At 37.5% G+C, this 576716-nt stretch overlaps 1 long non-coding RNA gene across 1 annotated transcript; it reads left to right on the top strand.

Moving 5' to 3' along the window:
* Positions 1 to 203697: 203697 nt before the first annotated feature.
* On the top strand, positions 203698 to 512017 carry LOC122453257. The gene is made up of 3 exons (XR_006272988.1): positions 203698 to 203775; positions 389830 to 389910; positions 511984 to 512017. It is a non-coding gene; the product is annotated as an uncharacterized LOC122453257 (long non-coding RNA).
* The last annotated feature ends 64699 nt before the right edge of the window (positions 512018 to 576716 follow it).

Raw genomic sequence — 576716 nt, 5'->3', positions numbered from 1 at the left:
GAAAGGGACTGTATCTGCTTAAGAGTATTCATACAGGAAAAGTTGGACAACCAACTGGTGGGAGAGTGATATGTGGAAACAGTCTCTTCTGCTCCTTGTGGACACATCTTGTTCTTCAAGACAACCTCACATTAGGAATATCATCAGTACATTTCCTTTGGATCTTAATATGTAACTTATATTAAAAAAATAATATCATAGCAGTACCAATGATTTATTTATACTGTAGTTCCTTCCCCAGGACAGAAGCTCAATAACTGAAGGGCTATATTTTTAAGTGTGTATGTGTGTAACTAATATCTCCTAATCCCTGAACTATGACACTTCTTGCCTTTTGGAAGATATGTTCTGGTGCCATTTCAAAACTTCTAGTTCAATACTCATTAGTACTTGTTAAATATTAATATATACTTTGAGGGAAAATGCATGCTCAAAGCTTCCCTTCTGAATTGTCAAGGCTTTATGAATATTGACTGGAAAGGAGGCCCTTGGATGACCCATCCTTATTTAATATATGCATTTATATCACCCTGATCCTACAGCTTGTGATCCATAATGAAGAATTGATCTTAGCATTTAGATATGCTTATTCATTTCCAAAATCTTCCCCTATCCATTAACGATAAAATAAAATAATGTATTAGTAACTCCAGCCTCTGCTCTTTACCTCTTTCTGTGCTCTTGAGGAGTGGTGTTGTGTGGGTACTTTTATCAATCTTTCCTCAGCTTCTTGAATCTTTTCTCAGCAATTAGAAGCCAAGCTTGCAGGAGAAACCTTCATGATTTGTTAAGTTATATAGTTTTATGCTGTACCTGGCATTCAGTTAAGTTGCTCAGTCATGTCCAACTCTTTTCAACCCAATGGGCTGCAGCACACCAGGCCTCCCTGTCCATCACCAACTCCTGGAGCTTGCTAAAACTCATGGTGTAGGAAAATTTAATTGTTTTTTCTTAAGTTTATAAACCTTTGCTATTATCTTCAAATGTGATTAGATATACCTTCACACATTTTTATTGTTAAAATGATTAATTGATTCAATGTAAATAATTAAAGCCCTATAATTTTTCGTGGTTTGCTGTTATAGAAGCCTCAAAAACTAGAAATGGTTTGGCTTTCTTTCAATGTGTTTCTCACCCTATAAATGAGAATCAGAATTATCTATCTCATAGAGGGTATTTATAGACTATATAAGATATAATACAATTAATATATTAATATTTTTAATTTTAATATTAATTTTAATTTAAAATAAAATTTTAATATTTAAAAATAATATATTAATATAATATAATTAATATATAAATAATAATTAGTAAATAAGGCAATGGCTATTGTGTTACTTCAGATATAAGACTGAGAAACTACAAATGCCCTCCAGTGAGTCTGCAGGTTAAATTTAAGATGGTAAGTAGAATAATGACCCCCTCCAGAGATGTCCACATCCTAATCACTGAAATCTATGAATTTCTTAGTTCCATCTGTTGTTGTTGAGTCGCTAAGTCGTGTCCAACTCCTTGTGACCCCATGGAGTGCAGCCTGCCAGGCTCCTCCGTCCATGAGGTTCTCCCTGGAAAGAATACTGGAGTGGGTTGCCATTTCCTTCTCCATGTTCCATGGCATAGAGGAATTAATGCTGTGGATGGGTTTAAGGTTGCTAATCAGCTGACTTTAAAATAGGGGGATTGTCCTGCGTTATCTGGGTAGGCTCAGTGTAATCACAAGGATGGTTATAGTAGAAGAAGGGGGCAGAAGAGATAGAAGCAGAGAGATGGGAGCATGAGAAGAACTCCATCGCACTTTGCTGGCTTTGAAGATGGTGAGAGGGGTCATGATTCAGGGAATGTAGAGGTCTCTAGAAGCTGGAATGGAAATATAAAAGAAGATTCTTTCCTAGAACTTCCAGGAGGAACATCACACTTAACAGCTTGATTTTAGCCCAATGAGATCCATTTCAAATTTCTGATGCTGTTAATAAATGTGTATTGTTTAAGTCACTAAATTTATGGTAATTTGTCACAGGAGCAATGAGAACCTGATATAGCAAGTGAGCACTGGGTTAGCATTTTGTTAGTTGTTTAAGATCTCTATTAGTATGACTCCCTCAGGAGATACATCATTACTTCTGGGACTTCTGAGTTTGTGGATTTTGAGTTTTTTTGGTGGGGAATATCCTTAATGGAACTCCTTTGGGAGACATTCAAAGAGACTTCTGTCCTGCCTCAGGAAGCTCATGCTTTAGCTGGGACAAAAGCCAAGTCAGTAAACACAAACGTGTCATTTATGACAGTAAGTGCTTGCAGAGATGTGCACCTGTGACTGTCCTTAAAGACATAATCAAATCCATCTGACATATATGCAAAATGGACAGTTGGGTTTCCTCTCTTCCCAGAACCAGTTACACTGGGTGAACGTATTCAGACAAGGACGCAAAGAGGAATTCAGTAAGTCAGTGTAGGCTAGGTTGTGGATCAGTAACTAGCAACAGACCCTGTAACAACAGGTTATTTCTAACTGATACTGTGCTTCTTGTTCATGGACACTGGCAGGAAGTTCATTCTTTATTGACCTTGTTCTAATACTCTGGTTCATATGTACTCCATCCTCTGGAAAGTCATTGGTGGAAGGGGCAGGACAAAGATGGAGCTGGAGATTCTCAGACTGGCAATGAACTGCTTCAGGCGTGAACTGGAGTCAACGCATGTCATATTTATCTATAGTTCATTGGCCAGAAATAGTTACATGGTCCAGTCCAATTGCAGACAGCAGGTGACTGGACGAGAGGGTGTCAGGCAGGAGTTAATTGTATTAAGGACTGTGTGTACCCAAAACATGGAGGAGGGCATGGCAACACACGCCACTAATTTTGTCTTGGAAATCTCTTGTACAGAGAAACCAGCGGGCTATAGTCCATGCAGTCACAAAGAGTTGGACACGATCAAAGTGACTTAGCGTGCACACACGTACCCAATACAAGAGCAGCACTGTCACAGGGATCAACCCTTGTATTAAACCAGGATATGCATTTTTGCTCTCCACTCAGCTAAGCGCCTTCACCTGACTATTAGTAGTAGTCGATTTATTATTACCCAACAGGATGTCTAGGTTATACCTATTAGACCACAGTTTTTAAATTGCTGACATTATCTTTTTCTATACCTGGCTTACTACTGTTTTGAAACTGCTTAAAAAAATGGCTCATGTAATGTGTATCATAATTGTAAGAAGAAACCAGATGTAAAAAGTCAAATTTCTGCTGAATCAAGTGTCAGTATTTCTTTAAGGAAGGAACAGTTTGGAAAGCAAACTGTAGAACCACTTAGAAGCACTGGTTCATGCATTCGGTGAGCATTTACTAAACCCTTACTGGGTACCCAGAAATGTGCTAGGTGGTGGGTATTAGCACAGGCAAAATAACAAAGGCTTCACTGTTATAACCTAGGAGAAGATTGAAAAAAAATAAAAATAGACCAGCACATTACAGAACACTGTGATCAACAGTGAAACAAGAAAGAGTACAGAGTGCTCCGGGCATGGATAAGAAACTGGCCTAACCCAGACGTGGTAATAGGTTGGGGAGATTGTGATCTAAGCTGATGGTTAAGGGACAGTTAGAAGTTAGTTAAGTAAAGAGGAGGGGAGGGTTAGAAGGAGAAGGGGAGGAGTACTACAAAGCTGCAGAACTCGGGTTTAAGTGTGAAGGCCTAGAGGCCAGATACTGCGACTTGACTATTATCTATCTACCCTCTCAGAGAAATAATGAGGCATCTTTCAGCAGTGTAGACATCCCAGCTTCCTCTGTTACTTATGCACTGTGCGCTATGTGGGCTTAGATGTAAAGGCCATGTGATACTATTAGATCAGTTTTCATTGATTCACTCTACAGTTAGAAAGATTTCTTCATCCAATGCAGATCCTATTTTGAATTGCGGTGGTAACTTGGAATGGCTGCATTTTAGTTAACACAGGTGGTGTTTTTCTGGGTTGTGTGGTACACACACACAGCCACAGGCTGGCTTTTCACATGCCAGATTCTGTATTGCACCAGGGACTGATTTACTTGCAACAGGGAGGAAAAGAGCCACCTTAAGTGTTTGCAATTTGCTATGCAAAGTTTTTTTTTTTTTTTATATTAAGCCCAATTTATGCAGTTTTAAAGTGAAAATTGCTAAACCATCAAGCAGAAGTGTTTTGCTTGGTGTGTTTTTAAAAAGTACAGTTTTAAAATTGGAAGCGCTACATTGGAACTTCTTGGTGGCTTAGTGGTCAAGACTCCGTGCTTCCCCTGAAGGGGGTGGGGGTTCAACCCCTGGTGAAGGAACCCCTGGCCGTGCCGTGAACCATGGTCAAATGAGTAAAATTAAAAAAATTTTTTTTTAAATTTAAAGTAGGGGCTAAAAGATATTTTTGACCAAATTTACCCATTGGTGGTGGTGAAAAATTTAAACATAAAAACCCTGGTGTGGATTTTGAGTTGTTCTTTTTTTTTCCCTTCATATTCCCTAGATATATTTTCTGCCTTATGCTTAGAATGGGGGGAAGAATCAAGCAAAACAATGTTATGTAGAGAACAACTAGTGTGACCTGCATATGACTATTTAGATCTCAACTTTGCAAAAAAGTACTGTAGAAATTCCCCGTAAATCATGTTGCTCTTATTGCATCAGTTTCCTGATCTCTCGATGCTATTTTGAAAGGATTATAAATGAAGTTATGCCATTTACAGTAACATGGATGGACCTAGAGATTATCACGGAAATTATCAGTGAATCATCAGTGAAATCATTATCAGTGAAATGTCGGAAAGACACGAATACCATATGATATCACTTATATGTGGAATCTAAAATATGACACAAATAAACTTACAAAACAGGAACATACAGACATAGAGAACACACTTGTGATTGCCAAGGGGGAGGGGTGATGGGGGAGGGAAAGTTGGGGAATTTGGGGTTAACATGTACACACTATTGTATATAGGGTGAATAAACAATAAGATCATACTGTATAACACAGGCAACTATATACAATGTCTTAGGATAAATCACAATGGAAAAGAATATGAAAACAAGTATATATATATATACATGTATATATATGTATGTTAAAAAGAGTCACTTTTGCTATACAGCAGAAATTAATACAACATTATAAATCAACTATGTCAAAATTTTTTTAAAAAATGATTGCAATGAAGACAAGTAGAGTCAATTTGTATCAATTTAACAAAAAATGAAGGCTATGCAAATTTAAGGTTTTGTTCTGTTCATTATTTATTTGCAGTATGCAGAACTTGGGGAGGTGTGAGGATACAGTAATTTGTTCATGGGGTAAGGTCTAAACTTGGAAGTATCACTGGGAAAAATGATTGAAAGGAAAATGGTATTCAGATGCCTGGGAAGGGGGCGGGTGAAGGATTAAAGAAAAGGAGGATGACACGAGGTGGGATTTTGAAACCAGGCATGTGGTAGTTGGAAGTATATTCAGCAAGTTTATACAATGCATCTTCTATGAGTTAGGCACTCTATGAGACACTGGGGAGACAGGAATACAGCATGGCTTCTGCCACGAAGGACTTCACTTTCCAAAGACGGAGGAACAATAACAATATAAGGTGAACGTAACTGAAATGGAGACATTGCTAAACTGCTCTTCAAGCCTAGAGAATTGAGAAGCCCTATGGACAGATTCCCCCAGCATATAAGGGGAACGGGGAATAGCTCTGGAATTTCTAACTTCATTTTCAGAAATCTGTGTATAATTAGAACTACTTCGCTGTTTGGTGGTCAGAACAATCATGGTCTTTGAAGATGAACAAAAAGCCGGGGGTGTCTGTAGAGTGTTGAGCTGGGAGATGAGAGTTGTAGGCGCAGGTAGAATTCAGAGAAGGGAGACAGCACCGTGGGGTAGGAATTTCTTCCCTTGCTCTTTCCCTTGTCCCCTCTGCCTATTTCTGAACTCTTCTGAGTGCACAGAACCTCACACAACCTGAAGTTTAGCCTAAAAAAGACTTGATATATGTACACCTCCATATGTGAGGCTTCCCCAGTGGCTCAGCAGTAAAGAATATGCCTATGATCCAGAAGATGCAGGAGATGTGTTCGATCCCTGGGTCAGGAAGATCCCCTGGAGGGGGGCATGGAAACCCTCTTCAGTATTCTTGCCTGGAGAATCCCATGGATGGAGTAGCCTGGTGGATTACAGTCCATGGGGTCACAAAGAGTCAGATGCGGCTGCAAAAACTGAGCCCCTGGCACGCACACACACTCCATGTGTAAGATAGGCAGCTGGTGGGAAGCTTCTGTGTAGCACGCGGGAGCACAGCCCAGTGCTCTGGGATGACCTAGAGGGGTGGGATGGGAGGCAGGGGTAGGGAGGTTCAAGGAGGAGGGGCTATATGTGTACACAGAGCTGATTCACTTCATTAGACAGCAAACACTAACACAATATTGGAAAGCAGTTATACTCCAATAAAAAGGAAAGATTGAAGATGTTGGCTTTGGCAAGTAAAGAACTGTGTTAGAGAAATAGAATCAGTAAATACAGGTGTAGATATATAGATATACAGAATTATAGGAATTACCTCACACAATTATGGAGACTAAGAAATCCCCACATACAGCCTTATCTACCTTTTTATTCTGTTGTGGCCCTCATTAGATTGGGATGAGGCCTACCCACATTTGGCTTCCCTGGTGGATCAGCTGGTAAAGAATTCACCTGCAAGGGGTTAGTGGAAGAAATGGAAGTTTCAAAAGCCATCTTTTAAATAAAACTGGGCACCAATAGTGGTGACTATTGTTACGAGAAAGGTTTTAATAACATGATATTTTTCTATGATAGGTATAAACAATCTTAGTTGGAGGCACCTGCATTCAGAGTAAAAACATATAGGTTTATTTTTAACAACTTTATTGCAATAGAATTCATCAGTTCAGTTCACTTCAGTCACTCAGTCATGTCTGACTCTTTGTGACCCCATGAACCACAGCACACCAGGCCTCCCTGTCCATCACCAACTCCCAGAGTTTACTCAAACTCATGTCCATTGAGTCGGTGATGCCATCCAGCCATCTCATCCTCTGTTGTCCCCTTCTCCTCCTGCCTTCAATCTTTCCTAGCAGCAGGGTCTTTTCCAATGAGTCAGCTCTTCGCATCAGGTGGCCAAAGTATTGGAGTTTCATCTTCAGCATCAGTCCTTCCAATGAACACCCAGGACTGATCTCCTTTAGGATGGACTGGTTGGATCTCCTTGCAGTCCAAGGGACTCTCAAGAGTCTTCTCCAACACCACAGTTCAAAAGCATCAATTCTTCTGTGCTCAGCTTTCTTTACAGTCCAACTCTCACATCCATGCATGACCACTGGAAAAGCCATAGCCTTGACTAGACAGACCTTTGTTGACAAAGTAATGTCTCTGCTTTTTAATATGCTGTCTAGGTTGGTTCATATTTCATATAATTCACTTATGTAAATTGTATAATTAAATGTTTTTTGGTTTATTCACAGACTTGTACAGCCATCACCACAACTATTGTAGATATTAGTATGAATATTTTTCTGCATATCCATCTCATTTTACATTGTACAAATAGTCTGTCTTTCTGTGGTCTTTTACTCTCATGGTATCATCTTGTCATGTAAGGATTAAAGAAAAGCTTTGCAATCCTATGCTTCATGTAACCTTGGACTTTACAGACTACCAGAAAGTAAAGGGTCTTGTTGAGGTAAACTGTTTTGTTTAGAAGCAGACCAAACAGAAGAGTTGAAATGTATTATGAGAAGTATGACTGTCCATTTCAATCGCATGATATGTATTTCACATGATGATTATAGTGTCTGAACTATCCTTACAGTCTACATAGAACAAAACAACACATGCATGCATGCCAAGTCGCTTCAGTCGCGTCCAACTCTGTGCGACCCTAGGGACAGCAGCCCACCAGCCTCCTCTGTCCACGGGATTCTCTAGGGCAAGAATACTGGAAACAATACCTAGGTTTAGGCAAATATATAGGGATATGTAAATGTTCATTTATTAGGTTTTGAAGTTGAACAGATGAGCAATAATGCACAAGGGACTCATATAACTTAATTATTTAGTTTTTTTCTGGTCTTGACATGTGACTCTTAAGATTTCTTCCAGCATAGAAAATCACTTCAACCAGAGCTGTGGGCTTGGCTAGGCTCCACAGGGATGAGAAACGTGGGAAGGAAGAAGAGACATGATCATAACAGATAAATGGGAACTGACATCACGGCCCATGAGTCTCACATGTAGCTCAGGTGAAATGACATGCCATAAATTAAACCCTGTGATTCCTATTAAAAATCTGCCATGCAAGGTTGACTGAACTGGAAAAAAAAAAAGGTTCAAGTCAAGGCATATATCTATGGGAGTCAGGGCTGCCTTCAGCTTCGATATGAAACACTGCTACTTTCATATCGACAGTAATGAGACCTGTCTCCTTATCAGGTCACCAAGGCCTGTAAGCCTGGTCTTGGAGTCCCTAGGGGCCAGCAGATGGTCAGTAGTTGAGCGTAGTGGCTCTATCTGGTGTGGATGGCATCATTGTTCACTACTCTTCCACCCTTCCTCATCCCACTAGCATTGGCTTGGCCAAGTAGTTAATACCATGTGGCTGTGGGACTGCATTCCAGGAAGAGTCTGTGAGAGCCATGGCATGGTTTGGACAATGTTTTTTTCCTTTCTGTCATGGAAACAGCTGTGTATAAGATGGATCATTTTTTTGTCTTTGTTTTTGCTTTGTCCTAGACTTCAGACCATTTGAGAAGCCAAATACTGCTAACCAATAGTCAGCATGTAAAATGAATGAAAAACTTCCTTGTGTTTGTAAGTGATTGTTACTGCAGCCTAATCTAACAAAAACTGACTTATGCATGTCACATTTAATATAGAAACAGGGAAGTCAAATGTAGTATGAGGACTATATTGGGTCCAGAGATGGTCACCCAAACTATTGGGTCATGGCTGGGCAAACTGGAAAAGAACAGGGAATAAGAATAAAGGTGGAAGCAAAGCCAGGGATCCCTCAATATTCTGTGATCATAGATGAAATTACCCAGGCTTACTTATTTGTCATGTTTGTTTATGTCTTTAGCTACAGTGTTATCTGGTAGGTGACTTGGTCATTTTCAAGGTAACCACATTTCCACCTATTACTTTACATTCTTTCAGAAAAGAGAAATTCCCAGAACCTGCAATAAATTCAATACTCTCAGGAGCAGTTACTTCAGAGCAGGTTTAGATTTATAACTAAACCATTCTAAATCAATTAATCTCTACTTGGCATCCTTCTAACCCATTTTGGGAGTGACTGACTCAAACAGGGTAGGAATAGATCATTGCAGCTTATATTAAGAGGTTCTTGAGTGGACAAGAATCAGGAATATTGACTACAGGGGAAGGATGAGGGGGACGAGTGCTGTATCCTTAAATTCACTTCCACCAGCATGGAAGTACCACTCATTCCCTGTAGACATCCAGCCCTGGGATGAGAAAAGGAAATGCACATTGAGCCTTCTGCCTATGAACTGTCATGTGTAGAACTAGGATTATGCCCACAGTTTGTCATTATTTCTGATGGATGTGTGTGTGTGTGTGTGTGTAGTTGTAGCATTATTTTCTGGAATGTTGTCATTATAACCCTAAAAGTCATCAGGAGGATGCTATACAACTAGTGGGCTAATTTAATTAGAGAATACCAAAGGACTTTGTCTCTGACTTTAATAAGATCTTCAATTCAGTTCAGTCGCTCAGTCATTCCAACTCTTTGCGACCCCATGAATTGCAGCACGCCAGGCCTCCCTGTCCATCACAAACTCCCGGAGTTTACTCAAACTCATGTCCATCAAGTTGGTGATGCCATCCAGCCATCTCATCCTCTGTGGTCCCCTTCTCCTCCTGCCCCCAATCCCTCCCAGCATCAGGGTCTTTTCCAATGAGTCAACTCTTCACATGAGGTGCCAAAGTATTGGAGTTTCACTTCAGCATCAGTCCTTCAATGAACACCCAGGCTGATCTCCTTTAGGATGGACTGGTTGGATCTCCTTGCAGTCCAAGGGACTCTCAAGAGTCTTCTCCAACACCACAGTTCAAAAGCATCAATTTTTCAGTGCTCAGCTTTCTTCACAGTCCAACTCTCACATCCATACATGACCACGGGAAAAATCATAGCCTTGACTAGATGGACCTTTGTTGGCAAAGTAATGTCTCTGCTATTTAATATGCTATCTAGGTTGGTCATCACTTTCCTTCCAAGGAGTAAGCGTCTTTTAATTTCATGGCTGCAGTCACCACCTGCAGTGATTTTGGAGCCCCAAAAAATAAACTCTGACACTGTTTCCACTGTTTCCCCATCTATTTCCCATGAAATGATGGGACCAGATGCCATGATCTTAGTTTTCTGAATGTTGAGCTTTAAGCCAACTTTTTCACTCTCCTCTTTCACTTTCATCAAGAGGCTTTTTAGTTCCTCTTCACTTTCTGCCAGAAGGGTGGTGTCATCTGCATATCTGAGGTTATTGATATTTCTCCCGGCAATCTTGATTCCAGCCTGTGCTTCTTCCAGTCCAGCATTTCTCATGATGTACTCTCCATATGAGTTAAATAAGACATAGACAAAACAGCATACAGTCACAGTCAAGCTTATTGTTTTCCATTTAAAGAAATTCTTGATCTGAAATATTTGATTTTGTCTCACACAAATTGAAAGATTTTTTTTAAATAAGAGAACTTACCTATTAATTATTATTTCTCAGACTATAAAACCCTAAATCAGATTTAATATAAATATTGAATACTTATGTACATATATAAACTATTAAATTTTAACAGAAATTAAACTCTAAGAAAGGCCAGTTAATTTTTAAATGCTTCAATTAATTTTAAAATGGCATCATTATCTCTTCATTCCCTCACACTGCTTTTAATTATTCCCCTTTGAATAGAAACTATTGGCTATAATTAATTTTTTGAAAAGATGCTATGTGGAAAATAGGAAACATACAATGTATAACTGTTTTACATCAGGTTTGTTCAAGGGGTAATTAATTTTCATAAGACATAATAAGAAAATTTAATGAAAGGCAATTCTTATTTTATTCCCACTTTAATCCCAAAGGAAATCTGGATGTTAGGAACTTACTCGTTCCTTGCTTTCACAGAGGAGTCAGAGCTTTTTATTAGGGAAAAATAATGAAACTTTCATGCCAAAAAATGTTCAGTAGTGTTATTACAATGACTACCCCCGGACCTCTGGTTTAGAGAAATTCAGAGAACATCTGGACATCATTTCCATCCTTTTTCTTGAGGCTTATTTTGCTACCATAAATGATAACACTCTGTAAAGAGTACATTAAAGAAGGGAAATGTGTTGGTCTGACCTGTTTGAGGCAAATGATTTCAAATATTCTTGACTTTTTAATGCACAGTGAACCCTCACCATTTGTGAATAATCCCTCTGGGGGAACCTGTCAATCCTGATTCTTGAATACCTATTTAGCATATGACTTCCTCTATAAAACGAATAAATGTTAATGAAGAGAGAACAATAAAGCGGTGTTGAATGTGCCTCCAGCCTTGAAGTACTTGTAATAATAATCCATGTCCCAGCGAAATGACAAGCTGACTCCATATCCTGGAATTTAGGGGTCACTCCTGAAGTGTAAGCTATGAATGTGAAATCTATAATACTGAAAGTCTACTTTCTTTCTTTCTAAAAATGTATATAACCACCTGGGAGACATTTTGTGTCCAGAAAGAAATTCTGGCACTGGAATCTGCAGTGAAAGTCACTCAGTTGTGTCCAACTGTTTGCGACCCATGGATAGTCCATGTATAGTCCCATGGAATATGGACCCGTGTGTAGTCATGGAATTCTCTAGGTAAGAATACTGGAGTGGGTAGCCTTTCCCTCCTCCAGAGTATCTTTCCAACCCAGGGATCCAACCCAGGTCTCCCACATTGCAGGCCGATTCTTTACCAGCTGAACCACCAGGGAAGCCCTTTTGGGACTGTAAAGTGTAGGTAAGAGCTTATACTCCTGGAATGTAATGCAGTATTTCCATCAAATAGTAGGGATGGACAGTGATTAAAAAAGATCAGCTCATGATGTAACCTGAACAGTGTTCTGTGATTTTTGCCTTTTAAATATGACAAATAACATGCAGTATTGAATATTTAGATGACACATTTTATAAATGCGTGCATTCCCATTGTGCTAGCAGTATAAACTTCTTACCCAAAACTTGAAAAATTCTTTCAAGTCAGTAACACTGCAACTGTTCTCATGTTGGATTATTTCCTTCTGTTGTGTTCTTTAGGGAGAAAACTTTATTTTAAATCTAAGGTGTTTATATTAATATTGCTATGTGTACATAGTATTCACTGATATTTTATCACTAAGGTAGATTGTATAATTAAATTTATCTTAGAGAAGAAGGGACTAAGATACAAACTTGTTGCTATCATTCAGTCGCTAAGTCATGTCCAACTCTGTCCAACCACATGAACTGTAGCTTGCCAGGCTCCTCTGTCCATGGGATTTTCCAGGCAAGAATACTGGCCATTTCCTTCTTCCAAGATGCAAAAGTAAGTGAAAGTGAAGTCACTCAGTCGTGTCCGACTCTTTGCGACCCTGTGGACTGTAACCTCCCAGCCTCCTCCATCCATGGGATTTTCCAAGCAAGAGTACTGGAGTGGGGTGCCATTGCCTTCTCCAGGGGATCTTTCCAACCCGGCATTGAACCCAGGTCTCCCGCATTGTAGGCAGACGCTTTACCATCTAAGCTACTAGGGAAGTCCCAGAAGATACAAACTACTCTGTATAAAATAGGTAAGTAGTAAAGATACATTGTGTAGCATAGAGAATTATAATCATTATCTTATAATAACTTTTAATGGAGGATGTCACTATGTTATTCACCTGAAACTAGTATAATATTGTAAATATTATACAGCGATTTAAAAAAGCATAGCTGCCCTGTTTGCTTCCCTATTTGCTGTAACAAATGTAGCCAGTAAGAAGGAGAGTTGGCAGCTTAAACCCAGATCTTTCTAATTCCATTCTCCTACCCTTCCCTTTATGTCTAAGATTAGTGAAACAATAGATCTAAGCTTGGAAACAGAACCTAAGCAAAAATACATTTTTTCTTAATAGATTGAATATAACAGCAAGAACAGCCGATGACATCACTAACAATGCTGATAACAAAGCTTATTGAGAGCTTACAGTTGCTTACAGTTCAGCATATTCTCAGAAAGAGATAATTTCCTGAGCAAAGATAAATCCATTCTCTCCTCCACATTTTCCCCCTCTTCTTTTTCCCTACTCCTTCCCCTCCTCCTCTTTCCATCTTTCTATCTCTTCATTCCCTTAACCCTCTCTAAATTATTTTTCTTTGTTCTCTCTCTCATGCAGATTTTTAAAATGTGTCTCCTGTCTCACTTTCTTCTCTTCTCTCTTTTTATTTTTCCTTTTCTATCTCTTTGCCGTTAGAAAAAGAGATCTATCTTGATCTATCAATCAAGCCTGATTGATGCTTAAAAAACAAAACAAAACAACAAAACAAAGACAAAACCCACTGTGACCTGGATTATATGATCATTAAAGTTTCTGGACAATACAAGTACAGAACAGACTATTGAATGATTTTTTTAAATACATAGAAACCCATGCTTCTGAGGTCAGAATAATTGCAAATAATATGATTTATGAACACAAGCTTTGTTTTCAGGTTGAACTGTATGAATGATAGTTTTATAGATCATAAAGATCAAATATTGATTATCATTGTTTGATCTAGTATTATTTCTTGAACTTTGAATGTCTGGAGAGAATTCCCCGACTGCCTCCTTATTTTCAAGTGCAGCATATATTTTAATTTCTAAAGATATTCATAGGATTTGGAGGAGCTACAGTACAATAGACAATCAGAATTTGTCTGCCTGCTGTCATCAGTGGTCTTAGTTCAGTTTCATACTAGCATTTACCATATTCCTTTAAAAATAAGTCAACCATTATATCTCACTAGGAGCATAGTAAAATATTAATTTCTATCTAATTATCGCATTTCTTAGAAAAATAACTCCCAAAACAACCAAGTGTCAATAACAGTCTCTCTTCTATAATTATTTCTTATTTCATCCCAGAGTAACTTTATAGACATAAATATCTCAGAGAGACGGAATTGGTGTCCCAGAAGAGGGTCAGGATTCCAGAAGTATGTTTATTTCAGCTCAAAGATGATAGTTCCCAACTAATGGTACCACTTTCTATCCCCCTGCTACATACTACACTTACATATCTTTCATTCCTAATTTCAGCCCTATAATAAGTTAAATTTGGTTGGAAGATATAGACAATAATCAAGCAAACTATAGGCAAATAAGATAATTAAAGGATTGTAGTAAGAAGTTCTGTGAAAGAGTAAACACTTGAGAGTGATAATTTAGGGAAGCCATTTTTTTAATAGAATGGCCAAGAACAGGCTTTCTGAAAAACAAAAGCAGCTTCTGAGACCTGAAAGATGATAAATAATGCATTCTGAAAGGAGTTTAGAGAATATTAAAGACTCAAGGAACTAACTGCCTGTGTTCAAGTTCAGAGGTGGGAAGGATCTAGCCATAATCTAGGTGCAAGAACATCATCTGTGGTGTTCGATCCCAGTAAGTAGGAAACTGCTGATAGATGAGATGATAATGAGGAAACAGTCATGAACCAAACGCTTCCCCTAGAGATGCTATCCACCTCTTATCATGTATATTTACTGTACCTGTATCCCTGATCAAATATAACTTTTCTATAATTGGGGCTTCCCTGATGGCTCAGCTGGTAAAGAATTCACCTACAATGCAGGAGACCTGGGTTCCACCCCTGGGTTGGGAAGATCCCCTGGAGAAGGGAACGGCTACCATCTCTAGTAATCTGGCCTGTAGAATTCCATGGACTGTATATCCATGGGATTGCAAAGAGTTGGACATGACTAAGTGACTTTCAGTTTCCATAACTAATTGTGTTGTGTTTCTAGTTGACATGGCAATCTTTAGACTTTAAAATAAACATGAATTTTTATCTTGTGTATTTAAAATTTTTTTGAGTCTGTAATTATTTTTCTTAAGTCTTAACCATTGTGTCACATTCTTGAAAGTTTCTCAGGACCTGGACACTGTGACTGAGGCATCTGTTGGATAAAACTGCCTTGTTGAGTAAAACAGTGGATCAGAGAGTGACAAGAGGCAAGGATGTCAGCAAAGGTGCCCTTACCACTCCAGAGAAGCCTGGGCCTCAGGTTATGGTGATGGAGTGCAGCCAGAAAGATGAAAGCAGGTCAGAGATACATTTTGGTGGTTGAAGAGTCTTTGGTGAGAACTGGCATATAAGGAAATGAGTAAAAGAAATGAATGAAACATTCCTATAAGATTCTTAGCTTGAGCAACTGGGAGAATAATAAAGTCATTTACTAAGATAGGCAAGATTATATAAACCAATACTCCCTAAACCTTTTGTCTTCATACCTTTTTGAATGTTAAAAATTGTTGAGGATACCCCAGAACTTTTCTCTGTGTGGATAATGTATACCAATATTTTCTGCTGCTGTGATGTGCTCAGCTGTGTCGGACTCTGTGCGACCCCATGGACTATAGTCCACCAGACTCCTCAGTCCATGGAATTTTCCAGGCAAGAATACCGAAGTGGGTTGCCATTGTCTCTTCCAGGGGATCTTCCCAACCTAGGGATCGGACCCAGTCTCTCGCATCTGCTACATTGACAGGTGGATTCTTTACCACTGCGTGATCTGGGAACCCCCATATTGGTATTTACCATGTTCAAAACTGTGGAATTTTAGAAATATCTATTGATTAATTTAAAATATAACTAGTAAATAATCACATTTGAAATCATATATATTATAAAAAAAACAACTCTACTTATTTTCTAAAGCAAGTAAAAAACATGAAAAGAAGAGCATTTTGATGATCTTTTTATTGTCTGACCTAATGGAAGACAGTTGGATTCACATATCTCTTTCTGCCCCAGTCTGTTGTGATATTACATATCATATAGCTTTTGGAGACCACCACTGTATATTTATGAGAGAATGGTTGTAAAAAGGGAAATTGTGTCTTGGTATAATTATGAAACTAGTTTTGACCTTGTGAGTCCCTAGGGTCTCTGGACCACACATGCCTCTGACTTAAGGCAAATGATGTCTTTCAAACTTCTTTTCTCCCATGCTCACTTTATTTCTTTTTTTCTGAATATCAGTAGTTTTATAGAACATTGTTTCTTTGCTCTTCTCTCAACCTTGAGCTGCCTTTATAGTAAATTCTAGTACATTTAAATCTAAATCTAGATAGCTCTTCTGGAAATCCTATCCCCTAATTCTCACTTCCCTAATGACCTGTCACTGGGCTTGTAGATATTAATAACCTTCAATTGGTTTTCCTAATTCATCCTTCTCTGTTATTTTATGACTGAAGGAAAATGTTTTATAAACGAAGGAGGCAGTTTTTATTGTCTGTCTCCAACCTTGATTCTCAGCATGGAGGCCAGTTTGACACTCTTCCCAACATCCCTCTTTATCCCAACCACATTTCTTAGAGTTACTTTGCTCTGTTTATGAATCTAGCTCTGCTCAGGAAGGGTAGGCTGAAAACTCTGAAATGTTATTAACCAGGAAATCAAACACCATTTTCAGATTTTTGATTCTGTTCTTGGCAGACTGAATATTCTGTATGCTTAGATGCATGACTTTCTAATATTCAGTCTCTTGAGAAAGCATCCTTTTATGTTATAGCTCTTGGCTTGAACAAACAGAATAAACACAGCATAGGAAAGAACAGGGAGATATATTTATGAAACCTGATCTTATAGTTCAGAAACATCTACTAACACACACAACTGCAGAAAGTACACTTTTCTTTTAAAGGATAATTTTGGCCTGTAATGGGGATCTTGTCTTCTGGGACTAAATTATAGGATTGCACAAAGTTCCCCAGTGTAAAAAGTGCTAGTCAGTAAGTTGCTTTTTCCTACATGTTAAAGGGGATTGCCGATTAGGAAAAGGAATACGTCAAGGCTATATATTGTCACCCTGCTTATTTAACTTATATGAAGAGTATATCATGAGAAATGCTGGGCTGGATGAAGCACTAGCTGGAATCAAGATTGCCGGGAGAAATATCAATAACCTCAGATATGCAGATGACACCACCCTTCTGGCAGAAAGTGAAGAGGAACTAAAAAGCCTGTTGATGAAATTGAAAGAGGAGAGTGAAAAATTTGGCTTAAAGCTCAAATTTCAGAAAACTAAGATCATGGCATCTGGTCCCATCACCTCATGGGAAATAGATAGGGAGACAGTGGAAACAGTGTCAGAATTTATTTTTTTGGGCTCCAAAATCACTGCAGATGGTGACTGCAGCCATGAAATTAAAAGACGCTTACTCCTTGGAAGGAAAGTGATGACCAACCTAGACAGCATGTTAAAAAGCAGAGAGAGACATTACTTTGCCAACAAAGGTCTGACTGGTCAAGGCTATGTTTTTTCCAGTGGTCATGTATGGATGTGAGAGTTGGACTGTGAAGAGAGCTGAGCGCCAAAAAATTGATGCTTTTGAACTATGGTGTTGGAGAAGACTCTTGAGAGTCCCTTAGACTGTAAGGAGATCCAACCAGTCCATCCTAAAGGAGATCAGTCCTGGGTGTTCATTGGAAGGACTGATGCTGAAGCTGAAACTCCAATATTTTGGCCACCTCACGTGAAGAGTTGAGTCATTGGAAAAGACCCTGATGCTGGGAGGGATTTGGGGCAGGAAGAGAAGGGGATGACAGAGGATGAGATGGTCGGATGGTATCACCGACTCGATGGGCATGGGTTTGGGTAGACTCCGGGAGTTGTTGTTGGACAGGGAGGCCTGGCGTGCTGCGATTCGTGGGGTTGCAAAGAGTCGGACGTGACTGAGTGACTGAACTGAACTGAACTGAAGGTGTATGCCTGCTTCAGCATGTCAGATTGAGTGGAAAGGCCTCGTGTTACAGTTCAGAGCAGAGCTGTACTGTGGCATCCCATCTATGCTTTGGGAGCAGACGTTTGAATTTCCAGCAAATTTATTTACAACTATGAAAAATATGAAGTTGTGTGTACTTGTGGAAGTGCAGAAACTGTTTACACTTAAAGGCCAGCAGCCCATGCAGAGCTGGCGCATTCTTTCTGGCATCAGAAGATGACCTCTTTCAGTGGCCAGATGTTTAAGAGAGAGATTGGACAGCCCCATAAACAGATAATTAGAATAAAACATAAGAGGTTGTTTAATCAGAATGTGTCAGTGCTAATGGGAAGAATCATTCCTCTGTGAGTAGGCTATGGTGAAATCCTGACTTGGGCAATGCCGTGTGGACTAGAGTTCTTGGGGTAGAAAGGGGAGAAAGATGTGGAGACTTACTGGTAGGGCATACTGGGTCAGTATTCTGACATGGAAACATTTGTCTTTTTTATTATTATGTGGAATCTAGCTAACATTTTTTTGTCAAGCAATGTGAGCCAGTGGCTTATTTTCTGGAAAATTCCTGTGTGGAGGGTGGGAGTGGAGGAAAGTTCATATCATCCCAAGACACCTTGCTAGGGAAGATAGGTAAAGTTCTGTGGTTCTGTCGAGACAATAAAATAAAATGTATGCTTCATAAAGGGGCTTCCCCAGTGGCTCAGCAGTAAAGAATCTGCCTATAGTGCAGAGACGCAGGTTCAATCCCTGGGTTGGGAAGATTCCCCCGGAGGAGGGCATGGCAAACCACTCCAGTATTCTTGCCTGCAGAAACCCACAGACAGAGGAGCCTGGTGGGCGACAGTTCACGAGGTCACAAAGAGTCCAACATGATTGAAATAACTGAGTGTACTCTCGCATGCATGCTTCCTAAAGTAGTATACTGTCTCTATCTGCTCAGGAATTACTGAACTGAGTTGGACCATTGGTCTAAATTCTGAGTAACATTTCTTTTGTCTTTGTTACAGTAAGAAATAATTTCAACAAGGGCTATGAGATATTTATTTTAAAAAAGCTGAATAGGTAAAGAAAAATGTCATTAGCAGTGAAGTACTAAGTGCAGGGAAACAATGCATTTGTTTTCATTATTCAGATAAATATGAAAGGAAATGCTAATAAGAACGGTTTCCTTTTAACACCTTGACAACTCCAACTGCTTTTCTTTATTGATATTAATTTACTGCTAAATTGAAAATAATTTCCAAAAAATCAAATTTAAATTAACTAAAAGCTTTTCAGTTAACATGAGCAAGTCAAAGAGTTTCGAAATTAAACTTGAGAAAAAAAACCAAAAGCATAACATAGAGTAAGCCAAATTAGAAAGAAAATGTCATGAGACCTCCCTTTCCTTTTATAGACTCCTTTCAAGTTGGGTGCTCCAGAATTCATTTAAACCTCTTTTTTTTTTTAAACCTATTTATGTGGAAGAGAATAATGAAATAATAAATGTAAAGTTAAAGTGTACATTGAGGCTGAAATTGTTCTCACTGATTCGTTAAATTGTAGAAGAAACAGAAATGTCCCTGGGAATGTGTCCTGGTTCTGTAATGAGGAGTCATTGGGTAAAAGATGAGCATGACTTCAGTTTACTGTAGTTTTCTTTTTCCTTCTCTTCTAGTCATCCATGCATCCTCTTTCATTCATCTGTATCTGTCATCCATTATGGCTTTATTGGTTTCTGCTGTTTCCCTTTTCATTCTTGATCTAATCCCATCTCCCTTACACCAATCCATATTTATCTCTTCCTTTTAAGTTTTGATTTAGGTTTTTTTTTTTGTTTGTTTTTTTTTTTTTTTTTTTTTTTTTTTTTTTTTTTTTTTTTTTTTTTTTTTTTTTTTTTTTTTGATTTAGGTTTTGATGAACATTTCTGACTGTCGTTTTCTTAAGTCTGATCTCTGCTACTTACTACCCAGGCATTACATACCCATGGACTATAACCCTCCAGGCTCCTCTGTCCATGGGATTTCCCAGGCAAGAATATTGGATTGGTTTGCCATTTCCTTCTCTAAGGGATCTTCCCAGCCCAGGGATCGAAGCCATATCTTCTGCATTGGCAGGCAGATTCTTTACTGCTGAACCACCAGGGAAGCCAATTAATTTATTACTGAAAAAAATTCAACCCTTTCCCTCTGCTTCCTCCACTTCCTGTACTGCTTTAAAACTTTACTAAAAATAAGAATATTAAGTCAAATTTAATCAAGTTATCCAAGTGCTGTCGGGAATGGTCTTTTTCTTCATATTATACCAATGTGCCTGCATGTGTGAGCATGCATGTGTGTGTGCATGCATGTGCATATACATAGGGGCAACATGACATTTCTGTGATAGTGCAGGCTTTGATAGGGAATAAGAAAGAAGATTTAAAACCTCCAGATCATGTAGAATTATAAATCCAACCAGAGCTGCTATTAAACTATCATTAATTCCCCTCATCTTTTAGGGGAGTCCTTTTACCTGGACTCTTGTATTAATTTCTTAACAGATTTTCCTACATTTATTCTTTATAATCTGACATATGTAGTATTTCGTCTAATGGTCAGAGTTCTCTTCATAAAACCAACCTGTTCATTTGAATTTTCATATTAAAAGTCTTCTGTGACTCCCATTTGTGCTAAGATAAAACCCGCACTTCTTAGGAGGTGATTACAAGTCATCCACAGGGTGCTTCCACTCACGTTTTAGAGCTGTATCCTATATTATTCTCTGTGCTTTGCCCCAGCCCACTCATCTAGTGCTACTGCTGCATCAGACTGCCATTCCCAGGAAGAATGTCCATGACTCCCTGCCTAGTCTTTCATCAGCCCAGAAGGCGAATATTTCCCATCCTGTTCATTTGCTGAAATGTTACTCATCCCTCAAGGCCGAGTGAAATGTCCCCTTCTCTCATCTGTTCCAGGCCAAATTTGTCATCCCCTCATCTCAGGGTTTGCATCAGTCTGTTTTTATCTCTATTACAGCAATGGGGATTTTATGGAAGAGTTCTGATTCTCAATAGTCTATCCTATTGTTAGACTGTATTTCATTAGATTTCATTATGAATGTATGCCCTTGATGATTATGGAATTTATAATATGCCTGATATATCTAAAAGTATATATAAACCTGGTTTTCTATGTGCTTAGTTTTACCTTTCTGGAAAAAAGCTTTGTAAACATGAATCTTTATTGATAAACCAAATACTCTGCCTTTCTCTTCTCATCCCCCAAATATAATCTCCTGAAAGATAAGCAAAGACCAAATATCTGTCTTTCATATTGTCTCTCTCTGTCTGTCTCTCTGCCTCTCCTTTCTTTCTCCTCTCTCTTATTGTCCTTGACAGACCCTAGTCTCTTTCACATGCAGAGTATGAACTTAATAACTAGGTGTTGCACTGAAATGAATTGATCAAATAAGAGAAAAAGCTAAGTTGGTTAACTACTCCAGTGATAATGTCCCTGAGGTCCATTCTTCTGAGAAGAAACTGGATGATTACATAAAGGATTAGGGAGAAGTCCTGGCCTGCAGAATGCAAGTAAATGCACTAGTGCTGAGAACAGAACTGGGCCCATGAAAAAGTTCTTTGTTATTGTTGGAAGGCAGTTATTAGTCTGTGTTCTTCTGTAGGCTAAGCATCCTCACTTGACATGATTTCCAGACCCTTTGCTCTGCTTCATGTCTCCCTCTAGAGTATTTCTACCCATTAATGTTCTCACAAGAATAAGATAACCTCATGAAGCCACATCTTTTTGGTATATGTGTATCATCAATCCGGAGTCTGGTGAGAACTTAGGTGAGAGAAAAAAAGTATATATAAACCTGATTTTCTATGTCCTTAGTCTTATCTTTTCTGTAAAAAAGGCAGTGTACAATATTAATCATTATTTATAAACCATTTTCTCCTTCCTCCATCAAAAGCTAATTTCTAACTAAAAATTAGCACTTTCTTCAGTTACAAACGTAGGTAAGAAACTGCAGTGGGATTAGCAATACTTGTGACTCTGTAACTAATAGAAACCACATAGAAATTTGTATCATTATTATTATTAGAGGAATTTGAAATTTAACTAATCTCTATTTTAAAATTAAATTTTGATGTTATTGTATCCACTACTAATTATATAATTATAATTATATATTATATATAACTATTCATTATATAATAGTTTAGAATAGAATTAAACACAATGTTATTGTTAACATTCTGATAATGAATTTAATATAATTCCCTTTGTAATCTTCTGTATTTTATTTTCTGCACTTAAAATCATCATTCTGAGAAAAAGTACACTTAACCAGAGGGCTGAATGGCATGAAAAAGAGTAAGAACACATGGCCTACTAAAATATATAGCATATAGATAAGAATATAACATTTACTTCCATTAATACAGACTTAGACTGCATTTCATTCCAATCCAAAAGAAAGGCAGTGCCAAAAGAATGCTTAAGCTGCCGCACAATTGCACTCATCTCACACGCTAGTAAAGTAATGCTCAAAATTCTCCAAGCCAAGCCAAAGATGTGAACTCTGAACTTACAGATGTTCAAGCTAGATTTAGAAAAGGCAGAGGAACCAGAGATCAAATTGCCAATATCTGTTGAATCATTGAAAAAGCAAGAGAGTTCCAAAAGAACACCTACTTCTGCTTTATTGACTATGCCAAAGCCTTTGACTGTGTAGATCACAATAAACTGTGGAAAATTCTTCAAGAGATGGAAATACCAGACCACCTGACCTGCCTCTTGAGAAACCATCAAGAAACCGTCCTGCAAGTCAGGAAGCAACAGTTAGAACTGGACATGGAACAACAGACTGGTTCCAAATAGGGAAAGGAGTACATCAAGGCTGTATATTGTCACCCTGCTTATTTAACTTATATGAAGAGTACATCATGAGAGATGCTGGGCTGGGTGAAGCACTAGCTGGAATCAAGATTGCCGCGAGAAATATCAATAATCTCAGATATGCAGATGACACCACCCTTATGGCAGAAAGTGAAAAAGAACGAAAGAGTCTCTTGATGAAGGTGAAAGAGGAGAGTGAAAAAGTCGGCTTAAAACTCAACATTCAGAAAACTAAGATCATGGCATCTGGTCCCATCACTTCATGGCAAATAGATGGGGAAACAGTGGAAACAGTGACAGACTTTATTTTTGGGGGGGGCTCCAAAATCACTGCAGCTGGTGACTGCAGTCATGAAATTAAAAGACGCTTACTCCTTGGAAGGAAAGTTATGACCAACCTAGACAGCATATTAAAAAGCAGAGCCATTACTTTGCCAACAAAGGTCCATCTAGACAAAGCTATGGTTTTTCCAGTAGTCATGTAGGGATGTGAGAGTTGGACTGTAGAGAAAGCTGAGCACCGAAGAATTGATACTTTTGAACTGTGGTGTTGGAGAAGACTCTTGAGAGTCCCTTTGACTGCAAGGAGATCCAACCAGTCCATCCTAAAGGAAATCAGTCCTGGGTGTTCATTGGAAGGACTGATGCTGAAGCTGAAACTCCAGTTATGTTGGCCACCTGATGTGAAGAACTGACTCATTTGAAAAGACCCTAATGCTGGGAAAGACTGAAGGCAGGAGGAGAAGGGGACGACAGAGGATGAGATGGTTGGATGGCATCACTGACTCAATGGACATGAGTTTGAGTAAACTCCAGAAGTTGGTGATGGACAGGGAGGCCTGGTGTGCTGTAGTCCTTGGGTTGCAAAGAGTTGGACACAACCAAGCAACTGAACTGAACTGAAGACTGCATTTCAGTTATGTTTTTAATCCTTATAAAATTTATGTTGATATATATTCATAGCTTCAGATTGTTGAAGAATTTACAATGCAGTGTTTGAGTCTGTCAACCCTACTCACTCTCCAAAACTAACCACTCTGATTGATTGTGAGTACTTTTCCATATATCGGTTATATGTACTCATATACTCTAAAAACATATCTCTAATCTTTATGTCTATATATTTATCTATACCTAAATATATAACATTATCATTATTATAAGGTTTGATTTTTATTCTTTCTTTCTAGGTTGTTTGGCTGGTCTAATAATTAAATTGACATAGGAAAGGTTAATAAGATAAAATCAAATTTAATTTGTAGATATAGGAGTCCCATAGAAATATGAAACTCGAAGGCAGAAAGGCAATTGAAATTTATATGTCCTTTTGTATTAAGGACTAGATTGGGCCTGAGACTTCATAGGGAAGGAGAGCAGTTAATGGGATGATAAGAAGAGTGTATGTTTGATAATCAGATGTTTTCTCCTGTAGGCAGGGAAGTTATTCTGTTAATAGTTATTTTTCTGTGCCAAGCCTCTTATCTAAATTCTTAAGAATTTATGTAAGTTGAATTGAGAGTAAATTAGAGAGGTAAATGTGTTTTCTGAGTTTGCTGCATGTAGAGTGCCCTCAGCTCAAAATAATCCATGTGCTAAAGTGATACATTTTAAGGTAGTATATTCTGCTCCCCTTCATTATATGTATATATAAATGTTACATTTATTACATATGTGTAAATATATGTGTGTTCACTAATATATATGTTAGTACACTGTCACATGGGCTTCCCTGCTGGCTCAATAATAAAGAATCCACCTACCAATGCAGAAGATATGGGTTCAATTCCGGTGTTGGGAAGATCCCCTGGAAAAGGAATTGGCAACACACTCCAGCATCCTTGCCTGGAAAAATCCCATGAATAGAGGAGCCTGGCAGGCTAGAGTCCATGGCATCGCAGAGAGTTAAGCAGGACTTTACAACTAAACAACAACATACTGTCACATACAATTTTATATTTTCTTAAATATGCTCTTTCTGCTCTGCACTTTTAGATAGCCAAGTCATACTCTTGGGTCACACTGGTTTTGTGATCAAGAAACTTTCCAGGTCTTTTCATGTCTATTACTATTAAAGGCTGTTTACTTTCGTTATATATTAAACCAGTGTTTTGAAAGAAACATTCTTCTGGTATAGAATTTTTTTTTAATTTATTATTGCTAAATTTATTATTGAGTTTTGTTTGGCTGCCATAACCTAATCAAATCTTTTAGAATTCTAAATATGCTTCCCAACACGTTAGATATCACTGTCATCTTTATGGAACTGTCAAATGCCCTTAAATCATTTCAACAAACACCTATTGAATGCCTGTCGTTTGTCAGGTAGTATTCTAAGTACTTTACATGTATTCATTCATTTAGTCCTTCCAACAACCTTATTATTATCTCCATTTAAAGGATGAGCAGGCTAAGGGACAGAGAAGTTAGGTAACTTGCCCAAGGTTTACAGTAGTAAGTACTTAGCTCTGAACATAAATAAACATACCTCAGGCCAAAGAGTAGATTAAATTATTGGGTACAACTGGAGACCATGAATGGGGGGGTCAAGGAAACTGGCTTAAAGTCAGTATATGGAGGAATAATTAGAACTGTATCAAAAATGAATGAGCTCATTATCCAGTTACAGTTAATGACCCCAGATACAGTTAAGACCCCAGATGACTGTCTGTCATGAATATTTTGAAGAGATTTCTGTGTTAGCAGACAGACTGAATAGATGACTCTTAAATCTCTTTCTACTCCAGAGTTCTGTGGAATCGACTCACATAAATCTCTTGTCCTCTTTCTTTCAGCACTCTTTCTATATGCTGTGTCCCTAATTCTTACTGTTTTAGTGAGTTATTATTAAAACGTGTTAAATTCTGTCACTAGAATCAGCTATTCACCAAAGCATGCTTTAGGCCTGTTTTAATCACAGATAGATATTAGGACATTTGTTTTAAGTGAATTTCCTCACAGAAGTAATCATGGCATCCATACCTCTTTAGAACTGGATTTCAAAAATACTTCAGTGAAGAAAACCTTTTGGAGGAGTCAAATTTGCATCACCCTCCTAATGATTGTCCTTCTGTGATTGTCCTATTTTTTTTTTTTTTTTTTCTGTATTGCACCCTCCAGTCTTGCAGCTGTGTTGATTATGTATTAGACATCTGCTTATGACCTTGTCTTTGGTCTTTCCCTTGATCATTTTAATGCTAATGAAAAGGAAAGAAAAGAAAACAAAAAGGAAATGAAAGGAAAAGAGCATCATTGAAAGTAACAGGCTTTGTTGCCTTACTTTCAGACTGACTTCCTAATACTCATTTGTTCTGCCACATTTTTTTTTCTGGGGCCCCTAGACGTGAAGGCCAATGTTTATTACCAGTAATGAATTGGTCATCTGGCCAATTTTATTATCACTGAAATAGCCAGCAGTAATCCAAACCAGATTTTATTTGTGCTGGAGCATAATCAACAGAACAAAGGCTTTGGGAAGGTCTGTGGTGCTTTTTATAGAGTTCATCCTAAGTTTTAGAGATTCCCACACCTACAGAACTCCTGCAAGGTCACAGGAAAATCCTAGCTTGGTGGAGCAGAGGTCTTGATTGTGGAAGAGGATATAGCCCATAGTTTTTCAATTCTAACTAGATCTTTCTTCTCTGTAGAGCAAGCAAATACAATAGTCTTCTAATTTTCAAAAGGCTTTTGTTTATTATACAAAGATCTCTTTGTGACAGCTAATATGATGGTGATGTTAATGGCACTGGAGGTGATGGGGAAAAAAATCACTTCTAAGTGGTCAGCAGGCGAAGCTATTATACACTAGTTTGGCCAAGTTATTCATACCCAGAATTTGTTCTGATTAGTGAATTATTCTGATAGTTAATAGTTAAGTGTCCTTTTTACCTTTAGCCTTCTAGATATCACTACTATCTCCCTGAAGTTAGTTTCTGTTAAGGTGACCAGATCCTTGTTCAGCCTTAATGTTTGGCATGAAGCAAAATAGCGTTGAAAATCAAATCAAAACTACAATGAGATGCCGCTTCACACCAGTCAAAGTGGCTATCATCAAAAAAATCCACGCACGATAAATGCTGGAGAGGGTGTAGAGAGAAGAGAACTGTCCTAAACTGTTGGTGGGAATGTAAATTGGCACAGCCACTCTGGAGAACAGCGTGGAGGTTCCTTAAAAACTAAAAATAGAGCTGTGAAATAACCCTGCAATTCCACCCCTGGGCATATATATGGAGAAAAACCTGATCCGAAAGGATACATGCACCCCAGTGTTCATTAAAGCCCTGTTACAATAATGAAGGCATGGAAGCAACCTGAATGTCTATCGACAGAGAAATAAAGAAGATGTAGTACATATATACAATACTATGGAATGTTTCTCAGCCATTAAACAGAATGAAATCATGCCATTTGCAGCAACATGAATGGACCTAGAGATTGTCAGACTGAGTGAAATAAGTCAGACAGAGAAGGGGAAATGTGACATCACTTATATGTGTGATCTAAAAAGAAATGATAGAAATGAACTTATTTACAAAACAGAAACAGACTCACAGACTTAAAGAATGAACTTAGGATTGCCAGTGGGGAAGAATGGGGGCAAGTGATACAGAGTTTGGGATCTACACTGCTATGTTTAAAATGGATAACCAACAAGATCCTACTGTGTGAAGAGGGAACTCTGCTCAACGTCACGTGGCAGCCTGGATAGGAGGGGAGTTTGGGGAGAATGGATAGATGTGTATGTATGCCTGAGTTCCTTTGCTGTTCATCTGAAGCTAGCACAACAATTTTAACTGGCTACACACCAATATAAAATAGAAAGTTAAAAAAAATATATCATTGAATCAGTCCTAATGAGATGGATGAAACTGGAGCCCATTATACAGAGTGAAGTAAGCCAGAAAGATAAAGAACATTACAGCATACTAACACATATATATGGAATTTAGAAAGATGGTAATGATAACCCTATATGCAAAACAGAAAAAGAGACACAGAAATACAGAACAGACTTTTGAACTCTGTGGGAGAAGGTGAGGGTGGGATGTTTCAAAAGAACAGCATGTATACTATCTATGGTGAAACAGATCACCAGCCCAGGTGGGATGCATGAGACAAGTGCTCGGCCTGGTGCACTGGGAAGACCCAGAGGAATCGGGTGGAGAGGGAGGTGGGAGGGGGGATCGGGATGGGGAATAAGTGTAAATCTATGGCTGATTCATATCAATGTATGACAAAACCCACTGAAATGTTGTGAAGTAATTAGCCTCCAACTAATAAAAAAAAAAAAAAAAAAAAAAAAAAAAAAAAAAAATATCATTGAGATTCTTGGGCTAGAGGAATCATGAGGCATGCCATTAATGTCTGGGTTACCCATGACATAAAAGTCCTCAAGGCCATGTTTCAAGTTGTACTCAAAGAAAGAAACGTTTACTATAAATCTGTTTACACCAAAAGAACTTTTCCAAGTTCATTTTAGGTCTTGCCCTTCTCAAATGAACAGTTTCAAAAGAGCACTCTGGGACTATGTCTTTTCACTTATGTTTGATCTTTCTTCTACCTTCTTCCTGAGTTGTCCTGATGTTCTGTTATCTTCACTATTTCTTAAATATTGATCTATACACTTTATATGAGACATATCTTGGTACTTGGATCTCTCTTTCATGTTCATTACCAGTAGATTGGAAGATTGTGTAGAGTGGATACACTTCCTTGGCAAACGTGAGGTCAAGAGATTATCACCTAGTCAACCAAGAAATACAGGCTACAAAGAGAATGGTAAATTAATTTGAGACCAGTTATGATTCTAGATTGTGATATATAAATTGGGAGGCAAGAATATTCTCTCAGTTCCACTGAAGTCATACAAATTTTTCACCACTGAAGAGTTTTCTTTCTCTTCCTACTTCCTCAGAGATCAATACTGTTTCTATTCTCTTTTAGTTACTACGGAACTTAGGCTTCCACAATATGTATTCAAATAAAATAATCATGCAGAGCTGATTTCTGTGTATTATCTCTTATTAATTTGATTTTTCATATTAAATTAACTCACTTTCACACAAGTTAGATGAAACACTATCTCTGCAGTTGAAGTTAGAAAAGGATAGGATGTCTTTGAAAATTCTTTAGCATTGTGAAATAAAAATGATTAATTTTATCTAAGAGATGGAATAGGTGATAGAAATTTTCTGTGCATGGGAAAATTGCTGCTTTTAAAAATTATGGTTTGAAATCATCCAAGTAGTGAAAAAAATTCTAAACCCAACACACAGGATTACAGAAATACCCTTTGAGGCCTGGTGCTTGTTTTGTGATTAAAGAAATGATCCATCTGAGTGTTTTTTGTGCATGATGAAAATTAATGTGCTCTTCATTTTTTCCAGCTGTTAATTCTAGAATCAGTAGAATCCATTTACAGCAAAAAATGTTTTCAATCAATTTTATATTTATTTAAAACTATTAAAAGGCCCAATATGATAGGTAAACTGCAGTAAGAAATATAAAAAGCATGCATATCATTCTTGATATCCTTTGAGAGTTAGCTTGTGATCTAGTGTGAAGAAATCAGGTATATGCATTTGTACAAGACACCTGGGAATGATGTGTGATGATTGCTAAATAGGTAATATTAAAAACATTGTAAGGAAAGAGAGAGAGAAGTTCCTCCAGGTGTTAATTCAGAATAGGAGCCCTATGAGCTAGGTCTTAAACAATGGAGAAGATTTCAGTACGGCAGGCTAGAAGGGAGTTAGGACATGGGTCTGAAGCTGGGTCAGAGAGCACCTTATAAGTAGAGATGGAAAAGTGTACTGAATGTTTCAGAAGTGGCAAGCAGACCTATTTAATTATACAGGAAGACTCATGTGGGATGGTGGCTTTCCAAGTTTTTAACATCAAATCACCCTTTCTTAAGATAATTTATATATGGAAATCAATATTAAAAAAAACATAAAAATAAACTGCTCTGAGTAGAACAGAGAAACTCAGAAAGGCAACTTTGGGGGAAGCAGATATCAGAAATTCTTGATAACAATGTGGATTTATTAGAAATGCCCTGTGTCTCTAGCTGTCCCTGCGTTTTGACTCCTGCTGGCCAAACTCTAATCTGGATTCCAGACCATAGACTTCTGATTCCCACTCTATTTCTAGATTTCTATTAATATTAATAGATTTTTATTTCTGGACTTTTAGCACTTGGACCCCTGGTTATGATCTGTTCTGTTCAGTTCCTGGTCTGTAGGTCTGTTTACCTATTCCTAGGTCTCTCTACCCAGTTCTCCCCCACCATTTGTTCTGACTTGACTTTTTCATACCTCTAGCCTCATCCAATGGTAGGTAACCACTTTAGCAAAGAAAACACACCCATTCTAAGAACAGTGTCATAATATATGTAATAGGTAATAAGAAAGGAGTCTTCCATGGTGGCTCAGTGGTAAAGAATTGGCCTGCCAATGAAGGAGATGAGGGTTTGATCCCTGGGTTGGGAGGATCCTCTGGAGAAGGAAATGGCACCCCACTCAAGTGTTCTTGCCTGGGAAATCCCATGGACAGAGGAGCCTGGTGGGCTACAGTCCACAGGGCCACAAAAGAGCTGGACACGACTTAGAGACTAAACAGCAACAGCCAAGTAAGAAAGGAAACGGGGAGACCTTGGTGGGAACAGAAAGGAAAGGACTTTTGCTTTATTTGGAAGGATCAAAAAGTACTTGTGATGGATTAGATACAGAGAGTGAAAGGGTTGGAACAAATATGACTTCCAGGTTTGGTCAAAGTAGGAAAAGGATGTGCCATAATAAAATAGGTTTTAATAGCTACACGTAGGCTTGTAGGCTTCATATTCTACAAAGCATCGTGTTCTCTTATTCACCCTCATAGCAACCTTGTTAGGAGGATCTTATAATATATTCTTGTCCTCCAAAAAAAAAAAGAGGAAAAGAAATCAAGTGCTTTGCTCAAGGTCATACTACAAATTAGTTCAGAATACCAATTTAACACTCATCTTGACTGCAGACCTGTTCCTCAATTTGTGGGAAGCACATCTGCTACTGTACAAGACAACAAAGATAGTTTGCATTTGTTTTTATGCTGGGTCCTGTGAAGAGGGCCCTACTGACAATGTAGCAATTAGTCACATTTAACACAGGGTTAGGAAACACGTGGCATGCTTGTCACGTAGCTTTTATTGCGCTGGTGAAAGACATCATTAATCAGTCTTCCTAGTCATTCCTGCTGAGCCCAGACACTATCTCACAGTCTTTCTCAATATATTACTCTAGGCAACCACTACTAATAAATCAGAGATGTCTGGAAGTTGGAACTCATTTGCCATGCTGGTACTAAAATCTTGAAATGACACCTGTGGTCTGGTACAAAACTTTATAAATGTGTGCCTTAGTTTCCAGTCCCTCAAAATAACCCCTGCTTATTTCTGCGTCTGAGGCCAGTTACCTGTTTGAACATCAAGTCAGATCTGTTAAACCTGCCCTAACTGAGTACCTACTAATTAGCTTATATAATACCTTGGTTCCTAGGTCTAAGTCCCTATTTTTTACCCATGGCCTAAAAACAGATGATCTATCTTGCTCCTCACTTCTGAAGTTCTGCTTCATAAGCCACTTCTTCCAGGCTAGGGTCCTGCCATGAGTTCACCCCTACAGTGAGAGGCAAGAGTCCAGTTCCTCTTGTCCACTTTCTGTGATGGGATTTCTGTATCACTTATCTATTACTATGAAACAAACCATTCTCAAACTTTCTAGTCTTGACAAAATGAGAAGTATTAACATGCTGTATAAATCTAGAGTTCTGGTAAGGTTTGCAGGAATGGCTCCTCAAAAAACAAAATTGTTTTTGTTTTCTCTTGATTGCCAGTTAAATACAGAGTTTTAATTTCATAGCTTGACAATGAATGGTCATACACTGAGGTTAATACATATGCCTGTCATTTAGTCTCAGCTTCTCCTTGCACATAGCTGAGAATATTTGCATGATATGGCTTAACCAATACTTACTGTTGTTGTTTAGTCGCTAAGTTGTGTCTGACTCTTTGTGACCCCATGGACTGCACCATGCCAGGCTTCCCTGTCTTTCACTATCTCCTGGAGTTTGCTCAAACTCATGTCTGTTGAGTTGACAATGCTATCCAGCCATCTCATCCTTTTTCACCCCCTTCTTGTCCCATCTTCAATCTTTCCCAGCATCAGGATATTTTCCAATGAGTTGACTCTTCGCAAAAGGTGGTCAAAGTATTGGAGCTTCAGCTTAGGCATGAGTCCTTCCAATGAATATTCAGGGTTGATTTCCTTGAAGATTGACTGGTTTGATCTCCTTGCAGTCCAAGGGACTCTCAAGAGTCTTCTCCAGCACCACAATTCGAAAGCATCAATTCTTTGACAGTCAGCCTTCTCTATGGTCCAGCTCTCACATCCATACATTACTGCTAGAAAAACCACAGCTTTGACTAGACAGACCTTTGTCAGCAACGTGATGTCTCTTCTTTTAAATACACTGTCTAGATTTGTCATAGCTTTTTTTCCCAAGAAACTTTTCTTCTTTCTTTCATGGCTGCAGTCATCATCTGGAGAGATTTTGGAGCCCAAGAAAATAAAATCTGTCACTGTTTCCATTTTTTATAAGCCATGCTAGAAGGCCTTTAAAAAATAACAAAGAAATATTTATAGGAGTTGAAGGGAGTGAAATTTGCCACCCTAAATATGCCTCTTTGTCATAAGGATTGTTTTAGGATTATTATTATTATATGTCATAAGGATTATTTTTAAAAATAGCAACCTGGAAGAAGCTCTGAAAGCTGAGAAGTCACTGTTTTGTGGGAAACATTTACAGTTATTAGAGAAATCTCTGTTTGTAAGGGTGTCTCGCTGTATGTACCAGGAAGAGAAGGAGGACTCTTAGCATCTAGACACTCTTATCAATGTAGAAAATTATGATTTGGATCTACGTTATAGCTTGATTCTTCACTGTGCTTTTCCTAGTAACCTCCCATAACTGGGCTCTCCCACCCTCAAATTATTTCAGCTATCTTTAGCTGGAGATGGTTTTTAAGGTGGTGGCTTCGGCCACTTCAGGGAGTTACTCAGTTTTCCTGGGAATCTTTCATGCATATAGGAGTTGTGGTGGTGGTGATGGTTTAGTCACTAAGCCTTGTCTGACTCTTTGTGACCCCATGGACTATTGCCCGCCAGGCTCCTCTGTCCATGGGATTTCCCAGGCAAGAATAATAGAGTAGGTTGTTATTTCCTCCTCCAGGGGATCATCCCATCTCAGAGATCAAACCTACATCTCCTGCTTGACAGGTAGATTCTTTACCACTGAACCACGGGGGAAGCCCATACAGGAGGTATATATGTTATTAAACCTGTTTGTTTTTCTTCTATTAATATTTATATTCTTAGGGTTCTCAGCCTAGAACTTAGAAGAGTAGAGGGACAATTCTTTTCTCTACCAAATTAAGCTTCATTTTGTACAATGAGGATTCACTATCAAGATGGGTCATGTACATTGCTGACCTTCTAATGCTGGCTTTGGGAGCTAATCCAGGGTGATGGACTGTGGTCTTTAGTTTTTCTCTACCTGATTCTCTCCAAGGCTGATGAGGCTTACTGACAGCATGGTGGGAGGCTTCCAAAACCAAATGTGCCAAGAGAACGTGACACAATCTCAGAACTACTTGAGCCATAATCTCTTGGTCAAAGCAGTCACAAAGGCCCATACAGGTTCAGGAGATGGGATGTAGTCTCTGCCTCTCATTGGAGAATAAAGAATACTGGAATGGGTTGCCTTTTCCTCCTCCAGGGATCTCTCCAACCCAAGGATTGAACCCGGGTCCCCTGTGTCTCCTACATTGGCAGGTGGGTCCTTACCACTTCACCACCTGGGAAGCCCCTATCTGAGGATACTGCTATGTTAATCTTTGGAAAATGCAGTTTGCCACACTCTGTCACCTTTACCCATTTAGGCACTGCCGTAGTATTTTGCCCACATTTTGAAATACTGATCTGCTGCATGCTGTCAGATCTCCTGGTCACCTTATTTCTAGTTCTCCATTTAATGGCCCACTCTTACTGTTTATAATATTGCTACTGTAATGTATCCTTTTATATATCATTTATTCTACTGCTAACCCTTAGCACACAGCCAGAAGGGCTTTCTAAACTTGAAAGACCAGCTCTCCCATCACCACGAAAGTCTGGGAAAGTAAGATGATTGAAAGAAAAAAAAAAAGCATATATTTTAGAGCCAAATGGACCTGGTTTTAAATCCCATCTTAACCACTGAAATCTGAGAAACTTACCCCTCTTTTGTTCAATTTACTTTTCTGTCAAGTGAGTATAATACAATTTTTGTCTCATAATTGTTGTGAGACTTAACTATGTAACTGTTAATTAAATATACTACCACAGTAAGGAGTTTATTGAGTAATCTACAAGCTGTGGGGTATTAATTTTAAAGCTTATTTTTTATTTTTAAACATACTCTCATTTTTATCTGTTCTTTCCTGTACTGATTGACATCTCTGGCCTTTATTTTTCCATTTCTTTTATTTCTGGTTACTTTAAATTATTGCAGTTTCATTACAGCTAAAACTACCATCTTGTGCCCAATTTAACATCTTCTTCTCCCTACAGTGTAGGTCAGCTTTTTATCCTGAGTGACAAGACAGTCTGTTCTGTCTGCTCTCTGATTCTGCCTTCCATTCATCACTGTGGAGGAAAGGGAGAGGGAGCTGAGCTTGGCTGAGTGTGGTTTGGCTGTGAGATTTTTCTCCCTCCCTCTTTTCTGGGTCTGGCTTCAGCAATCAGAGGGCATAATGACATGGGCGATAAGAAGAGGAGGGAGTCTGCCTGTCAGTGAGTCATTCGGAAGCATATCTGGCCTTGCTGTGGCCAGGCTGGTTTTGTCTGATGCTTGTGGTTTCTGTTGATGATGAGCTTGGTTGTGGAGGAGACAGTGTCCAGCTTCACCCAGCCTGGCCTCCAGGCTGCTCCAGCCCCCTCAGTCTGTGTCTGGCACTCTACTGGCTGCTGCCTTGTCTGACTATTAGTCACTTGGAAGAAAGTGAGTCACTCAATCCTGTCCAATTCTTTGAGACCACCATTGACTGTAGCCCACCAGGCTCCTCTGTCCATGGAATTCTTCAGGCAAGAATACTAGAGTGGGTTGCCATTCCCTTCTCCAGGGGATCTACCCAACCCAGGGATCAAATCCAGGTCTCCCGCATTGCAGCCAGATTCTTAACCATCTAAACAAGTAGGGATAGTCCCAAACTATTGCTTCTCTCTTTATCCTGTGTGCTTCTTCATGTAGAGCCAGAAGAACCACTAATGGAATTTGCTCAGTTGTGTCCAACACTTTGCTACCCCATGGACTGTATAGTCCATGGAATTTTCCATGGCCAGAATACTGGAGTGGGTAGCCTTTCCCTTCTCCAGGGGATCTTCCCAACCCAGGGATCGAACCCAGGTCTCCCTCATTGCAGGCAGATGCTTTACCAATTGAGCCTCAAGGAAAGCGCAAGAATACTGGAGTGGGTAGCGCCTCTCCCTTCTCAGGGGGATCTTCCTGACCCAGGAATCGAACTGGGGTCTCCTGCATTGCAGGCAGATTCTTTACCAGCTGAGCTGTCAGGGTAGCCCAAAGAACCACTAAGGGGATCATGGTACAGAATGGACATGCCCTTCCACCCTCTGTTTCCGAAGCGCCTCATTCTAGTCTGTCTTTATGCCATGTCTTACCCCATGCCTCCCTTTGCTCTGTTGCATAATGTGTCACAGCAAGTGCAGCCACTTCAGTAACGTGTGGTTAAGAAGCCGGCACTGGCCCATTGTTCCCTAACTCCAGGGCAAACACAGTAGGCTTTCCCTACCGCTCTTTCACAATGGTCTGCTTTGATGGCAGTATTGAGGAAGGCCTGTAGCAGCTATAGCTGGAGGCCTCCAACCCCAAGATTCAGATTTTCAACTGCTCTATTTATATTTTTTTCCTTTTTGCAAACTGCCCTGCTTTTGTGTGCAGGATTCCCAAGTGGTGCAGTGGTAGAGAATCTGCCTGCCACTGAAAGAGATGCAGGAGATGGAGATTTGATCCAAGTTGGGATCCCTGGAGGAGGAAATAGCAACCCACTCCCAGAGTCTTGCTTGAAAAATCCCGTGACAGAAGAGCCTGGTGGGTAACAGGACTGAGCATGCGCACAGTGAATCCCTAGGACTCTTCTGCATCAGTGGCCCTTATTGGGGTGAACATTCCATCAGGAAGACTGTTCTTAAATTCCCCCTGTTTATTTGTCTTAAGAATCTTTCAGTTCAGCCTTTGTTCTTTCCATTATTCCCTGATCCTCAAGGGCAGAAAGTCCCAGGAAATTAGAAACACGGTTTCAGCAGACTTTCTTAGGAGTCATGGCATTTTGTCTGAGCCTAACAAGATTTGAATATGATTGATGGCCTCTCCAAGGTGGGCCCCTAGTCACTGCACCCATGTGATGCTCACTCTGAGCAGCAGGGCTGTCTGCATGTAACCAACGTACTGTTTGGGGGGATTTATTTATTTTTCCCAACAGTGCATGTAAATCATTGCCTTCTTCTATTTTAGTTAGATGCTAACAGCTTCCTTAGAGAATCTGGGCGTATTAAAAACGAACTGTGAAAACAGCAGTGAAGGAAGTCCTGCATTGTTAATCCTTCCTGTGACAGAATCATCAAAAAGCAAACCTTGAAGCCTCGCTTAGAGGATGGTGTTTCCTCCATCTCTTACCAAGTATGTGCGTGGGTACAGGGTGCCCTTCTTGGCAAGCCTATAAGCGGTTGGAGCTGTGATGGCTGCTATTTTTGTGGTAAACTGATTATTGGCTTTCACTGAATATTCACAGCTCTATTAGCCAAGACCCCCACTGTGTCTCGGGGAATAAAATCTGGGTAGAGTTCCAACTTTCTGCGCCCACTGTGTGACTTAACAATGGCCCCAGGACTGCTATTTTCAACTGAATCTGAAATGAGAGATCAATTATATTCTCCTGTTTATATTTGCCAGTTATATTTGCCATTTTTTTGCAAATCATTTTTAAAGTGGTCCAGCCTCAGTTTTTAAATCATCAATGCTGTGGACTTATGTAAATGGACCCCATCATTCCAGTGGAACTGAAATCTGTTTCCCATCCTTCTGACCTTGACTGGGGCATGATAGAGGTCAATGTGTAGCATTGGATGATATGTGCCTTTTAATCCATTTTGTTGGTTGCATCTTCTTCACATCTATAGTGGAATTTGGAATGTTGTATTCAGATGACCCAGGGCTTCTCAATGTCATTTTCATCCTCTTTTCTTTCCTGTTGAATGTCCCTAATCACCTTGCTGAGTGTGGCACACAAGACCTTCCATGATCTTGCCATTAGACCTTTTTTCCCATCTATTCTAAGTGACATGTTTCTTTCCCAGCTAGAATTATCTTATTCCAATACCCTAGAATGCCCAGGAAATATGAATTTTGGTTCTATATTGCTTGCTGGTTTGATCTTTTTGAATGATTCATGATATTCAGTCTTTCCTCAAACTTATATTCCAAGCTAAATGAATGACAAGTTAGTGTTAACCTGATATCCTTACATGAATAGCCTGAGAAGGAAACAAAAATTAATTTATTGAATGCAGAAAATGACCATTTGACTCAGATGGTGAGGGATATTGAGGAACACTGGTAGACGTGGAGAGAAGCAAATTTTATATATATGCCCTCCTCCTGTGTGGTATTAGTTTACCAAGAGCAGTAGGCAATATGCCGGATATATGGTTTTTTCAAGCTTGGAGACTACGATGGGACTCCAAACACTTCCGAGGAAGCTGTGGAATTGGGCTCCCAATTTTAAGGTCATCACCAGGGCAATGGATTTCTCTTACTCCTGCCTACTCTTCTGGCCTGCATATTTCCTAAATTCCTCCTCTATGATATTTGTTTTTATCTTCATATTGGGACAGTGATTTCATTGAAAGGAGAAAGTGCTAGTTTAATTCCAGTCGGAATATTGTATGAGTTTGTCTTTGGCTTGAGGGTTTTCATTCTGGTTGGAACTTGACTGGCCCATAGCAGACTCTGGCCACCATAAAATATATCAACTCCATTAACTTAGTTTCTCCTTTCTCCACCACTGGGGTGCCAGGAATCATGGCTTTTGTTTTCTCCATCCTACTTTTCCACTTCATTTAAAGGTTACTCACTTGATTCTTTCCTCAAACATGTCAAAACCCTTATTTATATGCAAGAAATTTTCTAATCTTTGGTGGTGAGATGGTGAGACATAGCACCATTCTCAATGCAAGTGCACAATTCCTGTGCTGTTTACTATGGGGAGCCAGTAGCCAGATGTAGCTATGTCAATGAAAATTAATTAAAATAAATTGAATCTCTCAATCACATGAGTCATATTTTAATTGCTCAGTGGCCACATGTGGTTTATATCTGCTGTAAAAAACAACATAGCAATAGAACATTTCCATCATCACAGAAAGGTTTATTGGACAGTCCTGGTAGACTCTAATGGACAAAAAAAAAAAATCCTGTTAACCTGTTGTCTTTTACTGAGCACATATCATGTGTCAGGCCCTGAGCTGAGTATTATATGCTTATTGTATTCTTTTGTCAATATCCTGACAAGGTGGGGGTCAGTATCTCCATTCTGCAGAAGAGAAAGATGAGGCATAAAGGATTTAAGGACTGTAAGAAGCTAGATGTTGTGCAAGGCTTTACAATTCATTAATAATTGGATTTAGTCATTTAGAAATCATAGCTGAAGTAATGGATAAACCTTGTAATCTGAACTAAATTAAAGGAAGTCTAGAAGGGAAGTCTAGAATACTGATCTACAAGTAGTAGAATTAACATCTGAACCCTCAGATTTGATACCAGTTCATTCAGGCCTTCACATATGAATCCCCACATTATGGTCAGTTAGCACCCACTCCTATAGAAGGTGATAGGATTAATAGCATCAAGAGAAAAAAAATGTCACCCATACAAGCACTGTGCCCACTAAATGAATCTTGAACAAATATTTAAAGAATATGGCTTTTAATCCTATTATATAGGGCAGGGAAATCTGCTCAATGTTATGTGGCAATCTGGATGGGAGGGGAGTTTGAGGGAGAATGGACACATACGTATATATGACTGAATCCCTTTGCTGTCTAACTGAAACTATCACAACATTGTTAATCAGCTATACTGCAATATAAAATGAAAAGTTAAAAAATATAGAAAGAATATGACTTTGAAGGAGTATCAAATTACCAACCTTCCCAGTTCAGTTCAGTCTCTCAGTCATGTCCGACTCTTTGTGACCCCATGGACTGCAGCACACCAGGCCTCCCTGTCCATCACCAACTCCTGAAGTATACTCAAACTCCTATCCACTGAGTCAGTGATGCCATCCAACCATCTCATCCTGTGTCATCCCCTTCTCTTCCTGCCTTCAGTCTTTCCCAGCATTAGGCTTTTTTCTAATGAGTCAGCTCTTTGCATCAGGTGGCCAAGGTGTTGGAGTTTCAGCTTCAACATCAGTCCTTCCAATGAATATTCAGGAATGATTTCCTTTAGGATAGGCTGGTTGGATCTCCTTTCAGTCCAAGGGACTCTCAAGAGTCTTCTCCAACACCACAGTTCAAAAGCATCAATTCTCTGGCACTCAGCTTTCTTTAGAGTCCAACTCTCACACCCATACATGACTACTGGAAAAACCATAGCCTTGATCAGACGGACCTTTGTTGGCAAAGTAATATCTCTGCTTTTTAATATGCTGTCTAGCAATTGGTCATAACTTTTCTTCCAAGGAGCAAGCATCTTTTAATTTCATGACTGCAGTCACCATCAGCAGTGATTTTGGAGGCCCCAAAAATAAAGTCTCTCACTGTTTCCCCATCTATCTGCCATGAAGTGATGGGACTAGATGCCATGATCTTAGTTTTCTGAATGTTGAGCTTTAAGCCAACTTTTTCACTCTCCTCTTTCACTTTCACCAAGAGGCTCTTTAGTTCTTCTTCACTTTCTTCCATAAGGATGACGTCATCTGCATATCTGAGGTTATTGATGTTTCTCCCAGCAATCTTGATTCCAGCTTGTGCTTCATCCAGACCAGCATTTCTCACGATGCACTCTGCATAGAAGTTAAATGAGCAGAGTGACAGTACACAACCTTGACGTACTCCTTTCCCTATTTGGAACCAGTCTGTTGTTCCATGTCCAGTTCTAACTGTTGTTTCCTGACCTGCATACAGATTTCTCAAGAGGCAGGTCAGGTAGTCTGGTATTTCCATCTCTTGAAGAATTTTCCACAGTTTATTGTGATCAATACAGTCAAAGGCTTTGGTAGAATCAATGAAGCAGATGTTTTTCTGTAACTCTCTTGCCTTTTCTATGATCCAACGGATGTTAACAATTTGATCTCTGGTTCCTCTGCCTTTTCTAAAACCAGCTTGAACATCTGGAAGTTCACGGTTCACATATTGTTGAAGCTTGGCTTGGAGAATTTTGAGCATTACTTTACTAGTGTGTGAGATGAGTGCAATTGTGCAGTAGTTTGAAGATTCTTTGCCATTGCCTTTCTTTGGGATTGCAATGAAAACTGACCTTTTCCAGTCCGGTGGCCACTGCTGAGTTTTTACCCAGAAAAATAGCTTTTAGGATCTAAACTGGTGGCCCAGTGATGTAATTAAGCAATTCCATGCTCATATTGATTCTCATTCAGAAAATGCTTTCTCATGACCTGTTCTGTCACAGGTGTGTAGCTAAGTAACAGAGAGTTCTAAATTAAGTTTAAGAAAGTGTCCTTCTCTAAAGAAACTTACAAAATAGGGAAGAACACACATTATAGTACAATAAGTATGTGAGCACTGTACTGTCTAGGATACACAATAAAGTAGGCATGATGTCACAGAAATTTCTGACAACCAGGAGAGAGGAAACTCACAGAAATAAACGTAGCAGAATTTAGAATTTGGAACCTGCAATGATGGTAGAATATACAAATGTGCATCTTGAATGTTATATAATGAAACACTTGTAAATGTTGTGGATGCATAAAAGAAGACACATAGCTGCCAATTTGAGAGGGAAGGAATAGAGGGGTAGATGGGCATTGGGGAAGCCTTTACAAAAATAGTGGGAATGGAGCTGACCTTCAAGATTCCAGAGAATCAGGTGAAAGCATATCCCAAGAGAGCGTCTGCAGGAGCAAGAGGGAAGACATTGGGAAGTGCAGCACATCTCGGGACAGTGAAGAGTCTGCTGTGGTCACACCCGGTTATAAGAGAGAAACCCTCTTGGGTCAGGTTGAGGACAGGTTGCTAAGGGTCTTAAGTGTTGCTATGCTGAGGGATTTGGGGCTCTTCAAAGAATGATGAGAATGTCCATGCTGTAGAGATAAGTCAAAATGAAGAACTCTCATCCTGAAAACCTTCATCAGCTAGCAAAAATTGAACATTTATGTCATTGTTTAGACAATACCTGTTGTAGTTTTCTCATTTGACTGCTCAACAATTGAATATAAATTCATCCTTTTTCAGGTTCTTTTCTCATATAGGTTATCCAGAATATTGAGATTTCCCTGTTCTATACAGTCAACAAAGACAACAAAAAGACTGAATATGGCTCATTTTGAGGAAATTAAACTAAAACACTTTGAAGTTGACGAGAATGTTTTCCAGCTTTAACATTCTTTACTTTGTTAATAGTTCACACCCTGTGAATAATGCAGGGGCTGCGTCCTTTACTCATTGCCACTCAAAGTGCAAATTAGGAAGTTCATCTCGTTATGGCTTGAGCTTGATGACTGACAGGTACAGATTCCCAGGGGCAGCAGTTAACTTCCTGTAAACTGATATGAGAATGAGTTGATTCCTCTAAGAAGGGAAAGTTAATATGTTAGGTGAATTAAATTCCCTTTGCTCCAAAGAAAGCATTCTACTTAGCCATCTCTTACCCTCCAGTATCTGTGCTTTAGAAATGTCTGCTGCAAAGCATGTCACAGCTTCCAGACCAGCCACCGAACATTCTGAGCATCGACTCAGACCCTACTTAGAAACTGCATGTTTGAATGGCAGAATGAGAAAATGTGATTCACATACACACCAGGGCTCACTCGCAATCCGGAGAGTGTCTTGAAAGCATGAGGATTACCTCCTAGATAGTCTTCTGTGGTCTCAAGGGTCTTACAGCTCACCTTGGGTTATGGGCACATTAACCCTATTTCTCCATCCTACTCTTTTTCCAGTCCTTGTAAGAATAGGATGATTAGAAGTATGAAACACATTAAAAGAGAAGCAGAGCCAGGCATCTAAATATAGTGTTTGCGAGTCAACTTTTGAGTATGTTACATTCAAATGGCAAACCAAGAAACAGAAATTCGGTATGAACATATTTATTTCCTTACTCATTATGCCTGGCCAGAAGCCTTCCCGACTTCTTCCTAATATACTTTCTAATATACTTCTAATATACTTTTGGGAAAATTCTTCCTCCTCTTTTTCAGATTTTATGTCCCATTGGGGACAATGAGCACTAGGGTCTAACTACTTGACCACAGTTAATGATTCTGTAATGGACTCCTGAGCCAAGCATGACCAATGCAAGTCTTTCCTTGAGATGTTTCAAGCCAAATATAAGAAGACAAAGGTAATTGTTGCTCTCTGGCATTGAAACTTAGAAAAATGAGACTTGGGCTCAGCTAGTGGTCCTGTTTCTTCCCTTGGATAAAGTTGCAGAAGGAAGTGCTATATAGCAAGAAGATGAAAAATGAAAAGAGAAAGTTCTGAGGACATTCAGATGTCTGTGTGATTGTCCCTGCAGGCTAAATCTCTGTGCCTGCCAGGATCACATGAAATAGCCCAGGATCCATGGAATCATTTTTTATTTCTTCTTGAATTATTATTTATTGATACAAAAGAATGAGTATACCTGACCTCACTTTTTTTTATTGTTGTTTAAATCCTGAATCAAATCCTTACATAACTCAGAAATTACTGGGCTCTGTATTGAAGTTTTCTTGTTTAAATACCATTTACTGATGATAACTTTTGATTTTTTTAATATTTTGTGTTCTTTCATGCTTCTGCAAAACCTGCCAACCTGTTAAATTCCCAAACCTGTAAAATTCCTATGCAAGATAAGGTATGATTTTCTTTCTTGCTTCCTGACATTCTCAGGCAAAATTTCTATAGATTGTTGACTGTGAATACAATGCATTCATAAGACCTAGGATCTAATAGCTGAACAAACTGCATTGTAGAATAGGAAAAAAAAATCTTAGATGCTTCATTGGTTACTTTTCACCACTTTCCATGTCTTACTCTTTTATTAATTATATTGTATTAATAACTGATTCACAATAAGTTATTAATTTTTATATTTAAAATCAGCTGAAGGGGTAGTATTTATTTTTTTCTGAGTAAAGCAGGTATTGAATTCATTTTTACAGAGTTTTGATTGTGTCTAAGTTCTTTATTAAATCACCTCTCTTTCTTTGCATTTGTTCTTAGCAGTTGCCAGGCAACTCATATGATACTTGGCAAAAATATTCTGAGAGGACTTTTTTTTAGAATAAAATTAGTGAAGGCATAGACCCCTTCTAACGATGGATATTACAGTTGTTCAGATGTAAAATTAGCCACTATGAATGAAGATTATTATTTAATGTTATACTAAATGTGACTTTCTGTCCAATTGTAACCTGAGTCTTCCACCTACAGTTTGCCTAAATTGCAAAGAATAGCTTAATCTCTGATTTGAAAAGAAAATGAGGTTGATAAAAAAATAATAATGACTCTTTTATTGAGTTGAAAAAGGTGAGTGATGATAAATGAACTTGCCCAAGCATTTTCTTTCTGATTCAGACTGCTGCCCCTGGCAAAATGGCTTAGGGAAAAGCAATCTTTTCGTTTCAGATTTTCTACTGAGAAAGAATCAGAAAGACCAAGATGGGGATTCAGTTCCCTCTGGTTTCTTTTAGAACAACTCCATGAGAGATACATTCTGCTAATGTAATTAATAGGCTATTGGATCCTTTGCAACGTGTCTTGCAGAAGATTACTGCAAATATTAGTGAGAAGGCTAGATGACAAGGTGTGTGGCAGTGCTCTTGACACTATAGTCCAGGTTTAGGTTGTTGACGCGTTGGTGCCGATGCTGACGGTCACTGTTACTTTGAAGTTCAGAAGGAATCCAGTATTAGATCTTTCTTAGCATGACTATCTTCCATATCCTATTCTACCTTTGATAATTAGGTTTAGCCAATGAAAACATGAATGTGGATGACAATTCACATTGTCATATTTATGACAAGGAGAAAAGTCATATTTATGAGTTAATGCACATCCTCATTTGGAAGCCAGATGGATTAGGAAAATGCTGTTCTTTATTAATAATGGTAGCTTCTGTATTTCTGCTTTAAACCCCATTTCCCCTTCCTTAATTTTCAACTATGCTCAGTCTCTTTCATTTTCCTAAGTAATAAATGTCTCTGTTAGCTAAAAATTTTCCTTGAGTGTGTAAAGCTACCCAAATTGATTCTATGTTAAAAAAATACCCAGGTATAAAAACACAGCTGTTTTCAAATTATTTGTCCCTTAACAAAGGTGTCCCCATGGCTCACTTTGCTTTTATGACTAAAATTTTTGCTGTGTGATCAGCCTTCACTGACTCCTCAATGAATTGTTATTTGGTTTCTCCACCCGCTTCACAAAGGACCCTCTTAGAAACTGAAGATGCTGATTCAGTTGATCTGGCCTCTCTACAAAATGTTAAACTGTTGACAACGAGGTCCTTTTCAAAGTCCCTCTTTAGTTTTCATCTTCGTCATTTGATCCTGCCTTCCCTCCAGCTACTTTGAATGATTTTTATGGAAACTTTCTGATCAAGTTATTGTTTTAAACATCAGCATTGTTCAGGGAGTAAGATCTCCGTTCCCTATCCACCTCACTCTATCTATTCTTCCTGAGTGTGAGTGTGTGTAGGAAAGAGAGAGGAAGTCTTCACCTCACATTTCTTTCATTAGCTCCAGAGCTACTCAGTCACACTCCTTTGAAATTTTCAGTGTATATGACCTGAAAACACTTAAAGTTTAACATGATCCCAATGAGCTCATTCCCTTAACACATTTTCACATTCTCCTTAATTCCCTTCACAGAATACTGTGGCTGTTCACATAAATTTCCCAAACCAAAGTTCTGACCTTATATTTGATTCTTCTCTCACGTTCCAACCCTAAAATGACAAAATACAGTCTCTGCCTTGTAAATGTTTTGTAAAATCTCTTCTCCTCTCCAACTCTATTGTCTCTAATGTAACACATGCATAGTCTTTCTTGATCAATTAATCGCATATTCCTCCAAAGGCCAACCTTATGCTGTCATGACCCTTCCTCCTTACATTTATTTGAATAAGGGCAAAGTAAGATTAAGAGAAAGTTGAGCATTTTTTCATTTTTCCTAATAGCAGTTAGATAATTTTAGAAGTCATATTATGTAAAAGCAAAAACATTAGTGGGGATTTGAGAGGGAATATATGTGATTTTCCTAGTAATATATCAGCAAATGAATGTATTTGAGCAGGAATCTTAATAAAACATTTTTTTTCAGTAATAGGGAGTGAGGGAATGTTTCTTATCCATCTGGATCTTCTGAACTTAGTTATGGTTCATATATTCACCAAATCCAAGGAATTTAAAAATCCTCCTAAAGCAAGGCCTGACTTTTAAATGTGATCATCTAACTGTTCTAGTTTACAGAAGTGGAACGAACTTCCATCTGTTGCCTCCTTGAATGGTTCTGCATTTCTTTCTCCTGCCAGAACTAATTATGAATGATGCTTGAGATTCTTGGTACCTGGCCTAGGAGACAAAAGCCACAGCATTCAACCCCACCTTCTCCCAGCACAAAATCCTATAATAGTTATAGGTGCATGTAGCATTATATTTAACATTATTTTTATGTTTTTTATCTATTTTTATTTTATTTTGGCTGTTCTGGGTGTCCGTTGCTGCGCACCAACTTTCTGTGTTTGAGGAGAGTGGGGACCAAGTACTTTCTAGTTGTAGAACACTGGCTTCTCTTGGCAGTGACTTCTCTCTTTGTGGAGCATGGGCCCTAGAGCAAGTGGGCTTGGTACCTGCTGCCCACGGGCTCGGTAGTTGCGGCAGGTGAGCTCTAGGGCACAGGCTCAGGAGTTGTGGCTCATAGCTCACAGGCTTAGTTGCTTTGTGGCATGTGAAGTCAGGGAGGCCTGGGGTGCTGTGATTCATGGGGTTGCAAAGAGTCGGACCCAACTGAGCGACTGAACTGAACTGAACTGAACTGAGGTCTTCCCAGACCAGAAATGGAACCCCACATTGCAGGGGGGGGATCTTGACTACTGGACCATCAGGGAAGCCCTAACATTATCATTATTCAGAGAGTTCTGCAAATTTTTCTGGTTATTTCAAAACATTTCAGAGAATAAGATCCTGCAACTCATTGGTGCAAACTCTGCTCATTAGGATTTTTAGCTTATTGATTAAGCATGCTGTGGTAGTGATTTCTATATTAGCAGCATGTGTGTGTACAGAGGTGAAGTGAAAGTGTTAGTTACTCAGCTGTGTCTGACTCTTTGTGACCCCATGGACTATAGCCCACCAGTCTCCTCTCTCCATGGGATTATCCATGCAAGAATACTGGAGTGGGTTGCCATTCCCTTATCTAAATGTCTGTGTGTGCACATAGACAATTACTGTCATGAGAAATGGGACTTAAAGAAAGGGCAGGTCAATACCAGGGGAAAAAACGATGTTGATATACCAGTTATAATGGCCTGCTTTATGTTTCCTCTTGATATACTAAAAAAGAAGAAGAAAAAGATTCTTGACTGGGTCAGAGGTTTATTCAATGTAGAGGCTAACTCTTTAGGAACATTGTTAGTGATGAACTAGGGGACAAAACAAAATGCAGTAGATTGAGAAGTTAATATAGCACTGAGTAGGTAGACGGTGAGAGAGAACTCTTTTAAGAAACCTACAAGTAAAAAATTAAAAAATAGGAATGAGAGAGAAAAAGAAGTAGCTTGAGGGGAAACAGAGGTCTGGGTGCTTTTATCAATTAAAAATAAAAGTATTTTCTTACACAAAAAGTACCTTCTACAGACAAGACAATAAACTTTTCATTATTATAAGTGAGAGTTAAAGTCTTTTACTTTTATCTATAATGGCTAACTTGCTGAAGCAACATCTATGTATATATATACAAATCTTGTATATCCACACCAAGAATTTACCCCTTTGAGAACTAGAGCATAAGATATGTAAGATACTACATTGTGTAGAAAATCTCCGTCCTGCTGTATCTCAAATGTGAGAAATTTCTCTTTAAACATGTAATATCTTCATGAAATAATAGATATGCCTTGAACAGTTCCAGAAAACTATCATTTCCTGAAGGCAGGGCCCAAATTCATAATCAGTTTGCTTTGTCTTTTGTATACGAGTGAGTGAATGAAAGTCACTTAGTCATGTCAGACTCTTTGTGACCCCATGAACTATACAGTCCATGGAATTCTCCAGGCCAGAATACTGGAGTGAGTAGCCTTCCCCTTCTCCAGGAGATCTTCCCAATCCAGGGATAGAACCCAGGTCTCTCACATTGCAAGTGGATTCTTTAGCAGCTAAGCCACCAGGGAAGCCTGTATATGAGTGAAGTAATGTCCCTTTAGAACTTGAGATAAGGGCAGGGGAGGGAGGGCATGGGACGGGCATTAAAAACCAAAAAGAAGAGAAAGATATGCCCATTGTCCCTTTCTGGCTCTATTTCCATGCTATTTACACAGGATGATATTTTTAGTCTCCCAGAATAAAAGGGCTCAGAACTTCTGAAAATTTCTCAGTGTCCTCTAATATGTTAAAGACAGTAGTAAAATTCTTTCTTTCTTTTTGTTTGTTTTATATTGACCTAGAGTGTATCATGCTTAATGGAACAAATCAGACAAAGAAAGACAAATATTCTATATTATCACTAATCTGTGAACTCTAAAAAAAAAGAAATGAGATGAATTAATACAACAAAACAGACACAGACTTGCAGGTATAGAAAATAAACCAGTGGTTACCAGTGAAGAAAGGAAGGGAGGAAGGGTAGATGGGGTATGGGATTAAGAGACATAGACTACCAATATATCAATAAATAAGCAACATAATATACTGTACAGCACAGGAAAATGTAGCCACTATTTTGTAATAATTTTAAATGAAGTCCAATCTATAAAAATACTGAATTAGTATGTTGTACACTTGAAACCAATACAGTATTATAAACAACTATACATCAATAGGAAAAAAAAAATTGTTCAAACTAAAGCATTGCAGAGATGGAGGAAATGCCAGAGATTCTTTCATTTATATAATGCATATTGGTTACAAATATTTTTATTCCTGTTGTCTCACATGAGCAAACAGACTGTAATTTAAATAACTAGACTGAAATCACATATTAATGGTCAGTGATCTCAGAACTGGGTCTTTCTGCAGAAGCCCAATCACATGTTTCTTCTAGCACAACATGGCTTGACTGCTGGGTATATGCCATAAAAAGTTGCTGTGATGTTGCCCAGTTGGTTTGGGTTATTTTCTTTGTTATAGCATCATGATGAGCAGATAGATTTCCAAAGCAAATTAGGTAGACAGTAAAGAAGACAGTATAAGCCAAGGAGACCCACTGGACCCACTGATCCAAGTGTGATTGCACACAGTTGGCAGATAGGAACCACACCTTACTAATGAGAGTTACCTACTGACCCAACTCAGCTTCAGCCAGGAACCCAGAACTACCCGCTGATTTCCTGTGACTTAACAGCCGCCAGTTCATGAGTTGGTATCAGCTCTTCTTATGATGCCCAACTTCTTGTGCTACAGTGACAAGCCCTTTGGCCCAAACTCTGATTTTTTTTTCTTCTCATGATTTGCCTAAAGCATTATCTGCTACTATTAACTTTGTGTTTTTCCTTCCCTTTGCCTATAATTCTGATAAAAATCTCTAATTTTGATTTGTGATTTCTGTTCCAGTATTTCACCCTGGCTTCCCGATTTAATTCCTGTTGCTCACTTCTAGTATTTGATGTAGACCAAGTTCAATACTAAGAACTCTTGTATGTTTTAGCAGACAAGCTTCTTTCCTGTTGTAATGTTTTACTAGTCTCCCAATACAGGTTTGTTTTTAATTTATTTTTTTATTGGAGGATAATTGCTATACAGAATTTTGTTGTTTTCTGTCAAACTTCAACATGAACCTGCATAAGTTTACATATATCCCCTCCCTTTTGAACCTCCCTCCCACCTCCCTCCCCCTCCTACCACTCTAGGTTGACACAGAGCCCCTATTTGAGTTTTCCCAGCCATACAGCAAATTCCTATTGGCTATCTATTTTACATATGGTAATGTAAGTTTCCATGTTATTCTTTCTATACATCTCACCCTCTCCTCCCCTCTCCCCATGTCTGAAGGTCTATTCTCTATATCTGTTTCTCCACTATATATATATTCTCTCTCTCTATATATATATATTCTCTATATCTGTTTATCTGTATATGTATATATATATTCTCTATATCTGTTTCTCCTGTAAATAAGTTCTTCAGTACCATTCTTCTAGATTCTGTATATATGTGTTAGAATATGATATTTATCTTGCTCTTTCTGACTCACTTCACTCTGTATAATAGGTTCTAGGTTCATCCACCTCATCAGAACTGACTCAAATGTTTTCCTTTTTATGGCTGAGTAATATTCCATTATGTATATGTACCACACCTTCTTTACCCATTCATCTGTCGATGGACATCTAGGTTGCTTCCATGTTCTAGCTGTTGTAAATAGAGCTGAAATGAATAATGAGATACATGTGTCTTTTTCAAGTTTGGTTTCCTTAGGGTATATGCCTAGGAATGGGATTGCTGGGTCCTATGGTGGTTTTGGAGAAGGAAATGGTGACCCACTCCAGTAGTCTTGCCTGGCAAATCCCATAGCCTGGCGGGCTATGCTCCACAGGGTCGCAAAGAGTCAGACACAACTGAAGTGACTTAGTACATATGGTGGCTTTATAAGGAATCTCCATATCATCTTCCATAGTGGCTGTATCAATTTACATTCCCACCAACAGTGCAAGAGCATTCTCTCTTTTCTCCGTACCTTGTCCAGCATTTATTGTTTGTAGACTTTTTGATGATGGCAGTTCTGACTGATGTGAGGTGAAAGCTCACTGTAAGTTTGATTTGCATTTCTCTAATAATGAGCAGTGTTGAGCATCTCTTCATGTTTGTTAGCCATCTGTATGTCTTCTGTGGAGAAATGTCTGTTTGGGTCTTTTTCCCAGTTTTTGATTGGGTTGTTTGTTTTTCCGGCATTGAGTTGTATGAGCTGCTTGTACATTTTGGAAATTAATCCTTTGTCAGTTGTTTAATTTGCTCTTATTTTCTCCTGTTTTGAGGGTTGTCTTTTCATCTTGCTTATAGTTTCCTTTGCTGTGCAAAAGCTTTTAAGTTTAATCAGGCCCCACTTGTTTACTTATTGAGGAATAAACTTACCTAAGGAGACAAAAGAAATGTACACAGAAAATTATAAGACACTAATGAAAGAAATCAAAGATGACATAAACAGATGGAGAAATATTCCATGTTCCTGGGTAGAAAGAATAAATAATGTGAAAATCACTATACTACCAAATGCACCCTACAGATTCAAAACTATCTCTATCAGATTACCAATGGCATTTTTCACAGAACTAGAATAAGAAATTTTACAATTCATGTGGAAACACAAAAGACCCCCCAAATAGCCAAAACAGTCTTGAGAAAGAAGAGTGGAGCTGGAGAAATCAACCTTCCTGACTTCAGATTATACTACAAAGCTACAGTCATCAAGACAGTATAGTACTGGCACAAAAACAGAAATATAGACCAATGGAACAAGATAGAAAGCCCAGAAATAAACCCATGCACCTGTGGGTACCTTATTTTTGACAAAGGAGGCAAGAATATACAATGGGGCAAAGACAGCCTCTTCAATAAATGGTGCTGGGGAAACAGGACAGTTACATGTAAAAGAATGAAATTAGAACACTTTCTAACACCATACACAAAGATAAACTCAAAATGGATTAAAGACCTAAATGTAAGACCAGAAAGTACAAAACTCTTAAAGGAAGCATAGGCAGAACCCTCGATAACATAAATCAAAGCAAGATCCTCTATAACCCGCCTCCTAGAGTAATGGAAATAAAAAGACAAGTAAGCAAGTGGGACCTGATTAAACCCAATATAGATTTATTTTTAAAATGCTTTGTTTGCTGTGTGGACCTTTCTGCCTCCTTGGAAATCTATATTTGGCCTCCAAGGAATGCAAAGGTAGAATCTTATCATCTTACAGCCAAAAGAACTTTTGGGATCATCCAAGACTTTGATCATAACTGCCTTAAGGTTTATGACAGCAAGTTCAAGACTTGACCTCAGGGGTCTGTGACCCTTTATCTCCCCTAGTACCTATCTATTTTTGTCTGTTCTGTTTTACTCTGTTCTTTATCTAATATATTTAAAGTAAATGCAGAGTGTTCTGGTGCCTTATGAAAATTCTAAAAAAGTTGAAACTCAGTAATTAAGTCCAACATTCTATGATATAGGTTATAAAACTATTGCTCTGTATGTTTAAATACCTTTCCTAAATGTGTGCTTTGACTTAGAAACAACTACAAATTCTTGACCTGGCAGGCTTCTGTTTCCCTTTATACAACAGTCTTTTTGATGTATCCATCAACCCAAACTGAATACTCTCATATGAATACCTAACCGATTTTCATATGAGTTCATGTTTTCCCTCCATGCTTTTGTTGGACTTTTGTTACAAAGAATTTCCAGACAGCTGTATCAGTGTATCTTGCTCGCTAGAAACAGCACAGAAAATATACTGTAGTCCTGGCTTTCAGACTTATGTGTGCGATTTGTATCTAGTCTAGTGCACTTGCGTGTCATGTGGGTGCGCAGGCACAGCTTTTAGGCCTAAATATTCTCTAGAATAGTGCTCAATTTGTTGTCTGTAGGTGTTGTGTATGTACTTCCTCACCTCTAAGTCTGGCCCCTGCCTCCTGTTACATCTTCACATAATCCCAGGCTTCCCGTGATGACACTGCTACAATCATGTTGACTTTTCAAATTCTTATACACAATAAATTTTTTTTCTGCTCCTAAGCCATTTTGTCCCATTTGTCTGGAATTTTTCCTACTAATCTTTTGCATGACTAGATCCTTTTTTATGCCGCAGCTTAAGGCCCTTGTTGATTATATCATCTAAAATGGACTCTTGCAATTATTATCTCATATCGTCAGCCTGATTCTTGTACTTGTGGCATTTATTATACAGTATAATTATTTTATTAATTAGTGCAATTAATTTTATTAATTTGTTTAGTCTCTGTCTCCAGAATCACCATGAAAGAGGAACTTTTTTTTGTCTTGTTCAATTCTTTATCTCTTGTGACTAACAACATGGTAGATGCTTATGCTTGTTAAGTATTTCTTAGGTAGGAGAGGGAAAGAGGGCTTTCCTGGTCCCTCACTGGTAAACAATCCACCTGCAACACAGGAGAGGTGGGTTAGATCCCCGGATAGGGAGAGTCCCTGTAGGAGGGCATTGTAACCCACTCCATGGGAATCCCCATGGCCAGAGGAGCCTGGCAGGCTACAGTCCATTGGGTGGCAAAGAGTCAGATATGACTGAAGCGACTGAGCAGGCACATATGCACACACAGAGGGAAAGAAGGAAGGAAGGGGGAGGGAGGAAGGAAGAGAGGAAATGGGGGTGAATTCACTGAGGCTTGTATCCCATTTCCCTCTCCCATTGCAGTGCTCACTGCTCCATGTGAGGAAGCGCTTCTATAAAGCACTCTTTTAGATAGTCTGGTAAGCAATTATGTCCACTATAGTTATTTTTTAAGGTAGTTGGTGACAAGATTAGAATAATCTTGCCTCAGAATAATTATCCAAGACTCTTTGACACCAGTTTGCTTTGCCACATTCTCTAATACCTAGAGGTATTGGAAATATCCTGTATAAACTTCAGTTCTGGTGGAACTGGAAGGAGCATGTGCTTCATACGGGAGCCAAGGTTGTCAGTGACACTTGTGTGCTGCAGATCCTGCCTCCCCAGGAGCAGGCTGCCTCCTTTCTGTGTCATTTAGGAATTTTTTTTTCCTCTCTCCAAGCTTAACATACTTGAGATCTCAGCTTGCAACAGCCTATTGCTCCTCACTGTCTTTATCTCAGCAAAATAAAGCACAGTTATTTTGATCCTGAGGTTTGAACTCTTAAAAAGCCATTCTTCTGAAACACAGCCACCCATGATGGAATTTACCATTTAGTGTGTTAGACTAATTCTTAAGATTTTTTTAAGCAAAAGATATAGGTATTAATTTGCTCCTGGTGCCTATGGCTGGGGCATTTGGTAGCACCAATGCAGGAGATCTGGGTTTGATTCCTGGGTTGGGAAGATCCCCTGGAGAAGGAAATGGCAACCCACTTCAGTATTCTTGTCTGGAGAATCCCTTGAACAGAGGAGCCTGGCAGGCTACAGTCCATGGGATCACAAGAGTTGAACACGACTTAGCGACTAAACCACCACCAGGGTTTATTGTGACCAGCCTAGACAGCATATTAAAAAGCAGAGACATTACTTTGCCAACAAAGGTCTGTCTAGTCAAATATATGGTTTTTCCAGTAGTCATGTATGGATGTGAGAGCTGAACCATAAAGAAAGCTGAGTGTTGAAGAATTGATGCTTTTGAACTGTGGTGTTGGAGAAGACTCTTGAGAGTCCCTTGGACTGAAAGGAGATCCAGCCAGTCCATCCTAAAGAAAATCAGTCCTAAATATTCATTGGAAGGACTGACGCTGAAGCTGAAACTCCAATACTTTGGCCACCTGATGCGAAGAACTGACTCATTAGAAAAGACCCTGATACTGGGAAAGATTGAAGGCAGGAGAAGGGAAAAACAGAGGATGAGATGGTGGGATGGCATCACTGACTCGATGGACATGAGTTTGAGCAAGCTCCAGGTGTTGGTGATTGACAGTGAAGCCTAGTGTGCTGCAGTCCATGGGGTCACAAAGAGCCAGACATGACTGAGAGACTGAACTGAACTGAACTGAAGGTTTATTGTTAGCCCCCCAGCTGTCTCAGTTTTACAGAATCTATCTGCCAGTGCAAGAGATCCAGGAGATGTGGATTTGATCCCTGGGTCAGCAAGATCCCCTGGAAGAGGAAATGGCAACCCACTCCAGTATTCTTGCCTGGGAAATTCCATGGACAGAGGAGGCTTTTGGGCTACAGTCCGTAGGGTCGCAAAGAGTCGGACATGACTGAGCAACTGAGCATGCTTGCAGGAGCTGTTATTAGATATATACCCAGGCCAATGTAGGATAATTTGCATAGACATCCCCTCCCATCCAGGTAGAAACCTGAATTTCTCATGAGAGTGAAGCATAGATTAATTATGACACACCCAGAGCAACAGAAAATGATTGCACATCATGGAAAGAAGGTTTTAAAGAAATGTACTTACATTTTATTTTTCTGAATTCAGATGCATTATTAATTGGAAAAAAGCAACATTTATGTAATTTCAGATGAAAACTTCTATTTGTTATGCTCTTATTTGTAAGTAAGTACTAGCAGGTAATCACTCATACAAAATAATAAACATGCATTTTAATTTGGCATGTAGCTCCTCTTCTTTCTCTAGTTCCTACCTGAGTTTTACTTTTCTAATAAAGGTATATTTACATAAATGTTTGCAAGTTCTAATTATATGTCAACTGGTTGGAGGAAGAACCATCTAAAAACTGAATTACCACAAGAATGTAGTCTAAGGTTACAGATCTGCTTCACGACCTTGAAAAGGGATCAATGTTACATCAAATGTAGAACATCATTTAGAAAATTTGTCTATTTATTCAGTGAATACATATCACATGCTTGCTCTGCACCCAGTGTGTTTTAGGGGTAGTAAGTGAGACAAGTTCCCTGCTCTTACGGATTTTATCTTCAAGTAAAGAGATACAGGTAATGATGAATGAATGACAAATTAATAAATCGGCAACAGAATTCTCAGGAAATGATGAATACTCTATGGCCTAGTAAGAGTGTATTGAAGGAAGTGAAGGAAAGGTTATGGTGCTTTGCTGTAGACAGATGATTGGCATGAACTGAAAGTCGTTCAGTCATTTCCGACTCTGCGACTCCCAGGACTGTAGCCCACCAGGTTCCTCTGTCCCTGGGATTTTCCAGGCAAGAACATTGGAGTGGGTTACCATTCCCTTCTCTGGGGGATCTTCTCAACGGAGGGATCGAACCTGGGTCTCCTGCAGGCAGATTCTTTACCATCTAAGACACCAGGGAAGCCTAGACTGATTATTAGTAAAGATCATTTAGTCAAACTTAAGACAAACTCCAAATGTTAAGAATAAGGTATTCACTGGGGAAAGTATTCCAAGGAATGCTAAGACACTAAGATATAAATGAGGATAGCATATTTGAGGAACCAAAGAAGGCTTGTATGGCTGAAGTGTAGTGGATGAGGTCTTGTTCAGTTGCTGAATGGTGTCCAGCTCTTTGCCATCCCATGGACTGCACCACATCAGGCTTCTGTCTGTTTCACTATCTCCTTGAGTTTCTCAAGTTCATGGCCATTTAATCAGTGATGATATCTAACCATTTCATCCTCTTTTTACACCTGTTGTCTTGCCCTCCATCTTTCCCAGCATCAGGATCTTTTCCAGTGAGTCAGCTCTTTGCATCAGGTGGCCAAAATTTTGGAGCTTCACCTTCAACATCAGTTCTTCCAATAAATATTCAGGTGTTGATTTTCTTTAAGATTGACTGGTTTGATTTCCTTTCAGTCCATGGGACTCTCAAGAGTCTTCTCCAGCAGCAAAATTCAAAAACATCAGTTTTTCAGCACTCAGCCTTCTTATGGTTCAGCTCTCATATCCATGCATGACTACTGGAAAAACTATAGCTTTGACCATATGAACCTTTGTTGGCAAAGTGAGATCTCTGCTTTTTAATATACTAAATTTGTTATAGCTATCCTTCCAAGGAGCAATCATATTTTAATTTCATGGCTGCAGTCGCCATGGGTGAGTATAAGTGCTATAAAATGATAATTCGTAAGTGGGTGGGAACTGGTCATTATTATGTAAGGCTTTACAACCCAAGGTTAGGGGTGTGAGTTTACTTCCTAGTTTAATAAGAAGCCATTGGAGAATTTTAAGCAAGACCCACTACAAGATTCCATGTTTTGAAAAATATCACTTTGACTACCATATAGAAAGGGGCAGAAGCAAGGGATAAACATAAAATCAGAAGGAGACTAGTTTGGTGGCTCTTGAAATAATCTAGATGAAGATAATGGTGACTGAGACTAGGGTGGTAGCCATGAATAGAAAAGTGTGGAAGGTTCCAGCTATGACTTGACATTAGAGTCAACAGAACTTGTTGGCTAATTGAATATGGGGAAGAAGGGAAAGGAAGGACCAAGGAAAACTGCTGGGTTATTGGGTCGAGATAATTATATATTGTCAAAAATTATATATTGTCAAAAGTGAAGAAAAATGGTATACAAGTAGGTTTGGACATTAAATCAATAATTCTGTGTTGTTCATATTAAAATTAAATTTTTGATATTTAGATCTGGAGGTGTGAAATAGACAGCTGGAAATAGGAGGCTGTGGTTCTCAGCATTAAAATATTTAAAGTCATGGGATGGAATGAAGTCACCTAGGAAGAAAATGAATAACAAAGACATTTCTTGAGGAATCCAAGATTTAGAGGTTGAGCACAGTGGAAATACACCCAAAGGAGACAAGAATGACCAATAGAGTGGGAGAATACCAGAGAACAGGATGCTGTGGAAGGCAGAAGGAAAGAAAAGAGTTTCACTGTTCTATATCCCATTGAGAGATCAGTGAATATTTGTAACATAGTGGTATATGCCCTAGAGAAATAGTCAATAGTCCTAAACTCCGTGTTTCACTTATTCTCCTCCGTGCTGAGGTGAAGTCTGTTCACCTCTTTGATCTTTTCCTCTTCAAATGTAAAGTGAATCACCCTTTATCTTTCCAGGATAGATATCACAGCACTCTTTTTTTTTTTCCTTAAATCAAAGTATTTATAATGTTGTGTTAATGTCTTCTATACAACAAAGTGATTCAGTTTTGCCTATATGTATGTATACATACAGATGTGTATATACGCATGATTTTTATATTGTTTTCCATTATGGTTTATCACAGGATATTGAATATGGTTCCCCATGCTATGCAGTAGGACCTTGTTGTTATCCTTTGAATATATAACAGTTTGCATATGCTAATCGCAAGTCCCACTCTGTCCTTTCCCATCCTTCTTCCCCTTGGCAACAAACAACAAGTCTGTTCTCTATGTCTGTGAGTCTGTTTCTGTTTTATAGATAAGTTCATTTGCATCATATTTTAGATTCCACATATAAGTGATATATTTTATTTGTCTCTCTTTCTGACTTACTTCACTTAGCATGATAATCTCTAGGTCTATCCATATTGTTGCCAATGGCATTATTTCATTCTTTTTCTTTTATGGCACAGCACTCTTCCTTGATGAATCTGATTGCTTCCCAGAATCTGTTTCAACATAGTCCGTGGCCATTTTGGCCAGTCTGTCAAACTTGCTATGTAAAATGACATAATCCATGCTGTAAATTTTCTTTGGATAATCTACAATTTTAATTCTGTTTTATGAATGAAACAGATTTGATATGTTATTATTTTAAAAATCAACTCAAGCCATAGTTTTGTATTTTGTGGTATGATGTTGTGAATTCCTGTCTGACTTCACAAATACATTTTACCATTCTGGAATTTGTAGATTTACTGTGTAAATAAAGCATATTTCCAATTAGTTGACCCATTGCCCAAATATCTGGATAGTTCTATATAGTGGATGAATGACTTGAGAGGCTTAACTTTCCATTTTCCTAATTTTTGTTTCATGGAGATGATAGTGAGACTTAATATGGATAAAATCTGGAATCCAAAATAAACAAGAGTAGATGTGGTATTGTAACAGAAGGATTTTACATCATTGGAATTGGGGGTTAAAGAAGAATTTTTAGGCAGATGATGAATGAGAGAAAGCGGAGTCATGTATGTGTCAGGTGAAGGGTAGAGAAATGTTTCCCAGAGGGAAGAATGGCTTGAGAACTCCGGTGAACAGAGCTTACGGATTTGGGAACCAAAAGAAGACCAAAATATCAGGAGTATGGAGAGAGACAGAGAAGATTAGCCCTCGAGAGTGGGAAAGGAGTGATTAAAATGAGACTTTATAAACAACGTTAAGAATCTTTGATTTGATCCTTGGTTCAGTTAGAAGCCATGAAATTCATGGGCGAGTAACATATAGAGCATTTTCAAATGATCACTGTGGCAGTACTGTGATGAAGAGAGTGGACAGCCATGGATGCAGGGATGTTTTGGGGAGAGCTGTTACCGTGGTCTAGAAGGATATGGTGTTACCTCAGTGTGAGAAGCAGTTAGTAGGGCTAGAATGTTAAGCAGGTGCCACGATTTTATCAGTCCTCACACCAGACCAGCCATCCCCTCAGTGGCATAAATATTAATTTAATTTCTATTAAGAAATTTGGTGTATATAAAAGTTATTGCATTTCAGCAATTAATATTCTCGAAGTAAATTTTATATGATGTTCCAAGGACCAGAATCTTTATCTCATATTATAAATAATTAACTGCTTTAATTAAAGAAACACTTCTAGTTGCCAGGTTTTTTACACCCTAGGCCTCCTATATCTATGTCAGCAATGTATAAAATACAATAATGCAAGTATGTAAGTGCATAAAATGTTGCTAAAACAGAAAGTGGGTTTGAAGTCAACTCTACTTCACACACTGGATATCCAGGGTTTTAGTTCCATTTTTTTTTTTAAAACTGTTGTTCAAAAAACTTTAAAAGTTTAAAATCCTAAGAAAATTTACCTTCTGGGTGCATTTGTACTCCATACAGATGTTGTCAAAATCAAAGAATAAAATGATGGTGGATCACATGTAAATCCATGGCTGATTCATGTCAATGTATGGCAAAAACCACTACAATATTGTAAAGTAATTAGCATCCAACTAATAAAAATAAATGGAAAAAAAATGATGGTGGAAATACTGAAAGACTGGTAAGCCTTCTTTAAATGTTTATTATAAATATATCATTTGAATGATATTATTGCAATGAATAGAACCAAGTGAGATTGTAATTCCCTTTCTTCTGTGTGGGGCTTTAAGTCAGATTGCCATTGCTAAGACACTGAAATGCATTCTTGGTTGCTCAGTCCACCATTAAATTACACAGCTTTCAGCTCATCCCAGAGAACCTGCCACATGAAATGAGCAGTCCAAGTCCTATCCTTACACTGCTAGGGTTTCACCAAAGTGTAACTTCAGCAAAGAATCAAATCAGGACTGCTGTCACTGGATATTTAAAGTTAGGACTTTGATCAGGTAATTCTTTGTTTCACTTTCTGGATCCACAGAAAGGAATGCATGCAGAGATCATCTACCCCAAAAGTCAGAATGATTAGATCATATCTTTATGGGAACTTTCAACTCATTTAGAGTCAATAATGTCATTGAAAACATAAGAGCATTTTTTTCCCAAATGAGGGTATACTTTAAAAGTAGCATCATTCCGGAACATTAAATCAGTTTAAGGCTTCTTTCTCCCTTCTTTCTCCTTGTAGCAAGGTGTGCTCAAAATAAGTAGATGGCATTATGTGGGCTGAGGATGAATGAGTAAGGATACATGGCAGGAACATATCACAAGATTATGTGTAATTGATGCGTTTAGCTCTAAAAGCTTTTCCTTCTGCAGTGTTTAAAGCATTGCTGAAACTGCACCAAGAGGAAAAAAAAACAAAACAAAACTGGGAATGATTTAAAATGACAGTTTGATGAAAAATGAGGTGCTCTCACTATGACTGTTTTTTTAGATCATGATGATTCTGATAATTGATAATGTTAAAATCTGTACAATGTATCATGTTCTTGTTATAAATAATATGATCAGTAAGACCATTGCATTGTTGCAATTCTACATTTGGCTGTCTCTTGTCCTTTATTTATTTAGCATTTACTGAAGTCTTACTCTGTGTTAGGCACTGTCTAAAAACTGATACTAAGATATATACTATGTTTACCTTCAAAAGGTTTATAATCTCGTGGGAGAAATAAATATGTAAATTAGTAATTGCAAATACTATGGTTATACAAGATCTGTCATGTTATACAATTGTTATCATAATAAAATCAACATAGCTTATATACTTTATATTTCCAAATGGCTTTTATTTAAGTCATCTCATTAAAAGCCTAGGTAATGCAAATTCTCTTCTCAAATATTTGCTTTCACCATTTAAAAATCTACTTAGGTTACTTGCAGCTTTTATTTCAAGTGTATGCTTTTTAAGCTTAATGTATATACTGTACACATAGGTCAAATAAATGCTACCTAGAAATGAGTGTGGTCAACCAAGACTAAATGCTCTTCCTGAGGCTTAACAGTTGCTGAGCTTGAGCTTAGTTTTGGCATTCTGAAAGTAAAGGATAAAGAGAAGCATGTTGACTTGCATAAATTCCTATCAAGAAGAAGAAAGCAGACTTATTCTTTGAGTAGTTTTAAAAGTAGTTTCTTGCATGGGACTGCATAGAGGAAACAGGAAGTTGGAGACTCATCTCACAGTTTTATGTCTAAACATGGAAACAATCTTATTATGGCAGTTTCTTGAAATGGCTCTCTATAAAACCTTGAAGTGAAGTGACAGAAGGGAAGTACACTGCGGAAGATGATTTTATCGGCGGCTAGCCAAATGTCGTTGAGAAATGCAGGGTCCTGTGGATCCAGTGGAAGGTATACAAGTTAACCTATTTTAAGGCATGTGAAGAAAGTACAATCCTTCTCTTAACTTTATTAAAGATATTTTCTGTCCACTTGGCTTAATGATGAAACTTATAGAGAAGATGATACAGGGATGTTTTCTGGTGTAGCCACACTATCATAGCTCTTGCAGTCCTGGATCAGAATAGATGTATTTGCTTTTTTGAAGTTAAGAAAATGGTGAAGTCAGCATTCATTCTATTAGAGGACCACTTTGTCAATCATGTGGAGCTGTTTGAGTGCATATGCAGCTGTGTCCTGTATTTTATAAACAAGAACTGAGTTAGAGACATCCCCAAGTTTAGTCTGGGGTTGATAATTGAACTCCGCTTTTCTAATCCAAATATGGTACGGTCACTAATAGAATATTTGAAATTTCATAAGTGCAGAGGACTTTCACATTAAAAAATGGAAGCTCCCCTGGTGGCTCAGATGGTAAAGAATCTGCCTGCAAAGACCCAGGTTTGATCTTTGGATCCGGAAGATTCCCTGGAGACAGGAATGATAACCCACTCCAATATTCTTGTCTGGAGAATTCCACAGGCAGAAGAGTCTGGCAGGCTTATAGTCCATGCGGTTGCAGGGATTTGAACACTGCTGAGTCACTAATACAGCTGAACCAGTGGAGGCGTCTAACCCATCAGACTACTTCAGGCTACACTTAGCTTTAACACTAACACACAGAGGGCATAGTAAGATTATTTGGGCTTCCTGGGTGGTGCTAGTGGTAAAGAACCTGTCTGGCAGTTCAGGAGATGTAACAGACATGGGTTCAATCCCTGGGTCAGGAAGGGCTCCTGGAGGAGGGTATCTCCAATATTCTTGCCTGAAGAATCCCATGGACAGAGGAGCCTGGTGGGCTACAGTCCATAGGGTCTCAAAGAGTTGGACACAACTTAACACGCACCTGAAATACCAGCAAGCAATTCTGGAGTCATCAACTTTCCACATATGGCCATACTTCTTTGACTTGCAAAATATATAACAATGTATTTATATATTAATTATATATATAAATATATATAATTTAATGCTGACAGGCCATTTTACTAGTCAGACATAAAGTTGTGGGAAATCACTTATGCAGTCATAAATGAAGAAGATGTGTGTAGTAGGGTATTGTTCAGTCACTAAGTCGTGTCCTACACTTTGTGACCCCATGGACTACTGCACTCCTGTGTCCTCCATTATCTCCCTGAGTTTGCTCAAATTCACATCCACTGAGTTGGTCATGCTGTCTAGCCATCTAATACTCTGCCACCGTCTTCTCCTTTTACCTTCAGTCTTATTCAGCATCAGGGTCTTTTCCAGTGAGTCAGCTCTTCACATCAGGTGGCCAGAGTATTGGAGCTTCAGCTTCAGTCCTTCCAATGAATATTCAGAGTTGATTTCCTTTAGGATTGACTGGTTTGATCTCCTTGTTCTCCAAGGGACTCTCAAGAGTTTTTTCCAGCACAGAATTCAAAAGCATCAATTCTTCAGCACTCAGCCCTCTTTATGATCCAATCTCACATCTGAACATGACTATTGGAAAAGCCTTAGCTTTGACTATACAGGTTTTTTTCAGCAAAATAATGTCTCTGCTGTTTAATACACTGTCTAGGTTTGTCATAACTTTCATTCTAAGGAGCAAACATCTTTTAATTTCATGGCTGCAATTACCATCTGCAGTGATTTTGGATCCCAGTAAAATAAAACCTGTTACTCTTTCCACTTTATCCCCTCTGTCTGCCATGATGTGATGGAACTGGATGCTATGATCTTAGTTTTTTGAATGTTGAGTTTCAAGACTTTTTTTTTTTCATTCTCTTCTTTCACTCTTATCAAGAGGCTCTTTATTTACTCTTCAATTTTTGCCATTGAAGTGGTATCATCTGCATATCTGGGGTTGCTGTTATTTCTCCCAGCAATCTTGATTCCAGCCTGTGATTCATCCAAGTCCAGCATTTCGCATGATATACTCTGCATAGAAGTTAAATAAGCAGGGTGATAATATACAGCCTTGTTGTACACCTTTCCCAATTTGGAACTAGTCAGTTGTTTCATTTACAGTTCTAACTATTGCTTCTTGACCTGCATACAGGTTTCTCAGGAGGCAGGAAGGGTGGTCTGATATTCCCATCTCTTTAAGAATTTTCCACAGTTTGTTGCGATCCATACAAAGACTAGCACAGTCAAGGAAGCAAAAGTACATGTTTTTCTGGAATCCCCTTCCTTTTTCTATCATCCAGTGAGTGTTGGCAATTTGATCTCTGGTTCCTCTGCCTTTTCTAAACCTAGCTTGTGCATCTGGAACTTCTTGGTTCACATACTGCTGAAGCCTAGCTTGAAGGATTTTGAGCATTACTTTACTAGCATGTGAGATGAGTGCAATTGTAGTAGGATATTGATTCTTTATTAGGATAGACTGTAATATGCAGTACTGAATATGTACTACTCAGTACTGAATTATTGCATTCTGCCTGCATCTTAGCCAAATACAAATTTGACTAAGAAAGAACTCTGAAAATTCCGTCATTCCAACAGAGCTTGAAAAAGATATAGTTTTTGTATAAATTTTATCTATTTCATTCTATAACAAATGTTGTTAGTTGTAGTTTAAGGGGCACCTTGTCTGTTTGTTTGTATCTACACACTTGAAAAAATAGGAATGGAAAAAAATGAAACCTGTATTGTAATTATCTCTATGTGTTATGACTGTTTTTGAGAGCAGTTTTAGATTCATAGGAAAATTGAGGGGAAAGTACAGAGACTTTCTATGTATTCTCTGCCCTACACATGCATAGTCTCCCTCATGATCAACATCCCTCACCAGAGTGGTACATTTATTACAATTGGTGAACCAAAATTTATACATCATCAGTTCAGTTCAGTTCAGTTCAATCGCTCAGTCATGTCTGACTCTTTGCGATCCCATGAATTGCAGCACGCCAGGCCTTCCTGTCCATCACCAACTCCCGGAGTTTACTCAAACTCATGTCCATCGAGTTGGTGATGCCATCCAGCCATCTCATCCTCTGTCGTCCCCTTCTCCTCCTGCCCCAAATCCCTCCCAGCATCAGGGTCTTTTCCAATAAGTCAACTCTTCACATAAGGTGGCCAAAGTATTGGAGTTTCAGCTTCAGCATCAGTCCTTCCAATGAACACCAAGGACTGATCTCCTTTAGGATGGACTGGTTGGATCTCCTTGCAGTCCAAGGGACTCTCAAGAGTCTTCTCCAACACCACAGTTCAAAAGCATCAATTTTTTGGCTCTCAGCTTTCTTCACAGTCCAACTCTCACATCCATACAAGACCACTGGAAAAACCATAGCCTTGACTAGACGGATTATACATCATAGCAATTCAAAATCAATAGTTTGTATTACAGGTCACACTCTGCATTGTATATTTGGTGGGTTTGGACACATGTACATGAAGGTATCCATCGTTATAATATCACACAAAGAATTTTCACTATCCTAAAAGTCCTTTGTGCCCTATTCATTCCTCCCCACTGCCCAACCCCTGGCAAAGATTGATCATTTTCCTGTCTCTATAATTTTGCTTTTACCAGAATGTCATATGGTTGGACTCATATAGCACATAGCCTTTTCAGAGTGTTTTTTTTTTTTTCACTTGGTAATATACATTTAGAGTTTCTCCATCTATTTTCATGGCCTAGTAGCTTATTTCTTTTTAACACTGAATAATATGCAATTGTCTGGATGTACTGCAGTTTGTTTATCCATTCACCTACTGAAGGACATCTTGGTTTTTTCAAGTTTTGGCAATTATAGATAAAACTACTATAAACATCCATGTGCAGGTTTTTCTGTGGACAATCTGTGTGTTTTTACTAGAAAAATCTCAGAGTTTTTTTTTTTTTCCCCAAAACCCAGGCATACTGATTTGATCATAGTTTACTGTTCTTACACTCCCCCAATCATTACCCAGAGGATTCCATATAAATACACAGTGTGTAGAAGCTACTTAGGGATAACAGTTCCTTCAAGTCTGAACCATTCAGAGCTAGGTAGTTTCTAGCAAGCTTCAGACATCCCTCCACACTAACCTAATCCTGCTTAGGAGATACATTAAAGATTGAATCAGTGTGTTTATCATAATGCCTTTAAAGCAAGGGTCCTCAACCTCCCAAATGTAATGCCTGATGGTCTGAGGTGAAGTTAATGTAATAATAATAAAAATAAATCACATAATAAATGTAATGCACTGGAATCATCTCCCCATCCTGGTCCCTGGAAAAATTGTTATCCACGAAATCAGTCCCTGGTACCAAGAAGGTTGGGGACCACTACAAGTTTCAAACATAGTAGTAATGCAGGAGGCATGAATTTTCATGTCAAGGGATATTATAAATTGACCCATCAGTTTGCATAACATTTGGAGTCACTGAAATCGTAGGGTCAGAAATTCCACTGTTATATTCATGTATCTAGAGAAGCCACTTAGCACATATGTTTGTGTCAACCCATTAAAATTACACAGAGCAGTCAACTTGTGCCCAAGAGTAAAGTAGAATCTCTGAGGTCACAGAGCCTCTTAGGGACAAAGGAAGACTTTAAACTCAGGTCTTTGATATTCAGTTTACTGTGGTATCCAGTAGGGCACAAGTTGTGTAATACTGAACTGTACACCTGTGGAGAAAATAAAATGCAACAGCTGATGATACTTAGAAATATAAAAGTATCTAATGTGCAGGGGAAAAAGGTAATGATGAATTTCTGAATTTGATATTCATATTAACAGAACCTGAGTATCACACTTCCAGATTACTCAAGTACTGAAGAAACCTCTCAATTATTAACAAATTATAGGTTTGGGACAAGTGATGACAGATCAGGATTTAAAGGACAAACGGCTCTGCGTGTTAAGACATGCCCTGTATAGGGCCCAGATGTTTAATATAATCCCCATGAAATTCTAATCTTTTCCTAAAGTGCCTTCACACATTTGCTTGTCATCATTTTAAAACTGAAGACCATCTAGCACTGGAGCCTGACAAGAATATTAAGTACATCATTTATCTGGAAGGAAGCACTAGGAATAATGTTACTGCCTCTCCTACAATAAGAATTAGACAGATGATCTCTGATTGGCTGGAAAACGTTCCAGCTGTGCTGTGATTTGATTTAACTGCCCAGACACTGACCTGCTTAATGGTTTACTTTTAAGCCTGGTTATCTTTGAAAAGACTTGGATTTCAGGGCACTGTATTTTGCCTTAAATTAAAACAGATACATTATTTTAAGGAGGAAAAAATAAGTAAAATTCTTTGTGATTAAGGCATCAGTCATATTGTGCACTGCTCTGCTTCACTTCCTTCCTTGACGCAGAGAGGTTTTTTTTAATTTATTTCATTTTGGCTGTGCTGGGTCGTTGCTGCTGCCACGGTCTTTCTCTAGCCGTGGTGAGTGGGGGCTACTCCTGGGTATGGTGCATGGCCTTCTCACTGCAGTGGCTTCTTGCGTTCAGCTTGCAGGCTCAGAAGTTGTGGTACACAGACTTAGTTCCTCTGAGGCATGTGGAATCTTCCCGGAGTAGGGATCGAACCCATGTTCCCTGCATTGGGAGGCAGATTCTTAACCACTGGACCGCCAGGGAAGTTCAACCCAGAGAACTCTTGCATACCCTTGACAGCTATTGAAATGTAATCTGAAATATTGAGATGATACGAGGAACTGTGTTCCTCTTTCCAGCTTCCCCTCCATGGACCTGACTAAGAATATACCAGTTAAGAATTTGAACATCACCTACACAAGCTTTTTTTGAGCCTCTCAATATTCAGTAGCCTAACTTACTTGAGCTTATGGTCATTTCCTTGAATTTCTCAACTTCTCTTTCAACAGCACCTATTTAACTTGTAAATGTCACTTGCCTGAATTTCTAGGTTCCTTATGGTGTCATTCATCTGTGTTTCTTTCTGATGGTCCCTTATGGGCATTCATTTAGGAACTTGAGGGAGGGAAAAGATTTGGCCCCAATAATGGCAACACTTATAAAGGTCTGAAGTCATTATTACTCTGCATTCCTCAGATACCCACTTTATAAATTAGTGTCAAAGGTAGGGAAGGCTGGAAGACTAGAGGGATAGAGGAGAAAAGGAAATAAGATGAATGACAGGTTTTAACACAAGAGGTCTGTTCTTCAGACTAGGTGACACTTTTAATAATGGATATTCTCTAATGCCTGTTTATTTCAGAGATAAATAAGTCACCATGATATACTGAGATGAGAGATGGCATGAGTTTGAAACCCCCATTATAATTCCGTGAAAAAGAAAAATGGAGAACAGAAATTATTTTACAAAACTATTCTACCCATTTAAAGGAGCATTGTGAGACTTAGTTCCTATTTTATGATGTTGATTATATCTGTCATAGTCACACAAATTACATTTATCATCTGGAGAAATTTTTTATTATATATTATATGAAGTTCCCTTTTGTGCTCTGTTTACAGAATATTTATACCTTTGACATGGCCATTATCAGGGAAACATCATTATGTGAACTAGTAGGAAAATAGCAAACAAGATTTCAGGACACATGAGTTGTGTCATGCCTAGCATCGAGCTGTGTTATTTACTTTGGGAAAGTCCCTCAGCCCTTTGTAAGTGAAGAGAAATTAAATAATTGTGATCGTACATAGAATGACTTGGCAATATGCTTTTCTTATTTAAAATGAATATGTGCTGTCCTTCTCTGGTGGCTCAGTGATAAAGAATCAGCCTGCAGTGCAGAAGACAGAGGAGACCCAGATCCCTGGGTCAAGAAGACTCCCTGGAGAAGAAAGTGGCAACCCACTCTGGTATTCTTACCTGGAGGATCCCACCACAGCAAGCCAGGTGGGCTATAGTCCATTGGATCGCAAAGAGTCGGACATGACTGAAGCAGCTTAGCATGCAACAGCGGGCACTAGAAAACGTTTAATCATTTTTAAAACTTTAATTTCTATACCTTGTTCAGAATTATGATACTCAAATATAGATATTTTCATGATACTACAGTGGTGGTTTTCAAACATTGTTTATCATGACTCAATAAATAAAAGCAGTATTTATTTATTCATATTATATTGCAGTTAAAAGACATACGGTCATACACGCATGTGAATAGCCAAACAAGACTCTAAGAAAAATATTATTTCTACTTATGATGCACACTTTTTTATTATAATCTATTCCACTTTTTAAAAAATGTTGTTTTTGATCCCCTTAACTGATGTGGAAGGTAAGTGACGTAGAGCATTTATATCGCACTGTGTTCTGCTGTGCTTAGTCGCTCCCTCGTGTCTGACTCTCGGTAACCCCATGGACTGTAGCCGGCCGGGCTCCTCTGTCCATGGGGATTTTCCAGGCAAGAATACTGGAGCGGGTTGCCATGCCCTCCTCCAGGGGTCTGCCCAACCCAGGGATCAAACCCAGGTCGTCTGCATTGTGGATGGATTCTTTACCAGCTGAGCTACCAGGGGTGCCCTTCTACTGTACCACCGAGGGATAAATTGTTGGTAACAATGGCATCATCGGCTCAATGGACATGAGTTTGGGTGAACTCCAGGAGTTGGTGATGGACAGGGAGGCCTGGTGTGCTGTGGTTCATGGGGTCACAAGGAGTTGGACAGGACTGAGCGACTGAACTGAACTGGACTGAACATGGCCTGTGTAGCCCCATGAAAGTGCTAAATGCATTGAACTTTTTCAGTATATTTTCTAGTGACCAATTCAGATCTTGGGTAACTGGTGATATGCATAACTGGTTTTCATTTTTCCCAGAGTCTTAGTATTCAAGGCTCTTGTCAAGTCTAACATATTATAATTCCAAGGAAAGGGTATCTGAATCTGAAGGCTTAGAAGGCAGGATTCCTTACCTTCTGAGTCACCAGGGAAGACCAATCAAATCATTTCCATTTTTTAAAAAGATAACCTCCACTTTATAGAATCCAGACCTTTCTTCTAGGCATTTATTGCTCTCTAAAATCTGCCCCTGACTTTTCTCTTAGACAACTGTACTTTATGAGTACAGAAAAATGAATGAACTGTAGGAAACTAATTCTTTTGGTCTGATTAAGAGACTACTATATACCAGGCGCTGTTACAGTTGCTGGAAATATACTATGGAAAGAGACAAAATTTTTTATTTTATATTCTACAGGGAAATCAGAAAAATTATAGACCAACCTATTGCTAGATAAGAAAAGTTATATTCAAATATGATACCTTTTATTAAAATATGTGTGTCACATATTTACAGAAAAGTCAAAAATTATATGTAAAAATTTAATTTGATAGTATTTAAATCTGAATTTTAAAGTGCATGCATCCTTAGTCACGTCTGACTCTTTGCTACACTTTAAACTGTAGCCCAACAGGCTCCTCCGTCCATGGGATTTTTCAGGCAAGAATACTGGAGTGGGTTGCCATTTCCTCCTCCAGGGGATGTTCCCAACCCAGGAATCAAGCCTTCATCTCCTGTGACTCAGCCATCACAGGCAGATTCTTTACCAGCTGAGCCCTTGGGGAGGCCCAAATCAGAATTATGGAATTAGAAATAATTTTTATTCTTTGGTAGCCTGTATTTCCAGATTTCTTACAGTGAATATTTACTATTTAATTATAAAAATAAATAAATATTATGTGTATGTTCATTTTATATATGCCTACTCCTGGCTTTTCCATTAGGTATGTAGTTTACTAAAATCTGGGGCCCTTTTTTTTTTTATTATTCGTATATAACTTGCTCCTCCAGAGTCTAACACAGTTTATTTGATTAAGTAAGTTATTTGGAAAAAATGATTAACATAGCTTCTGCCTGAAAGGAGTTTACAACTAAGGGTGAAGGAGCTCTGTTAACAACCAGAGAGATTACACAATGAGGACTGTAATTAGTGTGTGGGCAGGGGCTCAGTGGTTAAGAATCTGCCTGCAAAGCAGGAGAATCAGTAGACCTGGGTTCTATCCCTGAGTTGGGAAGAACTCCGGAGAAGGAAATGGCAACCCACTCCAGTATTCTTGCCTGGAGAATCCCATGGAGAGAGAAGCCTGGTGGGGTACAGTCCATGAGGTCTTGAAAGAGTTGGACACAACTTAGTGACCATATAACAACAACATTGCTTCTGGCAAGTTGGAAACTTTTTTATGAAAGAGATAACTGAGATGTGACTTGCAGAGTAACTCTAAGTAAAGATGCCCAGCATGAAATTGCCATAAACAGTATTTACGTGTCTCTAGTCTCCCTTAGTTTTGAGACCCTATTTCAGATCATCCTAAATCATCCCTAAATCAGATCATATTGTAGGAAGAAGCAAATAGAGACAAGGAGACAGAACTTTAAAATCAGAGTGGTCTTGAAAATTATATACCAATTTGGATCATGGTTAAACTCCACTGGAGGAGGAGATGACAACCCACTCCAGTATTCTTTCCTGGGAAATCCCACGGACCAGCTACCTTCTGTGGGGTTGCAAAGAGTTAAGACACGACGGAGCACACACACATACACACAGAAGCTCTACTGAAATTGTTTTGTGGTGTTAGTCTTTATGAGTTCTTTGTTAATATCCACTCTCCTGTGATCATCCGATTTCCAGTGAAAAGCACCACCTTAAGGCTTACCAGCTTGCCCCCACCATCCTGAGCAGCTTTGCGCTGCTGTTGGCAGAGAAGTCTCTAGGCCTTGCCATTGGCAAAAGCTGAGCGTGCTGTGGCAGGAATCAGGGACTCTGCTCCTCACGTGGCTGTTAACTCCATTTGGGGGCTCATGCTTCAAAATGAGATCCTTTTCTTATCTGGCAGTCTGATTAGAAAATGAGCTGGGCCACTGTAATTAGGATCCAGATTTACTGCCTGTTTCTGAGAGAGGTCCAATGGGATTGTAACATCTCTAGCCAATCATGCCATATTGCTCAACCTTACAGCACAGCTTATTAGCTGTCCATCTGCTTTTACATGTGGGTTTCTGTCTCATCAAGCAGTTTGAGCGAGTACTTCATGCCTACTAGAATTCACTGAAAAATAACTGCATATCTGTTGCAATATGACCCCATTGTTATTTACAGTTAATTAGAAAAGATGAGTCAGAGTATCCTAGTCTCTATGCATAGAGTAAGATATCATTTTAAGGCTGGCATATTATTTTCATTCACTTGATGAATGTTTACTGTCATGGCTCAATAAGGGATGAGCTACACTCTGCTAGTTTTGGCAGTGTCTGCTTAGTGGGAATGTTGAGCTTGTCCTCCCGAATTACAACTCCATTTATTTTATCCAGTTTCATTAATCTTCCAAGTACCTTCATGGCCAATGATATGGCTACTGCTAGTGCTGAGTGGAGAATTAATTACAAATAGACTAGAGCAATACATCTATGGGAGCCAGACCCCCAAATGATTGGATGTCATTTTAATTAACACAGAACAGACTAGAGAGTGCTGAGTTCTTTGTGAAAGGAGAGTCTCTAGAGAGGGGAGCCAAGGGCAGGATGGAAGGGGAATAAACAGGACTCTCAGGGAAAAGAGATTGGAAATATAAATTTAAATTTTAAAAGCTTCCTGGTAGACCATATCAGACAATGGGGATATTTCTCCAGGGTTGTGAAAGAAAATGGATTTTAGTTGGGATGGAAAGAGTTACATCAGCTAGAAATAAATTAGAAATCTATGTTGATTTAGAAAAATGCAATGGATTTGAAGTCTCTCTTGTATTTCTCACTGCTGACATGTAAAATGTCATCTCAATTCTGTTCATCTTTTCATCAGAAGCATCAACATGTCAAATACCATAGAATCAGTGAAACAAAGTCAATAAACCTAAGTTCTAAAGTTAAGGAAGAAAATGACTGTCATTGTTCTGAAAAAAATAGTTGTTTGTTAATTGAGGGATTTTTTCCCCCTTTTTAAAGATTCCTGTTACTTCATGTGTTTACATCATAATTTCAGAGATCCATTTCTAGGAGGGAATTTTTGTTTTCTTGAAAATTATGTAGCTTGTACATAATAGGCTTAGTACCTTTGTCAGATTGATTGATGAGGATGATGAAGATATTAGCTAATATTTATGGTGGCCTGAAGTTGTGCCAGGTGCTAGGCTAAGTGTTCCTACCCTTATTGTGTTTACCCTCACTGCAAACTTGTGACATAGGGAGTATGAATACCTCCCATTCAGAGATGTGAAGTTCTTCATCAATCACACAGGAGATGCAGGGTTCCTAGACACTGCCATTTCTGGAATTCTAATCCCCCTACATCTCTGCACGTCTCCCTATCTGATTCCCCTTCTTTCTCTCAGCTCTTGAAACCTTGCCGCTTTTTCTTCATGGTCACCAGAAAAATGTTGAATAGCTTATTCTTCCCCAAACGTTTTATTAGATCACTTTGATTTTTTTGGTTTATTTGCAACCTCCCTCTACCTTGATAACACAACTTCCCATGCATCCTCCTCAGGATGTGACTGTTTCACTCTCATCCTCCCCAGAACACTGGACTTAAGTGGAGTGCAGTGCACGCCCTTCCTCTGATTGATGTTGTTATCCCATTTCCTCTTCTTTTCTAAAAACACTGAACTCTGACTCTTATAACACTAGGCTATACCAACCATTGACTCTCATTGCATTCATCACTGCCGAGCTGCTCATTTCTTCTCATGTCTTGAACATTTAAGTTCTGGCTCACTGTGATACCCAGCACTGTTTGGATTACAGTTCTTAGTGACTTCATAAATGTGTGGAGTATCCTTCCAATGGGCTTCCCAGGTGGTGCTAGTGGTAAAGAATGTACCTACCAATGCAGGAGGCATAAGAGATGTGGGTTCCATCCCCCAGGCAGGAAGATCTCCTGGAGGAGGGTATGGCAACCCTCTCCAATATGCTTGCCTGGAGAATCCCACAGACAGAGGAGCCAGGAAGGCTCCAGTCCATGGAATCCAAGTGCAAGACACGACAGAGGTGACTTAGCAAAGCATATCCTTCCAATAACCTGGTCTGTCAGCACCTTGACCTTCTTTCCACTTAAGACTTTGCCCTTCCTAACACTGTAGCCGCTCACTACACATGGTCATACCATAAACTTTGTGATCACCAAATAAGTGTAACCTTTCCATGATCTTAGTTTCACCTGTTCCTCTCTTGGACTGTCCACTCTTCTCTTTACATCTAACTTCAACCCACTGATTATATCAACATTTCTTGTACTTCTCATAATTGTGTCTTTATTTTTCTTCTTATCCAGCTTAAATTTAATATTCAGCCATTTTAATTACTTCTCTTACCTGCCTCCATTTGGTTGTTTAATTTGGGGAAAAAAAAAAAAAGGAGTCTTGATTAAAGAAAGCTTTCAATCTGTTCAGTGTTTGCAACTTTGCAGGTGAAGGCTAGAAGAAAACACAGAACTGTTTAACTTGTTTTAGAATAGCTTTATATTCTTCAATTTCAAATGAATCAGTTAGCTCTTACACTCTCTGAAATGAATATTTCCTACTCTTTTCCTGTCTCTCTCTTCAGACCAATACTTCCTTTTTGTCAAATGATGGCGTTAATTACAATTTTAGTGAGAAAATAGAGACAGTCACAAGAAGCACTTCATCAGTTCCCACCATCGTGTCTACATGCCAGTGAGCAGCAGTGCTCTATACTCTATTTCAGTGGGTGAAATCCCTACATTAAGAGCTAAGACCACCTTCTCTATTTGTGTCACTGAAACTGACCCCTTTCACTTATTCAAGGTTGTTATTTTAGTGGGTCTATTCTCTTGATCATACATCATCTGTTTCTCCCATTCCACTATATCATTCTGACTTGCAACATACTATTACTTCTACTATTAAAAAAAAAAAAAAAAACTCTCTCTCATGACCCAAATTGTCCTGTTAGCTTGAGATAGAGATATCTTGTCTATCTATAGATATCTATAAGATATCTTATAGATACCTATATCTTATCTATAAACAAACCAGTTTATGTTTTGTGTTCCCTTACCAACATATTTCTGAGAAATAATGATCAGTGCTTACTGCCTCCAATTTTTCTCTCTTGAACCCGCTAAAATCAGGTGTTAACCAAAACTACTCTTGTCAAGATCACTGTTGCTAAATACAGGGATCACTTTTCAGCCCTTGAATTATCAGCCAAGTTACTCCATCTTTCTTCATTACAGGATACACATTCTCTTGGGTATCTTCCTACCTCACTGGCCATTCCTTCTCAATTTAATTTCCTGGTCTCTTTTTATATCCTAAATCTTGAGTATCTCAGGTTTCAGTCCACATACATTTTCTCTTTTCTCACTATACTTACTTCTTGACAATACCATCCCATCTTGCATTCTCAAATGTCATCTGCGGTCTGAGCCTAACTTTGTGTTTCTAACCGAGGTCTCTCCCCTAAATTTCAAACACATGTATTCAAGGGTTTATCTGTATATCTAATAGGCAGCTCAAGCTACACATATCCAAATTTGAACTCCTAATTTCCTCCCCGCACGTTTAAACATTCTCTTCACACGACCTTGCCCATATTAGATGGTAAGAATACTTTTCAGGTGCTCAAAACAAAATCTTTGAGGCATTGTTGATTTTTCTCTATCTCAAGAATATTCCATATTCATTATATCAGAAAAATATGCCAGTTATTTGTCAAGAATGTTTTCAATATTGAACAGAGAGAAGAGAACAAACCAGTTCTATCGTTGAAAGCTTAATCTAAGACATCATTATTTCTCACCTGAGTTATTTAAGTGGCCTCTTAGTAATTCTCCCTCTTCAGCCTTTAATCTTACAGCATGTATGTATTGAGAGGTAGAAGGATATTCTCTGCTTACAAACTGCTAATCAATGTCCACAACTATACCTGGAGTGTTGGAATTTAATCAGTATTTGTTGAGTGAATGACATGAAGTTCAAAGCAGTTCAGTAATCACCCAGACTCTATAAATTTAAAATTTTCTCCCTAGACTCAATGTCCTTAACTACCATGTTATATTATATATATCTTGAATATTTTACTTAAATATTTTCTATAAATCAAACCTTTAAAATTTGCTTTCTTCAGTTCTAAGAAGCAATAATTTACATATGAAGATGTATAGTCTAAACATACATGCATATACACACAACCACTATTTTAGAATAGTGTAGACCACCCTCCAATACTGAAACTTAAGCACCTCAGAAAAGAAATGTTTCATACATAGCAAGATATAATTTCTACATGGTATCAGATACTTCCCAGTGTTTAACAACAAATTTGGAGGCTCAGAGTCAGATATCATGGGAATATTCCATACATTTAATGATCCAACAATCCTTCACATATAATACTTTATGCATTTGTAAACCTTAGAGACCTGCTATGATTAAGGAAATTCCTCCCCATTTTCAATCTATACAGAAAATCCTATGTATCTTGTCTTATTTAATGAGATAGGCTAATTGCAGATAGGCTAATTGAAGATTCCTATTTTCATATCAACAATGAAAAATGAGAACATTTCAATAGATTTAGTGCCTCACTTCTTTTCATCGTAAAATATATTCATTAAGCACTCATTTGTGTATTAGGGTCTTGTCATATGTTACACAGATTGGTTTAATATAAATACCAGATTCTGCCATGTAAAAACTGTGGGCTATAACTTTAGGAGCTTTTTCAACTAAGTCTGTTTCTGGAATATTTTACATGTCAATTAAACTCAAGGTTTTATCATTTGCAAATGATTATGGGTTTCAAAGTGATACTGTTCTGATATCAGAATTGTCAGTTACCATGTCCTTGGGATCTTATAACTAACCCCTAATTGATACTTCAGTTGGAAGTCCTGTTGCTTCTCTGGCGTTTAACTTGTTCACACATTAACTTGAAAGAAGTCTTTTACCCTCAAATATAATGACTAGTTCAGTTGTTTTAAAGATTTTTGTATGCTTTTTGTTTTCCTGATCCCTTATTTGAATCATTTTTCCACACAGTGTTTGTTCTAGTAAATTTTTGTTTGTTTGTTTTCAATCACTAAGAAAAAAAAGTACTCAAGAACGGATGATAGCAAAAATAACCTGGAAGTGGCGAAAGAGATGAAGTCTTGGTAATAGACTTTATGGTATAGAAAGAATGAGTCTAAGTTGTGAATCCTGGAAGGTGTGCCCAGGAATAGGCTGATTTATGCTATGAAACATCTGAGAAGTGCAGGAAATAGATGTATCAGACACTGCTAAAAGCTAGGGGTGGTACAAATGGATATTCAAGATCAACTGAGAAGTTTTTGTTTTTGTTTCTTAAGTATATTTTCAGAAGCACGATCATAGTCTTCCACTTTACATAGACTGTAAATACCTTTATTATATCCTACTATAACCTGGAGGTGTACCCTGGAGACAACTTATATAGATGCTTTGTCCTCCAGGATCAGGTATGACCAAGGGCCAACATATTCACCTGAATTCAGACTCTCTTTTGGTAGTGATGATAATGATCAGGAATTAGACAGGTAGTAGTGATAGTTGCACAACCTTTTGAATGTGATAAATACCATTGAATTAAACATTTTGAAGGGGTGAATGTTGTGGATGTGAGCTATATCTCAATAAAATAGTAGCATCAGGGCTCTAAAAGCAGTCTTCCCAGCCCAGGGATTGAATCCAGGTCTCCTGCATTAGAGGCAGACTCTTTACCATCTAAGCCACCAGGGAAGCCCCTCTAAAACAAGAAATACTTGAAGTTAATAGGCTAGTGCTTTCAAATTACTAGAAAATGATATCATCTTAGAATTTAAATAGTTATCCAAACCATCAATCAAATACGAAGGTAGAATTTTTTTTTTCAGACACAGAAAACCCTAAAAAGACTTACTTCCTTTCCTCTCTTCCTCAAATATATATTGAAGAGAATGATGCAGTAAAATCACACAACAAACTAAAAAGAGGAAGACCTAGAAACCAGTACTCAGAGGACTGGACACAGACTTAAAAAAAAAAAGAGAATTTCCTGAATGATGATAAGAAGAATCTCAAATCAGTGACTGTCAGATGTAGGGGAAGTCAGTACAGATCAGGGTAGGATAATGGAGTGCTCTAAGGTGCTATGTACAAGAAAAAAGAACAAAGATTTCCTGATTTGTCTGAATATGTTGAATGGAAGTTTAAAACTTGTGGTGGAGAATTTATGAATAAATTGTTATAGTTATAGAGAAAACTGTAAAAATTGTTAATATGAAAATTGTGATAGTTACAGAGAAAGCAAACATAAAATATTTATTTATTATTGCCAATTATTAACTCCAGGGAAGAGAGGAAATATATAGGAATACTACATGGTTCATGCATGAATTTTTTTTGTAGTCAAAATAATGTGAACATTGATTACGGAAATGGAGGAGGGGAACTGTTTGTATCTGTTGATCAGTGATCTAAATCCTAATCTACCATAGCAGGGTCCATACAGATATAAAATCGAGAAATAAGCATGCGTGCATAACATTTAGAAATGCGGAGGTAAAAACATTTACAGTCTGTAGAGGTACCTATGAGGGATGGAACTCAAGGATGGAAAGAGTGGGATGGGGTAGTGACTGAGATTTTTCATTAAAAAATCTTACCATTTGACTAATGCACATATTATTTGGTTAATATTAAAAAGATAGAAAACACCTAGTTAGGTGTGTTAAAGAACAAGATTCAAAGCGAGACTATTTGCTATGAGACTGTCAGACAAATATTTAACATGTCCTAGCGTCAGTTTCCTCAGTGGTTTTATGAAGACTTTACATTCAGTCATTATTTTACTTTATTCTGACTTTGTATTGATGCTTTCAGGAGTCTTATACTACTAAATCCAAGGCTGAATTTTTAAAATCATGGCTTCTTGGTTTACTCCATTGACCTTAGACTCATCCTTCTTTTAAGTTCTCATCTCAGCTTCACAAATAATAGAATAAAGATTCAGAGGACTACATGGAAATATAGCGATAACAAAATAACCCCATAGCCCTTGGCTTTATGAACCTATTGTCTAAGAGTAGAGCTAGCCTCATTTTCCTTTAGAAATTTATTCATTCCTGAATTTAACTGATCAAACTTTAACACTTTACCTTAAATATCATACCATTAATATACATATAAAATATCAATAAAAAATCCATCTTTCTGAAATGCATTTAGACAGTATAAATTCTTTCTAATTACATTCTCAAAATAAATATCATTGGAAGTCAAAGAAGAGACATTGGACACATAGCTCTTATTTACAGAAGGATAAGGAGTATGACTCTGATAATGCTAGAAAAAATAGAATGTTCAGACTATGTTAGAAAGAAGCCAGTGCAATCATTTTAGTGAGACAGCAATTAAAAATAAAGTCATCTACTGTGTGTGTTCCACTTAGGGGAGCTTGCTCCTGCTACCATTGATCTTCAGATGAACAAACTAACCTTCCATAGCTAACTCAATGTTTCTCCTGAGTTGTAACACAAACTTGCTAAGTTGCTTCAGTAGTGCCTGGCTCTTTGCAATCCTATGGACCACCACAGGCTCCTCTTTCCAGGGGATTCTCCAGGCAAGAATACTGCAGTGGGTTGCCATTTCCTCCTCCAGGGGATCTTCCCAACACAGGGATTGAACCCAGGTATCCAGCATTGAAGGCAGATTCTTGACTGTCTGAGCCACCAAGGAAGCCCCAGTGTAAGTCAAAATCTCCCACTTAGAGCAAGATGTTTCGTCCTGATGTTTGTTTTCATTTTTCCTGAAGGGTAGTGGAGGGGTTTTGAGGAATCAGAGAGTGGAGACTATTTTAAATTGTTTTTCTTCTGGTTGATTGCCTGCCAAGTATTTAAGAGTGCCTAGATCCTTAAATTGTACAGAATAATTCATCTTGAACTTTAATATGCAAATAAATCACCTAGGGATCTTGTTCAAATGCAGATTCTGATGATGAGCTGGTCTAGGAGCTGAGATGCAGCTTTTCTAACAAGCTCCCAGGTGGGTGCTATGCTACTAATCTCAGAAACACAGTTTGAGTAGAAAAGATATAAAATATTTTTTCGGGTGATCTGTAATGTCTGCTGTTCTGCTTTGTCATATTTTTTTTTTTCTTTAACTTTGGCTAATGGATGGTTGGAAGGATTCTGTTTTGTGGGTTGGATGCTTCTGGTGGCTTTCCACTTACACGTGTGTGTGGAGGGGAATCTGTAAACATAAGACATCACTAAATTATGTAATTGAGTTGAAATATAAGAATGCATTAAAGTAAAATTTAAGATTAGACTGATTAAGGAAAAGTCCCAAGTTTTCTTGGAATGAGATAATAACTTCACCAAAGGGAGAGGAGAGTGAGTGAAAGAGAGCCTGGGTAGACCACAGAAAACACTGATAGAGTTTATATTATGTTAAAGGATAAGATTTTCTAAATGGATGATAGGCTTTGATCTGCTAGAAGATTTTAACAATCCTGCTTCTGTTTGTAGCAGTGTTCAAATAAGTGACTAAAATACAGACAAACCAAATGGTTCAAAAACTAAACAAAAGTGGTTGTTTCTATTTGTCATTTTCTTTGTCCTTACCAGTTCTATCATTTTTGCCTTTTTATTTTTTGTCCAAGGTGACAGTATTACTATTGAAATAAAGATATTAGATTTCTACTTTTGTGAAGATAATTGATAATCATAGAGTTGCAATATGCAGTAGGTAGATATTAATCTAGCATTCACTAGGGGAAGAAGTTATTATCAGAAGCTTATGCTTTGTAAGAGTGCACAGCATGAAGACAATGACAGAACCAAATGTAACTTTTTCTTGCTACCTCTGAAACAATAAGCTTCACTTGTGCACCCACCATGAAAATAGTTCCTCTTAGTCATTTGAGGCACTTTAAACATTTTGGATAGGGGTAGTTGTTTCTTTTATTAAGGTAGTATTCAGCTGAGGGATTAGTCACTGTGTATGTAATGTTTTCACACTAAGGCAATTAACTGTAGAATTCAATAAATAACAACACTTTAACAAAAAGCTCATTTGGATAATCACTACCTAAAACAAGACTAGCAATGCAATTCTTTTATTTATTCATCTTAATTCTTTTTTGCATGTATATCACTAGAGACTGTAGCTGAAAGTAAACAGTATGTTTATGATCGTATTTCATTGTGCTTGGAGATTTCAGAGTGATTCATCATTAGCTTTCAGCTGGTTTAGTGCAATGTTTAAATCCTTTGCTGATTAGCTTCTCTTATAATTATTTGTGTTCAGGGATTTTTGGTTAAAAATACAAATAAAAATAGAATTACAAATGTGCATTTCTTATCTTTTTCTTCACAGAAATGAGGTGAGTAAGATCTTTCTTTTCTTCCTTTCAACTTATTCTGGCTCATAACCCTGCTTATTGTAGCATGAAGCTAAACTCAGCAGTAGCCACAGGACTGGAAAAGGTCAGTTTTCATTCCCATCTCAAAGAAAGGCAATGCCAAAGAATGTTCAAACTGCCATACAATTGCACTCATTTCACATGCTAGCAAGGTAATGTTCAAAACCCTTCAGGCTAAGCTTGAACGAAGAACTTCCAGATATACAAACTGAATTTAGCAAAAGGCCAAGGAACCAGAGATAAAATTGCCAATATCTGTTGGCAAAAGCAAAAAAATTCCAGAAAAACATCTACTTCTGCTTCATTGACTATGCTAAAGTTGTGGATAACAACAAACTGTGGAGAATTTGGAAAGAGATGGTAATATCAGACCGCCTTACCTGCTTCCTGAGAAACCTCAGGTCAAGCAACAGAACCATACATGAAACAATGGACTGGTTCAAAATTTTGGAAAGAAGTACGTCAAGGCTATGTATTGTCACCATGCTTGTTTAACTTCTATGCAGAGTACTTCATGTGAAATGCTGGGCTGGATGAATCACAAGCTGGAATCAAGATTGCTGGGAGAAATATCAACAACCTCAGATATACAGATGATACCACTCTAATGGCAGAAAGCAAAGAGGAACTAAAGAGCCTCTTGATGAAGGTAAAGGGGAGAGTGTAAACCTGTCTTAAAACTCAACATTAAAAAAACTAAGATCATGGCATCTGGTGTTATCACTTTATGGTGAATAGATGGGGGAAAAGTGGAAACAGAGATTTCATTTTCTTAGGCTACAAAATCACTGGAGATGGCAACTGCATCCATGAAATTTAAAAATGCTTGCTCCTTGGAAGAAAAGCTATGACAAACCTAGATAACATATTAAAAAGTAGAGACATTACTTTGCCAACAATGGTCCCTGTGGTCAAAGCTATGGTTTTTCCAGTAGTCATGTATGGGTGTGAGAGTTGAACCATAAAGAAGGCTGAGCACCAAAGAATTGATACTTTTGAATTGTGGTGCTGGAGAAGACTCTTGAGAGTCCTTTGGACAGCAAGGAGATCAAACCAATCAATCCTCAAGGAGATCAACCATGAATATTCATTGAAAGGATTAATGCTGAAGTTCCAATACTTTGGCCACCCGATGCAAAGGGTAGCCTTATTGGAAAAGACCCAGATGTGGGAAAGATTAAGGGCAGGAGGAGAAGGGGACAACAGAGGATGAGATGGCTAGATGGCATTTCTGACTCAAAGGACGTGAGTTTGAGCAAACTCTGGGAGACAGCCTGCTATGCTGCACTCAATGGGGTTGCAAAGAGTCAGACACAACTTGGTGATTTAACAACATAATAACAATATCTTAAATACATCTGTGTATATGCTGTGGTTTGGGACTAAGGAATATATTTGTTTATTAATTGCTTAATTTGTTTTTTGTTTTTAATTATTTTTTCTGTGTGTGTGTATAGTTTTAAATTTATTTAATCCTTATTTAATCTGTATGATATCTGGTATTTAAGTTATTTTCTTTGAAATATTTCAAGGAACTCATTTTCTTCCTTACCTCTCTTCATTTTAAGGGACTGTGTAGTTTTCTTCTTTGTTTTCTGTTTGGTTTTTCCATTCTTTCATGGACAACTTTCTTTCCCTCCCTTAATTTCCTTATCCTTTCTATTTTTTTTCCTTAACCTTTCTGAATTAACCATAACATCAGTTCTAGACCCAACTCTGCATGATGGTTTAGCAAATTTATACAGGGTGACTAGCAACAGATAGCCATCTCTTTCCAATTAGGCCCGTCCTGGGAGGGTGGAATATTTGGTAGTTTGGGGATATCTTTCCTGGAAGTGAAGATAACGCTAGCCATGAAAATAGAGTTTTTAAGTTGGGCAAAACAGTGAGCCCTCTTAAGTAAGACGATATATTGTTTAGCATACTTCAGGCAAAACAGCCTTAGTTATTTGGCTTGCTTTTTACGACATTGTTCAGCTGAAAATTGTCACTGGGAAGCTGGAAATCCAATATGAATCTGTGGCTTATGACAATAAGAGACTGTTGGGTAATAGTTTCTTTTTATCAAGGTAATAGCAAAATATAAACTATCCTTCTTCCCATATCTCAAAACAGTGTGATTCTTCTGATCAGAGAATTTCAGTTAAAGACCCATAGAGTATCATTTCTTTCCTAACCAAGTGTAATATTGCAAACACCAAGAAAAGCATTAAAAACATAAAAGATGGTGCTATTTTAAAGCTGGAAATGTTTAAGTTTGCCCAAAGTCTAAATTAAATGTTTTACCAATGCTGTTTCAAAACCATCATGAGTACATTTGAGTAGGGTTAGACATAGATGGGGAAACAGTGGAAACAGTCAGACTTTTTTTTTTTTTGCCCTCCAAAATCACTGCAGATAATGATTGCAGCCATGAAATTAAAAGACGCTTACTCCTTGGAAGAAAAGTTATGACCAACCTAGACAGCATATTAAAAAGCAGAGACATTACTTTGCCAACAAAGGTCCATCTATGGTTTTTCCAGTGGTCATGTATGGATGTGAGAGTTGGACTGTGAAGAAAGCTGAGCGCCAAAAAATTGATGCTTTTGAACTGTGGTGTTGGAGAAGACTCTTGAGAGTCCCTTGGACTGCAAGGAGATCCAACCAGTCCATGTTAAAGAGATCAGTCCTGGGTGTTCATTGGAAGGACTGATGCTGAAGCTGAAACTCCAATACTTTGGCCACCTCATGCGAAGAGTTGACTCATTGGAAAAGACCCTGATGCTGGGAGGGATTGGGGGCAGGAGGTGAAGGGGATGACAGAGGATGAGATGGCTGGATGGCATTACCAACTCAATGGCTGATGGTAGCCAACTCCTCCGGGAGTTGGTGATGGACAGGGAGGCCTGGCGTGCTGTGATTCATGGGGTCGCAAAGAGTCGGACACAATGAGCGACTTACCTGAACTGAGACATATGCTAGGGCTTCCTTGGCCGCTCATACTGTAAAGAACACCTGCAATGCAGGAGACCTAGTTTGATCCCTGGGTGGGGAAGATCCCCTGGAGAAGGGAATAGCTACCCACTCTAGTATTCTTGCCTGGAGAATTACCTGTACAGAGAAGTCTGATGGGCTACAGTCCATGGGATCGCGAAGAGTCAGACACCACAGAGTAACTAACACTTTCACTTTCACAGCCATATGCTTTGAGATTTATATTTTTATTTTGTTATCTGTTAGTAAGAGCTGCTGAGTTTGTAACATTACATATTAGAGGATGAAAATTAGGAAAAATACTTCATTTCACCTTAAAAAGCTTTTTAATAGGAATTCAATTCTATGTTGAATATTATGCATGTGTGCTAAGTTGTTTTGGTCTTATCTGACTCTTTATGACCCTATGGACTATAGCCTGCCAGGCTCCTCTGTTCATGGGATTTTCCAGGAATGGTTACTGGATAGGTCGCCATGTCCTTCTTCAGGAGATCTTCCTGACCCAGGGATCGATTCGCATCTCTTATGTATCCTGCATCGGCAGGCGTATTCTTTACCACCATTGCCACCTGGGACACTGCCAAACAATGTTTTATTCTTGTGGTTCACTCTCCACTACCAAATGCTCCAGTGCCTGTTAGCTTTCCTAATTCTGCATGTCTGTAAAGTGTAAGAAGTCCCCAAACTATTGATTTGGATATTTTTACCAAACTGGTCACCAGGCTCTTGCTAATATCAGAACACTATGCTGAGCAGTAGACATTATTTACTTGAAAAAATATGGTAAATCTTGTGAGCATAAACCAAAGTCTCACTGGCACTGTTCTCTGTAGAATGGTCATAGATTTCACTTTTGAACCTCACGTGAGGAGGTTTAATTACTGACTTTGTAATGAGATTCACAGCGTCCCTGATAGCTCAGTTAGTAAAGAATCCTCTTGCAGTGCCGGAGACCTGTGTTGGATCCCTGGGTTGGGAAGATCCCCTGGAAAAGGGAAAGGCTACCCACTCCAGTATTCTGGCCTGGAAAATTCCCTGAACTGTATGGGGTTGCAAAGAGTCAGACATGACTGAGCGACTTTCACACTTCTAATGAGATTGAACTATGAAATAGATTCACTTGAAAGGTCCATATATAGCTAGATTCAGTCTTAAAGAAACCTCAATCTTTGGTAGCTTTGATGTCTTTTTTTTTTATATGAATTTCCTTCTGGTTTTTATTCCCTGCTAGATGACTTCAGATATAGTCCATCAGGTCCAGGACTGCAAAATATGTTTTAGTTCATATAATTTATCTGAATGGTCATACCTATGGGTAGTGAATTTAGGTTAGTGTTTATTGTCTAAAACATCTGTCAAGCCAAGGAGAGCATGACTTTTATGTTGAGGTAAAGGGGCAATATTTTAAAGAATCATGCATGACTATGCTGCCACAGTGTAAAGTACAAAGTATGACAGCTTTGAAACTGGTATCTTTTTGAGTTCTGTCTATACTGGCAATGATAGAAGTATTTATGGAAATGATTACATAGTAATTAAGAGAGGTTGCAATGTTATCGGCATTATTTAAATGTGTAGTTGCCTTATGAATACCTTCCACGGTTGTTCAGAATAATAGCTGTAGGAACATATCCTAAATGTGGAGCAGGTTACTGAGGAACTACCAGATAAAAGGCACTTTTTTCCCCTTCTCACAGCTGGAATGCAAGCATTTTGCAGAGTCATTTATTGCTCTAAATTCCGTTGACATAAATATTTGTGATAGGGCAGTCAAGAACAATTTTTCTCTTTAAAGAATAGATTTTCCTTTGAATTCTTCTCTTCATTTAGCAAATATATGAAAGTTTTATTCCACAAGAGACCACAGAATTTCTTCTAAACAGAACCTTTCGAAAAGTGTATAGAAGCTGGTGTAAGTATGCATATCAGTATGCATAAACCATAAATGAAGTCCAGTACCTCATCTAATGTAACACCATAAAAGTTTCCCGAGTGCAAGTTAAGTTGCGCATTTTTGTCTTATGCTAAATCACTTCTCAGGACTTCCTGGGTGGCTCAGTGGTAAAGAATCTGCTTGCCAGTGCAGGAGATGCAGGTTTGATCTCTGAATCCAGAAGATCCCCTGGAGAAGGAAATGGCTACCGACTTCAGTATCCTTGCCTGGAGAATCCCATGGACAGAGGAGACTGGCGGACTACAGTCCATCCGGTCACAGAAGAGTCAGATAGTACTTAGTGACTCAACGACAACAGGTCACTTCCTATTTACTGCGTTAAACTCAGACATTTTCCTGGAAAAAAACCCAAAAAACAATGCTGTATTTTTTCTCTCCACTTCTGACCTCTCCCCCTTCTTGTACAAGTGAGTGTCAACTTCTGTATCTGCCTGGGTCCAGCACTTAATTTGCACAGCTATTCGAGATAGCATCCCTGTATGGTGATGAAATAAGGGTAAATTTTAATTACATATAAAAGATATTACCCATAGAACTTCCTCTTTTTTGGAAAGTTATTGCTTACTGCTTTTTATAAGTGTCATACATACATACATTACTAATCCTAGAAGTCTGGCTGTAAAATGAGGGAGAAAAGTAAAAAACGTCCCAATTTCTTAAAGTGTAAGAGGAGATTTTTTTTTCCCTGAGTATTGCTCCAGGCTACCCTGTCAGTGTTCTTCTTTACCAGCCTTATTTTCTTCTTTTTCCATCACACTTAGAAGTATTTCCACACTTTCCTATGTTTCTTCAGCTGTTCTTACACATTTATTTATGATTCTTCAGAGATCCTAGCTGAAACCTCATGGAATATCTTAGGCTCCAGCATAGGAGAGTGAAGACAGACAGTGAATAATGTGGATTTAGGGATATGTAGGCAGCGTGAGTGTGTGCTCAGTCATTCAGTCATGTCCAACTCTTGTGACACCATAGACTGTAGCCCGCCAGACTCTTCTGTCCATGGAATTGTCCAGGCAAGAATACTGGAGTGGGTTGCCATTTCCTAATCCAGGGGGTCTTCCTGGCCCAGGGATCGAACCCGAGTCTCTTGTGTCTTGGGCATTGACAGGCGGTTTCTTTACGACTGAGCCACCTGGGAAGCCCTATATAGGCAGTTACTATGTTCAGCATCTTAGTTGTGTGACTCTTTGCAACCCCATGGATTACAGCACACCAGGCTTCCTGTCCTTCACTCTCTCCCAGAGTTTGCTCACTCATGTCCTTTGAATTGGTGATGCCCTTCAACCACCTCATCCTCTGTCACTGCCATTCTCCTCCTGCCCTCAATCTTTCCCAGCATTAGAGTCTTTTCCAGTGAGTCAGTTCTTTGCATCAGGTGGTCACAGTATGGGAGCTTCAGCTTCAGCATCAGCCCTTTCAATGAATATTCAGGGTTGATTTCCTTTAGGATTGACGGGTTTGATCTTCTTGTTGTCTAAGGAACTCTCAAGAGAATTCTTAAGAGTTGACCCCAAAAGAAAAGGATCAAGGAGTGTGTTAATTTGTCTTCCCTCTCTCCAATTCAGGCTCCCTGTTGGTATAGTTAAGAGATTAGATTACCTACACCCTGGATAAGTGATTTCTTTGTTCTTCAGTTTATTAATATAGTGACTGTTCAATGAAAAATATACTCAAGTAGTATTTATGTCCTTGGAAAACTGCAGGATTCCAGGGATTTAACAATAAATAATCCAGGGACAGAATGGTCCCTGTTCTTTGGAGATTTAGCTGATGAATTCCTTCCCCTTGTTCTTTCCCTTCTGTCAGCCCCCGAAGGTCTTATAACAGTTAAAACAGACTAAAGTACAGTTTTTTTTTCTTGTAGGAGAAGCATTTTTATTAATAGTTTTAGCAGGAAAAAAAAGACTCAGTTACACTGTAACTTCCCTGATAGAAAAGATAATGTGACAACTCCACCCTATAATGCCAAGTAGAAAAATGGATTGTCATTTAATATTAGCTAGTGTATATTTATTTTCACAGCAGGCCTTGAAAGGTGTGATTATCTGGAGGAAGATATCTTGCAGAAGCATGGCATCTGAGTGACCAGAGAGCTGGCGTTTGTGAACTCTTGTGAGAGATTGTGTAGCCTATTTCAGTGCAGATAAATGAACTTGTGACAGAGGTCATGATTTGACAAATTTAGATATGCATTGAATTATATGAATTTCATGTCTCTCTGTCGTGAAGAATTATTTCTAACAAATTCTGGGTCTACAGAGATAGTTTGAAAGTGTCTTATCTGTTCCTTCCTTACCATACCCATCACCAGCTCATAATTGTACTATTGAAAGAGATTCTGACTTTTCTCCTACCAGGCAAATATGTAAATTTTACCCCATGTGCCTCTGTGTTTGGGGTTGGGGAGGGGAAAGCAAGGAACAGTGAGAGAAAATATGAGGGGAGAGGAAAGAGGGAATGAGAGCTTGCTATATGTCAGATCCTGTTCCGATATTTCCAGGGACTGGAAATATTGCATTAACTCAAAATACCAGTGTCTCTCTTCTCATGAAGCTTAAAGTCTAGTGTGAATGGGAAATAGTTTAAAATGAATAAGTCAACATGCAAGGTAATTTCTACACTGTATGATGTTATAGAAAGGGAGAGGCTATTTCAGATGGAGAGGTGAGGGGTGGTCATTCTGAGTTGATGGGGGATCTTGGGAAAAGAACCATCTAGTCATGCATTCTACTCTCTTATGTGGTCCTCATCATGCCTTCAGGATAGGTATTGTCTCGAAACCTTCAGTAATGCCCTCCTGTCCTTGAATTAATATCCAGGATCTTTACACTAGTTTTCAAGGTTCTTCATAATATGATGCATTTTATCCAGTGTATATCATTACCCATTAACACAAAACTATTTTCCTCTGGCTCTCTGAGCCACGGTACATAAACCAATTCTAGACACTTTGGACTATCCTTTTAAAAGGAACTGTAAAACATGCATTTTATTCTAAAAGGAATTTTCTTTCTTTCTTTTTATTTCTTTTTATTTTTTTTCAAGGAGTTTTATTTATTTATTTTTATTTTTATTTTTTTTTTATTAGTTGGAGGCTAATTACTTCACAACATTTCAGTGGGTTTTGTCATACATTGATATGAATCAGCCATAGAGTTACACGTATTCCCCATAATCATACCTCTCCAAAATACCATTTATGTAAGGCATAATCCATATTATGCCCCCTTCGGCAAACTCTTCAATGATTGCCCCAGTCTACAGAAGTGAGGTTTTTGTTTAGCTACCAATCATTTTGGCTCTAAATGGTACCTTACCTTATGCTACAGTTCAATTCTTTCCTGAGAACAGTTAAAACTAGGGGCAGCTTTTGGTGTTTTGTTTTTGTTAATCTTTGAGTATCAACTCTGTGCCAAACATAAAACCATTTTACTCTTATCTCTACAATGACCCTGAAATGTTAAGTTTCGGGATACCTGTTGTGTTGCTGAGGAAGTTGAGTCTTCTAGTTGAAATTAGCAACACACGTCACACCGCCGGGAAGAAGCTGAACTAGAAGTCTATCTGAGGTCTAACTCCAAAGCCTATAGCCTGTCTGTTACACCACGCCTTCTCTCTGTGTTTAAATGGCTTGCTACTTGATGAGAAATGCATGCCCAACTTTTCTCTTGTGTTCTTCAAAATCTAACATCTCTGGATCGGGAAGATCCCCTGGAGGAGGGCACAGGAACCCACTCCAGTATCCTTGCCTGGAGAATCCCATTGTCAGAGGAGGCTGGCTGGCTGTAATCTATGGGGTCTCACAGAGTCGGACATTACTGAAGCAACTTAGCATGCACACACACACACAATAGATCCTTGATAAACTTGTACAAATTTGTACTTGATAAATTAAGCAAAAATAGGAAAAAACACCAGTGTCCCCCTACAAGAAACTGGAAACAAGAACTGTCTCTGAGAAGTGAAAGAGAATGCATTTTTAAAATAATACTTCCATCACGCTGATTCTGTACCTGTGGTTCTGTCTATCTGGAATGCCCTTTGCTCTCTTTTCTGCCTTATGAAATCCCATTTATCCACACCCAGCTCAAGTGTTACTTTCTCTGTGCAGATTTCACTGTGCCGTCTAGGGAGAGTATTTGCCCTGGGGTTTGTGTTCCCTTTGTACTTTATGTCGTTGTTGTTGTGCAGTTGCTGAGTCATGTCCGACTCTTTGTGACCCCATGGACTGCAGCACGCCAGGCTTCCTTGTCCTTCACCATCTCCCAGAGCTTGCTCAAACTTATGTCCACTGAGCCAGTGATGCCGTCCAACCATCTCATCCTTTATGTATACCACATTTTAGCAACTGTCCAATTAAAGGCAAAGTATTTAAATATGTGTTTATTACTTGGCACAGAAACAACATATATGTTTATTTCTGTATGTAATAACATTGTCTGCCAACAGATCTTAAGTTGAACATCTCAAGTTGAGTTGTCCTTACATTATCCTTCTTGAGGCAGGGAGAAGAATGGACTCTTGCCCTTCACTGATCTTAGTTCACTCCCATGCTGCTAGGATGGCTTTCATATAAGGAACAAATTTTTCATGGTGGGAAAGATGAAGAGAGTTTCCCATCACACATTTTATTTTTGTGTACCAGAATTCAAAGTACCTGCTGCTTCTTTGCCTCTCTTGGTACAAATTATAAGCATTTGCTTCATCTGTTTTCACAGTTGAATTAGAGTCACCTGGATTCTGTGGTCCTTCTAACCCCCCATTGAAGAGTCACTGCATGATTCACAAGTGAAATATTTCATTCATTAATGCCTTCGAATGAAGGCTGTAGAATCTGGCTTGCAAATTGGAGGTTTAGGAAGTAGTGATATATGAGGCAACTAGAGAAATAAGGGAGTCAAGGAGGAAATGATCAATTCTCCCCCATTTCAACATTCAAGAATCTATAGCATGCCTAAATATTACTGCAAAAATACTCAAATTCCCTTTGAGGTATTTCAGCCTTCGTATTTAAAAATGTTTGGCAATCACATTTGAATTTAAATTTAATTGAAAATGTTCCTAATGTTGCCAAATAAGAAGTGCTATTGAGGTTTTCATTTGTAGTATAAATAGTTTTAATCTTTTTTTAGAGCTGGAGATTTTTTTTTTCCTTTTGTGGTAATTTCTCTGAATGCCTACCAGGTGCTATTTTTGTATGCAAACCTCTCTTTCTTTGCCTCATCAATTGAATGGCGGTGGTATTTGGCAACCTATATTCTTGCAGCCATAATATGATGCCAATGAAATATAGAGTCCACTTCATGCCTCTTACCTTACCAATTGTTTAATAACATGTAAAATTTTAAGAGATAATTGAGTATAGAAAGGGTTGGTAGTTCATTTTTCTAAACAGGACATATTGCCAAATGCAGAGATGGAAAATGTAATGATTTTATTTTGCTCTTATATTGGACAAAGAGCTTCAAAAATTTCAACATGCTACCTTTATGGAACTTCTTCATCTCTTTCTTCCTCTCTGTCACAATTTATTTCCAAATGCAAACGAATAAAATCTTGATATTGGAAATCACACCTTGGAGATTCTCTAGGAGTCTAACCTTCCAACCTGTGCCGAAATTCCTTCTATAATCCTATAAGAACCTGGTATCTGGTTGTCCAGCTTCTGTCAGAGCATTTTCAATTTATGTTTTTCCAATGAAGACCATAACGGGATAGGGATTAAGAGAAATAAATGGGCTCTAGAGTCAGCTTTGTTTCTAACTCTACCAATACATAGAGTAAGGTCACATCCCTACAGGGGTCTTAGTATCCTTGTGTGTAAAATGATAGAGCTGAAATAAAAACCTTCTAAGGTCATTTCTAGATTAGCCATTTTATGACTGTTACTATATAGACAAATACACATATTGAAATCTACTTGTTATTATCTTAAAATTAGATTTTTGAAAATATATTTGTTACTGTTAATTCCCTGCTGATTTTCCCCACTTTCAAAGAAACAGCGACTAATCTACCACTAAACATCCCCTCACATATATACACATATAATGACTGTTTCTTTCGCATTATGTTGTTGGTTTAGTTGCTAAGTTGTGTCTGTGACCCCATGGACTACAGCACACCAGGCTCTTCTGTCCCTGGGAGTTCCCAGGTAAGAATATAGGAACGGGTTGCCATTTCCTTTTCCAGGGGATCTCCCCAACCCAGGGATGGAACCCACGTATCCTGCTTTGCTAGGCAGATTCTTCACCACTGAGCCACCAGTGAAGCCCACATATAATGATAATAAGATTGTATTTGAAAATTCCAACAACTACCTGGAGCCCTTAACTCTCATTATTGGTTAAATGGCTCAGAACACAGCATAAGGAAGAGTAGAGCTGGGAAGAAATAGACACGGTTTGTAAGTTATACACAATGATTAAAAAAAAAAGTAGTCACCTGTAACTAGTAATAGGAGCAACACAAGAGAGCAGATGGCCTGTGACAGAGCTGGCAGAAAGAAAGAGCTGAAGACACCAAGAGAAGAGAAGGAAAATTGAGCTCAATATGCTAATGAGAAATATATATACTGGAGAGCTGGAAAGGGCTTCCCTTGTGGCTCAGCTGGTAAAGAATCCGCTTGCAATGCGGGAGACCTGGGTTTGATCCCTGGGTTGGGAAGATTCCCTGGAGAAGGGAAAGGCTACCCACTTCAGTATTCTGGCCTGGAGAATTCCATGGACTGTATAGTTCATGGGGTTGCAAAGAGTTGGACATGACTGAACAACTTTCACTCGCTCATACTCAAGAGCTGGACAGGACCTTAGGAGATTCTCCTGTCTCCCTCTTTCACATTGTTGATATCTTTTAGCTTTCTTTTCATCACTTTGCTTTGTAGGGAGTAGGCACATAATGCTAAACAATTCCAGTTTCTAGATATTTATTTCTAGTATAGAAATAAATAAAAATCCACCTTCTTACAAACTTTGCTTCTTGGCCTATAAACTCTTCATTGCAGCAATACAAAGACAGTCACTCACCAAACGACTTTCTATTTTAAGTGTCAGTTAAAATGCATACAGTGCTGAACTTAGCACCTGATACCCAAACTGACATTGTCTCATTTTCTGGATTTGAACAATGCCGAGGACAGCAGGGCTACTGAGTTCTTTGACTTCAGTGGCAACAGTCACTTTTTCTTTTTAACAAATGTTTCCTTTGAATTTATATTGATCACATTTATCAAAACACCCAAGTTTACTTTCTTTCACAAAAACCTATGAATTATTTAAGACCACTTTCCATAATATCCCATCAGAATTAAGCTATACATATGGAACAAACAAGGAGTTGGAAGTTATGAGATTAGCTGACATAAAAAGTTTTGTTTTCATGTTTTCATGGTTTTAGAGAAAAGAACAAGAGCAGTAAAGACATATTTTGCTTGAATTTCCCATGCAACTAATGCATAAGAGAGAGGGAGATGGGTAAAGGTAAAATAATACAGTGTTTCCACACTGTGAATCAGCATTAAGTTAAAGTGTCACTTCATCCTGCTGCCAGGTAGATTTACAGTGTTGAAAGCATGTTGTAGGGTGAAAACAATATGTACGTTAGAAACATCTTCCTATGAAATTTAAGAATGAGCAGTGAGGAAAAGCTGTGGCCTCCATTCAGCAGTTCTGAAAGGTATTCTAAGATCCACGTGGTTTATTTTAACTGGTGATACTGGGTACTCCTTGGTCTTCCCTGCTGGCTCAGATGCTAAAGAATCTGCTACAATGTGGGAGACCCAGGTTTGATCCCAGGGTCAGGAAGATTCCCTAGAGAAGGGAATGGCCACCTCCTTAATATTCTTGCCTGGAGAATCCCAGGGACAGAGGAGCCTGGCAGGCTACAGTCCATGGGGTTGCAAAGAGTTGGACACAATTGAGTGACTAACTTTCATTTTTCACTTAACCATGTGTATGGTAACACAATGGAAGATGCTCTGGTTTATATAGTCAGTTAGTATCTTGAAACTAACTAGTGCTCTATCCTTTCAGAGAAAGTGATTCATATATTTTTAAATAATGAAGAAAACCTCCTCAGGGGAAGACCCATTGCTTTTAATATATGAACTCATCAATAGCCCAAGATGTTTTGCTTGCTTTCTTTCTTTTTAAAGTCTCTTTTTTTTATTTGGACCATTTTTTAAAGCCTTTATTGAATTTGTTACAATATTGCTTCTGTTTTATGTTTTGGTTTTATGGCCAGGAAGCATGGGAGATCTTAGCTCCCCAGCCAGGGATCAAACCCATATCATCTACAACCAGGGAGGTCCCTGCATTCTTAGCTATGTAAAAATAGCAAAGCTATGAGCAAAGATTGATTGTTGATCTGCCACAGGTAACCAAGTGGTAGAAGGAATTTGGGAGGAACCAGATCCCAACTAAGATCATGGCATCCGGTCCCATCACTTCATGGCAAATAGATGGAGAAAGAGTGGAAACAGTGCCAGACTTTATTATTTTGGGCTCCAAAGTCATGGCAGATGGTGACTGAAATTAAAAGACTCTTACTCCTTGGAAGAAAAGTTCTGACCAACCTAGACAGAATATTAAAAAGTGGAGACATTACTTTGCCAACAAAGGTCCGTCTAGTCAAGGCTATGGTTTTTCCAGTAGTCATGTATGGATGTGAGAGTTGGACTATAAAGAAAGCTGAGTGCCAAAGAATTTGTGCTTTTGAACTGTGGTGTTGGAGAAGACTCTTGAGAGTCCCTTGGACTGCAAGGAGATCCAACCAGTCCATCCTAAAGGAGATCAGTCCTGAATATTCATTGGAAGGACTGATGCTGAAGCTGAAACTCCAATACTTTGGCCACCTGATGTATAGAGCTGACTCATTTGAAAAGACCCTGATGCTGGGAAAGATTGAGGGCAGGAGAAGAAGGGAATGACAGAGGATAAGATGGTTGTATGGCATCACTAACTCTATGGGCATGAGTTTGAGTAAACTCCAGGAGTTGGTGATGGACAGGCAGGCCTGACGTGCTGCAGTCCATGGGGTTGCAAAGAGTCGGACATGACTGAGCGACTGAACTGAACGGAACTGAGATACCAACTATATGAATTATGGAAATATGTTATAGTTAATAATGCCATGCTATGTACTTTTCCAGTGATAACTACATATTAAAAGAAAAAAAAAACAGATTTTTTTTTCTAATTTGCTGAAAGGTAGCTAGATGTTCCAGATGTTGCTTGTCCTGAATTCTGATAAAACTGATTGATTTATTTAGCTTTGTGAACTAACTGATGTTACATAACAGATTCACTGGCTGCCATTTTTAAGTTTTAAAGCACGGTGTATTTCAAAGATAGTATATTGTATATTTAATGATGGGGGAATGGGATTCTGTTGTTCCTGTTTTATCTTTCCTCTTGTGTGAATATGAGTGGAATTAACTTTTATTTGCTCTTCCATGTGCAGGTATAGATTGCCCGCATGGAAAATACTTAACACTGTCTGAATATAAAGCTTTATTGTATTCACTCTTTATAAATGTAATATTCTTGTGTTCTCATCAGATGCTTCTTCTAGCTCAAAGCCACTTCATATGAAAACAGTAAATTAAAAATTCCTTTTCTAGCTACCAAAGAGTTACTTCAAGAGAACACAGAGACATTTTGTTTTGTTTTGTTTCTGCAAAAACAAGTTGAAAAATTCTAACCTTGGCCCTTGGGTATTTCATCAAGAGCGATCTTGAGTAAAAGATCTCTTTTCTCTTTCAAAAGTAAGATTGTCCCTGTGCTTATGCTCTGGCCTTTCTAAATGAGCTAAAAAATAATTTGTATGCAGTTCACTCGTTTCTCTTAACTTCTTGCATTTCATGAGGATCTAGTCCAACTCAATGACACTTTTAAGAGAATTAAGTTGAGAAAATAACCTCATAGTATTGACTCACTCAGAGTGGTGTCTGCATTAATGGAGAGATCTGACAGTATAGCAATACAACATTTCGCTCCTTGTTTCCTTGACCACAGTGATTCGTAGCCTTGCCATAAGAATATTTTCTCTGAGTTACTGATGAAGGAAAAATATCACATAAATTCTTTCGTCCATCTAGCCTGTTCTTTATGATTTATGAAGGCCTTCCTTGCTCGAATCTCACTTAGATTGGCAAAAAGAAACATTTTCCTTAAACGTAAAAGATAATATATAAAGAGGGGGAGGGAATAAATTAACTTAACACAGGAACTGTTTGCTTAGGTAGGAGTCACAGTCAACCATTCAGTGATAATTGCTGAAGCAATTAACCTTTATGTGGAGAATGGCTCCGTGCCACAGCCAGTCATGCCAGAAAGACCCTCGTGGACTGTGGAGAAGGGTCCTCCGGATGCCCATCAAAATCTGAGATTCATGATTGCTCTCTAATGTTGCAAGAAGCCAGAAGGAACTGGCTGCGAGTTGTCAGCAAGAGATAAATCAGGATTGTTAAAATAAAATAATCATGCATCCAGTACCTTGAATTTATGAATTATCCTACACGTGGAAGGTACTTGTTTTGCCAGCTTATCAGAACAAGCAGAGTTAACGGCCAAGACTGAATGAAAGCAACTCAGAATGAGTCACAAATTTCCAACAAATCTACATACCATTTCATGAGATTCTCCCTGTCCTATTTTCTGTCCTAGACCAAAAAAAGAAAAAAATGCCTTTAATTAAGATATCCTCTGCGTGTACCTATACACCTATTTTCCCAAAGTAGGGTACCCTTTGCCTGTGACTTTCTCACATGAAAATAATGAAATAAAAAATGTATATTTTTGGAGAACTGATGGGCAAAACTGGGCTTTCCTGGTTGCTCAGTCAGTAATCTGCCTGCAACGCAGGAGACGTGGGTTCGATCCCAAGGTTGGGCAGATCCCCTGGAGGAGGAAATGGCAACCTACTCCAGTATTCTTGCCTGGTGAATCCCATGGACAGAGGAACCTGGTGGGCTAACAATCCGTGGGTCACAAAGAGTCAAACACGACTGAGCAAATAACACTTTCACTTTCTATGGGCAAAGCTACCTCACCGCTGCACAGTTTGGGCTGCAGCAAATTTTGTTTTCCTTTCCTGTGCCTGATCTTCTCATCTCTCTCGAACACTTGCTCGGTCTTTCCACAATACACAAAGAGTTGTAGAGACTTTAGGCCCTGTGAGTAGAGACTGGTGGCTGAGTATCTTGTAATAGGGCCCTACCTAGTCTTCTTCTTCAGTGTTGTCAAGGTCCTTATCCATCTGTGAAGATATCACCATTTTAGAAAGTATTTAAACTGTCTGCTTTCCTTTCTTTTTCAAGGATGACTGTTTTCATTCAGTCTCAGTTGCTCAACATGTATAATTCAGTGCATATTTATTGAGTAACTTCTGTATGACAGATTGACAGAAAAGGGAAGAGACATCCATAGTCTGGAGTCTCTATACTTTCTCATCCTGGCATGAATCTCCTTTCATCATTATTGCGTGTTTACTTGACTGACAGTTTTCTCTCACGCTCATTTCTGGTAGCCTCTGTGGGTGCAGGAGTGTCTGTTTATCTCACCATTGCATTCACTGAGCCCACCATGGTGCCTGGCACATGTTGGGCCGTTAATACTTTTGGGGAATGTCTCGAGAAAGGGGAGCATAGGGGAAGAAAGAGGTTCAGCTGACTTACCTGCTTATAATATCTCCTTATACATTTTTCCTTTTGAGAAGATGTAAATACTCTATGGAAAGATTATAGCTACCGGTCAATTTAGTAACATTTGAATTTGAATCACTGTCTTTTTAATCTTTCTTGAAATTTCCACCCATTCTTTAGTTTTCTCCATATTGCTATAGGAAAGGCAAGGCTATTAAACAACTTTTTCTCAATGTTAGAATTTGGGGTCAGTTACTTTCATTCAAAATTTGCATTAAAAAATGTTTTTTTAAAATTTGATTTGTGCACTAGCACATAAAATGTAAGAGGCAGAAAGAAAAGGAGAGAGAAGAAATCATGACAACCTCCTTTTCACTACTTCTCCTGCTTTTCTCCATGTGGTGGACATTTTTCTACCACAAGGATGACCAAAGTTCATTTATTCCACGCAAAAGCTGGGGTCTCATTTATGGGTAGATTTTTACTTAGAACAAAACAATTTCATGAACTTACTTCTTCAGAATCCCTGAACTATGGACCCCATCGGGTCTTTAATAAACAAGATGATTCTTTATTTAGTGAATCCATCAGACATCTACTCTCTGAGTGCTTCCCATGAGCTGGGTACTGGTGACAGAGTGATTGCTGATTCCCTTTCTCAAGCATCTCAAATATTATTCTGGATTTTGAAGCAAAATTCGATATATATGATGTTTCAATTCTTTTTCCTTTTTTCTATTTAAAGAAATCACTAGTAGACTTTAATGGCATAACCAAGAAAATTAAAAAAAAAATTCTTCCCCAAATATATGAAATATTAGAAAATGTCATAAAATTTCAGATAGGCCAATATCTTTACATGGAGAATAAGCTGGGAGGTGCCAATTGTTATCAGTCTGAAAATTATTTCTTAGAACTCAATCATGCAATTCTTCTTCTTGGGAGAACATTAGATTTATGATATTTGAGACTACATAGTCCAATTGTCTTATTTAAGGCTTAGGGTATCTGATGCTGAAAGAGGTCCATGGCCTTCCCGGAGGCACCTAGAACATAAATGACAAAGACCTGTATCTTTGATGTCCACTTAGTATTTAAAGAAGCTAGTGTGCCATTTAGGAAACTATGAGGTAGGTCATGAATTCTAAAGAGCCAGGAACTAAGTACAGGTGTTCCCACTATTAGCGCTGCGAACCCTGTCCGCAGAGTAGTGGTATTCATAAGTAGAAATCTTCCTATTTGAAGAGACTAAGCCACTGTTTCCTCAAAATCAAGTAATGGTACAGCTGTGTAATGCTAGAGGGCAACAACCCAATTAACATGTTTGTTCTCAAGTGTACAGAAAAAGGGTTCACAAATAATTTTCTTCTTTAACACTTTGCTCCTATGTGGTCTTCACATGAAAAACACAAACAGCAAAAGTTAAAATCCAGTGGCTTCATTTTGAATGAATATATACAGCTGTTATATATAGGGAAAACATTACTTTTCTTTTTTATTAATTTGATTTGAAAACCCTACAGTTTTTTGATCCTCTCCTTATTTTAAGTTTGAATTTTGCAGTGCTTTCTCTTGTAATTTGGATATTCCTGAAAATAGAGTTTATTTCAGCTCTTTATCACTGCATATTAGATTGCAGATTAATTACACTCCCTCTGCACATTTAGCAGACATGCAGGCATTCAGTCTGTAATCTGGTTTTAGTGACCTCTAGTGCCAGAAGAGTTTAATTGTTCTGCTTTAGTTTAGTTCAGAGTTAGGTTCAGAGTTACTGAGCTTGGAAAAGATTGTCTTTTTAAACATACATGTCAGTGATATTACTTATAAATCAAGGAATATGCCAATCTTATTTTCTGTGATATAAATTGTGTGTGTATGTATATGTATGTATATATATATATATATATATATATATATAATGCATGTGTGTGTGTATGTGTGTGTAAGGAAGAAATCCTCATTTTTTTGCTCTGGAACCAAGCATAATATTTCTGTGGAGTACATCTTGTCATTTCACCAAATTCAACTAATAAAAAAATGTAATTATGTATTTCATTTCAAGAGGAATCCACATTTTTTTTTCTATTCAGAAAATTGTTTAGGAAGAGTTATCTAAACTTATTCCAGCATCATTTAGATATTTATATTGTATAGAAACACTTTATGAGAAAAGGAAGTTGTTCTTGCTATACAGTTTATAGTCTATTGTCAAAATAAAAATAGATCAAGCTCACAACTACTTAAAATGTTTTACGTTTTGGTTTTATAAAAGTAAGAAAATATACATTAAATTAAGTGACATTTGGTTCACATATATAAAATTTATTTTAACCTGTTGAAAAGTTTAAGCTTAATTATATTCATAACTGTATCTATTGCATGGGTACCATATCATTTCATAATTTTAAAGCAAATTAAAATAACTATCCATAAATTTGCACCCAGATATAGTCTGAGTTCCATGGAATTTTCAGTGACTGAAAAAATTCTACATTTAACATAAAGTCTTTTCATTTCTTCATATTTGACCCTCTCCCTAGTCAAATTGCCCTCTCTATGTGCCCCTTCAGAATCCAATTTTGGTACTTCAAGCATTTGTTTTCATTGAGAACAAAATATCATCTGACTATTTGGCCAAACAGTGAATAATCAATAATATTGTGCAAACATGCCACATGAATAATGAATAAACCTAGAAGCTGAGAGATGCAGGCTTCTGGTGGTGGGATTTGGAAGGAATTATTTGGTGTGCATCCTCCCATTAAATAGGAAAATGTTGAAATTTCACGAAATTAATTGCAAAAATTATCACCATCATCACATTGATCTTTCTTTTCCTATATACACAACTCACAGTATCCCCTTACCTTGTAAAAATAGCCATCCTTCAAATAGTACATCTTTGTATGTAGGTTGGTTTTGTTGATTGATGCTCTTGTCTAACATGACTGAACATTACATTTATTGTTATTATTATTTGGATAGCATTTATTCACTCCTCCTGAAGGCAACTATTGTAGAAGGAGTTAAGAAACAAGAGGTTTGAATCCCAGCTCCATTTCAGTGACATTACCTTGTGGGTGAATTAGATTAAACAGGCCCAGAGTCACCTCATAGATTAATAAATAGCACTGCCATCTTAAGCATATTACTTAACTATTTAAGCCTTGGAACTGCTCTTTGACTATTTGTATTAATCCACATGGCATGCAGTTTTGAAGTTAACTTTCTTTAAAGTATCACATGGCAAGGCGTAGCCCATATATTTCTTCCTTGCTTACAAAGCTTGTCATTCATAAGAAGGAAAGAATATATTACTCTCTAAAAAAAGAAAGAAAGAAAAACAAGAGTTAAGGAAAATGCAAGGCCTAAAAGAAATGGGGTATGCTTTCAGCTCCAATGGGCAATTTTCAAGGGCCATTTAGTAATATCAATAACTGCCTGGAGCATGGTTTCCCATTCATTTCCTGAAGAATTGCTAAGCCTGGGTCTCATTTTACTGCTCATTCATGTGTGCTCATAAGTAGCCCAAAGTGATGCTGATGTTACATACGTGCAACTGGTCCTCAGTAGAGAGCTAGTTTCTTGCCTGAGAGGGCTGATTTTCAAAAGGGGAGCAACTAATAGTAAAGATGTCAGAGGGAAGAAAGCCAGAGAACTGCTCAGGCAATGCCTCCAGAGGCATGTTTTTATGAATGTGTTGGTTAAGACTGGGATCTGACTGGATTTTACAAGATGAGGAGCAGGATTTTAACAATTACTTAAAGGAGACCAAAGCAAGTTTTGCTTATAGTAATTAATCCAAGGAAAGGAAGTGCAAAAAAGGTTTTCTGGGAGGCCTTAAAAATAGCTGTGAATAGAAGACAAGCAAAAAGCAAAGGAGAAAAGGAAAGATATACCCATCTGAATGCAGAGTTCCAAAGAATAGCAAGAATAGATAAGAAAGCCTTCCTCAGTGATTAATGCAAAGAAATTGAAGAAAACAACAGAATGGGAAAGACTACAGATCTCTTCAAGAAAATTAGAGAGACCAAGAGAAAATTTCATGCAAAGATGGGCACAGTAAAGGACAGAAATCGTATGGACCTAACAGAAGCAGAAGATATTAAGAAGAGGTGGCAAGATCACACAGAAGAACTGTACAAAGATCTTCATGACCCAGACAATCACAGTGTGATCACTCACCTATAGCCACACATCCTGGAGTGTGAAGTCAAGTGGCCCTTAGGAAGCATCACTACAAAGAAAACTAGTGGATGTGATGGAATTCCAGTTGAGCTACTTCAAATCCTGAAAGATGATGCTATGAAAGTGCTACACTCAGTATGCCAGAAAATTTGGAAAACTCAGCAGTGGCCATAGGACTGGAAAAGGTCCATTTTCATTCCAATCCCAAAGAAAGGCAATGCCAAAGAATGTTCAAACTACTGCACAATTGCACTCACCTCACACGCTAGTAAAGTAATGCTCAAAATTCTCCAAGCCAGGCTTCTACAGTACGTGAACTGTGAACTTAACCAACACATTCATAAATTACAGATGTTCAAGCTGAATTTAGAAAAGGCAGAGGAACCAGAGATCAAATTGCCAACATCTGTTGGATCATTGAAAAGACAAGAGAGTTCCAGAAAAACATCTACTTCTGCTTTATTGACTATGCCAAAGTCTTTGACTGTGTGGGTCACAGTAAAGTCTGGAAAATTCTTCAAGAGATGGGAATTCCAGACCACTTGACCTGCCTCTTGAGAACCCTGTATGCAAGTCAGGAAGCAACAATTAGAACTGGACATGGAAGAACAGACTGGTTCCAAATTGGGAAAGGAGTACGTCAAGGCTGTACATTGTTACCCTGCTTATTTAAGTTATATGCAGAGTGCATCATGAGAAACGCTGGGCTAGGTGAAGCACAAGGTAGAATTAAGATTGCCGGGAGAAATATCAATAACCTCAGATATGCAGATGGCACCACACTTACGGCAGAAAGTGAAGAAGAGCTAAAGAGTCTCTTGATGAAAGTGAAAGAGGAGAGTGAAAAAGTTGGCCTAAAGCTCGACATTCAGAAAACTAAGATCATGGCATCCGGTCACGTCACTTCATAGCAAGTAGATGGAGAAACAATGAAAAAAGAGACTTTATTTTCTTGGGCTCCAAAATCACTGCAGATAGTGACTGCAGCCATGAAATTAAAATAGTTTTGCTCCTCAGAAGAAAAGTTATGACCTACCTGGACAGCATATTAAAATACAGAGACATTACTTTGCCAACAAAGATCCATCTAGTCAATGCTGTGGTTTTTCCAGTAGTCATATATGGATCTGAGAGTTGGACTTTAGAGAAAGCTGAGCACTGAAGAATTGATGCTTTTGAGCTGTGGTATTGGAGAAGACTCTTGAGAGTCCCTTGGACTGCAAGGAGATCCAACCAGTCCATCCTAAAGGAAATCAGCCCTGAATATTCATTGGAAGAACTGATGCTGAAGCTGAAACTCCAATAATTTGGCCACCTGATGGGAATAACTGACTCATTTGAAAAGACCCTGATGCTGGGAAAGATTGAAGATGAGAGGAGAAGGGGATGATAAGAGGACAAGATGGTTGGATGGCATCACCGGCTGGATGGACTTGAGCTTGAGTAAACTCAGGGAGTTGGTGATTTACAGGGAGGCCAGATGTGCTGCAGTCCATGGGGTGCAGAGTTAGACACAACTGAGCGACTGAACTGAGTTTAATTGACCTTACAAGGTGAGAAGTCTAAACCAGCTGCTGATTTATTATTATTGTTAAAAAAAAAAAATAAATGAGAGGCCCTGAAAAAATAAATGAGAGGCCAAAGAATTGATGCTTTTGAACTGTGGTGTTGGAGAAGACTCTTGAGAGTCCTTTGAACTGCAAGGAGATCAAACCAGTCAATCCTAAAGGATATCAGTCCTGAATATTCATTGGAAGGACTGATGCTGAAGCTGAAACTCCAAAACTTTGGCCACCTGATGTGAAGAACTGTCTCATTGGTAAAACCCTGATGCTCAGAAGAATTGAAGGCAGGCTAAAAAGGGGACAACAGAGGATGAGATGATTGGATGGCATCACTGACTTGATGGACATGAGTTTGAGCAAGCTCCGGGAGTTGGTTTTGGACCGGGAGCCCTGGCATGCTGCAGTCCATGGGGTTGCAAAGAATTCGACACGACTGAGCAACGGAACTGAACTAAACTGAATGGAGTGACTTGTGCTAAGCCCCACGTTAGTAAACCAGGTGCGTGCATGCTAAGTCATTTCTGTTGTGTCCTACTCTTTGCAACCCTGTGACCTGGAGCCTGCTCGGTTCCTCTGTCCATGCGGTTTCCTAGGCAAGAGTACTGGAGTGGGTTCTCATGCCCTCCTCCAGGGGATCTTCCCCACCCAAAGATTGAATCCACGTCTTTTGTGTTCCCTGCATCTTCAGGCAGATTCTTTACCACTGGCACCACACTGGAAGCCCTTACCAAATACCTAATGTAATTATGATTTCAGCCTCTCCCAGGAATGTAATCTTTAACTAGTCAGCCTGGAATTACTGAGTCAGCACTGGTGAGATAATCTGCCTGATCTATTCTGACCTTCTCTAAGGTGACCTTACCTGAAACATTTAACTCTTTTCTAGAATAACTTCCTCACCCACCTCCTTTTACCTACCAAAGTCATCTATTTTGTACATTTTCTTGGCACCCCTTCTGATTCACTATTTTGGAGGCTGGCTACCCAATTATGAATCTCTGAAATATAGGCAATTAGATCTTCAAAAGTACTCCATTGAATTTTGTGGTTTAACAATTTATAGACAAACTATAGCAATTCCCTATTTATTATTCAAGGTGTTCCTTCTCATATATAGATATTTAAGAAAATAAATTATTAATTCATTTCCCATTTATTCAACACATATTCAATGAGTGTCTGCAGAGTATGGTGCTAGCCATAAATTGTAATAGTTAACAAGGTTGGTTGATTTGGTTTAATTGCTAAGTCATGTCCGACTCTTGCATCCCCACCAACTGCAGCCCGCCAGGCTCCTCTGTTCTTGGGATTCTCCAGGCAAGAATACTGGAGTGGGTTGCCGTGTCCTTCTCCAGGGGATCTCCCCAATCCAGGAATCAAACCCAGGTCTCCTACACTGCAGGCACATTCTTTACTGACTGAGCTATGAGGGAAGCATCAAGGTAGTTACAGTTAGCTCAACATTAAAAAAATCTAAGATCATATCATCTAATCCCATCAGTGAAAGTCACTCAGTCATGTCTGACTCTTTGCCACCCTGTGGACTGTAGCCCTCCAGGCTCCTCTGTCAATGGGATTCTCCAGGAAATAATACTGGAGTGGGTAGCCATTCCCTTTCCCAGATGTATTGTCAACCCAGGGATTGAACTTAGGTCTCCCAAATTGCAGGTGGATTCTTTACCATCTGACCACCAGGGTAGCCCTCATGGCAGTCAGAAGGGGAAAAAGTGGAAGCAGTGACATGTTAGTTTCTTGGGCTCCAGAATCACTGCAGAGAGTGACTGTAGCCATGACATTAAAAGACGCTTGCACCTTGGAAGGAAAGCTGTGACAAATTAGGCAGCACATTAAAAAACAGAGACATCACTTTGCTGACAAAGTCCATATAGGCAAAACGGTTTTTATAGTAGTCACGTATGGGTGTGAAATTTGGACTATCAAGAAGGCTGAGCACCAAAGAAGTGTTGCTATTGAACTGTGGTGCTGGAGAAGACTGTTGAGAGACCCTTGAACAGCAAGGAGATCAAACCAGCAATCCTAAAGGAAATCAGCCCTGAATTTTCATTGGAAGGACTGAAGCTGAAGCTCTAGTACTTTGGCCACCTGATGCAAAGAGCCGACTTATTGGGGGGGGGAAAAAACCCTGTTTCTTGGAAAGATTGAAGTAAAAGGAGAAGGAAGTGGCAGAGGATGAGTTGGTTAGATACCATCACCGACTTAATGGACATGAATTTGAGCAAACTTTGGGGGATAGTGAAGGGCAGTGGAACATGGCATGCTGTAATCCATAAGGTCACAAAGAATCAGACATGACTTAGTGAATAAACAACAACAAGCAAGGCAGATGAAAACCCCTGTCTTCTTTGAACATTCAGTTTTTTGTAACTATAGATAAATAAAAATATTATGCCAATAAAATGTGATAAATACTCTGATGTGTATAAATGTAATGTTTTACCAAACTGTTCATAGTTACTGCAAAGATTTTTTTTATCTAGCTATATCCTAGAGAAATTTCAGGATTATAAAACTTAATGGTAATGATAATAATAAAGCATCCTAATAGGTGATCTTTTTAAAATTCTTGCTAGTACCACTTTAAACACATCAGAGCACTGAATGTCACAACTTTCCAAATGTTAGTTATCATTGTTATTTCCATTTTACTGATGAGGAGATTTAGAGTTAGAGGATTAAGTAAGTTCCCTTCAGTTCAGTTCAGTCATTCAGTCGTGCCCAGCTCTTTGCAGCTCCATGGACTGCAGCATGCCATGCTTCCCTGTCCATCACCAACTCACGAAACTTGCTCAAACTCATATCCATTGATTCGGTGATGCTTTCCAACCATTTCATCCTCTGTCTTCCTCTTCTCTTCCTGCCTTCCATCTTTCCCAGCATCAGGGTCTTTTCCAGTGAGTCAGTTCTTCGCATCAGGTGGCCAAAGGATTGGAGTTTCAGCTTCAGCATCAGTCCTTCCAATGAATATGCAGGACTGATTTCCTTTAAGATTGAATGGTTGGATCTCCTTGCAGTCCAAGGGATTCTCAAGGGTCTTCTCCAACACCAGAGTTCAAAAGCATCAATTATTGGCACTCAGCTTTCTTTATGGTCCAACTCTCAGATCCATACCTGACTACTGGAAAAACCATAGCTTTGACTAGATGGACCTTTGTTGGCAAAGTAATGTCTCTGCTTTTTAATATGCTGTCTAGGTTTATCATAGCTTTTCTTCCAGTGAGTAAGTGTCTTTTAATTTCATGGCTGCAATCACCATCTGCAGTGATTTTGGAGCCTAAGAAAATAAAATCTGTCACTGTTTCTATTGTTTCCCCATCTATTTGCCATGAAGTGATGGGACAGGATGCCTTCCCACAAATTCTAAGTGACTTTTTACTTAGTGGGACACTAAATAATGTCTGGTTGATTCCACACCTCATACTTTTAATGTATGTTTTACCTGCCATCACAAAAAAAGAAAAACATGAAGAGAAATGAGGAGGCCTCAGTCCAGATAGAGATAGTTGAACCAGAGTCAGAATTCCTGGGTCTAACATTAAGTGCTAGAAGGTAATGGAACCATGCTGGTAGAGTTTTTAGCATCATTTTTTTTAATATATATTATTGCTACCAAAATGTATTTCTTTTATTTTCTTTTCAAATTTATTTGCATTGATTTTAATTCACAAGGTTGATCCTTTAGTAAGCTGGTGCTTATCTGTGGGATATTTCTACAGATCTATATAAGCTACCCCAGGAAAAAAGGGAGAATTTTCAATGTGCAAATCAATGAAGTAAGTCTCAGAGTATATCCTGTTTCCAGTGGCTAGTTGGGAAATTTGTAAGACTTGATGATAAGATCAACGTGATAGCAAATGACCTTGAACACTTGGTAACACTTAGAGATAGTTGATCCTTGTCTGTGATTCAGTCAATGTCTTTAGTTATTCCATTAAACTAGGATGATTTTGAAAATACAGAAGCAGAGTAAAGGGGAGTGATGCTAATGGCAGAGATGACATCCTTTGATCTGATCAACAATAAGTTCCAAGAGCATCTGCCAATTTTCCTTGTAAAATTCATGCAAAGAAATGACAATCACATTTCTGTCTCTTCCCCATATGTCCTGTTTTCTCTTATGCCATATAATTTATTGACTTGCATATATTTGCATAAATGATGTATAATTTATGTCAGTATATATTGATAAAAATTTATGGTTTACAGAGAATTTTCCTAACTTATCATTCATTTTGTTATTCAATTAAATCTAACTCAACACACAATGAAAGCCTACAGTGTAGAATTCTAGCAAAACAGGATACTAGTGGAAGCATACTTTTGTATCTTTTCAAATCCCCATATTTAATGACAGAGTGACTGATAGGAAAAGCAAAGATCTACGGATAGCATTTATAATGGAGTACACGCAGATGTAGATCAGACAGCAATAGCCACAAGAATCTGTGCAACAGGAGGTACAGAGAACCAATGGGAAGACTGAGGACCTACAATAGGAGAACACCCCCAGAGGCAGAAGCAGTACCTCAAAAGGACACTGGATCAATAGCTACTCGATAGTGAGAATAGCTACTAGAAAGAGTTGGGATTTCACCCACTCCAATCACAAATGAGTACAGGTGACATTCAGTAAGATGATCTGAAGGGACTGGAATGATCTAGATTTAGTGAACTCTCAAAATTGAATAGCCAGAACACTCTTCTCCAGAAATATCTCACAATGAAACGAAACTTTGGGGAATGAAATCAACGAAGAACTGGACAGAAAATGGAGTTAAAAGGGAAAAAAGTCTAGATGAAAATCAGGAGATAGAATTAAGAACTTAAGAAAGCAAGCCACCATATGTGTCACACCACCCAAAAACAAAAGAAGAGGGAGCTCAGTGAAGTTAGGAAATCATTCTGGAATAAACATTCTACTAAAAGTTTTAAGAAAACTAATATTAAAAATGGAACAACAGACAAATAATGAGGGCAAAGCCTAATATGTCAAGACAGTATATTGTCACCCTGTTTATTTAACTTATACATGATGCAGAGTACATCATGCAACATGCCAGGCTGGATTAATCACAAATTGGAATTAAGATTGCCAGGAGAAATATCAGCAGCCTCAGATATGCAGATAATACCACTCTAATTGCCGAAAGCGAAGAGAAACTAAAGAGCCACTTGATGAAAGTGAAAGAAGAGAGTGAAAAAGCTGGTTTAAAACTCAACATTCAAAAAATGAAGATCGTGGCTTCCAGTCCCATTACTTCATGGCAAATAGATGGGAAAAAAGTGGAAACAGTGACCGACTTTATTTTCTTGGGCTCCAAAATCACTGCAGATGGTGACTGCAGCCACGAAAGTAAAAGTTGCTTGCTCCTCGGAAGGTAAGCTTTGACAAACCTAGACAGAGTATTACAAAGCAGAGACATCACTTTGCTGCCAGAGGTTCATATATTCAAAGCTAGTTTTTACTGTAGTCATGTATGAATGTGAGAGTTGGACCATCAAGAAGGCTGAACGCCAAAGAAGTGTTGCTTTTGAACTGTGGTGCTGGAGAAGACTCTTGAGAGTCACTTGAACAGCAAGGAGATCAAACCAGTCGGTCCTCAAGGAAATCAATCCTGAATATTCATGGGAAGGACTGATGCTGAAGCTGAAGCTCCAATCCTTTGGCCACCTGATGTGAAGAGTAGACTCTTTGGCAAAGACCCTGGTGTTGGGAAGGATTGAGGACAGGAGGAGACGGGGGCGACAGAGGATGAGATGGTTGGATGGCATCTTTGACTTAATGGACATGTGTTTGAGCAAACTCTGGGAGATAATGAAGGACAGTAAAAACTGGCATGCTGCAGTTCATATGGTGCAAGGAGTTTGACATGGCTTAGTGACGACAAGAACAACAGCATAAAAACAAGCAACAATTAATAAGGGAAGATAATAAATAATAAGCATTATAATTCACAAAAATTGTTTTTAAAAACCTTTAAGATATATACTTAACACATTTGTTCCTGAAAATTATGGGGTTATATATCCAAAATCAAAATTTTCTTATAAAATTATGAAGTTTAAAAGTGAACATTTCTTTGGGTATTTAGGGGGGAAAGGCATGTGACTTAAAGGGAAAACTGAGTTAGATTGTAATAAAAATTTTAACAGCAAGGGTTTATTAGCAAAAAGAAATTGCAGTAACATTTTAAATATTCAGGAAAATGAAAAGAGTGAGCCAAAGATATTTTATCTAGTAACACCTATGCTCAAGTAGAAAAGTCATAAAGATATTTGTCAAAATATAAAAACTTAGAGCATATTCTCTTACTGAGGTCTTCCTGAAGAATCTGCTAGAGATGTTTCATAGAAGCAAAATGCCCAGAGAAACACCAAGAAGTGTAAATGGCAGTGAACATTAATTATACTTATCCACAGTATATACTTAGGACTTCCCTAATGGCTCAGTGGTAAAGAATCCGCCTTCAGTGCAGGAGCAGAAGACTGAAGTTTGAACCCTAGGTTGGGAAGAGCCCCTGGAGGAGGGCATGGCCACCCACTCCAGTATTATTGCCTGGAGGCTACAGAGTCAGACATGACTGAAGCAACTTAGCATTCATGCGTAGTATATACTTACCTATAAAACTAAGATCAAATTATAGCTAAAATAGAGTGATATATATCTATGGTTATATACATATTTTGACAATGTAAAAGTAGAACAACAATTAAATTTTTAAGTAATGGGAGCGAGAATAGAGATTTATAAAACTGGTAGCTCAGATGGTAAAGAATCCATCTGCAATGCAGGAGACCTGGGTTCGATTCCTGGGTTTGGAAGATGCCCTAGAGAAGGGAAGGGCTATCCACTTCAGTATTCCTGCCTGGAGAATTCCATGGACAGAGGAGCCTGGCAGGTCACAAGGAATCAGGCATGACTGAGCAACTTTCACTTTTTTTCTGAATACCAAAAATAATAAATCTGTTCAAGATTCTAAGTGATAATGATAGTATTGACATTCACACTAGTAACTGTATACTATAGGATAAAATAAATGACAAACTGTAGAATACTCTAGTTCTATCCATGTCTTTGAAAGCATTCTCATTGTCGAAAAAATTAGTTTTATGTGAACTGTTATTCTGAGTCTACCATGTATGTATTCTATGTATAGAATTATGTAAAGTGGATGAGGAATTATGGGATATTCCAGTTCTGTCATATTGTTGCTGGTGAACAAAGTTCTTGCTTTGTTGTAAAAAATATTTGGAGATGATGTGATAGGTAAGAAGTGGATTTATTTAGGGAGAAGCACACTCCAAAGACAGACTGTAGGCCATCTCAGAAGGCAAGAGAAAGCCCTGAAATATAGCATGGTAGTTTTTTATTGGCTCAGTAATTTCATGAGCTAATGAATGGTTAGTCTGATACCTGTCGTGGTGCTGGGGCCTGTGTCATTTAACGTATGCTAATGTATTATAGTGAGCATATAATGAGGCTCAAGGTCTACTGGGACTCGACTCTTCTGCCACTTTGGACCTAGTCAGTTCTAACCAGTTTTTGTATGTCCTATGTCATTCTTTTAAAGATTGAGCCCTGCCCCCTTCACTCTTGTTTCAATAGAATATGCTTATGGGAATCAAGATACTCAGTGTAGGAAAAAGATACAGATGTAATATAGAAAAAAATTCAGCATCACCATGTATTTGAATTGGAAATACCAGAATAAACTCATGAGATGTCTTACATTTAAAAATTAAATGTGTGTTCCCTGGAGGAGGAAATAGCAACCTACTCACTCCCGTGTTCCTGCCTGGAAAATCCCACAGACAGAGGAGCCTGACAAGCTACAGTCCATAGGATCACAAAGAGTCAGACATAACTGGGGGACTGAGCACACACACACACATGCTATATATATATATATAGTGTGTATTTCTCAGTCTATCTACTAAACAGGTCTAGATACAATGACAACCCCTAATAGTGGGCATCCTTTGTACTCGGTTTTGTAGTCTTGAAGTGACATTTCCCACTAAAAGAAACCAGTGCTTCCTAGGGAGCAGTTGATCCTGGGTCTGGGACAGAAATAAGTCTGGAACATCCTGCCATTTCAGACAGTAAGTATTCTATCAACACTTGAAAGATAATGTCAAATGGACCCAGGAACCAACTTAAAGATAGAACAACTTGAGCTTCAATTAGGATACCAATTTCAACGTATTGAAACCTATACAATATGTTGACATTTGTAAGTTCAGAATTTTAAAAAGCTGATCAATTACCTTTTGACGATAAGAGGGGACCAGTTTATTATCTTATAAACTAGCAAATAACAAGGATATGTCAAACACTTATTTTCCTCTTCCAATATTTTTATAACTGGATAGTCAAAAAAAGATAGTTTCTCTTTATAAGAAAAATGTCTCCTTATAAAATCATTTCAGTTAGTAAATTAAAACAAAATGACAGAATGCAAATACCACAGTTTTGGACTACCAGTGAATAAATGAATCTGCAATGAACATCAATGGCTGTTAACATCACAAAGGGAGAGAAAACTCGGCATTATCTGCTTCCTGATTAAAGACATGACCCCATCTACAGTCTTGTCAAAGAAATTAAACTTGAGTCTGATCAAGCAGGAAATACAGTGGACATAGAGCATGTTAAAGAGTTTATAATATTAGAAAAAATCCAGACTGTGGAAAAATCTGCAGGTTAAATGGCCTTTGTTTTTTATTTTGGTTTTTAACAGAAACGTGTAAAAAAGAGATGGAAGAGAAACTGTAGATTAAAAGAAACCTGAAAGATATGTACTTTTATTTGTTTAACAGGCAAGTTGAAACTATAGTGTCTAAAGATGCATGCTTGGGTGGTAAAAAACAGAAAGGAAATCAAGGAAGTAATTATTATAAAAGTTAGCATGTTAATGTTAGTTGCTCAGTAATGTCTGACTCTTTGTGACCCTGTGGACTGTGTCCATGGGATTCTCCAGGCAAGAATACTGGGGTGGGTTGACATTCCCTCTCTGAGTATCTTCCTGACCCAAGGATCGAACCCAACCCAAGAATCGAACCCCAGTCTCCAGCACTGCATGCATATTTTTTACCATCTGATCCACCAGGGAAGCCCAAAAATTAACATAGTGGTTATTTTTGAAACAGAAGGCTGTGATTGGAGTGAGGTATCCAGAAGAGGCCACAGGAGAGACTGACCTTTATAACAAAATAAACTGTGAAATAGATAGCATTATATTTTCTTTAAAGATGGAGACACTATGATCTGATGGCAGTTACAAACCAGGTGAAATTGGAATTTAGCATTTAACCCTTTACAGAATTTCCCAAACCCAACTGTCTCCACCCCCCCACCCCCCTTCCCTCTCTCCCTTCCCTCCCTCTCTTCCTTCTTTCTCTTTGTGGTGGTTCTTTACAAAGGCATCCCATGACACTAAAATCATAATACCTTCCCCTGTTGGGGTATAGTTAAAAGTAGGACAGTTAAAACACAAATACATATGAAAGGCTATTCAAAGATTATGCTTTGGTTCCCCAGTTTAAGGCAGTAAACTTCCTTTGGTGTTCTAAGTTCTCAGGCAGACTTTAGAAACCAGGAAATCCATTTAGTGACATGTTGGGGAAATAGACTTGAAAAAATCTCCCAACTCAGGAATTCTCTCCACAGAGTTAGGGAGCAGAGAAAGAAAACCATTTTATTACTGAATAGGCGTGTAACCAGAGTATGATGCGTATCGCAGGCAGTCCTCCAAGAGACTGCGATGACAAAGAGATCTCACCCTGTTAGACAGCCAAACAGATAATACACTGTCTGCATGTTCTCAAGTTAAACAATAACTAGTCCTTAAGTAAGAGGGCTTGACAGCACCATGTGTAATCCAAACTGTACCTGGTGATTGGAGTGACCATCTGTGTTAGCTTAATTGGACTTAGCCGGAAGGAGGAATGTGTCTCATTCCTGTTTGACAGGAGATAATTTGACAGCTTAGAGCCAGGCACCAACTGGAGTTAGGCCCCTCCCCTCCCCCAGAAGCGGGGAGACAGGGGCGCTGGTCTCCCTTGGCATCTACATTTCAAACCGATGCCTCTCTGGTCTTTGAGGAAAGCTTCCCTGGCTTATAAAGCTGCCAAGAGGGCTATCTGGTTTTCACAACAATTTGTATACAAGTACTTATAATTAGAATGCTTTCTAAATAAATGCTCAAAGCCAAAAAGGGAAGGGAAAGCTCTTCCCTTATTTTCAATGGGAAGAATTAAGCCTCTTAGTTTTCATTTGTATTTGTTCTTTTTCATGTGAGTATCACTGTAAGAGGTTATTTTCTAAGGATATCACGAAAATGAGTCATTTTTCTTATTTTCCTTTGGCCAGGTTAACCCCCTAATATTATGATAATGTCTTCTTCAAACCATCAGAAGTAGAATTTATATAAATTCTGAAGATATGGTTATTTTCTTACATACCTTTAATATACCTTACATACCTTTAATATGTATGTATGTATGTATGTGTGTGTGTAGGCTTCTCTGATGACTCAGCAGGTAAAGAATCCACCTGTAATGCAGGAGACAAAGGGGACTGGGGTTCAATCCCTGATTTGGGAAGATCCCTTGGAGTAAGAAACTGGCAACCCGCTCTAGTATTCTTGCCTAAAAAATCCCAAGGACAGAGGAGCCTGGTGGGCTACAGTCCAAATGCGGACAAAGAGTTGGACATGACTAAGTGATGAAACTCGCAGCACACACACATAATACACACACACACACACACACGATACACACACACACACACACACGTATTTTTCCCCCACATAAGCCTGCCCTTTCCCCTTTTAAACTTTAAACTCCTCAAGGGCAGGGATCTTGTGGACTCCTCCTTCTGTATCTCCTTAGGGAATCTAATGTATCCTTTTTATGCCCCGTGGACACCCAACAGCAGTTATTTGGCCACCTGGTGAAATGGTTGTTATCTGTATTGGGTTCCTGGCTATTGCTATAAATAGAGACACTTTTGCTTGAGAAATGGCAAACCTATTCCATTGGTTTGGGAAAACCTATTTCCCCTGTCATTTTCTTTTTCCTCTTTTTAAACCAAATACATCCTAGTACTTATTTATCTTTTTTCAAAGAATGTTTCTGTATGAAGTTTTGCTACATTAATAGACAATGTAATAAGGCTTTTAGGGCAAAGACAAATCACCTAAAGTTTTTTTTTTTTTTTTTTTTTTTTTGATGTCTCTTAATTGAAAATCTTGTGTCTGTGTCTTCAGACTGAGAAAAGATACCTGTGAATAGCTCTCAGTGATAGTTGATGGGTGGCATGGCTTGGTTAGACCAAACATTTTCAATAATTTGTTGAACAGATTCAGGACAGAGTAGCTATATGGGAGACTCTGCTTGACTCACCCATGGGACTAGTATTATACTTATTACTGATTACTTTTTAAGGTGATTATTTTACATAATTATTATTCCAAATATTTGATTTGCTAAAAGGAATCTATTTTGATTTTACTTATGCTCAGAATCTGTATCGGAAGTTGGATTCTCTCTTCCAGAAACAAAAGTATTTCTATTAGTATTTTATTACTGATCCAGAACACTTATACCATTGTTACTAGAATTATCTATACAGCAAGCTTCTTAGGGCAGCTAGTACTGTCTGACTCATTTGTATAACCTAGCACCAAACTCTAAAATGTCTTGAATTTATCAATCTGCATGACGGATGATGATGTTTATCTGATGAAATAACAGTTCTTAAAATGGAATCTTACTCCGTGTTTTCCCCATTCCAGTTTTTCTGCTATGTCTTTGGATAAGGTAGATTATTAGAAGTAACATTGTTCTTCACTGTGGAGTCCGGGAAAGACCACCAGAAAATAATCAGGACTCTTAACTCAGTGGCCTTGAGCCTCAGGGCTATGAGCTATTCTCCTTTGTTCACCTGTAGGCCTGGCTGTCCTACAAGCCAACATTGGCTTATTTGTAGACAATATTCCCTTCAGTGACCTCCCCAGGAGCCCTGCTTGTCCTCCACCTCCTGTTCTTCTATGCTCTCTATAAAGTTAGAGCAGACAATTTTACTATATTCATAATGTCTCCTCTACAGTTTCTCTCTTCCTTGAAACAAGATCCAAGGAGGATCTGGGAGCAGAAAAACTCAAGTAAGCAATCAATCACAATAATACTCATAGAGTCGCTCCCCTAATATTTGACATTTTGCTGACATGCTATCAGAGCACTTCACACTTGACTGGTAAGCCATGAAAACAATTACTGGGTCACTAACAGGAAATGAAATGAAAGAGTCTTTGTGAAACAACATTCTAAAAATTACTAAAGCCAATGAAGCCATAGCATTCTGAAAAATAAGTGCAAAATTGTTTGATGATACTCATAAAAATTACACAATGCCATGTAAAGGTAGCAACTATGAGGTAAAGAGTAAAATATTTCTTAGATTTGGGGGTGTTCTTGATTTTGAGTGATCAATGACATCCAGTAGTCATTTGGGATTTCCTTGGAACCTCACTATATTAACAGTAAATCAATCTAGTAAGGAAGCATTGTTGCATAAATAGAAGTTAACGAAGACATCTATCCTCAGTGGTCATAATTTCTGGGTAACACATAAATACAGCTTGTAGGAAAATAGAGGCTTAGGAAAGGGTGATTTACCATTTTAAAATACACTCTGTGATTTCCTGAAACCATTGAGATGATGATAAGTGAATAGCAAGAGGAGAAATGCAGGGAGCCAAGAGATTAACAAGAAAGTATGCTTTGCTTAAAACATTTCCCATTATGTTGCTCAGCATGGGCAACAGTTGTAGACCAAGGAGGGTAAGGGCAAACCCCTCAACACCACATTGTATTGGTTAGGCAATATTCTTTGTGAGGGATATTTACAAACCAGATCCAGTGAAAACAGACAGCGGTCCTCACATCTTCTTATTTTATGCAACTACTGGGACTGAAGTGAAGTGACTACAGCTGCAGTTGGTTTACTTTCTGGAGGAAGCACCTCAACTTTTGTGGCCCATGTGTGTGAACATTGTAATCTGGAGCCCAGGGCAAAAGACGATCTGGGTACCGGAAAGCTTGGTTTTGGGTGTCAGATTGTATAGGAGTTGCCTGGGAAAGTCCATAAACCTAGAGAGTTTGGCATTGTCAGGAGATTGTAGCCTCTTCTGCATTGAGAAGGTTACCATTGTTGTATGGGAAGCTGAGTTCAGTTGCAACACCCCCTAAATTAGACAAGAAGTGAGAGGTCCTAGCTAGCTCCTTGTCTGGGCAAACTAGGATGCTACCAGAATTATCTATCTGGTCAATAACATTCACATAGGCTAACGGGAGAGCAGCCTCATGCAGAACGTGGTGTGCGCTAAGTCACTTCAGTTGTGTTTGACTCTGTGAGACCCTGTGGACTGTAGCCCTCCAGGCTCCTGTCCGTGGGATGCTCCAGGGGAGAATACTGGAGTGGGTTGCCGTGCCCTCCTCCAGGGGATCTTCCTGACCCAGGGATCGAACCCTTCTTAGGTCTCCTGCATTGGGAGGTGGGTTCTTTACCAATAGCACTACCTGGGAAGCCCCTCATGCAGAACAGAGGATCTCAATTAACAAATTAACAAATATTTGAAGAATACTAACTACATGCTGAGCTTTATATTCCTTCATTTTGTTTTTAAAAGAGTGCATTTTACAGATGGGGAAACAGATGTTTTAGAGAGGCTAAGTGGCACAACCACAATTTGAATGCAAAACTAATGTGTTCTGTGTTGTATAATCCTGGCTCCCAAACTAGTGAGCTTTCTGATATAAAAGTCTCTTTCCATATTTGTGAAGTTGTATGAGTTCAGGGAGATGGAGCTCTGAGAAGAATTCAGGAATAGTTGTAACAATGAAAAAGAAAAAAACTCAGAGGAATCAAAAACATGTTATCAGAATGGAGAACTGAGCCATATTTATTATCCTGAGTTTGGTATAAATTAGGGGAAAAATGGAAATATAATTTGTGTATATGTCTGTTGGCTGGAAGTTTCCCAAACTTTCACAATTACATGATCAACACTCATAGGATAGAGTGTTTATAGAGATCTTAAATACACTGGTCAAAGCTAAATAAAGTCACCTTAGGAATCACTGGACTTATCTGTTGAATCAGATGGTAAGGAATCATTATCACCATCATTAGACTTACGGTCTGTTAATAATATAATAACTACAATTGTTAAATTGCTTTATGGTTTGTACATGACTTATCTCATCTCTGGGATAGGTATACTTACCTGTTTGTTTTTTTCCTAAGGGATGAAGAAACTAAAGTTTAGAGCATTTAGGTGATTTGTCCAATAAATAGAGAAAGAATTTAAATCAAGAGAGTTTGTCCCCACATGAATAGCTCATTTTCAGAAATCTCAAACAATATTGGCACTGTTGTTTCATATATCCTAGGACATGTTATCCTAGGACATTTTAGATATTTGTCCTAGATATATACACACATATATATATATTCCAGGTATATAATGGGCAAAGTAGTTTCAGGGTCACATATGTCCAAATGAGTTACATTCTTTAAAATGTATACTGATTATACACTATATTATAATTATTGTCATTATGGTTCCTAGTCCCATTCTTATAAGACTATATCAGAATTAAATTTGCCTTTTATGCTCCTGATAATCAAGACTTCTCAAAGCCATTTTTAAAGTACTGACTTAGGTGATTGTCAAGGTCTATAAGGTTGCTATTATATCCATCAGTGTAAATGATCAGAAATAACTCTGAGCAAAAGACCTCTATTGCAGACATATAGGAGAGATACGTGGGAGTATTAAGATGATGTCCTTCTCATTTCCCTGTGTTGAAAAGGATTTGTGGATCTTCAACTCTTTCTAAGTAGCTAATGATCCAAAGGGAGAAATTTTAGTTTGGCATCACCCACAGACCATAGAAGCATCCTTAGTGAAATAGCACCATTTCTGCCTTCCTATAAAATGCCCCTCTCTCAGGCTTGGCAGAGAATCAGAAAACATTCATGATTTAGACCTAGCAGAGAATGATCAGTAGCTAGTATATCATGATTGTAAAAGCCATTCATTTTTATAACTTGGTATAAGAGGTCATTTATAAGCCATTTGTCATATTTTGTTTCTTTTAATCCATACATTAAGCCTGCAAGGAAAATGTGGTTCCATGTGTCATTTAGGAGAGACAACTAATGCCCAGAGATATTAAGTGATTTGCTTAAGGCCACAGAGCTAGTAAATGAAACAGCTTGGGATCAGCTTGTGTCTTCTGACTCTACAGGCTTTGTTTTTATACTGTTCTGTTTCATAGTTCATAATTTATTTGTACTTAAAAAACCTTAACATACTTAAAATATCAGCATACAGTTTAACATTGTGTGATTTATTGTATGGAAGAGTATGGAAGTCAATTTGATATGACTTTATGATTTGCCTTAAATATTTTGGAGTATTTGTTTAGTTGTTGAAATTTTAGGGATGTTTCTAATGACGTATCTCTGCTCTTCTTAAAGACTCAGGATTAATCTTTATACTTGCCAGTAATATAGATTTAATGTTATAGATCAAAACAATTATCTTTGTACTAAAACAACTGCCTATTAAAACAGATGACAGGCTTAGAACACTAACCTCTTTGTTTTGTAATTATCTTCCCAAACTTTGCAAATGATAGAATCACCTGGAGTGCTCATGAAACATAGAGCTTGCCTAGTGCCCTGTCTTATAGATTTGGATTTGAGTGGGGCTACAGAATTTATGTTTCTACCAAGTATCTTGAGGGATTCTTCTCATCATGGAATTTTGGGAAACACTAAACCAGATCAACATCACACTATACCATCACTGTACTATTCAACATAAGAGTAATCCAAGTCTATGCCCAACCAGTAACGCTGAAGAAGCTGAAGTTGAACAGTTCTGTGAAGACCTACAAGACCTTCTAGAACTAACACCCAAAAAAGATGTCCTTTTCATGATAGGGGGCTGTGATGAGATAAGAGGAAGTCAAGGGATACCTGGAGTGACAGGCAAATTTGGCCTTGGAGTACAGAATGAAGCAGGGCAGTGGTGACACTGGTAGTAAAGACCCTGCCTGCCAAGTCAGGAGAACTAAGAGACGCTGGTTCGATCCCTGGGTTGGGAAGATCCGCTGGAGGAGGAAATGGCAACCCATTCTAGTATTCTTGCCTGGAAAACCCCATGATCAAAGAAGCCTGGCGGGCTACAGTCCATGGGGGGTCATAAAGAGTCAGACATGGCTAAAGTGATTTAGCACAGCACACAGCAAAGGCTCACAGAGGTTACCCAAGAGAACGCACTGGTCATAGCAAACACCCTCTTCCAACAACACAGGAGAGACTCTACACACAGTCATCACCAGATGGTCAACACCGAATTCAGATTGATTATATCCTTTGCAGCCAAAGATGGAGAAGCTCTACATAGTCAGCAGAAACAAGACTGGGAGCTGACTGTGGCTCAGATCATGAACTCCTTATTGCCAAATTCAGACTTAAATTGAAGAAAGTAGGGAAAACCACTAGACCATTCAGGTATGACCTAAATCAAATCCCTTACAATTATACAGTGGAAGTGACAAATAAATTCAAGGGATTAGATCTGATAGACAGAGTGCCTGAAGAACTATGGATGGAGGTTTGTGACATTTTACAGGCAGTAGTGATCAAGACCATCCTCAAGAAAAAGAAATGGAAAAAGGCAAATGGCTGTCTGAGGAGGCCTTACAAATACCTGAGAAAAGACGAGAAGCTAAAGGCAAAGGAAAAAAGGAAAGATATACCCATTTGAATGCAGAGTTCCAAAGAACAGCAAGCAGAGATAAGAAAGTCTTCCTTAATGATTAAGGCAAAGAAATGGAGGTAAACAATAGAACGGGAAAGACTAGAGATCTCTTCATGAAAATTAGAGATACCAAGGGGACATTTCCAGCAAAGATGGGCTCAAAAAAGGACAGAAATGGTATGATCCTAACAGAAGCAGAAGATATTAAGAAGAGGTAGCAAGAATACACAGAATTATACAAAAAAGATCTTCATGTCTCAGATAACCATGATGGTGTGATCACTCACATACAGCCAGACATGGTGGAATGCAATGTCAAGAAGGCCTTAACATAGGAAGCATCACTACAAAGAAAGCTGGTGGAGGTGATGGAATTCCAGTTGAGCTATTTCAAATCCTGAAAGATGATGCTGTGAAAGTGCTGCACTCAATATGCCAGCAAGTTTGGAAAACTCAGCAGTGGCCACAGGACTGGAAAAGGTCAATTTTCATTCCAATCCCAAAGAAAGGCAATGCCAAAGAATGCTCAAACTACCGCACAATTGCAAGCGTCTCACATGCTAGAAGAGTAATGCTCAAAATTCTCTAAGCCAGGCTTCAGCAATACGTGAACTGTGAACTTCCAGATGTTCAAGCTGGTTTTAGAAAAAGCAGAGGAACCAGAGATCAAATTGCCAACATCCACTGGATCATCAAAAAAGCAAGAGAGTTCCAGAAAAACATCTATTTCTGCTCTATTGACTATACCAAAGCCTTTGACTGTGTGGATCACAACAAACTGAATAAAATTCTGAAAGAGATGGGAATTCCAGACCACCTGACCTGCCTCTTGAGAAATCTGTGTGCAAGTCAAGAAGCAACAGTTAGAACTCTACATGGAAGAACAGACTGGTTCCAAATTGGGAAAGGAGTTTGTCAAGGCTGTATATTGCCACCCTACTTATTTAACTTATATGCAGAGTACATCATGCAAAATGCCAGGCTGGATGAAGCACAAGCTGGAATCAAGATTGCTGGGAGAAAAATCAATAACCTCAGATACGCTGATGACACCATCCTTATGGCAGCAAGTGAAGAAAAACTAAAGAGTCTCTTGATGAAAGTGAAAGAGGAGAGTGAAAAAGTTGGCTTAAAACTCAAAATTCAGAAATTTTGGTCATGGCATCTCTTCCCATCACTTCATTGCAAATAGGGAAACAATGGAAACGGCAAGAGGCTTTATCATTTTGGGATCCAAAATCACAGCAGATGGTGAGTTCAGCCATGAAATTAAAAGACACTTGCTCCTTGGAAGAAAAACTATGACCAACCTAGATAGCATATTAAAAAGCAGAGACATTACTTTGCCAACAAAGGTCTATCTAGTCAAAGCTATGGTTTTTCCAGTAGTCATGTATGGATATGAGAGTTGGACTATAAAGAAAGCTGAGCACGGAAGAATTGATGCTTTTGAACTGTGTTGTTGGAGAAGAGTCTTGAGAATCCCTTGGACTGCAAGGAGATCCAACCCATCCATCCTAATGTAAATCAGTCCTGATTATTCATTGGAAGGACTGATGCTGAAGCTGAAACTCCAATACTTTGGCCACCTGATGCAAAGAACTGACTCTTTGGTAAAGACTCTGATGCTTGGAAGTATTGAAGGCAGGAGGAGAAGGGGACAACAGAGGATAAGAAGGTTGGATGGCATCACTGACTCGATGGACATTAGTTTGAGCAAGCTCTGAGAGTTGGTGATGGACAGGGAAGACTGTCCATGGGGTGCTTCCATGGGGTCACAGAAAAAAGTCGGACACAACTGAGCCACTGAATTGAACTGATACTATATCAACTTTAGAATGATTTCTATTCAAAGAAAAGCTATAGTTTTAACATTAGACACATCTGTGTTCCAGCTCAAGCTCTAACACCAGATGAATGACTTTTGCAAGATATTTATATTGATGAACAGTCTTTTCATTTGTATCATGTGTATAATAACACCCTTTTGGAAGAATGTGAGAATTAAATGGAAAATGCACCTAGTAAAATGTTCAGTAAGGTAATAATACATAACAGGTAGTTCACCTGGAGTAGGAAATGGCAACCCACTCCACTGTTCCTTCCTAGAAAATTCCATGGACTGGTGGACTACAGTCCATCAAGTCGCAAGAGTCAGACACAATTGAGCAACTGAGCACTTAGTCAATACTTATTTCTTTTCCATCCTGGTAGTGTGTTAGAATAGTTGAGATATACTCTGAAAAGAAACAGAGGCACCTAACTTCAATAGAGAGCATTTTATTAAAATATAGCACACACATGTGCATGTGTGTGTTTGTGTGTTATAGTGAAAGCGAGTTGCTCAGTTGTGTCCAACTCTTTGCAACCTCATGGACTGTAGCTTGTCAGGGTCTTCTGTCCATGGAATTCTCCAGGCCAGAATACTAGAGTGGGTAGCTGTTCCCTTCTCCAGGGGATCTTCCCAACCCAGGGATCAAACCCAGGTCTCCCTCATTTCAGGCAAATACGTTACCATCTGAGGTACCCTATGTTCTTGTTTAATAAAAGTTAACGTGGGAAAGATCAAAATAGTACAAAATACATTTACTTGTGCAAAGAAAGTATTAGAGTGTATAAATGTTTTGCTTTTGAACTTTACTCTCAAATAGTACTAATTTCCCTTGTACTGAATGTTTATTAACTGCTAGATGTTACACACATTATATTTTTAACTTAGATGATACTCCCAGGAGATAACTCTTTTCTTTACTTGCCTGGGGGTCAAGTAAGGCAAAGAGAATTGCTAAGTTTCCTTGCTCATAAAATGGCCAGGATTTGGACCTTGCTCTCATTCATTCTAAAGCTAGTGCGCCTAACCTGTGCGATGCTCTTTTTCCAGTGTTCCTCATCCCCTTTTCCATTCCTGACCATAAATTCACTCTCTTATTTAGCATTAATTAAATACAGAGAACAATACAGAAACTGGAAGCTTCCCCCACGAGCCCTCAGTCCTCAAGTATATTTGTATCATGTTCCTGGAGTTCTAAGCACCTCAGGCTTCACTGACATGTTGGATATTAACTGCTCTGGTTTACCGCATGATCTTTCTTTGAGGACCGGCTCTGAAGAGAGCAGCTCATTTGCCTCCTTGATTATGCCTTCACATTTTGCACCCTGGTCTTATCACTGTCCTTTTCTCAGTGAGGAGGTACGAGCTCAATGAATGGAATACCTTTCTTTGAAGATTAAATAAAAGGATGCTGTCCTATTTTAAGCCAAAGGAAGATTTTGGAGAAAGCCTGAGGCACTAAACAACACTTTAGCTGCAGATCAAGGGCACCTTGCTCCCGGAATTACTTCTCCAGGGGAGACTCACAATGCAAGTGTTAGCCTGGAAGGACTTCCCCCCAGTCCCTTCCCAACTCTTCATGTGGGATTTTGTGTGAATCATTTTTTGAGCCACAGGACAAGAAAGGTTTCCAGCTGATTAGACTGTGAAATATCAGGAGTCTCCACATCAGAGCCTCTCTTTCCCTCTGATGAGCTGTAAGAACTGGAAGTGTTAATGATGTGTCCCATTCACTGGGGACCTACCAAGTCCGGACACAGTGACCATTCCCAGGGAGAGTTACCGTCTCCATTTTGTACTAAGTAAAACGAGCTCAGTAGAGGTTATATAACTTGCCTCAACACAGAGGCAGACAATGGGAGAGACATGATGCAAAACGAGGCTCTCATACTCCTAAATCATCACTCTCTTCATGATAAAGTCCACAAAGTCCTGAAACCTCATTTTTGTTGAGGAGGGTTAGGAACCTATGTGGAGTTAGGGACAAAACTTGATAGAAAATTCATTGTGTGTGATTTCTGGGAGAAGGGTCACAGCTGGTTTTGGCAAAATTACTAAGAAAAGCTATGTACAAGGCCATTCTGCCTGCATTTGTTACTCTAATCACTCTCCTGCCTTGATGCCTCCAAGAGCCTAATACTTACATAGTATTTCAGACTGTTCAAACCTGAGTCTCAATATTATTATTTTTTTAAATGAATTTAACAATATCTATTGTATGACCTATTATGGAATTTTATGAAGTGTGTCCGGCCAATTTATTAAGTGCTCCAATGTATGCTAATTGGCCCAGATGAATAAACACAATACCATCTAATGATTATTCTTTCTTGAATGTAAATTATAACATGGGTTTTACATTTAAGTCTCATTGTGTGGAGGAGAGCTAAGAAGATCCATGGATACTGACAAAAGATAACAGACTCCTGAGTCAGAAACAAAGGACTTTATTTCTAATGACAAAAGCATGCCAAGAGTATTATCCTGGGTTTACTGATTCCCCAAGCCCCAATCTTACAAAGTGATATGGAGACCAGATGGAATATGCACATACAATGGGATCTTTTCTAAAAGAAAAGAATCTTCAGTTTAGATAATCTCCCACCTTTTTTTTTTTCATACTAGCATTATGTAGCCAGTGAGACACCAAAATGTCCAACTCCAAATCTGTTGTTTTTCTCATATGAATCACTGATTTTCCAACTTGGAAAGTAACTCAGGGGAAAGTGACCAGGTTGGCAAGTGGTGAAGCAGTTCTGATGACCTTCAGACCCACACCTAGCCGGGACATCACGGCCCACGTCACGGGAAGCCAGAACAGGGAGACAGGCACATTCCTCTTCCAGTCTTCTAGGCTGTGAGTTTCCCTTCCCCAGGCAGTTTGGTTTAGAACTGATGAGAGGGAAGTAAAATATTGGCTTACTCTTATCCCTTCATCTATAGAAGATGGGAGTGTTCTTAGATAACAGATGACAAAGGGGAGTATTACTTTCAGCTCACACAACTGCCAGTCCCTTTCTTGGCAAGACAAGAAAGTTTGCGTTCTACAGATTTCAGAGCCAAAGAGTCAATATCAGGGAAAAAAAAAAAGTTGTGTTTTGAAGTCAGGTAGCCCAAATAGATAACTGTGTTCTCTAATCTTCAGTAAGCTTAAGGAAGTCTGCTTCTTCTAGTTTTTGTTTCCCGTTAGAACAGCTTCCCACTTCTCCTAGCTGCTTTTCCTTTCCTTTCTTCTCACATAAGCCTGGAAATATTTAGTTTGATTGTGTGAGGACAATACTAATTATAGTAATTTATGTGAACCCTTTAGCAATTATGACTAATCACTGTGCAACACAATAATGATTATGCATATCATTAAATATGCATCAGATTACTTTGGTTGTGAGTTTTATTTGATTACACTGCTAAACTCTTCACATATTAATCCTTCAGAGTCTGTTGCTCATTGAAATATGCTCGCATATGCTCACAAGTTTTAAACTGCTATGGTACTTTTCATAGGGTCCTTTCTGCATAATCAATGGCCTTGAACTAATAAGTTACCTCTTCTGAAGTGGTTTCTTTATTTTTAAGATAAGCATCTCTACTATGACATAGGCTCCTTAAAATGTCTGCCTTGCAGTAGTCATTATCTTGAGATTCCCTATGCTATCTTCATTTTTCCTGCTATATTTTATTTTTTGTATCTTTTACAAACTCAAAAATGAAACATGTCTATGTTTCCAAGAAGGAAAGTGTAGATATTAATATTCATTAGGTATTTTTAAAATAAAATTTTATTAAACTCTTTGGTTAAAATCTGGTAAAGTAAACCAATCATAACTTGACAAAAAAATGGAGCTCATTGAGACAATTTAAGTCATAAATGAAGAAGTATAGTTTTCTCCGGGCATCTGTAGAAGTAGGACCTATGCCATAGCACAAAGAACTGTGCTTAGACATGGCTGCATGGATGGGAGGTGGTTTGGAGGGAAATGGACGCATTTATATGTATGGCTGAGTCACTTTGCAGTGCACCTGGAACTATCACAACATTGTTAAATGGCTACACTCCAAATCAAAATAAAATATAAAATAAAAAAATCAAAATGGTTCAGCCAGTGGTTAAAAATAACAAAAACATAAAGGGACGGGGGAAAGGACATAGTAAATATGGCAAAATGATGAAAATTGTTGAATATACAGAAACTTGAATATATAAAACTTTGAATATACAGATGTTCAATAAACTAATCTTGCAACCTTAAAAAATTGTAGGCCTGTAAACTGAGGTTTCTAAAATAAAATCCCTGCGATCCCAAACTCATTACTTTATATAGAGTTCCAATGTAGATTTCCAAGTCAAAATAAACATTCATAAAATAAGCTCATGGGAAGGCATATGGGACTAGAATACTGATGATGGTTTTATAGAAAGAATATAAAGATTCTGGTATGAGAGGATAAAAGGAACATTTTCCAAAAAGGGAAGATTTCGATAGCAGATATTTATTGTGATGTTTCTTGCATGTAAGAAGCATTGAGATTGGACACCTGACCACAGCTGGAGATGATATTAAGGAGTAGGAGATGAAGGCCTTAGTATGAGGTGTGCTCAGTCATGTCCCACTCTTTGCGACCCTGTGGTTTGTAACCGGCCAGGCTCCTCTGTCCTTGGGATTCTCCAGGCAAGAATACTGGAGTGGGTTGCCATGCCCTCCTCCAGGGGATATTCCCAACCCAGGGATCAAACCCCCGTCTCCTGCATTGCAGGCAGATTCTTTATCACTGAGATACCAGGGAAGCGCTTAGAATGAAGTAAGCAAGAGTATATGATGCAAGGCTTCAAAGTCAAAATGGATTTGTGACCTAAAGGCCATAAATTAGTCATTACACTTATGTTATTTTTTGAGTATGACTTTTAGTACATTAGATAGAAATAGACAAAGGTGAGACATTTCATAATTATAACAAAAATAAGATGGCATATCAAAGCACTTGAATTTTCTTTAAAAAATTACAATAACCGTATGCTTGAGAATTACCCCTAGTTCTCTGTCTATCTCTGTTTTGATTTATTGTTAATCTTCTAGTATTTTACATCTTTATTTTTGGCCAGTTTTGTATATACTTCTGTGAAATGTTTGGAGGAGGCTCTTTTGGAAGGATATAATTAGACATATGTTGTCCTAATGAGTCCATAAAATCACTCAATTTTCTTCAAGATTCAGTCTAAGAACAACAAAAACAAATCCTTTAGGAACCTCTTAAGCAAATTTGATACTATTCATAGAAAAGAGAACCTGATTAGCCTGTGAAAATCCCAAGTTATTAACCAACCATGTATTCAGGATAGAAATCTAGTGAACAAGTGCAAAACATTTGGATGTACTTCATCCCCCCTCAACAAAAACAGTATTCTAGTAATGAATCATTTTATAACAATGGTTTCTTGTCTTGATATATGTCTCTTTTTCTCTGGCAGTATCTTATTTAACCACATGGATTCTTTCTTAATAAGAAGAGGCTGTTGGTTGAAAAATTCTAATTTCCAGAAATTATCTTAATAAAATGAGTCTCTGTGGATAATCATTTTTATCACTGTAATGTATTCACTTTCCATAATAGGCACAGTGCAAATCAAATGTGGGGCATAATAAATCCACATACAAGTGCCATCTGCTGGAAAACTGGAATTGAACCAAAGAGTATCATTTATTTGTGTCTGTAAACATCTATATTCTATTTTTCTTTTGGAGTAGCATTGGAGATATTATCAAGATGTTTAGAATTGTGTCAGAAATTAGTGGAGAGAGTTCCAGTTGTAAGAGATACAACCCTAGACCTCAACAAGAACACTGGTGTTACCATTGAGACAAACCAAATATTTAATTACTCTGTTAAAATTACAGAGAATGATTTTTATTTCCTTCTGTGATAAAACAACTTGCCTGTGACTATTAAACATGAGGTATGGATATTTATAACTTCCTACCTTTTAAAATAAAAGGAGCTACATCACTGATACAGGGATTTCTTTCATGTTTACATCCTCTGATTAATTGTTCTTCTTACAAAGTTTTCTGCAAATGTTTTATTAAGGCCCAGAATCAAACTTTGTCCAAATAAGAGATATTTTGGGAGGTTACTATATGTCAGGCACTTTGCTATGTGCTTGACATATGGAAGCTCTGCTTAATCCTTATCACAACCCTAAGGTAGATATGATTTTTTTCATTTTACGAAGGGGACAAGTGAGGCACAAGAAAAGTTTCCCAGGTAATAGAGCTAATTAGTGTTTAACCAAGAGTCAAATATAGGTTGGTGGACTTCAGAGCCCACTTTCATAATGATCTCATTATTGCAAGCATTTATCTGTGCTTAAAATATGTCAGAGTCTGTGTGGAGTATTTATGCCATTTCATTGATCTTGCATCAAAGAAGTGGGGTATGTAATATCATTGTCCCAATTTTATAGACATTAAAGCTGAGGCTCATAGAGGTTCGACAGCTGGCCTTGGGTCACATACATAATATGAGATCTGAATTGAGGTTTTCTTTCTCCAAAGGCTGAGTTCCTAACAACTATATTATTATCGTATCATATGAATTCTTTACTCTTTAAAAAAAAGTCAACCACTTTCAAATCATCTTTACCAATTCAATATAAATTCTCAAACTGATCTGAAAAGCAAGGTTGTCTTCCCTGAATCTAAATGAACTCCAGAGGAACTTGCTTATTGTACCTTCCAGGGATAACATTTCTCAAACATTATATAGCATGTCAAGTCAAGAGATTATTTGAAACTAAGTAGATTAGCAAATAGATTTTATCTTTCACAGAATGATTTTACCTAAGAGAGAGCTATAAAATGAAAATGAAAAGTCCTAAAATGTATTGCTTATTTTATTTAACCTGCTTATGAAATAGTAGGAATATTTATCTATTTATTGTCAAGTTCCTCTTTAAAATAGTCATCAATTAGTTACACTTTAATATGTCCACCTATAAAGTCACTCTCAGCTAAATCTTAGAGCGAGATTCTACTATTGCTTATCAATAATGTTGTCCTAAATGGCATTCTGGTTTGGTTTCTTTCATAGTTTGTAACTTCTTGACCTTATGTTTAACAGAGAAAATGAGGCAATTTTGATTTTTTTTTTTAATGCCTAAAGGAACTTTAGAAGTTATTTAATCCAAATCCATTGAGGACAGTGAGCCATGAAGAAGTTTGGGCAAGGCAATAAACTGTCCAACTGGTGCTAGTGTTTCTGATTCCCTGTCCTTTATTTTTGTATCATGTAATATAGTCAGTACTGCACCTATGTTGATTGTAATTCTTAATTTCATCACATCTTCATGTGTATCATCATCATCATTTACTCTGTGGTGTGGTGAGGAGAGAAGGGTATAAAAATAGGTGTAAAGTACTGTGTCAGCTGAGTGAATAAAATTTTTTATTTTTTTTACTTATATACTGGAAATTTTGATAGTAATACATCCATGTTTTCCTGAAAATTATCTTTTCTTAAAAGCTCTAGAATGCTATGTCTTTAAAATATTTGCAATGAGAAATAGCTAGCCCGATTGCAGAGGCAGTTCTTAAGCACTATAATTAAATGGTTTCCAGAAAAAAAAAATTAAAACTTGAAGACTACATCTCAAATTTTGTGTTTGATTGGTTAATTTTATGAAAACACATTAAAATGCTGATTGGATAATGTTGTCTGTTAAAAACCAAACAGAAACATTTCAAATGAAGTTTATAAAAGAAACATCTAGAGATCAGTATAGAAAAAATTTAGAAGATAAAAAAAACTTTGGTAATCAGTGATAGTCACAGAATACTTATGTCAAATAAAATCTAAGATCAGAATGGTCAGCAAAAGTTATTTTAGCAGCACAAATTTTCAAGACAGAAAACCAAAAGAAAATTTAGAAGGGATGAAACAATGTCTCTTCATAGGGAGCCAGAAATAGTAACTTCATTGTTGAACAGACACTCAGGGAGAGACAGTGCATTCATTACATCCATGGAAGATCTCAAATATGAAATACATCTTATTAACTAATTTGTATGATCATTTGTTACCAACTAACATTTACTGAATCCTCTATTGGGTCTGAATATTTAACACTTTTTATCTCTGAATTCTTACAACAACCTTCTAATGTATGCATTAGGCTTCCCTGGTGGCTCAGATGATAAAGAATCTGCCTTCAATGCAAGAGACCAGGGTTCAGCCCCTGGGTCAAGAAGATCCCTTGGAGGAAGTCTTGGCAACCTGCTCTAGTATTCTTGCCTAGAGAGAATTCCATGGATAGAGAAGCCTGGTGGGCTATAGTCCATGGGGTCAAAAAAGAGTCAGACACGACTAACATGTATAATGTATGTATTACTGTCTCCATTGTGTTGAACAGAAATATGAGGTTCAATATCAAATAACTAAGGAGTGATAGAACCGGGGGGTGAATCCAGAATGGTCTGCTCCAAATTCCTGCTTTCATAGCTACTCTGCCATTTTTGTATCTCCTGCCACATCTTCTTTCCTAGTAACCTAGTTAGTGCTTACTTGGCAATATCATATAATTCTCTGGGTTTTCTTACCTTCTAAGATGGTCTTTTTAAATTGACCCTTATATTCTGGATTTTGAATGATAAGTGGCCAAAACAATCTTGAAAAAGATCAAAGGTTGAGAATGTGCATTTACTGATTTCAAAACTTTATACAAAGTTACAGTGATTAGCATAGTTTAGTACTGTTAAAATGTCCAAGACAATTCAATAGAGGGAAGTTATAGTCTTTTTGACAAATAATGCCTGAACAACTAGATATCCACAGGCAAAAGAATGAAATTGGACCTCCACCTAATACCACACCCAAAAATGTATTCAAATATATGTGTGACCTTGGGTAAGGGATTTTAAATCCAGCACCAAATCATGAATAATGTAAGAAAAAAAACGGATTCCATCAAAATTAAAAACTTTTACAACTCATGGTACTGTTAAGAAAGTGAAAAAAAGAACTTACATATGGGAGAAAATATTGTGACTCTATATCTGATAAGGTATTTCTGTTCAGAATATACAATTATCTTAGAATTTAATAATAGTAACTCAACTAAAATATGGGCAAATGATTTGAATAAAAATTTTTCTCTGAAGAAGATATATTATGGCCAATAAGCACATGTAAAGACTCTGTGTGATTAGCTACTATGGAAATATAAATGAAAACCATAACCATGTGGTATCACTTCTTACAGACTGTTCAGTACAGTTCAGTTCAGTTGCTCAGTCATGTCTGACTCTTTGTGACCCCATGGACTGTAGCATGCCAGGCTTCCCTGTCCTTCACCAACTCCTGGAGCTTGTTCAAACTCATGGCTATTGAGTTGGTGATGCTATCCAACCGTCTCATCCTCTGTTGTCCCCTTCTTTCTTCAATCTTTCCCAGCATCAGGGTCTTTTCCAATGAATCAGTTATTCACATCAGGTGGCCAAAGTATTGGAGTTTCAGCTTCAGCGTCAGTCCTTCCAATGAATATTCAGGACTGATTTCCTTCAGGATTGAGTGGTTTGATCTCCTTGCAGTCCAAGTGACTCTCAAGAGTCTTCTCTAACACCACAGTTTAAAAGCACAGATTCTTTGGCACTCAGCTTTCTTTATAGCCCAACTCTCACATCCATACAAGACTACTGGAAAAAACATAGCTTTGACTAGATGGACCTTTGTTGGCAAAGTAATGTCTCCACTTTTTAATATGCTGTCTAGGTTGGTCATTGCTTTTCTTCCAAGGAGCAAGCATCTTTTTATTTCATGGCTGCAGTCACCATCTACAGTGATTTTGGAGCCCAAGAAAATAAAGTCTGTCACTGTTTTCATTGTTTCCTTATCCATTTGCCCTGAAGTGATGGGACTGGATGCCGTAATCTTAGTTTTTTGGTTATTGAGTTTTAAGCCAACTCTCTCCTCTTTCATTTTCATTAACAGACTTTTTAGTTCCTCTTCACTTTCCGCCATAAGGGTGGTGTCATCTGCATATCTGAGGTTATTGATATTTCTCCTGGCAATCTTGATTCCAGCTTGTGCTTCTTCCAGCCCAGCATTTCTCATGATGTACCTGCATAGAAGTTAAATAAGCAGGGTGACAATATATAGCCTTGATGTACTCCTTTCCCAATTTGGAACCAGTCTGTTGTCCCATGTCTGGTTCCATGTCTGGTTCCAGTTCTGTCTCGTCTTACAGACTAGACAGTCTGTAATGAGAAGAACAATACCAAGTATTTGGCAGGGATGTGAAGAGATTGGAATTGTCATACATTGCTGATGGGAATGTCCTATGGTGTAACCACTCTGGAAAACAATTTGACTGCTCCTCACTACCTTAAACATAGAATTACCATGACTTGGCAAATGCTTTCCTCCATATAGCCAGGAGAAGTAAAAATGTACATCCATACAAAAACGTGCACATGAGTATTTATAGCAAATGTTCGTAATAGACAAAAAGCAAAGATAATCCAAATATGTATTAACTGAATGGATAAACAAATACATGCATACACTGAAATGTGATTTGACAATAAAAAGAGATAAAATAATGATATAAACGCCAATATCAGTGAGTCTCATAACATTATACTGAAATGAAAGAAGTCATTTGCATATACACAAAAACACATATTGTTTGATCCATTTATATCAAATTCCATTTTAGGCAAATTTATTGACAAAGAATGAAGATTAGTGGTCTCCTGAGGTTGAATGAAGAGGTGGGGAGGAGAGACCAAATGGAGATTGACTATTAACAGGCAAGGGGTTTCTTTTAGGGTGAACAAGTATGTCCTAAAACCAGATTGTGCTGATGGCTACAAACTTCTGTACATAAATGTTCTAAGATAATTTTACACTTTAGTTGTGAATTATATGGTATATTAATTATGGTATATTAATTATATGGTATATTAATTATTAAAGATATTTCTTACAAACTATTCTTACATATGTTGTTTTGTATTTATAATGATACCAGCCTTAAGATACATGCCTGAAAATAGGAGTTAAAGGATCAAATAATTTGTGTACTTCTTTAGAGTATTTGCTGCAAATTGACAAATTTGCCTCCTGGGAATTATGCCAATTTGTTTTTTGCTAGAAATCATTGCATTTTCAAAAGTATATCTATAAGCAATATTGAATATCATCATTATTTCTATATTCTGAGCTTGATGAGAGAATAGAGTTCATTTTCATCTTCTCGGTATTCTGCTGAGGTCAAGTCTTCTAAAATATTTTATTGGTAATTTTAATGTATGCATTTGTACATGTGTGTTGTGTGTAGGCACACATGGGTGTGGATAGAGGGCCTCTATTCTTTGCTTATACTTCTGTTAGAGTTTCAGTTCAGTTCAGATAAGTTCAGTCACTCAGTCGTGTCCAACTCTTTGTGACCCCATGGACTGCAGCACGCCAGGCCTCCCTGTCCATCACCAACTCCCAGACTTTACCCAAACTCATGTCCATTGAGTTGGTGATGCCATCCAACCATCTGATCTTCTGTTGTCCCCTTCTCCTCCTGCCTTCAATATTTCCCAGCATCAAATTCTTTTCAAATGAGTCAGCTCTTTGCATCAGGTGGCCAAAGTATTGGAGTTTCAACTTCAACATCAGTCCTTCCAGAGAACACTCAGGACTGATCTCCTTTAGGATGAACTGGTTGAATCCCCTTGCAGTCCAAGGGACTCTCAAGAGTCTTCTCCAATAACACAGTTCAAAAGCATCAATTCTTCGGTGCTCAGCTTTCTTTATAATCCAACTCTCACATCCATACATGACTACTGGAAAAGCCATAGCCTTGACTAGATGGACCTTTGTTGGCAAAGTAATGTCTCTACTTTTTTAATATGCTGTCTAGGTTGGTCAAAACTTTCCTTCCAAGGAGTAAGCATCTTTTAATTTCATGGCTGCAATCACCATCTGCAGTGATTTTGGAGCCCAGAACAATAAAGTCAGCCACTGTTTCCACTGGTTTCCCATCTACTTGCCATGAATTGATGGGACCGAATACCATGATCTTAGCATTCTGAATGTTGAGCGTTAAGCCAACTTTTCACTCTCCTCTTTCACTTTCATCAAGAGACTCTTTAGTTCTTCTTCACTTTCTGCCATAAGGGTGATGTCATCTGCATATCTGAGATTATTAATATTTCTCCCAGAAATCTTGATTCCACCTGTGCTGGAATTCCAGCTGGGCTGGATGAAGCACATCCAGCTTTTTTCATGATGTACTCTGCATATAAGTTAAATAAGCAGGGTGACAGTATACAGCCTTGACATTCTGCTTTTCCTATTTGGAACCAGTCTGTTGTTCCATTTCCAGTTCTAACTGTTGCTTCTTGACCTGCATACAGATTTCTCATTGGCAGGTCAGTGGTCTGGTATGCCCATCTCTTGAAGAATTTTCCAGTTTATTGTGATCCACACATCAAAGGCTTTAGCATAGTCAATAAAACAGAAACAGATATTTTTCTGGAACTCTGATTATCCAGTGGATGTTGACAATTTGATTTCTGATTCCTCTACCTTTTCTAAATCCAGCTTGAACATCTGGAAGTTCATGGTTCATGTTCCATTGAAGCCTGGCTTGGAGAATTTTGAGCATTACTTTACTAGCATGTGAGATGAGTGCAATTGTGCAGTAGTTTGAACATTCTTTGGCATTGCCTTTCTTTGGGATTGGAATAAAAACAGACCTTTTCCAGTCCTGTGGCCACTGCTGAGTTTTCCAAACTTGCTGGCATATTGAGTGCAGCACTGTCACAGCATCATTTTTTAGGATTTGAAATAGCTCAACTGGAATTCCATCACCTCCACTAGCTTTCTTCATAGTGATGCTTCCTAAGGCCCACTTGACTTCATATTCCAGGATGTCTGGCTCTAGGTGAGTGATCACACTGTGATTGTCTGGGTCATGAAGATCTTCTTTGTACATTTCTTCTGTGTGATCTTGCCACCTCTTCTTAATATCTTCTGCTTCTGTTAGGTCCATACGATTTCTGTCCTTTACTGTGCCCATCTTTACATGAAATTTTCTCTTGGTATCTCTAATTTTCTTGAAGAGATCTGTAGTCTTTCCCATTCTGTTGTTTTCTTCAATTTCTTTGCATTAATCACTGAGGAAGGCTTTCTTATCTATTCTTGCTATTCTTTGGAATTCAGCATTCAAGTGGGTATATCTTTCCTTTTCTCCCTTGCGTCTTGCTTCTCTTCTTTCCACAGCTATTTGTAAGGCCTCCTCAGACAGCCATTTTGTGTTTTTGCATTTCTTTTTCTTGGGGATGGTCTTGATTTCTGTCTCCTCTACAATGTCACGATCCTCCGTCCACAGTTCATCAGGCACTCTGTCTATCAGTTCTAGTCCCTTAAATCTATTTCTCACCACCACTGTATAATCATAAGGGATTTGATTTAGGTCATACCTGAATGGGCTAGTGGTTTTCCCTGCTTTCTTCAAGTTAAGTCTGTATTTGGCAATAAGGTGTTCATGATCTGAGCCACAGCCAGCTCTTGGTCTTGTGTTTGCTGACTATATAGAGCTTCTCCATCTTTGACTGCAAAGAATATAATCTGTCTGATTTTGGTGTTGACCATCTGGTGATGACTGTGTGTAGAGTCTTTTCTTGTGTTGTTGGAAGAGGGTGTTTGCTATGACCAGTGCGTTCTCTTGTCAAAGCTCTGCTAGCCTTTGCCCTGCTTCATTCTGTACTCCAAGGTCAAATTTGCCTGTTACTCCAGGTGTTTCTTGACTTCCTACTTTTGCATTCCCTTCTCCTATAATAAAAAGGACATCTTTTGGGGGTTTTAATTCTAAAAGTTCTTTTAGGTCTTCATAGAACCATTCAACTTCAGCTTCTTCAGCATTATTGGGGCATAGACTTGGATTACTGTGATTTTGAATGATTTGTCTTATAAATGAATAGATATCATTCTGTCGTTTTTGAGATTGCATCCCAGTACTTCATTTCGGACTCTTTTGTTGACTATGATGGCTACTCCATTTTTTTTCTAAGGAATTCTTGCCCATAGTAGTAGATATAATGGTCATCTGAGTTAAATTTCACCCATTCCAATCCGTTTTAGTTCACTGATTCCTAAAATGTAGAGTTTACCTTTTCCTTCTTGGCTTATGAAGCTATTTTATGATAAATACATTCAAGCTTTCTTATAGTTTGTTCTTATCATACAGGGAATTTTCGCTTTTATGGATTCTGAAGCAGTATTCTTTTGATTTAAAAAATTTTTTGCATCTGTGCTTAGAAAGACAAACTCAACTCCAAGAATTAATATTTAACTGCATATTTCTCTAGGTCTTTTATTCACTGTGTCTTTTTGATCTTGAATTCTTTTGAAATTTATCTATATGTAGGTATAATGTAGAGCTCTTTCTTAAATTGTTCGAACCCAATTTATTGAATAAGTTATCCTTTTGTTTTTTATTTGAAGTGTCATTTTTATCAAAAATTTAATTATTTAACATTCTGAACCTACCTTTTTTCTATTCTGTCTTTTGACATTTTATCCTGTGTTAACAAAGCTGTGTATTTTTATATTTTCATAATAGTTAACAAATATCCATAATAGGTTTCTCATAATTTTAAAAAATTATCGGGAATATTTATCCCCTTTATTTTTGCTGATGAGTTTTGTCTGTTTCTCTCAGAGTTTCCTTTTTTGATGTTGTATTAAATGGATAGGTTTTAATAACATCCAGCCTTCCCATTTATAACACCTGTTTGTTACAAAACTTTTATTTTATTCCAAATAGCTTGTTGATTGATGTTCTTATATTTCCATTAGACAATTGTTTCATGAAAATATTGTCATACATATTATCTATCTTTTACAATATTATTTCCCAATTTTTTTATTCCTATTAAATCAGCTAAAATTGTAATAAATCATAAACTGGGCATTGTTTTCTTTTCCTGAGTTTAATAGAGATAACTTTATTATGAAATTTGTTTCAATAATATTTGGGGGAAAACTACTGCCCAAACTGGCTCAGTGAAGAAAGGATACAGTCATTAAGAAAGAAACAATAAATTTCAGACCTATTTAATTCTAATTTCAGATCTATGCCTTTTGGGACATGAACAAACACATTTGATGTCAAATAATATAAAAAGAACTGCTATAAAATGTCATTTGTTAAAACCAATATTTCCGTATCTCTTGAAACATAGAAATTTTTAATGGCCAGGATATGTTAAAATTGGTAGAGTCACTTTGGAAAATGATGTCCTTGCGTGTAATGTTGCCTTTTGATTTTAGATACTTATTGCTTCTCATGTTAAGAAATTAAATTGTAGTTTTAGTTAACTGAATTGTTAAAAAATGTATGCTGTGTTTTATTATAAAAGATAACTACTTTACTGAAAATATTTCTTTTTCTATTGAACATTATTGAAAATATCAGGTGTTTGTCTTTTATTTGACCTTTCAGTGTGACATTGTAGTAATGGATTTCTTAATTTTAAGTCTTCCCTGCATTCTTTGAATAAACCAAAGTTTATAATGTTTTTATGATATTTTATTAAGGATATTTTGTTCTGTGTTTATAAGTGAGAGTGACATGCAGTAGGTTTTGCTTTTGTTGTAGTGATGTTCTCTTACCAAATTTTGTTAGGATCATGCTACTCTTGTGATTTGTGATATAGCTTCAGTTGTAGTAGGGCTTCCCAGATGGCACCAGTGGTAAAGAACCTGCCTGCCAATGCAGGAGAGGTAAGAAACGCAGGTTCAGTCCATGGGTCAGGAGGTTCCCCGGGAGGAGGCTATGACAACAGACTCCAGTATTCTTGCCCGGAGACTCCCTTGACAGAGGAGCCTGGCAGGCTACAATCCATGGGGTCACACAGAGTCAGACACAACTGAGGCAACAGCATGAACACTTCATTTGTTATCAAAAAGTTCTGGATACTTCAAAGCATCATAGGGTTTCATGAGTAGCATGTTCTGTGGAAGGTTTCTGTACAGTAAATTGTTAACCTATTGGATGTGCAGATTTAGATACAAGTTGCTGCTGTCTAGGATTATCAGAGGTTTTTTAAAAGAATATTCTAATGGATTTATTAATTTCATTTCTTTGATTGCTAGCTTAGAGAGAGAGGGAGAGAGAGAGAATCAGAATGATATGAGAGAGAGAGGAAAGAGAAGGTTAATTTGAGATACCCACATGGGGCTGAGATAGATCTCAGGATTGTAGAGGAAGCTGATACAATTGACATTAAACCAGATATCTTGATGGCTGGGATTCCTTCACAGTTTCACTCATGCTGTGTAAGTGGGCTTAGTTAATGCTTATATTCTTGTCCTAATTCTGCTCTGCAACTCAAATTCTAGGAAGAAGTTTACATTTTTATATTAGCCTGAGCAGTGTCTCTTTGTCTGATAGAGAAGGCAGGAGAGCTGGTTATCAGTTCTGTGCATTTTCCAGTTGCTGACAAGAAATCCCCAAAAGGAAATTGAAGTTATATTGGAAAAAGAGAGTGAAGTGAATGCCAGGTAGTCAAAATCTAGTAACTAGCCCTTAAATGTGTACTCCTGTAAACCTCTAATTTAGGGTATGCCTTTTCTTTTTCATTACCTAGTTTCAAATTTATAGTTTATCTGTATCTCTCTCTCTTTATTTATAAAAGTCTTCTCTCAAGCCCTTTGCATGATTAGACCTTCTCTAAGCCCAAGAGCGGAGAAGGAAATGGCACCCCACTCCAGCACCCTTGCCTGGAAAATCCCATGGACGGAGGAGCCCGGTAGGCTATAGTCCATGGGGTCGCAAAGAGTCGGACACAACTGAGCCACTTCACTTCGCTTTAAGCCCAAGAGAAGAAAGGATTTGGATCAAAGTCTGTAAAGATTCATGAAAAGACTGTGTGACCTCCCAAGGCTTGAAATCTCAGTTTATTTTAGGGAAAAAAAAAAAGGGTGACATAAAACCAGAGAGACTAGTTATTGGGCTGATTGCGTGGGTGTCTGTGAAGCCAAGCTGCCTTGGTAGAATCCCTGCTCTGCCATGCATTAGCGGTGTGATGTCTGAAAATGTATTTGCATTATCTCTACCTCCATTTCCTCACCTGTATAATGGGTATCATAAAAGTATAAACGTAAAGTGAACCGTCTATGCCAGTGAACTATTGGTATGTAACAAGCCACACAAAGTTAGTAGCTTCAAACGACAGCTCTGCTTTGGTCATGTTTCTGCAGTCTGGGCTGGGCTCGGCTTGCCCTGTAGCATTGACTGGACATGTCCACGTGTTTTCTGCCAGCAACCCACCTGACCATGGCCAGAGGCTCACATGTCTGGTCTACAGCTGGATGATGGGAGTGACTGGGGTTGCCTGGGCCTTCTCCTTCCTCTGTCAGTAAACCCACAGTGTTTCCCTCTCTATGAAAATGGCCTTTCTTCCCTGAGGATACTAGCCCAAGCTTCATTGCGTAACGTCTCAAGAAAGCAAGAAATCCCAAAGCAGAAGCTGTAAGTCTTATGAGGCCTGAACCCACAACTTTCTCACTCTCACTTTCATTATATTCTATTGGCCAAATTTTAAGACCAGTCCAGATTCAGTATGCATGGAGACTACACAAGGTCTGAATGTAGGGAGGCATGATTCCTTGGGAATCATTTTGTAGCATCTTACTACAGGCACCTAGAATAAAACTTCATACCCACATCATAAACACAGAATACATGCCTTTAACAACAGTCTCTAAGCATCCACTAAGACAATAGCTTATAGAGTTTCATCATCACATGACCTCTTTAAAGAAAGTGTTTACAAATGAGGAAACTGAGGCTCCGAGAAGTGATAGAATGTGTTTAGACTGCATGGCTACTTCAGAATAAAATTCTGATGACAACCTTGCTCTGACTACTAAGCACGTACTATTACCCTCCAGTGGAGTGCCCTCTGTGTTCACTCTGACAGCCTGCTACAGGCTAGAGACGAGGACAGCTCTGGTATAACTCACAACATCATGAGCTTCATCTCAGGCAAAATGACTCTATTTGCCTTCTCCTCCTCTTTCCTTCCACTTTAAGTTGTGATACATATTTGCACTGTGTATTCTGTGAGGCAGATTTTGACAGAACCAAGATTCTGTTGAGTGCTGTGTGATTGCTTTAGCTAGAATTATCTCCTTACCCTGTGACGAGCCCAGCGCGCTCTGTATCCGCGTTTCTTACAATCATGAACTCGTGATCCCACTCTTATGTCCATTATGTCTTTTTAATGAGATTTTAATTTTTCACCTGGTGTTCTGTTCTGTATAGCTCAATGAGGATGGCAAATTATCATACCTTTTTGTGACTACAGGCACAAAGTCTTACACTCCTTAATTATCATCTGCAGCTCTGTGCCATTGTGATGGGTACTTGATTTTATTTCTCCATAAAATATGTGATTGCTCCTTTAAATATTATCTAGAGTTTTTTGACAAGTTTTTCTTTTTCAAGTAATGAGATTTTTTTCATCTGTGGTAAGAAAGAAGCTGTGATAATTAAAAGAATGTTTTTACAGATCATAGCTTTTCAAACAATGTGTTAAAATTATTATTCTTTTTAAAGAATTTTCAAGATATTTAAATATAGGGATTTTATTATTAGAATATTGTTGCTATTCAGAAAGGAAAATGGAAGATTCTTAATTGTCATGTGATTTTAGAATGATTTATATTAATTATAACTTTAAGACATAATAGAAACCTATATGATACCACCTAGTGGCATAATCATAATTTGAAATGTATACTAAGTACTCTTAGTATGTATTTTCTAACTGATAAAGCATCACCCAATATAAAAATATTTTTATATTGTTATGTATATGGTAATAAAGATATAAAACATAGTAAGTACTGATTCAGAAATATTACTATAATTGTAAATATACATATAAGTGATTAAATAACTTACTAGGTGCAATTAAAGATTTGACTCTGAGCTTTGTTCAGAGCAGAGTGACCTACAGGGCAGAGATGGGGCAATTCCTTCTCCCTGTCCAGCTTGCCACTCTTCTCTCCCTTCTCCTCCATCCGTTTTACTTCATTCAAGTTCTGGTAAAAATAGTACAGAAAATATGACTAGAAAGAGTATACTGCTTAGCAGGGGGTAAGGCAAAACCATCAGAAAGACCAAAAACTACAACCAGCTCAGAAGTCCATTGATGAGAGAATGGACAAACTCATATTTGATAAAATGGTATGTTAATCTGAATCATGAAACAGAGTGGAAAACATCAACAATTAGACTAGGTGAAAGAAGCCTTATATAAAATTGCTCATACTGTATCATTCATTTCATATGAAAGTCTACAACAAGTTAAAAAAAAAATGAACCTGGGTCGCAAAAGTATTAGAGCAGAGGCCACTTGTGGGGGTGGGAAGTGGGGTTTACTGAAAAAAAGCAAGGAGAAATTATTTTCTTTTTTTTTAGAAATTATTTTCAAATGATGATGATTTTATGTATCTTGATAGTTGTTTGGATTCCACATGTGTATAATTTTTGTCACAATTTGTTATCAAAAATTTAACGAAGACATTTAATATTTATTGACTTCATAGTAAATTATATGTGAAGAGTAAAGAACCATTTAGATTTAAAAAGAAAAGTATATAGGCTTCAGACTTAAATATTTAAGTTCTGATTCTACCACTTAGCAGTTATGTGACCCTGAGAAAATTATGTAGGTAACACTCTGTGCTTCAGTTCTCTCCTCTGAAAAACAGGGATGGCATACTTACTTTTTAAACTTGTTCTGCGCTAAGTCACCTCAGTTGTGTCCAACTCTTTGCAACCCTATGGTCTATAGCCTGCCTGGCTCTGTCCCTGGGATTTCCTAGGCAAGAATACTGGAGTGGGTTGCCATTACCTTCTTCAGGGGATCTTCCCAACCTGGGGACTTAACTTTGATGGGTAGTGAAGACAGATGATGTGTGTAAAATTCCTACTACTTTCCTTAGCGACAGTGTTTAAGACTCTCCTGTCACTGCCTTTCCTTCCATTGTCAGTGGAGAATAAGGGGTGTGAATGGGTATCTTCAACGTGCAGATGGTAAAATACTGGCATGCCCATGATAATGCAGCAAAATGCCATCTGCTCCAAGGTTGTGCACTGTGCAAACATGACCTTTAGAAGAAGAGCAGAGGTTAACTTGAGTGATGGTAGATATCACAGAAGTGCTAGAGGAGAAGGTGGGCTAGTTACTGAAACCCCGATGGCACTTACAGTTTGCAAGGAAGGGAAAGAGGAGTCAGGCTCACGAGGTGACCTGTGATCATGTGCTAGGGAGAAGGGGTAGAGAACATGGACACAGGCTAGCATTTGTCTCTAACATGAAAATTATAGAAGGACGACAAGGGGCTGGTGAGGAAATACTTGTCAAATGTCCATAAGTGCACTTAATGTCACCATCAACTTTCTAAAACATTTTTTGATGTGGGATTGTCCAGTAAGTGATATAAGCTTTCTTCTGCTGAAAATACAGAGAGAGCTGGTGCAGTGTTATTTTCTTAGAACCAAAGATGGCTTGTGTGTCTTTACCTATGACCCATTTTTCCCAGATCTACTGGAATATAAAGGGGAGAAAATAATACTGAAGATAAAAAACTGATTTCTTAAACTCTTTCTTTTTTTCTCCAGACGTTGATGTATGTAGAGGGTGAACAATGGAAAGAGTATGTTTATCCTAAGTCTGGGTACACCTTCTGGATACATTACACATATACTTGTGTCTGACTCTTTGCAACCCCATGGACTGTGGCCCACCAGGCTTCTCTGTCCATGGAATTCTCCAGGCAAGAATACTGGAGTGTTTGGCCATTCCCTTCTCTGGGGGATATTCCCAATCCAGGGGTGGTACCTGTGTCTCTTGCATCTCCCGCAATGGCAGGCAGATTCGTTACCACTGAGCCACCTGGGAAGCCCCACAAGTGGAGATACTATGTAAATAATAAACATATCACATCCCATTTTAAGCCAACTAATATTCAGTGTAGTATTAATAGTGTCTTAATATTCTTTATCTGGAGGCAAACCTGAAGTCATTTTAGGGTTGCACATCCCTTGAATAACATGGGTCTGGCAGACCTATATTGGAAAAGTCTCGAGCTAGTACTTTGCCAACAAAGGTCTGTCTAGTCAAGGCTATGGTTTTTCCAGTGGTCATGTATGGATGTGAGAGTTGGACTGTGAAGAAAACTGAGCACCAAAAAATTGATGCTTCTAAACTGTGGTGTTGGAGAAGTCTCTTGAGAGTCCCTTGGACTGCAAGGAGATCCAACCAGTCCATCCTAAAGGAGATCAGTCCTGGGTGTTCATTGGAAGGACTGATGATGAAGCTGAAACTCCAGTACTTTGGCCACCTCATGCGAAGAGTTGACTCATTGGAAAAGACCCTGATGCTGGGAGGGATTGGGGGCAGGAGGAGAAGGGGACGACAGAGGATGAGATGGCTGGATGGCATCACCGACTCGATGGACATGAGTTTGAGTAAACTCCGGGAGTTGGTAATGGACAAGGAGGCCTGGCGTGCTGCAATTATTGGGGTTGCAAAGAGTCGGACACAACTGAGTGACTGAACTGAACTGAGGCTCCGGATATAGTCTCTCCCAGACAGCAACTGCACCCATCAGGCCAGGATCCTCTAGAAAGCTGAGTGGGTGGACTCTTTCATTTTGTGGCATCAGGAGACTGATGGTTAATTGTTAACCTGTGTGGGAGTGGAACCACCAGTGGTAAGGACAAGGAGAGCAATAGTGATTGTAGTGTAAACAGCCTCTGGATACACAAGTGAAAATGCTTCTGCATCAGAAACTCAGCAAGACTTGCCACTTAATGTGGGTTTCCTCAGAAGCAGACTCTTAGCCTAGAATTGAAATGTACAAAATTTGTTGAGAGGTTCAAGGGACAAGAACGGTTGTGGGGAAAACAAGCCTTCAAGGTTCATGCACCCTTTATATTCAAATCCCCACCATTAAATGAGCTCCTTGGTTAGTCTCTGACAAATAATAACAATATAATAAAAACACTTTGTACCATTGAGAGAATCTCCATATTCAGTTTATCTTTCAGAATCTAGGTGATGCCCCCCTCCCCAACTTAAGATGATCTGATTGCCTTAGGTTAAAGGAAATTTAAAAGCAGGGTTTCTGTTTGTAAGCTTTTCCTTCCTAAATACCTCCTATCCTTAATCCTCCCAACGCATATTATCTGTACTTGCTAATATTGGCCTGAAGACAGGTACATTTTCCCAAATCCATTGGTTTCTATATCTCTTACGTTCCATTTTCTATTTAGATGGGTTCTCTCCTCTAATGAAATGATCAAAACTTTCAGTTTTGATTTACCCCAGGGCAGTGAGAGATCTGTGTTAAGTGCACCAGCACTGGAATCTACAGCCTTGTCTTGCAGTCCTGATTTCAAGTATGTCAACACAGATTCCATAAAGTTTGCTGAAGGAGCGACCTATGGAAAGCCTCTCTAGAGCAGGGACTATAAATCTCTAATTTATGATTTTTACCCTTGAACAATAAACATCATTTCTCTGTGCCTTCTCTTTCCTCATCTGAAAAGCACATGCAACATACTGTATCTCACAGAAGTGTAAAAAGGGTTAATGATGTGTCAAGGATTAACCCAGTAGGTGACATAAGAAGTATTCCAGAAGCAGTTTCTCATATTATTATGCAGCCCAGTTCTTTCATTTCACAGATGGAAAACTGAGGCCCAGGATCACAGAACTAGAATTAGATCTTATCTCTGATACCAAGGTCAGTGCTTACTTGAAGGAGTGAAATTTGCTTCATCTTCTTATTGTGGAGTATTTGTTTCTGTGTATATTCACATATATGCACATAATACACACCTAAAGTACAGATAGAGCATCCTATTAATGTTTTAGGAGTTTGCCTCGTGGCTCCTGGAGTACAGGAGACTGGATTGGGAAGACTGCAGTGCAGGAGACTGGATTGGGAAGGTTCCCTGGAGGAGGAAATGGCAACCCACTCCGGTATTCTTGCCTGGGAAACCCCATAGGAAGAGGAGCCTGGCGGTCTACAGTTCGTAGGGTAGCAAGAGAGGCAGACATGACTTAGGTACTAAACAACGATTTGTATTTTATTGCCACTGTCAAAGGAAAAGAAAAGCTCATCAGCTTTTTTTTTTAGCATGAGCTTCCTTGTTATTCTTGCTTTAGGATGGCTTTTGACATTTTTCTTCCTTTTTTTCTTTTAACTAAACTAAAAGTTCTCTTTTAACTAAATCCTTTGTCTTGTTTGATAACTTCTCTTAAGTGGGGTATAAAATTATTCATCAGCCTAAAAACTACCTTTTAAGAGTATTCTTTTTTTGGTGGCCAATTCAACTACTTATCATAATATCTTCTATTATGGAAGAAATAAAAGCATGTTAAGAGTGACTTATCTCTGGGAGATGAGCTGTGGGGGTCTCCTATGAGGAGCAACACTTTCCATCTAATCCACTGAACCAGTAGGACTGCTTTGATGATAAGGATGATATTTGAAATACTCCAGGTAAAAGTAGCCCTGACCGAGTTCAGTAATTCTGCTCTTACACTGGCCCAGCTTGCCATCAGTCATTTATGATGCAATTGCAAAGAGCATTGCTTCCCCGGAGAGAGAGTGCTCTTACCAAGCTTGTTTTTGTGGTAGGTGCTATTTCCCTTGGATACCTTGGGGTGGGGGCTTCTAATATATAAACTAAGCTTGCACAATAGTGTCAGTATCATATGATTTTTTTAAAAATTCTGCATATATATAGAACACACCTCAGGAAGAAAATCAGAATGTCTTAAGGGGGGGGGTTCAGGATTTTTAAAAATAAGTCTGGCATAATTTTGCTGATTTTTCTAAAAGGAAGTACAAAAGATTTGAAGATCAAAATGATCTCAGACCAGTAGCATCAGCATCACTTGGTAGCTTATTTGACATGCAGAATCTCAGGTTTTTACCCTAGATTTACTGAGTCAGAATTTGAATTTTAACAGGATTTCCAGGTCATTCATATTGCATTAAAGTTTGAGAAGCACCAGTCTAATATAGTATTTAATAAGCCTAGTGCATGCTAGAATCACCTACGTAGAGCAGTACCCAAGCCCATCACCAGAGATTATGCTTTACTTTTTTGAAGTGGGGCCGAGACATCAGTCTTTTTTAAAAGCTCTTCAACTGATTCTAATATCTACCCATGGTGAAGAACTACAGGCTTAATCATGTGATAAGCAGCCGGCAGATGACTTCAGAGATCCCTGGTTGTGTTGGTTTCAGCACAAAGCCTTAAGAGCTTTGCCTCTGCCTCCAGAGCAGAGAATAGGATGAAATGCTTATCTCAAAGCTGGCAACCAGCAGAGTACTAGTGGGCCCCACAGCGATAGGATTATTCTTGGCTAGAGAAGATAGCAGTCAGCAGTAGAGTTTCTATCCCATCCACGGTGCTCTCCTGAGGGTGGGTGTCTAGTGCCCTTCAAATGGCAGAGAGATGGAGATTGTCCCATTCTTAGCATTCCCTATTTCAGAATCATTTGTAATTCTGTATTATAACTTTGATATGTCACTTTTTTTTCTTCAATAATGACACTGCCAGAAAATCCTATTCTCTCTCTTCAAGTCTATCTTCATTCACATAAGGGGAAAAAAAAAAAAGCACTATTTTTGCCAAAAGTTTGCACTTCATCTCAGGTTCAAAGGATTTGTTAACAAAATAAGCCACATGTTATATACAAATAAATAATATAAATATTTATTACAGAATTATCTAGCTTACTTTCAGTATACTAACATTAAAGAAAAGTGAAGTCGCTCAGTTGTGTCCGACTCTTCGTGACCCCATTGACTGTAGCCCACCAGGCTTCTTCGTCCATGGGATTTTCCAGGCAAGAGTACTGGAGTGGGTTGCCATTTCCTTCTCCAGGTGATCTTCCTGACCCAGGGATCGAACCCTGGTCTCCTGCATTGCAGACAGATGCTTTAACACTGTGAGCCACCAAGGAAGCCCAAAAAGAGAGGGAGAAACAGAAAGAATAGCGAATACATCACCAAATTGGGTTTTGACCAACACCCAGACTTAAACAGTGCTGGCAAGTAAGTCTCCTTTCACAGCACATCTGGAATCCCAATTGGAAAAAGGTCCCAGGCAGCCTGTCAACTCAATGGGTGAGACTTAAAAGATTGTAGTTAGGGGTTCCTCTTTATCATCCCAGGAAGCAAACTAATATCATCTATCTGTGAGCAAAACTGCAGCTCTAATATTTTGTTAATTTTTTACAATGCTGTTTGCTTCGTTCTGCAAATCTTGGATTGTTGCTAAGACTTAAGTCCCTGGAGTGGTTGGTCAGACCTCCTCCAGGGTCTTAACAAATTCCAAGATCTGCTCCCTATCTGTCCATTGTGTTTCTCTTCCTACACTCTCTGGTGGTTTCGCTGGTGGCTCAGATGGTAAAGCTTCCGTCTGCAATGCAGGAGACCTGGGTTTGATCCCTGGGTCAGGAAGATCCCCTGGAGAAGGAAATGGCAACCCTCTCCAGTACTCTTGCCTGGAAGATCCCATGGATGGGAGTCCGGTAGGCTACAGTCCATGGGGTCCCAAAGAGTTGGACATGACTGAGTAACTCCCTTTCATTTTTCTCACACATTCAGCAGGTGTGACTGGCACCCACAGCAGCAGTCAGGGCCGTGTCCAGGTAGGTCAGAAGCAAGGTCAGAGGCCCGCTCTGCTTGGTCTCTGAAGTCTCAACAAGACTATTTATTTAGTTTCCCTAACACTGACTTGGGCTTCCCTGGTGGCTCAGAGGTTAAAGCGTCTGCCTGCAGTGCAGGAGACCCGGGTTCGATCCCTGAGTCGGGAAGATCCCCTGGAGAAGGAAATGGCAACCCACTCCAGTATTCTTGCCTGGAGAATTCCATTGTGGGAGGAGCCTGGTCGGCTACAGTCCATGGGGGTCGCAAAGAGTCAGACATGACTGAGCGACTTCACTCACTCAACACTGACAACTTTTTAACTGCTTTACTTCAAATTCGTGGTGAGAGTGATTACCCAAAGAGCAAATACAGTTTTGAAATTCATAATAAAGCAGTGTAAACTGAGCTGCTTGTAATTATACAAGACTTCAGTCCCAGATACATACAACTCTGAATCTTTCTTGAGGTCAAAGAAAAATACCTTTCTCTTTCAAAATACATAATCTAAAAGACCTTCTTTCAATATCCCAAAGGAAGTATCTTTATCCTTTTATGAATTCCTGTTGCAGTTACTGTTTGCATACATTTATTTCATTATTAATAATGAACTGATTTGCCATATTTATTTTGTCAGTCTTTTGAACTATGTTTAAGTTGTGCTGTTATTTCACATTTCACAACTTTATGGCTTTTTTTCCTTCATAAGTTCAGCGAAGGCAAAAAATATTGTGACCCACCCCCCTTTATATCACTTGACTCCATCTGTGTCATGTGACCCCTCTTTGCATCAGTTCCTGGGCTTTGCATCCCTTTTGCAGGCATTTTTTTCTTTTTTTAATGTCAGTTCCCCAGGCCTTTTTTCCTGCGACCCTGTTTTCTCTCATATTTACTGGTACTGCTATTGAACAGAAAGTCATTTTGTTTTTGTTTTTGTTTTGTTTTTCAGCTCATCAGAACGTAATACTTACTATATTTGAGCCATTTGGCTTATTTTGGTTTTGTTCATGAAAGTTTTTCCAATGTACTTCTCTCTTTATTAACCATGTATCTATAGTGTAATGCCGTTTTTAATCTGTCAATTGGGTAGTATTAAAAAGTTTCACATATAATGAACAAACTCTGGCTTTTTAAATAGCTCTCAAAGTTAGGCATTGCTGAAAAAATATATTTATCTGTCCATCTTAACAGACAATAGTCTGCCTCCTCAGGACAGAGGCTTGTTTAAAGCAGCGGGCAGGCCCTCGTTCTAAGAGCTATTGCTGCAGTGGGTCCCTCTGGACAGATCTATCAAGTTCCATTCCATAAGGTCTGACTGTGTTGTGAAAGCCTCTGCTTATCAATGAATCTTTGCATGAAAAGTCACACAGGATAAGGCATACCACCTTCCATAGAACAAACCACACAGATTCCAATCTTTTTTATAACATCGAAGCCATTCCATTTAGAGTGATAGAAAAAAGGAATTTGCTTAAGAAGGGTTAGATTTGTCTGGAACATACTGTCTCTTGTTGAGAATATATTCTCAGTAAGGCCAAAGAATGTTCCTCCTCCATTTTTTTCTTGAATTGTACTTATGTGACTACATGTATTTATTACTCAAGGGACAGAAAGTTTTTAAAGCTGGAGTTCCAAGAAGTTATCAGTAGGAGAACTGGGAAAACAAGATATGATAAGATCAATTCAGTTGAGTTTAGTCACTCAGTTTTGTCTGACTCTGCAATCCCATGGACAGAAGAACATCAGGCCGCCCTGTCCATCACCAACTCCCAGAGTTTACTCAAAATCATGTCCATCAAGTCAGTGATGCCATCCAACCATCTCATCCTCTGTTGTCCTCTTCTCTTCCCGCCTTCAATCTTTCCCAGCACCAGGGTCTTTTCAAATGAGTTAGTTCTTCACATCAGGTGGCCAAAGTATGGAGTTTCAGCTTCAACATCAGTCCTTCCAATGAACACTCAGGACTGATTTCTTTTGGGATTGAATGGTTGGATCTCCTTGCAGTCCAAGGGACTCTCAAGAGTCTCCTCCAACACCACAGTTCTAAAGCATCAATTCTTCAGTCCTCGGCTTTCTTCATAGCCCAACTCTCACATCCATACATGACCACTGGAAAAACCATAGCCTTGACTAGAGGGACATTTGTTGGCAAAGTAATGTCTCTGCTTCTTAATATGCTGTCTAACTTGGTCATAGCTTTTCTTCCGAGGAGTAAGCGTCTTTTAATTTCATGGCTGAAGTCACCATCTGGAGTGATTTTGGAGCACCAAAACTAAAGTCTGTCACTGTTTCCAATGTTTCTCATCAATTTGACATGAAATGATGGGACCAGATGCCATAATCTTAGTTTTCTGAATGTTGAGTTTTACACCAATTGTTTCACTCTCCTCTTTCACCTTCATCAAGAGGCTCTTTAGTTCTTCTTCACTTTCTGCCATAAGGGTGGTGTCATCTGCATATCTGAGGTTATTGGCATTTCTCCTGGCCATCTTGCTTCCAGTGTGTGCTTCATCCACCCCAGTGTTTCTCAAGATGTACTCTGCATATAAGTTAAATAAGCAGGATGATAATATACAGCCTGGACGTACTCCTTTTCCTATTTGGAACCAGTCTGTTGTTCCATGTCCAGTTCTAACTATAGCTTCCTTACCTGCATACAGGTTTCTCAAGAGGCAGGTCAGGTGGTCTGATATTTCCATTTCTTGAAAAATTTTCCACAGTTTGTTCTGATCCACACAGTCAAAGGCTTTGGCATAGTCAATAAAGCAGAAATAGGTGTTTTTCTGGAACTCTCTTGCTTTTTTGATAATCCAACAGTGTTGGCAATTTGATCTCTGGTTCCTCTGCCTTTTCTAAATCCAGCTTGAATATCTGGAAGTTCACAGTTCACGTACTGTTGAAGCCTGGCTTGGAGAATTTTGAGCATTACTTTGCTAGCATGTGAGATGAGTGTAATTGTGCAGTAGTTTGAGGATTCTTTGGCATTGCCTTTCTTTGGGATTGTCCTGTGGCCATTGCTGAGTTTTCCAAACTTCCTGGCATATCGAGTGCAGCACTTTCACAGCATCATCTTTTAGGATTTGAAATAATAGCACAAGGGGAATTCCATCACCTCCACTAGCTTTGTTCATAGTGATGCTTTCTAAGGCCCACTTGACTTTGCATTCCAGGATGTTTGGCTCTAGGTGAGTGATCACACCGTCGTGATTATCTGGATCATGAAGATCTTTTTTGTATAGTTCTGTGTATTCTTGTCACCTCTTCTTAATATCTTCTGCTTCTGTTAGGTCCACACCATTTCTGTCCTTTATTGAGCCCATCTTTGTATGAAATGTTCCCTTGGTATCTCTAATTTTCTTGAAGAGATCTCTAGTCTTTCCCATTCTGTTGTTTTCCTCTATTTCTTTGCATTGATCACTAGAAAGGCTTTCTCATCTCTCCTTGCTATTCTTTGGAACTCTGAATTCAAATGGGTATATCTTTCCTTTTCTCCTTTGTCTTCTGCTTCTCTTCTTTTCTCAGCTATTTGTAAGGCCTCCTCAGGCAACCAATTTGCCTTTTTGCACTTCTTTTTCTTGAGGATGGTCTTGATCCCTGCCTTCTATACAATGTCATGAACCTCCGTCCATAGTTCTTCAGGTACTCTGTCTATCATATCTAATCCCTTGAATCTATTTGTCACTTCCACTGTATAATCGTAAGGGACTTAATTTAGATGATACCTGAATGGTCTAGTGGTTTTCCCTACTTTCTTCAATTTAAGTCTGAATTTGGCAATAAGGAGTTCATGATCTGAGCCTCAGTCAGGTCCTGATCTTGTTTTCATTGACTATATAGAGCTTCTCCATCTTTGGCTGCAAAGAATATAATCAATCTGAATTTGGTGTTGACCATCTGATGATGTCCATGTGTAGAGTCTTCTCTTGTGTTGTTGGGAGAGGGTGTTTGCTGTGACCAGTGTGTTCTCTTGGGTAACCTCTGTGAGCCTTTGCCCTGCTTCTTTCTGTACTCCAAGGGCAAATTTTCCTGTTACTCCAGGTATCTCTTGACTTCCTACTTTTGCATTCCAGTCCCCTATAATGAAAAGGACATCTTTTTTGGGTGTTAGTTCTAAGAGGTCTTGTAGGTCTTCAGAGAACTGTTCACATTTAGCTTCTTCAGCATTACTGGTCGGGGCATAGACTTGGATTACTGTGATATTGAATGGTTTGCCTTGGAAACGAACAGAGATCATTCTGTCGTTTTTGAGACTACATCCAAGTACTGCATTTTGGACTCTTTGTTGACTACGGTGGCTACTCCATTTCTTCTAAGGAATTCTTGCCCACAGTAGTAGATATAATGGTCATCTGAGTTAAATTTGCCCATTCAGTCCATTTTAGTTCGCTGATTCCTAAAATGTCAATGTTCACTCTTGCCATCTCCTGTTTGACCACTTCCAATTTGCCTTGACTCATGGACCTAACATTCCAGGTTTGTATGCAATATTGCTCTTTACAGCATCAGACTTACTTCCATCACCAGTCACATCCACAGCTGGGTGTTGTTTTTACTTTGGCTCCATCTCTTCATTCTTTCTGGAGTTATTTCTCCACTCATCTCCAGTAGCATATGGAGCACCTACCGACCTGGGGAGTTCATCTTTCAGTGTCCTGTCTTTTTGCCTTTTCATACTATTCATGGGGTTCTCAAGGCAATAATACTGAAGTGGTTTTTCACCCTTTTCCAGCAGACCACATTTTGTCAGAACTCTCCACCGTGACCCATCTGTCTTGGGTGGCCCTACACAGCATGTCTCATAGTTTCACTGAGTTAGACAAGGCTGTGGTCCATGTGATCAGATTGGTTAGTTTTCTGTGGTTGTGGTTTTCAGTCTGTCTGCCCTCTGATGAAGAAGGGTAAGAGGCTTATGGAAGCTTCCTGATGGGAGAGACTGACTGAGGGAGAAACTGGGTCTAGTTCTGATGGGCAGAATCATGCTCAGTAAATCTTTTAATCCAATTTTCTGTTGATGGCTGGGGCTGTGTTCCCTCCCTGTTATTTACCTGAGGCCAAACTATGTGGAGGTAATGAAGGCAATGGTGACCTCCTTCAAAATGTTCCATGCAGGCACTGCTACACTCAATGCCCCCAACCCTGCAGCAGGCCACCACTGACCCACACCTCTGCTGGAGACTCCTGGACACTCACAGGCAAGTCTGGGGAAAATATATGAATATTAATATCACTCAGTATTCAATGGACATGAGTTTGCATAAACCCTGGGAGTTGGTGATGGACAGGGAGGCCTGGCCTGCTGCAGTCCATGGGGTGGCAAAGAGTCAGACGCGACTGAGCGACTGAACTGAAGTGAACTGAACATCACTCAAGAAATTCATAGACTGGTGGCACAGCCTGATAAACTGATCATTCTAAAATGTTAAGGAATTTAGGAAGGTTTTACACAAAAAACATTTGCCACAATGAGCCTTGGGTTTCCCTGATAGCTCAGTTGGTAAAGAATCCGCCTGCAGTGCAGGAGACCCTGGTTCGATTCCTGGATCAGTAAGATCCCCTCAAGAAGGGATAGGCTGCCCACTCCAGTATGCTTGGGCTTCCCTGCTGGCTCAGCTGGTAAAGAATCTGCCCGCAATGTGGGAGACCTGGGTTCGATCCCTGGGTTGGGAAGATCCCCTGGAGAAGGGAAAGGCTACCCACTCCAGTATTCTGGCCTGGAGAATTCCATGGACTACACAGTCGCAGAGAGTTGGACATGACTGAGTGACTTGAATATATATATGATGAGCCTTGATGGTAGAGAGTGTTAGTCATTCAGTTGTGTCCAACTCTTTGCAACCCCATGGACTATAGCTCACCAGGCTCCTCTGTCCATAGAATTATCAAGGCAAGAATACTGGAGTGGGTTGCTATTCCCTTCTACAGTGATGGTAGAGAAGGAAGAGCATAATATGCAAAGTGCCCAAAGGCATGAATTCCAGAAACAGCTTTGAATGTCTGTGTGCACCACAAGATAAGACATTGTGATTGAACATAGTTGTGAGTCTATGACAAAGAGTGAGGATAACTATGGAAAACAGTGAGATGCTTGGATTGATGAAACCTTGCCTTACATTTGTCAATTAAGTTTGGCCTTAATTATGCAGTCATTTGTTTGTTATTAATAGTATTGTAATAAGAGAGTGACCTAATGTAATTTGTGTTTTTGAAGAAAATAACTTCAAGGACAATGTGGAAAATGGTTTAGAATGGGAAAAACAAAGCCGATTTCGATACTGCAGTACTTCACACAAAAGATTCTCTCACCTGATGAAGTAGACTCACTAAGACTTGTTAGTGATGAGGTTTGGAAGGATGCGTATGTAGGAGGCTTTGAAAATTGCTTTGAGTTCATGCAGTTGACCAAATTATTTTGTTGGGCTGGACAAAGAGATGAATGAGAGTAAATAACAGTTCAGGCTAGGGCATGTTTATATTCATAGGGCTGATTCTCGGTGTTTAATAAGTGGTAGAAGCGATGGACTTGCATCTTGGAGGTGTGGTCTCTGTGAGATTTAGAAATTTGAATTTTTACAAAGAGTTCTTAAAACAGAGGAGATTTTCCAGGAAGTGAAAATTTAGAAGGGGAATGATCAACAAGGGAAAAACAAAGCAGGAAGAAAAAGAAAATTTCACTAAGGTAGGGGAATGAGAAGGGATGGGGTGGGAGTGAAATTGGCAGGAATGCCTGAACAAAGAGGGACAGATGCCATAGACAAGTCAAATAGAAGAAGGACTGAAAATGCTCAGCAGCCTTGAATGTTGATGAGTTTGTTAAGAGCAACCACAGTAGGTTAGTTATCAGGACAGAATGTAAATTGCGGTTTCTGTTGGTAACAAATGTTCAAAGCAGGTCCCACAGGGAAGAGAAGACATTATTTGTTTGCTTCAGGTAAGTAGATTAATTTAGGGAAGGTTTAGGGAGTGTTGCACTTGTTGGTTGTGGAACAAAAGGATCTAGAGAGAAGAGCTTGAAGATAAAATGCTTGGGAATCAAGCTGTATGCTGACTGAGAAGAGAAAGAGTAAAATTAACCTTGAGATTCTAGAGACTCCTATTTTTCCATGACAGCATGATAATTAATGAGAGATTTAAAAATGGGAGGACTGAAAATTTAGGAGTTACCACCCCTTGGTCTGTAGTTTTCTGCAAAACAGATGATAAGTTTGTCTGCTGAGGGTGGAAGCCTCGAGTCTGAATAGAGAGAGTGATGAGGGCTTGGACACAACACAGTATTGAAGACTCAGCAGAGGGTGGAGATCATAAATTTATAATGATACCAATTAACAGAGAATTCTTTTCAGCAGCGCCAGACAGTTCATGAGGGAGAGTCGAGCAAGAAAGTAGACTGATTTATCTCCAGTTTGTCAGCAAATCTATTGTTGAATATGCTGGTAATAGTGTCGGTCAGATAGTTGAGTAGCCTGCATAGAAAAAGAAAGCTAAGAAGCTTTTAGCCTAGGGAAAAGTGGACATTCTGAGAAAAGTAGGGACATTTCGTGGAAGTTAGTGGATGGGAGAGTTGCAAGAGGTGATAATCAGAGATGGGGTTTCAGAAAGATGGCTAAGTCACGATGTGATAAAGTGGAGAAGAGATGAAATTAATAAATTATGAAGTGAGTATTTAGACTAAGTGTATTCCATGGATGCAATGTAAGCTGTCTTTTGTGATAGCAGGGTTGGGCTGAAGACAAAAAAGCAAGAAGTATATGTAGCATATGTTTTATATATATATATATATGAATGACAGAGAGCTGCTAGGAGACTCAGGTTAGTTTTCCCATTGTCTTGGCACTGTGAGGTGTCCAGACTTCAGCTGAATCATCTGGTATCTGAACTCTCTATTTACAAACAAATGGAGAAAACACTAGGCATATTGTTCAGGCTATTTATGACCTTAACTAGGATTCAACTATCACTTTAAAGCCTCACATTATTCCTTTTTTTTGTGCTTAAGTAATATAAGCATCCTCTTAACTTTCACCTCCTCCATGAAACTTTCCATGATGTTCTTTGTCAAAATCTGTCTAGCTTTCTGTCTTCTGTATCTCTGTTATAGTATTGACCACGTTCTTCCTTTTATTCTCTTTATTTATCAAGATTACACATTTTCAAGGATAAGTCTTTGTTTTTTAATTCCCACAGCCTTGGTGTGTTGTCTTGTGAGAACTGGGTCCTCAATAAATGCTTTTTGCATTGATATGGTCATTATCCTCTCGTTTTGACTTAGTTCATAATATTGGCTGCTCAGATGGTAAAGAATCTTCCTGCAATACAGGAGACCTGGATTCTATTCCTGGGTCAGGAAGATCCCCTGGAGAAGGGAATGGCTACCCACTCTATGATTCTTGCATATAGAATTCCATGGACAAAGGAGCCTGGTGAGCTACAGTCCATGGGGTCTCAGAGGCGGACACAACTGAATGCCTAACACTTTGACTTTTCACATGTGTTGACTCTCATATAGTAAAGTCTAAAGATAACTGAGTAGTAGGTTTTCATGACAGATATTGTGAATCAATGGTCCAGCACGTGGAAGAAAACCAACAAAAAAAGAGCTTTTATGGGTTGTAAGAAGCTGGAAGTTGTATAAAAACACTGAGCACTGTGTAAGTGGGGTAAGTGAAAGAGGTGGGATGGATAGATTTCCAAGATGTTTGCCAACTTCACAGTTTTCAGTGGGAAAACAATTCTGTCTGCAATCAATTTTCTACATGTACCTATGAATTCATTAGACTGGTTTAGAAGGAAGAATTAAGACTGTGTACATTTGTGTGTGAGAGGAAGACGGGAAGTTGAATCTCCCTAAGGCTTTTGTCTTCATTGCTTCTCATGTGTCATTGTAATTTTCTCTTTGTCTCGCCATCCACCACAACCCTACCTAATTGAAGCCATTGATTTTAAGCCTGTCCCTGAACCTTAATAACACTTATTTAGAAGCTCCCCCTATCTTTTTGCACATTTCAGATGAGAGTCACTTTAATCGAGTTGTGTTCATGGGAAATAAATCCTGTAATTCTCCCTAGTTTGAGCTCAGTTAAGTGCCCCCGGCCTCTTTAGGCAGCTGATGAGCATACTCCTCCAAAGTAAATGGCTCCTTTGACGCCGGACACCAGGGTGAAAGCAGCCATTAGTCTGCAGTCCTTGGAGAACCTCTGCCTGGAATTTAATTCTTCAAATAATTTTGTGAACTCGACAAAGCCTTCAGCTGCTTGGGGGTCGCATATTAGAAATTTAAAAGAAAAAAAAGCAGCAGTCTTTTCTGTCTCATGGTAACTCTGGTCATTTTTCACCGCATTTAATTTTCAGTATTATTGTATGTAATTTTGTATCAGATTTTATTCTATGAGATATGTTTACATTATGATCCCTCGTTTAGATAAGCTTTATTGTTTTAAAATCCATTAGGAATTTTGAGATGTATTCTTTGACTAAGTAAATGGATAGTTCATTTATAATAACTAACCTAGCATTATGCCCCGTGTTTAATAACATGAGTAGACCCATTCCTTTGACATAATTTAATGGCAAATACTTAGAGATTTAACAATTTTAGTTTGATAGGTTCTCCTGAAAATAACTATTACAACTATATATGTATACATATTATGTGTATGTGTATGATTATATATGTGTATGTGTGTATATAAACATATACATATTATTTATAAAGATATATAGATAGATAGATAGATTATATGTATATATAAAGCTATTTACCAGATAATGACTTTGTTCTAAGTGCTTTGAATAGCGATAAACAGAACAGTTTCTGTCCTCAAATAACATACTATTTAGAACCAAATTAGAGTGTACAAAACGTACTATAAAATCTGTTTTCCTTTTGTTTCCACATTAACTTTGTTTTAATGGAAACTGTTTGTGACAGATGTCTGGTCCCATATTAGCTTCTTTTCAATGCGTCTCTCAGGGTCCAAGTTACCACACACAGATCTGGATCTGAGCTGCGTTTGTGTATCAGGATAGACCTTCCCTAACATTACTTTCCCTGTCTTCTTGTCATAAAGTTTGCTCACTTTGAAGATTCAGGACTCTTTACCATCTAATTCCATAGTGCTATGACTTTTTAATACATACCCCTATCTCTTCCCTTCAAATTTCCCAGCTCCAGTTTTCTTGTTTCACTTTACAAAAAGAAAAATATTTTAAGAATTGATTCTAATAGTAATCTAACATAGAAGAAGCCATAAGTATTGTTGAAAGGACTTGTTGTTGCAATTTTTTTAATACTGAAAAGACTTTGAAGACAGACTAAATTTTCAACAGCGGGAGGATGGTATATCCACTTCAGGTACGTTATTTCTGGCCCCCAGACTCATAGGGTAGTCTAGAGTAGAGCACAAAATTCATTTTACACGATGCCAGTATAAACACATTTTATGGTCACTATTATTTTTGCTGTTAGGTTCCCTACATGAACATCTCAAATTCAGTTTGGCCCAAACATTTGATTGTTAATTGGAAAAATCTTCTGGATTTACTTATTCCCTTTTCCTTCTCACTGGCACAAACATAATATAGGCAGGTATCTTTTTTATGAATTAAGGCCAGAGTTGTCTGTAGTTCTTTCCTTTCTGTCATTTGACTTATTCTTCAATTGCTGCCAAACTAATCTGAAAGAATGCTTTTCAGAGAGATGGCATGTCTGTTTAATGCTAATATTAATCATCATAGTGGAAATCTTAAATTAAAAAAATTAATAACATAACATCTTGTCACAACATGATGACAAACATATGAAACAGGAAACTTAGAAGAATGACCTTCTAATTTTAATTAAAATATATTTATTCACTCTGAGAACTCCACCACCAATTTTTTTTCTTGACTCTTAGCTCATAGACCAATACTTTCCTCATTCTTCCTCTAGGGCCTGGTTCCTTTGCTTTCTCTAACTCCTTTAGCTTAAATGTTAAGGGACGTACATTACAGGCATATATTTCAAAATATATTAATCTTAGATATACTACTCAGAAAAATAGTGGATATAATCAATACTTTTCTGATATTACATTTGCTTATTCTCATTTGCATTTTCCAGGAAAGGATAATGCTTTATTTTCTAAGCATTTGTGATGTGGATTTTTAATTCCAGCATGAAATAGATAAAGGTATTGCATTTTATAATCTACACAGGAACAGGAATTTAATGTGTGTGAACAGTCTGCTCATTTACCAGAATAATATATCCTAAATGGCTTCAATGTGTTCATAGACAGCGAACACTGAAAGCAGTAATTGGAAAAATACATCACCAGTCCAAATGTTCTTGCAGTCTTGGGTTGGAGTCTGGTGATCCTTTTGAATTCTTTGTTTGCTAAGTATAGAGGAGTCTAGAATTATTGACTGAGACTCACATTTGAAGCAGTTTAAGTTATAAAAATACAAAAGATGTAGATAGACCCATAGTTTAATTAAACCGAACAACAACAACAACAAAAAACTTAGAATTTATTAAATTCATACTTTTCATTTGCATATATCATTTTCATAAAAACATCTTCTGGATGAATGATAGTATAAAACTATAAGATTAAGATTTGAATTTCTACCATAAATTCATATGTAATTACTGTGGAACATTTAAGCAATATAATAGTAGGTTTTGTTTTAGAATTAATAGGGTTTTTTTTTCTGGTGATTCTAACCTATTGAAACCATAAGCATCAAGAAAAGCTAATTGTATTAGTTAGATAATGCTAGCTGTTGTAATAGAGAAGAACCCAAAACTCATGGCTTAATACAATGTTAAACTATATCTTGCTCAAAAAAAAAAAAAAAAAAAGACCAAAACAGCTGTTCCTGGTAGCTGGTAGAAGGGATTTTGCTCCATTCAGCCTTGTGAGGCTAGCATTAGCATTTAGCCATTCTAAAGAGGCTCTTCCATCTTCAGTGGGTAACTACCAGAGTCTGGGGTTTGCGAGAACATTGTGCCTCTCCGGCTAGCTGAGGGCATGTGAATACCCTGCATCTTACAGAGCGCCTGGGAGAGCCAGTGAAAAGTCTCTGGCTCCAACCTGAAACTGACATGTGCTTGGCTAATAACCCAAGCCCTGGCGATGATTGGGATACTGCTGGGATGAATGCCATCATTGGCAAAAAGTATATCAAGTGCGTGGGACAGTGGTAAAAAGTAAGTGTCAGTGACTATCACTGAAGATGTAATTTTTTACTGTTGTAGATCTATGTTGCCATAGCATAGTACATAAATTTGTGCAACGCTTTTGTGACTCAGTGACCACACTCAAAGCCAGGTTGAATGTGGTCAAGCTTTCTTTACCACTTTGGTTATTGCTCTCACTGTCTTCTGAGAAGTGCCCCCTTTGCTTTTCCTGACCCCTCCACCCCCCCCCCCAAAAAAAAACCCTCTTACATATCACTACTAACCTTTTCAAAATCCATACCTACTAAAGGAAAGTACCACTTATAATGCAGAAGAATGTAGGAAATAACCCTGTCGCAAATAACAGAAAATGCACCCAGAAATAATGACTTGTCAGTCAGGGAGAAAGAGCGTGGAAGATTTTAAGATCCAGGTTTCCCAGAGGAACCTGTCACTTCTACTTATACCCCATTGGCTAGAATAGTTACATGATCACAACAGATTGCACATGAGGCTGAGAGATAGAGATCTAGTTATGTGACAGTGAGGACTGGGCAGACACTTTGGTGCTTAGTTAGCAATCTCTGCCACACAAGCTATCAAGAGAAAGTCAATAGGTGGCAAAATTTTATTTATAACTTTTAGTTATTTTATTTGTGTACAAGTATGTGTCAGTATACAGAAATTCCATAACTAATTTTTAATCAAATAAACAAAATTAAAAATAAAATTAAGCCTAAAAATAATTATTGGAGTAGGAAGATTGGGGATTGTGGTTGTAATACTATTTCTCTTTGAGTTCTATAATGTTTCTTTGGGCTTCCCTGGTGGTTTAGAGGGTAAAGTGTCTGCCTGCAATGCAGGAGATCCGGGTTCAATCCCTGAGTCAGAAAGATCCCCTAGAGAAGGAAATGGCAACCCACTCCAGTATTGTTGCATGGAAAATCCCATGGATGGAGGAGCCTGGGAGGCTGCAGTCCATGGGGTCACAATTTCTTTAGCCACGTTTAAGCAAAACACATGAAATAAAAATTTTTTTCTGCTGCTTATTTGAAATATTTAGATTTTTTGCTTCTTTTAGAATTTTTCATTGTACTTAAGAAAGAATAAAAATTTAGAATTAATAACATCTAACATTAATTCAGCTCTTACTGTGTTTCAGGCCCAATTCCAAATACTTTAAATGTATAGCTCAACTTATCCTTATAGGAGTCATATGAAATAGGTACTGTTTATGTATTTTATAACTGAGATAAATGAAGCTCAGAGAATTTAAGTTACTTGCCTAGTAAGATGTTGTATTTGAGATTCAATCTCAGATATTCCAGATTCAGATTCTGAGCTTGTCTTCAGTTATGAGGAAGCAAACAAAATCCGAAGAACCTTAGAGTTGGCTCCCAGACTACATTTTAGTTAGTAGAATGTCTAGCTTTAGGATTTTGTGAACGTTCAATTCAGGTTGTTGTGGTTTTTTTGTATTTACACACATAATGTATTTTCAAACTTACTTTTATATGCCAAATGGGTGGTGATACTGAATTTCAGATGAAGTCTTCAAAATATCAAAGCATTTATTTCCTACTTAAAATTATCCTAAGGATATACATTTATAACTAATATTTTACTAGATTAGTTTTTAAATTATTATGTCACCACCTTTCCTCAATTCTGTTTCCAACCTTTCACACCAATTTCATTCTCCCTCACTTTCTTAGCTCCCAGATACTTAATTGGCTTTTTCCATGGATTTTGACATAGAACAATTCATAAATCTTTTTGTTATAATTGCTTGACTTACTAGATGCTATGCAGCTATAATTCAATGACAAGGCAGTATTGTTCTTAGCATCTTTCTTCCCCAATAAAGAAGAAAACATAGTCTCTAGCCCAGAGCTATTGTGAATACAGGTAGTCTTGAATGGATTCACTTCCTTCTGTATGTATGAGGGAGTTTTTGTTAGTTGTTATACCAGACTACACACTGTACTAAGTACTTTTGATTCATTGGTTCATTTAGTCTTTATGAAATCTCCATATATTCATACAGTTTTTATCTCCAGGAGAGGAAATTCAGGCTTAGAGTAGTTTAAAAGCACGATCAGTTAGTGAAAGAGCTTGGGTTTGAACCTAGAAATTTTGATTCCAAAAACAATCCTTAACTGTTCTGTAACTCCCACCTGTTACTGCACACTTAAATCATGTGCTGTCACCCGGTCATTTCACTTTTTTATATTAATTCCTCTCGGATGTATATTTTAATGCATAATAGTACTCTTTGAAAGTCTTCCCCAGTGGCTCAGCAATAAAGAATCTGCCCGCAATGTGGGGAGCCCAGGAAATGCAGGTTTGATCCCTGGGTCAGGAAGATCCCCTGGAGGAGGAAATGGCAACCCACTCCAGTATTCTTGCCCAAAAAATCTCATGAACAGAGAGGCCTGACAGGCCATAGTCCATAGAGTCTCAGAGTTGGACATGACTGAGCAACTGAGCAGGCAGGCAGACTCTTTAAAACCATTGCTCTCTTTACTGTCCAGTGAATGTGTTAGGGTTTAGGTGGTTAAGAGAATAATGATGTGGCTCGTGAGAGGAAGTACTGGAATTTATCATGTGCCAAGCTCTGGACTAAGCACTTTATTTAAAATATAGTACCTAAATCCTCCAAATTATTGAGTTGATAGTATTATCATCACTTTACAGATGCAGAAACTGAATATCAAGGATAATTAATAATTTCTCCTAGCTCACTCATCTCTTAAGTGCAGAGCTATGATTCAAACTCAGGTTTGACCCTAAAGCAGAGATTTTTAGACATTAAACTAAGAATCTTCCCTCAGTACTTACTAAATACTGGATTCTTTTACAAAAATTATTTAACTATATTATCACTGATGCTCAAGGTAGTAGGCTATATTAGGACAAAGATAAGGGGAATTTAAATAAACATACTAGTAATAAGTAGACATCACTTTGCCAACAAAGATTTATATAGTCGAAGCTATGGTTTTCCCAGTAGTCATGTATGGATGTGATAGCTAAACCATTAAGAAGGCTGAGCAATGAAGAATTGATGTTTTTGAATTGTGGTGTTGGAGACGACTCTTGAGAGTCCCTTGGACAGCAAGCAGATCAAACCAGTCAATTCTAAAGGAAATTAATCCCTGAATATTCATTGGAAGGTCTAACGCTGAAGCTCCAATACTTTGGCCACCTGATGTGAAGAGTCAACTCAATGGAAAAGACCCTGATGAAAGAATGAAGGAAAAAGGAGAAGGGGGCAACAGAGTATACAATGGTTAGATAGCATCACTGGCTCAATGGACATGAATCTGAGCTAATTCCAGGAGATAGTGAAGGACAGGGAAGCCTGGCGTGCTGTAGTTCATGGGGTCCCAAAGAGTTGGACACAACTTAGCGACTGAACAACAACAGATAAATGCTGGGGCCGGTATCAAAACCCAGATCTTTTTGTTTACAGATCTCAATTTTATCCCTACCGTGTTTCCTCCAGGCCCTCTCCCAGAGCCTCCATTACCATATTCATTCATTCATTCATCATTTGTTCAAGGAATGTCCATTGTGTATCCATCTTTTCTAGACACTGCCTGCCCTGCATGCTATACACAGTAATGAGTAAAGCATTTCCTGTACCTGGAGCTTTTGGTCTAATGAAGGAGACAGATATTAACCAACTCATACAAATATATATTGGAAATTGTAATAAAGGATTAATCTTGTTTAAAATAGGGATTCATGCCTGCCATTGCAGCGGACACAGGTTTGACTGCTGGTCTGGGAGGACTCCACATGCCTCAGGGTAACTAAGCCCATGCAACAGAACCACTAAGCCTGTGCCCTAGAGTCTGTGCTCCACAAGAGAAATCACCACGATGAGAAACCTGCACATCCCAGTGAAGAGCAGTGCCCACTCCCCGCAACTAGAGAACCCCATACAAAGCACCGAAGACCTAATGCAGCCAAAAATATAAATACATAAAATAAGTTTAAAAAAATTAAGTAGAGATGTTCATGGAATCTATACCTCAGGGAACATCATTTTAACTGGGATGTGAAAGGTGAATAGAAGTTTACTATAAATGACCATTAGAAGGTGAAAAAAGACTGTGCCAAGTATTCCAGAGAACATTTTTCTATCAGCTCCTGAACAATTTTTTTTCCAGTGGCTGATGAAGCTCTATTTTTAAATAAGGTTTCTTGAAAAAATATCCTGGCTTAATTACATGAATATCGAAGACTATATAAGCATCTAATAGATGCATGATATTTCTTATCCAGAATCTGTGTATCCAATGGCATCAATTATCTGGAATATACTTTCCAGTTAGAAAAAAATCAGTAGAATTTATATCATCCATAAAGAGGTCAACAAGAATCAAAATATCAAATATAGTTTCTGGAACTTAAAAGTACATCCATATATTAATCATTAAATACTTAGGGATATATAGCCTTCTATATTTTAAGAGACATTAGCATGTTGATTTCTAGTAGAATAATTGACATTTACTTAGTAGTCCTGAACCACTGACTATTTAAGTATATCTGTATGAGGAGCTAGATAAATTATGTTATACATATTATACATGTATCAATACTGTTTATTAATTAGTACTTTAAAGGTTTGTTATGTGCAGAATTGGTTTGTAGTTTTATTCGAGGTAAGAGTACTTCTGTTTATATTTTTAATATTTCCTGATATGAAAAATACTTTACATATGACTAATATTCAATCAGTGTGGTATTGCATTTGATTTGGAGTAAAATTCTGAAAACTTAGGTAAGGAAACCTAGGCACATGACCTTAGATATTATACTTTTTCCTCCAATACATAGGAACTAAACATACAGAAGAATATTCATCTTTGTAAAGTTCAAAAGTCAGCAAACCTTGCATATAGATAACTGAGGAAGCTGTGTATTTAACACTGAGGATACAATCATAGATAAACTAGCATTCTGAATTTGACATCAAGGAAGTTAATTCCTTATCTGTCTCAAAGCTCCATCCAGGTATACAGAGAAAGAGAAGCACTAAAGCAGACAGGTAAAAATGGTTACAGTGATGAGGCATCTGCAAGGGTCAACCCCACGATACAAAGTTCATCAGATGATGGATAAAGGAGCTTTCCTTACTCCCTCAACTATACATGATGCATATCTAACAGGAATGCTAATTTTTATTTTCTAAATATTTATATTTTAACTACTTCCTGGGCTATTTGATGTATTAAAATATACATTTTTGTATTTCTAGATATTTATGCCTGTGTCATTAGCCTTCAAATGATATGCTCCCTTTCATACTTATTAAGGAGAGTAGCTATTCTTAAAGTCATATGTCATAACTTCTGCCAATCTTTGTTTCACTCGAGGTTCCCTTTAGTTGACTCGGAAATGTGGATTTTGTTTTCTTGCAAAAGAGGAAGTTAAAAAATACATTGAGAACATTTCTTTAGGTCTTTATTTCTGCCTTCTTATTTCCATTTATTCTATTCTACTTAATAGTGAATAAGTTCAGTATGTTTTCAGTTGCAGCATTTTCCTATTGAGGCACATTCTGCCCAAAATCCCAGTTTTCTGAATGCATGTGTTTTAATTGGGCTTCCATATGGTGACAGAAGTAGGACTCCCTGCTAGTCCCTTTCTAGCTATAATTCTCAGCACAGATGGTTTTTACTAAACTACTTCTTCCTCCCACCCTTTGCCACCATTCTGACAATAAATACTGCTATCGTTCCCTGAGGTATTCATTCATCTCTCAGGCCTCCAAACAGACTGGGCAGCATCTCATGACTGGGAAGAGTGACAGTGGGGGGATAGGATTGTTCCAAGACACCGGAGCAGACCGAGTCACCACCCTTGGGAATTTGAAACAGACAATGCAAGACAAAAATGGACCAGTCAGATTTCTAGTTTAGTGCTCCTTATGGTTTATTTCAGTTTTTTTTTTTTTTTAATTTTCCAAAGGAAAAAGTGAAATGGAAATAGAATATGTAAATCAGTTTGAAAGAATCTCAAGAATATGTGCATTTCAGGTTTGGTGGAGAATATGGAACAAACTGTGGACTGTTATGGGAATCTGTGCACTTACCTAATGGATATGGGGAAACACTAACCTTGGAAAAATTGCGATGCCTGGCTTTAGGTGCTTTTCATACTCCTGCTCTGCCTGTCTCTATTCCCATCAATATGTACCATTTCATTGTGGCCCTACTAGATTAATTGGCTTGGCAGGTGTAATGATTGGTTACATTGGTATGAGACATACCAATGTTTATTTTGTTCATTCAACAAATACTGATTTATCGCTCATAGTTTGCCAAGCGCTGAGGATATAGGAACACAAAGTGGGCAAAAGCAGTCACCATACTTGTGAATTTTCATAGCAGTTCACCACACTGTATGAATTCATAATTGCGAATCAAGATAAGTAGTATGAGAAAAGGGGCCGTGTTTCTATGAGAACATGTGATTGAGTACTCTAGCCTTGAGTGGGAAGGGGTGATAACAAGGCTTTCTTTCCCAAAATCGAAGGATGAGTGGAACAACATAGGTGGGTGTGTTTGAAGGTGGGGGACTGGGAAAGCATTTTAGACAGAAGAATCTTTAGAGACAAAGACTCATGTGAGAGGTAGATAGCACACGATGGCTGGCCCAGGGTCAGGGCTGATAGTTTGACAGCCTGAAGATTAAGCAAGGTGAAAGTACTGTTTATGTGTATTGTTGGTCCAAGTCAAAATATGATACATGTGAGATATAGAAGTACAGGGCTTCCAGGGGGCAAACTTAGTAGCTAAGTGTCTCCTAAATTACATTGTGGAACATCAAGGAAGGGGGTTGCCCACTTCATCTGTTTTCAGTGTGAAAGAAATTGGTCTACCCGGGGGAAAACATGGAATAATGTGTATATCATGAAGACAAGAGTTATCCCCATTTAAAGGTCCAAAAGTCTGACTTTTACTTAGCTTTTACTTAAACTTTTACCTAATGAAAATGAGCTCAAAATTTTAAAATAAATCCTCTAGTGTTCCAGGCTGGTTATATGTTCTTTAAGAAGATAATCTTTTAAAGGTTAATTTTTAGTACCATTAATTACTCTTGTTTGTTGTTTTCCATGCCTTTAGTCCTGAGTATGAAAACTATTACCATCAGAATAAGCTGCCTTTAAAACTAAAGAGCTTGATAATGTCCCTGGGTACCTGTCTTTTTTGAATTATCATTTCAATGTCTTTGTTGCTTACAGAATTCCTAAATCCCCTCTGTTTTTCAACTCATAAACCATTTAATATTTTCAGAAGCACTGTTTGAAACCAACCTTGAGAAAGGCAGATAAGATAATCGGAAAAAAAAAAAGCAATAGATGACACTGAGACAATGAAGAAAGAATAATTATATCTTCAAAGTTAAAAATATGTGAAAGCTTCCTAATACAGGGTTATAAATACAAACATTACTTATCTAGGGAGTATTTATGCCCTCAGCTTGTAAATGAGCTTTATTTATTGAAAAAAGTAGAATTTGGATTTCTAGTGCGGCATATAAGTTTACTAGTTTCAGTTCTGTCCTAACAACAGGTAAAAACCTGAGAAAACTGAAAAATCAACAAGTCTGCTTAGATATGGCAGAAAAGTAAGATCACAAGACAAATCACTGCCTCTGAAACTGGAGAGATGGACAGCTGGATACAGAGACTCACAACCTACTAAAGCAAAGGCCCATGAGAAGTAAACTCTGTGGGGACCAATATTAGGATAGAAAAACCCCAGGAACTATAATCAACGAATTGCTGGAGTCTCAGTGGGGAAAAGTGTGAGAGTTAAAAAATGTAGGAGGACCCAATCAGAGATGAGACCCCAAACTTTTATGCATTACTTCTAGGGGCTCTACCAGATTCTCACAGGAAAGACTGGAGAAAAATCCTTTTGTGCTTCTTCAGACAGGAAGAAGGGAAAAGTAGTCATTTTGAAATAGACCTGCCCTCAAGAGAAACTGTTTCACCAGAGCCTAATCTGTTGGGGTTTTATTAGGACCCAGCTGACCCAGGGGAAGGAAATAATCAACTCCATCCCACTCCAGCTATTCTGTCCCATCTAAAAGAGAGTGGGTGGGGCTGAAAAGCACAGTGAAGTTGTTTGCCCAAGGACACAAGTTCACTGAAACACCGGAACTAAGGTACTATAAAATGCTTCCCTTTCCTCTACACCTTGCCAACCACATTATATTAGGTCTATTTATTGCAGTTCTTTTTTACTATGCACATCATATCTATCAAAGGAAAAAAAGAAAAAAAACATCTACAAGTCATACTGAAAAGCAAAATACACAGTTTGAAGAAACTTAGAAAGCATCAGAACCAGAATCAGATATGGCAAGAATGTTGGAATTATCAAATTGTGAATTTTTAAAAAAATCTATGATTAATATGCTAAGGGATTTAATGGACAACATAGATAACATAGAGGAGTAGATGGTAAAATAAACAAAGAGAGAAAAAGTGAAGATAAAATAACAATTTTTTTTCTTCTTAATTGACCTAACAGGTGACAAAGTTTATTCAAAACAAATGTAATAAATTGTATTTTATGACTATAGTTTGTATATAAGTGAAGTGAATGAAAGAAATCATACAAAGGAAGCATTAGGAATATATATTTTTTATTATTATTAGGTACTTATACTACCTGTGAAGTATCATATTTTTTTACTTGAAAGTAGACATAAGTTATTTGTAAATGCATATTTTAAATTCTAGAACAACCACTGGGGATTTTTAAAAAAAAAGTATAAATTGATGTACTAAGAAAGGAAAGAAAATCAAATCATATAAAATGGTCATTACACTTCAATCAGAAATGGATAGATCCATCAGGCAGAAAATAGCAAGGACATAGTTGAACTCAAAAGCATCATCATTCAACTGGAGATAATTGACATTTATAGGCTGCTTCATTTAGCAACAGTAGAATAAACATTTTTCTCAAGCTCATGTAGAACATCACCAAGGGATGTCACAGTCTGGATCATAAAACATAACTTAACATATTAAAAAAAATAGGAATCATACAATGTATCTTCTCAGACCACAGTGGAATTAAACTAGAAATAAATAACAGAAGACACCTGGGAAATCTCAATATTCATTGAACATAGACAGTATAAATCTAGATATTATATGGATCAAAAAGAAATCTCAAGAACTAAATGATAATAGAACTTATAAAAATTGCAAAATGCAGCAGAAACAGTGCATTTAGGTATATTTATAGCATTGAATGCATATGTTACAAAAGAAGAAAGATTTAAAATCAATGATCTAAGCTACCACTTTAGAAAACTGGAAATAAAAAAAAAAAACAAATTAAATCTAAAGTAAGCAGACAAAAATAAATAATAAAAATTAGAGCATAAATCAGTGACATTAAAAACTGGAAATCTACAGAGACAATGAACAAAACCAAAAGCTCTTTCCATGAAAAGATCGATAAAATTGATAGGCTTTTAACCACGTTTACAAAGACAAAATTTAACAATACAAAACAAAAACAACAAAAACAACAACAAAAAGACAGAGAGGATAGAAATTACTAATATTAGAAATGAAAGTAAGGGCATCATTATAGATCCTATGGATGTTTAAAGGCTAATAAAGGAATATTTCAAACAACCCTGTGCCCATGGATTTGATAATCTAGATGAAATGGACCTATTATTTAGAAGGCTCAATCTACCAAAAGTCATAAAAGAATAAATAAGCAATCTGTATAAGCTTGTATTTATTAAAGAAATTAAGTCGATAGTTAATAACCTTCCAAAAGAAACGGAAAGTCCTAAATGAGTTGGTAAATTTGATAAGTTCTACTAAACATTAAAGGAAGGAATTATACCAATTTTCTATAATCTTATCAAGAAGATAGAAGCAGAAGGAATACTAACCAACTCTTTCTGTGATTTCAGCATTACCCTAATACCAAAACTTGTTTAAAGGTTTATTAGGAAAGAAAATTATAGAGCAATATCTCTCATGAGCATAGATACAAAATGCTTAACAAAATCACAGTAAATTGAATACAATGCATGAAAAGAATTGTACTTAATGAGGGAAAAAAACAAAACACCTGTACTGAAAACTGTAAGATCTAATAAAATAATGGAAGATGACACAAACAGACAGAAAGATATAGTGTGCTCTTGTGTTGGAAGAATCAATATTACCAAAATGTACTACCCAAGGCAATCTACAATTTCAATGCATATCCAAATACCAATGGCATTTTTCACAGAATGAGAAAACAAATTTTAAAAGTTTGTATGGAAACATAGAAGACTCTGAATAGCCAAAACAATCCTATCACTCCTTTCAACATCATACTGAAGTGCTAGTTAATGCAACAATATATGAAAAGAAAATAAAAGGTAAATACGCTAGGAAGGAAAAAAATGAAATGAAAAAATAAGACTGTCTTTGTTTACAGTTGATATTCTACAAAAATAAATTACTTTCCTATATACAGCAAAGAGTAAGTAGAATTTGAAATTAAATACTTACTGCCATTTACACTAGCAAAAAAAAACAAACAAACAAGTACTTAGGTGTGAAAGTGGAAGTCGCTCAGTCATGTCCGACTCTTTATGACCCCATGGACTATACAGTCCATGGAATTCTCTAGGCCAGGATACTGGAGTGGGTAGCGTTTCCCTTCTCCAGGGGATCTTTCCAACCCAGGGATCAAACTCAGGTCTCCCACATTTCAGGCGGATTCTTTACCAGCTGAGCCACAAGGGAAGCACTTAGGTATATATTTAACAAAATATGTACAGGATCTACATGAGGAAAAGCTACAAAATTGTTGAATGAAATAAAATCACTAAATAAAAGGACAGGTGTTCCATGCTTATGAGCAGGAAGGCTCAGTATTGTCAATTCTTTCCCACTTTATCTATAGACTCAATACAATCCCAATCAAAATACCAACAAGCTATTTTTGTGCATATTGACAAGCTGATTCTAAAGTTTATATGCAAAGGTAAAAAATTCAGAATAACCAAAGATAATATTGAAAGAGAACAAAGTTGGAGGACTGACACTAACTTATTTCAAGAATTACCATTGAACTACAATAATTAAGTCAGGGTGATACTGGTGAAAGAATATGCAAATAGATCAAAGGAACAGAATAGAGAACCTAGAAAGAGACCCATATAAACATAGCCAACTTATCTTTGATGAAGGTGCAAAGACATGCTGTGGAAAAAAGATAGCTTGTACCTGGGTTCAATCCCTGGATTGGGAAGTTCCCCTGGAGAAGGAAACAGCTACCCACTCCAGTATTCTGGCCTGGAGAACTCCATGGACAGAAGAGCCTGGCAGGCTACAGTCCACGGGTTCGCAAAGAGTCGGACACAACTGAGTGACTTCCTTGTTTCACTTTAATACATGGTGCCAGAGTGACTGTACATCCAAATGCCAAAAAAAGAAAAAAAGAATCAAGATAGATTTTATATTTTTCACAAAGATGATCTCAAAATGGATCAAAGATTTAAATGTAAAAAAGTCTTTTAAACTATAAAACTCTTGGAAGAAAACATATAAAATCTAGATGCCCTAGATATGGTGATGATTTTTGTTAGATACACATCAAAGGTATGAGCTGTGAAAAAAAAGAAATGATAAGGTAAACTTCATTAGACTTAAAAACTTCTGCTCTGTAAAAATACTATCAAGAGAAGGAGAAGACCTTGAAAGACCATTTAGCTTCTTAAAAACAAAAGCATACTCTTACCATTCAATCCAGCAGTTGTGTTCCTTGGTATTTACTTATTTGAATTGAAAACATATGTCCATAGAAACCTGCACAGAGATGTTTACAGCAACTTTATTCATAATTACCAAAACTTGGAAGCAACCAAGATGTCAAATGGATAAACAAACTGTGGTACATTAAGACAGTGGAATATTATTTGGCGTTAAAAATAAATGTGGTACCAAGCCACAAAGAGACATGGAGGAAACTTTAATACATTTTAATAAGTAAAATAAACTAATCTGAAAAAATACTATATTATTAATAATATATGACATTCTGGAAAGGACAAAGCTATGGAGATGATAAAAAGATCAGTGGTTGTCAGTGTTGAAGAGGAAGAGGGATGAATAGGTAGAGTACAGAATATTTTTAGGGCTGTGAAACTAAACTGTACAATACCAGAATGGTAAATCTGTATCACTATACATTTGTGAAAACATCAAGAAAAAGCTCAATGTGAATTTTGGAATGTAGGTGAGCATGGTGTATGTACGTAGGTCCATTGATTGTAATGATTGTCCCATGCTGTTGCAGTACCTTGATGATGAGGGAGAATGTGTGTGGCATGGGGCAAGAATTTTATGGGAACTGTATTTTCTGCTCAATTTTTTGTGGACCTAAATTTTCTCTAAAACATTAAGTCTTTTCAAAGAAAAGCTATTTTGCCTCGTGGAGGTGGCCAAAGAACTTGATCTAGAGGATCTCAATATTTTACTAAGCACTCAGACCTAAAACAAAAAAACACAACTTCAAAGGACTTGAAATCACAGAGGTTTGTAGAAGATGTTAATTAAGAATAGACTGGATAACACTGAACACTGAATACTACATAGTATTTGGGATCTCCAGTTCCAAACAAAAGGTATGATCATTTTTTGAATAATAGAGTCCTAATTAAGAGATGTACAGATGTGTTAGTGGCTTGTTATTATACATGTGGCTCACTGTAAATGTATTTTATAATGAAATAAAATAGCCAAAATGCAGATATCATTGGACAAATTTTAATCCATGTAGGGGAAAACATGGAAAGCCAGAACTCATGTCATCAACATACTAGATTTCCATAAAGTTGAACTGTCACAAGTGTGTATACGTTGGTCATGTGTATATTATATTTTCAGCAGTACAGGTCCATTAGTTATGAGGTGCCTTTCTGAGTCAGAGTTATCTGTAAATAGGGTCACTTTCTTATATAATTTTCAGTAGTGATTCAATTAATAAAAACTGATTTGATAGAATTTTTCATTCAAGCTTCATGTGTGTTATTTATGCATAAACTGCTAAAGCCAAGCTATGAAATGGTCTAGAGAAAAAGTTTTATGCTTCTTTGTGAGAAATAATACTGTATTTTTTCTGAAGGCAGGGAAATCTTACAAAGTATTAAAGCAGTAAGGAGTACCCTGGTTTTTTTGAAATGATTAGGTTTTATGGTTCACTTGATGATGTAGATTCCACTTAGCACGAAACATATCATGAGAGTTACAATGAGGATGAAATGTGACTCATGTATTAGATGTGCTACCTTGATTTTCCTTGATGGCCTTTCTACTTCAGTTAAATATGGACAAATGTGTTTCATGGCACTTTTTTTTTTTTTCTCACCAATTTACTTTCTATTACTTTGGAACTATGTTCCTTAGCCAGGGTTGGCACTTTTTCCAAGATAGAAACTTTGATTTTTTTTCTTCTGTAAACAAGACCTGTTACTTTTGGCAATAAAATGTAGAGGGGTGGGATGGAGTGGGGAGGAGGTTTAGGAAGAAGGTGATATACGTATACCTATGGCCGATTCATTTTGATGTATGGCAGAAGCCAACACAATATTGTAAAGCAATTATCCTCCAATTAAAAATAAATACATTTTTAAAGAATATAACCAAAAATGGACTATGATTTGGAAACAGGTATTCAAATTTTAATAACTTAAAATCTAGAATTCTTCATAACACATTTTGGATAAAAAGATCTATGCAGTAGGTTAAATGATCTTTTTTCAAAATAGATCTTATTGTGTGAAGTAAAATCCCATTTTCAGAAGTTGTACTCAGTGCCCTGATTGTGAAAAATACCTAACCTATTCCAAGAAGATAGACTGACCAGAAATGCTTGGGTACTGTGACAAGTGAGTACAGAGAAGGCAGGTCTAAATAGAACACCAGGAAGAAGAAATGAGGGGAGAACTGGGCATCATTATCTTATATCAATGTCTCTGGTTTTAAATTGAATTTCCACTCTACTTGCCTTGTAAGTTCATGTGGAGTTCTAATCAGTCCAGGAATAAAAAGTGACTTGAATAGATGAAAAAATATATATATATATACACACACACACACACACATATGTATTTATAAAATTTTGAAAGAATGTGACACCCTACTTCTGATTCCCAGAAGTTGAAATTATGTGAATCATTTTTTATATTTCCATGAGAATAAAGTAGAAATAATAATAATAAACTCAGAGATACTCCAGCTGAGAGTAATAGAATTAAACTCACCATGACAAGGGATGCATTTTAGATCATGACACTTTTATAATGCAAAGTTTATATTGTTTCTGACAGGATGAAATCCAACCTCCTTAGCTCATCTCAGTTTCTTTTCAATGAAGCTAGACATTTAATTAATTAAAAGGTTTTTGGTTTAGCATTGATGATGTCTAGCTTCCTGCTACCTATCTAGCATATTTGAATCCCACTTGCATGCAATAATCATTCTCTAGTCTGAATTTCCAGTAATACCTCATCTCTGCCCATAAATGAACTCTTACTCCTCCTATCCTAGTATTATAAGTCTTTATTAATTTGATTTATTTTCTTTTTGCTTTTAATAAGTCTGTTTCGGCATGATGGAAATTACAGCTCAATTACCTGTTGTTCCCATGCTTCCATTTCCTGCAAACTATGTAAAGAAAGCTTTCTATAAACTGTGAACTCAAACCTGGCGAATGAGTAGTGGAGAATCTTGTTTTGTGTGTTTGTTAAAAAGGATTTGGTGGCTAAGTACTGTTTTAATAATAGCTAATTGAGAGCACAATAGATAAAGGTTTTAGTAGCTTAGAATAGCTTTGAAAAGAACTAAAAAATAAAGAAGCTGGCATCTGAAGGAAATGGATGATTTCTGTTATGCGAAGAAATAAGATTGATAGGTTTACAATTAAGGAAGAAAAATAAGAAAAAGTTTCTCTCTATTATGTTTTTTATCAAGTAGTTTTTAGGAAATCACAACATGTATAGCATAAGGAAAAAAATAGTGGAAAGAAAATAGATCCTAGAATTGCTTCAATAATACTCTTTTTAACAGACTTTATTTTTAATGCTGTACATATTATTCTGCAATTTGCTGTGTTTGTTCAGCATTATTGAATATTTTATAATTGTTTATTTTATGGTAGTATTACAGTATATTCAACTGCCTGTTTATTGACAGACACGTAAGCTATTTCCCCAAAATCACTATTATAAACCATTGAAAAAATGTCTATCATTTGATTGTTTGCCTGCTATCTGTCCATCTAGCTATTTGTTGATGCATTTATGTTCATGTTTTCCCTGAAGTGGAATGACTTGGTATAACATTTAAAAAAGTTAATAGATATTGAGGGTGGGATGTTTCGAGAGAACAGCATCAAAACATGTATATTATCTAGGGTGAAACAGATCACCAGCCCAGGCTGGATGCATGAGACAAGTGCTTGGGCCTGGTGCACTGGGAAGACCCAGAGGGATGGGGTGGAGAGGGAGGTGGGAGGGGGGATCGGGATGGGGAATATGTGTAAATCCATGGCTGATTCATGTCAATGTATGACAAAACCCACTACAATATTGTAAAGTAATTAGCCTCCAACTAATAAAAAGGAAATAAAAAAAGTTAATAGATATTGACAAAGTATCCTGTAATAAAGATATAGATTTTTATCTATATGGATTTGGTTATGAATATAGATTTTTATAAAACTGCTGTGTGGCTCTATATAGGGATATATAGATCAAGAGTGTATGTGACAGTTTATCAAGAGTATATGTGACTACCTATTTTTCCCAAGTCTTTGCAAAAACTATATATTATCATTATACCCATTTATTATAGGTTATCCATTTCATTGCCATAAATTTGCTTGTGGTAGTCTGCTATGATCCTTTATATTTCTGTGATGTTAGTTGTAATTTCTCATTTTTCATTTCTAATTTAACTGATTTGAGACTCATACAGAGTGAAGTAAATCATAAAGAGAAAAACAAATATCATATGTTAACATATATATGTGAAACTTTGAAAAAATGTTACAGATGAACTTATTTACAAAGAAGAAACAGAGACAGACCAGACCTAGAGAACAAATGTATGGACGCCAAGTGGGGAAGAGGGGGTAGGATAAATTGGGAGGTTGAAATTGACATCTATATATACACTGCTGCTGCTGCTGCTGCTGACACTTCAGTCGTGTCCGACTCTGTGCGACCCCATAGACGGCGACCCACCAGGCTCCCCCGTCCCTGGGATTCTCCAGGCAAGAACACTGGAGTGGGTTGCCATGTCCTTCTCCAATGCATGAAAGTGAAAAGTGAAAGGGAAGTCACTCAGTTGTGTCCAACTCTTACCGACCCCATGGACTGCAGCCTACCAGGCTCCTCTGTCCATGGGATTTTCCAGTCAAGAGTACTGGAGCGGGGTGCCATTGCCTTCTCCGATATATACACTACAATATATAAAGAAGATAAAAAATGAAAATGTAATCTGTAGCATGGGCCTGGGGTGGAAGAAGGTATAGTTTATAGTACCTAAGTTTATAGTACCTAAGTTAACCTTAAAAATGCATTCCAGTATACATTGTAGTCAATCATTCAGTTCTGTCCTACTCTTTGTGACCACATGGACTGTAGCCCACAAGGTTCCTCTGTCTATGGGATATTTCGGGCAAGAATACTGGAGTGGGTTGCCATTTCCTCCTCTGGGGGATCTTCCCGATCCAGGGATTGAACCCACATTTCCTGCCTCTCCTGCAGTGCAGGAGGATTTCTTACTTGCTAAGCCATCGGGGAGGCTCTCCATTAAACATTAAGTGCTGGCAAATACTGTTTGTTTCCACGTACGTGAGGTTCCTAGAATACTGTTTGTTTCCACGTACGTGAGGTTCCTAGAATAGTCAAATTCATAGTCAGAAATTACATTGCTAGATGCCAGTGACCTGAGGGTCGGGTGGGGTAGGAAGCGGGGATGGGGACTTTAGTGTTTACTGGGGACAGAGTTTCAGCTTAGGAAGTTGAAAATCTCAGGAGACTGATGATGGTAGAGTTGCACAGCAATGTGAATGTACTTAGTTCCACTGAATTGCACAGTTAAATATGGTTAAAATGGTATATTTTATATTATGTGACCTTTACGACAATAATAAAACATCAAAACAAAACCAAAAGCATTATGCCCATATGATGTACATCAATTAAAAGTTCTATTTATTTGATATTTCATAAAGTTGAACATTTTTTCATGTATGTATAACTTAATGAAGCAACATTGGAATGAATGTAATAATTATTTTTGAGGACTGAGGGCCATCTCTTTCGATAGGATTTGTCCTAAGTTAAGCTGCCAATTATAAATAGCTCTGTCTGTCTACTATCAATGCTTTTATGATGACTATGAAATGTCTTTTTGTTCTATCCTTTTTATGAATGCTTGATTTTTGGCATCAGGATTTGGAGCGTATAAAGGGTACTGACAGTTCGATGGGTACAGTTCACATAGAGTAAATTTAATAAGCTTCATAAAGAAGAGACAGGATAAAATTATGAAAACACATTTAAAGGAGACAGTGTTCTCTCATTTAATAGGAAATTGTAGTTTTCAAAGTGTCTACAAAAGTGACTCATTTACTTAGTCTGTGCAGATGAGGATCCAACTCATATAAGACTCATGTGAGGCTTTGGCTACTTACCTTTCCTCTGTCTCTCATCTCTGGAGTCACCAAATCCATCTTTGTAAGGAAAAGATGGTCAAGAAGATGATCTCTAGAGTGGAACTGCCTAGGTCTGAATTCTAGTTGTGTTTTCCCTCATCTGCTTTGTCATTATGGGCAAATTATTTCACTTCTTGTGCTTTGGATTCCTAATTTGAACAAAAGCAAAAATGGGAAAATAGTATCCACCTGGTAGGGTTGCTGTGAGGACTACCAGAGTTAGTGCTTGTGTAAAGAGTTGTGGTGGTAGTGTAAATAAGCCTCCTGTGGTTGTTATAGGCATTATTTTAATCAATCAATCATTTGGAAGAGAGGAAAGGCCACTTCGGTTACAGCAATTAACTTATTTACTGAAAATATATAGAAACAAATGAAATATGAGATGATAGAAGAATATATCATATTTAAAAACTTACTATAAAACTATGTACACAGAATTTAAAAGGATATTCTTCCCTACCTTCCTCCTCCTGAATCCTATAGGATGTAGGAAACAGAATGCAGACTTACATTGTTAATACTCACCTACTGTATTAGGGTTAATAGATGAGAAGGCTGGCCTGGGGTTATAATTCTTGTTTGCAGTCTTCAATGAAAAAAATAAATGGGTTCCATATCCAAACAACTGATTTGCAAAGGTCTTTTGGAAAACCACATGTTCAATTAAAAATCACTTTTGGGCTCCAAAATCACTGCAGATGGTGACTGCAGCCATGAAGTTAAAAGACGCTTACTCCTTGGAAGGAAAGTTATGACCAACCTAGATAGCATATTAAAAAGCAGAGACATTACTTTGCCAACAAAGGTCCATCTGGTCAAGGCTATGGTTTTTCCAGTGGTCATGTATGGAGGTGAGAGTTGGCCTGTGAAGAAAGCTGAGTGTCAAAGAATTGATGCTTTTGAACTGTGGTTTTGGAGAAGACTCTTGAGAGTCCCTTGGACTGTAAGGAGATCCAACCAGTCCATCCTGAAGGAGATAAGTCCCGTGTGTTCATTGGAAGGACTGATGCTGAAGCTGAAACTCCAATACTTTGGCCACCTGATGCGAAGAGCTGACTCATTGGAAAAGACCTTGATGCTGGGAGGGATTGGGGGCAGGAGAAGGGGACGACAGAGGATGAGATGGCTGGATGGCATCACTGACTCGATGGGCATGAGTTTGAGTAAACTCCGGGAGTTTGTGATGGACACAGAGGCCTGGTGTGCTGCGATTCATAGGGTTGCAAAGAGTCGGACATGACTGAGCGACTGAACTGAGCTGAACTGAAGAGTTTTTACCTAGGCCACAGAAGTTAGAGCTGGAAATCCTAATATTCTAATATTTTTACTAATTACCATCTTATACTTAAAATATTTATAGACACATGGATATAGTTATGTGGTTACTATATAATACTTTTGGTAAAACGAAACTGGGTAAGTATCTTCTAATATTATATTTTTCCAGATAGAAGTGCTATCACTAATATAATGAGAAAGAGGCTTATCAAAACATTGATCCAGAGAAACAAACAAACCAAAACGTATGTTTAAGAAATCAATGTGTAAAGACGTATTTAAATACCTTCTACCCATAATCCCACCAGCCTTTTTAAGCCATAGTATTTATTTTCCCAAGTTCTCAAAAGGGTATTCTTATAGACTGGCCTGACATGTTTTAAAAAATACATTACTTAACTCCAAGATGGAATTCATAGTAAGCTTGATGAGAAACATCTCAGCTTTTTTTCTGAGGTTAACCCTGGAATGAGAATAGATCTTACCAAGCAGACTTAAGGATGCCTTCCCTTTGTGCTTCCACTTAGGCTTTAAATGTCTCTGGTAGAATAATTATTATATTTTCACAGCCTATGGTGACTTCCCTGGTGGCTCAGATGGTAAAGCATCTGCCTACATTGAGGGAGACCCGGGTTCGATCCCTGGGTCAGGAAGATTCCCCGGAGAAGGAAATAGCAACCCACTCCAGTACTCTTGCCTGGAAAATCCCATGGACAGAGGAGCCTGGTAGGCTACAGTCCATGGGGTCACAGAATCAGACATGAATGAGCCACTTTACTTCACTCACTTATTGCTAAATCTGGGTCACTACTATAAATGTTCTTTTAAAATCCTTCTATCTCAAGTACATAGTAAAGTGCTTGATCAATGATAGGAATGCAGTAAATATTTAATGAATAAATTATTAAATGAAGGAACTTTCAGTTATACAGATAAAAGTGAGAAATGGTCCCAAATTTTGGATGTCCAAACATATTGGCTTTAAACATTTTATGTCCTTCAGATATAGTTAAGTTTGGGATGATCTTAGCTACAAGAGAGAGCTATATAATAATTTAGAAATGTTTTCCTGTTAACATTAATAGTGTTATTAAGAATATAGATGCTTTTACCTAGGAATTTATCTGAGAATATCATATTGCAAATATCAGTTATTATAATCATCATTCATTTAGCAATTTTAACACTTTATTCCATTTCATCCTGGAATTAAGGCAGTGACAGAAGACAGGCTTTGAAGATAAGGAGAGCTGAGATCAGACTTCATCTCTAGGACTTATTAGATGCTTCTGTTTTGAAGTTTCCTCACCCATTTTAGACTCAGTTTCCTAATTTTTTAGACAGATTGACAACAAATTACTTGTATATTTTCTTGATAAATTGCATTATCTATAATCTTTAGCTATTCTCTGGTATATAGTAAGAATTTCACAAATTTTAGCTGTTGTTGCTACTAGTGTCATTATTTAACAATAATCTATTAGAGGTAGTGGAAATCTGATACATCCATATTGTTATGCAAGCTTTTAAATTCTTCTGGCTAAATCTCCAGCTGGTGATGTGAATCACTTTCATGAAATAATTTGCACATTCATTATATAAGTGTCAGATACAATTTAGCCAAGATTCCCAAGATTACTAAGATTAAAGATAGATAGTCTTTTAAATTTTTTATTATATAGTGGTACTGCTTCATTTTAATCAACATTTTTTCCTTCATTTCCTTAAGGGTATAGTAAAGAAGTTAAGCAGTACATTCCATCAGTGATTAAGACATAAGGTTTTGCTTGCACACGTAGGAAAGAAGTTATAGGAAGGAAAAAAAGTCAATTTTTAATCTCATGCAGTAAAGGTCAATGGTGGCCTCAAGTGAATTTCCTGTGATGTGGGAAAGAATGAAAAAACCTGCATTCCAGGTATACTTTTGTTTACCCCATGCAAAGGGTTGTGAGATATCTAAAAGTTGATTGTCAGAAGGAGCAAAGAAGGAAAGCTAGATCAGAAGACTAAGGAATTTGCCAGGGCAAGTGGCAACCGAATTGGATGGAATGGGGATGGAAATTCCAAAAGACAAAACATATCTGTCTTCCTTTTTTATAGTTTTGATAAAATCTCCCATAAAAGCAACTTTGAAAAATATTTGCAAAACTCTTCATGAAGAGAAAATAAAATGCTGTAGATATAGACTTGAACAGTTTTTCCTGGTGTGAAATGATGAAGACCTGTACCGGGGCTATGACAATGGCAGCAGGTAGAGGTGGAAGGATAAAAATAAACAAATGTCATCAGAGAGTTGGGTTTGATGACTAGTTGACTGAAGGGGGAGGGCTGGGAAAAAAGTCTGTCTTGAACAGTGAGTGGATGGCACTAGCCATGAATGATCCTATCTTATCTTGATACATGTTGTATTAGTTTTCTGTTGCTACACAGGAAAGTAAATTTAGCAGTTTTAAGCAATACAACACATTTTTAATCTCACAGTTTCTGTGAATCAGGAATCTCAGTTCAATTTAGATGGGTCTTCTCAGGGTCACCTGTGTGTGCGTGCGTGCATGTGTGTGTGTGTGTACGCTCAGTCATGTCCAACTCTTTGTGATCCCATTGACTGTAGGCCGCCAGGCTCTTCTGTCCATGGGATTTTCCAGGCAAGAATACTGGAGCGGGTTGCCATTTCTTCCTCCAGGGGATCTTCCTGACCCAGAGGTCAAACCCTTGTTCCCTGAGTCTTCTGCATTGGCAGGAGAATATTTTCACCACTGTGCCACCTGGGAAGCCCCAAAGACTGCAACAGAAGTGTTGACTGGCCCGAGTTCTTAATCTGGAGGCTCAGTTGGGGTAGATTTATGTCCACGCTCACTCAGTTGGCTGAGAGAGTCATCTTCTTGTAGTTGTTGGACTGAGGGCCCTGGCTTTTTGCTGGCTGTAACTGGAGACCATCCTAAGCCTTTGTCAACTGCCTGCAGCTCCTGAAGTCTGTTCCTTATTTCCTAAACACTCTCCACAGTTTCTTATGTGGGCTTCCCTAGTAAAACTGCTTACTTGTCAAGCAGCAAGGACTAGTATAGATTAGAGGCAGTCTGCTACAAGTTCCAGTCTTATATAATTGTGGAAGAGACATGATATATTCTGTCAATTTGACTCAAATCACAAGTCTTATTCACAATCAACACAAGGGGAGTTTGCAAGGACATAAACACTAGCTAATGAATATCATGGGTGGACACCCTGGAGTTGGTCCCTTATACACATGGAGAAATCAACATCAACTAATAGGATAAAGAGACGCAGATAAAGTATTAGAGGAAATGTATGGGCACCTATTTTTGTATAATGATATTAATTAAGCTACAAAACAGAACCTAAAATACAGCTTTAGTGAGTTACCTGCACAATGTCATGGAGGTGAATCACAGTACCATTTCCCTTTTATTCTGCTCACTTGGAAGTTTACACGTGATTATATATGCCTGCCTGTACTTAGCTGTGTTGACAATAAATTAATGTGGTAATTAGTTCTCGTTGTGTAAATAACTTTATTTTTAAATGAGGAACATACCTTGTGGGCTTTTGAATGGCAAATACACCTGCATCCTTCCTCGGGCAATTTCCCTTAGTGAAACCATGTCACCTGAAGCAGTGATGCTTCTCCATTTAAAGCAGTGTGGTTACAGATAATGTTGACAGCAGGAGATTTTAGGTCTAGAAAAGCCTGAGGCGAATAGATTATGTTTAGGCATTGAAAAAAAAAAACAAAAAAACCACAGGCACATTATTCAGCTTGTGCCCAAGCAAACTAATGTATGCCGAACTTGTGAAGCTTTGTTTTGATAACTTCTGGGCTTGTTCTTGGCTCAGTGCATGTTTGTCTGAGATGTCTTTGCTTCTAAGTGCTCCTTTTTGTCATGACAAATGCTATTTAGGGGACCAAGGAGCTGAGATCATAAAGTGAATTCTTAAGGCAGTCTAATAGGGTCATTGTGACACACGCTTCCGGTGGTAATGCGTTACTGCCTCACGGTGTTCACTGTCGCCTGCAGCAGCTGTGGATGTGAAGGTTCTGGTTTTACCATATGTGTAATTGTGGGAATGAGCATTCAACTGTTTTAAGAGATAAGGGTTTAGTTCAGAACTTCAGGAGTGTGTTCAAAGATAACTGAATTTTTTGCAAGGTTTCAAACCATTTACTTTTTTTCCACACTATATGCAGCTGACACTTCATGCAGCTGACACTTCTTTCTCCTTTTTTCTGTTCACCAAGTCCGTCCTGATAACTGTAAGTTGGCAGCTTTTCAATTTGTGGATTTTTGGCAGCATCGTTATATCGTATTACAATAAAAATATGTTATTGTATAAGCCTGTTTTCAGGGAATAAAAAAATAAAGTTGGCTTCAGAATATTGAATCATAGTCAGACCTTGTACATTTCCACTAAAACAAGCAAACCAAAGCAAACAAATATAATTATTAGTTCATTTGCATACATAGTAGTTTAGTTGGAGCCTGCATTGATTTATTGAGTACCCATGTGTAAAGAGTCGGACACGACTGAAACGACTTAGCACACATACACGCATGTGCAAAGAGCACGTAGAGATAAATGTGATAGAGTGAGCAGCAATCACATTGTGAAATAAGACAGGTCTAAGATGGAGAAAGAGAGAGAGAGAAATGAAGAGAGAGGATGAATGACCTGTATATGTTCACTCAAATGAGTAATGAGGAGGGCTGAGTCTAATAAACAATTCTCCCCCTCCTTACCTCCTCACCCTCTCTCTTTCTATTTCAGAAGACATACTATAGAAGAGCCTCTGGCATAATCTTCATTATAGCCTCTGTTTCTTATAATTTCTACCCTTGGCATTTTATAAATGACTAAAGGATTTCACTTAGCATGGCTATTTAAATATATTATTTGAAAATTCAAAACATAACACTGAAAATTAACTTGAGGTCAACCTTAGTTATCATGAAAATGAAACTCTGTTCTTATAAAAGGAGACAGCATATTCAGGAATATAAAAAATGCCTCCCTCTCTAATACACCATCATTCGTATTTCTTCCCTGTGTAAAGGCTGTGCTTAGCCTCAAATATGAGTTGACAAATTGTCTAGGGTATGAATAAATCAGTGTTTCCTCACCTATATATTTACCTACTTTCCACAGTCTGTGGGTTATGATATTTCCTTTTAATCAAATTTTTTCTCCATCATGGCCCAGGTTTGTATTTTTGTCATCTCCCTTACTTTTCCTTTCCTGCATGTGGTCAGTAATATAAATACCTTGGCCTTCCCAGGTGGTACCAGTGCTAAAGAACCTGCCTGCCAATGCAGGTGCCGCACATCGGTTCCATCTCTGAGTTGGAAAGATCCACTGTGGAAGGGGATGGCAGCCCACTCCAGTATTCTTGCCTGGAGAATCCCAAGGATAGAGGAGCCTGGCAGGCTACAGTCCCTAGGGTCGCAACAAGTAGGACACAACTGAAGCAACTTTGCACACATGCATGCACATGAATACCTTGAAAAGAAGTGTCATTGTTTACCTCTGTTACATTGAGTGTTTATTACAGGTGTTGCAAAAAAATTTGAAAAGAGAGATCTTTTAGAGATAGTATTGAATTCAACATGAATTCCACTGTTTTCAGATTGTATCCTCAAAGGACAATGAGTGTCTAGACACTTGCATCAGTGGAGATGATTATTAAAATCTGTTCTGGTATAATCTGAGCTGAAATGAATATTCCAGCAAGATTAATTTATCAGACAAAAATGTTCAGTGGGTATGGAACTGAAATTGGTGGTTTGTTCCTATCTATAGAAACTAGTGAAGGATAGGATTAGGTCTAGAGGTTGGCTATTTATAATAGATAGAAACATAGTCCAAGGTCAAAGGACAGGTGTTTTGCTTGCTGTTTATACATCCATATAGTTTGAAAACAGTCCCAAGATTGTGCTCTATCAAATGAAACCCTTACCTGAGATCTTTGAATATCAATACAAATTTTCTGCCTGGTACTTTAACCAAACATTTGTGCTATCGGTGTACAGGCCATTTTGAGCTATTAAAAGCCCAAAAAAATTCAGTTTTCCATTTTAATGAGCTCTTTTGCACTGTGGTAATTTTAAAATGGCGGTTTAATCAATAATATGTACAGTAGCAGAGCCTTAGGGCATTTAAAATGTCAGTTGTTTAATTTTGAAAAATGGATGCTAGCCTTACAAAATCATCTCATCAAGCATTTGCATTATATTATGCTTAGCACAGAGACTTACGTTGTGCTTAGAATGTCTTTATCAGTTATAGCAAGACGATGTAAGGCTTGGGGATCTTTATGTGTGATATCCAATTACCAGATCTTAAGGCCTAATTAATTTTCCCAATTTCTTTTCTATACAGTAAGAAAAAATAGCAGAAAGAAAAAAAAGTAAGCTGCTATCAAACTGTCCAACTTACACTGTTAGAACTTATGATTATTGATTCTCTTTCCACAATGCCCTTCCCCATAGATACATCACAAACATGCATATGCAGACAAAACATTACGCAGCCACACAACACCTGAGTTGATGTATTCTAGAATGCAGGCATGACTTTTAGGAACGACTCTACAGGTAATGGTGCAAGTGAATGGTCATAATAAAATATGAGAAATGAAAAGGAAATCAGTATGCATAGACATACACAGACACACACACTTTCTGTCGTAACATAAAAATAAATAGCAAATTACTCGCCACCAAATCTGTAAGGTATCTTTGGAACCTGAATAGATAGCTAGTGGGAAGCACAGGGAGCTCAGCTCAATGCCCTGTGATGACCTAGAGGGTGGCATTGAGGAGGAAAGGTTGGAGGGAGGTCCCGGGGGAAGGGATGTATGTATACATGTAGCTGATTCCCTTCGCGGTACAGCAGAAAATAGTGTAAAGCAACTATACCCCAATTAAAAGAAAAAGAATATAAGGAAAGTTTAAAAACACAAAATTCACTTTAAGGAGTGCTAGGGAGTACCTCAAAGATGAGAGCATCATTCTCCAAAATGACTAAATTTAGAAATAATGAAAGATCAATTATGAGAGAGTTATGATACAATTCCAAAAAATAGAGAACTCTAATAGATTTGAAATAAAAGCCTTAAATGGAAAGTTAAAAACCCCAGATTTTTCTCCTGAGTAACTTTCTGTGTATTTCTTATAAAAGCAGAAAATTTATTTAATGACAACTAAAGGTTCTCCTGGGAAGGACTTCCATTTTTTGTGTTATTGTAATAGTAAGTAATAAATAAAGCTGTCAACTGAGCACTTGCTATTTACCAACCACAGTGCTTTCACTTTGCATAAATTAACTCCTATTTTATAGCATAATTCCTCACTTGAAGATGAAGACTTCATGACTCACCGAGGTTAAATACCCTGCCAAAATTGCACAGCCTGAAAGTGGGAGAGACTCCAATTGAAGTCTGACTCTAGCAGTTCTCCTCACTACTCTGACAGTAACTGCTACCTGTCTAGATTAGAGGATTTGAAGGACCCAGAGGGGGAAATATAATATTTGAAGAGAATAGTCAGATTAAAAAATAATGATTCAAGAATGAAAAAAAAAAAAAGAATGAAAATGATAAACTTTAAAACCTGGTATAATATTGAAACCTGAAACTAGGTATTTTAAAATTTCTTCTATACATAAAAGAGGGATACAGTAACTTAAGGAATAGGTATAAAATTGGTTTAAAATTGTAATGGCCAAAAAATGAAAAGAGGAGAAGCAAAAATTTAATAAATCCTTGTGAGTAAGAGGACAAGTTGAGTAGGAGTACATAATGACAAATGTGCTATTCAGCCTTATGTGAGAATTGGCTTTAGAGAGGGAAAAGGAAAGGGAAAAGGAAATACATTAATATTTAATGAGCATCTACTATGTTCTAAGCACTTGATTCTCCCAGGCTGTCTTTACAGAAAACAGAGGAGTTAGACAAGATTGCCACAAAGCAGATGCTGAATGAATGAATAAAACTTCCCTTATTAAAAAAAAAAAACTTCCCTTATAAAGCTTAATTTCATCCTACCTCACACTTTTCCTTACGGTTGTATAAGTGTATTATAAAGAGGATTATTTCATTAACAAACAACTGTTGAGTCCTGATTATATGCTAAGCCCTGGGACAGGAGCATGGTAAGTTATAGCTTGTGATCAACAGTTCAGTAGTATATAAACAATTACAATGTGATGGGATGAATGTAATAATAGAGGCTTGCACCAAATTGCTTGAGGCATAGAGGAGGGAATGGTCAATATTTTTATTGCTTGAGGTAAGAGATTTAGGAGTTTGACTTAAGGATGATATTTCAGTCAGTTCAGTTCAGTTCAGTTGCTCAGTCATGTCCGACTCTTTGCGACCCCATGAATCGCAGCACGCCAGGCCTCCTTGTCCATCACCAACTCGCCCATCAAGTCGGTGATGCCATCCAGCCATCTCATCCTCTGTCGTCCCCTTCTCCTCCTGCCCTCAATCCCTCCCAGCATCAGGGTCTTTTCCAAGGAGTCAACTCTTCACATGAGGTGGCCAAAGTATTGGAGTTTCAGCTTCAACATCATTCCTTCCCATGAACACCCAGGACTGATCTCCTTTAGGATGGACTGGTTGGATCTCCTTGCAGCCCAAGGGACTCTCAAGAGTCTTCTCCAACACCATAGTTCAAAAGCATCAATTTTTCGGCTCTCAGCTTTTTTCACAGTCTAACACTTAGGGCAGTTTTAAAAGAACGCTTGGGCTTCCCTGGTTGCTCAGTGGTAAAGAATTCACCTGCCAATGCAGGAGATGCAGGTTCAATCTCTGGATCAGGAATATTCCCTGGAGGAGGAAAAGGTGACCCACTCCAGTATTCTTGCCTGGAAATCTCATACACAGAGGAACCTGGTGGGCTACAGTTCTTGGGGTCTCAAATAGTTGGACACGACTTAGTGATTGAATAACAACAACAACCTTTCCATGAAGAAAGAGCAAAAGGTCATGGAAGATGCATAGTAAAAAACCAGACAGATGTAGCTTTTGGTATGTAGTTCACAGGGACATGACGGCCACAAAACCTGACTAAAAATTTAGGAGGCTCGTTTGCCTTGCTAGTAGTGATTACCTGGAACCTGGAGAGGGCTTATAAGGCCAGAAATGCCTTTCAGTCAGTCCTGAGATTAAATTAATCTCAATAAGACAAGGTACCAGTGCACTGGTTTAAAATGAAGTATTGATAAGACAGTGGGCAAAGTGTTGACTATAACAACAAAGTGTTGGATATAACATGGTTGTTCATTCGCTAAGTCGTGTCTGATACTTTGCAACCCCATAGACTGCGGCATGCCAGGCTTTCCAATCCTTCACTGTCTCCCAAACTCATGTCTATTGAGTTGGTGATGCCATCCAACCATCTCATCCTCTGTCACGTGCTTCTCCTCCTGCCCTCAATCTTTCCAGCATCAGGGTTGGCTCTTCATATCAGGTAGCCAAAATATTGGAGCTTCAGTAGTTGTCCACTCAATGAATATTCAGGGTTGATTTTCCTTAGGATTGACTGGTTTGATCTCCTTGCTATCCAAGGGACTCACAAGAGTCTTCTCCAGTCCCACAATTCGAAAGCATCAGTTCTTTGGTACTCAGCCTTCTTTATGTCCCAACTCTCACATGCGTACATGGCTACTGGAAAAACCATAGCTTTGACTATACAGACCTTTGTGGGCAAATAGATGAATGCTAGGAAATATATAAGTAATTACTGTAAATACTGGGGCAAGCTGAAGGGATTTTTTCAGAAGACCTGTTTAAAAACTAAAGTAGAGATTTGGAACCTTTGAATTCAATCCTCCCTATATCTTTTGATTTGAATAACTACTATACTAAGGTCATTTTCAATTTCATGATTTAAAAAACACAAAGTGTAATCGTAGTTTACAAAAGAAAAATGTCAGGAATAGAGTATAGTGTTTTTAACTATTGGCGTAAATTCTTTCTGTTAGTATCTCAGGCCAGAGGGAGGTACTCAAAATCATTTGATACTCAAAATCATTCTTTCTAGCTATTCTCCAGTTTTTAATCACTTGACCATATAACTGCATATTTTACATCAGAGAATATGTGTTTTTCCACCCTTAATTCAAAGACATCTCACTGTAACAGCTTTAATTAAAATTTAAGTATTTTTTTAGTTCCTGTGTTTTTAAAATAATAAACACTGATCTGCTGAATAAATAGAATCAGCTTTCTATGATATAAACATCTTTCTATTATTTAACTCTATGATTCCTATTATTAAATATATTCAAGTTATAAAAACTTATGGATATTTATAATTAATGTATTAATAGTTTCATAAATCATTAAAATTTTATTAACTTCAAATCATATTGCTAAGAACACAGAATATAGACTCATGACTATAGAATTATGTCAGTAACAGTAAAATTGTCTCATAAAGGTATCTGGCAAAATGAATAATGATGTAAAGAAAAGTTTCAGGAAAATAAATTAAAACAACCTCAAGATCCCTAAGCAATATCCTCTTTTAATAAGAACTATGTAAAAAGCCTAAAGAATGACCTATAAAAATTGAATCTAGACTTAGGTTATGACTATATCATTAATAGATTACTTTTAAGAAGTGGAAATTTTTAGGGAAAGTTTGACAGGACCACAGATGTGCAAAGAAGACACAATCCAGGGAATGTGGAAGAAGTTCAGGAGAGGCCAGGGTACTTGGGTTTCATGAGTCCCTTTCCACCTACCCTTACATCATTTCCAAGGCTATAGTGATGTCCCGGTGTTCTGGGAGCTGAGCAGCATCACTGAGAGAGGCTGTCACGAGTCCCCGGCTCGTTCCTTATAAGGGACTGCACCGCTCCTTTCCTGAGCAGCACGTATGTTCAGGGATCAGCCATTCTAGAAAAGGACAGAAAAACTGAGCCACCATGCCCAAGCATTGGCAACAGTGTCCTGAGAGAGTGAAATAAGTCAGAGAACATACACTATAGGATCTGGGTACCTACCATCTGCTCCCAGCTCTGCTTGCAAGTCAGTCAGTCCCTCTTCATCTCTACTTCCTGGTTTGTTCAGATATGACTTGAATTTAGATTATTTTATGGGTCCTTCTAGACTAAAATTACTTTAAGTAAGTAAGTGTAAGTGTAGTCGCTCAGTCGTGTCCGACTCTTTGCGACCCTGTGGGCTGTAGCCCACCAGGCTGATCCATCCATGGGATTCTCCAGGCAAGAACACTGGAGTGGGTTGCCATTTCCTTCTCCAAAAATTACTTTATGGGTGAGTAAATCACAAACGTTCTCTGAGAAGAGCCTAATTCTGTCTAGTCTGCACTCTACTTCCTAATCTCTACTAGATTTTTCTTTCAAAATTCTTCAGATGGTGCTTAGGCTAAACTAGTATAATTTAAAGGAATTCATTTTGTAAAGGTATTTGGATATGATGCGGTCCTTCAGCAAGCATATGACTATGGCTTAGGAGTTGATTCATCCAATGCAGGTTGGACCCTCTTGGTGTGGGTGGTCAGCTCCATCACCTAGACATGCCTTTCTCTAGGCAAAAACATCCCACCCATGCCCATATCCCTCTCTTCTTCCTGATTTCCATTTTTCCACTCCATTTCCCACTTTTCTCTCTTCTCCATCTATGCCTGTAAAAGGACTGAGGTGGTGGTGATAAGATACAGAGACTTTGCCCAGCAAGCTGAAATGCCTGTTACCACTGGCGGGGATTGAATTCTGCTGTGTTGCCCCTTTTGCAGAAGAAGTCATTGAAATGAACCGTCCCTTACAACTCTATGGTTACCAGCTTTTCATCCTCTTTGTTAGAAAAGGCAATGATTACAGAGAAAGGGAGACTGAGTCTGGCAAGCCTAGATTTGGAGCAGAAAGCACAAGGTTCAAATCCTGGGTTTGCTCCTTATTATCTAAATAATGTAGGGAGGTTTACTTTGAATTCTGAGCCCAGGTGTCTCCTTTTTGGTAACTTTTAGTATCATGATATCCACTTAATAAGTTCATTAATAGGCAAGGTATAGAGTATCCGGTACACAGCTACACATTAGAACAAGATTGAAATTCTCCTACATGCAACTTAAGTATGATAAAGGAGACTTTCTAATGCATCTGAAACAGCAGAGTTGGTGATCTGTGAATTTTTCCAGGGCAGCATCTTGCCCTATTTTTTTTCCTTCAGTCTCAGTCCCTTCCCAAGGCATTTGTTTCATAAATGTAGAGCCAATAAGTGAATTGTTGAACAACATTGTTCAATATTTTTTCAATATCTTATAAAAGGAACAAAATTTGTTGCAGAAGAAGCTAGAATTGATCCATGATTCACATTGTCTTCAGGGGCTTAGTTATTAAGTTACACACAATAATACCTCAGTTCTGGTATTAGAGAGGGAAACCGAAGGTTCAACACAAACATTGTCAACAGAGTGTTTGCCAAGATGAGTCAATAACTCTAAGACATTAACAGACCAAATGAGTGTGTCTAAGGAAAAAAAAGCAGATCAACAGGACTTGGCATGCATACATTCCTTTTTACTTTTATCTGCAAATCTATATCAAAATAGAGGTTACCAGGATTATAAGCACTAGGCTTTTTTTTTTTTTTTTTTTTAAGATATCTAGTCATATTTTCTTTTCTGAGGAGGAGGGTAGCAATAATTTTCTGAAAAGCATCTACATCTTTGTTGGTTATATTATTGCCAGGTTTAAAACAACTCAAGGAGATCAGAACTAAATGTAGAAGATGAATTATGTGGGAAAGTGGGCTTTAAGGTTTTTTGATGTACTCTAGTCCTAAAGAATTGTATTGGAACTTTGACAATAGTAGAGGTGTGTTTTTTTTTGTTTGTTTGTTCATTTTTAACTCAGAAATACTGTATCAGAACTTTATTCTTGAGAGTCATCAAATTTCTTGTATCTGCTAAAAAGCAATCATGACAGAAATGAAAGGGGATGAAACAACCTCCCATTGTTTTTAGTTGTTTTAATCATTCTTCAATACATTTGAATTGTGAAAGAATTGTATGGATATAAATAAGGTTTCTTTAGATCCAGTCAGCTTTCCAAACAAGTGAAACTGATTGTCACATATTATCCCCAAGTCTATATTGTATAATTTCATGGACAGCAAAGTCCCACCTGTCCAAAGATGCTTGATCCATATTCTTTCCTTTTTAAAAATTATTTCTTTTATGCATTTATAGATTCATGTGCTTATTCAACTGATTCATTTGATATGTATTTATATTGAGCTCTTTTTAAGTTAAGCACTGTTAGAAGCACCAAGTTTATGGTGGTAAGAATATTACCATGGTTGCTGATTTCCTTGGGTTTTTGTATTTATGAGAAAATAATCAAATAAGTATACAGATAATTACAATTTCACTGAACAATGATAGCTCACATTCATTGGGTACTTAATGTGGGCAATGTTATAATAATTATTGGGCACTATTCTGAGTGTTTGCATGTATTAACTTAGTTCTCACAACTATCACTTTAGGTAGATAATATTGTATCTCATTTTATAAATAAGGAAAGTAGAGCATAGAAAAAATAAGCAGCTTCTCCAATGTCATGCAGGCTAGTAACTATGCATTCAGTTGCTAGTCAAGGAGTCTGGGTATAAAGCTTGTACTCAAACCCACTACTGATTCTGAGAAATGACAGGGAAGAAGACTTGAGGAAGCCATAATAGAGTATGAAAGTTTTCCCATTTAGCATAAGGCATACATTTGGAAATGGCATTTAAGCTGACCTAAAAAGCAAATGGCTAGATAGAGTGGGGAGAGGATGGCTCTAACAGAGGAACAGGCCATGTACAACTTTACCACTGCAAGGGGCCAAACTTCCAGTATAAATATAGCCTGGTGAGTGGTGGGGTTAGACTGGAGAGTTCAGCTGTGGCTAGAAAGATAAAGACAGAGGGCAGGAGGCAAAGAGAGAGACTGGAAGAAAACGAAAAATATAAAATCTCCAATGTGCAAAGGGAAGTCATTTATGGAGAGATGTGATCCAGTTGATCTTTTAAGATAATTCTGGTTGTGATGTAGAGATTACATTGGGAGGGCAAGAGGATAAGTAGGAAAACTGATTAGGAAGCCATGAGAGTAATCCAGGAGATAGGAAATAAAGGTGACAGCATGTCAATGAATTTAGGATGCACCTGAGCAGGCAAGAGAGGAAGAACCCAATATAACATAACAATGGCATATAATTTTCTGGGTTTGGATTTTTGACCTGTGGTATTATTGCCTGATGTTCTCAACATTAGGACACTATCCTGAATTATGATATCTTCTTTCAATAGCCTCAGTTAAAGTGTACAAATAGTAACTGGAATCACACTGGATTTTTTTCATTCATTTGTTAAATGAATGCAGCATAGAACAAGAATTTAATAAATAGGAATTGAGGCAGTTGTAATTGGAACATAAGTGACTAGGACTCAAGAGAAGACGTGGAAGTGTTGCATGGTGGAGTTGAGGATGAGGAATGAGAACTGTGAACCCAATGAAGATGTGTGCTGAATCCAGGCTAGTCTACACATTTATTACGTTTGGAACTGACACTTCTATTTCAGGATTGCACAAATGCCAGTGCTCACATGAGCATCTTGATTTACTTGTTAATACACTCAAATATTTGTTGGATACTGGTTTACTATGTATTTGATAATCTACCATGTGAGTGTCTGGTGAACTAAGTAGGAATGAATCATCCTTTCAGAGAGATTTATCTCTGTCATTATTTTTTTAATTATTTTATTTCTTTATTGAAGGATAATTGCTTTACAGAATTTTGTTGTTCTCTGTCAAACTTCAACATGAATCAGCCACAGGTATACATATATCCCCTCCCTTTTGAACCTCCCTCCCATCTCCCTCCCCATCCCATCCCTCTAGGTTGATACAGAGCACCTGCTTGAGTTTCCCAAGCCATACAGCAAATTCCTGTTGGCTATCTATTTTACATATGGTGATGTAGGTTTCCATGTTACTCTTTCCATCCATCTCACCCTCTCCTCCCCTCTCCCCATGTCCATAAGTCTATTCTATATGTCTGTTTCTCCACTGTTGCCCTGTAAATAAATTCCTCAGTACTATTTTTCTAGATTCCATATATATGCATTAGAATATGATATTTATCTTTCTCTTTCTGACTTACTTCACTCTGTATGATAGATTCTAGGTTCATCCACTTCCTCAGAACTGACTCAAATGTGTTCCTTTTTATGGCTGAATAATATTCCATTGTGAATATGTACCACACCTTCTTTATCCATTCATCTGTTGATGGACATCTAGGTTGCTTCCATGTTCTAGCTATTGTAAATACTGCTGCAGTGAACAATGGATACATGTGTCTTTTTCAAGTTTGGTTTCCTCAGGGTATATGCCTAGGAGTGGGATTGCTGGGTCATATGGTGATTGTATTCCTAGTTTCTTAAGGAATCTCCATACCATCTTCCATAGTAGCTGTATCAATTTACATTCCCATGAACAGTGCAAGAGCGTTCCCTTTTCTCCACACTCTCTCCAGCATTTATTGTTTGTAGACTTTGTAGAATGATGGCCATTCTGACTGGTGTGAGGTGATATCTCATTGTAGTTTTGATTTGCATTTCTCTAATAATGAGTGATGTTGAGCATCTTTTCATGTGTTTGTTAGCCATCTTATGTCTTCTTTGGAGAAATGTCTGTTTAGGTCTTTTCCCACTTTTTGATTGGGTTGTTTGTTTTTCTGGCATTGAGTTGTATGAGCTGCTTGTATATTGTGGAAATTAATCCGTTGTCAGTTGCTTCATTTACTATTATTTTCTCCCATTCAGAGGGTTGTCTTTTCACCCTACTTATAGTTTCCTTTGCTGTGCAAAGGCTTTCAAGTTTAATCAGGTCCCACTTGTTTACTTATATTTTTATTTCTTTTACTCTAGGAGGTGGGTCATAGAGGAGCTTGTTTTGATTTATGTCATCGGGTGTTCTGCCTATGTTTTCCTCTAAGAATTTTATAGTTTCGTGTCTCACATGTAGGTCTTTAATCCATTTGAGTTTATCTTTGTGTATGGTGTTAGGAAGTGTTCTAATTTCATTCTTTTACATGTAGCTGTCCAGTTTTCCCAGCACCATTTATTGAAGAGGCTGTCTTTGCCCCATTGTATATTCTTGCCTCCTCTGTCAAAAATAAGGTACCCATAGGTGCATGGGTTTATTTCTCGGCTTTCTATCTTGTTTCATTGATCTATATTTCTGTTTTTGTGCCAGTACCATACTTTCTTGATGACGATAGCTTTGTAGTATAACCTGAAGTCAGTCTGTTGGTTCCTCCAGCTCCATTCTTCTTTCTCAAGACTGCTTTGGCTATTCGGGGTCTTTTGTGTTTCCATATGAATTGTGAAATCTTTTTGTTTTAGTTCTGTGAAAAATGCCATTGGTAATTTGATAGGGATCATGACAAGTCAAAACTTATGGGGTGTAGCAAAAGCAGTCCTAAGAGGGAAGTTTATAGCAATAAAATCCTACCTCAAGAAACAAGAAAAACATGAACTAGACAACCTAACTTTACACCTACAACAACTGGAAGAAGAAGAAGAACAACAACAACAACAACAAAAATTAATAGAAGGAAAGAAATCATAAAGATCTAAGCAGAAATAAATGAAAAAGAAATGAAAGAAACAGTAGTATAGATTAAGAAAACTAAAAGCTGGTTCTTTGAGAAGATAAACAAAATTGACAAGCCTTTAGCCAGACTCATCAAAAAAAAAAAAAGAGAGAGAAGAATCAAATCAGAAAAATTAGAAATGAAAAGGAGAGGTTATAACAGATAATATGGAAATACAAAGGATTATAAGAGACTATTATGAACAACTATATGGCAATAAAGGAGATAACCTGGAAAAAGTGGATAGATTCTTAGAAAAGTTGAATCTTCTAAGACTGAACCAGGAAGAAATCGAAATTATGAACTACCCAATCACAAGCACTGAAATTGATGCTGTGATCCAAAATATCCCCAAAAACAGAAGCCCAGGACCAGATGGCTTCACAGGAGAATTTTATCAAACATTTAGAGAAGAGCTAATGCCCATCCTTCTAAAGCTCTTTCAAAAAATTGCAGAGGAAGAAACACTTCCAAACTCATTCTATGAGGCCACCATCACCCTGATACCAAAACCAGACAAAGATGATACAAAAAAAGAAAACTACAGGCCAATATCACTGATGAACATAAATGCAAAAATCTTCAATAAAACTTTAGAAAACAGAATTCAGTAAATATCATGACACTCATATACCATGATCAAGTTGGGTTTATACCAGGGATGCAAGTATTCTTCAATATATGCAAATCAATCAATGTGATACACCATATTAACAAATTGAAAGATAAAAACCTTGTGATATTCTCAATAGATGCAGAAAAAGCCTTTGACAACATCACCTATTTATGATTAAAACTCTTCAAAAAATGGGCATAGAAGGAACCTAACTCAAATATTAAAGGCCATATATGATAAGCCTACAGCAAACATTATTCTCAATGGTGAAAAACTGAAAGCCTTCCCGCTAAGATAAGGAACAAGACAAGGGTGTTTACTTTCACCACTATTATTCAACATAGTTCTGGAAGTCCTAGCTGCAGCAATCAGAGAAGAAAAAGAAAGAAATAAAAGGAATCCTGATCAAGAAAGAAGTAAAGCTATCACTCTTTGCAAATGACATGATACTGTACATTGAAAACCCTAGTGTCCGAAAATTACTAGAGGTAATCAGTGAATTTAGCAAAGTTGCAGGATACAAAATCAATACACAGAAATCACTTGCATTTGTATATACTAACAATGAAAAATCAGCAAGAGTAATTAAGGAATCAATCCCCTTCACCATTGTAACAAAAAGAATTACACATCTAGAAATAAACTTACCTAAGGAGACAAAAGAACTATACACATAAAATTATAAGACACTAATGAAAGAAATCAAAGACGGCATAAATAGATGAAGAGATATTCCATGTTCCTGGGTAGGAAGAATCAATATTTTGAAAATGACTATACTACCAAATGCAATCTACAGATTCAATGTGATTCCTAGCTCTATTATTTTTCACAGAACTGTTTCTGCCACCTTATATTTACTTCTGGGTTTGATATTTATGATTACGTGTGGATTCAGATGTTAAGACTTTTTTTGTATATGCTGTTATCAAAATGCCATTACTAATATCTTCTAATCAGAGGTATATTATTGTTAACAGCTCATCTCTGGGGTCATTCTGAGTTGGTTTAAATTCCAGTTCTGTAGTCACTTGGTTACTTAATCTCTCAGTGCTTCAATTTTCCATCTTTCAATTGAGAAAAATAGTATTATTTTATTCTTGTGAGAATTAAGTGAGCAAATAGATGTAAAGTACCTAGTGCCTTACATATGATAAGCTTTATGTGTATATCAATTATTAATTATTATATTAATGTGTACAGAGCACAAAATTGTCATATGTATGTGTGTGTATTTTAAAGAAATAGATTTTTAACAAATATGTTTTAATAGCCAATGAAATATATAATTCACTTGCAAAATTTGTAGGTGCAGTAGAATTTCAACTTTTTAAAGTTGAAGCACAATGAAAACTTTTGATTCGATTGACCTAATAAAAAGATAACAGCGTATTTCTTTCACTCTTGGGTTTTGAAAGATTAAAGCAAATAAAAATGCCAGTATCTCTGCCATGTACATCTCTAAGAAAGTCAAGAATAAAAGGAAATATAAGCCACCAAAGCAATCCAGATTGAAGTCCTTCTCATTCTACTGGGAGCCACCAAACAAAGCAGATGTAAATGAGTCAACTTAAAAAAGAATCATAATTCCTTATTTTATTATTATTTTTCTGTATGAAGAACAGGCAATGTGCATTTCATGCTCAGATAAATTTACTGTACTCTAAGGGCAGAATTCTCTTTGGACATGCTCTAGGGAAACATGTTATAAGTGGAATCTCTGTGGAGTGATTCAATCAAGTAATACTGTCATTATATTTTTTTAACTTGAAAAATAATGTTAAATTTAGTATTAGAAATTTCTAGTGAATACAAGACTCAGTGAATGAATTACTTAGTGAATGCATTTCTCCTTCTCCCTTCTTAAAACCCTCTGGTGCTCTAGTAAATAGTATAGCCTATTTACTCTATTATAGAATTATGAATTATATAGCCTCACTCAGTTTTAGCAGAGCTATTTTGTGATATTAAAATTAAGACTTATACAGCTACTTTGTTATATTCAAATTAAGATTAACTGGATGGTATATTATATTTTTTCAATTCTAATGGAAAAGTAATGTTGAATGAATTTGTGTTCCCAGGAAATGTTATTTATATTATCTAATTTGTTAAGAATATCATATTATTACTTAAGCAAGTTAGTTTTTATTTTCATGCAAAAACACCTTTTTAAGGTATTGGGTATTGAACTTTGATAAATCTTAATAAAAATTTTGAGTAAGTCCACAATTTGACATTAATTATAAAACATATTTATTACATTTTAATAACCATCTTTTGAAACAGTGGCCAAAAATACACAAAAGAAGGAAAAGCTTTTATTCCGACTTTCACTTTTACGTAACAACCCTGAAATGTTGATGATAAAACACTTAACTCATCCAGTTCTGGTCTCTACACTCATTACAGGTTTCGAGTTTTGTTAAGCACCATTACATTCAGTTTAACATTTGTTCTAACCAGTCCCATGACCAAAGGTATCCATAGCTAGTGCTTTGAAGGGAGTGTTACATAGTGGAAAGGTCTGTGATCTTGAAAAAAATTATTGTGTCACTTTCTAAGCCTCAGTTCTGTATTTTTTAATTGGAGGATAATTGCTTTACGATGTTGTGTTGGTTTCTGGTGTACAACAGTGAATCACCTATATGTATGTTTGTGTATATATATGTCTACATATATCCCCTCCCTCTTAAACCTCGCTCCCACCCCTCCCATCCCATCCCTCTAAGTCACCACAGTTATGCATTTTTAAAGAGACAGTAGTGTCTATCTCACATGATTTATTTTGATGATTAAATAATCTCTTTAAAGCATCCATATCTAGGCACATACGAGGCATGTTATTTCACTTTCCTTCTAGTCTATATTGTGTTTGTTGTCCTTAGTTGCTCAGCCATGTCCAACTCTTTGAGGTCCCATGGACTGCAACCTTCCAGGCTCCTCTGTGTGGAATTTCCCAGGCAAAAATACTGGAGTGAGTTGGCATTTCCTTCTCCAGGGGATATTCCTGACCCAGGGATCAAACCTGAATCTCCTGTGGCTGCTACATTGGCATGAGGCATCTTTCTCTGAGCCACCAGGGAAGCCCCATATGTTTACATGAAGGTTCTCAAATACATCAATTGAGAATTAGGTTGCATAGAGCCCACAGACTACTGTATACTGTGGTAATAATAGTGGATAAAAAATTCTGTGAGAGAATTACTTTATTTTTAGGAGAAGATTCCGTATACATACTACATATTTTCTTGGGGGTTAGATCTCTGTTTTTCCCTCACTTTGAAATAAAGTATAAGAATCACTAGAAAATGTTGTGGGAAAAGAGAGAAGAATGGTAAAATTGTCTACCCTTTCATTTAAAGCAGAGATTTTTCTAACTTTTCCTCTTAAATACATGTGAAGGTAGAGATATAAATTCCTAACAAAAATATAAATATTCACTGTGCAAGAATGTTTTCCCTCTAAAATAGCATTGAAGGTTCAGGAAGATGGCTGTTTTTTTCCCCTTGTTTTCAAATACTCCTTAAATTTAAAGTATATTCTTTCCTCTGTTTGAATCAATTTAAAATATTATTATATTTGTTTAAAGAAGTAAGTACAAGAGTGGTTCTTTTATAATTTACATTGATACATCTCTAACCTTGAAGTTAAAGTCACTTTTGTTTGAATAGGGGTTAAGTCAGCCCTGGTTGTATTTTAAAAATATTAATCCACCTAAAATTGGTGTTATAGCATGCTCATTGATCCCTTTAATATTTTTTTTCTCTTTACCACTGTATCCTCCTCTAATTAATATTTTCTCTCATTTTGTAGATAATAATAAAAGCTACCATTTAATCACACACCAAGTGCTGGGTACTGTGGTAAATTCACTATATGTTCATCCTCACATCAACCCAGTGCTGTACTTACAGTCTTCATGTACTTAGTATTATACACATTTGGGATTCAATTGTAATAGAGACTCCTTTGTGGCGCTAGCGGTAAAGAACTCACCTGGCAATGCAAGAGACATAAGAGACATGGGTTTGGTCCTTGGGAGGATCCCCTGGAGGAGGAAATGGCAACCCACTCCAGTGTTCTTGCCTGGAGAATCCCATGGACAGAGGAGCCTGGCAGGCTATGGTCCATAGGGTCGCAAAGGCTCAGACAGGACTGAAGTGACTTAACATGCACACATCTCATTATAGGAGATGGTAAATAAGGCAAACAATATCACATAATGAAAAGGGAACTGACTTGGAAGCCAGAAGACTTAAAATATTGCCTTATATTTATGTCATAACTACTCATATCCTCTTGGGGAGAAACACATAATTTTTGTACACCTATGGTAAAAAATTATGTGTACATTTTATGTATCTTTTCCAAGTTGGTACTCAGGATTCTACTAGGTACATTGCCAGCTATAAGTGTGATTTTATTGAACAATCTAAGCATGTAAATAGATTCTTCTTTATTTTTTTCTTGGCTTGGCCTACCTTATGTTTACTAAATACTTACAGGTATGCATTCATCAAGTCCCCATTTCTTGTGTGCTAGGCATTATCACTTATCTTAAATTGTGTGCCTCACTCAAAATGTTGAGGGTATATTTCCTCAGATTCTTTGTTCTGAGCCATTCTAGCTCAGCCAAGCTACACTGATCAATTTTTATGAAACTGACTTTTCATTCTTTGCCTCTCCTTCCTGTGAGTAGTATTCACTCTGTTACTACTATTTTCCTGCTACTTTCCTAGATCCCTTTGTTGTAAAGTTCAGTTCAGTTGTTCAGTCGTGTCCAACTCTTTGCGACCCCATGGACTGCAGCATGCCAGACTTCCCTGTCCATCACCAACTCCTGGAGCCTCCTCAAACTCATGTCCATCGCATTGTGATGCCATCCAATCATCTCATCCTCTGTCATCCTCTTCTCCTCCTGCCCTCAATCTTTCCCAGCATCAGGATCTTTTCCAATGAGTCAGTTCTTCGCATTAGGTGGTCAAAGTACTGGGAGTTTCAGCTTCAGCATCAGTCCTTCCAATGAATATTCAGGACTGATTTCCTTTAGGATGGACTGGTTGGATCTCCTTGCCGTCCAAGGGACTCTCAAGAGTCTTCTCCAACACCACAGTTCAAAAGCATCAATTCTTCAGCACTCAACTTTCTTTATAGTCAACTCTCACAATCATACATGACTACTAGAAAAAAACGGATCGCCTCAATTTAAGAGAAATGTGTCACATGATCTATGACCGCATCTGGACCTGACTTCTTACCTTATTCATTACATTTTATCCAGAAGGTGATCTGTATCAAAGATCAAATTATTGACCCCATTATTGTAACCATTGATTTCATTTTTAGGAATTATAGCTTTATTTTTTCTTCAGTATTCCATGAATAACCCAGAAAACTCAGAAGGAATTTCTCTTTAGATAGTCGTACTCCTTCAACTCCCACCAAAAGAAATACACACAGATACACATAATTTTATGGATTTTGTCAACACATTTCCCCCACCTTCTTTATCCACTATCTTATCTGTCCCAAACACTGTTTTCTTTCTTTCTTTTTTTTTTCATTTAACAAAATAATCTCTTTCGTTCTTTATAGCTGGCTACTTCTTTTGTATATATGCCATTTACTTTGCCATTAGAACTTATTTTATGTCTTTCTTAAACAGTATTTGGTCTTAATTAAATTGTCTTCTCCAAGCAACATTAGGAAATCCTGATATAATACACATTCTTACTTCATTAAAAATGTCATATCTTTAGATATGATCATAAGAAAATGACTTGTGATATTCCAGGATCACCTCCCTACTCCACTGAAATATTAAAATATGTTTCAATTAACTAAACAGTAGATTTTATTTGATAGCTTTCACATTCCATATATATTTGTGATTATTCGATAAATACTTTAGACATTAAAAATATTTTGAGTGACTTAATGATATAAAACAAAACTTATAATTAGTTGTAGGTAGCACTTTATTTTATGGAACGTGCAAATTCCAATTTAGGGATTTTATGCTGAGACATATAATATAGGACAGTGGCGGCTGTCTGCAAAGTATGGCACTGTGTATATCTTTATTGATTAAATGAGATCACCATATGAAAATACCTATTACAGCACTTGTCACAGTGACCATTCAATAAAAGTTCAGTATTGTTTAGAATTATGAATAGCAAAATGAGATCAAGGCAATCAGTTGTTAACACAGTTAGAATATGATGAGGCAGTGGACTAGTTGATGTATTTTTAGGAAAACAGGATTCTTCTACAGTACATCCAGAAACATAAAATGCTGTACAGTCATTCTTGGCATTTCAGTAGTTTTTGCCTAGTGTCCCATTATTATGAAGTTTAGAGTGTTCCCTTTCTTGCCAAAAAGTGTTTAACATTTTCTTTCAAAGTTTGTTTCTCTCTAATGTAAAGGTAGCTTCTGATGTCTTTCTGGAATCTAACCCAATGTGTTATTCACTATACAGAATTTATTTGTCTGGAAAGCATTTTTCTTCAAAGTGAGTTCTAATACTCAAGAACCAACAAAAGAAATGAAAGAGCACATAGTTGAGGAAACTAATGAAAATTGTATATGTATATATATGCTATATATTATATGTAAGTACCTATATATTTGTGTAAACATATAAGTATTTAGTATATATAGATATTTGCTATCTATATTGGGGCTTCCCAGGTGGCGCTAGCAGAAAAGAACCCTCTTGCCAATGCAGGAGATGTAAGAGACATGGGTTTGACCCCTGGGTCTTGAAGATCCCTTGGAGGAGGGCATGACGACCCACTCCAGTATCCTTGCCTGGAGAATCCCATGAACGGAGGAGCCTGGCAGGCTATACGGTCCATAGGATTGCAAAGAGTATCTATAGATCCTGAGCATCTATATATACTAAATAGATAAACTGAGTGACTAATACACATAGACACACACACACAGCTTCTGATAGCAGCTTTTAGAAACACTGAGTTAGTAATGTAATTTATATGAATTCAGCCCTTAAAACATGAACTTATATGACCCTCTTACAATGGGATAAGAAGATGCTCATTTATTTCTGTTCTAATGTGCCACACATCCCTTGCCAAAGTTATACTTCCAAGTTAGGAACACCATTTCCCCCACTGTCTCTGTTCCTACTGTCATCTTCTTTACCACTTAATGGATTAGAGTTTCAGAAAGGGGTGGGAGATGGAACACAGATGTCCATGATGCTGCTTTATTGAGGTCCATGCCTGAGACTTGGATCCGTGCCTGAGGTCTATGCATTAGGTTTGGATTGAGGGAGATGTAGGAGAGGGATGGAATACATTCCCATTCTATACAAATAGTATTATTAAATTTTGAACTCTATAGTATAGAGCTTCCCTCATAGCTCATTTGGTAAAGAATCTGCCTATAATACAGGAGACCCTGGTTCAATTCCTGGATCAGGAAGATCCCCTGGAGAAGGAAATGGCAACCCACTCCAGTATTCTTGCCTGGAGAATCCCATGGACAGAGGAACCTGGCAGGCTACAGTCCATGGGGTCACAAGAGTCGGACACAACTTAGCGACTAAAGAGAGAGAGAGATAGTATATATTGTCTAGAAGTAGAAGCCACCTACTTGCCTACATATTATATATCAGCATATCAAACTTATAACTATTATTTTCCACATTTTATGAATCTTCTCCAGGAAAATTATGAAACAAAGAAAGAATACTTGCTTAACTCTTGCAAGGAAGTCAATAGTAAAAAGGGACAAGGAGCCAACAGCCCATAATACTTATAACTCAGTGTTATGACTAGAAAAATATTTATGTTGGTAATGTGTACACAATAAGAAAACATTTCCATTATAAATGCTTTAGTTTGCATACTTCAACTGCCTCTCCCAGTAAAATAAGATGGGATTGAATATTTTTTATTTTTTGTAGTTTTGTAATCTGGAGCCTATTTGGTGCCTTGGAAGTCCCAGAAATGCATAACTTGCATTTCTATTTTGTGCATTTAGTAAAATCTATGATAACAGCCATAAAGAGGGAGTTAGTATTTAAATGGCGATGAAGAGTGATAATAAACATTTCACAGCTAATCAGTATCACTCTACAGAGATATATATTGTTCTAAACGTTATCTTTCACCTTTTATTTATAGTAATTGAAGACTGCCACTGGGAAGCTGCATCATGAGCTACTTGGGCTTCTAAAGTGTCCATTGGATATTTAATCACATAAGGTAAATGCCAAATTTATTTTATTTGTATTTTCAGGATGTAATGAAATACTATTTTTTGTATTAAGATTTATCTTCTTTATACCAAGAAGAAAGTAAATTTTCTTTTATTTGGTCACACATTTAATTAAGTAGTTCCTCTGGCTTGTTAGCTCTAAGGTGACTGGGAAAGTTACTGACATATTGACAACCTCTTCTAGGCTTATGCATTTTCCTCTGTAAAACTATCATATGTATTACGTGTTTCAGACAATCTGTTCTCTGTTTTTGTTTGCGTAAAGTCATCTTGTCTCTTTAAATACTATGTTAACATGTTCACATGTTATACATAAAATTTAATGGCTAAAAATATTTTCTTTGTTAGTATTTATGACTTAGGTAGTTGTGTTGGAGGTAGATTATTATTAATTTAAAGTGGTAGTTGAGTTACATCTGGGCTTTTTTATTTTTTTCATTAATTCTGGAGGGTATACCTAAATTCACATTTGCTCATCCTATAGTTTACAAAATTACAGCTACCAAAGTAGAAACTACTTCAGTGGTTTGAGTATTTATAATGTGGATTACTTTCTTTTCCTTCAAAGATATTATTAGTTTTTCTACTTTGTCTTTCTCTACTAGTGGTCCTTCATCAAGCATCACAACAAGAATTTTATTTTTATTATTTGTTTTATTTTTATTTTCAGTTGTAAGACAGTAAATTAAAACATTTGCAATCACTGCTTTCTTTTCCCCACCTGAGATTACAGAGAAAGGAATTAGAATTCCACGGGTGCCCAGGATGACAAGGCTTGGCTAGTATCTACTAAGAAAACCTCATTTAATACAACTAAAGGGAGATATATGGGGCTACTCACTTGTGTCCTCATGAAGACCAAGAAATGAAGAAAAGAACATTTTCTTCTGAAAAATGAGTTTCTAAGATAAAGAATTTGCCTGCTTCTAGCACTGTTTCACATGTCTGTCAGACAAACAATAATAGTGAAAACGGAATGACTTGTACGTAAATGGTTTATCCAACTACAAATGGTGGAAACAGACATAAACATGAACACATAAGTCTAGGATGGTGTTTTGGTTTCTAAATGAAATGCATTTTCCATACATTCAAATAGACATTAAGTGAGAAATAGAAATACATTTCAAGGCATATAGGAAGGAACTAAATATACATAAAATAGACTAAATTGTTCACATTTAAAAAATCAAGACATCTTGATAAAACTTAAATCATAAACTGCACGCTGAAGCACGTGGCTCATGTTTTACAAGGGGCTCCATTATGTTAACTTGGATGAGCTAAGAGGCAAAGAATGAGCAGTCATGTGAAGAGAACTAGGGAAAATTGCTCATCTGGACAGCACAAAACTGTCTGTCATTCACAGGGCCCTTCCAATCAAAGAGAACATTTAATGGCACTTATAGTATGGTAAATTCGACATGATTTGAAGACACTGTGAAATATGATTTCTTCTTTGAATATTTTTATAGTATAGCCTTTCATAGTTCCTTTAGTCAAGTTCAAGTAATCCTGATAAGTTAATATCTTGTTTTCTGGTTGAATTTACGTGAAAGTCTACCATCTATCCCTTCTTGTGAACCCAAAGAACACTGGCTGTCTTCAGATATACTTTGATATTACTGTATCAGTATATACTATACTATATATAGAAGGTGGTTTTATTTTTTCAGCAAAAGAAGGAGAAATACATACAATTCATTTGTTATTAATATTTCATTTAATGTTGATGTGGTTTTTAAAAATATCCAAACCATATGGAAATTTGCACTGAGAACTTTCATTTTAACTGAAGTTTAAACCAGGTATCATAAGCAGAATGAAAGGAAAGAGCCCATATATTCCAGAAACTTCTAACAAATAAGCTTACTTTCACTTCCAGTTTCAGCCCCTTACTCCCAAACACTGACTGCTTTTCCTTTGTCCACAATCTTCATCTAAAGTGACAGATGGAAGTTTTAACTTTGCCCCCCTCACTCCCACAGGTAATGAACTATTCACCTATTTGTTATTGCTAATGTTTATTTCCTGAAAACTTTAGGTGATTTTTTAAAAACTATTTTCCTCATTCTAAATATCAGAATATGTATGTGTATGTATATCAATATTGGTTAAGAGTGAGATAAATTATGACTATAGCAGAGATATTTTATGTTGTACAAAGAAGCATATATTCAAGTTTAGAAAGTAAATGTATCCAGTGTGATAGCCAGCGTGCAGTTAGAATGTGAATGAAATTAATAGGTACATTGAACAGAGTCTGTAAAATAGGTTAGCTCAGAATAGGAGCAGAAGACTCCCAACTGAGAACTGAATACACAAGTTAAAGAAGGACAGTGATAAACTCAAAGATAACTGCCCTGAGCAAATGTGATAATGAGGGAAACTGAAGATTTGAAATAATTATATATGCCTTTTTTAAAGAAGATATGGGAGTATTGTTTGATTTACAATGCTGTGTTAGTTTCAGGTGTAGAGTAAAGTGAATTAGTTATACACAGACATGTATCTGGGGGCTTCCCAGGTGGCGCTAGTGATAAAGAACCTGGTTGCCAATGCAGGAGACTTAAGATATGCGGGTTGGAGAGATCGCCTGGAGGAGGGCATGGCAATCCACTGCAGTATTCTTGCCTGGAGAATCCCAGGGACAGAGGAGCCTAGCGGGCTACAGTCCATAGAATCGCAGAGTTGGACACAACTGAAGTGGCTTAGCACACACACGTACATACATATATTTGGGCTTTCCGGGTGGCTCAGCGGTGAAGAATCAGCCTGCCAGTGTGGGAGGCACGACAGAAGCCGCGGGTTTGATCCCTGGGTCATGAAGATCCTCTGCAGGAGGAAATGGCAACCTACACTAGTATTCCTTTCTGGAAATTCCCGAGGACACAGGAGCCTGGCAGTTCAGCAGTTCATGGGGTCACAGAGTCAGACATGAGTTAGTAACTAAACAGCAAAAGCAACGGCATACACATATCCTCTTTACATTCTCCAGTTCTCAAAGGCTGTTGTTTTTGTTTTCATCGTATTAGTTTTTCTTTGTTGTACCAGTCTTTTAATTAGGTTCCAGAGACTGATCCAAGAAAGTATTGCTACAACTTCTGTCAAAGAGTGGAGGGTTTTGCCTATGTCCTCTTCTAGGAGTTTTATGGTACTGTTCTTACATTTAAGTCTTCAAACCATTTCAGTTACATTTTTGTACATGATTTGAGGGAATGTTCTAATTTCATTATTTTACATGTGACTATCCAGCTTTCTAGTTATCACTTGTTGAAGAGACTGTTTTTCCTTTACTGCCTATTCTTGCCTTCCTCATCGTAGATTAATTGACCATAGGTATGTGGGTTTATTTCTGGACTCTCTATTCTCTTACATTGATCTATTAATATATATCCATTCCCTGCCCCCCAATACCACACTATTTTGAGTATAGCTTTGCAGTATTGTCTGACATCTTGGAGAGTTATACCTCCAGCTTTGTTCTTTTATCTCATGATTCCTTTTCAATTCTGATCTTTAGTGGTTTCTTATAAATTTTGGACTTTTTTTTTTCTATTTCTCTTAAAATATCCTGAGTTTTTTGATAGGGATTGCATTAAATCTGTAGATTTCTTTGAGTAATATGGCTATATTAAAAATATTGATTATTACAATACAAGAACAGAGTATATCTTTTCATTCTTTTGAATCATCTTCAGTTTCCCTCATCAGTGTTTTATAATTTTCAGCATATAGGCCTTTGCCCTACTTCGTTAATTTTAATGCTGGATCTTTTTTGATATGTGATTTTAAGCAGGATTTTTTTTTTTTTTTTTTACTTTCTCATTCTGATATTTCATTATTAGTATACAGGAACACAACGGATTTCTGTGTATTAATCATGTGTCCTGCAACCTTGCTTAATTTATGTATTAGTTCTACCAGTTTTTGAGTGTAGACTTTAGGATTCTCTATGTAGAGTATTATATCATTTGCAAATAGTAATAATTTTACCTATTCCCTTCTAATTTGGATACATTTTGTTTCTTTTTCTTGTCTGATTACTGTGTCTAGGACTTCCAATACCATGTAAAAAAGAAGTAGTGAAAGAGGCATCCTTATCTTGTTTTTGAATTTATTGGGAAGCTTTCAACTTTTCCCCATTGAGTGTTATGTTGGCTATAGGTTTGTCATAAAGGGCCTTTATTATGTTGAGATATGTTCCCTCTACAGCCACTTTGATGGGAGTTTATTGTCATGAATGAATGTTGAATTTGTCAAATGTTTATTCTGTATCTGTTGAGATGATCATGTGGTTTTTATCTTTCCTTTTGTTGATGTTGTGTATCACATTTATTGATTTTCTTTAACTTTTTATTTTGTATTGGTATATAGCCAGTTAACAGTGTTGTGACAATTTCCGGTGAGCCGTGAAGCTATACATACACATGAATCCATTCTCCCGAAGCCCCCCTCCCATCCAGGCCACCACGCAACATTGAGCAGAGTTTCATATGTTATACAGTATGTCCTTGTCAGCTATCCATTTTAAACATAGCAGTATGTATGTGTCCATCCCAGACTCCCCAACTGTCCGCCTTTCCCATCCACCTCCAACAACCGTGAGTTCGTTCTCTAAGTCTGTGAGTGTCTTTCTGTTTTGTGACTGAGTTCATTTGTCTGATCTCTTTTTATATTCCACATATAAAGGATGTCATATGGTATCTCTCCTTCTCTGTCTGACTTACTTCACTCAGGAGGACAATCTCTAGGTCTATGTGTTGAGCCTTTCGTGTAACCCTGGAATAAATCCAACTTGATCATGTTGTATGATCCATTTTATGTATTGCTGGATTAGGTCTGCTAATGTTGTCTTAATTTAAGATGATTTTATAGAGAAATTTTGTTTAGAAAAAAATGTAGAATTTCTTCAGGGATTTTTGGTTTAGGCTTGTCTCCCAGTGGTAGTAGTACAACTTGGAGGATGTAGTCTTGATCTGGGAATCCTTTAATGACGAATTTTTCCAATGAGGCAGAGGGTGGAAGTGTTGGCTTTATTACCTTGAAGAAAGTGAAATAAGTAGGCTGTCTTCAGAGCTGAAGTTGAGAGAGAAATTCAGGAGTATGTGGGTTGAAATATTTAAGCCCTCATTTCCTTTCTGAGAATGTTGAGGTTTAATCTTCCTGGAATGATTCTATTTTAATAGAATAGGATATCAACTTTAAGTCAACTGTTTACTCAGTTTTAGTTCATCTGTATTAGAAGGCCAAGAAAGTGAACCTCAAGATTCTTTTTAGCTCCCCAAATCTATGAATTTCACCTATCTGACATGTTTCCAATAGTGAAGCAGAATATTCCAGAGGTTGCAATCTCAAACCCAGTGCAGCATTCCTGGTTTCCACTTACTGCATCTGTCACTTTGGAAATTTATGGGAGGTTTCTGAGGCCTTAATAGTCTATGAAAGTAGATGATGAAACTACTGCTTCTGGTGTGATATTGTTATTGAGGTTCATGTATTAATGATGGTAAAAGAATGACTTAACATCAACCATTGCTAACTATATGCTTTGCCATTTCACTGTTCTTGAGTTAGAGCCCAACAATTAGTTACCTAGGAGTACATTTTACAGCATGGATTAAAGTTGAATATTTTATGGGTACCTTGTTTATTATTATTTTCAATAATTTAGGATTATGATTAGGATAAGGTGTTGACCTTTCAATAAGAAAGTTCATGTATTGGGTAAGAGCAGAGTTTTTCCTGAGGAAAGTCTAGATGTTGGCTACAAATATTCCATTTTGTACTTCTCTGCATAGGTACAATGGTAGCCTGTCCACATAAGTATTCTTCTTTAGGCATCTAAGAAGATGCCAAAATTATGCATGTTTTAAAACCTAAGGATATGTTTTAATTAGTAACACCAAGTGAGTACAATCTGTTACTTATCATACAATATATACACCACAATTTTTCCCAGCCAGTATTAATCAGCAAAGTAGTAGAAAGAAATAATATTGAGGGAGGATTGCCTGAATGATATGAATATTTTTCATCAGTAAATATAGCTTTAATTTTATCAGTGGATTAAATAAGATGGTTAAAATCTTTGTATTTACTCTATAGAGGTTCACTAAATTGAATCAATACAATCAACTTATGCTGAATTGTGTTAATAGATGTCAGAAACCTATGCTTACATTTATTGTAGTAATGTTATTCATGGTATGGTTCTTCTTCATTCTGTGTAGAGTGTCTCAAATAAGGAGCAATGTGACACACTTCCTCCAGTTTCAGCACTCCAAACTGGGAGTAGGGTTTCTCCTGGTAACTTGTTTATTTTTAGCTTATCATTCCAGTAGATCATGTGATCGATTTATTTGAAGGTCTTTGTAGGATGCTAGGAAGCTTATAATTAATTCTGTTTCATGTGTCAGTGAGTAAATAGGGTTGAATGGCATATATGGTATGTAGTACAACTGCCTTTGATCAGTCTAAGCATGAATACCATGTGTTTTATTTGGTTCTAGGGTAGGTTTTGTCAGGATGCCATCTTGTCTTCTTTCAGTGTTTATATTATGGTGGTGGTGTGAATGTTAACCAAGATAATCGCTTAATATATTAATGCATATTCTTGGTAAATGTTAGCTCTGCTAATATTGATATAAGAAGTTCCCAAGAAGCAGCTCTTTTTCTGCTACCTTTCTTGGCTTACCAACACAAACACACACATTCATGAATGTATACATTCAGTTAACATTTATTGAGTGCCTATCATGTTCACTTACAATTCCTATGTCTGTGAGTAAGCAATATAGATAAAATACTTGTCCTCACAGAGCTAATGTTCTCAATGGGTGTTGTAGGGTGTGGAGTTCATTAACAATAAAAATAGGCAAAAGAAAATATTCAGTAATAATGCATGCTAAGTTGGAAATAAAACAGGTTGAGAGCCTGAGGAGCTGCTTTGAATTGCGTTGTCAGAAAAGACCTAATTGTAGAGGTGATATTTTAAGCTGGGTACTGAATGAAAAGGAATTACCTATGCAATATCTGTTGGAAGAGCTTTCAAGGGGAAGGAAGATGTAAGTAAGTCCCAAGAAGAAGAGACAGTAATCTAAATTGAGATTCTAAGGTACTGTGGAATAGTCACTGATGAACACGTAGGTGTGTAGGCATGAGTCTGCCTTATCTTTATTTCACTCTAAAGGCTGAGGTCTTCCTAGATGGAGAAGCTCAGTCATCTTATTAAGGCACTGTTCTCCCTCGTGGCTCAGATGGTAAAGAATCCACCTGCAATGTGGGAGACCTGAGCTCAATCCCTGGGTTGGGAAGATCTCCTGGGGAAGGGAATGGCTATCCACTCCAGTATTCTGGCCTTGATAATTCCATGGGCAGAGGTGCTGACAGGCTACAGTCCATGGGGTGGCAAAGAGTCAGACACAAGTGAGCGACTTTCACTTCACTTCTCCTTTCTATCTATCTCTCCACATTGTAAACTGACCAAGGACATAATCCCTAGGCAGGTCCCTCTGATCTGTATTTTCCTTGAAGGCATCTGATCTGATCAGTGTCCACTACACAATTTGGTCTTGAATTTGAAGTAGAGTAGCAGAAATCTGTCAGACTTCTAACCCAAATCCTGGTTCCAACACAGCTTATCGCTGTTCTCCATCTTAGCATTTAGGTCCTAAACACTGGTAATAAGAAAGTGGAGCTTTGCCCAATTGCCAGTATGCCTTGTAGACAGTTCCTTTAGAAATGACATAGAATGTAGCCCTGTGGTCTGAGAAAGAAGTCCAGTAGTCCTGGATTCCTCTAGATGTTAGCTAGTTGTTTTCAAGCAGGAACTAACTTTATCCCTAACATTATTGAATCCATCCATGTTAAAAAAAGATATTTTTATCTTACACCCAAAACAACTTAGTTCGCCATCTCAAATCCTCTTAGGAATAAGCAGAATGCAGCATACTCTCTCAATGTAAGTATTTAATTTCTTACTTCTGTTTTCCAAATATCTCATATTACCTAGTTATGGTAGCATTTTTTGCTTCTTATGAATATCAGGGTCCCATTTATTTCAATAAGATGCTTCCATACCTCAGATATTTTAATGTTTAGCTGTTCAGGTATAATCTCAAATGGATTCTTTCAGGAATGCTGGTTCACTTTTGCACTTATCTCAACCCCTTACTGGTCTTCAGGCATCCTGTGGGTGCAATGGTTGATTCCTTCATGACTCAGTAGTTACCTTCAGTGAACAGCAGACAAGGGAAGAGAAAGGAACTAAATTTAAGAATGACCTTTTAAATACTTTACATTTTCTTTCTGTACCAATGTTTTGTCAATGATCAGTGTTTTATTGCAAAAAAGTGAAAGTATTGGGTTTGGCCAAAAAGTTCGTGTGGATTTTTCATTGTACAGAAAAACCTGGATGGACTTTTTGGCCAACTCAATAATAATAGCTGTGTTGGAGATATGAAGGCAAGAAGCTTATTTCAGCAATTGATTTGCATTCTCTTCACGGCCATTCCCAATCTTTTGCTGAGTTGAGGTGCATTGAATCAGTTTTGCATGTACGGCATGCCTTTCCCACAGGGCATGGCAAATAGCTAATCAAAGCAGAACTGCACCTCAGCACACTTAGATCATCATCAGTTTATCAGCTGAAATGCTTAGTCACTCAGTAGTGTCCGACTCTTTACGACCCCACGGACTTTAACCCACTAGGCTCCTCTGTCCATAGGGATTCTCCATGCAAGAATACTGGAATGTGTTGCCATTCCCTTCTCCACACCAGAACAGAGGCTTGAAATGAATTTAAGTACTTGTATTTTCTGACTGACAGATATCATGTCTGCCCTATGTTTATCTCCTTATCTTCCCAGCTACAGAAGATAACAGTGAAAATAGTAAGTGTCCTGGGAACCCTTATACACTTACCCTCAATATGTGAAGTTCTGTTAGTATTTTTATACTCCCAACTCCATGAAAACTCTCTACCGAGGAAAAATCCATTTTCATTCAGAATGTTGGAAATCAAAATCGTTGTCCACCGAGTAAACCAATGTTTAAATGAAAATGGATGTCAGTGGAAATAAGAGAACATCATTCTTGTATCAGTATTTGTGCAACAGCTTCTATAACACTGTGCCAGACATTATTTTAAGTACTTTGTGTTTACTTTATTAATCCCCATAACAGTCTTATGAAAAGAATATTATCACTAGCCTCATTCTGCAGATGGAAAAACTGAGGACTCAAGAGATTAACTTGCTCACAAGCTCACAGCTGATAAATAAAATACAATATGTTACCTAACAAGATGCACTTATCAATAGAGGCCTACAACAAAAAACTATTTCTTGAGAGATTATAGTTCACAGTAATAATAATGTAGTCATTGCAGAATGAAAAATGGTTCTCTTGGTGGTCTCTCCTCAAATTTTCCCATCACTTGATAGGATACATGAGGACAAATGACTTTAAAGATTGATAAGAAAAAGTTTACAATAAAAAGTTAAGTCTACATGAAGAAAACTTTAGAGAAAGTACTTTTAAAAAATACATTAATTCCTTTTGCCTGGAGACTAAATAATTTTGTCACCCAAATCTAAATTTCCCCCTAAGAAGAAATAAGCTTAATCTCAGCAAGTCTCTAGTAAACCTGTTTACACTGAGCCTCCCTTTGGATCCTCATTACATTTTGCCCTACTATTGTGTGACATTTAGCATCCTTGGAATCTTTTTATGACTGAGTGCATGCTCTACATGTAATTTACAATAGCATGAAAAAAAAGTGTAAGACCTAATTAATTCACCAATCAGCTGTCAGAACCTGTGATCTTTTTTCCTAGTTTACTGTCAAGTTCCCTGTGGGAGAATCAGTATTCAGAAAGTGCCATTTCCATTATGCCGTGTGGTGTTAGAGAAAGGCACTCAGTTATGCTGCTTGTTCATGGAAAATGTGCCATCCTCATGAGTGCCTTGATGACTTTGTTAAAAATACCTTCTGCCACCCCGTGCTCTTGTTCTCATGAATATGGTGGCTCTGCGGTACATCAGGTTTTCACAGTGCTATAAATTAAGAGAAGGGAGATCAGCCTACCTCAACTTCAAACCTGTGCATTTTCCCTTGAGTTTTTCTATTTTCTTAAGAAACTTTCTCCTATTTGATATATTTTTTTAAAGTAATTTAAAATCCATCTACGCAGATTTGATCATTTTTGAGGGCTTTTTCATCTCAAATATTCCAAAATGGGGACATCTTATACATAATAGAAATACCTGTTTCATGAACTCATAAAATTATAACCCAGTAAATACATTTTACAAGTACTTTCAAGAAAAAAAGAAACATAGGAAAGAAATAAAAAATGCTTGTAGATTGTAAATTAGTTTCTTTATGATTAATACTTGCTTTCCTGATTGCATGATTGAGGTTTTTTTGCTGAGTAACAAACTACCCCCAAACTCACTTGGTTATTAACTTGATGATCATTTGATTATTTCTCACAGGACTTTTGGTCAGTGGGTAGTTTTGCTGATCCTGGGCTCAACTTATTTCAAATGAACTTGCTCATAGAGAGGAGGGCGGCGGAGGGTAGACCAGGGCTTACTAGTCTAGGATGGCTTCCCTCACTGACTTTCACAATTTTCTGGCTGAGATGCTAGATTGACTGGGCCACTTGTCTCTCATCACACAATTGATTAGCTTGGATAAATTCACACAGTGGATGGCAGGGTTTTAAGAGAAAGCAGCATTCAAGGCTTCTCAAGGCCAGCGCTTAAAACTGGCCCAATATGGTTTTACTCTTGGCCAAAGCAAGTCATTAGGTCAGACCAGATACAAGGGGTGGACAAATGGATTCCGCCTCTTGATGACAGTAGCTGTAAAATAACAATGCAGAGTGTGGATACAGGGAGGAGTGAAAAATTGAAACATTTTTGCAATCTGCCATAGCTCAGCTATCTAGCAGAGCTTAATGGTTATCTAGACCTGACCTAGGTTTTTTGTTTGTTTGCTTGTACTGTTTCTAATCAGACTGGTTCCCCAATCAAAGATATTTCTTATCAATCTGATAGCTCAATCTAGCATCAGAAGAGTAATACAAAACATTCTATATCCACCCAGAATCTTTTATTTCTAATGTTGCCCCTTTATTTTTATTAAATATCTAGAAATATGAAAAATGTTAATAATATATATGAGGTGTAAAGAAAACTATAAAACGTACAATGCTATGTTCACCATTTTGTGTAAGAAAAATGTTAGCGGTAGTCTAAAATAAGGCCTCTATTTTCCCAAATCCAATGTCTTTCCTTGCTTCCTCAGAGATCACCTCTGCTCTGAATTTTTTTTTTTATCATTCTTTTGCTTTTTATTATGGTTTTAGGATAAATTTTTATCAGTGTATATTTGTTGTGGGACACATACATTTTTGATTATACAGAAATGTAATCATACTGCCTCATTGCCACAGTATGCCACTGTTTTGAATTTTGAATTTTATAATAGCTCAAATATTTAATCTATTTATACTAACACAAATGTTAATTTTGTTTTATATTTTCAACATTATTTTGAGCTTTTTCTACTTTCATGCTTTTTGTCTGTTTTGTAATTGTTTTAAATCGATTTGTTATTCTCATTTATCTTTCCCTTTATTAGTTAGTACAATAGTTGCATTCTCTTTTCTAGTCTTTAATGAGTTAGAAATGTTAGTGTGAAGTTTGATCTTTATGTCTCAACAAAATAACAGCTTGGAATAACATAACTACAATCAATCTCCTTTCATTTTGTATGTAATTTTCATGGATTTTAGTTATATTGCAATTTTTAGTTGAAATGACAGTTTTATTTTTATTTCACATAGATAAGAATGTTGCTCACTTTGTTTGCATCTGTTCCTTCTTGCATCTGAGATCTCCTTCTGAGATCACTTTATTCTGTTTGAAGAACTACATTCAGAGTGTCATTTAGTAATTATCTATTGATAACAAATGCCCAGGTTTTGTTTATAAATGTATGCATATTTTTCTCATCATTGAAAGATATCTTAGTCTAAGTTGATAGTTATTTTGCTTTAGAACATTTAATCTATTACTATCTTGGTTTCTGGTGTAGACTGTTATTATTTAGAAGTCAGTTGTCAAGCTAATTGCTTTTGTGAAGATGATCAATCTTTCCTTTCCACTACTTTTAGTATTTTTTCCCTCTGCGTTTAGTGCCTTGCAGTTTTATCATGACATGTCCAGGTTTTGACTTTTTTTTGTTTGTCTTAGATTACTTAATCTTTGTATTTGCGTCTTTTATTAATTCTGAAAAATTGCCAGTTATTATTTATCTGTATACTCCCTCTCATCATTTTCTCTCTCCTTTCATTAAGGAAATACAGAAAGGTAAAAATTAGCTTTATGCTTTATTCACATTTGGGGTTCTAATATATCCTTAATTTTTGGTCTCTGAATTTCATTTTTAATCTTATTTATATTGTGACATAATATCAGACAGGAATTTTCTGTGCTATTATCTAAGTTTTTCAATTGTTAATGTATTACCAAATTTGCACTGTAATCTCTCTCTCTCTCTTTCTGAAACATTCAAGGATAATTTGAAGTAAAATACCACTGAATCATAAAATGCTTCTATATAATTTTCCTATTATGAAAACAAAACATCTTTTTCATAAGCATAGTATAATCATAAAAATCAGGAAATTAATATTGATATGATACTACGAATTAATCTACAGATATTATAGTTATCTATTGCTGTGATTACTCCCAAAATAGTGGCTTAAAGCAACAAATACATGTAAACTCCCCAATCAAATGACATACACTGACAAACTAAATTTTTAAAACAGAAAGAATAAAAAACAATATCCAACTATATGTTTTCTCCAGGAGATCCACTTTAGATCTAAGGACATGCATGAATTGAAAGTGAAATATTCCAGATCATAACCAAAGGGGGCAAGGATGGCTATGCTAATACCAGACAAAATAGATTTTAAATAAAAGTTTTTGAAAGAGACATAAAGAAGACTATCTATAATGAAAAAAAGTCAATTCACCAAGAAGATACAGTAATTTTAGAGATATGTGCACCAAATATCAGAGCCCAGTATAGGAAGCAAACATGGACAGAACTGAAGGGAGAAATAGAAAGCACTAGAAGAGACGGGGGAGCCTGGAGGGCTGCAGTCCATGGGGTTGCTAGGAGTCAGACACGACTGAGCGACTTCACTTTCACTTTTCTGCATTGGAGAAGGAAATAGCAACCCACTCCAGTGTTGTTGCCTGGAGAATCCCAGGGACGGGGGAGCCTGGTGGGCTGCCGTCTATGGGATCGCACAGAGTCGGACACGACTGAAGAGACTTGGCAGCAGCAACAACAAAGAAAAGCCCAAGATTATATAGATTCACTGGTGAATTCTTCCAAGCGTTTAAGGAAGAGTTAACACCAATTCTTCTCAAATTCTTCCAAGAAATTAAAGTGGAGAAAATACTTTCAAATTAATTTTATAAATCCAGCATTACCCTAATCTCAAAGTCAGACAAAGACATTACCAAAAAAAAAAAAAAAAAAACAAGCAAGAAAGAAAACTATAGATCCATATGTCTAATGGATGTTGAAACAAAAGTCCTCAAGAAAATATCATCAAACTCAATTCAAAAACATAACATCAGGATTATATACCACGACCAGGTGGAATTTACTCCTGTAATGCAAGGATGCATTTATTTTCTTCAACATAAGAAAATAAATCATGCTACGTTAACAAAAGGAAGGGAAAAAAAACTGATCATCTCAATTGATACAGATAAATCCTTTGACAAAATTACATACTCTTCCATGATAAAAATTTTAACAAACCATACATAAAAGGAAACTACCTCAACATAATAAAGGCCATATATGAAAAACCAATAGCTAACATCATACTTAGTGGTGAAAGACTGAAAGCTTTTCTCTGAAATCAGGAAGAAGACAAGGATGGCCAGTTTTTACCGCTTCTTTTCAATATAGTACTGAAAGTCTTAACTAGAACAATGAGGCAAGAGAAATAAATAGAAAGCATCCAAACTGGAAAGAAAGGAGTAAAATTATCTGTTCACAAATAAGTAAAAAACAATCCTTATTTTTATGCATGCACACACACATGCAATATACACAACTAGTAGAACTAATCAATGAATTTTAAGTGAAGCTATAGAATACAAGCAACACACAAATCAGTTGCATGTGTATACACAGACAATGAAAATCAGAAAAGGAAATTGGGAAACAACTTCATTTATAATATTAAAAAAAATGCTTAGGAATGAATCTAAACAAGGAGTTAAGGAACTTTTACACAGAAAACTATAAAATGTTGCTGAAAGAAATTAAAGAATGCAAAAATTAAACAGAAAGTCATTCTGTGTTCATTGACTAGAAGACTTCATACTATTTATACCAGTACTAGACACTGAAATCTACATTTTCTATGCAATATTTTTTTTTGTAGAAATAGAAAGATCTATCCTAAAATGCATGTAGTGTCTCAAGGGACTCTAGATAGTCAAAATGATCTTGAAAAAGGAGAACAAAGGTGGAAGACATTCTTCCTGACTTTGAACTTTATTACAGAGCCACAGCAGTCAAAACCCTGATAGTGGCTTATAAACAGAAAAATGGACCAATAATTTAGAATAGAAGGTCCAAAAACAAACCTTCAAATATATGGTTAAATGCTTTTGGACAAGAGTGCCAAGACCATTCAATGGAGAAAAGACAGTCTTTTCAACTAATTGTCTTGAGAAAACTGGATATCCATGTGCAAAAGAATGTACTGGGGCTCTTATTCTACACCATATGCAAATGTTAATCTGAATGAACCAAAGACCTAAATGTAAGAGCTAAAACTATGTAACTCTTAGATAAATATATAGAACAGAAGCTTCACAACATTGGATTTGGCAATAGTTTATTGGACAGGATATCAAAGCATAGCCAACAAAAATAGACCAATTGACCACATAAAAATTGCAATCTATTGTGTAACAAAGGACCCTATTAACAGAATTGGCTCAAAGAGATATTTGCACACCCATGTTCATAGTAGCATTCCTAAATGCCTGGTTGATGGATGAAGGGGTACATAAATGTAGTATGTAATACAGTGGATTATTCAGTCTTAAAAAGGAAGGAAATTCTGACATGCTCAACATAAATGAACCTTAAAGACTTCATGCTAAGTGAAGTAAGCCAGTCACAAAAGGGCAAATACTATGAATCCACTGAAGTGAGATCCCTAGAATAGTGAGAGTCATAGATAGAGAAAATAGAATGAAGAATGTCAGGACTTTGTGGTAGGGGAAATGAGGAGTTATTATTTAATGGATATAGAGTTTCAGTTGCACAAGTAAAAAGGAAAAGAGTTCCGTGGATGGTGGCTGTGGCAGCACAAGAATGTACTGTAAACTCTACCTTTAAAATGGCTTACATGATGAACTTTATGTTGTATTTATATAACCATAATTGAACATGAACAAAACACAAGCCCACAGTACTTACTGTCTCACCGAGTCTGTGCGTCAGGAATCAGAAGTGACTGAGCTGGGCGGTTTTGGATGAGTGCGTATGTAATTGTTGTCAAGTGCAGTCATTTCAAGGGGCTTGAGGACTCATTTGCATGAAGACTCACTCACAAAACTGTTGGCTGGAGGCCTTGGTTCCTCACTATGTGGACCTATCCATAGTGTTGCTTGGTGTCTTCATAATATAGTAGCTAATACCACTCCTCATAGTGAGTGACCTAAGAGAGAGTGCGAGGAGGAAGCCATGGTGCCTTTTTTAAATCTTAGAAGTGATGTCCTTTTATTTCTGCCAGATTTTGTTTATTAGAAGTGAGTCAGTAAGTATAGCCAAGGAGAAAATAATTAAACTAGGAGGAGCATCAAAGATTTGTGAATATATCTTAAAAGTACCACAGAAGAGTATTCAAGTTTTGCTCATTGTCCCAACTATGTCCTTTTAGAGCAGTAGAAAGTATGTGATCACTGGTCTTTTTTGTGTTCTTTAATCTGTCTTTGTCTTTAACAGTATTGGCATTTCAGAATGCACCCAGTTCTGTACGTTGTCTCTCAGTTTGAATGTCTGATGTTTCCTTGTGATTGGATTCAGCTCTGGCATTTAGTAGGAGTATTTCAAAGGTAATATTTTCATTGCACCATACAAGGAGGCCCACGCTGTCAACTTTTCTTTACTGGTGACATTAAATTTAATCATCTGGTTAAGTTGGTGACTGTTGGTTTCTCTATCATATAATTACCATCTTTTTTGTCTTTAATAAGACGCCCATGAAATCCTGTTTGTTTTCCTTTGTAATCAATTAGACACATGGAGCCTATGTGAAATAGTCATTAAATTTTAACCCACTTGCTTTAGAATAAATATTTTTGCAATTTCTTGCTGGATCATTAATGCATTTAAAAATGTTTAATTTTGTGTTTTAATATTTTATCTAACATTTTAGGTTGTCTTCAGAATAAGTGTCAGTCTGGGTATCTTTTTCACCAACTGCTAGAAACCAAAACAGTGTTTCCTATTTAATATCTATTTGTACAGCCAATATTAAATTATTTAATTGCTTCTCTAAGCTTTGACTGCTGTCACTGGGCATTGTGGTTACTACTTACTTGTTAAAATTGGGAGGCACTTCTCTCATTATTCACATTATACGCATGCATGCATGCTAAGTCACTTCAGTCGTGTCTGGCTCTCTGTGACTCCACGGACTGTAGCCCTCCAGGCTCGTCTATCCATGGGATTCTCTAGGACAGAATACTGGAGTGGCTTGCTACTGCCTACTCCAAGGATTCACATCATATGGTCCCCAGATTATCTTCAGCACCTGATGGTAAGGGTTCATAGCCTATTCCACCCTTTCTCCTAATAGCAACTTAGTTGGATCACCATTACATGACAGCATTTTCACATAGCGATACATGTCTAATATGGACTTCCCTGGTGGCTCAGATGGTAAAGCGTCTGCCTACAATGCAGGAGACCTGGGTTCGATCCCTGGGTCGGGAAGATACCCTGGAGAAGGAAATGGCAACCCACTCCAGTACTCTTGCCTGGAAAGTCTCATGGACAGAAGAGCCTGGTAGGCTGCAGTCCATGGGGTCGCAAAGAGTCGGACACGACTGAGCTACTTCATTTTCACTTTCACATGTCTAATGATAATAATAGCTAATGGTCATTGAATGCTTGCTATATTTCAATATACAAGATGCGTTTGCAAATATTAACTCATTTACTCCTTTCGGCATCTTACAGATTAGATGCTATTATTATCCATGTTTTACTGACTCAGTTCAGTTCAGTCCCTCAGTCATGTCCAACTCTTTGTGGTCCAATGGACTGCTGCACTCCAGGCTTCCCTGTCCATCACCAACTCCTGGAGCTTGCTCAAACTCATGTCCATCAAGTCAGTGATGCCATCCCACCATCTCATCTTCTGTCATCTCCTTCTCCTCCTGCTTTCAATCTTTCCCAGCATCAGGGTCTTTTCCAAGGAGCCAGTTCTTTGCATCATGTGGCGAAGGATTGGAGCTTCAACTTCAGCATCAGTTCTTCCAATGAATATTCAGGATTGATTTCCTTTAGGATTGACTTGTTTGATCTCCTTGCAGCCCAAGGGACTCTCAAGAGTTTTCTCTAACACTACAGTTCAAAAGCATCACTTCTTTGGTGCTCAGCTTAGAGAGAGTATAATATAGCTATTGAGTCAAACTCAGGCAGTCTGTCTCCAGAAGTTATACCCTTAATTGTTGTGCTGCCATAAAGAGGACTGCTTCCTGAAAACCTATGAGATATTTGTAAAACTATATAAATGTAGAATTTCCAAGGCACAGGAAGCTGAAGTTAGAAGATAAAATAAAAAGCATTCCTTTTTTTCCCCAGCTGTAGAAACTGAAGCTTAAAAAAAGTTAGCTTATTTACTACTTAAGGTAAAGTTGAGGCAAAATTTAGGCCTCCTGATGTCTAATAAATCCTGTTCACTTTCCATCATATCATACTATAAATGTCTGGTAAAATGAAAATAAGTACACTACACGCCATTATTTCACCAGGGGCAATGATATAACTCTATGATATCAGTTTCAAAGTTGAATTCTAAAATAAATATGCTACATATGCCGCACATTAATTAAACATGAACTGCTTTTGCTTGCTTTCTTACAACATGAAAGGATTTTTGGAGGAATGATTTGGACGATCCATACATTTTTGCTCAGATAATCTGTTTAATTCAAATATTTTCTTTTATCCTAAGTAAATATATTTGACATAATTATCTGCTCATTTGTTTAAAAGTAATATTTGTAAATGCAAATTTTAGACATACTATGGAAAAAGTATTTTCTGGTTATCAAGTAGATATACAACTGTAAAGAAGAACTATTGTATACATACCCATTTAACCAAACATTTGAGTTATTTATACTATTTAGTATTGGTATAAGAAACTGATTAACTTATAAAGTGTATGTAGTTGGCAGTATTCATTGACTCTTGATTTCCATGAGTCCATTGCCATTATTTTTATTACAATATTGTCTTATGTTACAGTGATAATTTTAAAGTGGTACTCAAGACACCTACATATTTGACAGCTTCCTTATGATATTTAGCTAAGAATGATTTTCACAATGGGTAAGTCATGGGCTCTGATAAATCAGAAAGGGAACCAACCATTCAGAATACAAATCTGCCAAACCACTCAGTGGTATCCAACTCTGCAATTCCATGGACTATACAGTACATGGAATTCTCCAGGCCAGAATACTGGAGTAGGTAGCCTTCTCCAGGGGTTCTTCCCAACCCAGGGATTGAACTCAGGTCTCCCACATTGCAAGTGGATTCTTTACCAGCTGAGTCACCAGGGAAGCCAGTTTAATTAAAATTAAAAAAAAAAAACACCAAGGGCTAGGTAATTGTGCATGGTTCAGTTAGCCTTAGACAATTGGACTGTATTTTTTTATGTCCTTTTTTAAAAATTTATTTTTAATTGAAGAAAAATTATTTTACAATATTGTTTTGGTTTCTGCTGCACAACAAATCAGGCATTATTATGCATGTAGATTGGGTTTTAATACAAATAAATAAAGGAGTTAAAGACTATAGACCAGAAGACACCGGATATGATATGGGGTTGGTGAATTGTTAGAGGTTGGAAAGGCTTGAGAACTGAATGGCTGTGTCTGTATGGAAATGGATAAATGCAGAGATATTATTTAGAAACTTATCAGAAGTCAGCTAAAGATGAATCTGCCTTTGAAGGTAATGGGAGACAGGCCCATTGTAAATTTTAGAATAGAAAAATGAAATGATGTAAAAAGACTGTTAGTTTTTTGGAAAATGAAGTTTTACTAAAACGTAACATTTAACATGGTCTAACTGGCCTTACAAGTTCAATTTTGCATCAGGGAGGGTTGAGTGGGGTCTGATAAGTAGGCTTGAGCCTTCAGAGAGCTCTGGCAAGCAATGTAGTGGGTGGTAGATTTAGCAGCATCTCCTTTTCTTGATTCTATTGATGGTAAGCACAGTGGAGCAGAGTAGAATCAGTAGAGGCCCTTAGAGTAATCTAACTGGGACTCAGAAGCTGACAGTCTGGTAGCTAGTCTTGTCCTTCTGTCCACATGACCCTGGCAGAGGTAATCTCTAAGCCTATTAAACTCCCTGCCCTGTCCTATTCAAAAAGCACTATAACAGTATACCCTTTATAACTGTTTTTATGTAACAGTTTATATATAACGGTATACCAGTTATATCCACAGGTGTTCATCAGTACACTATGGTAAAGCTGTTAAAATAGTCCTCTTTTGTACTGACCCATGATTTTCAAATACAACCCATATTAGTAGAGCCTTTAAAATGGACCGATAAGCCAAGAAAGTACCCATTCTTTGCTTTCTCCATCAGATTAATATTAAAAGGAGAATATAGTAACAATGACTACCAGGACTAGGGGAAATGTATTGATAACTCCTGTCTTCTACTTGGGCTTCCACAGTGCCTCAGTGATAAAGAATCTGCCCTTGGCACAGGCGATGCAGGTTCAATCCCTGGATGGGGAAGATCCCCTGGAGGAGGGCATGGCAATGCACTCCAGTATTCCTGCCTGGACAATTCCATGGACAGTGGAGACTGGCAGGCTACAGTCCATAGGTTTGCAAAGAGTCGGACATGACTGAAGTGACTTAGCATGCGTGCACACACACCTCCTACTTATAAAATGTGTGAATGTTCCAGTGGTATGTTTGTTTATTTTTTTGAGGTTATACAGAAGGGACTCATTGAGTAGACAAAACCAGAAAGAAGGGAACAACCAAGGAAGCAAGGACATGAGTGAAATAGAAATTTCACCAGAAAGCAGGACCTCAGAGTAACTATCCAGTTCAGTTCAGTTGCTCAGTCGTGTCCGACTCTTTGCAACCACATAGACTGCAGCATGCCAGAGTTCCTTGTCCATCACAAACTCCCAGAGCCTACTCAAACTCATGTCCATCAAGTTGGTGATGCCATCCAACCATCTCATCCTCTGTCGTCCCCTTCTCTTCCTGCCTTCAATCTTTCCCAGCATCAGGGTCTTTTCCAGAGTCGGTTCTTCAGATCAGGTAGCCAAAGTATTTGAGTTTCAGCTTCAACATCAGTCTTTCCAATGAATATTCAGGACTGATTTCCTTTAGGATTGACTAATTGGATCTCCTTGCAGTCCAAGGGACTCTCAAGAGTCTTCTCCAACACCACAGCTCAAAAGCATCAATTTTTTGGCACTGAGCTTTCTTTATAGTCCAACTCTCACATCCATACATGGCTACTGGACAAACCATAGCCTTGACTAGAGGGACCTTTGTTGGTAAAGTAATGTCTTTGCTTTTTAATATGCTATCTAGGTTGGCCATAGCATTTCTTCCAAGGAGCAAGTGTCTTTTTTAATTTCATGGCTGAAGTCACCATCTGCAGTGATTTTGGAGCCCAATAAAATAAAGTCTGTCACTCTTTCCATTGTTTCCCCATCTATTTACCATGAAGTGATGGGACCAGATGCCATATCTTACTTTTCTGAATGTTGACTTTTAAGCAACTTTTTCACATTCTTCTTTCACTTTCATCACTTTAATTTTCTTTGCTTTCTGCCATAAGGGTGATGTCATCTGTGTATCTGAGGTTATTGATATTTCTCCTGGCAATCTTGATTCCAGCTTGTGCTTCATCCAGCCTGGCATTTTGCATGATGTACTCTGCATATAAGTTAAATAAGCAGCATGACAATACACAGCCTTGATGTACTCTTTTCCTGATTTGGAACCAGTCTGTTGTTCCATGTCCAGTTCTAACTGTTGCTTCTTGACCTGCATACAGATTCCTCAGGAGACATGTGAGGTGGTCTGGTATTCCCATCTCTTTCAGAATTTTTCACAGTTTATTGTGATTCACACAGTCAAAGACTTTAGCATGTCCAATAAAGAAGTAGATGTTTTCTTGGAACTCTCTTGCTTTTTTGATGATCCAATGGATGTTGGCAATTTGATTTCTGGTTCCTCTGCCTTTTCTAAAACCAGTTTGAACAGCTGGAAGTTCACTTGAAGTCTGGCTTGGAGAATTTTGAGCCTTACTTTGCTAGCATGTGAGATGAGTGCAATTATACAGGAGTTTGAACGTTCTTTGGCATTGCCTTTCTTTGGGATTGGAATGAAAACTGACCTTTTCCAGTTGTGACCACTGCTGAGTTTTCCAGATTTGCTGGCATGTTGAGTCCAGCACTTTCACAGCATCATCTTTTAGGATTTGAAATAGCTCAACTGGAATTCCATCACCTCCACTTGCTTTGTTCATAGTGATGGTTCCTAAGGCCCACTTGACTTTGCATTCTAGGATGTCTGGCTCTAGGTGAATGATCTTACCATCATAGTTATCTGGGTCATGAAGATCTTTTTTGTATATTTCTTCTGTGTATTCTTGCCACCTCTTCTTAATATCTTCTATTTCTGTTAGATCCATACCATTTCTGTCTTTTATTGTGCTCATCTTTGCATGAAGTTAAATGCAAAGGAGAAAAGGAAAGATATACCCATTTGAATTCAGATTTCCAAAGAATAGCAAGGAGAGATAAGAAAGCCTTCCTCAGAGATCAATGCAAAGAAATAGAGGAAAACAATAGAATGGCAAAGACTAGAGATCTCTTCAAGAACCAAGGGAATATTTCATGAAAAGATGAGCACAATAAAGGACAGAGTAATTGTAGAAGTGCACATTTGTGAAATTATTAGGAAAAGTATTGATCTTCCTGCAGGGCTTTGGCTGGTGGGATGGAGACAATTTTCTTTAAATCTCAAAGGACATGGTGATCTTATCTAAAGTAGGAATTTCAGTCAGCCTTGGGGAATATTTATAGTTGCTAAAGTAAGAAAGAGGGAAATGACAAACCCCACTGCTATGCAAACAGCAGTATATTTGAGAGTATGAAGGATTAAATCTTGGCATTAATCCACAAATATTGTAACTGAGGTACCTGAATGACAGGCTAACAAGCAACCCACCTTAATCCTTCAGATTAGGAAAAAGAGAATAGCCTCACCCTACACACTGCCCACTTGTCTTCTCACAGGTAGTTATCACTATTCTCTGAAATGTTATGTTGTTTGACTTTAATTTTCACATGCAATCATGTCTTAACAAATTTAAAAAAAAGCAACTGCCCTCCTTCTTGCAGTGAATTAGAATGGTCACATCTCCCAAAACTTTGGTATTATTTGTCCAATGCTATCTACTCTTTAAATCATTCCTCAATTGAAACATATAAACCAAACAGAAAAAAATACACGGAAATATCAGTGCATGTGTGTGTATACACACAAGTTATATGCAGAGAATTTGCCAAATTCATCTTTTTTTTTTTTTTTTAGAGAAATGAGACCAGTGAGCAATGTGCAGAGTGAGGTTTTAAATTGTATTGATTTAAATTTTGTGTCAAAATAATGATTATGGAAAGAGGCAATGCATTCTCATGAAAGATTTGGAACAACTGTTGAGTCTGAATTATAAGGTGAATGGATTATATAGTGTGTTTTTTAAAAAGCATCATCTGGACTGAATTTACGGGGTATTTCTTTGCCTTCTCATGGAAACCAGTTTTCTCATCTTTATGTTTGAGAATAATGAATTATTGTTCTTAGAGTTAGCATTCACAGATATGGTTTTGTGCTTTTCATATAATTCAGGATACTGTTGACTCCGTCTTGGCTTGTGCTCAGGCATTTTACATCTGCAATCCTACCTTGTGAAGCCTTCTGCTTGGAGTACATGATTCTATATCTTGATCTCATTTTATTTAAATACTCTGCTGTGATTGATTAACCATAAGCTATAACAGCAGTAAAAATAAAGAAAAAGTAATAGCATCATATAGAATTATTGTCAATAGAAACTGACACAAGTTGAAGTAATAATAAAAGTTAAATGGGGAATATATCAAGTTAATGTATGGCACAATCCCAAACTCCATGGAAGGTTTGGTTTATTGTGATGTTAGGGGAAGTAAGCATAGCTTTGAAAGGCTAGCTATTTTTGAATTCCTGAAGGGCAAAGTAACCTTTATATAAATGCAACCTACTGAGAGACTAAGATGAAATTTTAGTGCATCTATGTAATTTTCTTTGTAATGATGTTCTAACATTTCACATTCTTTATAATAAATATGTACAAGTGTAGATTCGGGAATAAAATATGTCATTTTCTGCTATAGGAGTCTAGTAGGAAATAAAGTATGTTATCGAGCATTATTATAAAGCCATGTCCAGACACAGGAAGCAATTCTGGATTATTGACACTGATTATGTCAGTCACTCACAAAGAGAAAAATGTTAGAACTGGCGGTGTGCCTGTTACATCTTGAAAAGTTAGTTAAAGGTAATAAAAGAATAAATTATTTTACTCAGTGGGGAAAACATAAGAAAACGATCATCCTAATAGTTAGAACAGCCACACAGGCGATTATGGGGAGTGATACGTTTTAGGATCCGCCTTCTAATATTCTTAGTGATTGCAGGGCAACTGAGCATCCCCATACTATCTCTCTCGTGGTATTAAAAGACCAAATGTGCATGGTGTTTGCATGTTCTAGGGCTTCACAGGTGGCTCAGGTTGTAAAGCATAGCTGCCAATGCAGGAGACATAAGGGACAGGTGTAATCCCTGGGTCAGAAAGATCAGGAGGAGGAAATGGAAACCCACTCCAGTATTCTTGCCTGGAGAATCCCATAGACAGAGGAACCTAGCAGGCTACAGTTCATGGAGTTGCAAAGAGTCAGAGTCCCCCTGTTCATGGAATTTCCCAGGCGATAATACTGGCCTGAGCCCGAGCACAGACAGAAGCATCCATGGTGCCAGCAGCAGCAGCAGCGCCCACGCAGGCTGGCTCAGAGACAAACCTATACCTGGGCTGTCTCTTCTCTTTTGGATGTTACCGTGAAGGGATGCTTCACTGCAGGAGACGGGCTAGGCAGGACCTTTCTCGGGAGAGTCACCACCATTTGGAATTATGTCCCGCAACTTTGTGGACCCAGAAACAGTGTGTTGTCAATACATTCAGTGATTAACTCATATTTATTAAACTTGCAAGAGTGTGGTACATAAACCATAAATACTAACTTATGAATAATAGTTCTTTCCAGTGATTACAAAGTTTAAAACACTGTCAAGAGCAAACTATTCTCTCCTAGTAGCCAGCTATATAGGAAACTAAATCACCCAATAGAAAGCTACTGCCATGGCATTAAAGAGCATCTAAGGATGGTTTAAATGTAATATTTTATGAGAAATTATTTCTAATTTACATGTAGAATTGGAACTCATGAAGCCTTCTAAATCTTGTGTCTTGAACAATGTCCCTTGAACAATGCTAAATGCTGCAGCTTGACAAAACAGGACTTCTCTGGATTTCTTGGATCAACTATCTGATCCTTTCTCTTGGTGTATATCACTTTTGGATCAATATTTTTAATCAAAGTTTGTTAAAGACTGCTTTGCTGATTTAAGATTCACTGTTTTCCTATACTTTCTGAATTAGCCCAGCTCTCTGAGTTCTTCAAGTTTTTATTGTGCAAATTTCAACTTGCACAGTATGGAAGACTCCAAACTTACCACCCTCACTCACCTCCATCATGATGATATACATGTGTGCCATAGAATGACCATCCCAACATCTCTGCTTCATTTCTCTAATCTCCAAAGTGGTTCCAGCCCATAAATATCTGGAAAACAAGAGTTCCGGGTGATACAGATGGAAGGATGGACCTTTCCATGGACCTTTCACTTTGAGGAAAATATGTAAGCATGGGGTCCTAGAGGGCTTCCCGGGGAGTCCACGGAGATTCTTCTGGCAAAAAACAAAAATGCTAATAACTACCATTTATGAGGGACCTGCTATGAGCCAGTCAATATTACTAGGCAATTTACCTACAGTTTCTAATTTGATCTTGACAACAATTGAATGTGATAGACGTTATTAAATTCATTTTAAAATTAATAAACTGAAGTTCAAATAAATTAAGATAAATAGTTAAGGTTTTAAACTCAAAGTGAGAAATCTGTTATTAAACTCATGTTTGTCTGGCTCTAAAGCCTGACACTCTAACCAGTCTGCCCACACCTTCCAAGCTAGTTACTAATGAGGCTAGAAGCATGGCTTCATTCTGAACTCTCATAGTTACCTTGAGTTTGCCTTGGGTTTTCTCTACCCCCTCCCATACTTTTGCCTGAGAACATGATTATGATCTGATATCAGGCACTGTTTTCACTAGATGAGGCTACCAAAGTCTTATAAAATACTTAGTATGGCGTTCTACACACCAATTATCAGTTTTTATTTTGTCCTCATAGCCATTCTCTCCACATAATATCTAGAGGGTAGCTATCTAATGAAGTCTTTGGTCTCAAACAATGAGCTGTTTACCACATTTTTGCAGACCTTGAACTCTTTTGATAACAGTGATGTCACTCACAGTGAAATCATTTGAGCCCTTCCCTCCTATCAAATTGCCAACATTAGTAGGTCTGGATATTGTCCTGGCAGAGATAAACAGTTACACAATTGGACTTTGTGTTGGTTTGGAGCTTGATTATTTTCCCATTGCTGTGGACTTGACTCTGAGATAAAGGCACCTCAAGTCCTTTCGTTAGTCTAACTAAAATGATGAATTATGTTTACATGAGTGACCTACTCATAATCCATAATGGCTGATTACTTTGGGCTCACTTACATAAGAGAGGTATTGGGTTATGTCCAGTTCTCACTGCAGTAACTATAATTCAGTCCCCTTTTCTCACATCAACTCACTATTGCAGAGACATGCTGAATTGAAGTGTAGGGTGTAGACCTAGAAAGGAGATTTTTGAACTGTCTATTAAGGGTATATAGGTGTATTAATTATTGGCAAGATTGGTATCTAGGGTTTTCATTAATATAATAGATACTAGCCTCAGTTCAATATGTGTTATAAATTCATGCTACCTTCAAATTGGTCTCTAATTTAAAATCTTGAATGTAAACAAATGCCCATCCTTTTGTAACATATAACAGTGATTCTTCTTTTTTTAAAAATCAAGAAACCTTTTGAGATGCTGAATATTCCCTTTAAAGATCAGTGATCTTTCATCAAGTAATTTTTTGTATACATGTGTATTAGTAGGTATAACTTTCAGCAACTTTTGTTTGAGAAAGTACATCAGAACACAGAATCTGCCATGGATTCAGCAAATGGTTTTATGTTCTTCTGGTCATGCCAACTATTTATATACAGATGAAAGATTATAGACTGTATGTATACCAGATACATTTTTTATATACCACTATAATAAATATATGGAGTCACAGACCTCTTGTCATATTTCTCTGCCCTACCTCTCTCTTCTTTAATCATGTCTAGAGTTTCCTTATGCAATGGATTTTGTGATCACAGAATTATGATACCAGATTTTGACTATGCTATGAAAATAAAGGAGAAATCACTCAAGAGCAGTCACAATTCATGCCTACGTTGACAGTTATCTGCTTTCAGAGTTCCTTGGCAATCCAGTGGTAAGGACTTCTTGTTCCTTTGCAGAGGGTTCAGGTTTGATCACTTATCAGAGATTTAGGATCCCATGTGCCTAATCGCCAAAAAACTAACACAAAACAAACAAACAAAAAAGCAGACACAGTATTATAACAAAATCAATAAAGACTTTAAAAATGGCCTACATCAAAACAAAATCTTAAAATGTTATCTGTTTGTTTACTGTGGATATCTCTGAAAGAAGGAACTTAAAAGTAATTGGAACCCTTATTTCACATTTAATTTTGTTTTTTTTTTTATTGTTCTTATCATATATTCTTGATCCTAGAAACATGTAGTCAAACGAGCATGGTTGAATTTAGATGGCCTTAAAGGCGTGAATAGGGCCAATACCTGGAATTAAACATGCCTGACATGATTTGAAAAATCTGGTTCTTCCCAGAAATTCAGCAGAATATATGTAGCAGAATATGTGTTACTGAACTTTGGGATTTCCTAAGGATACATTTTTCACTTGTTCTGAAAGTGAAGCTTTTCATTTTTCATAATCAACTTACAGCATATTGAAGATATTTAATATGTGTTCACATGTCTGAGTAAATGTGTTTATATGTTAAAACTTATTTAAATGTAAGGAAAAAAGATCCACTCCAGCTCGCTCAAGAAAACAGGAGTCACTGTGAAAACACAAGTGGAGCGTATGGGAGAAAATGTTTCATGGCAACGATCAAGGCCTCAGCCGGCCAGGAATGGGGACTGAAGGGGCATGCTGGAATTGTTGCTTTCTTTGTCTCACTACCAGCTAAGTTTGACTCCTTATGCATAGTTTGCTTTCCCACATGGCTTGACCTAATCTATAAACATGATTTTGACTCTTCATAAGATTTCTTGCCCCAACTCAATCTGTTGGTATGTTTTATTTTCAACTCTACTAATGACTGAAAAAGTGCCATTATATGGCCCACTTTAAATACTTGTGAAATCAGATCAGATTTTCTTTTAGGCAAGAAACAAAGGTCACTCAGTCACTCAAATTAGGTCATCTTGAGTTAGAGGTCCTGTCCTTGTATGATCAACTATCCCAATAGGAAATTGTGGCACATGAGGGTTTCTTTCTGTGGTGACTTTCTTGGGGCCTGTTTTCTTTAGGAGGTGACATGAATGATACACACTCTGTTATGTCTCTAATTCAATATAATTTAAGTGTGAAAAGATGTCAGAAGATACTTCTTAGAGCCTCTGAAGTCTTTTAGAAGAATAGCCATCTGAATAAGATTGCATTAAAGACAATATTTGGGGGGAGTTCCCTGGTGGCTTAGTGGTTAGGATTCAGTGGTTTCACTGCCGTGGCCCAAATTCAATTCCTAGTCAGAGAGAACTGACACTAGCCCCATGGCATGGCTAAAAAAAAAACACACAATATTTTGGTGGACTTTCTTTGTGTTTCTGTTACTTTTATCCTAATTGAATGGCTTTTGTTGTTGTTGCTGTCAAATCATTTTGAAACCAAACTAAGTCTTATTCAGCCAAGGTTTGTGCATTTCATAATTAGTAATTATGAATAACAATCAAGAATCTGGTATCTTAAGGGGTTCTTTCCTACTTCAGTTTCCATGTTCCTATTCCTCATCTCCTGCTCTTCCTTTCAAAATATCCCATTTAAAATGTTATTTTCCCTCTGCATGTACTTACTCTGTACTGTTTCCAGTCTAGTTTCTTTCATTTTACTATACTCAGTGAGGTTAATTTCCTCTACACCCATATCATGTTACTGCACATTATTGAATATCAAATGCCACATTTTTTCTGGACAACTTCCCAAACTCAAAAATGAAAGTAGAGTTCTACTTGTGTGCTTTTTTTTTTTTTTTTTTTTACCAATTTCACCCTTCCAACTGTAAGCACTACATTTTGAATTTTATTGCAGTTGCTGTAACAAAAATTTTTTTTTTGGTTACAAATGACAGACAACCCAGTGTATAATCATGCATTGATTATACAGCTGAAAAGTTCAGTGGTGGATTAATCCAAATTTTCAAAAGTGGCATTTTCTTAGCATCTGTTTTGTTTTGGGTTTCTACTACTGGCTTCCTTCTGGGGTGCACTTTTGTTCAAGGTGTCCCCTCAGCACCTCCAGGCTTATATCCTCAAATTTTGTTTTCTCTTCTCTAATAGTTTTAACTAGAGTTGCAGAATTAATCTTTCTTCTTAGTTGACCTTGCATCTCATATCAAAAACTAATTATTGGTGCAAAGGGATGGAAATGAGTGATTTACTATACACAAGCTTCAAGTTTGTCCTTTAAGTTAAAAAAAAAAAAAAAAAAAGGATTAATTGCACCAATACTACTATGACTGAGAATGGACAAGAGGATGATTTAAAAGGGAAAATCAAGATTCTGTTACTAGAAGAGGAGAGTAAAGAGTAAAATAGCGTATTTGTCAATAATCAATACAGCAAAGCGGGGACTGTGCTATGTGTTTCAAGCCCTCCACAGCATCTATCATGCAATCTTCAGTACATTTAAATGCTTAATACATAGATGTAGAATATTTAGTCAGTTAAGCAAAAGTAATTTCATAAGGTAGAGTTAGATTTTGATGTTATTTGTGTATCTGTTTTTATGACAAGAAGGAGGGCTACAATCACCACTGCTTGTCTTTTTAATTGTGCCTCCCTTTTGGTTTTGACCTGAGTCATTGGCCCCTCATCAAACCAGGCTCTAAGAATGGGTAGGAAACTTAATGATGTTAAAGTGTGAAAGAACCATAGCAGCTTAAAGTACTTCCTCTGTTTGGAGCCTTTTCAGTTCAGTTCAGTTCAGTCACTCAGCCATGTCCGACTCTTTGCCACCCCATGGACTGCAGCACGCCAGGCCTCCCTGTCCATCACCAACTCCCGGAGTTTACTCAGACTCATGTCCATTGAGTCAGTGATGCCATCCAATCATCTCATCCTCTGTCATCCCCTTCTCCTCCGGCCTTCAATCTTGGAGCCTTTTACAAAAATATAAATCAAAATTTTGAAGTAAACAATTCAATAATTTATTTATTTCAGAAATATTCATTGAGAACCAATGTGTTCCTGGCTCTCACCATACAAAGAAATAAACTGAAAATGGCTTAACAGACAAACATAAGACATGACACTGTAAAGCTCCTGGAAGAAAACAGACAAAAACATTCTCTGACATCAATCATGCCACTGATTTCTTAGATTAAAGACTATGTAAATAAGCGCAGAAATAAATAAATGGGACCTGGTCAAACTTACAAGCTTTTGCACAGCAAACGAACCCACAACAACATGAAAACACAACCTCCAGAATGAAAGAAAATATTTGCATATGACGCAACTGACAAGGTCTTAATTTCCAAAATATACAAATACTTCATACAAAGTAACAACAAAAAGAAAACAAACATGCCAACTGAAAAATGGGCAGAAGACCTAAGGAGATGTTTCTCCACAGATGAAATACAAATTGTCAACATCACTATTTATTATAGAAATGCAAACTAAAACTACAATGAGGTACCACCTCACCCCAGTCAGAATCGCCATCATTAAAAGTCTACAGTAATAAATGCTAGAGAGGATGTGGTAACAAGGGAACCCTCCTACACTGTTGGTGGGAACATAAGTTCCCACTGTGGAAAATACTATGAAAGTTCCTCAGAAAACTAAAAATAGAATTATCATATGATCAAGCAGTCCCACTCCCAGGCACACATCCAGAAAAAACTATAATTCAAAAAGTTATATGCACCCTAGTGTTTATTGCAGTACTATTCACAATAGCCAAGCCTTGGGAACAATCTAAATATCCACTGACAAATGAATGGATAAAGAAGTTGTGGTATATGTATGTGTGTGTGTATATATATATACACACGCACACACACATACATAAATATATACACACTGAAATACTACTAAACCATAAAAAGAACACAATAATGCCATTTGCAGCAAGATGGATGGAACTAGAGATTATCATATTACTAAGTGAAGTCAGAAAGAGAACAAATACCTTATGTTATCACTTATATATGGAATCTAAAATATGACACAAATGAACCTATCTATGAAACATAAATAGAATCATGGACATAAAAAACAGACTAATGGTTGGGGAAGGTTGGAGTTAGCAGATGTAAATTTTTATATATAGAATGGATAAGTGATAAGGTCCTGCTGTATAACAGAGAACTATATTCGGTATCTTATGATAAACCATAACAGAAAGGATTATACATGATATATAAGTATGTGTGTATATATATCTATATATCTATATATATATCTATCTTATATATATATCATAATTATATATATGATATATAAGTATGTGTGTATATCTATTTATCTATCTATCTAGATATATCTATATCTATCTATATATATAGATAGATAGATACCTATATCTATCTATCATCTATTACTAATGTAAAGCAAAATGATTCAGCTATATTTGCTTTACTTTAGCAATTAACACAACTTTGTAAATCAATTATACTTCAATAAAACAATTCAACCATTTAACATTCACTGAGCACCAGTGTTGCTTGGGACATTCCTGGATTGGGATATCTGTTTTCCTGGAACTACATTCAAGAGAAATTACATACCATGGTGATACACTAGGCTAAGCCCATAAGGGAAAAGTATATAATTAGTTTGCTGTTGGAAAGAGTCTTATGAACTTGTGGTCTAAGTCACAGTCGAATTTATTCGGAAGAGGGAATGAGGCAGGTCTGCTACTCACACCCCAGTCTTTTCAAATGGATTGTTTTCTTTTAGAAATACACGTTATAGGAGAGACATAAATTCTTTAAGTGCAATTTGAAAGTTGCTGCCTCATAATTACCTCATATCTCAAACTCATTAATGTTTTTTTAATGCAAAATTCCTTCCTCGAATGTGGGAATTTATCAGTTTGATTTTGTGTGTGTGTGTGTGTGTGGAGTGTCATGCAGCAAATCCCATATATTTGGGCCACACTACCTTTGCATCTCAGTTTCATTTTTCATGCCTGGAAACAGTATTCTCTTGATGAAAGGCAGCTTCTATTGTCCTTTTTAATGCTCCCTTTTTTTCTGCTCATTCTGTGATCATCCTCTTACTCATCTTCAAGTCTGGATAAGCTAAAATTGAGCAAGCAGAATCCAGAACCCTCTCTCTGACACCCCAAACCAATAGCTCTAATTTTCCTGCACAGAGATGTGAGTGTCCATGTGTGATGACGGGGTCAACACGTTTCCTTCCTACCCTTATATTTCACTGCTCTCTTCCACCCCATTGTAAATTCTTAACACTTCCTTCAACTTGCTGTGTGATTAAATAAGTCAATGCACTGTATGTGTTTTGCTCCTGTATCTTGTCTGCTTGATTAGTTCTCACGCATCCTTTAAGGCACCACTCATACATCAGTCTTTCCATGACACCTTTTTCCTGTCTCTGAATATGATCATTTCCTTTACACTCTCCTGCAATGCTGCATATCAACCAACATTTGTCACTCTGCATACCCCGCATGTCTGTTTAATCAACTTGTAATCTCTAGGAGTTCATGGACTCTGTCTTACTATCTCATCATCTTCAACAATTAGAAATGTTTCTGACACGTAGGAGTTGTTTAGCACATTTGTTGAAGGGATTAATTTCTGGGACCCAAATTTTGCTTCTTAAGGTGCTTTCAGTTTATATTAATAGCTGCCTAGAGAAATGTCTCAAGAAGGATCATGAAATGAGTCTGAATGACGACCAAAATTCTGTTGTCACCACCCGTGAGGTCTGCTATGAGTACAGGTGGATTTAGGGACATGGCAACATATGTGCTTCTATTCAGCATCCTTACCTGAAGACTACTCAAAACAGGGGTGTACCTATGGCTGATTCTTGTCAGTGTTTGACAGAAAACAACAAAATTCTGCAAAGCAATTAACCTTCAATCAAAAAAATAAATAAAAAAAGACTAATCAGAAATAAATATATTTATTGCCTCCCTTCCTATTAAAGGTTCAAGCATGTCCTCCAATATTCATTATTTTCCAACCGTAAGATGAATTTCCTTCTCATGTGCTTATTCATCATCCCATAATTTCCATAAATATAGCATTCATCAGTGTTATGTGATTATATACATAGATATACCTAAAATTATACATATGCATAAATTTATATATGTATATATGTATCTATATTTTCTCCTAGCTATGATATATTGGTGTTCTGAAAGGCTGTGTTTAATAACACCAATGTATCTCAATGTCCTGGAAGAGTTCCTGGCATATTACAGTGTTAATTACTCAATAAATATTTATCAAGTTTAGAATCAGCTTAAATTAAGGGGCAGAAGGAAATAAAAGCCTTATGATGGAGAGAGGGAGCCTAGAGAGTTAGTATGTTTATATGTGTAAGGGGAACAGTTGATGCAGAGTGAAAAAGTAGGAATTATTATATAGAGAGTACAAAGATTCTCTCTGTAGTTTTATTTGAACTTCAGTTTTCTTGCTTGTAAAATGAAGATGTTAATTTTTCAATTTCTGAGATAACTCTAGGTGCCTCTACTACTACTCAAATCCCCCCCAAATCAACCATATCTCAGTAGTTCTATGTTTTTAACATTGTTTAACCCATGAAAACAAATATATGCACTCCATAGCAAAAGAAAATGAAAAAAAAGCACATAGTAGATGTTGAATAAATTATAGTTGCCTATTCACCTCCCATTTATTGTTCAATAGCATCACTATAATAGCCTACTTCAGTTGATAATGGATTGAAATAGCCAGAAAATGAGAATGCTGGAAGGATTTCTCTCTACACCTTGTCTAAAGAGTCCTGTTTCCCATATAATGGACCATCCTTTACAGCAGATTGAAATAGAATTTTAAACTGACTTCATTATAGCCACAATGTAAAATGTAAGTACATCTATTCTAAGAGTAGTGAAATGACTGCATTTTTTCCCTGTGCTTTTCTGAAAGAGCCTAAATGTTTTCCACAATTTAAAATGTTGTGATTAATATTAGTTGGTTAAATATTATTAATTAAGATAAATGAATTAAAATATTATCATAACATACTACAATATTATATGGCATAAAATAAAAATTTTATGTACATTTGTATGCATATATGTACACAAAACTTGAGTGTGTGTTTATATATATACCCACACGTATATACATACATACATACTTCTATACAATCAACTGAGGTTTTCTTGGAGTTTGAGAAGCACTACCAAGGCAGTAACTAAAAAATATACCTAGTGCTGGTGGCTCATCCTGAAGGTGATCAACAGCAAGAAAGTCAAGGAATGAAATAGTTACATGATGATAACAAGCATTCTTGCATGTGTGTGCACACTCACACCCACACACACACATACCCTTTGCATGATTCAAGAACAGAAATGGGGTGATAACCGTTAGTTTCGAGAAGTGCCAGTGTCCATGTCTTGGTCTTTACCAGGTAATTTATAGCTTTCTTAATTCTATCAGTAGAAATCATGATTTAATGGCTTCAAATGCTTAAGAACTATGTCGTTAGAGTTTATGAGGCCTTTGGTATACCATTTGCAGTTTGGGGCTGTGAATTCCAGTTTACTGTGCTTCTTTCTTTCTACCTCCTTCTCTGGTTTTTCCAGACACCAGGGTTGAATGGTGCCTGGCCTGTTAATCAGAAAGTGTACAAAGATTGTGTAATGGTGAATATGAATATATTCTATCATACAAGCATGCGTAATTCATTCATCCATGCATCTATTTATTAAGTGCCACCGTGGTCTGAGCTAATGGCAGACACCGAGAAGATTTAAAGGGCAGAAGGGAAGAAGCTGGAGTATTTGCCCCTCAACCTCTCCTTACCTGAGGTGACATCTCAAGAAATGACTGTATTTCTTGGTCACAAAGAAGATGAATTAAAGGAATGAATGTGTAGGTCCTATGTCATTTGGACAAAACATAATTCAACTGATATATTTTAATATTATTTTCACTTACCAAAGCATCATGTTAAATGGTTATTCACTTTTTAGAGTGGTGTCATGCATTGGTAACTAACTCCTGACTCCCTGAAGCTTGATATACCTCCCAAAAATACTCAAGAGAAAGAAGTAGATAAAACCAGCTTAAAAGACCATTGCTACAAAACTGCCTAATTTGATAGGGTTCCAAATTGTCTGCCAATTCCAATGTCTCCATAATTCCTGGCTACAGATGTGATTCAAGAGCTAAGTCCCAGAATGGAATACATGCATCATTTTATCTTAGAGATCTGAGTAAGATATGAACCAGTACACTCCAAGAGGTGCACTGGCAACTTCACTGAGTGTAATAGACCCTGGAATTTTGAAGCTGAAAATGAAGAGCCCTAAGTTCATGAAAGTGACCTCCCCATTTTCAGGATGTTACATGTTCTCCATTCCCATACAGTTCTGCAATCTGGCTGTAAGTCTAGCCTTTGCCAATCACTTTGCCCTTGCCATCGAGGGTAAGCCCTTCAGAAAACAGCCAGAGCACTCTAGTGAAGGAGAAAGGTAAGCAGTGCTCTTAAGATGCTGCCAAAAGAATAAAGCTAGCAAGAAATAACTCTCCCCTGGGATGTGCAGTAAGCAGTTCAGATAATATACTCAACCACAGGAAAAGAAAAGAATCAGTATTCTGTCCCCTATCACAACCGGATTCTGCTTTCAGAACCTACTATTTCTTATAGACAAAAAGGTGAGGGAAGAACATTGTGGGTTTTTCTTTCTTTAATCACAGTTTCTTTCCTTAGTTAAATTTATCATTGATCCTTGGAGAATTGGCCACACATATCTTTCACTTTTGTTTGAAATGATTATAGATTTATAGATTGTGGTCCCTTCTATGCATCACCTGGTTTTCCCCAATGGTAATATCTTTTCTAATTGTAACATATTATCAAAACCTGCAATACACTAGAAAGTGAACTAGAAAGTTATAGATAATTTACATATTTATACATATTTATATATTTTATATACTTCTATATCTATCATTTCCCTTTATGTACTCCAAAATCTTTAGAGGCTCTTATGGTTCTGAAAATTACTAAAATTAGTCCATAGACTATATATTTATAAATCAAGGGGAAAAAAAGGTAATATCCTGATATATAGACGTGATGTAGATTTTAAACCTGATGTGTCTGCTATGTCCATTGGAGCTCCACCATGCCCTTTCATTTACTTATGTGGTCTTTGTCGATCAAAACATGATATTTTAAAGTGCATTTTGGGTAATTACAGCCATTTGATTAGCTAACACCTTTCAAATATCTTTGCCAGCTTCATTGGCATAACTAGCCATTGTTTAGTGGTTCAGGATTAGTTCTGAGTACATTAAAAGTCTCACCATATATGAGAGTAGAACACAAACATGTGGGTTGATGGTTTGATAGATATTGATTGTGTTTAGTGGGATTTTCCTGTTCAGGAGCTTTTGTTGTATCATATCTGTTATTTCCAGAAGTACAGCAAATGTAGGGCCTTGCATGCAAAACACTCTGAACAAAAACTCGACAATGACAAACAGCTGAAATTATTCTCAGTCTGATCAATTTGTTGAGTCTATCTGCCACATTAGGACTAAATGTGTGCTCATTGACTGACTTTTTGTGACTCCATGGACTGTAGCCAGGCAGGCTCCTCTGTACGTGGAATTTCTCAGGCAAGAATACTGGAGCGGGTTGCCACTTCCTACCCCAGGTGATCTTCCTGACCCAGGGATCAAACTTGTGTCTCTTGAGTCTCCTGCATTAGAGGCAGATGCTTTGCTGCTGAGCCACCAGGGATGCCTAAATATTGGCGCTAATTAGAAAGATTAATAATAGAAAAGGAGAGGAACCAATCAGAATAGAGTTAAAACATATAATATAAATCTGAAAAACTTGTGGCTGCCAATGTGTTCATTTCAGTACTGAACTTTTAGATAGCTTTCTAAGTTAATGACGGTGTTTTCCAAAGTCCTGTCTCTATGTGTTCATACCATTCTGTCCATCTGATAACACTGTCTCCCTCATGTGCTCTGTGAGTTAATTTACTATCATCACTGTGCAATTCATTTTAGGTGTCATTTTGAAGAGCTTCAAATTCACCAACAGAAGGGTCCTTATATTTTCATTTCTCTTTTCTGAGCCATAGTTTTCTCACATTAAAATTAAAAAAAAAAAAAAGTTTTGTATTGCACCCTACCCTCCCTATCTGCCAAAGTGCATGTATCCTGAGCACAAGACTTGCATTGCATTTACCTTTATGGTCCAAACCAACAAAACTGCATTTTTTTTAGATTTAAGCTCCTTGCTGAATGTGTGCCATTGAATTTAACTTCTTATTTTTTAATTAGCTATTTGGCTATCTTAGAAATACTGTCTGAGCTATCAGGGAAGCCCCAGAAATAACATAAAGTGGGCCAAATGCACACTCCAGCGTGAAACAGACGTTGTGCACTGCCAAAAGAGCCCACCTTCTTTCTCCTAAAAGGAGAGGAATATTTAACTATGCCAAGATGAAGTTTTTGGTGCAAAGAAGAGGGAAGAGGAGAGGAATTTGTTTGTGCTTCTAACTCCAGTGACACAAGCAAACTTCCAGAGAATATTGTAAGGCACCTCAGCACTGTTTACCATTCATTCTCTGTAGCCCAGAAACTGTCACGCGGTTCCCAGTAGATTTTCAAGATGGCTGCAGAATTGATTGGGGTTTGAGCAGATGCTGAAACTGCTCCCCCTGCTTCCATGTTAGCATGGCTGCCGCTTCAGTGAAATCAGGCTGCTCACACTCCCACCCCAGTGAGCACACAGGAGCCTCTCATGGCCTCACACTAGTTTAGCTTTGTGAGATTAGCTTGAAACGTTTTGTGACAGGGTATATGTAAAGCATTTGTATAATGCCTGAGAGTGTGCATGCTCACTTGCTCCGTTGTGTTGTGACTCTTTCCAACCCACCAGGCTTCTTGGTCCATGGGATTCTCTAGGCGAGAATACTGGAGTGGGTTGCCATTTCCTCCTCCAGGGGGTCTTTCCGACCCAGGGATCAAACCCATGTTTCCTGCATCTCAGGTGGATTCTTTACCACTGAGCCCACCTGGGAAGCCCTGTATAATGCCTGTCCTATAGTAAACATTTGATAAATGCTACTCCTTGTATAAAATATGATAATGGATCTATGCTTCTCTAAGTGGTAAATCTTTTGGAGACTCTGGAATCTGCAGAGGTTGATCGACTAACCCGATGAGCTAGTTAAGGGTCTACACACACTAATACCTTTTCAAGAGGTATTAGCTGATGCCATACTTACAGCTGTTTGTATAAAATCCCCACATTACTGCTGGCTCATCATTGCTGAGAAAGCTAATTACAGGCACTAATTTTATTGAGACAAACTTCATTGTGCAGAAATAAAATATTGAGCTGAGTTTATGAAGGCAGAAATCAAATGACAGGGTGCAAGGGGATAAAGGTAGATAGAATTAAGCCCTGATGCATTCATTTGTCATCACTCTGTCATTAAATGCCAATCATGCTCAAATGAATATATGTTTTGCATCCCCTACCCCCAAACAATCTCACTCTTGATGGATCAACTGCACTGCAGGACAGGAAATATGAGTTTGCAGAGTAGAAGGTACTGAGAAACCATCTCTAAATCAGCACACTAGTGTGCTGCCCTGAAATACACAGTGCCAATGTTTTTTCTCTACAAGTAGCTTTTTTTTTTTTACCATTATGTGAATTTATTGCTTGCAAACTATGCCACAGCCCCAGAAACTGAACTCTTATATTTATCCATAGAACATGGTGATAATCTCAACCCTGTCTTCAAAGATATATTGTATGCAGCCTTCTACAAAAGGAAGTATTACTTTTTCTATGCTAGTTAAGCTTGGATCTTCCTGGTCTATAAAATGTCAGTAGCTATGAATTGTACTGAAACCTGCTGCATGGTTTGAGACGATTCCTCTCTACACTGGGGATTTGGCTTCGAGCACAACATTCTTTTTCTGCTTGGGTGCCCAGCCTGCATTTTTCATAACTCTACAAACAAAAACTAGCATTGCAGCCATGAAAAATGGAATTATTGAGATAGGAACAGAAAGCAGACAGTAATGATTTAAGCCACACTAGTAAGTATGTCTAAAAAGCTCTTTTTAAAAGCATGTGTAAAATTTTAAAGCTTATCTTTCCAAGGTCAAATTTCTAATGCCTAACAACAACAGTAGAGATAAAATGTGTGACACTTTACCTTAAAGTCAGCTTTTAGTATCATTTGCAATTTGGGTCAACATGTAGAATGAATAAAAGTTTTCTGTATATACTTTAAATTCTAGCATTATTTTATGTACCCAGCAGACAATTTTGAAAAATGAGACATACATAGCAATATAACTAGAAACCCCCAACTCTAGTCATGTCAGTATAACTAAAACTAGTCTTGCCTTCCCTACATTGAAGCTGGAAAACTGAACAAAGTATATGAAACATTTGATTGCAGTCTTTAGACACTAGGCAATAACAGACTGGTTCAAATGTTGGCAATTGTGGAACAAGTGGAATTCTCAAATGTTGCTACCAATCTGAAGACAGTTGGTATTTTTTTTATAAAATTAAATGTCCACATATAGAATTTTCCTCCTTGGTATTTACACAAGAAAAATGAAAACATGTGTCCATGCAAAAATATGCACATGAATGTTCTTAATCAACCTTCTTTATAATTTAAAAAAACATGGAAATGCTCATCAACAGATAAATTATAACCATATAATAGAATATTACTCAGCAACAAAAAGGAACAGAGTACTAAATATGCAACAACTTTGATAAATCTCAGAGATTAGCTTAATGAAAGGATGCCATGCAAAGAACGACAACAACAACAACAAAAAAAAAGGAAAACTAGTAACATTGATGCATCCTAGGAATGTAGTGGATGAAAGAATCCGTATATGAAAGTGTCTATACTATTTATGTAAACTTCTAGTATAATTTATTGAATAATGATTATATTAATATGATTAATATTGAGTAATTATATTTATACATCATTTTTTGATAATATTTTATTTATCCTTGAAACTTATGGAGAGTAGATCTTAAGCATTTTCACCATAGATACAAAAAATGTGAGGTAATGGATGTGTTAATTATCTTGATCCTGGTAATCATCCCACATTTGTATGTATATTAAATGATCATGTTGTACACTTAAAAACATACGGATTATATTTTTCAGTTATTTCTCAATAAAGTTGGGAGAGGAAGAAAAAGAAAACTTTAACCCCTGCCTTAAAAGCTAACTGATGCTTTGTTACAAGCTTGAACTGCCTCCTCAGGCCCTTTCCAGGGACACAGTGGGGTTGTGGGCATCGTTTTCAATGTAAATTCCTGTGTCTGATGCATTAGATCTGAGTGATGATATGCTGAAGAAGATTTGAAGCATAAGTATGCTTCAGATTGAAAAGAAGAAAGGAGATAATGGAACCAGATGCTGAATAGAGTAGCTGGGAAAAAGGACTGCTTTTTCAGATTACTGTTTGGACTGTTATTTTAACTATGCTTCTGATGAACACATTTTGACTAAAACTTAGAGAAATGACACGGTTTACTTTTCTCTATTTTCCGTCACTGAGTCTACCTTGCAACTTGAATCACCTGGGAAGAAAACAATGCAAAAGAGAGCATTTACCTTATGTAGGAGAGTACTGCCTGTCGAGTTATTGAAAACTCTGCCTTTCTCAGTGGAAAGACCACTGGTGCAGCTGAGTCCAGCAATTTGCTCTTTTGGAATTGTGGCAGTGTGGTTATATGGTTGTACATGGACAACTCTTTGAAGCAGAAACATATTAAAGTTTCTAGAGTGAGTTTAATGGACCACAGAATAATGCAAGTTTCCTCTATAGGCAGTGTTCTATTTTCCGGTTTCCTTTGCAAGTGTATGGAAATAATAAGTGTATGCACTTTTTTTGTTCAAGAAACTAAACTACCAGTAAGACTGTTTCTCTTGTCATTCATGATTGGCTTTACCCTTTAAGCCATCGTTATTTATTTTATTATTCATTTTGGCCTTGTCTCTTCAAATTAAGTGCTGCCACTTACAAAGACTGTGTATTTACAGACAACATCAATAAGATGTATCTATGGGACAAAGCCTAGTAGACAGTCACATTGGCACACTCAGAGGCAGGATAAAGAAATAAAAGAAAGCATAAGCAACAATAAAATTAGCCTAAGCACACATATTAATTCAAAAAAGAAATCCAAATGCTGCTCCCAGGACTATTTCTCAGTGACATACATGGAGAGGAAGTATTGTTAATTGGACATCAGTCACACTCCAAAGCATTGTGCTAGGTGAATTGTATTCACTGTCTTGTGTATCCTTCCTAACAGGTTTTTGAAGAAGTGACATGTGGAAGTTGGGGCTCAGTGCATATAAGTAATTGTCAAAGTCCCTCATCAGCAACCAAGTATAAATCTTAATCATTTTAACTCTCAGTTTGCTTCTGCATATAAATCTTCCTAATTTACAGTCTCTTACAGTTAGGAGAGGTAATATCACTCAGCTGCAAGTCCTCTCCAAGTCCTTCATTGTAATTTCCATCTAAACAGAAACAATGCCAATAGCTATCATTTAGGAAGCCTTATTTTGCTCCAAGTATTGTGCTAAACATGGTATATATGTTGTCCCATTTAATTTCTGTTTCAACCCTGACAGGTAGGTAGAATTATCTGCACTTGAAAATAACAGAGTCAGTTTTCTTAAGTTCTTTCATTTATTCAACAGTATTGAAGGAACACATTTTATGTGCCAGGCACAAAAGTACAGAAGTGAGAAAAGACAGAAAAAATGACATAGGGTGGTCTGATGTTGAGTCACTCAGTGTTTCCTTGGAGTGGTGAAGGAATAGATGACCTTAAGCTGAAATTGAGGGACAGAAAGGAGGAGGAGCATCATAGATAGAACTCAGGAGGCCAGATCATCATAGGGAAGGAGAAGGATATTATAGGAAGATGATATAAATAGGATGAGATCACGTAGAGCATTGTAAGCCTAGTTAAAGGATTTGGATATTTGACTTGTGATGAGGAATCATTGGATGGTTATAAGCAAAGGAGTAAATGACTTGATTTAATTTAAAAAAAAAGTAACTCTGGATGCTGTGTATAGAATGAATTATATGGAGAAAATTTGAAAGTACTTGCAGTGATCCAAACGATATATTGATGATGGTTTGAGTGTGGGTGGTAATGGTAAAAAGCATTATTTATGGGGACACAGTATATTTAATAAATTGCAATCCATTGGGCAATCCTAGGTTTAATTGATTAAAATGTATTATGTATCCTGATTTGGAGGGCATTCTAATCATGTTAAGCCCTAATTTAAAAATTCTCCAGGCCAGAATACTGGAGTGGGTAGCCTTTCCCTTCTCCAGGGAATCTTTCCAACCCAGGGATCAAACCCAGGTCTCCCTCACTCCAGGTGAATTCTTTACCAGCTGAGCAACCAGGGAAGCCCCAATTTAAAAATATTTGCATGTTAAAAAATAAAAATAGTGGTAGAAATTGGAGAGAAAAAACATATATGAGGATGCTAGTGATTGAATATGTGATGAGGGATAGAAAAAGATCAAGAATAGCTCTTAGATTTTTGTCTTGATTACTGGGTGGGTGATGGTCCATCTCAACACATACTCTGTTGATGTGGGAAAGACTAGAGAAGGACCAGACTGGGAATGAGGGGAGAAGAGTTATGTTGCGGACATGTCAACTTGGAAATGACTGACTTTCCCAGAGTCACTCATATGACTTCTCTAGAATTTAAAGCCTATTTTGTCTGATACCGAAGTCTGAATTTTTATCCTACTAGATTGCCACTCACATCCCTTTCCTGAGAGTCCCAGTTTTGGAAGCTTTATTAACTCGATGATCTTCCCATTTTGCTTGGTAAAGGCTTCAACATCAATGATATCTTTATTTCATTATGGAGAAATCTCCATAAATGAATATGTTTACCACCTTTTTTTTTAACCTGTGAAAAATGCAATCCAAGAAGTAATTACAAAAGTGTAAGGTTTAAAAAGGGTGAGTAGATTTCTCATTTTATCCAACCTTAGCATATATTATGAGATACAATTGTCCTATTACAATCCTTGTTCAAATCAAAATTTTATGTAAGGCTATAATTATGGAAATTTTAAACAATGTAAAGATGAAAACAGCGATGAGTTTGTTCTTTCAGGGTCAAAATAGAGGGAGGAACTTTACTGTTAAGAACATGTAGGAGTAGCTTCTGGATTATAAACGACTTCAGAAATAATTAGTTAGAAATATGCTCTAGAAGAAGCTAGTGGGAAAAGAAGAAAAGTAGAAAGATTGGTAAACAGGAATTTTAAATTCCATTATCATTTTGTAGTTTTGTATGTGTGTGAAAGTGCCAGTTGCTCAGTCGTATCCAACTCTTTGCGACCCATGGACTGCAGCCCGCCAGGCTCCTCTGTCCGTGGAATTCTCCAGGCAAGAGCATTGGAGTGGGTAACCATTCCCTTCTCCAGGAGAGCTTCCTGACCCAGGGATTGAACCCTGATCTCCTGCACTGCAGGTGGATTCTTTACCACTGAGTCATCAGAGAAGCCCCATAGTTTTGTGTATTTTTATGCTATTATTTGAAACTAACCACTAATTTCCATCTTTAACAGAATAAAAGGAACAGTATGCTATTAGTGAAACTCTGTAATTCTACCTTTCATAACTATAAGAACTTACTTTTCATTTAATAGTCATGCCATGACCAGTTTAATATTAAAACAGAAAATAGGAGGCCCATAGATATCAAGTTCCAACACTATAATTAAGGGAAAGTATCTCTTAAATGGAAAATTGTCACGATTTTAGAAAAAAATAATCAATACATACTAAGACTAGCCTAGTTTTCATTCCTATTGAAGTTGTGAAAGTGGCTTTTGGATCTGATGCTGAAAGGGAAACCAAAAATACAGGAAGTTCAGGACAGGTAATAAAGCTCTAAAAATTCCACTAAATAGAAAAAAAAATATGTATGTACTGTATGCGGATCCTTGGTTTAATTCTGTGTTTCAGGACTACATGACAGACTGTCAGACTGTCCAGTCCAAATGATTGACAACGTCCACACAAGCTAGAAGCAGTGTATGTGTTTCCAGTTCTATTTATTTTCATTTAGGGACAATAATCAGTTCAGAGAAGTACATTTCTATTTGTGCAAAGGGTGTTTATGGCCAGAGGGACTTCATTTCTATGCCTTCATACCCATGGTTCTGACTTGCAGAAATACCTTGAAATTTCAATAATACAATGTGGCATTTCTGGTGCCTGATGACGCAAAGGGTCTCTGTAAAGCCGTCTTCTGTCACCTTGAGACACATCACTTCAATCTGTTTTGATAACTACTGATGGGGGTCAGATAGAGCTCAAGGGGACTGACACTGAGTTGGAATCTCTTGTGAATGTGTTGCATGTATGTGTGTTTATGCACACAGGCACAAGTACACAACCTCTGTTTATTATCCCCTTTTTAGAAACCATATTCTCTTTTGGTGGTTACAAGACTATAATTTTATGTGCACTGTTTGTTTTAAGCAGTTGAGGATATATCTTAGTAAGCATTTGTTTTTGAATAAAAGACTTCTTTATGTGTAACATGCACATAGAAAAGTACAAAGATGAGTATACAGCTTTTACAAGTTGAATACTCCGTAGAAGCACAATCTGATCAAGAAATAAGATGTTACTTGCAACCCAGGAGCCCCTCTTATGTGCTGTGCCTGTGCTTAGTCGCTCAGTTGTCTCCGAATCTTTGTGACCCCATGGACTGTAGCCTGTCCTCTTGCCCATATTCTCCAGTATTCTTGCCTGGAGAATCCCCATGGACAGAGGAGCCTGGCGGGCTAGAGTCCACGCAATCACAAAGACCTAGGCATGACTGAGCAACTAATCCCTCTCATCAGTTCAGTTCAGTTCAGTTGCTCAGTCATGTCCGACTCTTCGTGACCCCATGGACCACAGCACACCAGTCCTCCCTGTCCATCACCAACTCCCGGAGTTTACTCAAACTCATGCCCATCAAGTCGGTTATGCCATCCAGCCATCTCATCCTCTGTTGTCGCCTTCTCCTCCTGCCTTCAATCTTTCCCAACATCAGGGTCTTTTCAAATGAGTCAGCTCTTCGCATCAGGTGGCCAAAGTATTGGAGTTTCAGTTTCAACATCAGTCCTTCTAAAGAACACTCAGGACCGATCTCCTTTAGGATGGACTGGTTGGATTTCCTTGCAGTCCAAGGGACTCTCAAAAGTCTTCTCCAACACCACAGTGCAAAAGCATCAATTCTTCACTAAATCAAATCCTTTATGATTATACAGTGGAAGTGAGAAATAGATTTAAGGGACTGGATCTGATAGAGTGCCTGATGAACTATGGATGGAGGTTCATGACATTGTACAGGAGACAGAGATCAAGATCATCCCCAAGAAAAAGAAATGCAAAAGCAAAATGGCTGCCTGAGGAGGCCTTACAAATAGCTGTGAAAAGAAGGGAAGCAAAAAGCAAAGGAGAAAAGGAAAGATATACCCCTTTAAAGAAGAGTTCCAAAGAATAGCAAGGAGAGATAAGAAAGCCTTCCTCAGTGATCAGTGCAAAGAAATAGTGGAAAACAATAGAATGGGAAAGACTAGAGATATCTTCAAGAAAATTAGAGATACCAAGGGAACATTTCATGGAAAGATGGGCTCAATAAAGGACAGAAATGGTATGGACCTAACAGAAGCAGAAGATATTAAGAAGAGGTGGCAAGAATACACAGAAGAACTTTACAAAAAAGATCATGATCCAGATAATCACGATGGTGTGATCACTCACCTAGAGTCAGACAGCCTGGAATGTGAAGGCAAGTGGACCTTAGGAAGCATCACTATGAACAAAGCTAGTGGAGGTGATAGAATTCCAGTTGAGCTATTTCAAACCCTAAAAGATGATGCTGTGAAAGTGTTGCACTAAATATGCCAGCAAAACAAAAACTCAGCAGTGGCCACAGGACTGGAAAATGTCAGTTTTCATTCCAGTCCGTAAGAAAGGCAATCCCAAAGATTGCTCAAACTACCACACATTTACACTCATCTCACACGCTAGTAAAGTAATGCTCAACATTCTCCAACATTCTCCAAGCCAGGATTCAGCAATACGTGAATGCCTCTTATAGCCCCTATTGTTAATCCCTTCTCCCTGAACAGAACTTCCAGCGTGACTCCTAACACCATACATTAGTTTTATATGTTTCTTCATTTTATATGAATGGAGTCATACCATATTGTGTTCTTTTCTGCTTCCTTTATTTATTTATTTTTTGCTGTTCAGCATGTTTCCAAGTTCTATTGAGGTTGGTTAGTGAAATAGTTATTTATTTATTTTTTTTAACATTTTGGTGCCTTGGTAAAAATGCCTTCCTTCCAGAAAAGTTTTAGCAATTTATTCTTCCAATAATTGCCCAAAGAATGTGTTTTATACCTTCACCAACAGTTGGCAATTTTCAGTGTTTTAAGAATACCAATCCTGTGGGCAAAACATGGAGTCATTAGTTGTTTTATTTTTTATTTTTTTATTAGCCATCTATATGTCTATTGTTAATCACTTGTTACTATTCTTTGCCTTTTTATATGGGAATTTGTTAATAATTGACAAAAAGTTTTGTATATTATGGGTTCAGTGGTTTATCATTCATTCAGAAAATATTGAGTACCTATTATATTTTGTGTCAGGCATGAGCAGACCACTGCAGATAAAATAATTATAAAGAAAACTAAGGCTACTACCCTCATGAAGCTTATATTTCAGCCCTTTTTCTTCTAGCTATAGTGAACAGATCCTTTGAATTATGAAACTGAAATTTGTTTATTTCACTTGCATAGAGATAAGGGATCTCGGTTTACTCCTTTATATCCAAGGTTTTTCATGAGGCTGAGATGCAGCATTTAAATCATCTTTAATTATACTAAGTGAATGTTCACAGTGTACATAACATTAAATAGCCATGGCAGTTTTAAAAAGTAACCAAATCTAATTACTGGGATGTTCTCAGGTGGGCATCTTTTCCAATGAGCTGGCTCTTCACATCAGGTGGCCAAAGTACTAGAGTTTCAGCTTCAGCATCAGTGTTTCCAATGAATATTGATTCTGGTTGATAGCACTTAAAGTCAGGTTTATTCAGTGTTGAATGAACTATGTGAGGAGCCTATAGGGTTGGAAGCTGCTACAAGCCTCTATAACCTTCAACATAGGAAGCAGGTTAGTCCAGTACTTTAAAAAAATATTCATTGAACTGTACATTTTATTTATTTGTTTTTTTGACCACACTGTATAGCACGTGGGATCTTAGATTCCCAACCAGGGATCAATCCTGTGCCTCCTGCTTTGGAAGTGCAGAGTCTTAAAGACTGGACTGGCAGAGAAGTCTCAACTCAGACCTTTTGAGTTGTAATTTTTGTAGGTGAAGGAAGGGTTGACCTCCAACTGAGTTAAAGCCCTGGCCTCACTATTAAAATCTGTGCCCAGCAAATTATTTAGATTAGCATCATAATATGAAAAGTAAATCACTCCCAATGGCCAAGTCTTTACTATGCCCTGTATATTTCTATCATATCTGGATTTCCACCAGCCTAAGAGATTTGAAGTACAAATTAATTTGCATTAACAACAGCTCCAATTCTCTGGTACTTGTCTCTGCCTGCATATGAAATCTAGGTTCCTCTTTAAGGCTTACACATTTCATTCTGGATGTTACCTTTAATGGGCACATCTGAATTCATGGATATTCATCTACTTTTTATCCACTCATGACTCTCTTTGGCAAATACTGGGGTGTTATAGGAATAAGGTGAAAAGTTCTTACATACATTCCTTGTTCAGAAGCACCTTAGGCAGATCTTTTGTTTATGTTTTTCTATAATAAGGAAATTTTATTTAAAAGGACATAGTCGTTTCAACTGATGCTTTCAAACTGTGGTGCTGGAGAAGACTCTTGAGAGTCCCCTGGACTGCAAAGAGATCCAACCTGTCAATCCTAAAGGAAATCAACCCTGAATATTTATTGGAAGGACTGATGCTGAAGCTATACTTTGGCCGCCTGATACAAAGAGCTGACTCCTTGAAAGAAGGAGAAAGATAGAGGGCAGAAGGAGAAGGGGGCATGAGAGGAGAAGGGGGACAGAGGATGAGATGGTTGGATGGCATCACCAACTCAATGGACATGAGTTTGAACAAACTCTGGGGGATGGTGAAGGATACGGAAACCTGGCGTGCCTTTTGGGGTCGGACACAACTTGGTGACTGAGCAACAATAGTTTCAGTAGATTTGTGACTTTTGACCTTTGATGTTAACTATAATTTTCACTAAAGAAAGGCTTCTTCATTTAGACTTATGACATCAGCCCATATTTATTCTGCCAATAAAACATAAATATTGGCTTTAATTTTCTATAATCTGTGATAAAAAACTGATTTCATTATTGATATGCTTGTTTCCATTCAGAAGATAAATAACTTCTGATCCAATATTTTAAAGATATAATAACTATTGAGGCATTCAAGCTTTTAAGACATCATATAGCCTCTTTGACTATACCTCAGAAATCTGAAATAGTGGGTGTCAAAAGCATTTCTATTCATTTTAAGTAATCCTGTCCAGCCATCAGTGAACTATAAATCACAGGCCAAAACTAGCTCACTGATTTTTTTGAACAGCCCATGAGCTAAGAATGAATTTCATATTTGTAAATCAGGGGAAAAGTGATAATAATATTCTGACACGTAGACATGATGTATGTTTCAAACTTTTTAAGTGCACACTGTGTCCACTGAAGCTCCACCTTGCCTTTCATTTACCTATTGTCTATGGCTACAGGCAGGTTTAACTGGCAGTACTGAGCAGTTGTGATGTTGGGACAGAGACCATCTGGCCAACAAAACCTAAAATATAATAATATTTTGGCCCTTTATAGAACAAGGATCCAGATCCTAATTTTAATAAATTACTTTATCAAAGTAATCATTTTTATCCCATTCTGACTAACAAACAGCACTTGTCTTAGGCAGCACTGTGGATTTTATATAGTTGGCCTTCTATACCCCTCCCTGCCTTACCCCTTTGTGTGGGTTGATTCCTCTCAATCTTCCCATCAATCATCCACTCAATAATCCCTCATCCCATTAGAGATGGGCTGTGTCTTGACATAGCTTTCCTGATTGGAATCAGAGGGAAAGGTGAGGACTGAAGAAGAGGCATAGAAATTGTGATATGGCTGGCTTTGAACAAAGAGGAAAGGGCCAGCAAGCCAATGTGGAATGTTGGTGGCCTCTAGGAACTCAAAAGGCAAGGAAACAGATTATCCTCTAGAACTATTGGGGAGAAATACAGTACTACTGCCGCTTTAAGTTTATCCCGCTGAGAACTGTGTCAGACTTCTGACCTACAGAACTGTATAATACATTTGTTTTGTTTAAGCCACTAAATTTGTGGGAGTTTATTATAGCACTGGGGAACTATAATTATGTAGAGAGATAGATATAGAATATTATATAGTATATATGTATATGGGGCTTCCCCGGTGGCTCAGTGGTGAGGAATCTGCCTGTAATGCAAGAGACATGGGTTTGACTCCTGAGTTGGGATGATTCCTTGGAAGAGGAAATGGCAACCCACTCCAGTATTCTTGTCTGGGAAATCCCATGGACAGAGGAGCCTGGTGGGCTATAGTCCATAAGGTTGCAGAGAGTTGGACACAACTGAACACACACACAGCATATGTATATGATATATAATATTTAGATAGACATAGATACAAATGGATAAACAGATGTCAGTTGGAATATGGATATCTCAATAGAGTGTATTTTAAGGAAAATTTACTGTTGCCTCTACCTTAGGTATTTTCATGTAGTCCCTTAAATCTCATTTGAAATAAATAGCCTCATTCTTTTTAAAGGTACTTTAACCTTCATCTACCAATTTATTTGAGAGTGAAGGGTATAGAATTTTCCTCCAAAGAAACCTTGATCACACCTAATAGTGTTAGAATTTATTTCTGTTATGTTAGGCAGCTCTGCAGTTGGCATCATAGCAGAAACCTAAAATAGTTTTGCTAGCACATTTTTTTTTCTCAGATATTTACTCTGTTTATTGTGATGTGTAATTGGGCCATGTATGTTTATCTAGTATCTTATATTATGATACTATAACATAGTTTTTAAAAAATTAGAAATTTGCCATCTATGGAAAAGGTTAAGCATTATTCAAGATTTGGGGAAATGATTAATTGATCAACCCATTTTGGAGTTTATGCATACAGCTTTATTGTTCTCTACCTATCTTCTGCAATTTTATTTGTGCCTATGATCATTAAAGAAACAGAAATAAGTTTCTGTTAGTATTTCAAAACAAAGGGAACTAGTTCAACGTTGAGATACTAACCTGAAAGCCATATTCCTGCCTTCACTTATGACTTCATTTGCTGTTGACTATTCATATTTTAAAAGCACATGTGACTATAACTAGCAGTAGAATTGTACCATTATTTTATGAAAAATATAAATATTCTTTTATTTCAAAAGTAAAAAATGTTTATTGTTTAAAATTCAAGCTGTTTGAGAATCATGTAATATAACTGAAAATTTCTTCTGAACATCAGTCTTTCCTCCCCGGATGTAGCCACTATTAATACTTTGGTACAGATCTTTAAAAAAATCTAAAAATTGTTGTAGGAGTGATGGTTGTTTTATTCAGATAATTTAAAGAACATTATTGTATAATATGGACTTCCCTGGTGGCTCAAATGGTAATAATCCACCTGCAATACGGGAGACCTGTGTTCGATCCCTGGGTTGGGAAGATCCCCTGGAGGAGAGCATGGCAACCCACTCTAGTATTCTTGCCTGGAGAATCCCCATGGACAGAGGAGCCTGGCGGGCTACAGTTCTTGGGGTCACAAAGAATCTGACACAACTGAACAACTAAGTGTACATTGTATAATATATTGTTGTACATTTTGCTATTTTCATATAACCGTGTATCATCTTTCATTGTTGAGTTAGATAACTTTTCAAATGTTTATTGGACAATTATATTCCTGCTTTCATGAATTGCCTATGTATATACTTTTTTGAACTGAGAAGTCTTAAGGATGTTTACATTTTATTATTAGTTCATATGAATTCTTTATATAGTATTTGGCACATTTATTGAATTAAAAATTTCTCCAGTTATCACACATCTTGGAACATTGTTTAAATTGTATTTTTCCCCAATCATATTATTACCAAATATCTCAGGCTTTTATAATTCTATATTTTGAATCTTCCTTGAAAGAACTTTCCTAACCATAGAACCTAAAATAAGCATTATCTTTTAATTTTTAAAAATATTTTCACCTAATATATTTTTTTACAGTTCTGTACAAGATAACTCTTCAATCAACCTGGATTTTCATATTTGTTTCTGGATGACTAATTTACATGTTTTACCTTTCATAAAAGTGAAAAATAATTTCTGGGTTTGAAAACATATGTTATTGCCTTGAATTTTGAAATAGCATCAAAGCTAACTATAGCTATTTTAATGATATATTCCTGGCCAAATACTTTAATAAAATCCAACAATTGGCCCCCCACAAAACATGAAAATATGGAACAAAAAATACATTTCCCACTTTTTTAAAGAAACAAATGTGTTTATGAATTAAACTTTAAATTAATTAAATGTATAATCATACTTTATAAACTGAGTATGCCTAATACCTACTTAAGTTTTATAGCTTCTTCTATTTTTAAAAGAAAAAAATGATTCAAATGAAATATTGATTATATTCATGGATTCAAAGAAAAACTATCTGTGAAATATACTTCTTGCCAACTAAAATGATGCAGTTTGGTTTAGATTAGAGAACGTCAACCAAAGCTGATAGTTGTTTCATTTTTAGAAAGGCCTGTCCCACAATAATACTGGATCTTTTAGTTCTAGTTTTATTGAGATATAGTTGACATTCATCACTGAATAAGCTTAAGGTAGAGACCTTACGATGTATAGTAAAATATATTGTGAAATGATTACCATTATAAGTTTAATCGGCATTCATCATGTCATACAATAAAAATAAAACAAAAAAAGGAAAGAAACATTTGTTTCCTTGAGATGAGAACTACTAGAAAGAAAAAAAAAAAAAGAACTGCTAAAATGTACTCTCTTCCTGCTTTTCATGTATAGGAAGAAGTTTAACAAACATGGACTGAAAGGAACTATTAAATTTCAACAAACCTGGTTCTCAATTCATATATTGTAAAAAGTGGAGTCTTCTGCTGTTAACTCATATAATACCTGTGTAAATGCATGCAGTGTATACGCTGCGATTTTAGAAAGAAAGAACATGATTTGTATTTACTAGTTTAAAATTTTAACCTGGAAAGTGTTTCCTTACTGTACATTATAAGAATGATCTTAGAAATGCAACTAGTCTGAAACACTGGATCTTTAAAACATCACCAGGATTATGGGAGACAATAGAGAGGACAAATATAAGAGTCCCTGGAATGTTAATAATTGAAAGATTCATAGTTAGAAAGAACCTTATAGGAAAATCTGTGTCAGTGTATTCTAAATAAATCGTCTTAAAAAAAGAATTTCATGAAAACAGTTCCTGTGTTAAAATATCCCCAAGCAGTCAACAGAACTCATGAGAATATCTGGAAGATAGTGCTGTATCTTTATTTTTTTCTTTAGAATGCTAGTAAGGGTGTAGTTAGTGAAAATAATATTACTCCAGTAGTTTGTGTATATAAATCCCCATTCCCAAGTTCCTAATTTTGTGTGTACGCAACTTAGATCATTAACTGGATAAATACATGCAAAATGTTTTCTTTTGGATTTTTTCTATTTTTTACATCATGTTTTTTGACACAGATGCTGAAATACTGCTGGGGTATTTTATTTTTCATATATTCTGAGATTCATTGGCAGCACCAATTATTTTAACCAAATTAAAGTCAATAAATTCCTTCCATTAGATTTGATTTCCTATAAGAACCATATAGGAAAATCTGTGTCAGTATATTCTAAATAAATCATCTTAAAAAAAGAATTTCATGAAAACAGTTCCTGTGTTGAAATATCCCCAATCAATCCACAGAACTAATGAGAATAGTTGAAAGATAGTGCTATATCTTTATTTCTAAGCCTTTCTCGCGGATCAATGCAAAGAAATAGAGTAAACTAATAGAATGGGAAAGACTAGAGATCTCATCCAGAAAATTAGAGATACCAAGGGAACATTTCATGCAAAGATGAGCACAATAAAGGACAGAAATGGTATGGAACTAACAGAAGCAGAAGATATTCAGAAGCGGTAGCAAGAATACACAGAAGAAATATACAAAAAATAATCTTCATGACCCAGATAATCACAATGGTGTGATCACTCACCTAGAGCCAAACATCCTGGAAAGCAAAGTCAAGCGGGCCCTAGGAAGCAACACTACGAACAAAGCTAGTGGAGGGAATGGAATTCCAGTTGAGCTACTTCAAATCCTAAAAGATGATGCTGTGAAAGTGCTGCACTCGATATGCCAGCAAAACTGGGAAACTCAGCAGTGGCCACAGGACTGGAAAAGGTCAGTTTTCATTCCAATCCCAAAGAAAGGCCATTACAAAGAACATTCAAACTACTGCACAATTGCACTCATCTCACATGCTAGCAAATAACACTCAAAATTCTCCAAGCCAGAGTTCAACAGTGTGTGAACTGTGAACTTCCAGATGTTCAAGCTGGATTTAGAAAAGGCAGAAGAAAGTGGAAGTGGAAGTGAAAGTTGCTCAGTTCTGTCTGACTCTTTGCGACCCCATGGACAATGCAGTCCATGGAATTCTCCAGGCCAGAATACTAGAGTGGATAGCTGTTCCCTTCTCAGGGGATCTTCCCAACCCAGGGATCGAGCCCAGGTCTCCCGCATTGCAGGCGGATTCTTTACCTACTGAGCCACAGGGAAGCCCAAGAATACTGGAATGGGTAGCCTGTCCTTTTTCCAGCAGATCTTCCCAACCCAGGAATTGAACTGGGATCTCCTGCATTGCAGGCGGATTCTTTACCAAGTAAGCTATGAGGGATTTCGAAAAGGCAGAGCAACCGGAGATCTAATTGCCAACATCTGTTGAATCATTGAAAAAGCAAGAGAGTTCCAGAAAAACATCTATTTCTGCTTTATTGACTATGCCAAAACCTTTGACTGTATGTATTAAACAAATTGTGGAGAATTCTGAAAGAGATGTGAGTACCAGACTCCTTTACCTGTCTCCTGAGAAATCTGTATGCAGGTCAGGAAACAACAGTTAGAACTGGACATGGAACAACAGACTGGTTCCAAATCGTGAAAGGAGTGCATCAAGGCTGCATATTGTCACCCTGCTTATTTAACTTATATACAGAGTACATCATGCAAAATGCCAGGCTGAATGAAGCAGAAGCTGCAATCAAGATTGCTGGGAGGAATATCAATAACCTCAGATACACAGATGACACCACCCTTATGGCAGAAAGTGAAGAACTAAAGAGTCTCTTGATGAAAGTAAAAGAAGAGAGTGAAAAACCTGGTTTAAAACTTAACATTCAGAAAACTAAGATCATTGCCTCTGGTCCATCACTTCATGGCAAATAGATGGGGAAATAATGAAAACAGTGAGAGACTTAATTTTCTTGGGCTCCAAAGTAACTACAGATGGTAACTGCAGCTATGAAAGTAAAAGACGCTTGCACCTTGGAAGAAAAGCTATGAGCAACCTAGACAGCATATTAAAAAGCAGAGACATTACTTTGCCAACAAAGGTCTATCTAGTCAAAGGTATAGTTTTTCCAATAGTCATGTACCAATGTGAGAGCTGGACTATAAAGAAAGCTGAGCACCAAAGAATTGATGCTTTTGAACTGTGGAATTGGAGAAGACTCTTCAGAGTCACTTGGACTGCAACTCCTTGCAGGAGTTGGTAGGATGGATCCAACCAGTCCATCCTAAAGGAGATTAATCCTGAATAGTCACTGGAAGGACTGATGCTGCAGCTGAAACTCCAATACTTTGGCCACCTGATGTGAAGAACTGACTCATTTGAAAAGACCCTGATGCTGGAAAGATTGAAGGCAGGGGGAGAAGGGGATAACAGAGGATGAGATGGTTGGATGGCATCACCAACTTGATGGACATGAGTTTAAGTTAACTCCAGGAATTGGTGATGGACAGGGAGGCCTGGTGTGCTGCAGTCCATGGGGTTGCAGAGTCAGACACAACTGATCGACTGAGCTGTACTGAACTAGATTTGATACTTGGAAGGTGAGAACTTGTTGATTTCATTTTCTTTAGAATTGATATCTGTAAGATATGAGATTGATTGACCAGTGGGCATCTTACTGATTGTGTGAAGAAAGTTTGTCTAGAGCCCAAGAGAATGACAGTGATTTAGAGAGACTAACAGTGACAAGCAGAGCATGTAAATGTAGAGGCAGAGAATCAGAGTCTTAATGGCATACACTGGAGTGAAGCCAGTTCCATCCTTAAATTTTCCAATTACAGAGCAAATGAAGTCTCCCATTTTATTCAGAATAGTTTGAGTTTTATTTATTTATTTTTTATTTCTCTCTGTATGTTTTGAGTTTTATTTTTTATCATTTGCAGCTGAGAAATACACTGTGGCCCTGTAAATACTCAGACTAAGAAAACAAATACATTTATCAATTACATATAAACTCCAAACCTATTGCAGTTTTTGACAAGGTGAATGTATGAATGAGGATACCACTAGTCACATCTCCACATTGTGCAGTTCTCATGTTTTCTTCATGATCACCTCTTCTTGTAAGTGACTGGTAGAAGAAGGAAATGGCAACCCACACCAGTGTTCTTGCCTGGAGAATCCCATGGACAGAGGAGCCTGGTGGGCTGCTGTCCATGGGGTTGCACAGAGTCGGATACGACTGAAGCAACTTAGCATGCATGCATGCGTTGGAGAAGGAAATGGCAACCCACTCCAGTGTTCTTGCCTGGAGAGCCCCAGGGACAGAGGAGCCTGGTGGGCTGCCATCTATGGGGTCGCACAGAGTCGGACATGAGTAAGCGATTTAGCAGCAGCAGCAGCAGGAATGAAGCAGTGTCAGTTGCAATCCTTGTTTCATTATTAGTAAAGCTTAATCATGTTATTGTCTTTTAAATAAAAGTTGAAGCTTTTTCCTTTGCACACAAATGGTTCATTTTGTGCTTAGCCAACTTTGACAACCATTGTTTATTAATATATTTCCTTAGAATCTCAGAATTAAAAAATGTATTTTTGTTTATCCGAACAGGTACTTCCTTCAACTATTTCAATGCCTTCACTGGATTTTAAAATTGATTTCCCCTAAATGTGTTCCCATTCTCCTTTGAGCAAAATAAATAGCCCCTAATAATGTAGTGTAAATATGTTTATTGAAAATACTCCAATTCATATTTTGTTTGTAAAAACCCTTCTCTGGACAAAATAGTTCATTGCTCAATTTTATAAAAATCTTTGAAAATTCCTGTAATCCTCCTATCTTGTTTCTTTGTTTTATGGCTCAGTTTTACATAAGTGAATGAATAGCATTTGTCACAGTGGTGTTCACTATAAAGATGATATTTGAAACATTGATGATAGCTAGTTGTAGAAGCATCAATACAGATAAAATGTTGCTTTACCTTTTTCTGCTAACCTTGATGCAGAGTATTTCTTGTTTAAGAATAACTAATATTACCTTGTCTGCCACATCTAGGAAAATTGAGGTCAATTGATTATATCAATACAAACAAATGTGCTTAAATGAGAATTTCCCTCACTTATCATGCCCTTCAAATAACCCAGCTGGTACAAAAAAAATAAAATAATACACACAAATAGCCTTGTATTGACAGGTCCCATTAGTAATGATATTATATCTCTATTGATTTCTTTACCCTTTCTTCTATAGTAGAGTGGCTTTAAAGAGCTCACTCTCAAGAATGTAAGCATTCTTCATTTTCTCCATAGTGACTTTTCTGTCCTTGGAAGCATTACAGCAGCTATTTTGGACATGCTGTTTGTAAGTCTTGAAATCCTGAACTCTCTAATCCTAAGCTGGTGACAGGATAGAGGACATATCAAAATTTCTTTTCAGCCCCAATATCTTAACAGAGAGATAATCACAAAGCCTTATAAGAATTTGAGGGTTCTTACTCTAGCAGTGATTATTGAGATGTAAGAATCCATGAAACACAATGTAAAACAAATTAGAGTTTCAGATTGCTTTAAAAGGGTTTGTCATTTCATCAGATTATAATGTTATTCTAGTATGTTTATTCCCTAAGATATAAGTTACCCAAGGAAGGGATCAGCTCTCGATGGTAGCATTACTTATTTCTGGACTGGAAAATGTTTTCTATAAAAGGCCTTTATAGAAATATTCTTTAATATTTTTGTTCCTTGGAAGGAAAGCTATGAACAACCTAGACAGCATATTAAAAAGCAAAGATATCACTTTTCCAACAAAGGTCTGTATAGTCAAAATGATGTTTTTCTTCCAGTAGTCATGTATGGATGTGAGAGTTGGACCATAAAGAAGGCTGGGCGCTGAAGAACTGATGCTTTTGAACTGTGGTGGAGAAGACGCTTGAGGGTCCCTAGAGCAGGAAGAACATGAAACCATACAGTCCTAAAGGAAATCAACCCTAAATATTCATTGGGAGGACTGATGCTTAAATTGGAGTTCTAATACTTTGGCCACCTAATGTGATGAGCTGAATCACTGGAAAAGACCCTGATGCTGGGAAAGATTGAAGGCAGGAGGAGAAGAGGGTGAGATGGTTGGATGTTATCATCAACTCAATGAGCATGAGTTTGAGCAAACTCTGATAGAGATATTGGAGGAGAGGGAAGCCTGGCATGCTGCAACCGTGGAGTCACAAAGAGACATGACTTAGCAACTAAATAGCAACAAGTAAATGCCTGAGACATGAGGGTCATAGGTCTCTGGAATAACTACTTAATGGTATCTAAATGCATATACATGGCTGTGTTAGATAAAAATCATTTAAAAAAGATACAGTGGGTTGGATTTGGCCACAAGCTGTAATTTGTCCACCCAGAGCAACACTGACAGAGGCATTTCTGGTTACATTCTAAGTGAGGAGGCATTAGACAGGGCTTCCCAGGTAACTCAGTGGTAAAGAATCTGCCTGCCAAGGCAGGAGACACAAGAGATGCGGTTCAGTCCCTGGGTCAGGAAGATCTCCTGGAGAAGGCAATGGCAACCCACTGCAGTGTTCTTTGCTGCAGAATTCCATGGACAGAGGAGCCTGGTGGGGCTACAAGAGTAACCCATGGGGTCTCAAAGAGTCAGACACAACTGAGCAACTAACGTGTTCACTTTCATGCCGACACATGTCAAGTGTTCAAGTGATAGCTAAGATGACTTATATCTGATAAATGAAAACTTTCTCTCATTCTTGCATATTGTTTCTCTTTGTGTATACACATACTGTTGGTTCATTAGAACTGTGAATGACATATATATATATATATATATATATATATATATTCAGTTCAGTTCAGTTCAGCTGCTCAGTCGTGTCTGACTCTTTGTGATCCCATGAACAGCAGCACATCAGGCCTCCCATATATATATATATATATATATATGTATATATATAAAATAGCGTATATATGTATATGTATATAATAGCATATATATATATAAATATATATAATCAGACTTGATGCATTCAAGGATTTCAGAGATGCTTGCTTCAAAGAAATATTTCTTCATAAATGCTCACTGCAGATTAATTTTATAGCAAAAGTACAGCAGTCAATGATGCTAGATAAAATTATTTGCCTCTAAGTGCTAAAATTGTTTAATAGAAATGCTTCCTACCCTTTTTAGTCTTCTGAAAATAAGTTAAATGTTAAAACCATGGTGTCCTTTATAATTATCTATTGAAAAATGCATGGTTAGGAGTATAAAATGTCATTGTTTCTAATCTTAATTTAAAATAAAATGTCATTTTAACCTTCTTCAGGAGATTGATCACCCTGAAAGATAATCCAAATTGATCAGGAACTCCTATGAAGAACAAAGAGTGGATTTCCTTAACTCATAAGAAACACAGTCGTTGGGGCACAGTTAATTTAGAAGGTGCTTTTGAATCTCAGGGTTACCTGGGTACTTTATCTTTCAGTACCTCTGACACATACATTTGGTTCGTCACGCTCAACTAACATTGTCATGCCTAAGCATACATTTGGAACAGTTGAGTTTTGCAGTGACCTGAATGAGTTTGCTCGTCACTTTGTTAAGCAGCCTGTCTTGCCACTTGGAATTAAGTTAGTTGCATATGGAAAGTCATATTGGAAAACATCACACAAAGCTTGCATGGCTTAATATCCAGAAATGTAAGTCTTGGATGAAAACTCGAAGGATGAAATTTAGGGGTGGGGGGGCGGAGATCAAATAGAGTAAAAGGAAGAGGTAGAAAAAAAATGGAAAGAAGAAATAATTCAAATCCAGGGCCTTAGTAGGTGCAGGTGATTCTAAGCAAGTGGTCTCTGTTATAGACAACATTTCAATAAAATATAAACAATAGGACTTTTCAGTTTTGACGTTGTGGACTTTGCTGGGATACATCAAAAATACCAGAAGCTGTGCCAAATGACAAATTTAAATTACACTGTCCTGTGTTGTCTGAGTCTGATCCAAAATCACTGGCATGTCTGCAGCAAGAAAAAGTCTGGGTTTAGTGAAGTCAGTCTTGCGCCATCAGAATTCCATCTTTAGTGCGTTCTGCTTTTTTTTATTTCTCCCAAAAGAGAGAGTTTTAGAAGAGAATGCAAAACTTATAATCAGGCATATATGACAATATGAATTCTATCTTTAAAAAATAATTATCATGCTAAAATATATTTCTCCCTTGGTCCAGTGGAGTCTTTATATCAAGGTGGTTGCAACTTCTAGTATTCTATAGACATCAGGGCAAAGGTCTGTATCATTCCTAGAATTATCTTTTGACGAGTGTTTCATGTTTGCATATTTCTTTATCCATTCAAACAACAATCTTTCAACTAAATATCTTGACTGAATGCCAATTGTGGGCCAGCCAGTTGGGCTACTTACTTACTGTGGAGACAAGGAAAGAGGCAGTATTACTTTCTGGAGAATATTTACAAGTATATAAACAACTTTTCATTATTGTTATTATTATTGAATGGTTACTTAAAATGTCGTCATCATTTTTTTAAATGTAGACTTTAATTTCATGTGGATTTTCGTTATGAACTTGGTGTCATAATGATACATGGTATGAGAATCATGGTATTTAAAGTCTTTTTCCAGGCTACATAAAACATGGCATCCTGTATTTTCATTTTAAGCCCATATTTATACAAGTGGAAACTTTAGCTTAACAGTGTGAGCCTGAAAACTTGAGTGTCTTTGTTTTCAAGGGAATTATTGCTTCGGGACATTTTCTTCAACCAAAATTGTACAGACCTAGATTTTGTAAGAAAAACTGTTTTCTCTGGTCTGTGTGCCAGTCTTTATTTGCAATTGTGAAGCAGAAACCAGATCATACTTTGCCGTACTTGGCTTTCAGCTATAGGGGTCTGATCAACAAACCTTTTAATCATGCAAGATGATGTGACTGTTTTCTGCCACAGATGTACAGTCATTAGGGATTAGGGTTTGTTGTTTTAAAATTGTCATTTCAGCCCTCTGTATACTGATACAGGATTGCCTTCAAAATTCTAAATATTACTTTCTGAAAATACTGACAAATATGTTAGAAAAGGAGACAACTTTTCCCTACACAACTCCCTAGAACCCCCCAATTTTTAAATGGAAAAAAAAAACTATAAAACCTTTATAAAGTATAATAACCTTTACTCTTCACTGGCACATTATTACCTCTAAGTATTAACACATTTTAAATATATAGACAATTGAAAGAACACTCACTCACTCTAAGTGTATACATAGTTAAACCGTTAGAAAAAAAAATAACTATAAGTCTGCAACCTGATATATATATTTTGAAATATATAATATATATGTGTGTATTTAAAGAGTATATATGTATATGAATGTGTGTGTGTATAATCTCAGAAATTTAAGGAAAACATATCATAGCTTGTATGAAAACACATTAGGATCTTGGTAAATGGCCCTTTACCACATCAGGTTCTTTTTCATCAATAGCCAAATGTAATATTGGCTGAATCTATTTATGTTTTTGTTTTTAGTTTACATTTATTTAGCATTTTATGTTAGGCTAAATTTTTCAATATTTCATTTTTGACACTTTAGTGTTTTGTTTGTTTTGAGGGATGTTTTGGGGTATAAAGAAGCCATTCATATCCACAAGATAAACTAAGGACAGACACCAAGATCATACAGGTATCCAGTGGCAGTAGAGAAGGACTTTAAAACCTATAATTCCTACATTCTGTGGTCTTTCTACTGTACTCACTTTGTTATTTTGACCCCAAAAGTAGGGGGTGAGCATTTATTGAATTAAATTAACTCAGGATCCTCATTGTGAACCTAAATGATTTTATTGCACATAGATCTCTGTTTTTGATATGGAATAAGCAAAAATTGTTGACTTCAGTGATTAGTAGAGATATTAAACACTTCAGGTAAATGGTGGTTGTTGCTCAGTAGCTCAGTCATGTCCAGCTCTTTGCAACCCCATGGACTGCAGCATGCTGGGCTTCCCTGCCCTTCATTATCTCCCAGAGTTTGTTCAAACTCATGTCCATTGAGTTGGTGATGCCATCCAACCATCTTATCTTCTGTCGCCCCCTGCTCCTCCTGCCCTCAATCTTTCCCAGCATCAGGTCTTTTCCAAGGAGTTGGCTCTTGGATCAGGTGGTCAAAATATTGGACCTTCAGCTTCAGCATCAGTCTTTCCAGTGGATATTCAGGATTGATCTCCTTTAGGATTGACTGGTTTGATCTCCTTGCTATTCAGGGCACTCTCAAGAGTCTTCTCCAGCACCACACTTTCAAAAGCATCCATCAGTTCTTTGACACTCAGCCTTCTTTATGTTCCTACTCTCACATCCATATAGGACTACTGGAAAAACCATAGCTTTGACTACAAGGACTTTTGTTGGTCAAGTGATGTCTCTGCTTTTTAATATGCTGTCTAGGTTTGTTATAGCTTATCTTCCAAGGAGAAAGCACCTTTTAATTTCAGGCATGGAGAGGTGGATGTAATAGATGGCCTAACCAGACCCCCTTTTACTGGCACTGTGAGCCCAGCCTCCTCTTCTTGTGCTATCTGTTGGAAAACAGAATATTTCCTCCTATGTCGTGCAACCCTCATGGCCCTCAACCAGTAAATAATCAATAAAGGAACAGCAAGGAGAAAAAGAATGCTTTTGGCCTTGCAATAGGACAATCTCTGAGGTGCAGTATATTCTATGTAGCTTCACGTGGAATAAAGCTGAGGGTAAGATTTTATGTGAAATTATACCTTTGCTTGGTTTTTTACACTTTCTGATTTGCTTTCCCTTCTCCTTGCTCTTTTCTTCATGAATTTCTTGCACTTTAATCCTTACTTTAGAACTTGTGTCCTAAGATTGCAACCTGAGAAAAATGTTTGCCTATAAAGTTCTTCTACATGAATCGAAGAAAAAAAAAAAACAAATTATAGACAAAAAGACAAATTATAGCTGATTTGTCTCTTCCTACTCTGTTAACTGCCTTTTCCACTTGCCTTATGAAACCCTTTCTAGGCTCTTCCATTTTGCTGCTTCTAACCTGGTACATGGAGCTTCCCTGGTAGCTCAGATAGTAAAGAATCTGCCTACTATGCGGGACACCCTGGTTTGATTCCTGGGTTGAGAAGATCCTCTGGGGAAGGGAATGGCTACCTACTCTAGTATTCTTGTCTGGAAAATCCCATGGACAGAGGAGCCTGGCGGGCTACAGTCCATGGGGTTGCAAAGAGTCAGACAGGACTGAGTGACTAACAACTTCACTTTCATGTGTCAACCCACTGTAGACAGACAAAGCAGGCTTGATACATTTTGGTGTAAAAGTGAATGAGGAGCTCTGAGTGAGTACTTGGGTCTTTCACAGATATTTCCTCTTCTCAGCTGGAGCTGTCTCAGTTTTTTTGAGAAGTGACTTCCAAATCAATGAATGTGACATGAAGCCGCTAAAGAACGTGAGGTGGTATGATAAAAGTACCAGATTATGCAGTACCAAAAAGAAGAAAGCAAACACCATAATAAGATGCTAATTGCCGTGCACACTGATTGAGTGACGCTGATTGGAGAGCAAACATCAAGCCCTATTCACCCTGAGATGCTCCCCACCTCCAGTCCTCATCATCCTCCTGTTGAATGTGAATCAACCTAGTTTTCAACAGGAGACCACAGAAGTAACTCAACTTGGCCAGAAATTTTAGGATCTCAGGATTTATGGGCACCTGGCTACTTATTGTATGGAGGAATCTCTGTCTCTTCTGGGAGTAAGCTTAAATATGAGGAGTTTGATCATGTAGCACACACTTGGCGATGTCTCTTTGGATGTCTTTTCACACCATGTTGCTGTCACAAAAATGACTGCACGGTGAATCTTGGCTTTCCACTCTTCCAGCTCTCTGAAGTGCTACAAAGCATACGGTTCAATGGAGTAGGAGAAAATATGAAAATGTGTCCCCCCTGCCCAAGGTGCTGCCTTGCAAGTGTAAATAAAACGTACTCAAAAATGCCCTGCTGGCTGTGTCGTGATAGTACTACATGTATTTTCCTTTTCCACAGAGCTCAACAGTCTTTGGGGAATCTCTTTGCAGAGAACAACCATGTTCTACTCTGGAACCCAAATTATTCACCCTTATTTATTTATTTATTTATTTATGTTATTCTTTTAAATTTTCCTATTTCCTTTATGGTAACCCATGGACTTAGGATCCACTCTGAAATGTGTGGCCTAAAGTCATGTTATCATTATATCTGAAATGCTTCCTTTTTTCCATGCAGAGTGTAAATTAGTGATACAAACAAGACTTAGGGAGGGGACCTTTCGACTAGTTAAAGTGAACAGGCTGCTCTAGAGCCCTTAAGCACTTCAAAAGCATATTTATCCACAAATGGCTAGTATGCTAATTATTGGTTGTTATTATTTAGGTCATTAAACCCGCTTCCCTGGAGAACTGCATTAGACAGATCCTTGTTTTGTAGCCCACGTTGACCTACTGTGTATTCTTAAATGGGATCATTTTGTTTCTCAGGGAACACTACTTGCATGACTCTATTTTGTAACTCAGACTGGCTTTCCTCCTAAATGATTTTCTCATGCTTCTGTGGCATCCACGTGACTGAGGAGATGGTGGCTGCTAATGTTTATTATAATAATGCTTGTGACATTCTCAAATCACAAACACATTGCTTTCTTTAGTTTCAAGGAAAGATAGTATTGTATCCTCACTCGATGTTGTGGATTCATTGATATAGATATATAGCAATGAGACAATGTAAATGATAACTTGTCTTGAATGCAATATTACCATGTCAAAATGGTAGGATAAAATATAATTTCATTTCTTGCTGACTCTGTTCTCATTACTAAGGAAAAACACAAGCAAACAGAAAAAGCTCCTCAAGCCACTATTTCTATTATGATGTGTTTTGAAGAAATCTGCTTTCCTTAATCACCTTTTCACTATAAACTGATTCTTCTTTCTATAGTTTCCTTGGCAAACCAAATGTCACTGTCATGCTTTTTAAGCAGCTTTTTAAGCAGCAATGATTTAGTAGAGCTGGGGTCTCTCTCTGTAGTAGAATCTTTAGATACTTAAAGAAGGAAATGGTAACCCACTCCAGTATTCTTGCCTGGAGAATCCCATGGACAGAGGAGCCTGGTGGGCTACAGTCCATGGGGTCACAAAGAGTTGGACACAGCTGAGTGACTAACACACACACAAGGATACTTCATAGATGTAGACATTTTGCTATTCAAAACATTTTGTATTAATTTAATTTACTGTAATTTATAATCCACTACATAAGGAAGTAAATTTGCTCCAACCCAACACAGGTATGCTTCAGTTCACCAACTTACAAAAATTAGGTAACACATATTTTTCCCTTGTTTCCTTGACTGTCAGGAGTCTCCAAGCTAATCTTGTGTTTATGGCTGAAATTATCCTTATTTAACATAGAAAAAAGCATTTCTATAAACCACTTGGTCTTGTCTTAATGGTCCAGTTAAATATGCCTTTTATAATTAATTAAAGCAGATGTTTGGGGGACTAATCATAGAATAAACGATAAACATTTCCATCTAATTATGGCCTGTCAGATAAAGAGGGAAAAGATTATTACAGTTCTTTAAAGAAAACTGCTTAAACAATAGGTTTCCTTTATTACCCAAATCGAATTTACTTCTGAAAACATGTCAGATATTTCATTATTTAAAATAGATTAAATAACAAAAAAATCTGTTCTCCATTCACAGAAAGATACCAACCAACTTTTTTCTGATGTGATTGTAAAACATTTTAAACATGTATTTAACAAGTCACCAAGGGTTTTTACACAATATAAAGCATTTAAAATGCCAGTTACCAAAATGATTTAATACTGATGAACTCATTGATGGGTTTGTTTTCACAGTTTGCAAAAGTACTATTCATTATTAGATACAGATTATACTTTGACACTGCAAGAATTGTGTTCTATAGTGCAAATAAACAATGCAGGTATCACTTGGGTAATATACTCAATTGCCTTTGTGATGAAGCAGTGGCACTTCCTGAGGGCCATGAGAGTTTGGGGAAGCTGCTGATAGAGGCCAAGGTTTAGGGCTTCAGCAGGTGTCAGGCAGGCTTATGAAACACAGGTACTTATGAGCCTCACTGCAAAGATTCTGTTATCACCTCTTCTAAAGAAGAAGGAAAACTTAACAGCAACTTCAAATAAGCTAGCTGAGTAATTTCTATATAACAGAAAAAGTAGCAACGACTATTCACACACCAACATACCTGGCAATGATTTGTTGAAAAACTTCATGGTTTGACAAGCTGTCCGTGTGCTTTGATGAAATGTCCTATTCATAAACTGTTTTTGAGGACAAATTTTGCTTTTGATCCTTTTAGGATCAAGACTACAAATTGCTAGTTTTCTTATACGTCATCATCTATACCACTGTGATGAGAAATACCAAAGAGGTATTCCGTTAAGCCTGGACTTAATGAAGAGAGACTGAATATTTTGCCCATTGAAGGCTAGGAGAGCCAGGGATTTAATGCTGCAGTCCTAGAGTCTGCAGATGGGGCAGCCCAAGGCTCCAGCATCTGGAAGAGGATGAGAACGGGGGTGGCTGGTACCAACAGCATGCCCCTGGCCACTGGGCTAAGTGCCAGCAGGAACTGGCAGCAGACCGCACAGTCCTTCCTACTGCCTCGCCGCCCTGCTATGCTCCCGCCAGGCTCCTGGGCACCTTTTATTTTCCACGGAGATGATTTTAAGTCATCTTTTAAAATAAGCCGTGTTACTATTTACCTTGTTTGTTTGATAAAACTTTGTTTTAGTTCTGTCTTTACCCAAGGTGAATACATCTCTCCATTGATGCGTAAGTCCATCTAAGTTCTCTTTTTTCAAGTGAGAATCCTTGGAGTCAGGGTATGTTAGTTTTCAGAGTAAAAAGCATGAATGGATGTAAGCTGTATATGAGAACTTTTCTTTGCCGTCTTGTCTTGATGATATTTACCACCTTTTGAATCTGTTTGTTCTTAACTAAAGAGCTCTTCAAAAATCCAATTTTATAATTTCCAAGCCCCAGCAAACTAGCTTTTGGAAACAATGCTTCTGTGACTATGCAATATCTCATTGTTTAGGCAAAGGTTCTTCACTGTGTGGTTCTGAATTTGGGCTTCTTCATAAATAACTGCATCTCATACCAGCGGCATGGAACCAGAAGTGTTCTCAGAATTAACCTCTGAGCCTAGTCTTGCTTTTGATGCCTAGCTTTGTTTAAGGTGAAATCCATCTGTGGCCTTGATTAATTTTTGGTCTGGCTTTTGCATAGACTCTCACATGTCGAGTCGGGAGTTTGGCTTTTATGATGGCATTAGGTCCCTAAGACGTAAGGTTTCAGTGATTGTCCAAACCTTACATTTCCTGATTATTGCATTTTCTGATTATTTTCCCAGTTAACAAAATCCATTCCAGTGATTAAATCTGAATTTGAGACTATCAAACTATTGTATGAATTTGTATTCTCATTGATCAGGCTTTTTTCTCCACTAAGTCATACTATCAAAGCCAGTGAATGCTTTGTCCTTTGCTTACAAATGAAATTTGTCTCCAAATGTAGGCTTCCACACCTCCAGTGGGTGCTGTTCACAACGATACCGGGGAATGTTGCCTATCTCATGTCAGCCTTGGGTAATTCAGTAAATTCAGCTCTTCTGTGTATGTCAGATGTCTTCGCCTCATACATTTACACATCAAAGTGGTGCGATCACTTGTTGTTGCTTATAAAGGATTTGCAGATACCTGTGCATAATGCTACTATAGATGGTCATTTTTTGTCACTTTAAGAAATATAAAAGGGATATGTGTGACTTTGGGCCCGAGTGACCCACCCACACTGGAGCCTGGCTGGTTTATCAGGTGCTAGAATAGGACAGAACTGTTCAGTCCCCCTGATTCTTGATTTTACTTGCCTAGGAAGGAGCAGTTTGTTTCATCTGGAAGCTGTAATTCATGAGTGGTTGAGACGATACTATGAGACAATAGCTTTAAGGTAATGGATATATGTTACATGTTAATCAAGGAAAATGATAGTTTTATACTGAAGGCATTGGTGTCATGTAGTCCTAAGAATAATTTTTAGAGTGGTTTTACAACCCTGGATTTATAATTAGTTCAAAAATATAGTTGAATTTCTTTGTTATCTATCACTAAAGCCTACAATGACATTTTTAGATAATCTTTATAATGATTAGATGAAAGGCATTGTTGGCTGGTTCATGCCTCTGTTACAGAATATATTCTAATAGGAACTGATTTTTCTTATTTTTCAGCATGGGAAGAAGTCAATATTTTGATTTTGTAAGAAGTATATAAGTAAAACAATGGTTTATGATTTGGCAAAAAGTGAAACTATTGCATCTCATATGTAAAAAAGGGAACAACTTTCATATTCATGCCAATATGTTTAGTCCATTTTATTGAATAGAACTAAGTCACTTGCTTTTGCTCACTGGGACCTTGTGACCAAGACAACAGTTAGGTTATATTCTTTCCCTCTGCAGAGATTCCAGCCCAGTGTTGTGATATAAGCCTCTGTACCAAAGATCAGATGTGAATAAAGAAATAGCCAAGTTCAGGACTCAGTAAGATAGCATTTTAACATCCTTTCCTCGCAAATCTATGCTGTCTTCAGGACCTCACCAGAAGTCATGGTAACACATTTAAAGTATCATTAACTTTTCTGTTTCTTTGAGTTATCTATGCAATGCAGAATTTTGGATTTAGTTTTTACAGTAATCACAATATACAATGCAAATACATAACTAATTATGTGCAAACAGAAGGTATATAAAATTCTTTGTTTTTATAAAGCATTCTGCTGTTCCTTTATGTGAAATAAGCCATTTTAGCTAATATCTTTATATATACTGGTCTAAATATCTACAAATACCATGTTTTACCATTAGCTACTATCTGGTTACGAGGATTTATACAAACACATAAATACATAAATATGACAATACAACTCTATCTCTGGTTCCCCTGCAATGTACCTACTTCCCTAGTTTTTACTTCAGCCTCTGGGTCCTTGAAATAGAATTTATAGATGAGATTATTGAAGTGAACTAGTATCATCTGTTTTCATACCACATGAAGGAGTGCTTGTTTCCCGGAAGATAAATCTTCCTTGTTTTTTTTTTTCCCTTCATAACCAACAAGCAATTACTGAATGCCCACTGTTGGCATTTAGTATGACAAGTGCTGCAAATACTATGAAGTGTGAGATTATAGAGCAAAGACCACAGACTGATTCTTTAAACCCTGAGACATTAACTACTTTTAAATATTCCTAAGATGGCCAGACTGGGAAGAAGTTTGAGTCCAGCCAGAAACATTTGCAATGATGGGAAGAAGAAAATGCGTCTTAGTAAAGCAGTTTACTTAGTGAAGTTATTCAGAAAGCTGTCCAGATAAACACACGCAATATGGAAGTGGGATGAGTGAAAGATGAGTGTCAGATTGAGAAGGCTGAGTTCAACATATATGCTAGGAAGACAGTGAAGAGTCCTGTTCTGCGTGTCTTTCTCAAAATGGGTCCATCCCTTTAATATGGCATAGCATTGACTTAACTCCCCATGGTTTTTTTTTTCTACTTTTCTATACATTGAGTTTTTCTCACCTGTTCTAATTGATAAATATGAAGCCTGAGGCCAAGTGAGTATTGGCAGGTAGCAGTGGGGTGATTGAGTTCCTAGAACCCATAGTGACTGAATGCTTACAAATATGCATTCTAATCATAACGGTGTTCACCGAGTTTTCAGGCACTGTCTCTGTGACTTTACCCATAGAACTTCGTAATAGGGCCTCATCACCTGAAACCATACATTTTCAAGAAAATTACTGGTTTCAAATGTCATTTCAGATTTGTAAACCACGTCTTCAATGTCATTTTATACATGGAAAATCAGTAATAGAATCATTTGGGGGGTCATTTGTTAAACACATTTTAACTTGGAATCTTTTTCTTGGACAGATTTTGAAAATAGGAGATAAAACAATCTTTCTGGAATAGTTGAGGTAGAGCTCTGATGGACTAGATAATCTCCATCCCTTTCAAACTCTGCTTTTCATAACTTGATCTCTCTCCCTAAGCCATTTAGGGAACTCATTAACTTAAGCTTTGGTTGGTGTAATTACACAGTTGTGAAATAGTGAATCTTATACACTGTTCTGCCATACTTTGTAAGTAAGCCCTCTCTTTATCAAATAACTGAGAATGTATAACCATTACTTTTAAAGTCACAGTTACAGATCAAGGCAAGCTTAAGCACAAATGAAAAGTACAAGTAGTCATTCCCTTTGTACAGATTTGTTGTAAAGTGTATTTGCAGGCAGTTTGACTTAGTGGAGGATTAAAGAAAGAAAGAAGCTCTGAAACAAATGTGAAGATTTAAAGGTAATGAACTGTGATGGATGATAAGTTTTGCAAAATAAAATCTAAGCTCCATACTTAGGTTAAATAAGAGTTGGTTAATTATGAATAGTTCATTATTTAGCAAAAGAACAGAAAGAAAAGATATTGTGCTTTTATCTGGAGAGCACCTTAAATGTCTTTGCAATATGTTTCTTTTAAATAATCTGTAGTTTAGATTATGAAATTGGTTTTACTGTTTATACACACCCACGAACACAATTTCACTTCTACTTTATAGATATTGTCTGTGTAATACTCTAACATGGGTATTTTTGTGCTGTCTAATTTCTACCATGTTGATTTTACTTTTTAACATTGAAATTTTAGAATTCGTTGTTAATACCAACCATGCTAATTGATTTTTACATTATTTTTATGTGAATATAGTTACTTTTATAGTTGTGTTAGTTTCTGATGTACAACAAAGTTGATCAACTATATGTATACTTACATCCCATCTTTTTATAATTTCCTTCCCATTTAAATCACCACAGAATACTGAGTAGGGTTCCCTGAACTATACAGTAGGTTCTCATTAGCTATTTATTTTATACGTAGCATCAAATGTATATATGTCCCTCCCAATCTCCCAATATGGACAACCCTGTTTTCCCTCCTTGGTGTCCATGTTTGTTCTCTACATCTGCATCTCTATTTGTGCTTGCAAATAAGATCATCTGTACCATTTTTCTATATTCCACACATGTGTTAATACACAGTATTTGCTTTTCTCCTTCTGACTTACTTCACTCTGTGTGACAGTCTCTAGATCCATCCAGGTCTCGGCACGTGACTCAATTCTGTTCCATTTTATGGCTAAGTGATATTCTGTTGTTTATAGGTACCATAACTTCTTTATCCCATTTCTCGCCTGCAATGCGGGAGACCTGGGTTCAATCCCTGTGTTGGGAAGATCCCCTGGAGAAGGGAAAGGCTACCCACTCCAGTATTCTGGCCTGGAGAATTCCATGGACTGTATAGTCCTTGGGGTCGCAAAGAGTCGGACCCGACTGAGCGACTTGCACTTGCACTTGCACTTTCTGCTGATGGACGTCTAGGTTGTCTCCACGTCCTGCCTGTTGTAAACAGCCCTGCAGTGAACACTGAGGTGCATGGGTCTCTCTGAAATATGGTTTTCTCTGCGTATATGCCCAGTAAGGGGATTTCTAGGTCATATGGTAGTTCTGTTTTTAGTTTTTTAAGGAAACTCCCTACTGTTCTCTAGATTGGCTATATCATTTTACATTTCCACCAACAGTGTAAGAGGGTTCTCTTTTCCCCACACACTCTCCATCATTTATTGTTTGTAGATTTTTTAATGATGGCCATTATGACCAGTATGAAGTGATACCCCATTTTAGTTTTCATTGGCATTTCTCTTATAATTAGTGATGTTGAGCATCTTTTCATATGCTTTTTGGCCATCTGTATGTCTTCTTTAGAGAAATGTCTATTTAGGTCTTTTGCCCATCTTTTGATTGGGTTGTTTGTTTTTTCATATTGAGCTGCATGGGCTATTTGTGTATTTTGGAGATTAATCCTTTATCAGTTGTTCCATTCGCAAATATTTTCTCCAATTCTGACAGTTGTCTTTTCATCTAAATCACTGTATCTGTGGTGATTCATATCCTCTGAAAACATAAATTTCTCAAAATTTGAAAGTTATCTAGCAGCTGCTTATCTTTTTTTTTTATTTTACTTAAAAGTGTTATGTTCATTGGGATTAAGTATGTGAATTTTAAGAATTTCAGTTGCAGCATCTTGAAGTAAATATGTATTATAATTATACAACACTGGCTTTAGAGTCACATAGAATTGAGTTTATATATCCTGACCCTATTACTTCTTTGTCATATGATCTTAAGCAAGTTAATTTTAGTTTTTAATTGAAAGATATGCATTCCTTTTACGATGTGGCTTATAAGAGACGTTTTCAAGGTTCAGAATGTTGTATGGAACCTCATAGCAGTAGTCAGACTCCTTTACCAGAAAATGTGAAGACACTAGATATTTAGAAATTCAGGCAACTGTGGTGGTATATCTATTTTATCCTTCTTTGTCTCCAGACCAATTTGGTCTATTTTGTAAAACATGTTTGGAGGACAAAAAAGGACCACCTAAAGTGAGTGAGAAGACAGTTAAAAATATCATTATGAGCTGGTAAGAAACATAAAAAGAAATGAATACTATATATATAACCAGAGCATCCTTGTTTACCAATAGTGTAATAATACCTTCTCTGTAAGGCTGCATTGTATGGGGGATAGTGATATTTATCAAGAAATTCTGAGTTGAGCACATAGTAGGTGCTTAATGAATAATTAAGCCTCACTATCATTCTTATTCTTGACTAGGAAATAGACCATCTAATTATTGCATAATCTGGCCTCAGAATTAACTGAATTCTTAATCTGTGGAGGAAATGGGCAATCTAATAGAAGTAATAGATATTGGGCCTGAAGCAGGGAATATAATTAGTAGCTGTTAATAACTATGGTTACCCATCCCTCCAAGCAAGTCAAACTACAAAAGATAAAAAAGATGCTAATGTTAATTGGAAGATCCAATTCTCACTTTAATCAAGCACAGTTCTCTTGGCATCTTCTGAGAGAATGGAGGGCACAGGGCCAAGATTCAGGGTACAAAGTTTGTTTCTGCGAAGTAGAGCATGTGGAAGAAGGATGTGCAGCTAGGAGATGGCACTTTTATTCTCATAAGATTTATAGAAATTATTTGACTACTTAAACACGACTCTTAGAAGAATGTTCATGTCTTGCTCTGAGAAGAGCAAGAATATTAAAATCAATTTTAAAATTATAAGAAATTCCCCAAAGTGTTTCACACAAGTTATATTTTAAATTTTACCCGGAAACTCAATTCTAATTCCATTTTCAAGGGACTTTATAAAATGTCCATGGCTGCAGTTTAACAAGATCAGATATCCTGAAATACAAACCCTTTCTCTCCACAAAACACCTAAATGCTGAATAAATTAGAGCCAACAAAATTGCAGAGCATTACTGAGTCACAAGAATATAAAAGAAGTCCTTTAGGAATCACCACCACAACAGAAGTCCTCATAAAGCACAAGCGAAAAATAAATAATACAATAAAAGTAGAAAACCCATTCGGAAGCCAAGACTGCCTTGGAAGTGTGTCTAACCCAGAAACTTCAGACTTCACTGGTTATCAGCCCCCCTATGGAATAGTGTTTGAACTTGACAACCATATGATCTGAAGCTGAGACTTCTCTCCTCCCCTCCCACACACATGAAGGCAGATACTCAAAAATGACATTCTTCAACAGCTAGGAAGCCTGCGTGCCAAATGAACCAACCAAAAAAGCAACCTATCTCTATTGGAACCAGGATGAAAAAATTACTGTTTCTAAAATGAATAATCTTTCCCAATAGTATCTACAGCTCTCCTCTCATGGAGTCCTTGGATTTGAATTCTACTGTACTCTCAATCGGAGAAGGCAATGGCACCCCACTCCAGTCCTCTTGCCTGGAAAATCCCATGGATGGAGGAGCCTGGTGGGCTGCAGTCCCTGGGATGGCTGCAAGTCGGACATGACTGAACAACTTCACTTTCACTTTTCACTTTCATGCATTGGAGAAGGAAATGGCAACCCACTCCAGTGTTCTTGCCTGGAGAATCCCAGGGACGGGGCGGGGGGCCTGGTGGGCTGCCGTCTGTGGGGTCGCACAGAGTCGGACACGACTGAAGCGACTTAGCAGCAGCAGCAGTGCTCTGAATCTGTGAAACCCAATCCAAGAAACTACATTGAAATGTCTCCCGGTTGGTCATGCTTATCAGGGGTGTCCCAGCTGGCACTAATGGTAAAAAATCTGCCCGCAATGCAGGAGACCTGGGTTCAATCCCTGGGTCAGGAAGGAGGAGGGCATGAAAACTCACCCCAGTATTTTTGTCTGAAGAATCCCATGGACAGAGGAGCCTGGCAAGCTGCATACAGTCCATAAGTTCGCAAAGTCAGACACTACTGAAGCGACTTAGCACACACACATGCTTACCAGCTCCATTTGCCAAATTTAGCAAGTAGAATATAGGATACCCTGTTAAATTAGAATTATTTCTAGTTTGCTTATGAATGTATACAGAGAGATTTTAAAATGTTGTATGGGGCTTATTTCTATTGAGAATGGTATTTGTTTAGCTGTGTATCTAAATGGCTTACCTTCTATAATATCATTTTCCTGAGTTCTGGCTTTTCTTAACAGTTCCATGTTTTGCACAATTTGCTTGAAAAGTTTCTTGCAGTCACAGTCAACCTTCTGTTTACATTGTAACATAGCTCTACAGTAGTCACAGGTAACTTACCTATTTTGTCCATTGAACATTCATTTATGATAAAATATTAATATTATGAGCCAGTAGACTGAACATTTATTTGCACAGTTAACAACTCTGATAATTATTCTTCAAATTTAGTATTTTGAGGCACAAAATACCATCTTCATGACACAGCTTGCTTTTCCAGTCTGTATGTAGTGATCAATGGCTTTTTAAAATGTGCTCCACAAACAGCAAAACAGCATTGTCATGAGTTTTTGTTTCCTTCCTCTTCGTTTTATTTCATGTCATGCATCCATATGTTCTTATGCTGGTTATTGTTTAACAACATGCATGTAAAAATTAAATTCTTCAGAGACTGAAATCTACTTTAAACAAAAATCATGGTTAGGGCCATAATAATGATTCATTATAGGTTGAATTTTTCCTGTTCATAAGTAATAGTGTCAAGTGTCATATCACCCCTGACACTTAAAGGAATACACTTAAAAGAATTTTTATTAAATCTTTCTTTAATACATTCAACAGCTCTTGTAAGCAACAGAATATATTAATAACTGTGATTGTCTGAGATATTGAGAACTATGAACAAGAAATAAGTGGGCTTCACTCAATGGATTATTAAACATGTTAACCAAAATTTGGAAGGCTCTTTTCTTCAGAACTAAAGTATGATTTTAGTGCTTCAAATAAATTGAAATGTTCCCAACTGTATTTGTTAAGGAAACCCAACAGGTTTTTTAATGTAGGAATTGAAGACTATGGAATATAAACAAAATCACAAAAAATCATCTAATTGCTGAATGTGAACAATGGAACAATATAAATGATGAGAACAATTTCACCACAATTAGTTCAGTATCAATAGGAAGAACACTGATACTGTTTCATCAGTATAATACAGAACATGAGGACAGCCAGCATCATCCATAAAATCATTCATATTTTGTTTTACATTTGAATAAATGTCTGCACCTTTACATAAACACCCAACATCTTGGATTTGGATTCTATCCAACAAAAGAGCACCTTTTTAAAAAAAATTAACTTCTAATTCAATAAAAAATTCTCTGCAAAAATTTTACTATTTTTCTGTAGTCTCATCTGGAAGAGTTTTCCTTTCAGTAGCCTTATAAGCAAGGCTTTTTCAGGAGAAAAATATTACAGAAGCAAAAGGAAATTTTTTCTGTATTGGATAACTAGTAACCATGGCTATAACAGGAAAACGTGAGACATTTAGATCTTTGATAAATTCTGTAGAAGTGAATGGAACTGTTGCATATTTTATTTTTGTAGATTTCCTTTTGATGCTTGAAAATTTTCTTGCAATTTTGGAATCAGAAAATGCTTCTGGTAGAGGTGGCACAGTGGTAAAGAATCTGCCTGCCAACACAGGAGACGTGGGTTTGATCCCTGGGTGGGGAAGATCCCCTGAAAAAGGAAAAGGAAATGGCAACCCGCTCCAATATTCTTGCCAGTAAAATCCCATCAGTAGAGGATCATGGTGGGCTACAGTCCGTGAGTTTGCAGTCAGACATGGCTGAGCACACACACACGCACACGCACACACACGCACACGCACGCACACGCACACGCACACACACACACACACAGAGCAGTATATGCAGTCGTTTGAGCTATAACCCTGATGGTATACTAGTGAATGAGCAGTACAGCTTCTGTTGATATTACTTTATCTTCTGAATTTTATTAACTGGTTTTCTTTAGTACTAGTTGAGGGAAACATCTCTTATGCTTAGCTATATTACATCCTGTCCAGACATATTTAAAAATTATTTTTCTTCATTTAAGTAGTTGTCCAGTGCTTCAGATATTCATCAGGAACTCCATGCTTTCATTTTGACAAGTTTTGTCTTGTTTATATATACACAAATAAAAATTAGATGGTATCATCCACTACAAGAACTGAAGGATTGAATATGATAATTTTGTGTCAGAGTGTCATTTTGCCAGTAACTCATGAGTCCAGTTCAAAACTAACTGTAAAAACAAGTGAATCATTGAAAGAACTGTGAACTAATAATAATAACTGAACTTGTTAAGTGATGCAAACTTCTGATTGACTGCAAGGGAGAGCTGTATTCGTAAGGCACAATCTCTGGTAATGATGCCAGGTTGATTTTATATAAATATTTTGGAAACCTGGTGCTCAGGGGTTGGGAGTCTTTCAGAAGATGGAGCGTTTAGGGAATGGTGGAGTTTAGCTGTCATGCTGACATCATGGACTAAGCTCTATGGACTACTGAGTCTCAGAATCATGGCCACCAGGAGGCAGTCCTGACTGGCTGAGGTTCACAGCCTGTGAGAGCCGACCAGGTGTTATTATCTCTGACTAGGGATTTTGGGCAAACGAGTCATTTTAGTCTTTTTCTTCAATATGAAAACTACATACTTTTAGTTTGCAGGCTTCTCTTCTGGTCTTCTCTCAAGCTCTTAACCTTGTCCACATCTTTACTTGTGGAGACATAATTCTCATGAAGTGTTGTCCTTTTTCATTTAAACACTTCTAGAAGTATTTTAAGATATCTTTAATATTTTAGAATTACTTAATGAAAAGGCTGAATATAGGACATTTAGGGTATCCTGACAAACTCCCTAAAGAGTGCAGGACAAAATCATTAAATATAGAACATGTCTAGCAACCCAAGAAATAGGTGCAATATGAAGATGATGTTCTGTGTATTTATAATTGTGTAACAGAAAGACTATAAAGTAAAATTAGCTAAGTGTTTGTGAAAAGTAGCACGATGATTAGGACACACTTAAAATGAGAGGTTGTTAAAAGAAAAATAATTAAATAAACATGGGTTCTGCAAACCAGCTCTCAGAAATAAGATTAAGTAAATTAATACTTGTAAAGTATTATCACTAGAACGAAAACTTCCCTTGAAATTATAGGAAACCTGTGTCTTAGTTGGCAGAATAGATGTACACATTCTTATTTGTGTGTGTGTGTTTAACTTATAATTAGCATCTAACACAGGAATTCCTACAGCATATATGCAACAATATGAAAATTGGCATACCTAATAATTGACATGTATTAAAATGATTATGGATAAACTTTCCTTTGAGGTCCATCTGCATGTTACTTTCAATGTGTATATGATTTCACGTACTGTGTTATTTGTATAAATATTGGGTTTAGGCTTTTGAATTTTCCTTTTTACCTTGTGAGTGATTGGATCTTTAAAAATTTTTAAAGAAAAAAGGTAAAAATAGTGGAGTCAGACATTGTGTACCCACAGATATTCCAGTTTCTCCTATAAAATTTTTACCTTTAGGATGTGGATTTGACTCTCATGTGAGATTCAGCGGGGAAGGAGTCAGTTCTTGGTGAACACACACACACAGAATATTTCGTCACTCAAGGAAACTCTGGGAATATATCTATTGTGTAGAAGTCTCCATGTAACAAAATGATTAACATTCATTCCAAGGACTCATCAGCAAATGCCTGCTGCCCAAGTTCCCTCCTCCTTTCTCCTGCCTTACTAGTTACATGACCCTGCCTTCAATACCACTTTCTTCCAATTTTTAAGAACAGAGGAGCTGTGTTGCTGTCATTTGTCTCTCCCAATTCAACCTTTGAAGCGGTTTATTTACCTATTTAGAATGTCTTAGAGGCAGCAGGATTTTATTTTGTTTAAGGGAAAAATAATGTTTACTTTATAAAAGGTTAAAATGTCACTCCAGGAGTATCCTTATACATGAATGCTGAGTGAAACATACCAGTATTTGGAGTGTCAAAGCGAGTCATGGCTCAGTCTGTTTTTTGAAATCCCAAATTGGGTTTCTTTTCTTACTGCCCAGAGGTTGCTGAATTTGATCATCAGTATATAATAAAGATGTATTTTCCTGTATCCTCTCATAAAGGACTGTTTGAATGTCAAAGTGCTGGGCATTCTTGATCTCATACATGCTGGGCACCTCTGTGGATTTAGCAGACGGTATAACCACAGCATTCTCTTTTTTCAGTTAATGTGTCACTTTTCTCCCATGATGACAGAGATTTTTATACCCGAAATGGCAAGTGGTTAAGAACTAAAATAGACTTACCAGCATGGTCCTTCTCTAGAGATCTCTGACAGAAAGATATCTATCCCATGATGTGTGGCAGGGGGGAGGTTGTGGTGGCCAATGGCAACTGGTGTAAAAGGATTGAGTGAGTGAATGTTAGTTGCTCAGTCATGTCTGACTCCTTGCGACCTCATGGAATGTACCCCGCCAGGTTCCTCTGTCCATGGGATTCTCCAGGCAAGAATACTGGAGTAGATTGCCATTCCCTTCTCCAGGGAATCTTCCCAACACAGGGATCGAACCCGGTTCTCCCACATTGCAGGCAGATTCTTCATCACCTGAGCCACCAGGGAAGTCAAAAGATTGCATACATTTAAAAAATGGAGATATTACTGATGTAACTTTTAAGGCTTTTAAGGCTTTGCTAACATTGTAGTAAGGGCTTATTTCATGGTGTTTTTGTTTGTGACTTGGAGGATAATTATAAAGATTGGCTGTTCCTCACAGATGGTAACATTAAAGTAATAGTCAGAAATGGATTTATCCCCTCGCCGTCTTCACACACTTTAAAGAATTGAATTCTCTGCTAGAACACAGTGTTCCACCCACCTCAAAACCCCTCTCCCCAACTACTAGGTTCATGAAAGCAGAGAAACAAGGTTTGACAAACGATTCTGTTTCTTGTGATTCAGAGACTCACCCACATTGTGTACTGCTTCTTTTGAGATGGCAATTAGACCATGGGTTTTCATATGTTGATCTATCTTATGAAAGCCAAGACCAGCTCTACAGATCCCATGTGAGTTAGAGTAGTGTTGCTCAGCTTCACAGAAGTGAGTTTTGGGTGATACATGATCATATTTATAATGTGCGCTTCACTCTCAGGCTTAGAAGACTGAGTGATTTCTGAATAGGAGTATACTTGATATTTCTTGACTCTTTATCTCCTGCCATATCATTGTCTTTTTCTCTCCCAAATCAATTGCTTATGGAAAGCTGTTATTTATGGAAAAAAGATATTAGGGAATCCAATATGTAATAGTTCAGCCAAATTTGAAGGCCCATTCAAATTGGCCTCAAGGATCGTCAACAGTGAATAACTAGGTACACTGAGGTTCTTGGAAATACATTGCTCTCACTTTATAGCCTTTATGTTTTGTTATTATTTGATTCATTAAAATATATTAACTCAATTACTTGGGGAGATTGTGTAACATTGTTTCCAAAAGCCATAGCTGTTAAAAATATCTGAACTCCTTTTCAAAGTTTGTTTGCAGGTGTACCCCACAAATGTGACTTGTAGATGTTTTTTGCTATGTATTCTTAAAAGTTTCCTTTCACAGGTTGACAGTTTAGAAAACAATTAACACTAAAGTGTTGTTTTGTCAGTGATTAATGGCCAATATGAGCTTCCCTGGTGGCTCAGTGGTAAAGAATTCACCTGCCAATGCAGGAAACCTGTGTTCAATCCCTAGGTTGGGAAGATCCCCTGGAGAAGGAAATGGTAATCCACTGCAGTATTCTTGCCTGGGAAATCCCATGGACAGAGAAGCCTGGCAGGCTACAGTCCAGGAGGTCACAAAAGAGTTGTATACTACTTAGGGACTAAACAACAACAACAAAGACCAATACGGTTTCATTAACACTAATAAAAAATGGATATAGTTTTACTTCATTACTCCTCTCAGAAATTTATCTTCTTAAACCACTCCAGAGAAATACATATTTTTCTCATGGGCTAAGGAAGTAGGGCCAATGATGAAAGTATCAAGTAGAAGCCAGGAATCAGCAAAAAGAAGTCTCACAATAGATGATGCTAATTCTCAGAATTCTCACTTTGTCCAGGCCCTTGACTTAATGTCCAATGTGGTACGTCTATAAAGGATGGCTAATCAAATTGAAGCCTTTAAATGCTGTGGGACCTACTAAGAGGAACTTTTATATCTTAAACATTGATTTTTATTAAGGTGCAGTAAACACACCTTAATAAAATAAATCCCACACTACCTTTGTTTCAGCTTATCTTAAGTCTGCATTCTCAGATGCTATTTAGAAGTAGTACCAGAGCTGGGAAACAAACAACTCCTTAATATCCAAGATCCAAGCTGCAGATCTCAGCTTAATCTATTTTACTCACTTTTTAAAAATAGGCTATGTCTGCATTTAAACAAAGTATGGATTTGGAAGTATTTTTCCTAAAAGAGCTTGTCGACCTTCAAGTCACAGTTAAGGTTATAGTGAGAAATGTTAATTAGCATTCACCCAGAAACCTAAGGAAGACAAAGATTGATCTTTGTACTTAGAGCGGACGGAGTAGTTGGTGTTAACGGAATTTACAACTATAATGTCTGATAACAAAAGGACATTCTTCTAATTTAAGTTAAAATGGTTTCTTTTGCAGTTAGGAGGATGCAGTGATTTAAAAGTAAAGAAATTGTTTTTCCTAGTTACCAATACTGCTTATATATTGGGTTTGGGAGGAAAGTCTTATTTGTGATCAGTAATTATCCACTACAAAATAAACAGGAAAACAAAGTGTAGAAGAAGTTTCCATGATAACATTAAGTGATGTTTAACCTCTAAATATAAAGCCAGTGTACAATGCTCATACTCTGAAATTAAAAAAAAAAAAATTACCCAAAGGCTAAGATTAATTAGACAAATTTAATCCAGTTCCTAAACCAAACTGAGGAATATAAGAACTGTTAAGATACTGAAGCAAGCAGAGTCTGAATTTGCTAGCATCCTTACCCACACCCAGCCCCAACTCAAATGACCATGTACTTTGGGCACACTCCTTTTAGAATGTAGCTCAATACCAGTAACCTGGAAGCAAAGTGCTCTTCATTCCTCTGCAGATTACCTTTATAAGCCCCACCCTGCCTCCTTATTGAGTACCATCTCCTGAATGTAGAGCAGACCCCAAGGTATCTTCCTGCCCCTTTGTCATCTATCTCCAATGTCAAGAATTCCTTTCCCGCCTTCACAAGAAGAAAGACTTTGATTTTTCCCATAGGCTGTTATCACCTTCTCTATAAAGTCTTAAACAGATTCTCCATTCAAAATTAGCTGCCATTTTCTTTGTGTTTGCATAGCAGTTGGGTGAAAATCTGTTCACAAGTTTGTCTCCTGAAATAGACCACAAATTCCTCAAAAGGAACACTTGATAATCATTGTCTCCATATTGTCCTGTGTTACTTGGCATTTGTTGGTTCTATTTTACTTTGAGGAATAAATGAATATTGCACCAGTTTAACTTGTTTTCTAAATGATGTTCTTTATGTGCAATGTTTAATCATGAAAATATTTTATAACAGTCCAAAAATATTAGAGAAGTCTTGGGACTCAGTTTTTTAACTTTGCTCTTGATATATTGGGTGGTCTTGAAGTGTCATTTAAAAAGGCTTTATGCTCATTATGTGAAATGCTGGGCTGGATGAAGCACAAGTTGGAATCAAGATTGCTGGGAGAAATATCAATAACCTCGGATAAGCAGATACACCACCCTTATGGCAGAAAGCAAAGAACTAAAGAGCCTCTTGATGAAAGTGAAAGAGCAGAGTGGATAAGTTGGCTTAAAACTCAACATTGAGAAAGCTAAGATCATGGCATCTGGTCCCATCACTTCATGGCAAATAGATGGGGAAACAATGGAAACAATGAGAGACTTTATATTGGGGGGCTGCAAAATCACTGCAGATGGTGACTGCAGCCTTGAAATTAAAAGATTCTTGTTCCCTGGAAGAAAAGCTATGACCAACCTAGACAGCATATTAAAAAGCAGAGACATTACTTTACCAACAAAGGTCTGTCTAGTCTAAGCTATGGTTTTTCCAGTAGTCATGTATGGATGTGAGAGTTGGGCTATAAAGAAAGCTGAGCACCAAAGAATTGATGCTTTTGAATTGTGGTGCTGGAGAAGACTCTTGAGAGTCCCTTGGACTGCAAGGGAATCCAACCAGTCCATCCTAAAGGAAATCAGTCCTGAATATTCATTGGAAGGACTGATGCTAAAACTCCCAATACTTTGGCCACCTGATGGAAAGAACCGACTCATTGGAAAAGACCCTGATGCTGGGAAAGACTGAAAGCTGGAGGAGAAGGGGACGACAGAGGATGAGATGGTTGGATGGCATCATGGACTCAAAGAACATGAGTTTGAATAGGCTCTGGGCGTTGGTGATGGACAGGGAAGCCTGTCATGCTGCAGTCCATGGGGTCACGAAGAGTTGGACACGACTGAGTGACTGGACTGAACTGAACTTATGCTCATTCTATTGTATTTTTCTCTAGCATTTTGAGGTATAATTGACATATAACATTGTGCAAGTTGAAGGTATGTAGTGTTATGAGTCAATTATATGTATATATTTTGAAAAGATTACCAAAATAAGGTTAGTTAACACATCTATCACTTCTCATAGTTACTATAGTGTGTGTGTGTGTGTGTGTGTGTGTGTAGTGATAATGAGAAACCAAGAATGTTGAGCAAATTGCCTTATGTTCCTCGGGTAGAGAGATTGAGCTGGGATTTGAATTCAGGTGTTATGATTCCTAGTCCAGAGTTATATTAGATCTTTATTAGGAAAAGCTTGGTGAATTCACCTTACCATCTCCTATAACTCAGTATCTGCCTATGTAGTGACTAGGTCTAGAATAGTCACCTGAGAGGGAAAAAATAATGGAGAAAAGGTTGGATTCTCCTCATGGTGATTTCCCAAGAATGTTTCAGTTCAGTTCAGTTGCTCAGTCGTGTCCAACTCTGCGACCCCATGAATCTCAGCGCGCCAGGCTTCCCCGTCCATCACCAGCTCCCGGAGCTTACTCAAACTCATGTCCTTCAAATTGGTGATGCCATCCAACCATCTCATCCTCTGTCATCTCCTTCTCCTCCTACCTTCAATCTTTTCTGGTATAAGGGTCTTTTCCAATGAGTCATCTCTTCGCATCAGGTGGCCAAAGTATTGGAGTTTCAGCTTCAGCATCAGTCCTTCCAATGAATATTCAGGACTGATTTCATTTAGAATGGACTGGTTGGATCTCCTTCATCCAGTTTTTCAGTGCACCATTAGCTTTGATAAAATGTACACATTCATTGGTTCAATAACTAGGAATCAAAAACCACAAGCAACAGCCACCATTGAACACAAAACATGCCGTAGTCAGCATTAGATATCAGCCTGCAAAGAGCAGTGACTCTCTTAGGAGATGTACTGACATTCTACTATAACTTTGATGTATTAAAACAACAGGCTAGATGCAAAGAGATTTCTAGCCATTTGAGAAAGTCATAAGTTCCATTTAGAATCTGATGAAAACTATGTACCTTCTCTCAGGCCTAAAATTATTGTTGGAATTCACATAGTTATACAAGTGAAATTTATCACATAATTGATGGGGTAAGTCTATCCTATAAAGCACACCCAGAGTGAGCCTCATTCTCTCTCTCTCTTCCTCCCTCTCTCTCTCACACACACTCTCACTCATTCATTTATTCACTCACAGGTGCATATTCATTTTGTGACCATAGCTTAAGCTTAAAAGTCTATAGTGAAAGCTACCTCATATTCTGTCTGTATCTGCCTGTGACTGTTATATAAAGATCAGATTTTTCATTAAATATCAATCAAAGGGGCTTTTAGTCTATGAAGACAATCATTTTAATTTTTATGTCAATCATGATTTTAAGAAATTAGCAATTGGGGGAAAAAGTTGACTATTTCTCTTTGAAATTGAATCATTTTCACAAATTCTTCTATAGTGCACATTTCTTACTTTGTTTTATTCTTGAAAAATTGTCAGCATTAATGTAATATTTTAACATCAACAGTGGATATTTGTAGAGGTTTTCAGTCTATTATTTTCATGTTTTATTTGTCAAGAAAATGGTTTATCTGTTTTCTCACTTCCAAAATATAAGTAGGAATTTCTTATTATTCTTGAGAAAAACAAATAGTAAAATATCAAAAAATATATCTCTGCTACAATAATTTGTGGCTATAAAACTAACTTATACACCATGTTAGCATCTAGCAGAAAACAATTATGTGACAAAATGTTTCAAATGCATAAGGCCTGTGACATTTTACATTATAGTGTTACAGGGAAATAAATGTGTTTCTGCAGTATATTTGGGAATGAATGTTGGCAAAGTCTTGTGAAATTTAAATCCTGAATAATTAGAAACTTAATTGCAGTGTTTGGAGTGTGTTTGAATTAAATTTTGAAGAAGCACAGCTGTACTATAAAATTTCCTTGGTGGACCTCTAGAATCTTGGTCTGAAGGTTTTCTTTGTGAATTTTAATTGGAAGGTTTCCAAAATGGGGTAGAATTGGTGTATATATGTAAATAGTTTCATTTGGCAGCTGATAAATAGTCAATCTGAAGGAAATTCCATTTATAGGTCAGTTGTCTGGATTTTTTTCTGGGTTGCCTTGATTTCAATAAGCTTAATTAAGATTATTCAGCTTTATTGTGTCATTATTCTTTCACTTGAAGCATAATCTATTCAGTTACTTCCTAGGAATAGGAAAATAAATTCCTGCAACTATTTTACCAGCAAATATTGAAAAAATTGATATGGAATACATTTGTAGGATATGAAAACTCTGGAATATGCAGGATAAGATAAAATACAATGACTTTGTCTTGAATTGTGGCCAAGGAGGTTTAGTTACTTAGGCAGTAAAATAGCAGCTTTATCAAGTAACCTTACTTCCAAGGATTTCTCAAGTCATAAACTCCAAAGGGCAGTGATACACTGAGTTTCTGGTGTTCCTTGAATAAAGGTAATATACTTTTCTTATAGAAGTTACTGGAATTCAGTTATTGCAGTATGTCTTTGGGTATTAGTTATGCAGAGCAGTTCTCAGGGACCTGTGGATTGAAGTTACTATCAGAGAGCCCTGTCCACAGAGAAGGATGAATCATAGAATATTTTGCTATTATATTTAAGAATAATGGTGGAAATATATCTCCATTTTCCCTTAAAGCTTTCAATTTTGAATTTGGCTGAAGGTCATCTGATATATAACCATAGCTAACTGAGGTTATCACATCTGTTGCTTTGTGCCTTAGAATGCTAGACTTAAAAAATAATGGCGGGTTATATTACCCTGCCTTTGATGACTTTCCACTGTATTACAAAGTTGTATACTACATATATATTGCAAAGCTATAACAATCAAGGCAATATGGTGTTGGCATTAAAATAGTCTTCTAGTTCATGAAACAGAATATAGAGTCCAGAAATAATAAACCCATGCATATATGGTCAATTACTTTGCAGTGAAGGAGCCAAGACTATACAATGGGAAAATGAAAAGGCCATCTCTTCAATAAATAGTGTTGGAAAGACTGGGCAGCCGTGTTTAAAGAATGAACCTATACTACTTACTATCTTATATCATACACAAAACTCATCTCAAAATGGATTAAAGTCTTGACTGTTAGACACAAAACCATAAAGCTTCTAGAAGGAAACATAAGTAGTCAGCTCCTTGGCAGTGGTTTTGGAGATGAATTTTTGAATCTAATTTCAAAAGCACAGGCAACAAGAGCAGAAATAAATAAGTGGGGCTACATTAAACTAAGCCTCAAATAGCTTCTGCACAGTGAGGGAAACAGTCAACAAAATGAAAAGGCAGCCTACTCAATGGGAGAAATTATTTGCCAGTAATATAACAAGTGGTGAATAACCAAAATACATAAAGAACTCATACAACTCAATAGCAAAAAAGGAAAAAAAAAAAAAAAACAAGAAGACATTTGACTAGTAAATGGGCAGAAGATCTGAACAAACTTTTTTTCTGATGACACATACATGACCAAAAAAAATATATGGAAAGATGCTCAATATCACTTATCACCAGGGAAATTCAAATCAAAACCTCAGAGATATCCCCCCTCACACTATCAGAATGGCTATTATCAAAAAGATAAGAAATATAAGAAATAAGTTTTGGCAAGAATATGGAGAAAAGGGAAGGGTTTTGTGTAATACTGGTGGGGATGTAAATTGGTGCAGCCACTGTGGAAAATAAGATGGAGATACCTCAAAAAAAAAGAACTATCATATGACCCAGCAATTAATTCTACTTGTGAATATTTATCCCAAGAACATGAAAACACTAACTCCTTAAGATATATGTATCCCCTAGTACAAGCATTATTTACAACAGCCAAGACATAGAAACAACCTATGCCTCCATCAGTGAATAACTGGATAATGAAAACAATACTATGGAATACTGTTTAGCTACAATAATATGGATGAACCCCTAGGGTATTATTTTCAGTGAAATAAGTCCAATGGAGAATGACAAATTTCACTTAAATGTGGACTCTAAAACAAACAAAAACTCAGCTCTTAGACGCAGAGAACAGATTGATGGTTGCCAGAAGCAGAAGTTGGGAGGTAAGAAAAAGGGATGAAGGTGGTGAAAAGGTACAAAGTTAGTGTTATAAAACAATTAGTTTGCAGTATGATGGATACAGTTACCAATACTGTGCTGTTCAGTTGCTCAGTCGTGTCGAACTCTTTGTGACCCCATGCACTGCAGCAGGCCAGGCTTCAGCTTCAGCATCAATCCTAATGAGTATTCAGGTTTGATTTGTTTTACTGCATTGCATACTTAAAAGTTGCTAAGAGAGTATAGTCATCCCATGATATCCACAAAGAATTTGTTCTGGGACCTCCTGCAGGTACCAAAATCCACAGATCTCAAGCACTTAATACATATGAAATGGAATGGGATAGCTGGCCTTCCATATTTCTAGAAGCAGGAGCTGTGAATATGGAGGGTCATTTTGAAAGAGTCATCTTAAAAGTCCTTGTCATTAGAAAAAAAAAAAGTCGTAACTGTATGATGATGGATGGTCACTAAACATTGTGATTATCATTTTGCAATGTACACAAATATCAAATTATTAGTTGTGTACCTGAAACAAATATAACATTGCATGTCAATTATACTCAAAAATATTAATGATAGACTGTATGACCCTTGCCTTTGATGGCCTTTGACTATGGAAGAGGAACTGTGTGCATGCAAGTTTGTCAGGAAATCTTTATGCATCCATATATTATCCCTAAATATGACCTTTTATATGTCAGTTCCTTTTGATGAAATAAATATTACCTTGAGAGATACAGCCCAAAGATAATGGCAAGTTATTTGTGTTTTATATAAAATATGACTTAATTAGATGTTTTCCTTGTGTAGTTAAGAACTATGAAGAGAGAAGAGAGAACACTGTGTATCAAGTCTGAAGAGAAAAACAATCTTGGAAAATGAGGGCTGAAGGAGGGACCTACCTGCGAAGAATAGAATTTACCCAGGTGACAGATGATGCAGTCAGTCTGGCTCACATAGCCTTGTAATTTTCAAATTACAAGTGAGGGACCACTGTGATCATAACTGTCTCACATGCCAAGCTCTTACACCACGAACAATCTTGTAGTTCACTGTACAAAGCAAAAATTTTAAAGTAAATCCAAAGTGGGAGCAAATTAGCTTACTATGGGCTGTATGCTGACCTCGTCCTTTATGAGTAATGACTTAATTCTTAATTCATGATGTTGTGGACATTGTCTTGATTGCTGCTGTGTTCTCAAAATAGAACAATGTCACAGCATAAGGAGTTTTAAATATTTCATGAATGATAAGACTAACACACCATAAATAAAATAATGGCATTTTCTAATCTTTGCCTATGCAAAGTGTTCATCTATATGGAGTCAATAATCAAAACCCGTATGTGGTATGTGGTTTAAATCTTGGATCCGTCCCTGAACTGGTGGCATGAAATTACACAATTCATTTAACTTCTCTGAGTCTCCATTTCTTCATTTATATAATGTGACTGGTGATCATCCCCATTTTACAGAATCATTTTATGAATTAGAGATTATGAGTCTAAAGTGTCTGGTATAAATGGGCTCTCAGCATGTGGCAGTGATTATCCTTATGTGTGTGAGTTTATAAAGTGTTTCTTACTAGCAAATTTCAGTATGAGGAGCATTTTGCTCTGTATAAATAACCAAGCCAGTGTAGGGAAGACAAGTAATTAAAACCATCTTTGTTACTAAATTTTCATCCTGTTCATTCTGGAAAAGAGAACCTTGAAGGAGTACTTTTACTTTTATGTCAAAAGCAGTTGGGAAACTAACTGATCTTCTGAACTTGCAGTTTTTTGAAAAGATATTTATTTCTCTCACCCCTCCTCCCCGAAAGGAAAATAGTCTAACATATAAGCAGTCATGAGAATGTTTCTTTATGATACCTTGAATTGATTCAGCGTTTTGCTTCCAAATTGCTCAGATGACTCCAACCATGTCATCTCATTTATTTCTCTCATAGTCTAACATTCCAATGACACATTCTGGTTTATCTGGATTTGTGAGTCTGATATGCTCAATTCTTATTTTTTCCATTTACTTTATCATTTTGAATTTATTTTTCCTATTCTCTTTTTTCCAGTTAAATATCACTAGAACTTTTTCTTCAGTTGGTTAGAATTACTTAAAATTAAGAATCTTATTAAGCACACGAATATCATTCACATTCATGTCTACATAGTAAGAACCTAGGCAACCTTTCCAAAAAATAGCTCTGCTGTGAATGAAAACCTGGCTTTATGACATGAAAAACAATTCAGAAATATTTTAAATGTTTGTCCTAATGTTTAGCCAAATCCAATGTTAAATCATACTGTTTTTAATGCTGAACTATAAAAAATCTGACTAGTAGATGCAGTTTTGTTTTTGTGGTAGATATGCGAAGGCAGAGGGCATTCTTACAAGAAAAAGCCCCATTGCTAATCCCCAAGTATAAACTCAGTCTCTTATCCCATGTGGAGTTTTGCATAAACTTGCTTCCATGGCCTGGGCTGATTCAAGGAAGTACTATGCACTATAGGCTGAATGTTTGTGTCTAAAATTCATGTTGAAACCAAATCCCCAATGAACACTGCAGTGGTCTTTAGGGTAGGATTGAGACCTTTATAAGAGAAACTCCAGAGAGCTCCCTCACCCCTTCCACGACATGAGGACACAGTGGGACAACCACTGTCTTTGGAGAAGGAAGTGAGTCCTCACCAGACATCGGATCTACCAGTGACATGATCTTGGACTCCCCAGCCTCCAGAATTGAGAGATATTTGTGCTGGCTGTTCAAGTCATCCCATCCATGGTATTTTTGTAATAGCAGCTTAAACACTAAGACACATACTTCTTTCTTTCTCTATTATTATTATTATTTTTTAATCTTTGTACCCAAACACTGTCTTCCTTCTTTTTTTTTTTTTTTTTGACATTTAACTCTAGTTTTATTTAAAATCTAGAAAATTTTGCATTTCTAGTTATCTTTGTACTTGTACTTCTTTTTTTTTTTTTTTTAATTTTTTTATTAGTTGGAGGCTAATTACTTCACAACATTTCAGTGGGTTTTGTCATACATTGATATGAATCAGCCATAGATTTACACTTATTCCCCATCCCGATCCCCCCTCCCATCTCCCTCTCCACCCGATTCCTCTGGGTCTTCCCAGTGCACCAGGCCCAAGCACTTGTCTCATGCATCCCACCTGGGTTGGTGATCTGTTTCACCATAGATAGTATACATGCTGTTCTTTTGAAACATCCCACCCTCTCTTTACCACATAATTCAAGAAATATTAAGGAGGTTCCCTACCATAGGTCTACTTAATACTCATGTTTAGCTTGCAGTGCCAATGTCTTTAATAGCATATTTGAGGAAAAAGTAATATTAGCATCTCAAACAGAGTTCCATAATAGCTGTGATGTGGTGGAAATGATCTAAGTCGCCTCCTGTTTTTCCACTTATGAGAAATGGTAGGTGATAGTAAAATCATTTCTAAGATTTTGTATCTATCATTATGCTGTCCTGTAAATCAGTGATGCCCACAGGAGCTGACAAATGTTTATGACTCTCTGCTCCTTTATTCAATGGGCTTGGGTATCAGTGTTTTGAGTATTTATTTTCTCTGCTTGCTGTGGTCTCCCTTTGTTCAATTTTTTTTCCATTACCATTGGTTTATTGATTGTTCCTACTACCCGTTTCACTGACTGGTTGGTAGCAGTCCTCCACTCACTTGTGATTTCCTGAAGCATCTATTTTGTGAGATGAGAAATCAGCTTTACTTGTTAAAATTGACTATAAAATAGTAATTAAGTAGATTTGGAATAAGAACTAGGTGACCAGGGAAGAGTAAAGCCCAGATACCTCCCATATTTCTATTCTACAAACACTTAATGACTCTTCTAAATGACAAAGAATACTGAATATAACATGACCACTGGTTTATAGACAATTTTACAGATCAGTTATGTTTATTGTTTTCTGTGAGGGGTTACTTCCTATCATTTATAGAGAATAATCAATAAAGAAGTAATGCATTTAATTACAAAGTGAACATTATTTAAGACTGTACGATTAGCATCAAAAGGGATATTATCAGCTATTGGTTTTGCAGAACTATGGTTTGCCATTTTTAAACAGTCATAACTCTTTAAATGTTGGCAGTGACGAGCTATCAAAGAATTTTTATACAAAAGCATGCTATTTCTATATAAACATCAGGCATTTTATTTTAGGTACAAGATGTTTTTATTGAAAGAAATGAAGTGATTTCACCCATTTATGTTAAAAGCTGTGCAAGGCATGCCATATCCTTTGTTTATTTGTTACAAACTACTTTCATTTTATTAGCCAATCAGCCAGGTTGGAACATAATTTTTTAGAATTGCACTCCTTGCAGGCACTTCTGAAAATAAAAGTGTCAGCTTATTAAGATTTTTAGACCTAAAGCATCAATTACGCCAAATACAACATCTAAGGAACAGTTTTCTAGAATGTTATAATCTGTACGCAAATGCATGTGACATTATAGCAATGGTTTAAGATCACACGTCTATTTAGCAGTTGAAAGGATTTTACTTCAGTGTCGCAGAAGGAGGGTGTCTCGTGTAACACAGTAGATATGTTCCTGAAAAGTTGTACTAAAATTGACTTATGGCAAATTCTACTAACCGTGTGATCCTTAAAGAAGTCAGAGCTTTTCCAGAGGGAGTGGTTTGTACTGGAACTTGCAGGCAGATTTGTACATTGGGATTTAGAGGCTAAGTAATAGAATTCTGCGTTGATGAACAGTTCCCTATGTCTAAGATAATGTGGCTGTTCAGGACTTGAAATATGGCTAGTGCAGTAGAGGAACCGAATTTTTAATTTTATTTCATTTAAATTTAGGTTTGAAATACAGCTAGTGGCAGCTATATTAGTGCAAGTTTATTAGTAGGAGCTTGTGTTAGGAAGGGATGGAAGAAAAGTCCCAGGAAAACAAAACAAAACAAAACATTGGAGCAATAATATCATTTGTGTAAAAAAAAAATCTAGATATACACTTTACATGATAGCAGTGGTGTGAGCTTAAGAGGAATAATATTTTAAAGCACATAGTGCTTTTTAGGAGACTCCTCTGGTGGTGGTCTGAATGGGACACTGTAGGAAGGTGAGAGATAGGAATTGGTAGTTACAGTCCAGGACAGAAGTAGAAGGGGTGGTTCTAGTCAACCTGGACAGGTGTCACATGTAAGATGGAGTATTTATTATAAGAAAGTGAATGAGTTTATCAAGGATTATCTCCTCCCTGTTTCATTAATTTTGCAAATCTAGATTTCTCTATATTTTCTGTGTATACCTGTACTCTTGGGAAACTGTCTAAAGTGACTTAAAAATTCTTCATGGTATAGGATGCTCCAATAATATAACTATATTTTCCCTACGTGTACAAGACTATTGCTCTATGAACCAACAGAAGACAATCATTTTATTATTTTACTCTCCCCCATTTTCCTTCATGTCTTCCCTGGTGGCTCAGGCGGTAAAGCGTCTGCCTATAATGTGGGAGACCTGGGTTTGATCCCTGGGTCGGGAAGATCCCCTGGAGAAGGAAATGGCAACCCACTCCAGTATTCTTGCCTGGAAAATCCCATGGATGGAGGAGCCTGGTAGGCTATGGTCCATGGGGTCGCTAAGAGTTGGACATGACTGAGCGACTTCACTTTCTTTCACTTTTCATTTTCCTTCATTGTTTATATGGCAGTGACCCTGTGTTAAGCGCCTAAAATAAAGTTCTGAATAGTCATGGCCTCTCATAAAACAGTTTGTTGTCATTGTAATTGATATAAACATTCACATGCAGACACTGGTTCTGTTCATCACTGTGTCTATTTGTCTGCAGCGCGTTGTCACTGCATTCATAAATACTCGGGCCTTAGCTCATTCTGGGATCACTGTCATGCTCATGGTAGACGAGTTCTAGCCATCTCGAGACCTTGTTGGCAGAGATACCACAGATTAGGCAGGAAACAACCAAGGGTGGTTTGTGCGTCTCAGCACCAGCAGTTCTGGGATCAGCAGCCTAAAATGTCAGCCAGACTGTCTGACTGAGCATCATGGTCTCCACAAAGATATCACTGAGATGGGGGATATCATTTAGATATCATTTCAGGAGGACCAATGCCAGAGAATCTGAGCAGTTCTCAGGAGTTCCAGCAGAGAAAGCTCTCATCAATTAAGAGAACCGTGAGGACAGCCAGTTGCCAACATGTACATTTTTTTCCCTCTTTCAAGGATTTGTTCTTTTGCATATTTACATTTGCATGCCGCTGCTGCTGCATAGAACTGCAGAAAATGAAGAAAGTTAATTTGAGATTACATGTGTTTCTATTTTTGTAGTGCAAGCGAATTGGACTGCATTTTTTCCTTGCCAAAATTTGTCTTTAGAGGGGATTATTCTTTTATTGTCCAGAATAGCTTTTGGTTTTGGGCATAAACAGAAAGCTTTATCATTTCTGGTCACTAAGTATAGAAACTCTCATATTCTAGATGTGTTGCTCCAATTGAGAATGCTTTAAGCACCCTGTTTTAAGTTAATGATAATTCCTGAGAAGAGATAGTATAGAAAAGTAAACAGTAATAGATCTGGTTTAATTCCCAACTCTCTTCCTTATCACTTATGGGATCTTGGACAAAGTATTTAGGGCTTCCCTAATGGCTCAGACAGTAAGGAATCAGCCTGCAATGAGGGAGACCTGGATTCAATCCCTGGGTTGGGAAGATCCCCTGGAGAAGGCATGGCAACAAACTCGAGTATTCTTGCCTAGAGTATTCCCATGGACAGAGGAGCCTGGCAGGATCTCACTGACCCTTAGTTTCCTTATCTGTGTAATGAGGAAAAGAAGTTTTACATAGCCACGGCATTGCAATGACTAAATGTAGTAAGAACCAGTTTCCTTTGGTCATGCCAGAAGAATTCACAATCCACTCTTAAAAGACTGTGCAAGATGGGAGGGTGAGGAATGAAAAAGCACCTTTACAACATCAAAAAGAGACTCACCTCATTATAAAGACATATTCCCTTGCAACTCTAACATTGTAAACCTTATAACCTCATGGATAACCCTTTTAGCATGACACAGAAAAGCTTTGAGGAAATTTATCTTTCCATATCTCCGTGAGAGAAAGATACATTTTCTTGGTTAAATTTGATTAATGGGAACCAATTTCCTTCTTTTTTTAAAAGTAAATGCTCATTTCCTTTTTGACTGTTTTGAGCATTTCCATATTGCTCATTTCCTCTTGGAGATTATTGAATTCTTGGAGAGCATTCCTTTTGACTTTATATTTTATAAGGGTTTAGATATGGTTAGGTTGGATTGTTGTAAAACTTTGGGGATCAGGAAGGCTTTAGCTGCCTGAGAATAATTCACCAGAAGAAAAAAGAATGAGATTTTCTGATCTTTGATGGCTATTGTTTCACCACATAGAGTTCTTCCCCCAAAGAATCATCTAAATAACTGAATATCAACTTAAAAAACCTGAAAATCTATACCAGTAAGAAGAATACTCAGCTTGTCTTAGTTTGTTATTAGAGCATTTGAGCTCACTGTTTAACACACCCTGTGTATCCTTTTTGTATTTCCCTTGCAGTCTGTTCTGATTATACTTCCCACTCTATGGGGTCATTTGCTAATATACCAGAAAAGTTCAATGTAGCTATTGCAGATACTACAAGGAAAAAGGATGAGGGTATCTTAATTAGTTTGCAGTTAAAACAAAAACAAAAACAAAAACACTCTAAATAAATTCAGTGAGTGCAAATTGAAAAGTAGACAGCTGGAAGTCTCATTAAGTGCATATTAGCTGGTATTAGCACACTGCAAAGCCGTCTTCAGTGCTTCCTTCTTACTGTGTGAAGATGTGTCTGCAGGAATAGAAAACCTAAATCATTCAGCCTCCTTCTCTGTGTTCTGTTATACCTCGATTAGCCACATATATATATATTATTCTTAATTTATAAAACTGATTACTAATATATACCATATATTTTCCTGTAAACCTATTATAGAAACATGGGCAGATCTCCTTCAGTAAATTAAAGTGATTATTAGAGGCGCCCCAATACTTAATTATGTTTGCTGCTGTAAACGTTTGTTCCATGGACTCCCGGTATTACTCTGGTCCATGACTTGTAATAGAGCTATTCCTTTTCAAATGACTTTGAATAGCACTGAGTGATTTTTTTTTTTTTTAATGATAATTCTACCCAACTTTTAGACTAGCTGGATGTCATCAGAATTTAAACTTATTTTCTATAGGTTGGTTGGGAGACACAGGCAGACACGAGTTTGATCCTTGAATCAGAAAGAAACCCTGAAGGAGGGCATGGCAACCCACTCCATATTCTTGCCTGGAGACTCTCATGGACAGAGGAGCCTGGTGGACTACAGTCCACAGGGTCACAAAGAGTCGGACATGACTGAAGCGACTAAATTTGCATGCACATACACACATATATTGAGAGAGAGAGAGAGTGATTTTAAGGAATTGGCTTCCATGATTATGGAATATGGGAAGTCCAAAATCTGTGTAGGCCAGCAGACTGGAGACCCAAGAGCGCATTTTGTGATTCAGGCCTAAAGGCTACCAGGCTGGAGAATTTCCTCTTGCTCAGTGACGGTCAGTCTTTAGTTCTATAGTTCCAGTCAGGCTTACAACTGGTTGCATGAAATCTACCCATGTAATGGAGAGTTATTTACTTTATCCTAAGTGTACCAATTTAAGTGTAAATCTCACCCAAAAAACATCCTCACAGAAACATTCAGAATTAATATTTGACCTACTATCTGAGCACTGTAGCCCAGCCAAGTTGACTCATAGAATTAACCATTAGTAGAATTAACCCGGGTCTCCTGCATTGCAGGCAGACGCTTTACCCTCAAAGCCACCAGGAAAGCCCCTAGAATTAACCACACCAAGCCTCAAAAGTTGAGGAAAATGGAGAAAAAGTAAAGGTAACTTCACTAGGAGTTGTGAGCATTTTTTCACTCCACTTACATTCAGATCGCCTGCAATGCAGTATACCTGGGTTCAATCCCTGGGTGAGGAAGATTCCCTGGAGAAGGAAATGGCAATCCACTCCAGTATTCTTGCCTGGAAAATTCCATGGACAGAGGAACCTGGCAGGCTACAGTCCATGGGGGTCACAGAGAGTCAGACAAGACTGAGCACACATGCACACATGGTATTTCTATGAAATCTCTCTGTATGATGGTTTTTTTTTGCTACTTTTTCATTGCGGGGAGTGTGTATTGACTTTTATTTGGGGCAGATACAGATTGAGGTCTCTTTTAACACTAGCCTGACAGGTCTTAGCCCCTGATACACATGCATGTTTTCCTTCTTGTCTTCTCATTATTATTATGTCATATTATCGATTGAGTCAATAATCAGTGTTTACCTTGCCAAGTTGATATGAACACTACACACAGCACAAAAATGTCAGCTTTTATGATTACTCTTCCTTTTATGCAAATACTGGTCCTTTTTCTTTTTTTTGTCTTACTGTGGTAAGATTTTTTAATTATATTTTTTGTGCTGCTATTCTTTTCTTAGTTTTATAGTAATAACAACTAAGAGCTTCTGTTTCTTTCTCCTACCTCCAGCAGTATATAACTCTTCTTAATACACTTAAGTATGCAACACACAGTAAATGTATCTTGTTAAAAATATCTCTCCATGACACTCACCCTGCTCCAAATTGTTCTGGGTGTATTCTTAAACCTCCAAACCTGCTCCCCAGCTATCCTGTCCTGATTGGTCATTCTCTCCACCTTTCTTCTATATTGGATCCCTGTTTCCTGGATCTTCTTATTTTTTGGTTTACTCCCTCATTTTAGTGGGGAACCTCTTGCAGTAGGTTTCTGAAAATTAGTTCATGGGAGATAAACGTCTTTCTGTGTACACCCACATATAACTGACCATAGACTTCTAGGTTGTAACTCATATTGTTGCATCAGCCACACAAAGGCTTGGTCCTGTTGTTTTCTGTGAATAGCTTCTGGTATTGCTAGCCTTACTATATTATTTCATATGAATGTTCCCTGTGAAAGGCTGAAAATCTTTCCTTTATTCCCAGTACTGCCTTTTCTTGATGTACCTTATATGTGTCTATTTCTGTCCATAGTACTGGAAACATGGGGGTCTATTCAATATGAAAACATGTGTTCTTCCTTTCTGGGAACTTTTCGTGATTTTCTATCCCATATTTCCTATTATTCCTTTTTGCTTCTGGCATCCTTTTTTTCTTTTTTTAAAGATGTTAGCTCTACTGGTTCTTGGCTCTCCATTTTTTTCCTCTTTTTTTTTCTTTTCCTGATTTCCATCTCTGAAATTTTGCTTCTCATTTTGCAATAGCTTCTCAAATTTCTCCCCTAAATTTTTTATTTGATTTTTTTACTTATACTATCATGTTTTGATTTCCAACATTAAAAAAAAATCTGTTCTTATTTCAAGGATACAAAACCTCCTATCTTTGATGATATTAATCATGTATACTAAATTTTATTTTTGTGCATAATCTTTTCTTTTTCTCTGTTATTTTTTTCTGATTTTTGGTCTCTTTGATAAAAGAGGATCTCCTCAAGTATCTAATAATTCTTGGGTTTGTGCTAATATATTAAAAGAGTGGGTCTTGTTAACCCCAAAGTCTTCATTGTAATCTCATTGATTTGATTCTGGTTGAGGAATTCCTACTGTCCTTTTTGTTAGACCTTGTTCCTTGGATGGGACAGATTCCCTGGAGAAGGCTCTTCCCTTCTCCTGTCTCGACAAGATTTGGCTGCCAGGGTGCTGACAAGGATCTAAGCTGGAGGAGGAGTCAGGCAGGGGGAGGTGTTTCACCCTGAGTGTGCTGGTCTCTGGTTGCAGGTTCACTCTGTGTCCTGGTTCCTTCCAAGTCAGAGAACCTCGGTTTTTTCCTTTTTGGGTAATGAACCTCTTCTGTTCTACCAGAGGACTGAGGAGCAGAGACCTCACTGTGAAGTACAGGGAAAGAGATACAGCAGCCTGACTGTTCACAAGGGACTTTAAGCCAATCCTGGGTTTTTAGGCATAGTTTTCTCTCTATTTCCAGAAGGACCAGCCCTAAATCTTGAGGAGTATTGTGATGACAATTGGGGTGCTTCTTCTCTTTCTCCACTGTCACTTTGGCAAAACAAACAAAACACCGACTCTTAGTTATCTGCTTTCTAGACTCTAAAAAGTTGCAATTCTGACTTCTTCCTCTTTCTTTTCCATTATGGGTCCATATGTCTTTGCCTTTTACTCCTTTGTTGCATCATTTAAAATGAAATACTCCAAAAAGCCTCCACATAAATTAAATAAAACCCATTTGATGATGATTTGAATTGTAAACAATGCCTCAAAATAAAGAGAGGTAAAGAAATAGGTAAGTAATGCATTTGCCAACTCTCAAGAAAATAATGCACTGACCTTTTTTTTTTTTTTGGACAGAATAATTCAGATTAACTACTCTTTTTTTTTTAAGAGTAATCAGCACATATTATATCTAGATACCTCCTTCAGCTTTTAAACTTTTTTTTCATTTATTTTTATTAGTTGGAGGCTAATTACTTTACAATATTGTAGTGGTTTTTGCCATACATTGACATGAATCAGCCATGGGTTTACATGTGTTCCCCATCCTGAACCCCCCTCCCACCATCCTCCCCATCCCATCCCTCTGGGTCATCCCAGTGCACCAGCCCTGAGCACTTGTCTCATAGATCCAACCTGGACTGGCGATCTGTTTCACACTTGATAATATACATGTTTCAATGCTGTTCTCTCAGATCATCCCACCCTCGCGTTCTCCCATAGAGTCCAAAAGTCTGTTCTGTACATCTGTGTCTCTTTTTCTGTCTTGCATATAGGGTTATCGTTATCACCTTTCTAAATTCCATATATATGTGTTAGTATACTATATTGGTGTTTATCTTTCTGGCTTACTTCACTCTGTATAATGGGCTCCAGTTTCATCCATCTCATTAGAACTGATTCAAATGAGTTCTTTTTAATGGCTGAGTAATATTCCATGGTGTATATGTACCACAGCTTCCTTATCCATTCATCTGCTGATGGGCATCTAGGCTGCTTCCATGTCCTGACTATTATAAACAGTGCTCCGATGAACATTGGGGTACACATGTCTCTTTCAGATCTGGTTTCCTCAGTGTGTATGCCCAGGAGTGGGATTGCTGGGTCATATGGAAGTTCTATTTCCAGTTTTTTAAGAAATCTCCACACTGTTCTCCATAGTGGCTGTACTAGTTTGCATTCCCACCAACAGTGTAAGAGGGTTCCCTTTTCTCCACACCCTCTCCAGCATTTATTGCTTGTAGACTTTTGGATAGTAGTCATCCTGACTGGTGTGTAATGGTACCTCATTGAGGTTTTGATTTGCATTTCTCTGATAATGAGTGATGTTGAGCATCTTTTCATGTGTTTGTTAGCCATCTGTATGTCTTCTTTGGAGAAATGTCTGTTTAGATCTTTGGCCCATTTTTTGATTGGGTCATTTATTTTTCTGGAATTGAGCTGCAGGAGTTGCTTGTATATTTTTGAGATTAATCCTTTGTCTGTTTCCTCGTTTGTTATTATTTTCTCCCATTCTGAAGGCTGTCTTTTCACCTTGCTTATAGTTTCCTTTGTTGTGCAAAAGTTTTTAAGTTTAATTAGGTCCCATTTGTTTATTTTAGCTTTTATTTCCAATATTCTGGGAGGTGGGTCATAGAGGATCTTGCTGGGATTTATGTCAGAGAGTGTTTTGCCTATGTTTTCCTCTAGGAGTTTTATAGTTTTTGGTCTTACATTTAGATCTTTAATCCATTCTGAGTTTACTTTTGTGTGTGGTGTTAGAAAGTGTTCTAGTTTCATTCTTTTACAAGTGGTTGACCAGTTTTCCCAGCACCACTTGTTAAAGAGGTTTTCTTTTTTCCATTGTATATTCTTGCCTCCTTTGTCGAAGATAAGGTGTCCATAGGTACGTGGATTTATCTCTGGGCTTTCTATTTTGTTCCATTGATCTATGTTTCTGTCTTTGTGCCAGTACCATACTGTCTTGATGACTGTGGCTTTGTAGTAGAGCCTGAAGTCAGGCAGGTTGATTAACTACTCTTAAATATGTGAATTGGTAATATTCACTAGACTTCCCTGGTGGCTCAGTGGTAAAGAATCCATCTGCCACTGCAGGAGGCACAGGTTTAATCCTTGGATTGGGAAGACCCCCTGGAGAAGGAAATGGCAACCCTCTCCAGTATTCTTGCCTGGGAAATTCCATGGACAAAGGAGCCTGATGGGCTACAGTCCATAGGGTTGCAAAAGGGTTGGACATGAGCTGGCTACTAAACAACAGCAGCAACATTCAAGTCATTTACTTCCTTAGGATACATACATATTCACTTTGCAGTGAGACCAATTATAATAGCTATCATCAAGTAAACACACACTGCCAGCATTTTATTGGAGGAGTCGCCAGTATTTGGTCTGACAGTTTACTAACATCCTCTGGAAAAAAAGACATTTGTTTTTTAGTTTTTAATCCACAGTCATTGCTCAAAGTCTCAATATGAAGATTCAAGATCTTTACTTGGTAAAGTCCTCAAATGCAGCCTGTGGATATATATTCCATTTTGCCCAGGAGAATGTTACTTCCAGGTAGGAAGCATCCATTTTGTTTTGTCTATCATCCAGCAGTGTCATGTGTAGAAATCCATGCATAATAGGCTCTTGTGTGTATTTTTTGTTGTCTGTAAATCACATAACTTGTAGTAATCTCTTCCAACCTTCCAGGCTCAGGTTCCAGAATCTATAGAACATGACCACTAAAGTACCTAATGTGTGTGTGTGCTAAGTTGTTTCAGTAGTGTCTGATTCTTTGCGACGCTATGAACTGTAGCCCTCTAGGCTCCTCTGTCCATGGGATTCTCCAGGCAAGAATACTGGAGTGGGTTGCCATGCCCTCCTCCAGGCGATCTTCCTGACCCAGGGGTCGAACCCACACAGGCAGGTTCTTTACCATTAACAACAGCTGGGAAGCCCCAAAGTACCTAGTAGTTTTTAGTAAATACTATGTAATATGGAATTTCTTGACTAAGCATTCTGTAGTGACTTTTACTACCTCCTTCCGATGCGTGTAACTTATATAAGAAATAAAGATAGAACTGTCCTTCTTTTGTTAGTCACAAAATTTTTATGTGTCAGTGCTGTGCCCTTTTCTTCAGTTTTCTGTTAAATTATTAACACTTTTGTTATGTGCAACATTGTCTTTTCGTGTTTGTAAGCATTTCTAAGTTTTTTCAGGGGGAAAGTATTTACATCTCTGGGAAGATTCTCATTTCCAGAAAAGGTGAAGGCACTTCACTTGGATCCAAGGCTAGAATCTGGGAGAAACTGAATAATCCAAGGAATTATTTTCACCAGTTAAAAAGAAAGTATGAAATCATTGCCTCTACTCTCCAACACCTGTACATACAGTAGGAATAGCAATGAGGACTAAGAAAGGCATGTACAAGCTCCTGTACCAACCTACTCAAAGCTGCCTTTGGTCTTCCTGCCTATATCTCCCAAGTTAGCCAGCCACATTTAGAAAAAAACCCCGATGATCTGAGTGTGGTGGTGGTGGTTTAATCACTAAGTCATGTCCATAGATTCTTTACCACTGCACCATCTGAGAAGCCCAGATAAATATCAGTAGAATCATATAAACTATTCAAAAGCAGTTACCTCTGGAAAAGAGAGTATGTGTTGTGGTAGACTCTGGCTTTTTCATATAATTATGTAACTTTTAAACCAAGTGCATCTAATTTTGATAAAACTTTAAAAATAATTTAGAAACTATTTCTATACATGTTAAAAATCACCTAGAACTCGATTTATGTTAAACCACAGATAATACTTTAGTTGTTTATTTCTAACTTGATATAGTTATAGATAATTAGATATGTAACTAATCATAAATAAATGCTGTGAACAAGCATAACATATTGTGTAAAGGAATTTATTGATATAAGATCATTAATAATTATTCTAAAAATAAGAGATCATTAATCTTGACTATTTTTAATGATATTCACTGATTTGCATATATTAAGTTCTAATGGAAAAATATAGTAAGTATATTAATAATAGTATATTAAGTTCAAATGGAATAGTTGGGACTATTTAAGGTATTCTAGTTTTATTTTATTAATCTACTTAATGATTAAAAACATTAACAAAAATCACTTTAATGATTATCTCATTATATTGGGTTATATTTGGAAAAGAAACTCTTCAATCAATAAATTTATTGCCTTTCTGTTAATATGAAAGATTTATAACATGCTGAAATGAAAGGAGAACACTATATTAAACATATGTGTACTCTGAAGATTTTGAATAATTGCAAACAATGTTTAGATTCCTGTGTGTTCATCATGAATTTCATTCTACTTCCTCTTCCTCAGAGGTAACTACTGATTTGGGTACTTATCACTTTGATGTATGTGCTTCAATTTTATTACATGAACATATAATCCTAAGGAATAGCATTAGCTCACATTAATGTGTATTATTTATTAACATATTTTTAAATTTCTGTAGTTGATGCCATATTGTCTTTTTTTTAATTAATTTATTCTTTATTGAAGGATAATTGCTTTACAGAATTATGTTTTCTGTCAAACCTTAACCAGAATCAGTCATAGGTGTATATTTATATTTATATATATATACCTATATATATATATATATATACACACACATCCCCTCCCGTTTGAACTTCCCTCCCATCTCCCTCCCCATCCCACCCCTAGAGGTTGATACAGAGCCCCTGTTTGAGTTTCCTGAGACATACAGCAAGTTCCCATTGGCTATCTATTTTACACATGGTAATGTAAGTTTCTGTGTTACTCTTTCCCTACATCTCACCCTCTCCTCCCCTCTCCCCAGGTCCACAAGTCTGTTCTCTATGTCTGTTTCTCCATTGCTGCCCTGTAAGTAAATTCTTCAATTTACTTCAATACCATTTTTCTAGATTCTGTATATATACATTAGAATATGATATTTATCCTTCTCTTTCTGGCTTATTTCACTCTGTACAATAGGTTCTGGGTTGATCCACCTCATTAGAATTGACTCAAAGGTGTTCCTCTTCATGGCTGAATAATATTCCATTGTGTGTATGTACCAAAACTTCTTTATCCATTCATCTGTTCATGGACATCTTGGTTGCTTCGGTGTTCTAGCTATTGTAAATAGTGCTTCAATGAACAATGGGATACATGTGTCTTTTTCAATTTTAGTTTCTTCAGGGTATATGTCTAGGAGTGGGATTGCTGGGACATATGGTGGTTTTATTCCTATTTTTTAAAGGAATCTCTGTATTGTCTTCCATAGTGGCTGTATCAATTTACATTCCCACTAACAGTGCAAGAGCAGGTGCAAGAAAAGGGAATCCTTTTCTCCACACTCTCTCCAGCATTTATTGTTTGTGGACTCTTTGATGATGGCCATTTGGACTGGTGTGAGGTGATATCTCATTGTAGTTTCTTCATGTGTTTGTTAGCCATCTGTATGTCTTCTTTGGAGAAATGTCTGTTTAGGTCTTTTTCCCACTTTTTGATTGGGTTGTTTGTTTTTCTGGCATTGAGTTGTATGAGCTGCTTGTGTATTTTAGAAATTAATCCTTTGTCAGTTGTTTCATTTGCTATTATTTTCTTCCATTCTGAGGGTTGTCTTTTCACCTTGCTTAAAGTTTCCTTTGCTGTGCAAAAGTTTTTAAGTTTAATCAGGTCCCACTCGTTTACTTTTGTTTTTATTTCTATTATTCTAGAAGGTGGGTCATAGAATATCTTGCTTTGATTTCTGTCATCGACTGTTCTGCCTGTTTTACTCTAAGAGTTTTATAGTTTCTGGTCTTACATGTAGGTCTTTAATCCATTTTGAGTTTATCTTTGTGTATGGTGTTGGAAGTGTTCTAATTTCATTCTTTTACATGTAGCTGTCCAGTTTTCCCAGCATCATTTATTGAAGAGGCTGTCTTTGCCCCATTGTATATTCTTGCCTCCTTTGTCAAATGTAACCATAGGTGCATGGGTTTATTTCTGGGCTTTCTATCTTGTTCCATTGGTCTATGTTTCTGTTTTTTGGTGACAGTACCATACTGTCTTAATGACTGTAGCTTTGTAGTAAAATCTGAAATCAGGAAAGTGGATTCCTCCAGCTGCATTCTTTCTCAAGACTACATTGGCTATTCAGGGTCTTTTGTGTTTCCATAAGTATTGTGAAATTTTTTTGATCTAGTTCTGTTAAAAAATGTCATTGGTAATTTGATAGGGTATGCATTGAATCTGTAGATTGCATTTGGCAGTATAGTGATTTTCACAATATTGATTCTTCCTAACCAGAAACATGGAATATCTCTCCATCTGTTTACATCATCTTTGATTTCTTTCCTTAGTGTCTTGTAACTTTCTGTGTATAATTCTTTTGTCTCCTTAGGTAAGTTTATTCCTAGATATTGAATTCTTTTTGTTGCAGTGGTGAATGGGATTGCCTCCTTAACTTCTCTTTCTGATTGTTCATTGCTAGTACATAGAAATGCAAGTGTTTTCTGTGCATGGATTTTTGTATCCTACAACTTTGCTATATTCACTGATTAGCTCTAGGGTTGTTTTCTGATACTGTCTTTAGAGTTTTCTATGTACAGTATCATGTCATCTGCAAACAGTGAGAGCTTTACTTCTTTTCCGAACTGGATTCCTTTTATTTATTTTTTTCTCTGTTTGCTCTGGTTAGGACATCCAGATTATGTTGAATAATAGTGTGAAAGTGAACACCCTTGTCTTGTTCCTAATCTTAAGGGGAACGCTTTCAGTTTTTCACCATTGAGAACAATGTTTGCTGTAGGCTTATCATATATGGCCTTTACTATGTTGAGGTAGATTCCTCCTATGACCATTTTTTTTTTTCTCTTTTTTTTTTTTTCCTCTTTTTTTTTTTTTCTATGACCATTTTTTGAAAAGTTAATATGGTGTATCACATTGATTCATTTGGATACATTGAAGAATCCTTGCACTCCTGAAAGCAACTCAACTTCATCATGGTATATGAGCTTTTTGATTTGTTCCTGAATTCTATTTGCTAAAATTTTGTTGAGGATTTTTGCATCTATGTTGATCGGTAATATTGGCCTGTAGTTTTCTTTTTTTGTGTTGCCTTTGTCTGGTTTTGATATCAGGGTGATGATAGCCTCACAGGATGAGTTTGAAAGTGTTCCTTCCTCTGAAATTTTTTGCAAGAGTTTTAGAATGATAGCATTAGCTTTTCTCTAAATGCTCGATAGAATTCTCCTATAAAGTCATTTAGTCCTGGGCTTTTGTTTTTTGGGAGATTTTTTTATCACAGCTTCAATTTCAGTGGTTGTAACTGGGGTTGTTCATAATTTCTACTTCTTCCTGGTTCAATCTGAGAAGATTGAACTTTTCTAAAAATCTGTCCTTTTCTTCCAGGTTATCCATTTTATTGCCATATAGTTGTTCATAATAGTCTCTTATAATCCTTTGTATTTCTGCATTATCTGTTGTAACTTGTCCTTTGTCATTTCTAATTTTGTTGATTTGATTCTTCTCTCTTTTTTTTCTTGATGAGTCTGGCCAAAGCTTTGTCAATTTTGTTCATTTTTTCAAAGAACCAGCTTTTAGTTTTCTTAATCTTTACTATTGTTTCTTTCATTTATTTTTCATTTATTTCTACTCAGATCTTTATGATTTCTTTCCTTCTACTAATTTTTTGTTGTTGTTGTTCTTCTTCCTCTTTTTCCAGTTGTTTTAAGTGTAAAGTTAAGTGGTCTATTCAATGTTTTTCTTGTTTCTTGAGGTAGGATTGTATTGCTATAAGCTTCCCTCTTAGAACTGCTTTTTTGCATTCTGTAAGTTTTGAGTTGTCATGCTTTCATTGTCATCTGTTTCTAGAAATTTTTTTTATTTCCCTTTTGATTTCTTCAGCAACCTGTTGGTTAATTAGAAACGTGTAATCTCCATGAGTTTGTGTTTCTTACAGTTTTTTCTTATAATTTATATCTAGTCTCATAGTGCTGTGGCCACAGAAGATGCTTGATATGATTTCAACTTTCTTAAATTTATTGAGATTCCATTTGTGACCCAAGATGTCATATATCCTGGAGAATGTTCCATGTTCACTTGAGAAGGTGTATTCTTCTGCATTTGGATGGAATGTCCTGAAGATATCAGTGAGATCCATCTCATCTAATGTATCATTTAATACTTGGGTTTCCTTATTAATTTTCTGTTTTGATCAATCTGTCCATTAGTGTGAGTGGGGTGTTAAAGTCTCCTACTATTATTGTGTTACTGTCAATTTCACCTTTTATATCTCTTTGTGTTTGTCTTATGTATTGAGGTGCACCTGTATTGGGTGCATAGATATTTACAATTGTTATGTCTTCCTCTTGGATTGATCCCTTGATCATTATGTAGTGTCCTTCCTTATCTCTTCTAATCTTCTTTATTTTAAACGTATGGGATTTGCCTTGTATTGTTAGTTGTTGCTTTTCCCTTGTTGCTTTTAATCTTCTTGCTTTATATTTAGTCTTTGTTAGTTTGATTAGTATGTGTCTTGGCGTGCTTCTCCTTGGGCTTATCCTGTATAGGACTCTTTGTGCCTTTTGGATTTGATTGACTGTTTCCTTTTCCATGTTGGGGAAGTTTTCAGCTATAATCTCTTCAAAAATTTTCTCATGCCCTTTCTTTTTCTCTTCTTCTAGGACCCATAAAATTTGGATGTTGGTGCATTTGATATTGTCCCAGAGGTCTCTAAGACTATCCTCAGTTCTTTTTATTCTTTTTCTTTTATTCTGCTCTTCAGAAGTTTTTTCTACCATTTTATCTTCCAGCTCACTGATTTGTTCTTTTGCTTCAGATATTGATTTCTTCCAGACTATATTTAATTTCATTAATTGTATTGTTTGTCTCTGTATGTTTATTCTTTTATTCTTCTAGTTCAGTTCAGTCAGTTCAGTCACTCAGTTGTGTCCTACTCTTTGCAACCACATAGACTGTGGCACACCAGGTCCATCACCATCTCCTGAAATTTACTCAAACTCATGTCCATTGAGTCAGTGATTCCATCCAACCATCTCATCCTCTGTCATCCCTTTCTCCTCCTGCCTTCAATCTTTCCCAGAATCAGGGTCTTTTTCAAATGAGTCAGTTCTTTGCATCAGGTGGCCAGAGTATTGGAGTTTGAGCCTCGGTATCAGCCCTTCCAATGAATATTCAGGACTGATTTCCTTTTGGATGGACTGGTTGCATCTCCTAGCTGTCCAAGGGACTCTCAAGAGTCTTCTCCACACCACAGTTCAAAAGCATCAGTTCTTGAGTACTCAGCTTTCTTTATAGTCCAACTCTCACATCCATATATGACTACTGGAAAAACCATAGCTTTGACTAGACGGACCTTTGTTGCCAAAGTAATGTCTCTTCTTTTTAATATGCTGTCTATTTTGGTCATAACTTTTCTTCCAAGGAGAAAGAGTCTTTTAATTTCATGACTGCAGTCACCATCTGCAGTGATTTGGAGCCAAAAAAGGTCACTGTTTCCACTGTTTCCCCATCTATTTGCCATGAAGTGATGCGACTGGATGCCATGATCTTAGTTTTCTGAATGTTGAGTTTTAAGCCAACTTTTCACTCTCCTCTTTCACTTTCTTCAGGAGGCTCTTTAGTTCTTCTTTGCTTTCTTCCATAAGGTTGGTGTCATCAGCATATCTGAGGTTATTGATATTTCTCCCGGCAATCTTGATTCCAGCTTGTGCTTCATCTAGTCCAGCATTTCTCATGATGTACTCTGCATAAAAGTTAAATAAGCAGGGTGACAATATACAGCCTTGATGAACTCCTTTCCTGATTTGAAAAAACAGTCTGTTGTTCCATGTACAGTTCTAACTGTTGCTTCTTGACCTGCATACAGATTTCTCAGGAGGCAGGTCAGGTTGTCTGGTATTCCTATCTCTTTCAGAATTTTTCACAGTTTGTTGTGATACCCACAGTCAAAGACTTTGGCATAGTCAATAAAGCAGAAGTAGATGTTTTTCTGGAACTCTCTCACTTTTCAATGATCCAACAGATGTTGGCAATTTGATTTCTGATTCCTCTGCCTTTTCTAAATCCAGATTGAACATCTGGAAATTCACTGTTCACTTATTATTGAAGCCTGGCTCTAGGTCTTTGTTAACTGATTCTTGCATCTTCTCCATTTTGTTTTCTTTTCTTTTTTTCATTTATTTTTATTAATTGAAGGCTAATTACTTTACAATAGTGTAGTGGTTTTTGTCATACATTGACATGAATCAGCCATGGATTTACATGTGTTGCCCATCCCGATCCCCCCTCCCACCTCCCTCTCTACCCGATCCCTCTGGGTCTTCCCAGTGCACCAGGCCCGAGCACTTGTCTCAGGCATCCAACCTGGGCTGGTGATCTGTTTCACTATAGATAATATACACGTTTCAATGCTGTTCTCTCGAAACATCCCACCCTCACCTTCTCCCACAGAGTCCAAAAGTCTGTTCTGTACACCTGTGTCTCTTTTTCTGTTTTGCATATAGGGTTATCATTACCATCTTTCTAAATTCCATATATATGTGTTAGTATGCTGTAATGTTCTTTATCTTTCTGGCTTACTTCACTCTGTATAATGGGCTCCAGTTTCATCCATCTCATTAGAACTGATTCAAATGAATTCTTTTTAATGGCTGAGTAATATTCCATGGTGTATATGTACTACAGCTTCCTTATCCATTCGTCTGCTGATGGGCATCTAGGTTGCTTCCATGTCCTGGCTATTAGGGCTTTTAGTTTCTGCCCTCCTAAGGTTGGTCCAGGGGTTTGTGTAGGCTGAGATCTGCACTGAGTTTTTTTGTGTGTTTGTTTGTTTTTAGTCTGATGGGTAAGGCTGAGTCAGGTGGTGATCCTGTTGCTGAGGATAGGGCTTGTATTTTTGCTTTGTATATTGTTTAGATGAGGTATCCTGCACAGGGTTCTGCTGCTGGTTGTGTAATGCCGGGTCTTGTGTTCAAGTGGTTTCCTTTGTGTGGTTTCTCACTATTTGATACTCCCTAGGGTTAGTTCTCTGGTAGTCTTGGAGTCAGTACTCCCACTCAAAAGACTCAGGGCTTGATCTCTGGTCAGGATGATGATTCCACAAGTGGTTTGTTATGGCATTAAGTGCAAGTAAAACAAATACCCCAAAACAAGAAACAAAAGATGAACTCCAGAGAAATGGCAGTTACAAAATCAGGAAAATAATAATTAAAATAGTGGAATATACACATATACATATACACCCATGAGCAAAGTCAAAACAGTCCAACTAAAATAAAGTACAATAGAATGACCCAGCAAAGAAAGGAAATAAAAATTATGTTTACCAGTTAAGAACAAAACTAACTAAAGCACAAACTGGATAACAAACAAAACTAAAGCAAGGTGCCAAGTGGGGAATAAAGCAATGAAAATGAAACTAACAAATATGCTGAGAGGAAAGGAAAGAAAGAACAGATATGCAAAGTTAAATAGGGGTAGATAGAGAAGATTTATATACATTAAAGTTTAGGTGCAATGGGAAAAGTACAGTAGGAAAAGCAAACAAAAGAATAAATGTAGAAAAAATAATAATAGGTTTAAAAATTAAAATTAAAAAAAGAGAAAAGAAAGAATAAAAGGAAAGCTTCACGGAACTGCAAATGCCCAACGTAGAGGCAGAGGTTTATAACAACAATAAAAAATGTGACTGAGAGAAAAAAAAGCTCAAAAGCCTAGTTCGATTTTCATAGTACCAATAAAATCAACAGCTGCAACAGAGGGAGGGGGAAAAAAGAGAACAAAAGAAAAAAAAATCCAAAAGAATCTACAGAACAAGTCAAAACATAAAAATAATAAGTGTTTAAATGTTTTCTTGAGTCACTGATGTCAGAGTTCTTTCCCTCTCTGGGAGTCACAGTCCACCTCACCTCCCTAAGATGCACTGTGCTGGTCTCTGGACCTGCCGTGGGGCAGCTCAGATTCTAATCTGGTCCTCCTCCTGTGTGTTCTTGCTTCCAATGTCCACAGCTGTCAGAGCTAGTGCGTTTTCTTTTGTGGGAGCTCTCAATGTCTTTTTATATATTCCATAGACATTGCATCTGCCTGGTTGATTGTGTGCATTTAATCTGCAGCTTATACAGCTGGTGGGAAGGTTTTGGGTCTTCTTCCTTAGTCACAGTGCCCCTGGGTTTTAATTGTGGTTTTATTTCCACCTCTGCATGTGGGTCGGCCCCTGGGGATTGCTCCTGAGGCTGCCCCGGAGGACTTGGGTCTGCCCTGTGAGGGCCAGGTGTGGAGGTGATGCAGCTGCTTCGGTTGCAGGGTTCTGGCAGCAGCAGGTACTCAGGGGGGGTTGGTGACTAGGGCAGCAGGAAATACAGTGCTCTAGAAGGGTATGACGACCAGTATTGGACAATATGCTCCAGTATTCTTGCCTGGAGAAGCCCCCCTGACAGAGAAGCCTGGCAGGCCACAGTCTACAGGATTGCAAAGATTTGGACATGACTTAAGTGACCCTGCGCACATAGACACAATGTTTTTTGTTGTTGTTGCCTGTGGCAGCTTTGCCCCCATGAGAGTGGAATGTGAAGGTGGTGCAGCTGCTTGGCTTGCGGGGGCCCTGGCAGCACAAAGTGTTCAGGGACATAGACTTCCTCCACCCCAGGAGTTATGGCCCTATCAGAGTGTTTTTTTGAGCTGGCGATCAGAAGGCCTCTTTGGCCAGTCTCCCTAGCTCTGCCCATTCAGACACTTAGAGGGCTCCCTTGCCTGGGGTCCTTCTCCGTTGTTCAATGTGTCAGACACATAGAGGGGCCCCTCTGGCTGAGGTCCTGCTCTGTAGATCGGCGCGTCAGGCACTTAAAGGGGCACCCTGGGAGGGGTCCTACTCTGTAGATTGGCGCGTCAGGCACTTAAAGGGGCCCCTCTGGCTGGGGTCCTACTCTGTAGATTGGCGCCTCAGGCACTTAAAGGGGCACCCTGGGGCGGGGGGGGGGGGGGGGGGGGGGTGGTCCTACTCTGTAGTTCAGTGTTTGACGGGCCAGCCTGCTATTGTGCAGCTGCCAATGCTGGCGCCTGGGGAGAGAAAAGCTGTGGTGATGGCTCCACCAGCTACTCGTGACTCAGCAGTATCGCCTTGCTTCCATGGCTGCCTGGCTTTCCTCCACAGGCATTACCCTCCACAATCTCCTCCCTCACATCCCCTCCATCAGTCTCTCCGCAGTCAATAGCAGCCCTTGCTCTGGGATGGCTCCACAATCTCTAAACTCCAGCTCCCAGCTGCTGCCCCTTCCAGGGGGCCTGCATCCCTGTCCAGGATATGTGTGGCTGCGGCAAGGACTGTCTGATTCTCATTCCGATGAGGCTGCCACAGATCAGCTGTTTCACTCTCAGCCTTAAATGTTTCTTCTCTCAGAGAGTTGCCCCCATGTGAGCACCGGATCCCTGCTTCAATTCCCCCACCTGCTGAGGGCAGATCCAGTCCTACTAACACTCCTGTGTGTCCCCCTAGTACCTTCATCCTACCAAATTTTGCATGGTTCTGTATGTTCTTTTCTGCTGGTCAGGTCCTCCTATCCGCTCTCAGCTGGTGTTCTGCATGCATTTCTGTGTCTGAAGGTGTATTCCTGATGTATCCATGGAAAGAGATGTGCTCCGCGTCCATCTACTCGTCCTCCATCTTGTTTCTCTTCCCACACTGTATTTTTTTAACTAAGAATCTAGTAAAACATTTTATATAGATCTTTCAGTGTGGATACACGTAACTTTAGTTCACTTATTTTTTTTACTGGTGTTTACTACTCCCATTAATGAAAAGTCTGGTGTTTGCTACTCCAATTTATGAAAAACAACAAAAAATACTATTTTTCTATTGATAGACATTTTGCCTCTGATTTTAAGTGTTGCAGTGGTCATTCTTATAAATCTTTCTCATATATAAGAAATACAATTTCCATGTTTGGAAAGGTTTCATAGATATTGCCAGTGTATGTGTAGAGATATTTTTCCAGTTTAAATTCCAAACAATATTTTATGACCCCTATTCCTACATATATCTACTGGCCATTTGTTAATATCATACTTCAATATTTTTCTCTGATGATGGAATAGAATATCCCATCTAATAACAGAATATCACATTTATTAAAATTAAAGTGTAATTTTATATTTTTCACAGAATAACTGTCCATTATTAACTTTTACACATTTTTCATCTAAATTATGGTTCTCAGTCTATATTTAAGTTTTCACATCTTTTTAATACTAATATACAAAAGTATATTGCATATTTTAAAAATGCCTTCTCTCATTTTCTTGCCATTTTTAATTATTCATTTTAAATAATACAAATATAAATACAAGTATTAATTTTCAGCAGATCCAATTTATTAATCTTTTCCTTTATTATCTTTTTGTGTGTATTTTTAAAGAAATTTCACTCTCCCCCAGATTCATAAGCATTTTCTAAAATTATACATTTTTTCTGTTTTATGGTAATCTTGATACTGATTTTGGGCAGTGTATTAAGCAAATGTGAATCACATTTTACATTTTTTTCTCACATGCTTTCAGAATCATTGAGTATCCTCATATTCCCAAAAAGCTTCTGTTATTTGCTTCCATTTATGTATGTCTATTTCTAAGCTCTTCTTTCTTTTTTTGTGTTTTACTTGAACTATCCATGCAATAAGAGTTATTACAGAATTATCCTAATCAACACAGAAGGTACCCTAACCCTAACCTCCTGTGTTGATTAGGATAATTCTGTAATAATTCAGAGTCATGCAATGGAATTCTGTTTAGTATTTAAGATGAACGAATCATAACGACATGAGTACTAACATGACTCAGTCAAGTATGCTATTGCATGATAAAAACCAGTTGGTGATAGACACTGTGAGTATGATAATATTTATGCAAACTTAGAACACACGACAATGATATATGGTATTTCTAGATATCTGGAAATGTGTAAATTATTCAGAATGATGCATAGGAATAGTGAAAAACACCTTCAGGAAAATGATTACCTCTGGAGTGGAAGGAGAGAGGAATGGTTTAATTATATCTGAATCCTTTTTGATTATTTAAAGTTAAAATCTAAAGAACTATAGCATTGGGTTACCATTGTACATGATAAAATATGGGTTATATCTAGATAGTAAAAACAGGTGTTTGCTATCTTCTGACCTTTTCTACACTTTTGGAATATTACCTAATTTATACAAAATAGATGGGTAGACTCAATAAATGCATTTTAAATTGTAGTCAGTATTCCTTGGTTGCTGTTGTTCTGGCAGTAAGCCGTGTCCTCTTTGTGACACCATGGACTGCAGCATGTCCTTGTCCTTCACAGTTTCCAAGAGTTTGTTCAGATTCATGTCATTGAGTCAGTGATGCTATATAACCATCTCAACCTCTGCTGTCCTCTTCTCCTTTTGCCTTCAACCTTTGCCAGCATCAGGGTCTTTTCCAATAAGTCGGCTCTTCCCATCAGGTGGTCAGAGTATTGGAACTTCAGCATCAGTTCTTCCAATGAGTATTCAGGGTTGATTTCCTTTAGGATTGACTGGTTTGATCTCCTTGCAGCCCAAGGGACTCTTAAGAGTTTTCTCCAGCACTATAATTCACAAACATCAATTTATACAAAATAGGTAAACTGTATTATAGTCAGTATTCCTTGGGTGAAAATATTAAAAGAGGTGGTAACAATTCCAAGTTTACATTTTTACAGTGATTTTATCAGGTCTGTAGTTTGCAATAACATATAATCATGTTTTTTTTTTTTTTTTTCTGTCTTAGCACTGCAAATAATTAGTTTATTCTTGAATCAGAACTCCAATGTAATGTTCATATGCCTTTAAAAAATAACAATTACATTTACTATAGAAATTATTAGCTCAAAATCTTATCTTAGAAATTTCTCCTCAAAGAGTAGACCCTAGTTGCCTTGTCTGTCCCAGAAGACAGTCCTCTGCTCAAAGCTGACTGCTCAGAAGATGAACCCCTAACTCAGATTTAAAATTTGGTTTTGAGGGGTAAAAGAGAGCTGCAGTTTTTGAATCTGTAACAAGCTGATCATGATTCTTTAAAGGAAAGTTTCAATTAGCATCTTTAGTGAGAACCTATGAGGTCCCTATGTGGCCTGCTTTTCTGATGGTTTGTTTGGGTGGCTTTTCCTTGTCTTCTGCAGTATAGCCTGTCTTCTTCTAATAAATTTCCTGTTTGGCTTGAATTGTCCTCAGGCTGATTTTGTTATTGTTACCCAAAATAACTGTAACATACTATTAATATAGAGCATTTCACTCAGATTTATATATCAACTTTGAAATTTACTGGCTCTCGTTCTATAATTTTCTTCAAAAGGCAACACAGATAAATCTATTGATTTTGGCTTGTTTTACTCACTACTCACTTTAAATATATCAGCAGCATTTTATACTTTTTTTTTTAACCTTCTTTTCTGTGGGTGAAATCCAGTTTCCTCCCCTTTACCTGTTTATTTTGAGTACTATTCCATATCCTCCGTGTAAATTCTTGTTGGTATTATATTTCATTCCTTGCAATCCTTTGTCTATTTAATAGTAGGCTCTTCTTAATTTCCACGTGTCATTTAAGGCAAATAAAAATAACATATACTCATTTAAAAAATAAAAGACTGTCCATCCTTTCTTAAAGAAGCTAAGATTGTTTATGTGGTTTAGTTTTGAAAGCAGTAATTTAATGTTTCCATTAAGAGTAAATTTGCTGTCTCTAGTTAATGGCAGTTTTTGTTTCCTCTTGTTGATGGAAGTCTGATTTTGAAATTTATATCAGAGATATGCAACATTCAAGAGGATCTCTTCCCAATGTGTTTTTATTAAATGAATTACTAAACTTCTTCACATATAAATATTTCTGTAACTTACCAAAACTTGTGAAAGAGGAAGAAAAAAAAAGAAAGGTTATAGAATAGATACATGCCTCATTTGTACATTAGTCACATAGTGATTAGATAGAGAAAACAGTTGATTTTTTACATAAACTAATTGGAACCCAGTTTGCCACTTAACTCTGGGCTCTAGCAATAAGCAGTATGATATGTAAAGACAATGGATGCGTGTTTATTATCAAAGGCTCAAACTATCTATTTTTATTTTTCTAGCAAGGCTTCACTCAGAGTTATTTGATGGATTTGGTTTGCACCACCAGATTTTCCAAGTTGGTTTCCCTACAGTTTTGAGATATTTGATGGAGATTCAAGGGTAAGGTTCTAAATGCAATTTAGGATGGCTATAAAACTTCTTGAGGGTTTGAATGCAGATATTTGACCTCATTAGCATTCTGCTTACCTACACTGAGCTGATCTATCAAAGCCATATTTATGCTAAATGAAAAGTAATGGGTCTGCAGGTCTTTTCCCTTTTCAGATTTCCCTTAATTTATCAAGGTATTTTACTCTTGGTTAAGAGCAAATTGGTTTACTTTGATGGATTAAAGTTACATATTTCACGATTTCTATCTGCTTAACCTTAAACTCACTGTGTAGACTTTAGTGCTCATTTTCTTATCTGTAAAATGGGAATGATGCTAGTTATAGTACTTACCACATAGGTTTCTTATAAGAATAAAATTAGCTAATATGTGAAAAGTACTTATAGTAATCCTGGACCGGGGATCCAATCCATGTCCCTACGTTGGCAAGCAGATTCTTAACCATTGGACCACCAGGGAGGTCCTCTGAGTATGTTTCTTTCTCACTCTGGCTGGCATTTAAGGACTACTACCAAGACTTTTTTTTTTTTTTTCCATTTCCCACTCTTCCTTTACTTTCACTGCCCAATCTGCCCTCCCTATGTATAGTAAGTAAAAAGTTCTTCAATATGTTTAAATCAACCAATCCCAGATTTTTTTAAAATCTCATATATCTTTTTACCGTGCTTTCCCACATATTGTACTGCCTCTATCCCAAGCCCAGAATGTTTTCTACACTTATTTTTGCAGACCTACCGCCTTTCCTTCCTTTCAGAACTTGCAAATTGGTAACCCTCTGGGAGATATGTTTTATTGGGGCAGTCCAATTTTTTTAATTGAATGGGAATGCCTTTAGGTAAAGTAAGAAATCCACAGTGCCCTGTAATAACCATGATTCCTTCACATATTTAGGCCTCCTGCCTGGCCCCTGAAGTCATTGGGTTTATCACTGGAACTCCTTCTCTTAATTAAAGTTAGCCTAAAAGAATCACTACCTTGTCTGCCTCCCCTCAATTCAATTAAAATTTTATTGGCCCCTTTATACTATCTGACATAGGCAGAAAAAGTGAGTTTGGGAGTAAGACAGAATTGATTTTAATCTCTGCAGCTAATAATTGGATGACTTATAGCAAGACTTCCTTATTACAAAGTGAAGAAAGCAATTCTCATATGCAAATCACAATTCTCTTCAGTTTGTTTTTGAGAACTACATAAAGGACATATCTAAGATAACCAGCACAGCGCCTGGTCCCAAATAAGTAATCTATAGATATTAATAGACCCTCTGAATCTGTTTGCTGATTTATTACATGTGGACATTGAAATTAGGTAATCATCCATGTCCTCTTTCTAGCTCAAAAACAGTAGGAGACCCATGGAATTCCCAATGTTACATTTTAAGTATCCTATCTCTTGTGATTTTTTCCTCACTATAATATAGTAAATCTAATGTAATACTCTTTGTTCCTGAATATTATAATTCAGTGTACACCTGAATACTACCTTGACATTTCTGATGTTATACCAATAATTAGTTTGCTATTTTTCTTTTTTTTTTGGTGGAAGTTTTCCTTTTAGTAGACTAGAGCTTACAATTTTTGATTGAGACCTAGCTTTTGATTGAAACTCACTCTGATTGAGTTTTAGTGACTCTAAGAGAGACCTTGCCTAGAGAGTTCCATGGACAGAGAAGCCTGGCAGGGTGCAGTCCATGGAGTCACAAAGAGACAGACACGACTGAGCAACTAACACGGCCAGGGTCAGAGCAGATATTATTAATAGGCCAGGTGGGAGGATCCCATCTAGTGATATTGTGAGTAGACAGAACAGGACTGAACTCTCTTCTAAAATAAATTTCCTAGGGGCTATCCAATCAGAGCCTTGGAGTAGAGATATCCACCAAAGTAATTAGCAGTATTAGATACTGGTAACTGACAAACCCAATAATTGGGTTGATTTTTAAAACTAGCATAGGACTGTGTCCATGATAGGAAACATTTGATTTATATGCAGATATCCACGAAGTCAAGAAATCATTATAAATGATCATACGAATCGGGTCCAAGATCTTGGGCAGGCATCTACTTCTGATGTTGTCTCCTTCTTGTCCTGGTGTGAGTGTAGCTCTTCCTCTATTTGGGCATTGTTTTAAAGTGCGTTTGAGATCAGCAACCCTCTCTGTAGTCCAGTCTGGTGCAGGGGCCCTTTTTAAGTGAGAAATATGAATCCTTTCAGAATCAGTATACATGAGCTAGCCAAGAGTACCTGATAAAAAGTCCTCCCATCCAGGTTGGAGACAGTCCCTTAAATTACGTCTTTTTTCAATCCCGGTTGTAGGTCGTGAGTCATCTGATCTTTGTCCAAAGATAGATTAGTGAGATAAGCTTCAGAAACAGAGTGTCCTTAAATAATTCAATTACATTTTATAATGATGTAGCAAAATAGCAAAAAGCTATCCAGGAAATTAGTCTTAGTAGATACAGATCTCCATTAATAAAACTGGGATTTAATGTTCATCTTGCTCTAACAGTTTCTGGCTTTTTTGTGGAGAGAAAGAGAGAAGGATACTAGCATTGTGAGAGTGCCCATTGCAGACTCCCTGGTAGGTGCTTGCAAACACCACTGACTCTCGTTGATGGAAGACTTCCCTAGTGGCTCAGATGGTAAAGTGTCTGCCTACAATGCGACAGACCCGGGTTCAATCCCTGGGTCAGGAAGATCTCCTGGATGAAGGAAATGGCAACCCACTCCAGTGTTCTTGCCCGGAAAATCCCATGGACAGAGGAGCCTGGTAGGCTACAGTCCATGGGGTTGCAAAGAGCTGGACACGACTGAACGACTTCACTTTTGCTTTCACAGCCGATGGAGTAGAACTGTGTGAACAGACAAGTGGGTGGTCTACTTCAGAGGGGGTTCAATATACCTGGAACATCAGTCAGTGAGTTTTACAGAGGTCAGTGCAGGGATTCTGTGAACCCAACACCTACTAAGTGCAAGTCATTCAACAGAGCTGTCACTGCTGAGATCTAAGATTCCCAGATACAGCCATTTTTAATGTGAATTTTTTTTAATCTGCTCAATAAGAGCAGGCGACTGTATTTGATAAAAATGAGCTCATCAAACCTATGCCATTATCACCAATTATTAAAGTTTCTTTTTGCTGGGATCATCATTGTTTGTTTTTATGATTTAACAAAGGAATCAAGATCACACTGACTTGAAGTATGTCGCTAGGTGCTGCCCTCTGGCCAAGTTCTAATGTGTGAATGACTAGTTTGAAATTGGTGAAGCAACACCGAGTTTTACATTATTGATTAAAGGCAAGAAAATATATTTTATTTAAAATGAACTGTTCTGCATTCTCTCAAGCATTTTTAATGCTTTGTATGCAGTGTTATATAAAAAACATGTAGACTTATGCTAAAAATGGAAGAATTAAGTAGGAGATTTTATGGATTCATATATCTACATTTTTTGTCGTTAATACATTTTTGTCACCATTTCTGGGTTTAAACTAAAATATCCATAACAATTCTGAAGCATTCTGAAAATGAGTGTTGCTCAGTTCCAAGTGGCCTCTTTTCACTAAATTATTCAGTGCTCTACATAAATGTGTCAAATTTATTCACAGGGCATAAATGAAGAGATCTAGTGCTTGATAATCCAGAACTGCTTTTTTAAATAATGAATAAAATCATTTAAAGACATTGAAAGAAGGATAACAAGTAGCCCTTAAAACTTTCTCTTGGCTTCAGAACTGTACTGTTCTACAGTTATATATCAACATAAAGGAGATTTATAAGAATTTGACTATAGGCTAAATAAAGCATAGGTTTAAACAGTCATTAGACTGATCAAGTTGTAATGGGATATTCAGAGGCTTGTTAAATCTGTTAGAGACACCTGGATAACTTTGATACTTGGAAGTCTTATGTTCCTTTTCTGTTTTTATATGCAGTTGTCATTTCCTCATGTAGCACATATATCATTTGACATCTTATTTGCATTTTAGAAGGGTCTGCTCCCTTCTCCCCCGAAATTTATCTACCCTGGAACATTTGACAAAGGACACATTTTCTTTTCTTTTTCGCAACTACATATATTCTTTATTGAAGGTGTGCATTTTAAATTAATTTCAGGTGTCCAACATAGTGATCCAGTAATCAAATATATTAAAAATGGCCATCACAAGTCCATTATAATCTGCCACTGTATAAAATAATCACAGTACGTGCTCAGTCGCTTCCAACTCATGGCAACCCCACAGACTAGCGCCCACCAGGTTCTTCTGTCCATGGGATTTCCCAGGCAAGAATAGTGGAGTGGGTTGCCGTTTCCTCCTCCAGGGGAGTTTCCTGACCCAGGGATCAAACTCGCATCTCCTGCATTGACAGGCAAATTCTTTACCACTGAGCCACCTGGGAATCCCAAAATAATTTCAGTAATATTGACTATATTCTTATGTTGTGTACTGTGTTCCCATAAGTCATAACTAGGAATTCACATTTTCTGGTATTTGTCCCTGAAGCCTGCTTCTCCCCCGGTACTCGCCTCATGACCGCTGTTTTTGTTCTCTTCATTTAGCTTCTCTTTCTCCCTCCTTTCTGCACTTTCCTTGAATGCCCTCTACTTTCTAAGTACAGGACTTTTGTGCGAAGTGGAGTCTACTGAAGCTTGAGGGATGTTTTTTCAAATGTGTGGTATCAGCACCCTCTCACCCACAGCAATACTGCTGAAATGAAAAAATCCTAACCTCTGAACTCAGGGCTGCTTCCAAGAATTAATCCTTGGGGATCCTAGCTCTAATGGCTTCCCAGGTGGTTCAACGGTAAACAATCTGCCTGCTAATGCAGGAGACACAGGAGACGTGGGTTCAATCCCTGGGTCAGGGAAATGCCCTGGAGTAGGAAATGACAACCCATTCCAGTATTCTTATTTGGGAAATCCCATGGACAGAGGAACCTGGGGCAGACTACCGTCCATGGGGTCGCAGAGTCAGACAGGAGTGAGTGACGGAGCATACACCACACACCCTACGCACTCTATTCTTGGTTTACTAATAATCTGTATTTGCAACAGGTGCCTCAGATGATTCTTAATCATACTAAAGAGAACTCTTTGGGGTCAATCAGAGGTGAGGGCAGAAAAGATCATCCGTCTAAACGAGCATAAAATGTAAAACCTTTAAATTTGATTCTTAGGCATCCTTGTGTGGATGTTTTCTGGCATCCCGGGCACGCGGATGTCTCAGAGAGCCACTTTCTCCTGAGGGTTCTCTGGTAGATGTGGAGATGTGCTGTCCAGGTTCTGCTTCAAGGAAGGCCTTGCTGTCCAGCTGCAAGGAGAGCTCTCAGCGCACGGCTTGCAGCTGCACGTGCTTCAGGCTCCACTCTCACTGGAGAGGGTGCCTCGCTGCACCTCTTGTGCTTCCAGCACCTGGTTTCTGAGCAGGCCAGAAACGACCATTTCAGCCTGTTGCGAGTCAACTTTCTCAGGCTGTTTCCACCCTGGAGTTCCCCGCCTGAGGTTTTGTTTCCGGCATCACATTTTGGCTTCTTTCCTTGCCTAATCCCATTCTTACCTTTCTTTTCATAGATGTTAATACCTAGTGAACATCTTGCACTGAAAACACCATTTTAGCATCTGCTAGAGAACCCAATATGTAACAGGCTTCATCAAGAGTAACACTGTAGCAGCTTTTCCCCTCCTCTGAAAATAGCTCATCTCAGGTCCCTGGGCCTCTCTCAACCAAGAAGATAGGTTTCTAATATTTCTCTTCCTTTAGAATATGCAGTTCTTCTAAATTTTAAGTTGAAAAATTCAGCACTGGTACTGATTTTCCATATTGAAGAACCCAATGGGCAGGTTCTATTTTTCTAATCCCAGCTTGGCCAGCTACTCCTTGCAGTGATTTTTGCTGTCCACCCAGGAAATGGCATCAGTTTGTTTTTTAAGGAGCATTTCTGGGCATTTGTGTCAGAGGAATGAGAGCATGTTTGTTGCTTCCCCCAACTCTCTAACTTTGTTTTATGTGTAATTAATAAACACGGCTTCTGAGACCTCTGTGTGATGCTGAAAATTAAGTAACCAAACATGAAATTTTCTTCCCTATCTGGAAAGTCGACTCAATCATTCTCCTTGTTTTTCCATCCATGATGCTATCTTGGGAATCTGTTCTTCTGCTGGTAGCTGTTATTCTGAAAGTGGAGTTTCTGATTAATTAAGCCATTCTCATCAGGACCGCTTAACTTCACCAAATTACATAAACCTGTGTTGGAAGAGTGCTCCTCCTCCTTAGGAGAAGCACCTGTTTTTAACTTCACTGCTGTGTGTGTGCTAAGTGACTTCAGTTTGTGTCTGACTCTTCCCGACCCTGCGGACTGTAGCCCGCCCGTCTCCTCTGTCCGTGGGATTCTCCAGGCAAGAATAATGGAGTGGGTTGCCATGCCCACCTCCAGGAATTTCACTGCTGAGCCAAAGCTATTCTCCATCTTGAAAGATCACAGAGTTTCTTTCAGTATTCTAGGTAAGTTAACTACTAAATTCCTCCACTGACTTCTGGACATCATCTTAGATAATGGGATGAAATGGTTTTCTGTTGGGAAATATTGCATAGTTTCAGTTGTTTTTACCTTTATTTTCGTATGAACTTGCCTCTTAGGTAAGTAGGAAAATAAAGCCATAAGAAATAAAAGACTCTTTTTGATGGAAACATGAGAAAAACAAAAGTTTATAAGGATTCAGAGCTCAGAGCAATAGGTTAAGTAAATATCCACCTGGGCAAGATCCCAGCCAATGACATTGTGATGACAAGGTGCAGACTGGAACACTTTCTGATGGCAAAACAAACCTCATCTTGCTGAGACATAGATTTTTTTTTTTTAATATTTATTTTTGACTATGATGGGTCTTCATTGCTGTGCCCAGACTTCTCATTGCAGTGGGTTTTCTTGCCTCAGAACACGGGCTCTAGGGTGAGTGGGTTCTGTAGTTGTGGCATCGGGCCCAGTTGTTCCACGGCATGTGGGATCTTCCTGGACCAGGGATCAAATTCTGTCACCTGCATTGACAGGCAGATTCCCAACCACTGGGCCACCAGGGAAGTCCCTCAGATGTAGATTTAACCTAATTTTTAAACTGTAAGCTTAGTGGGGTGATGATGGCACCTACACACTTTTATTACCTAAGTCCTAGTGACTGAGATAATTCCTTGATTAAACAGATATAAAATTGTTACTGAGAGTGATTGTTTTTCTATTTCATGTGGAAGATAATGGCAAATAGGACTGACAAATGGTATGAAAAGTGAGTTCATCATGGCTGTAGCCACATGTGATAGTTATGGAAAAGGCAATAAGGCAAGGGTTTGCTTCTTCAGACTTGTGTTATTTCTTTGGGGTTTGAAATCACTCCCTCCATCCACAGATCATAATCCAAGCTTTCTTTCTAGAAATGCTTGTCAAATTTTGCAGCGTCACTGGATAAGAGAAAAGGATGAGATAAAAATGAGTCAGGCATCCTGTTGAAGTATATCCAGCTAGTGAAGCCTGTGGGATCTCATATTGTTTACCAGCTGCTTCCACATTCTCTGCTGAATCTGGACTCATTTTACAGCTAGAGTTGAAATTAGCAATTCACATTGCATGCTCACCAGATGCTATTGAGGAATGTGAAGGAGATAGCCGCATAATCACACTGAAAACAGAATTTGAAGATCACCTTGTCCTGTTAGCATCCGGGACTCGGTGAAACAAGATGACTGATTTATCTGTGCACCCCATACCCTTATTAAATAAGCAGAGATGAGAACACAAGCATGATATTACACAACAGTGTCATTGCTATGAGTCACAATACCTGTAATTTAGCATTACATTGTCTAGCTCCAACAGGTGGCACAGTCTGGCAGATGGTATGAGGATTTATTTACAAGGTTCACTGTTTCTTGCAAACTGCTTGCCTTTGTTTTGTTTTGTTTTTTCTAAAATTTCATGTGTGTGTATGCTCATATCCAATTGTATTCATATATTAAAAATATAAAGAGTGCTTGTTTATTTTTTGAGGCTATTAATGCCATATAGATTCAGAATGGTAATAACTCTCTGATACTTTTTTCTGTTAATATTCATTCAACATTCACTCAAACATTTCTGAACACATATGTGCCAGGTACTACTTATTATAGATTTAAACTTAGGATATATTAATACCATAGAAAAGTTTCATCATTATGCTGCTTACATGCTGATAAAATAAACCACTCTAAAATAGATCTTACTTAAAATCAATGTTGTCTCAATATTGCACCATAACCTTTTTTAGAATGGTATTATCTGATGTGTTTTCTTTTGATATCTTTCACTTCAAACTTCCTGAAGGAAATTTTATGTTTGAGTGTGTCTCCTATAAACATAGCTTTAAAAAAAGGCATTTGAAAAAATCTCTGACTTAAAACTTGGAAGTTTTATTCATCCACCACATTTTTTTGAGAATAATGACCTATTTGGATATGTTGCCTTATTTTGTGTGTATTTTTTCCTCTGCTATTCTTTCTTTGTTTTTTAAAATTATTTTCTCTTTCTTTTTTGGAGTCCTTTTCTTGATACTCCTTTATACCCTGTTTAATTTGAAGTTCCTCTTCTTTTTATTCTTTTAGTGAGAGTCTTAAATCTAATGATTTAATACTTAAGAAATGCTTGTCCTAACCATGTCTAAAATTAACGGATATCTACCTTGTCCTCCTCCAAATACAAAGACCTTAGAATCTTTTCAATCAATCATCTGTCCCATTTTTCATGTCTGTGTGTGTGTGTGGGGGGGGGCAGTTTTCTTTATTTCAGATGCAGGCAACTGGTGTGGAGGACTGGGAGAGGGGGCAGGAGTGGAGAAGGGGAGACTTCTGTCCAAAGGCCAATTCCCATCCTCCTATCCACCCCACCCCACCTCACCACACCCCCCACTACTGACATTCAACCAGGCAAGAATTTTTATAGGAAGAGGGAGGGGGCTACATTTAGAAACAGTACGGTCATCTCTGTCCTATCTCTATTTTGAATATAAGCCCTTAAACTGAGTCATTATTTTCAATCCTTTTTATAACCAATACATTCACTAAATTATTTGCTTGCTATTGTATTTTACACTCAGCATTTTCTTCTGAGTTAAATTTATTCTGTTGAAGTATTTCTGGTAGCACTTCCTTCAGTAAGATCTGTGAGTGCTAAATTCTCTGCATTTGACTGAAAATGTCTATTTTGACCTCACTCTTGATGGAAAATCCACCTGGATATACAATTCTAGAGTGACAGATCTTTTCCTTCTACACATTAAATGTATACTTCCCCTGTCTTCTCTCCTCTATTGAGGTTGATTGTAGGACTGTTTCAATATAGTAGTCATTATTTTTTTAGGAATTTTAGGGCCTTTTTTTTATTTAGGAAGATTTTTTTATTAATGAAATGTTTGACGTATAGATTTATCCTTCATTTATCACATTTGATACTCATTGCTTTGCTTCAGAACTCATGCCTTTCTTCAATTATGGATAATTTTGATTCCTTTGTGCTTTTTAAAAAATAAATGTATTCTTTTAATTATTTTATTTATTTGGTGGCACCAGATCTTAGTTGTGGCACACGTGATCTTTTACCTTCAGTGCCTCTTATGGGATCTAGTTTCCGACCATGGCTCAAACCTGGGCCCCCTGCATTGGGAGCACAGAGTCTTAGCCTCTGGACCACCAGCGAAGTTCCCATTTGCACTTTTAATATTGCTTCTCCCTCTCCTCTTCTCTCTGTTCTCTTATTGAATTAATGTTGTACATGCATTATTACTTTTCATCATATCCTTCCCTTCATGTATTAACTTCAGTTACCTCTAAATGATTCTCTGACCTGAAATCCAGGTAATACCCTCAGTTATATTTTTAGTTTACTAAATTTCTCTTCAGCTCTGACTAACTTGTATTTCTTTTCAATTTAACTGTCTGTTTTAAAATATTTTTTGCACTTATTTTATCCAGCATTCCTCTGTGTTCATAGAAGGAGGTGGTTCTGAGTAACCTAGGCTACCATATTGCTGGAAGTTCATGACCATTTTTCTTAATAAATTATATTAGTTTTTGGAAGGCCTCAAAAATAATCAAAATTACTTGGTATTCTACATATGAAAAAAATCAATATGCAGACAATAACTAATGAAAGGGAATAAGAAAGGAGGAGACTGTGTTAGTTTACTAGGCCTGACATAATAAAGTACCACAAGCCAAGTGGTTTAAACTTTAGAAATTCAGTGTCTCAAAGCCTGCAGACCAGGAGTTCAAAGTCAAGGTGTCTGCAGTGTTGGTTCCTTCTGAGGTATGTGAGGGAAAATCTGTCCCAGTCTTTCTCCTGGCTTCTGGTGGTTTGCTGGCAATCTGTCATTCCTTGGCTTCTGCTCCATCACCCCAGTTTCTGCCTCCAACTTCATGTGGCATTTTTCCTATTTGCATGCCTATGTCCATATTTTCCCTTTTTGTAAGGATATTATTCCTGTTGGATTAGGGGCCCATCCTTATCCAGTATGATCTCATCTTAAAGAATTACATCTTTAATAACCTTGCTTCCAGATAAGCTCAGATACTTGGGGTTAGGACTTTAACATGAATCTGGGGGGTGGGGGAGGACACAAGTCAACCTACAACAGAGACACTGTTGGAAGTAGGTGTCTTAAATTTAGAGTCTGAGGGATCTCAGTTTGAAGTCAGTCTCTGCTAGTCACTAGCTTCAGTGATTTCTCCTTTTTCGTTATCTGTTTAAAGAAAGAAACAATGATTATACTATGAGAACTAGTCAAATGTATATGATACACAATACATCACATTTCATGTATCTACCACAAGTCACTTCCTCAGTGAACAGTAGATATTATCATCCTTTCTCCGTGAGAGACATGTCCCTATTATCTGTTGAAGTTCTGCCTGCTCACATCAGACATTGTGGGAATTCACGTGGTTACACATGAAAGGAATAAGGAATATTTTAGCAGTGACTAGGAGAAGACTGATGTGGTACAGTGAGAGAAGTTATGAGCACTCATTTGAAGAGAGCTCACATTATTGAGTAATTATTGTATACAACCATACATGAAGCCCTTTCGCACATTGTCTTTTTTAATCATCAACAGAAAGACAGAGAGGATGGTTGCTCCCATTTTACAGATGAGGAAACTGAGTCTCCAATAAGTGAAGTAACTTGTCTGAAGTTCCACTGCCACTACGCGTTGAAGAATGGATTTAAACTTCGGTCGGCTTGACTCCAGAACCCATAATGTTATAATGCTATCAAGTGAAAAGGCTGATTCTAAACCACATATAATAATTAGCCTGTAACCTCAGAAAGTATTTCTGTCCCTTCTCACATTTCCACAGCTCCCTAAGGTTTCTAAGCCACAGTGGTAGCACATCTGTAACAGTCAGTTATCACTTTGCCATAAAAGTTACATGTTACCAAGTACCATATTTTGTAACTCAGAGTGGTTACTGTGGCACATGGGTCTGTTCAAGTTCTGTCAAGCTGGTTGCTTATTGATGCGTTCTTGAGTAGATTCTTGACTTGGAGTTACATTTATTATGGTTTTTTATGGAATTAGAACACACGGAATATATTCAGCATTTAAGGCACTTTCAGTGACCCATTCGACACCTTCTGTCCACCTTTGTTTCTTGGGCATGACTGGCTTATTCAAGGTTCTCCCACATGACTGGCTTGGGGCAAGTGGAGGTATTCATTCGTGCGTTACCGCTCAACTCTGCTAGATGCGCAGTGGCAGTTATATTTTTTCAGTGACCTTACTTTTGCTCGTAACTGGAAAATATTGAAAAATTGCCTGGATAAAGCTGTGACTACACTTAAAATAGGTGAGGCAATACAGTGTTTATTTTTTTAAGGGGTAAGAATCCTTAACCAGTGAAAATACGTATTCACTTTTGAGTTATTTGAGGGAAGGAAGGAGTGGAAGGAATTCTAGAAAAATAAAAATCATGTAAAATTGGATATCATGTCTGTAAAGTTTCCCTACATACTTAGGCACAGAGAATGAAAAATCTGTTATTGGCAGTGATATCTTCAGTCTCTCGGGTTTCCCAGGTGGCTCAGTGGTAAAGAATCTGCCTGGCAATGCAGAATATGCGGGTTTGATCTCTGGGTCAGGAAGTTCCCCTGAAGGTGGAAATGGCAACCCACTCCAGTATTCTTGCCTGGAAATCCCATGGACAGAGGGACTTGGCAGGCTATAGACTGTAGCCCGCCAAGTCCCTCTGTCCGTGGGTTGCAAAGAGTCGGACATGACTGAGCCACTTAGCATGGATGCACACATACATCTTCAGTCTCTAGTATCTGTTCTTTCAGATAAATTTGTTTATAGTCTAGAACACTCAAACTGCTGAATCTTGAGTGACCAGACACCATCAAAAATCAGTACTGTCTCGTTATTAAAAACAAAATAATAAAATACGCAAAATGCCACCATAGTCCTTGGCCAAGAAAACTTCATTTGTGCAGGAGTCTCAGGTCCAGCTCTCTGGCTTAACTGAGGCCAGAGGTCACCTCATCTATCGCCAAGAGCATTTAAAGTCCAGCACTGATCCTCCTTGAAAGTTCAACCAACCATCATGATATCAGTGACATTTCCTGTTGTGGATTTGGCTACTCCCTTTGTTTTCATCCCCGCAGATGTGGAAATGCAGCCCTCTGACTTAGCTCCATGAGTATGTGTATGCATGTGTGCGTATGGATTCAGTATTAATCACCGTATCTCTGTGTTTGTGGCAAAACTTTTCCCCACTTGCTGTTGAAGTTCCCAAATATTTTCTAAGTGTATGAAAACTTTTTTCGTAAACAAAGAAATAGATACAATTCTTTCCCTTCTTTCTTTTTAATCATCACAATATTTATCAGGCGTTTTTTATCCAACATGTCAAAAATGCCAGAAATTCGTACCCCCAGCCCCAGTTGCTTGCCATTTTGTTGTTTGTGTCCATGAGTGCATTTCTCTAGGTGGGAGGTTTATAGCTTTTATCAGAATGTCAATATAATCTGGACCCCTGTAAAAATCTAAGACACATTAAATATAATTTTGAAAATATTTTACCCTTATGCAAATTATATTATGCCCGTTGCCCACTTAACATTCTCATAAGGCATGATTCAAAGTAATCTAGTTATCCGTTTTATGAACATGATGAAATTTATATGAAATTCCTAAATTGTTGGACTCTAGATATTTTTCCATATGGGTTACTATAATGAAAAATGCAGTGAACATTCTCAAAAGCAAATACACGACCTCATATCTAACCATTTCCCTGAAGTAATTTCTTTGGAGTGGAGTTTTGGGATCAAGTAGAAAAGTCACTGTTAAAATTACAGATAATATACTGTCTTTTCCTGTTACATTTATGCTTTTAAAAATGTGTATGTATACAATTTAAAAATTTTTACTCAACCATTATAAAATAAAGGAACAGCTTTTTAATTTTTGGGGGGGAAAAACACCAGAATAATGTACCTTGAATAATAAGTTGAGCTTTAAATTCAGCTGCATTCCTGCTGCCATACAGGCAAGATTTAAGTATACATATATTTTTTCTGTGATTTTACAATGTTAATTTCTATTCCTTTGCTCTAGGTTTTTATATTTAATTCGGTAGAATAATTTAATGGCTATTTAGTTTGCTGATTTTTCAGAATGTAAGGGCTTTTTTAAGGGAAGCAAACATTTTAAGTAAGCAGTGTTGTATATAAAGTAAGACAGGAAGTTAAACGAATTTCTTAGAAAGAATGGAAAATTAGAATAACAAGATTATGGAGTGTTAGTGAGAAATGGAAAAATCAAGGTGGAATTGCTATAGTACATGATATTGTTGTCAAATAGAAGAAAGAAAAATTACAGAGGACCCAGAAAAGATTCCAGTCCATGACCTTAACATGTTATCAATAAAGTCAATGACCTCTGGTATTATCAAAGCAAGAAACTATGTAGTATTTAATAGTTTGAATGCTTGGATCTAAGTCTTCCTCCCTCCCAGTATCTACATTCTTGCCATGACCTATCCTGGGAAAAGGGAATTCTCCTCTCCTTGACTTTGGGCTCAGCCATGTGACTTGTTTGGCCTATGTGTATGAAGATAGAAGGGCTTCCCTGGTAGCTCAGTCGGTAAAGATTCTGCCTGCAATGCTGGAGATTCGAGTTCGATCCCTGGGCTGGAAAGATTCCCTGGAGAAGGAAATAGCAACCCACCTAGTATTCTTGCCTGGAGAGTCCCGTGGACAGAGAAGCCTGGGGAGCAACAGTCCATGAGATCACGAGTCAGACAGTTTCCGTGGTGTAGCGGTTAGCACGTTCACCTTACACAAGAATCAGACATAGCAACAAAACCACTACCACCACCATGTAGACAGAAACAGCAGTTTACCAGGCTCAAAGCCTTCAAGAGAGCTTGCATGCTTCTACTTTTCTCTTGGGCCTCTGCCTTCACATAAAGTAAATATGCCCCGCTAGCCTACTGGTTCTTGGGAGATGATGCTAAACACATGGAGGAAACGCAACCCTCCAACAGGCAGCATGTAGACCTGCTTCAAATACTGTAGCCTGAAGCATAGACACCCCAGTTGACCTACAGACTCATGAGCAAGAAATATATGCTCATTTATTGTGTAGTACTGGTAGTTTGTTTGCTTTATAGCAGCATTATACCAATATTTAATTAATACAGAGACTCAGATTTTCTTTACAGAGCTAATGTTGCAAGTGCCAATTTCCTATGGATTCACCTAAACCAGAAGACAGTGCATTGATACCAAAGAAATCATCAAGGGCAGAAAGCAATAGATTCAGCTTAGCATTCTGGAAAGCAAAATAGAACAGCAGTAACAAGCTGGAATGCTGTGACCTGGATAAAGACCTTCAACTGCATTAGCCTCAGTGATTCAGTGTTGTTGACAATTTTTTTGTTGTTGTTTATCAACAGAATTAGTTGACAACATTAGAAAACTTGGAAGGAGTCAAAAATCCAGTCCATGGAAAGATCAAAAGCAATAGCAAAACCAGAATTGTTGTCCCTTCATGCAAAAACTGGGTGGAGTTGAGTAGATGCTACCTTCTCAGGATGGCCTGAGTTCTTCTGTTTACCCAGCACCCACCTAATACATTATCAGAGAGCCATGTGTATATATAATCATGTTTACTTATGTGGAATTGTGAGAATGAAAATAGGGTTTTTATCAACAATGCCGGAGCAAAGAATGTGCTCATTAATAGTATCAATAAATGGTGATGTACTTAAATACTCATTAACAGTATCAAAAAATGGTGAGTCACTTAATTGTAGCAATTTATATATTTCTTATGACATATTTTTTAATCAATGGAAATTCATCTTTTAAATCCTCTATGAATCCCTGAATTGTATTTAAGTATCAACTGGTCAAAAAGAACAGAATGGGATCTCATGAAAACTAGGTGGTATTGAATTGTGTACCCACTTAAGGTGTCTCCTTAACTAATGTGATAAGGAGAAAAATTGCTAATCATATTTTCAATTGCTTATACCAGTTGGTTCACACCTCTTCATTAAGTTGAAAGAGCCTAACTATGGTAATATATTAGATTTGTTTAGCAGCTAGAGTCACAGAGGAGCTTCATGTTTAGTATGTAACTTCATCTTTAACATGGAATTCCAATATCCAATAGATATTTAAGTTTGAAATAAATGATACAACTCCTCAAACAGAAAAAAAAAAAAATGCCATCATGTTTAAGCTAATTACTTTCACCTATTCATCAAATATTTCATGAATATCTCTTAATTCAGGTACTTTTTTAGGTGCTGGAAATACTGAAGTAAATATTAGCTACCATTTACTAATCTCTCATTGCATTACAGACCTTCTTTTATTTAAAGGAAAATGAAAACAATTCTTGTTCTAAGCATAGTATTTCTCAAAGGCACAATCTAGTAACAAAAAGGATATGTACAATCTGCAGTCACTTTCAGACCTCAGCACTGCCAGATAATGCAGGTAACTCATTTCATTACCTGTTGTAATTAACCTAAGTTTGAGATTCTAAACTCAACCAGGATTCCAATGCCACGTTTGTGTCCTAAGTCCTTTCTTGTATGATGACAAGTTTCATGAACAGGGCCCGGTATTGCCTTGCCAAGACTGACAAAGCACAGGCTGGATTTCAGTCCATTAGAGGCATTAAACATCATTAGAAATGTATGATGGGGGAGGAAGTTGTATTTTCAAGAACTCTCAGGGAGAGTCTGAATATTTGGAAGTTTTCTGCTGCGTCCTCTGGCCTTTGCCGTCAGGCTTCCCAGTGAGGGCTGGTAGGGTTAACTCGTCTGTCTTGAGCTGCGTTCAGAGCTGAACTATTTGGAGATCTGGACGTGGGGATCAAACTTTTAGTATAATTGGAGATCCTACCTTTTCCCTTTCTTGTTAGTTTCACCTCTCCACCAAATGTTGAATAAGTATACAATGGATGTTTAAGGAATGTCAACTTGACGAAGTATCTTCATTCCCAATGCAGGTTCAAAGCCTTTGTTTTGTTTCCTAATGTAACAAATGGAAGTGTCTAAGGCCTGCTTTTTCCTGGGGAAAAGTGCATTTAGGAAGAAACATCAGAGGAGTAATCTTGAGAATTAAAAAAAAAACAAAAAAAACCAACAAAAAGATCGTTTTGGTATTTTTAAGTCTCATGATCTCCTTCAGCTTAATATGAGAAATTATCTAAAGCAGGATCTGATACTGATTTGTTGAACTCAAACCTATCTTCCTCCTTTTTCCGTCTCTCATTCCCCTCGCCTTTCCACTCAGCCTGCATTCACTCCTTCAGCCTCACTTCTGGAAAATGAGTGGTGTAAGATCCTCTGCTATGGGTGAAATGTGGACCCAGGGAGAAAGAGATTAAATAGGGAAAGTCTGTTCCACTTACTTTCCCCCAACCCAAGCTCTCTGAAAAGATATTAGCCCTACTTTTCAGATGAGAAAGCAGAGTTAGGAAACCTCTATTAAATTTCACCTGACTTCTGCATTTATAAGAAATGGGGAATAAGTGTAAATCTATGGCTGATTCATATCAATGTATGACAAAACCCACTGAAATGTTGTGACGTAATTAGCCTCCAACTAATACAAAAAATTTTTAAAAATTAAAAAAAAAAAAAAAAAAGAAATGAGAATGAGACTCTGCTCTTGGTTCAGTATCTTGCCAGTTATACTTGCCTCATTTTTGTAAATCTGAATGACTCTTCTTGAAACATTAACAGTTTGTAAAATAAGGTAGAAAGCTCTCATAACAGTTTAAAAAACATTTTTATGCCTTTAGATACCAATAACTACAATTTTTTAGCATGCTATTTTATTTATTAAGCTGTTAGTCCATAATTTTCTCCAAATAAAAATGAATAATTCAGTGCTTCTTAAAGTTTTGTGTTGGAAATGCTCCAGAATTTTCACACAAAAAAAGCTTTTTTTTTTTCCAGTCTTTGAAGACTTAAACTAAATTTCCTTTATACCACTCTGTAAATTTCAAGAGCTGGTCTTTAGTGTATGGCAAAATCATAGTTGTTTACATAATGTTTACACATTAGTGAAAATAAAGTGAATAGCATTTGGAAATATCATATTTCCAAAAATCCAATAACATATTAAATATATACCCTAGTGGTAATTTGCTAATAGTACTTTTATATAAACATGTTTGATTTTATCTGTTGTCTTTGTATTTTGACTGAGTCAAAGAAAACTATAGATGTCTAACAAGGATAACTTACAAAATGTATGTGAAAATCTAGGAGAGTATATGCAAATTTTATTCAGTCTATGTTTCAAAAAGAATATGAAATCTGACAATGCAAATTGTTAGGCTAAATTAAAAAGAGAGAACACTGATGTTTAGCAAAGGGGAAAAAGTAAATAAAGCATAATAGAGCAATATAGTCTTAAAACTCAGTCAAGCAAAGTACAGCAGCAAAGATAACCATAGCCTTAGAACTTCTAGGATTATGTGGGATGGAAGGGGCAGAGGTTGCTATAAAAAAGGCTGTGAGTATCCACTTTGATGAGGCATTACTGTATGGGGAACTAATAATATATCATTTTGAATTTTGTGGAGAAGGCTTAAGTAATATTTGCTCAGAAATGATTTTTGTTCCTCAATCATTTCAGTCACAGTTAGGGTTGCCAGATCAAATACATGATGTTGAGTTATATACATTAGAGATAAACAGTGTGTAAGTCATGTCCTAAATATTATATGGGGCGCATTTTTCTAAAACTAGTTTTATTGTTTATCTGGAGTTTCACTTGGCATTCTAAGTTTTTATTTGCTGAATCTGGCAAGCCTAGTCACTGCATCTCTGAGAATATGGCAAGACTTAGCATATGGGAATTATGAAGCATGGTATGAGACGTTAGGAAAAAGGACTAGGTGCAAAAAATGATGCTTTTTTATTATGCACTTAGTATCTTCCAAGGTGGCACAGGGTAAAGAACCTGCCTGCCAATGCAGGGGCTGCAGGAGCTGCAGGAGACGCGGGTTTGATCCCTGGGTCAGGAAGATCCCCTCGAGTAGGAAATGGCAACCAACTCCAGTATTCTTGCCTGGAAAAATCCCATGGACAGAGGAGCCTGGTGGGCTACAGTGCACGGGTTCTCAAAGTGTCAGATATGAATGAGCGTGTATGCATACTTGCACTATGCAATAAAATAGACATGTATAAATATTGAAATTTTGGAGAAGGGGAACCCTGAGAAATGAATCATGATCAGAAGATAACAGATGAAAGTCAGGTGTCAAAATGTCAATAATACTCATTCAAAATATCTTATTGATGTCTTTATGTAATATGTTACTGATTTTTATTTAGTGATTAAAAACAGACTTTATAGGTCTATTCTTACAGATCTAATCCTATTTCCCCATGAAATCTCAAATCCTCCCAGATTTGTTTTTTTCATACAGTATTTTTGGGGAAAGTACTCTCTAAAGTTTGAAGGAAAGAGTGGTATGGTGTTAACTGGGTCAACCTGTGCATAGGGCCTTTATGTTAACTCTGCTAGGAAATGGGGAAATTAACATATTACTGAAGACATCACACTCCTTTTCTGTTGTTGTTGTTGGGGCAAAGGCATTCCAGTTGTAGATAATTTTATTTGAGCAAAACATATTGTACATTTTGTGTAAACTCTGGCAGTTGTTGCCTGAGGAGTGATTTGCTCAAAATGGAATGGCAGATGGTACATTGTGATGTATTGCTGTAATCTCAACTATTTTGCATCATCCTCCTCATCACCATTATCATGCTTTTAAACTTGTCTAGAAGGCTCTGATCAAGAGCCGTTGCTCACAAGTATTTTCTCATCTGGGTTGCCTTCTTTACTCGCTTTTACCAGCCTGAACTCAACTCATCTTTTAATGCTCATTCCAGAGGCTTTGTGGACCCTCTTTCACTCCCCAAATTTCCAGAGTCATTCCTACTGATTCCTTTAGACCTAATCACAGGGTATTAGAGTTGGAAAATACCATGTCAGGTTGAATCCCTTTATTTTAAAGAGGAAGAAACTGATGCTTAGAGAGGTTAGCAAATAGAGTCAAGATTGAACATCCAGTTAGAGGAGGAAGGAAACGAGTAGAATTTTTAAAAATAATGTTTTTTAAGAGCCCTTTCCACTCTCGCGTCCTCTTTCACGTCACCGTATAAATTACTCCTTTGAATTTATAATTGTAGACTTATAAACTTCAAAGAAGCTGGTCTTCAACCTTACACTACTCATTATTTTATATTTATGTTATTTGTCTAACTAACCAGATTCAAGATTTTTACAGCAAACATTGTGTTTCAAACTTTTTTATATCTCCCAGAGCAGTAAACTGAGTAGCTAAAACAGGGATGGCAAATTAAAAAAAAAAAAAGCATTTGATCCTAATAGTTGCCTGAAGGGATCATTTAGGTAGGACTTTGAAGCCTCAGGGAAGCCTGCCATTTTGAACTAGAGATGGCTACCTTAACTGTTCACTATGACATTGTACACTGTTGGTTGTGAAGAATGAAGTACGGACTAAAGGACATGAAACTATTAATGTGTGAAAACCAGTGTTTTAGACTCTTGGCATGTATCATATTTAAAATGCAAAGTTGTTTATGTGTACGCTGAGCCTTAAATCAGTAATACAACTAATATGTAGAAGAATAGGGATTTAATCTTTCTAATGCTAAATTCTGTTCTAGATAAATTATCTTCTTAAATTCAATTTTTATTTTATATTGGAGTACAGTTGATTTACAATGTTATGTTAGGAGTTTGGGTTTAACATATCCACACTAATATATAAAATAGACAATCAACAAGACTTACAGTATACACAGGGATCTCTACTCCATATTCTGTGGCAACCCAAATGGGAAAAAAATCTGAAAAATAATGGGCACATGTATAAATGAATCACTGTATACCTGAAGCTAATACAACACTGTGGATCAACTATCCTCCAGCAGAAGTGAAATTACATTAAAAATAGTTCTTCATCATCAGGATAGGTTTACTTTAATTACACCTTGTGTTTATATTCTTTCCCATAACTCCACTTGTGATATTGAAAGGAGACTGACCAGTATCGAGTTGAAAGTGGCCTTAAACATCTTCTTAGAGACCAGATGGGAGCCTGATGGGTTCAACCTGGAATTCCTGAAGGAAAGGAGGAAACGAGATTAACTTTCAAAAACTATTCCTCTGATTTAGAATTACTCTGAATGATACTCATGTGAACCCCAGAAAGAACGTCAGGGGTCTATTTCTGCTAATAATTGGAACAACACCTAATGCTTAATGATGGAGAAAAATGAAGAAAGCATGTTGTATTATAAATAAGGGATTGACTTGAGAAAATGATCATTTTTTTTTTTTCATGACGAGACCAAATGATATCATTGCCTCAAATACTAGATTGAGTGTTGACATTCTTTTTCTTAGTATTTAGTAGATAGTAGGCCAATTTTAGTGTCTCCTGTGGAGTTATTTGTAATACAACTCAAAGACAATTATGTTGTACAACCCCCGTAGCTTCCTTTAATGCAGAGACATCCTGGAGTGTTTTCCCATTCCCAACACAGAATATAAGCAGTGTTCAATTAGAGAGCATGCCCCAGTGAAAAGATAAAAGTTTAGATCTGAATAAATCTATTGACTCTACCATATCCGATTCCAGCTGAGAAAGAATTATAAATTGGCCTGTGTAATAACTAAACTGGAATGAGTAGAGTTTTATTTCATTGAGGATTTTGTTGTTACTCTTTTCTCTTTCTGAAATTAGACCACACACCTTTGTCCCTTAATCACAGACAAGAGTTCAACTCTGAAAGATACCTTCTGGCAAGCATCCAAGTTCTAAATCATGGATTTCTTTAGCTGCAAGTCATCATGTGGCAACTTTTAAATCAGCCTGACATTTAACAGAAAACCAGAGTAATTTTATCAGAAGTTTGATGAGGCCTCTCTCTGGTGTGTCAAAATTCTAGCATCAGCATTTGATCCTAGTTGATCAGATGAGAGGGTTGTGTAGATACGAGCCGTCCATTGCTGAGAGATGTGTAGAGAGTACATGACATCAGTGTGGAGAAGACAGTGTGGTTGACCGCTGAATAGCATGGCTTTTGTGAGCACCCACCCTCTAAGCAGTAGCAAATCCTAGTATAACTTACGATCAGCCGTCTATGTATATGTGGTTCATCTGTGTATATGTGGTTCATCTATATCCATGATTCCTCATTATTTGTGGTCCAGCATCCATGGATTCAACCATGTAGTTACTATATTATAGTTACTACAGTAACTATATTATACTATAGTTACTATATTTATAGTTACTATATTCAACCGTATAGTTACCATAGCATAGTAACTATAGTGTGTTTGTTTCTGTTTAGTCACTAAGTTGCATCTGAATCTTCATGACCCCCATGGACTGTAGCCTGCCAGGCTTCTCGGTCCATGAGATTTCCCAGGAAAGAATGCTGGAATGGGTTGCCATTTCCCTCTCCATGTGATCTTTCTGATTCAGAGATTGAACGTGTCTCCTGCACTGGCAGGCAGGTTCTTTACCACTGAGCCACCGGGAAAGCCCAGCTGTTGTTGTTACTATAGTGTTTGCTATCACACAAAAAAAATCCCCTATAAGTGTACTCACCACAGTTGAAACTTGTGTTGTTCAAAGGTCAACTGTAGTCTTAGAAGGACATTGGATATTTTCAACATTATTTATTAATGATTAGTTTGGAGCTATTAAGGTACAAGTAATCCTACCAGAGGGGCTTCCCTGGTAGCTCAGCTAGTAAAGAATCCACCTGCAATGCAGGAGACCCCTGCTCTCCTGCAATTACTGGGTGGGGAAGTTCCCCTGGAGAAGGGATAGGCTACCCACTCCAGTATTTTTGGGGCCTTCCTAGTGGCTTAGATCGGAGAAGGCAATGGCACCCCACTCTAGTACTCTTGCCTGGAAAATCCCATGGATGGAGGAGCCTGGTAGGCTGCAGTCCATGGGGTTGCTAAGAGTCAGACACGACTGAGCGACTTCACTTTCACTTTTCACTTTCATGCATTGGAGAAGGAAATGGCAACCCACTCCAATATTCTTGCCTGGAGAATCCCAGGGACGGAGGAGCCTGGTGGGCTGCCATCTATGGGGTCGCACAGAGTTGGACACGCCTGAAGCAACTTAGCAGCAGTGGCTTAGATGGTAAAGAATCTGCCTGCAATGCGGGAGACCTGGGTTCAATTCCTGGGTTGGGAAGATCCCCTGGAAGAGGGCATGGCCACCCACTCCAGTGTTCTTGCCTGGAGAATCCCCATGGACAGAGAGGTCTGGTGGGCTACAGTCCATCGGGTCACAAAGAGTTGGACACAGCTGAGCAACTAAGCATGCAGCATAGTAACTCTATCAGGAAAAATTAATTTCTTTAAACTCATTTACAGTGAGATGTAAATAGTTCATATAAGACCTTATGTTTATGCAGTCATTTCCAATTTAGTCAACAACAAATGTTTAGTGAGCATTCATTCTGTTCCAGGTACTATGCAGATACTAGAGATATTGGAACAAACAGAACACTAGGAGGCCTCGAGGAGGCCATAGTTTAAGAGGAAGGAATAACAAGGAAGTAGATGAATACCTTTCCAAGTAGTGATGCTCTGACAGAGGTAAGCATCACAAAGCAGGGGCATGTAGCCCAGCCTGGGGCAGTGGGGGGTGCAGGGAAGGCTTCCTGAAGAATTTGCCTCAGGCTTACAGCTCAGTGACTCTCAGAATAGGAATGCCCTGGGTCTCTGAAGAAAGTGGAGCTTGGGAAGATAATGATGCAGTGAGGAGTAGTGGGAGGCTCTTTCAGTGAATCTTTGCAAAAGCCATGTGTGATCAAGAAATAGTGACTCCCAGAGGACATGGATCTTACCTGTCTTCTTTACCTCACGTTTCCTGAATTGCAAAGACTAGCTAGGACAGAGTGGTGCATATCTGTGAAATGATTACAATAAGGAAATGTTTACAAGTACAGATCTCAAAAAGAAAGGAGGTTATATAAGGAATGTTAAATTAGACAACCAAAACCCTAGAATCTGGCCTCAGCCCTACAATTATGTGATTGTCATTAATTCTCCAAGGGGCCAAATTTGCTCACTTGTACAATGAGAAGTTTAGATGACATAATCTCTAAGGTCTCTTGATATCTGGAATGCATAACATGATTCTACTTCTGTGAGGGGAAAAAAAAAGTCTGGACTCTGACTATGTTTCTAGAAAATGATTTCTAAGTGATTTTACTGAGCTGTTTAGAGTTGATTGTTCCACTCTACATCATCTCAATATAATAATATAAAATTTAACAAAGTAAGATAGAAGGTGGTTTGTTCTCCAAACTGCCTTATATAGTAGATACATATTTTGAATGCTCCCAAGAGACAAACATTTATTTTAATTATTTGGAAAGTTACTGTAATCTTTTAAAGAAATAAGTAATTCATTTAGAAGATAACAATGACACGCTCAGAAATGTTTGTCACATTGTAAAACAAATAATAAATCTAACTGGAAAGGTTGGCTCAGACAACTCAGATATTGTCCGAGATGGATTCAACACATGAAAAATCCAGGATCTGTCTGTCCACAGTGGTAGGAGGTCATTTGGCCCTTGGGTCTGCTCTTAGTGACACAGATATCCTCTGCCTCTATTACCTTAATATTATTAGAAGACCCTAAATTCATTGAGATTTATCTAGAACCTCAGTTTTGATAGCGGTGGATTCAGGAAAGCTAATAAATAATTTGCGGTTTGGCGGAGAGAACGTGGACACTACACCGCTTTCTAGATGCCGCTTTGCTCCTTCACAGATGTTGCTGTTAAGAAACCTGATACCAATCTGATATTTGATCCACTGTAAAGCAGTTATTTTTTTCTGAATGGGTGCTCAAAGAATTATTCCTTTATTTTTAAAGTCTATTAATTTTATCATCAAGTATATACCTTGAAGTTTGAGTCACTTTTCTCCATAATATGGTGTGCCTTCCCAGTATCACATTTTAAAATTCATTGTTGTATTATTCATTTTGCTATTTTAACAGCTTTATTATGATGTAATTTATAATCAGTGATGTTCACCAGTTAAAAGAGGACAATTCAATGGCTTTTAAAAAATATTAACAGAGTTTAGAATATATTAAGATATGTCAGAGGACCTACAATGGAATATTGCTATCACAAGTAATTCAGAGAATTACTAGTCTCTCAAATTTTAGGCTTTATTAGGCATAGCTCTCAAAGGAGAGACAAGATCATTCATTTAGAATGAATTTGAATTTAGAGGTGTAAACATTTTCCATACATCCAGCCATTGGGAATAGAAATGCTGGAAATCCAAAATGCACAGGTCAAAAGGAATCAAAGGGTGACTTAGCCACTGTTTTGTGAAATGCCTTGACAGCTAACATTTTGTATGTTATTGTTTGTGCTCTTACTTTAGAGTTCAAGTAAAGGAAAATTAATGAAAAAAGTTGAAAAATATTTATTTCTCTATGGTTTTGGTTACCAGATATAAAAATATATACCATCTCCTTTGTATAGGAGCTGTGTCAGCTGATCAGTCTAATTAGGTTCCTAATCATTGGTGGAATGCTATAATTTATTTATTCTGCAGATATTTATTGAATGTCTCTTAAGTACTAGACACTCTTCTAGATGTCAGCGTTAACTGTTGAGAATAAGAGAAATTAAGTACCTACCTTCAGGGAACTTGTATGCAAGGGGGTGAGATAGACAAGAAACAAGTAAATATTTTTTACTTGTTTTATTTTTTACTTTATTTATTTAAACAATAAATATTAAAATATGCAATAATAATTGAGGCTTTATAAAGAATAGCAAAATGAATAAGGTTTGAAAATATAATTTATAATATGAATATAGTTGATAATACTGTATTATAATGGAAATTTTCTAGGAGAGTAGAACTTAAGTGTTAACATACACACACACACATAGGTATGGGTATGTAAATTAGCTTAACTAGGTGACAAGAATCCTTTTACAATATATATGTTATCAAATAATCATGATATATACTTAAAATACCTTACAATTTTGTCAGTTATACTTTAAGAATTCCAGAAAAAGAATATCCAAGAAACTGAAAAAGAAAATTAAGGACAAAGAGTGACAGGAGAGTATTTTAACCAGAGTGATTGTCGAAGGCCTTTTCAAGGGGTAACAATTAAACAGTAACTGAATGATGTATAAAAAGAACTAGGCAAAGATTTGGAAAAGAAACATTATTAGTTCAGGGTAATATTCCAAAAAGTAATAAGAATGCAAAGACTGTTGGCATGAATTATCTGATGATAGTGGTGAGACCTGTTAAGTCTTCTAGGGCCACTGTAAGTGTGTGTGCATGCTAACTCACTTCAGTCATGTCTAACTCACTGCAACACTGTGGACTGTAGCTAGCCAGGTTCTTCTGTTCATGGGATTCTCCACGCAAGAATGCTGGAGTGGGTTGCCATGCCCTCCTCCAGGTGATCTTCCTGACCTAGGGATCAAGCCCATTTCTCTCATGTCTCTTGCATTGGTAGGCATGGTGTATATATGTACATGCACACACACACACATATACACACACACATATAATGGATTATTATTCTTCCATGAAAAAGAATGAAATATTGCCATTTGCAGCAACCTGGATGAATCTAAGATTATTATACTAAGTGAAGTAAGTCAGGCAGAGACAGACAAATATTATATGTCACTTATATATGAAATCTAAAAACAAAAACACAAGTCAACTTATCTGTAAAACAGAAACAGACTCATAGAAATAGAACACACACAGTTACCAAAGGGGAAAGAGGTGGAGAGGAATAAATTAGGAGTTTGGGATTAAAAAATACATACTATATATATAGTACATATATATATATATAATATATATATACACACACACATATATAATGCTATATACACACACACACACATATATAAAATAACCAATAAAACCTACTATATAGCAAAGGGGACTATATTCAATATCTTGTAATAACCTATAATGGAAAAAAATCTGAAGTTGTACACCTAACACAATAGTCAGGTTTCAGACACCTGAAACTAACACAATATCATAGATCAATTCTAGCTAAATAAAGAAAAGAATTGAAAGTCATTTAAGCCTAATATGGTTAAAACATAACTTTCAACCTAACATTCTAGTCCACGCCATTATCTTCTGTTGTCTAGGTTCCTACAGTAGCATCCTAACCGGCCTCCTTGATTCCACCATTGTCCTCTACACTCTTTATCTCTTATCTAGCAGCCAAAGAAAGCATATTATTATCATACTCCTGTTTAAAACTATCCAAGAAGTTTCCATCATACTTAAGGTAAACCCACAGAACCCATCAGCCAATGCAGGATATATAAGAGACACAAGTTATTAAAGACACAAGTTATACAGACGCAAGATATGAGACTCCAGTACTCTTGCCTAGAGAATCCCATAGACAGAGGAACCTGGCAGCCTATATATAGTCCATAGGATTACAGAGTCATACACAACTGAAGCGACTTAACACTCACATGTATATACACACACACAATACACACACATATACATGCATACCATATCTTATTCATTCATCTTTCGATGGACACTCACATTGCTTCTATGTCTTGGCTATTGTAAGCAGCACTGCTATGAACATTGGAGTACATATATGTTTTCAAATTAAATCTTTCGTTTTTCTGTATATATACCCAGGAGTGGGATTGCTCTATCCTATGATAACTCTATGTTTAGTTTTTTAAGGAACGTCCATACTATTTTCCTTAGTGGCTACTCCAGTTTACATTCCCACCAAGAAGGGTTTTGGTTTTCTCTGCATCCTTTTCAGCAAATTTGTAGACTTTTTGAAGATGGCCAATCAGACTGGTATGAGGTGAAACTTCATTGTAGTTTGGATTTTCCCTTCTTTAATAATGAGGGACATGGAACATCTTTTCATGTTCCTGTTGGTAACCATCTGTATGTCTTCTTTGGAGAAATGTCTGTTTAGGTCTTCACAATTTTTGATTGGTTTGTTTTTTGGATATCGAGTGGTATGAGTTGTCTGTACATTTTGGAAATAAAGCGCTTGTCATTCTCATCATTTGCAAAAGTTTTATCCCATTCTGTAGGTTGTGTTTTCATTTGTGTTGATGGTTTCCTAGCTTTCCAAAGCTTCTAAGTTTAATTAGGTCCCATTTGTTTATTTTATTTTTGCTTTTATTTCTTTTGCCTTGGGAGACTGATTTAAGAAAACCTTAACTATGATACATGTCTGATAATATTTTGCCTATGTTTTCTTCTAGGAGTTTTGGGGTGTCATGTCTTATATACTAGTGTTTAAGGCATTTTGAATTTATTTTTATGTATGATGTGAGGGAATATTCTACCTTCACTATTTTATATGAGTCTGTCCATCTTTCCCAAGACCTCTTGCTGAAGAGACTGTCTTTTCTCCATTGTATATTTTTGCCTCCTTTGTTGAAGATTATTAACCATAGGTGTATGGGTTTATTTCCGGGCTCTCTATTCCGTTGCATTGATCCATTACCTGTTTTTGTGCCAATACCACACTGTTGTCGTTACAGTAGCTTTGTAGTATGTGCACTCTGGGAGAGTTATGCCTCCAGCTTAGTTCTTTTTCCTCACAATCACTTTGGCAATTCTGAGTCTTTTGAGGGTATATATAAATTTTAGGATTATTTTTTCTAGCTCTGTGGATAATGTCATGGGTAACTTCATAGGGATCACATTAAATGTATAGGTTGCTTTGGTAAGTATGGCTAGCCATTTTAACAGTATTAATTCTTCCAACCCAAGACTGTGTAGTATCTTTCCATTTCTTGGTATCATCTTCAGTTGGTTTCATCAATGTTTTACAATTCTTAGCATGTAGGTCTTTCACCTCCTTAGTTAGGTGGATCCCTACGTATCTATTTGACATGCTTTCAAACAGAAGCTTTTGTTAACATTCTCTTTCATTGACAGTGTAAAGAAACACAGTGGATTTCTATATATGGATCTTGTATCCTGCTACCTTGCTGGATTCATTTATTAGTTTCAATGGTTTTTATGTGGGATGACTGTTAGATGTTAAAGTAGATTTGCAGAAACAAATAGTGTATAAATTATTCCAAGAGGTGAGAGGAGAAAAAACAGGGATATAATATTGACAGAATATATTATATGTGTGTTTACATACACACACTGTATTATATAATTTATGTTAAAATTGTACATTATAGTATATATAGTATGCATTATAATATACACTATATTTGTATATTATATAATATATATATATAGAAAATCCATGGCACTATGGGATAACATAGGTAATTACAGAGAAAGAGGGAAAATATCTGAGGAGCACTGGGACACTCCAATAATTAAAATTCAAGAGAAAGATGAGCCTGGCAAGGAAGCCACATCTAGGTCATTCACTCAGAGATAAATAAGAAGGGTAGACTATCCTGAAAAACAAGGAAAGAAATACATCAGCAAGAAGAAAATGATCACTTCTGTCAGCCACTGCTGAGATGCAAACTGACCATTAGATTTGGCAGGATGGATGTTTTACTGGTGACTCTGCCAAGAAGTTTCCTAGGAAGATGAAAGCCTAATTGGAGTGAGCTAAAGACAGAATGGGAGTATTCAGGGCAAGACAACAAGTGTGTTTTGACACACTCTCTCGGATCTGGTATGTAGCAAAATTTGATAAAATCTAAAGGGAGAAAGCAAAGACATAGCTGGATTATAAAAACACAAACAAACCAAACAGAAAACCTCCATGAATTAGAAAAGAAACAAAGTGGTGATTGAGAAGCTGTCCAGACACTTGGCGTGGAAACTGGTAATGGCATATTGTGGCTCACCTCCTGTGGACTCAGAGGGAATTAAATCATTCCAATCCTGATTCTTTATTGGAAGACAAAGTTAGGGAGGTTGGAAACAGAGTGACAGCTTGTTCACCAGACTAGTTAGCTGGGTACCCGAAGCACTAGGTGAAGGTACTGATACATCTATTAGGGAGGAAGGATGGATCAAAGAGGAATAGAGAGAGAATAATAAACAAAAAATGTCTACTACAAAATCAAACTTATAAGTAAAAATTTTATAAAAATAATTTCAAATATGGATTTACTTAATTATATAAAATAATCTAACAATGACTTAAAACTAAGGATGCCTAGTATGCTCAAAATTAAAATAATTTTTTAAATTTAAAATATGAGTAAGAAAATATAAGAGTAAAAAATAAGAGTGAGAAAATCCAAATGGACAGATGAATATAGAATAAGACCAATCAGAAATTTTGGAAATTGAATCTTAATAGCTGCCAGAAAGGAAAGACAGAATACTTAACTTTTGATGGCAGTAGGCTTGTAACTGTGGATCTTTCACCAGTAGCAGGAAATGAAGGATCAATATCTTCAGTGGGCGTAGGGAAAAAAGAGACAAATAAAATTGTATACCCAGCTAAACACTTTATGAGATTAAGCCAAAGAAAGATATTTTCAAACATAAGATATTTAAAAGTTTGCCACTCTGAACTTTATTAAACCGGCTTTAACAGTATCCTAAATATATGTATGTGTGTGTTATATGTATATAGCATAGAAATAGAAAATAAAAGCAAGTGAGATTTGTTCTTGAGTGGCAAAAGTGAATCATCATAGAAAATCCCTAAACAGATTAAAGGAACAGAACTATATGTGTTCTAATCATTCAGTTCAGTCACTCAGTTGTGTCCAACTCTTTGCGACCCCATGGACTGTAGCACACCAGGCCTCCCTGTCCATCACCAACTCCCAAAGTTTACTATGCACAGACAATATTTGATAAAATCCAATAAATGTTCAAAACATTTTTTATAGACTAGTAAAAAAGAATTGCTTTAACTTATCTATAAAGACCTATATCATAATGATTAATAATAAAATGTGAGAAAAATTCTTAAAGGCAGGACCCACACAGACCTCTGCCATTTCTGCTTCTATTCAGTATTCTGTTGAAGATTCTAGCAAAGCAATAAGAAAACAGAAGAGGTATAAGAATTAAGAAGTTTGGTAAAGCAACCTTTTTTTTATGATGTGGTGTGTATATTGAAAATCCAAAAGACTTTACATATAAACTCTTAGGCCTAATAATAATATAAAAAATGTCATGAATACAAAACATTAAAATCAATAGCATTATTATACATAGTTTAAAAAACAACTGGGAAATGAAGCTTGACCTAAACCTCACAGTTTAAACAAAAAATAAATTTGTAAACAGAAAACCTGAGGTCAACATACACACACACACACACACACACACACACAAAATAGGAGTAAATGTTCAGGATCCAATCCTAGGCAAAATGTTCTGTGACTTGACACCAAAAGCATCTTTCATCAAACCTGATAAATTTGAATCTGTCGAAATTAAAATCTACTGCTCTGCATAAAAGCCCAAGTGAAGAGGATGAAAAGACAATCCACAGGCTTGGCTTATAGATAATTTTCCTTCATGAAAATCTTAGGTATAGTGAAGGATGCAAAATACAAGTAACATTTCTTATCTGGAAGATCTGTCATTCTACAACTTCATTTATGCTGCTGTAACTTTTTGTAGCATCTTGAGTTTCCATAAAGGTGATACAGAAGTTTGATGGTAGCAACCACAGTACATGAGAAACAAATGATTTGTTAAGTAGAGCAGGGAGTGTTCTATAAATACTTTAACATCTTCAGAGTTATACACAGCTCAGCATTTCCAAACAGAGTCCAAACTGAGTAACGATATCAGTGACACTAGCTCTTTATTTACTTTAGCAGTTTATTGAAGAGATGAGGAAAATAAAAGTGAAAAAGAAAAGATCTTGTGATGATATTCTTTAAACAGGCAAAATGTTTATAAGATTCAATAGTGTAAAAAACTAGAAAGTGTAACACAAATTAAGCCAATGTGTGTGATTCATTCATTATTGGTGAAAAAAAAAAAAAGTGTACACATGCACCATGATCTTCGTCTTTTTTTTTAATTTCCAGAACAGAAAGTGTGCTGGAAATCAGGAAACCTGTTTTCCTCTTGGTTTGTTTTGACTGTTCAGTTCAGTTCAGTTGCTCAGTCGTGTCTGACTCTTTGTGACCCCATGAACTGCAGCACGCCAGGCCTCCCTGTCCATCACCAACTACCGGAGTCCACCCAAACCCATGTTCATTGAGTCGGTGATACCATCCAACCATCTTATCCTCTGTCATCCCCTTCTTCTCCTGCCCTCAGTCTTTCCCAGCATCAGGGTCTGAAGCCAGAATTAATTAACTTCATCTCTCAAATTCATTTTTCCCTTTCAAAAAGGTAGAGGCAAGTTCTGGGGGCCCATCTGAGATCCTTTCTGAGTCTGACTCTCTCTGAGGGTCCCCTGCTGGCTGAAGAGGTGGAACGATTCCGCCCCCATTGGTTATGCCAGTGACTCAGTGCCAAGGGTAATGCTGAGTGACACACAAATAAGATCCCAGAATCCAATTTGCTTTGCTTCCCTCATTTCCAGAGTGCTATGTTCTAACAAATGTAAAAGTTCTTCAATTTATAAATTCTACCCTTGAAGCAAAGTGAATCAAAGCACTTGTGGCATTTGAATCTCTGTACCTTGGGAATGATTTATTGTGTTTGAATTTTTATTGTGTTTCTATTGGGGGAAATAGGCTGCTGGGTAAAGTAAACATTTCCTCAGTGTGAAAATATGCTCCAAGCAGCCCCCGAGTATGTGCCAAGAAGTTCTAATGTTGCTCAACAATTATTATTGCTCCATTAAGGATTTCTGAATATTCAATATGACCATGTGATTAATTTATACCTCCTCAATTCTAGATGACTGCTTTCCAAATGCTCCTTAACTTCAGTACATTTACAAAAATAATTAAAATGCAATTTACCAGGTTTTAAGAGTGTTTGCAATAGATGTTCATAAATGTTTCAGGTAACACTACTTTCTGGGTGTTTTCCTAACGGTGTCTTCCTCCCCTCCAATCCTTTTAATTCAACACTTAACAGGTAGAGAAATTCTCATAAATAAACATGTGAATTGATTGAAACAAGTGATTAAATGGCATTCAGAGGTTAGTGCTCTAGCATTTATTTCCTAGAAAGTCTGTTAAATGTTTTCAATTAAAAAGAAAGGAGGGGAACGTCTCACCTCTGAAATGAGGGGCTTTGAATTAGTGTTCTATTAACAGTCTGGCTCTCTTAGAAGGGGTCCCGGCTGTGGTAGGGGTTGAGGGGAAAGAAAGTGAAGAGAAACATTAAGTTACAACACTTACATTCCTTTATCTGTGGTAGAGACCTTTCCATCTGATTAAGTGGAGATAAATGAATGAAGAATCACAGTGTTCTTACTTAATCAGCTTAATCACCTTGAAAAATTGAGGTAGTTATTCTGCCTACCAGGCATGAAGGGCCTAGGTGATATTTGCCAAGCTGTTTCAACACCTTGATAATCAAGTTGTACGTATCACCATAGGTTCAGGCTGACAGTACATGCCCCTAACATAGTTTACTTTGAAATTGCTCTGAATTGGCATTGTTACTAAAACTTAAGAAAGGAACAATGACCTCGCAACAGGTCCTACTGGTTTTAGTATTTTCAAATACCTTTTAGAATCTGACAGAGAAAGAGGATATTGACATGTGATCTGATCCAGGTTCTAAACCTGAGAAAGAAAAGTGTTAGTCACTCAGTCGTGTCTGACTCCTTGCTACCCCATAGACTGTAGCCCACCAGGCTCTTCTGTCCATGAAATTTTCCAGGAAAGAATAATGAAATGGGTTTCTATGCCCTTCTTCAGGGGATCTTCCCGACCCAGGGGTTGAACCTGAGTGTCCTGAATTGCAGGCAGATTCTTTACCATCTAAGCCACCAGCGAAGCCTAACAGAGAATACTTTTGAAACTGAGCTCTTACTGCTTGGGATAGAATGTTTTTTGTTTTGTTTTGTTTCAGCAGAAAGAGTGGGAGAAATTGGTGTCCATAACAAGTTAATGGTGAGGGTGTCAGATATTCCTCAATGGTTTTTTCTCATTGACTTAAAAAAAAAAAATTCTTATTCTATTCTATGCAGTAAATACTATAGTTATACCATATTAGATTTGATGACGCACCTTGCAAAACTTAAATTCTTTCCCCAGGGTCTCAGCTAGGAGGAAATGGAGCCATGAGGAATGCATACCCAGGCCCTGTGCCTTTTGAAGCAGCTGTGGCTCCATCACAACCTAAGACATGGCTGAGTCCACAGGACATTGTATCCCTTCCTCTCTTATTTCCAAAACCATCAGTTGAAACTTAAATCTAGTTTCTATTCTCTTCCCTATGAAGGCAGTCAAGTATACACAAATCATTTTGATATGATCCTACCTATATTAAAAGCTCCCCCCACTTTGGGAATGAAGTAGTAAACATGTGAATTTTACTATACCCGCATTTACAAAGTTGTTATGTCCTTTTATAAACATTTTATATTTGATCAGCTTCTTGTTTTTCCCAAAATACTTCATTGGCTATCCCTTCCAAAAATATTTGTAACATAAGCATAGTATGCACATAAGGAAGAAAAATAGACTATTTTCATGTAAATTTTGTAGGAAGATTTTTCAGCGTTTACAAAACAATGTTGGCGAAAGTAGAATCATCAGTGTTTTTGTGTAACAATGCCCAAATATTACAAGAAAAAAAAGTTTAAGAAAATCTCATTGTAGAACTCAAATGCCAATAAAGCATAGATGAAAATATTTACTCAAATATTTCTTTACATTGAATAAAAACACACAAATTATAGTGAAAGTGCATTTTCTGTAATTTTGTATCTTGCATACACTTAGATATAAACCCCTGCAGAAGGGAATGGCAACCCACTCCAGTATTCTTGTCAGGAAAATCCCATGGACGGAGGAGCCTGGTGGGCTACAGTCCATGGCGTTGCAAAGAGTCTGACATCGCTGACCACAGACACACACACATATAAACAGTAAGATCACAGACATCCAGAACCTCAGAATATAAGGGAGCACCCTGAAAAATCATGTGCTTTGCCATTTTTATTGGAAACACTGAATTTGAAGCACTGTCCTAAGTACATTTCAATTTTTAAAATATTTATTGTGAGACATTGTACCAATTTAAGCTGGAGTTAACCCAAAAGTACTTATTACATAAATACAAATTGATGATTGATAAGCAGACAAGATGGGAATACCTACATATGCCAACTTTCATTTGTCTATTTACCAAAAAAACAACAAAAAAAAGTTTGCATATGGGGATAACTGCTAGACTATTTCACAAGACTTATATACAATAATAACTATATTGAAGAAATTATTTTAGTGAATTCAATCAATAACATGTCTCAGTTTCCACAGATGTTTTCACTGTATTTAATGTTTTCACACTTCCAAGCCATAATAAATAGTCGAACACTGTAAAGTATAGGGCTGTAATCTGCCTGAGGACAAGAGTCTTCTATCACAGTGCCAAATGAGCTAATGTCCCTGTGTTAATATCCATTTGTGAAATGTTGTAATTATTGTAAACTGATCCAAGGGCTACTTGTTTTATTTCTCTGTGAAAGTACTTAGGTTTTGTTTAAATAGCAGAGTAACTAAAACCTAGATGATGTGTGCATTAGCCTGCCGGCGCTGTCACAACAAAATACTGCAACACTGGGTGGCTTAACTCACAGGCATTTGTTTCTCTCAGTTCTGGAGGCTAGACATCCAAGATGAAGTTTGCCGTCAGAGTTGGCTTCTGGCATGTTCTTCCTGGCTTGTAGATATGTCTTCACTGTATCTTCAGATGGCTTCTCCTCTGTGTCCAGGAGGACATCACTTCCCCTTCTTATAAGGACACCAGTCCTACCAGTCCTCAACCATTATGACCTCACTTAACATTTATTACCTCCATAGGTTCTGTCTTATCAGGGATGAAGTCTTCAACATTTGAGTGTGGGGAAGAGGCACACTTCATTTTATAGCAATACATGGGAAGCCATGTATTCTCTTAAGCACCTTCAGTGGAGACAATGGTTATAATACACTAACTGGAAAAATGTCCAGCCAGGAAAAATATTTCAGGCAGAGGTTTAAAACAGTGATCAATAGTCAGATCTTGAATTAAAAGGCAATAAGCCGACAGGAGGTGCAGTAGTAGGAAGTAGTTTTAAGCCATGAAGATTGTGGTAGAATGGCCACATTTCATTATGTAAAATGCTTTCTCTAAAAGAGGGAGTGAAAAACCACAATTTCAGAGGCAGTAGCTTAATGGAAGGGTAACCAGGGGAAAGTAAGCTTGACTCAGCTTTTAGGAGTGGTATGCAAAGTAGAAAGAATCTCACTCAGGAGAGCAAGCAAGAGCCTAAGATGAAATTATAGGTAGAGTGAGACTAATTTAGACCAGAACTGTTAGGTTCTAGGTTGGGGGAAGTACAGGTACAGTATCACAGGCTCTCTACTAGATTCTTGGCACATTATTTCATGTAGTCACACAACTATTCCATAAAGTTCTCATTCCATAAAGTGCTACAGATGGTGACATCTATGCTCAGGTAAGGTAAAATACTAACCCAAAGGGCATATGCAAAGATAAGGAGCAAACGTTGTTTTCTCTCTGTTAATATTTCATGATATTTCTACTCTCAAAATGAGGATTTCTATATTATATACAATAAGAAAGACATAGAATGTTTTGCAAATATTACCCCCCACCCCCAAGAAAAGAACTCAAATAACCAACCTTCTACATACTAGTCAAGTTAAGGAGAGGAAATATTCTGGAACACAAGATGAAATGTAGGGGTTAATAGAAGCCCAATTCCAGTAGTCAGTTAAATATAAGTGCAAAAAAGGCAGAAAAATCATTCCACATAAAAGCTAGACTTAAAAAAAAAATCCATTAGCAAAGAGAGTACAAAAGAAAAGAAAGATGGAGGATAAACAGAGTAATGAGATGTTGGATGGCATCACCGACTCAGTGGACAGGAGTTTGAGCAAGCTCTGTGAGATGGTAAAGGACAGGGAAGCCTGGCGTGCTGCACTCCGTGGGAATACAAAGGATCAGACATGACTGAGGGACTGAACTGAAACAAAGAAGATGGCAGAAAATAGAAAGAGCTTTAGTACTTTGTACATGCCTGAAGGTGACATCTTGAAGTACTGCTACAAGTCATCTGAGTAAAAGATCACTCAACTATTGAGCCCTGGAGAATAACACATGCAAATGAATACTTTCTGATATTCATAATGATATATTAAAGCTATATTCTGCTGGCAGACAAATGGATGTAACAAAATTCTTAGAACTTGAATAAATGGACAAGCAAGAACTAAAGTAACAAGAGGGGAAATGTGTGTATTGATGGTTTTATGTCAATAGTATTTAAATTCATAAGTTAGTGCTTTAAGAAAGCCAAGTATACTTTTGTAGTTCTAAATCATTTACAAGAATTAGAATGAGCTCCATTAATAATACATTAGAATTTAATCTTAAAATTGAACATGCTGAATACAGGCTAATATTCACACCTAATAAATGAAGACACTAAGCCTCTGAGTTTTGACTTTACCTAACGTACATTTGTTAGTAAAGTATGGAGCAGTTCAAACTGAGTCTCAGTTTTCTTGAATAGAAAATTATAATTACTTGGGATGAAATATCACTGTGATGATCCCATATAACTATAACATATAGATAAAATTTCTTGAAGCCTGTATATTGTTCCTCATTTTATTGTTATTAACGGAGAGAGGAATTCATCCACTGGTCAGCATAACTATTCAAGTTATGTTGTTATACCCAGAGATACAACAGAAAAAGAAATAGTCTTCCATAAGAATAATTCCTTTTCAGTTAGAAAATAGGAAAAATAGTATTAAGTTGATGTCATCAGTGATTTTGGATAGCGGTTTGTTACAACAAATGCCTTTTTTTTTTTCCTCCAAAAAACAGAGAGTCAATTCCTAGGTAGGTTGATAACAGTCCTGGGCCGCCAAGGACGGGAGAGGTCTGAGGCTCTGGAGGAGGAGATAGGGGTCTGGAATTTTCAAGGAGGAGGAAAGGACAAACATCTTTTTTTTTTTTTTTTTCCCCCTGCATTCCTTAGTCTTAGTCACATAAAAAGTTTGGTTTTTTTTTTTTTTCCTTTAAGCCTGGTGCTAATGATTACACAACAGAACAACTCAGCTTAAACTCTGTACTAAGGATTATATAACAACAATGTCTGCTGCTTGAGGACAGTTTCTCCTTCTTGAAAACCTTCTGACTAATTCTGTTATTTTAGAATGTATATTATGGGAGAGGGTCTGGTAAGATCTTTCTATTGTTTGTTCTAATCTTGTCATCTTAAAATGTAAATTGTGGGAGTGGGTCTAGTAAGATCTTTACAACCTTGAGACATTCTTTTGATTTATTGTTAATAACTGGTTAAAAAAGTATATCACTCCTTTGCTAACACTAGCAAGGGGGGCACTCTCCATCCCCCTTGTGATATCTATATCAGAAGCTTTCTCTGTCCCTTTTTATACTTTAATAAAATTCTGCTACACAAAAGCTCTTGAGTGATCAAGCCTGGTCCCAGGTCCCAAAGCTAAATCTTCTTCAGCAATCGTAGATCCGACACCATTCACAGTAACCTATCAAAACTATACCTTTTCCCTATTACTAACTCAAAGAGCTAAAATTAGAACATGTATAGATCATTAATCAGTATGTGGTTACATGCTAGCAAAGTAATGCTCAAAATTCTCCAAGTCAGGTTTCAACAGTATGTGAACTGTGAACTTCCAGATGTTCAAGCTGGATTTAGAAAATGCAGAGGAACCAGAGATCAAATTGCCAACATCCGTTGGATCATCGAAAAAGCAAGAGAATTCCAGAAAAACATGTGCTTTTGTTTTATTGACTACACCAAAACCTTTGACTGTGTGGACCACAACAAACTGTGGAAAATTCTTAAAGACATGGGAATACCAGACCATCTGACCTGCCTCCTGAGAAATCTGTATGCAGGTCAAGAAGCAACAGTTAGAAATGTACGTGGAACAACAGACTGGTTCCAAATTGGGAAAGGAATATGTCAAGGCTGCATATTGCCACCATGCTTATTTAACTTCTATGCAGAGTACATCATGAGAAACACTGGGCTGGATGAAGCACAAGCTGGAATCAAGATTGCCAGGAGAAATATCAATAACCTCAGATATACAGATGACATCACCCTTATAGCAAAAAGCAAAGAAGAATTAAAGAGCCTCTTGATGAAAGTGAAAGAGGAGAATGAAAAAGTTGGCTTAAAACTTGACATTCAGAAAACTAAGATCATGGCATCCAGTCCCTTCACTTCATGGCAAATAGATGGGGAAACAATGAAAACAGTGTCAGACTTTATTTTTTGGGGCTCTGAAATCACTGCAGATGGTGACTGCAGCCATGAAACTAAAAGACGCTTATTCCTTGGAAGGAAAGTTATGACCAACCTAGATAGCATATTAAAAAGCTGAGACATTACTTTGCCAACAAAGATTTGTCTAGTCAAGGCTATGGTTTTTCCAGTGGTCATGTATGGATGTGAGAGTTGCACCATAAAGCTGAGTGCCAAAGAATTGATGCTTTTGAACTGTGGTGTTGGAGAAGACTCTTGAGAGTCTCTTGAACTGCAAGGAGATCCAACCAGTCCATCCGAAAGGAAATCAATCCTGAATATTCATTGGAAGGACAGATGCTGAAGCTGAAACTCCAATACTTTGGCCACCTTATGGGAAGAACTAACTCATTGGAAAACACCCTGATGCTGGGAAAGATTGACGGCAGGAGGAGAAGGGGACAACAGAGGATGAGATGGTTGGATGGCATCAGCGACTCAATGGACATGAGTTTGAGCAAGCTCCGAGAATTGGTGATGGACAGGGAAGACTGGTGTCCTACACTCCATGAGGTCGCAAGGAGTCAGAGATGACTGAGTGACTGACTGAACTGAACTGAATGCAAGAGTGAGTTAAATGGAAATCACAAGAGTAAATAAAGAATCTGAAAATTATGTTAGGTAATTTTCCCTAATATTAGCTTCAGAATTAGGATTTATTAAAAAGTTTTTAGTTGCTAAATGTAGCAGTTAGCCTAAGGGCAAAAAGGATATTATAAATGTCCCCTGGGGAACAAAAAGCTTATTTCTATTGAATATTCATTTATAATTTATACTAACTTATTTCTAAATAAGTATAAGAATTGGCTTATAATAAAAGTGTAAGACCTTCCAATTCAGTATGTCATTGGTCACTATTTAAGACCTTAAACTAAGCAGATGTTTAGCTTACCAAAACCTCAAAAAATGTTATGGTGTTATGAATTATATCCAGCAAAATTTCCACAGTTTTATTAACGCCTTCTTGACTAAACCTTAACTGTTTTCCACAGAAATTAAATCAAAGATGCAGAAGAACATTTTGTTTACTGTCTGCCTTTGGCCCCACCTGAAAGTCACTTCTGAGTTTTGAGGATCTCTTTTGTTCCATTAAAAACTGCTTCATGTTTCCCCTTCGGTTCACCCTTCCTAGACTCTCTCCAGTGATAATTGCTTTTTAAACTTCAGATAATTTGCTCAATATGTATGACCAAATTATTACAGCTGCTTAATGTTTTAACCTTAATCTTTTAAATTAAAAGACATTTACTCCTTGGAAGGAAACCTATGACCAACCTAGACAGCATATTAAAAAGAAGAGACATTACTTTGCCAACAAAGGTCCGTCTAGTCAAGGCTATGGTTTTTCCAGTGGTCATGTATGGATGTGATAGTTGGACTGTGAAGAAAGCTGAGCACTAAAGAACTGATGCTTTTGAACTGTGGTGTTGGAGAAAACTCTTGAGAGTACATTGGACAGCAAGGGGATCCAACCAGTCCATCCTAAAGGAAATCAGTCCTGAATGTTCATTGGAAGGACTGATGCAGAAGCTGAAACTCCAGTACTTTGGCCACCTGATGCGAAGAACTAACCGATTTGAAAAGACCCTGATGCTGGGAAAGATTGAGGGTGGGAGGAGTAGGAGACTACAGTGGATGAGATGGCTGGATGACATCACTGACTCGGACATGAGTTCGAGTAAGCTCTGGGAGTTTGTGATGGACTGGGAAGCCTGGTGTGCTGCAGTTCGTGGGGACGCAAAGAGTTGGACATGACTGAGCAACTGTGCTGACTGACTGATGTTTTAACCAGTATCGTTAAAACATTCCCTTTCCTTCTTCTGTCACTAGGAATTTTTATGTTTTCACTATGGTATTCTGTTATTAGTCACTTAGTCATGTCTGACTCTTTGGGAACCCATGGACTGTAGCCTGCCAGCTTCCTCTGTCCTTGGGATTTTCCAGATAGGAATAGTGGAGTGGGTTATTATTTCCTTCTCAGGCATTTTTCTCTACCCTGGGATTGAACCTGGGTCTCCTGCATTTCTGACAGACTCTTTACCAACTGAGCCAATAGTGAAGCCCCGTTGGTAGTATTCTAAGTCCTTCTTAAATTGACTCACATCTAGTTAAATAATATGGTTTCCCATCTTCCCCTGACTTGGAATCCTTCCCTCCATTCTTGGTCTCCCTGGTGTCCTTTTATGCTCAGGAGCTTTCCACTACTTTTAAGGGCTCCCTACTCCTTCCTTCAAGCCACACTTCCTGACTGCACTTCTCTGTGAAGCCTTGATAATTTCACTTGAGTTTATACCACTTAATGTTTTCATCAAGTACATCTTGCCTCTTTACTTCTTTTTCGCTTCTGAATTTTTGTTTCTCAGCTAAGTGATAAACTGGTTTAGGATACTGACAATGGGATTTTTTTTCCCCCTAAAGTAAGTATTTCTGGCATCTGGCCCATCTTAGATGCATAATTTGTGAAAAATATTAATATTTTATCATTTCCATGATGTAACTAAATGCATTTTCTTTAGGAAAAATTATAGTAAAAATCTAGCATCAAAAGAACAATGAAACTGGACACCACTGAAAGAACACTTTACAAACAACCACAGCAGAACTGTGACACATTAGGGACTTATCTTTTCTCTTCCCAGTTTATAAGCCTTATGTGTGCACTGGTAACTTCTATGCTTCTTTTGAAATAGGCCTCTTGTGAAATATTATGCCATACTATGTCTCATATAATATAAAAAGTTGTGTTTTCCTATGAATATTACTATATTTTTGAACATTGCAATGTAAGTATATGTAAATTAAAAATACTAGTGAAAATGGGAAAGCCAATTGGAAATCCAACATGTTTTAAATGTTAAAAAAAATACTATAGAGACTAAATACATAAGTATATAGGAAATTATAGGTAAGGGATAGAAGAAATAATTTTTTTTTTTGCATTATTCTATCTAGAACATTTTCTTAGCTTTTTAAAATTGAGTAAGAAAATAAACTTTTTCCTGATACTATTTTGACTGTTAAACTGTAATTGTTAAAATCAGAATAAATCACTGGACTGTATGCACTGTTCATCTTACCTTGATGATAATTTTTCTATTCATAGAGTCTTACTCTGTTTTCCACTTTTGAAGTTTGGAATCCAGAGGCAAGTAAGTGAACTCTCCAATAAATTTCAGGAGAACCCCCAATGTTACTTTTACAGCCAAGCCATCTGTTCTTGTTCTGCCTTTCCTATTATCTTATATTTTGGTCAGCCGTTCTGATTTTTGTTTTTATTTTTCCCTTTGTTATTTTTGGTTTTTCCTTCTATTGCCAGGTCAAAATCTAATGTCTAAGATTCTTTTATTGTACATAAAAGTAAATATTAATCCATTTTATATGGCATTTAAATTTATCCTCTCTATGGAAAACCAATTTTTAGAAAATCATAAATTTATTTACCTTAGATTTCTTACCATAAAGTCTGTTCCCATAAATATGATGGTAATAATGAATAAAACTTTTGACTTTAAGTAAACATGTATCATATATTTCAATTTGCCATCACCCTAGAGGTGGTACCAGGATAGACCATTATACATACTGGCTAAAGGTGTGTTTCAGATGGAAACATCATCAATAATCTTTTTTAAAGTATGCTGATTTTAGACTCGCCTTCATCAATTATTGTGACGGCTTCTAAATTAGGTATTTTATGGAATTCTTCATTTTTATGTACAGTTAATATATTTTTATAAAGTATTTATGAAATTTTATATTGATTAGCTCATTTTGAAGACATACTAAATTTATTATCCAAGCTGCTTAGAGGTGACTTTAGTGGACCTGAAGGTAATACAAGAGGAGTTTCTTTTCATACTGGTTAACAATAACAGCTTGTTGTGCGAGTTAAATTTGTAAAAAATTACACCTTAATATGCAAATCCATTTTTTCATTACTGATGCAGAGCAAGGCCAAGCCAACAGAATAGCAAACACTAACATTTTGCCTCTAAGTGCTCATGGACATAAAATAAATGAGGCATGGCTATTGATTGTCTTTGGCCTACATTATCTGCACAGGAACTATTAAGGAGGCTTTTCCATCTTCCTTTCATGGCTCATTTTCTCATACTATCTAATGAAGAGCTTCACTTAAACTATAATGTGCTACTCTCCCGAAAGTACAATTTTATGGCACTGAAAAGCAATACTTGTGTATCAAAGACTGTTTTAACTGCTACATTTATTGGCTTGTTGTACTGTATAAAATTATAAAATATTCTAGAGCTGGTTGACATTATTAGTTCTTTTAATTATTTGCTGATTTAAAAGTTTATTTTGTCAAACCTGCTGAATAACAAATATCACCATAACATTCACATCATTTGACACTCTTTTAAATCCTCTAAAATACTTATTTTATAATTTATTATTATATATAACTTCAAGATGGGGTTGCTGTGAGGGTCAAGTGATAAATAAGTATTAACATACATTTTTATTTTGGGACATTCTGAATTTAGTTAGGGTTTCTTTCAAATATTAATGAGTGAGCATTTGGATGGAAAAATTAGAATTTCATCAAGAAGATTTGGAAATAATGTGAGTCTACAGTTGTTGAAACCACAGGAATGAATGAAACTGTTTGCGAAGATGGTGTGGCAGGAAAGCAATCAAAGGTGGAATTTTGAAAAGTTTTATATTTAAGGAGTGAAGAATAAACTAGTGCCTATGAGATCAGATAGGTAAAGAAAGACACATATAGACCAGCAGACAGTGGTGTCATGGAAATCTAATGAGGAAAATCCATGGAAAGTGAATGTCAGATGCCAGAGAAAATGATGTTTTATTGTCATTGCTTCTCTCATCTTGAGACCTGGAAATCAAAGATAGGGAGATTATTATCAACTCTCCCTTTCCTTTTCCTTCTATCCTTCTTCCCTCCCTCCCTGCAGGATGGGTATGGATACATACATCTCTTAGGTATATCTCTTGTAAACGGGTTGTGGGTAGACAGTTGGATTTTCTTGTCTCTCCCCTACATTATTAGTCTCTGGCTTTTAATGGTGGTTCAGCGCTAAAAGAATCTGCCTGCCAATGCAGGAGACACAGGTTCACAGGTTCAATACCTGGGTTAGAAAGATCTCCTGGAGAAGGAAATGGCAACCCATTCCAGTATTCTTGAATGGAAAACCCCATAGACAGAGGAGCCTGGTGGGCTACAGTCCATGGAGTCACAAGACATGACTTGGTGACTAAACAACCACAAAAGTTGAAAATAATATTATATTGGTCACTGATATTTTTGGACTTACTTTTAGCACCTTAGCTTAGGTTACTTTTTGCTTTTGCTTGTTAGGCTTTTTATTTTTTATATTTGCCCTTGACTTTATTGAATTAATGGGGTGTTCTTTGCCCTGTTTCATTATTTTTATTGGTTCAAAATTTATTCATCCTATTTCCGCTCTTCAGTGGTAATGATTCTTAAGATTTTGCTAAACTTTGAAAAGTTTTTTTTTCTACCAACATCTGGAAGGAATTAATTAGTATCTATAATCACATTCAAACAAATCAAGAAATTCAGCATGGCTTCTCTTTGACCTGCTCCTCCCTTATCCATAGTCTAAATAAATAGTTCCCGATTGCTAACCAGTTGTGTGTGATGCTTCAAGTATGTTTTCATACAAGTATAATGATGAAAAATTTGTCCACCAGCAAATTTACATTATATTACAGCAAAATATATATTCAGGAATATATATATTTTTTCAATTTGCTATGGTACATAGTTTAGAAATTTTTTTTTTTCTGTTGCTAAATAAAATGTTATCAAATACCTTTCATTAGCTCTACTTACTACCAGCTATTTTGCTGGATATGGAATCAAGGTTTTTTAAGACATTGTTCTATCCTCCATCATCCACTGTAACTTCTAAAATATCATAACCTGATTCTCATATCTTTGAATATAGTGGAGGGTTTCTTTTTTGTAGCTTTTTATTATTTGGTTTCTAAAACATGGTCACATTTCTCCTTTTCTATCTTTCTGTGTAGTACCCAGCAATGCCCTTTCCATTTGCAGAAAATATATTTTGTTCAGTTTGGGGATTTTTTTTTTCTATTTTAATTAAAAACTATTTTCTCCTCATGATCTATAATATTCCTCTGAAAATTCTATTAAGTGAATATTGAAACATTTTTCCTCTTAACTCTTCTGTTTTACTTTTCAATTATTTATCTTTTTGTAGTATAGTTCTTAAGATATATCTTGCATCAAATTTCAGTAAATTTGACTTCAGTTCAGTCCAGTTCAGTTGCTCAGTCATGTCCAACTCTTTGAGACCCCATGGACTGCAGCACACCAGGCTTCAATGTCCATCACCAACTCCAGGAGCTTACTCAAACTCATCTCCATCGTGTCAATGATGCCATACAACCATCTCATCCTCTGTCGTCCCCTTCTCCTCCTGCCTTCAATCTTTTGCAGCATCAGAGTCTTTTCTAGTGAGTCAGTTCTTTGCATCAGGTGGCCAAAGTATTGGAGTTTCAGCTTCAGCATCTGTCCTTCCAGTGAATATTCAGGACTGATTTTCTTTAGGATGGACTGGTTGGATCTCCTTGTTGTCCAAGGGACTCTGAAGAGTCTTCTCCAACACCACAGTTTAAAAGCATCAGTTCTTCAGTCCTCAGCTTTCTTTATCATCCAACTCTCACATCCATACATGACTCCTGGAAAAACCATAGCTTTGCCTAGATGGACCTTTGTTGGCAAAGTAATGTCTCTGCTTTTTTAACATACTCTCTAGATTGGTCATAACTTTTCCTCCCAGGAGCAAGTGTCTTTTAATTTCATGACTGTAGTCACCATCTGCAGCAATTTTGACACCCCAAAAAATAAAGTCTGTCACTTTTTCCATTGTTGCCCCATCTACTTGCCATGAAGTGATGGGACTGGATGCCATAATCTTAGTTTTCTGAATGTTGAGTTTTAAGCCAACTTTTTCATTTTCCTCTTTCACTTTCATCAAGAGGCTCTTTAGTTCTCTGCTTTCTGCCATAAGGGTGGTGTTATCTGCATATCTGAGGTTATTGATATTTCTCCCTGCTATCTTGATTCCAGCTGTGCTTCATCCAGCCTAGCATTTGTCATGATGTACTCTGCATATAAGTTAAATAAGCAGGTGACAATATACAGCCTTGACGTACTCCTTTTCCTACTTAGAACCAGTCTGTTGTTCCATGTCCAGTTCTAACTGTTGCTTCCTGACCTGCATTCAGATTTCTCAAGAGGCAGGTCAAGTGGTCTGGTATTCCCATCTCTTTCAGAATTTTCCACAGTTTTTTGTGATCCACACAGTCAAAGGCTTGGCATAGTCAATAAAGCAGAAGTAGATGCTTTTCTGGAACTCTCTTGCTTTTTCAATGATCCAGCAGATGTTGGCAATTTGATATCAGGTTCCTCTGCCTTTTCTAAAACCAGCTTGAATATCTGGAAGTTCAAGGGTCAGGCCCAAGCTCAGTACACCTTTAATCCAATTTTCTGTTGATGAGTGGGGCTGTGTTCCCTCCCTTTGTTTGACCTGAGGCCAAAGTGTGGTGGTAATAAAGATAATAGTGACCTCCTTCAAAAGGTCCCATGCAGGCACTGCTGCACTCAGAGCCCCCAATCCTGCAACAAGCCCCTGCTAACCCACACCTCCACTGAAGACTCCTGGGCACTTACGGGCAAGTCTGGGTCAGTCTCTTTTGGGGCGCTGCTCCTTTCTCCTGGGTTCTGGTGTGCACAAGGTTTTGTTTGTTCCCTCAAAGAGTCTGTTTCCCCCGTCCTGTGTAAGTTCTGGCAGCTCTATTGTGAGGTTAATGGCGACCTCCTCCAAGAGGGCTTATGTCACACCCAGGTCTACTGCACCCAGAAACCCTGCCCCTGCAGCCGTCCACTGCTGATCTGTTTCTCCAGGAGACACTCAAACCCAGTTCTGTCTCAGCCTCTGTGGGGTCTCTTGGTCCTGCTGTGCGCATGGTTTGTTTGAGCCCTGCGAGCATCTCTGGCAGGTATGGGGTTTGATTCTAAACATGATTTTGCCCCTCCTGCTGTCTTGCTGGGGCTTCTCCTTTGCCCTTGGACTTTGGTACCTTTTTTTGGTGGGATCCAACATTCTTCTGTTGGTGGTGGTTCAGCAGTGAGTTGTAATTTTGGAGTTCTCACAGGAAAAGATGAGCACACATCCTTCTACTCTGTCATCTTGTAGAAAGCTGACTCTAGATTCATTTGATATCACATCCATGCAGAGACCTTCTGAGGTCACAAATGATGAGGTTAAGATTAAAAGCTTTGTCCCAGCCTTCAGTTTGACTTCAATTTGTATCTGGTCTTCTATTTATTCATTTGAAAAAGAAATTACCAATTATTTTTCTTCAGAATTTATGTTTAAATATGGTTTTAATGGGTATGATAGTATTTTTAATTTGGGGTGATCCAAATAGAAACTAATGATGTTGGTTTTCCTCAAATATCTGGGAGTCATCTTTTTCTATCTATACAGGAATATAGATTGTGATTATGCTGCTCAGTAGTTAGAAAGGAGCATAGGATGATTAGTATGATGAGATACGTTGGTAGTGGATTTTCTTGGTCTGGAGGCACTGATGTTCACTTGACTCTATGAATTGCCTGAGGCACAATTCTATTTCTTCAGTCCTCGTTCCAGTTCTGTAGTCTTCCAAGTCAAACACCTGCATGATGATTCCACTCAGGGTTTCATCCTGGGTCTAAAAGAGTAAGGATGATATTAGAATAAAACAGGAAGAGGAGCAATGTGTCCTGTTCTTGCTTGGAGTGAGAAGTTACCAGTTAAGGTGAAAAGAAACACCAAGAAAACTCTCTGGGATCACAGGTAGCCTTCAAGGTTGGCATTATTTTCATTCACTGTCAACAAAAAGAAATTTCTAGAAGGCAACATACTTTCTGTCATCTTTGTGGTTGTTCAAGTAATGCCCCCAGTAGGGACATCCACGAAGTTAGGCACTACCCTCTGACTAATCTAGAAAGACTGAATCAAAGAAATGTGATTATAGGAGAGATCTTTTACAAGTATCTGTGGAAATGCCCTGGCTGTGAAGTGACAGCTTTTCAATGATAGTGAGGTGAAAAAATGCCATTTGTTTAGCAACTAATATGGCCGTGTATTACACGAGGTGTCTGTATGTATGTCATATCATTTAATTTTCAGAAATGTACCCTCATCACTTTATATTTGAAGAAAATCAGGATTAGTAAATTTAAGTAACTTACTCAAAGTCATTCAGCCAGTAAATGATAGGTCTTGGTTTGAACCTGTTAATGTTGAAATAAAATAGAGGTAATTGGTCCCAGGCATTTGAATTGAAGTCACTGAAATAGAACAAGAAATTCGCTTCCATTTTTTTGTGAGCAAAAGCTAGGAGAAGCATATTAACTGGCTGGCTTTCCCAAGGACTGTGACCACCCAGGACTTTATCGTATACATTCATGTATACATATTACATAATAAGATAAAAATGATATTCAAAAGCCCCAGATAAGACAGAGATCTTCTTTCTACTTCTTAAGACAGCATGCATCTCTCTTTCAGACCAAAGCTAGACATTGTCATTCTGTTTTTCCTCTGCATTTCCAGCTGATCTCCCCTTCTTCCTATGACTTAGGGAAAAAAATTAAAAAGATGACAGTTGTAGCAGCTGTAAAATGTTGGAGGTGAGCAACTTCTTTTTGTGGTACTCATGGTCAGTCACTCAGTCATGTTCTGACTCTTTTGCAACCCTATGGACTATAACCTGTCAAGGTATTCTGTCCATGGATTTTTCCAGGCAAGAATACTGGAGTGGGTTGCCATTTCCTACTCCAGGGGGATATTCTCAACTCAGGGATTGAACCCACATTTTCCATATTGGCAGGCAGAGTCTTTACCACTGTGCCACCTGGGAACCCCCCTTCTCTCTAGGATATGGAACCAAGGCTAGTTTCTTGTGAGAGGTGTATACAAACACTATAGATATAGGTTAAGTCCATGTAGGTTAGTCTTCTTCCTGAGATTTAAAGATCAAAACGACAACAACAACAAATCTCCAAAAGCCTTTGAGCAAAAAATATGAGTCCTGGGGTCTTGACTATTTCTGAGCATTTCCCTTAATCTCAGTCCCACAGAGGTTAGTATTCTTTTATTCTATCATTGTCATATACCTGTATACTTTTATATCTCCCATGTACTAGACACATAGTGCATGTTAGTCTAAATGTCTATTAATAGTCATTCTAAATTGAATGCTCGATTAATTAATAATTTTAGAATTTAATAGAAAGGCTGTATATATGTTGACAGAGTAATTTTTCAAATAAATCACATATTTATATTAATAACTTTACTTCAAAATAGCTAGGGAACTCTTGAAGAGAGAGAGAGAGTAGATACCACATTTACCAATATAGCTCCCAAAATATATTATTATATCTTCATTACATGGCTGTGGTATGCTTAGCTAAATGCTTACCCAATAGCCACCCTCATTTGACTACAGTATTGATTTTGGAAGCAATTTGTCAGCTATACATTCCTTCCCTGGATCCTCTGGCATTGAAATGTGTTACATTCCTTTGAAAGAAATGTAGGTGGAAATATTAACAGAGGGGTTATTTTCATGAAAAAAGGCAATGCCTCATTAAATATAAGCCCTTTGTCCTTCTCTCTTTGACACTTCCCTTTCTGGTTACCTGAAAGTGCAAATTGTTGCCTGAAAATATGATAGGATAAAGATTGCAACTAAGGACTATGGATCAGGAGAAATGAGAACTCTTTTGTTCTTAACAACATACATTTTTTCCAAAGAGACGTATATTTTTAAACATCTCAAGCAGCCCAAGAATTTGAGACAAATAAACCCCTCTCTGATAGAGTTGTGTGGGTTTTCTGTTATTGGTAGCTAGACCAATGCAATCGGTTACTAGTAGGTAAACTTTTAAAACCAAGGGAACTGCCAATGATTTTTAGGATGATTCCTCAATGTTGAAGTAGTTTAACACATGTTTCTTTTAGGAGTTCCCTACAGTTTAGCATTTATTTTCTTCTCTCCAGGATGGGCAGAAGACCTTTCTAAGCATTCTGTGTAGTAGCAATGTTTCATAGTCCTTCTAGGTCTGTTCCCTTGAACTGAAGCTATCCCATGCATCTTCTCAATGGATGGGATAATTAACAGCTTTTGGAAGGGACCCAAAAATATTTTTAAAGCTATGGTTTTAAAGAAAACAACAAAATTGGACTTGACAGAAATGTATGGTTTTTTATTGTAACCTGAAGCTATGTTCTGCAGCTCCAGATTGCCTATAGCATATCCTTAACTACAGCAGTGGCAGCATTTATATTATACCCCTACTTTGCAGTGATTTTGGAATCTTTCTGAAAATGTGCTCCAGGCTAACACAAAGCTTTCAAGTTCTCAGCATATGAGTTAATCCTGTATGTTGTTGTTAATACTTTATTTGTTTGGCATAGAGAGCTTTCCCTCAGGATACTAGAACTGGGAGATGGGATAGTTCAGACAGATTGATCAGACATTTTCCCTGTATCCCACTTATATTCTTTGGCACTTACAAGAGACATAGCACCTGATGGAATTCAACTCTGTGTAGAAAATTTCTGTCCACATCTCTCCACTGAAGGGCATAGCTGAGAGAGCTGAAACCAAATTTTTGAAGGCTGATATAAATTATTTTCCAAAGATATTATTTGCAACAATACCAAATGCTCCCATTCCATGATGCACATGAGAAATTTTCCATAGAGCGTAGTATCAGAAAAATCTGTCTCTTCCTGGTGGTTGATATATTTCCTCATTTGCCAACAACAGGAATTAGGTGACCTTTCTTTCTCCAGTTTTCTTTTATGCTTTAGCTGTCAGGAGGAACCCCAGAGCCAAGATTTATGCCTAATCAAAGTAAGTAATTTTAACTTATAGCAGTCAGTATTCTCTTTATCTTGTTATTGTAGTTCTAATAATTTTTAAGATTTTTATTAATTTTAGTGCAGGTTTATAACTGCCTAAATCCACTTTAGATCAAAGTGAAGTATAAATACCTCATACTTTAAAAATGAATTGTTGTTCTTCTGGTTGGTTTAGATGTATCACAGTTTTCTCAGAATGACACAGGTTTCTATTTTGAATGTTTGCACAGCTTTGATTTTATTTTAAAACTGGTATGTAAATATGATTAAAATAAACAACCCAATCAAAAAGTGGGCATAAGACCTAAGCAGATATTTCTTCAAAGAAGACATATAGATGGCTAATAAACACATGAAAAGATGCTCAGCATTGCTCATTATTAGAGAAATGCAAATCAAGACTACAATGAGGTATCATCTCACACCAGTCAGAATGGCCATCATCAAAAAAAAGTCTACAAACAAACGTTGGGAGTATGTGGAGAAATAGGAACTCTCTTGCACTGTTGGTGGGAATGCAGTTTGATATAGCCACTATGGAAAGGAGTATAGAGATTCCTTAAAAAACTAGGAATAAAACTACCGTATGACCCAGCAATCCCACTACTGGGCATATACCTCAAGGAAACCATCTTTGAAAAAGACACATGTACACTGCTGTTCATTGCAGCACTGTTTACAATAGCTAGGACATCGAAGCAACCTAGATATCCATCAACAGATGAATAGATAAGTAAGTTCTGGTAAATATGCACGATGGAATATTACTCAGCCATAAAAAGGAATGCATTTGAGTCAGTTCTAATGAGGTGGATGAACCTAGAGCCTATTATACAGAGTGAAGTCAGAAAGGGAAAAACACGTATCACATATTAATGCATATGTATGGAATCTAGAAATATAGTACTCATGATCCTACTTGTAAGGCAGCAAAGGAGACACAGACATAAAAAACAGACTTTTGGACACAGTGAGGGAAGAAGAGGGCGGCATGATTTGAGAGAGTAGCATTGAAACATATAAATTCCCATATGTAAAATAGGTAGTCAGTGGGAGTTTGCTGTGTGATGCAGGGAACCCAAAGCCATTGCTCTGTGATAAGCTAGAGGGGTGGGGTAGGGAGGGAAGTGGAAGAAGGCTCAAGAGGGAAGCAACATATGTATGCATACCTATGGCTGATTCATGGTAGAAACCATCAAAATACTATAAAGTATTTATCCTCTAATTAAAAATTTAAAAGTCATAATTTAAAAGATTACATAATAAAAAGACCTTCACTTCCTTCCTGTGATAGAATATTGCCTCCCCCTCCCCCAATAGTAATCTCTTAATCACCAGAATTGGTAAATATTACCTTGCTTGGTAAATGACTTTGTAGGTAGACTGATCAGGATTCTGTATCTCCCCATAGCTGGACTCAGTGTAATGACAAGGATCCTCCTAAAAGAAATGAAGGAAGATTAGACAGATGAGAAAGCAAGGTGACTAAGGAAGCAGAGGTTTAAGTAATGTGACTGTAGGCCAAACAGTGCTGGTAGCTCCAGGAATAAGTTTGCCCCTGGAGCCTCCAACAGGAACCAGCTCTGTTTCCAGCTTTTAGCCCCATAAGACTAATTTCAGACTTCTTAAATCCAGAATTACAGAGAATAAATTTATGTTGTTTTAAGCCACAAAGGTTGTGGTTAATTTGTTACACTGGCAACAGGAAATTAATACATACCCCCAATATCCCACTGTATCCCCCCCAAATTAACCACTAAGAATTTCTCATGTATCCTTCAGGGAATTTTCATTACATGTATCACCATATTCAGATCATAAACAAATGAAATCATACTATATATATTATTTTCTGTTTAGGTGGATTTGTATGTTTTCTCAGATTTTTGTAGCCACAAAAATTTTTTATCTTTGTATGTATCTTTAAATATATGAGAGACATATCTATAGAATGATTTTCTTAATGTAGAATTATTAGATTATTATAGTTTATGATCAATAATCTGGTAGCTTTAGTAGACCTTGAAAAATTGTCCTTCAGAAAGGTTGAACTAATTGGTACAACCTCAGGTGCTATTTCTCCCCACCCTTACTGACACCATCAAGGTATTGATCTTGAAGTGTAAGTTTTATAGTTGCCATAGTTTGAGCTCCTTAATTTAGTCCACGAGTATTTCTTTGGGTCTATTGTCTTATATATAAATAGGCTGAATTAATTCCAGATTACATTTAGGGCATCTGTTGTGATAAAAGGAGCCCTGGGAAAATGGTTTCTCCTTGTTCTGGCATTTTCATTCACTGAACGTATGACTCTGAGCAAATTGCTTAACCCAGTTGCTCACAAACCTACCTTCCTAGCAGATTTACCTGGGGAGTTTGTAAAACACGTTTCTAGTTCACTCAGCTTTACTTAATCGGAACTTCCTGGAGTGGAGAATAGAGAATCTGCTTTTTAACAAGCTCTTGATCAGAGTTTTGTATCTCTACTAAGAATCAGCCTCTGGACTGCATTTGAGAACAACTGCCTTAGTATTTTTGAGTCTGAGTATTGTTTCCTTTTCTTAAATTCCTGCAACATAAGGTTGGCTTAACCTTCATGTTATAATGGGACCTGGGTAAGGCCTTCCCTTGAGTCTGCTTTCTATGTGGAATCTTCCACCATCTTGGGATTTGGAAGCAGCATACTGCTTACACCATTATACCAATCTGGAACTTTGCTGACTGCTTTGATCCTATTAGAAGACTTAATTCAGTACTTGCTTGTTTGTTGTGCTTCTTGATACTATAAAGATTCATTATCTTGCCATATTTGTGAATATTAGTGGTATGGCAGGAATTTGGTCAATCCAAAAATGGCCAAAATGGTGACCCAATTACCTTGTTTCTCTAGGGATTCCTCAGAGAACTGAACAGACAAAAACCAAAGTCTATTCTACTTGATTACCAACTTTGGGTCCAGACACAAGAGAAACTCTCTCGACGGCTGACTTAGTAACCCTCTAACACGCTCACTAGAATAGTTAAATTGTCTGTTTCTTCTGTAAAACACACTCGGTGATGCTCTAGGCACAGCCAGACATCACTCTCTTAACACACAGAAGCGTTTTTGCTCCCACCAAGAGTCTATTATATGCTTTGTCGGTTCAAAATCTTAAATGTTAACTGTTCTTATTACCAGCATTGCATAATTTACATAATGTTCCTATAAATTAGTTAAGTATAGGTGGAGGGAAAACTCTGATTATTAAAACTAAGTTGAATGCTTTAAAAAATCACACAAATGCAATTTATTTCTTACTTGCTTTTGTCCAATATACTTTGCAGGTAATACCTCAAAGGGTGACGTAAGGCAGAATGAGGAATGTAATGTGTGCTCAAAAGAGTTCTTAATTTTTGTCAGTAGTTCATTCCTTAAACTAAGATTTTAAAATATTCTTCAATTTAGCCATCCTTTTGTCTATAAACATACACTAGTACGACTAGCATATTTAATTCAGAAATTCTCTGTCTTCATGTTGAGCTTAGTCTCCAAAGCTTAGCGAAAAAGTTTTTTTTTTTTTTTTTTTTTACCAAAACCCCTCCCCAGAAATTCTGGATATCACTACACATCTTCAAATTCCCTTTGTAATGATTTTTCAAAATTTTAGAGACACTCCCAAATACTTGTCAAATTTTAAAAAGCACAAGAACCTTAAGAATCCATACTGACTGTAATTCTCATCCTCATGTCCTATGTAGCTTTTGCTACACAAGACAATCCCTTTGGCAAAAGTACAAGAAAGTTTTATCCTAGTAAATGATTGTTATTTGGTTTGATAGGGAAGAATATGTACATGTGCAAAATAGATGTGTGCAGGGCCATATTTAAGTGTATACTATAGAACCATAAAGTAGGAGTAATTGGTTTTTTCCCTCTGTTTTATGTAGTTTTTTGATCTATACACTATGGGTCATATTAATAGCTGAGAAGCCTCATCAAATAGCTAACCTTTATTGACTGAGACCAGCTTGGTAATTAAGCTGAAAATATATTCCGTCATCCCTGTCCCTAATTAAGGAGTTTGGGTGAATGTCTGCAGCAGCAGTATTTAACATTTATGCCACATCAGCAGTAAATTAGGATCAAATTCTGAATGCAGCTCACTGTATTCCCAGACCTGAGATGTCACAGGACAGAAAAGATTGAAACTTATGTTGCTTACATTCATGTTTCCTGTGGGTATGTTATGGGTGTTTGTGTACACTTTATTCAATCTTCCACTGGGCAACTTGGTATTTCACACACATTCTAGGTGGGTTGAGAAGGAACGGAGACTGTTTCATGGGAGGATTGATTATGTTGAATTAGCTCTCGTAAATTTGGCTTTCAAATACTTCTAGACAAATTTCCTTAAAAATTTCAATATGAGAATTATCATGCGTATGACCCAAACTCTATTTGGTTGCTTCTAAAATAGTCGTATGAGACCTGTCAAAATGGGATCAACTTATGCTAAACCACACTATCTGTAGTCCAGAATTACTATAATATATTCTCCAAACCGGGCTTCCCTGGTAGCTCAGCTGGTAAAGAATCTGCCTGCAATGCAGGAGACCCCGGTTTGATTCCTGGGTCAAGAAGATCCCCTGGAGAAGGGACAGGCTACACACTCCAGTATTCTTGGGCTTTCCTGGTAGCTCAGGTGGTAAAGAAACTGCCCGTAATGCGGGAGACCTGGGTTTTGATCCCTGGATTGGGAAGATGGCCTGGTGGAGGGCATGGCAACCCACTCCAGTATTCTTGCCTGGAGAATCCTCATGGGCAGAAGAGCCTGGTAGGCTACAGTCCATGGGGTTACAAAGAAGCAGAGATGACTGAATGACTAAGCACAGAACAACACATTCTCCAAATTGCAGTGGTGAAAAAAGCATACCAAAAAATATTTATCAGAAGATTCCACTCTTCTGTGCACTCTTAGAAGAAAGATTGCTTCTGAAAAGGCACAGGGGATGAAACAAAGCTGGTTCCCTATAACAAAGGGACCAGTGTTTGGACTTCCCTGGTGGCCCAGTGCTTAAGAATCTACCTGCCAATGCAGGGGACATGGGTTTGATCTCTGGTCCGGGAAGATTCCACATGCTTTGGAGTAACTAAGCCCATGCACCACAGTTATTGAGGCCATGCTCCGCAATAAGAGAAGCTACCAGATGAGAAGCCCACACATCACAATGAAAAAGTAGACCCTGCTCACTGCAACTAGAGAAAGCCCGCTTGCAACAACAAAGACCCAGCACAGCCAAAAGTAAATAAATTTGATAAAAGGAGGGAACCAGTGTCTGTTGCCATGATTTTATCTGCTAAGTGAGTGAGTAACTTTAACTTTGGGCTTTCTTCCATACAAAGCAGAAGTCTACTTTTTTCCTGTAATTCACTGTGTGTGTTTGTATATATATATAATATATTTGTTGTTCAGTCGCTAAGTCATGTCTGACTCCTTGTGAGCCCATAGTCTGCAACACACCAGCTTTCCCTGTCCTTCATTATCTCCCAGAGTTTACTCAAACACATGTCGTTTGAGTCAGTGATATCATCCAGACTCTGATATCATCTGATATCATCCATCCTCTGTTCCCTTCTTTTCCTGCCCTCAGTCTTTCCCAGCATCAGGGTCTTGTCCAATGACTGTTGACATTTTCCATCCTATACCTTCCTATTACTCTTACTTGATGCCATCTTTCTCTGGAAGTGCTCCTGCCTTCTTTCCTTGACACTGAGCATGTTGAATAGTTTCTCTATGTGTTTCAACTAAGTCAGTTCCCTCAGTACAAAGAATACTAGCACCTTCTAAAAGGGAGTCTGGCTCTATATTTCAGCTCTTCAGGGAATGACTATAAGCTCTGTCTTCTGCCCACAGATTAATATTTTATATTCTTATTTTCATTCTTTTAAAAATTCCACTTATTTTGTTCCTTGGCACTTGTGATGGCTTTCATGAGTTAAATATGAGCTAAAGATAAAGACAATATATTTTTGTAAGATGAAAGGAGTATTTAGTTGGGGGCCTAATATGATTAGCACACTGTTTGTTGTAAAAGGAGAAAAATTTTCCTTGCATGAAGGAATACCTTTTGAAAACGGAAATCTAAACAGCAGGATACAGTAGAACACAAGCACATATGCACACATGAGGACACACATATGTGCCTATGTTTCCGTGTGTGTTTTCTTTTTTTTTTCATTTATTTTTATTAGTTGGAGGCTAATTACTTTACAATAGTGTAGTGGTTTTTGTCATACATTGACATGGATCAGCCATGGATTTACATGTATTTCCCATCCCGATTCCCCCCTCTCATGTCCCTCTCTACCCGATCCCTCTGGGTCTTCCCAGTGCACCAGGGCCGAGCACTTGTCTCATGCATCCAACCTGGGCTGGTGATCTTTTTCACCCTAGATAATATACATGTTTCGATGCTGTTCTCTCTAAACATCCCACCCTCACCTTCTCCCACAGAGTCCAAAACTCTGTTCTGTACATCTGTGTCTCTTTTTCTGTTTTGTATATAGGGTTATCATTACCATCTTTCTAAATTCCATATATATGTGTTAGTATACTGTAATGGTCTTTATCTCTCTGGCTTACTTCACTCTATATAATGGGCTCCAGTTTCATCCGTCTCATTAGAACTGATTCAAATGAATTCTTTTTAATGGCTCGTGTGTGTTTTCTTTTAGGGAGAGAAGGAGTTGGAAAAAATTTCCAGGGATAATTTCTTGATTGTGATAAATGCACTTTTTTTTTCCTCCAAGTGACACAATGCAATTCTAGTTTCTATGAAACTCAATTACCCAGTAGATATTTACTGAGCACGTATTACTTTGCCTCAGCCATTTGTGATGCACAAATGCCAGGCACTCTTTCTGATAATGGGTCTACATTGTGTTACTTCACTTGAGTGTAAGAAACTGGTGCACAAAACCTTTTACTTGTCTCCTCTGTGCCAAGTGCAGCTAGTGCCACCTTCTAGGAGATTGTTGGAAGAGGTTAGCAACCAGACCCAACAGGTCGGTTCTGCTGGATCCCTAATCAGGCATCAGAAGGATATCTTCAGCTCTCCCCATCCGTAGGAAACTGATGTCACTCAGACGCACTGAAGCTGATCCCGAAGGTTTGTGCCTTTGCTCCCATCATAGAATTGATCGTCAAGAGCTGTGTCACTTGGCCCCATGATTAAAGTCATGGAATGTCTGCCCTACCAGTTGCAGAGGTTGCTGCAAATAATGATTTGCAATAGCCGAGCTTTTAGAGTCACTCTCTCCAAAGTCAGCTGACAAATTCAAGTTCTTTTATTTTCAAATATGTATCTATTGGAGATACATATGTGTGTATACACACACACACACACACACACACACACAATGCTACTCTCTCAATTCATCCCACCCTCTCCTTATTCCACTGTGTCCACAAGTCCGTTTTCTACGTCTGTGTCTGTACTCCTGCAAATAGGTTCACCAATACCATTTTCTAGATTCCATGTATATAGAATGTGTTAATATGTTTGCATTAATATGTTTGTTTTTCTCTTTCTGACTTACTTTATTCTGTATAATATACTCTAGGTTCAGAGCCTGTTATCTTGAGATGTTCTCTTCAATTCTACCTAACTCACCAGTGTGTGAAGCTTTTCCTATAAAAGTGAAAAACTATAGTTCTTTAGAGCTATATATAGTATATATATATATATACACACACACATACACATATATATAGTTTATTAATATATCTATAGTCAAACCTCAAAAGTAGATATCAGGTGCCCTCTTATTTTCATATCTCTTGATTTTTTTTTAACTTACGATGCTGCACAGACCCCATAGGGATTTTAAAACCGTGTAGTTGATGGTTCTATCTTGTTAACTAAGCCGAGTGGGATGTTGTGTATACAGGAGTTGCTAAAATCCGGTATTTATATCTGGATCCTTATCCAGTGGTTCCATGTTTCAGAGCTCTTATGTGCAGTTGTCACAGGTCCTAGATCAACAGAGGGCTCTTTAAAAGCTTGATCACTCTGACTGGTCTGTAAATACTCGTTTCTCCCAGTTCATCAAGTGCCCTGTCTCCTTCCATCGCCTTCATGAAATCCTTTGCATCTTCTTAGGCCATGGTGATCTTTCCCTACTCTGAATCCCATTACCATTTATTGCTATCATGCTTTAAATGTAATAACTAGACTGTCACATAGTGTAAATACTAGATGGTTTCTCTTGTAAATTCAAGAGAAAGAGCTGCAATTATGTTTCTTTGTATCATCCATATTGCCAAGCACTTGTGATATGCTCACATATGCACAAAAGTAAGTTGCTAGGTGAACCAACAAGTTAATACTTGAATCGTAATATGATGAAAACTGGCAAAACATTTCCTCAGATTTTATTGAAGATGAAACTATTTACATCTGGGCTAAATTAAAATCAAAGATATGACTCCTGACAAATAAGAAATTTTGAAACGCTGAAATTTCTTATCAGAACAAATTATAGTTTACATAGAATCTTAGAGATATTTAGTTCATTTGATGACTGTATTAGAGTTCTCTAGAGAAATAGTACCAATAATATATACATGAAGAGATTTATTACAAGGAATTGGTTCAGGCAGTTATAGAGACTGGAAGTCAAGATCTGGTTTCTGTGAGCTGGGAGACCAAGGAAAACCAGTGGTGTAGTTCAGTCTGGGTCTGAAGGCCAGGAAGTCAGGAGTATCAGGGGTAGGAAAAGATCTATATCCCATCTCAAGCAATTAGGCAGAAAGGGCTAACTTGTTCCTCCAACTTTTTCTTCTGTTCAGGCCCTCAACACATTGGGTGATGTCCACTCCGTGGAAGAGGGCAAACCACTTTATCAGATCCAACAATTCAAATGTTAATTTCACCAGAAATACCCTCACAGACACACCTAAAAACAATTGTTAGCCAAATATCTGGGCACCCCGTGATCTAGTCAGATTGACAGAGAAAATCACCAGTACAGTACTGAATAAACTTGAAACCATGTATGTTAGCAACTTGTCCAAGGTGACTTAGCTAGAGAATCATGACCCGGGTCACTTGTCTTAGAAGGAGTCCAATATTGGGGAATTAAGCAAACAGTATAGGCAACCGAATGAGTCTTGCCTGTGGGTGGGTTGCAGGCAACACATTATAGACAACATTCTCTCAGATATCACTCTGTAACACCAGTAAGCTTAGAGGTGAATTTCTGATCTATTAATATTCTAACGGTTTGTTCTCTCTCTGTCTACTTTTGAGAAGTGGAAATTTTCTTTAAGTTTAGGCCTCGTCACTCTTCACAGATGAGAGAAATTTACTGTTATTCTCAGGGCATTCCATTTCTGCTGGAAGCTTCAGAAATGTCATAGGATGTTCAAGACATTTTAAAAGGAGACATTGACAAATGGAAGTGCATCCAAAAGAAGGTGACCAGACTGGTGAAATGTCTGGAAACATGTCATGTGAGGAATGTGTCTGTCATTTTATGTTTGGAAAGTAGTAACGTTGAGTTGGAAAGATGCTCCACTTCCCTGCAGGGCAATGATAACTCCCTTCAATTATCTGAAGAGCTGCCATGTGAAACTTGGATTTTATATTTTCTGAATAGTTCTAGAGGGCAAAATTTGGACCAGTGTATGGCAGGTACAAGGACAATAGTTTGAGTTGTTGTTTCAACTCCTTTTTTTCATACCATTGGAGGTGCACTGGGGATCCTTAGCAAAAGCCAGTATTAAATGGGAGATAGCCCGGATGAGCTGAGTGACTTCTGACTTCAAGACGGTGTGATTATCTGTGTCTCAGCTGTATCCAAATTATGACAACCAAACCTCATTCAGTCCTCTCACTCACCTCACTCAGATGAAGAGCATTTTAGGAAACATGATGCATTAGAAGCCATTGCTGACACCAGGAGGCTTCCCTTGTGGATCAGGTGGTAAAGAATCTTCCTGCAATGCAGGAGACCACGGATCGATCCCTGGGTCGGGAGATCCCCTGGAGAAGGGAATAGCTACCTGTTCCAGTATTCTTGTCTGGAGACTCCCATGGAGCCTAGTGATTAACTGCTGAAGATGTAGATAAAATAGAGCCTGTTATCTTTTCTAAAAAAATCTATCTATATATATATTTTTAAAAGGATAATTGCTTTACAATATTGTGTTGACTTCTGCTGTACAGCAGTGTGAATCAGCTATAAGAACACATATGTCTCCTCCCTCTAGAGCCTTGCTCCCACCCTACCATCAGCCCACCCCTCATCACAGACACCGGACTGAGCTTCCTCTGCTAGACGGCAGCTTCTTACTCGCTCTATGTTTTACACATGATAGTTCATATATGTCAGGGCGACGCTCTCGATTCGTCCCACCCTTTCCTTCCCCTGTTGTATCCACAAGTTCGTTTTCTGTGTCTGCCTCTCTATTCCTGCCCTGTGAATAGGTTCATCAGTACCATTTTGCTAGATTTTATATATTTATGTGTGTGTGTGTGTGTATATATATATGTGTGTGTGTGTGTGTGTTTGTGTGTATGTCTGCATGTTAATATATGATAATTGTTTTTCTCTTTCTAACTTACATCACTCTGTATAATATACTCTAGGTTCGGAGCCATTATCCTGAGATGTTCTCTTCAGTTCTACCTAACTCACCAGGGTGTGACCTTTCCCTATAACACTGAAACAATATAGTTCCTTAGGAGGCTGTCTGCATTGATCTACACAAAGGAAGTAGAATGTACCTAAAGTAAATCCTTGTCCCTTCAATCTCTGTAGGTCAACAGTAGATATTCAAAGCAGCTTATATAAAACAAGTGTAACTTAATGAAATAGAGCTTTGAAAGTGTTAGAGAATGAATCAAACTGTAAAATGTGCCAGAGGTTTTAAAATGAAATCATATTTCAGTGTGGTTGAAATAATGTTCACTGTGAGGCAACATATATAAAGCAATATTCTTTCACTTCTCACCTTCATTAAAATAGAAAGTACATATTTAACAATTAATTTGAGGTTTGAATGTGACTCCAACTACCATTCTAGTGATAGTTCGTCTTTTATCCTTTTTGTTTTTTAATTTCACTTAAGCTACAGTCAAAGCTCATATGTAGGTTTAATACAGATTTCACTGAACACACGAGTTCCATGATAGAACTCATTTTATTAGACCCTGCACTCAATACAAAATATCAATTGCAGAGGGTCACGCTGCATTTTTCTAGCTGTCACACCAATATCTTGCTGAGTGCCATCTGCAAGGTCTCAGGTTCTGTATTTATACTGGAACTCATTTAGTTTGATCCGACAGCTATTTCCAAAATGCCTGCAGTATACAGAAAAGCACTTTATCAACCGTCCATTGCTGTGGAGACAGAAATAGCAGTAAAATTCTCTATGGTATTCTCTATTTATTTAGATAAATGATGATAATAAATTTAAAGAGAAACAATTCTAAAAAAAGTTGTATTATAGTAAATGAACCTACCTGTCCTATACTGTGTCACTCAAAGGAGATTCAGATACTTCAGAATGCGTAGATTTTGAAATGCAAAGCTGATATTGTTGTTTGGTCACCGAGTTGTGTCCACCTCTTTTGAGACCCCATGGACTATAGCCCATCAGGCTCCTCTGTCCATGGGATTTCCCAGGCAAGAGTACTGGATTGGGTTACCGTTTCCTTCTTTGGGGGATCTTCCTGATGCAGGTATCAGACCCACGTTCCCTGCGCTGGCAGGAGGAAGCTTTACCACTGAGCCACCAGGGAACCCATTGGAAGCTGGTTAATTCTTACATGATGTATCTGTAAACTTAGGAAGCTCCTACCAGATGATAGAATCATCTTGGCAGAGTGCCATGGACTAGGCAAAAATCTTTCTCAAACTGCTCCTGATAGATCTTTATAACCTCTGATAGGCCTTAACTCTCACTCTGACATCTCACTATCTTTTCAGGTGAAAAACAGCACAAGTCTATATTCAGAGAAAGGGAAATAAAGTATTTCAAAAAGTGATTAATCATTCAGTTTGATGACAAAAACATTGTTTGTGGTGTGGACTCAGCGTAGAAGTAAACCTGGTTTCCACCATTTATCAGCTTAACCAGACTCAAGGTAGTTACGGCATCTCTGTGTTACAGGAGTTTCACTTCAAAGATTTACTTTAAGAATGAAATTACTCACAGTGGTGAAGATCTTTGCAGTTTGCCAAGCACGTCTGCATTATGCATTTGCAGAAATGAATCTGAAAAGGTCAAAGACAGTTGAAGTCTTTGAGCCCAGACTTAGGAGTTTGAAATTGGCTTCATTCTCCCCTTTTATTCTGCAGAGAAGGGAGAGCCTTAAAAACATTTTGGAAAAGGATTGACAAGATTCTAGCTTTGATTTAGAGAACTTAATCTGTGAAATTGGCTAAGGACTTGATACAGGGAAAGAGAGAAACACTATTGTTGAGGCAATTGACTCAGCTAAAAATCAGATGCAGTAATAAAGGTGAGGAGGTGGGAGCGATAAAGAGGCAGCCACATCCTTTGTTTCTTCAGAAAAGTCCGTCTGCCTTCTTTCAAATTGTAGATTATAGGAGAACATCAAGGCCTGACATATGAGTTTAGATATTAAAAATAAATAATAGGAAAATTAATTTAAGAATATTGGTTAGGAACTATGGACGCGCTTTAGGAGTATGTAGATTGAATAGTGAAGTGGCTGAAATCTCAGAGGCCTGTTGTTCAGTTGCTCAGTTGGTCTGACTCTGTGACCCCATGGACTGCAGCACTCCAGGCTTCCCTGTCCTTCACCATCTCTTGGAGCTTACTCAAACTCATGTCCATTGAGTCAGTGATGCCATCCAACCATCTCATCCTCTGTTATCCATTTCTCCTAGTCCATTCTCCTATCCATTTCTCCTAAGAGCTAATGTATCAGCTCTTCGCATCAGATGGCCAAAGAAGTGTGTTAGGAGGTGGTCAGAAATTCTAGTGTTAACCCAAGGGTATTAAAATTCTTGGATTCTTCCTCCTAACAGTACTTTCTCCCTAGGCATTGAACCTTACTCCACCCCATTAACACATATGTATATACGATTTATTTTTTTTCTAATGTCTGAAGTTTATCTAAACAATTGCTATTTTTATCCCTATACTTGGGTCTTGCCCCAGGAATTACCTGAATGATTCCACAACTACTTTCAAAAGAATAACTTCTGAATAATTGATTTGGAAATATAATCAGAGTCACGGTGCCCAGTATTGTGGAGGCCCTGATGTGCTTCTTTACAAAGAGTTTGTTGAAGAAAGCATTTGAAAATTTAGGCAAAGAAGATGAGAGGTTAGCTCTCAGAACTAATGAAGAAAATGAAAACTGGCCAGTTCTTGAACTTCTTTTAGAAATGAGCCTTATTAATGTATTGGGCAGAGACCATGCCTTTTCTATGTTAGAAGTTTTTGATTTGGTAGTGAATATAAGAGAAACCATTATAACTTACAACTATTATAACATCAACTCTTTGGTACTTTAAGAGAACCTCACGTGAAATCATTGGCAGTACATCATCTTTCAAGCTGCTGCTACTGCTGCTAAGTCGCTTCAGTCGTGTCCGACTCTGTGCGACCCCATAGACGGCAGCCCACCACGCTCCTCCATCCCTGGGATTCTCCAGGCAAGAACACTGGAGGGGGTTGCCATTTCCTTCTCCAATGCATGCATGCGTGTCTGACTCTATGTGACCCTATGGACAGCAGCCCAACAGGCTGCTCCTTCCACAGGATTCTCTAGGCAAGAATAATGGAGTGGGTTGCCATTTCCTTCTCCAATCTTTCAAACTAGATAAGAATAATTTATTATCGGTGTTAAAATTATGTTTTGGGAGTGTTCCTATTACAGTTTTCCCAAAATGCAGTACTCATAATTTCAGAAAAATTCCCTTGTATGTTTATATGTGTGTGCATGTGTGTGTGTCTGTGTGTGAGTGTATATGATTCTGTAGGTAAAATATGCTTCAATAATGGTACTTAAAATGGGAGAAATAGTGATTGTCGGTATACCCAATAGTGACTATTTCTTTAGTGGAATTTGGAGACCTCCTTATAGAATATATTGCTATTTGGAAATTAGCTGAAAAGGTCAGAAATAGCATATCCTTGTTATATGTATGCATGACTGTTGAAATTTTATCTTTCAATATCTAGTTATGTTTCTTCATCCTTTCAACAGTGATAAAATCATACTTTTAGGAAGTCATCATCAGTAATAAAGTAATATTTAGCAATGAAAAAATCTCTTGCTAAGCTTTGGAAATGAGGACTAGAATCAGTATTCTGTAAAGTTTATAATGACTTTTCCTATGCTCTTGCAAATAGTTCTTATTTTAATGTAAATATTAGCTTTTAATAAAGCATGTAATATAGAGGTTGAGTCCTATGTTTGCTCTTGCAATACTATTGGCTGCTAAAATATTTTCCATCAGGGAAGATATTTACTTGATTCTTCAAAAAATATCAATTTTTACTTTATTATAAAAATAAAATCCAACATACTTAAATTTGAATTTTAGTTTTACTACTTTTAGGTCATATAATCTTGAACTAATTTCTGTACCCTAAAACTCAGCATAGTAATAGCTTATTTTAATGAGGATTAAATGAATCAATACATGTAAAACATTAGAATGGTACATGGCTATTGCATGCATGCCAAGTCTCTTCAGTCATGTCCAAATCTGTGTGACCCTCTGGACTGTATCCTGATAGGCTCTTCTGTCCATGGGATTCTGTATGCAAGAATACTGGAGTGGATTGCCATGCCCTTCTCCAGGGGATCTTCCCAACCCAGAGGTAGAACCCAGGTCTCCTGGATTGCAGGCGGATTTTTTACAATCTGAGCCACTAGTAAATACCTAAAAATTATAACTGTTATTATTAACATTGCTTAATAAATTTATGAATTAAATAAGATATCACATTTTTATATGAAATTATATAAACACATATACCTAGCATGGTGTACTATAGGACTAAACTAATGGTAGCTAAAATCTGTAAGGTAAAAGATATTGGAAATATAGAAAAATGTACAGAAGAACGTAAAAGTTATTAATACTAAAATCTTAACCAGTCACAGAAAGGCAGTATTTTATTTATTTTGTTATATATTGTTGAATTCAAGGGAGCCTGCACTAGGTGAGATCACATTTTTCAAAGCAAGGAAAATATTTATTTATTCATAATTATTGATAAACTACAAAATAAAGTAGAAGTATGTAAAGTTTGCTATATACTTATTTAATATTGTTAAGCTCACAGTAATGGCACTTTTTAAAAAAGGAAAATGTAAATTTAAAACCCATTATTAATAGTTATGGGCTTCCCTGGTAGCGCAAATGATAAAGAATCTGCCTGCAATGCGGGAGACACGGGTTTGATCCCTGGGCAGGAAGATCCCCAGGAGAAGGGAATGGCAACCCACTCCAGTATTCTTGCCTGGAGAATCCCATGAACAGAGGAGCCTGGCGGGCTACAGTCCATGGGCTCCCAAATAACTGGGTATGACAGAACAACTAGCACTTTCACTTTTCACTTTCATTTATTTTGTAATATTTTTGCACATGGATAGTATACACACACACACACACAACTTGAATTGTAAATCATCTGGAGCTGTCATCTGAATCTGACCCAATGTGTAGTCAGTGGATGAGCACCATCAGCATAACCTAAGCCTGTGATAACTATTGACTCTTGAGTGTTGTCCTAGACCCACCAAATCAAAAACCTGGTTTGGTTAATGTGCATATGCTGCTGGTCAGTCACTCAGTCTTGTCTGAGTCTTTGCGGCCCCATGGACTCTAGGGCTCCGCTGTCCATTTGATTTTCCCAGCAAGAATAGTGGAGTGAGTTGTCATTTCCTCCTTGAGAGCATTTTTATGACTCAGAGTTCAAACTGCAGACTCTTGCATCTCCTGCATTGTAGGTGGATTCTTTACCACTTGAGCCGGGCAAGTCCAATGTGCATATAGATAGCATATAACTCATATTCATTTTAAATTTGAGAAGCAATGTTTTAAACCATAATGATAATAATAGTCATACTGAAGCAAAGCTTGTTGGGTTTACACATTTTGTAGAGTGATTCATATAGGAAAATAAGCTGCTTTTGAAACTAATGAAGTCTTTACATGCCATTGCTTTGTGTGACTAAAACCAAAGTGTAGGTACTATAATAATATTAGTGCCTCAGTGTACAATCTTACTTCAGTGCTGTTTTAGAGTTACAGGTTTCTTTTTTGGCTTGTTATTGATCATAGCTACAGATAGAACATGAATAATTTAGAAGTCTCTAAATTTTAACCCTAGTCTGTGATACTTACAAAATTTATACTCAAATATAAAATTAATAGTATATGTAATATCAATATTCCTCACAGAATGCCAATCTGAGATTGTTACAGTTGGGAATCCTTTCAGAAAACAATTAATGGACACAATTGTAGTCTTTAGTGTGCTTCTTGTTAAGGAAAAAGTGTTAATAAATCTTTTATTTTTTGTAATGGGAATTGTTTTAATATCTCAAAAGAGCAGGCATACATACATGAATAAGTATGAGAAAAATAATTTGTTATATGGAGGAAAACTATATAAAGTAATATTTGTTAGGTAGGCTATAGCCAATTCATGTCAGCACTTGTAGGTCACAATAAAATAATTGGATTTTAATCCTGTGCAATATAAAACCAATGAAAATTTTTAAGCAGGCTAGTAAAATGATGTATTATGCTGTAAAAATGTTTACCCTGGCCAGAGTGTGAGCAGTGGTTGATATAATGGGTCAAGAGTGGGATTGGTGAGAATAGGTAGAAAACTTTCGCTGTCCTCTAGGTAATAGATGAAGGTGACTTCAACTGATGAAAGAAGAGAGATGTATGGATTTTAGTTATATTCACAGTGCATAAGTCTTCCCAGGGGGCTCAGAGGTAAATGATCTGCCTGCCAATGAAGGGGATGCAGGACACACAGGTTCAATTCATGGGTCAGGAAGATCCCCTGGAGGAGGGCATGACAACTCACTCCAGTATTCTTGCCTGGAAAATCCCATGGACAGAGAATCCTGGAGGGCTACATTCATGGAGTCACAAAGAGATGGACATAGCTGAGTGACTGAACACACACACACACACACACACACACACACACACACACACACACACACACACACACACATGCAGGGTTCATAATTATCACAGAACAGGAATTTATCAACAAGGATCCCTAATATCAAGGGTCCAGTTTGGAAAGTAGTAGATAATTTGGTGATTAACAGAATAGATTTTGGGAAAGGCTCAGTTCAGTTCAGTTCAGTTGCTCAATCATGTCCAACTCTTTGCGACCCCATGGACTGCAGCATGCCAGGCCTCCATGTTCATCAAAAACTCCCGGAGCTTACTCAAACTCATGTCCATTGAGTCAGTGATGCCATCCAACCATCTCATCCTCTGTCATCCCCTTCTCCTCCTGCCTTCAATCTTTCCCAGCATCAGGGTCTTTTCAAATGAGTCAGCTCTTCACATCAGGTGGCCAAAGTATTGGAGTTTCAGCTTCAACATCAGTCCTTCCAATGGACATCCAGGACTGATTTCCTTTAGGATGGACTGGTTGGATCTCCTTGCAGTCGAAGGGACTCTCAAGAATCTTCTCCAGCACCACAGTTCAAAAGCATCAATTCTTTGGCACTCAGCTTTCTTTATAGTCCAACTCTAACATTCATACATGACTACTGGAAAAACCATAGCCTTGACTAGACAAATCTTTCTTGGCAAAGTAATGTCTCTGCTTTTTAATATGCTATCTAGGTCGGTCATAACTTTCCTTCCAAGGAATAAGCGTCTTTTAGTTTCATGGCTACAGTCACCATCTGCAGTGATTTTGGAGCCCAAAAAAATAAAGTCAGGCACTGTTTCCACTATTTCCCCATCTATCTGCCATGAAGTGATGGGACCAGAAGCCATGATCTTAGTTTTCTGAATGTTTGTCTTTAAACCAACTTTTTCACTCTCTTCTTTCACTTTCATCAAGAGGCTCTTTAGTTCTTCTTCACTTTCTGCCATAAGGGTGATGTCATCTGCATATCTGAGGTTATTGTAGTTCTCCCAACAATCTTGATTCCAGCTTGTGCTTCATCCAGCCCAGCTTTTCTCATTATGTACTCTGCATATATAAGTTAAATAAGCAGGGTGACAATATACAGCCTTGACATACTCCTTTTCCTATTTGGAACCAGTCTATTTTCCCATGTCCAGTTCTAACTGTTGCTTCCTGACCTGCATACAGGTCATACAGGGAAAGGCTCAAATCCTACTTTATTGGTTATTAGTAGTGGCTCTTTATTAATTTTTTAAAACTGAGCCTGCGTTCTCTCTTCTTTAAAATATGGAGAGGTTAATGTTATCTACATTATAGGGCTATTGTAAATATTAAGTTAGACAATTTCCTACAAAATGATAAAAAGCAATTCCTGATACATTGTAAGCAATGAAATAGTAATCATCACCATTATGATATGATATGACTATTATTATTGGTCAAAAAATAGCAATATCAAAGAGACAATGGTATAAAGTATGAGTTATGAAGACCAGTGATTAATTATTTTAAGAAACATCTCATCTCATTACACTTATTTTTGAGTTAATAAACACTATCCTAGGATAGCATTTACTGTTTTTTTCTGTCAACTTATCATTCTTTCCTTTATCCTTCTCTCTTTTTGTGGATTGCAGCGGAGAGTTGAGCAGAGTTGGGAAAGTAGCATTAGGACAATGGAAAAGACATTCTAATTATAAAAAGAACATTTTATTTCCCTTTTTCAAATGTATAGTTACTTCAAAAGTAAATTCACACTTTGAATTCATTGAATTTAAATTTCCTGTGTAAATGGAGAGTAATTATTTTTGATAATAGATTTTTAGTTTCATCCAATAATTATTAAATACTGAAACTATGCAGAGTAATCTGTGTCTTGCATGTTGACCTCATTGTCAAATTTTATCCTTTGAAATGTCAGGTTTACTGGTGTAGCAAAAAATACTTTCTCCTTCAGGTTTATTTTCTTCTTCCCTTCAGAAAAGTACATTATAACAAAATACCATTTTGTCTTCTGAAGTGGAAGATTGAAGATCTTCAAATATATTAATGTATTGGAACAGAAGTTTCATTCTTTCAACTATTTAACAAAAAAAAAGAAAGAATTTAATGAATGCCTAGATGATAGATACTTTGTCATGTTCTGAGAATTCCAGGGTAAAGCATGATAATATATTTGCTTTCAAGATGCAAAACCCCAAACATGTGAAGAAGGTTAATCCCTATTGTTTCTTTAAAAGCTTTATAAAACATGCCATGTAAATTTGAATTATTATTGTTCTGGCCACTAATATATGGAAATCCTTCCAGAAGCAAATATCATTTTTCTTTTTGCATGTTTTGGCAGCCTTGAAACAAGGTTATGCAAAGAGACTTAGAGCAGTGTACTAGAAGTGTCCCAGCATGAGGAGACTGACGCGTCAAACTGGTGAGTGAAAGAGATGGTTCATGGGTGTCTCTTTTATGCATTATTAAATCTGTTGATGCCATTTCTCACATAAAATATCCTCAGAGCTTATAAAACAATGAGAATGTTTCTAAAATATTTCCTATGAAATTTATTCTCATTACTTAGACTACCTTAGGGAGATGGTATTAGGTGGGAAAAGTCACCAGTTCTGTTATAGACAGACAGGGATTTAAAGTAGCTTTGTGACTTTGTGAAAGTTGTTTAGTTCTTTCAGTCTTTCTAATTTTAAAATGGAGATTATGGTTGTTGCCTTGTTACATTTTCCTATGAATTAAGTAAGAAATTGCCTATGAACAGTTGAGCATTTCCTTAGCAAAGAAGAGGAGATAAAAGATATGACTAATATTTATTGAATACATTCCATGTGTCAAGTACTAAATACTAAATACTGCATTATTTTATTGAATATCACAACAACCCTTAAGTTTGAAGCTATTATTACTCTCATTTTGCTGATGGAGAAATTGTGCATTGAAAGATGTGTGGCCTGCTTTAAATCACACATTGCTCCTGTGACAATTGTTTGAATGCAGTTCTGTCTGATGCCTGAGTTTCTGTTCTTATATTTATTCATAAAGCAAACAGACATTTATTAGTCATCTAATAAATACCAAGCTTCTTTTAGCTAAGATACTGTGCTGTTTCCTACGTGATTATTATTTAGAATATAACAGCCATATACTTATATGAAGTTTTATGTTGTTCAGTTGCTCAGGTGTGTCTGACTCTGTGACGCCATGATCTGAAGGACTCCAGGCTTCCCTGTCTTTCACTATCTCCCAGAGTTCTCTCAAACTCATGTCCCTTGAGTCAATGATGCCATCTAATCATCTCATCCTCCGTTGCCCCCTTCTCCTCATGCCTTCAGTCTTTCCCAGCATCAGGGGCTTTTCCAATGAGCTAGTTCTTAACTTTAGAGCTTATAAATAATTTATGAATAAGTAATTCTGTTTAGTTTCCATATAATCTCTATGGAAGACAAAGTTGGGATCTTTTCTCATATTTTTAGAGATGGAGAAATTGAGGTCCAGCATGTTGAATACATTCCATGTGCATATAGCTCTGTGCTTCTCAGACCCTGTGGTTAAGGGTCAGTTACTGTTAACTCATTTAAATCCATTATAGACTGAATGCTTTTATAAAATTTCTAAAAAAATTATTACTAGGAAATGACTAAAAGGCATATAAAACATACAAATCCACACATTTATTATCATTTGTCATTATCTTACAGACATAAAATTACTAAATGTCTATAAAAGTTTCTAATGCTTGTCCTCTGTTTCCACACTTCTCATGATACAGACCAATTAGCATGTGTAGATTGGCACTAACCTGTAGATCTGACAGTAAGTCATAGCATCGGTAGAGCTAATATGAGGGAAATATAATGCTTACTCCTAGACATTCAATCTTCCAGTCCATGTCTTCATACTGCTCCTATTGCCTTAATACGTAGCAAGAAGCTTGTTTCATAATCTAAGGGGCAAAAGACTGAATTGCAAATTGTTCACTGGCAATCATTGAAAGAGAATTGACCATAACCAAACATCTCAAAAGAGTTGTATGAAATAATTAACATGAAAAAAAAGTTGAGAGTTTATAGGGGTGATTTCTTTTTAAATTATTTATAAGAAACCAAGAGTTTAAAAAAAAATTGATATGCTGCTGATTTTCTCCTGATATGTTTCTTCCCCTTCTTTTTTCATTGTATTTATTCTTTGAAAAGTGAAGTTAAGTTGTATTTAGAAGGCTGGACCTTGTCACTTCCTGAACAGTGTATAGACATTGTATAATTCTGAGAGATAAAGTGGATCTTGGCCTGCTATGAAATGTAAATGAATTCATCTCCCCACTACACTAAAAAATTCTGAAAATAAATGTTACTTGTTTATTTCAAAAAGTACCAAAGAAGATTACAGCACTTTGGGGGCAAAGTAAAATGAACACTGAGTCAGCAATGAAAATTTACTTCATAAGACAGTTTTGTCGCTTTCTCAGTTCTACTGAGATGGATCCAAATATTTACATGTGCTATGTTATTAATAACTATTTTGCCATCTGTGTCAAAGTAATATTGCACAGATATTCAGGAATAACTTTTGGTTGTGAGTAAATATTAGACGAAGATTGAATTTTTCTCCAAATGATGCTGATGGGTTGGTTTTTTAATCACAGTTTAAGGTGTCAGTTGTTGTTTGGAAGTTCTACCAGATTAATAGTCCTTAATGCAACTTAAAATGGCTATAAGGGCACAGATAAAGATGAAAATTTATGACAAAATTCAAAACTGAGTCTTTAAACCAATCTGTTATTAGCTTCTGGGAAGACTCCATATTGCTAAATTAAAATTTGCAATCTGGAATAGAGCAAGCCCATGGCCTTAAGTAATAGAGAGCGAGACTCTGTGTTCCTCCCTTATCTTCTGCCTGCTAACTCAGAGATCCATGATTGGTATGACTTAGAAGGTTAAGCAACCGTATCTTAGCACCTCCCTTCAACCAGTGCCTTCATATCTGTATCCATTTTAGGATTATCTTTCCTGATCCCTCTTCAGGGTAGAAAGAAAGGACTTATGGAAATACATTGTAACCAAGGAGAAAGATAGGTTTTGCCGATGTGGTGATAATGATATTAGTGATGATAGTAATAGTACTGTGTACGTGTGTGATCAGAGAAGCACAGATTGTGGAGACAGGATGGGTCACTAGCATTTGAACAGAGGGGTTTTATTTGAGGGCTTCCCTGGTGGCTCAGAGGTTATACCTGATACTCATTGGAATTTAGGCCTGAGGTTGTTCACAGTCTACTCAACTGTGGAGCTTAGAGGCTTTCTACAAAAAAATCAAGTTATCAGTAGGACCAAGGGCTAATGGTCAGTCTTATAACTTGTCTGTTGAGAAATACTACCCTTCAATGGATTTTTCTCACATTCTCAAATACAGAAGCAATAGCAAAATACAATCAAAGTCAAACATGATCTTGATAATGATTACTTTAATGTGGGGAATGAAAACCTGAGGTAATGCATATGTAGATCAATGAGTTAGTATGAAAACCAGAAAAATATTTTAGAAAATTGTATTTTGTCCTTAACATTTGCATTGATTAATTTAGAAATATGAGCCATTGACATTGAAGAGTTGAAATGCAAAGGATTGAAAGGAAACAGAAAATGTAATAGAAGAATTAAATTGGCCTTCATAGGCAAAGGGACTTCCCTGGTAGCTTAGCTGGTAAAGTTCTGCCTGCAATGCTGGAGATCCCAGTTCAATTCCTAGGTCAGGGAGATCTGCTAGAGAAGGGGTAAGCTACCCACTCCAGTATTCTTCGGCTTCCATGGTGGCTCAGTTGGTAAAGAATCCATCTGCAATGTGGGAGATCTGGGTCCGATTTCTGGGTTGGGAAAATCCCCTGGAGAAGGGAATAGCTACCCACTCCAGTATTCTGGCCTAGAGAATTCCATGGACTGTATAGTCCATGGGGTTGCAAAGAGTCAGACATGACTGGGCAACTTTCACTCACTTTTGTAGGCAACAACTAACATAATTAGATTTATGGAAAGCAGACTGAAGAGGCACTCTTAGAATGCAGAAGATAATGACAATGATGAAAATTATGAGGAAAAAAATAATCACCAAAATGGCAAACAAATAAAACATGGTAATTATTTATGAAAAGAGAGGAAACAAATAAATAAAAATAAGTCTTAATCAAAGAATCACAAGGGAAAGAAGTGTTACTCAAGAAAAAAAAAACATGTCTTATCCCTCTCAAATTTACTTGCTAAGATATGAGATTTTTTTAATATTGTGTGGGAATTCCATATTTTTTAAAAGTTAGGAAAATTTAGTGGTAAATTAATGTGAAAGGTTATTTTGGAACTAGTAGCTTATTTTTTAATGTTTAGTGCTTCTAAGACTATAGAAGCTTGATCTACTCAGATTTTCTTATTTTCATTAAACAATTTTGATAATTTCTGTTATAAAAACTATCAATGCTAAGTAAGTGCCCATGTATGAATATTCATATAGGAAAAAAAAGACTTGAAGTCTATGCATCAGTGGAATAATTAAGTGCTTTTTATTTTTCTATTTTAATATCATATACCTTATCTGGCATATAGTATAATCATATATAATTGATTAATTAAAGATCTTTGTTAAGTATGCTTAATGCACAGATTATAAGTGAACAGCTCAATAAATTATCACAAAACCAACAAACATGTGTGTTAACCATTCAAATTAAGAAATAGAACATAATCAGTACAGTTGGAGGTGCTCTTTTTCTTCCAAAATTACAAATCCCAATCCTCAATATGATAGCAATTTTCCTAAATTCAAATGCCATTAGTTTTTGCACCTTTCTTTGAGTTTTATGTAAGCAGAATGATAGAATTTGTACATGTTTTGTTATGTGGCCTGTTGTTCTCAATATTACTTATGTGAGACTTCTATGTGTAGTAGTAATAATTTACCTTTCAGTGCTATATACTCTTTTATCATGGCCACTTTGTGGCTCTTACATCCTTGTACTTGTCTTTGGGGACATGGATATGCACATTTCTGTTGGATATGTTATTAATTATATGTTGCATATATATTCATTTTTAGTAGATACTGTAACTTTCCCAAACTGGTTGTGCTAATTTGCTTTCCCACTGATAGAGTGTAAGAGTTCTACTTGCTTCACCTCTTTACCAACACTTTAAATTACAAGAAATTTTTATTTTAGCACTCTGGTGAATGTGTTGTGGTATCTAATTATAGTTTTAATTAGCATTTCCATGGTGACTGAGAAGAGTGGCTTTGCTACCTCAGATGAACAATTCTCTAAATACCCCAAAATTAAAAGGCAAGTGGAAACTTAGAGGAAGTATAAAGAAAGGTGGTAACTTTATTAACCTTTACTGAATGAACATTCAGTCTAAAGAGATCTAAGGTTCCTCTTTACAGTAAGGAATGAAAAACTGTATAAAAACATGTCTTTAAAATATGCATGCCTGGCAATATCATCCACCTTTAAAATTCAGCTTATTGAGAGACTGACCAAGATGGCAGAGTAGCAAGACCCTGAGCTCACTTCCTCTCCGGAGCACACACAAAAAACAACTATTTGCAGAACAACCATCAGTTAAAAAGGCCAGGAAAAAAGAGTGTTAGTTGCTCAGTCATGTCAATTCTTTGAGACCCTACTGCCTGTAGCCCTCCAGACTCCTCTGTCCATGGAATTCTCCAAGTGAGAATACTGGAGTGGATAGCCATTCTCTTCTCTAGGGGGTCTTCCTGACCCAGGGATCAAACCTGGGTCTCCTGCATTGCAGGCAGATTCTTTACTTGAGCCACCAGAGAGGTCAAAATCTACCTGAAAAAAATCTTATAAAACTAAAAACATGGAACTACAATGAGATGGGTAGGAGAGGTAAGCTTGCCATATAGTCAAGTCCCAAAGCAATGGGTTGGTGACCCACAAACTGGAGTATAATTATGCTACAGTGGTTCTCCCAAAGGGGTGAGAGTTCTGAACCTCACTTCAGGTTCCCCTGCCTATGAGTCCTGCCCTGGGAAAATGAGCCCTCAGCATTTGGCTTGGAAGGCCAGTGGTACTTAGTTTGGGGAATCCCACAAGACTGAGGGAAATAGAGACTTCACACTTAAAGGGAGCATACAAAACCACACAAAACTACTACTCTCTTGGAGAGACTCCTGAAGAGGCAGGGGAAGTGGCAGGTGTGACATAGACACTGGCAGCAGTCTTTAGAGTTTCTTCTGCCACGTGGACACTGGTGTTGACAGGCACCATTGTGGAATCCTCCCACTAGCTCCTTAGCACCAAAACATAGGCCCACCCAATAGCCCGGAGGTGCTAGTACTGGAACCCCTCAGGCCAAGCAACTCACCAGATGAGGTCACAGCCCCACCCCTCAGCCAGCAGATTGCCTAAAGGCCTCCTGAGGCTCCTGCAACCTAGAACATGATCCTGCCTATCAGAGGACCCAGGAAAAAGCTGCATCCATGAGTAGGCAGAGATCAGTCCCAGAATCACATGGGGCTCCGATTCTGCTCTCAGGAAACCTGCTCTAGGCTTGACTAGCCTCACACACTAAGAGGTAGACTCCACAGGCAGGAAAACTAAATCATACAACCTGTGGACTCATCCTGTCCTCAGCATGCCAGACCATGCCCTGGGAATATCTGGGGCCTGCCCTGCCCACTAGCAGGCCAACACAAACTTCAGGACAACAGCTTTGGGCCCTGTGAACACATTCCAGGATGTTGTGCTGCCTGCTGGTAGTATAGCACTAACCCCAGAACCTGGCATAATCTACCAGTGAGTGGGGAAGAGCTGTGGATCTTCCGGACCCTGAATGCATCCAGCAATCAGCCAACAGTAACCCATGGGGGCCACTGGAGTTCTACAGTCAGCTTCCCATGACCAAGTGGTACCAACCAGTAACCAATAGCCTCCACACAAGGCAGGGACTAGCAACAAACCAAACCAGGAATAAGTCAAGCCTACCAGACTGCTGACATAGTCTGCTCCCCACAACAGGATTCAGGCAGCCCTCAGGAGGTGAGACTCTAGAGCATACATTTTTTTGTGGCAAGAGAGAAGGGTGCTGCTGGGATGTATAGAATGTTTCCTACATTATGCTATTTCTCCAAGATTGGGAAACACATCTAACCTACCAAATACATAAAGATACACACAGCAACTTAGGCAAAATGAAGTGTTAGAGGAACATGTTCCACATAAGGACCAGATAAAACCCAAAAAGAACTAAGTAAAGTGAACATAGACAATCTATCTGAGAAAGAGTCCAGAATAATGATCATGAAGGTGATCCATTCTTCTCTCTCAGAAGAGGAAGAAATGAATGCACAGAATGAGAAGTTAAAAATTATTCACAAAGAGTTAGAAAATATAAAGAACCAAACAGAGGTGAAGGGTACAATAAATAAATGAAAACATACACTAGAAGGATGAATAGTAAGCAGATTAAATGTTACAGAGGAATGGAACAGCCAGCTGAAAACAGAGTAGTGGAAATCACTGAAGCAGAAGAAAAGAAAGAAAAAAGAACTAAATGAGAATAGTTTTAAGAGACCTCTGGGTCAAGCACACTAATATTCTCACTACAGGATTCTCAGAAGGAGGATAGGGAGAGAGGGCATCTGAGGAACTATTTGAAGGAAATAGTCATCCTATTTCAAGAAGGACAGAGTGCCATGCAGTATTTACTGAAAGAGAAACAAACCAAGGCAGGTTGTAATTAAAATAGCAAAAATTAGAAAGAAAATACTAAAAGCAGCAAGGATAAGGCAACAAATAACATAAAAGGAACTCTCATAAGGCAATCAGCTGACTTTTGAGCAGAAACTCTGCAGGCTAGAAGGGAATGGCGTGAGATATTTAAAGTGATGAAAGGGGAAAATATATATATCAGTTCAGTTCAGTCTCTCAGTCATGTCTGATTCTTTGCAAGCCCATGGACTGCAGCACACCAGGCTCCCCTATCCATCACCAACTCCTGGAGCTTGCTCAAACTCATGTCCATTGAGTTGCTGATGCCATCCACCCATCTCGTCTTCTGTCATCCCTTTCTCCTCCTGCCTTCAATCTTTCCCAGCATCAGGGTCTTTTCCAATGAGTCAGTTCTTTGCATTGGGTGGCCAAAATATTGGAGTTTCAGCTTCAGCATCAGTCCTTCCAATGAATATTCAGGACTGATTTCCTTTAGGATTGACTGGTTGGATCTCCTTGCAGTCCAAGGGACTCTCAATATATATGTAACCAAAAATACTCTACTCAGAGAGACTTTCCTTCAGATTTGATGTAGAGAATAAAAGTGTTACAGACTAGAAAAAGTTAAAAGAGTACAGCACGACCAAACCAACTTTACAACAAAATACTAAAGGAACTCGTCTAGGCAGAAAAGAAAAGGCCACAAATAGACACATGAAAATTACAAAATTAAAAACCTCATTGGTTAAAGCAAACATACAGTAAAAGGAGGAAATCATTAGCAGTAAGTAAACAATAATAAAATTCTCTATCCACAGTAAGTAATTAAGGGATACAAAAAACAATTCGATGCAAAGCATAATATCGAAAACAGTAATTGTGACAGGAGAGTACAAATGCACAGTTGTTAAAATGCATTTGAAACTCAGAAATCAGCAATTTAAAACAATAGCATGTATATATAAGTGCTATTTATTTACAGGCTGATCCACCAAGCCACCAGGGAAGCCTCATCAGTGATATTAGGCTGTAATTTTCTTTTCTTTTTTATATTTTTGTCTTGTTTTAGTATCACAGTGATAGAAGGACTTGAATTGTTCCTTCCTCTACAATTCTTTGGAATAGTTTGAGAATAGGTGCTAACTTCTCTAAATGTTTGGTAGAATTCTCTTGTGAAGTCATCTGGTCCTGGACTTTTGTTTGTTGGGAATTTTTAAATTACTGATTCAATTTAATTACTGGTAATTTGTCTGTTCATATTGTCTAGTTCTTCCTTGTTCACTCTTGGGAAATGGTTGGTACATGACTAAGAATTTATCCATTTCTTCTAAGTTGTCTCTTATTGACATGTAGTTCGTAGTAGTCTCTTATGGTCTTTTGTACTTCTGTAGTGTCAGTTGTAACTTGTCCTTTTCATTTCTGAATTTATTGATTTGAGTCCTCTCCCCCTTTTTTTTTCTTGATGAGTCAGGTTCAAGGACTATCAATTTTGTTTGTCTTTTTAAAGAACAAGCTTTTAGTTTCATTGATCTTTTCTGTCTTTTTAAAATCTCTATTTCATTTATTTCTGCTGTTTATGATTTCTTTCCTTCTACTAACTTGGGGTATTTGTTCTTCTTTCTCTACTTCCTTTAGATGAAAGGATATACTGCTTAAGTGCAATTTTTCTTGTTTTCTGAGATAAGCTTGTATCACTATAAACTTCCCTCTTAGAACTGCTTTTACTGTATTCCATAGGTTTTGGATCATCACATCTTTGTTTTCATTTGTCTGTAGGTATTTTTTTTAATTTTCTTTTTGATGTCTTTAGTGATCCATTATTGTTGAATAGGTATTATTTAACCTCCACATTGTTTTCAGCTTTTTATTGTAATTAATTTCTAGTCTCATAGTGTTGTAATCAGAAAAGATGTTTGATATGATTTCAGTTTTTTAAAAAATTTTATGGAGGCTTGTTGTGTGGCTTAGCATGTGATATAACCTAAAGAATGTTCCATGTGCCCTTGAGAAGAATGTGTATCTTGCTGCTTTTAGATGGGAAACACCCACTCTCTCCTTCTTTCCTTTTCCGTCCCTCCCTCTCTCTTTCTTTCTCTACACACACACACACACACACACACACACACACACACACACACACACACACACACACACATATATAAATACAAGGGCTTGCCAGGTGGCTTAGTGGTAAAAAAAAATCCACTTGCCAATGCAGGAGACATGGGTTCATTTCCTGGGTTGGGAAGATACCCTGGAGAATGAAATGACAACCCATTCCAGTATTCTTGCCTGGGAAATCCCATGGACAGAGGAGACTGGCAGGCTATGTTGCACAGTATCACAAAAGAGTTGGACATGACTTAGCAACTAAATAACAACAAAATATTACTGATAAGCATGGTGTAAAAATCCTCATCCAGATATTAGCAATCCAAATCCAACAATATGTTAAAAGGATCATACACCATAATCAAGTTGGATTTATCCCAAGAATGCAAAGACTTTTCAATATGGCAAATCGATCAGTGTGATTCACAACTTTAATAAATTGAACAATAAAGCCATATGACATTGCAATAGAAGGGTAAAATTCTTTTGACAAAATTCAACATCGATTTATGGTAGGAAAAAAAAAACCTCTTCATTAAATGGGCATAGAGGAAAAACATCTCAGCATAATAAAGGTCATATATGATAGACCACAGCTTACATCATGCTCAGTGGTGAAAAGCTGAAAGCATTTCCCCTAAGATCAGAAAAAAAGATAAGGATGTCTATCCTTGCCACTTTTATTCAGCATAGTATTACAATTCCTGTCCACAGCAATCAGACAAAAAAGAAAAGGAATCCAAATCAGAAAGGAAGAATTAAAATTGTCAGTGTTTGCAGGTGACATGATACTACACTTAGAAAATTCTAGAAATACCACCTGAAAACTACTAGAGCCAGTCAGTGTATTTAATAGATTTGGGATACAAAATTAATACACAGAAATTTGTTCTTAAAGCTCGGTATCTCATGTTTGGTGTTGGGCTCTAGTTCTAATTTTCATTTAGGATTATTATTGTGTTGTTTTAAGTAAGAATTGTGTGCTTTAACTGCCTTCCTAGCTTTCTTCATCCATGATGACATTCCCAGTATAGGGATTTTGACAAACAGAACTGTGCTGTTTATATAGTTTACTTGTAAATAAAGGAGTCTGAAATTGCCTGTAGTTTTACATCTAATGCAGACCCCAATTTACTTGAGTTGTTGTCAGGATCAGTTATGAAACTGCAATTTTGTGCCTCCTCTGAATCATGTTTTCTCCTTGTAACAGTTGTGTGTAATGTCATTAAATTTTTGAAGTATTCCATACACATTTCTCTGCCCTAACAATGAACTGTCAGAAAGATAAGGAAATGATCCCATTTACCATTGCATCGAAAAGAGTAAGCTACCTAGCCATAAAACCTGCCTAAGGAGGTAGAAGACCTGTACTTGGTAAGCTGAGTCACAGTGATGAAAGAAATTGAAGAGGATACAAACAGATAGAAAGCATGCTGTTGGATTGGAAAAATTACTATTGTTAAAATGACCACAGTTCTCAAGGCTATCGACAGATGCAAGGCAGTCTCCATCAATATATCAATGGAATTTTTCACAAAACTAGAACAAATTATTTTAAAAATTGAATGAAAACACGAAAGATGCCAAATAGCCAAGTCTTCAGAAAGAAGAGCCAGAGGAATCAGAGTTCCGGGCTTTAGATTATACTACAAAGTTACAATAATGAAAATAGTAGGGTAATGGCACAAAAACAGATATATAGGTAAATAGAACATAATAGGGAGCTAAGAAATAAACCCATTCAATTCTTATCAATTATTCTAAGATAAGGGAGACAGAATTTATTTTAGGAAAAACATAGTCTCCTCAGCAAGAGGTGTTGGAAAAGCTGGACATCATCATGTAAATCAATGAATTTAGAACACTCTAATACCATATACAAAAATAAAGTAAAAATGGATTAAAAACATAAATGCAATACAAGATTCTGTAAAACTCCTAGAGGAAAACATAGGCAGTACACTCTTTGACACAAATCACATCAGTATTTTTTGATCTGCCTCCTAAAGCAAAAGAAATAAAAGCAAAAATGAGACCTAATTAAACTTAAAAACTTTTGTACAGCAAAGGGAACTATCAATAAATTGAAAATACGGGCCACTGAATGGATAAAATATTTGCAAATGATATGATTGATAAGGGGTTAACATTCAGCATGTATAAACAGCTCATACAACTATCTTAATATAAAAAAAAATAGCCAAAAGAAGACCTGAATAGACATTTTTCCAAAGCAGAAATGCAGGTGGTCAACAGGCACTTAAAAAGATGCTCAACAACACTAATCATTAGGGATTTGCAAGTCAAAACCACCATGAGATATCACCTCACACTCATCAGACTGGCTACCATCAAAAAGAGCACAAATAACAATTGTTGATGAGGATGTGGAATAAAAGGAAACTTCATACACTGCTGGTGAAAATGTAAATTGGTACAGCCGCTAGGTAAAACAGTATGGAACTTTCTCAGAAAAGGAAAACTAGAACTACAGTATAAACCAAATATTGCGCTCCTGGGTATATATCCAAAATAAACAAGCAAATACTCCCAGAAAAGCCAACTACTTTGAAAAGATACATTTACCCCAATGTTCATAGATGCATTATTTAGAAGTTCCAAGATATGGAAGAAACCTAAGTGTGTGTGTGTGTGATATTATGGAATACTGGAATACTACTCAGCCATAAAAATAATGAAATTTTCCCACTTGCAACAATAGGGAAAGGCTTGGAGCATATTATTCTAAGGGAAATAAATCAGACATAGACAAATACTGTATGATATCACTTATATGTGGAATCTAAAAAAATACAACAAACCAGTGAATATAACAAAAATGAAACAGACTCACAGATATAGAGAACAAACTACAAACTAATGGTTACCAGTGGGGAGAGGGAGAGTGGAGAGGAATAAAGGCATTAAGGGGTACAAATTCTTATATACAAAGTAAGCTACAAGGATATTATATAACACAGGGGATATAGTCAATGCTTTATAATAACTATAAATTTAAAAATTGTGGATCACTATCTTGTATCTCTGTAGCTTGGGCTTCCCCGGTGTCTCAGTGGTAAAGGCTCTGCCTGCAATGAGAAGCTGTAGGAGACACAAGTTTGATTCCTGGGTTGGGAAGATCTCCTGGAGGAGAGCATGGAAACCCACTCCACTATTCATGCCTGGAGAACCCTAGGACAGAGGAGCCTGGCAGGCAACAGTCCATGGGGTCACAAAGAGTGACTGAAGTGACTTAACACGCATGCACACATACCTATAACTTACCATACAGCAACCATGCTTCAGTATAAAGAAGGGAGAATTTGTACCTTTTCTTTTCAACAAGAAGCAGCATTTTTTCTAGTTGTTGCAAAAAACAACTCCAGGCAAATGAGGTGTCTTTGTTTAATGGGTATAGGAATTCAGATTTCCAAGATGAAAAGGGTTCTGCAGATACACGGTGGTGATGGCTTCACAGCAATGTGACTGTAGTTAATGCCACTAGAGACTTAAAAATGAACTGTAGACAAAAATAGTTAAGATGATCATGTTTATTTCATGGGTATTTTTTTCCGCAATTAAGAATAATAGTTAAAAAAAGAAGCATAAATTTGTTGCAATTTTTCATTGCTGGATGGTCCTGTTATTCCCACTTCTCTATATTCTTCCTCTTCCCTTTTTTCTAAACCTGTTTTAAGATAAAGGATTAAAATTTTGACCTCTAGGATATTATTTCTAATAACAATTATCTGCTGATAAAAATTCAACCTATTAATTTTGCCCAACTTTTAATTTCCCTTTAGCCAATTAAAGGATTGCCATCTATCCATTTTGTCTTGTTTCATTGTGTACAAAGCAATCTTATGACTGTAGAATCACAGCTAAATGGTGGTGTTTAGAATTTATTGCAGAGGGGAATGATTGCACTGTCCATTTCTGAGTTGGGAAAACTCTTTGTCCAGCCATCTGAAACTAGGGATGGCTCTGGGTAGTAGGCATGAAAATGATCCAGGAGGGCAGCAGGACTTGGATAAAGTGCCCAGGGCTCTCACCCACATAGCCTATGTGGCGGCTCCCTCTCTCCACCAGCCATTTCCTCTGGTGGGCTGTGTCATGGTTCGTTTGCTTAGGCTAGTATTAGTTCCCACACTGTGTGAGAGCTTGGCTGTTACATTGTTGAGACAATTTGGAAGTGCATAATTTGATACTGTGTTGTCAACTGGCATGCTTTGGCAAAATGAAACCATGTTATCAGAAATTAGCTGGATCAGATGTGTGGTTACCAGAGGAGGAAGGAAGGAGAGGAGGATGAAGGTGGTCAAAGGTACAAACTTCCAAGTACAAGAGAAATAAGGTCAAGATTTAAAAAGTCACCAGTTTAACCTTTTGTAATGGGGCGTATTTCTGTTTCTTTAAATGCCTGTGGTCTTTTGTTGAAAATCAGGCATTTGAAAAAGAAGTCGTCTTCTCTCCCAATGATCACAGACTGTCTCTGTACAAAAGACCATCATTAATAAGCCCAGTAAAAGGTTGAGAGCTTTTCAGGCCTTTTCTGGGCATGTGTCCTGTCTGGGTATTTGTGTATATCCTTTCTTCCCTACACTAGTCCGTACAAACTGTAGATCTCTGATTTGTCTTTAGAGCTTTCACAAAACTATCTTCATCAATCTATAGTTGATTTAATATTTCTGTAGGGAATAAGAGCCTGGAGCTTCCTAGTCCAGTAATTTGCTGATGCTAGTCATGGCTGTTTTCAAGGTCTAATTTCCCAAAGAGGCTTATTCCAGCTTCTCCTCAGTGTCTTAGATAGCCTATGATATTTTTCTGCCTGTCACCTTACCTCAGGCTTCTGGAAACTGCAGCGCCCCTGCAGTTTTATAGGCCTGCCACGCTTCACATGGCTTCCAACCTCAAATCTAAACTTTGCTGCTCTTCCCTGTCTAAGCTCTGAGTCAGGTGAGACAGAAATTATTTTGTCAGAGTGCAGACATGTTAGAACTTTGCCAATATATTCTACTCTGCTCATTCTAGCTTGAGACAGGGAACTAGGAATCGGGTCACTTCTTCCTGACTGTGTAGGGCTATACCCATGAGGGAACGTGACAAGGTGAGTAAAATCACCACAAAATTCCCTACTGTTTTGAATGTGCCTTTTCTTGATTGGGCATTTGCTTGTTTGTTGTATCATTGACTGATTTCCAGAGTTTTCATAAGATTCTTTTAAGTAATGTGTAATTATGTTATTTCCTCTTGTGGAAGAATAGAAACTTGGAACTTCCTAGTTTCCTGTTTGATTTTTTTTTTTTTTTTTAACTTTCATCCAAATGCTTTTTGAATGTAATACAAGATTGCCATTCCAAAGTAAAAAACTAACTTACTACATGACTTTTATTTGTATTACATGATGCCGGTAAGTACCCTGTTGAACTAGTCTTAAAAAAAAAAAATTTCAGTAGATCAGCCAGTTTCTACTCATGAAAAATAATAATGTCAAATAATATTTACTTCAATTTCATTCTGGTTTTATTCACTTCTTTGTTCAAACAAAAAGCAGTGATATCACCTCACTTTTGAAGGAGTGAGTGCACTTTTGGTATTTAGGGAATTATGGTTTGTTTTGAATATGATTTCAGCATTGATATAGAAGACTTCAATAACTGAAAAATTTATTCTAAGTCTGTCATCGTAGAGAAGCCAGAGTCAGCAAGGTCTTCATCTCAACAGTGTTCCTTCTATCTTGTTTGCTAGTCTAATATATAATTGAAGGGAGAGAGTGCTGAGATTGAGTCTGTTATTGGTAAATCAAATCCACCTATTTTGTTTCTGTGTCTTAGTACCAGAGTTAGTTTGGAATTAATTATGTATAAGCAATAGTTTTAGTAAAGTTTGATCAATGTGTGACACCATTCCAACAGTTAAGTAACATGCATGGAATACAGAAGTGTTCATGTGATTTCATTAATGCCTTTTGTTAGATTTAATCTAAAAAAAAGAAAACTTGAAATTTATGTAACAATTACAGTGAAATCAATGCTCTACTGAAAATCTTAAGGTAGTGAGCAATTAATTTTCTAGCTACATCCCTAACCATAAAATAAAAAGCTGATGATGACCTTCACTGAGAAGGAGGAGGTCACTTTTCTTCCAAGGAGTAAGTGTCTTTTAATTTCATGGCTGCAGTCACCATATGCAGTGATTTTGGAGACCTCAAAAATAAAGTCTCTCACTGTTTCCATTGTTTCCCTGTCTATTTGCCATGAAGTGATGGGACCAGATACCATGATCTTAGTTTTCTGAATGTTGAGTTTTAAGCCAACTTTTTCACTCTCCTTTTTGACTTTTAACAAGAGGCTCCTTCACTCTTCTTCACTTTCTGCTATAAGTGTTGTGTCATCTGCATATCTGAGGTAGTTGATATTTCTCCCAGCAATCTTGTTTCCAGCTTGTGCTTCATCCAGCCCGGCATTTCTCATGATGTACTCTGCATATAAGTTAAATAAGCAGGGTGACAATATACAGCCTTAACATACTCCTTTCCCAATTTGGAACCAGTCTGCTGTTCCATGTCCAGTTCTAACTATTGCTTCTTGACTAGCATACAGATTTCTCAGGATGCAGATAAGGTGGTCTGGTATTCCCATCTCTTAAAAATTTTCCACAGTTTGTTGTGATCCACACAGTCAGTCTTTGGCATACTCAATAAAGCAGAAGTAGATGCTTTTCTGGAACTCTCTTGCTTTTTCAATGATCCAACCAATGTTGGCAATTTGATCTCTGGTTCCTCTGCCTTTTCTAAATCCAGCTTGAAGTTCTTGGTTCATGTACTGGCTCTCAAGCCTGGCTTGGAGAATTTTGAGCATTATCTTTGCTAGCGTGTGAGATGAGTGCAGTTGTGCAGTAGTGTGAACATTCTTTGGCATTGCCTTTCTTTGGGATTGGAATGAAAACTAACCTTTTCCAGTCCTGTGGCCACTGCTGAGTTTTCCAGATTTGCTGGCATATTGAGTGCAGCACTTTCACAACATCATCTTTTAGGATTTGAAATAGCTCAACTGGAATTCCATCACCTCCACTAGCTTGGTTCATAATGATGTTTCCTAAGGCCCACTTGACTTCACATTCCAGGATGTCTGGCTCTAGGTGAGTGATCACACCATCGTGATTATCTGGGTCATGAAGATCTTTTTTGCATAGTTTTTTTGTGTATTGTTGCCACCTCTTAATATCTTCTGCTTTTGTTAGGTCCATACCATTTCTGTCCTTTGTTGTGCCCATCTTTCCATGAAATATTCCCTTGGTATCTCTAATTTTTTTGAAGAGATCTCTAGTCTTTCCCTTTGTATTGTTTTCTTCCACCTCTTTGCATTAATCACTGAGGAAGGCTTTCTTATCTCTCCTTGCTATTCTTTGGAACTCTGCATTCAGATGGATGTATCTTTCCTTTTCTCCTTTGCCTTTTGCTTCTCTTCTTTTTTCAGTTATTTGTAAGGCCTCCTCAGATAACCATTTTGCCTTTTTGCGTTTCTTTTTCTTGGGGATGGTCTTGCTCCCTGTCTCCTGTACAATATCATGAACCTCCGTCCATAGTTCTTCAAACACTCTGTCTACCAGATCTAATCCCTTGAATCTATTTGTCACTTCCACTACATAAGTGTAAGTGATTTTATTTAGGTCATACCTGAATGGTCTGGTGGTCTTCCCTACTTTCTTCAATTTTAGTCTGAATTTGGCAATAAGGAGTTCATGATCTGAGCCATAGTCAGCTCTCAGTCTTATTTTTGCTGACTGTATAGAACTTCTCCATCTTTGGCTGCAAAGAATATAATCAATCTGATTTCAGTACTGACCATCTGCTGATATCTATGTGTAGAATCTTCTCTTGTGTTTTTGGAAGAGGGTGTTTGCTATGACCAGTGCATTCTCTTGGCAAAACTCTGTTAGCCTTTGCCCTGCTTCGTTTTATACTCCATGGCCAAATTTGCCTGTTACTCCAGGTATCTCTTGACTTCCTACTTTTGCATTTCAGTCCCTTAGAATGAAAAGGACATCTTTTTTGGGTGTTAGTTCTAGAAGGTCTTGTAGTCTTCATAGAACCATTCAACGTCAGCTTCTTTATCATTACCGGTTGGGGCATAGACTTGGAATACTCTGATATTGAATGATATGCCTTGGAAATGAACAGAAATCATTCTGTCATTTTTGAGATTGCATCCAAGTACTGCATTTCAGGCTCTTCCATTGACTCTGGGGGCTACTCCATTTCTTCTAAGGATTCATGCTCACAGTAGTAGATATAAGGGTCATCTGAGCTAAATTCACCCATTGAAATCCATTTTAGTCCACTGATTCCTAAAATGTTGATATTCACTCTTGCTATCTCCTGTTTGACCACCTCCAATTTTCCTTGATTCATGAACCTAACATTCCAGGTTCCTATGCAATATTTCTCTTTACAGCATCAGTTCTATTTCCATTACCAGTCACATCCACAACTGGGTGTTGATTTTGCTTTCGCTCCGTCTTTTCATTCTTTATGGAGTTATTTCTCTACCTATCTGCAATAGTATACTGGGTACCTACCGACCTGGGGAATTAATCTTTCAATGTTCTATCTTTTTTCCTTTTCATACTGTTCATGGGGTTCTTAAGGCAAGAATATTGAAGTGGTTTGCCTTTCCCTTCTCCAGTGGACCATGTTTTGTCAGAACTCCCCACCATGACCTGTCTGTCTTTGGTGGCCCTACAGGGCATGGCTCATAGTTTCATTGAGTTAGACAAGGCTGTGGTCCATGTGATCAGATTGGTTAGTATTCTGTGATTGTGGTTTTCATTCTATCTGCCGTCTAATGGATAATGATAAAAGGAAACTCTACGCAAGGTGAAAGGACAACCCTCAGAATGGGAGATAATTACAGCTAACAAAACATCTGACAGTGGATTAATTTCCAAAATATGCAAGCAGCTCATAGAACTCAGTGCCAGAAAAACAAACAACCTAATCAAAAAGTGGGGGAAAGACCTAAACAGCCATTTCTCCAAAGAAGACATACAGATTGCTAACAAACTCATAAAAGATGCTGAACATCACTCATTATTAGAGAAATACAAATCAAAACTACGATGAGATTTCACCTCATGCTGGTCTGAATGGCCACCATCAAAAAGTCTTTAAGCAATAAATGCTGGAGAGAGTGTGGAGAAAAGGAAATGCTGTTACACTGTTGATGGGAGTATAAATTGATACAGCCACTATGGAAGATGGTATGGAGATTCCTTAAAAAAACTAGGAATAAAACCACTATATGACCCAGCAAACCCACTCCTAGGTATATACCCTGAGGAAACCAATATTGAAAAAGACACATGTATCCCATTGTTGATCGCAGCACTATTTACAATAGCTAGAACATGGAAGCAACCTAGATGTCCATCAACAGATGAATGGATAAAGAAGTGTGGTACATACACACAATGGAATATTACTCAGCCATAAAAAGGAACACATTTGAGTCAGTTCTGATGAGGTGGATTAACCTAGAACCTATTATACAGAGTGAAATAAGTCAGAAAGAAAGAAATAAATATCATATTCTAGTTCATATATGCAGAATCTAGAAAAATAGTACTGAAGAATTTATTTACTGGGCAACAATAGAGAAACAGAGAATAGATTTAGGGACATGGGGAGAGGGGAGGAGAGGGTGAGACATATGGAAAAAATAACATGGGTACTTAAATTACCATATGTAAAATAGATAGCCAACAGGAATTTGCTGTATGTTTCAGGAAACTCAAACAGGGGCTCCATATCAACCTACAGGTGTGGGATGGGGAGGGAGATGGGAGGCAGGTTTAAAAGGGAGGGGATGTATGTATACATATGGCTGATTCATGTTGAAGTTTGACAGAAAACAACAAAATTCTGTAAGGCAACTATCCTTCAATGAAAAATAAATAAAACACATAGAAACACACAGTGCTGTACCAGAATCTATACACTCCAGTTGTTATTTTTAAACCAATATAAATGTAAGAAAAATATAGAGCATACTCCCAAAAATAAAGATCAAGTCTGTACATTCTGAAATAAAATTAATGGTTTTAATTTTTAAAAATTGTGTGGGGATAATGGTGTAAACTAGGACTGTCCCTGGCAAACTGAACTGTGTGGTTCCCTTAACCTGAAATGCGATCTTCTAGCTCTAGGTTGCTCTGTCTACGGTATCCAGCCCTACATGTGGTTTCCACAATTTGCAGACATATGCTGTCTTGTATAACTTCAGATCAAAACAAATGCATGATATTGCTCAGTGAGTTGTCCCTGAGAGGACATAGAAATCCTATGGTAGGGAATTTCCAAATCTAAGTACAGAAGATGTAGTATTAGTATAGTATATGTCATCCCCTGAAAAAAATGCTTGGAACTTGATTTCTACTCCTCAAAAACCAAGTTACTCTGTGAATCTACATTACTTCATTGAACTTTTATTTCCTGGTCTATAGTGGGGAAGAGTAATTCAAATAGATATTTCTATTCTAAAGGTATTTCCAGCACTAGCATTCTGAGTCTGAGCAACAGTTCTAAAATACTTTCATGCTTCTAATAAATAACAGCACAAACTAAAGTCATTTATATAAAAATGATGTGAATTTTTAGGCCTCTCTTATAATGATTGAAGAGAAAGGTGATAGAAACCTGCACCACCCTTTTCCCCCTATTTATTGTCTTTTGTTCATGCACCAAGTATGCTTGATCTCTTTTCAAAATAAGACATCTTTGAAAACTCCAGTGTGAGATTTTTTGGTTAGAGTATAATAAATGTTAGTGCAGCATATGACCCCTTTTATAGATCATGAAATGAAAATAAGGGCACCAGGGTTTTTATTCATTCCTAAAGCATTATTTAAACCATGTTATCTGTAGTGATTCTGTGCTATTTGCACTGAAAGAAGAATATCACCCTGGGGACCCTAGCTTGCTTTCTGACAGTAATAATGGAAGCTCTAGAATTGTTCTCTCTTTGCCAGTGCAGTGATGGATAGTGTTAGGCCTGGGAAGTCCATTTACTTTGTCTGATTCTCTCATTGGAAGGTTATATGAGTTAGGATGAAGGTTAAGCTAAGGTAAATATAAAGGTTAGTATTAAGATGAAGGATAACTTTGGAAGAAAAATAATATGTTTCTGTTTGTAAATATGTAAATTTTAAATATATTTATAGTGGAACTAATATATTTAAAACAATTAGAAATAGATCATACTTCAAATCTCAGCTCTACTGGTACTGGCTTTATAATCTTAGACCAAGTTATAGACCAAGGTACTTTTTCTCTTTGAGCCTTAGTTACCTCATGTATAGAATGGACTATTAAATCTAACTCAAAGAATAGTTGCAAAAATTAAGTAAGTAGAGCTCTAGCAGTCACTGTAGTGTCACAGATCTCATACCAATTACTTGTTCTTGACTGAGGATCTTAGACCACCTGGGTCAGGAAGATCCCCTGGAGTAGGAAATGGCAACCTACTCCAGTATTCCTCCTGGAGAATCCCATGGACAGAGGAGCCTGGCAAGCTACAGTCCATGAGTTCACAAAGAATCAGACACTAAATCTCTCCCTGTACCCCATGATCCCAGATGTAAGCATTAATAATGCTAATTCACAAGCTATGCTAATTTACAGGATAGGGAATATCTTTTTGGATATCACTGCCAAATGTTCGATACTCATTAGAGCAATTGTTTTGCATGTTTTGAGAATACAACATTCCTTTTTGTTATTTTTAAGTTTATAGTTGTTTTTTAATCTGGAAAAAAGGCTGTATGTCCAGCCTAGTCATGAGCGCTTTATTTGACATAAAATGTGTTACTATCTTTGACAGAATAAGTGAAAAAATGTAAGATGCCCTACAAGGCTGGAACACAGTATGTTCCAGAAGCCTTCCAAAGAACTGATGGTGAGGGGTAGATGGGTGGGAGAGACATTAGATTGTGAAAAGACGGCTTGTATAGCACATTAGGCTCCTGCTGAGGTAGATCAAGAAGTGTCTTACCATCTCGAGATTGTGTAATACATTTCAAAATGCCCATCTGGAACATCATTTTGATTTGTATTCCTATAAAGTCAACTTCAATTTCCAGTACTATCTTCTGTCATTTTCTGGTGTTATACAGTGAATCAAATATTTGTGGCTGACTATAGATTTCTCTTGAAAAAACAGTGAAAGAAGATGATGAGGAGGAGGAAGGAGAAGCAGAAGTGGATTTGTACCTAGGTGTTTAGGATCCTATTGTAGTTGCGGTGGTGTTTAGGTGCTTTTAACCTCTGGACTTTAATTTTAAAAATTCATTAATTTTCTCAATTAACTTTTTTAAAAAGAGAACTTGAGGAAAAGAAACATAGGGTTCTAGACATTTTTAATCTTGTATTATGAAGTTGAGTTCTTAACTCATTTATCTTTTCTCAACTTACCCCAAATATCCTCCAGGCTGGGAGAAATTATTCCCATGGAATACTATCCAGCTTACAACCTCTTTCCAAATACCCATATACTAAATGAATTAATTCCCAAACAGAGAAGTAAAATTTCCAGTTAAAAATGTACTGAATTTAACATAGTATCTTCTGATTGAAAGAATATTTGTCTAGCTCCCTGGCCTGGAGTTTTTCAGTTCCTCATTTTTTCCCTACTTTTCTCTATTCTTATGCATAATCCTAGTGACACCCATCATTTTTAGCAAGCAATCTATAACCTGGATTTTTAAAGCCTTACTCTACTGAAAGGCTGGGTTTTCAGTATTGGGAAATATGTATTAGTGAGCATAGACTGTATTTTTCTAATAGTTCTCTGGTAGTTTTGCAGACACACCAATCTTTCACTTATTTTTAAGTCATTGATGTTTGGACCTAAGATACTAAAAGGATTATGAAATTAAAAACAGATATCATATCTCTAGTAGGTTTTCGCCCATAATACATTTGCTCTTATATTAAGCGTAATTCCAACTGGCTCTATTGTCTGTTTTCCTAGACTACAAAGATTTAGAAAGAGGCAGTTCAGTTCAGTTCAGTTGCTCAGTCATGTCTGACTCTGTGACCCCGTGGACTGCAGCACGCCAGGCCTCCCTGTCCATCACCAACTCCCAAAGTTTACTCAAGCTCATGTCCATTGAGTTGGTGATGCCATCCAACCATCTCATCCTCTGTCGTTCCCTTCTCCTCCCGCCTTCAATCTTTCCCAGCATCAGGGTCTTTTCAAATGAGTCAGCTCTTCACATCAGGTGGCCAAAGGATTGGAGTTTCAGCTTCAGCATCAGTCCATTTAAATCAGGTCTACTGGCAGCGTTCAAAATGGAGAGCTGACAGAATAGCAACTGATAAAGTAAGAGGCACACTCAAATGCACAGATTAAAGAATTTACAAAAGATGAAATTATTGTTGACATTGAAGTAAATTCCTTATACTCAGAAAAATTAATTTATGTTCAGTTTATTATGCTTAAGATATGAATGTCTTATGTGATAAATTTTAAAAATGAACTTTGTCAGTCACTTGGTGGTTTCTACTGGATATATTTCTTCATGTTTATAAGTTCTCTGGTGTGGCTTCAGATATTTTCTTCAGTAGTAACAATAGGCAAACATACTTCCTTCACTGCAAATTAGAAAGCATATAAAATAGTATTATGATAATGGTATAGACATTTTAAGTCCTTAAATATTTCCAAGCAACCCTCTTTCAAGAATATCCATGATGACGTTTCCCTTGATAAATACAGTATTTCCTGACCATATATTATGTGGGTCGGGAATATTGTCTACAACTAAGAGTGCAGCTGTAAATAAGACATTAATACTAACCTGGAAGAACAGAAGTCTACATAGGACCTAGGTCCCCACTGGTAGTCACACTGAAGGTCCTTTTGCCCACTTAGAACCAGTAAATGAGATAACATAGACAGAATTTTGTGGCACCTGAGAGAGACTCAATCAATGTTTGTTGATATCGATTCCACTCACAGTTCCATTTATTCTTCTCAACAACCCAATGAGGCAAAAATTACCACCATCCATCCCTGTTGACCTTCACATGTTGCGATTCATTAACTGTAAGATAGATATACAGACACCTAACTTATGGAGTTATTGTGAAGATTCAATAAAAAATGAGATGCATCTGTGAAATACGTAGTACACAGTTTGTGTTGAATATTCTTTCCTATCCTTTTAAATGTGTATTTCCAGAGCTTTAGATGAAGGAGCCAGAACATCATGTTGGAATCTGTTTTGTTTGCTCTTTGGAGTTCAGTTAAGTCATTTTCATATTTTAAGCATCATTTTAAAATTTTTTTTGCAAATTAATGCAAAATTATCTTGCAGTGTCTTATTGGGAGCATTGGAATAGAACAAGTGCCCAGTGGTGCTAGGATTTTATTTTGCTGATGCTTATTAAAGAAAAAAAAATCCAGGTTGTTGCATTGGATTTCTATAAAGCAGAATCATAATTCACATTTGGGCTGTATATTGTGTCAGCTTGCCTCTGTATCCAGAGTCCCCTAAAGTTAGGCACACAGGCATCCCTGGTGTCTCAGTGGTTTAAAAAAAAAAAAATCTGCCTGCAAAGCAGGAGATGTGCTTTTGATCCCTGGGTTGGGAAGATCCCCTGGAGAAGGAAATGGCAACCCACTCCAGTATTCTTCCCTGAGAATTCCCATGGACAGAGGAGCCTGGCAGGCTATATAGTACATGGGGAAGCAAAGAGTCAGCCATGACCTAGTGACTAAACACACACATGCACAAAGTAGACATGTGCCAGTTTAGACACTTAATAGCTTCTTTTGGCTTTTGCTTTTCTCCAGTTTTTAGAGTATCTAGTTTGGGCGTAACATTCAAGATAAACCATATGGTTAGTGTGTGTGGCCAGACTTTTCAAGAGTGTGTAGTTGATCAAGGAAAAGTTCAAGAGTAGGATGGAGAATCTAAAAAAAAAAAAAAATTGTACAAATGAACTTTACAAAATAGAAATAGGTGTAGAAAACAAACGTGTGGTTACCAAGGGGTAATGCCAGGGGAAAGGGGAGAGGGAGAGATTGGAAACTTGGGACTGACATAAACACATTGCTACACGTAAAAATAAATGACTAATGAAATCCTGCTGTGCAGCACAGGGAACTCTATTCAGTACTCTATAGTAGAATTTCTACTCTGGAAAAAGAATATTAAAAACAGTATATATATGTATATGTATAAATTATTCATTTTACTTACACCTCCTACTAATGCAGAATTGTAAGTCAACTATACTCCAATGAAAAAGTAATTTAAAATAAAACATCAAAAACACAATCAAAAGGCAAACCGCCATCAGGAAAAGCATTTGCAATATGGAAGAGATATCTTGGTATGTGAAGAGCCCTGGGAAAAATAAAATTGATAATCAGTTCGGTTCAGTCGCTCAGTCGTATCCAGCTCTTTGCGATCCCATGGACTGTAGCACACCAGGCTTCCTGGCCCATCACCAACTCCTGGAGCTTGCTCAAACATAAGCAATTAACTGAAGAAAAAGTACAAATGCAAAAAAAGAGAAAATACTGAACTTTGCTATCAATTAAATAAATAAAACAATTTACCATTAAAAAAAAAAAAAGAATAGGATGGAGGAGAATGCAAAGGTTTGTCTATGAAGAGTTAGGTGAGCCTGGAAGTGGTCATCAAACAAGTACCAGGAGGCACAGACCAGAAAACAAGTAACAAGACCTACATACAGGAAAATGGATTTTGGAGAGGGAAGTTCAGATCCTAAGAGTATCAGGGGAGTAAGAGTTTTAGTTACAAAGTTTCTAAAGTCCTTGGTAATATTTCAGATATGAAAAGAACAGTACAGCTATATTAACAGCGATTTAGTTAATATAACTGAAATGCAGGACATTTCTCACGATGAGAAAGATAAGAGTTTGCCACAGGACAAATAACAAGGATGAAATTAAAAAACAGTTAATCAGCAAGTGGTTTTTGAGTTCTAAACATGTATTTCACACTATATTAGGCCCAGGAAGCTACAATAATGTAATAGAATATTGACTATCCCTTCAAGACAATTATAATATAGATTCAGAAATTCCATTCTTCATTATAAAAGAACAAAACATTAAAAAAAGAAATTCAGAGAATTATTTGTGACAAAGTGGTTTGTTTGCCCTTGAGAATATGACGTCTGGTACATTATGTGAGCTAAAGCTAAAAGAGCAATTTGTTGTACATCTCTTTAAAGTAATCTTGCCAATCATAAATTCACATCAAGTCGATTTTCCCAGTAGTTCCCTCCTTACATCCTATAAACCTGAAGCACATTGAAAGAAATTGAAAATTACAGTCTCTGTCATTTATCTTGTAAAATATTTTCAAGATTCACTTTGTGGTACCCTGCTTGGATTGCCTTTTTTTTTTTTTTGAATGAAATTGCTTGGGCTGAGCTGTATAATTAGTCAAAACTCATGCCTCCTAGGAACTTTTTCATTGAGGGACAAAGAAAGTAGTTATGGCTCAAGACGGAGGTGGGGGGAAGGGGGAGAGGGGCAGAAATTAATATGAAACCTGTGTACAGTGTTGCTCTTTTTGTTCCTGGTGGGAAAGGCAGTTTTATACTCCTTAAACTAGTATTTAGGTAAAAATTTTCTTCGTGACTTGGTGACAATATTGAGGATTTAAGATTGTGATGTATCATTTAGTCTAATTAATATATCTGAGGACTTCATTGTGCTTTACCATCATTTTAGTCCTTTTCAAGACAGCTTTCCTTCATTTTACTATGTGATGAGATATATAACTTGACGTGGTCAAATAAAAGTTTCTGTTTTCTGTGCAAGAGAACTATCATACACAGAGACCCATGTTGTTGTTTGGTTGCTCAGTCGTATCTGACGCTTTGTGATCCCATGGACTGCAGCACACCAGGCTTCCCTGTCTTTCACTATCTCCCAGAGCTAGTTCAAACTCACGTCTGTCAAGTTGGTGATGCCATCCAACCATCTCATCCTCTGTCATCCCCTTCTCCTCGTGCCTTCAGTCTTTCCCAGCATCAGGGTCTTTTCCAGTGAGTCGGCTCTTTGCATAAGGTGGCCAAAATATTGGAGCTTCAGCTTCAACATCAGTCCTTCCAATCAAATATTCAGGACTTATTTCCTTTAGGATTGACTTGTTTGATCTCCTTGCAGTCCAAGAGACTGTCTTCTCCAACACCACAGCTCAAAAGCATCAATTCTTCAGCGCTTAGCCTTCTTTATGGTCAAACTTTCACATCCATACATGACTACTGGAAAAACCATAGCTTTGATTAGACAGACCTTTGTTGGCAAAGTAACGTCTCTGCTTTTTAATATGCCATCTAGGCTTGTCATAGCTTTGCTTCAGGGAGTAAGTGTCTTTTAATTTCATGGCTGCAGTGACCCTCTGCAGTGATTTTGGAGCCCAAGAATATAAAGTCTGTCACTGTTTCCATTGTTTCCCCATCTATTTGCCATGACATGATGGGACCGGATGCCATCACTTTTTTAAAAAATTTATTTTAATTGGAAGCTAATTACTTTACAATATTGTGATTTTTTTTTTTTTTTTTTTACCATACATTGACATAAATCAGTCATGGGTGTGATGAATCACTCCCATCCCAAATCCCCATCCCATCCCTCTGTGTTGTCCTTTTAGTGCCCTGTCTCATGCATCAAACTTGGGCTGGTCATCTATTTCAAATGTGGTAATATAAGTTTCAATGCTATTCTCTCAAATCATCCCACCTCACCTTCTCCCATAGAGTCCAAAAGTCTGTTCCTTACATCTGTGTCTCTTTTGCTGTTTCACATATAGAGTTATCATTACCATCTTTCTAAATTCCATATATATGCATTAGTATACTGTATTGGTGCTTTTCTTTCTGATTTACTTCACTCTGTATAATAGGCTCCAGCTTCATCCACCTCATTAGAACTGATTCAAACATATTCTTTTTAATGGCTGGGTAATATTCCATTGTGTATATGTACCACAGTTTTCTTATCCATTCGTCTGCTGATGGACATCTAGGTTGCTTCCATGTCCTGGCTATTATAAACAGTGCCGCAATGAACATTGGGGTACACGTGTCTCTTTCAGATCTGGTTTCCTCGGTGTGTATGCCCAGGAGTGGGACTGCTGGGTCGTATGGGAGTTCTTTTTCCAGTTTTTTAAGGAATCTCCACACTGTTCTCCATAGTGGCTGTACTAGTTTGTGTTCCCACCAACAGTGTAAGAGGGTTCCCTTTTCTCCACACCCTCTCCAGCATTTATTGCTTGTAGACTTTTGGATAGCAGCCATTCTGACTGGCATGAGATGGTACCTCATTGTGATTTTGATTCGCATTTCTCTGATAATGTGTGATGTTGAGTATCTTTTCATGAGATTGTTAGGCATATGTGTGTTTTCTTTGGAGAAATGTCTGTTTAGTTCTTTGGCCCATTTTTTGATTGGGTTATTTATTTTTCTGGTATTGAGCTGCATGAGCTGCTTGTTTATTTTGGAGATTAATTCTTTGTCAGTTGTTTCACTTGTTATTATTTTCTCCCATTCTGAAGGCTGCCTTTTCACTTTGCTTATAGTCTCCTTTGTTGTGCAAAAGCTTTTAAGATTAACTAGGTCACGTTTGTTTATTTTCGCTTTTATTTCCATTACTCTGTGACGTGGGTCAGAGGATCTTGCTGTGATTTATGTCAGAGAGTGTTCTGCCTATGTTTTCCTCTAGAAGTTTTATAGTTTCTGGTCTTACACTTAGCTCTTTAATCCACTTTGAGTGTATTTTTGTGTAAGGTGTTAGAAAGTGTTCTAGTTCCATCCTTTTACAGGCGGTTGATCAGTTTTCCAGCACCACTTGTTAAAGAGATTGTCTTTTCTCCATTGCATATTCTTGCCTCTTTTGTCAAAGATAAAGTGTCCATAGGTGTGTGGATTTATCTCTGGGCTTTCCATTTTGTTCCATTGATCTATATTTCTGTCTTTGTGCCAGTACCATACTGTCTTGATGACTGTAGCTTTGTAGTATAGTCTGAAGTCAGGCAGGTTGATTCCTCCAGTTCCATTCTTCTTTCTCAAGATTGCTTTGGCTATTCGATGTTTTTTGTGTTTCCATACAAATTGTGAAATTTTTTGTTCTAGTTCAAAGAAAAATACCATTTGTAGCTTGATAGGGATTGCATTGAATCTATAGATTGCTTTGGATACTATACTCATTTTCACTATATTAATTCTTGCAATCTATGAGCATGGTATATTTCTCTTCTATTTGTATCATCTTTGCTTTCTTTCATCAGTGTTTTATACTTTTCTATATATAGGTCTTTTGTTTCTTTAGATAAATGTATTCCTAACTGTTTTATTCTTTTTGTTGCAATGGTGAATGGTGTTGTTTCCTTAATTTCTCTTTCTGTTTTCTCATTGTTAGTGTATAGGGATATAAGGGATTTCAGTGTGTTAATTTTATATCCTGCAACTTCACTATATTTGTTGATTAACTCTAGTAATTTTCTGCTGGTGTGTTTAGGATTTTCTACATAGAGGATCATGTCATCTGCAAACAGTGAGAATTTTACTTCTTCTTTTCCAATCTGGATTTCTTTTATCTCTTTTTCTTCTCTGATTGCTGTGGCTAAGACTTCCAAAACCGTGTTGAATACCAGTGGTGAGAGTGGGCACTCTCTCTGTTCCTGACTTTAGAGGAAATACTTCAATTTTTCACCATTGAGGATAATGTTTGCTGTGGGTTTATCATAAATGGCTTTTATTATGTTGAAGTATGTTGCTTCTATGCCTGCTTTCTGGTGAGTTTTTGTTTTTGTTTTAAACATAAATGGGTGTTGAATTTTGTCAAAGGCTTTCTCTGCATCTATTGAGATAATCATATAGTTTTTATCTTTGAATTTGTTAATATGGTGTATCACATTGATTGATTTGTGAATATTGAAGAATCCTTGCATCCCTGGGATAAAGCCCACATGGTTGTGATGTATGATCTTTTTGATACGTTTTTGGATTCTGTTTGCTAGAATTTTGTTGAAGATTTTTGCATTCCTGTTCATCAGTGATATTCACCTGTAGTTTTCTTTTTTTGTGGCATCTTTGTCTGGTTTTAGTATTAGGGTGATGATGGTGGCCTCACAGAATGAGTTTGAGAGTTTACCTTCCTCTGCAATTTTCTGGAAGAATTTGAGTAGGATAGATGTTAGCTCTTTTCTAAATTTTTGGTATAATTCACCCGTGAAGCCATCTGGTCCTGGGATTTTTGTTGTTGCAATATTTTTTATTACAGTTTTGATTCATATTCTTGTGATTGGTCTGCTAAGAGTTTCTATTTCTTCCAGGTTCAGTTTTGGAAGGTTATACTTTTCTAAGTATTTGTCCATTTCTTCTAAGTTGTCCATTTTATTGGCATATAGTTGCTGATAGTAGTCTCTTATGATCCTTTGTATTTCTGTGTTGTCTGTTATGATTCCTCCTTTTTATTTCTAATTTTGTTGATTTGATTCTTCTCCCTTTTTTTCTTTATGAGTCTGGCTAATGGTTTTTATATTTTTCTTCTCAAAGAACCAGCTTTTAGTTTTGTTGATTTTTGCTATAGTTTCTTTTGTTTCTTTTCCACTTACTTCTGCTTTGATATTTATGATTTCTTGCCTTCTACTAATGTTGGGGTTCTTCATTTCTTCTTTTTCTAGTTGCTTTAGGTGTAAAGTTAGGTTATTTATTTGTTGTTTCTCTTGTTTCTTGAGGTAAGCTTGTTTTACTATGAACCTTCCTCTTAGCACTGCTTTTACTGAATCCCATCGGTTTTGGGTTGTCTTGTTTTCATTTTTTTTCTATGCAAATTTTGATTTCCTTTTTTATTTCTTCTGTGATATGTTGATTATTCAGAAAAGTGTTGTTTAGCCTCCATATATTTGTATTTTTAGTAGTTTTATCCTGTATTCGGCATCTAATCTTACCTCATTGTGATCAGAAAAGGTGCTTGAAATGATTTCAATTTTTTTGAATTTACCAAGACTAGCTTTATGGCCCAGGATATGCTCTATCCTGGAGAATGTTCTATGTGCCCTTGAGAAAAAGGTGGAATTCATTGTTTTGGGATGAAATGCCATATAGATATCAATTAGGTCTAACTGGCCCTTGTATCATTTAAGGCTTGTGTTTTCTTGCTAATTTTATGTTGCCTTGATCTATCCATATGTGTGAGTGGAGTATTAAAGTCTCCCACTATTATTGTGTTACTTTTAATTTCCCCTTTCATACTTCTTAGCATTCTCCTTACCTGCTCCTATGTTGGGTGCACATATTTATAAGTGTTATATCTTCTTCTTGGATTAATCCTTTGATCATTATGTAGTGTCCTTCTTTGTCTCTTTTCACAGTCTTCAAAGTCTATTTTATCTGGTATGATTGCTACTCCTGCTTTCTTTTGGTCTCCATGTGCATGAAATATCTTTTTCCAGCCCTTCACTTTCAGTCTGTATGTGTCCTTTGGTTTGAGGTGGGTCTCTTGTAGACAGCATATATAGGGGTTTATATAGGGGCTTATATATATGCTATATGTAGCCAATCTTTTCAACAGTATGTGAACTGTGAAGTTTCAGATGTTCAAACTGAATTTAGAAGAGGCAGAGGAACCAGATATCAAATTGCCAACATCTGTTGGAGCACTGTAAAAGCAAGAGAGTCCTAGAAAGATATCTACTTCTGCTTTATTGACTATTCCAAAGCCTTTGACTGTTGAATCACAACGAACTGTGGAAAATTCTTAAAGAGATGGGACAACCACACCACCTGACCTGCCTCTTGAGAAATCCGTATGCAGGTCATGAAGCAACAGTTAGAACTGGACATAGAGCAACAGACTGGTTGCAAATCAGGAAAGGAGTATGTCAAGGCTGTATATTGTCACCCTCATTATTTAACTTATATGCAGAGCACACCATGAGACACGCTGGATGAAGCACAAGCTGGAATCAACATTGTCAGGAGAAATATCAATAACCTCAGATATGCAGATGACACCACCCTTATGGCAGAAAGCAAAGAAGAACTAAAGAGCCTCTTGATGAAAGTGGAAAAGGAGAGAGAAAAAGTTGGCTGAAAACTCGACCTTCAAAAAACTAAGATCATGGCATCTGGTCTCATCACTTCATGGAAAATAGATAGGGAGACAGTGGAAACAGTGAGAAACTTTATTTTGGGGGCTCCAAAATCACTGCAGATGGTGACTGCAGCCATGAAATTAACATGAACTTGATCCTTGGAAGAAAATCTATGACCAGCCTAGACAACATATTAAAAAGCAGAGACATTACTTTACCAACAAAGGTCCATCTAATCAAAGCTATGGTTTTTCCATTAGTCATGTATGGATGTGAGAGTTAGACTATAAAGAAAGCTGAGCACCAAAAAATTGATGCTTTTGAACTGTGGTGTTGGAGAAGACACTTGAGAAGACTATTGCAGAAGACTGCAAGGAGATCCAACCAGTCAATCCTAAAGGAAATCATTCCTGAATATTCATTGGAAAGACTGATGTTGAAGTTTTAACTCCAATCATTTGGCCACCTGATGCGAAGAACTGACTCATTTGAAAAGACCCTGATGCTGGGAAAGATTGAAGGTGGGAGGGAGAAGGGGGCAACAGAGGATGAGATGGTTGGATGGCATCACCAACTCAATGGACACGAACTTGAGTAAACTCCGGGAGTTGGTGATGGATAGGGAAGCCTGGCGTGCTGTAGTCCATGGGGTCACAAAGAGTCAGACACGAATGAGTGACTGAACTGAACTGAACTGGGATGTTTTGCCTTGGGTTTATCCTGTTTGGGACTCTCTGGGTTTCTTAGACTTGGGTGGCTACTTCCTTCCCCATTTTAGGGAAATTTTCAGCTTTTATCTCCTCAAGTACTTTCTCATGCCCTTTCTTTTTGTCTTCTTCTTCTGGGACACCTATGCTTAGAATATTGGGGTGTTTAACATTGTCCCAGAGGTCTCTGAGGTTGTCCTCATTTCTTTTAATTCTTTCTTTTTTCTTTTTTCCTTTCTGCTTCATTTATTTCCTCCATTCTATCTTCCACCTCACTTATCCTCTCTTCTGCCTCAATTATTCTACTATTTGTTCCCTCCAGAATGCTTTTTATCTCAGTTATTGTAGTATTCATTATTGATTGACTCTTCTTTATTTTTTCTAGGTCCTTGTTAAACGTTTTTTGCATCTTCTCAATCCTTGTCTCTAGTCCATTTTTCTGTAACTCCATTTTATTTTCAAGATTTTGGATCATCTTTACTATCATTATTCTGAAATTTTTTTTCAGCTAGAATCCCTATGCTGTCCTCTTTGGTTTGGTTTGGTGGGCATTTATCATGTTCCTTTACCTGCTGAATATTTCTCTGCCTTTTCATTTTGCTTAGATTACTGTTTTTGGGGTGCCCTTTCTGTAGGCTGGAAGTTCATGGTTCCTCTTAATTGTGGAGTCTGCTCCCTGTGGGTAGGGTTGGACTAGTGGCTTGTCAAGGTTTCCTGGTTGGGGGAGCTTGCATCTGTGTTCTGTGGGTGGAGCTGGATTTCTTCTCTCTGCAGTGCAATGAAGTGTCCAGTAGTGAGTTTTGGGGTGACTATGGGATTATCGTGGCTTTGGGCATGCTGCCCTTTGGGATATGGCACGCTGTCTTTTAATGCTCAGCATTGTGTTCCTGTTTTGCTGGAGAATTAGCATGGTATGTCTTACTCTGGAACTTGTTGACTCTTGGATGGAGTTTCGTTTCAGTGTAAGTATGAAGACTTTTGGGTGAGCTTTTGTTTATTAATGTTCCCTGGAATCAGGAGTTCTCTGATATTCTCAAGTTTTGGAGTTAAGTCTCCTGCCTCTGACTTTCAGTCCTTCTCTTACAGTAGTGTCAAGACTGCTGCTGCTGCTAAGTCGCTTCAGTCGTGTTTGACTCTGTGCGACCCCATAGACAGCAGCCCACCAGGCTCCCCTGTCCCTGGGATTCTCCAGGCAAGAATACTGGAATTGGTTGCCATTTCCTTCTCCAAGCCTCAAGACTTCTCCATCCATACAGGACAGATAATAAAATGTCTAGGTTAATGTTGGAACAGTTCTCCACAGTGAGGATTATGCAGTGAGATTCAAAGAGTTACAGAGAGGAGAGAAGAGAAGAGAGAGGAGGGAGATAGAGGGGACCAAGTGGAGAAGGCAGGGAGTCAAAAGGGGAGAGAGCAATCTAGCCAGTAATCAGTTCCCTAAGTGTTCTCCACAGCCCAGAACACCCAGAGAGATTCAGAGTTAAGTAGAGAAGAGAAGGGAGAGGAAGGAGATAGAGGTAACCTGGGGGAGAAAAGGGAGAGTCAAAAGGGAGAGAGCAATCAAGCCAGTAATCAAATCCCTAAGTGAAAATGGATACAGAAGATTAGATTCTTAAAGTACAAAATTGATAACAAATACCAAAAAACAAAGATTAAAAATCTAGAATAGAGGTTAGATTCTCAAAATTACAATATTAAAAATGCAAAACAAAATCAATCACAAGAAATATGTACATATGAAATTTTCTTTAAAAATAGTGGTTTTTTTTTTTTTGGCAAGGTAATAGTAGGTTATGAAAATGAAAATTAAAGGAGTAATAAAGAACTTAACTTTTTTTTAAAAAGTAATAAAAGTAAAAAGATATCTAGGAATATCTCTGGTGCTGTTGCGGGCAGTGTGGGGTCAGTTCAGTGTCGGATAGTTCCTTGTTCCAGCTTATACTTGTTCTCAAGGCCTGTAGGTCCTCTTCCATTGCACAGTCAGTATTAATCGCAGGGTTTTAATCTGTTGCACCTGTCACTTCCAGATCGGTTCCCTCTTTGTTTATTTTGGCTTCCTCTGTTTGCAAGTCTCTTCAGTGTCTAGTCTCCACCCTGACACAAGAGGGTAAAGGTGGTCACGTATTTAGGGTCACTTGTTCACTCGTGCTGTGGGAGGGAGGAGCACTACAAACAAATGTTGCTGGCGTGTGTGGGCAGTGCTTGCATGTCTGGACCACACTGGGTTTGCCCGTGTTCATGGCGTGTGTGGGGAGTGCTCACAGTGTATGGGCCACACTGGGTTTGCCCCCGCTCATGATGTGTGTGCTTTCCCAGTCTACACTGCTCAGGCTCCAGGCTGCTCTGCAAGGGTACTGTCCAAGCGGGCCCTGCGTTTTGTGCACTTCAGGTCTGAGCCGCCCAGGTTCTCGGGGACTCCGCACGGGCACAGACCAGGATGGGCCCTGAGTTTTGTGCCCTTCCCAGGTCGGAGCAGCTCAGGTGACCGGGTGCTTGGTGAGTACCAAGTGCGACTTAATCATTGTCCCAGCCACTCGGTTTCCCAGGTGCGGCCTGAGAGCACTGTCTCAGATGTGCCGTGTGTCTCCTCCGGGGAGCTGATCTCAGGCTGCAGCACTCCTGGCAGATGTCAACCGTCCAGGATCCCAGGAAGACGTGGTTAGCAACAGGGAGCCTGCTTACCGTTTGGAGGGCGAGGCCCTCTCTGAGGCGGAGATTGCAGCAGCCCCTTGCCTGTTGGCTCTGGGTGTTGCACACCTGCCTCTCTGCCTCCAGGGCGGGGAGGGGCCTGTATGCAGCAGGCTAGCTCTCCTTTGGTACTGGCTCAATCCTTTGCTCTGTGCTGTCTCACTGAGTTACCTCCCTCAGATTGTCTTCGGGGCATTCAGGCCCATTCCTTAGCCTAAGGACCAATGATACAGCCCGCACCTCCCTGCCCAGACCCCGCTCCCTTGTGGCGGACAGGAACTTCTGGGCTATTTCACTGCTGACAGTTGCGGTTAGGCGCTTATTCTGTGTTTGTTTTTTTCCTCCTCCCTGTTCTATTGCCCTCTGAGGTTCCAAAGCTCCCCACAGACCCACCTGTGAGAGGGTTTCCTACTGTGTGGAAGCTTCTCCTCCTTCTCGACTCCCTCCCAAGGACGGGTCTCCATCCCTAAATCTTTTGTCTCTGTTTTTCTCTTTTATATTTTTTCCTACCCCTTTTGAAAAGAATGGGCTGCCTCTCTGGGTGTCTGGTGTCATCTGCCTGTGTTCTGTAAATATTCTTCAGTACCATTTTTCTGGTATCTGTATATGTGCATTAGAATATGATATTTATCTTTCTCTTTCTGACTTACTTCACTCTTTATAACAGGTTCTAGGTTCATCCACCTCATCAGAACTGACTCAAATATGTTCCTTTTTATGGCTGATTAATATTTCATTGGGTATATGTACCACAACTTCTTTATCCATTCATCTGTTGGTGGATTTCTTAAAAAACTAGAAATAAAACCACCATATGACCCAATAATCTCACTCCTAGGCATATAGCCTGAGGAAACCAAAATTGAAAAAGACACATTTATCCCATTGTTCATTGCCACACTATTTACAATAGCTACAACATGGAAGCAACCTAGATGTCCAGTGACAGTTGAATGTTGAGTTTTAAGCCAACTTTTTCGCCTCTCCTGTTCCGCCTTCATCAAGAGGCACTTAGTTCTTCATGTCATCTGCATATCTGAGGTTATTTATATTTCTCCCCAAAATCTTGATTCCAGCTTGTACTTCATTCAGGCCTGCATTTCTCATGATGTACTCTGCATATAAGTTAAATCACCAGGGTGACAATATACAGCCTTGACATAGTCCTTTCCCTGTTTGGAACCAGTTTGTTGTTCCATGTCCAATTCTGCTGTTGCTTCTTGACCTGCATATAGGTTTTACCAAAGGCAGATAAGGTGATATGGAATTACCATCTCTTTAAGAATTTTCCACAGTTTTTTCACAACAAATTTTGTCCACACAATCAAATGCTTTAGCATAGTCAGTGAAGCAGAAGTAAATGTATTTCTGGAATTCTCTAGACTAGAAATCTCTTCAAGAAAATTAGATACCAAGGGAACATTTCATGCAAAGATGGGCACAAAAAAGGACAGAAACAGTATTGACCTAACAGAAGCAGAAGATATTAAGAAGAGGTGACAAGAATACACAGAACTATACAGAAAAGATCTTAATGACCCAGATAACCATGATAGGTGATCACTCATGTACAGCCAGACATCCTGGAATGTGAAGTCAAGTGGACCTTAGGAAGCATCACTATGAACAAAGCTAGAGAAGGTGATGGAATTGCAGCTGAGCTATTTCAAATCCTATAAGATGATGCTGTTAAAGGTCTGCACTCAATATGCCAGCCATTTGGAAAACTAAGCAGTGGCCACAGGACTGGAAAAGGTCAGTTTTTATTCCAGTCCCAGAGAAGGGCAGTGCCAAAGAATGTTCAAACTACTGCACAATTGCACTCATCTCACATGCTAGAAAAGTAATGCTAAAAATTCTCCAAGCCAGGCTTCAGCAGTACATGAACTGAGAACTTCCAGATGTTCAGGCTGGATTTAGAAAAGGCAGAGGAACCAGAGATCAAATTGCCACCATCTGTCGCCTCATAGAAAAAACAAGAGAGTTCCAGAAAAACAGACCATCAGCACTTTTTTAATCACTGCAACAAGTCACGGTTTCTTCCTGGTCTCTCTAGCGTTTTGTTTTTCCATAATGGAGTCCTTGACTGTTTCGGATCTGGAGTTAGCTGTGCGATAGTTTATGTTCACTTATGATTTTAAGTAGCTACTGGTGTCTCTGATGGTAAAGGATATGCCTGCCAATGCAGGAGATGCAAGTTTGATCCCTGGATCAGGAAGATCCCTTGGAGAAAGAAATGGCAACCCACTCCAGTCTTCTTGCATGGAAAATCCTATGGATGGAGGAGACTCACAGACTACAGTCCATGGGATTGAAGAAGAGCTGGACACAACTTAGGAACTAAGCAACCACAAAAAGCTGCGTGCAATTTCAGGCCAGTCTCCTCATAGACTTTGAATATGATTCCTACTCCCAAAGTTCTGGAAGCTCCCAAACTCAGGAAGTGATGAAAAGATTTTTTAGAGTAGAAAGAGTTCAAATTATTTTGAATAAATACACATGAGGAATGGATGCAAGAGCATTCATAGAATGTGTGTATAAAGACTGCTGATCCTTCATAATGGAAAAGCCTGCCCCCCAAAATCCTTATTCCAGATCATTCCTTATATTTTTCACAGACATTCCTTGAATTAGAAGCTTTAGATTAATGAATATTACATATATCTGTATGTCAGTTTGTGCCATGCATATCAAAATGAAGAATCTTCATGGGTCTCCAAAGTGACAGTTTGGGGCAGAGAAAGAAAGATGCCCCTGGTTCCAATATGTTCATCACTGGGCAGTTTCTCACAGAACTTCTGAAACACTCACTTGTCCATATAGTACTCTGGAAAGGGAGCAATCAGAATTGAGCAAGCATCTAATGTGAAAGGAGACTTCAGAAAGTCCAAATTTCTCCTTTGGTGTTCTCCACATTTTTTATTTATTTCTCTCCTCCCTCATTTTATGCATTTGGAAATTATATTACCATGCCTCTGAGGTAGTAGATACAGAGAAGATGAAGACTCCCAGCAAAGTCTGGAGGGGCTGTAAGTGAGGCAGCCTACTATAGAAGTGACTCTTGAGTTAGGGGTTCCAGTTCCAGTTCAGTTGCTCAGTTGTGTCTGACTCTTTGCAACCCCATGAACTACAGCATGCCAGGCCTCCCTGTTCATCACCAACTCCCAGAGTCCACCCAAACCCATGCCCATTGAGTTGGTGATGCCATCCAACCATCTAATTCTCTGTCGTCCCCTTCCCCTCCTGCCCTCAGACTTTCCAAGCATCAGAGTCTTTCCAAATGAGTCAGCTCTTTGCATCAGGTGGCCAAAGTATTGGAGTTTCAGCTTAGAAGTAAGTAAATAGACAAAGAAGCAGGGCCAGCTTCTGTAACCACATGTGGATTGAATCTTGGTCCTAGCAGAAATCAGCATGTGACTTCAGTTATTGGTATTTTTATTTGCTCATCTGTAAAATGTCAGTAATATTAGTACTTACTTTAATAAAGTTGATGTGATTGTAAAGCATGATGTTTGTGAAGCACTTAATATAGCACCCAGTGTAAAAGAAACACTCAAAAATTACTAGCCATTACCCCATGAATGAAATGTTCTAGCAAATGTTCATTATCATTTGAGAAACAGAGTCTGAGGATAAAAATGAAAGGGAAGAAAATGCATGGGGACATGGGCTGTGGAAGGACTAATATGTTGAGATGAGTCTTTAAGGGTTAATGTGTATGTCTGGCACCTGAGAATACAGGGGCCTTCCAGACCCTGGGTCAGCATGAGCAGAGAGAATAGCGAATTCTATTGGATTCCATGGTGTGGGTACGGAACCACAAAATGGTTAGTATTGCAAAAGTGTACTGTGCAAGGCAGGGGGAGGTGGGAGATGGGATTTCAGAGGTAGGGTAAAGGCTGTCTCAAGAATGCTCTAATATTTTGTGTAAGAAATTTGTACCTACCCCTTTGTACATTAGAATAACACTGATGGATTGTAATCAGGAAAATAAGATGCCCTTTTCTCCTAGACTGTAATGAGAGCAAAGATTGAAATAATAAATATGTTACTCTTCTTATAGTTCCTTCTTGAAATACTTTTATTGTGCTATTACTATTACTTTCCACTTTGGTATTTACACCCCTTTTCCCCTTTGGCTCCTGACTTTAATTGCATGCTGTCCTCATGTGTTGGTTTTGATTGTCTTTGTTATTTGTCATTTAACAACAGACTTGTTTGGGTTGCTTATTATATGATTATAATTTTCCTGTAAGCACATTAGAGAATGGGTAGATTTGTCCTCACACAAGCATTTAGATAGGAAATCATGATCATGTTCAAATGACTGTAAATAATTTTTTAATAAAAATACATTAGATTTATATTAGAAATGTAGCCACTTTTACCAATAGTGTCTATCAGTTAGGACAAAGAAAGAACTCCTTTGATAGACCAGTATACAACAGCAGACATACAACCCTCATATTCTGGGAAAAATGTTAATGTCTTTTGTCCCTAAACTAAGGTCCCCTCATGACTATTCTTATAACTCATATTCTCTCCATGTGACAAGCATTATGGTTTTCTACAAGCCAAATAAACCAAAACTTAATTTTAAACTTCAGGAAATGGAAAAGCAATAGAGAGAGTGAAGGGGTTGGAACGTATACTAGGGATAGCAAGGATAAAAACAAAATGATTTCAGGAAATCCTTAGTTCTTATTCTTAATACTAATGCTTGCATTCTGAAATTCAGTTAAGGAAGCTGAGAGGTATTGAAAACGTTCCACATTGTGTTCTAGCAGATGGTTAAGTAGTGTTTTTTGTTAACTCATTCTTCTAAAGCTCCTTCATCTGTATTAAAATTGTCCCAAAGGGAAAAGAGTAGTTTCAGAAATGTTTTTGATCCTTTATTATGGGGGGAAAAATCCATTTTCTATTATTTCTGTCAAGTGCATAAACCTATTTAAAGGAATTAGCCATGATAATTCACTGCTTTGAATTCACTCCTTTTGCAGTATTGCTTCCCACACTTTCATTTTATCTCATTCAATTCAAGTGTCTTTATCTTGAAGTTTCATGATCAGAAATCTACACTCAGTATTGTGTGTGTGTACACAAGAATGATTTCAACAAGTGTTATGAAGAGCTTAGTTCCAAGCTCTTAGTCCATATTAGTCTTCTCAGTCCTTTAATTTTATCCATGCTGCCATGAATACAGACAGACTGCGGGATAGCTGGAGTAAAGATTGGAGGCATGGGTCAATGTTCTATATCTGCATTGGTCAGAAAAGCCATCTGAAGGATTTAAAAAAAAATGGTGCACACATACACAAAAACCCTCTAATCTCACTGATGCTCAACACAGAATTAGGAAGTTATTTAAATAATGTGCCTTGAGCTCTGAAGTTAGTTACCAAGAGGAGTTCCGAAAATATCTTGAGGAATAGGAATATCAGTAAAATAGAGGACTCAACACACATTTGAATAAATCTATTCTAGCATTAGCAAGAAATCTGGTATGATTTCCTAGAAATATAGATTGGACCTTTTTACTTTCTGGAAAAAAAAAAATCAAGCTTCTCCTCTGAACTATATAGTGATTTTAAGCTTTTTAAAAGTAAAATCCTTTGTAGAAGTAAGAATCTGAAATCAAAGAAACATAAATGAAATTTCTTTGTCTTGGAATTAAAATTGCATCTGAATGTGCCATTCAATCCATAATTTAATAGGCTGGATTCCAAAATTTGGGGCTTCCCTGGTGTCTCAGTTGTAAAGAACCCACCTGCCAAAGTAGGAGACATGGGTTTCATCTCTGGGTCGGGAAGATCCCCCTGGAGAAGGAAATGGTAACCCATTCTAGTATTCTTACCTGGGAAATAAAGGATAAAGGAGCCTGGCGGGCTATAGTCCATTGTGTTGCAGAGTTGGACATGACTTGGCGACTAAACAACAATTCAAAATTTTACTTTCAAGCATTACTGATAGACCAAAAAGTCACATCTATTCATCCATTTCATCTGTCTTATTTGTTGTGATTGTATTTGAAACAGTTTGTATAAACACTGGATAAATTAGTAATTATGTGGAACATGTAAATAAAATGAAAATACAGATTAAATACAAGGTTCAGCACTCATCTGGATGTTATTTTCTAGGGTTAACAAGAAATCTGGTATGAATTTCTAAAATGTGAATTGGACCCTTTTACTTACCTGAAAAAATTTTCAGAGCTTCCCCTCTAATTTATGTGGTGATTTAACATTTATTTTTTTCTCTTGTATTCTACCTTTCTAGAAGTTATGGTTTTTCATCTGTTAAATTTCACCATTGCAGTATATTTTTATAATTACAGACATGTAAAGGTAATTTACACTGAAATTAGGTTTTTGTAAATATCTAAAATATTTAATCTTGAAAAGTGCTTAATGTTGTTTATTATTTTGGACATTTTCAGTTGGAATTCTATAGAACAGGGTCTAATTATTTAAAACTATAGTTAAACCTATATTTTTTATATTTGAGAGCATCAGTTCAGTTCAGTCGCTCAGTTGTGTCCAACTCTTTGTGACCCCATGAACCACAGCACTCCAGGCCTCCCTGTCCATCACCAACTCCCGTAGTCCACCCAAACCCATGTCCACCCAAACCCATTGAGTCGGTGATGGTATCCAACCATCTCATCCTCTGCCAACCCCTTCTCCTGCCCTCAGTCTTTCCCAGCATCAGAGTCTTTTCAAATGAGTCAGCTCTTTGCATCAGGTGGCCAAAGTATTGGAGTTTCAGCTTCAACATTAGTCCTTCCAATGAAGGATTTGAGAGCATAGATGTTTCTGAATTTGCACTCTAAAAGAAGTCTCTTTATAGTATGTGACGTGACAACAGAATATTCATACAAATGAACAGCAAAATTCTGCCCAGGTGAAAACATAGACACACATTTATATTTAGCTGCCTTCCATTCTGAGACACCGTCCATATTGCTCATGAAGGTCTGTTCTCATATGTATTTAATGAGCATCAGGTTTAAAATAGACTGGGACCTTTCCTCCTCAAAACTAACACAGTTGGTGGCAAAAATGAAGATTTTAATATTAACAAAAACTTGAGTTTGTCTATTTGGTGAATATTAAGTGATTGGAAGGAATTTCTTTGGTGGTTTTATTGAACTCACTGGTTCATTCAATTAAAACAAATAAAATTTTGGCAAAATTATTTGTGTAGACATTCTATCCCACCTTTTAAACATGTTTTCCCGTAATGAGTTAGACTGTAGCCTGGGATGTCAGAGAAGCATTCTGTTATCATTTCTCCTCTTCTTTTTTTACCCTCAAGAGTTTGTTTTTCTTGAGTTATTACTTTAAAATACTGAGGGAAAATAATTTTGACAGCAGTGTCCAAAGGAGCATGACCATATGGATCACTGCAACCTCCTTCAAAAGAAGAGTACTTATGAAACATAGAGGAGCATTAAAGGCCTGGAACTAATGATTGATCCTTATTGGTTAGGTGTATGCATCCATATTTTTATTAAGCAATTTGATACAAATTCACACTTTCATTTGAAATTTGTGTCTCTTTAAACTTTGAAGTTATACTTGTCTCCTAAACTACGCTCCAGATGCCCTATTCAACACATGACAATTTCATAAGACCATTTCTATTCAAAATGAAAGAGAAGACTTGGGCTTATTCATACTACTCACTGCAGTTAAGTGATAGAATCAGTGAGAAGACTGGACTATTTAAATATAGGTATTAATCATTTATTTTTATATGGCTTAACTTTTTAAAATTTTATTTATTTATTTGACTCTGCTGGGTCTTCATTGTGGCAGGCAGGACCTTTTAGTTGAGGCATATGGACTTTTAGTCGTGGCATGTGGGATTAGTCTCAAACCAGGTATTGAACTCAGGCCCCCTGCGTTGGGAGTGTGAAGTCTTAGCCACTGGACCACCAGGGAATTCCCTTACATTTTTTATAACATAAAAAGGGTATAAAATGAAAACATCCAGAATATCTTTTAGCAGAGTGGTTATACACAGTTAAACATTCATGAAAACATAAAAGTGCTTTTTTCTTATAATAGCATTTCAACTGACAGCCCTCACTGGGCTATGCACATAATATATGAATTTATGATAGCAGAAAGATAATGTTCTTGAAAGAAGACAATCAAATAGCCAACAGGTACATGAAAAGTGCTCGACATTACTAATCATCTCAAATTGAAGCCACAATGAAATATCATCCCACACCTGTTAGAATGACTATTAGTAAAAAAAAAAAAAAAAAAAAAAGAAAATAGGTAATAAGTACTGATGAAGATGTGGAGAAAAGGGAACCTTCAATGCACTGTTACTGGAAATGTAAATTGGCACAGCTTTCATAGAAAGCGGTATACAGGTGACAGTGTAATGCACGAGTGTGACGCACAAGTGATGGAGAATGGTGGTCGCTGTATGTCTAAAGATTCAAAAAACAGTCCCACCCTTCCTCCTTCAACCCAGTGACCAGAGGGGTAAGGAAGAGGTTCAGCCACAGCCAGCTTTCTAAGACAGGTAGAAAATGATAGACATTTCAGCTGGTTGTATAATTTAATTTATTTTTCTATAGTCAATCTCAGAATTGAGACTTCTCCCATTCAAGATTATAGCTCTAAAATATGTAGCAAGACTTTAACACTTCAAATATGTATACATTTATATCTATCTATCTAAAATCACCATTGCCTGTAAGATAAGTTCTATTTCTTTGATATACCATTAATGATTTTCACTACCAGTGATGTTGCTTTTCTCCCTTCTCTTGCCACTTCCTTTCACTTGCCCTGCATTTCAGTGGAACTGGACTATTCACTATTCCCATAATCACTGCAGTTACTACCGGAGCCATACTTTTCTCACACTCTTCCTTCCATCTGATATACTATTCCCCTCGTGTCCGATACTACCAGTCATTCAGAGCATAAGTTAAAGCCACCTCCACCTGGAAGTAATCTATTCTTCATGATCAGAAGGAAGTAAATCTTTCTTTTCAATATCAGCATGTTTAGCATCCCCTTGTCTTCTCATTCTCTTTTCTCATATATGTTATGTTTATCTGCATTTGGATCCTCTCCCATTCAAAACTGTAAATTTCTTGGAATCAAGAACTATGTTTTTCCGCTCTTAAAGTTCCCCTTAGCGCATAAGTTTATATACATGGTTAGTTTGCAGTACAGTTTTAATGGATGTCCTCCTTCTTCAGTAAGTATTTTAGTAAAAAGATTTTAAAGGAGTGAGACTTGAAATTGTATAGGCAAAATGTTTTCCAACTCCGTACATGCTTATATGTCTATTAATAAATCTAAAATTTTGTTGTGATAGTTTTAAAATGTTTTTTGTGTGTGTCTGTGTGTGTGTGGCTGCTATTGTTTAACTGTGAAGCTGGGGCTTTTGAAAAAGGATGAATTTGGAAGGGTGAAAAAGAGTCAGGTTTGGCAGTCCTTCCTTTCTTTGTTTTAATTTTTAACGAAATGCCTATCAGAAAAATTCACTTTCCTTGTGTTAGCAGCTGGGCTTCCCTTGGAGCTCAGTCAGTAAAAAATCTGCCTGCAATGCAGGAGGCCTGCGTTTGCTCCCTGGGTTGGAAAAATACCCTAGAGGAAGAAATGGCAACCCACTCCAGTATTCTTACCTGAAGAATCCCATGGAAGTGGACCCTGGCATGCTACAGTCCATGGGATTGCAAGAGTCGGACACGACTTAGCCACTAAACCACCAACCACCACATCATTAATCATTAAAACCTGTAGGTTTTATCCTGACACCAGCTTATAAAACAGGAAAGTCCTCCCTATTTTGTATTTGTGCAGTTTTCAAACCCATGCAGCATTTTAATGCTGTTTTTAATTGTCCTTTTATTCTATCCTTTCAAGTTATTGTTGGATCTTAATCAATTCTGCCAGTAAACAGATTAACTATCTCCCTCACTTCCCCCACTCTCTCATCCTTAGCTCCAAGTAATAATCTCACAGGAGAAGCTTAGTTTCTCTGTCTTTAAGGAATGCATTAATAAAAATGAATAGAAAAGGAACTGTAATAGAGAACTCTCTTCTGATTGGCATCGGTTGAAATCAGCATGTTATGAATCCTCCAATATGACCATAATCCTCTATCTTATCCACAAAAATATCATGAGAGACACTTCACTGTTTTACTGTAATCAACGTGTATTATTTTTATTTTTCTCAAAGTGACATCACAATAAAAAGGATTTACTAGATCAGTCAAGTAACTTAAAGACAATATAGAAGGCCCTGTTACTCCTTTCAAAAATAGTAAAAACTGATAATTTTCATCTAATATGCTAGGTTTATACCAAATAAGTGACTTTCCTCTAAATAGTTGTTTAAAATTTTTCTTGGGGTATATTTAATTTAAAATGTTGTGTTAGTTTAAAGTGTACAGCAAAGTAAATCACTGATACACACACACACACACACACAAACATACACATCATTGTATTTGAATTTGTATAGTGTTGAGCATCTTTCTGTGTTTTTTGGCCAACTGTATGTCTTCTTTGGGGAAATATCTATTTAGATCTTCTGCCTATATTTTGATTGGGTTGTTTGGGTATTTTTTTTTATATTGAGCTACATGAGCTCTTTGTGTATTTTGGAGATTAATCCTTTGTTGGTATTCTGTTTGCAAATACTTTCTCCCATTCTGAAAGTTGTCTTTTTGTCTTGTTTATGGTTTCCTTTGCTATGCAAATGCTATTAAGTTTAGTTAGATTCCATTTGCTTATTTTTTTTTTTCTCATGACTCTAGGGAGTGGATCCAAAAAGATCTTGTAGTAATTTATGTCAAAAAGTGTTCTGCTGTGTTTTCCACTAAGAGTTTTATAGTATCTGGACTTACATTTAGTACTTTAATCCATTTTGAGTTTATTTTTATATGTGATATTAGGGAGTATTCTAATTTCATTCTTTTACATGTAACTGTGTAGTTTTCCTAGAACCATTTACTGAAGAGACTGTCTTTCCCCCATTGTATATTCTTGCCTTCTTTATCATAGATTAGGTAACAATAGCTGTGTGGATTTATCTCTGTATATTTTTATCTTGTTCCCTTGACCTGTTATTTCTGTTTTTGTTCCAGTACCATATTGTTTTGATGACTGTAGCTTTGCAGTATTGTCTGAAGTCAGGGAGCCTGATTCCTCCAGCTACATTTTTTCTTTCTCAAGATTGCTTTAATTATTTGGAATCTTCTGTGTTTCCGTACAAATTGTAAAAATATTCTATTCTAGTTCTGTGAAAAATGCCATTGGTAATTTGACAGGGATTGTCTTGAATCTATAGATTGCTTTGGGTGGTATAGTCATTTTCACAATATTGATTCTTCTGATGCAAGAACATGGTATATCTGTCCACCTGTTTGTGTCATCTCTGATTTATTTCATCCATACCTTATAGTTTTATGAGTAAAGGTCTTTTGCCTCCTTAGATAGGTTTACCCCCAAGTATTTTATTCTTCTTGTGATGATACATGGGATTATTTCCTTAATTTCTCTTTCTAATCTTCCATTGCTAATATATGCTTCTGAGTATTTAAAGTAATTCATTTGGTCTTTTTTGTCTGTAATTTTAAGTATTATTACCAAAAAAAGTAAAAATAAAGAAGTAATGTAAGTTGTATTATCACAGGAACAGACAGATATAAGATGAGACTGATGAACCTATTTGCAGGCAGCAATGGATACACAGACATAAGAGAACAGACTTGTGGACAGAGAAAAGTGGACAGAGACTTGTGGACAGAGACAGGGGAAGGAGAGGGTGCAATGAATTGCGAGCAGCATGGAAACATGTACATCACCATGTGTAAAATAGACAGCCAGTCGGAATGTGCTGTGTGACACGGGAGCTCAACCCAGTGCTCTGTGACAACCTAGAGGGGGAGTTGGGAGGGGGTTCAGGAGGGAGGGGACGTGTGTATACCCGCAGCTGATTCGTGTTAATACATGGCAGAAACCAGCATAATATTGTAAAGCAATTATCCTCCAGTAATTTTTTTTAAACCTATCAAGTTAAAAAGCAAACATGATAGTGTTTACTATGTGAAAGGCACTATGATTTCTGCATTAGGGATGATATCTCATCAATCTTTGTTAAAATCTAAAATCTTATGAAATAAACTTATTATCACATTATATCCCAGTATTATCCCATGATAGTACTTCTTATCCCATTGGACAGAGGGAATCTGAGGGTCAGAGTTCCACTCATGTATTCAACAATGATTGACCAACTGCCTGTTATGTCTCTTGCAGAGCTGATTTGTATGGCCCATTGAATCTGTGTTTTGATGAGGTATGGTATTTCCATTAATTCACTGGAGAAATCCTGTGCAGCCAATTAAAGAACAAATCAGTTGGTCGCAACTGTGACAAGTGCTACAGAGAAATCCAGAACAGTATGAGATTATAGAGTAAACCTGATCTAAAATGGACGTTTTGGGAGTCCTAAAGAAGAATTTGACAACCAAGGAGAGGTTGGCAGTGGGGTGGGGTTGGTGAGGACAGAATCAGAAAGAGAAACATAATGTCTACAAAGGTCCTGAGCTAGGAAAGGAGTCTGACACATTTTAGAAAAATCAAAGATGGCTCATGTGATTGCAGTACAAGGAAAAAGGAGTATAGAAAGGAGACTCTGGCTTGTGCTTGGCCTTCTTGCAGACCACCTATTAATTTTAGATTTTAACCTAAAGAAAATGGGAAAACAGAAGTGTTATTTGCTTATTTGTATTTTGTTTGTTTTAACTAGTGAACTAGAATCAGATTTGTACTGTAAAAATGTCACTTCGGTTGCTCTTTAGGTACTATACTAGAAAACAACACAAGAGGATGGATAGGTTTCCATTAGGAGGCTTCTGTAGGAGTGAAGGAGAAAGATCGAAGTGCCTTGGAGCAGGTAATGACACAAAGGACAGAGAAGTGAATGGGGTCGAGAAGTTTAGGAAACAGAATTGGCAAGACTTAGTAATGGATTGAGTGAGACGATGAGAAAAAAGAAAAACGTCAAGGCTTGTTCAACTGGGTGGATGGATGTTAATTAAATAGTTGCCTGAGGACAAACAGCTAATGAGTGTTAGGGATTTGTACCTTGTTCAAAATGTGGGTTTTCAACATTATGATCCTCTGTAACACAGCTTAAAATGGTCAAACATTTCAGTATTTGAAATTCTGCAGTATATATTCCACAATATAAATACTTGCACATGTGTGATAACATACCGGAGAGACATGTACAATGCAAAATGGACTGTGGAACAGCTTCAGTTTCTGTGGTTCAAAATTTACTGTTCTGGCTCTTTCACTTGTGTTTCATTCTGTAGCCTGGTGCCAGCAATAATAATCATAATGAGTTTACTCAAGATAAAATGAAAAGTATGCATTCCCTAGGATCCTTACATGAAAGAAAGACTTTCCCCCCAAATCATGTATTTTTCATACTATTTTATATATTACTCTGTCTGATTGAATAATACTAAAATTTCAATGTCTCTTCTCAAGTACTTGTGCAGATCAGGAGAATTAGGCATATCTGAGATCAGGTAGAATCTCTCCTTTTTTTAGTGTAAATACCTTTAGAAATATGAAGTAATAAATCATAATCCTTAATCATGGTCTTTTCCCTTTTGGGTTAAAAGATAATCAAGGAACTAATTATAACCATAGGATTTCATCTTAAAAAATGTTGCCACCAGGAGGTAACTTTTGATTAGTCTGGTGGATTTTTTTTTCCTTCCCATCCTTAAATTTTTGTTTGAGATTTGCCTTCCAAAAGTGAATTTCATGTTTCTTTGACAGCTCTGGATACTATGTGATGTATTATATTTTTTTAGATATAACTGCACTTAACACTATACATTTTACTAAGATGAAATGAGTGAATAATAAAATATTTAATTATCTTAAATGTTTCTAGAGCACCATTTGGTGACATGGTTTTGTCTCCTTTACAAGCCTACTACAGCGTACCTAGTTATTTCTCCAGTTATTTCCTTTTCCAAAAGAGGCAAATCCAAGTTATACCATGTTATGCTGGGTCTGTGGAGGATAGCTTGATCTGTGGCTTTAACTGCAATCCTCAGACTGGTCAGGATAAGGTGCATGGGCCATGAATTTCCATCCTTGGGGGACACTGGGCAGAAAGTGGTAAATACCAGTTAAGAAATAGTGAGTTGTTTTGCAGAACAGAAACTTTATCATCCCTATAGACAAGGGACTTAGAATTGAGTGAATCAAGAACTAATGATAGTTTCTGAGAGTAAAGGCTAAGAAGCAGCATTTTCAGAGCACATATTATTATTAATAACATTATCACCATGGAGTGGTTAAGAGCACAGGCTCTGGACCCTCACCTCCAGGGACATAACTTACTACTTTTGTAATCGTGGCTAAGTTACTTAACTTCAGTGAGTTAATCACGGGGTGTTTGGAGGCTTAGTGACATGACACATAAAGAGTTCAGTACAATGCATGGTAAATGGTTAGCACTGGAGAAATGTTAGCTGTTATTATTATTATTACTTTAATGCACTTACCCAGTTAGATCCTTTAATAAGCAGTGATAACTGCTTAGTAGAAGAAATAGGACATCCGGTATAACAGCAAACCTTGTTCACACTTTGCCATTCTGTCCCTTCTCTTTCATATGTACATCCATTGTCTATTTGACTCATTAACATAGTATTCTTTCCTTTTCTACATGTGTATATGCCATGATCCATCTAAAATTATAACCGAGGTAGTCCTGACTTTGAAGCTTATCAGAACATGCGTGTTGGGATCACTCCTGTAGAAATCCTCTTTTGTTAAAAACTCCGTTGTTCAGGTTCATCATTTTAATATCAGGTATATTGAGAATATATACCATGTAATGAAACTCCACCAAAGGAAGCAAATTCCCTACCACAAGATTCATACCTTTAAAACCATGGGATTTTGATCTCAACTAATGAAAGACAATGAATTGCAATGTGAATATATCACTGACACAAGAAGGTGCATAAGAGTGACAGTGATCAAGATTCTAAAGAAGTATAGATGAGCCTCATTACTCTCAGCAGAGGACCCTGGCTCCCTGAACAAAATCTCTTGGTTGTCTTTGTAAGAAGAGTGTATGTTTAAAGAAAGGCAAGAATGTAAATGCATCTAACTGAAGCATTTGCTTCTTTGGTTCTAAAAAAGGGAGCTGGCAAGGATATGGAGAAAGAGGGTCCTTGTGCATGGTTAGTAGGAAGTAAACTGGTGTAACCACTGTGACAAATAGTGTGGATGGAGGTCCCTCAAAAACTTAAAACTACTGTATAATCTAGCAATCCCACTTCTGGCATATATCCAAAAGAAATGAAATCACTACCTCTAAGAGATGTCTATACTTTTGTGTTCACTGTAGCATTATTCACAGTTGCCAAGACATGAAAGCAACCTATGTGTCCATCAACAGATAAATAGATGATGCAATTGTGATATACGTGGGTATGTGTGTTCTGTGTATGGTGTGTGAAGAAATATTATTCAGTCATATAAAAGAAAGAAAGCCTTCCATTTGTACAATGTAGATGGACCTTGAAGGCATCATGATAAGTGAAATGAGTCAAAGAGAGAAAGACAAACCTTGTATGATCTCACTTATATGTGGAATCTAAAAACATCAGACTCATAGAAACAGAGGATAGGTTTCCAGGGGCTGGAGGTGGTGGGATAAATTGGGACATATTGGTCAGTGGATACAAATGTACAATTATAAGAATAAGTCCCAGGGATCTAATGTAGACTGTAGCATAATGATTAGGGCTAGCAGTTGTATACTGTATACTTGAAAAGTTCTGTGAGAACAGATCTTAAGTGTTCTCACCATAACTAACAAATGAAAAGGTAATTAACTTGAGATGAAGGATGTTTAACTAACTTTGTTGTGGTAAACAGTTTGCAGTCTATACATGTATCAAATCATCAAAGATGAATACCTTAAACTTATACAGTCCTATAGGTCAGCAGCCTAGAAGCAGCAAAACAACAAAAGAGGGAAGATGAAATAGAGGAATAGGTGGTAAGCACTGAAGAAAGAAACAGGTTAATAGGGAAAAAGTAGGTTCATGACAGATGATTGATCTGTTTGTTTTTATTCTTTTTTGCCTCTAGTTTTATTGAGATATAATTGACATACAGCACAAGGTGCATAGCATAATGATCTGAGTATACATCGTGAAATGATTACCACAATAAGTTTTGTGAACATCCAACATCTAATGTAGATGCAACATTAAAGAAATAGAAAATGTTTTTTCCTTGTGATGAGAACTCAGGATTTACTCTCTCACACACTTTCATAGATAACAGATAATAGTGTTCATTATATTTATCTTGATTTTTAATGTTTTAATTATAGGCACAGAGGATAAAAAATTAAAAAGCATACAAAGCCAAAATTTAACAGTAGTTGTGTTTTAATGGAAGGATTTGGGGGTAGTCATTCATTTATTCATTTTTTGCTATTTTTCAATTATTACACCATGTATTTCTTATGTTTTTTAAAGAAGAAACAAACAGAAATGCAAAGTAAGCTGACCAAACGACAATTAGTAAGGTCCATTTATTTTTGTAATGTGTACAACTGAACAATATTTTTATATGTTCAGGAAATGTCTCAGAGGTTCCCAGGGAAAATAAAAGAGCTTATAGAATTCATACAAGTCAAATAGAGATACATTTACAAAGGCATTGCCAGTGGTGAGAAAGTTTTTATAAAACAGTAATAAAATAGTCTAATCAATGTGAAGTTTGAAGATTATTCTCAATAGGAAACAATGGATGAAATTAGGGGGTGTCTGAGTTCAATGAAGTCAGATACAATTAACACCGTCTTAAATACAGCAAGTTATCAGTCTAATTTTCACGATCACAGAATTTCTGAGGAGTTATTTGCTTGTGAGAAATGTCAAATAATATGTGACTTGAATAGTAAATGGTTTACTCATTTAATAAAAAATGAATAATTTACTCTTCATCAAGGAAAATAAATCAATAGGATAATAAAGAACATATTATCCTTTCTCCTGTCTTGTTAGAGAAGAGAATTTTATAGAAAGCATGTTAACTAAAAATGTGTGATGCATATGGACAAAATCAATGTCCAATACCCTTGTAAGGGCTCTGTCTTGGCTGTGTTTCTCAATGGTCAATGACTAGGCTTGCATCAGAAATAACCTGATCAATTTGACCTCTGACCACCAAATCAAGCTCTTTGGAGTCACAGAGGGGTCTGAATTTTCAATAAGTGCCCAAGGTAAATTTGACACTCGTGAGATTTGAGAACATTAAGGTAAACTCCATCAGTCATTAGCAAAGATTTCACATTTCCCTTCAAAAGCAAAAGGCTTCTTTATTTAACTGAAAATTGTTTTAATGGTAAACTTTCTGATGAGAATGGACTAATATAGCACAAAAAGGCCAATGAGTTTATAATTCTGTGCTTGTATATTGACTTTTTGAGATATGCCTCTAGGTCATTTGCATTCAAATTATTTCATATATTCTGAATTAATATGTGAACTGGGAAAACCTTAAAATACCTTGTTCTCAATTTGCATAACTGATACAAATAAAATATTCTTGTTAATCACTGAGGCATATGTAGTATGTTTCAGCTGATTAATTTTACTTTAATGTGATTCCTGTGTTTTTCTCCACTCCATTGAATAGTCATGGTTGAAACAGAAAAGCATTCTTTGAGATGTTTATGTCCGTTTAGTTATTATATCCAAAGTTAAATTACTTTTACTTTCAGGAGTTTTTGTTTGTTTGTTTTCTTGTTTCCTTCCTATAGTATTTCTGAAAGACATAATTTCAACTTAGAAAAAAAAAAAAAACTCTAGAAGGTTTAAGAAACAAAATAAATAAATAAAGAACTCATGAAACCAATAATATGGGAATATCAGAAGTAACTTTCCAGCCTCATAATTTAGGGATTTATTTTTCAGAGTGGGAATATTTCCAAATTCTTCTGAGGAGCTATAAGACATTTTTCTAAAAGCACATGTTTAAGAAATGTCCTTGTGTGTTCTATTGATAGCATTCCTGTTACTTTGTATAATTACCATATTCACACAATTTTTGTATCCTTGACTCGTGAAATATAAGGTAATCATTTGAGTATGAGCATTTAATATTTCAGAAATTTCTTGAGCCTTCCCTGATATATCAGACATATATATCAGATAAATCTATTCACAGAATGTACATGCTCCTGAGTGTATTTTTGGACTTTAAAAACAAAATACTAAAAATCAGAGTTTGGAGGAAATCAGAGTATCATTGTATACAAAGATTATATTAGTGGTGTAAATTAATTCCCTGAGGATTGTGTCAATTCGTATGGGCTATGTTATGCCATGGCCGCATATAACACCAAATTTCAGAGTTTTGCAAACAGCTGAGATATATTGCTTACTGATGGCACATTTCCATCAAGTTATACTCAGTTCAGGATCCTGGCTGTCAGAGGAGTCACTATCTGACATTGCTTAGTACTGTGATAGGGAGAAGGAGCTAACAATATGAATCAGGCATTGGATTTTAAAGTTTCCTCCCAAAATCAATACTTGTTATTGGACAAAGCAAATTGCATGACCATACCAAACCACAATGGACAAGAAAGTGCAATGATACTACATGTCTAGGAGAACCACAAATGTTTGACCAACAGCACAATTACTACCCCAAGGAATCTCGATTACTGGGCATGGCTCACAGGGCATTTGTATGATAGTCTTCTTTTTTCCCATACATCAAAACTATCTTCCATACCTGGGTTTTTGAAATGTCAGGCAAAGGTGTGGTGCTTTGATAAGCTTCAAAGGCATTAGTGAAGATTTGCAAGCTTATATCATTAACACTATTTGCTGATAGCTGGTTTGGGAGAGAAAAAGACTAGCTAAGTGATACCAGTTTTCAATAGCTCTAGAGGCCAATATGATAGGGGAGGGGACTATCACGAAAGACCTACGCTTTGGTGAACAAGGAAAGGAGAAAACAAGATTAATGGAACCAAAGTCAATATTTCCAACTTCATAATATTTCTGAATCAATTCTTGTAATTCTTGTATGGAAAAAAATACATTTTTCATTACATTAAATATATTTGAGAGAAGGGAAAATAGCTCTACAGTGATAGCAGTGAAAATTTAAACTGTTAAAAATGAATTTGCCTGCCAGAGTTTACCCTGCTGCTTTAACAAATTATGAAAGGATCTTCTGTGCCAAATATGCTATGTTTGTCCTCCAGAACCCCTCTTTATCATTAAGGGCTTCCCAGGTGGCTCAGTGGTAAAGAATCTGCCTGCCAAGTAGGAGACATAGATTTGGTCCCTGGGTCAGGAATATTCTTCTGGAGAAAGAAATGGCAACCCACTCCAGTACTGTTGCCTGGAAAATCCCATGGACTAAGAAGCCTGGTGGGCTACAGTCCATGGGGTCACAGAGTCAGACATGACTGAGCAACTGAGTATGCAAGCACCTTTCTATAGGTCCTAGAAGACTGGCATGTGTGGTTTGCTTGTTGTTTGGCTTTCTGAGTTTAGATCATGAAGACACTGTCAAGATATGAACAGCAGGGAGATGGATGAGGTTGGGATATTGAATCCCCAGTTCACTTTTGGCCAGGTGTTCACAGGATGGACTTGTCTCTTTACTAAAGGCTGCAGCTCCTGACAGGTGACCCTGTTCATACCGCACCTATACTTTCAATGTCTCAATGACCATTTCCTTTGGGTAAAGCCTTGTGATAGTAAGGACTTCCTGCTTTTGCTATTCTGGAAGTGTTGCAATATCCTGTTTGTTTCTCACACCTTGTCCACCTTTATAAATATTTTTTTTTTCCTTATTCATCTCTCCCATCAAACAATCATGCCTGTTTCCTGCCATGGTGTTGACTAATCCAGTAACTATCCAGGTGTTTTGATATGTGTTTAGATCCAAACTCAATGATCAGAATGACAAGGTTACAACAATCTCAGCAGAAAATAATCTCCATTAATACTTCATATTTCTAGGCTCCCAAAAGTTCCTCAAGAGATCAAGATGATAGTGGGGGGATAATCATCACTATTACTTGAAGAATGAATTTAACTCCTGACTTTATCAAGTTAAAAAAAAAAGTTTGAAGTCCTTGCAATTGCATGTTATTGCTCTGGATAATTCATTCAGATGTTTCTGAGATACTATAAAGCAGACTATTGATTATTTTAAGAACAGAAAGTGGAAGTAAGCATTGATAAAACTCCAGGTTGCAAACCTTGGTATAACTGCTCTTTACTGCGCATCACTGCTGACAGATGTAGACAGTATACCTAAGAATAAAATAAATGACAAGAATGTTAACCAGCCTGTCAGTCACTACATATTTACTCCTCTAAAATCTCACTTGCGCCCAAGTCCACTATTTCTATTGATTTATCCAGTACTTTTTCAAGATTTGTTCCATTATCTTTTATATCAATTTTATGACACTCTTTTGACCCTATATGGATGCTCTATGGACTTCCCTGGTGGCTCAGACGGTAAAGCATCTGCCTACAATGCGGGAGACCTGAGTTCAGTCCCTGGGTCGGGAAGATCTCCTGGAGAAGGAAATGGCAACCCACTCCAGTATTCTTGCCTGGAAAATCCCATGGACTGAGGAGCCTGGTAGGCTACAGTCCCTGGGGTCACAAAGAATCGGACATGACTGAGTGATTTCATTTTCACTTTATTGATCCTATTGCACATAATAACTGCAGTACTACTGGTCTTTTATTTTATGGTTTTCCTCCCTAGTCTGATGCTCCATTCTTCAAGAAGAGAGCTTCATGCACAAAAATAGAGAATATATTCTCATTATAGCCCTATAAATTAAAAATAAAGATCAAGGGATAGATATATAAGCCTACATTCCAGCAACCAGTTTACATTGTCTTCTGTTACATTCTCATTCTATGTTCATTAGTCTTCTGCAGAAATCTTGAAGTGAGATGGAATGACAGTTGGGCATCAAACTTCATGATTGGCCTCATCATAACTTTTGTGGGTAAAAGAATGAAACTACAACACTTCCTAACACCATACACAAAAGTAAACTCAAAATGGATTAAAGATCTAAATGTCAGACCAGAAACTATAAAACTCCTAGAGGAGAACATAGGCAAAACACAAAACACTCTCCAACATAAATCACAGCAAGATCCTCTATGACCCACGTCCCAAAATATTGGAAATAAAAACAAAAATAAACAAATGGGACATAATTAAACTTAAAAACTTTTGCGCAACAAAGGAAACTATAAGCAAGGTGAAAAGACAGCCTTCAGAATGGGAGAAAATAATAGCAAACGAGGAAACAGACAAAGGATTAATCTCAAAAATATACAAGCAACACCTGCAGCTCAATGCCAGAAAAATAAATGACCCAATCAAAAAGTGGGCCAAAGATCTAAACAGATATTTCTCCAAAGAAGACGTACAGATGGCTAAAAAACACATGAAAAGATGCTCAACATCACTCATTATCAGAGAAATGCAAATCAAAAACCACAATGAGGTACCATTACACACCAGTCAGAATGGCTACTATCCAAAAATCTACAAGCAATAAATGCTGGAGAGGGTGTGGAGAAAAGGGAACTCTCTTACACTGTCTGTGGGAATGCAAACTAGTACAGCCACTATGGAGAACAGTGTGGAGATTCCTTAAAAAACTGGAAATAGAACTGCCATATGACCCAGCAATCGCACTCCTGGGCATACACCCTGAGGAAACCAGATCTGAACGAGACACATGCACCCCAATGTTCATCGCAGCACTATTTATAATAGCCAGGACATGGAAGCAACCTAGATGCCCATCAGCAGATGAATGGATAAGAAAGCTGTGTTACATATACACCATGGAATATTACTCAGCCGTTAAAAAAGAATTCCATTTGAATCAGTTCTAATGAGATGGATGAAACTGGAGGCCACTATACAGAGTGAAGTAAGCCAGAAAGATAAACACCAATATAGTATACTAACGCATATATATGGAATTTAGAAAGACGGTAATGATAACCCTATATGTAAGACAGAAAAAGAGACACAGATGTATAGAACAGACTTTTGAACTCTATGGGAGAACGCGAGGGTGGGATGATCTGAGAGAACAGCATCAAAACATGTATATTACCAAGTGTGAAACAGATCACCAGTCCAGGTTGGATGCATGAGACAAATGCTGAGGGCTGGTGCACTGGGATGACCCAGAGGGATGGGATGGGGAGGGAGGTGGGAGGGGGGATCAGGATGGGGAACACATGTAAATCCATGGCTGATTCATGTCAATGTATGGCAAAAACCACTACAATATTGTAAAGTAATTAGCCTCCAACTAATAAAAATAAATGGGGAAAAAAAAAAAAAACTTTTGTGGGCAGCCCCTGTTTTGTCTGTTGTCTTATTTAGCATCTTAGACTTGGAAGATGAAGCATTACAGCTTTTGCTAATTTAGTGATCGTCTTCACTAGCAAAACACAATAGTGCTTCTTTTTATGCTTAATGACATCCCTGCCATAGATGTGATAGATGTAATACTTAGGTTATGTAGTTTTAAAACTTCAAGATCACCAAATTACAATACATTTAAAATAATTTATGATAAACTATAACTGAGTTATTTTACAATAAAATTGTTTTCCTTTTAATTAATAGTTCTTATACCCTGTAGCATTTGTTCTCTAGTGCCTAAGTCTTTTCCTTAGTATCTTTGTTTTAATATTTATGCATTGAATGTTCACTGTGTGTTTTTTACTATAAACAAGTCTACATGTGATATGCTTCTTTTTTTCCAAAAGTTATATCTGCTGAAGGAAAAACAAAATGTGGACATTTATAAAGGGAAATAATTTTTAACTGAATGAAAATATAAGAAGAGAAAAATATAGAGGTCACGTTGGCTCAGGAAAGAGTGTGGGTTGAGTCTAAGCTGTCTGTCTATAAAATATATTCTTGGTAGGTTTGCTCAATGGGTTTTCCCTCTTATTTTTTCTTTTTCTTTTTTTGTATAAATGTTCTATTCCTTATAGAACATTTGCATAGAAAAAAGCTATTAAATAATTCAAAAAGGAGAAAGAAGAAAGGATATCAAAGCTATGAATGAAAGTAGAGAATAAATAGATTAGAGAATGAAGAGAAAAGAAAGTTTGTTTATTTTAGTCTTCTCATTTGAAGAAATTATGATGATTTGGGAACAAAGAGAAGAAGAGAATGAAACATTTATGGAGAATGTTGAAACAGAAGACCTCCAGCTTGAAGAAACCTAATATAGGGGGACAAATAGCATTTCTCAAGTTTCTATTTGAGATTTACCCACCCCCCTTTAGAAATAGGGCTTCCCTGGTAGCTCAGCTGGTAAAGAATCTATCTGCAATGCAGGAGACCCTGGTTTGATTCCTGGGTCAAGAAGATCCCCTGGAATAGGGCACAGCAACCCACTCCAGTATTCTTGCCTGGAAAATCCCAAAGGACAGAGGAGCCTGGTGGGCTATAGTCCACGGGGTCACAGAGTCAGACACGACCAAGTGGCTAAGCACAACACAGCTTTAGAAATATGTCTCAGATCTCTTCCCTCCTTTTCATCAACACGATTCCATGCTTAATGAGATCTGTCTTCTCTTACTGGGTCATAAGGCCTTAGCTAAAATGACTATTTTTAATTTATCTGATTTTCTTGCATATAGAAGATTTGTAAATGTTATCTGTGACATGATTAAGAAAGGAAATGCCTTTAGAGGCTGGTCTCTATTCAGTGATCTGAATTGTCCCTTTATTATAGGCATGGAATATGGTAGCTGGGAGAGGAGGAGACAGATTACCAGCTTGACTTTTTTAATTGAGGATGTCTGTCTACTAGATCATATTTTATACACTTTCCCAACTCTAAATTGTATGCAATGATGTCTTTCCAACAAACCATCCCCCCTCTCTCCTATCCCACCTTTTTATAATCCATTTCTTTTCTGAGAGTTGATAGCCATTTTGAATGCTAAAATGTTATGTTTAAGGATGCTAACTTATGTCTATTCTTTCTGACACCAGAGTTTTTCAAGAGAACCCAAGATTGGGATTTAAAAAATGCATATTTTAATTGGGCTAATGCATGTCATTTCACACTCATTCTAGTTCTCAATTAAAATAAGACTTCATATAACATTTGTTTTCTCTGAATGGAACTGTGTTTAATTTTCAGTATATTTGGTTGATAATAAATTGAAAATATAGTTAAGCTGGAGTTAATGTTTCTTTTAGCTGCAATGTTCTATTATGGAAATTAATCAAAATTAAATATGAACATCAGAATCCTTTATCTTGAAAGTACAATTAATATAGTCGAACTGTATCTTATAACAACATTTTTTTCCTATTCTAATTTAATGATTAATGTGACCATAAAAGCAAAGAAATTGAAACAGAACTCAGGTCTGAAAGTGTTCCAACTGCCCTTTGTTAGTTCTAAAGCTGCAATCAAATTAACTCGTGTGAATAAATGTATTGTTTGTACATTTAAATTGCCACGAAATCAATCACAGTTAAGCTGAACTGGAAACTATTACAGTTGCCTCTCTGAGCAGTGACAGGAAAAGTTTTGCTTTGTGAGTCTTCCATCATTAGTTCGTTTTCCTTTTCCTGAAATTGCAGTTGAAATGCTCCTAATTTATTTTGTTTTAAAAAAATAAATTGATGCTCATTAGGACAGAATAATTTATTGAAATCCTATACAACTTCATGTCAGATAAAGTCTTTTCATGTCAAAGGGGGCTTTTACTAGAATTAAGTAAGTTTCAAGAAGTTTGACCCATAACTAAATTATCTACATCCTATGGATAGATTTCTTTTATAGATAGGTTTCTTTTATAGATTTCTTTTATAGATAGGTTTCTTTTAAGGAATATATCAAACCATTGTGTACACTCTATTTCATGATTAAAAGTCTATAGCATATCTCATCTATTACCTTCTGATCTCTTCCAGACAAAGCTGATCCCTCTTTTCCTATAATCCTAGAGTATTTTGTATATTACATTCACATTATAGTTTATTCACATTATAAATTGTTATTTTACATTATATTATGATTGATTGCATGCATATCTGGATGTACATATGCTGGATTCTGAGAGTAGGCACCAGATTTTAATCACCTATGTTTTCCTATCACCTACATGTTTATGGAGAGAGTGAAGGAGGAAGGGAGGGATGGACTGAGAGCTATATTTCAAAAGGAAAAATGTCATATCAAGTATTTTAAAGCAAGAGACTTGACATTTCTCCATTTATCATTCTAAGAGAAATCAGCCTAAATTAGAGTTCACTTTGGATATAGCACTTAAGAAAACCCATTTAAGGTAATTGAGCTTCCGTTTATTACATAAAACTGCATCCATAAATGTCAGTGTTTCAGCCACAGGGCCTTTTGGTCATAAAATATACTGCAAGGAACCTCCATGAACCAGGAAAATGAATATAATTAGTCTTTATATTTCTAAATTCAGAGATTCTTTTCCAGATCTATATAGCAGTTCTAAACTACAAATTCTTTTTTTGCTAAATGGCATAATCAAAGGCCATAATGCTAGAATGTCCATGTAATTTCAGTCTTGGCTAAGATATTCAAATTTGTTTCTCTCTCCTGAACAATAGTTTTATAGATTGGTCGTTTCCAGTTGTTAAGGGACTCAATTTATGATATGACTTTGATGGCTCTTACCTTCTCATTCTCCTCCTTCCTTTCTTCCTTTCTTCATTGTTTACTGTGCCAAACACTAGACAGATGCTAGGGAAACATAGAGCAATTAATTGTGGTTTCAACCCAGTTGGGGAAAATACTAAAGTGATAGATGGACTCTGTGATGATTTGCAGTGATTCCTGACACAATTTTCATGCCTTTGTGGAATCTCTTCCCCATCAGTGTGGGTTGAACTTACTGGACTTGCTTCAAATAAATAACATTTGACAAATATGATGAGTGCCACTTCTGAGATTGGGTTATTTAAAAAGACAGTGGCTACTGCCTTGGTATTTCTTTCTTTCTCTCCCACTACTTGTTCTGAGCTAATCAAGTTGCCCGCTGTGAGAAGCCCTGTAGAGAGGTTCACTGTTATGGTGGAGAACCAGGGCCCTCGGTCCAACAGCCTTCAAGAAACCAGTGCCTGACAACAGCCATATGAGTGTGCTTGGGAGTGAACTTTCAGCTTCCGATAAGTCTGGCAATGACAGTAATCCCAGTTGACACCTTGACCGCAATCTAAAGAGACACCTTGAGCCAGAACCATCAACTGTGACAGTCCTAAATTACTCACATAAAGAACAGTTGTTGTTATTTTAAACTATTAAGTTTTAGGGCAATCTGTTGCCCAGAAATAGATCACTAATATGACAATGAATGTAAAACAAGCCCCTTTATTATAACTGTTTGCTGAAGTCCTCTTGTAGGAGGAGGAGACAAAAACAGGCAGATCTACTTAAGATGGTAATGACGTCAAAAGTCTTTTGAGTTCAAACTTGAAAGAGATTTTCCCTAAAAGAAAGATCTTGAAATTTAAGTAAATTATTCCAGGAAAAGGGAGTTGTATAGAGGTTCAAAAATGTGGAACAGTATGGCATGTAGAGTAACCGAGTACTTAGTCATCCTTGGGTACTGTGCTGCAACACGGGATGCAATACGAAATATGAATCTTTTATGCCATACTAGTAAGCCTGAATTTTATCCTGTAGGCCCTGGGATGACCCACTGAAAACACAGTTTGCTCCTTTCACCCACTTTGTTCGTATCGCTGACCCTCTGACCTGACCCCTCTTCTGCCAAGCCTACAGACAACCTCAGGGACCTCTTTTACACTGTGTTGCAGGCAGCTGTTATCCATTGATCAGCACTGGAATAAAATATATGCATGTGAGTCTTTGAGAATTAAAACAAACTACCTAAAATCACACACACACACACACTGGAGGAAACCATCTTCCCTCCTCTCCCGCATTGGAGATAACTTACTCAGACCTTTCTAGTGGCTTTTGGAAATCAGACATATATACCCAACTCAGTGTGTGAACAATTTGGAGCTATATCTACCTCATTTTGTAGGTACCTCAGGGGGTTGAAAAAGCAGTGATTCAATACCTAGTTGTTGAATCGAACCACAAATCTTGTTCAACAACTTCTAGGCTAGCCTCAATTTTTTGCCTCTCTTCCTCTTTATTTCGCTTCTCAACTTAAATGCATGAACTCAGGGACAGTGGAACACCATGGGCAGCATCTTTGGTAAGGTTAAGAAGCCACCAAAAAACAGACTGAGAGAAGATAAAGTCAAAGCCTTTATTGGCGGTGGGAATAGTCATTACTGAGTTTTGTCTAAAGAACTTGAAGACTATTTTTACCACTATCTTCTGCTCTAAAGCTAAAGGATTCCTTGTGTGTGTCTGTGTATGTGTGCTCCGTTGTGTTCTGGTCTTTGTAATCCTATGGACAATCCTATGGAGCCTGCCAGGCTCCTCTGTCCATGAAATTTTCCAGGCAAGAATCCTTGGGTTGTTGCAAATTTCTAGCATTTCACAACTCCCAGTTGCAAAAGGTAGGGGACATTGGCTTATTGAACATCTCCAAATAATGTTATCAGTTATGCAGAGCTCCATAGTATTAGTTTGCCACTGCATATTACGGAATAGTTAAGGGAAAGTGGACCTCATCCACTTGAATAAGAATGTTTCTTGATGCAACTTTTTAACCTGATTTGTAACCCAAAGTCATATCTTTGGAACTAATATGTAGCCTTTAGGCCATGGTGGGAAGAAAAGGCTTTATTATAACTATCACTTTTTTGGTCTAACATGTAAATCTTTTGTGAGATTTTGGGAAAAAAAAGTCCAGGGTGCACAATAGATTCTTAATGCACAGTGCCCTTGCAGTGTGTCCTGCAAGCTTGCAGAGGTAGAATAATAGCAGAATACTCTATTTCTATCTCATTTTTCTTTAAACAGATAAAAGTGCTAAGCCAACATTAAAAACTTACTGAGCTGTTAAGATGATTTATTAGAATAGTGCTGTTTCCATTTTCCACTGCTGTGATACAGTTGTCAGAAAAGTATGTTAGTAAATAGTGTGCTTTATTTCCACCAAAGTTATTTAACAAGTTAGACAGGAAGTTAAGGCAAGATAAAGAGTCATGTTCTCTCCAGCTACCTTTTCATATTGCTAGGATTGCCTTTTGATTGCAAAGATAATAGAACAGAACTAGGATGTACTATTTAATATATCCTAGTTAAATAGTTAACTATTTAATACTACTTTATGTTCTCCCTACATTCAGTAGATATTAATTTCACTACTGTATAGATGAGGGTACATATCCTTGAAAAAGTCAAGCCAGTTGTCAGAAATCATTCGTAGATGACAGGTGTGCGTGGGTGCTCAGTCGTGTCTGACTCTTTGTGACCCCATGGACTGTAGCCTGATAGGCTCCTCTGTCCATGGGATTTTCTAGACAAGAATATTGGAACAAGTTGCCATTTCCTTCTCCAGGGAATCTTCCCAACCTAGGGTTTGAACCTGCATCTCCACATCTCCTGGATTGCTAGCCAATTTTTTACCACTGAACCATCAGGGAAGCCTTCATAGATGACAGAGGTAGTTTCAAATTCACATCTTATTCCAAAGATTGTGTTCCTTCTACTATAATCCATGGCAACTCCATTTGAGTCCACTGTAACCCCAATGAAAAGCAGAGTCAAGCTTTATAATAGCCTCACTGCTCTGATTAAAGCTAAATAATCATCCATTTTTTGAGTCAATTGAGGTTGATAATGGAAAACCCCACTGCAGTGTCAAGTAGTTGATAAGGTCCAGTCGCTTTGATCAGATGACTTTCTCAGCAATTAACCATTCGGCTGAACCAGAGAATTGATTAGACATGAAAATAACCTTCTTTGGGGAATGAGAACACTAAAACAGCCCCATAGCTTCCTTCTTCTATAGAGAAGCAGCCATGCTGCTTTATCCAGCAGAGGGTGAAGGCAGACAAGATCCCCATTCTGCCCTCGCTTATTATTCACATTGTGACTTCCTTAAACACTTTCTCAAAGATTGCCCAAAGAATCCTTTCACATATCTGATCCACAGATGAAATATAAAAACCAAATAGATGGCTGTTTTGTTTATTGTTCTGTGAAATTACATTATTAGGAGAGGCATCATTTTAAATTAGGAAGTGATGCATGGCTATAACTGGTTTCAACCCGTTACCTTTTTATGATTAAGGAATATTTCACCATGTTAGAAGATCCTGGGGAAACAAACATATGCATTTCACGCTGTTCCTTTCCTGGGTGTGCCTGATTGTATTACATCCTCAGAGTCAGTGCAGAGGGAGCATAGAAGTGATATTGTTTGGGGGTGTGTAGAATATAGTCTAGAATGTATTATTAAGAGTCTTGTCTTGGCCTGATTTTACATTCACATAAAGCAGTCTATGGAATAGAATCATGATATGCTTGGCAAGAAAGCATTTTTAGGGTAGAAACTCACAATTGAGGCTTTTAGAATGAAACAAACATTTGCAGAATCAATCTCTGTCACTTAACACTTACATGAATTTGTGCAAATGATTTAACCTTCACAAATAAGCAGTCTCTGTTTCCTAAGAGGCAAAATGAAGGTTATTACTTCATAGGGTTATGTTGAGGATTAAGAAGAGGATCTGCATCAAATGCAAAGGATATAATGGACGTTCAGTAAACGCTAGTAGCTCTGTACCTGAGTGGTGAAGAGATCTTATTCACTCATATCAGCTCACGTATCTCCTAAGAAGGAACACTTAAGAGTAGCAGCTGGCTTCTCTGACTTGTAAGAAACCCACACAAGTTTCCTGCTATTCATCTACAGCAGAGCCCTGAGAAGAAGAGAGTACTTGGTGAGTTTGTCTTCTCTGGTCTACGTCTGTTGGTATCATCAGTATCTAGCACAGGGTCTGGCATACGTGAAGGATCCTTCTGTAGTGTTTTTAATGCACTTTTAATTGTGGTAGGGGCTTCCCCGGTGGTTCAGTGGGTAAAGAATCCCCCTGCCAACGCAGGAGATGCAGGTGAAGCCAGTGTGATCCCTGGGTCAGGAAGAATCCCCTGGAGTAAGATATAGCAAGCCACTCCTGTATTCTTGCATGGGAAATCTCATGGACAGAGGAGCCTGGCAGGCTAGAGTCCAAAGTGTTGCAAAGAGCTGGACATGACTGAGCAATTACCCATATATACACAATTATGGTAAAAGTCACATAATGTAAAACATACAATCTCACCAATATTTAACTATGCATTTCAGTGGTGCTAAGTATATACACGTTGCTGTGCAACTCTCACCATCATCTGTCTCCTAAATTTTTCACCTTCCTAAACTTAAAACTCTGTCCTTACTAAACACTAACTCCCCATTCTCCCTCCCCATGCCCCCAGCCCCTGGCATCTACCAATGTACTTTCTGACTGAATTTGACTGCTCTAGGTACCTCATCTAAGTGGAATCACAGTATTTGTCTGCACCTACTGTATACTGGAATGCATTTTTAAGGTTAATATATCCTACAAACAGACTGTACCTTCTTTCCAACCCCCCGCCCCCATGCTATACAGTAGGTTCTCATTGGTTATCTATTTTATACATAGTAATGTGCATATGTTAATCCTAGTCTTCCAATTTATCCCCCTCTTTCCCTCTTTGATGTCCATAGATTTGTTCTCTATATCTGTGTCTCTATTTCTGCTTTGCAAATAGGTTCATCTGGGCTATATTTTTCCTAAATTCTACATATATGCATCTTTTTTAAAAGTTTTTTCTTAAATGAAAGAAAAATAAGTAGAAAAATGAAAGAAGATTTCTTTGAAATCCAAAGCATGTAAGACATAAGGAATCACTGAGTATGTTTTCTAAAATGCCCCTGTGTCCCAGCCTTTGGTTACTTATCGCAGTATTTGACAGTTCAAAAGATTTCTGATAGGCTATTCCTGACTCCCCTCCCCTGCAGACAGAGCACACACCAACATGTCACTGAGAGTCTTTGCCTGTTAACATTGCTGGGCTGAATGATGGTGAGAGGAAGCCTTTACACTCACTTGCTGTTATTCCCTGTCTCCACCTCCTAGGATCACGTAAACTGATGTTCCCTTCTGTAGATCTGTCAGCCATGCATCATTTTCCTCAGAGCTTTATTCAGTCTTTATTCAGCATTTATTGAGGTCCTACTACCTCAATACCTGTGTAAAAATAATAGGTATGGCATTCACTCAGCACTTCAGTCATGGTGATTTTTTTTCCTATATTCTTATTTGCTCTAGATCACCAACAAGCCTATAAGCACACTTTTTCCTCCCATTCATCTCATTAACCTCACATGAAGTGTCCTGTCCTCTAAGAAACCTTTGTTGAACTCACTAGCTTTATTTTAAGGGCTCTCCCTGCATGACCTCATAGCACTTTATTTCTCATAGCTTACATAAGGTAATACGGTAATCATGTATGTATTGCTCCGTGTTTCCACCTAAATACAGTGGCTCTTGATAGTAGAAATTTTGACTGGTATCTTAATTTTTTTTTTGTATAATTAGTCATTGGTATCACATCTGGCTTATATTAGGTACTCAGCTATTTGCTGAATAAATGGATGAATCAATGAGATGAAAATTTAATGACCTTGCCCTTTGAAAGGTTACCAATAAGGCAGAGAGAGTGAGAGCAAGAGTGGATACCTTTTAAAAGAAAATCATAGTGAAATATAATGAGTCGCAATAAAAACCTGAACCTCATACCATTAGGTCATAGAGGAGAGAGCAAAAGTAACATCTGAACTGGATCTTGATTGTTAAAGAAGAGTTTGATGAGTTGATGATAGTCTGTGTGCTTTTTGCTGCAATTAACAGAAACAGTGCAGGAATGAAAGCAAGAAGATGCTTGGGACGTCTTCCTCTCATTCAAACACCTTCAGATAGTATGTATTGAGCCTCATCCTTTCTGATGGATCTTCGGCGATGGTCTGTGTGCTTCTTGCTGCGATTAACAGAAACAGTGCAGGAATGAAAACAAAAAGATGCTTGGGGCATTTTCCTCTCATTCAGACACGTTCAGACAATATCTGTTGAGCCTCATCCTTTCCAATGGACCTTAAACCTCTATTTTAAGTCCTCTACTTCTCAGGAGCAGCATCTCCACTCTCATCCCTTATAAATCTGGCAAGGGATATAAAAACATCATTACAATATACTATATATTCTATTTTTTTAAAGATTTATTTTTTTATGTGGACCATTTTTAATGAATGATCATTTTTAATGGCTATTTTTTCAGGTTTTTTTTTTTTTTTGACTCTGTGAAAACATTGCTTTTGTTTTATGTTTTGGTGTTTTGGCCCCAAGACATACAGGTTCTTACCTCTCTAACCAGACATCAAATCCCCACCTCCTGCATTGAAAGCTGAAGTCTTAACCACTGGACCCCCAGGGAAGTTCCAGCAATATACTATATATTTTAAAACCTCTATTGATAATGTTTCTCCAAAGCTTAACACAGAACTATACAAAGCCAAATGTTTTATGAAACTGTTCTTCTTTCGATGGTAGTAGAATTGTGCTATTCCATATAAAGTATTTGCCATCTTTCCCACTTTCCAAATTAATATGGCTGTGGATACAAGCTTTGATTCACTGAACTTACTATTTTATTTAAAAACATCAAGTAAATACTTATTTTTTTGGATATTTGAGATCAGTTCTAGTAGTATAAATCCCCTGTATATTTCAAATGACAGCATTTTTCTAGTAAACTAGGCAATTACTTATCCTCCAGAAATATAAAGAAAATAGACTATATTCTTGGATTCCAAAACTGTCACCTATCTGATTTCTAATATGCCTCACACATTTCTTTTTCATTACAAAGTTATGGAGTATAAAGACATTAAAAGATAAGCTATGGGAATTAAAGGAGTTGGAATGATATATTAATGAAAAACATCAAGGTTACTGCAGTGTGCTACAAATTTTAAAATAAATATCCATTGAATACCTACTACACATGAGACATTAAGTAAGCTATTTTCTCCCTACTACAGCTTTATAAGGGAGATGTTATTATATTTATTTTATAAGAAAACATGGAGAAATTTATCCATTTGTCTAAAATCAAAGAACCAGTGTGTGGTGGGAAGGGCTCCAAGAAAATCTGTGTAGTGCTAGGACCTGGCCACTTAACTACTGTATGAGGCTGTCTCTTGTGTCACCCCAGTCTTTACACGTGGAACACAGTAACATGAGTATAGGTATACTTAGCCCCATATTTTACAAAGCATATGAAAAAGAAAGCTAGCCTGATTGTAATTACAGAGATACTAGTTATGCTACAAAAATATAAATAACTAGTGCACTAGCAGTGCTAACATGTCATGAAGTTAAGGATCATTTGTTGCTCCATAAAATATTACTCCAAAATCTTCTGGCTTAACAGCAACTGCCATTAACGTAGTTCCCAATTCTTCTGTGTGGTTCTTTTCATCTTGGCTGGGCTCTGCTGATCTTGTGTATAGTCAATCAGTGTGATAAACGGGGGCTTATCATTCTCATTCTTATGGTTGACAGTTAACTGGCTGTTGGCTGGGGGGCCTTGGTTCTCTTCCCCTTGATCTCTTTTCTGTCATCTAACTTGGGCTTATTCACACGGCGGCAGCAATCTAAGAAAGGGCTGTTGAGGACTAGGGTAAGGATTTGCACAGCCTCACTTTCTTCACTGTCTTTTAGACAATGTAAGTTTCAAAGCCAGGCCAATTTCAACAGGAGAATGAGATATCCCTCTTCTTGATAAGAGAAGCTGTATAAAATATTATCATTCTTTTTGCCATCTGACCATGGATTAGGATTATATGGAAGTGATGATACCAAGTGGCTTAATTTCCTTAGAAGTTAGCATGACAGGCAATGTAAAAAAGAAAATGGTTGATGAAAATTAATAGCATGAGTCCATGATAACAACCTAACACTACTGTACTTAGAAAGGAGAAGTTTTACAAAGATTTTATGGATTGCTATATCATCTCCAAATTTTCTTAAAAGTCTACACTTTTCTATAACTGTAATTACCTTTACTCCATAGTGATCAGGAAAATTGGAGCAGGAGAAAGGATGTTTGGTATTTACCCTGAGAAATCTTAAATTTTAATTTGTTGATGCATATCACCACCAACTATATCATCTTCAATCATTACAGAACCTTTAAAATACACTTAGTGTTTTTAGTCATTTTCTAGCATTCATATCTCAAAATCTTAAGTCACAGAGACTTTATATACCAGATGGAAAAATTCAATCCTTTTCAATATGACCATAAAATAAAGATGAATACAGGAAAAGATGATCCAAATCAATTACCCATAAATATCACACTGTAGTGCTGTTGTTCTTGGCAACCAGGCTATGAATTTAACACAAAGACAGCAAAGGGGTAAGGGTAAAATTTCCTGAGCTCTAGTAAAGTTTTAAGGGCTTCCTGAATGACTCAGTGGTAAAGAATTTGCATGCCAATGCAGGAGATGCAGGTTCCATCTCTGGATCAGGAAGATCCCCTGGAGAAGGAAATGGCAACCCACTCCAGTATTCTTGCCTGGGAAATCCCATGAAAAGAGGAGCCTGGTGGGCTAGAGTCCATGGGGTTGCAAGAGTTGGACATAAAAAACTAAACAACAACTTAGCAACTAAACAAAAACAACGAAGTAAAGTTTTGTACCTACTCCCTTTGAATATGGTTTATATGTCCCTCAGAGAGAACATGTCAGGCTTCCCTGAGCTCAGCTGGTAAAGAATCCTCCTGCAGTGCAGGAGACCCTGGTTTGATTCCTGGGTCGGGAAGATCTTCTCGAGAAGGGATAGGCTACCAACTGCAGTATTCTTGGGCTTCCCTGGTGGGTCAGCTGGTAAAGAATCCGCCTGCAATGTGGGAGACATGGGTTCAGTCTCTGGGTTGGGAAGATCCCCTGGAGAAGGGATAGGCTACCCACTCCAGTATTCTGGCCTGGAGAATTCCATGAACTGTATAGTCCATGGGGTCACAAAGAGTTGGACACTACTGAGTGGCTTTCACTTTCACAGAGAACAAGGACACTATGGTCTTGTGCTGTGACCCATAGCCCATCAGTAATTCCTGCCCCAGCCCCCTCAATCGCAGTGAATGTAAATAGTCCCCTTGCCGTCCCTCATTCTGTCTCCCCTACAAACAGTGACACACATGTGCGAAGCAGGAATCAATATGTAGAAAAACACGTCATTGTCTAATAGATGAAGCAAGGCTTTATAGCTAGCTAATAAGTTTAAATTGAAAATTGTTTAACCATGATGGAATAGTCCTATTGTGACTATACAATAGTGTTGCTGATTATCAAGAAGAAAATGTCACCTATGCTTCCTAAGATGGACTTTGTAATGAAAAAGAGCCCTATTAGTGAGTAGGCCTAAATAAGAAGTTTGACAGTTTTTTAAAATGGAGGATTACTTCTAGAGTATTTGGCCACTGTCTGATTTGTATTTTCATGTCATTTTATTTGGATATTTTGGGGCTATAATTTTACTTGGTCAGTGAGATTTTCTTTGTGTTATTGTTCAGTCGCTAAGTCACGTGTGACTCCTTGTGACCCCCATGGACTGCAACATGCCAGGCTTCTCTATCCTTCATTGTCTCCCAGAGTTGACTCAAACTCATGTCCATTGAGTCAGTGATGCCATACAGCCATCTCATCCTCTGTTGTCCTCTCCTCCTCCTACCTTCAATCTTCCCCAGCATCAGGGTCTTTTCCAATGAGTTGGCTGTTCACATCAAGTGGCCACAGTATTGGAGCTTCATCTTCAGCATCAGTCCTTCCAGTGTAAGACTGATGCTTTCCTTTAGGATTGACTGGTTTTATCTCCTGCTCCCAGGATGCTCAAGCGTCTTCTCCAGCACCACAAATCAAAAGCATCAATTTTTCGGTGCTCAGCCTTCTTTATGGCCCAAATCTCACATCTGTACATGACGACTGGAAAAAACATAGTTTTGACTATATGGACCTTTGTCAGCAAAGTGATGTCTCTGCTTTTTAATATGCTATCTAGGTTTGTCATAGCTTTTCTTCCAAGGAGCAAGCATCTTTTAATTTTGTGGCTGCAGTCATCATCTGCAGTGAATTTGGAGCCCAAAAAAATACAGTCTGACATTGTTCCCATTTTTCCCCCCATCTGTTTGCCATGAAGTGATGGGACTGGATGCCATAATCTCGGTTTTCTGAATGTTGAGTTTTAATCCAGCTTTTTCATTCTTTTCTTTCACCTTCATCAAGAGACTCTTTAGTTCTCTGCTTTCTGCCAGTAGAGTGGTACCATCTGCATGTCTGAGGTTTCTTTGTGAGGTTACAAATATGGAAATATGAGAACTATAGTAAATGACCAAAGGACTGAACTATATCCCTCCCAGTTTGAGGCCAGGGACTCTCTAACTTTTGATGCTACCATTGCCAAACTTGCAAATGTATCATTTGCTATTGATGATATTTTAAATTTTTCCTTTATAATTTTTCTACAATGTAATTACTTTATATATATTTTTAAAGTGTGACTTGTGAACTTATTATATATTGATGGCCCACTTATTACTTTTTATTATTCATTTCCTTTTTCATCCCATATTTCAATAAATTTTGAAAGGAATTTTATATATATGTGACATTTGTTTATTTAATTTTGTTCTCTTATAATATTGATTTGATTGGCAATGTTGCAAATTTAGTTTCTTTAGAATATAAATTTTAAAACTATTTATTTCCTGAATATCATTTTAAAATTGCTACATTTATCCTTTTTGCTAAATTTCATTTATTTCAGAAGTATAAGATTGCAAACTGATATTTCTTTCCCATCTATCTCCACATTTTAATTTTTGTTTTTAAAGGACGTTAAAACATATTAGTCAGTCTCATTCTATTTTGCATTGTGTGATTAGCTATAGGATGTCTTAATGGAGTTAGATTGGCCTATATAAATATCTTTTCAACAGTCCAGTTTAGGCCAATAATCCCTCTGAATATGTTTCCACATCTAAGAAATGAGGCTAGTGACACTACATATAATACACTTACTAACTACAAATGAGTATTACAAAAATGAAATAATATATATGAAAAGTCTATCAGTCAGTAAATGTTTAATAAATATGTATGTCTTTGGAAATAAATAAATTTGGAAAAAAAAAGAAGTCATGAATAAGGTTTTTAAAATAAGCAAAATATGAGGAGCAAATAGTTTTTATACTGTTGGCTAATCAGAGACAAAGATGGAATCTCTTCTGTTCATTTCAGTAACCCTGATACCCAAACAACCTAACCTATAAAAATAACACAAAAAGAGACAGTAAAGTAATAATGCAAAAATATTAATTCAGCAATTTTGTAAAACAATAATATACTTTAATCATGAAGAATTTACTCTGTAAATGTTAAGAGTTGATTAAAATTAGAAAATAACCTGAATAAATTCATCGCATTTGTAGATCAAAGGAAAAAATGCATATGAATATTTGTATTGGTGCTAAGAATGCATTTGTTGAAATCAACAATATTCATTCTAGAGTTTAAAAAGATAATTTAGCATTTAACATGACAGAAAAAGGTTTGTATGATGGAACAGTACAGGCTTTTCTCTTACAAAGAATCCTTTGTAATTAAGACATTTTCATTAAAATCAAAAATTTGTAGACTATAATTATTTACATTTATTAAATATTTTCTATATGCTAAGTACTGAACCTAAGTGCTCTGTTTTAAGCCTCTCACATACTTTGGAAGGGTAAGTACTGTTTCTGTCCCTGTTTTGCAGATGAGAAAATGAGGCAAGAATGTCTTAGAGAACTAAAATAAATTTCCTAACATTATGTAGTTAATAAATGGGAAAGTTAGGACTCAAGTCCTAAATTTAAGACCCTTCTCTTCAATGTTCAGTGCTTTCATACCCAACAAGAACACTCGATGGATGTTTATAGCACTAGAAAATGGATGTTTAGGGCACTAATGGATGTTTAGGAGCATCAAATACATTGTTGAAAGAATTTGGTATGTGCCAGTTTAAAATAGTAAGCATAATGAGGGAAAAGTGGGAAATCTCTTAGACATTCTCAGAATGATGGTTCAGTATAGTTTTCAGTGCTTTAAGCCAAAGGTTATAATTCAGTCCCCTTGCTCCTGCTCTAAATATTAACAAGTACAATTATCTAAGAAGACAAATATAAATTCATATGTGTTCTTTCACAAACATCCATTCAGAATCTACCTTATGTTACATGTTTTCTTCAGGATGAGGGATACAGAGACAAATACAACTGAGCCTCTTCTTTTTAAGATGCTCATAGTTTAGAGGCTAGATAGGACTGTAACCAATACACAGTATGATCCATGCGACAGTGGAAATGATATATGACACACAGTACCACAAAGATTGATAAAGCACCTGAAAGTGAGGGTATGCATTGGCTACTTTAAGGAAATCTTGAGGTTGACTTTGGAGTAGGGCTTTGAGAGGTCAGTTAGAGTTCATCAGGAAACTTGAAATAGCTTACCATTGTTTTCAGGGAATTATAAGCCATAATTTACATAATTAAGGGTTTTTTTTCCCTTACTTTACAGAATGATCATCCCTTAATCCGTAATATATGCATTTCTATATTATTAAATAATCATTTTTCAGGCCACATTTTGGGTGTCATTAATTATCACTGCTCTAAAACACAAATAAAATGTGTTAAAGAGCTTTTATTTTATTCGCTATGACATTTAACTATAGCACGACATTTAAAATAAAAACATGTTCTACCGTATTATATATAAATAACTAGATAACTATATGTGCTCAAGTGCCATTGAATATAATTATTGAAATTAAGATTTGTAAGGGATATAGAAAGATGTCATTGATTTTCTTGATTATGGGTAGATAAGAAGTTGCTAAAGGTCATTCAACCAACAGATAAGCAGAGGAACTTGATGTCAAATCTTCTTTTTCCTTTTAATCTCTTCCTTATCTTCTTCCACAACACCTAACCCTAGCTATTATATTTTTTAAAATTTAGGATTATAATATATAAGAATATTATAAAAACATAATCCAACAAGAAAATGATGTAGAATGCTTTTAAAATACATATATATGTGATTAATAGTCCCTGGACTGCAAGGAGATCCAACCAGTCCATCCTAAAGGAAATCAGTCCTGGGTGTTCACTGGAAGGACTGATGCTGAAGCTGAAACTCCATTACTTCGTCTATCTGATGTGAAGAACTGACTCATTTGAAAAGACCCTGACGCTGGGAGAGATTGAGGGCGGGAGGAGAAGGGGACGACAGAGGATGAGATGGTTGGATGGCATCACCAACCCAATGGACATGAGTTTGAGTAAACTCCAGTAGTTGGTGATGGACAGGAAGGCCTGGAGTGCTGCATGCAGTCCATGGAGTTGCAAAGAGTTGGACTTGACTGAAGTGAATTGAACTGATATGTGATTAATGCTTCAGTACTTTATAACTTTATGTTAAGGAGGGAGTATTTAGCAAGCTACAAATGTGACAGATAGTCTGTAATAGTAGAGATGACTTTCCCCTTACCAGTGTTTGCCACTAAACTACTACACTTAGAAAATCTAAGTGAAGGAAGATAGCAGTGTTTAAGTGTGATCTGTGGACCTCTACATAAGAATCACGTGAGCTGATGTCCGTCCTACTCAGGGTCCACTTAATAATAACTTTTAGAAGGGAACCTGAGGATTTAATCTCTACAGAATCATTGGCATGTATCTTTCTTTGAAATCTTCATTTTCTTTAGTTTTCTTGTGTAGTCTGTATGTAACTGCAATTGTATCAAATTCTCTGTTGTACATTTCTGTTTGAAGGCAGTGAGCCATTTATTATGCATAATAAATAGTCATTAAAAGGATGGTGAGGAAGACTGTGTCTCTGGAGCCTTCCATTTTATTTCTTTTTTTTCTTTCTGTCTAGTCCACAAATGCACTAATCCACTATCAGAGCATTACTCGTGCTTTCTTCCATGTGGAACTTGAAAGAAGTACTATTTTCTTTTTCAATTTCTCTTCTGGCTAATTTTCAAATTAATCTGAATATTTATTCTCCCCCATTTGTTTTTATCTCTTGTTGTCAATTGACCCCATCTTCTTCTTGGGACGTAAAAAAAAGGAGAGGGGAAGGACAATACATGAAAAGCATGAATGCCAGAAATCTCTGCATGTTGATGATTCAGCTACTTCTTAGATCAATATGGGAACTTTATATCTGAAATTTGTAATTTAGAGTCAAAGTCTTAAAATACCAGCTATATTTTATTTGTTATCTCATATGGTACCAAACTCCAAAGTAACTGAGTTGAGTGTTAGCTACCTGTCATTCATTCATAAACCATGGTCAGGTCTTAAAGATGTCGATGAGGATGCTGTGACAATTCTGTGAGCTCCATGACCATGAGAGTGAGCTATTTTAAAAATTTTAAATTTCTTTACTAATGGTGACATTCAAAGAGGAAAGATACAAGAGCATCATATCAGAAATTTTAGTTTTTTCTCTGTCATTCTTGGAATCACTGAAAAGGAGTAGCATCCCAGTCCTTCTTCAGTAACTTTCTTCCTTCCTTGGACTGAATGCTGAGAAAGTGGAAGCATTTCTTCACCAAGTGTGTAATTGCATGGATACACTTATTCTATCACCTCAACTAATACCATTTGTCCCTTTAAGGACCTTACATAAATAACTTTATGCAGAGCAACCCTATGGGAACAAAGTAACTCTTTTGTCTCTCTAAGTGTTGATAACATTCTTTTTAGTTCTAAATTTATCCCTGGAATTCATCTTTCCAGACTAAATTCCAGATTCCAATTCACTACCTCATTGTGTGGTGCCCTGCATTATAATAATCTTTTCTTACTTACAGCTCTTCCTGTGAGATTGGAAATTCGTACAGACCAGAATTGTTCACTTATGTGTCTCTATATACCAGAGCCTAGGACCATGTTGAATTTCGTGGTTTGTGTTTTAATGGAGTCGAGCCAAACTACATGGAGCTACAGCCATTCCTAATAGAGCTTAGTTTAGCCCACTCCATTGACCTGAAATTTCCTTCCCTAACCATTCCTTGCCCTAGAAAATTAAGGACAATTTGGCTTTGCCAAAAAGTCCTTCATAGACTGACCATTTTCTCAACTGACTCTTTTCTATAAATCTTACATCAGTACATAACTGAAACAATCTGTTTATATGAACCTTCTACTATATTGCAAAAGAAAATTTCTTTTAGCAATGATTACTTCCCCTGCTAGGTCAGAGGTATAGTTGCAACCAACACATTTATGTACTTGATACTTGAAATAAATTTGTAAAGAGTTGGGGGTATATAATAAATCCATATGTGTATACCCATGTATTTCTTTTATCTAATTAAGTACAACTAATTGAGTGCATGCATATAATTGAGTATGTACATATAATCCTAATCTCTGAATATATAGTAGGAAAAGTTAAAGTTACAAAACTTTATGGTATACTACTTATATTTATCTTAACATTCACAGCTTAAATATAGTTGAATAAAAGCAACTTCTTGATTGCAGTCTCAGCAAAACCACTCCACAGTCCATTGCTTTCCAGATAGGGTCTGACCTTGTCTAAGATACTTGATGTGAAGAGATAATGTCGAAACTTTTTTTCTTGATAGGCATTTTGAGGGTCTTGCATATGGGATTCGGAGCTGCATATGCTGGGATGGGAGACAACCACTCGTTGTAGTTCATCTGGAGCACTTTATAATCTTGAGTGTCCCTATCTCTCTTTAAAAATAATAATACTTCACAAAAGGTAATATCTCTTGAAGCAAACTTAATTTAAAAATCTGTTTTAAGTGATAGGAGATGACATACTTTAGTAAGTGGTTCATGTTCAAAATATTCTGAGAAACAGGATGTCATGTGTGTGTGTGTGTGTGTGTGTGAATGCTTTAATTTCAGGAACAACCACAAAGTGGAGTAACGATAGTAATTCTGTTCTTTTTCAGGAATGCTGTTGATTATAGTGGTAACTCCTATCCAAGCTTATTAATCTGGAATCTTTAATTAAAGTAGATAATGATGATGCATATTTATTTAACAGGAAATGTTTAATTTTACTAAAACAAATATAATTTTATGGCTTTAGTTTTGCAGACAGAGAAGCCAGATTGTTTATGTATCTGCTGTATCTCCTGAGATCACTGTGATAAGCATTTGGCCTAAGATTTGGATACTCTCATTGAATGATGTGGAAAATCCTCAATATTTAAAATCACTTTTTTGGATAAAGTAAAAGCTATACAGATAAATGGAGCTAATTTTCTTCAAGACTTTGACTTAATCGAGTGTATTGTATTCTACAAAAATTAAAACCTGAACAGTGTCTTAAACTATGGCTGATCTTTCTGATTGTAATAGAGGTCATAACCACAATTTATGTGACTTTACCAAAAATGATAAGGCTTTTGTTCATGCACTCAGGTAGCAGTTATTTTGAGCACCTACTATATGCCAACCATGGAAAGTGTAAAACAGGTAAGATTACAACTCTCACAGAGTTTATTGTCTAATACTTTTTCTCCAAAGGCTAGACAGACAAATAAATAAAACTAATAAAATTGTTGCTACAGAAAGTGATGTAGGCTATAGAATGGCCTACTTTAGCTGAGATTGTGAGTGTATTTGAAGAAATATCATTTAAGCTGGAACTTGATAAATGAGACACTGGAGAGTATTACAAGGAAAAGGACATCGTATTCAGAGACCCTGATTTGGGGGCAATCTTGGAAGAGTGTTAATGTGACGGTAGTTGAGTGAGTTCCAGGGAGAACATCATGAAATGAGAGAGCAGGCAGGCGCAGAGGTGTTTCACGCAGGGCCTTGCAGGCCACATTAGATTTGATGGGATTTACCATCAATGGAATGGGGTGCCATTCTGGGAAGTGTTAACATTCAAATTTCAGTTTAAATGCATCATCCTGGCTGGCTGTCTTCAAACAAAGTTTTTAGTATGTCCAAGTGGGAACAGGCTGGGGGCTAAAAACAGAAAGGATTAGCATTTGAGTTGATTTATATTCTAAATGAATTTTGAAGAATTTACTATTATGAGGGATTTTGGTACATATCAATGTTTTCTTCTGTTCTAATGTTTATCACTCCTTCCTGATAATATAGTGTGCTGTTGACACTTTAGAATATAATTAATGTCTAACCTCCCATATCATTCAATGGTATCCTACAGTGTCATATTTAAAATGCAGAATTTCACTGTTTAGACATGCTATGCATTTATTTAAATAGTTCCTTATTTTTGGACTCCAGAGTTATTTTCAAAGCTATTGTGTAATAAATAACTTTTCAATAATTCTGTGCTTGCAAATCTTAATACATATCTTTAATGACTTTCTAAAGATATATTGTTGTTGTAAAACCATCACTTTCTCAGAGACAAGCATTCATCATTTCTGTGGCAAAACCCACAAAACAGTGAAGCTGAGCAGCGATGAAGCCATAGTAAGTCAGCATGGTTCACTCTTTACTAAATGATTCATTGCCCTGTATCAGGAATGCCCCCCCCCCTTATCCCTCCATCAGAAGATGACTCAAAATCAGCAGTTTAATAGATTATTACATGTCAGACACTTGCAGGATTTTTAGCAAATATAACTGTAAATATTAAGTCCACGATTTTTAAGGTATACTTTCTTTAGTCTCCTTATTCTATACCAGCTCATGGTTTGGAAAACCATTACCAAATACCAGCCTCTTCAATTTGTTGCAATTCAATGAATGTTATATCCTCTGAAAAATTCATATGTTGAAACACTAATCATAATAGATCACAATAGGATACCTTTGGAAGTGGGATTTTGAGGGGAGTAATTCGATCATGAGGATGGTACCCTCATGAATAGCATTAGTGTCTGTGTAAGAAGAACCCAGAGAGCTTACTTTGCACCATATGAGGACACAGCAAGGAGACAGTCCTCTATAAACTAGATATCGGTCATTAACTGCAAGGAGATCCAACCAGTCCATCCTAAAGGAGATCAGTCCTGGGTGTTCATTGGAAGGACTGATGATGAAGCTGAAACTCCAATACTTTGGCCACCTGATGCAAAGAGTTGACTCATTGGAAAGGACCCTAATGCTGGGAAGGATTGGGGGTGGAAGGAGAAGGGGATGACAGAGAATGAGATGGCCAGATGGCATCACTGACTCGATGGACATGGGTTTGGGTAGACACTAGGAGTTGGTGATGGACAGGGAGGCCTGGCGTGCTATGATTCATGGGGTCGCAAAGAGTCAGACACGACTGAGCGACTGAACTGAACTGACCAAGATGGCACCCTGATCTTGGATTTCTTCCTTAAAGAACTATGAGAAATATTTGTTTTTAAGCCACCCAATCTCTAGTAAATGGTTATAGTAAACCAAACTGTCTAAGATAATTGCAGCAGATTTTAAAATCTAGGAAGTATTTGGTAAGGGAAACTATTCTGAAACATTTCTATATATTTATCTTTATATTCATGCGTGCATGCTCAGCTGCTAAATCATGTCTGACTCTTAGCAACCCCATGGACAGGCTCCTCTGTCCATGGGATTTTCAGGCAAGAATACTCGTCTGGGTTGCCATTTCCTTCTCCAAGGGATCTTCCTGACCTAGGGATCAAGCTAGCATCTCTTGTGTCTCTTGCATTGGCAGATGGATTCTTTAGCACTGAGCTACCTGGGAAGCCTATCTGTATATGCATATGTGTTTAAATAAGCATATACATGCATACACATATATTATGTATATAAGATTTTTCAGCTCATCAGTAGTTTTATGTGTTTCTATCTCCTTCAAGGGCTGGATCAGAATAAATAGTGGTGAATCAAACAATCTTATGGACTTTAGACATTAATAAAATTCTGGAAAAATTTAGGGACTCTGTCCACCCCCAAAACAAAAGCAAAACATAGTTTTTAAAGACATTATTTTTATACTTGATAGCTGGAAGTCTAGAATGGGAAAGCATAGGGTAAAATTTGTGAAGTCTATTCCCTTCACTTGTCAAAAATACTTGTACAAAAGAAGAAAAGTTGCTGCTTTGCGTACGTGCGACTCTGATCCCACGCTAATACATGTCTTAGAAAGGCAGTTTTATAATTCACTTTATTAAGAGACTCTTTTAATATTGGATTCAAATTATTATTAAGTAAATACTGATTAAATTATAATATTAATACCTCTTACATTTTTAAAAGCCTCTTTTCAAAGTGCTAGTCCTTTTGATCATCATAATAATCAACAGTGGCATAATCCTGACTTCAAATGAATCTTATAATTGAGTATCAATTATAATACAGACATAAGCTTAGACTGTACAATGAAGTACATGGAAATAAGAATGGCTGGTCCACTCTCTACCTGCAGAGCAACTGCCACCCCAAACTTACTCGTATCTGAGCCCCCAGTTCTCAATTATTGTCCCTCAAGTATCTTCTGAACCATTCTGCAGTGTTGCATCTCTAGAAAAACACTGTAGCAATCTGTAGGCCGATGACATGAAGAGAGTCCCCTCTGTGTTTTCTCTGCATAAGGAAAATCAAACCCAGGGAGAGCAGTGATTTATCCGTTACCACAGAGCTGTGAGAAGGAGGGCTAAAAGGAAAGAGGGTTTAGCCTAACTGAGTTCTTTTTCTACTCTTCCTCAGTTACATTTATATGCAGTTGTATATGTAAATATTATGTGAAGGGAAGCAGGTAGCATAGAATATGAATAAAACCCTAGCTGTGAAGACTTGGGCAAGCCGCTTTCCAATTGTACAATAGAAGCTTAAATTGCAGAGAAAACCCCAACATGTCTAAAATTAAATTATCATATTTATCATTTTAAGAAAAAGACAAAAATGAATTAAAATTTTATTATGAAGGTTATAATTTAAGTGACAATTCAAATGTTCTAATGCATAGGTTGATATTATTTCCTTATTTTTGCCTCCAAATATAGTGTTCTTGCCTAGAGAACCCCATGGACAGAGGAGCCTGATGAGCTACAGTCCATGGGGTCACAAAAAGTCAGACATGACTTAGCGACTAAACAACAACATACCTTTTATGTGAATTCTTAAAAGGCCAAGATGCTATTTTCTTAATTTCCTTTTCAGAGTGTTCATCGTTATAATATAGAAATATAACTGATTTTTTGATGTGTTTACTTTGTATCCTGCAGCTTTGCTGAATTCACGTATTAGTTCTAAGAGTTTTTGTGGAGTCTCTAAGATTTTCTACATATAAAGTATCATCATAAAATGATAAGTAGAGATAATTTTACTTCTTCCTTTTGAATTTGGGTATTTTTTTTCTTTTCTTTTTTGTCTGATTGCTCTGGCTAAGACATCAATACTCTGGTGAAAATAAGTGGCTAAATTGAGCATCCTTTCCTTTTTTATGATCTTAGAAGAAAAGCATTCAGTCATCATCATTGAGTAGGTTATTTGCTGTGGTTTTCTTATATATAACCTTTATTATATTGAGGGAGTTTCTCCTTTACTTACTGTGTTGGGTGTTTTTTACATGAAAGGGTATTAAACATATCAAATGCTTTTTCTGCAACAGTTGAAATTATTATAAACTGTTTTTCCTTCTTTCTGTCAATGTGGATTTTTGTGCTAATTTTTTTCATATGTTGAACCATTCTTGAATTCCAGGGATAAAGTCACTTGGTCATGGTGTGTAATCCTTGTAATATGCTACTGAATTCAGTTTTCTCAAGGATTTTGCATTGATGTTTGTAAAGGATATTGTCTATAACCTTATTTTCTCACAGTATCTTTGTCTGGCTATGACATTAAGGAAAAGGCTGAGCCACCGAATATGTTAGGAAATGTTCTTTTCATTTTTGGGGGGGAAAGTTTGAGAAAGATTGATGTTAGTTATTCTTTAAGTGTTTAGAAAATTCACCAATGAAGCCATCAGGTCCAAGGCTTTCCTTTTTGGGGGAGATTTCTGTTTGCCAGTTAAGAAAGCAGTTTCATTTATAATAGCATCCAAAATATTACTTAGAAATTAACAAAGAAGAAGGACTTGTACAATTATAAATACAAAGCAGGACTTCCCTGGCAGTCAAGTGGTTAGGACTCCACACTTCCACTGTAAGGGGCACAGGTTTGATCCTTGGTCAGAGAGTTAAGACCCCTCATGCAGCACATGGTGTGGCCAAAAAACTTAAAACAAACAAACAAAAAGAAGAATTGCAAAGCATTTCTAAAGTAAGGAAGACAAAAATATTTAAAAGGTACTGACTCTCCATTTGGAAAGATGAAAATATGTGGGGATGAACAGTGATGATAGTTGCACAACCATGTGACTGTGCTTATTGCCATTGAACTGTGGTCTCAAAAATGATAAAATGATAATTTTTATATTAGATATTTATATAAATATTGATATATTTTATCAAAAAAGTTTTTTAAAAAGCAAATAAATGTAAAGGTATTCCATGTTCATGGATTGCAAGAATTATCCCAATAGTACATTTTGCAGAAACTTAAAAATTCATCCTAAAATTCATATGTAATTTCAAGGAACTTCAAATAGCCCAAACAATGTTGAGAAACAAGAACAAATTTGGAGGACTCACACTTCCTCATTTCAAACTTACTGCAACTGTAGTCATCCAAACTGTGGTACTGGCATAAAGACAGACGTATGTACAGATGGAATAGAATAGAGACTCCAGAAACAACCCCTGGCATATATGGCCAAATGATTTTTGACAAAGATGCTAAGACCAATCAAGAGGGAAAGGACAATCTTTTCCACAAGGGGTGTAGATAAAATTTTGTATCCATATATAGAAGAATGAAGTTGGACCCTTACCAAACACCATATGAAAAAATTAACTAAAGTTGAATCAGAAACCTAAATGTAAGACCTAAAACAAAACTCATAGAAGAAAACATAAGATTAAAAGCTTCACAACATTGAATTTGACAATGATTTCTTGGATGTGACCAATAAAAGCATAGGTAACAAGAGGAAAAAAAAAAAATATATATATATAAATTGGATTTCAGGAGAATTTAAAAACAAATTGTGCCCACCAAGGCTACTAAGCCACAGAATGGGGGAAAATATTTACAAATCACATATCTGACAAGGGATTATTATACCAAATATATAGAGTATTCCTAAAACTCAACAACAAAAAATCAACCTGATTTCAAAATGGTCAAAGGACCATAGTTGTTAATGGGCATATAACAACTCACTGAGTTGTTGTTTACATTAAATATATACAGCACTTTACATATCAATCATATCTCAAGTGGTTTTAAAAATGCCTATGATAGTCAATTTTATGTTATAAGATTTCTATCACAGTAAAAAGTTGGGGCAAAAGAAAGCCAAGGAGAAAATTCTTTGGCCCCTTTGGATCGTTGTTAGATTTTTGCCATAAAGCCCAAAACGGAATATGTAGTTCATTAAATCTCATTTTTTTCAGGAAAATCTGGTCTTTAAATTACTGATTTGAGCATGTTTTTATATAGCCATTATAAATTCATACTTTTTTTTTTTTAATGGTCTTCCCAAACACCTGATTCATAATAATGTTCTGGCATATTTATGGAATAAAGAAAATTCCTAGAGATGAACAGCTTGCATTGAGAATTTGTTCTTGCAGCTAGCAGCCTTCAGAGGTGTTTGCCTGTGAACTCTTAGCAGCTTCCTGAATCTCGGCCAGTGTTTGGGTCCCCTGAGTGTGACACTGAGGGGAAAGCTATTTGTAGGCGCACCAGGCCTGTTTCAGCAATTAATTACTGTGAAGCAGTGGACGTTTACTTCATTTTCAGAAGTGTTCTAAGACACATGTTGAAACTGTTGCCCAACAATTGACTTTTCAGATTGATATCAGAAGAAAAAATAATTGGAGTTTCAAGCTATCCGAGTAAACTGTCAGAGCTTATGTTGTGAGAAAAAGCAAATAAAATATATTTCCCACTTACCGTGCTTGTTGTTCAGAATTTTCTAGAATAAATTCTAATCTAACTTCCCCTTACTATATTTTTTGGGTCTTCATCTTGGAAATAATGAGCCACTGGCGGTCCTGAAGCAGCAGCCTCATGCTCTCATTAATGCCAGGGCTTAAGTCATAGAAAATCTCGTGGGACTCTTAGCTCTGACACTCTTTGTTCTGTTTTTTATAGTGTGCTTGTTTTCTTAGTTGAACAAAAAAATATAAGTAGCCTTTCAGCTGGTTTGGGGGGATATTCTTATCTCTAGGCCTGTGCAGTCCTGCTAATGACTCTTAGCACTTTTAATACAAGCAGTATCTTGTTATGTTTTTATCAGTAACCTCATAAAACAAAAAACTATTCAACTCTGAGTGGTCCTTGTAGCTCCTAGCTTATCTGCTTAGTAATTTGATTATATCCATATTATAAAATAAAATGAAGAATAAATTTTTAAGACAGCTGAATCGAATTTTAACCCATTTTGTGTTCTATATTCTTTCTCCCGTCCTCCTCCCTCCCCTTCCTCCCCCTCTTCCTGCCCCTCCTCCTTTCCCTTCCTCTCCTCATCCTCCTCTTCTTTCTCCCTCTCTCTTCCCATCTCTCAGTAGCAAAATGTATGTTTTTCATCTCCCTCAGTGTGTTTCACCATTAGTGGAATAACATTAATGGACCAGATGAAATCTGACATCCATTCCATTCTGGCATGTGACGAGTCTGTTTCTAGTGGCCACTAGGAGTAGGGTAACAACTGTACCAGCATGCTCTTTTTCATAGGATCTTGGGCACTCTTACCATGTGATCATTGGTGCTGTTTCTGTTTACAGTGGCTTTAAAATATCATATACCTATGCATGTGCGCGCGCACACATACACACATACACACACTTGCATATATATGCCAAGTCAGTTTTGAAATAAGAAATCTGAATTTTAAGCCTTCATCAAAGTCTGAATGCTATATTTCAGAATCTCAATTAGGAAATATATTTAACCATTTAACACTGTTGAAGAAAGCCACATCAGTTTCAAGTCAAGTCATTCAGGAACTCCACGATCAACAGCAAAGTTCAATATGAATACATCAATAAGAAGTGAGTGGGATGGGTCTGATGTTTTCTTCCCAAAAGGAAAGTTGATAGGGGTATTAAAAATTATGTTGGCCTATTTTTCTGAAAGATGCAATTGGCTGAACTCTGTGTAAGTCCTTTGAGTGAGAACTTAGACAAGGAAATTATCTCATAGCAGAAGCACAGAAAATAAGTACCATTAGTAACTGCACACACAACATAAAGTTTTCCTATTTGTCCTCAGAAAGTATTAATTTGAACGCATGAACCATGATTTATAGAAAAATGGCAACATGAAAAGAGTTTTGTAAACAGGTACCCAGTGGGAGTTATGGTCATATGAGGCAGGGGCTGGTTATTGGAAATCTGTCTTGTGTTCCTCATGTCATTCAGTAATGAGGAAGATATGACATTAAAGACAATGAAATTGATTTCTAATAATGTTTACAGAATCTTTTGGAGAAAATGTTAGAAATTCAGCCACCACCTATGATGCAAATGCTCTAAATTCTATATTATTTATGAATTTCAAAGCAGGCATTCTTTTGTCACATACAAGGGCTATGGGCTGTGGAATGAAAAGCCATCTTCCTATTTGGATGATTTTCAGAAAGTTGGAAAACATCTCTGAGCCCAAGTCCCTGCATCTATAATGAAGGCTTTTGCAAATCTTCCAATCTATGTTCCAAGTAATAATAATGATACTCAAGATATTTTGAGAGTTTCTGATTTGTTATACAGGAGCTGTGGGGTTAAATCTCTGGGTTAAGAAGATCCCTTGGAGGAGGAAATGGCAACACACTCCAGTATCCTTGCCAGGAAAATTCCGTGGACAGAGGAGCCTGGTGGGGCCCATGGGGTCACAAAGAGTAGGACACGACTGAGCGACTGAGCACACACTTTAACACTGTGCAAAATGAGATAAAGTGATCTCACTGACCATAGGTAAATAGTAATAATATTTCCTTGCTTTACACATGAATAAACTAAAACTTAAAGGGAATAAATGATGTATCCAAGGTCTCCCCATGAGTTACTAACCAGACCTGAACCCAGGCTGTATAGTTCCAAAGACGAATGCCTTACCAAAAGTCACTCAGCTCTGCTTCCCTTTATGTACCACAGAGCTGCTGAAAGAATTTTAAGCATGGTAATGAAATAATCAGGTTGCTTCTCTTTCCTGTCTTTCTCTCCTTTCTCCCCTACTTTTGTGTTTCCCACTACTCCATCCTGATTTGTTTTGCCAAATAAATTATTTTATTTATTTTATTTATAAATAAATTTTTTATAATGTAGAGGATCGGCTGCCTCTACACTATATCAAATGCACATTGTTTTCCAAGTTGTTGTTCTGTTAGGATGCCTTGGCCAGCTAAGAAGTCTTCTTTAGAGTGAATCTTATGGTCTTCTTGCTTCCATGGGGGTTTATGGCTGAAACTCAGACACACATTTATTTGTTGGGTTGACCAAAAAGTTCCCTCTGGTTTTTCCACAAGAGCTTATGGAAAAACCCGAACAAACCATTTGGGCAACCCAGGAGTAAACATTAAAAAGAGGTAAAATTAAAAAGTTATTTTGGGGGGCTCAAAAATCACCGTGGATGGTGACTGCAGCCATGAAATTAAAAGACGCTTGCTCCTTGGAAGAAAAGCTGTGATCACCCTAGACAGCTTATTAGAAAGCAAGACATTACTTTGCTGACAAAGGTCCATCTAGTCAAAGCTATGGTTTGTCCAGTAGTCATGTATGGATGTGAGAGTTGGACTATAAAGAAAGCTGAGTGCCGAAGAATTAATGCTTTTGAACTGTGGTGTTGGAGAAGACTCTTGAGAGTCCCTTGGACTGCAAGGAGATCCAACGAGTCCATCCTAAAGGAGATCAGTCCTGGGTGTTCATTGGAGGGACTGATGCTGAAGCTGAAACTCCAATACTTTGGCCACCTGATGTGAAGAGCTGACTCATTTGAAAAGGCCCTGATGCTGGGAAAGATTGAGGGCAGGAAGAGAAAGGGATGATAGAGGATGAGATGGTTGGATGGCATCACTGATTCAATGGACATGAGTTTAAGCAAGCTTCTGAAGTTGGTGAAGGACAGGGAAGCCTGGTGTGCTGCAGTCCATGGGGTCAAAGAGTTGGACATGACCGAGCAACTCAACTGAACTGAACTGAATAGTAAACAATAATGTAAGGAAAAAGGCTAACAGTTAATTATAAAGAACTGAAGCGTCCTCTTAAAATAGAACCTTCCTCTACTTCCTCTCTCCCAGCTTCCAGCCTTCCCTCTAGCATGTGTCATTTCACACTTTCACACTTGTTTTGTTATCTGCTGCAAATTAGCAGGAACCCTTAAGAAAATTTGCAAGTATTGGCACCAAATCCAAGTTTCATTTCTCAAGTTGTTCGCTGTGCTGTGGCCTTAGAAACCTCTCCTCTCTGATGAGCCCGTCCCAGCATGGGGAACTGGGTGAGCTGCAGAACCTGAGTCCTTCTCTTTAATTCTGTTTAACCATCTGTCCCCAGATGGAGGCATTCATTAAGTAATAATCATAGCTTTTGAATAGCACCTTTATGCATGGTTGCTTCTCCTTTCTGCAACAACTTGCTGAGTTACAAGGAAATTGATTTTCTATATCATAAATGATTAGTTTTATAACCTCTCTTTGGCTATTACTCTTTTCTATCTTTTTTTTATATTTGCCTCAATTTTTGTTCCTTTTATCACTCCTTCTCTTTATTTTTTCTTTCTTTTTCCTTTTCTTTTATCCTCTTTTTCCTTCTTTCTTTACCATTTGTCTAATCCTGATAGTTTATAAACCATTACTAACTGTCATCTAAAAAATTAGTCACAGCCTGAAAGTAGAGAGTGTTTTATTTGCCAGGAACATTAGGACTTCAAGCCCAGGAGGCAGCATCTCAGGTAGCCCTGAGAAACTGCTTTGAGGAGGCAGAGGATGGAGTCAGGATATATAGGAGTCTGTAACAAAGGGGAGCAAGCAATGGGAACAACAAGGATTACTGTTAATTAAGGAAAATCAGACATCTCAAGTGAAGGAATTTAGTGCTCTTCTATGTATGGGAAGATACAAGAGTCTGGGATTATTGAAATCATTCCTTTCATATGCATCTCAGCTATCCAAGGCCAGCATCCTGGGTTTTTTGGATTTTTCACATTCTCTGGACCTCCTCAGAGCTCCTCAGCAATTGCTGGGGGTGGGGTGGGGTTGGCATCTGCTGGATCACAGGTTTTGTTTTCCCTTTTGAGGGCCCTTATTCACATTTGGAGGCCCCAAGTCACTGATGGCTGTTACATCTTTGTTTTGATATGGCAGGAGATATTCCATTCCACAAAACCATCACAAATACATTTTAGAATATGTGCGTGTGTGTGTGTGTGTGCATGTACACACATACACGTCCCTAGAAATAAACAAACAAACAAAACACGGTAAGAAGTACCATATTCTCTTGTAATACTTAGCCCCTGTAACCAGAGATTAATTGAGTAACCTGCTCTCCATGCAGAGATGAAGAGATTAGGTAAGGTTTTTGCTAGTGGCAATTCTAATTGTTTGGACTATAGAGTCACCATGAACTCTAGAAGACAAGTTTCAATAGGACAATGCAGTTGCAGATTCATTATTCTGACCAGTCTGGTATCTTTCACCAAGACTGTCATTGTTGGAAAGAAAGGATTAAAATAGCTCCTTCTCAATGCCTTTTCATCTGAAAGCGCGTTTATCCTGGTTGACTAATTCAGACCTTAAAGAATAAATAGGACATTAAAAGAAGAACAGTTTGCTTAGGATATGTTGCAGATAGCCTCCTGTTTTTTGAGAAATGATAAAGCAAATTTTCTAAAGTATAGAGAGAGTAAGAATCTGAGTGAAGTTAGATTAGGGAGTGTTGTTTTCACCTGTAGTTTTAATTGATTTGAAAGATACAGTTTTATTGTTCAGAGGCAAAAAGATAAAGAATGTATGCAGAGAATAGCAAGCTAATATACCTGGCTAGAAATGATCATAGATTAAGTATAGTTGGCAGTCGTGGAAGGCAAAGTTGGACAGGTAGCTAGTAGAAGTCTAATTTACATATGAGAAGTCTTGAATGTAAATCAAAACTGATGGGCAATCATGGTACATCATTGAAATTTTGGAAACAAAGAGATAAAAAAGATAAGAAGGATTTTAATGCATTGCTAGTGCAGGAGGAAGTAGAGCCACAGAGAATAATTAGAAAGCTGTTGGCATTTTAGAAATTAAAGTACCACAGTGCCTTGCCAATAGCAGTCACTTAATAGATTCTTTTAGGTAAAATGAGTAAAGGAATGAACTAGCCTTTAATCTCCACATTGTTGGTGAAATAAAAAATAAAATGGAAGGAGGAGAGATCATATAACCAAATGAGGGAGATTTAAATATTGATAGGGATGTGGGAAGAGAAAAGGAGGAGTCTGAAATAGCCTAGAATTCAATGGCTGAAAACTTAATAGAAAGAAATAGCTTGTATTCCAAAAACAATTGTCTCTAAAGCTGTTTTCTATGGATAATTAAAACAAGCACAGTTGCTTTGCCAACAAAGTTCTGTCTAGTCAAGGCTATGGTTTTTCCAGTAGTCATGTATGGATGTGAGAGTTGGACTATAAAGAAAGCTGAATGCCAAAGAATTGATGCTTTTGAACTGTGGTGTTGGAGAAGACTCTTGAGAGTCCCTTGGACTGCAAGGAGATCCAACCAGTCCATCCTAAAGGAGATCACTCCTGAGTGTTCATTGGAAGGACTGATGTTGAAGCTGAGACTCCAATACTTTGGCCACCTGATGCAAAGAGCTGACTCATTTGTAAAGGCCCTGATGCTGGGAAAGATAGAGGCAGGAGGAGAAGGGGACAACAGAGGATGAGATTGTTGGATGGCATCACCAACTCAGTGGACATAAGTTTGGATAAACTTTGAGAGTTGGTGATGGACAGGGAGGCCTGGCGTGCTGCAGTTCATGGGGTTGCAAAGAGTTGGACACAACTGTGTGACTGAATTGAACTGAACAATGATGCAGTAATTGTTCTTTACCTTTACCCTCTTGAATGAAAGAGTTTGTGTTTCTACTGTTATCAATGCTGTAAAGCTAATTGTAATAGTTGTTTGTTATTCAGTGGCTAAACTGTGTCTGACTCTTTGCAACCCCACGGACAGCAGTACACCAGGATTCCCTGTCCTTCACCATCTCCTGAAGTTTGCTCAGACTCCTGTCCATTGAGTCGAAGCTGCCATCCAACCATCTCATCCTCTGTCATCCCCTTATCCTCCCTTCCGTCTTCCCCAGCATCAGGGTCTTTTCCAATGAGTCAGCTCTTCGCATCAGGTGCCAAAGTATTGGAACTTCAGCTTCAGCATCAGTCCCTCCAATGAATATTCAGGGTTGATTTCCTTTAGGATTGACTGATTTGATCTCTTTGCAGTCCAAGGGACTCTGATAGAGATAAAATTAATAGATTTTCAATTAAGAATTGGGGAAAATCTGTTCAATGAAGGACCTGGTGAGCATGGTACTAAAAATAACAAGTTAAACTGAGGTGGAGGTGATAGCTCTGAATTCCCCAGAAAAAAAACAAGAATGAAGACACAGCTTTAGAGTTAAATACAATAGGTATTTCAAAAGGATAGCTCTTTTTGAAGAACCTGATTGTATTTCAATTAAGGAGACACCTCCTTATATAGCAATGTTGAATAATAATGCAGTGTTTGAAAGCCCCAGGGAGAATAAAAATAAAATAGTTTAAATTAAATTGCAAGTTACTTTAATATAATTGATGTTCTTACAAAGGTTTAAGCCTGTACAATATTAAAATATCAACAAACTTAACCAAGAGCTTCTGTATTAACCAAGTTCTTAATTAACTAAGTTCTTATTCTTAACCAAGTTCTCCTAGGCAGGGATTTGTTTCGAAGAACCTTTTTATGCCTCCTGAAGAGAAAGGCACATTCCTCCTGGTTGAGTTAATCTCTTAATCTAAATGAAAATTCAATCTCCTCTGACCTGCTCCGTATGACATGCTCAGTTCAAGGGTTCCTCTGCCAAATTGAAAGGTGTGGTCCTCCTGGAATTTTGCTGTGAAAACTAGGGCAGCTCGGTTTCTTGTGTTAACGGTTATACTCCTGCATACATTTCAACAGCTATAACGTCCTCCTCCAGAGGTCACTGAAAGTCACTGTGGATGAAATGATTCAGCCTTGTCATATTTACAGTGGCAGAATGTCAATACACAAAGTGAGATGATGATAAACAGCTGTCAAAGTTTAACCTGAATGCAGGCACTCAAATGAAACAAAATCCCCTGGATTATTTCAAAAGAATCAGATCCTTTCTAATTATGCATCCCAAGATGGCAACATTTAGCTTCTCAAGCCAAGTTTGAAATAACTCAACATGGTAGCGTCATTTGTTCTTATACTTAGTATCTATTTTTTTCCCTTTAAATGTAGTTTCATTCATTTCATTGTAACAAATGTAAAATAATCTGTTGTAGAAATTTGTTCTTGACACTTTGAATAGTCTTTTTAGTAACACAGTTTAGAGGAAATATCAATAAAATCTGAACTATTCCTGCATGGCTCAGTCATGTCCAACTCTTTGTGACCCTTTAGGACTATAGCCAACCAAGCTCCTCTGTCCATGGGAGTTTACAGACATGAATACTGGAGTGGGTTGCTGTTTCCAACTCCAGGGGGATCTTCCTAACCTAGGAATCAAACCTGCATCTCCTGCATTAGCAGGCAGATTCTTTACCCCTGAACCATTGGGGGATCCCCTATGACATTCTTAGTTTTGAAATATTTGAAATAGAGTTCATATTAGGCTTACTATATTTTAAAAAAAGAAAAAAATAATAAGTGAGGTGATTTGTCCTTTAAATTCCTATCACAAATTGTTTGGAGAATATATGTATTTCTTTGTGAGACAAAAGAGCTGTGTATTATTTGCTTAATATAAAAAGTTAAAATGAATATTCAAGCAGTGAAAGAAAGCCCAGTTATTATTGTGGTCTGAAAGAAAAAAGAAAAATATGATGCAGGAAACGATACTGAGTAATATAGAGTAATATGAGCACTTTTTTAGAAATGCAGTAGGCATAATTAGGAATGTTGACCAGAAAGAAAAAGTTATTCCTGCATGAGTATTGCCCATATTCACTTTTTCTTTAAGGGGGAAAGATGCTGGCCCATTGGATCAGCTTCTGCAATCTCCTTTATCCATCTGTATCTATATGTATCTGTCCATCTATCCACCCAAATCTAGGTAAAAAGATTATCAGATAACTGGAGAAAGCAGGAAGGGTAAATTAACCTCTGCATACAAAGCTAGGGGGAGAAAAGAGCTCATGTCCAGAAAAATATTCAATTTAATTTATAAAGTCTTACCTTCACACTCTGTGTGTAAATCACTGTGCCAAGTACTTAGAGGGTGTAAAGTTGAGTAATGCCCAGTCCCTCATCTCCAACAGGCTCACAATTTTATAGGCAGGAATCTCATCACTATTATGCAAACTCTGCTACTTGCCAAAATAGATTAAAATACAAGCATATTGCTTTGGGATTTCAGGAGAAGAATTTTTAAGGTCACTCTTTTTTCTTTTTATAAAGCAGTGGCAGTTTTGGAATAATTCCTCAAAATTTCTGCCATTTCATTTTTATTTAAAGATAAGGTAAGGCCTCAGTTTGTTTTGGAGAGTTTAAATAATGGCATTTTAGGCTTCCCACATAGCTCAGTTGGTAAAGAATCTACCTGCAATGTAGGAGACCCAGGTTTGATTCATGGGTCAGGAAGATGCCCTGGAAAAGGAAATGGCAACCCACTCCAGTATTCTTGCCTGGAGAATTCTATGGACAGAGGAGCCTGGCGGGCTATAGTCCATGGGGTTGCAAGAGTTGAACATGACTGAGTGACTAAACCACAACAACATTTTAGGCCAAACCAACACCTTCATTATTACTGTTATCAGTCAGAATCCTGGTAGGACAAGAGGTACTATCCCTCTTTTCACATATTTTATAACTTTTTTTCCCAGTAAACAGTAGGGGGAGAAAGAATTATAAATAAAAATAATAGAATTTGGACATGGTTTTATGATGCTGCTGTCAAGTTTTTATTTTTACTTTGGTTGTATGGTTATCAGTTCAGTTCAGTTGCTCAGTCGTGTCCAGCTCCTTGTGACCCTATGGACTGCAACACATCAGGCTTCAATGTTCATCACCAACTCCTGCAGTTTGCCCAAACTCATGTCCATTGAGTCAGTGATGCCATCCAACCATCTCATTCTCTGTCATCGCCTTCTCCTCCCGCCTTCAATCTTTGCCAGCATCAGGGTCTTTTCAAATGAGTCAGCTCTTTGCATCAGGTGGCCAAAGGATTGGAGTTTCAGTTTCAACATCAGTCCTTCCAATGAACACTCAGGACTGATCTCCTTTAGGATGGACTGGTTGGATCTCCTTGCAGTCCAAGGGGCTCTCAAGAGTCTTCTCCAACACCATAGTTCAAAAGCATCAATTCTTCGACACTCAGCTTTCTTTATAGTCCAACTCTCACATCCATACATACTGGAAAAACCATAGCCTTGACTAGGTGGACCTTTGTTGGCAAAGTAATGTCTCTGCTTTTTAATATGCTGTCTAGGTTGGTCATAAATTTCCTTCCAAGGAGTAAGCATCTTTTAATTTCATGGCTGCAATCACCATCTGCCGTGATTTTGGAGCCCAGAAAATAAAGTCAGCCACTGTTTCCACTGTTTCCCAATCTATTTACCTTGAAGTGATGGGATAGGATGCCATGATCTTAGTTTTCTGAATGTTGAGTTTTAAGCCAACTTTTTCACTCTCCTCTTTCACTTTCATCAAGAGGCTCTTTAGATCTTCTTCACTTTCTTCCCTAAGAGTGGTGGCATCTGCGTATCCGAGGTTATTGATATTTCTCCCAGCAATCTTGATTCCAGCTTGTGCTTCTTCCAGCCCAGCGTTTCTCATGATGTACTCTGCATATAAGTTAAATAAGCAGGTGGACAATATACAGCCTTGACGTACTCCTTTTCCTATTTGGAACCAGTCTGTTGTTCCATGTCCCATTCTAACTGTTGTTTCCTAACCTGAGGTTTCTCAAGAGTCAGGTCAGGTGGTCTGGTATTCCCATCTCTTTCAGAATTTTCCAGTTTGTTGTGATCCACACAGTCAAAGGCTTTAGCAAGTCAATAAAGCAGAAATAGATGTTTTTCTGGAAGGTGCTCATAAAATGAGAAATGAGAAAATAGACAAGGTGGTGTGACACTGACTCTATCCGTGTGGGTGGGATTTTAGAGTTACTTATGCCTGGTGGCTCTGATGGTAAAGAATCTGCCTGCAATGCAAGAGACCCAGGTTCAATCCTTGGGTCCAGAAGATCCCCTGGAGAAGGAACTGGCTACCCATTCCAGTATTCTTGCCTGGGGAATCCCATGGACAGAGGAGCCTGACAGGTTACAGTTCATGGGGTTACAAAGAGTGGACATGACTGAGCTACTAACCAACTATGCTCTAGTGAGGCCTTTGATCCCTTAATTGCAAAAATCTTGTCTTCCCCTTCAAACTTCACTATATTTTTTCTTAGTTCAAAGAACACTTTACAGTCTTACATTTGTCACTACATTCCCTTTATATGCAGAATTATTAATACACTATCCCAATAGTATGTTTTATCTTTTCGTGTCTAAACAATGTGTACATTTTTGTTCATAGTGTAAACATATTTCTGTGTATTTATTTTATTGGTAAGAGCAGTCACTTTGATTCAATATCAATAAAAGAAATAGAAAAGAAAAAATTATTTCAAGAGATCTCATCTGACCTTTCTAGAACATTAAATAATATATCTTTTATATTGCTTGCAGTTCTGCCTAAAATTTAATTACTATCATAGTTTGGCCTGATTTCGTTTTCAGAATGTTCCCTTTATCTAATTCAGAATTCAGATTGTTCTTTTACCTTTCATCTTCTGTTCATGTTTTCCTGCACCCCCACAAAGCTTTAAGTTCTAGAAAGCCTACTTCAGTGTCATTAGTTACCTTCTTCTCTCGATTATTCTTTTTTTTTTCCCCTTAGAAGTAATGGATGTTGTTGTTAACTCTTTGTTCTGGATTTAAGCTATCAAAGCACGATGCATAGAGGAATATTATTAACAAAACTTCCCAATGCATGCTGTTTTACAAGGTGCTTTTAAATCCCTTAGTCACATTATTTTAAAGTAACTTTTATTGAGGTAACATTGGTGTACAGTATTATATTGGTTTTAAGTGTATAATATTATATTTCTACATCTGTATTCACTGCACTATACTCACCATCAAAAAGTTTGTTTCTATCAGTCACCATATAATTGACCTCTTTACCCATTTTGCTCTCCCCCACCCCTTTTCTCTCTGGTAACCATTGCCCTGGCCATTTGTGCCAACAAATCTTGAGGATATGATGCTAAGTGAGGCTGAGAAAGACACATATGGTTTCATTTATGTGTGGAATATAAAAAAAAAATGAATAAACAAAATAAATGGACAAACTAAACAAGCATGTAAATACGAAGACCAGAGTGGCCATTCATAATTATTTAAAAACCCATTGTTTAAACCAGTAATGTACTGGCTATGTCTTACAACCAACTCATTTGGGTGGGAGGAACCCTGGTTTATGATTTTTGCTAGTTCCATGTTACAAGTACACCCATCATGCTTAATTTCAGACTTTTAATGTAACATCACTGAACTGGGAGGAGGTATTCACGACTGGCTCCCACAAGCCCATATGAGTCCGTTTCTGCACACCACTGGAGCTGAAATTCAGGAAAATTCATGAGTTTTGTAAGTTCTCACAGATGATAAATGGCAGAGCTGACCTTTGGATCCAGGTCTTCTGACTCCAAATAAATTCTCTTCCTCAAAATAGACTGCCATTCAAAGATATGATTGTATCTTAGGTCAGTCTTTCTGCTGCCAGAGGGTTACAATAGAGCCGGTCTGTTTTAGCTCCCCCCATGGCGTTCTGAAGTCTAGCTGTTGTGTCCACATGGATGGACATGCCACTGCTACTCACTTCCAACAGAATAAGGCTGCATGATTAAATGAACAACTTTTTGTTGAGCCGTAGACCATTTGTTTCCATTTTATAAACTAAATTCTAATCCAGATATGGTATTGACTAATCATTACCTATAATAATGGTTCTTCAATAAACACTATTAATATGTTCATTAGATAGTATTTTTAAAACATTCCCACAGCAAATATATCTAAAGAACTCTTTTAGAATTCTGGAAACAGAGTGAATCTTAAAGTGCCTTTAGGTCAAATTTCATAATTTAATGTACTAATTAGCATAACTCCCCACTCTGCCTTCCTGGAAATTCTTCTAATGTTCTAGGCCAGTTCTAATCAGAAAACTTTCCTGACCATCACAGGACACACTTACCCTTTGGTATCATATAGTCTATATCAGGATGGAAGTGATATCCCTTTTGGTTTAAATGTACATTTCAGACACATTATTTTCTGGTCATTGGTATCTTTCTTCTTTAGTAAAGTTTTCAGATTATATTTTACCCCATATTTCTATTTGTAATTGTTCTCAGCGGTTATGGGAATTTTTATTTTACTGATTGCATTATATTTCATTTCCCCTGGAGAAGGAAATGGCTACCCATTCCAGTATTCTTGGCTGGAAAATTCCATGGACAGAGGAGCCTAAGGGGCTATAGTGTATGGGGTCGCAACGAGTTGGACACAACTGAGCAATTAACACACACACACATTTCATAATGAAAGTCTGTAAGTCAGCCCATGACTTATTTAACCAGTTTATCACTGTCAATATTTATATTCTTTCCAGTTGTTCATTTTCACAGTTAGTGCTGTGATTAAAAAATATGCACATTTATTTTATTATTTCTCCAGGATAAATTCCTAGAATTTTACTTGGGTCAAATGTTGTATAAACATCTAAGGCTATTGCTTTATATTGCACAAGTTTCCAACTTTTGTGTCCACTTTCTTGGGCTCGTCATCTTTGAAGAAGAATATATATGTAGTCACTGTTTTGGGCCCAGTCTTGGGAACTTCACTTTGACAGAGATTGTTCTTGGGGAGCATATCTAAATGACCTAATCCTGTTGACAATGAAGGAGGTGAGAAAAGATGCTACCAAACTCTCCAGAGTTCAGGCAAATGTCTTTGAACAATAACTATCCCATTTCTTGTCCAAGGGTAGAAATATCTCTGTGATTGCTACTTTGAATGCTGGACCATGACTGAAAGAACTGAGATGGAATTAGAGTTTTGAATTTTGTGTTTAAGGGAAATTGAATTTGAGATAGGAGTTTTACAAGTAATAGCACCATGATCTGATCATCAGAACATTGGAAGTGACAGTTCTTGAGATATTTAACTTAATCAATCTCCTAGATACCATTTGCATGCCTTCTTCAAGAAAGAAATTTCCTAAATGAATAAAGATATAAAGAAAACCCAGGTTGTAGAAGCAGAGGATTATGCAAGGTGCATAGCCTCTCATTAGGCCTTATCTCTATGTCTGGTCCTCACTCACCTTCTCACCTGTTCTAACAAACCGACTATGGATTTCTGCCTCTCAGCTTGTTCTGTGGTTTTATAATAGTCTATTGGCCCTATTTGCATATTGAAAACACTTCACTTTCTTTCTACCTGTATAGCTTAACTCTTTTCTGAATAGATTTTAATCCCTATTAGCAAATTACCTTACTTTTCCTTTTAGCCAAACTATATCTAAGACAGTTCTTACTTCCAATCATCTAAGCCAATTTCTAGAAAAAAGAACCAAAGCAAGGAAATGACTACAGATTTCTTCATAATGAAATTAAGAAAAGAATTTCTGTTAAACTTGTACTAGAAAGTAAAATGAATGGATTTGGATATTAAAGTGCCATTAGCACTTGACAACTGATAAAATCAGCCCATTTATTAAACACCTTCTAAATCCAAGTACTAGTGAGCTAGATAACTCAGTCCCTGGATATATCACATGTCCCTCATATGCTATAGATTCAGTAGTCTGACCTCCGCTGGTCTTGCCCAACAGTCACTCAGCACTGCCTCCCTTTTTAGACCACAGAGCTGTTGAAAGAATTTTAAGTAAGGTAGTAAAATAATCAGAGTGCTACTCTTTCCCGTCTTCCTCCTCCTTTTCCCCTACTACTGTGTTTCCCACTACTCCATCATGATTTATTTTGCCCAGCTGAGAAGTGGCCGTCTGTACACTATTTCAAATGTATGTGTGTATATGTATGTACATACAGACACGCATCCAAGAGCAGGCTAGACTGGAAGAATACTTGCAAAGTCAGTTTGGGAGGATGGTGAATCATTCTGTTTCCACCAAAATAAAGTAAACCCAAACTGTTTTCCTCTCTCATCTCATCGCCTACTCCTGTGGTCTCTGCTCGCTGGTCTCTTCACTAACTTCCCTCTGGAAAGCTGGCCAGCTTACTAGTTCTCTACAGCTCAAGCATAGTTTTCATCTCAGAGCCTCTGCACTTGCTGATCTGTCTGCTTGAAACATTGTTCTCCCATAAAGTTACATGGATGGTCCTTTGATTTAGTCAGGACTTTTCAAATGTCACTTTTTTATGTAGTCAACCCCAAATATATCATATAAAATATTAAGTAAGATAATAACATATCCTGACCAGACTCTCTAGGATGGTTTACTCCTATCTCTCTTTCCTTCCGTGGATTTACTTTGCACATTATTCGTGGCACTTAATACTCAGACATTTGCCATAAGATTAAATGAGTCAATTCGTGCAAACTGCTTAGAGTAGCACTTGGCCTGCAGTAATTTCTATGTGTCTTTTGAATAAATAATCTACCACATTTTGCAGAGAGGAAATGGAAAGTCGGAAGTGAAGTGCCATATCCCTAGTTGGATGGGATCCTCCGTTTTCTGTTGTGTTACCAAGGGCTCATTGTGAACTGTGGTAGTGAACTAACCTTTCCTTAGTCTCCTATTGCCCAGTGAACATTCTAAGTTTTAGTATGTTTTTTAACTGAGACAAACTGATAGGAATGTGGTGTAGGGCACATTTCTGGCTTTACCAAATGAAACTAAATATCAAAGACCAAAGAGCCAAATTTAAGATCTAATATTAATTTTTTATGTGCCAAGAGGGAAGGTTTGCTGGAATTCCTACTAATAACCAAACTTAATAAGTGCTTTTCAGAATTTTCCATAAAAATATCCTCAATGCCAGAGCCGTGAACTTGCCCTACAGAGGTTTGGGCAACAAACTTCAATGGACCATCTGCAATCAAAAGACTTAACTGAATGCTATTTATCTCAAGAAGTTGTACAGTCAGTTTTTGTATTCAACTTTACCCTGTATCTATATAATTTTTTTTTGCATAAGAAAAATTTAATTGTATTGAGTTCATTATAGCAGCTATTTTTTTTTCTGCAGCCTGGTTTACCATAACAATAAATTTGTATCAGAAGTAGAGTGTGCCATAATATGTGTCAATTTGTTTTTTTATATAAACAGTACTCTGATTTACCTACCCCTGACCTGGAGCTGTTGGTATGCCAGTTTTGTCCATTGACTGGTATCAATCCTGCCATCCTGACGAGCACAAGGGGACCAGGCTGCCCGCTCTGAGCAGCATGAACCTAAATATCGTTTCACTTCTATTATTGTAGAAGTGGCTTTGCTTCTATGTCTTTCGCTTTTAATTCAATATCACAGTTGAAATGCCTTTGAAATATACTTGACACAATATCCACATTCTTGGCAATGAACACTTATTCTTTCTTGTAAACATCTAATATGTTGGCCTTGAAAAAGAGAGAGAATGCCAATTTGAAGTAATATCACAATTAAGAAAGTGATATTTTCCAACACACCTCACCTTGAATTTCTTGAATAAAGTTGATTATTAATAAATTACATAGTTTTCTTTTATCACCTTTATTAATTGACCAAGGTTAGTTTGTGATTATTGAGCTCACTTTAGGGAATAGAATGAAGGGCTTTCATGTGTTGGCTTCAAGTGTGGACAGTTACCGGTTGTGATGATGAGTTGGGACTGACTTACCAGCAGGACCTTTATGAAGGACATGTTAATATTATTTCCTGTGTCAATGATTCTATGTGTTTTAATAAAATAAGGAAGTTTTCCTCTTCCCAAGTGCCAAGATAGGTAGTTGTTTGAGCTCTGATAATTTAATAAATGAGATAGCAATAGCTTCACGCCAAACAGGAGTTAAATACAAAAAGATAAGGTGAATTTAGTTCTTCTATCTTATAATAAAATTAATACATTCTCTACCTGTGTTCATTTTACTAAAGGAAATGGCAAGGGGTTTAGGCTGAGAATTCTATTGCTAATTCTGTTCTTTCTCTTAGCTGTGCTGTGCTCATTTGGAAAATGAAATGGATTATTTCCTTCACAGAGGATTTTCTTTCTTAATAAGAATCTATGTGTATTGTACTGGGTAATAAAAAAGAGCTCCAGGTACAGCTCAAGATTAATAATATTTTTTTTTCTTACTTAGTACCTCTACCTACCTCCATAAATCTTCAGAGAGTTTTAGAAAACAAAAGATATCAAGGGAGGAAAGATAATAACTGTTACTTTCTATCTCCCTCCTTTCTTAACTAAAGAAACGTCTCTTTTCAAAAAAGCTATGATTTAGGTAAGATTATATATTCTGTAGGAAGAAATAATAAAATTAGGGAGGAAGTGATGGAAGGAGGCAGAAAGAGGTGGAGGAGAGAGAGGAAAACATTGGTGGGGGGCAGTGGGGAGAAAAGGGGAGGGTGGGCATTCTTCCTTGTGATGATTCTGTTTTGGTGATGGAGGAATCAATTGCTATTTGATTTGTAAGCAAAACCACATTTCATATCCCTGACAGCATTCAGAATTAGAGAATATTGCAGTGAATTCCTCAAAGGGAGAATTCATCGATTTTGTGCAGACTGAAACACTCCAAGAGATTTTTGGATTTATCAGGATGGCTTTGATACTCATCCATTAATTCTAGGGCTACTGGCTAGGTGCCCTCACTTTTGTGAATCAATTGATAGACTTGCCTTGGTTCCCCCAAGCAGAGCGTCTGGTACAAAGGGAATGTATTCAGGAGTGAATCCTAAGAATCGTTGGTGGGGAGTGAGACAAGGAATAAAAAGGAGCCAGTAAAGGATGTGACCGCAATCAACTTAGCCCTCCTGTAGTGTTCGTCACTCAGGCGTGTCGGAGTCTTTGTGACCCCATGGACTGGAGCCTGCCAGGTTCCTCTGTCCATGAGATTCTCCAGGCAAGAATACTGGAGTGGATAGCCATTGCGCTTTCCAGGGGTTCCGGACCCAGGGAATGAACGCTAGCCTCCTTTGGTAAAGATGAATCTGCCTTTAGATCCTTTCCCATCTGAGCCGCCAGGGAAGCCCAGCTCTCCTGTAACTGGAGCCCAATTTGATGAGCTGGACTCTGGCCGCCAGCATAGGAAGATTTTTTTTCTCAGAGTTACCCACCTAAGGAGCAAAGAATACACATTTACCAACTCCTGTTAGTCATTATCCTACATTTGCTTGAAAGAAGGGTATTAGTGTGAATTCTCTGGTATCTCTGGACTTCCTGCTACACTGGGGCCCTCCAATCTCTCCATACAAAGCCATTGAGGGATGGAAGCTGCTGGAAGGTGGAAGTCAGGCTGTTGTGTTCTACACGGTAAGGCTCTATGTTAGCATGTGACAGTCGATCTTGCCTTGCATTCCATTCTATAGCTATTTACTAACATCTGTCTTTTGTTACCGACCACCACCCACTCCTGTCTTCCTGATAAATGGTTTTGCCTTGTGTTTCACTCTATTGATGTTAGTGTGATCACCACATCTTCTACCTTAAGGATGAAATTTGAAGGTTTCATTCCTTTGGCAATCAGCAAAACATCAGGTTTGAGCCAGAAGATGTAGGCTCCAGTCTTAGCTGTTGAGCTTCAGTTCCCATGTCTATGAAAAGAGAATGATGTCATCTGCAAGCTGAACTCCCAGGGTACTGTAAGGACATGATGAGCTAACAGAAAGTGTCCTCTACCAGATCTAGTAAACATCAGTTTCCTTATCACATGCTGTAGGATGTGAGCTGTGTGAGGGCAGTGTTCATGCTTTCTTCACTATTGTGTTCCCAGTGCCTGGGAAGTACACAGTAGATGGTGCAGTGCGGCTATTAGAAATGCTCATTTAAAGAAGGTAAACACTGGAGTAGATTGTCTTGAATCCAAACGTAAAGTCATCTATTTGCTGGCTGCTTGATTTCAGGCAAAGTTTTATCTAAGAGACTTTTTTTTTCTGAAACTCACCACTCAGATAGCTTTCTCATAAGGTTGTCTTAATTAAGATTGGCCCTAATGATAGATTCTCCCTCAATAAGATTCACAATTTCACCCTTGGGGTGAATATACCCTCCAGTTAGAGCTGGGAAAAAAAAAAACACCCATAACTTGTTAAACAACTCATTTAAATTCTAATAGTCAGATCCACATTTTATCATTGAAAACAGTTGCAGTCATTCTATTGTGTTGATATTCTGCTCTGACTTAATAGAAAATAACTCATTATAGAATTTTGTATTTGATTCCTAAATTTACATTTTTGGAACAAAGCTTCAAATAATTACAAATTTATTAGATTAGGCTTATCTGTAGCTACTTTTGAAATAGTCTCAAATTAATATGCATCAAGTAACTCACCTAGTACCATGCATACAGTAGAAACTTAATGATAGTAATGAATAAGATGCTAAAAGCTGAGGTTTTTTTTTTTTTAATAGCCACATAATTATGGATTTCACATAAGTTAAGATCTGCTTATTAAAATCCTTTTTCATCCTTAGATCTCCAGTACAATGCAATCCAACTGCCTATGGTAGGTACTTAGTAAATGTTGTTTAAATGAGTTAGCTGTCTATTAGTACATTCAAAGATCATTTTTGAGCACAATCTTTTGCCAGGAAAGTGTCAGGTATCATTAAGAACATATCAACAATAGAAAAAGAAGAAAACATGATTCTTAATTTTGGAAGGTTTCAAGTCCAGTGAGTGGTAGAGACATTAAATAAACACACCACACACTCTTACATACATACACAAATAAATAGAAAGTTATGAATTGTAATAAAAAGTATAAAGGAAAAAACAAGGTGCAATAGGAGAGAAAAATAAGGCTGACAGAGTAGGGAAGGCCTTTCTGAGGAAATGATAACTCATAAATAATAGGATAACAGATATGATCCCCTGCTGCCCTAATCCTCATCCCCCAGGCAGAAATCCAGGATCTGGATTTTTTTTTTTTAATCCAAGATAATAGCATCTATTTCAGCATAGATCTGATTTCTAATGATTTAAAATTGGGTCTATGCAAAGAAGCATGAGAGAAATTTCTGAGGAGATGGAAACATCTTTTGTCTTGATCAGTGTGGTAGTTATTATTTGAATTTCTAAATTTGTCACAGCTCATTAATTTTCACAGTCAAACTGTGTGAATTGTATTACACATACATTATACCAATATAAAGTTGATTTTAAAATAAAACTGGATTTAAGTCAATGGGTCAATAAGCAAGCAAACGAAAGAATTAAAATTACTCTGACAATTACCCATATCTGTGTTTTAGTGGTTTTACATGTCTTAGAATAGTATATTGTTGGACCCGTACCTGCATATAGATTACTTTTCTGTCTGTAACAATAGTTCTTTCTGACTTGTCAAGTAATTCAAGCATCTTTTAAACTACTACTGCTAAGATAGAAGAGCAAAGAAAAAAATCCTTTTCACTGATGTGCTAGGATAGATCAGTTTTATACTTTAGCTGCACTTGGTAGGTTTTTTTTATACCATGAGTGAATAATAGCATGAGCATCAATGATAATGCCTTTTGTTTATAAAATTCTTAGCTCTGAAGAATTAAATTGCTTTGCATTCATGTCTTCATTAAATCCTCTCTACCTGAGAGAATTCAAACATGCATATCCCCCTTTTACAGATAACTGGGGCACAGGAACATTAGGAGATGGCAGATATATATCAAGGTCTACCAGGCTATGGTCATAAGCTCCTTTGTGAAGTTTTTTTTTTTTTTTTTTTTAATTTATATGGCATTTGAAAGAAGTCTTTTTCTGTTTTGTTGTGCATATATCAATCTTTTAATGGCAGGAGACCAATGGAAGCTGTTCATGAACACCAAAGCTGGAAAAATCTGCTGTGCCATTTTTTACTCCATACTTGGTAGATTAATATATAAAGTGAATTAACTAGATAATTATTTAATAATATACAGCTTCAGAATAAATACCTATTATGTATGGATATGAATTAAGGTTTCATAGTAAAAAGGTTCTTCCACTGTTATTTGCCAAACAACTTGAAATCTGTTTGCGCTGAAAAAAATAATTTAATTTTGTAGTCACCGGCTGGATTTGAACAATGGGGGTATTATTTTCTCATGGTGTGTGGCAGGTGGTAGAGGATAAGGCAGAGACTGTGGAAGAATACAGCTCAGGCATTTACTAACCTAAGCGATCTTGGGCCATCATGGAAAGCTATAATGGTTAAAATGTATGTAAAACACTAACATATTGTCTGGCAGATAGAAAACACTCAAAAATTTGGTAGCTAATATTAGTCAAGTGGTTTATCAAGCTATAAAACCTGAGCTTGATTCTAATAAAAATAGATTGCTCGGTTACAAGAGATGCAAATTTGTCCAGATCCCTAAAATATTTTGATTAACTGATCAAATTAACTCAGGGTCTTTTAGCACTGTTCCAAATCCTGACAAAGGGAGAGAGAAAGGGGAATATGAAATGAGGAACATGATGCCAGGGATAGATTAAGACTTTATTTCATCTCAACCCAGAAACATCTAGTGCCCTCCATAGGTAATTCAAAATAAAATTTTTATTCCACTGCACAATGAAATCTTAGATTTCTGTTGAAATTAAAACAGTTTCTAGACGTTTCTAATTGCAAAGTTCTGAATGAATTGATCACAGGGTTGTTTTTTTGTTTGTCAGAGTTGAGATGCTTGTTATCTAGAAAGATGAATAGACTTCTTATTGAAGCATACATCATTGAGTGGAGTTGACTGTGAAATTTTCTAGGAGGTGGATTAAAAGTTGTGGGGTGCTGAGATCTGGAAGTCCTGAGTAAATGAAAATGATTCCTCTGTGCCATGGTTGTCATGCCCAGGAATCTGGTAACTTAAAGGGCTATACCCTTGCTTTCATGTAAGTTGCTAATAGATTATCTACACTCCAGAGAGTAGCAAGAATAATAGCTATCTTTGAAGCTTGACGTTCAGTGTAGGAAAAAAAAAATCCCCAAGAAATTTGATAACCATAAGCAGGTCCTCATGTGTGGTTTGCAGCCTGAATTCATTCTTCTTGGGGGTTCCAAACAAGCCCTCAAACCTAATCTTTAGCTTCAAGTTGCTGAGCTTGATGAAGCTTTTATGTGAATGGAAGGAAAGAAATGCAAATTATATTTGGGTGAATCCACATTTGACTCAGGCATCAAGAAACTACTACATCAAAGAATTACTCAAGGAATGTGAGATTAGAGTTTAAAAAAAATCACAAAACACACAAGAAATACCTTGAATAGGCATTTACAGATGAGAAGTCGTGTATCATCAGCCTCACTAGTAGCCAAAAAATATACATTAAAATCAAGAGTAAGATACATGCTTGGCACACACTAAAAGGCATGGAACGAACAAAATATTTTAGTGAAGGTACTCTCTCCAGGCCCCATCGAGATTTGAACTCAGAATATTTTAAAGTCCATGCTTCAGGTTAACAGATTTAGGAAACAGTCTGGCATATCATAGTAAATGTGAACACACGCCTTCCTATTGTTTGGCAACTCTACCCCTAGCTATAAACCTAAGAGAAACTTCTTTATGTGTCCCAGGACTCCCAAACCTGATATTCATTGCATGAATGTTAAAAGTGGCAATGTTTTTAACAGCAAAATGCTGGGAAAATCCCAAATGCCCCTCAACAGTGGGCAGAAGGGGAAATGTGGTATATTCACATAATATAATCCTCTCCAGCAATAAGAGTGAATAAAATAAGCTGCACAACATGAATCAATCTTAGGGACATAATCCTGAGGAGGGGTGAAAAAATCAAGTCTAGTTTCATAAACTTGAAAACCATGAAAACCAGGATTCTATGTTTAGCGATATTAACCAGTTTAAGAATGAGGGAATGGCAAAACCTAAGTTTGGTGTTTGCCGTTACCTTTGGGGTCAGGAAGGACAGTGACTGGTATCAGTGATGGCCATGTGAGAGGGGTACTGCTTATACTGGGTGGTAGGTACACAGTCCTTTTATTAAATTATAAATCTTTATTTCTAACGCAGTGTTTATAAACATTATTGTTAATTCATTTTATAGGAATATAATTGCTTTACCATATTATATTAGTTTCTGCTGTACACCAAAGTGAATCAGTTATAGATGGTTAGATAGATCCCCTCTTTATTTTTAATTTCCTTCCCATTTAGGTCACCATAGATCATTGAGTAGGATTCCCTGAGCTATAAAGTAGCTTCTCATTAGTTATCTATTTTGTACATATCAACAGTGTACATATGTCAATCCCAACCTCCCAATTCAACTCACCCCCCCTTTCCCCCTTGGTGTCCATACGTTTGTCCTCTACATCTATGTCTCTATGTTTTACAAATAAGAACATCTATACCATTTTCCTATATTCCATGTATTTGTGTTACTATATGATGTTTATTACTATATATTTAATACTTTTTTTTTTTAAATTTTAAACTCTGTGGAGAACCTACAGTTCATTCATCTATTGATGGACATCCAGATTGCTTCAGTGAAAATTGGATTACTTGTGTCTTTTTCAGTTTTGGTTTCCTCAGGGTATATGCTACTAGTGGGATTGCTGGGTCATATGGTGATTTTATTCCTAGTTTTTTAAGGAATATCCATACCATCTTCCATAGTGGCTGAATCAATTTGCATTCCCATTGGCAGTGCAAGAAGGTTCCCTTTTCTCCACACCCTCTCCAGCATTTATTGTTTGTGGACTTTTTAATGATGGCCAGTCTGATCAGTAGGGGGGTGATATCTCATGGCTGTTTTGACTTGCATTTCTTTAATAATGAGCGATGTTGAGCATCTTTTCATGTGTTTGTTAGCCATCTGTATGTCTTCTTTGGAGAAATGTCTGTTTAGGTCTTTTTCCCACTTTTGGATTGGGTTGTTTGTTTTTCTGGTATTGGTTGTATGAGCTGCTTGTACATTTTGGAAATCAATCCTTTGTCAGTTGTTTCATTTGCTATTATACAGAGTGAAGTAAGTCCGAAACAGAAAAACAAATATCATATACTAATGCGTATGTATGGAATCTAAAAAGAGGGTACTGATGAAATTATTTGCAGGGCAGCAATGGAGACACAGACATAGAGAACAGACTTATGGACGTGGGGGGGTGGGGAGGTAAGGGGGGAGGATGTATGGAGAGAGTGACATGGAAACTTAATTACTGCATGTAAATTAGATAGCCATGGGGATGTGCTGGATGAATCAGGGAACTCACACTGGAGCTCTGGAACAATCTAGAGCAGTGAGATGGGGAGGGAAGTGAGAGGGAGATCCAAGAGGAATGGGACATATGTGTAGCTAAGGCTGATTCATGGTGATGCTTGACAGAAACCAACATGATTATTGTAAAGCAATTGTCCTTCAATTAAAAATAAATAAATTTCAAAAAAGAAAAGAGCCCCCAAAGAGCTCCTTCACCCCTTCTACCATGTGAGGACACACTGGGACAACCACCATCTCTGAAACAGGAAGAGGGCCTCAGCAGACATCGCGGCTGCCAGTGACATGATCTTGGACTTCCCGGCCTTCTAAAATGTGAGATATCAATGCTGGTTGTTCAAGTCATCCTGTCTATGGTATTTTTGTATTAGTAGTTTAAACACCAAGACACATGCTTCTTTCTTTCTTTATTTTTTATCTTTGTACCCAAGCACTTTCCTCCATCTTTATCACATAATTCAAGAAATGTTAAGGAGGTCTCATCCCATAGGTCTACTTAATACTCATATTTACCTTACAATGCCAATGTCTTTAATAACATATTTGAGGAAAAAGCAATGTTAGCGTCTTATACAGACTTCCGCAATAGCTATGATGTGGTGGAAGTGATCTAAGCCACCTCCTGTTTGTCAAGTTATGAGAAATGATAGATGACAGTAAAGTCAATTCTAAGATTTTGTGTCTGTCACTATGCTTTCCTGTAAGTCCGTGATTCCCACAGGAGCTGTCAAAATGTTTACAACTCTCTATTCCTTTACTCAAGGGCCTTGGGTATCAGTGTTTTGAGTATTTAGTTTCTCTGCTTGCTGTGGTCTCCCTTTGTTCAATTTTCTCCATCACCACTGGTTTATCCCCATCACTCCCGTTTTCACTGGCTGGTCTGTAGGAGTCCTCCACTCACTTGTGATTTTCCAAAGCATCTATTTTGTGAGATGAGAAATCAGCTTTGCTTATTAAAATTGACTATAAAATAGTAGTAAGTAGATTCAGAGTAAGAATTAGGTGGCCAGGGAAACGTAAAACCCGGATACATCCCATGTTTCTATTCTACAAACGGTTAATGGCTCTTCTTAAATGGCAAAGAATATCAAATATAAAATGACTACTGGAATGTAGACAAGTTTTATGTTTATTGTTTAGCAGAAACCAACACAATAGTGTAAAACAATTATCCTTCAATTAAAAATAAAGTTTTTAAAAAGTAAAAAAAAGAAAAAAATATATATATATGTTTTTGTGTTTGAATAGAGGAGGTTTGAATAAACCTCCCAGGATTATTGTAGATGGGCCTCTCTGTATATTCTTGGACCCTGGTGCCAAACTTAGTGCATCACATAGTAACTACTTAGTAAATAGTAACTGAATGAAGAAAGAATGAATAAAAGAAACAAAAATCAGAGCAACATCAGATTTTTCATATGCAACATTTGATGCCGGACCGTGGAGTGCATTTAAAGCATTAAAAGCACAGAAGACCTTGTATTTCATAGCCAGCTGTTATTTAAATGAGAGGATGATATGCTCTATCATACAAAGTCTCTGAAACTTTGCTAAAGACCCATGCCAGGAACAGTTTGCATAAATATTTAAATAAGAAAGTAGATAAATCTTAGGTGATGTTTTAAGAAATATATGGTATTTTAAAAGTTTTTATTCTTTGTTAAAAATTATAGTTTTAAAACTTGCCAAGAGAAAAGAACAAGCATGAACATATGCGAGCTGATACAAAATTAAAATTCTGGTTATGAAAATACCATAATAACACTAAAATTAAAAGTCCAGAATGATAATATCAGACATGTTTGGGGAGTAAAGGTCAGTGAATGTGATATGTACTGAAGTGTTTTTTTCTAAAATAATGGGAAAAAAATAAATGGAGAGGATAATTAGTTTTTAAAGTATATAAAGAAGATCAAGTTGAAATGATACGTGGCAGCAGGTTCAAACATATCAATAACTATCATAAAAATTTAACTAAAAAAAGCAAGATAAAATGATTAAATGCAACATGTTTTAAGTTAAAAACATCATAAACATACACATATATAAACACCTTTTTAAATAAATAATTATAGATGCAATCAAACTGTAAAATAGGAAAGAAAGATAATAATAAATCTGAACTTCAAAATGCTGATTGCCTGAAGAGATGGGTTCATATGTTTGGGGTTTAGGAAGAGCATACTGTCAATTTTTTAGTTTTTGTGTTGACAGGAGGTTTGCTTATTATATTATTAAAAATGACTATTAATACCTAAATATGGCTTTTGAATTATCTAACTACCATTTGCAGTAGAAATCAGTAATTCAGTACTCTCAGTTCAGCTCAGTCGTGTCTGACTCTTTGTGACCCCATGCACTTAAGCACGCGAGGCTTCCCTGTCCATCACCAACTCTCAGAGCTTACTCAAACTCATGTCCATTACTACTAATTTAATATTTGTAAATTTCCACATGTCATATTGTATTATGTTTTAGTGAATATGAAATATATGAGAAGGATTTCATAGATGCAGTCCTGCTCTCAAGACTTATACAATTTTCTGCATTAGCATAAGATCATAGAATTTTCTACCCCAAATTCTTCCCCCTTGAGAATTCTAGGTAAACCTAAACACCACAGGTGAGGTGAAAGAAAATGTTTATACAAAACAGATGTATTTTCCAATTCAGAGCATCCTTATATTAAAGTCCCTGTTTAATTAATTTCACACAATATTATCTGGTTGACTTACTCCCTCTCTCTAAACACCTCTGGGAATATCTGAGCCATTGTACAGATGCTCTTACAGAGAATTACATTGCTAAGTGTCATTAGCATAAATCAAGATTCAACATTAATTTAATGGCTGGGGCTTAGAGCTGACAACCCCGTTTTATTCCCTCAACTCCAAATCCCTGTCTATGTTAATGGCTTCACTCACTGGGAGACTCTCAGTAGGGACTGCCTCCTTCCAAGTGAGGACCCCTGAGGAGCTTGTCTTCCCACTGTCTGGAAGCCACAGGCCTTCCCACCAGTTTCTACTGTTTTGAATATCTTGTCCTTTTCTGAAAGCCTTCTTCAAGGAGTCCACATACTTCCTTTCCTAATAAGCCTTTCCCACACTCTACGGTCATTTTGGGGAGATTAAGGAAGGGAAGAAAAAAGCATTCCAGTTAGAAAAGGGGCCATACAGATAGATAAGAGGAAGCCCAGAAATCTCTGCTCTTATGCAAAGAAAAGACTGAAGGCCTATAGTACTTCAGCTTAAAGGCTGAGTACTTCCTGTAAGATGGACAGAGACCACCCACCAACGGCCTGAAGTGCACACTGGAGTGAATAGTCTTCATCTTACAGGGCAGGTGTGTGTGAAAGTGTTAGTCACTCAGTCATGTCTGACTCTGCGACTCCATGGACTGCAGCCCACCAGGCTCCTCTGTCCGTGGAATTCTCTAGGCAAGAATACTGGAGTTGGTAGCCATTTCCTCCTCCAGGGGATCTTCCCATCCCAGAGACTGAACTTTAGGCTCCCACACTGCAGGCAGATTCTCTACCGTCTAAGCCACCAGACAGGTGCAAATTAAGATTTTTAACCAGGAGACTTGGTTCTAGATTAGGCTTGAGGAAGAGTAGAAAAGCCTACCTCTACAACTATGACCTTTTACCTAGAATTCCTTTTTTTTTTTTTTTTGTCTTTCTTCTATTTGTTACGTATGATATAAATCTCCACAAATCTTATTTGGGGAAAAACGTATGAAAGAAACCATGATTGTATTTATTTGGTGATTCTGAAGTATCAGACACATTAATTGCTATTTCTCATTTAATCTTTACTAGAGTCCAGTGAGATAGATGCCCTTTTATTACCACTGCCATTTTACAGATCAAGAATACAAGCATAGGAATTAAGTAACTTGTCAAAGATCACACAGCAAGTGGAAGATCATGAGGAGGCTGTCTCAAAGCAGAGCAAGTGTTATTAGCCAGTACGCTTTAGTGCTTTCCATTGAAATGTGCAGGGTGGCTTGCAAAACTTAATTATAATATTCCTATATGAGGTTTTCAGCCATTGAGGAGCCAGAGATCACACATGAATGAGCCCTGTGAGATTCAGGGCTTTGCTCTGAATACTGCTGATGAACAGCAAAGGAAATATTAAATGTGTTTACTTGGCTTTCAACTAACTCTCTCTTTGAATACTGTTTCTGTCCTTAATATAAATGAACACCTATTAATGGTCTACACTGTGTTCTAGGTAGTTAGCTAAACTCATTTAATATATAACTTATTGATGTGATTGTTTTACAGAGACACATATAAAGAGTTTTTCATGTGAATCTTTGCATGTGAATAATTTCATGTGAGAATATCTGGATTCTAGACATTTGAGATGTTGTAATAATATTTTTATATTTTGAATAACACAGATGATAAATACAATTAACTGATAGTTTAATACTTCAATAATATTATTAAAGAAGAAAAGGAGCTAATACTTATTTTATGTCTAATAAATGCTGGGCACTATCTGTATGTGCTCTGCTTAGTCGCTCAGTCGTGTCCAACTCTTGCTACTCCATGAACTGCAGCCCACCAGGCTCCTCTGTCCTAGAGGCTTCTCCAGGCAAGAATCCTGGAGCGGGTTGCCATCCTCTTCTCCAGGGGATCTTCCCAACCCAGGGATCAAACCGAGGTCTCTCGCATTGCAGGTGGATTCTTTACCGACTGAGCCACCAAGGAAGCCCACTATCTGTGTAGCATCTCACTAGTTCTCAAAACAAATCTTGAGGTACGTAAATCACTCAGTCCTGTCTGACCCTTTGTGACCCCATGGGCTGCAGCACACCAGGCTTCCTTGTCTTTCACCATCTCCCAGAGTTTGCTCAAACTCATGTCCATTGAATTGGTGATGCCATCCAACCATCTCATCCTCTATTGTCCCCTTCTCCTCCTGCCTTCAATCTTTCCTAGCATCAGGGGCTTTTCCAATGAGTCGGCTCTTTGCATTAGGTGGCCAAAATATTGGAGTTTCAGCTTCAGCATCAGTCCTTCCAGTGAATATTCAGGACTAATTTCCTTAAGGATTGACTGATTTGATCTCCTTGCTGTACAAGGACTCTCAAGAGTCTTCTCCAACACCACAGTTTGAGAGCATCAGTTCTTCAGTTCTCAGCCTCCTTTAAGGTCCAACTCTCACATCCTTATGTGACTACTGGGACAAAAAATAACATAGCTTTGACTATACGAGCCTTTGTTGGCAAAGTGATGTCTCTGCTTTTTAATGTGCTGTCTTGGTGTGTCATAGCTTTTCTTCCTAGGGACAAGCATCTTTTAATTATTTCCATTTTATAGATAAGGAAGCTGAGGTTCAGAGAAGTTGTGGAACTTGCCCAGTATTTCCCTGTAAATATGTAGTGATGCTGGGATCCAACCTAGGTGTGTTTGACCCCAAAGATTCTGCCAGTTTTACTGTGACTTCCCTGGTGGCTCAGAGGTTAAAGCATCTGCCTGCCATGTGGGAGATCCAGGTTCGATCCCTCAGTCGGGAGGATCCCCTGGAGAAGGAAATGGCAATCCACTCCAGTATTCAATGGACAGAGGAGCCTGGTGGGCTACGTTAGTCCATGGGGTCGCAAAGAGTCGGACACGACTGAGCGACTTCACTTTCACTCACTCAATACATTGATCACTATGTGCATTAAAAGTATGTAGACATTTTTGGATATGTAAACAAAGATACAAAATTTGAATGATGGTCTGTGTCTGTTGATCCACAAGGCAACATTCTAATGATTTGGTCAATAGTCTTCTCCAAACTGGTAATTGTGGGCTTCTTCTCAGCACAATAGGATGTTTAGGTTAGAAATGCAATATAAATGGCCATCCAGATGATTTCCTCAGTTGTCAGTACATGGCCAACTTTCTCTAAGCTAAACACTTTCATCAGACACAATTGAGTGGACTCTAGGCGGAAGGTAAAGATTTTCTTTTAAAGTCAAGGTTATAGTCTAAGACTAATGAGGACCTTAAAGTAGCTGACCTTCTTTGAAAAGATCATTGCCTTTTTTTTCTCCTTCTTGATGATACCCATTTAGACCTTAAGTATGGTCTTGTATATTCAGTGTATATGCATGTACTGTCAAGTCCAAACTGGATGAACCCAGTTATAATTATTCCCTGAGAAGTGCCTATATTTCCTGAGATTTGCTACCTATATGCAGAGCCACGCCCAGCTCCACATTACATATCATATCAACAACCTCAAACTCACCAACCAGTGGGGCCTGGAATTATTCTTGCTGCCCTTGGCACACAAATATCCAGAGACACATCTTTTCCCTATTTCTATCATGTTAATTAAAACTCTGTAGTCAACTTTCTAGCTTCTCTTTTTTTGGCTTGGAGTTTTTGTTTTTTGGGTTTTAGGGGGCAGTTTTTTGGTTGGTCTGCGTTTTGTTTTCAGACTTGATGCAATCCACTTCTCAGTTGTTCATTAACTAGGGCCCTGGAAGAGATGATGGCTTCCTCTCTGAAAGTCCAAACACATTCTGCACAGTCCTCGTCACTGTCAGGGATCCTGTTCTGAACAGCATTACTTTCCACTCATCATGCTGGACTTTCTTGGATATTGACTCAAGGCCCAGCAGAGTTTACCATGTTCCTCTGGGCCATGGACAGAGGACTTTTCTGGCTCTGGGAAAGAAATAATACATGTCCAGGTGCAGAACCCTAGTCACACCCAGCTCCTGCACTTTTTTTTCCTAATGAGCCTGAGTTGCTGTGGACCCAACATGCTCCGTTCATGTGAAACACACATGAATCCCTGCCTCTTTCTTCCCATCTAGTTTTTAGTATTTTGTGCTTATTTTAAGCCTGAACTGCACCTGTTCTATATTTCACCTCCAAAGCATCCTACATATCTGTGTCAAATTGATCTTCCCAGAATTTCACTTTGTTTATACTACCCCTTTACAAAAAGACTTCCTAGCTTCCTGTTGTCTGAAACAAGCTGAAAGATTGTCAAGCCTGACAAATAATATCTTTCACATACAGTGGTTTGGTCTATCCTGACATATGTCCTCTGTGCTCACTCTACCCCATATACTGATATAACTTCACTGGTCTTTATTCTCTGATCATTTACCTTGACTCTTCCGCATAACTAAAGGAACCCCAAGCCCCCTATTTCTTCATCTGTTTTCATTTACCTGCTGTTCAAGACCTTTTCCTCCATGACAAATCCCCTTTTAAAGAATTTCACAGTTGAAAGGAACCTTTGAAGGCACTGGGTTCAATAATACACTTTGTGATTTGCTCCTCTCCAAAATATGCTTTGTTAACGGTCACATAATTTATGTCTGGTGGCAGGGAAATTGGTATCAGGGCTAAAACTGTGTCTTACCTGTGTATTGTCAGTGTCTGATCCATTTTAGAAACAGTGTATTTTCTTGAAATGTGTTTGCTAAATGAATGAATAAATGAATGAGTGACTCTTGAGGCAGGTGCCAGCAAACATTTCCTGTAAGTGGTCACGTAGTAAATGTATTTGGCTTTGTGGGGTATACGATCTCTGTCACAACTCCTCGCATCTGCTACTGTAGCAGTAAAGCAGACAAAAACAATATGTTTTTAATGTCTCTAAATAAAGAGCATAGAATTTGTGGCCAGATTTGGCAGTCTGTAATTCACCAACTTCTGTCTTATATCACAAACCGTCTCTAAACAGTTTTTAGTATTCTTCCCTAGTTACTTCAAATATCTCTAGGTAAAATTTTATGATGTTTTCTCTGATGTTCCAAAACAGCTCACATATTCCTGTGCTCACGTTGAATTCTTTCAGTGATTTCTTATATTAATGTTATTTTGATTTTCTTTACTAACTTAGCCTTTCTCCTCTATTGTGTCCCATTTGTTTGTGGATTTTTCAAAACAAAAAGCAGTACTCCATATTGATATGACTACTGAAAAGCAATTCAAGCTCATTCCCTACCTTACTCTATGTGGAACAGATGTAATAATAAAATTTGCCATGGCATTTGTGGGAGAGAACTTATACTGTAGCTAGTTCAGAAGTCTCATAGTGCAGCTCTATACTCTTATCTAAACTATGGGTTCTCCACCTCTCAGATCCCATGCCTGGTGATCTGAGGTGTAGTAATAACAGAAATAAAATTCACAATAAATGCAATGCACTTGAATCATTCCACAACCATCCCCACCTCTCTGGTCCATGGAAAAATTGTCTTCCATGAAATTGTCCCCTGTGGCCAAAAAAGTTGGAGACTTCTGAACTCTAAACCATTCTATATTATGTAGCATTTGGGGGTAGAGAGGAGTGGAGACTGAATAGAGAGTCTCATATTTTTACTATCTGGCTTTCTTATTTCAAAAGAGTGATATGAAGGACTAGTTTATAAATACCTATAATCTCATTTGCTAAGTCACTTAGGTTGTGTCCAACTCTTTGCAACCCTATGGACCATAGCTTTCCAGCCTCCTCTGTCTATGGGATTCTCCAGGCAAGAATACTGGAATGGGTTGCCATTCCCTCCTCCAGGGGATCTTCCCAACCCAGGGATTGAACCTGGGTCTCTTAGTCTTCGCATTGGCAGGCGGGTTCTTTACCATTAGAAAATGATTCTCACCAAATGCATTGTGTTACCTTTATTTCATCACTCAGTCACTTGTGATCTTTGTCCCATCTGTTCTCTCCCTTTCATTTTATCTTCCCACATACGTATTCAGTTGCTCACACCAAGATATTTATCAAGTGTTTACTGTGTGCTGGTTAGAGCGCCGGCACGGGGCCTGGTAGGCTCTTCCTCAACGTATAACAACTATTTTCTGCCTCACTGTGGCAAGTTTCTTTCTTGTCTCAGTTTATCGGATTTTGTCTTGTGTTTATTTATCATGCTAAGCCCTTAGTGCAGTATTGCCATGGAATCACGAGTAAACCAAGAATACCACGTATGTTTAAATAGAAGAGTACAATAATGTCACCCAGAGTTAAGAGTAGGCAAATGAAATAAAGGAATTAGTGATCTGGAATTTCTTTAGGAACAGCTTAGTGAAAGTGAAGTCGCTCAGTTGTGTCCGACTCTTAGCGACCCTGTGGCCTGTAGCCTACCAGGGTTCTCAATCCATGGGATTTTCCAGGTAAGAATACTGGAGTGGGTTATCATTTCCTTCTCCAGGAGATCGGCCCGACCCAGGAATTGAACCCAGGTCTCCCACATTGTAGGCAAACACTTTACCGTCTTAGCCACCAGGCAAGTACAAGAGATTACAGAAAGATGATGACCGCTGAGTTGCACTGTTCGCTGGTTATAAAATCCTAACTGCAGTCTCTCAAAATTACACAGAATTAGGTAACAGAATTCTGTGTTCTGATTGTAAAGCCTGCCTGAAGTAATACTTTACTGGACCATAAATTGTTCAGACTACATTTCATGCCTGATAAAATCCTTACAGTTATGGTACAAAATTTAAGCCTTTGTTCTGTAACTAATCTTTTAAGTTTTCCAAAACAGGGCAGTTTTGGATTTTTTTTTCCTAGAAAATGACATGACTAAAAGAATACTGTTCTTCAAAAATAGACTAGCATAATTAGGAATTTTTCTCAAATTATCTTTGAGATTAGTCTTAAACTATATTTTGTAGGTTTTCTAGGCAAGATGACTGGAATGGCTTGCCATTTCCTTCTCCAGGGGATTTTCCCAACCCAGGGATCGAACCTGGGTCTCCTGCATTGCGGGCAGATGTACCGTCTGAGCCACCAGGGAATCCCTATATATACACAGATTTATACATATATGTGCATACATATTTAATATAATGTTATAAATTCATAAATGTAGACATATAGATAGAGATTTCTGTATCTCCTGATTTATCTCAGTCTGGAATTTAAGAGACATAAATAGATTAACATTCCTACAGCAGTATAATTGTAGTCATTGGTAACACTGAAGCATGCTTTCTAATTTACAGGTTTAAACGTGTCATTATCAATTGTGTTTACTGCCTAGACAAAAATTTGTTGAAAATTAGATTAACCTGTTCTCTATGGAAGATGGGAAGATCAAATGAATAGGATATGGACTTTCAGTTCAGTTCAGTTCAGTCGCTCAGTCGTGTCCAACTCTTTGCAACCCCATGAATCGCAGCACACCAGGCCATATGGACTTTAGATCCAGTCATATCTGTGTTCAATTTCAGTTCCATGTATTCAGTTTGTATTCTTGCTTTAGGTCAGTTTTCCAGAGAAATGAGATGGAGGTTTTGATTCAGGAAGTTTGTTGAAGAGTACATTTGTGTTTAATTATAGGTGTCCCAGAAGGCAAAAGAGGGGCCTGGTCTTTCTACCCATGTGAGTGAAAGAAAGTGGAAGCATTAGTCACTCAGTCAAAGCACTTAGCTGGTCACTTTGCGACCCTATGGACAGTAGCCCACCAGGCTCCTCTGTCCATGGAATTATCCAGGCAACAGTACTGATGTGAGTTGCCATTCCTTTCTCCAGGGGATCTTCCTGGCCCAGAAATCAAACCTGGGTCTCCTGCATCACAGGAGATTCTTTACCATTGAGCCACCAGGGAAGCCCTTGTGTCTGTGTAAGATCAGTCATTGGAAGTCAGCTGCCTGTGGGAAGGTGAATGACCTTGGGTCAAGCACTGCCCTTTGGGGGGATGAGGAAACTCCCCAGAGAAAGAGTCACTGTGAGCCCCCAGGAACCAGTACTCTGGCAGCTGGGGGGTGAGTGCCTTGTCCTGAGGGAGATCTGGGTTCAGTCCTGCAGGATCCACCACGTCCATACCTGTGACTCTTGGCTCTTCATGCTTCATGTATTACATTTATTGCATCTTGGAACAGCTCCTTCAGCGTTCTGGTAAGTCTCCTTTCCTGGCAAAGCCTCTAAGAGGAAGGTTGGAACTCCAGCCCCTGCCAGTACAGCTAGTTTCAAGGACACAGCTGATAACTACTCTCCCTTTATTCTTTTCTCTTCTACTAACTGTTCTAGAATATCCTTAACCAGCACTCCTATTGATCCATATGGCTTACCATAGGGGTGGAACAGGCCATTACTGAGGGGTCTGAACACCTCCTCCAGTCCCTTCTTAGGCCATGGCTGCTGCATTTGTCCATTTATTATCAAAAGCAAGGAAATACCAAGAAATTCCCAGTGAATCACCTGAATACTACAAATTCTTCCCTATCTGACAGTAGCCTTCCTCCTGATGACGATCACTTATCCCTAATAGGGGATGACTGTTGTGATGACTCCTCTCTCTGTGCTGGTCTCCTGGGACAGGAACCCAAAGTAATTGGATATAAGGTATATGCTAAAGTTCAGTGAGACTCCTGCTGTGTCCGCTCATGAAGCATGTGTGTGTGCTTAGTCACTTAGTCATGCCCGACTCTTGCAACCCCCTAGACTGTAGCCCGCCAGGCTTCTCTGTCTATGGCATACTCCGGGAAAGAATACTGGAATGGGTTGTCATTTCCTTCCCCAGGGGATCTTCCCAACCCGGGAAACAAACCCGGATCTCCTGCATTGCAGGCAGACCCTTTACTGACTGAGCTACGAGGAAAGCCCCTCATGAAGCATACTCCCTCTGAAAACCAGGATCTCTAGATGCAGAGAGTCTAAATTTGTGGGTTAGAAAGCACAGATTCCCCATTTAAGCCACTGGGAGTGATGTCGGTTTTGACTACTTCTACTTCCTCCCCTTGTCTCCTAGACCCATGTAATCTGTCTATTGGAGTGCGTGTATGCATGCGTGCTCAGTCATGTCCAGCTTTTTTGGAACCCGTGACTGTAGCCTGCTAGAGAAAAATACTTGGAGTGGTTGCCACTCCCCATTCCAGGGCATCTCCCCAATGCAGGGATTGGTCTTCTGCATCTCCCACATTGGCAGACAGATTCTTTACCACTGCATCAACTGGAAAGCCCTGTCTATTGCAGATGAAGTACTGAAGAATAGTCATGGGTTTAGTGTGTTTCCCACATCATTTCCATGGCACCCATCATCACGGGATGTGATTTCCAAGCTGGTGCTACAGCTGCCCCTCCAAAAGGCTATTCCATATGACTGTCAGGCCAGCAGTTTCTAACTCATGTAGTATGTATCAGGATGAGTGGATCCCATGATTACATATACACCGCTGACTTCCACTGCATTTCCATTGGTCAGAGGTAATATTATGCCATGTCATGTGCTAATGAATCAGGTACTCTATAGGCCCTTGGACAACGGTGATGAAAAAGGCTCTGCTGGCAGATAAGCAAACCCTTATTTAGAACTGGTTTTAGGTCAGGTCAAAATGAATCACTGTTCTTAAAGTGGCAGGAGTCCAATGTCATAATCAGCTTTCATAATCACGTGGCTGGTTGGTCTCCCTATGGTTAGTCCTGAAATTGAAGCTCAGCACGGATCCCTGCTACTGCCAAGATGGGCAGCTCATCAGCCTTTATGCGGCTGTGGGGAAACAGAAATATATATTGTGTGACCTGAATCAAATAGATAGCCTCCACCAAGAGAGCAAAGGGAAGGTTATTCTAAGGCCTAAAAAAGAAATGTAAAAGGAGAATGGAACTTCTTGGGCAAGGGTCAGAAACAGGAATCAGAAGCTAACAGAAGGACCAAGACTAGATCCCAGAATTGTTTAAGCTGCATAAGATGGTGGTAAGCCAGTGGCTAGAATGTGGTCTACTAAAATCTCACTAATTTATGTACTTATTATTCTTTCTTTTTTAATTTCCTGTTTTGTTTGCCCTTAATTTCTGTGGTTCTGTTTCATCTTCCTTACTTTTTGGTGGACTAGTTGATTTTCCAAGTTAAAAGAACAGAGACCAACTTGGAAAATTTGGGCAAATTAATCACTTCTGGTGTAATTCGTTTTCCTTATTAATAAAATCGAAGTGAAAATATTTGCCTCAAGAGTTATGGGATATAAAAGCATATCTACAAAGTACTGTGCATGGTAGGTCCTCAGTCACTTCTTGTTAATTTTGAAAAAGTTCTAAACAACTACTGCTGAATTCCTAAGAAGGAAATGATACGCCTCCCCTCTGTGTTTGGGGCACTGGTTGTAGAGATCTGGCAAAGTAGAAATAAGTCAGAGAAATAAGATGAGTTAGTAGAGATCCACTTCCCATGTTCCTAGGAGCTCACATAATCAGATTCAGTGATTGGCCATGAATTTTGTTTGTTTTTTGAAATAGTATAATTTTTGTGTTAACTTTGGGATGTTCTTGATTTACTAGCTCTGTGATGTTAGGTAAATTCCTCAATAGTTCTGGACCCTAGAAAATTTTAATAAAAATATCAGTTACCTCATGGGGTTGGTAGGTAGGGTAAATGAGAAATGTGTGTAATTCACATATAACTGTACATAATATCCCCTATGTCATATGCATGCAACCTGATTGCATCATGTCTACCATATAACAAATGCTATTATTATTATGCTTTCCCAAAATACATATCTGAGAGCCCAACAGGATGTTTTATTTCAGTGTTTTTCCCTCACCTCCTCATTCCTCAAAGAGAACAATGACTAGAAAACATTGGTTGGGTAAATATTGCATTATCATAATTACAATTTCCCTGAGAAAAGTGGCTTGCAGTTTGAATATTCAGCGTCACAATTACAATTTCCATAAGGAATGTAGAACAGTTATTATAAACAATACAATGATCACTTGGTCCATAAGGGAGAACAGATTACCTGGGGAGTGAGGAGAGAGAAGTAGCAGGAGCCTGTGTTCTAATCAGCATTCAAGAGTAGAAACACAGAACCTGAGAATAAGTTGTAATAGCCTCTTAAAATACTCTCGTTTGAATTTATCAAACAGTCTTCTCATGATGCAAAATTCCACAGGTTGATTAAATCCTGTCTGTGTAATTTTCCCTTATATCTAATCATTCTTAGTAAGCATCCTCCCTGTATCTTTCCTCATTGTCATTCATGATTGCTATGCCCCTAAGAAATTTTAAAAAGCAAACTAACAAAACGCAAAAAGCACAAAATATTTTAAAAAATAGTTTAAGGGGAGAAAAAATTTCATCAGAGAGTTTCTCTCTTCATAGTTAAATGTGTCTCCTTTGTCAAGGGAAAAATACTACAAATTTTTTTTTTTTAATGCTCTTTTTACTGCTGTTGCCTTAATTGGCTTTCACTTAAATTTACTTTTTTTTCCCCTGTCTTTTTTATTTTTTGCAGGTGATATGAGAAAAACAGAATGCAGCTTTCAAGGTTGGTACTTTTCATGATGTTTTAACACCTCTTATTAACATGAAACAGAGTATGAAAGAAACAGTGAAATATGTCCTTAGTTTCTCACAGGTAGTGATTAGAAGACATTATGCTTTTATTTTTCTCACTCATGGATGGAGAAGTACAACATAAATTGTTACAAAGTACAATGTAGCAATTGAAACTGATAAAATCTTTGACAAAATCGTGAAATTTGAAATATTCAATGGTTTTCTACTCTATCCATTCATCATGCCATCCATCCACCATTCATATATTTTTTTTCAGTGAATACTTATTACATACATACTGCATACAAGGCCCTGTGGTCTGATTTTCCTCTATTCATACCTTGTTTGACTGGCCTTCACCATATTCCCAATCCCACACATTTTTCCAATGCTCCTTGATATCTTTGACAATAGACCTTCCCCTATTATCACAGGTCTTCATTTTAACTTGCTATATCTGATACACGAGCAGTGTTTCCAGCACATTGCTCAGTTACGCACTCAGATATGTCCCAAATAATTGTGGTGGAGAGGAAACCATTAGTGTGACGATGAGCAAATGACTCCTCTCTGCATACTAATAGACTGTATGATGTTTTTTTACTATTGTGTGAGATGCATTGCTATTTATAGATTACTAAAACATAGTTTAGTAATAATCTATTTATTGTAATCTATAAAATCAGTTATCTTTTCTCAAAAGTCTGGCTGTAGGCCTTCTTTCACTATACGACTTAAGCAATTTTAAGACACTCAAGAAGAAGTGTGTTATTACATTGTATTTTAAAACACAAAGCATTCTAAATACACATGAAATGGCTCTTTGTAAGAATGGCAGTGGTAGATTGAACCAAACTTCATGGAAAACAGAGAATGAAATTTTTCTGCTAAGCAATGGTTAGTGGAAATTTGTAAACTCATACTCTAAATATTGTTTTAATTAATTTTGAGGGAATTTTCCTATTTTTTTTTCCATGAGCATTATTATATTTACCTAAAGGACACTTTCTAATTTTTCTTACTAAAATTGACTTCCTGTAAAGCATTAAAAAAAAAACAACAACAACAACTGAAGTCTTGAGGTCCTCAATGGAAAATTCTGCTGCCAGAGGCATTTTCAGAAACATGGCTTTCATAATTGGAAGGGACTCTAGTGACTATCTGCCAATCTAATTTAACTCATTTAACCTAAAGAAGTCTAAATTATCTCAACCACCAATCTATGTAATTATAATACTTACTGGGAAGTGCTGAGTAGTGGTTGAGAAGTTGGGCTCTCAAATCAGAGTGCCTGAGTTTGAATGTTATTTACCCATATATTTTTTGCATGTTGGGCCAGCTTATTAACATCTCTAGTCCCTGCTTTCTTCGGTTGTAAAATGAAAGAAATGAGATTACATTCTTCATAAGGTTGTTAGAGAATAAATGAGATTGTGTGTTTACAAATCACTTTGACATATTGTAAGAATACAGTAAATGATTGTTGCCATTATTATTACTTTTCTATGATTACTGTTATTATAAAGCATTATTATTAGTGGCAGGCAGCATCTTCACTTCTCTGAAATAAACTTCTCTATGGACATGATCTTTCATTTTCCCCATCAGAGATGTATATTTTCACCCTATGGTCACATTTGGTTGCCTGTGAAATTACAGATAACCTGGGACTGTCTATCAAGTTAGGATATCTTCTGGTAGCAAACAGTATCTATTTTTTTTTCTAAATACAAGATTTTGGTAAACATCACCAAGGTGAAGAGAAGTAAGCAATTTGAGTGATTGCTGGGGGTGGGGTGAGAGTGGAGAAGAGAATGAGTGATAGCAAGAAGGAAGTCATTGGAAGGAGAGATTTGGTGTCAACGTCCAAATCTCACTCGGATAGAAACTAGCATTGTCTGTGCCTCTGTGTGCAGAGAGCCCCTCCATTCATGGTGATGGGAGGCCTGATAGATGGACGGGAGGCTGATGATGATTGGTGAAAGAGAGGAAACCTGCAGGAAAGGTTGGAAGTTATTAGTCCATGGCAATAAAAATGACAAAGTAGAAGAACCATGTAAAAGAATGCAGCTAGAGCCCCTTTCTCTTGGTGAGACCTGCAGAGTGTTTTATGTAGCTATCATCCATGCATATTAGAGGAAAGCCATCCCTCCCTCAGTGGAGACGGGTCACTGACCCCAGACCATGTCACCAATATGCAAAGGCCATCCAACACGAGCCTCTTGGTGCCGGGGCTTAGGGTAAGCCCAAATACAAGGGGTTGGAGTGAACAGATCCTACTTTGTTCAGCCTCTCTTGGTGAGGCAACAGACCCCAGGGTCCACCAGACTGATGGCATAAGGAGGGGAGATTTGTCAGCTTCCCACACAAGTCCTTGGATTCATCTTGACACATATTCTGGCAAGTATATATACAGGTTAAACTTTGACCTTTTATAGGAAAAGAGCCCCCTTTGATCCAACAGGAAAAAATGGTACTTCTAATTCAGTGTCATAGAAATTGCCAGGTATTTCATAATCCAAGTAAAGCAGGATAGTACTGAAATGTCTTCATCTGGCCTCTGAGTTAGCAAGACTCAAAACCTAATTTATAAACACACATGGATAAAGGGGCAGCACAGTTCTCTAGTGTCAAAGTAGTCTCATCCATCAGTGTCTGAAACATCGCTGGGTGACTCACAGTTACAGTCTTCATACTGACTCCACCGTACATGATAAAACAATTACCTCTAATCCTGTGAAAACTACAGTGGTCAAGGAAGAATACAAAGAAAAAAATCTTGATGGTCCCAGACCCACCTCCAGGAAATACTGACATTTTGATTGAACCTGCCTGTGACATCTAGTCTATCCCTACATTACCGCTGAGCACTCTGTCACTTATATACACGGTCGTGTCTGATGACTTGTGTGATACCCTGTAGGTCTTCTCATGCCCTTCTCATGAAAGGGAATCAGTTACAGACTTGTATATCTAAAAGGTACTTTAAACTAATATTCATTTTAGCCTTTTTTTTGTCCCCTCAACTAATGAAATTCAGGCCCACAGAAGTTAACTGTCCTAAGTCATGGAGTACACTAGTGTGCAAATAAGGACCACAATCACTTTGCCTTACTCACTCCTGAGTAAGGCAAACATCAAGCAGTCGTTCACCAAGAAAGGAAGGTCTTGCTTGGAATGGAAACTATTTCTGAAACACTGCATTCTGTACCATCCTGTGGCCTGAAATTGTCATTCATCTTCTGTTGTTAAGCCCTTCTCAAAGGGTCTTACTTCCCTGACTATATCAAGAGTTCCATAAGGGTAGAGCTCATCGCTACAGTTTCTGTGCATTTTTACCATATTTAAAAAGTTCTGAATCAGTAAATATTGTACAGCTTATTTTGATCCAAGCCTTGTCAAGAGCGCTGAACCCTTACCTCTTCCATCTCAGTGAGTTCCATTTACATTACTTGTAGAAGACCCTCCCCCCCGAAGGTGACCAAAAAGTGATTAGATTTTTGTTTTTGCTTTGGGGTTGTTTGGGGGTTGGTTTGTTTTCCAGTTTTACTATGGGATTAGAGAAAGATTAAACATATCAAAAAATTAACTCATTGAAATAGTCTGTACTTGCATAAATGTATATTTTAGGACATAAGCATAGGGAAGGTAGTCAAAAAGAAACGTTTAATCCATTCCATTGAGCTGAAATTACTCGGGCTTAGTGACTTACAAGCTGAATCATTAGAAAGAATGGTAAAGATAGAGAAGGCCTTTGGAAAATGTGAATGTACTTTTGAGCAGATAGCAAGAAGGGTCCATGCGTGTTTAGTCACTCATTCGTGTCTGACTCTTTGCGACCCCATAGACTGTAACCCACCAGACTCCTCTGTCCATGGGATTTCCCAGGCAAAAATACTGAAGTGTGTTGCCATTTCCTTCTCCAAAGAAGAGTCCAGAGACTGAATATTATTAAAATGAGAAGTCTCCATATTTTTTAAATATGGAAGAAAGATTGCAAATTAAAAAAAATTCCTTTTTATTACAGAGTCTAAATCTAATTTCCCTTTGTCCTTCCTGTGTATATGAAAATAGGATGTATGTCTTATTTCCATGTCAGGACTCTTTAGTACTGAGATTGTTTCATACCAAGAGCATTGTGTTTAGATTTGAGTACCACAAATTTAGGCGGCTATTAAAAAAAAACAACTATTTTTCCTTGCTTCTAAATAGAGTGTCATTCAAAAAGCACAGATTAGATAATAATTATTAATTAAAGAGAATTCTGATATTCACTTGACTCTTTCATAGATCATTTAAGATGATCAAATTAATAACTCCTTTTTCCCATCTCTCCTTTATTTACAACAGGCAATAATATTTGAATTAACATTTTGAATTCTCACAAATCAAAATATTAAACTCCTCTTATGCCCCAGTTCTCACAGTTTTGTTGTGTATATCTCTTTCCCCTCTTCCAACATTTTAGTATGTAATTCAACCTGGATTCTCTGCCTAAACCTTCCCTCTGTCTCTCCCATCAGTCTGATTTTATCTTGGCACATTATCCAGATTTTTCAGTGAGAGACAGTAAAATCAAGACAGACTCTGGAAATACTAAGGGTAGTCACATGTTAGTAAATCTTGTCTCAGCCATTTATATTCTGTATATTAGTATACATTTATATACACATAAGTGAATGTATACTTATATGCAGTTACAGTAACGAGGATGGTGATAGACTCATAATTATACTATTAGTAACAGTTAGGCAGAGGAACCATGTGTAGTGGGCAGAGAAATGGATTCACTTCTAATTAAATCCATTGGTGAGGTATTATTAGTGTAATACTACTGTATTATTATAGCACTGCTAAATTTAAATGTATTTTTGAACAACCAATTGTGTAATTTACCCTAGCATAAAATCTTGGTCTTACCTTGGGATTAGTTTCTCTTTTCTTATTTTTTCCTGGTTTGTTTGCTTATTTATTGATTTTCATGTTGATTCGTAAAGGAGCCAAGTCAGGTGAATGATCCCAGCTTAATATGTGACAGAAAGCAGTGAGTCCTCCACCATCCATTTTCATTCCCTTCTTGGAGGAACTGAGAAGTGTGTTAGCTGTTTTCAAATGTATGAAGGGGTCTCAGGTGGAAGAGAGATCTGATTAAGCCTATGGTACCAAGTGATAAAGAAAGAAGCCAGAAGGTTCGTGGAAACATATCCAGCTCAATATAAGGAGGAATGTTACTATAAAATATGTTGTACCCAAGGCACAGGTAACTTGTGAGTTCCTCCATGGTAGTGTTTCCAACATAGCCTGAGGATCACCAACAGGGGTGATATATAGAGGAAATACTAACACTAGGGCGTCAACCAGTTAATGTTCTCCATTCTTTCCTACGGACCTGATGACGCTATGTCCTGTGTCCACTCCACAAATGCAGAGACCAGCAGGGAGGTGGGGCATAGCTCTTTTAGTACAGTAGCTACAGAAATTTAAGAGAAAGCAATAGGCTTTGATTGCTTTCAGCAGTAAGAAAAATGTAAAAAAAAAGAAAAAAAGCAGAATTGCAACCATCTCATCCAAATGTAACCCTAGATTTTACACTGTGAAAAAGTTTGAAGACTCCCATAAACTTCAAGGGCAGACTTCTAACATCTCATTTGAAAGCAGTGCAGCGCTCTTGGGAAAGGACAGACCCAGTGCTCATTTGCTATGGAATCCACGCTTCCCTCATCACATACACAAGCAGAAACTGATTTGTTTGATTCCTCCACCTGGACACACCCTTCTTTTCTCTCCTCTCTCTGCTGTAAGGCTTCTGCATGCATGCTAAGTCGCTTCAGCCGTGTTTGACTCTTTGTGACCCTGTGGACTGCAGCCCACCAGGCTCCCCTGTCCATGGGATTCTCCAGGCAAGAATACTCGTGTGGGTTGCCCTATCTTTCTTCAGGGGATCTTCCTGATCCAGGGATCGAACCTGCATCTCATAAGTCTCCTGCATTGGCAGGTGGGTTCTTTACCACTAGCACCACCTGGGAAGCCCTCTAAGGCTCCTGGGTTAGTCTCAAACTAGGTACACTTTCCATAGGCTGAAGAGGAGGGAAAAACTGGGCTCCTGACTGATGGGAACTTTGCTCTTAGCTCTTGTTCTGATTCTTTAACACTGAAAGGGAAGGTTAAACTCCCACACAGGTGAAAACACCCTACCCCAAACCACTCTTTGCTTTCTGTGGCCTCGTCTTTTTCCGGCCCTCCCTGGCTTAGCTTTCTCCCAATTTCCTTCGGTTGCCCTCCTGCTATTCCCATGCCATTGCTGTTTCTCCCCTCACTCAGGCCAGCCAGAGCCCCCTTTTAGGACAGCAGTGTGGCTCCAGGGTCTTGTGTCAGAGGATGTTGCAGATTTGCTGTCTAGAAGGCAATGGGACCCCACTCCAGTACTCTTACCTGGAAAATCCCATAGATGGAGGAGCCTGGGAGGCTGCAGTCCATGAGGTCGCTAAGAGTCAGACACGACTGAGTGACTTCACTTTCACTTTTCACTTTCATGCGCTGGAGAAGGAAATGGCAGCCCACTCCATTGTTCTTGCCTGGAGAATCCCAGGGATGGGGGAGCCTGGTGGGCTGCCATCTATGGGGTCGGACAGAGTCAGACACGACTGAAGTGACTTAGCAGCAGCAGTAGCAATGGCCCTTCTTGTTTTGCTATGAAGCCTGTTCTAAGATGGAGCTTCCCAAGTAGTGCTAGTGATGAAGAACCTGCCTGCCAGTACAGGAGACATAAGAGACAAAGGTTCGATCCCTGGGTTGGGAAGATCCTCTGGCGGAGGGAATGGCAGCTTATTCCAGTATTCTCGCCTGGAGAATCCCATGGACAGAGAAGCCTCGTGCACTACAACTTCCGTGTGGCCACAGAGAGTCAGACATGACTGAAGTGACTTATTGTGCACTGTTTGAATATACGGTCCACCTCTGTAGCCCAGATTCAGTTCTTACCTTTTAGTCATATTTACAGTGGCCATCCCTTCTCTAGGCGATTGATTCCAATTGATTAATTCCAATTAATTTTCCACATTGTGATCCAAGTGGCATTCCAGCCTTCTGGCCTGTTCTCCTACCAAGCTACTTTGTTCCAGCCACACTAACCTGTTAAGAATGCCCTTCCCCCTTATCTTCTCACAGACACACACTGGCTATGTGGAACTCAAATAACTCTTCCTCCTCTGTGAAATCTCCTACTTTCCTATTCAAACTTGAACAGGAATCCTTGGGTGTTCCTAGGACATTCCGCTCATACTCACATTGTAACACTTAACATGTTGTGTTATAATTTATCTTTTTGTAAATTTATCTTCCCTATTTGTTTGCTCAAATAAAAGTATTCTTTTTCTTTTTGGTATTCACAGTACCTAGCCTAGTGTGTGATTCATAGCAAAAACTCGATAGATGTTATTTGAATGAATGAAATAAATAAGTAAATGAATGAGGATATATACTATAATATGTGCCTTTTTAAACAACTGATCTAGAGAATTAGCTGTTAAACAGAGAAAGCTTCAGTAGGCATCTTGAACATCTGGACAATTGTAATGCAAAACACTTACTCAGAAGGCAAAGAGATGGTCTCTTTTCCTGTGAAAATATAAAAGCATTTTTGTTTCAAGGAAAATTACATTGGAAAAAAAAAAAAAAACTGTCTACAGTAGAAGAGACTAAGTTCATCTCTTCAGAGACATTCCCTTGTCTTTTTATATTACAAGAGTGAACAAGATTTAAACCATGCAGTCAGTGTAATGATGTTGCCAGACAGCTAATAAAGAGGAAGATTAGAGAGTTGTATAAAATGGCAGGTGCCTCGGCCGATTCCCCGTCTCAGACATTAAACACAGAATAAAGTGATGCTGTTTCCCGTGGACCACCAAAAGTGCTTGCTGTCAGCTTCAGCAGCATGGTGCCATTTTGACTGTGGTGTTCATCTTACCTAGTATCCCAGTTTGAAAACAATATAGAGGAAAAATAAAACAAACAGCAGTAGATGGTTCTCAGAACAGAGAGACAGTATCTGAAAAAAACCAAACTCTTGCACAAAAGAATGAAAAAATATTTCTACTCAGTCATGGATGGTACATTCTTTGCTCTCATAGAATAGACTATAACATCTAATCATGCAAAGCATCTCAGTGAGTCAGAGGGAGTCTAGGGGACTGCATTCTATAGTTCACAGTATATTTCAGTCTCTCAGGAAGCTTAGAATGACTACTATTTTAAGATAGAAGAGAAGTAAAGTGATAATATTTCTCCTGGTGACTCACATGACCAAGAGCAAATAGAGAAAATACATTTTTGTACCTAATGAACATAATTACAACACATATTTCCTCTTCTAAGCTTTCTGTAACAAAAAGACAATTTCAAAACAATCTCCTGTTTGGGGATAAAGGCAGGGCTGGAAATATAGTGTGAATATGGGCTCAAAAGAAGAACAAAGCAAAGAGACAGACACAGCTCACACAATGGAGAAGGGGTTGGGTTTAGAAAGGAAGAAAGGAGAGAAGCATTTCTTAGCACTTACTAAGTACTGAGCATTGTGCTAAGTGCTTTGAAAAGAATATATCTTTGTGTACCTTTGTCTAATAGACATAATACAAAGGTAACAACACATCAGGGTATATAGTATAGAAGGTTATTGTAGAAAAACTGATCTTATATATAAAGCATTAATATATATAGAAGAGTTTTTTTCAGTTTATACCCAAGAAACTCAAACAGCACATCATATAATTTTGGACATATTTTCAGGTCTTAGACATGGGAGCCAAGTCCAGGAGTCCAATTCTTTATAGGGAAGGAAGCTGAGTTTACAAAGGGTGCAAAACTCCTTAGCCTTCAAGATATAGGTATAGATATATAGTATGGCATGTATATAGCTGCATACCATATTTCAATCATATTTATCATATAACAAAATATCTTTAAATGTTATGCTTAAATCTACACAAAAATCATTGTCAGCCTCAAGATATCTAATGCATATAGAACAGAAGTTTCAGAAATTAATCATGAAGAAAGTAGTAGAATTGTTTTTTTAAATAGTTTGTCTGAAATAAAGAATTTTTTCAAGTGAACATACCCACATAGTCTCATCTAACTAGCTAATGCTAGTGAATCAAATGGGGATGATTAATATGTGATCCAATGAAAGGACAAATAAAAATAATTCCCTGCGTTCTATGTTTTAGAACTGATTAAACTGAGTTTTTTCGTATTTCTCAAGAAACTCAGACCTCTGTTAGTATGGGTGTTACTTAAACACTTGTCATTGGGAGCCAGAGATAATCCGGGACTTGGAAGACACGTCTGCATGTCCTGTATTGGCTCAAATCAGATTATACCCCAGCACGGTTCTCAGGTGGCACCAGTGGTGAAGAATCTGCCTGCAATGCAGGAGACATAAGAGGCTCAAGTTCGATCCCTGGGTCCGGAAGATCCCTTGGAGGAGCGCATGGCAACCCACCCTGGTATTCTTGCCTGGAGAATCCCAGGTACAGTCCATGTGATTGCAAAGAGTGGAGCATGACTGAAGTGACTTAGCACGCACGCACGCAGGAGTGCGCACGCACGCACGGACTATGCACTGCCCCCTCCTGGTAAATAACGGCTGGCTCAGCCTGGTTTTCTGATTTTTCATACACTGTTCCTTTTCCCTATTTTCTCATCTTTGCTTTCATTCTCCTTCTCAAAGGACTGATGCCTGTGTGTCATGGTTATTTCACTTAGCGTTTTTCTGAGAGTCAACAGAATATAAACTCTAGAGACGAAGTATCTGGGGTTGAATCCCAGTTTTTTAACTTACTCTGTGTGTCTTTGGATAAATTGATTAAAATCTCTAAACTTTAGTTTCGTTATCCAAAGAGTTGAAAATGCATCCTAACAATTTTATGAATATGAAATAGAAAAATCTGTTTATCATGCTTATTGTGCATAGATACTCGGTATTGATACTATAATTATGTTAATGCTGGGATGGGGTGAGAGATCTGAAAGTAGTGTCCAAACTTGGAGACTTCCTCAGCACCCATATGTTTAAGCACTTTCCTTCAGTTCTGACTTAGAAAATGAAATGTAGCAGACATCTTTTCTTTTGCTCAGATGCTGGAAGAATTAGAACCAAAATAATACTGTCAAAATAAAATACACACACACACACACACACACACACACACGTATATATCTTTTTAAAGCACTTTTAATTTATCTTAGCTGCTAGAAGAATTAGAGTCCAATTCAAAGCCAAGCGACTTTTCTGACAGGCTTGGTTTTTATGTTCTGGTTCTTGTTAGTAGGTCTTCAGACTTGGTTTATTTATAATTTGTACGGTGTTCAGTTGTATTTGACTTCTTGTTGTCAGTCTCTAATTTGTGTCTGACTCTTTGCAACCCCATGAACTGCAGCATGCCAGGCCTCCCTGTCCTTCACTATCTCTGAATTTGCTCAAACTCATGTCCATTGAGTCAATGATGCTATCCAACCATCTTCTCCTCTTGCTGTCAGTCTTTCCCATCAGGGTCTATTTCAGTGAGTCAACTCTTGGTACCAGGTGGCCAAAGAATTGGAGCTGTGTTCCCTCACATCCTTTTGAAACAAAATAACAAAATCCTTACTGAAGCCCCAAGAAGTTCTCTGTCCCTGTCTCTGTCTCCTCTCTCTCTCTCTCTCTCTCTCTCTCTCTCTCTCTCTCTCTCTCTCGCTGTCTCTCTCTATAGTGAGAATATACACTTAGTTTGATCTATACCAGTAGTTCTGGACCATTTTGAAATCACATATTCACATGCCCAGCTCTAGAGATTCTGCTTCTGTACAAAGGGGAACTAGATATCTGTATTTTTAGCAAATAGTATTTACTTAGGAAATTGAGATTTAAGTGATACTCTATTGCTCTTGGAGAAGCAAATAGAGAAGAGATGAACATGAGTCTGGATTCTAAAGCAGAGTCAATCACTAGATGAGTGACCTTCGAAAATCACTCAACCTAGGCTTCAGTTTCTTCATCTTTACAAGATATGGAAGTCTATAAAAGTCTGTTTTACTGAACTCATAAAGTTACTGTTAAAAAATGCATGAAATAATGTGTGCAACAGAAAGAAAAAATTTTGTAAAATGATTAAATAACCATCTAGTTTCACAGTCTAGGAAAGGAGCAAAAGAGCTTTGCTGAAGCAGATAGCTTTTTCTGATTTGAAAAATCAAGGCCCTAAGCTGTGACCTCTGACTGCTCCAAGTAGAATAGATACAGGGGATCTAGCTAACAATGCCTTAATCATGGCTCATGATTCATTATAGGATTATGAAGTCAGTTTAGTGATGGCTCCAGCATTTTTTTATTTTTTAAACTTAAAAAATGATGGAATATTTAAATATTGTTTTCCATTTGCAGTCATTACAGAATATCTTTCCCCCCATGTTGTACAACACATCCTTAAGTCTTTCTTGCATCCAGTACTTTGTACCTTCCGCTCCTCACTCCTATGTTCCTTCCCACCCAGTCTTCCCACTGGTAACCACTAGTTTGTTCTCTGTATTTGTGAGTCTGCTTCTTTATTCTTACATTCACTAGTTTGCTATATTTTTTAGACTCCACATGTAAGTGATATCATACAGAATTTTTCTTTATCTCATTCAATTAGCATAATGCCCTCCAAATCCATATGTTAATGCAAATGGCAAAATTTCATTCTTTTTAATAGCTGAGAACTATTCCACTCTGTGTGTGTGACACCTTATTTATCCATTCATCTGTTGATGGGCCCTTAAGTTGCTTCTATATCTTGGCAAATGTAAATAATGCTGCTATGAACATTGCCAGGGTGGAGGCATATATTTTTTTTAAATTAGTGTTTTCAGTTTTTTCAGAAATATATGCAATGATACAAATGCTGGGTCACGTGATAGTTCTATTTTTAGTTTTTTGAGACACCTACATACTGTTTTCTGCAGTGGCTTTACCAATTTACATTCCCACCAACAATGTATGAGGGGTCCCTTTTCTCCATTTGTGTTCTTTGTAATATTAGCCATCTTGACTGGAATGGAAATGATAGGATAAGACAGGACAGAGCAGAGCAGGATAAGGTAGGATAGGATAGGGTAGGACAGACTACAGGATAGAAAATACCATAGCACATCGCTCATAGGAAAAAAGTTTAAAATAAGTTGTCTAATATTTACATCTGATGGTTTTCATACTATCCTACATCTCTGCCTCCAATGCCTGCCAGTGTATCCCTATATATTTCTGATTGTGTTTGGAAATCATACATAGGAATGAAGAAGATGAGGTAGTCACAAGCATCGGGAGACAGAAGGAGAAGCAAGATAGCAATCAGGCAGCATCCTTGGGTGATGCTGTGTGGAGGCTTAGGAAACACAGAGGGGAGGATAGGAGAATATCTGCACCTCAAATACCCTCAAAAACCTTGTGGAAGACACTCAGCTTCTCAGATCATGTAGAAAGAATGTCTGTAGAGATTCCAGCTTCATTGGAATTTTTTATAAACTATGATTCTAGAAAGTCAGTGGAGATAAGCAACTAGTTTGTATAGGCAAGCTTTGTAAACTACAGACCACACTCAAAGGAAAGATAGTACTTTGCAGAGTTACTTATTCTTTGGTGTACCCCTACTTTTCTATTTCCCAACTACCTCTACTGAACCCAGATTCTAGGGTTGTAATAAAAGATAAAGCCCTTTTCTGACTGCCAGGTTAAAGAAGTGATGCTCTAACATCTGAAAGTGAACCTTGAAATTCATGTTTTCCCCTTTTAACAAAAAACATTGCCATTCTTGGGCTCGCCCGGTGGTGCCAGTGGTAAAGAACCCTCCTGCCAATGCAGGAGACATGAGAGACTTGGGTTTGATCCCTGGGCTGGGAAAATCCCCTGCAGGAGGGCACAGCAACCCACTCCAGTATTCTTGCCTGGAGAATCCCATGGACATAGGAGCCTGGTGGGCTAAGGTCCCATTGGGTTGCAAAGAGTGGGACATGACTGAAGCAACTTAGCATGCACGTATTGCCCTACTTAGTAGCTAGTTATAGTTAAAATCATAGGTTATACCCCCTGTTTAGTGGTTACGTTAATGATCACCATTACGTTAATGATCACCATTTTGTGAGCTCATACCATGTGCTAAATTTTGTGCTAAGTAGATTATAATGACATTCTCTTCTAGTGCTCTAGGAGAAATTTTTTAGTATGTATGCTTTAAAGATGATCCTACTGAAGATTAGAGAAATTAAATAATTAACCTCAACCCACACGGGTAGCAAATAACACAAGCAGAATTCATACCTAAGTATCTGCAGTCACGCACCTCACCGGCTCAGTTCCTAGAGTGAACCAGTGCTTATGGGCTAGTTTTGGGAGGTCATCACCATAGAGAACATTGATTCTGAGTAGCAAGTGTGTCTGTGAAGTCAAGCAATGAAGCTAAAGCAGTGTTGTACATTACCCTCTCAGCCTTTGCCAAAAAGTCTCAGTGTCTCTATATCTTCATTTTATAACTACGTGCATTGTAAATGCATTATGGCTTTTCCTTTGTAGATCCTAGAGGGACTTGTGGGGGGAAAAACAACTGCATATTATTTCTATTTTAGATATTAATTTTGCAGCATGTCCCATCAATCTGTTTGCATTCTGTCACTCACATGGCAGTGATTGAGATGAAAAGAGTATCATGCTAAAGATGTATTTCTGATTCTATAGGGAATATAGTTAGAAAATGAATTATTCCATGTATTTTTGGAATCTCAGAGCCAGGGTTAGGGCAGGTGTGGGTGAGTCGAGGGAAGGAGGTGTTATTCGGATCAGTGTGTTGTCTGTTTGTTCTGTATTTGGCAGTCATGAGGGCTGATGTTAATTGGATCCAGAAATTATACAATGTGGAAGGAGGGATCTTTTGGAGAGAGACTCGTTTCCTGTGGACAGCTTATGTCTAGAATCTGTTTGCTGTGTGCAGCCTTGTGAGAACTGAGATGAAAGAATGAGGCAGCTGTGAGTGGCTTTCAAAACTGCAAGAATCTGAAGGACTTGCTCACCAATTCTCCCTGGCAGTTCACGGAGGAGGGCAATTGCTCGCCCCCTATTCAAAACCCAGAAACGTGCAGGAGACAGCCTCTCTGAGTCCCTGTTTCTGGAAGTGGAGTTTGGGCTTTGGTAGAGGGTACAAGAAACAGAAGGGGCTTCCCTGGTTGCTCAGACTATAAAGAATCTGCCTGCAATTCAGGAGACCTGGGTTCACTCCCTAGGTTGGGAAGATCCCCTGGAGAAGGCAATAGCTACCCACTCCAATATTCTTGCCTGGGGAATTCCATGGAGAGAGGAGCCTGGCGGACTACAGTCCACTGGGGTCACAAAGAGTCATACATGACTGAGCAACTAACACTTTCACAGGCAACAAAATTACTGGTGTTCAAGGGCATCTAGCATATGAAAATTTGCATTCTGTGATCCGCCTCTCTCTCCCTAGTGTCTCAGAACAATCTGGAATTAGCAAGCCTTGACAACAGCTGATGAATATGAACAGACTTACAGATTCCCCTTTTACAGTATTGGATTCAGTCTCTTACAAGACAGGCAAATCAGCCCAAATAACCCCTTTTTCGGATGGATGAAAAAATTCCCTAGCCTTGAGCAGTTGTGTACTCAGAAGAGAGTCAGCTAAAAAAGCTGGGATATAGTCATGATGATAATATAGTAAGTCCTTTACATGCATACAAGCGATTTCTGTTCTGGGAGCACGTTGGTTAAGTCCAATGAGCTTAGGTATGCAACTAACACAATCAGCTATATAGTACTGTACTCTAATAGGTTTATACCTTCACACAAATAATAAATTAAAAAATCAAACAACAAAAATAAAGAAAACATGTTTAACTTTACAGTAGCTTGAAAAGTACAGTAGTAAAGTACACCAGCTGGCACACAGGGCCTGGCATCAAGGGGACAGGCAAGAAGACTTACTGACCAGAGGAGGGAGTGGAGGTGGGAGATGGTGGAGCTGAAGGATCATCGGCAACAGGAGATGGAGGGCAAGCTGCAGCTTCGTTCACGCCTGACGCTGATGGCACAGGTTCTGGTTCCTTGCTGGAAACAGATGCACGTTCACAGGAGACTCACTGTACCTCGGATCCATAGAGTGTGTACTTTTGTACCAGACATGTCTTCTTCACATCAGTCCAGTGGCACGGGCATCACACCACCACCACCTTGGTCAGCATCTTCCTCAGTTACAAATTGGGAAACTAAAGGCCAGAGAAATTACATTTTCTCCCTGTGGCCCATGTCCCTGCTCCGGTGTTACGGTTCCCCCTGCTGTATCTCTCTCCTGTCAGCGTATGAACTGCAAGGCTCATCTTTGAATTCTGAGTTGCTTTGCTGAAGGGCTTTCATCCTGAAACCCATGGGAAAAGGCTTGGTTACATTTCATCACACATTGCCATAGTATCTGGTGAACTATTCTTTCTAGGCATGACTGAGCAGTTGAAAAATAATGATTTAGAATCAACCATGAGCTAGGTGCTAGCCTATATGACAGAAGACATTGTTTTGTGACCTAAGTAAACCTGGGGATCGACTTCCTGGATTAAAATCCACTTCCTAGTTGTGACCCTGGAAAAGTGATTTAACTTCATATGCCTTGGTTTTCTCATCTACAATTGAAGATAATAATAATACCTCCCTTGAAGGGCTGTTGTGGTGACTAAATGAGTTAATTAATGCAAATCAATTAAAATAGTGCCTAGCACAAAGAGCTGAAGAACTTTTATTGTTGTAGTTATTATAATATTATTCTGTTTTTCAAGCTAAAAAGAAGAAAATGGTTTTGATGTAGTTTTAATAGTCTAAATGTAGAGAGAAATTAATTACTCTGAATCTATCCTTTTAATGAAATTAGTTGAGATTTTAAAGCACTAATAAAAATATCTCTAAATGTTAAAGGCTTTAATTAAGTTACTCTTTTGCTTCCAAGGAATGCATAGATAATATACTTTAATTTCTTATTTATTTACTTGATACACATAATCTAATCAATATAACTAACATATATTGATTCCTTAATAGATGTTGGGAATAGTTGGTGAAAAACTTTTGCACAGAATTTGTAGAATCCTTGCTCCATGCTTAGTTTCCCACTCTTTTCCACTTGATATCTTTTAAAAAATATTATGTGAAATTTTAATTAGCACCGAACTTATGCATGAGTGATGCTGTAAAATACAAAACAAATGGTATTGTATTATTGATTGAAATATATTTGTTGAGTAAAAAAATCATCTAAAATGAAAATGTTGCTATATGGTTATCTGCATCCCAATTCTTGCCTATATTAGATGCTTTATAATATTTATAATCAAAGCAATGTCTCACTGCAAAGACAAAGCACATCTAAGATGCTATTTGAGAGTGAATACTTTTTATACATAAAAACCAACCTGTCTGTGATCAATGTTGCACATAAAGCTTCTGATACTTAATGTTTGCTATTTAAATTCACCACAGTGTACACCATGTAATGAAGTGATATCATTGAGAAGACCAAAGAATAGCTGTCCTTATGTAAAATATTGATTTATTGATTTGTTTTGCTTTACTTCTGTAGCTTAAGGACTTCTAGATTTTTCACCAGTAAAAATCTGTGTTTTCTAATTGTCCCCATTTTGCACACTATTAATTTAAAGCCTGTAAGATAAATAAGTTTAACTCACTTTACAAGCTTGAAAGAGACTTAATATACTTCATCTGTTTTAACTATTGGGTTAGCCAAAAGTTCGTTCAGGTTTTTTGTGTAGCATTTTATGGAAAAAGCTCAAACAAACTTTTTGGCCAACCCAATGCTAAAGGAAACTAATTACATAGGCCGCTATGGATATTTTAAAAATTAATGAACAGTTTGTCTTTGAAGTTAGCTTATAGCAGTTTTAAAAATCTTGGAGTAGTTTTTATCCCCTCCTTCTCTATTTCTGTTTCAAGAAGTAATGTCATCGCTCCGTTGAAGAGAAAGTAAACATATCTGTTGTTTCTTCAGAGGCTAGAAATACAGTCAAATACTAAGAGCTTCTAGGAGAAAGATTTCAGGTCAATAGAAGAATGAGCCTTCTAATAATTAAAGCTGTGTCTAAGTACATTCTAGTATTATATGTAATCAGAATGTGTTTTATTTTGGGGGAATTTTTGTCACAGAGCCCAAGATATTGCTGTTTAAAATCTGGTTGAGGAAATTCTTCCGTCATTAAAAAAAAATCTACCATTGTCCTAAGCTATTCTTGTTTTTCTATATTCCTATCAACTATAAAATTGCTTTTCTTATCCAAATTATATGTTGGCACATTGAGTGTTGTCTACTTCTGCTTTATTGACTATGCCAAAGCATTCGACTGTGTGGACCACAACAAACTCTGGAAACTTCTTAAAGAGATGGGAATACCAGACCACCTGACCTGCCTCTTGAGAAATCTGTATGCAGGTCAGGAAGCAACAGTTAGAACTGGACATGGAACAACAGACTGGTTCCAAATAGGAAAAGGAGTACATCAAGGCTGTATATTGTCACCCTGCTTATTTAACTTATACATAGAGTACATCATGAGAAATGCTGGACTGGATGAAGCTCAAGCTGGAATCAAGATTGCTGGGAGAAATATCAATAACCTAAGATATGCAAATGACATCATCCTTATGGCAGAAAGTGAAGAAGAACTAAAGAGCCTCTTGATGAAAGTGAAAGAGGAGAGTGAAAAAGTTGGCTTAAAGCTCAACATTCAGAATGCTAAGATCATGGCATCTGGTCCCATCACTTCATGGCAAATAGATGGGGAAACAGTGTCAGACTTTATTTTGGGGGGCTCCAAAATCACTGCAGATGGTGACTGCAGCCATGAAATTAAAACACGCTTGCTCCTTGGAAGAAAAGCTATGATCAACCTAGACAGCATATTAAAAAGCAGAGACATTACTTTGCTAACAAAGGTCTGTCTAGTCAAAGCTATGGTTTTTCCAGTAGTCATGTATGAATGTGAGAGTTGGACTATAAAGAATGCTGAGCGCAGAAGAATTGATGCTTTTGAACTGTGGCGTTGGAGAAGACTTGAGAGTCCCTTGAACTGCAAGGAGATCCAACCAGTCAATCCTAAAGGAAATCAGTCCTGAATATTCATTTGAAGGACTGATGTTGAAGCTGAAACTCCAATACTTTGGCCACTTGATGCGAAGAACTGACTCATTTGAAAAGACCCTGTTGCTGAGAAAGATTGAAGGAGTGAGGAGAAGGGGACGACAGAGGATGAGATGGTTGGATGGCATCACCGACTCAATGGACATCAGTTTGAGTAAACTCCAAGACTTGATGATGGACAGGGAGGCCTGGTGTGCTGCAGTCCACGGGGTCACAAGTAGTCGGACACAACTCAGCCACTGAACTGAACTGAACTATAGGTCAAATTTGGAAATACCAATAGTAAAATTTGGAGGATTTGTTGTTGTTGTTTTGGAAAATGTTGTTTTCTAATGAATGGACATGGTGTGTCCCACCAAAACAACAGCAAAAAACAAACAAAAAAAAACTGACCAATGGTGGAGTAATAACCACCTGTCACCAGGATCATTCAGGCAGAGACTGGGTGATCATTACTTAGGGATGTGGCATGAGGGATAACTCTAATGGTAGGCCATTAGGCCATTTGATTAAGTGATTTCTAAATTGTCTTACAACTCTAGCAATTTGCTTTTAAATGTGGAAGTTCTTGTCTAGCTTTAAAGTATTTTCCTTGAAACAGTTGCTTATTGTAGTAGATAAAAGCATCAATTTTATGATAAAAGAGATAGACCTGGGATTTGGTCTTTGCTGCCAACAACCAAGCTGTGTGACTTATTCAGCTTATCCAACTCTCTCATGAACAGTTTGTATAGCTGCAGGAGAAGAACCAGCTCTAATCAGTGACTGGTATGGACTGAGGGCATGCCTGTTAAAGTACCTCGTGTGTATCAAGTGTTTCTAATGTGCCTTAGTTCTGGGTCTAAGGACCTGGGAAGCTATGTCTTTCAAAGGACCTAGAGAGAAATGATTGAGAAATGAACTCTGATGGGAACTAGGGAAATAAGTATGATCTTCCATAGTTTGTGTTAACCCATAAATCTGTAGTATCACTTGACCACTTTGATGTATATTTAGTTTAGAGTGAAAAGTGAAAGTGAAATCCCTCAGTCATGTCTGACTCTTTGCGACCCCGTGGACTGTAAGCCACCCGGCTTCTCTGTCCATGGGATTTCCCAGGCAACAGTACTGGAGTGGGTTGCCATTTCCCTCTCCAAGGGAATCTTCCTGACCCAGGAATCGAACCCAGGTCTCCCGCATTGCAGGCAGACGCTTTAACCTCTGAGCTACCAGGGAAGCCGGAAACAAATATCTTTGTGACCGATGTGTTATAGTTAAGACACTTTCACCACTACAAGGATGAGGGGTTTATAAGAGTTTGGTTTTTTTTCAGAGAAATTCCATCCATCATCCCTGGCTACATTCATAGCTCTTTATATAGATTCTAAAAGTGAACATCTAACTAAACACTAGAACTGCTGTTTCCTGTAAATCTGCTTTCTATCACATAATCTCTGAGTTCATATTTATCACTCTCTGCCAGGCCAAGTTCACCTGACCAGTAAAGATTTTCTTGCAAATTTGTGTTACATAATGTTACTTAGACTTGTGGCAGTACATCAAAGCATTGGTAATAGATGTTTTCTCTTCATGCACATGCACACATACCATTATGGAGGCCACATTCCTCAAAGAGTGTAGTGTGAGTCTTACATGCTGAAACTGTACAAAACTAGTCTTTCTTAGCCTACAGTTTCGATCCTTCGCTGACCCTTCTAAAGCTGGCTGATCGGCATGCAGAACTAAGTTCCAGAGGAGTCCGCAGAGCTCTCTAGGGACCTCCACCCATCTGTGTGGAAAGGGTCCATATGTAATTTTTTAGACCTGTCTTCACTTATTCTCCTCAAGAAACCTTTTGTTGCTTCAGAAGTAGAAATGGATGTATGTTTCAGCTGGCATCTAGTACAACTAGGAAGAAAATGCAAAAATATTTAGCAGTTTATTTAGGGGCCAAAGTTTTATGTTGGAAATGGTAACTTTTCCAAAACAACACACACCCACATACATAGACACACAGAGAGAATCATTTGAGGTTTGGGTTTTCTAATGAATCCTAGAATAATGAGAGAAAAATAGATGAAATATAAAGACAGGCAAGTAGAATAATAGATGTCTATCCATTAGACTGTGTTTAAAAGGTCAGCATCCTCTAGGCTAAAGTTAGGATGAATTTCTCTTTCTATTAGAGGTAGCTTCAGCATTTCTTGGGAAAGTCTATTGGCACCTCATCCTGCTCAATGTTATGTTGCAGCCTGGATGGGAGGGGAGTTTGGGGAAGAATGGATACATGTGCATGTGTGTGGCTGAGTCCCTTCTCTGGTCACCTGAAATGATCACAGTATTTTTAATCAGCTATACCCGAATATGAAATAAAAACTGAAAAAAATCATTAATAGCTGCAAAAATATTCTACTCTTGGGTTGTACTATGTTTTATTTAATCAATTTTAATTGTTAGACATTAGATTACTTTTCATTTTTCCTACTACAACTCACTATGTAATAAAAGGGCAGTGTAACCAAGCAATTATCTGATATTTTCCTGGGAAAGATTCTTAAAGTCAACCTACTTTAAGGAATACATGTATTAGAAACTATATATTGCCAATTTTCTTCCAGAAAAGTTTTATAAACTTTGTTAGCAGGTGGTCCCAAGAATATTTATTAATAATTCAATCTTTGCTCACTTGTTTGGGATGTTACTTTTACCATATTATATATAGTTTATATTTATTTAGTTCTTTGAATTTTGTATTTATTTTCCGGGAATCTCTTTGTCTATGATGAATTCAATACTATGACCATTTCATTATTTTTCCTTTAAGACATATTTCAATATATAGTAGATCCAACTAATCCCCCAAGTCACTTTATTATTATATTCTTGACTAATTTCATCTCTCATGTATTTGATCTATAAACTTACCTTCCTCACCACCAACATCCCTCATTAAAATACTTTTAGGATCTTAGTTGCAATTGAATAGCATTTATGTATTAATTTTGGGAGATAGAGCTGTGCAAGATGGAGTGCTCATTCACAGAAAGTTCTGAAGTATGTTCACTTATTTTCTTATTGTGATGTTCCCTTTACCATTTTTAAATGTATATATCCTATTAAATTTAATAAAGTGTTTGTATTTTTATTATGAAGATAATTTTTAAATATACTTTAAAGCATACCTGGATAAAATTAATGTATGGAAAAACCTATTTAAAAACTTTAAACAATTTATCTTGCTAGACTGCTGTTTCAGCACTTAAACCTCTTATTTATTATCATAATGCATACTAAATAATAAAACTAGTATCAAGAGTCCTTGTCTTATTCTGAAATGTATGTTTCATTATTAAAAGTACTTCAGCAGTCGGTTTTAGATAAATACTTTTCAGTTTAATTAAAGTTTCTATTTATGTTATTAAAGTTTTCAAATTTTATTAGTTACTTAAAGGATATTGAGCCTTTTCAAATGTTCAAGGAATATCAATAAAGATTATGTTTCTCTCTTTGCCTTTTTAATATGAAGAGTTACTAATGTAATAGATCTTTTAAGAGAAATTGTCTTTGTCTTGCTAGGATTTATCCTACTAATCAATGTGTTATTCTTTTAGTATATTACTGGATTATACTTGTTAATTTTCAATTAAGATTTTTGCATATGTAATCCCAAATGAGATTAATATTATTGCCTTTGTGATTTATCATGATCAAATTTTAGTTCCTGATTTTATATAACCTTTATAAAATGAATTAGGCAATCTCTATCTCTTTTTTTAACTTAAAAATTTTTTTATATTGGGGCAATAGTCTTTTAGCAAAGTTGTTAGTTTTATGTGTCCAGCAAAGTGATTCAGTTATACCTGCACGTGTATCTATTCTTTTTCTAATTCTTTTCCCGTTTAGCTTATTACAGAATACTGAGCAGAGTTATCTATCTCTTTATGCTAGGGCAAGAATTGGCAAATTATAACCTACAGGACAACATCTGCCTACCATCTGCTTTGTAAATAAAGTTATATTAAAACACAGTCATGCTCATTGAATTGCATGTTATCTGTTTAGGCTTGCATTTAACCTGTGGCAGTGGAGTTCAGTAATTGCAACAGAGACTTCCTGGTCCTCAAAGCTACTGTAATTTATTATCTGAACTTTTACAGAAAAAGCTGCTTTAATATAATTGAAGTTGCCCAGGACTTCTCCATCCTTTGAAAGTTTTACAGAAAAATTAACTGGGCCTTTACCTAATTGTCTTGTGAGAGTGTTCATTCTTTTTTGTAATGTTTATTTATCTCATTGACATTTTAACTGGAACTCCTTGACATTTTATAATTCAATTTTTTCATGGCTGACACAGTTTTCCAGATTTTAATATTAACTAGTGAAGATTGAATGGATTCTAATAAAGCTTTATTTTTTATATTTTGCTTCTTCCTTTTTGAATGATACATGTTTAAATATTCTTTTATTTTTTTATTCAATATTATGGAGAGTGTCTATTTTGTTGTCCTTTAAGAAAAACAGTTTTGTTGGCTATCAAGTCTACTTTTGTCTATTTTATCTATGTTTAATCTATTTATATAATTATACTTTGTTAATTCCTTCTTAAATACATTTTTAAAGTACTTCATTGTCATTTTTTGAATTTCTTAAGTTTAGTAAATGATTAGTTGAGGACTTAAAATTTTTCTTATTTAAGCGTAAATGATTTAAGGTTATATATAACTTTTTCAAGTACCACTTTGAATTATCCCATTTTCATTGTGATAAACCTTTGTTGTTGTTGTTGCTCAGTCACTAAGTCATGTACAACTCTGTGACCCCATGAACTACAGGACATCAGGCCCCTGTGCCCTCCACTATCTCCCTGAGTTTGCTCAAATTCATGTCCATTGAGTCAGTGATGTCATCCAATCATCTCATCCTCTGTCATACCTTTCTCCTCCTGCGTTCAATCTTTCCCACCATCAGGGTCTTTTCCAATGAGTCGGCTCTTCGCATCAGGTGGCCAGAGTATTGGAGTTTCAGCTTCAGCATCAGTCCCTCCAATGAATATTCATCATTAATTTCCTTTAGGATTGACTGGTTTGATCTGTTTTCGGACCAAGGGACTCTCGAGAGTCTTCTCCAGCACCGCAGTTCAAAAGCATCAATTTTTCAGTGTTCAGCCGTCTTTATGGTCCAACTCTCACATCCATACATGACTACTAGAAAAACCATAGCTTTGACTATATGGCGGAGAAGGCAATGGCAACCCACTCCAGTACTCTTGCCTGGAAAATCCCATGGACAGAGGAGCCTGGTAAGCTGCAGTCCATGGGGTCACTAAGAGTTGGACACAACTGAAGTGACTTAGCAGCAGCAGCAGCAGCAGTTAACTATATGGACCTTTGTCAGCTAAATGATGTCTCTGCTTTTTAACACCCTATCTAGGTTTACCATAGCTTTCTTTTCAATGATCAAGCGTCTTTTAATTTCATGACTGCAGTCACTGTCCACAGTGATTTTGGAATCCGAGAAAATAAAATCTGTCACTGCTTCCACTTGTTCCCCCTCTATTTGCCATGAAGTCATGAGACTAGATGCCATGAACTTAGTTTTTTGAATGTTGAATTTTAAACCAACTTTTTCACTCTCCTCTTTCACCCTCATCAAGAGGCTCTTTCATTTCTCTTCAATTTCTGTCATTAGAGTGGTATCATCTGCATATCTGAGGTTGTTGATATTTCTCCCAGAAATCTTGATTCCAGCTGTGATCCCAGCCTAGTGTTTTGCATGATATACTTTGCATGTAAGTTAAATAAGCAGAGTGACAATATACATCCTTATTTTACTCCTTTCCCAATTTTGAACCAGTCCATTATTCCATGTCCAGTTCTAACTGTTGCTCCTTCACCCACATACAGATTTCTCAGGAGACAGATAAAGTGATCTGGTATTCCCATCCCTTTGAGAATTTTCCAGTTTGTTGTGACCCATACAGTCAAAAGCTTTAGCATAGTCAGTGAAGCAGAGATGTTTTTCTGTCAAAGAATGTTCAAACTACTGTATAACTGTGCTTGTTTCACATCCTAACAAGGTTATGTTCAAAATCCTTCAAGCTAAGCTTCAGCAGTACGTGAATTGAGAACTTCCATAGGTACAAGCTGGGTTTAGAAAGGGCAGAGGAATCAGGGATCAAATTGCCAACATATGTTGAATCATAAAGAAAGCAAGGCAGTTCCAGAAAAACACCTATTTGCTTCTCTTCTTTTCACAACTATTTGTAAGTCCTCCTCAGAGAGCCATTTTGTCTTTTTGCATTTTTTTTTCCCTTGGGGATGGTCTTGCTCCCTGTCTCGTGTACAATGTCATGACATCCATCCATAGTTCATCAGGAACTCTATCAGATCTAGTCTCTTAAATCTATTTCCCACTTCTACTGGATAATCATAAGGGATTTGACTTAGGTCTTGTGGTTTTCCCTACTTTCTTCAATGTAAGTCTGAATTTGGCAATAAGGAGTTCATGATATGAGCCACAGTCAGCTCCTGGTCTTGTTTTTGCTGACTGTATAGAGCTCCTCCATCTTTGGCTGCAAAGAATATAATCAATCTGATTTCGGTGTTGGACATCTGGTGATGTCCATGTGTAGAGTCTTCTCTTGTGTTGTTGGAAGAGGGTGTTTGCTATGACCAGTGCGTTCTCTTAGCAAAGATCTATGGGCCTGTGCCTGGCTTCATTCTGTACTCTAAGGCCAAATTTGCCTGTTACTCCAGGTGTTTCTTGACTTCCTACTTTTGCATTCCAGTCCCCTTTAATGAAAAGGACATCTTTTTTGGGTGTTAGTTCTAGAAGGTCTTGTAGGTCTTCACAGAACCATTCAACTTCAGCTTCTTTAGCATTACCGGCTGGGGCATAGACTTGGATTACCGTGATATTGAATGGTTTGCCTTGGAAATGAACAGAGATCATTCTGTCGTTTTTGAGATTGCATCCAAGTACTGCATTTCGGACTCTCTTGTTGACTATGATGAGTACTCCATTTCTTCTAAGGGATTCCTGCCCACAGTAGTAGATATAATGGTCATCTGAGTTAAATTCACCCATTTCACTCCATTTTAGTTCGCTGATTCCTAAAATGTTGATGTTCACTCTTGCCATCTCCTGTTGGATCACTTCCAATTTGCCTTGACTCATGGACCTAACATACCAGGTTCCTATGCAATATTAGTCTTTATAGCATCAGACTTTGCTTCTATCACGTCACATCCACAGCTGGGTGTTGTTTTTGCTTTGGCTCCATCCCTTCATTCTTTCTGGAGTCATTTCTTCACTAATCTCCGGTAGCATTTTGGGCACCTGCCTACCTGGAGAGCTCATCTTTCAGTATCCTATTTTTTTTCCTTTTTTTAAAGTATTACTAATTGTTTTCTTGTGTTACCAATGATATTAAATTTGATTTTATTTTTTTTTACTTTTAGGCCTAATACAATTAATAATTTTACAAATATATTATACATATATATGTGTATATATACATGTATGTATATATATATATGGAACAAAGTATATAGTCATTGTTTATAGGGTCCTTGTTTCAATATATAGTACTAAATCAAGCTTGTTAGATACTTTGTATCCTAGTTTATGTTTTGAATAATTGTTTGTCTTAAAATTCTTCGTTAAACTCCCCTTACAATTTTTAATTTTATGTTTTTCTAGATATCTTCTAAATAATTTTTAACATTTTATATGTTTCCGCCATGTGCATAAAGGTCCGTGGCTTGCATTTGTATTCTTGTGTATAGAGTTTACAATAGAATGTAAAACCTTAGTTGTGGGTTCTGTTTTAAGATATTAATACTGTTCACTTTTTCCTTTGCATTTGACTAACACATATATCTACATCTTTACTCTTTTTTCAAAATACTATTTTGTTTTAGTATGATTCTTGCTAATATCAAATAGCTAACATTTTCTTTTGATCATAAACTAAATTTGTCTTTTAAAGGAAAATTGAAGCTAGTCAACCTGTATTGGGATAACTGATTTTCTGATCTCATTCTTTTAATCTAGTTTAATGTTATTTATTTTTATGATTTCTTAGAGTTTTCTTCTTTTGATGTCCTAACCTTTCCTATGATGGCCAAGTATTCTTGGTCTTTAATGACCTCCAACTATTATCCTGCTGGCCCCCCATGACTTGGAGATTTTACATTCTAATTCTGTTATTTATACCATTAATTTTAAATGTTTAAATATATATATATGTGTGTGTGTGTGTGTGTGTATATATATATATATATATATATATATATTTGCATAGTCCTTTATTAACTTCCAAAAAGAAAATGTTATCAGGGGATTCTTTCTTTGTAAGGTGAATATTTTAGCAAGCTAATACCTTCCCATTTTCCCATGTATCATTGAAATAACCTGAAAATGTTGTTCTTTTGTTCTTTTTTACATACCCATCTCCTTCAGGAATTATGTCTTTATATGCACATTAGGTTCGAACACCACGTTAGTAACTGTGTGTCCATGCTTTATGGATTTAAGTATTATGTATTGAGTGTTTTCTATGTACCAGGCAGTAGACATTTCTAATTGTTATTGGTTTTGTTTTCTCATCATTGTATGTGATATCTTCCCTTTCCTGCACCTTGCTTTCACTGACTGGTTGATCAGAATACCTTTCCAAGTGGGTTTGATTTTCATCAAAAGGACACGTGAGGAATACATCATCTGAATGCTGTCGATCTGAAATTGCCTTCCTTTCCCTCTCAAATGAATCACACTTTTTTCTTTCCCTCTCTCAAATGAGTCGCACCAGTAGTACTGGTGCCCAGTAGTTTACAGAGCTGAGAACAGGACTATAGGCAGGAAGAGATATTAGCGGTTGTTAGACAACTTTTCTCCCCCAGGGAAAATTTCTCTTTGAAATTGTCATCCTTGGCTGACAGTTTTGGAAAATTTGAAATTTTTAGTGCTGACTACCTTAAGACACTTGAGTCAGAAATGCTTATTCCTTCTTGAGGCCTGATGGACACGTTTTGTTTATAATATCTCCTGGTTAGTTTGCCAGACAATTCTTACAACCTACAGACTCCATATTGACTGTGAGCCTCTCGGAGCCTCCCACCCCCCCCACAGCTAATGGCAGGAGGTGGAAGCTCCTTGTATTCTGCAGAATCAGTGGGAGGCCGAGGTCCAAACTCCCTCCACTTGTTTCTCGCCTGCACCGTTTCTTATCCAACGTCTCAAGAAGAAAGGTACATGAGAAAGATCTTTACCTGGTTTTCAGCAAGTATATGGATGTCTCTTTCGTTTATTGTATCATTGGAATCATTCTAATGAGAAACTGGACAGAGTTTAGGATATCCTAAGTCTCAAATGTGTGTTTAAATCCTCATGTCACCCCCAAGGTTTTTTTGTTTGTTTGTTTTTTGGCATCTTGCTTATAAATAATTATGTGTACAAGACAATTTATATTTCTTCAGTTTTTTTCATTTGCCAGAGCCCTCAAAGTTTTTTATCTCAGACCTTCTTGTCAACCCTACTCTTTATACTATTTCCATTACATAGCAAGCAGAACTAGAGCTCTGCAGTCCAAGAAATGGAAGAGATGTACCTGGTTTTTGTTTGTTTGGGGCGTGTGTGTGTGTGTGTGTGTGTGTGTGTTCCATTAACAGTATTTGCTGGTATTGGCACTTTGTCTATTGACTATAAGTAAAATGGATCTAACTTGTCATTATCTCATTATATACCTTCATTACATGCCCTGTTACACAGACTACCCCGAATGGTGCTCTGAATTTCCAAACAGACAATATTTATCTGTTTTATCTCATGCTTGACTTCATGATTCCTTATTTCCTAAGTCCTGGGTTCAACCCCTGGGTTGGGAAGACACCCTGGAGAAGCGAAAGGCTACCTACTACAGTATTCTGGCCTGGAGAATTCCATGGACTACAGTCCATGGGATTGCAAAGAGCCAGACATGACTGAGCAGCTTTCACTTTCTGTGGGAAGCTCTGATGGAAGTGATTGCCCTGTGATTTATAAAATGACCATATGGAGATTCTGTGTTGCGAGTTGAACACAACATTAAATCCATTCTGCAATCCCTTGGAAATTTCCATCCACCCAGCAAAAGCCTTTTGCTGTCATCCAGCGTCCTTAATAAAACCACTTGCCTGAAACAAATGGAAGGATTTGATAGCCTGGAATAGCAAGATCAGTTCTAGCTAGTTTTTTGTTTTTGTTTTTTTGTGGGGTGTTGGGGGTAGGGGAAATCTTTCTGGTTTTAATGAGGAGAAAATGCTCACTCAAGGGGCTTTTTTCTAGTCCCTTCTCTTAAAAAAAAAAAAAAAGAGTATGTTTAAAACAAATAGAATCATGTTTAACCATGCAGGATCCTTTGCAAATGAAATTAATTCTATTTAAACTACTTTTGTGAGTCCTTTATTCTCACAGCCTCTGGAGGATATGCTTTAATTAGTAACAGTTTTTTTCTCCTGGTATATAATATTTACCTGAAGTTGTTTTCCAATGGAAAAACCCTTTTGATATCATAGAATTGAACTCTAAAGTTTTAACTGAGAAGTCCAACAGAGAGAAAGGAAGGAATTTTACCAAAAGCTTAAAATTCAAAAGCAGCCAAGAGGGGACCTGACTGCAGATTTGAGATTCTAGTACCACCAATTGGTGATGGTCACTGTTGTGTAGCTGAGGTCAGAGTTCTGTATCTCTGGTCAGGGTGGGCATGGGATGTGGGGAGTAGCACATAGCACTGATGTTTTCATGTTTGCTGTACTATATAGGTAAGATTTATACATCTATGTAAGATTCAAGAACTTACAGTAGAAATGCCTTTTTGACAAGGGGAATATAAACATTAAAAGGTAAAGGACAAGTGAAACTGTGGATCAGAAGATTAAGTTAAAACTGGCAAGAGAGCGTAGACAAGCCAGCCATGTAGAGAGACAGTTGTGTGGCAGATTTTGCCTTTTAGAGCCTTGAAATTTAGAAATGGAAGACTCATTATTTCTATAATTAGCATTTTTCAGAGGGAAGGAATTAATATTCCATTTCTCAGGTGAGATAGAGTTTTTCCTTTTAGTTTTAAGGAACATACTTCCTTCCTTTCGGGGTAGTTGGAGCTGTGTTGTAGAGGAGACCTGTGGCTTTTGTGCTTGTTTGTGATTATCCTGACTCTATCCCACAGGGATGAAAAAGAGAGAGAGAACGGTGAATGTATGTCACAGAGAGAGTCTGAGGTGGGCAAAAACTTAAGGTGTCATTCCGTCATGGGTGTACGGGACACGTTCTACCATTTAGCAGTGATGGAATACTTAAGTTGACCCATTTCTGTGAATTTGATTGTAGGGTGGAGAACGGTAAAGATTTGTGGTTGGGAAACCAGTCTGAGGTATTTGTCTACTATATGAGCCTGAGAGGAAGCTACAAAGACGATAGGGTTTGCACATTGTTTAAATATGGTTATATTTTGAAAAGAGTTTTGTAAAGTGTAAAGCATTATATACCTCATAATTATTAACCTTTTAGATGATGGATAGCTTTTCAGAAAACAGCAAATGCTACGCAGTCACATCTTTCCTGAGTATATTTATTTTCAACATTTTTTCATTGTTGTTGTATTTTCCAACTGTTTTATTAGCTTCTCTCCATGGAGAAGTGACTCCTCCAAGCTATGGAGTGTGTCTTTTCTCAGCTAATGTTCTGTCTGCACTGTGTTCTAGAAGTCAGTGTCACTAGTATTTCACAGAACAATATTATTGCAACAATAAAGGGTTGATTTAAGTGAGTCTGGATACCAAATTATAGCAGCAACACATGCTGAAAATGATTGGTAACATATATAGCAGTAACATTTGAGAGAAATAATGGGTAATGTAGGAGACAGAAATAAATACCCACCTTTTTCTATTAGGTTGCCAACACGTTTTCTAGTTATATCTGTTGTCAGCATATTTTACAAAAGTAAAGTTGCAATTTTAGTTTTGTGTATGTGATAGAGATGAATTTTAAATACCCTAGGCATATCTATTGTAGTGGGTAAAGATTTATCTCAGTTGAAAACTTGCTTGTTCTACTTTATGAACTTTCTTTGTTCATTACACAATCTAGATAACAGTAGGTAATGAGAAATTAGTCTTTGCTCCCCTTAGTTTTTTAATTCCCAATGTATTTTCCTCTAGGGACTCATTAGGTTATTTTATTGCTGTGCATTATATTTGCCCTTTAAAGAGAGAAGAAAAAGCCTTCATGTTTCTGTTGAACTTGTAGCTAGAGTCTCTAAAAAGCAAAATGGCATGATGGAATGGTTCCATTACTAAAATATCCTTGTGATTACTTCTGAGGATATTATTACAGTACTGAGTGACCTAATAACAAATTTTTTGATTAAAATGTTCTCACTACTTCACCTGTTTTCTATAATGAGCATCAAAAGCCCATGACTCTTCTTTATGTTCTGAAGACAAGTTGCTATTCCATAGAGTATTTTTTTCCCTTGAATTATTTTACACTGCTTAGAAATTAGCCACATTCTTCTCAGCTATATCCACTATTTGAGCTTAAATAAGCCAACAAAGCAAAGCCATTTACTAGGTCACTCCTGTTCAGAAAGTTTGTAAAGAAAGATAGTAAAAAAAGATGTCTTTTCTTCACAGGTTTCCTCTTTCCACTCAATAGAATTCCAAAATAACCATTGCTCTATTTCTTTCAGTGTGATGTATGTTGGAATAATCCCATTCTGACTTCAAATCAATTTTCGTATATTTATAAATACTTTATACTCCATTCAGGGAGTATATAATGTGTTTTCAAGTATTGTGCAATTCATGAAGCATATGTCCTGCTGAGTTCCTTCCTGTTTTTATGAGTATAAAATCAGCTGCTACGATTGAGGGCTTATTACAGCCCAGACATTGTGTTTGAGAGCTTTGCATAATTTGTCTCACTGGATCTTCACACTAACCCTATGAGTGAGGAATTATCCACCTTATATTCATAAAGGAGCTGAGACTCAGATAGCTTCTTGCGTGTGTCCCCGTGGTCACAGAGTGAGTGTCAGAATTCAGCCCTAGGTCTCCCCGTCATCGGGATTTGTGCTGTCACTAGCATGCTGCTTTGCCTGGTGTAAATCAGTGTGCGGCTCTAGTGTTTTCCTGTTTTTCTGAGTTGCAGAGTTACAGACCATGTCTGTTTTGAAGCAGAGTCCAGCCAGGGAAGAGGCTGATTGAGCTCAAATGGCCAGGCTTTGGGAGGCTGTTTGAGGCAAAGGACAGCCTGTAGGGACCTGAGGCTAGACAGGCTGTAGGAACTGAGGGGAGAGCTTAGGTCCAGTGGCTCCACTCAACAGAGTTGCCCTGTGTAGAACCTTTCACTGCAGTGAGCAGAGCTTCCCATCTCTGACAAGTAGGGAGATGAGGTTCTTGTATTCAGTTCTTACATTGTTCCAACCATTGCCTAGAAACAATAAATATTCACTACCATTTTTCAGGTGCTTGCAGATTTTATTATAGTAATTAAAAGGCAAATTTATTTTAAAGCATCATTGAATTCAGAGCTTTGCCTTGAAATAGTTTCTCAGTTGATAGATGCTAAAATTGTTATTTAATGGGCCTAACTAGAATTAGGTTCAGAAAATGTGTTAATATTAAAATGTATTCTCACATGTTTGCTGCAACAGCACTTCTGTCCTTACGCAGCCATGAATACTTACTGAGGGCTTACTATTTTGCCTGTCATTTCATAAACACTTTAAATGCCTAATTTCATTTAACCTCATAATGATCTATATGGTGAGTTCTACTACTGTCCCATTTTTCAGATGTAGAAACTGATGCAGTTTCCAATTTCTAAATACTACCTACCATAAATAGTTATCAGGAAATTAAAATGGATAATAAATTAAAAATAGCACAGACTAAGTCTAAGGCAATAATGTTAACTGATTTTTATTAGTAGTTATAATAATGGTTTGTTAATAATACTATATGGTGTTTTATTATTAACACTAGTTTCATTGAAGTCAAAATGCATTAATTTTTTTTTGTAAAATTGATTGATAATGTATACTTTATTATTCAAAAAAAGAGGTTAAGTTAGCCAAAGGTCAAAATAGGACATCTTATTAATGGGACATCTTTTTGTTATCAAGAGAGTAAATGGAATATCATTATATAGATTTTAGAAAAATCAAAAGACTTGAAAGGAGTTTAACACTTATAGAGTATGTTTTAGGTCAGGCTTCAAGACCTGTTTATTCCTGTCTGGCATCATTTTAATGGTTTTTTTAATGGTTTTGTTTGTGTATGTATGTGGGGGTGGGGAGGAAGTGTCTATCAAAATTAAAGTCATGGGAACTGAAAGTATATAATTGAAATGTAATACATGGGAAAATATTTCTTATTAGGTTAGTCATCAATTAAAACTTATGAATTAGTGTTAATTTGATTAACATGTTTTTACTGTTTCATGGAGGGTAGATACAGTCACTAGCTAACAGAGACATTCAAACACTTAAGAGTTATCATGAATAGAGGCTTAACAGAAAATAATATGATTGTTGAACTTCAGTATTTTCTAAATGATTTGTTAGTAGCCACATTCAGGTACTAACGGCTACATACGAAACTGTGGTCTCCACTTGTCCTTTCAATGGTTTTCTTCCAGTGTAGTTTTAAATGCTTCAATCCCTAAAAAAAAATTGAAAAGGAAAACTATCACTCTGAATTTACAGTGAAGGACCCTCTTAGTTTAGAACCTCTCATAAATATCAGGCCTTCACAACTTCTGTCCCACAAAACTCAAGGAAATGCCTTTCTGAAGATCAACCATGACTTTTCATTTGAGTTTCTGTTTATTTTTTCATGTTTGGAATATTTCTTTTATGCTTTTCAGCTTGTTATCTGTTAGCATGTACTGTTTCTACAATCTTAAAAATCATTAATGAGTATTTTTAAGAGAAAAACAAAGGACATGCTTCTCAAACTGAAGTAAGATTGCCATTAAGGGAACCCCATCACCATGTGCCAAGCAGCAGACAAGCCTACAGGATAAGCATGTTTTCCTGGAAATCAGTTTAACTGGAGAATCTGGGATAGTAGGTATGGGGGAGGAGCTTAATTTTCACATTAAACAGGCATGACTATTTTGTGTAGTAGAATATAAGATTCACATATATTTTATGGCACATGATTAATGATTAAAGAGCTGTCTTGCTTAAAGTCCCTCAGAGCTACATGCCCAGATCTCTGGGGGGTTTTTGTACACTTCTATGTTCAGTCTTCTCTCAGGTAAGAAGATGTAGGAAAAAAATTAAAAAACTCCTTTAACACAAATATGTGTAGAACGTAATGCTGCCTTAAATGCTAGACTTCTGTGGTGTCTCTCTGGCATTTGGCATGCATTGTGATGTGATACCAACTCTGCCTTGAAAGTCCTTGTGAGCACAGATCAGAGTTGGTGACTAGCTAGAGGAAAAGAAAGATAATAAAAATAATAATAATTTTAGTAGATCTGAAACACTCTACCAACAGAGATAGGCACAAAATATATGTTTCTTTACTATCTGTAAATAACTTCTACTCCTAGCCTTTATCTCACCGGTTGATAGGCAATTTTGATGCAGTCATTCCTAGAGTTCCTCCACCAAGGTCCCTATAAACCTGCTAACACCACTCCTATTCTGTCTTGGTACCTGAATTCTGCTATTTTAAATAGTGTCAAAGCCTCAAGTTGATGATAGCATCACCGACTCAGTAGACGTGAATTTGAGCAAACTCCTGGAGATAGCGAAGGGTGGGGGAGCCTCGTGTGCTGCAGCCCATGGATTGCAAAGAGTCAGACACAACTGCGTGACTGAACAACAAGAAGGCCTCGAGGAGGTCCTTCCTTCATAGCTGGACATTATCATTGTGTCCACTGTACTGATGTTCAGGATCCTTTTATAGCCCCGGTGCCCCTTTACCTGCCCTGGGCATGGAAGGAGCAAGCCCAGCTCCTTGGGGCCGTTTATTTCATTTCCTTTGAGATTCACAACAGCTTCATGCTTTCAGAAAGCCAGACAAAGGATTCCCCAGACAGTTCCCACTCAACCCCTGTACCTCACAACCCCAGCCTAAGCCCATTCTCTAAGGAAAATACTCATTTAAAATATACTGTATACCAGATATTATATATAAGTGCCTTAGAAGTAGTTAAGTCACCAAAATTCTATGTAGTAGATACCATTACTATCCCATTTCCTAAATGAGAAAGCAAGCACAGACAGAGGTCAAGTATATAATTTTAGATAGAGTAACATACTATTTCATTGAATGGTATCTTGTGGATATTTTTCCAGTTATGTTTGAGAAATGTACATTTTAATTGGTCAAATAGTATTTATTTTATAGTTGGTTTAGTTTGTTAATTATCAAAAGAAATAGAAATATGGATTTAGGTTGTAAAAGTAGAGGTTGTTCAGTCATACGATGATCTTTTAGCTTATGCATCTTATTTTCCTAATAAGACTGAAGGTACTTAGGTGATTCTATTTCTTATGCTCTATTTAATTTCTTGAAGTACTTAACATACATGTGTATCCACAACCTCCATCTGCCAGAGCAAATACTTTGTGTTCAGAAAAAGCTTCAGGGGAAAAAACAGCTCCTGCTTTTGCAAGGAAGCAAATTCCATAGCGCAAGAGGAAGCCTATAATCATTTCTTCAAATCTTCAAACCTGAAATATAAATCAACATTACATAAATCCTTGATAATTTTTCTAATGTTACTGTGCTCCACTGTTATGGCTCTTTCTTTTATGAAACAGTGAGCTGACAAAATTATATAATGAGGTCATTTGTAAGCAATATTTTCATTTCCTTTGCTTTTTTCAAATGGATATAATGTTAGGTTTAATGCACTGAGAGGATGTCTGCTCATGTACACTTTTTAAACAATTTGCAGTGAGAATAATATCCTTTTACAGTGTCTTACATAGCATTTGTATGGGTTTTAAAGAGCTATGTATACATAAACCAAAGGATATGGCAAGACCCTGAAATGACAACATTTTGAAAGTTAATTAGCAATATCCTTAGAGTCCATCATAGCCTTAATATGTACACTCGAGAATTGGCTGGTTTTCAATTTAGTTTAATTTCCTGAAGAGCAATGTACATTTTTCATTTGATGTACTTTGAAAACTAAGAGTATGTTAGCATTGGACTGGAAAGAAAGAAGTCTCTTATCTGCTCTATCAGATTACCATTGTGGCTTGACTTTTCCAGGCAGCTATCCTAAATGTCTTAGCGTTTTACATTTGAATGTACCTTAGACTCCCACATAGATTAACCTTATACAAAACTGCCCTTTAAAAATCTCTCTTGTGTCCTTGTAGAATTGCTGATTGACCTAGATTACCCTTACGCTGAAAGGTCTCTTTCTTTTAAAGAAACTATGCAGCAGCTTTATTTTTTTTCTATTGAATCGAAGGGTCTTCCTGTTTAATCATTTGTGTTCCAAAATAGAAGTCCTTGCTTTCAATGGTTGAAATACAAAGGCCTGGTCATGATGTTTACCTAAGTTAATCACTCTTATTTTCCTGTGACTCCTGACTTGTTAGAAACCCCATAGTATAAGGGGGTGACCAAGGTGGTAAAGTAGGAAGACCCCAAACTCACCTCCCAGGAGCATGCTGAAATTACAACAACTTATGAAGCAACTATCTATGAGAATGTCTTGAAGTGTAGTGGAAAAGATTCTTCTTAACTAAAATTATATAGAAGGAGCTATGATAAAGCATGTAGGAGAGACAAAGAAGAGGTATAACCAGGGACCACACCCCTGGGCCAGAAACTCATGAATGGTGATATCATAACCACAGAGATTTTCCCCAAGGAGCAAGGAGCCAAGCCCCACATTGGGCTCCTCAGCCTTAGGGCCCTGCACAGGGAAGATAAGGCCCCCGAACATTTAGCTTTGACATTCAGAAGAGCCAGAAGGCTATGGGAAACAACAGTAACTTTTCTGATAAAGAGCATTTAAAAGATCCCATATGCTCTAAGTTCTGGCACAGAGGCAGAAGTTTGAAAGGAACCTAAGTCAGACCCACTTGCTGATTTTGGAGCATCTTGGAGAGGCAAGTGGGGCTCCTCTGTGGGTGGAGACACTGATGGCAGCCCTTTGGGAGAGCTCATTTTACCACGATGACACTGGCTCTGGCAAGCGCCAGTTTGAAATCCTTTCTCTAGGCTCTTCGACTAGAGCTTGTCCCACCCACAAGTGGGCCTACAGCAGCTGTATGTCCCCTGGGCCATGCAGCCAGTCTTTCAGGGACACAACAACATCTATCGGCAGGCCAAACAGCAAACCACATTGGAAGCCTGCCCTATCCGCTGTGAGGCCCGCAGCCAGTGCCCAAGGTGGGCCTCAGAGCTGACCAGGCTGGAGGCCAGTCTCACCGACCAGTTCTACTGCTGGTGCACCTGGAATGTCTGTCCCTACCACTTGAGGAGGGTGCACTCAGAACACAGAGTGGATGAGAGGAGAGTGTGCTGCTGGGCCCCATAGGCCGCCTCCTCCATAAGGCCAGTTCTCTAAGATTAGGAAACATGACCAACCAACGTAACACATGAAATAAAGAGAAACAAAGGAATAAGACAGGACCTCAGAAAAAGGACTAAATGAGCTGGGGATAAGCAGTCTACCTGATAATGAATTCAAGGTAATGGTCATAAAGATGGTTACCAAATTCAGGAGGAGAATGAATGAACATGGTGAGGATTTCAACAAAGAGCTAGAAAATATAAAGAAGAACCCAGCAGAGCTGAAACACAATAGTTTTATTTCAAAAAGTTCACTAGAAAGAATCAGCAGATTAGATGATGCAGAGAAATGGCTGAATGGTTTGGAATAGTGGAAATCCCCCAAACTGACTAGAAAAAAGAACAAAGAAGTCTTAAAATTAAGGACAATTAAAGAGACCTCTGGAGCAACACCAAGAATACTAATATTTGTATTATAGGAGTCTCATAAACAGAAGAAAAGGGAGAGACAGAGAACATATTTGAAGAAATAAAAGCTAAAATCTTTACCAACCTAGGTAAAGAAACAGGCATCTAGGTCCAAGAAACAGTAAATCCCAAACATGAAACCCAAAGATGAACTTAAAGAGGTCATCTTTAAGATGACAACAAACTATAACTAAAATGACACCCAAAAAAAGGGGGCAGGGGGGTAGGTAAAGAGAGAATCTTAAAAATAACAAGAGAAAAACAACTAGTTATGTACAAGTGGACCCCAAAAGGCTATCAGCTGACTTTTCAGCGGAAACCCTGCAAGCTAGAAGGGACTGGCATGGTATATTCAAAGTGATAAAAAGAAGAGAATCTACAGCCAAGAATACTTTACTTGGCAGGTTAGAGTATTCAAGGGTCTCTACCTCCAATACTACACCTTGGAATAAATCTAACTGAGGAGGTAAAAGAATTATACTTAGAGAAATAAATTGATGAAAGAAACTGAAGATGACACAAACAGATGGAAAGGTATACAGTGCTCATGGACTGTAACAGTTAATGTCCTTAAAATGACTATAATATCCAAGGCAATCTACATACTCAGTGCAATCCCTGTCAAGATAGCAATGGCATTTTTCAGAGAACTGGGACAAATAACTCTAAAATATGCAAAGAAACACACACAATCCCAAATAGCCAAAGAAATCTTGAGAGTTAAAAACAGAAGTAGAGGTATCACTGTCTCTAATTCCAAAACTACTCTAGAAAGCTACAGTATTCAGAACAATATGGAACTGGCACAAAAACAGACACATAGATCAATGGGACAGAAAAGAGAGTCCAGAAGTAAACCCACACTTACATGGTTAATTAATCTATTATCAAATAGACAATAATATACAATGAGGCAAAGACAGCCTCTTTAATAAATGGCGTGCTGAACAGCTGCATACAAAATAAAGAATTTGGACTAATTTTTTTCACATCATATGCAAAAAAAAATAGATTAAAGACATAAATACCTGTAACCATAAAACTTCTGGAGAAAAGTATAAGCAGGTAAAGTATGATGCTCTTTGACATCAATTTTTTTTTTTTTTTTTTATCTTTCTCCTCAGGCAAAGGAAACAAGAAAAACAAACAAATGGGGAACTATATCAAACAAAACCATCAATAAAGCATAAAGTCAGCCCACTGAATGGGAAAAGATATATACAAATGATATATCTAATTAAGGGTTAATATATAAATAACTAATATGACACAACATCAAAAAACAACCCAATTAAAAAATGGACAGAGAATTGGAATAGAAATTTTTTTTCCAAAGAAGGCATATAGATGGCCAACAAACACACAAAAAGATGCACAACATCATTAATCATCAGGGAAATGCAAATCAAAACCACAGTCAGATACTACTTCATACGTATCAGAATGGCTGTCATCAACAAGATAATAAACATCAGGTGTTAGCAAGAGTGTGGATAGAAGGGAATCATGGTACATTGTTGGTGAGATTGTAAATTCAGCATCACTGTGGAAAACAGTATGAAAGTTCCTCAAAAACTCAAAATAGACCTTCCATATGAATGGATAAAGAACAAGTGGTATACACAAACACACACACACACATCATGGAATATTACTCAGCCATAAACAAGAATGAAATATTATGGATGGAGCTAGAGGATATTATGCCAAGTGGAATAAGTCAAAACAGAGAAAAGAAATGCCATATTAAAAAAAAAAAAAAAGTGAAAGCAGACTCATAGACAAGAGAACAAACAGTTGCCAGAGGGAAGGGGGTTGGGTGAAATAAGTGTAGGAGATTAAGAGGTACAGATCTCCAGCTGTAAAATAAATACTCCTCAGGGATATAATATACAGTGTGAGAATATGGTCAATAATATTATAATAAATTTGTATGGGGGGCAGATGGTCACTAGACTTACTGTGGTAAAGTATTTTGTAATTTATAAAAATGACAAATCACTCAGCAGTGCACCTGAAACTAACATAAAATTGTAGATTAACTCTACTTCAGTGAAAATAAAAAGAAAGCTCATATTTAATTATTTCCTATAGACAGGCTTCCACTTCTCACTGGCTGATTTTTTAAGAGACCAGCTGGATTCTAATCAGTAAAACTGCACAAATTAAAGATAAGTATCTCTGTATCATAACATTTTCATTTTCCTGCTAAAAAAGCTAGCTTTAAACATCAGGGGTGAGAACATCTACCTGATCCTCATTTCCTCCTTATGATTATATTTGGTCTTTAGACCACAGAGCTCAGAAACAAGGCAAGAGGTCTGTGAGTCAGCCCTGCCCCCAGGCTAATAAGTGCTTTCACAGTTTACTTCCTATGGGCTTTCTTGGGCCAGAATTACCCAGATTTCTCTTGGAAATTCATTTAGGGATTTAAATATTCCTTCCAGTATGATGCACTTCCTTTTGACTGAAGCAAGGTTCTTGCTTCAGTCAAAATCCATGCAATTTCCTTTTGTTTTATGCTCCTTGGACAGAAGAAACCAGTAAGATTTTTATAAGAACGTGTCTTGATATTGAGATTGGCAGTTACCATGCATGTTCCCCATCCCCTTTCCTTGTGGTACTTAATTTTTATCCCATTTTAAGAGTGCCAACTTAGACAATACCATGATAGGATGGTATGAGAAGTGCCCTTTTAAGAGATATCTACCACTAACAATGTGATCTATTTTCACGTCTAGAGAATCCCAAATGTGAGTCTCAGTTCAGGGGAGGTTTGAAGAGGAAGCTCAGTGTAGTGGATTAAACTAGAAACTATAACCAAAGCCAGTTTGCAGCCTACTGACCATGTAGTTGTAGACAATTCTTAAGGTCTAAATCTCTGTTTCCTCAAAACAAAAATGCTGTATGTCATTCATTACTTTTTTAATGTAATATTTTATGAACATTTCCAAAATGTATTTGTTAGTGCTTTTTAAAGACTTTATTCTTTAGTTTTAGGTTCACAGCAAAATTGAGGTGGGAGGTATGGAGATTTCCCATATGCCCTTTCCTCCACATATACAAGGCTTCCCTGATAGCTCTGTTGGTAAAGAATCTGCCTGCAATGCAGGAGATCTGGGTTTGATCCCTGGGTTGGGAAGGAAACCTGGAGAAGGGAAAGGCTACCCACTCCAGTATTCTGGCCTGGAGAATTCCATGGACTGTAAAGTCTGTGGGGTTGCTACTGAACAACTTTCACGCACAATGCCACATATACATAGCCTCCCCAGTTATTAGCAGTCTCACCAAGTGTGGTACCTTCATTACAATTTATACACCTACATTGACACTTATCATCACTCGAGTTCATGCATTAGTGTAGGATTCACTCTTTGATGTTGTACATCTATAACTTTAGAAAAATGTATAATGACATGTATCTACCATTATAATGTCATAAACAGTTTCATTGTTCTAAAAATCCTTTCTGCTTTACCTATTAATCTCTTTTTCTCCTTCTCTACCTCTTGGAAAGCACTGATCTTTTTACTATCTCCTTAGTTTTGCCTGTTTCAGAATGTCACATAGCCCCCTTCAGATATTTGAGTTCACGTTAGACTTTACAAGCTCTGGAAAGGCCTACAATAATAAAATCTACTTCATCTTACTTAATGTAGCAGCTTTCATTTGTTTCTCAGCATTTTTAATCTTCCCTGAAACTGTAACTACTGACACTGAAAACCTAACCTGAGTTAAAGAAAGAAAATGTAGTATGTCAGACAGTGTGGCTCTGAATCCTACACCATTTCAGTGTCAAGAAAGAACTAGATTATTTAGTCAGTTATATTGTGGAAGACTAATTTTAAAGACGTACTTCATTAGACCTCATGGAAGACTGTTAAAATTGCAATATTCATTTAATTGTGTTGATGCAATTTGAAAAAGCCATCTCATTTAGTGGTTCCTTAAATGGTAAGAAATATTTTATCACTGGTAAAACCCACATTATTGACATAATCACTAAATGTTCAGATTATTATACACTCTGTGCTCAGCTGTGTCCAACTCTTTTGCAACTCCATGGACTTCAGTTCCATGGACTTTAGCCTACCAGACTCCTCTCTCCATGGGATTCTCTGGGCAAGAATACTGGAGTGGGTTGCTATTCCTCCTCCAGGGGATCTTCCCGGACCCAAGGGGATCTTCTTCTTTTCCATCTCCTGCATTGGCAGGCAAATTCTTTACCACTAGAGCAACCTGGGAAGCCCATTATATATCCTACCTTCTTCCAAGAAGAGCCTTTCTGAAAAAGAGGGCCATTGTGCTACTCAGATTCTATTTCCTAATGATCCAGTCAACAATAATTGTATAAGAGTTGCTTACTTTTTTCAAGGCTCTGTGCTTTTCTCATATTCTGCAGCTGAAAGTAAAATGCTATGGTAGAGTCATGCACATGTTAACAGGCATTCTTTCAGAACCTTCCAGAAGTAACTGTCTGTTGTGGTCTGTAATGCTTCTCATCACTCTTAATCTTGTGTTTACAAGTCAGTCTTGGTTTGCTGTCTGTGACAAAGAAGAAGAAACCCTCTAAGCTATCCCTGGGTCCATGATGCAATGATTTGGGGAGCAGTGGGAAGAAAAGGGGACAGAAAAAAAAAATCAGTTTAAGTCTTAAGCAGGGGATGCTAAGAGGAGAGAAACGTAAAACAGGATTGGAGGTAAGAACAGGCACCTACCTGATCTGGGTGCTCCTTGAAAAATCTGTCTCATTTTTTTGAATGAGATTGACTTCATTATGAGAGTTCATATCTAAAGCTTACCTAAATTACTTTCTAGTACCAAATTTGTTCTCAATATTGTAATGATTAGTGAAATTTAAATACTACTTGTCTTTGATGGTAATGATGGGAGAGGAGCATACTGCAAGGCATGGGCTAACAGAGGATGTTAGTGATGCTGTGAAGTCAGGCATCAGTGTAGGTCTGTCTACCCACCACATCCAGGGTGGTGACAGAGGCAAGATAATCAGCAGTTTGCAACGACAGATCACATTTTGGCTAAGTCGTATGTATCAGAGCCATTCATTCTTTTAGTTTTTCATTATTTTAATGAAAATTGGCACCTACAATATATCAAGCACAACCATAGGAACTAGATATGGAGATTAAAGAAATTACCATCTGCAACTAATTACTATTAGCTCATCGATGGTGACAAATGTATCTAATATACATCTAATATATGGTGTTTTAAATAGAAAAACTTGTACGGGAGTGATGGGAGGGTATTTAGGAATTCTCTATACTTTCTGCTGAATTTTTCTATAAATCTAAAACTTCTCTTAGTCAGCCCTGGTTGCCTTAACAAAATACCACACTAGGTGTTTTAAACAAAAGAAATTTATCTTCCACAGTTCTGGAGGCTGAGAAATCTAAAATCAAGGTGCTAAGTTTCATTCTGAGGTCTCTTCTCTTGGCTTGAAAGTGACTGTCATCTCACTGTGTGGTCACATGACCTCGTGTGTGTGTGTGTGTGTGTGTGTGTGTGTGTGTGGAGAGAGAGAGAGAGGAGGAGAGCAAGTTCTCTCATGTGTCATCTTAAAAGAGCACTAATCCCATAACCAGGATTTCACTCTCATGGCTTTGTCTAACCCTAATTACCTCCCAAAGATCTCATCTCCAAAACCATTACATGGAAAGTTAAGTATTCAACATATACTTTTGGAGGAGACACAATTCAGTGCATGGAATGCTAAAAGTAAAGTCTATTTAAAAATATATAAAAATTATAAAATATGATTATCTATTGGAAAAGCTAAATATATAAATAGATAATAATAACAGTAGGGATATACATAGGATGTTATACGATCACAGAGTCAGTATATCTAATTTTGGAAAATGCCATGAGTCTGTGAAGTCTTGAAGGATAAGCTACATATAGCCAAAGGATGTGTTGAGTGTTAGAGGGGGCAATAGTAAGTGAGGGAGAAGACAGGAGGGCGGGGAAAGGGGCTATTTCAGAAAGAAAGGATAGCAATTAACAATGGTACACAGCCTTTGTGTGTATGCCAGCACATCCAGGCTTGAGCCCAAGATCTGCCTCAGACATGTGTGTACATATGTACTACATCAGAGAATGAGGGGTTAGGATTGAAAAAGAGCCAAAATACAGATGTCAGAAATAATGACTCAGCTGAAGAGACAGAATGATACGTGCCCCTAACTCAGCCCCATTCCCTCAAGTCTGAGCCCAGTGAAGAGAAAGGGGTTCAGTAAGAAGCAAAAGGGACTGCCTTCAAGAGGGTTTTTATGACATAGGGAGGTAAGAAATTGCTTTGGACCATCAGGCAGAATTCTCATAAGAGGAGAAGAGGGCTGTCCTTACTTTTGGACAGAACCAAAATGACTTGCGCACAAATGAAACCATAAGGAAATTTGGAATTCCTTGGCAAGTGGGGACTTGCTTTAAATTTGGGAGCCCTTTTTGTAACTTAGCAAGTGCCTAGAGAAAATAAATATAGCAAAATATTCATGAGTGGGCATGAGTGAAACACCAGAGGAATATTTGTGGAATGATTTTGTAAGGTTAAGGCCTAGTAAATGGCTGGGAACTAGAGCCTGAGACGTTTCAGGCAAGACCAGTGTTGTTGCTCAGTTGCTAAGCCTTGTCCAGCTCTTTGCGACCCCACGGACTGCAGCACATCAGGCTCCCCAGTCCTTCACTATCTCTGGAGTTTGCTCAGATTCATGTCTGTTGAGTCCATGATGCTATCTAACCATCTCATCCTCTGCCACTCTCTTCCCCTTTTGCCTTCAATCTTTCCCTACATCAGTTTCTTTTCCAATGAGACGGCCATTCACATCAGGTGGCCAAAGTATTTCAGCTTCAGCTTCAGCGTCAGTCCTTCCAATGAATATTCAGGGTTGATTTCCTTTAGGATTAACTGATTTGATCTCCTTGCAGTCCAGGGGACTTTCAAGAGTCTTCACCAGCACCACAATTCAAAGACATCAATTCTTCCTAGGCATTCAGCCTTCTTTATGGTCCAACACTCACATCCATAAATGACTACTAGACCATTAATTTCATTCTGTTAGTATTCACTAACTGGTGAAATCAGGCTGCCTAGGTCAACAAAGTAAAGGATGTTTATTAGATATTTTGCTTTGTCAAATGGCACCAGTGTTGATCCCAGGGGGACATGTTCACCATTGTTTTGTAGTCTGACAACAAACCCTGGACCATGACTTACTTAGCAACCATGACACTTAGTAACCTGATCAATGTGTGATATTAAGATGATAGTCTTAGCTTACTAAAAAGGTAATAGCATGCTGCAATGTATTTGAGTTCTGAAAGATTACATATGGTGTTTTTTATGTGCAGCGCATTACTTCCTTAATGAAGAAAATTAAAGGAATCTGGCATAATATGATTTTCCTAATGTTGTCCTTAGTGCCTTAAGTTCTTTTTTTTTTTTTTTTTTTTATTAGTTGGAGGCTAATTACTTCACATTTCAGTAGGTTTTGTCATACATTGATATGAATCAGCCATAGATTTACACGTATTCCCCATCCCGATCCCCCCTCCCACCTCCCTCTCCACCCGGTTCCTCTGGGTCTTCCCAGTGCACCAGGTCGGAGCACTTGTCTCATGCATCCCACCTGGGCTGGTGATCTGTTTCACCATAGATAATATACATGCTGTTCTTTCAAAACATCCCACCCTCACCTTCTCCCACAGAGTTCAAAAGTCTGTTCTGTATTTCTGTGTCTCTTTTTCTGTTTTGCATATAGGGTTATCGTTACCATCTTTCTAAATTCCATATATATGTGTTAGTATGCTGTAATGTTCTTTATCTTTCTGGCTTACTTCACTCTGTATAATGGGCTCCAGTTTCATCCATCTCATTAGGACTGGTTCAAATGAATTCTTTTTAATGGCTGAGTAATATTCCATGGTGTATATGTACCACAGCTTCCTTATCCATTCATCTGCTGATGGGCATCTAGGTTGCTTCCATGTCCTGGCTATTATAAACAGTGCTGCAATGAACATTGGGGTGCACGTGTCTCTTTCAGATCTGGTTTCCTCAGTGTGTATGCCAGAAGTGGGATTGCTGGGTCATATGGCAGTTCTATTTCCAGTTTTTTAAGAAATCTCCACACTGTTTTCCATAGCGGCTGTACTAGTTTGCATTCCCACCAACAGTGTAAAGGGTTCCCTTTTCTCCACACCCTCTCCAGCATTTATTGCTTGTAGACTTTTGGATAGCAGCCATCCTGACTGGCGTGTAATGGTACCTCATTGTGGTTTTGATTTGCATTTCTCTGATAATGAGTGATGTTGAGCATCTTTTCATGTGTTTGTTAGCCATCTGTATGTCTTCTTTGGAGAAATGTCTGTTTAGTTCTTTGGCCCATTTTTTGATTGGGTCATTTATTTTTCTGGAATTGAGCTTCAGGAGTTGCTTGTATATTTTTGAGATTAATCCTTTGTCTGTTTCTTCATTTGCTATTATTTTCTCCCAATCTGAGGGCTGTCTTTTCACCTTACTTATAGTTTCCTTTGTAGTGCAAAAGCTTTTAAGTTTCATTAGGTCCCATTTGTTTAGTTTTGCTTTTATTTCCAATATTCTGGGAGGTGGGTCATAGAGGATCTTGCTGTGATTTATGTCGGAGAGTGTTTTGCCTATGTTCTCCTCTAGGAGTTTTATAGTTTCTGGTCTTACATTTAGATCTTTAATCCATTTTGAGTTTATTTTTGTGTATGGTGTTAGAAAGTGTTCTAGTTTCATTCTTTTGCAAGTGGTTGACCAGTTTTCCCAGCACCACTTGTTAAAGAGGTTGTCTTTTATGATTTGTTTTAACGCCATTCCCATGACTGAAGTTAAGGTTAGAATTCTAAATAACTGCTATCACTATGCCATTTTTTTTCATTTCCAAAGATAACTTTTTGTCCTTTTTTAATCTCTGGAAGTGTCTTCTTCCCTCCACGGTTCTCAAAATAATAGCCAGCTCCTTAGTGATAAAAGTCACGTATTTCATGAGAATTCTGAAGGCCTGTGTTTGGTTGCGAAAGTATCTCATCATGTCCTTTGTTATTCATTTAGTGTTGTCCTTGCTTCACAACTAACTGTTATCTAGTTATCAGAACACATTAGATTTTTCCATACTAATTGGCTTACATAGTATCACTGACAGCCTTTTCCTTTCTTGATGCTGTGTGGTTAATATTCATTCTCTACCTATCAAAAGGCAAGTAACTGCTTTCTTCAAACTTTCATTTCATGCTTGCCTGAGAACTATTGTCTTGCTCCTGTTGCTCATCTTATGAAGTCTAGAGCCTTTTCTCAGTGATGTCTCCTGGATCCCCAACATAATTTTCCCCTTTCTTCAAGATCTTCCATTGTGATAATTCCTAATTCACATTTTCTATTATTCTCCCAGTAAGAACTTTTTGATGCACATATGAATAGAATCAGAAAGTTTGAAAGGAATATCTAGGACCCTAGAGAGTATACGTTGTATATTTATTTAACTCTCTTTACAAGTGATCTTGGCATTGTCATCATGTTTTAAAAGAACACATTCTGGTACATTTTATCAGATATAATTAAAAGTAACCATTTTTTTAAATTATAAAACAAACCCTGTACCTGTCTAATATCAGTGAAGAATTAACATAAGGATGGAAGATTCAGGAGTGCTTATTTCTGCTATTTTTGAAAAGTAGACATAAAATTCTGAGAGAAAGCTTGCTAGTTTGACTATAAAGGGAATTATGGCCTGTTGTTATTGAACTCTAGGGAAAAAATCTTCCAGCCTCAGGACCTTTCTCTGAGTGAGAAGTGGTATTAGACTATGCTAGACAGGAGACAAAAATGAGAGTGATTTTCCATCTTAACTCACAAAATGATCTTGGAAAAGCACTTCCTCAGGCCTGAAAGTGGGCTTCCAAGGTGGGTCAGTGGTAAAGAATCTGCCTGAAATGCTAAATTTGATTGCTGGGCTGGGAAGATCCTCTGGAAAAGGAAATGACAACCTACTCTAGTATTCTTGTCTGGGAAATCCCATGGCCAGTGAGACTGGAGGGCTGCAGTTCACGGGGTCACAAAAGAGTTGGACACAACTTAGCGACTAAACAACAGGCCTGAAAGCACAGCATTGTGTGCGGGTCCTGAGCTTTCTGCTCACTTAGTTACGGCTGTGAGTGGGGATGGAGGCAGTGGGCTAAGGAGTGTGGAGAGCTAAATGAGGTCCTTCCCTGGTGCCCTTCTCAGTATTGGCATCTGTGTGCCCAGGGATGAACTATGCAACCATCATGTCAAAATCATCATGTATGTTACATATTGTGCCAATATGCTTGTGAATATGATCCCCAAAGGAATGTTAAACCTTCCTAAGATTTGTAAACCAAAGAGACTGTAACTTAGGCTTCGAAAATATACCATTGATATGTTTTATTCAGTCAGTTTTTTAAAATGTCCAGTGTTTGTTTACTTATTTTCTTGCCATACCACACTGCATGCAGAATCTTAGTTTCCTGACCAGGGATCAAATTTGTGCCCCTGCAGTGGAAGCATGGAGTCATAACCACTGGACTGCTAGGGAAGTCCTCAGTCATTTTTTAAAACACATTTATTGAGTGTGCACTGTGTGTTAGGATGTCATGATGAAGTTCTGAGGATTAAAAAAAAAATGAACAATTCAAATATGGCTCCTGATCACATGGAATGTACAGTCTAATGTAAGAACCTGGCAATAAATAGATAAACAACAACAAATAAAGTGATTACTAGTTGTAGTCAAAAGCTGTATAAGAAACAAGGTAAAGTGATACAGAAGGGTAAATGTTTATAGATAAGAATATCAATGCAAGTAAGATATTAATGAACACAGAAGGGAAATGAATTGGGGAAGTTAGAGCAGCAAAGCTAAAGAGTCTCAGGAAAGAAAGACATTAGTATGCACCAGAACTAAATGCTTTGTCTGCCACATCATACAAATCCTTTTTATGTATGTATCAGACATGCATTTGAGCAAACTCAGAAGATAGTGAAGGACAGGGAAGCCTGGCATGCTGCAGTTCATAGGGTCGCAAAGCATGACTTAGCAATTGAACAACAATAGCAACAGCTGTCAAAGAAAAGTTGCACTGGATGGAGCCAAACTGGCAGGGGTGATTTATTCCAAACTATTGCAATAGAGGAGAGAGACCAAACTCAACTCATTGAAAGAAAAGGTGTAGGATTTTTTTAGCCCTAAGGTGAGCTACACATGGACATCACCAGATGGTCGACACCAAAGTAAGATTGATTATATTATTTGCAGCCAAAGATGGAGAAGCTCTGTACAGTCAGCAAAAACAAGACCGGGAGCTGATGTGTGGCTCAAATCATGAACTCCTTATTGGCAAATTCAGACTGAAATTGAAGAAAGTGGAGAAAATCACTAGACCATTCAGGGATGACCTAAATCAAATCCCTTATGAATATACAGTGGAAGTGAGAAATAGATTTAAGGGACTAGATCTGATAGACAGAATGCCTGATGAACTGTGGATGGAGGTTCCTGACATTGTACAGGAGACAGGAATCAAGACCATCCCCAAGAAAAAGAAATGCAAAAAAGCAAAATGGCTGTCTGAAGAGGCCTTACGAATAGCTGTGAAAAGAAGGGAAGTGAAAAGCAAGGGAGAAAAGGAGAGATATACTCATTTGAATGCAGAGTTCCAAAGAATAACAAAGAGAGATAAGAAAGCCTTCCTCAGTGATGAATGCAAAGAAATAGAGGAAAACAATAGAATGGAAAAGACTAGAGATCTCTTCAAGAAAATTAGAGATACCAAGGGAACATTTCATGCAAAGATGGGCTCAATAAAGCACAGAAATGGTATGGACCTAACAGAAGCAGAAGATATTAAGAAGTGGCAAGAATACACAGAAGAACTGTACAAAAAAGATCATCACGACCCAGATAATCATGATGGTGTGATCACTCACCTAGAGCCAGACATCCTGGAATGTGAAGTCTACTGGGCCTTAAGAAGCATCACTACAAACAAAGCTAGTGGAGGTGATGGAATTCCAATTGAGCTATTTCAAATCCTGAAAGATGATGCTATGAAAGTGCTGCACTCAGTATGCCAGCAAATTTGGAAAACTCAGCAGTGGCCACAGGACTGGAAAAGGTCAGTTTTCATTCCAATCCCAAAGAAAGGCAATGCCAAAGAATGCTCAAACTACCTCACAATTGCACTCATCTCACACGCTAGTAAAGTAATGCTCAAAATTTTCCAAGCCAGGCTTCAGCAATACGTGGACTGTGAACTTCCAGATGTTTCAGCTGGTTTTAGAAAAGGCAGAGGAACCAGAGATCAAGTTGCCAACATCTACTGGATCATTGAAAAAGCAAGAGAGTTCCAGAAAAATGTCTATTTCTGATCTATTGACTATGCCAAAGCCTTTGACTGTGTGGATCACAATAAACTATGGAAGATTCTTCAAGAGATGGGAATACCAGACCACCTGACCTGGCTCTTGAGAAACCTGTATGCAGGTCAGGAAGCAACAGTTAGAACTGGACATGGAACAACAGCCTGGTTCCAAACAGGAAAAAGGAGTACGTCAAGGCTGTATATTGTCACCCTGCTTATTTAACTTACATGCAGAGTACATCATGAGAAATGCTAGGCTGGAGAAAGCACAAGCTGGAATATAAGATTGCCAGGAGAAATATCAATAACCTCAGATATGCAGATGACACCACCCTTATGGCAGAAAGCGAAGAGGAACTAAAGAGCCTCTTGATGAAAGTGAAAGAGGAGAGTGAAAAAGTTGGCTTAAAGCTCAACATTCAGAAAACTAAGGTGATGGCATCTGATCCCATCACTTCATGGCAAATAGATGGGGAAACAGTGGAAACAGTGGCTGACTTTAATTTTCTGGGCTCCAAAATCACTGCAGATGGTGACTGCAGCCCTGAAATTAAAAGACGCTTACTCCTTGGAAGGAAAGTTATGACCAACCTAGATAGCACATTAAAAAGCAGAGACATTACTTTGCCAACAAAGGTCCGTGTAGTCAAGGCTATGGTTTTTCCAGTGGTCATGTATGGATGTGAGAGTTGGACTACAAAGAAAGCTGAGTGCCGAAGAATTGATGCTTTTGAACTGTGGTGTTGGAGAAGACTCTTGAGAGTCTCTTGGACTGCAAGGAGATCCAACCAGTCCATCCTAAAGGAGATCAGTCCTGAGTATTCATTGGAGGGACTGACGTTGAAGCTGAAACTCCAATACTTCGGCCACCTGATGAGAAGAGCTGACTTATGTGAAAAGACCCTGATGCTGGGAAAGTTTGAGGGCAGGAGAAGAAGTGGACTATAGAGGATGAAATGGTTGGATGTCATCATCAACTCGATGGACATGGGTTTGGGTGGACTCTGGGATTTGGTGATGGTCAGGGAGGCCTGGTGTGGTGCAGTTCATGGGGTTGCAAAGAGTCGGACAGGACTGAGCCACTGAACTGAACTGAACTGAAGGTGAGCTGGTGAAAAAGTATGGAGGACATGCGGGTGGCTGGTCTGAGTGATCAGGCCATCTGTTTGCTCACTGCTGCTTATTAGGCTTCCACCCTCTCATGTAGACTGGGAGCTAGGGGCACCATCTTCCTTGATGATTGCATTTCAAAAGGTAACTTCCAGGTCCTAGAGAAAGACTTTACTGAGTTATAAAACTGACAAGAGGCTGGGAGAAGATTTACATCTCATTGCAGCAGAGAAGGAATTTACAATTTTTCTAAAGTAAATGCTGTAGGAAAAGAGGGATCAGGGATCTATAGTCAGGAAAACATTGACTGTATAAAGTTTAGTGAAGCAGAGGGGAAATGTAAGGCTGCCTTGGTAAGTATGAGAGAGATAAAGAGAGGGAAGGGATAGAGTGAGAAGCAAAGACAGGAGGAAGATTGAGAGAGAAAAAAATGTCAGAAGAGGCAAGAGCTTGGAAAAATGTGTGAGAGAAATGGAAAAAGAGAGAACTAAGAAAGAGAGTGGGAGGGAAAGAGAAAGAAAAATCATCAGAGAGAGAGATTTGAGGGGGACAGGAAATACAGTGTTTAGGGAGAAAATAGAATGGGGAGAAAGATATTGATAAGAAGTGTGAGAGACATATGAAATTCAAGTACCCCTTCATACTTGTACTGATACTAATAATTATGCCAGATTTTGTCATATTAGAAACTCAGTACTGAAACCAGAGACAGATTCAGGTTTTATGGATCTGAAGTTTATAAAATGTGCAGAGGTAGCAGTGGTGGTGCTATTAACAAGAAAATTCATGAAAAATTACTAATACAAAATTAGGAATTGACCTTGACAGGGCCCCATGATAGTGAAAGGCTTAGAACCCTAAATTTCCTTAGTTTGGTAGTTAACATCCTTCTGCCCCTAATTATTTGTCTCCATCTAAAGTTTTCTTTTTAAAGTTTCTGCAGTATATCACACCAGTGCTTTTGATTACATAAGTGCTCATGGCTTTTTATACAATATACAAAGAAAGGAAAATACTTAAAAACATATTTGTATCATTCAGCTTTCTGGTTCACTTCATTAACCTATCTGTCTGCTTTCACCACCAGTTAGTATTTTAGTAGTATGTACACATGCACATACACACACATGTTTTTCAAATAATGCCATGGATTATTTCTATCAGTTTCTTTACAAAGTATGTGTCCAATTATTCCTTCTCGTCCTCTTATTCTGATGTATGGTGCTATTACCCTTCTGTTTTTTCAAGCAGTAATGGTGATTCATTGTGACTGGTCACTGCCCTGCACCTGTGAGCCTGAAGTTCTCTGCCATAGTTCTCTGAAAGCATATTTGCTTTGATGCTGCTCTTGAGGATTTACAGCTTATTTCAAGACCCAAGTTTTGGGTCTTTGGGGCTTGCTTCCTATATAGTTTTTGTCAGAGTGAATATAGCTCTATCAAAAAGACGTAGAATTTGCTTACAGAATATGAGATTTACAGACAATGTTGAATACCATTTTAAATTATAAATTCCTTTAGGATGTTTCCAGAATTCCAATAATTTTTCTTTATACATGTAGCATATAAAAAGTACATTTTGGAGGTTATAACAATTAATAACCCACTCTTAGAGTACTGCTATGCATCAAATTTTAATAGATTGGGGCCCAACAATACATAAGCACGTGCTTCCAGGTTAACCTCCTTCCGGACACAGAGTATTTCCTCTCATATCACTAATTGATGAATATCCAGAGATTTCAAGGAGGTCAGTTTTTGAAAGTTCACCATTTGCCACTATATATGCATACACTGGGATTTTTCTCAACATATGCAACGAGAATAACTCTTTAAAATGTGTTTCACAGGACAACTATATGATTTCCACTGGTTGATTTCATAATAAGTAAATATTATATCTTTGAACATAGGAAAGGAGCATTTGATTAAGGTTGTACACATGATTTCATTTAGAGAAGAAGAAAAAAAAAAGATTATGGTGCTAGAGAATTGGGAAATTATTCTTCTGTCCAGTGACTCACCTCAAGTCACACAGCTAATGGTACAGAGTCAATATACACCAGCATTTAAGAGCCTGGCCTTGGATCTAGATAGATGGGTCTGACTTTCAATGATGCTGTACATAAATTTATGGCATGCAAATTTCTCATCTTTTATAAATTTCATGTCCTCTTCTATAGAGTAAAAACAGTAAGGCCTATTGCATATATTTATTGTGAGAACTATTCATATAGTAAATATAGTCTGAGTGCCTACTAGATATAGAAACCATCCAGGATGCAAAGAGGTTTCCTGTTCTCATGGCTCTTATGATTTAGTTGGAAACAAACAAAAATTCTATATTTTAAAGTAGTGAATAAAAATAGTGTGGTATGATAGAAAGTTACTGATTAATTTTTAAGTTGGATAGTCAGGGAAGACTTCTCTGAGGGGAAGGCATTTGAGCTGAGGTCCAAAACACAAGAAGGATTCACCCATGAAAAGTAAAGGGAGACAAACATTCCAGGCAAATGGTACAGTTGATAGGCCCAAGAATAGAATTAGCCTGGTGTTTCTAAAGAAGAGGAAAAAGGCCAGTGTTTGTCAAGATTAGTGATGAAAAAGAGACTGCTACAAGCCAAAATAGGAGAGGAGCTTGGTAAACCAATGGAAGTAAGTCGGATTACTCTAAGTAGAATGAAGTGGTCAGATTATGGCAAGAGTCAATGTTGACATTTCAGGAATCACTGAACTAAAGTGGGCTGAAATGGGTGAATTGAACTCGGATGACCATCATATCTACTACAGTAGGCAAGAATCCCTTAGAAGAAATGGAGTAGCCATCATAGTCAACAAAAAAGTCCAAAATAGGGTACTTGGATGCAATCTTAAAAACGACAGAATGATCTCTGTTCATTTCCAAGACAAACCATTCAATACCATGGTAATCCAAGTCTATGCCCTGATCAGTAATGCTGAAGAAGCTGAAGTTGAATGGTTCTTTGAAGACCTACAAGACCTTCTAGAACTACCACCCAAAAAAGATGTCCTCTTCATTATAGGAGACTGGAATGCAAAAGTAGGAAGTCAAGAAACACCTGGAGTAACAGGCAAATATGGCCTTGGAGTACAGAATAAAGCAGGGCAAAGGCTCATAGTTTTGCCAAGAGAATGCACTGATCAGAGCAAGCACCTTCTTCCAACAACACTAGAGAAGACTCTACACGTGGACATCACCAGATGGTCAATACCAAAATCAGATTGATTCTATTCTTTGCAGCCAAAGATGGAGAAGCTCTACATAGTCAGCAAATCAAGACTGGGAGCTGATTGTGGCTCAGATCATGAACTCCTTATTGCCAAATTCAGACTTAAATGAAAGAAAGTAAGGAAAACCACTGGACCATTCAGGTATGACCTAAATCAAATCCCTTACGATTATCCAGTGGAAGTGGAAAATAGATTTAAGGGACTAGATCTGATAGACAGAGTGCCTGATGAACTCCAGACAGAGGTTCATGACATTGTACAGGAAACAGATATGAAGAACATCCCCAAGAAAAAAAATGCAAAAATACAAAATGGCTTTCTGAGGAGGCCTTGCAAATAGCTGTGCAAAGAAGAGAAGCAAAGAACAAAGGAGAATAGAAAAGATATTCCCATTTGAATGCAGAGTTCCAGAGAATAGCGGAAGAGATAAGAAAGCCTTCCTCAGTGATGAATGCAAAGAAATAGAGGAAAACAATAGAATGGAAAAGACTAGAGATCTCTTCAAGAAAATTAGAGATACCAAGGGAACAGTTCATGCAAAGATGGGCTCAATAAAGCACAGAAATGGTATGGACCTAACAGAAGCAGAAGATATTAAGAAGTGGCAAGAATACACAGAAGAACTGTACAAAAAAGATCATCACGACCCAGATAATCATGATGGTGTGATCACTCACCTAGAGCCAGACACCCTGGAATGTGAAGTCTACTGGGCCTTAAGAAGCATCACTACAAACAAAGCTAGTGGAGGTGATGGAATTCCAGTTGAGCTATTTCAAATCCTGAAGATGATGCTGTGAAAGTGCTGCACTCAGTATGCCAGCAAATTTGGAAAACTCAGCAGTGGCCACAGGACTGGAAAAGGTCAGTTTTCATTCCAATCCCAAAGAAAGGCAATGCCAAAGAATGCTCAAACTACCTCACAATTGCACTCATCTCACACGCTAGTAGAGTAATGCTCAAAATTCTCAAAGCCAGGCTTCAACAATTGCATGAACTTCCAGATGTTTCAGCTGGTTTTAGAAAAGGCAGAGGAACCAGAGATCAAGTTGCCAACATCTACTGGATCATTGAAAAAGCAAGATAGTTCCAGAAAAACATCTATTTCTAATCTATTGACTATGCCAAAGCCTTTGACTGTGTGGACCACAATAAACTGTGGAAAATTCTTCAAGAGATGGGAATACCAGACCACCTGACCTGCCTCTTGAGAAACCTGTATGCAGGTCAGGAAGCAACAGTTAGAACTGGACATGGAACAACAGACTGGTTCCCAATAAGAAAAGGAGTACGTCAAGGCTGTATATTGTCACCCTGCTTATTTAACTTATATGCAGAGTACATCATGAGAGATGCTGGGCTGGATGAAGCACAAGCTGGAATCAAGATTGCTGGCAGAAATATCAATAATCTCAGATATGCAGATGACACCACCCTTATGGCAGAAAGTGAAGAGGAACTAAAGAGCCTCTTGATGAAAGTGAAAGAGGAAAGTGAAAGAGTTGGCTTAAAGCTCAACATTCAGAAAACTAACATCATGGCATCCGGTCCCATCACTTCATGGCAAATAGATGGGGAAACAGTGGAAACAGTGTCAGACTTTATTTTGGGGACCTCCAAAATCACTGCAGATAGTTACTGCAGCCATGAGGTTAAAAGACACTTATTTGTGGGAAGGACAGTTACGACCAACCTAGATAGCATATTAAAAAGCAGAGACATTACTTTGTCAACAAAGGTCCATCTAGTGAAGGCTATGGTTTTTCCAGTGGTCAAGTATGGATGTGAGAGTTGGACTATGAAGAAAGCTGAGCACCAAAGAATTGATGCTTTTGAACTGTGGTATTAAAAAAGACTCTTGAGAGTCTCTTGGACTGCAAGGAGATCCAACCAGTCCATCCTAAAGAAAATCAGTCCTGAGTGTTCATTGGAAAGACTAGTGTTGAAGCTGAAACTCCAATACTTTGGCCACCTGATGTGAAGAGCTGACTCATTGGAAAAGACCCTGATGCTGGGAAAGATTGAGGGCAGGAGGAAAAGGGGACGACAGAGGATGAGATGGTTGGATGGCATCACCGACTCAATGGACATGAGTTTGGGTAAACTCCGGGAGTTGGTGATGGACAGGGAGGCCTGACATGCTGCAGTCCATAGGGTCGCAAAGAATCAGACACAACTGAGTGATTGAACTGAACTGAAGTAGAATGAAAAGCCATCAGAGAGATGTTATTTAACTTTATTTACTAAATAAATCTTATAGGGTGGATATTTGAAGGATCATACATTGAATTAAAGAATTGTTTTCAGTTTTGTTTTTGTTTCCCTCATCTAGCATTTCATTTCTCCTCCTAACTTCAACTGAAATTCCTTTGGGAAAGTTCTCTCTTCTTGGTGGATATGTTTGAGTGAGGCTAATCTTCCCTACTTAACTGGTAGATGTCCTGACAGAAACTGAACATATGTATCCAATATGCAGATTGAATATGAAGCAGACTAATAATGGAATTGATGATGTTTGGTATCTGATCATATTGAGTAGACACTTGCTACAGTTTCTATCCTGGCCCTACCCATAGTGTTTCTATGTTTGAGATCTGCATTTCCATCATTCCCATTGAGTTTGTAATCTCCTAATATATTTCTAATACATTTTCTTTACCCAATGGACAGTTGACTTTTCAGGTTGCTTTCAACCAGAGTGTTAATTAATACAGCACACAAATTTGTTGCCTATGGTATGGAATGTCATGACTGATGGTAGACTAAACTTGAATTCAGGCTTCCTAACTTTCAATCTTTTTCAAACTAGCTCCTTTATGTCTTCTAGGTAGTTTCTGCTTGGCTATCAGCAGTTAGTTTTCTCTACCTAGAACACATTAGGCTTTTTGCGTTGTATGTGCTTCGTTGCTTGGTTGTGTCTGACTCTTTGAGACCCCATGGACTATAGCCCAGGCTCCTCCGTCCATGGAGATTCTCCACACAAGAATACTGGAGTGGGTTGCCATGCCCTTCTCCAGGGGATCTTCTCAACCCAGGGATTGAGCCCAGGTCTCCTGCATTACAAGTGGATTCCTTACCATCCGAACCACAAAGGAAGCCCGCTATTGCTTACTGTGACAACATTTACCAAATGTTTCACTTCCCAAGCAAATGTCAGATTTTTTATTCTAAAATTTCAGTAGGCAATTTGTTTGGGTATTTTGTCAGGACAGATATAAACAAACACATGGAATAATTCATGTTCAACTCTTGGTTAAGCATTTCTGTAATCAAAGTGAATGTTTTAGTTTGAGTGGGAGAAGGGTGTGAATGAGTGCAAATGCATGGATTTTTTAAATTATTAAAATTGGCTTTAAAGTAGCAAAAATTAAAGCAACCTAAACTCATTCATCCTAAGAAATGTGATTAAATGAGCTTTTATGCCATGGATTGGCAGCTGCAAGACAAAGTACGTTCCATTATTGGTGCTGTCAATCAGATCATCCTGTAATTCTGTACTGTAAAAATCTGTTTATTACTTGAAGCTAGCTGAAAGTACTCTCTGAGTTTCAATGTCCTGCCATGATGAAACAGGGTTTTTAACCACAAGAAACAGAAGGGGAACAGATGTTTGAAGGACTTGGCAGGTAAACAAACCCTATTCTCAGTCTGGATTGAGAGTCCTCTGTTGAATTGCATCTTTGAGAAGAGATATGTTGAAGACAATGAACTGCCATTCATGCAATGATCTGGCTCTCCTCATTAAACTATGCAACATAGCACTGTCTTGCCTTTTCCATTTCTGTGCCCTGTGCCAAAGCTACTGTCCCCAACCTATTCCTATAACACTTTGGTAAAGCCAACACCAAAAGTTTGACCAAGTCCTGAGTCTAATGCTAACGTTATTCCTTCAAGGTCCAAGAGCAGTGAAAGTGAAAGTGTTAGCCACTCAGTCGTGCCCGACTCTTTGCGATCCCATGGACTACAGCCCACCAGGCTCCTCTGTCCATGGCATTTTCCAGGCAACGATACTGGAGTGGTTTGCCATTTCCTTCTCCAGGGGACCTTTCCAACCAAGGGATCCAACTCAGGTCTCTTGCACTGAAGGTAGATTCTTTACCAACTGAGCTACCAGGGAAGCCCCAAGAGCAGTACACACATCTTAAAAAGTAAAGGTAACTGCTAAAATTGTTTCCAATTGTGTGTGCTACCTCCAATGCCGTTCACCACGTGTATAGTTGCACGGGTGTCTCATTAATGCTTAAATATAGGGATTGACAGAAACAATTACAGTTTCTCTTAAACCTGTATGCCTCCTTCAGTTCACTGAAAGAGTATTAGACTGGAGCCAGGAGATCTGAATTCTACTTCTGGCTCTCAAACTAATGAGATATGTGACCTCAAGCATATTACTCAATCTCACTGGCTTTTTCTTCTTTAAAAATTATGGGAATAGGCTATGTGACCTTTGAGAATGATGACAGTTATATATCGAATCCCAGATTGAAACAACTGATAATATGATGGGATTTTTTTTTCTGGGTGTAAGAAGTGTATTTTGCCTGATAAAATATTGACATATTTGAAGTTCCATGGGACCAGTGTTTGAAATTAGAAAATATGCAGGAGAATGTTTGAGATCAGGAAAATCTCTGAAAATTAGGGACCTGGTCTTACTGTATTAATAAGATTACCCTATAATTATAAAATTCTAATATCTTGATATTTAAAATGTCTTGGTGAAGCAATAGTGTACTTTTCTTTTCTTAATTTTTTTGAATCATGTTTATTGCAGTATGATTTACACACAGTGAAATTTTAGAGTTCAGTTCTGTGAATTTTGACAAATGTGTTTAGAGTATAACTATCACCACAAGAACGATCTAAAATGTTTCCATCGCTCCAGAAAGTTCGCTCAAGTTCCTTTATAGTGAATGTTCTCCTCTCATCCTCAGTCCTTGGAAACCACTGATTTGTTTTCTGCATCTATACTTTTGCCTTTTCCACATATCATGTAAATGGAATCATGCGATATGTTGCATTTTCATTTATGGTAATAATTTGAGATTCATCTGTGCTGTATCAGCATAGGCATGTGATAGGCAGAAAAATACACACCCTTCTATGCCCCAGAGATTGCCACACCCTAATCCCTGAAACCCGTGAATATTTTACCTTATATGGCATAGCAATCTTGCTAATATGTTTAAGATTACAAGCCTTGAGATGAGATATTATCCTTCCCCCAGCTATAGCAAGGAGATGAGATGAGGAAGGAGGAGAGATTAGAAACATAAGATGGACTCAATCCACCATTGCTGGATCTGAGGTCAGAGGAGAAGAGGACCCAAGGAAGGTAGTTGGCCATCCCTGTTCTTTCAAAATCTATATAGAAGTCACAGTTTACCAGTTATACTTCATATTATGTTAAACTTGAATTCATCTGTGTCTCTTGCTTCAAAATGTTTATTAGTCTCCATGTCATTGTTGTTGTTTAGTTACTAAGTCAGGCCTGACTTAGTTACTAAGTCATATACTGACACGTTGGAGAAGGCAATGGCAACCCACTCTGGTACTCTTGCCTGGAAAATCCCATGGTCGGAGGAGCCTGGGGACGGAGGAGCCCATGAGGTCGATAAGAGTCAGACACGACTGGGTGATTTCACTTTTACTTTTCACTTTCATGCATTGGAGAAGGAAACGGCAACCCACTCCAGTGTTCTTGCCTTGAGAATCCCAAGGACGGGGGAGCCTGGTGGGCTTCTGTCTATGGGGTCGCACAGAGTCAGACATGACTGAAGTGACTTAGCAGCAGCAGCATACTGACATGTAGCCCACCAGGCTCCTCTGTCCATGGAATTCTCAAGTCAAGAATGCTAGAGTGGGTTGCCATTCTCTTCTCCAGGAGATCTTCCTGACCAAGGGGTCAAACCCACATCTCCTATGTTTGCAGATGGTTTCTTTACCACAGAGACAACAGAGAAAATCCCTAGCCTCTGTCTCTTCATCAGTTAATACTTTCTAATCAATCTTAATAAATACAAAAGGTAAGTTGTCACTCACTGTAATGAATTTTAATTTTTTTCACTAAAGGATTGTGCTTCTAAGTCTTTACTATTAAGGCTGTTTCTGTCATTCACTGGCCATAAGAATGTGGCAAGTTGTTCAACTTCTGTGCTTAATTTTTTCAGTTCAGTTCAGTTCAGTCGCTCAGTCATGTCCAACTCTTTGCAACCCCATGAATCACAGCATGCCAGGCCTCCCTGTCCATCACCAACTCCCAGAATCCACCCAAACCCATGTCCATTGAGTCGGTGATGCCATCCAACCATCTCATCCTCTGTCGTCCCCTTCTTCTCCTGCCCTCAATCTTTCCCAACATCAGGGTCTTTTCCAAATGAGTCAGCTCTTCACATCAGGTGGACAAAGGATTGGAGTTTCAGCTTCAACATCAGTCCCTCCAATGAACACTCAGGACTGATTTTCTTTAGGATGGACTGGTTGGATCTCCTTGCAGTTCAAGGGATTCTCAAGAGTCTTCTCCAACACCACAGTTCAAAAGGCTCAATTCTCCACTCCTCAGCTTTCTTTGTAGTCCAACTCTCACATCCATACATGACCACTGGAAAAACCATAGCCTTGACTAGATGGACTTTTGTTGAGAAAGTAATGTCTTCGCTTTTAATGTGCTGTCCAGCTTGGTCATAACTTTCCTTCAAAGGAGTAAGCGTCTTTTAATTTCAAGGCTGCAGTCACAACCTGCAGTGATTTTGGAGCCCAGAAAAATAAAGTCAGCCACTGTTTCTACTGTTTCCCCATCTATTTCCCATGAAGTGATGGGACCGGAGGCCATGCTCTTAGTTTTCTGAATGTTGAGCTTTAAGCCAACTTTTTCACTCTCCTCTTTCACTTTCATCAAGAGGCTCTTTAGCTCTTCTTTACTTTCTTTCATAAGAGTGGTGTCATCTGCATATCAGAGGTTATTGATATTTCTCCCGGCAATCTTGATTCCAGCTTTTGCTTCATCCAGCCCAGCGTTTCTCATGATGTACTCTGCATAGAAGTTAAATAAGCAGGGTGACAATATACAGCCTTGACGTACTCCTTTTCCTATTTGGAACCAGTCTGTTGCTCCATGTCCAGTTCTAACTGTTGCTTCCTGACCTGCATACAGGTTTCTCAAGAGGCAGGTCGGGTGGTCTGGTATTCCCATCTCTTGAAGAATTTTCCATAGTTTATTGTGGTCCACACAGTCAAAGGCTTTGGCATAGTCAATAAAGCAGAAATAGAAGTTTTTCTGGAACTCTCTTGCTTTTTCGATGATCCATTGGATGTTGGCAATCTGATCTCTGGTTCCTCTGCCTTTTCTAAATGCAGCTTGAACATCTGGAAGTTCATGGTCTACGTATTGCTGAAGCCTGGCTTGGAAAATTTTGAGCATTACTTTACTAGCGTGTGAGATGAGTGCAATTGTGCGGTAGTTTGAGCATTCTTTGGCATTGCCTTTCTTTGGGATTGGAAAGAAAACTGACCTTTTCCAGTCCTGTGGCCACTGCTGAGTTTTCCAAATTTGCTGGCATATTGAGTGCAGCACTTTCACAGCATCATCTTTCAGGATTTGAAATAGCTCAACTGGAATTCCATCACCTCCACTAGCTTTGTTCATTGTGATGCTTTCTAAGGCCCACTCGACGTCACATTCCAGGATGTCTGGCTCTAGATGAGTAATCACACCATCATTATTATCTGGGTCCTGAAGATCTTTTTTGTACAGTTCTTCTGTGTATTTTTGCCACCTCTTCTTAATATCTTCTGCTTCTGTTAGGTCCATACCATTTCTGTCCTTTATTCAGCCCATCTTTGCATGAAATGTTCCCTTGGTATCTCTAATTTTCTTGAAGAGATCTCTAGTCTTTCCCATTCTATTGTTTTCCTCTATTTCTTTGCATTCATCACTGAGGAAGGCTTTCTTATCTCTTCTTGCTATTCTTTGGTACTCTCTTAATTTGTAGAAGGTGAAAAATAATAAGCTTCTTATGAAGGTTAAATGAAATCATATATTCTTAAGTGTTTATTTGAAACAGTGCCTGGATTAGAAAAAGCATTCAAGAATTGATGGTTTTATTTTATTTTTTTTTTCATCATTCTGTTTTCTTTTATTTGTTGTCATTTTACTGTAAGGAAGAGTTTTTTTCTTTTTTTTTTTTTTTTTTTTTTTTTTTTTTTATTTGGAGGCTAATTTACTTCACAACATTTCAGTGGGTTTTGTCATACATTGACATGAATCAGCCATAGATTTACATTATTCCCCATCCCAATCCCCCCTCCCACCTCCCTCTCCACCCCATTCCTCTGGGTCTTCCCAGTGCACCAGGCCCGAGCACTTGTCTCATGCATCCCACCTGGCCTGGTGATCTGTTTCACCATAGATAGTATACATGCTGTTCTTTTGAAACATCCCACCCTCACCTTCTCCCACAGAGTTCAAAAGTCTGTTCTGTATTTCTGTGTCTCTTTTTCTGTTTTGCATAGATGGTTTTATTTTTATTACACTTTTTAGGTAACATGAACATTTCCAAAAGTAGATTTTTATGACCTCATGTTCTCAAATATTAGGCTCTCTTGTGGGATACACCTACTAATTAAACACCACATCAACGATAATGCCAGACAGAGTCTCATCACTAGAACAGTTAAGCTTTTGCCCTTTGAATCTTCTAACTAAACAGGTAATTTTGACTATACTTGTAGAAAAGCCTGAGCTTTAGCTCCAGCCAAACAATTGTCATCATCTACTGCTGATTGTTGCAAGTCCCATGACTTTGCGCATGTCATTTAACCTCTCTGAACTTGGTGAAAATAATCTCTGGCTCCCAAAGTTATTGTGAGGCTTCTACCAAGACGAGCATGGTACATATTTTGCAAATATTTATTTTCTCCTCCAAAGAAGAAATTTTGAGATTTAGACAACAATGTGTTACATGGTCATGAATAAATCAATAGCATAAATAGAAATATGTGTATGATTTGATGTTCATACTCTGTGACTAACTTTTTTCAAGTACTAATTTGCATTGCAGAGTTCTGACTCAATTTATGATGTCCTGAGGGTAGGGATATTAAATAATTTTTTTTTCTTTGCATCTGTTAGGAGTTTCATGAGGGTCAAAGTGCTTTGAGTCTTTGTTGTTCTGATTGTAAATCAAATTAGTCTAGTTGTAGCTGGGTATTAATTCACTGAACCTTGAAAGGACATGGGAATCTTGGTGGGATGAAGGGCCATGTATCTGTTTCAACTCTTGTTGCTTCTTATATGACTGCAGCATATGTGCATTACTTGCTGATGGGCTTTTAATGTGACTCAGTGCACAGATGTCTGAGAGCCTGACCATTCAAGCTGCTTTTTTATCTCTTCTTGTTTTGATATGCTTAGGCCTACAAAGGCTGGAGCTTGATTTGACGGGGCTGCATTATTGAGACTCTGAAAGTTTGCCCACACTCTATGTGGCAGAGAAAAATGTGACTTCAGTAGGTAGACTGGGAGCTTTTTGAAAGTTAGTAACTGCTAATACAGCTAGTTGTTCTTGTACTGTGTGTGCATTAAGATAGTATTTCATCTCTACCATCAACCCATTTTTATGTGAATAAGGACAGCAGAGAGGGAAAAGGCAAATATTATTAGTGCCTGTTGAAAATATTTCTTTTTCAAAAGTTCTGTTTTTTAGAGTAATGAAATGGTAGTTCAATCCATTAACATTTCAACCTCACAATATTAAGATTAGAAATTATGTTTCAAAGAACTCTCATGGGCTACCCCAACCTTATCTCACCTAGAATAGTCCTACTTTTAACTATTTGATGGATTTTACCTTGGTGGATCTTTTGCCCTTTCCTCCTGGCTCAGACAGTAAAGAATCTGCCTGTGTTGCAGGAAACCCAGGTTTGATCCCTGAATTGAGAGGATCTCCTGGAGAAGGGAATGACTACCCATTCCAGTATTCTTGCCTGGAAAATTCCATGGACAAAGGAGCGGAACCTGGCAGGCTACAGTCCATGGGGTCACAAAGAGTCAGACACAACTTAGCAACTGAACACACGTGCACAATGGTCTGTAAAAATTTTACTAATAAAATAAAGTTACAAAACAACATGTGTAATCTAATGTGGAAACATTTCTCAGCCACTTTTAAGTCTTCCTAGGACTCTACTGTCGACTTCCGTAAGACCTTAAACCTCTAAAAGACAAAATTTGTGTACTACTAATTGTTAATTCCCTTCAGTTCTAGCATAGAATTTAATTAAATAGATGTTCAGTTTTAACATAAATGCATATTGTCTTACCTGTGTGGGCTTGCAGACTGGTTACTCAGACTGCAATGCAAAGAATCTGCCTGCAATACAGAAGACACGAGTTTGATCCCTGAATCGAGAAAATCCCCTGGAGAAGGAAATGGCTATCCACTCCAGTATTCTTGCCTGGAGAATTCCATGGACAGAGGAGCCTGGAGGAATACAGTCCATGGGGTCACAAAGTGTCAGACATGGCTGAGCCACTGACACTTTCACTTTCACTTATCTGTTTACATCTCCATATATATTGTTTACATTTATAAAAGTTTAAAAGTTTTTATACTGTTTACATAGTATGTATGCATAGTAGTTATTGCTCTTGGTAACTAACATTTATCAGATATCTATTACTTGCCAAGTGCTATACTACATAATTCA

The sequence above is a fragment of the Cervus canadensis genome, chromosome 14 (genome assembly GCF_019320065.1).
Source record: "Cervus canadensis isolate Bull #8, Minnesota chromosome 14, ASM1932006v1, whole genome shotgun sequence".
NCBI lineage: Eukaryota > Metazoa > Chordata > Mammalia > Artiodactyla > Cervidae > Cervus > Cervus canadensis.
Note: the sequence above shows the minus strand (reverse complement) of the source record. Positions and strands in the feature narration are given on the sequence as shown.